General features: G+C 42.1%; 6 protein-coding genes across 9 annotated transcripts; 2 read left to right on the plus strand and 4 right to left on the minus strand.

Moving 5' to 3' along the window:
- Nucleotides 1–19,483: 19,483 nt before the first annotated feature.
- Nucleotides 19,484–271,498, plus strand: LOC143354273 (neural cell adhesion molecule 1). Its single transcript, XM_076788234.1, has 7 exons — nt 19,484–19,803; nt 33,198–34,538; nt 184,680–184,849; nt 191,784–191,994; nt 193,271–193,382; nt 194,299–194,477; nt 271,099–271,498. Exons 2-7 carry the CDS (start codon nt 34,469–34,471, stop codon nt 271,206–271,208), a joined length of 852 nt encoding a protein of 283 aa, XP_076644349.1. The 5' UTR covers nt 19,484–19,803; nt 33,198–34,468; the 3' UTR covers nt 271,209–271,498.
- On the minus strand, nt 174,168–322,827 carry LOC143354272 (uncharacterized). Of its 3 annotated transcripts, none has more exons than XM_076788231.1 (10): nt 322,628–322,827; nt 321,891–322,010; nt 321,695–321,809; nt 319,817–320,078; nt 319,187–319,303; nt 318,604–318,694; nt 318,380–318,525; nt 317,813–317,945; nt 317,373–317,463; nt 174,168–174,183 (listed from the first exon to the last, which is right to left on the minus strand). In XM_076788231.1, the coding sequence occupies exons 1-9, from the start codon at nt 322,766–322,768 to the stop codon at nt 317,413–317,415; spliced, it is 1,176 nt and encodes a 391-aa protein (XP_076644346.1). In that variant the 5' UTR covers nt 322,769–322,827; the 3' UTR covers nt 174,168–174,183; nt 317,373–317,412. The 3 variants fall into 3 exon arrangements, with proteins under 3 accessions (XP_076644346.1, XP_076644345.1, XP_076644348.1); XM_076788230.1 differs by lacking the exon at nt 174,168–174,183 and adding an exon at nt 316,924–317,099 and having other exon boundaries at nt 317,369–317,463; XM_076788233.1 differs by lacking the exon at nt 174,168–174,183 and adding an exon at nt 316,924–317,099 and having other exon boundaries at nt 317,369–317,463; nt 321,891–322,084; nt 322,628–322,762.
- Nucleotides 207,911–211,194, minus strand: LOC143354594 (fatty acyl-CoA reductase wat-like). The gene is made up of 8 exons (XM_076788847.1): nt 211,108–211,194; nt 210,439–210,631; nt 209,998–210,091; nt 209,351–209,596; nt 209,129–209,274; nt 208,759–209,058; nt 208,286–208,567; nt 207,911–208,184 (listed from the first exon to the last, which is right to left on the minus strand). Exons 2-8 carry the CDS (start codon nt 210,606–210,608, stop codon nt 207,923–207,925), a joined length of 1,500 nt encoding a protein of 499 aa, XP_076644962.1. The 5' UTR covers nt 210,609–210,631; nt 211,108–211,194; the 3' UTR covers nt 207,911–207,922.
- LOC143354642 (fatty acyl-CoA reductase wat-like) lies at nt 216,298–219,837 on the minus strand. The gene is made up of 9 exons (XM_076788901.1): nt 219,751–219,837; nt 219,083–219,275; nt 218,642–218,735; nt 217,995–218,240; nt 217,773–217,918; nt 217,403–217,702; nt 216,931–217,212; nt 216,572–216,829; nt 216,298–216,492 (listed from the first exon to the last, which is right to left on the minus strand). Exons 2-9 carry the CDS (start codon nt 219,250–219,252, stop codon nt 216,399–216,401), a joined length of 1,590 nt encoding a protein of 529 aa, XP_076645016.1. The 5' UTR covers nt 219,253–219,275; nt 219,751–219,837; the 3' UTR covers nt 216,298–216,398.
- On the minus strand, nt 224,249–227,166 carry LOC143354643 (fatty acyl-CoA reductase wat-like). The gene is made up of 8 exons (XM_076788902.1): nt 226,990–227,166; nt 226,549–226,642; nt 225,902–226,147; nt 225,680–225,825; nt 225,310–225,609; nt 224,838–225,119; nt 224,479–224,736; nt 224,249–224,399 (listed from the first exon to the last, which is right to left on the minus strand). Exons 1-8 carry the CDS (start codon nt 227,157–227,159, stop codon nt 224,309–224,311), a joined length of 1,587 nt encoding a protein of 528 aa, XP_076645017.1. The 5' UTR covers nt 227,160–227,166; the 3' UTR covers nt 224,249–224,308.
- Nucleotides 322,828–439,643: 116,816 nt separating the features above from the next.
- LOC143354269 (uncharacterized) lies at nt 439,644–510,740 on the plus strand. 2 transcript variants are annotated; one of them, XM_076788225.1, is made up of 4 exons: nt 439,644–441,569; nt 452,275–453,664; nt 504,077–504,229; nt 508,340–510,740. In XM_076788225.1, the coding sequence occupies exons 2-4, from the start codon at nt 452,588–452,590 to the stop codon at nt 509,327–509,329; spliced, it is 2,220 nt and encodes a 739-aa protein (XP_076644340.1). In that variant the 5' UTR covers nt 439,644–441,569; nt 452,275–452,587; the 3' UTR covers nt 509,330–510,740. The 2 variants fall into 2 exon arrangements, with proteins under 2 accessions (XP_076644340.1, XP_076644339.1); XM_076788224.1 differs by having other exon boundaries at nt 439,644–441,375.
- The last annotated feature ends 65,976 nt before the right edge of the window (nt 510,741–576,716 follow it).

Raw genomic sequence — 576,716 nt, forward strand, 5'->3', positions numbered from 1 at the left:
CCGCGGCGACAGTATTACGCGGCGGCGAAATTACCCTTATCAAAGTGAAAGTATTTTACGTGGAAGCAGATCGAGGTCATGCCATGCGAGATTATATTAGAATTAGCCGTTTGAAAAATACATGTCGTTAGAAACTTAATTTCTGAAGCCAAATGAGAAACGAGTACTCTATTAAATGAAAATACCTTTTTCAAATTTTTTGTTGTTTTTTTTTCCAATGCTGCGTGAATCCAGTTCGCCGCGTCTCCGTAATAACACTGGTTACATTCTTCTAATTTCGTTTTATTTAAATTGTTGGTACAATGGTACTTTTCTTTTGTCTTATGCATATACAAAATTCGATTTAATCGGAATTTGTATAAAGATCTAATTTTGTTAGAATGATGCTAGTATTTTTATATCTAAGGGGGCATTCTCGCTTTCGAGACCGTTTTTGGAAATTTTTTTTAGAAGAACTATTGAACTTTTTATATTGTAATTTTGCACACACGTACATAGGTATCTTAACTGCTTGTGTGATTTTTTTCAAGTGAAAATAATCAAAATTACATGAGTTATACATTTTTTTCTTTTATTATTTGTTATTCTTTCTTTCAAGGACATTTTGTCGAATCTTGGGACCTAAAGATTCATTTCTTTTATTCACTGTTTTGTGCATTTCGTTCTAATTATTACTCAACGAGATTTGTCCCAGAAACAATATGCCAGGTTGGATGAGAAAATGGTGGAAGGGTGAACACTCGATTATTGGAAAATAAATCCCCGGAAATGCTGCTATCACAGAAGCGGTCTATTAACAGTTTCCAATATTAATTCCTTTTTTGTTCGCCAGAAACATGGAGTACAGCATAAAACCGTATTTAATATACGTAAAAAGTAATTATCTTTTACTTGTCTGAAATCTTATTTTCATAACAAGGCAGTGTAATGGCTATAAAAATTCCTTTATGATAAATAGACTGCAGATTTTATGCATTCCAAATGATCATTCATTATATTTCGACTCAGAGAAAAAATATAGTTTCAAACAACACTAAAAGCCGTGGGAATATGCAATTGTGAAAGCAACAGAACAACGATTACGTTTAGTAAACTATTTAAGCAAACATAAAACAATTCTGCTGAAGAAAGATCAATACATTAATGTCCACTTATTGACGTAGATGGGAGGAACTTTCTTCTACAACAAAAGAAAATTTCTTCGAAGTTCTAAACCCTTCTCGTACCTTGTTGGTCCCCGAGAAATATTAAAAAGTAATTTCCATCCTGTCTTTCCAGAAGTTCTGAATGTGCCTCGCGTCTACAAAAAGTATAAAAAATTAAAGTCTTTTTGCTGTAGAGAAAAACTTTTATGGGTAGAACATGTGACAATTTTGAGCCGTTGAAGAAAGAGAAAGATAATTTGTTCGAGAAAAATTGTTATCGCACGCACCACGTCCGTTCGCTTTCAAAAGTCGTGGTTGTTCTTGATTATGGGAAAAGTGTAAAACATAGATGAGAGATACGGATTATAAGGGAGGGCGATAAACGAATACAGATAAAACTAAACAAAGGTATAAATAAACAATATCTGATTCGCTGCTTCTCATACACGAGTCTGTATAGCGGCATAATCATTGATCTGGAGTTTTTTTGTTGTCAAACGTTTTTATACGCAACATAAAACGTCGCGTCGGTTACATAGAGATAGTATTTGTGGTATTTGCACGCGATTCTACGCGCAAACGAGTGAGCGAGCCATTGCACGTACTGCGAATATCGCCAGCGGACTTGTTCCCTCATCCTCTGAACTGTTCGCGTGTTTTCTGCGTCACGGGTTCGCGCAACAGTAACGTGGGAAATGTTTCCTTGCTTTATAATATTACTAAATATCAGTATCATCGTTACCACTATGTACAGGGTGAGTCACCTAACTCGAGCATCTAAAATGTCTCGCTCGTTTTTTATCATAGAAGAAAATTTCGGAGGAAAACATTACTTGGTTCAGAGGGACAAATATTACGACAGGCAAAAAAATTCGTTCAAGGTTATATTTTTTGAGATTTCAAGGTATCGAAGTTTTCTTTTTAATGGAACGATATATTTTTATTATCGCTATATGATAGCCGAGGTCAAGACGAATCCAACGACCTGTAATATTATGACCTTCACGCGACCTTGAGTATGAAAAATTCATAAAAGTAAGGCACTTGATGTAAATAGTGAAATAACGATGACACGATCCCCATAGGGTTCCGAGAAATGTTCTTGAACCTTGACTAATAACTGTAAACTTACAATAAATTGTAAACACTGATACAAATTCTTCTCGTTTCGGTAACTCTAATCAGTACGTTTAAAACCAAGCGAGATATTATAGGTGCTCGAGTTAGGTGAAACACCCTGTATATAGTGTCACCTAACGTTAGCACGTCAAATATCTTTCTTGTTTCTAAAGATACGTCAAATGTCTTAACTTTTTCTTTTCTTTTTTTAGAGATATCAAGGTCAACTCCATTTTTCTTTTAAACGGGACCACCCCCTTTTAAACACCTACTTAAGGTCATTCAGGGTCGCAGACAGAGGAAACTTATAACATTTAAAATATGAGAGCAGAATACCTAATCCAGACCTTACTCAGACCACTCTTTTTAATTGTTCTATCTTTACTTATTCCCTCTTATGGAATCTTTTTATACCCCACCAGTAATGATTCTATTAATCCAACGACTACGTATGTCAACAGTACTATAGCACTATCTCGTCCAAATCAAACTTTCGTAATGTCGTGCGCAAACTTTGCTTTCCTCCAGGGAGATCAGCATGAAATTGAGAATATACGAGGGGATATAAATGTACGGGTGTTCGCGTCATTACTAGCCAGCGTTTTCTTCTCGAAAACTATTGTGATTCGAAAAAAAAAACATAAAAGAGGAAAAGCTTTAACAGTTTTTTTTATAACCAATAGGACAGTGTATATCGATTTTGCGTATTTGCATTATTTCTCGAGAAATGAAGGTGACCTTCAATGTTTTTAAACAGAATACTACATGTTTTATTAAAGCATATGAAAGCGTGTGTCAAGACAATGTAAAACACAGTAGCCTCCAAGGTCATAGAAGGTCAGATTAGCGATAGAGCCGTTCAATTTTTGTTTAGTGATTACAAGAAAAGTGCAAATTCTGGTAAAACAGTCGAAGAGACGGGACTATAGTCATCGTTGAAGAGGAAACAACAAAGCGAAACCCGTGGAAACTGTCGAGAGAATTCTGCAACACTTTGTAAAGATTTATAGGTAAGTTCTTGCATGGCCTACCCGGTGGGCGAAATCGATACGGTCACGTAAAATGACTTTTTCTCAGATTTTCGAATAGGGACCGAGTATCGATCAGAGTGTTCAGATGTACACAGAGGGTGTCCACTGAAAAATCCGCAAATTCACTAGGGTCCACAAAAATTGAAATGTACCCGGCGTTCCAACTTGTCTGGACAAAACAGGGTCACTTTATTTCGCCAGTGAAAAAGCGAGATACAAATTTATTACTAACAGATGTGCATCAATAACGTGCCCGGACGATCTGGAAATATTTAAGATGAAAGTTGGAAAATCAGACAAAGCTGAACAATTAATTTCGTAATTTCTGTCCCCATGAATAATCCTAATTTGCATGAAAAAATGTCTGTGACATTCAAACATTTTATCTAGCCTCGGTCAAAACTGACATTACTTTCCCTCCAGATCGATATCAAATTAGAGTGGGGTACGCTAGAATGAACGTAATTGGTTCTAGAGCCTCGCTCGTTGTAGTGTCTGATCGTTCTAGCATATATTAAAATATATGAATTTAAAGACTTTCCGTCGCAGACACGTAGCTCAGAGCACACTTAGCATTCAAAAAATTTACGACAAAGTGAAAAACCATAGGTGTGCAAATGATATAAAATTAAATTATATCCCATAAATTTAAGGAATCTAAATAGTACTTTTCAGTCGATTTAACACATTTAAGTAATTTTTAAGTCATTTAAGTCATTACTTCATGTAAAAGTTAATGACATAACCAATAAGTTGCTAAGTATTTGTGGTACAGGAAATGCATCGACTAAAGAATGTAAAATTCAATTAAAAACAGTTACATACTTGTGAAAACTACTAAAATTTTCGTGCTATGTTCCTTCCGGTATGGAAAACAGTTTGGTAAATATTCTGGGGAAGCGACTTGAGCGGGGACACCCTGTATTTCAATCGAAAGCAAACAGTCAAGGTGACCGGTCGCTGCTAAATGAAAATTTGCTTTCAGTGTCACAAGCGCGAGCAATTATTTTTGAAGTTGATGCTCGCGGAATATTTGAAATTCCCTCGATCACAAAATAGGTCGAGGCCGCAATGCTCAGCTGTCGTCAACGTTTGAAGCATATTCCATTAAAAAGTTCGATTGCAATCGTCTGAGGACAGGGGGAAATTTTCTCCGGAGAGGTTCTAAGTGTCTTTGACGCAATTAATTACACTCCTCTCAGTTAACGACAGTCAAAGAGCGCATTTCGGATAATCCCAGCACGAAATCGCCGCAATTAGCCTTCGAATGGCATTTTCTCGTTACCGAACCCAACGAAAGGAAATTGGCCTTCGCTTCGCCAGCGAACGCGCTACCTAATACATACTCCAATAGTTGTGGCTTTAGGATTCAGACAGCAGCTATGCTAACTGTTTGTTTTCGCGGCGAAATTATTTACTCCGCTCTCGAACCCGATTGCAATTACGAGAATCTGACGATTGTTTAAGGCAAGCAACGGCTAGACCTTCAGACGTAAAGATGTTAGAAGGATTGAAATTTCACAGTGTTATTTAGCTTTGTTTAACTCCTGTTTGTTAGGGTTCACTTCAAAACTTTTTATTTTGCATAGAGATTCGATCAGAAAATTTCTAATTCTTCAATTGTCTCCCTTTGCTCTGGCGAAACGATATACAGTAAAGCCTCGATCTAAGCCGCACGGAACTACACGATCTTAGTTCACCTATCCCCTCCACTGCGGGGGGGGGGGATACCCCACGAGGAGTCAAGAAGCTCGAGCTGTCTCGGAGTAGTGTAAACATGCCGCGTAATCCGATACCGGGTCAGGTATATCGGTGTGTACCACTACTAATCCAATAACAAAACTTCTTTATTTTTCACTATTTTCTAATGGGACTTTCGCTAACTTGTTCGTGGCATTTTTCTGATTTAAATGACACTAATTGACGGTACGTAGTGTACTTTTCCCTTCTTTATTCATATCTGTGGCTTACCATGTCTGAAACAAATGGTGCCCAATATTTTTCCTGTACTAAAAAATTTTTTTCATTGATATATACTATAGCTGACTTGAATCCACTGGCCTTTCCGAATTTGAATGAACATTGAATTTTGTATGACCAAGCCATTTCCACAGTTGAAATATGCATCGTGTCACGTACGAATCGATACCATTTAATTTTCGCCGGTGAACTATTTTTTCCACTTTCTAACGTTTTCAAGATTTAGTTTGTTCCAACAGCTTCGTGGGTTCTATGTAGAGCACGGTTCAATATAATCGCATCACGTAATCGACCTTACGAACCGATAGATTCTCTCAGAATCTCTGCATTATACAATGCCGCGACTAAAAATAGATTATACACATTTGCGTTGAAGTTCGTAAACGCGGTCAGTAACGTAGCATCTGTTCACAATAATTAAGTATCAATCCCGAAATGCGAATAAACGAGAAACGTTATTATAAAAATTATTCCGTTGCAAGAAATAACATATATTGACATTCTTATATTCTTTTGTTCTTCCTACTAGTTTAAATTGCATAAAACCGGCAGTGTAATGATTAACGCAAAGGTGTTCCGCTATGGAAATGTCAATTTAACAGAAGACGTAGAAATATAAGAAAATTTCATTAACTCGTAGTGCATTAAAAATTTATATTTTAATTGGAACGTTCGCGTTTTAACAAGACACACGTCGATAAAAATTCGAGGTACGCGATTTAAAGTAATTTTAAATTAGATCTGGATCTATTTCGAGTCACTGAGTGTCTGGTAATTAATAATTGGTGGTGATAGCTGTTCCAATAAAAAAATTGTTAACTGAGGCTGCTAATGGACCAAGAAGGCATCATCATAGAATGGTATGCCATATTACGACCCAAGAGGCAGATTAATTGTTTTTCATTCATTTTTAAGTAGCACTTCTGCGAGAAACGGGAGGGCAGAAATTTCAGATTGTAACAAAAATTGACGAGGGACTAGTTGAACAGGCTGAACTGTAAAATTAACCCTCGCTAATTGACCTGAATTACCTTACACGAGAAGTATTTTAAGGTTCTGCGTGATGCTAGAAGAGTGGACGACCGATATACGTATATGTATACAGGGTGTTCCGGAAATGTTGTACTTCCTCGAAAGGGACGATTCCCGAGGTTTTTAAAGTAACTTTTTCCTTTGCAAAGATGTTATTAACGAAACACACGAACCAATCAGAGCGTGGCTTGGACTAGACGCGGCGTTGGCATTGGACGGACCGGAATCTGTCCGCTGTAGCCGCGCTCTGATTGGTCCGTATTTGTCGTGAATAATTTTATTCGGTTTCGTCTGAAATATTATACTGAATAATCTGAGATACATATGCATGAGAAGTGAGCATCAGAAAAGTTGAACAAAACGGATGCACTGCTGAAAAATATTTACGTTGTTTTGTTGGTACGGTTGAAAAAATTCCAAATTTATTTTCAATCTGTTTGTCCAATAATTCCGAGATTATTTGTAGAATATTCATCGTTACTTGACAAAGCTGTTCGCATATACATTTCTGTGCGTTTAATATTGTAAACAAGGCGGAGCCGCAATTCACACTACGTGTTATCATTGATTCGCGAAACAATCGTAAAACCTTTCTGCTGGGAATCAATTGGATGCTGCACGCAGTCAAATCGAACCTTCACCACGGTTTTCAATTAATTTTTCTCTCGTCGCGTTGCCGTAGATGAGAACTTTCCTCTACCACTATTAACCGGGCAAGAATGGAAACACCCTCTTCCTGCGGGGCCCAGTGGGATAGTCAATCGATATTCACCAATTGTTCGCAATTCATCATCCAACACTCTCAAACACTCGATCTATCACGGTGTAATTACAAATCGTGCGGGACCACGCTGTCCCATGTACTTTATTCTATTACCGACCGCAACAATAAAATCGTTAGGCAGCCCGGTTAAAAATTTAATACGTACGATTTTTAAGGCACTTCCGACCACGGTCCGACAGTAAATTTTTCAAACAAAATGTTTCACAATGTCCTGCAAATTGCATATTTAGCAATTTGAAAGATACAGTCGGGGGCGATATTAAATGGACATTCATAAAAGTCGCATAACTTTTTTAAAATTGGTCCAAATGACTTGAATTTTTTTTTTAGATTTTAGACCGACTAGTTTGCTAGACAATGAGTAAGTAAACATTTTTTTAGATCGCAATTGGTTGGAATGATAAAAAAATTAAAATATAGCTTCATTTCTGTGAAAAGTCCAGGCCTAGAGAAATTGTCAGTACTATTTTTTTTTATTATTTGTTTATTTACTCAAACAATTTGCTCCAACGGACGTCAATGTCAATTTATTTTCAAGTTAATCGAACCAATATTACAATAATGGCACTAACAGTTGTTATTGTTAAAATTGTGATTACACGTAACTACACCAATCCCTTACACGAAAAATTAAATATCACACGTTGGGTCTCTGGGAGTTTTGAAAAATCTCTGGGCGTTTCGAAAGTAACTTACACCGAAAATGGTTTAAAAATATTTCATGTTCGGAGCGTCAGTATCAAAACCAAAAATGGTAGAAGTAATTTTCGGATGTCTCATTGAATACGTACAATAGCACTCTGTTCGGTCTTAAAAATGGCACGTGAGGTTTCGCGCTGGCGACCTGTCAAATTATTTTATGGCTGCCTTGCTTCGAGCCTCGAACGCTTGGACACTGTGTGCATCAGACTGAATCTAAGTGGAATTTTTGTGGCATGCAGCGGAATTTTTTCGGAACGATTCCTGCTTCGAACACAATTCCGAGAGAAATGCTCATCAGCTGGTACGTACACACGCTTAGCACTCGAATAATCGCGACAGACTTATGTTTACGGAATATTTATCGCGGACACGAATTTGCGAGAAAAACTCTAGGAATCGTGACACGGGAACTCGCATAGAGCTCGGAAGACCGGCTATGGAAAACAACAATAAATTATGTCGGATTCGGTTAAGATATAGCTAGGAAAAGCACGCAAATCGCTATGCGAAATTCGATCACCGCGTATGCGTCGTAGTTGTAATTACTCACAGTTTTGTGTATCATTAGACTTTTATCGGTAAACTATTATTTTCGAATAAATTTATTTTAGAATAAATGTCGTTGAATTTCGAGCGGTACAAATATGCAATAATTAGTCATTTGATGTTATTAATTATTACATTATCTAGAATTTAATGTATCGAATTTTCGGCAATTAAAAGCCAAAATATCAAATCTCGTCAAATACGTTTTATGTTTAAATTTATCTGTAAAAACATGATTACGGGAAACGCGGGTCTAAAATACTCGGAGCGCTGTGAAACACGCGCTTTCAGAACATCATTTCAACCCTGGTAATTTCGTAAATTTTCCTCGGATTAATTTGAAACTGCGATCGTGCATTTTTAAAACGTGCCCACTTTAAAAGAATGTCGAAATTAGAAAAATGTAAAATTTTCCTGTTTGTACGTAGGATTGTCAGAATAATTTTATTGTCCAAACTGTGAGCAACAAAAACATATTACGTGATAAATATTTCAGAATTTATATCTTCTGTAATTATTTATTGAACAGAATTACGGTACAGAGATGCTCAGAAATGCGTTGCAACTGTATCCCAAAACATACAACGTGCATAAAAAAAGTAAAAAGTAAAATATAAAAAGTGGATATAGCATTAACATATTTAAGTAAATTAGGTGCACAACCAAAGTTGAATTTCGTTACCGTACACACCCTTAATGTTTCAAGTCGTGAAACACGCTGCAATTTCTTTGGGAACATTCTAAATTTGTATAAACGGTATAGAAAACAGCGGTGGAATTGGGAAGGGAAAACGAAGATGAGAAGCTGTGAAAAGGGACTTCAGTGAAACGGGAATTGCAAGCGTTATGGCAGAAGAGCGGGAACACTGAAACGCGAGGAGTGAAATGAATGCAAGTGAAACAAGTGGGGGGGAAACATAACAGAACCTGATTAGCGGTACAGCAGAATGAAGGATAAGGTTTTTAAATTGAGCTGCGGAGAACACAGGTGGGGGACGAGCGGAGAGAAGAAGGGGGACGAACGAGGACCCGGAAAATGGAAGAATAGAAAGTTCTACTTGCGAAGAAAATAGAAGGGCCATGATGAAAAAGAAGATCCGAAGAAAGGAATGAGCCAAAACAGTTAGTGGAAAAGCAGCGCGAGAAGATGGAGCCAAGAGAGAAGAAGAAGAAGATTAAGGGTTACTGATAAAGGAAAAGGGATTCGGCGTAAGGCGCGAGTTTAAATCCGTGTCACCGTGTAATTGAAAATCGACTAACTTTAATCAATTCCACGCGGAGTCGCGTATTTTTCTATTAAAAATTGACGGTACACATGACGCTAAATAAACATTAGAAAAAAAAATCAAAGAGGAGAAAGCAATATTGTTTTTTCCATTTCTGACCTTGTATGACCTTGACGGCTATTGTGTCGAATGAATTTGCAGAACAGAACGTATAATTTATATGTTTCTCGGCGTTTCTTACGTGAAACAAATATTGTACTTGTAAGTATTACGATATATGTCACCGTGAAAATTTGTTCGCATAGGTACCAACAATATTTCCGAGAACGGATTCAGCAGCAGATCATGCTATATACGCGGGAACACATTTTAGCCTAGAACTATAAACTTCATCCTTTCAGTAAGATATTAACCCTCGAATGGCCGACCGTCTCGCAGCGGTGCGGAAGGTCGTTTTGAGTCATTTATGATCCATCCTAAAATTCCCGTAATATGTACTTCGCTGCTACTTTTTCTATTAACGTATATCTTACCGCGCTCTTAACAGATTTGTTAAACGATATTCGCGCGTCGAATATTCGAATATTATTTCACTTAATTTTTAATTGATTGCATAAGATTCCACAATCCGTGATCAAATAGGATAAATTGCAACAGCTATTGGTGCAACTGTTAACGCAAACAGGGCATAATAAATCGTTTGCATCGCATTACCATAAAAGGAGAAAACGTGCACGAAACTTTTCGAAGTTGTAGCATGTGCAGCATCAGTTTCAAAATTAAACTTTACTTATTTGAACAGCGGTCAACCACTTAAAACGCAGGAAGACGTAACAACTTAGATCATGAAATTTTTTCAACTAATGCATTATGCATCCCGTGGCCGATTCGATATTGAAAAAAATACTCTGCGCCAAGATGCGCCTCGTCTATTTAAGGTTGTTCTGTGCGTTCTATCTACCGGACGCGATATCGCGCATAATAAAAGCAACATCGCTATTCTATATTCAAATCCCCGACATAGTAGGGAATTTTATTTTTCTGGATGACGTTGATACACTGCCCGAAATTTCTATAAAGTCACCTCCCATTTTCGCGGACATTTTGAAAATACATTTTGTTGCTCCGTTGTAGCCGTAGTTATATTTTGTTGATGCGTAGAACATGATATCTACAGTGAGTTCTCCATATATGTCAACAACACGGGTATTGCCAGCGACATGAATATAATATTAATAAAATAATATCTCGATGAGATCTAGAGATCCATAATTGGTACAAACTTATATTTACGTTGACTATGGTAAAATTTTTTAACTGTTATTCGTTACGTCTTCGTAATTGAAAATCCACCCACTTAAGCTTACATATTTCTCGTCGTGCGGAACAAGATTAACCCTTTGCACTTCAAAGCCATTTTAACTCTAAAACGAAACATTTCTTCCGACCTAGAATATTTCCTTTCTATATATATTTTTTCACGTTATACATACGAAAATGGTGCAATTTACTCGTACAGTACTGAAACGTTTAGTAATTTATTAAATACAAAAAAATTTAGTAATGTAAAAAATATTTTGAATAATGATACAGGCATTTTTAGTGGCGCCTTACAGTCGCCATTCGAGTGCTAAGGGTTAATTTCTAGTGGTCAAATAATAAATATCTGATTGGTTTTCACAATTTCGCCGTTGGTCTCGTATTCATTTTGACACGGCCACTGATTCCGCAAACACGTCACCCTCTGCTTATCTTTAAATCCATCTGGCTCGAGGGTGTCTTTTAAGGGAGGAGAGGCCGATGGATACGAAATTATCAGCGTCCGATCTCATCCAGAAATAGGTTAGATTTCCTAGTTCTCTCTATAAACTTGTACACGTGGCCGGAGTGGTATTCAGTGTATAGGGTCTCTGGAGCACGTACCGGTACAGTAAAGTGACGATTAGTTGATAGTAATCGCAACGGCGTGTAAACCCGAAAATTCGGCACAGACGGCGGTCATTATTTACGATTTCAACCAAAACTGTTTCCACTTTTTTCAACATTTTCGTCCAGAAGATATAATATTATTTTATTTCAACGTCTCTAGTTTCCCACGCCAGAACATGTAATTAATTGCTGCACGATCAGCGAAGAGTTCTGTAATTTTATCCATCTTTCGGATCTTGTGCACCAGATTTTCCCGGTGAACCATCGGAAAATTTCGACGTTGCAAAATCGAATTCGACGCAATTCGAAGAACCGTCCGCGCTTCTGGCAATAAACGGAAGAGTTTTTCTGGGGCCCAGAAGCGTGTAGCGGTGGTAATGGAAATGAAACTGCGGTAGAATCACTTTCTTCTGCGCCTCTCGGCCGGTTCTCCCGAGCACGCGGAGAATAACGCAACAATCTAATTATCGTCAAGTTCACCGTTCCGGCGTGCCCACAAAAATGAATAGGGAGAGACGCCGCGCGCGTTTCTGTTTCATCGTCGAAAACGGGGGAGCGTAATACAACAACGCGTTTAATGTTAAGCTCATCCCCTCAAATACATGCAACTAAATACTCTGTCCTGCACGCTACCGACGACTGCTTCGCGAATGTGGTTTTCGCTAAAGAAAAAACCGCGTCCTTTCTCTCCTCGTCTCGTGTAATAGATTTTTTAAATACCGCCTCGCGTTTCGCGAGACGTTGCTTAATCCCCCACGCTGCTGTCCACGGAGTTGTCAAATTCCAATTTTGCGAATTAAATTGTATCAAGGTTGGTGCGCGATTCTCCCGAATAATTTCTTTATTCGGTTGTTGCAAAGATGGTAGTTAAATGCACATTCAAATCCAACAAAAGACGAATAAATATATTTAGAAAAAAATATTGAAAAGAAATATTAGATATTAAAGATATTTAATATAATATTTAATATTTTTAATATTTAAGTATTAAATTATAGAGAGCGAAACTCCGAACATTACAACAGGCGGTACTTTCTTTTACATAAAACCGGTTTTGGGAACATTGTACTCTTAATATTCGCTACAACAGTATCAGCTTATTAAATATTCAACTTATCAGATGTCAGTTTATGTCCCATCACTCTGAGAAAATGGGTATAATAAAAGTCACGACTATTCGTTGCTTCCGTCAATCAGTTTTATTTTATGTTTCTCACAATCAGATTTATTCAGATGCGAACGAAATACATGTATGACTATATCATGATATTTTACGACCTCATTCTGATTATATAGTGCCCCTCCTACGGCTATTATGGTCCTATCTAAATTGTGTTTGTCGATTGACACATCCTTTTATTTGAAGAACTAAACTTTGTAAACATCATCGAAATGAGAAAAGTTGTTCAGAATGATGACCTTGAAAACATACTTCAAGGTCATTGAAATCGGCGAAGACTCCCTTATACAGTATAATAACTAGACTGCGGATCCTTATGCATTTATGGGTTCAGGTGGTTTCAAGGTTTCAAGAAATGTTTTAATATAAAATTCCACAGAATTTAGTACGATTTTTATTTATTCCAGATCTACAAAGGCTACTACCACTAAAAATTAGATTTTATTTGTTTCCACTATCCTAAAATTTTCCTACAAAAATTGCAAATTGCATAAACATCCGCAGTCCAATAATAACCATATAACATTACATGATTTTTAAGAATATATTATATGATATTAATATAACAATGTATGTATGCTGGACGTAACTGTGTGTATTCTCTTTAACCAGAAATATGAGTAGCCTAAGACATTCGCACAGTACTGTGTGTGAAAGCTCGATTTCTATTTCTGCCCTGCAATATCTTAATTGGCCAGAACTACCACGTTTCTGCCAACATTGACATAGAATAATATGACGACGAACACTGGCTATTCTGGCGGGACAGGAATAGTTAGCACTCGAAAGGCAGGATGATCTGTGATAGCATTTTGACCCAATTTAGAAACGCTATTATAAGCGGTTTGATGACGAAGTTTTGAATATTACAGAAGAAGAGACCTTATTTCATTCCTTCTTTGAAAACCGCGTTGCTGGACTGCGCGAGGACGATTTATTTCGGGTTTCAAATTAATATTCAGTTTTGCTCTGAAATAAATTCGAAGTTTTGGTACAACCATAAAAGAACGCATTTTTCAACGGTTAAAACTTATACCCGGCTTGAAGCCTCGATACAATTATTAAGAAAAAAAAAAAAAAATGAAAATAATAAAAATATTCCGTAAAATATAATTGTATGCATAAAAGAAGTTTCTATATAAAAGTTCCTCGTCATATCCGTAGAAACTCGAACGGAAACCAAAAAATGTTCTCCGCAACGAATCGAGCCATTTTGATTCGCTGGTCACGTGGCATTAAGACCTGCCTTAAATTGGTTCCAAGGGACTTCCGCGCCTTTGTTCGCATTGTGACACGTGACCAGTAGACCAAAATTACAGCATCGGCGGCGTAGAAGCTATTTTGGGTTCTTTAATTAAGCAATACGGGTTCGGTTACAATTCTGCAATAAAAGTTCCGGGCTTGCTTCGAGAAACCACCGTCAAGGAGACGATCCACTTAAGGTTGGCACTGAGAATTTAAAACAACTGAATGTTCGTGTAACGGTAAAAGTCTTGAGAAACTCACACATACACAGTGCTTCTGTGTATTCTAGTAATGTGGTCCCTGGAAAAATTTGGATAAAATATATCTCGGTGTTTTATTTCTTTCAGAAAATAAAACTGTTTATTTCTTTTAGAATAATTTTACAATTTTAGGCCTCGAGGAGTGTAAACATAATACGGCTCGGGTATGTCTCCTCGACAATAAATGACGCTGGCAAGACCCCTTTGTTGACATATATCGAGAATTCACTGTATATCGTACGTAATAATAAATTACAACTTGAAAGTTCAAATGTTACAAACCGAATATTCTGCAGCACAAATCAGTTTCTAAATCTAATCAAAGAATGGTGTACCCACCCATTTTTGTCACAAATGCATAAAATCGTTAAAGTTACATATTGTTCTTCTACTGTATTTTTGACGTACCTTCTTCGGTATTAAAATATTCTTTGCCATGTATGAATAACAGAATAATAATAATGTAGCGGCGAATCGAGTTTCCATGATTCTCGTGTAACCGAGTTGCAGCAGTAGCCAACAAATTGAAACAGTACCCAGGATGCTTGTTTACGGTTGCTATCAGTGTTTCCAGAAACCGAGATGTATGGATCAATAAGCAGGGCCGGTGTGTTAAGAATATCCGAAGCACGAAAATGCTTGTAATTCGCATTTTAATCAAATTGGATCTACATCATTGCACGAGTAATCCTAATTAGCTTCCCGAGCCGAATTTACGTCCGAGGTTGTACGAGAATGATCCCAAACGTGTTAACGAACTACGAGAACAAAAATCGGTGATAGAGAGAGAGAGAGAGAGTTACGAATATACGCAAGGTGTCCTAAATTTCATCATTATGAAACGAGTTTCTGTTTAATAGCCTCATTCCATTTAGGTTTATGCACGTCCGTGCCAATACAAATGTGTTCTCCTCTTAACGGCGTAGGAAACAAAGAACTGCAGACCCATAATGATTTCCATATGAAGTAGTTTTTACATAAAGCACGGACTCGTTATTCGCCGGATTTAATGTTCAATGATTGTATCCCTGGACGTAAATCAAGGTGGGCTCTCGGGGAAAGCCATTGTTCGCCAGTGAGAGAAGTAAGGGTTAATTTGATGGGAATTCTTAATAACCTCTGAGAACATATACGATCAATCAAATCAGCCTCCATGTGTCCTTTTGAGTCCAGTAACTTTTTTAAAAACGACTTGAGCTTTCTGAAGAACTTGGAAGGATTAGCAATACCACTGTGAGTATATGATGAAGCAAAATATGAAGAATAGTGAATAGTGAATGACCTTCAAAGACCTTAATGTTGCACCTCGTTGGATTCATCTCAATAGACGCGATCAGAAAACAGGTACCAAAACATAGCATTCTATTTAAAAAAGCAAAGGTGACCTTCACATCTCTGAAACGACTTCACCTAAAAAAAAAAAGATCAACGCCATATTACAGCCCTTGTTGTCCCATTTGTTTCGAAAACTTTTCTGCTACTATCATACTTTCGGAGTTATTGTATGTGGCAATAGTTAGTGCCTCACCCTGTATATGTCCCAAATGCCTAGGCGATAAAAGTCCCAGAACTATCCCCACTGCCAAGGGGTATACTCCGTGAGGGGTCACGAACCGAGGCCTCTAGCTGCCCTTTTCTACGTTCGGCCTGGATCAAAGAATAGTGTCTCCTGGCCGATATATGTCAACATACAGTAAACACTGTATCTGGTCGTGAAAGTGCACCAGACATTTTCTTAAAAGTTAAACACAGAAAATATAAAAGAATATAATTTTACGCGCGGCGGTCCTGCTGCACACACAGGGAAAAATGAGATGCAATTATTTGCACATGTCACAGTCATAAACAACGTCTTCGTCCGCACCATCATATACACCTGAGACAAACTTGGCATTCCAAGCATCGAGTTCATTCTTTTATGGGTTCATGGATCAAATGGTCTCGGAAAATGCACACGGCGTTCTCAACGTCCTGGTTTCGAGAATCTCTGTTTCTTTTATCACGAAGATAGTGTTATATATTCTTCCTTTGGTAGTGTCTATTTAAAAAAAAATTACTGTGTACGTGAAGATAAACTATAGCCAACATAATATTGAATATACCAGATTAAAGAAAATTAATTTTTCTGTTCCATTATCATAATATAATATAACATAGATCGGAATAAAAGTTATATTACACATCACTCGTTTCAAAGACTCAAAAAGTTATTGAAATATCGTTTTAAACAAGAAAAAATGGTAAAAATTGAACAATAGGAGATAACGAGAGGTATTAACAAATATCAGTATTGCATAACAGGCGCTAGTAAGAGCAAACGAACTACATTATTAATATAATTGATCATTATGAACTGTTTTATAGAATATTAATCATATTTTCCGATGAAACGGATATTCTACTGAAATATCAGACTGCGAGGCGGAGGAAATATTTTGTTAGGGCCAGCATGTTACGCGCCAATGGAAGAGAATTTATTTTAGTTTTCATAAATTATTCAACGAAAACAGAGACTTAAACGTTTTGTTGAAAAACTTATGGCGAAGCACAATTAGGATGGGTATTCGAAGAAATTTTTAATTTTTCCACTTGGCTGGAAACTGTGCATTGTTTATATAAAAATCATTCTTTCACTTCAACTAAAAAGGATTTACGACTTTCCACAAGTTTATTTAAAAACGAACGATAACTGTTCATTCCAATCACCGGTTGCAAAACCATTGCAAACGGGTAACACACGTGCGCGAAACAAAAAAAAAAGATATGCCACATAAGGGCAACTGACCCTACACGAAGATACAGCATAATTAAACCAAGATCAAAAGCTCCACTCGACTCCGGAACGGTGAAACTTTCATCCTCGGAGCGAAACTTTAATATTCCTATAGAAAAGTAAACACGAACGTCTCACCTCGCGACTCCATTTCACACGGCGCTCCTTCGCGACCGCACTTTGCGGGTGCACCGATGCAGGAACAATCCCGTCGCCGGAATAATGGTCCGTCGCAGCATAGAAAAATTCGTCCGGCGACCTCCTTTGGTCGGCAGCTGTATCCCGTCACGGTTAACATCAGAATCGCCCGTTATACAGGGTGATTCACTGGGCACTGTACCCGAATATCCACCACCAAACCGTCTCCGCGGAGAACGTGTTTTCTCAGCTACGGATAAGTGTCCGTGAAGAGACCGATATCGTTTCAGCCCTCTGGCACGTTCGTGGGAGCTTGGGTGATACAGAAACTCATTAGTAGACTTCTGATCTTTATGCAAAATAATATTTTTATTGATTGGAAGACACAGGAGGGAAATAAAAGTGTCTTCCTTCCTTTAACCCATTTGCATCATTAGCGTATATATACGCTCAATTTTCCTGGTCACTATCATTATTCTGATTTTTTCTTATAATGCTGAAATATGAAGTTCTTTTACTTGTAGTCGTTTTTCTACTTAAATGTAATAAAAAAAAAGTTTGGTGGTAAAGGCCTTCTTTTCATATTACCTTATGATGCAAATGGGTTAATTACTCTATTAAGCTAAAACGAATACGCTGGTGCCCTTGAATCTTTTCAATATGTCTTTAAATTGTGCTTACCCATTTTTGTCATAAATGCATAAAATGCTTAGTCTACTCATTAGTTTTCAATAATTCATTGAATATAATGTGACGACGCCTACCGCGCTCGTCACCCGATGGCTAACTAGACGAAGACGAAGAGTCACGAACGTTCGCATAAGCGACTTGGCGGGCAACGAACCACGCCTCCTTTCGATGGCTCAGCCTATGACAATATTTTCCCCACTGCGGTCACATTGCCCTCAGCTATATCCGCGGGCAAGGGCGCCCTTCGCAAGTTCTACGCTTTACTTGAGCCGGGACCGACCGCGGACACTTAAGCGGGAGGTTGATTTTGCGAGTCCAACTGAAGGGAGGACACAAGAGATGCGTGTGTGAGTGTCAAGTTTCAATCGAAGCCCAGTGCGAGGTCCCATCTTTCTGGAATCGGGACGGCGACAAGAGTGCGTTACAGTGATTTCTCTATATATGTCGCCAAGCTCTGGATGATAAACGTCGCCGAATTATCTCCACTACTACGGGGCATACACTCTTTTTCTGCTATGCCTGTTGCAACTAACTAAAAACAGGACTGTTCGCTCTGAACAAAACATTCTTCAATCATACTTCGCTTTTACAAATAAATGTGTGATCATACTTAATCAAAGCGTACGAGTACATGGTATTTACAATTTTCAAGTATCATTATTAATATATAAGTGACCGGTTCTTGCTACATATTTTGTTAAATAACGTAGCAAGTCTAACTTATATAATATCAAAATACACTGTCTTACTAATACGACGCAATCAGAATCCTAGCACTCCTTCGTACAACTTTTTTTTTATCCTCTCCTAAAGATTAGGGAAACCAATGAAACTGAATGGTTTCATTTCAGGTTAATTATTATATTGCATACGTGTATTACACAATTTTTGAAGATAAATTACAATTGGCCAACCCTTAGCCATCATTTTTTTAAAAAATTATTTCCTACAAACGTCTTTTGTTCATAAAATAACGTAAATAAGTTACGCTACGAACTGATGTACTATTCGATCTTCCTAAAATTCGCTTACAGATTCGCTTGTAACTAATTTCCTGCTGAACTTATTGAATTTTTTTCTCAAAAAATGATTTATTTGGACATTTTGACATAGTACGAACATAGTTTTAAATCGAAGCAGTGACTTTTTCGATTTTCGTCCATGGTTCGCGTGTACCCGTCTCGAACCCGAAAAAATTTAGTCTTCCCGATCCGACCCGATATCACGGGATCTCGCACAAGCCCTAATATCTGTGAATTAGAAAGGCCGTGGAAAAGAGAATGCGCGTGCACCCTTTCGAACCACCGTATAGAAACGCTGGAGAACGTCTCGCGCATGGACTTGAAACACCGTGGTCGTCCGCGGAGATTCATGTCTTTGCGTTTGTCCCGTACCTATCGCGACACGTTCGTTCGAATGGTCATGGGTCAAGAGTGCAGTTCCTAAGAGGCCAGCGACACGGCTGCTAAAGGGAAGGCGGGAGGGTTGTTTTTGCCCACGGAGCAACGTAGTGACGGATCGAGGGTGATGTAAAAGACAGAGGAGGGTGGTTGCGGACCCGGTGGGAAGGGAGAGCCCGGAACTAGAATGGGGGTGGGGATTCTGGGACGGGGGGAGGATTCGAGTGAGGGTGGCGCTGTGACGGCCAAGCCGGGAAACATACACGGGGTGGCCCCGCGAGCTCTCTCAGTCGCGGACAAGCCGCCACGCGAGGATACCGGTCGGGTGTGTGTTTTGTCGCGGCAGAACGAATCCGTGATTCGTAAACTCGATCGTCGCACGAGGTTCGCCGAGAAAACCACCCCCGGTGACGGGTGCCCGTCGATCTCGCGACGAAAACGCGCGCGGTCCGTCGTTCCTCGATCCCGAAGACGCGTCCAGCACCATCACCACCACGTGGCGGATTAAAACCGCTCGTTCGAGCGCGCCGACAGTGAAATCGTCCAAGCGGATTCGATCGGTGCTCTCTCTCTCTCTCTCTTTCGTCGATCACTCTCCAACCGGATTACACGCGATGTGAGGGGTGCGTATCTGTGTGTTTGGCGACCGGTCATTACCCGTCGGCGCTCGCGTTTTTCTTCCTGCCGCCGATACCGATCTTCCCGCAAAGTTCGCGACCTGCCCGCGCGCGCTTCGCACCTTGCCCCGGTGTCGTTTGCTGTCCGTGCGACCAGGATTCCCCTCTGTGCAGTGTTTCGCTATCTTTCTATGTAAATTGATCCGAGCTCGGCCCCCTTTGAGACCGACTCGGACCGTTCCTTCTCGGAGGTGTGACTAAGTGCTCGGGATTGACGCTGACGCCGAGGAATAAATTCGGCGAGGTTTTTGTGCGCCCCTGTGGAAAAGTGTTCGATCAAGATTATTTCCCTGGATCCTGAGAAATCTGCTATGGGTTAAGGTGCACGAACCCGGAATTGAAATGACCGTGTCAACTCGGAATAATTGTCCGGTTTAGATGAAAAACACCGCTTCGGGATTGTATCGGGATTTTTCGAAATTTTTCTTGGTTGCTTTAAGTAAATGTTGTAACCTTGGCAGTTTAGCGGTTTGTATTTTGGTAATGGAAGAAGTTTTATTGCTCGAAATTCTGATTCAACAAATCGTTATATGTTAATATAAATTATAGAAAATCAGACCTTGGAGCGTGCCGTTGGTTATTCATTTTTACAGAATTGTTGGTTAGAGAAAGCTAAATTAAAGTAACAGCAAAGTTGTACGTTTCAATTCAAGGCTTTTAAATTGAAAGAAAAAGTTAGAAATGCGCCGTTGTGTTTGCGTTAATTGTAACATCCTTTGCAAATATTTACAAAATTGCTGATTAGGGAAGGCTAAATTAAAGTAACAGCGAAGTTCTCCGTTTAAATTCAGGGTTATTGAAACAAAAAGTCAAAAATTGGGCCGTTATGTGAATTATAAAATTTTTTGCAATCATTTGCGTTAATTGTAACATCCTTTGCAAATATTTACAAAATTGCTGATTAGGGAAGACTAAATTAAAGTAACAGCGAAGTTCTCCGTTTAAATTCAAGGTTATTAAATTGAAACAAAAACTTAAAAATGCGCCTCTGTGTGAATTATAACATTTTTTACAAACATTTGCCAAATTGCTGATCGGAAAAAGCTAAATTACCGTACAGCAGAGTTCACCGTCCATATCAATAATTATAAAATCGAAGAAAAAAAAGATAAAAATCTGCCGTTAATTGCGACATCTCGTGCAAACATTTAGCAGAAATTGCTGGTTCCAAAAAGCTAAATTAACGCGCAGCAAAGTTCACCGTTTAAATCGGACATTATTGTTAAACCGAAATACTTGTTCCATTACTTTATTTTAGACGTACGTACTGAAACGGACATAATCGATTACCGTCTCGTAAATTGTAGATCTCTGAAATCGTAATGAATAGGACGATTATTGGACGAAAGTTAAAATAAACTCTGCGACTCGACTACAATGGACGGGACGACGGAAATGATTGAGCTCTGTAATTCGAATGTCCGTGAATATCCCCGCGACTACGTTACTCTTTTTGCATCCGTGATCTGTTTAAATTTTCATTCGAATGTTTTAATGAGCTCCGCAAAAAGTGAATTCTGAAGGGGAGCACGGTCTCTGGTATTCTAACCGATACTCGTGTCCGCTTCGTTTGTTTGTGCGGTGAACGATCAAAGTGCAAAATCGTTCGACTAATCTGTTGATTAGGCGACGCTGCAGCAGTTCCGTTGCTTTTTCGTTCGGACTGAATTTTCGAATCTTCGAGATTTAATTTAATCGACGCGTAAACGCTGATGGGACTTTGAACAAATAAATTACAAAAAAAAGTGTATTAAATTATATTTGTGTATTAGAAAATGTAGGACAAAGTTCTGCAATTGTTTATCCACTGAGCTCTTGGTCGCGCTAAAACAATTCTTCGAGATGATGTTTTGCACATTTTGCAGTTTTTAGACAACAGTGAATACAATTGCGCAATATTCAGCAACGCAATATATCAACGTAATAAAATAATTAAACAATCTCTACCGACAACGCTGCGCGTAGTTTGTTGGCTTTGTAGAAATTTACGTCGCAATTAACTCGACAATTAAGTGAAATAATTGCGTAACGAATTTGTCGATGCTAGTCAAAAGAAAACGAGTACGCTTCGACAGTTCGTTTTATTGTTCCGCCTCTTTCCGTGCGGCTCGTTTTTCTTCTGACTGAAATTGTCCTTGAGAGGGACAACGGTGACAATAACGAGACAACGAAACTGAAAGCAGAAAATCATGTGGGTGATAGCGTTGGAGGGAAAGAGGTTAGGATAAACAGGGCGCAATGGTACAATATATTGATATTTAAAAAATAATTGAGAGAATGCCAAATGAAGGGGAAGACAAATTTCGGCACAATGAAGCTGAGGAGGGGCAGGGCCAGAAAATGACCTGGGTAAGGGCGTGGGAAGAAAAAGGATTAGGATAAACGAGGAGCAGTCGAACAAGATATTAACTGTTACTTAAGCTATACGAATCGCGATAAAATGTAAACACTGAAATAGGCATACCAGGTAATACCAGTGCCTGTGGATGATGGGACATTAAACGGGCCAATTACGAAGAAAAGCGGGCACCTAAACGCGACCGAGTGACTCTCCCGTCTGTGCGTGAATTTTTAACCCTGTTAAGAGAAAGTCCCGGAAGGAATTTTGCTTCCCCGGGAAATGTTTGAGAAGCTCGACGGAAAATGAAGCAGTTACACGACGCGACAGACCAATCTCCTGTGACGTCATTCCCTTTTTGAGCTTGTCAGATTAGATGAGATCGTGTAACGCGCGGTGCACCGGTATGACGTACCTTTCACGGTGAACGATACGTCCTGTATCCGTCGCGTTGTATCTGTTACAGGGATGGGGAAGGGGGAGGGGGTGGGGGGTCACGTGGTTCTAATAATTTTATGCGACGTATCGTTTGTTCGATTAAGTGTGAAGTGAAAGAGCCCGACGCGTTCTCGGTATCTGGATTTAATTAAGTGTGACGATAAAGTGATAGGAGTTACGGTGTCACCGTGAATCCCGCGGATTCTTTCTACTTCGTGTGTGTGTGTGTGTGTGTGTGTGTGTGTGTGTCTGTGTGCGAAGCCTTTAGATCACTTCCCGGCGACTGAGTAATATTGAAAATCTCGTCTCATCAAGTATATCCAACCGTAATAGTACCACGATTATACGAACCGCTCAGGTGACATAATCTCCGGTTAACCCTCATCCGTACCCGCGTCAATTTGGCACGTTCTTCGCTTCTTTTGAGCAAGTAATGTGTTATCGATTTTTTTTTTAATCCTATCGATTTTTCAATCAAAAATTCTGAAATAATTCACCGTCGTGTGTGCCATTGGGTGGAATGTTGACGAATTTTTTGGGAATTTTTTGTTCACCTGGACAGAGGAAATGGAGCATAATTGATTAAATCGTCCTCACCCTATAACTACCCTTATGGTGGGGGTACCGACTTGAAACTTGTCGCAGAGGGTTTTCTTTGGGAGCCCTGTCGAATGGTGTGACCAAAAATCAATTTAGGGCACTTTTGACCCTTTGACCGATACCCTTTAGTAATAAATAATATCCCTTTATTACGAGTATTTAATATTTGCCGTAAGACTCCTATGAATCTGCTGATGTAATTCTTTTTAAATGAAAAGCTACAAATTTTGGAATATTTTTAACTATTCTGGAACATTTAACAGTTAAACGTCAATTACAAGAAAGTTACTTTAATTGAATAATTACTAACCGAGATTAATAGTGACACAAAGCATAAATTAGTTACTTCTAATTTTAAAATATCCGAATTCGACGTAAACTTGTAGGAAAAATGAAAATTCTTTGCAACTTCAATTAATCACAAAAATTAAAATTATGATTTCACACGATTATTTTTCAGAATGACTTTTCAAGTCTAATCTTTGTAAGAAATACTTCAAAATATGATAGTAAAGTTTTTATATTTACTAAGAATAAACCAAGCGTGATTGCTTTCGAAAAAGTTTTAATCCATGAATCTCAAGTGGCGTAGCCTTCCTTATTCGAGGGTTAATTGATAAGGAACTAGTAAGTTTTGAAAAAAGGTTAAGAAGTTACGGCGAAACGATACCAGCTACCCGTAGACATTTAAAAAAAAGCTCTGTTGTAGTTTTGTTAGTAGACAACTTTTATATTCAACTTTTTATATTCATCAGTTTGTTGTCCCTCGATACAATCTTAAAGTTATCCCTGTGTAAAATAATAATTTAGTACCTCAATAACTAATTCAATATACTAACTTGATTTTCGATTCTCAAAATTCGTGTAATTCTTTGGTGATCATTCGGAATAGGGCGGTCCTCATCGATTTCAATGACTTTGAAATATATTGCCCCTGAACTCCTCTCCAAGAAATCTAACCCAGACCTAACCAAAATTCGTTCAAAATGGCGGAGTTCACTGTAGTGGACCTCACAGTCTTTTACACATATCTCGAAAACTGAGAATGATGACCTTGAATGTATTTCAAGGACATTGAAATCGGTGAGGACCCCCCTATTCCAGTTAATAATTTAGAATGTTTTAATGTTCATCAACAGTAATTGAAACTGCAAATTATTGAAATATATAAATTAAGACTTTCAACTGAATTTTATTTAAATTTAGAATCTTTTTTAAATATCTTGGATCAATAGTAAACAACAAAATCATAAATAAGTAACAAAATCATAAACTTCATTTTCAAAACGTTACGACGGTATACATAAAGCTTAACACGTGTTAAGAGGCGTTCGCGTGCGTTTATTGTACAAATTAATTTTTTTTAACTAGTCACCGCTCCAACCCCGGACTTTATCGGTTGTTCATCGAAATTAATTTTCTGATTAGTCACCACTTCGCTATCGCAGGTTCAAGCGGGTCGAGGGTGAAATGTGCTTCGTCAATATTTTTTCATAACGGTGACAAAACTTTGTAACGACGAATATGATTCGACATAACCTTATACGGTTATTCATTTCAAAATCCTGAAACGTGTCTGCAGATTTCCAGAGTATGTTGTTCCTTTGTTCGCATGATACATTGCTATTTCACAATGAATCTCTGAAGGCTTATCTGTCATGCCTCTGCTTGTAATGCAGGCTACAATGTTGTATCAGGATTCACGCAAAAACTGTTATTCAAACTTTTTCAACCATCTTTCTCATATCATTCCACTTTTTTTTCTGTTTGTAGCTTTTGCTCATTAATATTCTCCATAATGCGTACCGTATACACGATTGAATAATTTTTATAATGTTGATGCAGTTTTGCAATTTGTTACTTTTGACTATACCGCGTACGCAAGCTTATACAGGCCGTTTCATAAACGGTGGATTTTCAATTTTTCACAATAGCGACAGTGTGTGTAGGGGCAGCGTTGCCAATTTAGGGGTGGGAGCACGAATCGAGGGGGAAAAGTTACCCCCTCTCTTCCGGTACCGGTGACGCGTTTCGTCTCTGTCACGTGACCGGGCCACTTTTGAGTGGGGGAACAAGTCTTGATCTGGCGAGGGCCACTGGGTAGGGGCGTCCAGTTAGACCAGTGTTGTCGGATGAAGGGAGGGAGCACGAATGGAGGGAGAAAAGTTACCCCCTCTCTACCGGTACCGGATCGGTCACGTGACAGAGACGAAACGCGTCACGTGACCGGGCCACGGCGGAAGCGTGGGGATTAGCGCGGTAGAAGGGGAATTTGGAGTGGGGGAACAAGTCTTGATCTGGCGAGGGCCACTGGGTAGGGGCGTCCAGTTAAATATGGAATATTAAACAAAAACTGGTACCCTTTTCGGGCATTTCAATTTTTAAACAGATTTCCGATCTTTTTTCTCCTGACTGTAGTACCATCACGAATCGTCCTGTGTAATGTAGAGCGCGTCTGTGCTAAATTTTACATAACCGCGGTTGCATCGTCAAAGCACAACATCGTTCGCTGCATAGTGCGGGTTTACCGGAGGTTGCAATCGCAACGGGGCGAGGTCGTCTCTGCGTCGATCATTGCGACGCGTTATGCAAACATCTCCGCGTTGTTCTTCAAAGCCAAGAACGTCGCGATATACTCGCGCCAGGGAACTTCGACCCCGTAGTTAGGATTGCTTAGTTGGCAGGAAACTGCCACGTAACCGTCAAATTAGTGCCTCGATGAAAGACCATTTTCCCGGTGATAGAAGCACCAGCAATTTCCCCTCGAATAGACTTCCCATCGTTTCGCCCATTCGCTACCGGAGAAATTCCCCACAACGGTTAATAGGTCTGTAGTCTTTTTTTTTTTTTCGCCTCCTCCCCCCTCCTCCGGAGTGTTATCGATGATGTCGACGCAGCGCAAATATTGTTTCCCCGCAGTTCTCCTTTGTGACGCCGTCGAACAGATTAGAAGCTTTTATTTAGCTTTCGATGCGGGGATAGACGATCCTACGGTGATTAAGTGGAAACGAATTTCTTGAAGCCCTTCCGTTTGTTGATAGAACAGTTCTCCGATAATCGAACAGATTTCATTGATAGGTGGAAGATCGATACGTAGCATTAACCTCCTCGAGGATGCTGGCGTGTACACTACCGTGCAAAAGTGGCCGGCCACTTACTCGTTCCCGGGCGTCCTCGTTGCTGGATCTTGCAGACCCGAACTGCTTGGATTTATTTGTTAGAATCGATCTCTGTGCAAAATAGAAGTTCTACCGATTGCAGGAAAACAGAAATCTTGTTTGACCCTCCAGTGGGTCACGATATCTCATTGTGCCTGATCGATTAGCTGGTTCTTGACAAATATTTTGTATACAATTTTTTATTTAGTGTTCGTTAATTTAAACTATTTTTTTTTTCTTTTGTGTTAGGCTTTTTGGGATCTCGTATAAAAAATTCATTTCACCATAGTTATTGATCTGTCGCTTTTGATGACGAAATTTATATCTACAGTGATCAATAGACTACGGATGTTTATGCAATTTTCAAATTTTTGTAGGGAAATTTTGGGAAAGTGGAAACAAATGAAATCGAATTTTTAGCGGCAGTAGCCTTTGTAGATCTGGAATAGATATAAATCGTACTAAATTCTGTGGAATTTCATATTATAACAATTTTTGAAAATTTTCAGAGCCCGTAAACGCATAAAGATCCGCAGTCTAGTTATCAATGTATGATTTAATAACTGTAATAATTGTTTAGTACTCGCATTGTAGTGTTTATGCACAACAGAATATCTTATACATTAAAAATGGTGTTTTCTTGCTGACTATCTCACTATTTTCTCCGTAATTAGTCGACAGCAATATTATTTAACGCTTTGGAACATTTATTTACTATTCTAAAGAAGTGAAATCACCCTCCACGTACTGCGTTCTTCTGGGTAATTTTGCCGATATCAGATATACATATCCTCTGTGTACAATCGATTTAATTGTTTGCTCGATATATTCTTTACACGCAGTCCAGTAATTCACATGCGAAACTGTCCGACCGTTCGCTTATCGACTTCTCTAACATGTAAATACAGAATTTTAACGTATAAATTGGAAGCTGTTCGAATTCGTGGAAAGTTGTTGAAAATTCGGCCGGTACGCGAGCTTTCGGCCACCATTGGGTAATATATTCATATAACCTGTAATAATATACGATACGCTCTCTATGACTCACTATTTCCGATCATAACACATTTGGTGCTATTTATTCTTTATCGATCTCAAATTACATCTACATATCATGCCACATATAACACTATACCAATTTCAAAATAAAGGACACGGTGGCTCCGATAGTACAATCGATTCTTCGCGTGGAAATGAACTGAAAAAGTGCAACAAAACATTTTTGCAGGAAGCTCAATTTATGAACAAAGGGTTCAGAATTATGCTTGAACAATATACAGAAATTTGTCTGTTTATAATTATTCAATAGAACTGAAATTATGCATTTATATATCTCAAAAAAATTCCGTAAAAAATGGCGTCACGACAATAAATTTGCACTCATCATAAATCTAGAAGCTTTTTAATTTTTGCCGAAAAACAATTCCACTCCTTTACTGCGGGTTTTCATGCAAAATAAAAATTGTTTGCTTTAATTTCAATATGCAGGAGACGACGTAGATTTTGATTTGTATTTTCAATAATCTCTACGAGTTCGAATCGTTTTTACATTCGTTAAATGATGTTACCGTTTCGTATTTGATCTATCCATTCTTGACGAACATCCGTAAAATCCACAGACCATTTATTACCATGTGCACTATTTTTCTTGTATTATGTGTCCCCGTATATTGGTCTTTGTAAGCGTTCAGAATCGAAAGGTCCCCCTATTATCAGATCAAGATATTTATGGACCGATAACGGCGAAGAATATTTATATTCGGCGCATGAATTATTCATACAAATGTCATGGAATCTGGAACCAAGACCAAAATGAGGTGAAAATAAGTAAATCCGACAGCGAACGTAATTATTTCTCATTTCCGGCGACAAATAGCATTTCTATTACGAGGTGAAATGTGACTGACATTTCTTGAATCGTTTCGCAATTGCATTAAACATTATCAGAAGTTATTCACTAGGTTCAAATCGAGTTCTAGATCGACTTTAAACTATTAATCCTCGATAGCATAATAATATCTCCACGAGCTGCGGTTTCCTTTTAACGCGGCTAAAAACGAGTTCGTTTGAAATATTCAATGACTGCCTATTAATTAGTTTCTCGTGATCTCGAATCGGGGATCCTATCCTCATCTTTCCCCTTATACTTAACTTAGGCCCCTAGGAACCTAGGTTCCTGGTCTAGGCGGACTCCAATTTCCATGATGGCCCTAGCAACCAGGAATACCCTAGGACAGACCTGGGCAACTGGTGGCCCGCGAGCCACATGCGAGACCTCTCCCCACTCCTGAGACCCCTCACCATGCTTAAATGCGGGCGAAGGAGCGGGGGGGGGGGGGGTAGGAACTCCTGATTAGGAGATAAAAGCACGGTAATATGAAATGGCCAGTGGTGGGGGAACCTGTACACTGGTAGTGGGGGTCGTGGAGGGCGGGGAAGAAGTTGCCCAGGTCTGTCCTAGGACCAGTGTCGCTAGACCGGGGAAATTGAGGGGAATACAGTTACCCTCTCCCTGTCATTACCGGATTAGTGACGGTATGACACACTCACGACAGAGGCGAGCCGTGTGTCACGTGACCGTGCCGTAGCGGAAGCGTGGGGATGCTCGTCGCCGGGGAACGAGAGAATGGCGTGGTAGGAGGGGTAAGGTAGAGTGGGAGACGAGTCTTCATCTGACGGCACTGCCTAGGACGTCCCAGAGTGTCTCTTGAACAAAACAGTCTTAGGCTACTGTACCTTTTATACCTCTCAAACGTGTCACTTGAAACTCGCGCAGCGTTGCAGTAGGTAATAACTTATCGAATTAGTCGGAGTGTCGTTCCCGCTGAAGCAGCAACGCGTTAACAGCCTAGGATTAGAGTTTCTTCTTCTCGCTGTTCGTTGAACGTTGCGAGGATCGGCGGACTAGTTGTCTAAATCCCGCTCATACCACCCCCCCCCCGGGGGGGGGGGGCTAGACAGTAATCGCTTCTTAGGTCAATCTTAAACTGGCGAGTTCTACGCGTGACTCTCTCCGCGCGCGTTCCTGTACTCCCCGGGACTTGCCTGGCGCACCTGCCCAGGCGCCGATGTTGTATCTCGGAAACTTCGAACTCGGTATCGCGTGGCCGACAGGGATAGAAAGAGGTAATTACACCACGTTCCTGCAGAATTGTACGAATACATACACAAGCCGCTTAAGACGCCTTAACTATCCCCGGATTTGTACCCGGGCGTCCTCTAACTGTCGAGATTCGTTTAAGCACTCTGTCCGGTCTATCTCAATCACCGGGCGCCCGCGCGCTTCCCTGTTATACCCGCGTCCTGCAACTATGATTTCATCCTGCAGATAGAAATTCACCGGTAACGAAACACGTTGAATTCCATTACTCCGCCGACAGAGTAATTCCGAACCGACGACGACTGAGAGGGGGATTCGTACACGGTGCGGTTTGTTTGACGCAGGATCCTCGGTGACGGCAAAAAGCGATGCTTCGAACAGTACCCCGATTGATTTCCATCGATCATCCGTTGAAAGCATTTCGGTTTTCAAAGGGTCTGGCAGGATAAGCACGGATAATCGGCCTCTATCAAAATATTTATTCTTTCTTAAAACGCTACACTGATTTCTCGATATTTGTCACTAACACGGGTCCTGTCAGTGACATATATCGTGCAGGAGACATACGCCGAGGCTGACCCCTCACGGGGTATACCCTCCGGTAGTGGGGATCATTCCGTGACGTTCATCATCCAAGCCTTGGTGACATATATAAAGAAGACAGTGTATTCTGTAAAATTTCCCCTTCGTTTAATATGGGGTGGAGAAGTGTAAACTTTATCTTTTATTTTATCAGTAATTTCTAAAGATATTCAGATCAAATAAAAGCGGAAATTGAGCTGTTATCGAGGGATGAAAAAAAAATAGCCTGTCGAGAGGAAAATGATGAATAAAAACCTCTGTATTTTCGATTTAGTTTTTTTCTGTGGAATCACCCCCTTTTCGGTTTTGCCAGCAGTTGTCGATCACCCTGTATAATAGTGAGAGGCATGAGACGTAAAAACAAAACAGTTGATTTCCCTATTGAATGAAGATGTCGGACAATTGTCGACACAGCCCATCACTGTCCGACCCTCAAGTTGTTTGACGCGGATCATCGTGGATTAAAACGTTCAAACGGTCTTCCCCGAAGTTGGTTATCCGTTCTGGGCGTGGAGCTTCATGCACATCAAAAGGAACATCCTTGGAACGAGAAAACCACCCTTAAGCTTCTCTTACACTAATGATGTTCCCTTGGCACACAGCGCCAATGTTTTTAACAACCTCTGCTGCTTCAACTTTACGATTAAACTAACGCAAAAGAGCAGGTCGGAAATGTTCCTCTTTCAACGTTAGAAAGATTTACAATTTTATAGTTTCTTTGTATTATAACTCACGTATCGTGGTAGTATACTAATTGAACACTGTTTGTTGTATGAATTTTTTTTTTGTGGTTTTCTTGCAAATTTGTTATACTTTGGATGTACTGTGCACATTTTCTGCACAAACCTCAACAGACTAGTGATCGATGGTATCCTATCGGGGGTTGTAACATTAAACAAATAAATAAAAATAAGAGGCTGTCTCTTTTGAACGAGATACTTTATTGTTACTTTATGGTATTTTATACATTCCGATAAATTACTCCATTGATTTTTCATTGTTTTCGCTATTGTTCCCAGGTAATCTATGATTATCGTCGTGCGATGCATCTTCGTCCATTTTGTTGAAGCTAACACCGAATTTAACTCTTTGCAGTCATAATTCCTATTCGCATGAATATCCCGTCGCTCGGAAGTATTATAGTTTCGCCCGTGCATCGGCAGACTCGGTTAATTATTGCCTCAGAAGCTCATCAATTTTATTTAACAGTTTGACTGCCACGTCAGTCATACACAGGGTGTTCCAATATATTTATAATTCATTCTTGCGATAATTGCACAAAATCCGCAGTCCATTTATTACAGTCTTACAAACTTTGTTCCGAGCAGCGAGATCTAAGAAGTTTGCAAAAGTAACAGCTGCAATACATTTTTGTTTATTCTGCTCGCACGTTGTTAAACAAATTGTTCTGAATTTGAGTGAATTGGCGGTCGACCTGTTGAACGCGTCACTTTAATAAAAGACTGTTGCGTATCGCACGAAGCAAATATTTGTTTTTCATAAAACTGGAATAAAGTCGGAAAATTGCTTTAGAATCTGAATCATCTCATTTTCCTCTAAACTAGCAAACTCCCGAAGGTATTATGGTTTCCAATATATGTCGGACGAAGTGGATACCCGGATCCAGTAATATTGTCACAGTGTGTATATCTCAGAAAATCTTTGGCAGCCACATGAAGCTTCATGCAATAAAGTCTCCCGTATCCGAATACCCTAATATCGGAGCATTCTACTACTCCCGGCGTTCTATTATCCGATTAGAGTGTCTCTTGGCAGCAGACGCCTTCTTTTATTGCGAGGACGTAGCGTCTACATGCAACATATTGTTTGTGGCGTCTACTTTTAAATAAACAAATTGCAGGAAGTAAATATCGTATACATACTCATTTTATACAACAGGCCGACCATTTCGCTTTTGAATATTGCTGTATATAAAAAGTTCTGATGACAATAAATATTTATTTCTAGGTAAATTGCTTCTTCATTTTTTTTTTTGTGGCATAATAAATATTTTTTGATAGAAGACAGTCCATCTAAATTGGTAAATAAGTATTTCGTATTTTCATTCGCGAAACAATCATTTTAAATCGAGAAGAATCTCTTGTTGCTATAAATCCATGTCAAAATGGTGTTCATGATTTGCTGAACAAATTCCAAATAAAAGCAACCCGGTAATCGATAGGAGGAAAATTGATAGGCATAGTTGAACGGTGGCCCAGTTATCGGAAATCTTTGGCGCGATACAGTGAAGTGATAAATGGCGTAAGATTAGCACAAAGGACTGGTAATTTCATTTTCTACCGCAAAAATATCCGGGAAAAACATAAAGCGAATGAATTCCTTTGTTTCGCTAGTTTTCACATTTCAATGAAGAAATCAGATCAGTGTTATCGTTATTTTACTCGCGTTTTCTCGTCGGTAGTTATTCGAGCGAACTTACTCAAGGCGACTCAGTAGGTTTGTTCAGAGACTGATTTTTAATAACTAGTATACTACCAAGAAACGTGCAAATTCTTCTCTCACTGAACGAGTATACTCGTCGGACAAAAAATGCAAATTTCTCTCACGTGACGAGTATACTCGTCAGACAAAAAATGCCATCTTTTCATGACGAGTATACTCGTCATTAGACACAAAATGCGTTTCTTCATGACGGGCATACTCGTTGTTAGACACAAAATGCGTTTCTTCACGACGAGTATACTCGTCATACAATAGATTTCATCTTTTCATGACGAGTATACTCGACACAAAACGGTTGAGGAGTGAAACCAGCCGCCAAAGGTTAACACTTTGACTGCCAAACTAGAAACCTCAAAAATTCCATAAAATCGAAGTAAGTTATTTAATGAAATAAAAATTGAAAATGATTAAATGTATCGCATTGAGTAGTCCTCGAATGTTCTTGCATTTTACAGATCCTAAATAAATTTGATACGACGAATATATGAACGTAAAAATTAATTTTAAAACCTGGACAAATAATTCTGTCAGCCACATATGGGTGACATGGCAGCCAACGTGTTAATGCGAGGAGAGGCGCAACTATTTTCGCGCCGACCTAATAACAAACCAGATGGAAAAAACTGGCCTAACGCTGAGTCGGTGTTCTTTTCTGTTGCAGAGAAGAAAAGCGGCGGATCAGCAGGGAAAAGCTCGGGGACGAGCACGATTTCAGAAACTCTATAAACTAATGGAACACGAAGACCGGACAGGCGAATTAACGATCGATTAATGTGTTCTATGACGCCTGCTTAATAGTCCGTGATCGAACTGTGTGATGCACGCGAACAACTGCACGATTTCCCGCAGAGCTTAATTTAAATGGACAGCCAGGAAGAGTCCATTTGTTCGTTTTAATTCGCGGCTGTGTGTAAGTGATAGACGCGCGAGCGCGCGCGTGCTGATTTTTGTGGTGGAAGAGGAGATATACGACTGAGACACAGTGGGGCGGCTACATTTATTTATGTTTCTTTTTACCGTTGGCGTTGTCGGAGGTACGCGATCAAAGCCGGTCGCAGGCACCGGTTCGTCGAGGAGCGTCGTTTCGAGGGTCGAAGAGGACGACGAGGAGGGTTTCCGGTGTGAAAGGTTCGACGTCGAAGGTGCGTCCAGGGGAACATTCGCGATCGAAGACGCGAACGGCAACCGGCCGCGAATTATGAGCAAAGCGGATCCCGATCGACGGATGCAGTGAAAGCACGCGAGTCCCGCGTGCGAGGAAGCTGAGGATCCCCGGGAGGCCGGTTCTCAGCGATATTAAAACTCTGGGGGGATCGAAATTACGGGCGCCACCGGTAAAACCGTACAAATGGATTCGACGAATCGATAATGCACAATTGTAAATCCTGGCCCGAAGCGAGCCGCGTGTCTGATGAATAATACAATTCCTCCCGGTCGCGTTGGATCCTCGCCTCTTCGGTCACCCAGGGAAAAGCTTCAGGATAGAATCGTGGAATCCTTATCGACGGGACGCGTCCCTGAACCCTGAACCCGACACCGCCCGTAGACATTATTCGAGCGTGTTCTGACGCGCGCACGATCCTCCGGACAACGTTGAAAAAAAGTTCGGTTGATTACAAGACGGATCACTGTTCGTTGCTCGACGAGGATAACCGGCCGGCTCGGCGATAGCGATCGGTGGCGCCGGTGGTTCGATTGAATTGCAAAGGCTCGATTAGTTATGGTTTTGGGCCGAGGTTTGCGTACGGTGCGAAGATAAACGGGGGAACAGCATGACAGTGATGTGGGTGGATCTGGATCCTCGTTTCACAGTTTACTTCGATCTCTGCGAGTAACTGATAAAGAGGTCGGAGCGAGGCGACAAGCTCGTTCGCGCTCTCCGGAGAAGAAGAATCGTCACCGAGCATTTCCGGAGACCTAGAGAGCGACAGCATGAGGGAGCATCCGGGAAGATGGCTGTGTGTCGTGCTGTCGCTGATCACATTTCTATCACATCAAACCGGTGAGTCCGCATTCTCTTTCATGATCGCGCTTCTCTCCCGGTTGTTTGCAGTAAAACGTTACACCGGCTCCAAGGTGAGCATCAGAATTTACAATGAACGGCTCCCGGATACCACGCGGGTTCCACTCTGCAAAGTATTCAGGGTGTTCCCCCCGTAAATTGGATCTGCGTCTCTCTCGTAAACAGTCAGTACAGTGAATTCTCGATATATGTCAACAACACGGGTCTTGCCAGCGTCGTGTATCGTCCAGGAGACATACCCGAGCCGTGTTATGTTCACACTCCTCGACGTCCGAGAGCTCGCGGTATAGCCCCGCGATAGTGGGGATAATTCCGCGACGTTTATCATACAGGCCTCGGCGACATGTATAGTAGAGAAATCACTGTATTTCGGAAAAATCGAAAAGGTCCTATTTACCGGGAACACCCTGTATACAACTGTAAAACTGTGGAAAGTGGAGCTACAGTGTCTACTCGATATATGTCCCAAATGCCTAGCCGATAAAAGTCCCAGAACTATCCCCACTTCCGTCGCGTATATCTCTAGCTGCCCTTTTCTACGCTCGGCGTGGATCAATGAATAGTATCTCCTGTCCGATATATGTCTTTGGCTAGACCCGTGTGTGGGACACATATATAGAGTAAACACTGTATACGATTTTTCACAAATTCTACGTTTGGACGTGGACGGTCCATTTGCGGGCTTTCACAGATGTTTGGGCGTGTCAAATTTCTTTCAGAAATTCACAGCATGGCGGGCCACATTGACAGATAAGAAACTCCGAGTGGTTTTGCAATAATGGAAAAACAGAGCTATTCCAGCGAGGCGTTCTTGAGAGTGTTTAATCGCTATCGCGTTCTAGTTGATTTCCATACAATGAATGGATTCATGAATAAAGGAGATCCGAAGAGATCTCCATTGAAGGCAGCCTGCCAGCAATTCCAACGAAACGAAACCACTATCGACGTATGGAAGATTTTATAATTCTGACGGTTGGGTTGAACTGTATGCAATCGTGGCAGCAATAAATAGGATACGAAATATTAATATTAATATTCCTCTAACTATTAACCGTCCGAGGGTAGTGATGAGTGACCTTTGACCCCAACTATTCCCATTCTGGAATAGCGTATCTTTAGATCCCTTTAGATCCGTTTGGATCCTGTGCCAGATTTTGCTAAATACAGACACTGATAAATGCAGTGTAAATTCCGTGAAGCTAAATAAACATTTCTACCTTAGAATTCAGTCACTTCTATTAACTTTTATGCTCGTCTGATGGAAATTCACTCGTTTTCTATTCCAGATAGTGCAACACTCGGAGATACTATATTTGGGTGCAAAACGCGGAAGTAGAGTGTCAATCTTTTTTGTATGTTCGGTGTGAGTGGAAATAGTGGCACGAGAAAAAGTAGTATTGAATTTCGTCTTTGTCGTAGAAAACAATGAACATAAGAGTCGGTTAAACTTTACCTTAGGAAACCAGCAATTTTTAACTTTTTTTATGCAAGCCTGTAGATTTTGCCGAGAAAATGCCGAAAATCCAAGTTTCAATCCTAGGAGATTACTAGTTCAAAAGTTGTGCGTGTGTAAGATGAGATTTTCAGCGTTTTTGAGAGGTAAGGGCGCCGCCATGTTGTTACGTAGTGACCGTCGCGTATTATTAATGGTCTTCTAAATTCATTTGCTAATACTTTTGCATGAGACTTTGCTTTCTCCGTCAAGTTCGCGTGCTTAGGATTCGTAAGTAGAATTAGTAGGTCACGACCAGACGCGTCGGACGACTTCTACCCAATAGCACTCGCGTTCGCCGAGTTTTCAAACTCGATTTTCTCGGAAACAAAGCTTCCTATGAAAACACGTTCTTCCACATTTTCGACTTACTTTTTTACGTAGAATCGTCCCGTTTTCGGTTGTGTCACCAGTTATCGATCACCCGGTATAGAAATATTCTAGGACGAGTTAGAAAGTTTCGCCTCGGCTGTCATAGTTTTGTTTCCAGTAGTGAAAATTGAATGAAACAAATTCTACGCTGATGCCTGACGTATTTCCTTCACGGCGCGGCGTATGTACATATGTATGCGACGCTACCTAAAACTTCCCCGAATTGGAATGCCCCACGCGAACCAATTGTAGCACGGTTCTACATAGCGGGATATCGCGACATATATGTGTACACCGCCTATGAATTATTACGCGAAACGTCGCGGCACAGCGTGAGCCCCGAGTATTTGTTCTCCATTATTTTTTAACGTCCCGCTGGTATTGCCTTTCACTCGCGCAGACCTGCTAAAATGATCGATGCAGATGAATAACAAAGAAACTGCTCTTCAAAGTTGCCCGCGGGACAGAAGCGAAAACATGAAACGTCGATGGAATCAATCCATACGAGCACGAACCCACCGATTCCGCAGACGTTTCAATAGCAGACACGTCATTTCATAATTGAAATCATTCTGGGCAGCCTCCGACAGAAATAGGGGCCGCGAAGATGGTAAGATGGAAATCACAAAGAATCGCAAACGAACTGTCCATAGTGTCAGCTAGGGGTGTGCGAGAACCCGAAATATCGGGTCGAGTCGGGAACACGAAATTTTTATGTAGAATTTCGAGATTCTCGAAAGTGTCAGGATTCCCGAAAAAGTCGGGATTCCCTAAAGAATCGTGAATTATTTTCAAGAGTGTCATATGTTATATTCTCGAAATTTTTGGGAAACCCGATTCTTTCGGGAATCTAGAAATTTTCGAGAAACCCGATTCCTCCGGGGAATCTCGAAATTTTTGGGAAACCCGATTCTTTCGGGAATCTAGAAATTTTCGGGAAACCCGATTCTTTCGGGAATCTAGAAATTTTCGGGAAACCCGATTCCTCCGGGGAATCTTGAAATTTTCGGGAAACCCGATTCTTTCGGGAATCTAGAAATTTTCGGGAAACCCGATTCCTCCGGGGAATCTCGAAATTTTCGGGAAACCCGATTCTTTCGGGAATCTAGAAATTTTCGGGAAACCCGATTCCTTCGGGGAATCTCGAAACTTTCGGGAAACCCGATTCTTGCGGGAATCTAGAAATATTCGGGAAACCCGATTCCTTCGGGGAATCTCGAAATTTTCGGGAAACCCGATTCCTCCGGAGAATCTCGAAATTTTCGGGAAACCCGATTCCTTCGGGGAATCTCGAAATTTTCGGGAAACCCGATTTTTTCGGGAAACCCGATTTTTTCGGGAATCTCAAAATTTTCGGGAACCCGGCCCGACCCGACCCGACCCGACCTCTTCCCGACTCGCCCTGACACCGATATTTCGGGTTCTTGCACACCCCTAGTGTCAGTACAATTGTCAAATTGCACGGTATAATTTCAGCCATCTGATTAAAAACGTGATGCAAAACTGCATATTACAGTGTTTGCTCGATATATGTTCCAAACGCCTAGCCGATGAAAGTCCCGGAACTGTCCCCGATTCGCTGCCCTATTCTGCGTTCTCTAGAAGAATAGTACCTCCTGTCCCTGGCTAGACCCCAGGTTTGGACAAGTATCGAGTAGACGCTGTATACGATTTTTCACAAATCGGAAATTTGATGTCCAAATACTTCTTGGATCAACTGTACGTTACAGAAAAGAGATTAAAAAAGTGCAACTCATTGTTTGCTACTCAAACGATATTTTAATATTCAATTATTCTCTGGACAATGTTGAATAAGTTGGAAGAGTCGCGTATAATTAACGACAGACTCGAGAAGTCACGTGAACGTTATATAATGCGTTTGAGGTTGTTAATCGACAGTATTGTATTAGCATTCTTCATTGATGTCAGTATAAATGCGTTATTGTTCCCCATTCATTGTCTGCATTGTCAAACATATTTCATGTTAAAGTGACTAATAATGAATAGCATTTGTATTGTAATCAGATGCGCGAACGACTAGTCGCAAACAACGGAATAGATCATTAATAGGCTATTAATTTTAATTGCTAATGTAATTATAAATACGTGTATTATGTGCGCGTTGTACAAAAGCGGGAGAAAGAACTGTCATTCCAGAAGAACCGAATTTATCGGAAGGACCATTAGGCGGGGTATTATTAACAGAGGATTACTGTATCAATTAATATCAATATTGATTTAACTACAAATGAAACTGGTTTTCTTACGTCGAAATGATTTCGTCTCGCAAGATCGCAAACATTTCGCGGAGTGAATCGTGCGGAAGGTGACAGCAAACTTTGCCAACCGAGCTGATTCAGAGTGTCGCACATGCGTCCACCGTCACGGAGCAATTTTTGGGCATCTGCAAATACGTCAATCATCCTGGGGGATCCAGGGGGGATGGAAACCCCTGCTCGCCAAACCAAGCTCAATATGTTTCCTTCTACTTCCGAAAATAAAGTTGAACCCCAAAGATCCAAATGAAATTGCGTCATGTCGCGAAGACACTGACACAAAATCACTTCCGTGCCTTTCCGAACACGCAAATCCTAGCGAAACCAGTGAATTAGCGTTGGACGTGACGACTTTGACGATCACCGAGCAGAACAGACGTTTGAGGCGGCTGAGCTGCGTCAAAGGGATTCCTGCAATATGTGTTGGTTACAATAAATGCGTTCATGCGAGATGCAGCGAAATAATTAGCAAACTCTCGCAAATCTTGCAGACCTTGCTTGGAACGCAAGGAACAATTATTCCCAGATAACGAATGATTCCTTTATTAAGTTTCTGGAAGTTCCACGATGCTTTTTGTTTTTAATCTTTCTCAGAAAATGAAATTCGGTTTGAATAAGCTGTCGAAATTACAACGGATTTTATTTCACTTCTGTGGAGGCTTAGCGAGGCCCCATTTGCTATGCACCAGTTTCGCCAGATAGGGGAAAATGAGGGGAATACAGTTACCCTCTCTCTCTCTGCCATTAGCGGTAGTGGGGAGTAGGGGAATGTCGTCGTGGAAGGGGTAACACAGTAGAACTGTTTAGTCGAATAATTTTTGCCAGGGGTGGTATGTGAGCAGTGTAGTATCAGAACCCGTTGTGTCAATTTTTGAAAAATGTTGGCATACATATTCCAATCCGTTCTAATTATTATTACGCTTTGCAGAAAAATTCAAATTATCACTTTCAATATTGGAAAATTCATAAACATCTGAAAAGTGGTTCCGCGTGGGCATAGCCAGTTTGACATTATACATGACGCGAATTGCTCCTCGTTTAACAAATCTAAGCTCGAATATTTTTCGACGGAAAATCAGATGTTTCGAGTACATAAATAAAAGTCACTCGATCTCGTAGCTGGCTCATAAATAAAACTGCTGGAACGCCGATCCTTTTCAAGACGCCGAAGAAAGGCATGCTGCCAATAATTCTGACACAACGGAATGCCGTTATCGACATTCGTAAGAATTTATAATTCCGACAATGATGCCCTTGGTACGCGTGAGATGGCATCGACCGAGGACGCTTTAAACATCGATTTACAGACGACGATTCCTTTGGATGCGTCAATAACTGGGAGATTGAAAATGCTTACCGGCGTTCGCGAGAAATTGCGGCGCTGAGAATAACGAGAAAAAAAGATCGCGCGATAACAAATAGATCAGTGACCTTAAAACGCAGATGGAATCGTTTTCCGCTTATCGATTCGTTCGGAGTACTTCTTTCCCGGATATTACGGCGTGCATCAAAGCACGATTTTCTTAAATAAAAGGCTCTAAAATAAACCTCAGCATTCTTTACTTGCTGCACTACTTGTACACATTCCTCAAAATGAAATTCTGCTTCAGAAAATCATTTTTGCATTTCTAGCAAAATTAGTGTCTCAAGGGTAGCTTAGAATATTGATTAGAACAAAAATGGTTCATTATTGGTCAAGATAGATTTTAAAATGGCCTAGGGAGTTTTGTGTGCAATTATTTTTATTATTATTGTTTAAATTGTAGGATTATTATTTGAATGTAATTGGTACAAATCTATAGAAAGGCTCATTTTTAATTTCTCAAAGTTTAAAAAGCGGCCATTAATATTTTCTCGACGATCAATAGTAGTTTTTTAAAAATTTCTTTTGCACGTCATCTAGGAAATTAGTTCTTCTAATTTCTAAGAAAATCCAAGTCGTTAGATTCAATTTTTGAAAAGCCTTAGGAAACTCTTTTGGTCCGAATATTAATGGGCGTCCCGGGGTAATAAATAATATCAATAATATACACCCTACTATGTTCCTATAATGTCATATTTTTGTACATCTAGTTCCTGTAACAAGAAACTGTAACAACAGGGTTTAATGCTCGCTTGATTCATAAATCATATTCGCGTCGACTGCTCAACGTTGTTACGGAATACAACGCCTCCAGCCGTCACTTTGGATTTCTCCCCGTTTATGAATATTAACCTCTTTGGGGGTGAATTTTTTAACACGAGAAAAACTCGAATTAATTTTTGGTTTGATTAGAATAGTGCTTCTATGCAACAAGATTTCATTTTCAATCTGGATCGAGTCCGTACAGAATAGTTCTTTAACAGTTCTGAATTTTTTAAATTTGGTATACTTTTACTTACATGACATAACACTTTTAAATTTATTATACCAAAATATTTGTACGGCAATATCCCTCGACAAGATTTTAGAAAGGTCTCTTCATTGTTAATGATCTCTGCATATTTTTAATAGAATTCCATAATATAATTCCATAATACATAAAAATTCATTTGGAGAAATCGTGGAATTTCATGCCAGGAAGAGGATGTGCGTACGACTCACGCCCATTGTCCTGTCTATGTTAATTAAATTAATAAAAGTGTGTAACAATGGACTGTTGAAGAAAATAATAATCAACAACTGCATTTTAATTATCTCCTCGGTATAATCTGAATCTGTATTCAAGCTGAAATAAAAAAATCTCTCTCTTTCTCTCTCTCTCTCTCTCTCTCTCTCTCTCTCTCTCTCTCTCTCTCTCTCTCTTGAATAACTCCCGTGCGTCACTATTAGAATTGTGCGAGAAAATTTCGAGATTCCCGAAAGAATCGAGTTTCCCGAAAATTTCGAGAACATAACATATGACATTCTTGAAAATAATTCGTGATGGACAGCATTCTTTCAGTTTACAATAAATAATTGTACTTATTATTTATTTCTGCCCCATCCCTATTCCATATATTCCGAATTGTATAAATTTATAATAATTAATTAAATAAGTAAAAAGTAAAATAACATAATTTTCCGAAAACACCTACAATAAAAAAATCCAAAATCATGAATTTATTCATTAAAACGAATATAAATGGTTAGTGAGTTCTCGGAATTTTCGGAAATCACGATTCTTTAGGGAATCCCGATTATTTTGAGAATCCCGATAAATACGAGAATCCCGACTTTTTCGGGTATCCCGACACTTTCGAGAATCTCGAAATTTTCGTGTTACCGACCCGACCCGATATTTCCCTAGTCACTATGTTACCATCATATACTGTGGGACTGAAATTATTAGTTCGCGTCGAGAATACGTAGTGACACTCGTCTGAAATAAACGTAGCATTCATTAGACTCGCAAAACGCTCGAAGTATTACTCTCGCCGTCTCCCGACGTTAAAGTCCACGCTAGTTTAAGAAATGCCGCGCTGTCTCTCGGAATTAACAGCACACTCGTTCTCTCGAAAACGCGCTGTCTCTCGAAGTTAGCACCGTGCTGGTTCTTGAAAAAATACGCTCGCGAAGCCTTCCTTTCGTCTGACGTGTCTGACCATGACCGACCAATTCTACTTCCTGCGTACACTAGAGCACGCGAACCTGACTGATCTCTAAACTCGAGTTTCTCGAAAACGAGGGGTCAAGCAAAAAAATTTTATTCTTTCCTTCCGACTCACTTTTGCGTGTAGAATTACTTTCCCATCAGTTGTCCACGTTACACCCGTATATATTCACGCGTGACAGCTCGCTTATCCTTATTCCCAAAAAACTGGTCACAGTATCCCCCAACACAAATCGTGACAAATTTATGACACGCGTACAATGTTTTTAGATTTTTACACAATGTTTGTATTTTGTTAGTTTTCAATCGTTTAATTCAGGCTAATAAAATGTAGAAAAGAATTTCGATATTAATTGATAAGTACAGTAATGCCTCGATAAGAGACAATACTAATCCTAGTCAAAACCTCGTTGCTTGAAATTATTTTCTTATGAAACTTTAATCAACATATTTGGCACATTTTTCTGATTAAAATGAGTACAAACATGACACAATTCAAAGAATATTTGAGTTTCAAAGATTCACTAGAAATAATGAGAAATAATTTTGAAAGTTTACACGTTCGCGTTTGAAATTAGAGATAGTGAAACTTTGCACGACAGAATCGTAGAAAAATCGATGAAGACGAGTATTTACCACTTATTGATCAGGGGGTTGTTTTACTCGCGCGGCGACATCATTTTGCTAGTTATATCGTGGTATTACGAAATCGTGCCGCGTTGAAAAACTCCAAACTCAATTATCCGGGCTCCCTAATTAACACGTTATTCTGCTTCTCGCGGAGCTGTTAGCTTAGGGAGAATAAACGTCGCCGGAATTAGCAGAACAAATTTTTCTCATCCCCCGGCCGATCTGCCCGGAGTTCTCGGGGCTCCCAGCAGCCATCAGCTTCAATACAACCTACTGCGGCCTGGATCAGAAGATGAGGTGTCTGGAAATTCCATAGAGGCAAACTTTTATAGGAGCATCACTGAAAATTGCATTTTTAAGCGGAAGCTCATTTTCTAGTAATTAGCTCCGCGCCGGGGCTCGTCTTTGACTTAAGGATCCACCGTTTTCACACGCGTTTCTTTGTTCCTCGTGGCCCCTAACTGTATCGGAACTTTGTTTCTACTCGGTGATTTTTTTTTTTACTTAACGCAGCTAAGAAAAATTACCAATCTGATCGAGAAAATACATATATATGATACACGTATATGACGCATTGACGCAAAAGTCATCGCGTTGCTGAATTTCCAGAGAATCGGCAAAAGTAATGGTTATCGCCTACACTGCTCTGCCAAGATAGATGAACATTTTTTTTGAAAGCCTCGCTGTAAAAGTAATTTTGATCCTGAAATTGATGGCCCAATTTTTTACTTCAATATATTCCGGGCAGTGTGAAGGGAAAAAGTTTTAAGGGAATCATGCGTCATGAACGGAACATTTTTGCACCATTTCTTGACTTTTACATAGCGTTTTTTCCTGGCTTTTGTCATAGTCATCATATCATACGTTGTCATTTAAAGTAGAATTTCCGGAATGTGTGCACGCAATGAAGAATCCTGGAATGATTTTTAATGTAATAATGCGTTCACATGTGTACACGAGAACGCTAATGGAGTATCTAGAATGAAAAAATTACGCGATAAATAAATTGTATAAATAAGTAGGAAAACTCTTTTACTTTTCGTTGTAAGGAAACAACCGTGTATACAAGCAGTAATACATTGTTAACATTTTGTTAAATAGAAATCTACAGTGGTTACTGGATATTTGTCCAAAACATGGGTCTAGCCAGGGACATATATCGGCCAGGAGATATTGTTCTTTGATCCACGGGGCATAGCCTGGCGGAAGTGGGGATAGTTGTGGGACTTTTATCTGCTAGGCATTTGGGACATATATCGAGTAAATTCATATTAGGTGTAATTGTGATATTTCGATTTTTGTTATTGCGTGAGAATACTTCCATAAAAGTGGAACAGCGGGTCGAAAAAGTTTTCTTAGCATGAACGCGTGATAGTACTTTACGCGTTATCAAACGATGTACGTAAACTTTGTATTCTCGAAGCATAGCGTGCAGCGCTAACGATGTTACGATCATTTGTCCACAAATTGATACGTAGGGAATAGCGAAATTACTGAAAATGAATTATACCGTACAATTATCGCCGGTCGTTACAAGTTTGAACACCATATAATAAGCAAATACACTGACCAATCTACTTTGAGAGAGCGTTTACCACAAAGGGCACGAGAACAATCGATATTACAATTGTCGATCCGTCTTTCGAATCACGAACGGCCTAATTTGATTCCAAATAGAACTAAAATCACAACAAAATGGCACCGTGCTGTTTCGCTCTCGAGACGAATTTGATTCGCAAAGTGGTGAATTTAATCCGTGCAAGGGTGCATTTGGTGTGCAAAACCTGTACACGCGAGGGACTCCAAGGGAACTTGATTAGTCTGTTATCTTGGCTGGTGTCTTGCATTCGTAGAGAAATGATGAAATTATTCGACAGCATCCATCCTAATACGATACTTCGATCTTGATACTTCGCAGGAAGTTGTCCCAGAATTGTGTGCAGAGACGGACGTGTTACACGTTTGCGGAATGTGGTTGATTGTTAGACGAGAACCCAATTTGCCAAACTCAAGTTCGTCGTTAGGAATGGGGGGAGCGTACCGCAAGGACGTTGCGGCGTTCTATTGAAGTTGTAGCAGCTGATGTTATTATGCCGTGTTCGGCTACCTACCGGGGGCGGATATTGTGGATTTAGAGCATACCACATTTCAACTCCATCGGAGAATGCCAAAATTAAACCCCGAATCATTGGTACGTTATTAAATCCCGCGCGGCGCCGGAGCCTCCTCGCCCCGGCATTATTTCCATTCGATTATTGCAACAAGTGGCTTATTAAGTAATTCGACTGCGCCTTGAGCATATTTCCGCTGTCGCGAATTGTCGCCGGTGTATTTCCGAATACAAATGCGACGCTTCGTACCGCCGCGGATGCGTCTTGACATGCTGGGATACACAAACTCTGAAGGAAAACGGTACATTAGCGATCGGCATACAGGCTAACTTCACGGTTCGCAGAACTGTTAGACCTACTTCGAACCTTGACACGTTTTCTTAATATGCGCACGAACCCGTTCGAATCTGTATTACATTAGTAGAGCTTTCATGACCTTCTTCAGGGACAATAGGGTTCAGATCATTTTCATGGAATGGAACAACAAGCATCTAGGACTCGGATTCTACGGGGTGATTCTAATTGCAGATATACACTTCTCTATATATGTCGCCAAGACCTGTATGATAAATGTCGCGGAATTATCCCTACTAGTGCGGGGAATACCCTGTGAGGGTTCACGAAGCTCGAGAGGCCTCGTACGCCGAGGTGTGTACACATAATACAGTGATTTCTCTATATATGTCGCCAAGGCCTGGATGATAAATGTCGCAGAATTATCCCCACTACTACGGGGTACACCCCGTTAAGGGCCCCGAGGCTCGAGAGGTCTCTTTAAACATAACACGGCTCGGGTATGTCTCCTAGACGATACATGACGCTGGCAAAACTCGTGTTGTTGACATATATCGAGAATTCACTGTAATCGAAGAGAAGAAATGTTTATCCGTTTTCGAGGAACATATATAGAAGTAATTGCACATTAAATTATTGCTTTATTGTAGAACAAAGCTTCCTACAAAAGCTTTCCACTTTTATTTTCAAGAAGCTCTTCTAGGTGCCATTTGCAGGGTTCTACAATTTCAATTACTTCCCTTTGAGGGAACCTGTTGAGACGAGTATGGTAGATAATGTGAAGTATTATATTTCATCGGAGCTTTAACAAGTTTCGGCGTGTAGTCGCAGAGACAAAAGGCGGAACCTTGTTACAGGGTAAAACACAACTCGTGTCGTGGTTATCTAATCGGGACATTTCTGCTCGATCACTGCCCCTAATCTATCTACTCATTAAAGGTTTTCCGTAAAATTCACGGTCTAGATTTTGAACAACACATGGGGCAATTATGACCTCGAAAGCTTCATCGATTTTCGCGATTTCCAATTATCAACTTAACTTGACAAATGTTTGCGTTGGGTTTAAAACGAAATTTACGTGTCTCTGATAAACGTGCTCACGAACATATAACAACGTAATGAGTAAATATTAAACTTAACGAGAAACAACTTAATGAAGAATAAATCTAACCTACATCTTGGTATGGCTGCCTACAAAAAAAAAAAAAAATCCCGAAATACCTCTGTTGACCGAAGACTCTTTACGTGACATGAATATAATGTATAATGTGCACGCAATTCCACCAAACGCATAATATACACATTATTATACAGGGTGTTCCGGTACAACCTTGGAGAGGGTTATTCTACATGGGAAAATAAGTCGAAAATGTAGAATAAAATTTTCGTATCCGAAGCTTCGTTTTCCAGAAAATCATTCGTTATTCGATAGGAATCGTCTGATCATGGCTAACCAATTCTACTTCCTGCATATACTATAGCACGCGAACCCCTTTAAACTCGATTTTCTCGAAAACAAAGCCTCAAACGAAGAAACTTTATTGCATATTTTCGATTCATTTTTACATGTAGAATCACCCCCTCCACAGTCTCAAAACTCCAAAAACTTTCCGACGCGTATTCCGCGGTGCTTCGATTGCCATCGAGGGCGACACGGCTAGGACATTTTCCAGACATCATCCGTTGACAATTGCCAGCCGTACCACAAGTCTGAAGAGACCAATCTCACGGATGACTTTCACAAAAACGACGTCGTAGCATTTCGACTGCGTCGGAGAACCAGATACGTTGCCACAATATATACAATCGATTTTTCGCGTCCAGTTGCCATTCTTCGTGAAAGTGGATTGTTATCGTTGCGTTCGAACAGCGGGTCGCGGACACACAGTGAGTCACATAATTGATGGCGCACGCTTTCAATCAGAATAACTTTTCTCCTAAACGGATCGAACGACTTCAGTTTTTCTGGGCCCTTTTGTAACAAATGTTGTCGCATTTTTTGCTATCGACGATACTAAGTACACATATTTCACGTTAAAAGCAAAAGTGAAAGTCGTAATATTTCAGATTGCTCTACAAATGGTGGTGCAGCATAATCCTTTTGGATGAGAGTTAATTGTCTTCAAACAAAGCGCATAGTGCATGGAGGTCAAAGTTGCTTTAATTTTGTGTGTATTTATGGTAATTGATCATTCGTATTCTGTTTATCGTGTTACATACGATGGAAACACGATACTTTTGTAATTACAGTTATGAAACGCAATAACTTTGCCTGCTATCTGCCGTTTAATGGAATTAATTCCTCGTATCAGAGAAAAAAAAAAGAGCAGCTTCGCTTTACTGGCGTGGACAGTAATTCGCGCTGTATTTTACTCGTTTGATCAAGAACAGGTCTCCCTTTCTACTCTCCAGGTCGCGAGCAGACCCCATTCATTTCGTTCGGTCAAGGACAGGTCCCATTAGGTTCACTTGATCAAAAACTACTTCCGGCTCTACAGGGTCGTCGAGGTGAATTCGGAAAGGTCATTCTATATGAAGAAAATTGTAATGAAATTTATTAATTGTTTGTGTAAAAATGTAAATTATCTCTACAAATTTTCGCCGATTGGTAGCTTATGCAGTGAGCTACCTTATCGACGATTGTATTGTTCACATCTGCCTTACCTACATCTTAATTGTGGGACAGCCTGAAAAAATTCCGGATCCATCTCGACAGCCCTGTATTTCTCTTAGCAGCCTTCATTAACTTTCACCAGTCGATAGACTTGTTTATTGCGCATGCTTCGATGCAACTGTTTAATACTTTTCACCGGTACGTTGAATGTCAGTCACTGCCGATGGTGCTGTAGAGATAATCGATTAACGATGATGTCACAATTAATTAAAATGCTCGCGCACGACCAACGGCAATACTTTCGAACTTTCCAATTGTTTGTTGCAATATAAATCAATAACTGTCGACGTAGAATAATAGAGCACATTCTCGCTTTAATAATCTCGTTTGATATTTTATAGACCAGTGTTTTATAATCGACAAAGGGGTCGTGTTTTACGCAAAAATCACATTTTTGGTATAATGAATTCCGGTAATTTCGTTCAATACGCACATATATTACGCAAATTCTTTTAGTATTCATGAAAATATGCAAAACATTGTTTGGGCCATAATTAGCTGTCATTTTAGCGCCTCGTCGTATTACTTTTTATTTTTTCATAGCTATAATGATTATAAATTGTTTGCCCTTGATCATTTTCTGATGTAAAAATATCTATTTTAAATTTTAAAAAATTGATAACAGAAAAATAGATTTTTTTAATCGTTATTTAAAAGAAATTAATAACGTTCATATTATTCCAAGGGGTTCAAACAATAGTAATCTACTTTTCTCCGAATAAACAATGTTAACAAATAAATATGAAAACGTTATTATCTTTCAGAATCTGTCTACTTTTTTGCTAATAATTGAATTAACATCCATAAAAAAGGTCAAAATCCTTTTGTTTCAAATCTTCAAAATTTATCGGACACACAAAGACTACAATTGAAAATGCTACGAAGATTATGTGTCGTAACACGGATAATATTTACAAGGCGAGCAGAAAGAAGGTGTAATGGACACAGATAACCGCAATCCGAGGTGCCCGTAATTTTATTTTAACCGTGACAAAACAGGGAAAATAAACCGAGTTCCTTGGAAGAGAAGCACAATAAAACAAAGGTTTCATTGTACTCGTTCGGCTTTCTTTTGAACGAAGACTCGACTTCTCTCGGTCGCGCTACACATCTAGACACATTCCGCAGATTTTTTATAGTGAAGTTTCCATTTCAGTGTGGCGGACATGCGAGCACAGCGTGGCACGCATCGTGTATCCACTTTCCAAAGTAGTTTTAGAGCTTTCGTCTCGATCACCTCCTTCGTTTTATCGAGTATCACGAATTTTCGTATTAATTTCTGACAGGTGTGCATTCCTGCTACGGTGAACGTTTTTTCCTGAAGTTAGTAATCGGCGGAGTTAGTAAACACAGCTTACTGCGACCTCAATTAGTAAACATAGTTAACAACAACCTCAATTAGTGAACGCAGTGCACGTAAACAGATTAGACAAATATCGTCAACCTGTTTCCGCGCTGCAGCCAACGAAAACTCAGTTCGACGTTAATTTGCACTTTTCTCATAACATTTCGATAAAGCGTTTTACAACCTACATTTGCTGGGAATATAGTTCTATTGTTATTTGTGAAATATGTAAACACAGTTTCATGAAGATATCTGGATTTTTGTGTTTCTGACAGATGTGGTAGGTGGAATACAAAACACTAAATTTAATAGTAAATTATAATAAGTATAACAATTATATAATTAATTAACCCATTTGCATTATTAGCTCAATTTTCCTGGTCACTGTTACCGGAGCGTATAATATACGCGCAATTAATTTTTTCCTATAATGCTGAAATATGAACTTGTAGTTATTTTTGTACTTAAATAGGATAAAAAAAAAGTTTGGTGATAAAGGCCTTCTTTTCATATTTCCTTATGATGCAAATGTGTTAATAAAATGTTATTTTGAAGAGTAAAAGTATTTTTGCAATTGTTTAATAGTTAACGGGAACGACTATCTGATTCCTCACACATAGGTGACACTATGAAAATATTGAAAAAATGATACTTGAACATTGGTAATGCCAGGCCTCTATTTCCTCTCAGAAAATTCTTTTAAAACGGAAAATGTCCACTTAATCATTCTCACCCCTTAGCACGTCCGCTGGTGACATAATTCTGTGGTGCTTTGCGGTTCGCCACGCTCACCATTGACGTACCATATCTAATTACCGGCCATAAGTATTTGGTCACTTGACAGAATCTAAAGCTATGCACAATGTGAGATTAGACGTTATATTACTTGTAACTAATTAAGACTATTTCGAAAAGGAAAATAAATTTTCGTTTCCAGTCTCTTGCAATCGTAAACAATTTTTCATAAAAATCCGCAGTCTAAAATTTGCGTGGTTAATTTATCATTTTCGTAAACTAGTCATGCAAAAAGAACAAATTTGTGAATAAGAATTTTTGTAGAAAATTGGAGATCCAAATGTAGTTGAACATTGTAATTTATAATTAGCCGTTCAGACAATTAATTCTCGGAGAATATCAACTTTCAGCCGTTGAAAAGTCTCTTAGCCCGAATAGGATCGACCAGTAAATGGCACCAAGTGAGCCGTTGAGGAGGAGAATATATGCACAATGAAATAGACGAACGGGTAGAACGTAAACTATTGCTGTTGGGCTTATCAAAGTGATTCACGTGAATGCCCGTTGGCATTATGCAAATGATCCGTAAAATTATTGTACCCTTTGGGCATCGGCAGACAGTAGCGTCACTGAACTTTCTCCTAAAATTGATAGAACGCTTTTGTGTCGAGAAATTGATAGTATCAACGTGAAAGGACGAAGATAACGCATCTCTATGATCTCGTGAAACTGTATCTACGGCGACAATTACACGCGTGTACACCATAATAGTAACGACGTGTCGCCGAACCACGTGATTTTTTAACTAAATTTCGAATACATATTCGAAGTAATTAATATTGATAATTAACTGGGGATCCAAAAAATATCGAACACTACAATTCCAATTTTTAAAAAATTCTTATTTGACTTATGGCAATTTCGTTAAAACCAATAGTACGATGTACCGGGTGGGAAACTGAGAACCCATTTTTCCTAAAAAATGCTACACATTGAAATCTGTAAAAAAATTGGAAAATTTTTTCTCTCTCTTCTCTAACAGTCTCCTAGAAACCGTTGCACGATTTTTATTCTCCGTGTTGTAGGACAAAAATGATAGACGCTAATGATACGAGCTATAAAATGGGACGAGGTTCAACGTTATAATTTCTTTTTTCAACGAAATTATTATTGTTTAAATATCGGCGATTTTTCGAAAATTTAGTGTTCAAATACTTTTCGCATCCACGTGTATGCTTTGAAACCTAATCGACTTCTACGGTCTGACTATTTTTCGGTATTTCTACTTACAGTATACAAATGTCATTAATATCTGTGACTTTTTCTCCTCTGATTTTAATATGTCACTGTTATCATTGTATATTATGCCGTCTTTGAAAATAGATAACACCGTTCCGTTATCGATTTGCATAATAATAGAAATTAATTAATATTCCAGAAACATTCATTATCCGCCGTTCGTATCTCCGTGCAATACGGTAATTGGACTGTTTGCTTTCTACTTAAAATTATAAAGTGTATAAATATTTTTGTGAAACTCACTTTAACGAGTCAGAATGAAATATTAATTTCATATTATATATTATACATTAATTAGATCTCTAACGTCCTCAATATGAAGATACAGAACTCGGAAGGCCAGATATTTGAAAAATAAAGTAATCGTCGAACAACGTCGCATTTTTGTTTGCAGATGACTGGTACAGCGCGACCTCGCAGCTAAATCAGTTTCCCGTAGAGAAAAAGAATTACACGATCATCCAAAAGAGCAATGGACCTAGGAAATCGGTATAACGGTTTCCCAGGCACGTCCAAGGTTATTAACTTGGTCTTTCTCGTTACGAAGAGCGCGCGCGATCGGAATCGCTTAGATGTTTCGATTCACTCCTCCCATGGAGCCGTCCGGGAAAATCTTAGACTGGTTTTATTAACGTCCCGGAAAGTTCGTATATATATATATATATATCCTATTTGCAGCGAGTGACAATGTTGTTAATAAAATCTCGCCGCTGACGTGTAACCGGACGATCATTTTTCACTGAAAAATCGTGATACTTTCAAAAGTGGAAATTAATATAACGCGATAAAACTATTAATCCGCTTCTGATGAAAGATTTGGTGGGACAAGAGTATTCCTCACAAATGAAACGCTATAAAAATAACGGAGGAGTTTCGTGACGATGCGGATTATTATTTGTAAGACAATGGGACACCGGCACTCTCGGCTAAGAAGGCCAGCTTCATTAATAAACTTTTCATTGCCGTTTACTTGCCGAGCACGTACATTAAAAACAAGAGAAACGCACGGAAAGTGATAAAATCAGTCGTATATCACATTTCTTATGCGAAACAGGAGTACTTTATGCATGCAGCGAGTCTGTGCTGTGAAAAAAATACAAATACAATCCTTTCGCTATTTCTACGTCAATTAACAGGAAATTTTAATAATTATGCGCCGCGCTGCCGAGGGAAACCGTTGTTACGGATGTCATATTTTCCGTGTCGTATTCATTGCGAATATTTTAAATTTCAGTTTTCAAGTTGTTCCGCACCGACAGTGAACATGTTTCTACCGGTAGAAAATGGCTCGAATAATTGTAGTCATTAACGTCAGCTGTAATGTTCCGAAACATAAGTCGTGTGTGTTGTTTCTGATAATGTCTGTCGTATATATTTGTTATTGCTTTAAACCGAAAATGTCTCCCGTTTAAAAAATTTCTGATAGTGGTAACTCCATTCTTTCGAAACTAAGTAATAAATATCCAATATTTACACGTTAAGTGCCAAATACCAAACCCAGAAATTCTTACAAAATCAGAGTAATTTAATTAATGAAACCACAACTAGCAATTTAGAATGTACTATAGGGGACGCTGTCTTAACCTTTCTGAATTCGAAAGACTCCAATAAAATTCGGTTTATCTGGATATCTTATAATAGAAATGAATTTCTAAACCCTGTCAAAAATCACTGTCAGTCATATGTGACCGACGTGGCAGTTAACGCGTTAAAGTACTTTCGATATGAATATGTGTTGGTGAAACTATAGCATTTTAAGAATTTCTAAATTTCCGTCAAAAATCCAAGTTGCAATTCAATATAGTGCGGCACGGTGGAGGGGAAGAAGGAGAAAGATTGAAAGAGTAAGCAACAAAAGTTCGCGTTCGAGAAAACAAGGATGAGAAACCACTGTTTTCTTCGCCCAGTTCAAAATTAGAACCGTAAGATTGAAATATGAGTTCTCCCCTCAATGAGTTCTTTCCACTCGGTCTGAGAAAATCGCTGAGAATCGGAATCTTATGTAACGACGCTCCTGTTTGCACGACTGTTAATAACGTGTTCGATAAAGTTGCAAGACTGTCGTCGAGCTGGTTCCTTCGTGAGCCATAGGGATTCAGCTCTCCGTTGCCATAAACTGCTACTGGAGTTATCTAGGATTGGATACGTGCTACCAAAATTTTATCCGAACAGTTGTTCGCCGAGATTTATTTGTTTACGAATATCACGAATATTACCAGTTGCATTTATGGCGTAATTTTTATCGAGAATAACAAGAGTTTTCTATTGTGACACAGAAATATAGAAATCGCAGCAATAAACATGCCGAAACGAAACTGCAAAACTGTGGGTCCTTTTTCGCGATTGATTTTTCCTGTTTTTTTTTGAAATGCACTTTTCCAGAGCTCGACAACCTCCACGAAATTCCCGACCGCTCCCCTAACTTATGTAGGTGGAAATATGCCGGGACCAATGAAAATTTGGGCGCTTTTCTGCTTGCGCAAATCCCACGCTACTGCAGTTGCGTGACGTAAGCACCGGAGAAAATTTGTGCGTTTATTTTGAGAAAACCGTGGGGTCTTGTAACAGTGTTTCAAAGTGTACGATGAGTATTTATAACGAGGCAGAGAAATGACAAAATTAATATTAATAAAAATTAGTAATACATTTCTTTTGCATTTGACGTACGAAATTATCAAATTTGAGAGAAGAAATGTTACCCGATTTTTATTTGCATGAAATGACCTACGAACATGTGAATTTGCGTAAATATTCGCGGTCTATTGACGATACAAAAATGGCGCTGTAATGTATGAAAGTTAGGACGTGCTCACTATTTTCGTGAATTCCGCCAATATTATTGCACGAATGGTTTACCGGCATGTACCACCGTTTTCGAGCCTCAAAAACGATATGATCTCGATCTCCTCTATGGAGACGTAAACTGAGCCGTATTCAAAGCCCTAACAAGTCGAACTCTTGACCCGCTTTCAATGGATACTTCAAAACCAGCGTTACAGATATAGGAACCGGGCGCAGGTTAGGTTGAACAGTCTCGCAAAGCCTGAATTTAACAGTATGTGTAGAAAACCTCGTACTTCAACGTTACGTATAATTAAAGGAGCGTGAAGGATCTGATTAGAAAATTTACTCCCCGAGATAGTCTTGTTTGAGAAATTTATGTGTCGGTATTTTCGCGTTTGATCCAGGCACCTCTGCATAATATTCTATACTGGCAATTGTGACTTAAAAAATCTTTAACCTTTTTAGTCGAGAAATTAATCTTGAGAGAAAAAGGTGTTGGACCTTTATGATACCGAAGAGGAATCCATAAATTAGATGTCTTAACATCGGATGATACGACCAAAAAATTCAGTTTTCTAATAAACAATTTAATTTTGTAATTCCTTGACAGAGAAAAAATGTATGCGTGTTTAACATTACTGTGAAACGTCGGGCATGCCATATGGAATGACACAATATTTTAAATATGAGGACAAAACTTCCGGAAAAATGAGTTGAAAAATTTCGCGTTGTCCATCGCGTGAGAGTATGGCATTCTTTACTGAAACGATCGCATTGGTCAGTGGACAATCGCCGTAGAAGTACGTCAGGGGGAACAGCGATGCTCCGCGGTATTTCTATTGCAATTGAAAAATAGCTACAATTCATGAAACATTCTCCTGGATTCTCTGACCCAGTTCTTCGTGCCAATGCAAAGCTCGCAGAAAATGGGTTTCCTAGGGTTTTAGAAGTAGTGGAAGAATATTTGGTGGCGGTCATTTATCTATGGGAATTGCGAAGCCAAATCGTCACGGAAAATTCGGTCGGTCTACTACAAATCACGAACTTACAAGAGTTACTACGAAATTTCAATCGTTGTTGATCGATGAACCGTGCACACGTGAACGTAGCTTTTCATTGTTTAATTTTTCGGAAGCTGGCCAACAGCACTTTGACACGATTCTATTTTACACGAAATGTGCAAGGAAAAATTACAGTACGACTTTATTTTAGCAGTATGGGCACACTAGTATGCGCACGGAGTATGCAATTTTTTAAATACTATATTTAATTATTTTATTTTGCTTTCATTTTGCGGAAGCTGGCCAACAGCACTTTGGCACAATTCTATTTTACACGAAATGTGCAAGGAAAAATTTACGACTTTATTTTAATACCAGCACACAGTAGGAGCACACTATTATAAGCACGGAGTGTGCAATTTTTTAAATACTATATTTAATTATTTTATTTTGCTGCAGTTTTTCGGAAGCTGGCCAACAGCACTCTGACACAATTCTATTTTACACGAATGTGCAAGGAAAACCTTAAGTACGACTTTATATTAATACGAGCACACAGTATTGGCACATTAGTATAAGCACGACGTGTGCAATTTTTTAAATACTATATTTAATTATTTTATTTTGCTTCAGTTTCTGGAAGCTGGCCAACAGCACTTTGACACAATTCTATTTTACACGAAATGTGCAAGGAAAAATTGACGTAAGACTTTATTTTAATACGAGCACACTACTGCAAGCACAAAGTGTGCAATTTTGAAAAATCTATGCATACGACGTAACTAAAACTGATATTTTACACAGGATTATGCGAATGGCTCTGCAGTTTCTCGAAAGTTTAAATTTTACACTGCGTCCGAGGCAGTGAGAAACTGTGAAAAATCGCAGTACATAAATCCATAAGGAACAATATATCTGAGAACACATAAATTCCATTCCTTCGTTCTACACTCTGTGGATATACTGCGAATTGTATACCACAGAAACTGTTCGGAGGTGAAACCACATTTTTCGATATAGGTACCGATTGTTCGGTAAATTTATTTAAATTTGTGACATGTAATTCGAGCGAAATCAAAATTCGCACAAAAGAACTATTTTTATGCTTTCAATCTGTCATAATTCATTACTGGTTTCTATATCTTGCGAATCCATGTAAATAGGCCATCTGCCCTGTGAAATTTCCAGTAATTGCAAGAGGATACAGGTTGGAACAACCTGTGAGTAATTAGTGCAGATTACTTCGTTAGCGGAAACGTAGAAGTAAATACCGCGTATCGATGCCAGCTGGCTGTACGTTGGGATTTTCCGGGATAATTTACAATAAATAATATTTCATAAGCAATCCGAACAGTTTGAGATCGTTTATGCAACTGTTTCCAATGAGCATATGAGGGTTGAAGCCATTTAATATTAACCCGCTTTCTGTTACGTAATCTTAATGTTCACAGTCTTGCTGTAATTCGCACAAAATTTCGTAATGTTTCAATGCATATGGCGGAATTTAGGTACGACTAAATTCAATGTGCACATATGTACGATCGCAACCACTGGTGCCTTAAGAAACGATAGGAAAGTACGAAGAGTGACAAGGTATCGACAGTGCTCGACGAATATTGAACTCGTGGCTTTGAATCCAACATGCTTGATTCGTTCCACTTGTTTCCAGGAATCGACGCGACGTTTACTTTATTTTCGAGGCGAACGAAAATATTCTTACTCTATGCATGCACGCTCTAAACAATTCAATATCATTCGACGACGAAGACACCTCCACGTTGAAACTTCGTTTCCACCATTATTAAACTTAACACACCTTCAAAATGTACTTTAGTAATGAAATGATTCAATCAAATTGTATTTAATATTCGTCTCTATCGAAATGGCAAATAGAAACGTTGTGAACCATTAAATGTCTAAAGTTCCGAAAACCGGCCAAATCCGATCGTGCTGAAATTTGGAAAATAGGTTCATTTTGCGTTAAAAACATGTTTCTCAAAATTATTTTCGGCGGATCACCACCGTTCCCAACAATAATAGTTTATCAACCTTTTCAAAGGGGTGAATTCCTTTTTCGTAAAAGCAGCGTGGTTCACCATCATGGCAAATGCTTCAAAATGGACTTTTAGAAAAAAAATCAGAACGCCACAGGATTGGCATCCTCCCGAATCAAAGGCGGCATTGTTATAAATATTACATAAACACGCCGCGGTTTGCGGAGGTCCCTGTTAGCGCGATAAAGATCGCCTTTGTACGTGTCGCTGTCCGGTTGATTTATTCATAAACGTGTACAAAGTGGTCCTAAGTTTCCCTTCGAAAATTGCATCGGCACGTTCTATCTGCGAACGGAGACGGACAATGTTGCAAGGGCGTGGAAAATGCTCCGCGAAAAGAGAGAAAAAAAAAGAAAAACAAAAATAAGTCGACGAATAGGAGTTCGAGCCGTTCCGTTTGGAAGAAAAGGTGCGTCGTTAACGGACGCGCAAGAAATTTCATCCGGTTTCATGTTCAATGTTCGCGACGCGAATAAAATTGTCCGCGCGACCGGCCGCCGACAAACATTTCCATTCAAATAATTCCATACGGCCATTGCTCGGCGGACGCGCGCTGTAAAAAAGAAGCAGGTCTTCAACAAAAGGTGGAGCGCCGGTCGTACATAAATCTATATAGAACAATACATCTGGGTAACACACAAATTCCTCTTCTCTTCTTCTTTCTCTTTTTTTCTCTCCCATCCCCCACCCCCCCCTATTCCATGGACACCGGAGCGGCGCGCCGCGAACGACGTATCACAGATACCATTCGCAGATGAAACTACATTTTCACCACTTTCGGGATCAATAGTGCATCGCGGCGGATGCGTCCGCGTCCTGAACCCCTCGTGTCTCTTATTGTGGTTGAAGAATAGCTGCAATCCCGAAACATCCGTAGATTCTCTGACCTCTTTCAAGAGGGTCTTCGTCACTCTCCGCGACGTCGTCGTCGCCCTCGCCGCACTACAACACGAACATCGCTGTTCTCCACTGTTGGAGCACCTTTTACTTAGCGCGGCGCGCAAAGTGTGTATTTCCGTGTGCACGCCATTCGAGTGCCATCTGTCGTGGAACTTTCTGCTTCCACGCGTCTTCGCGTTTTCTGGTAATTCGATGGAACGGTAAATTGCTTCTCTTTCTCGCCGTAGGGCTACGGAGAAAGTGGGTTGCAAACAGGGCGCGGACCGTTTCTGGCCGGGGGAGGAACCTCCCGCGAAACTGTCGACATTATCCTTCCACGGACAGAAAGCCCGTTGTCGATTTCAGGATGTATGTAATGAGTGTTCTCGCCTTGTTTCCCGGCGACTGTAATGGAATTACAATCTTCCGCCCGCTGCGAAACTGTCGCTCCGCTCGGCTACGTACGACCATAGGCGGTAATCTTTGCACCGGCAAATCCGCCGGGAGCCTCGATAAAATTTCCGATTCGATTCCCTCCGGGGAGACCCACTGTAACAATATTTGATTCTATATTTTGAATTTACCTTCGCATCAGACGCCGCTTCCTTCTCGATTGCGCCGCGGCTTCTCGCGCGACTCCGCTCTCGACCGCGCGTATCCTTGATCAAGGACATTCGTTGTTTTCTATTGTTTCTTTATCTGCTTCGAATATTTTGTATCTTCTTTATTTGCGTGGTTTCGAGGCTGGCATAATTCCGTGTTAACAGTCTTTCTTTTTTGGTGGACGCGTAGAGGACGTATGAAGGTCAACCTCTAAGATATTTGTCAATATATGCGAAGAAGAAATAATTTTCCTGGAAATGGAGAAGCGTACAGTAGACCGGACGAGTTTTCGAATGTAAATACAAAATGTTTATGAACGGAACGAGAGACAGCCGAAATAGTTGACGTGTAAACTGAAATCGGTGGAAGTTATTTACTATTCGCGTGAACCCGAGCAACAGTGAGCAGCGGTATACGATTCTCGTTTATTGGGCATGCGAGGCGAACCTCGTGAGAGCGAAACGTGTGCATCAGAAAAATATCCTGACCGAAATCAACCATCGCGTCTTACATCTCCGGGAACTTAATAAAATGCCGAGGGAAACTGGCAGCCTCGACGCGGAACGCAATCGACGAAAAACTGGAGGAAATACGAGGAGGAATATTATCGCTGTTTTTGCTGCATACCGGCCCATAGCAAATATCTCGGGGATCGGAAATTAGTCAAGCGAGCGTCGCGCGGATTCTTCTTTCGCGGCTGCTTCATTGTTATCGCTACACTGCGGATCTTTATGCAAGGTAAACATTTTCTATCGGAATTACAACAAACTGGTGTGAAACACAAATTTATGTACTCCCTTAATAGTTCTGGTAGGTTGAAAATAATATAATAGTACTTGTAAATACTTCTAACATTTTTGCTGATTTTAAATTACCATTATTCGTTCATAAAAATGCATAAAATCCGCAGTCTACTTGACACCAAGAATTTCAGTCTCAGAAATGTAGTTCAAGTCATTTGCAGTAACTTTTTCCTTTGCGAGAATGTTCTCCGCAGCTTTGTTAAAGAGTTATTAACGAAAACCACGGACCAATCAGAGCGCGGCTACAGTAGACGGATTCCGGCTCGACCAATGCCAACGCCGCGCTCTGCTATTGCCGCGCTCTGATTGGTCCATGTATTTTGAAACTATTTTCTTAAAATTACGTTTATTTATAGTCGCATTAGCACTTAACTCATTAGCTACTGTACATAATGAAGAATTAAAAAAAAAAAAATACTCGATCTAACGAACTAATTGCCAGTTTAAGAAAAATAACAACGCAGATTAATTTCATTTCAGTTTATGTCGAATCTAGTCCCGTTCCTTCCGTAAGTTATCTCGAGATATGATTAAATATTTTATTATTCTTCCCGGCATCGCATGCAGCCCCTCATTCCGTATCAAGTAACTATAAAACTTTCGTCCGAAACGTTTTATTGTATCTCCAATAATACCTAGATAGTATCCGAGGAATAAAACTTCGAAAGTTACTTCGGCTTCTGAACTCGAGTCTTTGTCGATAGAAAAAGGTACGTGTCTCGTAATTTTGCTTACTCTAGAAATACGTGAAGTTCCACAGTAATCGACATCCCCGGCGATCCCGTATAATCGAAAAATAAATTTCTTTTCAATTGATAACTTTCCTCCGCGGGAAGGTCCTCGTAACACGGAAATACACGGAGGGAATTTAAGTTTGAAATTAGAAATGTCAGGTGAAGCATATGTAATTTAACATCTCGCTGCCAACGTTTATTTCGATAACAAGCTCCGTGTTTCGTCGAAGTTCCGAAAATCGATCAAATCGGATCGAGCTCAAATTTTCAACATAGCCTCATTTTGCATTAAAAACGCGTTTCTCAAAAGGATTCTTGGCGAGTCGAGCAAAAATGTGGTATCATATTAGCATGATTTTCTACCTTACCGACGAATTTTGGTTAGGTCTGGGCTCGGGGCTCTTCTTACAAAGAATTTTGATGAATTAAGATAATTATTAAGAGATTAGTGCAAAAACCGGATGAATTCTCATTTTTAAAATCGTTTAATTGTCATTTCAAATATACAAAAATGTGGATTTTACTTCAATAAGTTTAGTTTTATTGAAAAATGGGCTTGTCCGGTTTTTGTGCCAAGATCTTCAATTGCATATTGTAGCTATCTAGTATCATTACAATAGTTCGATTTTACTTCTAGTACAATGAAATTTAAGCATTGTCCGGGGAAAGGATTACAGTCAATGGAGAATTTATAGAATAAAGAAGACTTTCCAATTTATGGTCAGGAGACCGTTTCCTAGGAATTTAGGTTACAGCCTCCTTCAGGAGAGGCGTAGGTCGTCCTAAATCTTATAGTCGTATTTTACAGGCTCGACGCTGGTCTTTGTAATGTCGGCCGTGTTGCATTGGGACTTCAAAAATTGCGTATTTGCGATGCAAAGTCAAGAAAAGTCTCTGTCCAGATTTCAGTGGTAAATTCGAACATTCATTAAGTTTGTTCAACCTGTTCCTTTCATCTTGTTATTCTCCTTTATGAAACTTGGCTTTTTCGAAGTGTCTACGGTCAGCTTTGCTTTGAATTGCTTTGCATTGCTTTTTCAAGGCGCCCGTTTTTGCTTTGAACATTTCCTTGAGAGCCTTTATAAATTTCGAAGGAGGGACGCATTTCTGTGAAGGTACCACTTGAATTTTGTGCTCCTTTCAGTGGAAATGCTGTGTTACACCGGGGATTTCCCCAATTCTCTAACCGTGTTAGAGCGAAATCATGTTGGTAGGAATGCTACCTTACACAGAGGTCACGTATACACGTACAAAATAATATTACAATGATCTATACACTGTGAAAGGAAAAATTTCTCACTCTTTCCCACTGCTAAAAAATATAATTTATCAGTGGCCTTTAATTTTTTCCAAAGACCAAAGAAAAAGAAAATTTTGCGCACGATGATTGGTCGATCCTCTTCCGAAGGTAGGAACTGACCTAGAAATTAAGCCGTTCGACTTAATCAAGGACTAATTCGCAGAATCAGGCCACCAAGATGTCTCGCAACAGTCGTATCAACCCTCGAACCTTAAAATACATTTAATTCCACGTTCGCCTACTGAAAATCAATTTTGCTGCCAATTAATTACCAAGAAAAGATTATCACCGTTTAATCCCTCGCGGAAAAAACTTGGCGCATGTACATACAAAACAAAAACTCAAATTGAAATAAGTTGACGAGATTTAACGCGGTTCTCTGTCAATTTAGCTCGCGTATGTCGCGGACGTGGACGTAAAGAGGTTAATTAAGTTTCGCTCGAACATTTCGCTCGCGGAACAATACGCCGGTTTCTCTGAAGCATGCATAAATCTGCGCAAAAAAAAATTTCACTTATCCCTACGGACGAAACTTGCAGAAAGACAAGATCCGTATGAAATATTCCTGAAAAAATGGAACAAACAAACTGATTCTAATATCCCAAAACATTCGAAGTGGTACGTTCTGATATTAAGAGTCAAAACTCCGTAGATAAGGTAGAATAACCAGGTTACCGACAACAATAAGCGAAAAATGGTTTTACGTGCCTCAACTTTTCGTCCTTACGTGAGAATATTTTTCGCTGGGAAAGGGCTCGTTCGAAAGAGGAAGGTTCAATCTAGCGCACGCTGGTCATGAGCTGACAAGACTATGCGGATATTTGGTAATATAAGAGTTAGAAGTAGGCCAAAAATTGACGATGAGCATGCGTGGGTGAGTTTTCTGGATGAAATCGAGAGTAGCGCGCGCTAGGAAATATCTCCAACCAGAAATTGAGCTAGAGAAAAAAAAAGAATAAAAGGAGAAATAAGTAGTGAAAGATACATCGTATACATACTTTAAGAAACGTTGTAAAATAGCGAAATTGTACGCAGAAGTTTGAAAGGATCAATTTGACCGGGCGTGGTAGGTTTGGTGTTGACAGTGACCGAATATTAATGAGAGCCGGTGTATGTTGTTCCGTTCGCAAACAAGTAAGAAGGGCGGCATTTTTGAAATCCGGTGACCTGCTTCGTGTATCTGTAATTCAGCAGGATTTTCGCGAGACTTCGCCTACGTAGGGTGCACACAGACGCGCCGCACCGGGGCCAGGCATGCACGAGGAAGACACGGCCGCATTGGCCGTGGCTGTACATAAAGTTTCTTTGTTCGCGGAGTTCCCTTTTCCGCGACTATCCCTCTTATTTTCCAGTAATTCGATACGCCGAGAAAATTGCTAGCGTAGTTGCGGTAATGCTTTCGGTACCACCTACAGCACATAAATATTTCTATTGTGCGACGTCGATTTCTTGCTCGATTATTCGAGCAGATCAACGCCTGGTAAATCGATTTTTATGTGGTGTGGGCGTGCCTCGCCTTGCCTCGGCTCGCTAGCCCTGAAAGGAAGGGATTATACCGGATCGAGCGTAAATAACGATGTACATTTACTGGAAAGAAGGAATATACCCGCGGCCTCCCCTCCCCTCCCTCCCCCCTCCACCCCCCTTCCCCTCCTCGGTTGCGCGAGGTGTTCGCAAACGGAAGCACATTTCGAATCCGATTCGAAGTACGTTTAATACGGATATTAGAAATCGATGTCGAAATAAAAACAATGCGAGCATCCACGGAGAAATACGGGCAGATAATACCGGAAACAGAAAGGCCCCCCGATAACGTGTGTGCGCGGGGCGCTATTGCATCATACAACACGCAAAAAAGATTTATCTTAACATATTCATCGTTTCAACCGAAGATGTTAATGTACAGATAAATGACCGCTCGGTATAAATAAAGATTTTATCCGTCGTTATAAAAACTGTGCTGGTAGAAACGCTTCGATAGCCGCGTACAGTAGCTCTGGAAAATATTCATCGCGCCGATTCATTTCAACAGGAAGTTGCTATGATTCCATTTATTATTCGTCGCTCGTGGACGTTGATCGCATGTTTGGCGAACTCGTTAACACGAATTGATCCTGGAATGCTCGCATCTTTTAAAATAATATTAACAAGAACTCGGAGGTAGACCTTTATGCATTTATGGCGTCCATCAGTGTTTATAACGCAAGGACATGCTCATGCTACCAAACATTTATCATATTTTATTCTATTGCGAAGAACGTTTCAATCAGGAAAATAAGTTTCTCCCTTTTTTGTGCAATATTTGTTTTTTAAGTTTCTATACATGTAGTATATGAATATAGTATATGTAGTATACATATAGTACAGTATATAGTATATGTAGTATACATATAGTACAGTATATAGTATATGTAGTATACATATAGTACAGTATATAGTATATGTAGTATACATATAGTACAGTATATGTATAGTATGTATACATATAGTACAGTATATGTACAGTATGTATACATATAGTACAGTATATGTACAGTATGTATACATATAGTACATTATATGTATAGTATGTATACATATAGTACAGTATATGTATAGTATGTATACATATAGTATAGTGTATGCATTGTGGAGCACAGTGCAGTAATTTTAATTTCAATGTGCATAACAGTGCATTGTGTAACAGTGTAACAGACATTTCGTGCATATTGTTATGCACTGTCGAGTTTTCATTAATACCTTCATGAACAATGCAAATACTGTAGTATCATTTATATATAATTTATTTAAATGAATTCTATATCCATACGAGCACTGTTCGTTTCATGAAAATTAAATAGTAAATATAATTAAAATTCATTTTGGAATTCATTGCTGTGCAAACACTTTTTATGTTTACCACATTATACGACAGCTCATGAATAATCTCTCTGAGCGTCTGCATTTTTAAAATTGTGTACATTATGTACATTTTTCGATAAAATAAATGAAGCGTTAGAACAACAAACAACATGAAAACACGAAGCCGTATTAAATGTTTGGTTATACTAAATATTCAATTATTGAAATTGAGTACATGAAGTCTGCAGTTTGGCCTCGATAATTTGTTATACTTCGAATAACTGTTATATACATTTATTCTTTATCGGAAGGATGTGTAGTGGCAGTCAAGCAGCTATGCGAATAAATCATTGTTATTGGCAGGTAGTGCTTTTCGAATCGATCGGACATCATAGTATGTTAAGCGCGGTACTTGGCGCAAATAGTGTGTTTCAGCTCGGTACAGCGTGCAATTGTTCGATTTTTATGAGAAAAAATTTATTACCGGAGAGCAATTCGCAGAGAATTGATTCAGTTTATGGTCGTCATCCCTCCCCATGATTTCTACCTGTGTCGAGGAAATGAAATGTGGAAAATTTGTGACGCGGATGACGGAGTGAATAAAACAAATCCTAGAAAATTTATAGAAAATCGAACGCAAATATTATATGGGTTCCCCAGTAGGTTCGTGTAGTTTTCACTTCGTAAGGAACTTTGTTTAATAAGATTTCCCACTCTGTAATATTTTCCATAAAATTGAACTTCTGCTCTCCTGAATAATTACAACATAATTTATATTTGAGGTACAAAACGGTGTGCTGAAACTGTGGGGTCTAACAATTAAAATGTTATTGAACCTCGTAGTAAATTTTCGGTGTTGACATTAGAGTGATAGCTGCATTTTTCCGTTTAACTTTTTCAATACATGCCAGACCATAACAAATTCAATTGTTTCTATCCGTTGCTCCTCTTGTTTTATAAAATTGGGCAACAATCTGAAAAGCAGCTGATGCAAAAATTGCCGATCAATTTGTATGCTTTATTGGAGGAAAAACCAACCTTTTTTGTTGTTTTTTTTTAACTTTTTTATACCTCTCCAATAAAACATTTATAAAGCTAAAAATTTATAAACTATAACAGCTTTATAACATTTATAAAGCTTAAAATAATAAAACATTTATTTATTTGTAATGCCTAGAGAATATTATTTTGTGGTGAAAGCGTGGCGGTCCTTGTACACCATTCGATATCTTCTGTTTTTCTGTATCAGAATTGTTCTGAAAGTTTTCGTTTCGCGTCAGTAGCAATAAAGTTTTCGATTGAAAACTATGGAGTCTCCGGTGAATAAAGGTGTGCACCTCCGACAACGCAGGCCGCGAAACAAATTTTAAAAAAACCGTTCGCTCCAATGGATTACCACCTTCTTTGTTGCCTTCAAAATGACCGAAAAATGTATTCGAGCAAAAACTCCCCTGAATTTGCGAATACGCGGATTTAAAAGCTCAATTTTCAGTTTTAAAAGGGCGGGTTTTAAATATTGCATTTCCATTTTTAAGAAACGAGTTACAAAAATTCAACGCTCAACCGGAAATTTGGAAAAAGGTCATGGAAATGGTGGTGAATATGTAATAGCTTCTTTTGAAAAAGTTTTAGCTCCACAAAAAACTGCACACGTTTATTAAACAAATATCCATTCACGAAACTTGTAAACTAGTTTTTTGTTTATAAATGTACAGCTTATATGTATATATAAACGTTAATTATTAATATTATTGATGGTTCCGTTTCCGTAGTTCAATCAGATGTCGAAAATAAAGTTAATTACAAATTGACAATAAATATAATATTTAAGTCAATATTTCCATTGTTGACTAGCTTTAAGTACAAAATTATTTAGCTGCACAAATGAAGCATACTGTCATTTGTGTTCAACTGGTAATCGTAAAATCTCGATGACATTTATCCTGCAGGACACCATCTTGCCCTACAATGTGGACTTAGACTCGTGATGAATATTCCGATGAGAGTCTAATAAATATGTGTTGTTGCTTCTGTTACCAAATACAGCGTTTACTCGATATATGTCCAAAACACGGGACTAGCCAGGGGCATATATCGGCCAGGAAATACTATTCTTTGATCCACTCGACCTTACACTTCTCGGCGACAGATGTCTCTCGAGCTTCTCGACCCCTCAAGGGGTATACCCCTCGGAAGTGGGGGTAGTTCTGCGACTTTTATCGCCTAGGCATTTGGGACATATATAGAGTGCACACTGTACAACAACCAGGTACTAATCATTGTAGTTAAAGCTGAAATCAAAGTACAATCGTAACTTTGCGTAAACCTGCGTATAAAATAAACATAAATTTTGACATATTACATTATCGACAAGAAGGTGGTTCTAATTATGGCAGTTGCGAAAGAAATCACCAGGCAAGGGCTTAAAGCGATCGGAGCAACTGGTGGGTAATAGGAACGTTTACTCTGGCGTCGTATACATCATTTTTACAAACATACGTACGTAAAAGTTTTTCTCGGGGAACGTCTATGCCAACAAGTGACAAGCGCGAGTAACGCGGGTCCAGTTTGTCATATCTTTTGAACTGTTCGCGGAAGTAATTCGAGGAGCACAAATAACTTCGGTAGGATGCCTCCAGTCAAGTTTATGTGGCGAAGTTATTGCGACGGCCGAATCTGTCTCTGCCGAATCAGCCGCGGCCGCATTTTTCAAATAACTTGTTGACACTTATGCAGGGCGGTGGTACAAAACGCTAGAACGCATACAACTTTTATGCTTTATCGTTCCAGCCTCGAAACTTGTACGAACCGCGCCGCGGCGGAGCGAACGGCTGAAATACATGCAGACAATGCGGTTGCCTGCACGCGGCCGACCCCAGAATTTCATTCGATTGTGTACCACTGAAATAAGTTTTGATATTATTTCGAAGTTCGCGGCTGAATCCACCCTATTCGACTTTTGCTACGTCCTCGGAAGATGTTTCTGGAAGCTGTTTAGGAAAGTACAGTCTTTACTCGATATATGTCTCAAATATCTAGTCGATAAAAGTCCCGGAACTATCCCCACTCCCGCGGGATATACCCCATGAGGGTCCAAGGAGCTCGCGTAGGTCAAAGAACAGTATCTCCTCGCCGATATATGTCCGTGTTTACTCTATGTCTGTCCCAAATATCTAGCCGATAAAAGTCCCAGAACTATCCCCACTGCCACCGAATATACCCCGTGAGGGTCCAAGGAGCTCGCGTGGATCAAAGAATAGTATCTCCTCGCCGATATATGTCCGTGTTTACTTTATATATATGTCCCAATTGCCTAGCCGATAAAAGTCCCGGAACTATCCCCACTCCCGCGGGATATACCCCATGAGGGTCCAAGGAGCTCGCGTAGGTCAAAGAACAGTATCTCCTCGCCGATATATGTCCGTGTTTACTCTATGTCTGTCCCAAATATCTAGCCGATAAAAGTCCCAGAACTATCCCCACTGCCACCGAATATACCCCGTAAGGGTCCAAGGAGCTCGTGTGGATCAAAGAACAGTATCTCCTCGCCGATATATGTCCGTGTTTACCTTATATATATGTCCCAATTGCCTAGCCGATAAAAGTCCCGGAACTTTCCCCACTGCCGCGAGATATACCCCGTGAGGGTCCAAGGAGCTCGTGTGGATCAAAGAACAGTATCTCCTCGCCGATATATGTCCGTGTTTACCTTATATATATGTCCCAATTGCCTAGCCGATAAAAGTCCCGGAACTTTCCCCACTGCCGCGAGATATACCCCGTGAGGGTCCAAGGAGATCGTGTGGATCAAAGAACAGTATCTCCTCGCCGATATATGTCCGTGTTTACCTTATATATATGTCCCAATTGCCTAGCCGATAAAAGTCCCGGAACTTTCCCCACTGCCGCGAGATATACCCCGTGAGGGTCCAAGGAGCTCGCGTGGATCAAAGAATAGTATCTCCTCGCCGATATATGTCCGTGTTTACCCTATATATATATATGTCCCAATTGCCTAGCCGATAAAAGTTCCGGAACTATCCCCACTGCCGCGTGATATACCCCGTGAGGGTATATGTCCGTGGCTAGACCCGTGTTTTGGACAAATATCGATTAAACACCTTAATATTGCGATTATTAAATTTATTTATGTCCAACGACTTTCTGCAGGATAATGAGCCACTCAGTTTACTATAACAAATGTAACTAATAGTGCGCATGCAGAAACATTTGGATATTAGATACTGTAGTAACTATAAAGACGAAAGTAAAAGTGTTTCATTGTTTCCCGAAAAATTGTATAAATCGTAAATGTTTAAAGATCCTCAGTGTAATTACTGCTTGTTATCCCACCGCGATACTGCGCCAGTTAAACTTTATCTGTGAATTGAGACCTCTTTCAAGAAGAGCAGTAAAATGTTTACAGAAATATTACGCCTATTTTATCTCGGTAAGAAACTAAAGTACTGTGAAGAATCACTTAAATTCTTTTTTACGATGGGAATACTCCCTGTTATAAAAATTTTATATTTCTGTTACTCTACTCCGTTTCCTCATGGGCGTATTAAAGTCACAAGTCCTTTCTTCCGGATCGATGGTTTTCTTTTTACGTTGTACAGAGTGTCCGAAAAATGTTTTCCTTATATGATCCAAAATATTATAATGGAGACTTCACTCGTGATTAAATTACTCCTAATGTTCTGATTCTAAATTTCATTTTGCAAAAGGTGCCAACTTTCCGATCAGGAACCGCTATTGTCCATATCATTGCTGACGAGTCATATTTCCAACTCGAGGAAGATTAATTTCAAACCAGCTCCTAGGAAGACGCTCTGTTGGCAGACAGTTTGGCAAACACATTTTCTTGACGTCTTCGGGTCTCGATCCGAATAGTCACTGACATGTGATGAATCTCAAGACGCAAGGCAGCAGTTAGCTGATCCGCTAAGTACACGTCCCCCTTGAGCTGGGTCCCTTGCGGGCTAACCTGTAGAGGATTCCACCCTCGCGTGTGACGTAACGGGGGATAACTATCACTTTGACAAGTAATTCGTTACCCAGTTTGCCCAAAAATCCTAAACTGCGTCCGAAATTGGTAAAAGGAGAGGAGCTCGTCTACTAAAATATCCGCTGATCACGAACGGGACACAAGTGTACAGTGATTTCTCTATATATGTTGCCAAGGCCTCGATGATAAAAGTCGCGGAATTATCCCCATTGCCGCGGGACCACGAAGCTCGGGAGGCCTCGTACACCGAGGAGTGTAAACATAACACGGCTCGGGTATGTCTCCTGGACGATACTTGACGCTGGTAAGACCCGTGTTGTTGACATATATCGAGAATTCACTGTATGTCCTTTTGTCTCGTCAAATCTGCAATTAGTTTCTCACAGCCGAGCGTGCAATGGAAACGCCTCCCTCCCTCCCCGCTCGAGACGCAGACGAAAAGCGTTTTGTTCGGGGCAGCCGCCGCCGGCGCAAAAACCTAGCACTGCTTGTGTTTTATCATGTGTTGTTGGCAGTGGGCCACCTGCACGCACGACCTCACATCGCTATTTGTTGGTTTCCGTCTCGTTAGGTGGAAAATCTATTTCTTCTCTCGTCGGCATTGTGCGAATCGGTTTGTACCGGGTTTGAAACGCTCGCCGTATCCATATCCCGAGATTTCACGGGAACCGAAAGAGGGTAAAAGGTATGGAGATAGGAGAAAAGAAATTGCCCGACAGAGAATCGAGTGTTGCGCGATTATTGTTAGCAATCCTTTGCTTTCCGAAAACGCTGCGCAAGCAATATCGGGTCGAGACTTTGCTGTTCCCCGGCTACAGTCATTACACATTTATTATTTGCTTTTGACCGGTACTGATTTCTGCTCGTTTTGCCACGTAATCGTTGCCGCGTGAAATATTAATTCAAGCGCGAAGCAAACGGTGCGCTTTGCTTTGAACAGGCCGTGCAATTTTAGAAACGTAATAGCTTACTGCGATGAACGTTTACGGTACTAATATTTTATTCGAAGGATGCTGAAATTGTTTAAGGTATATTTTGAAATATTCTTTCCAAATTTTTCTAACCTTCGTTATATTGATTCTGTGTTTGCAATGGAATAATCTGGGTCCAAAATTTTTAAGCTATCTTCTTTTTTCAAACAAATATGTTTTGCCAACATTTTCATACATTGTAAATCATGTACCGATATTCCTAAATTTTTAAAATCTTTCTACTGTTTTAAATAACACCCAATCAGTATTGTCATTAGTGCATAAAACCAGCAGGCTATTTACCATATGCATATTTATTCTAAAAAATTATAAAAATTGAATCTAGCATTATAACTGTTTCCCTGTTTAGTTCGTATAATCGAGGTCCTACTGTATTTCAGATACTATTTTTTGTTAATTTTCCTTAATTTCACATATGATTGTATAAACTCTTGTGAGCTATTTTTTATTCTACTTTCGGACGATTGTATTCGAACAATCGTACGTCGTTCGTAACATGTCAATTGTTCTAAGCAGTTGGGGAGGAAAGGCAATAGACTGAACAAGTCTATGGGTTATCGATACTTCCATTTTCAGTCAGATTTGCTCCATTTTCTTCGCAAGTTTAGATTCGCAATATCCTGAAAATGGTTGGACATCAATTGTATATTTGATGGGTTGTTGAACTTGATTCCAATTGTACGATTTAATTAAAATGTGCGTATATATAAAATTCCATTTCAAAAATAAAATTCGTATCTCGCATTTCATGAATCAATAACACGAAAAATATTCATGCAGGCCATACTTTTTCGTCTCTTTGTGTCGCTTAATTTCTATATCTATATAAATTTTTTTATTCAGAATAAGATTTCTCATATTTGTATAATAAATTCTAGTTTATGTGTACTGTTCAGAAAACACCGGGAATATAGTTGCTATATTATAAATACAAGGTTCCAGGACGCAATTTCCACAGCAGCTTTGCAATTCATTATTTTATGATAGAATTCAATTTTAACTCTATATAAATTTTAATCATGATGTGCTACATAACCTAATTCTCACGAAAACACAGCTTGTCCTCTCGTTAACTTTGCAGTTTATTTTCACACACTATTGTTTACTTGAATATCATACAATATGTAGTTGTTAACACTAGATGTATGGACCACCAAATCTTTATAATTTTAATAATAGTGAATTCAAAAATTTGGGATCAGTCATTTTGACAGTTCTTACAGAACACTGATAATAATAAGCTAATTATTAACAAAAAAACACGTGAATTTTTTAAATATATTTTACCATCACTGACAAAAGTTTAGTTTAAGCAGAGAAAGAACGATATACAGAATGATTGCACGAACGATTTGCTAGAACGATATACAGTGATTTCTCTATATATGTCGCCGAGGCATGGCCGATAAATGTCGCGGAATTATCCCCACTACCGCGGAGTATACGCCGTGAGGGGTCACGAAGCTCGAGCGGCCTTGGACGCCGAGAAGTGTAACCATAACACGAGTCGGACGATACACGACGCTGTTGACATATATCGAGAATTCACTTTGAACTCTACCAAACTGCTACCAAGAACGACAAGGTAAAAACGCGAAGGAAAGAATCGGTCAGTTAGGGAGGAGTACGTAAACAAATTCGATTTCAATTGAGTAATTATCGGCCATCGATTCGCTCTTTCTCCAGTTAGAAAACCATTGTCGTCGGGGGAAGCACGGCGCAGCAGCGGTTCGATTGCAACGAATAATCCTTTTATCTTGTTATTTTTGGCAATTTAATTCGTTCGTCATACGCTCTGTTCACGGTCTACTCTCTCGCAATCAGCAGTCGCTGGATTTAATGACGTTATCGAGGAACCGTGATTGAAACAATATTTGTTTTGCACTTATTAGCAATTAGTCGATATCGTATTTCCTCGGACGTGCGTCAGCCTGGTTTTTGTATTAACTTTTAATTCGATTAAAAAATCTGCAGGCCAAGCTCGCTCGTTGTTTTTCTAATTGCACGAGGTTACAAACCGTTCCGGTTCGGTGTGCATACAACATTCATGTACGAAAACACGCGATAACCCGCTGTAAATTTCACATTTATCCAAACGAGCCGAGTCAATAAACGTGCCAATGAACAATACAGGGCACCTATAACAGGTCACCTGAACAATTCGGTTGATGTTCGTGATGGACAAAATTGTGTCAGACGAAACTTGCGTGGTTTCGACGGTGACATAATTCCATCCTAACAGTTTGCTCGTAGTTGGACGCGTAGAGGACATATGAAGGTCAACCCCGTTTTTTCAATCAGAATGATATACTGTCCCGCTAGGTCAAAGGTGGCACTCGCTCGCTCCGCCTATCCCCACCGTTGACGCTCCAGTGGGCCAATGATTAGGCTTTGACGTCACACGCTGTATAGTACGTGCAACCGCTTTAGCCAATGGAGCTGCTAGAGGCGTGTCCCTTCCACTCCGACCAATCAGATTTCTTGTGCGGCACGCACAGTACTTTTCTGTGTCTAATAGGGAGTTTTGAAAGGCGTACAGTTGACCCACGACTCAAGGTCATTCAAGTTCGGTGAAGGTCAACTCCGATGGGAAATATTTTACTTCGTGGAACTACGATAATTTCGTTAAAAAAAGATAGTAGAATAACAAATTTGGACTGATTTTAAATTTGTGTATGACACAGCAGGTGGAAAACTGAGGTGGCGGATCGGTTAGTCTCTCGTCCATGAAAATTGAATAATAACAAGCGCGTGGAATTGAAGTAGGACAACGTTGATAATGATGCTTTGCATTGTAACACGGAAACATGTTCAGGACCTGACGATATAGTCACTCGACGTTGAAAGGTGTGCGAGAGAGAGAGAGAGAGAGAGAGACAACGTAGATGCTATTCAAACTTTCATTGTATAATCATAAAGAGGAATGCTTACTTGTCTCCTTAACCAAGGACCGTCTTATCACTTTGCTCCGGGAATGACATGGCCCAAATGTTTGCACCCCGAAGTTCTGCCGCGCTCGTTCAGTCATTCCCGTGCGATGGCTGGTGCAATTGCATTCTGGATAGTGTCCTTGAGATCGTCCCGCCGAGGGGTTGCAAAATTGTAAACATTGCCCTTTTTGATTGCGTGTTATAAGTTCAAACAGCGCCTGCGAGGTATCTCGGGAAAAGTAAGCAGACTGAACGCATTTCCGGAAAGCTGGCAACGCTTTAGAAACATGATGACGCCGGCTTAAACCTACTTACGTTTCCGCTTTGCCTTCTGTGATCATTTCAACCAGATAACGAGTACTAAACAGGCGTTGATAGGATCGTGCCTGTTCAGCAATATTAGAGTAAATAATATTTTTCTCGCCCGTGTGAGAACGTGACGGTATTAATTAATTATTCACAGGAGAATAAACAAAAGTGTATGGTTTTGCCATGTGTATTATTGAAACGGAGTTATCTGGAACCTGCTTGAGAACGTTTTGGGATAGCATGACAACTCGAAAGCTATTTTCATTGCTTCGGCGTACACGGTGGTTGAAAAATAAATATAGGTCAAAGATCTTCGTGAGAATTACTTTCCAACGAGAACGTACAGAAATTGACAGATGTCACTTCAGTATATTTCTGGAGAGATTGCATGCTCCTAAATGCTGTGTCATGGCTACCTGTCATGTCACACTTGTGAAGTTATTGCTGTGCCCAAGCAGAACACACCTGACACTGTTCTCATTAAATAGCCTCGAAATACTCTAAAAAGTTGTTCGGCAAAGCAGACCTGCCAAATTCGATGGAAGCACTTTTGTATTTTCGTTTCCCGATAGGAGCTAATAATAAGTAAGGTAAACTAAGATGATTAAAAATAATCAAACGCAACACCAATCGACAGATGGAGCTTGAAGCTTTTCATTGGCGTGCTGTATTTTTGCACAAACCGGTTATAAAGAAGGTTAATGAATAACTGTGCAACTGTAGATGCGAGATGCTGTTCATATGAAAGGTATTACAAACTTCTCTGTGGTTATGCCGTAAATGGAATTATGCGGAGGAAGCATGCGTGTGTAGTAGAAGCTATGCTTACAATAGGAGGTGACTCTACTTAAAAACGCGAGTTCATAAAATAAAACAGAGCTTTATTCTGAACGACGGGGCTTCCACTAGCAGATTACCTCGCAATTTTCCTCCGCGATCCTTTTTAAAGCTTGAGATGTCGCAACAGACGCGATAAAATTAGTTTCATTTTTTCGTCGGAACGACGCTGCCGACATGGCGGGCCACAAAAAATAATTTGCTTGATGCGAAATGTTCTTTGATCTCTTGAATCCTTAAGTGCTCGGACGAAATCTCGAAGATTTTGCAAATGAAATTTTAGTAAAATTGCTTTTCGAAAAGCGCTCTTCAGCTTCTCTTCTCAGTGAATTTAAAATCGAAATTTTTGACTAAATTTACATGTATATCCATAACTTGTTTAGATTTACAAAAAGGTATGTTTTTAAAATTTTTATTATTTTTTGAATTTTTTGAAAAATTGTTTACACATTATCTAAACTAATTCTTTCAATACCTCAACAAAATTGAAGTCGTTTGGTCCGCTGCTGGAAACGTTATCCCTCTTAAACGAGCGTCCGAATATTTTTGTCCAACGTTGCACCAGAATTCGAAATTCCTTTCACGGTTTTGAAAGGTGAAATACAGGAACATAATCGCAGCCATTAGTCTTGTATTTTTCCTCATTTTCTACGACCTACAAAATGTTATACTATACAAGACTAATGGTTGCGATTACGTTTCCGCGTTTCACCTTCCAAAAATATGAAAGGAAATTCTCGTTAGTTATGAGACGTGTTTGCGACGTTGGTTACAATGTTTTGTCCCGACAAAATATGAAAGTGTTATTTTTAAAAAGGAACTAATTTGGGATATTTGATTGGCTGACTAATTAATCACTTAATAGACTCACAGGAAAACCGATTTAAATATTATGAAGTCTGTATTTTCACTCTTAGTTGACCTTGTATGACCTTGGAACTGATTGTGCTGCATATGAGCGAATTCGTCTTGACTCACGCTTTCGTATGATATTAAGAAGCATTCTATTTGAAAAACTGAAGGTCACCTTCGTTTCCCGAGGAATAATATAATATAAATATAAAGAATTGCAACACCCTGTATATGACATGTTCTATCACCGCGTGTACTGTGATAGTTGATAGAAATATTTTCCACGGTTGACAATATGATTAATCACAATGGCAGACACTTGATTTGTTTGCCCGAATCATTTTTGCAGTGGTAGTACGTTCGACCGATTGCCGTACAACAAATTCAGAATTCCGTTCCATTATCCGTCCGTCATCGGCAGATACCTAGCAATGAATTCTTTGTCGATCGAGGATCAGCGAACTTCAACCGTTTTAGCGGAAGGGTTGTCAGACTGGAAATGACGCGGTCATTCGGGACAAAGTTTCCGTAATTGCTTTTGGCAGGCCCGTTCCTTTATCTCTCGGTTCTTTCACCCTAAGTATTCCAGTACGCGCGCAACTGCCGCGAACTTCGTCCGTTTCCCCTTTCGCTTGCACGTACATTAACGACCTTTTGTTACGCGTCCTAAAAACCTTCTTTCACACCTTTGATTCTTCCCTTTATCGACTGCATAACTGAACTGGCACCGGACTTCCACGAAATGCTTTTATTTATGCTCGAACAGTCGTGTTGAAAAACTGTGCCACGCCGTTTTTAGTCACCAGCGACGACCATGACCGAGAAATATTCTGATCGTCGACAAATCAACAACAATTCATTAAAATTCATATTATCTAATATTTAGTTACATTTCCGCGTTATTTTTCCATGATATCTTAATTTTTTATGGTTTGACTCTGTCCAAGAAAAAAAGGTTTAAATAATTGTTTCGAATAATGTATAAAATGGTTTTAAAAATGGTTGGATGATTTCGAATAATCGGGAAGCAGCTAAATATGCTTTGGAAGATTACATCCGACGTATCGACAGTTCGGCGATTCTTATTGACAATCTCTTATTGACAATATTGTATCAAATTAACGGCTCGAACTGCAATTATTTTTGCAGCTGCCTGATATATCTTGTCCCAGTTACGCGATACAGTTCGCCTCGTTTTATAATACAGTGATTTCTCTATATATGTCGCCAAGGCCTCGATGATAAACGTCGCGGAATTATCCCCACTGCCGCGGGACCACGAAGCTTGGGAGGCCTCGTACACCGAGGAGTGTAAACATAATACGGCTCGCGTATGTCTCCTGGACGATACGCGACGCTGACAAGTACCGTGTTGTTGACATATATCGAGAATTCACTGTATTCGTAAGTACGTTCAATATGTTCGTGTCGACTTACCTTTGAGCGAATTATTTTACAAAGTAAAAAAGAAGCTGCTACCTTTTTTGGTTTTAGTGGACCGAATTTTGTAAAATTTACTATTTCTCTTGACATTTCCATGCAATATAATTGTCATTTATGAGAAATTAATAGTATCAACAACAAAAAAAGCAGTTTTATACGTACAGGATAATACGACATGTATGATCAGTGCCACTCGGAGATTTCGAATATTGATTAGCAAACATGTGTGTAACCCGATTAGGTATGTGGTCGTAGATGGATTTACAGCCATTAAGCACTCGGCATTAGAACTGGAGTTTTTCATGTAACGATTATGGTTTGCAATCATGCCGCGCATTATCAAAGCATTCAGCTGTGAGTTAAATAGCCGTTTCATGAGGTACCATTCTATGCTGTTGTGGCATTGGCTGCAGCGAAGCTCATTAAATTACCGATCAGGAAGCGATCTAATTATAGTTTAATGGCACGAACTCTTTTGTGTTGTTATCAACAGTTGCACTCCATTCGCTCAATTCGTATCAAAATTTCAGTTCCTTAGCTTGTAATACTCGTCACTATTACATAACCAATTTTCTTTTTTATAACCACAACCCGCGTTTAATTATTGCCTCGACTTTATGCAAAATAAAAAGCTTCCGCACCGACAGCAGGAAGCAGGAGTTCAATATAAAATGATTTCATCGCTCAGTCGTTTGAATGAACTAGAAATAATATAACAGTGCTTATAAATGATTTATTGGTTCGTGCTCAGTCCACCCATTTCGTTCATGATTGCACGAAATCCGCAGTCTATTAATAACTGATGATTGAAATAATTCTGACCAACAGTTGTCGTGAAAAATTTCGAAAAGGTTCAGAAGTAAAGGGTTCGGTAAATATAAAATAAATACAGAAGGTTCAATGCGATGTAACTTGGTCTCTCTTCGCTATTTACAATACATCAAAAAGCCACCACTTGTGTGTGAAACATCGGCAAAGTAAAAAAAAAATCAATCTCTTTGATACATCAAAGGAAGTTTCATGAATTCAAATTTCGCGTTTTTTACCGAAAAAATCTCGCCATACCGATTTCCAATGGCGTGGCACAATCGGAACCGAAAGAATATTTCTCTTCAATCTTTCAAGCAATAACGTACACCACGGGGAAACGAATCGATTGCCAATATTTCGGTTTTAATATATAATATATTTCTTTAATCTTTAATTTTGGCGTAAAATCAGTTTTTCATTGAAAATATGTGATATTTTTTGCTAACGTATATGCTACATTGTGAAAATGAAATTTTGTATACAGTATTAATAGAAACTTATTTAAAATAACATTTTTCCGTATTAATATCGAATATTCGAATCGATGCGAAGCAGTACGTTGTTTATTAATTCGAATTCCACTTAGAAAAATGACTATAGTACAAAAAAATACATATTCAAATTTGTCATGTATATTTTAAAACTTTGAACATTTTTATAAATCGCAAATATACTAAACTTGTCTATGAATAATATTATTCTTGCTAATCGTGATATTTCAAGGTGATTTCAAAGTTTCAAGGTGACCTTAGTGCTTTGAAAGGGAATGCCATGAATCTCACGAAGGAAAATTAGTAGTGAAATAATAATAAATAAAATGAAATGAAAAGACAAGTGCAAATATTGTGTGGGGTCTTATGTTTTGTTAGTGAGAGTGAATGTAATCTGTAATGTTGCAGGTACGAATTATCGTAAACACACATTCAGAGTGTGTTTTCATTTCGTTAAGAAGAAAACATTCTTAACGGGGCAAGTTTACAACGGGCAGGGAAGCCGTTCAAGGCAACAGTTATTAAGAGCGTTCAATTTAGGTAAAACCATAAAGGCAAGGTTGGCTCCAACATTATCATCTCGATTCTTTTTCGTTGCCATTTTATCTAGTGGACTAGGTAACGGCAGATTCGGGCAAAGTGCACCAAAGTATAATGGTATTTTTAAAGGGGCAGGTATTTTCAACTCTTGAACAGAAAACACCATTGAATTAATCTCCGCGGAGAGGGGAAGAGAGGCCAATTCCGCGAGAATTACTCCTTCGTCGGAGTGTTCAGTGCACTGTTCTTGTCGCTTTATTAACTGACGTATATATCTTCGCGAGCAGGAAGAACGAATTTTCTCCTTTTGCATTTTCTGCGAAGTGTACAGCGCCTAGATTACGTCCGCAGCATTTCACCCGAAAACGTCGAAAAATTGGTACAGTCCAATAAAATAAATAAATGTTCAATTTTATTCGAAATAAATCAAAATCGAGCAATTCCGAGACTTCGAGAAGCTGTTACAAGAATGTCGTGCGAAATATTTCTGAAGAGGCAAAAGCGTACACGGTGCGAATCCGAGGCATTTTCTTACGCGCAGGTGCAAATTGCATACCGAAAAAGATAAACCGAGACTTTAAACACATTTCTCTCTAAATCATGTTTTTCAAGTTTCCGTGCACGACATCTCAAACACGGCGCGAGCTGCTAACTTCGTTCCTTAAAATTATCAAAGGCAAAACTTCTTCTGCCAAGCTGAATCTAAAAAAGATTCAAAATTGAATATTCTCTTATCAGAGAAAAGGGGAAGAAATTGAAAAGATTTAATGGGAACTTTCACGTGACCCAATTTTCTAATTTTTGGTTTTATTTTCGTAATCAATCTATGAACAGCGCATACGTTATTATTACAAGTATATAAATGTTTAGGAAATTTTCATTTGTATTTTCAAGAGAATTACTGAAGACCATACTGTTTGAAATTATGTAATAGCGTGTTTTACGTCCTTTGCGACACTGTTTTACAAGCAAGCAGAGCATCGAAAAATATTCGACAGTTATTTTTTCGTAACTGTCCGTTTGCATGTTTACACGCCGAAAATAGCCTTTAGAGTTGGGATGAAAAAACTATTTCAGGAAATATCTTGAAAAATAATGAATATCGAAAAACTGATATAAACAAAAACTGCTCGTCTTTTTAAAATTGATAAAGTGACGTAAACGAAACGTTGGAATATATTTAGGTCAGCTTTATACATGTAGCTTGAATGATCCCGTTTTGTCAACATTTTTCAACGCTTTGTCTCAATATTTTTCTTTAATTTTTACCATATTATTGCAATAGAAAAAATAAATATTATTAGTTTTATAGTAAAGAATAAAAATTCCGACTGCTAATATTTGCGATCATTTGTAATTTTTAGGTAAGCATACTTACTGCAGGATAATTGCATAGTACAACAAGAAAAAAGATTCTGGTGTACATTAATTTTACGAAGTGATTAATATTTTGTTTGAAAGAGTCGACAATGAATATTTAAGTCGTCTATTCTTGCATATCTTCACCGTTGCCTCGGCTATTAATTTTTATTTTGTGCCAGATGGGTTTCACTCCTAGCTGCTATTTTAAAGTACATATTTTCTGATGATTATGCAGATTTCGCCCAACTATGCGCCACGAGTCACGCAACTGGGAGGGTATATCTCTTTTTTGGTCAGAAAAGAAAAAAGATAGTGAACGAAAACTTGGATACCGTCATATGGTTTGGCTTCCCATTACCTTGTTCTTTTTTTTTTTTGCCTGCAACTAACGACATGCATGCAAACTTCAGTTATCCTTTTTCAAAACGGGATTGCAGTTAAACTTTTCCACACTGTGTATTTAAAACGATTCTAGCAGACATCTGAACGGTAGATTTATAAACAATTACAACAAACACTATCTTCATTCTGTCTTAATAATAGTCATTATAATAAGGTTCAATGTGACTAGATGCAATATGAAAGAAATTAAAAGCATAATATTAAATAGATAATTTATCGTAAACCACGATAATTCAATAATGACTAAGAGATGAACGTAAGCAGTGGTCCAATAATCGCTCGACAGTGACCATACTCGACCATACACCAGCCACGCCATAAGCCATAAGCCGTCCACGCTTCTTGCAGTAGTAGAGGTCAGTGCCAACTGCACTCTCGTACTTGCGATATCAATTTCGAACATCCGAAAATCAAATATCGTGATACATCGTTGCATGCTGGCTCCAAATATCAGGCAAGTTTATTAAACTGCATTCAAGACCTCGGTCTTGCTGACAATGCCAGAAAAATTCGGTCGTTACACTTTTCATGATGACAATTGAAAATTCCATAGACGCAAGCTCCGCGCTTAAAGCCACTCAACTTTAAACACGCATAACTTTCGGACTGATGATCTCCTGGGATGTAAACTTGGATTTTTGGCACGTTCTCGTCAAGATGTACAGAATCATATAGAAAACAGTTAAAAATTTCTGGGTTTCCGAGCTGAAGTTTAACCGAAAATTGAGTCGGAATTTTTCTGTCTCGGAACAAAGCGTCGAAAGTCCATGGACACAAGCTCCGCGCTTAAAGTCGCTCAACTTTAAACACGCATAACTTTCGGACTGATGATCTCCTGGGATGTAAACTTGGATTTTTGGCACGTTCTCGTCAAGATGTGCAGAATTATATAGAAAACGGTTAAAAATTTCTGGGTTTCCGAGCTGAAGTTTAACCGAAAATTGAGTCGGAATTTTTCTGTCTCGGAACAAAGAGAGGTCCGTAATTGTGCCTAGTCCTACGCCATTTCATACATCGAACCCGCGTTTCATAAAGCGTCGAGTGTCACGCGGGTCGACTGTAACAGGCGTTCCGCTGAGTTCACGCGAATCATTAGCGGGCAATGAATTCGCAATGAGATTCTTGTCAGCGGCAGCGACGCCGGTTTCGATATACCTTAAAGCGCGCAGCGCGGGAGACACGTAAGACCTTTTGCACGTTCAAGGGAATCAGAGTACACCTACGTCGGCGTAATTGTGTTTGTGCCGTGAATCGTGACTTGTTCCACACTGGATTAGCGTTAACAGGATAACGATTGTTCCTCGAATCGAATCGACGACTTCGAAAACTGAAGGACGACGTCGACGACAACGTTCCCTCGGCGGTGCTGTGTTCAACGTTCGCGACATTGGTAGTACCGACCGAATGCTTCCTCAAAGTCAATTTGCACGTTTCTTTTTTGCTCGACGGCGATTTCTCCGCCTTCCGAATGACAATTCGTCTTAATACCACCCGTAACTCGCCTTAAACGATACTACACGATTTACGTCTTTCACGGCAAGCTTCGAATCGCGATCACTTCTAACGGGTTGTTGAACAGCGACGCCATGCGCCTCCGTGAGAACCCCATGCTGCTTTCGAAACTCGGTCCCATTGCTGGACAATTAAAAAGGCACGGTGAGCGATCAGATAATTGACGTATTTGCATTGAAACAATCAATTTTTAGGTGAAACCTCGGCTAGAATATTTTTGATTTCTTCACAAATTGAAAATGTACATTTGGCAACGCTTAATTTTGTATGAAATTACATACATTGATGTGAAGGTTTCACCTTTTTCTATTTTATAATTAGTAGAAATTACAGAGACACTTCCAAGAGAAATCTAAATAGTTTCAGTGTTGTAATTTTTATTAAGCAATGCGTGCCAGTCAGATTTTGTGCTTGGTACGTTAATGGATATGACTGTAAGTGAATATTGGGTAACGACATTAATTGATAATGTAATACATTATGCACAGAAAAGATGGTAGCGATACTGCAAAACAATTTAGTGGATAATGTAGTATGCATATCGTGTTTGTTTGAAGTATTATGGAAAATAGGAACTCAAAGTGGAACACTTAACTGACGGTATGTTATAACGAAAGTGACATAAATGTGGTATGTTAAACTGTATTTGGCGTGAATGCAATACGTATCCCTTATTAAAGCTTATATGAATATATGGATTTATATAATATCTACAGATGAGAGAAGAATTAAATAAAACTGCCGTGAACCACCTGGTTTAAATCAATAATAATTAAATAAATAAATAAAGCTACCGTAACTGTCAAATTATTATTTCCCATATCGAACAATTAATCCATTCGGGACGAGAAGAACTTGCGATGAAAAAATGTCAGAAAAATGTATTAAATTAGCTTTTTAATTCAATTTAAATTTTTTAATTTATTCTTTTCATCCGCCTTTTTATGATAGAGATCAATTAAACCATTAAGAAGCTTTGTAAGAAAGGATTATATTAAAAATGGGACCATATTTATGTAATTTTTGTAAGACATTACAAACAGGTGATTTTAATTGCCCCGTGCCACTGGTGTTAATGTCAGTACCAAAGAACCGAATAAATGTACGTCGACATAATTAAAGAACCAGTTGAAGTAGGTCAAAGCTGTTTGAATGTCATTGCCAAAAAGCTGTTTAAAGCTGCCTCGACGGATCCGCGAAGCTGGCGAAAGCTACCTTAGGCTCATTTAAGAATAATGAAGCGACTGGTTAATGCTACGTTAATGCTGTTAGTCAAGGCGGTTAAAGCTCGCTTGACAGATAAGAAAAAAATTGTTGAAACTGCTTTGAAACATACAGGCGACTGTGTAAAACTGCTTCTGCGTCTTTAACGAAACGGTCGATTAAATGTTCATCAGTAGAATCAGTAGAACCAACGAGTGAAAGTCTCTTTAAAACTTTAAATGATTTCGCAGGGTATAGTGAGACTGTGGAAGCACTTTTGTCAAAAGTTATTGAACAGATTTATATATTTATTCGTGACATCCGACGAAACATTGCAATTTGGAAGCTATAAATAAACTATACATAAATAGAATATTAGGAAATATAAAAAAGTAAAATACGACTTTACAAATACATATTTTGCAGATTTGTTTGGCAATGAAAAAAATTGAAATTTCACGTTCATATCTCTTAAGCTAATACTATAAATAAATTACGCCCGTTAAAAAGCTGTTTGCATTTTTTCCTATATGTGATTTATATCGATCCCACAAGCACTTAAGCTAAACATGTTCAACTATAAATAAATATCGCCATACGATATACGAATCTCCGAAAAAATGCAGTGATGATTTCATATAATTCTCATATTAATTTATCCAACAACTTTTACAAAATAAATAAAAGAGGTAAAAGAAGATTCTTTTTATTTTTTAATTTTAATTTTTAGTGTTGTATTTTGTCTTCTTCGAACAATCCACCAATTTTCATCTGATTTAAGACGATAGGACACGTATTCAGAAGCGACGTGGTTCCAGCCAATGCGATAGAACTTGCATGCAGTCTATCGTCACTTAAGGAGTTGAAACTTCCTAGCAGAACGTGAACGTATTCACAAGTTTTATACTACAGACTTACACTGTCGGCAGCAATCCGACTGCACTCAGCGAATCTCTATTTGCAGCAGGATATTGTCAATTGGACCCTCGTACGATGTACTATATGGTTAGCGCAGGTGTGTAGATACGCATTCCCTGAACTCCCAATTGATGCCATTTTCGCCAGGGTCGATAACAGAAGACGAAGGATTTGTTTGCTTTCTTTTCAGCGTACTGTTGTGTTTACCTTCATACAGTTTACATTGCTTCCCGTTAAACGTATTATTTCCTCTTCGGCACAGTAGAGTCCCGATTATCCGAGCTAAACAATGACACCAGAGAGATCAAATAACAGAACAGTAATTTAATTGCTAGCTTCGATCTGTATTGATTTACACAATAAACAGTGTTTCATATGAGTGGACTGCGGAGCTTTATGCAAAGTAATTAGTTTCTATTTTAGTTATAAGGTACTGGCACGAAATAAAATTTGTTTAATGGTTTTTGCAAAATCTTACAATAAATTTAAAGAGAGCATGTAACACGTAAGCGTACACATTTGCCTAAAGTCAAATGGTCATTATTTACCATCCTGTGGTAACAAAGAAAGGGACAACGAAACATTTATTTGTGCTTTGTTCCGCTTTGTTCAATTTAGTGCCTACGCATGCAATTTCGCTGGCGTTAACGTGTATATTGCGAGGAATGCAACAAGGTCGTAAATGGCTGTATCTTGAATCCTTCCAAGACCGCTAGATCCATAAATCTCGGAAGTAAATCGTGTCGATTCGTGAAGGAATGCCTGCAAGCGAGAACACCTATAAGTACGTCCTGCTAAATGGAGAATCGAGGCAAATTTGTCGATACAGTTGCGTAAATTAATTTCCGATTAAACGGTACACGTTCTCGAATAAATCTTCCCTTAGATTGTGAATTTTAATCACAAACACGCATAACTTTTACATTCCTCGCCTTAAAATTTCGATTTTTGCAATGTTCTCGTCAAGATGCACAGGAATATTTCGTGAAAAGTTAAAAATTTCTGGGTTGTTAAAGTGAAGTTCAACCAAATAATGTATAACCCCATATCTTGAGACTGTAATAGTATTTCTTTATCAAAGCGCTTCGTGACGTTCGCATTCTAAAATCAGACAATATTCATCCGATATCTTTTAATCGAAATATTATCGTCGTGCTCTACTTTCCGAGGAAAGTGGAATATTCAATATTTAATTGCAGACACGTCAGTCACATTCGCATCGACATTTTCGTAGGAACCGTTCACTGCATTTTATAGACACCTTCCCATCTTCTTACGAATTTCCGTTGTTCCTACGTCACTCGCCATTAAGACGGGTCATCCCGAGCCAAGACGTTCTCGAACATTCTCCGAGGTTTAATAGCCCTTCGATAACGTCTAACCGAATAACCTTAAAGACGTGAGCTGCTGAGTACAGCAACTAGCAAGTCGAATCGGTGCTTTGATGAGAAGGGACGCCTGCCCGTGGGGAACATCGAAGACTCGTAGAGGATGATACGCTTACCCGTTCCAAACTTACTTGGCACAGGACGAATGTTAAGAGAATACATCCTGCGACGTCCCCCCATACTAACTTGCCCGTCTAACTCTTTTACTCGAACTCACTGTTTTGTAGTTCTAAGCTGATTGAAGAGAATGCATCATTCGATAGTACGGTAACGCCTCGATATACGTGAAAGAGATGCGCACGATATTTGTGTGCATCATCTATACCTTCAGTAGTACAAACAGACAAAGGATTTCAAGGTTCTCTGAACAATCAGAACAATGTTGCACCGTGACCTCTATGCTGCAAAAAGTTAACGCACAGTTTAAACATTGAAAATTGAAGAATTATTTTAAATAATTCAGGCTCCTTTTATTAAAGTGAAGTGTTTTCCTTGGTTAAAGTAATTTTTGCCGTGCGCACCAATAATTTTCATATCCAATAACTAAATACAAGCAAATGCTTGATTTATAACTTTTATTTCAGATCTTCCTTTGCCAATTCGTTCGTGCTGTAATAGTCGGTGCTTCTTCACGCAAATTGCGAACGTAACGCGAACATCCATCTAGTCATTATTCCGGACTGATTAAACTTCTTTTTATCCGTAAGAATAGTTTCTGGCCATTTTTCCGTGCGAGGAATGTGTTTACTGCTGTCGACAAATGGAGGAGGGAACTTAAAAACGGAAATTGGATACCGCGGAAGGAGCAAAATAAATGTTTACGACAAATCACCGAACAGTTGGATTTCGTGCATTTACGAGAAAAATGAGTGAGTGGAATTTGAAATATTAGGGGGATTAAAGTAATTAGGGGATACCAATATGTATTTTCAATCTTTTAAAATTATTGAAGAAACAAATTTTTAAGTGACTCCTGTATTTTGCAATTAATGCCGACAATTCTTATTATGCATACAGATCCGCAGTCTGTGTGGAATCTCGTACTGTCTCAACCATACTCGTCAGTTTAACTTGTGTCGTATTACACATCCGTAGTAAGAATGCGGTATATGGAATATTCGGTTCTTGCTAATACTAATATTTACAAATAGTTTTCAGGTGGATTTTATCACTGTTTTCGTGTTACGGTTTACGAGTTGTGTAGCCAGGAAAAGTATTAGAGCAACAATTCAAGCTCTACTCAACCATACTTTGCACGACTTCCTTTTTATGTTCCTGCGAGCATTTTTCGCGTTCAAGAAGAAGAGAGAAGAAATACTCGTCAACACCAAACATGGTACCATGCTACAATTTATAATAGTTCTATTTTGTTCTATTTCGTATGTGTACAACTTTAACATTGTAATTCATTTGGTCAAAAATAAAGAATATTTATTACAACAGTCAATGTGTTAGGGGAAAGTGCAGTATTAGGGGAACATGATAGTGAAAGAGGTGGCACGAAAATTTAATAGAAAATTCGATTTTTCGGAAAATTTTGACGGTCTGGCTCGTCGTTGACCTATACTACTGAATTTCGTGCCATCTCTTTCAATATCATGTTCTCCTAGTAGAAATCCGAAAATTGCGAAAAGTTTCGATAATTCCGAAAATCGAACTTTGTATTAGGAGAAAATGATATCGAAAGAGTTGGCACGAAATTCAGTAGTATAAGTCAATGGCACGTCAGGCTATCAAAAGTTTCCGAAATGTTTCGAAGATTGATCTTTGTATTAGGAGAGTATGATATCGAAGGAGGTAGCACGAGATTCAGTAGTATAACTCAACGATAAGTCGGGCGTTCGGTAAAAATAGAGGTTTCAATAATTAAATTGGCAGATACGTCTTTTCAAGACATTATCTTTATTTATTCATTGTCGATTGTTACATACAATGACTGTGTTAAAATAGAATATAAGTGTTTACATGTCCAGTAATTGTCTGCTTCTATGTTCTGCGAGGTCTCTCTGCCGCTAAATGTACGACTCGCCATTAGTTCGGATAGGGGAGGCTCAGCGGCAGCGAACGAAGCGATTGAAGTGATAGCGTTTGCTTAATAAGATCCAGGTTGTAGCACGAAACACCTCACGTTTCCAATACTCCGTCGACGTCGATACTCCGAACGTAAACTTTCTTTGAGCGTGCAGGGTTAATAGTTTTCCAATAAAAGTTGCTGAGGTCGCGAAATCCTATTGCGTCGAGAAGGCTACGCTCGGCGGCCGGATGGAGACGCGGTCGTCGTACCAGCAAAAAGGGGAGGTCAGCCCGATTACTTTAGCCGGTACGAAATGTCCTTTAACAGAAAAACGATCCCCGTGAACGATAACGGGATTAATACGGCCATTTCGAAGGCGCGAGGGTTCGACGTTTCCGGCTCGGCTTTGTCTTGATCACGGGACCGGATCGTCTTGCGGACAGAAACGCGCCTGCGAAATTGCGATAATAAAAAACCGGTCGCAGAACGATTCCACGTAAACAAAACTGCGAACGTAAATGACAATTTTTCCACGGACCGAAATGTTTTTGGCGTATGTGTAAAACGATTGAAAAACAAATTTCTTTCCCCGTCTGTGTCGTGGTGATGAGTCGTGTTTACTTTGAAACGCGAAGGCATAGATAAAGTATAATTAATTGATTTCTATACTTACTGTTTTCCTACAAACATCAACAAGGTTCGTGGCTTTAATATTCACTGGAACATGAAACATTCACAAGCTTCATTAACAGTTCCCGGAACAGTAAATAACTTGTTTAACATACAGGCTGGAGTGCCTGATATTATCGTCCTGATTTACGTTAATATTATTCTCTGCAGGAAAAAAAGGGATTAAAGTACCAAGAGGGACGTAAAATGGGTCAGACGATGTTTTTCTAGGTGGAAACGCTTTGCAGATTTGAGGATGACCTTCGGTTTTTAAAACGGGGACACATTTTTTTATATAGACGTCCGGTTCGCGTTGCTGGCTAATATGGCTAACACGTAGGATCGAACTATGGCCGAGTATTGTAAAATATTGCTTGTTATGCTTCGCTGAGTAACGGTTCCTTTATTCATTTGGAAACCGTTGTGACATAACCTTTCGTTACACCGATCTCCCAATGGATCTCGCTAATAAACTTAACATTAGCTGAAAAGTCATAATCGCATAATTATTAAACTCGCTCAAGTTTCGAACCAGTGAACTCCTCGCTTTAAAACTTCGATTTTTGGAATTTTCTCGGCAAGATGTACAGAATTATATATAAAAGAGCAAAAAATTTCTGGGTTGCCAAGGCGAAGTTCAACCCCTTTTTGTACACGTTTCCTTATACCTTACAGTTTCGTCTCGGGGTCTCTCTAAACGGTATTTCCCGCCCCTAAATAGAGGATTTCCAGGTGGTCGAGGTTATAGAGGCAGCCCGTATAACGCAGTGGCATGATGTAGAGTTCACTTTTCGTTGGCCGAAAGTTGGAACCCTCCGAAAAATCACTGTCGTTTATCATCCCGACCTCGAAGTAAACTCGTGTATTATGAACGCATAAATTGAGAGATCGAATCCCGCGCTTCGGGAATCGGCACAGCCAGCTCGCCGACGAATTTTACGGCCGCGAAAAAAGGGTAATGCGGATTCGTTGCATGACGCTGACTCGGTGAATGCCTGAAAGTTCGCCGTCGTCGTTATCGTTCCGATGGATCGTTCATCCATTAAGAGACATTTCCTTTTTCTGACACGATGTTAACCGCGATGCTATTGCACGAGAAGCCCGCTCTGCTCTGCTCCGCTCCGCTCCGGCACTTGGAATACACAACGCCGAGCAGAATGCGCTCCGTCGACACGGAAGTTTTCATTCGGAAGCAATTTGTTCCGTAGAGAGTCGATGCTCGCCGCGGACTCGCGCAAAAATTCGCCGCTTCAAATGCGTCGCGGCCCGAACTTGCCCGGGCACACCGATGCGTCATGCATTGATCCACGACAGGGTTTAAGAGCCTGCGAATGCCATAAACCGTGCTGACTCACGATTGATTTCTCTCAGGGAGATCTTGCGTTATCGAGCTCGCCATTGTCGCCCCCAGATTCGGCTTAATGGAATTTCTTGCGGAGCCTGCTCGAGATGGCAATTTCGTGATAAATTGTATGCACGGTGCGTCACCGTGCCACACATCTTCCGACATCAGTCAATTTACCTGTACATCATTATGCGCGTACACTTCGGGACAAAAAGATAGCACATGACATATTTTTTCTCGTTTGATACCATAAACTGAAGGATATGAATATTTTAATATGTCAACATTTTTGGACATGTACATATTGTATAATGTACTGAGTATCATCCACAACGTTTACGTCATCAGAATTCTAGGAGAGAAAACGTAAATGTTGTGTGGATAGCACACTTAACGAAAAACTTGAAATATAAAACAATTAATTAATGAAAATGAAACCTCAGTATTTCGTAGAACCTCCTTTACATTTAACACTAGGTTTACGGGACCCGTCAAAATGACGGGTTCTAATATTTTTAATTTACGATTATTGAGATTGTGAAGATCCATCTACGTGGAATTACTCAACAAACTTATTTCCTTAGGTATATATTATTTTAAAAATGGCTGAAAACTTGGATAGACACATTCTTCTTATTTTTATAAAGTAATGTAACGTACTCACTTTTAATGCTCCGTGAACCTAGTGTTAATGACTTCAATCATTCTGTTTGGTAAAGATTTATACATTTTTTAACACTTTATTGGGTAATGTTCTCCCACTCGTCCAGAATACATTGTTTTAAATCGTTAATATTTTTTAATTTTCTGCCATTTTGGTATACGGCACTGGCAGGATGTCCCCAACAATTTTCGATAATGTTGAGGTTAGGGTATCTTGCAGGCCAAACTAAAACACGAATATTCTTCGAAGAAAAGTATTTCTTTACTACTTCAGCAATTCTTACAGCATATGTGTTTAATTGTTCATTTATCATTTCAATATACAGTTCGCTATTCATTCGTTCTTTTATAAATTTGATTTCTGTTTCACCCCGGTGTCCAATACCGGCCCAAATCATTATGCTACTGCCTCCCATTTGGCGACGGCTTGGAAATTGCTGTTCCTTTCTCAAATCGTGATAGTAATACTAAACTTTATCAATTAGGTTGTACAATGCATGTATTCACTTCAGGATCTCATACACAACTGAGAATCGAAAATCTACAGCTTGTGCTATCATTTTGTCCCGTTCGCGGACCACCATATTTACATTTTCTAATAATAAGTACATTATACATATTGACATGTCCAAAAATGTTGACATATTAAAATATTAATTTTCTTCAGTTTATGGTATCAAACGAGAAAAAATATGTGATGTGCTATCTTTTTGTCCCGGAGTGTATGTTTCTCTCGACGAAATACAGCCTTCAAATTCACAATCAATATGATATCAATATATTTTTTTTTTTACAAACAAATTCGACGACCTGGATTTTTTTTTTTGAGAAGTTAGAACAGTTAGTTTTCTCTGTATGGCGTGAAAACAAAATTTTGAAAAAATTGCAATTGGTCGGGATTGCAGAGACAATACTAAAAGTTGTTGTTCGCAACTTTTTTATGTGGACCTATATCGACAATTTTAAAAATACATTTTGCAGTTGTTTTCGCGTTCTTTGCTTCTCCAGTGCAGGTACGAAACCGAATTTTATGAGACGCGTGAAATATCCAACGTATATAATCAATACCGACGCAAATATTTTGTATAAATTCGCAACGGCATAAACTATTGTCTAACGCAAGCACGGAGCTGTGTATATTTTCAATGATTACAGAATGCATTTATCGAATCCCTCTGTAAAACAGGATTAAATCACACACAGCTCGAAACGATTAAATTTCTTTTCCAACAAATGCATGTTAATCGCATTACGTTCAGATTAGTAAATTATTGTAAAAGTAGGATATGCGTAGCGTGAAGACAGTACATTTTTAGAGAAAAAAAAAATATTGTGAACATGGAAAATCCATAATCCAGATAAACCCTAGATTAAATATTTTCCTTCTGATAAAAAGGATACGAAAAGGATTTACACGTAGTTGACAGAATATAACATAAAAATTAAACGATAGTACCAGTAGTGTATATAAAACTCAAAATAAATTATGGCATGACAATTTTTTTACTATCTATGAATTTCAGTTGCTTCAGTGTGGTTTAAAAGAAAATGGGCATTAACATTTTTCGTACAAGACACATTTTAATAAATACAATAACTTTTATTCGAATTATTTAAGTATTTGTCGAGTAAAAAATTGTTCGGCAGACCGTTGTGTGGAAATGCTCTTCTATATTTGCTGTTCATATCGGTATAATTATTCTGTGATCTAAGTACCATAAATTGAAAGTAAATGGAGCTCACCTTGTTGCTGTACTCCCGCGTGGTAGAACGTCGATTTTGTCTCTGGCGTCATGACGTGCTTCGATTATAATAAGTGGCTTACAGTATTCAATTCAGTTTACTCCTGCTCTAGCATCCACGGTATAATAGCTTCGTAATATGTATAGCTTGACAGATGGCAATTTGATGTTCAAACTTTATCTATACGCCATCACATTGCTTTATTAAAGTTTTATGGTTCACCATTTAAGATAACCGACTTACATTGGAATATACATTAAGTTTCGGAACACATGCTTCATAGAAAATTACACAGCGAGTATAGTAGAAGCAAATTACTATTTCAAGGGTGAACGACAAACTGCAAGAGAAATTATGTATTTTTAGAATAGTAAAATTACTGTATGTTACAGTTTTATATTGTACAGATATTATTTATCGACACAAACAAGACGATAAGATTTTTTCGAACAAAATTGGCACTTGTAGTTTGGACTAGCAGACAGTGAAAAATATACACAAAAGATACTGGAGGCTTTAATGACATCTTCACGGTTCAATGAACTTTTTTACTGCGACTATTCCGAGCAAATCAATGAGTACAGCGGATTTTAGAACCCTTCTTTCCTGTGAACGCTTCCTCTGGAAAGAGGGTGTTAAACATGTCAGATAAGGGACACAAAGAATTCGTCGCCGAAAATTTTTTCTGGTGACTTGTCAGAAAATTTGTGTTAACCAGAAAAATTTAAAAACAGCGTTTTTGAAAATACAGTATTTAAAAGCCGGATTTTCTGGAACCTGCATTCACAACAGTAACCCTTGTTAAAAAATATTTCTTAATAGTGTTAGAATGAACACTAAACCTACCACGGTAAAAATTATATTATATATTATATTGAAAATTACAGACATTTTCAATAAATTGCCATTTTTATAAGGCAATATTTACCAGATAAATAAGTTTACTGTTAATAAGTCTGCAGTTTCAAAGATATTCGAACGCTGCCCTAAGTAGCTTTTACGATTTTTTTGTTTTTGTATATTTGAATTTTCTTTAACCTTGTGATCCCGAAAACAGACTTTGTTATACAGTCCCTGGTAAAAAAAATTAGGTCACTCACAATTTTCGACGTCTCTCGAGCTTTTGGCGAACCGAAAGGCCCGAACGGGCTGAAATTACTTAATTAGTTTGTTCAACTGTATTAACAATCAAGGGACCGTAAAAAGCTTCGTTTTGCAAACTGTCGATACTGAAGCGTTGTGGTTCCTTTTGAACGTCCACCTGTCCAAACCGCGAATGAAGGCACAATGCGTCAATATACTGGACCGGGAACGACAAAGTTTCAGAAAATCTTCATTAAAGTTTCGAGTTCCATGTACCGCGACCAAACCACAGCTTTTCAAATGGTCGTAGCGTAACAGTTTCGAAAATAGTTCCAATAGCGGCCAGAACTTAACACGTGGATTAGCATGCTAGACTGACGCTAGCTATTCACCGTTGCTGCCGTTGCCATAGATCAGTGGTGAGCGCGGTAGGGGTCCCTGCACTGCCTGCTTCCCCCACCAACGTCTCTTTCATGCAGCGCGCATCCTCGCTGCGCAGCGGTGCCTCGTGGATGTGGATAGACAGCATAAGCCGCGCACGGGTCGACTACGAAAACGCGATTTCGGCGCTCGAGAATGGAAAAATTTTTTTTTTAATAAATGAGTGATGGAGATGTGTTTTAAGAACCTTCCAAAGGAAGCAAATCCGAAAAAAACTTTTGATCCCCCCACCACGACCCACAGAAGGCCGGCAAAGTTTGAGGAAAAAATTAAGAACGTGAAATTGTCACCTTTCACATGATTTTTTCAATATTCGAGTACAATTTAAAAGATAACTATTAGAAATAGCTGAGTTGGGTTTAGACAATACGAAAGCTTACCTCTTCTAGGTTTTAAAACGATGTTAAAACAGGTAATTGTTATTACATTTTTTAAATTATAGTTTTTTCAAGTGAGCACAAGTTTTTCTAAATTTGAACTTTAAGTATGCCGGAACCTAATAGAACCATGCACCGACTATACTCTGACAGACCATGATTAGTTGACCAAACAATGCAAACAAATTTATTTGCGACAACTTGTAACAAATCTAACAGAAATTACAGATTTACTTCAGGAATATTAATGCAGAAGAACAGGTATATTAATTCCACTTATTCTATAACTTGTTTAAAACCTGTGCAATTAATAAACACCGTGTAAATTCATATTGATTTTTGTTGCAATTTGAAATCAAATTTGATTCAATTATTTCTAATGGTTTAGAAATATTATTTTAAAGCGCCAAAATGGCATTTTCGCCCACAGCGCGGCGCACTGCTGCGCAGCGACGGTGCGCGTTGCACTAAAGAGTTTCGCTTTCGGCAGCCAGTCATAGATGACTGGAACTACGAATTTTAAAATAAAATCCTAACTTGACCATTTCGGAGAGAGTAATTACTGAAAGAATATTTGAAAGGATAGGTAATCAAACAAATGTTACAATTCCAATCTATTTCGCATAAGGTATCGGTTTTGTATGATCCCTTATTGGCACATACCCCGGCCATTTCTGAACACGGTTCCATCGACGTGCAATCGAGAACGGCCCTCCCTCGATACGCGTATAAGACAGAAATCATAGGGCAAAGCAACATAATAACGTTAGCGTGTAGAGTAGTCCTAATCGTACAGAGTTCTATAGCGCACTCGAGCACTTAGCTTGGAATGTCATGCAATAAAGTTCACCCTTTGACGTGTTCTTCTCATGCGAATGTCGGCAGGATACAGAGCAGCTGAAACCTGTACTTGTTCCGTACTACAGTAATATTCTCAGTCTAGAATTTGCGTGTTAAGATTGCACAATTGAGGAGGTATTCCACTTCTCGAAACCAACGCAACGTTGCCGTTGGGATGCGCGAGTTTAGACCATGCTGACGACGCGAACGACGTTCAGGACCACCGGCATCCTTTAATTTTGACATAGCTTTAATCTTGTCTTCGAATTCACGTCGGAGATGGTCCCTCAGAAGTTAATCATTAGTACACGCCCTTAGCCACGAGGTGTACTTACAGGGTCTTAACCTCTGGCTGAATAGTGATTGACGTGTCATAAACCTCAACGTGCGACACAACAGTTAATGGGTCCGTTAAGCGCGCATCCCTCTCGGGACAGTAATCCTGTAGGTCACTTCAAAGCGCATTTTCATCCCCGCGATAGGGCTGTACTATGTCATACCCAGTGAATTAATCTTTGATCTTAAGGACATTACAATTTCCTGTAAATATTATAACCCTTAATTGTATAAAAGTAAATTCTTCAGTCCGACAATATTTTAGTGAAAATAAAAGATATTGTATGAATATTGTAAAAATAGTATATGTGGAAAGTTGTTTGAAGAATGAACGTGCAAAGTGTCTCGACTAACGCAGGAACAGTTGCAAACAGATTCGACAAACTTGCCGAACGTCACGAAGATAACCTAACTACTGGAAATCAGAGTATCAGGAAATAAATTTAACGAGCAACTCCAACTAGACGGGCGGCGTGTAAACTTTCGCGATGACGTCACCAAATGATACAGAGTTCCCGACGCGAATTATAACACTCGTTAGAGGAATTAGTTAAGGGCGAGACGTGTCTATTAATAAGACTGTGCCTTCAACAAGTCGGGCCTATAAACTGTTAACTTAGTTCTATGATAATACCACGGTGCAACAGCATGATTATCGCATTAAAAGCTGGGCTGACTGCGTGGCAGCCTCGCTGATGTTTTACGCTCCCAATATGGCGAGATTGAATTGCCGAAATGAACGCGCACGATGCTCCTAGCGAAAGCATTGTTTTTAACATTTACGCTGTTCCGAGGTGCAGTTAGGGTAAAGGACCCAATTACCGTGCCTATATTAATTATACATATTTTTAAAGCATAATGAGAATTTAAAAAGAGATATATGACATATATATTACCCGATGTTAATAAAAAACACATTGTAGAAGTTTAATCCAAAATAAAATTATGAAATCGAGAAACGTGTAAAAGTAAATTCATGTGAACTTACAAAATCCAGATAAAATAAAAAAATAATTATGAATTATTTCACAAAAAAAAAAGAAATTAAATTCCACGAACAAGGCTATCCGTCTAATAGATAATCTGGATGATTTAACCCACGGTTTAACATGTCAATTACGTTTGCAGGATTCACCCTGATTTTTTTGGTAGGCATCGCTCAAGAGAGTGTCATCAGAAAAACCACCCCTAAAGTATCGATTACCTTTTTTGCCATTAATGATCCAAATACTCGTTCCGATAAATGGAGTTCAGACGAACGGAGTCCCATCATAATTACTGTTTTCTAAAACAGGTAATTGCTTTCGCGGATGTCGCGTTTTGCACAGAATTGCGACAAAAGAGGAGGAAGAAAATCCAGACACTAGTTATAGCATCTGGCGGTAGTAGCGTCGTAAGTAAAAGTGGTGCGCGATGAAATTAGGCCAACCGATGTACACACAAACTTCGCGAAATAAAAAACAGTTTATGACAGCGACATGAAACGTTATCTGTTATGCACCGTGTCATCCATTAATTCTGTCCATTCGACATGCCGGTGCTGTTTTGGGGAACGGGAAACGATTGGAATTAATATTTATAGCAGCTACGTGGATGTAAGCATGAAAAACATCCGAAAGGCGGTGCATTTTTAAATGAAATTGTTATTTTTATGTCGAATTTCTTCTCCTCACATTTATTCACTCCCACGCCTTCCTGTCAACTTTGTTCCGCATCTAGATTCTGTAATTGAGAAATAGTACAGTGATTTCTCTATATATGTCATATGCCAAGACCTGGATGATAAATGTCGCCAAGACCCGTGTTGGTGACATATATCGAGAACTCACTGTACAATCTACGAGTGACCAAATCGGTGTTAATTAAAATTTTAGAATGAAACGCTTTTGTCCACGACATCGTTATCTTGAGGGATTTCTTCTAAAATCTATGGTAATTAAATTTTCCAACTTCTTCCCCACATATACTTGTTTGCACGATCGCCTCCTGCTCAGCGATGCCACGTGCCCGGCGGCATTTGCATAATGAATGCAAATTGTAACGAATTCCGACTGTGTCGACTGCTTTTAGACGTTAACATATAAAAACGGGCATCCAGGAGTATCTCAGATTTTCAGAAATGCACAGAGCACTTACACCCACCTAGAACGCCGCATCTTTCTTTCTTCGAGATTATACAGAACGCACTGTAAGGGACCGAAGACGGCCGAGTTCTAAAGCGGCGTTTCACACAGAAAGTCTTATTCAGAGGGGATTAATTAATAATAATTGAACGTCGGCATTACGTGAAAAGCTGGATCTTCCTTTCGGAATCTTTTTGGTGAAGCGTGCTCGAGTGAACGAGGGGTTGTGAGTCTACGAGAGTGCTTCATCTTACCTCGGATGCAGCGGTAACTGCGCTTTAAGAGAGTATAGGTTCCTGACGCGGCAGAAATACGAGTTTCCCGTCAAGTGATAAGAAGTAAAAACGAAAGTGTCATTTCGTTTAATACTACTTTCTTGTAATCATCAATTACACCGCGAAGGGCCACCCAGATTAAAAGCGATGTAACCGCGGAAAAAGTATTCCTTAATAACAGCCTCTTAAACAACCTCGCAACGTGAATCAACAAACGACTTTACCGCTACGATAATGTCGCGATTGTGGAGCATGCAATTTCTATCGCTTTCAGTAATGGCACATCCGATTATTATAACTGCAGATTTTACGCGTTTATGACAGAAATGAATAGGTGTAACATAGAACTGTGACAGAGTAGAGAGAATTTAAATTTAAATACGAATATTTAAATACATTTTTGCTGCGCCGTCCGTGTTTACACGCGCTGTTCTTTCCTGCGTTCGGCGCGGTCGACGCGGTCACAAAGGAATACATAGCATAACTGTACAAGATAAACCAGTGATGGGCACGTATACGTCCCGCCATAACCGAACCGTGCGCGGCTTATGCTGTCTATCCACATCCGCGAGGCACGGTTGCGCAGCGAAGATGCGCGCTGCACGGAAGAGAAGTTGGTGGGGGAAGCAGGCAGCTCAGGGGCCCCTATCGTGCCCACCACTGATCTAAGCGAAGCAAACTTTACTGCAGTGATGGGCATGGTAGGGGCCCCTCAAACGCCTACTTCTCCCACCACCTCTCTTTCATGCAGCGCGTACCTTCGCGCAACGCGAGTTGCATTCTTCGAACGCCTATAACTACGTTATTTTTGTGAATTCAAACAAATCCTTTTGCACACGTACTTTACGATACTTATACTTGAAGAAGATGCAAATAAATCGACTTTTTGGACATGAAAAACTAGTTAGTAGTCATACTAAATCGTTTAGAAATACGCCCACTTCGCCCGCGTGAAAAATCTGCTCCGACCCATCGGGAGATTTAAAAGATTTCCCTGCGAGTTCGCAAAACTCGCTGACACGAGAGGTCAGGCTCCTCTTTCAAACGTCCGTTTGGAAGAAGACACAATTAGTTGGGGGTATAGAAAAAAATGAGAAGGAAAAACGTGCGGAGAAGTAAAAGCGGTTTTTGCGAATGTGAAACCCGTACAGAGACGATGCATATTCCTGCACACATATCCTGCCAGGACGTTGCGCAAAGGTGCTTCACCTTGAGGAAAAACAGACCCATAAATCAAAGTCCTTGCTTTGCGTGATGTCTCACAATGCGTTAATTACTGCCGCGAGAGCGGGACGACTGAAAGTGGGCTGGAAAAGTTCAAATGACTCTGTCGACCCTAAGGATTTAAAAAGTATAAAACGGCTGATAAAAAATTCTTCTGAAAGTACAGCACTGTCTGGGGAAAGTACAAAGCGAATTTAAATCGGTGCTTCAACGGAGGGTGTGTACACCTAACGTTCTCGCGAAATTATTACAATTTGATTTGCGATAGTTTGAAGGTACAAGTCGTAAGAGTAATTGTTTCGATGAGACAAAAGTGATATTTTTGTAAAAAATGTATAAAATTTAGTTAATAACATGACAAATTGGTAAATGTAATATTTTTCGTATACGGTTCATAAAAAAAAATAATTAAAAATAAAAATACAATATATAAATCACAAGAGATAAAACGAAAATTTCTATTTTTAAACTCTCATCGCCCTGATTTGTCGACATAAGCGTTGCACAAGTGAACAGGGGGAGGGTTCGCACAACAGGTGACTGAGAAAGGTGCGGGCGGGCTTATCGCAAACGGAGATAGATTATACTGCGTGAAATACTGTTGTACATAAACGTGCCGGTAACTTTCGTTGCCAAAATGCTCGACCACAACAGTTTCGTATAAGCTGCATTCACGGAACTTTTAATTAGGTCTATGCCGTCCACATTGACAATCGGCTATTGTTTCGCAATGTCGAAAAGAGATAATTCAGATATTCGAGGATTTCGTATTGAAAGCAATGCTTTCGCGAAGTTCAAAGATAAGCGAAATAATACAAATGGGAAAATCCCTTGGCAAGCCCGGAACAGCTTTATTGCGGACCAAATCCTCAAACGAACGTGTTTGAAGCATTGCAATTTCTCGAGGGATGGAAGCGTCTATTTATCATGCGTGAGGATGTATGTATGCATATTTCAGAGTCTACAAACACAATATCTTGGTACACTCCAATCCATTTTGTTTGAAGATTTGCTTGCAAAAACAACGGTTAGAGGAAAATAAAATTTTGTTCATTTAGATTTTTCTCTACTTTATAATTTTGGATTTTGTTTTAGAAATTGAGGACTTGGATTTTTTTTTTTTGGGGAAGTTAAAAAAATTAGTGGACTACATGACGTGGTAAAAAATTTGGAAAAAATTCTAATTGGCCGGGATTACAGAGAAAACGCTAAAAGTTGTAAAATACAACTTTTCCATGTGGGTCTATGTTGAAAATTTAAAAAAATTAAATTTGCATATAAATAGAAATATTGTAAATTTTGTGTCGATCACGCATATACCGAAAGTTTATCAATAATTGTTTCGCTAATGTAGGTGCACGAAGATTCGCTGTTTGGACGTAAGGGCCGCTAAACGTCGCCGCGGGGCGGTGTGTTTACATCGGTGGAAAAGACAATTTTTTCATTACCATTCCACTGGCTGAACGGAGTTTCGCAAGTTCGGCCCGGTGGAATAGCGAGGCGTCTTAAAGAACAAATGGCCCTTTGAAGTGGCAAGAAAGCCAATCCGGTCGCTCAGCGTCCCGGCGCAGGCACCGTGCCGTGAAATTCAAGTCGACTACACTTCCGGCCGAAGTGTAATCCGAAGTTCGCGCACGGGGGACTCGAGATCCCGGGACATCCAAGTTTCGAATTGCTGCGGCGGATAGATTATTCCGCGACGCGATTTCATTCGAGCTGACTTCAAACCGCCGGGAACTTCGAATTCGTTAACGTTTCATGCCGAACATCTGGCGAATGTTCACCGTTCCGCCAAATTCATCTCCGTTACCGGACAAACATCCCCTCCCCCCTACCCACTCCCCACCACGCCGCTACCGCCAAAGGAATCGATATTAATGAACTTATTGCTTTGTTATCCGCCATCGAACTCGGTTACGTTCTGTTGCTTTCGGGATATATCGACGCACGAGTGCTTTTAATTGATCGGTTTAACAGAGGACCCGAAAACGGGCGCGGCGGCGGCGGCGGACCGGTTCACAAATGAAATCTCAACTTAGATTGCGCGGATATAGATGGACGCTGCGGTATCGTCGAAAAGAATGCGAAATTTCGATTGATTTGGCCGACGTCCCGCGGACTTGCTGCGGTTGGAATTTGTCGGAAGCTTTGCGTTTCTTGCCAATTTAATAATCCTAACACAACGCTCGCTCGAGCGTTCTTTTTCACCGGATGGAAGCAAATGGTTTATGATGCTTGCCGAAGTTAAAAGATGAGCGGGAAAAAAGTGTGCAGGGACGCCTGCGAAGGACTGGATGCGATCATGGACGCTTGATCGTCCAAGAGGCCGACACAGAGTACTGCCCGTGCCTAACAAGAAGTCTTGTGCGACGGCACAAGGGCAAAGGGGGCAAACGAAGTACAAGGGCAAAGGGGCCACAAGGGTAAAGGGGGGCACAAGGGCAAAGGAGGCACAAGGACAAAGAGGGCGCAAGGGCAAAGGGGGCAAAGGGAGCACAAGGGCAAAGGGGGCAAAAGGAGCACAAGGGCAAAGGGGGCAAAAGGAGCACAAGGGCAAACGGGGTACAAGGGCAAAGAGGGCACAAGGGCAACGGGGACGCAAGGCCAAAGAGGGCACAAGGGCAAAGGGAGTAAAGAGAGCACAAAGGCAAAGGAGGCACAAGGACAAAGAGGGCACAAGGGCAAAGGGGGTACAAGAGCATTGGGGGCACAAGGGCAAAGGGGCACAACAGCAAAGAGGGTACAAGGGCAACGGGGGCACAAGGGCAACGGGGGCACAAGGGCAATGTAGGCACAAGGGCATTCGCTTGCTCCGCCCATCCCCACCGTTAACGCTCCAGTAGGTCCAATACATAGGGTCTGACGTCACACGGGGCGTCAACGGTGGGGATAGGCGGAGCGAGCGGTTTCTTGTGAGGCACGGACAGTAGATTCATTGCTAGAAATAACCTATTGGCGTCATACTTATTTTTAGTATTGCGATAAATGAAATGCGACGCTTCGGATCGAACCTGCATTTCTGAAACCGGAACCAGTTAAAGGTCAAAGTAAATTTGGCTGTGGAAGCCGTCTTGACAGGAACTACTCTGCCGTGAAGTTAAAATTATGCATTACCGTTTAACTCATTCAGCCGAAATAACGAGCTGGACTCAGCGGTTGATTTGGGTCAAATGCTCAACTGCGAGACAGACTCGCAGCACTTTGACCCGAAACAAGCGCAACGAGTTCTGCTCGTTAGTTCGAACGTATGTGCTAATTGTAATAAACACTGTTGTCTTGAGTGTACAACGGTGATCAAAATGAAAGTATCGTTAAATTGTGTTGTTAAAACTGTCAATGTTTCATTTATTATAACTTCATGAGAAACACGAATAATTTTCATTTTCAATGGTGAATTTTCACTTTGAAAATTGTACACATTTCAGTGGGTTTCGCGGATGTGTTCCCTTTAAAAATGAATTCATAAAATTTAATGCTCGAACTTTTATTGCCGTTATATTGCGCTCTTAATGCAAAGTGTACCGCTAGCATTAGAATAATCCAAGATATATCACTATGAGTTTTCCTAGCGGTACTTGTATCTCATGCGTACGCGTTTAGTGGGTGATATAGGACACGAGACGAGGTTGTGTATCAAAATGTATACTGGATTTCGTAAAAAAAAAAATCCTATGACCCGGAATGCTGGACTAGTTCAATCGAGATGCAATTAAACGTTACCAGAAGACTGAGGATTCTTATGCAAATTAAGAACTTTCTAAATCAGTTTTACGGAGCAGAAAATTAAATAAACATATACACACTCAAAAAAGTATACACAGATATATACTCAGGCAAATATATACTCAAAAATATATACACTGTGCACTTTCAAAAATTAAATAAAATAAAATTAAATAATTATCATTTGTTAGAAAATGTTTTTAAACAATTTTGCGCCCAAATTTAGCAACCCTTTAATTTGAATCGTTAATACATTTGAACGAATTATGAGTTTTTTTTTAGCTCTGTTTAAATAAATGTAATTCAGAGACGGAAACGTAATTGTTCCACTAACTGAAGGTCCCTTTACAGGAACGCGCTTGTCTCGTTCATAATTTGGATACAAGAAATTGTACTGCATACTTGGGACTTGTACACTAGAATTTCCCTAGAGACTTTGAGTCTATAAAGTGAATCACTTCAGACGAGCCAGTTGAATAACTCTGACAGTTTTAGAGAGAGAAAGAGAGAGAGAGAGAGAGAGAGAGAGAGAGAGAGAGAGAGAAAAAAGGAAGTTGTTTGATTTGAGGGAAAGGGGATGTTTCTACATGAGGTAGAAGGCTTGAGGCTTTAATTATTCTTTTTTAGCGAAACAATGGTAATTCAAGGGCCACTGAAAATCATGGATACAAAAATCATGAGCAATGAATTAGAAGATAGTAGAACGGACAATCTTAAATAACAAATTGGCGGTTGAACTTGTATGAAAAAAAACCTTTGAAAAACTGCAGTTTCAATTCCCTGAAAGCCGGTAATTTGTCACTGTAAAAAAGTCAATGGGGTCTAGAAACCTACTTCGTAGAAGTTGTAAGCTCTGCAATGCTTTGTAAAGTGCAACTAAAATGCTGCACGATCTACGTATCAGATGAAATCCACGCGAGCGTATCGCGACCCTGTGAATCCAATTTCCTAACACAATTAAATTTTATAAAGAAACAAGTACGTTGTCGAATATTAAGATTATTTTCCTCAAACGTTGTGAATTTTGCAAAATATTCTATACTTGATTAATCAGCAGAACGGTAAGTATTATTGAAGACAAACACTTGACGAGAATTAAATAATATAGCCTTCGATATTGACAAAGAGTTAATCAATTGTTTCTTTTGACTTCCACACCAAGAAAAATGACGAAGAAGACTTCGTATGCTTTCATAATGTGCATCTGGTGGTAACAAAATAAATAAATGAATAAAAATTCCCCGAGATTTGCAGAAGCTATTTCTGAAGGTCCATTTCAAGGTCATTCATAGATTACTGACATTACAGGTTAAAACAAACTCAGTATCCGATGATGCTGTGTTTTTATCCTTAAAAATATTTTATTTTTATTATTTTCTTCACATGAAACTAATTATAAACGAATATTCGTGCCACGAAACGACATAAATTGCTGAATCACTTTGTCTTGCCTTCAATACCAGCAGAAATAATTTCGATATTCATTAGAATTGAGACACCCCGAGTACACATAGTTCGCGTTCCGTTTCGAAACAACTTTCAGTCTGAGTTCGTTCTCATACGGAAATTAATTAACCTAATAGGTATAGCATTATTGCAGGAAAAGGAATTTTAATTAGAGGAATACACGAGGATCGTTTAAAAATGAGGAACTCCGCGTAGAACTATTTCTAATGAGGTAACTTGTAATTAAATATGACGAAAAATTGCTTCTCTGTACAGCATGATCAATTGTCTTGCATAGTTTTTGATTTTGCTATTACCGCGAGAGTTATAAACGATTTGCAGTTGGAACAATATCCATTGAGCTGGAAAATGCAAGTAGTTATTTAAAATGAAATACGTTTCATTTTTGGACTTTTACATAACTAAATCATATTATTTGCAAGAAGAACGCTAACTAATGATAACGCAAAGCTAATGAACAGCAAGTTCTCCATCTCATTCACGTAAATTCGTTCGCGTCGAAAACTCCCGACATTTCAAGGTTAGAACACCGAGAATTAGCAAACGCTTTGCTATAGCATGTGTAAACGCGCTATGAAAAATACTGCACTCCATTTGCAAGAGTAAAAGAGCTTTCCACAACTCCGAAGTAATTCCACCGCGAATAACAAAATTGAAATGAAACACGTGTAAAGGGTTGCGAAACGCGTGTTTAATATTTACTTAAACGTTACAAATTTTTAAATAAACTCCACGGCAGCGCGGCAGCCGAAATCAAAGAGAATTTCTATTAACCGAGAGAAATGAAAAAAACGTGATAGCTCAACAGAAATACCAGCCAGTACTCAGAGAAATATCCTTTGATATAGAAAACACAGACGAAATTTATTCATCGTTAAAAATGTTTCGAACCGAATCAAATAAAAGCGAAATGTTCCTGTGTAGTGCACTAAAATATTCCGTGTAAACAATTGAAATTATTAATTTCTGTTCAACTTCCTTTCTTTTTCTTTGGGCATAACAATTTTGTTTTATCGTAGAGATCTGATGATGGTGTAACGATTTTGTGATTAATTCCTATAGTTCTTCCTTGCATTGAGAAGTGATCTGTTAGGGGTGCCCATAAGTAATCAATTATTTGCAAAGAATTTGTTTTGCCTTTAGCTCTGTACCGATCGTTGAAAAGGAAACACGTATTCTTTTACAGTTTTCGGTAAAGCAGCCTGTCTTCAAAATAGTCTAAAAAGCATAATTTTTTTACAACCCTGTAATAAAATGGCGGCGAGATTATATAACATATTAAGAAATAAAAACTTGAATTTACTACAAAGTTTGTTATAGATTCCAAAATAATTGATTGCTTATGGGTCCTCCTAATAATAGGGATGAAACATTTCACGTAATAATCATGCAACGCGTGAGAAACGAAGGGAAATCGAACGGTGGGGAAGCACGGTATAGGATGTGCTCCAGATAGTCCAAGTGTTACCCTTTCCTCGCTCATTCGAGAATGTTTCATGAAAATTACTTCCGCCACTGACGCGTCCGCCCTTTATATCCGAGATACCCGACAGACGCGTCGGGCGAATTTACATGGCGACTTTGTTTCGCGCGAAACAGAGGGCTGGTATCGTTTGGTTAACAAGCTCGTCTCGCGTTCCTCATCGAGAAGCGGATTTTATCCCGTGAGAGCGAACCTTTCGTTCGGCGCTGTCTCATTTACGTACGAATCCTATTCGAGATTCTGATTCTTTTGATCCGTCTGGCGCGCGACGATCGAGCCCGTTGCTGGAAACATTCAATCGTTCCGAAGAACCTGCACCGTAAAGGACTGTTTACTACGCCACCCGCAATCTTTTTATTTTTTCCCATTCTTTTTTCCTTATTCCCCATTCAGCGGAACGTCTGGCCTACGAATCCCGGCTCGTTACGCACCGAACCGCCGACACCGTCGCGCACAAAAGAGAGTCACCTCTTTCGTCGGAACAACTAATTGGCGGACAAAAGTATTCGCACCCGAGAACCTTCCAGCGATCGAAATAAACAGTTGCGATTCGTTCCGAACGCTAGATCCACGGAGAACTGAAAACAAAATTTTTACATTGCTTTATCAAAATTACAAGCTTGAGCCATAACAGTAACTTTAAACGAACCTACGAAGAAAGATTTCGAGCTTTAAATCGAGTGCAAATTTGTTATTGTATTATTTTTAGTAATGAAATTGTCATAGTTCAAATATTGTGAATAGGGGTGTGCGGGAACCCGATGGTCGAGACGAGGTCGGGAAGAGAATCGGGTTTCCCGAAAATTTCGAGAATATAACATATGACAATCTTGAAAATAATTCGTGATGGACAGCATCTCGAAATTTTCGGGTACCCGTCCCGAACCCGAAAAAATTTCGTGTTCCCGACCCGACCCGATATTTCGGGTTCTCGCGCACCCCTAATTGTGAATCAGCCACGTCAATAATATTTGCGATTGTCTCCCCCACTCTACTCTTCCCCTTCTACGACGCTATTCCCCCACGCTTCGCGGCCCGGTCACGTGACGCGTTTCGTCCCTGTCGCGCACGCGTCATTTAGCTCGTGTCGTATCTAAAATGTAATACACAACGAAGATCGAGTCCTCGTGCTAATCTTGTGTTGTTTAAGTCATTTTCTGCGGTGACGTAACAATAATTTAGGGAATAATTCGATAGTACGGCTACTCTATTTCCAAGCGGAACGTAAATCATTTTTATGGAAAGAGAGAGAGAGAGAGAGAGAGAGAGAGAGAGAGAGAGAGAGAGAGAGAGAGAAGTTACATTCGCGCTTAACTTCTGGCAACAGAAATTATGCTTGTCAGACGTGAATGTCCATAAATATCCATGGTATAAATGACGTTCTCGTCATAAAATGTTTTTCCAATATCATAGAGCATTATTCAACACTGGATCCGTATACATATACATATATATATACATTTATATATCCATCTATATATCCATTTTATGTATGTGCCGTTCAATGGAAATAGCAGAAAAGCTCGGCGTCTTTTTGTGGCTGAACTTTTCCAAACTAGCGTTTTCTAGCCAAAACGACATTTCCAGGGATTCATAGGGGTCTTGCAGATAATGGATCCCTTTCACCTGTTACCGAGAATAGAAATGCAGCCAAGTTCGTCTGAATCTCCACAGTAGAAGAATAAGTACTTGATGCGGTATCAAAAGATTCGGAAATATCGATAGAACAAACTGCGGCAGCAGCTTTTCATTCATGACAACCAGAATACAGTGATTTCGTCGTACGGTTTCCATTTTTCGACTGACAATTCTCTGTACACCTCGAAATACGAATTAAATGAAATTCGATGTGATCGAAGTGTTACTATTTATTAACTCGTCGACTGTGCAAGCTAATGATGAATTTGACATAATAAATTACGGGAGTTCGAAGATCGACAGTTTCCGGTAATAATTGAGTCTTCCTGATCCATTGACTGTCGATGCTCATTAAATTTGTCATTTATCCTTTTATACATCCGTTTTAGCGTGTGCACGCGAATTCATTTATTTCGTAATGCGCGAGGTAAATGAACCTGCAGTATTTTCGACAGGGATTTCAATCAGACGAAAATAAACGGAACGTATTTAAGAAACATAAATGCGACATTCACTTGTGTGCACCGTGAATGGAAACGATAGAACACGCAACCGATCGAAAATATTTCATCGAAAGATTTGTTACACAGCCGAGTGTCACAAACACCTGCAAAAAGTTAATTCGTTGTCGTGACAATTGAGGATAGTTATCGCCTGAAGCGATATATATTCCAGAAAAAAATTGCTGGATATATCTGCACCCCCGTGACAGATTTTACGTCCTCCGAGTCACGTTTTCGATTCACTCTACAAGGAAAAACTCGATAGCAGGTGAAAAATTCGTCACGATAGCTCGAATTGCACCTCCGAGCAACGATGGAAATATATATTTTTTTCGCGGAATTGCAGTGTTCCCTACGCGGATGTTACACAGGTGAGAATTCCTGGCACTTGGTTAGCGTTTAGAAGCAAATAGTTGTGGAAGGAGATTAGCAATAATTATATTAAACGTGCAAACTGATTCGCAGCTCTTACGAAATTGTCCAAATTTTACTACATTGATTTCTCTATATATGTCGCCAAGGCCTGGGTGGTAAACGTCGCGGAATTATCCCCACTACCGCGGGGCACCTCGTGAAGCTCGGATATGCCTCTTGGACGATACACGACGTTGGCAAAACACATGTTGTTGACATACATCAAGAATTCCCTGTATTTGGTTGAACACCGGATCACAAGAGCTTAATTGTCATTAAATAAAATAATTGTCATATAACTTGATTATACCGTTTTTGATTAATTATCTTGCGCGTTTCGTTGAGGAATAACAAACAGATTTCGAGTGCAAATTAATTTATTAAAATATCTGTCGGTGTTGTGAAATAATAATATTCTTGAGATAAAGTAATTTATTAAACGAAATTATAGACACGTAAAACATTGTTAAACTGTATTCAATTTTGTACTGCACCGACTTTCAGATTATCAGGGTTGTAATAGATGCATAATACCCGTTGCACGATAATTATAAATACCAGCCCATGTTAGCGTCTAAGAGAATGAAACTTTTAATAATGTTCAACACAGATTTAACGTACCCGGCAGGAACGTGTTTCGTGGTAGTAAGATTTTATCTAATTCTTCGGCTCGTCGTTTATAATTAGTCGTTAAAAGCTCGAATTTGGTTAAATATTCGCAATTTGGATATTCTATTTCAATACGACGGCCCGAAGCAATAGACAATTAAATATCCGATAAACTGCTGAAGGTTTTACCTATTGCTTTAATTAATGTGCTCATCTAAATCCGGTATGTAAATCTGGATACATTCGAGGGCGAAATTGAAAAGTATATTTAATGCTTCATTAATCGATTCGTAGTAAAGGATTCAAGAACAGTGATACGATATTGCAAAAGCGTGCTGGTGCCATTATAAAAGCAGGAGGTTCATGAATCTACCATTCAACATTCAAGGAGGTCGGAATTTATTAGAAATCTGTTTCTGTACTGATCTGGTTATGCGAAGGAAATTTATGTCAGGAGAAGTAATAATAGCAATGCTCACTAAATATTGTCACGAAATGGAAATTTGCATGGAACTTGGAGACGTATTACAACGGCAAAGGGTCAAAAACAAATTCTAGTGTCTTTCTCTTTGTATTCATTAAAGGATGTAATTGGGAAAACCATGCTCGTTGCGGATACGGAAGTCACGTTGTTACACAAAACACTGTCAGAAGTGGTGCATGTATTTATTAGGAGGCTACTTCTACGTTCGCGGTTCGTCGATCAAAGCGATTCCACGCTGCCTATTGTCGAGAGGGTATCAAGTGGTCATTCAGGGCAGACCAATTGTGATGACGAGTATTACGATTCATACCGTTCGAGCATGCGAGGATATTCCCTCGTCTACGTAGAATTTGATTTTACATCATTTATTTATGAATCATGGAAACTGTTATTATAATTATTATCATGCTTCAGTTCCAGAAAATTGATCCTTTCGACATGTTAAGATCAATTTTCTGGAACTGAAGCATGATAATAATTTTAAAAACATTCGGCTCCAATCGACCGTACAGTGTCTATCCGATATATGTCCAAAACACGGGTCCAACCGCGGACATATATCGGCAAGGAGATACTATTCTTTGATCCAGAGCTCCTGGGCTCCTCACGGGGATATCCCCTCAGTGGGGATAGTTTTGGGACTTTTATCGGCTAGGCATTTGGGTCATAAATAGAGTAAACACGGACATATATCCACCAGGAGATACTATTCTTTGATCCAGAGCTTCTAGGCCCCTCACAGGGTATACCCCGCGGCCGTGGTGATAGTTCTGGGACTTTTATCGGCATGTGGGACATATATAGAGTAAACATGTACATATATCGGCCAGGAGATACTATTATTCGGGCGACCGAGGTCTCTCGAGCTTCTTGGCCCCTCCCGAGGTATACCCCCGGCGGTAGTGGGGATAGTTCCGCGACGTTTATCATCCAAGCCTTGGCGACATATATCGAGTGAACACTGTACACCTGATTTTCAGAATGACTCTAAAATATTAAATTGGTTCTAATAGCCAGTACAGTATAGTAGTACGATCATCAATTACCGATTACGTATTATTGGCGAGTTCGCTGGCCTTAGTTTACAATCAACGTCTGTGAAGTAAGAGCGTGGAGCGTCTTAACAGGAGAAGTTATGGTTTATTGCTCAGAATTTCGAATTTTCGCTTCGACTGGCCTTCAATAGCAAGCAGGCGTGTCATAAACCCGGGAGTTTCCGAAGGGCAAGATATAAATTAGTTTAACGGTTCTTGGAAACCGATACGCCTGGACAGAGGATTCAGAACCCGGAACAAACTCCGGGTCGTTGCCAAAGTTCCGTTTACCATCGAATATAGGACAGGTATTGCTGTATGACTTTTTGGAAGCGATGCGGCGGGGAAAAAGAGTCATTATACTTCGAGAGGACTCTGTAGACGAAAACAAAAAATCGATCCTTTTCATATTGCATTTTTGGCAGTGTTGTTGCTTATTTTTCTCTTTTTTGACAGATACAGTCGAGGACAAAAAGATACGATACCTGTTTCTCTGTTGAGAAATTTTTAGTTTTTTTTTTTCTTTTACTGCTGTTGACCTCAAGAAGTGTCCTCTAAGACTTTCCAGAGGTAAAGAGCTGAGAGTAATTTGACAATGGCGGTTTCCTGGCGGTTGTTTCGCAGCGTGACACTCATGATACTTTTTATTCTGAAAACAGCTTCTTCACTCTGTTCACCGTCACGCATTTTCTATGAAACTGTTCCAAAACAAATACTTGGAAAAGTTTGTCTATCTTGGCAAACTAAAAACTCTTTCTTACCGTTTTTGCTGAAGCTGTCGGTGTTCGAAGCTTGTCACCACAGTCAATAGTCGACTGTTCGAGGTTTTATATATTTAAAAATAACATTGAAATGTATAATTATAGAAGGTTCAAAAATTAAAGGTTATCAAATTATTACTGTACGTTATGTACAATATAGGTAATTGTGTGCGTCACGAAAGTCGAAATTGTCATCATTCCGAAAAGATGAAACTATGCACTATTGAATCTGCATAGTATTTGTACACAAATCCTCGGCAAAGTCTGTCCCAAAAATGTTGGGAATATTTGGGTTAACGATGCTGCGTTATTAATTAGATGGTTCCCTAGCAGAGTGCGTTGCGTGGTTAATTTAAAAGCTGAATGCACAGGTCAGCAGTAATTTCGTTTTTCGAGAACGGTGGATTACAAATAATATACCCTGGTCCGTGAAACACTTAACTAACATTCGTTTCTTTCGAGTGTCTTCCACGTGAAATTCATCACGAAGAGGATACTAAATTTTCCAGAAGAGAAAACTGCATGAGTCAGTATTTTTGTATTTTTGCTTAAGGGATCGAGGAGAATCATGGACCAAAAATATTGTAAAAAAGATGAGCATAAATCATAAATAAATTTTACTTCAAAGTGTTCAATTATTAAAGATTCATCATGTTCATTTGTCGTCGAAATTAGTCGAAACGTTCTGGCGGAAATAATAGCACTGTTTTCATAGCAATTCGATATGTGAACGTTCATCAGTATTCAAAATTCTAGTAGATTCTAAACATTGAATTAGTTTATATCCAATCGACGGAAAGTTTCGAAAAGGATTATTGTCGCGCGTTCGATTCTTTTCCCTCTTAACTGAATCAGTATTTTTCACTTCAGAAAAATCAATATTTACCCAAATTATTGAATTTCGGCGACAGGACAATTTTTGCAAAATATACAGTGTGCACAATCGAAATTTTCAATGGTGTACGCAAAATCACCGATGGCTCGAATTATTGAAGCTTTCAAACTTCAACTTCGCGCTCGAGTGCGAATGCAAATATTTATGATAAATGTCACAGTGATATTTTTTCCGGCAAATTGGATACCCTGGCGAGAAACATTCGTTTTTACACCATGCCTCGCTAGGCGACTATTTAAATGTTGATTTTTGAAACAATCCCCCGTATTATTATATATCGGCGATATTCGTCACCATTTTTTGACATTGAAGTGATCGAGGACCGTGCACTTTGATGCAATCGATGAACGGTTGATGTAATCGAAAAATCTGCGTTGCGTCTGTCTGCAACATGTGTCCATCAGAAATATAGATACAGAAAGTATTTGACCATAACATTTCTGATTCTCAAGAAATTCGCGATATTTGTCCTACTGTAATTTCGTAAAACACAATCGTACAGCAACAAACTAGAACTCATTTTCAAACTTGAAGATTCTACTTTCGGACAGCATTATTCATTTTCCTGCAACACATTTTTACACGACGCAATAAATCAGAAACTGAAGACCCATTCTTCCACAAAAATGCTATAAATTGAAACCTCTGTGAGAACATCAAGATATTTTTTTTTTGTGAATAAATTTTTCACAAATTTGAAGACTGAAGCCTCCGCTTTAGAACGACATTTTAAAAACTGACGTATGATTTTTTCCCCGCTCCACGTGTACACTATTTTGGAACACCCTGTAGAAATATGAAATCAAATTTTTAAGTCTTTTTTTAAGGGCCCACTTGAGACCCATGGTTGGTTTGAGACTTTTGTTCCTCGCGATGAGTACTGCGTGTCCCAATAAAAAAATGAGTTTGACCTTGAATCTCAAGCTCAAGGTCAATTTTGCGGAAAGTTGTTTTTAACAAATCTGTACCGATCTAAACGCGTAGAATCCATTTCTGATACCCGTAGGATAACATTTTCAAGTGAAGTGTAGTAAAACATTCGTAAAGTAGGTTCACCTTTGATCTTTAATTAAACTGTAAAAACATGAACTCCCGGTGGGACGATAAGAAATAAACAGAACGGAAGTAAATGGGGTCCGCCCGTTCCCTTTGGAAAATGCTCGGTCGTTCAGATTAATCGGTAAAGCGCTCGCAGCGTGAAAACTGATGATATTTTAATTACTCCTCGACGAAAGGAGGCGATAATGTCCCGCGGACACGGGGAGTTTGTACTGACGAAAATGTAATAACAGTCCTAAATTAAAATACCACCAAGGGGCAGCCTTCTCCATTAATCAGACAAGTATAATTCCGCGCTGAGGTCCAGAAACGAGCACATTCTAAATTTCGCACCGTTGAAAACGGCGGCGGTGTTTCTGACTGTGAAAGTACCTCGACATAAATCATGCCGTCGTCATTAGTATTTGTAAATTGCATTCGCAGCTGCGGAGCTGAGACAACGAGGTAATTTCAGTTGCTTTGTGTGTATACATTTTCCGGGGACGAAACTTCGAATTATTCTCTGAATATACGCTGGCGAATCATCGGGGACAGGGTAGACGCGAGCGTTAGAATTGCTTGTCGAACTAGTTTCTACTGATTTCGAAGATCGGTTAATCCCCCTCTCATGAATCTCGAAAATGCCTGGCCTGTGATTCGATTTCTGCTTCAGTGTCCAAAAATCGGTTCGATAAAACCGGAAAAATTATTCAACGACGATAAAGTGTCACAAATATCCAGAAATTTTATACTCACCAGCAACCTCAAAAATATCACAAATTCAAAGCAATTTATCTAACGAAATTAAACTTAAAAAGTTAACGAGCACTTTTAATTGACTCTGAACTTAAAAATTTTCGAAGAGTAACTATCGATACAGTGAATTCTCGATAAATGTCAACAACACGTATGTCATGTATCGTCCAGGAGCCGTTTACACTCTCGACCTTCACGAGGTATACCACACGGTATATATATTTAGTGGGAATAATTCCGCGACGTTTATCATCCAGACCTCGGCGACATATATAAAGAAATGTATTACTGTCTAAAAAGAATAGAAACGCTAAGTTTTGCCTTTCTGTTCTGTCCCAAATTGCGTGACTCGCGAATGTGCTGAATAAGTGAACCTAATTGCTGTCAAAATTGATATATTGTGCCTTGTAATCATAAAATTCAATACGGCATTAAAACAGTGACGTACAACGCAACGCAATTTCCCTTGGTATCTATACGCTCCGACAATCTTTCTTCTTAATGTACCTTGCCTTGTTCGCACGTGACAGCCCAAATTATTGGATACGGAAACAAAACAACTACGAATATCGAATTGTCTATCTTCTTTCTGCAGACATTGCTGCTCGGGAAAAAAAGAAACTGTACACGGGTTCGCTTTCTGTCGTGCCACGACCCATTATTGGCCGTAACTGCAGTCGGTGAATTATATTAAACGAAAAACCTATTGATTCGGGCAAGCCTTCCATTCCTGTCGACTTCATTTTGTTAGGACTGCACTGACGTGCGAAATTACGGGAACATTTAATTTTCGCCGAAAAATTGCTGATATTCAAAGTGGTATAACTATGTAATAAAAATTCGTACATTCATGCTGGGCTCGTTTGGAAGCTTGAAGCTTCCATTTTCAGAATCCTACGTTAAGCAAAAAAAAAAAAACATTGATTATAAATCATTTTCTTCTTTGAGGTTTATCTACTTTAGGATGCCTTTTAAATATGGGCTTAGGTGTTCAAAATGCTGCGCAGTATTCATTAATGTCGTGTACTTTGTTACTTCATATTCAGATTAATAAGGACATACGATACCTATTTTCTCATCAGCTTAAAAAATGTGGAGAAAATTCGGGATCCATTATTCAAGCCTGAAAGCGAATTGTAATATCACAGGAACTGGCCAAAATTTATAATATGAAACATTGTATCTTCACAGGAAACCTATAGTACATGGAAATACGTATGGAAGAAAGTGCTGAAATATTTATTTGAATGAAAATTTCGTTCTACTTTATTCCGCGGCGCTGGATAATAATTTGTAAACAATTATAATTAACGACATTTCATTAATATGTATTTCGGTCATTTATTCCGCTATACAATGGAGGAAAAAATTCATGCAACTATTTCTATTCTAGTAGGTACGTAATTATTAATTTTACATTTTGATATTAACGGAACAAATTTTCCCATTCAACCCCGTATAGTCATATTCCAACCTTTCCGTTTTATATACGGGTTTGCCGGTACATTCGAAATACGACGACAGCCGGTCCCGAGCCATCGTCTTATATCGGAACAAAACTGTATTCGTGACATATCGGTGGGTCAAAAAAGTCCGCAGAAGTCCGAGAGTTAAAAACTATGAAATTTGAAGATGTAGAAACGTGCACGCTTTTCGTTGACAACAATACCATGAAAACTAATTTTTCCACTCCCGCTGGCAGATTTATTAACTCTCCTTTTGGAGTTAACACAATTTCCTCGGAAGTAAACAATTATTTTCCCATTTTTTTTATTCTCGCGGCGCAGCGTGTCGATACTGTTTTTTCGTTGTTCGAACGTAACATACGTTATTGGCTCGGACTTCGTTCCTACGTATTGATAATTAGTCGATCGAACCTTCATTTTTCATATCGTGTAATCGATCATTGTTCAATTTACTTGACGATCCGACGGTGGGAGGATAGGGAAAAAAGCCGGAAATGTGCATCCATCATGGATCCATTGGAAAACTGTCGACAAGAGGTGCACGCGTCAACCATAAACAGTTTTGACGCATGAGAAATGGACCAGATGCAGCACGTGTATCGCGATGTATGTATCATTGGAAAAACAAAGTGAACGAGCAACTTAAGCAAAAAGTCATTCTCGTTTTTATCGCGATCCAAGGAAAAATGTCACCTCGTTTATAGAGATTTCGATCTGACATTATACTATCTCCGAAATTCTCCTACAATCGTTTTCATGTGTAAAATTAAGACGTTAAAAATTTTAAACTGGTTGTTGCACAGTTTTTCAACCTTTCTAATACAAGTATTTTGCAAATGGTTTTCAGTGAATCGTGAAACTTTTGTATTCAAGCGAAACACAGAATGGAATTGCTTCTCCATATGAAACTTCTACATCATTCACTCAGCTAATGAATTACATTTTTTTTTTCAATAATAAATTAGAAATTTCTAATTTTAGCAATCTTGAAATTTTTTTAACAGTATAATGCAGCCAGACTGGTGGTTCAGGATATTTGGCGAGAAGAAGTGACATGAACGGAGATAAGTAATAATGCAGAGTGCACCTATTGTTAATTTCTTAATTAATTACTGAAATGGTTTTCTGTCCTGCTCAATGCCTCGTAAACTTTCTACTTTAGAATCCAGCAGTTTTGTAATTTCCTTTCAAGCTGCACACTTTGGCCATGCTAATTAGCACTGGGGGGGCGTAAACACGTTTTAATAAATAAGTAAGCAGCATAAAAAAAATCCTCCTTATTTGGAACAGATTCCTTTGGCATATTTCTATCGCGAGACAGGAAATTGTTCAGTGCTGTATAAAACGAGGCTTCGCGACATTTAACAATTCAGTGTTAACTAGAATCGTTCATTTAATTCCGACGTGAACAAATATTTAGATGAATTTAAGTTTATTTAATTTTGTTCGAGACTGTAAGTGTTACGTGCGAAACGATTAATGTGGAACGAAATCATCTTTGTGAATTTTACTGCTGATTTAATAATATTATATGTGAGAAAACATGTAATAATTTTATTTATAATTGCGCATGTATAACGTATGCATAATTTTACGTATAAAATTTCTATAAACAAAGGCGATCCTGCATAAATATTAATGCAAGCATTGCGAATCAATCGTTTCGAAACTATTCGTGGTATTGCAATTAATTAGGAAAATGTATCGAGCGTACGAGGTACTTAGAAGTGATTAAGATTCATAGCTCCCAATCCAGGATATAGTAAGTTTCCATTACATCCAATTGCTGAAAGCTTCGAATCCAAAGACTAGTAATCAGTTACGTTAAAAGCTTTTCTGATAGATGGCGTGCAAACAATTGAAGTTTTATTTATAACTCAACTGAACACATTGATTTACCTTTTAATCCATAAGGAAATTGGTGGTTAAAGGATATCAAGAAATTGAAATTCGATATAGCAGACGCGTGGATGACACGTCGTATATCATAAATTTTCTTCAGATAGCCCCATTGACTTATGGTAGGTGGAAAGCAAGAGACATCTACGATCCAATTTGTAATATATCTCGGATAAAAGTGGCTCTGGCCTTCGTATTGGCCACCGTCGCTCCCATAAACACGTACCGTTGGCACGCTCCGTCCTATGTATGTCACAAAATCAATTACCTTAAACACGGTTTCAATACTAGCACCGTCGACGCGATAAATTTTTTAATGTACGTACTCGCAGCGATTCAGAAAATCAGCCAACGTATCGAGGACAATATATAAGACCCGTCTGACGTGGAATTTACATTATGCAACACAATTTCAAAAAAAGAAATTACTATTCTGCAAGTATACGATTATGTAAACGATGTATTTACTCCGTATTTTTATACATATATTTACATATTGCTGATTCTTTCCAGTAAGAATTAAACCACTTCTAGTCTAGAATTTTCTTGTGTAGAAATAAGAGAAAATGGGAGAAAGGGTTAAACTTCACCTTGGCAACCCAGAAATTTTTAACTTTTTTTCATACAATCCTGTAGATTTTGACAAGAAAATGCCAAAAGTCGATGTTTTAAGCCGAGGAATACTAAGGAATACTAGCTTAAAAGCTAGGAAGACTAAAACTTTTGCATGCAGCTTACACAGGGTTGCTGACTAGTCACAATACCATAGTAAAATAGAATAACCACAATGTAGACTCGATTAGAGCGATTTTCAAGCGTATCAGCAGTATTTTGGTACGTCGAGAAGCCGATGAAATACATACCCATTTGAGCTGTTCAATTCAATATAGAACTTTCACTTAATTCCGCCCATCAATTAACTGTTTAGACTTGCACAATTTTTGCATTGAACGGCTCGTTTGCCTCGCCGAGTTCCTCCTCCTCTCGACCGGCCGCATAATAAACCGATCGCATGCATTAAAAGGTCGACGCCAGCCAGGAGGATTCGTCGCCACGGTTTTCTCGATAAAACGGTCGTCGATTTTTGGGCGTGCATCGCCAAACAAGGAACGTCAGCGCGTTCGGTTGCACGCCATAAACTTCGCGGAATCGATCGGGCCGAACGATTGGGATTCCCCGAAACGCCTTAATCCGGTACGAGGGCCGATTCGGAACGCCAACAAGTCAACCCCCATGCGCAATGTTGTAACGCGTGCCAAACTAGAGCCACCGAGCGAGCGCCACTGAAATCGGTCGGTTTCGTTCCGAGCCCTGTCCAAATTATACAGGACGTTTCAGCTAACTTGGCCACAGTAGGTTAAAATTGCATAAAGTCTACGGACTTACATTTCTCGAGAAATTGTCAATATTTGAACTATTCAACCCAGCCATCATTAATCTTTTCTAGGATATTTCGGATAATCCAAGGGCTCGTTCCGAGCCCTATCCAAATTATACAGGACGTTTCAGCTAACTTGACCACAGTAGGTTAAAGTTGCATAAAGTCTACGGACTTACATTCCTCGAGAAATTGTCAATATTTGAACTATTCAACCCAGCCATCATTAATCTTTTCTAGGTTATTTCGGATAATCCAAGGGCTCGTTCCGAGCCCTGTCCAAATTATACAGGACGTTTCAGCTAACTTGACCACAGTAGGTTAAAGTTGCATAAAGTCTACGGACTTACATTTCTCGGGAAATTGTCAATATTTGAACTATTCAACCCAGCCATCATTAATCTTTTCTAGGGTATTTCGGATAATCCAAGGGCTCGTTCCGAGCCCTATCCAAATTATACAGGACGTTTCAGCTAACTTGGCCACAGTAGGTTAAAGTTGCATAAAGTCTACGGACTTACATTTCTCGGGAAATTGTCAATATTTGAACTATTCAACCCAGCCATCATTAATCTTTTCTAGGGTATTTCGGATAATCCAAGGGCTCGTTCCGAGCCCTGTCCAAATTATACAGGACGTTTCAGCTAACTTGGCCACAGTAGGTTAAAATTGCATAAAGTCTACGGACTTACATTTCTCGAGAAATTGTCAATATTTGAACTATTCAACCCAGCCATCATTAATCTTTTCTAGGATATTTCGGATAATCCAAGGGCTCGTTCCGAGCCCTGTCCAAATTATACAGGACGTTTCAGCTAACTTGACCACAGTAGGTTAAAGTTGCATAAAGTCTACGGACTTACATTTCTCGAGAAATTGTCAATATTTGAACTATTCAACCCAGCCATCATTAATCTTTTCTAGGGTATTTCGGATAATCCAAGGGCTCGTTCCGAGCCCTATCCAAATTATACAGGATGTTTCAGCTAACTTGACCACAGTAGGTTAAAGTTGCATAAAGTCTACGGACTTACATTTCTCGAGAAATTGTCAATATTTGAACTATTTAACCCAGCCATCATTAATCTTTTCTAGGATATTTCGGATAATCCAAGGGCTCGTTCCGAGCCCTCTCCAAATTATACAGGACGTTTCAGCTAACTTGGCCACAGTAGGTTAAAATTGCATAAAGTCTACGGACTTACATTTCTCGAGAAATTGTCAATATTTGAACTATTAAACGCAGCCATCATTAATCTTTTCTAGGGTATTTCGGATAAGCCTAGGGATAACGGCTGAACTTCACCTCGGCAACCCAGAAATTTTTAGCTTTTTTAATACAATCCTGTAGATTCTGACGAGGAAATGGCAAAAATCCAAGTTTTAATGTGAGGAACTCGCTGGTGCAAAAGTTATGCGTGTGTAAAGTTGATTTTAAGCGTTCAGAGTTTGACACCCCCTCGGTTTCGCGATGCTAAAGGAGGTCCCTTTAGTAAAGTATCCACGAAAGCCGTTTGAATTCTATATTTTAAATTAAAAAATTGTTAAATGTTCGTAAAGTGAAGTGTATTCATGGTAAATCGAGCTAGGTGAAATACCTTGTATTCCGGACACCGCATAGAACGGATTTCCAGCGTTGTTGCGTTATCAGGAGAGATGCACTGCGACAAAATTCAACTGTAATGCGATTTTATGGGCGCTGATCGCGCCGATAGCAAGAACCTTAACCGGGCTATCTATAACGTTAACTTTTGTCATCCTCTCCGGAGGCGGTTCTGGAACAATGTGAGGCGCACCGAATACTATAGGCAACCGGCTCCGACGAGACTGATCCTCGAATATCCGAATACAATAACCTTCTCAACTTTTATTCGAAGAAATTCGTCGAATATGCTTCGGCCCGACCGCGACCGCTCACAAATCGTAAACTTGGATCACGACGGAAGTTGGTCAGACGCAGAACCTGTGTCGGGTCCTCGAACTATAGTTCGTTCACAGGGCTGGATAAAATACTATAGGCTACCGTATTTTAGACATATTATATGTCCAGATCTGTTACGACAAAATATCCTAGCTTGCAAGACGAATTTTTCCACATTTTGTGGAATTTTATTTTGGTTCGAAGGCAAGTAAGAACATGCATAATATTTTCTGTTCAAGTGTAGTATAGTGGAAGGGACTAAAATAGCATTTTATTTGGGGATTGCTGGAAATCAAAATATTTTATTTAGAAGAAACGTTTTTTGAAATAAAATAGTGGTTTTCCATAGTCGTAGAATCGTAGAATTTCGAACAGAATTTGTTTAAAGACAACTTCAATTCGACGGTTGAAAGTGAGTAAAACGGAGGACGGTGGAGCGTGGTACGTCCCCTTTGAGAGGTCCATCATAAATTTAGGTAAATTAGCGAAAGCTGAAATCAAGCATTGTTAAGCGCCGCGTGGATAAAACAGCGTATATTTAAGAAACCCTCGGGCGCGATTTATGTCAGGAACACTTAGAGTCGAACAATGGAGCGGACAGCCTTGTGTGCAGGTCGATTATGCCTCCAAGTTTCCGGTTCCAGCGGACGACAGCGCAATGGTCTGTTACGCGCAGCCTTGTGGTCGTCGCCCACTGCGGACAAAATTCAGCATTCGAGATCTCCTCCGCCGAAACCCGAACGCGAAGTCGCGAAATTCGAGCTCCAAGTGTACGGAAATTACCACCGCGAAATATTAGGCAGGAATATTCAACGCAATATTCGCAAAACCCGCTAACGAGGCGATCCAGAAAATGGCAGGAACTGGATAATCCTGTCCCGCCACGTTTACACTCCCATGATACACTCCGCTCCATCGGTTCCAGCATAATTACTTAGGATGAAACTAAGCTCGGGAGTTCTTCGAAAATTAGATCTTTCAACGTTTTGGTTTAACGTGACGCTTTAAACTTGAAATCGTATCTTTGTCATTCTAATGACTTTAATCGTCCAATTCTGCGAAAGTATGTTTAAGGTACTTTCAAAAAATCCAATAAAAGTTTCGCATTTTCCCGTGGAAAATCAATTTTAAATAATAAATACGTATGATACGTTCATCTTTCGGGCTTCCAACTTATATGTCGTAAGGTTGGAGCTCGCCAAGAAATCATTGTCGACGAGCGTAGTCCGAGTGTCGATCGCGAAACGACAGTAATAAATATTGTTTCGTTTGAAGAGCACGGAAGAATATTTCTCCTGGCACGTCGTGGTCTCTTCGCTCGATCATTATTCAACTTTTGAAGTGCGAGTTGCACACGACTGCTCCGTCCGATATGATATGTATGTACAGGGTGTTTCAAAATTATATGTCGCGACAAAATGACCTTGACGATTTTATCAAGGTCAAATATTTCTTTATCTTGCAACCTACAGAACTCATGGCGCGGAACAAAAGTTTCAAAGACACTATAGGCCTAAAGTCATCCGTTCTCTTAGAAAACAACTTTGAAGTGTGGCAAACTATTCTATTCCATACGTCCACAGGGCATCCTAAAATATTGTAGGGGATGATCCAAGGTGGTCCCCCAGTGGTGGGGATAAAATTTTAACAGTTACAGTGTAGACCTTCGCGACAGTTACAAAGTTAATACTGTATACGAACTCTTAACCGAGCTTCTGTTATACGAGCCACAGCCCAGGTGTCATTTTTCAATGATTAGGTTGGACACCTAACGGCAACCGCATGAATTAAAGCAAAATGCCATCTATTCCCACTGGTACGAATAATATTTCCATTTATTGGAACTTGGAGTACTACAGCGTCCAGTTGATGCGTCCCTTAAAGTGAAGGTTTCTGTTGGAACGTCCGATATAAAATTCCGATTCCGTGATGCATTGTTCGTTGAATGTACAGGCTCGTCAATTTTTTGATGGTCGATGAAACTCGATGGCCGTTCCTTCTGAGCGTGGTTCGACGAACATGTAGGGTCATCAAACTGCTTGGTTCCTAAACATGTACTCGCTGGGCCGAGCGAACCTCGCTTTCCTTTGACGCGTAATGCATTTCAGCGGCAAATGACCCATATTCGCCGAACAGCGCATCGTGGGAAGAGAGCTTAAGCTTTTCCGATCGAGGTAATCTAAATGTTCCGTAGATCGAAATTAACTTTCCTCGCGACGCCGCGCGATATTCTGTCGTTAAAAAATCTCACGACGCACGGCGGACGGCGTTTGTCTCGAAAAGCTGGCCAGATGTCGACATTTTTTATTTTAACCAAAGTTAATGATACTTTTTTCTCATATTCCTCATATTAAATTATTCCTCATATTTCTCATATTAAAAGTAGCATTTAGGGAAAAATCGATACGTTGAAGCTCACCGTTCAGATTTTATATATTATAATTTAAATAAGTCGGTAGATTGATTACAATTATGAAAGAACAACGGCAGTTCAGAATTCCGAAAGTCGGTTAAGATTTTCGATTCGAAGTTGAAGATTTCGTATACATTGAAGAATTTCGATGAAGAATAGAAGTCCAGCTATTAATAATCGATCGCGATTTCAATGGACGGAAATCTAACATGAGACGATGCAAACGAGGGATGGGAGGGGGATGAGGGTTGTAAAATATGCGTCTGCAGAAACTACCCGCAGGAACAGTCTGAGATAACTTCGGAATGGATCTATTGTTCCATTTTACAATGGCTCTAATGCCAAGGGCCAAGGATCTATAAATGTAAACTGTGAGAATCTTGAAAAATCGTACACTTCAGTTAGAAAAATATTACTAGATCACTTCAGTTAGGAAAGTATTACAAATTTGATTCTTAAAAATTTCTTTAAAAAGTAATTTAAAAAAAAAGAATGTTATATATATATATAAGCTGCTATTAGTCGTAATTATGCAACCTTTTAAAACTCACATTGAACGAACGATCCATTATGCTTGTCGTGTTATAAATTCACAATTTAAATCATGTTTCTGGAACAGTATTCGATTACTTTAACGTGGCGTATACACAAAGTATATGTATAGTGTGCATAGCAGCATAGCTCGCGACGTCAACTGTTTAAAATAAACTGATAAATTCTGGTCCGACGTTGGTAAACTAAATTTTCGAAACTATTGACGTATCCTTATTATCGCTATCTGTTCAACATTTGATGTTATACCACACGTTCATTGCTTCCGGTGTGTTTACTTGCCCTATATGTGGAGTATGACATTGTTCACGATACAATCGTGGATGGCATGGTTTTAACTACAATCGTAAATGTGCAATAGAATACTTTGTAGCAACCGTAATTCTTGTGAGAATATGAACAAATAAAGTGTATCATCGTTTGTCACCATTTCTACTTATGTCTCAACTACTATAGCACCTGCAAATCATAAAAAGCTTCATAAAAGCTTCTTTATTCAATTTTATGCAACTGTAATTTATTTTTACTTTATCACTCGAGAACCCATTCGCGAAAGAAGTGGTATTATTTTAAATTTTAGTTTCTGTATATTTCACGGCGATCCCAGGTGCTGTATTATATTATTTATTTTGCGTTAAATTATTTTAGCATATGAGGAATACGTATATAAATTTTGTATTGATTTTTGCTACCGAAATGACTTTTCCCTGTTAATCTTTGTTCTACGATTCGATAAAGAAATGTTCCTGCGAAGAATTTGGATCCCAGAATGTATGGAAGTATAATAAGCGTGGAAAGAGTCACGTCTGTACCATAACTTCTGCCACAATTGCTATTATTAAGGGGACGTACAACCTTCGGGGTCAATAAAGAGAATATACTAGGACAAGTTAAGCAGTATTTGTGAGTCGATCTGTCACAATACGAAAAAAGTTATAATAATTACATCAATGTTTATTACACATTTAAACTCTTTCAATATTTTTACTGTTTTACATTTCGCCTACTAATTTTCGTCACAAATGCATAAAATCTGCACTCTAGTTGTTACCGTAATATTAATCTCGAATTCAAATTTTTTCAGGATTATGTGCAATGATATCACGATATGTATAATTACAGTAATTAGGTGCATACAGAAATTTAAAATACAAAATATACTATGCTTCCGCGACCCATGATACTTCAACAATGATTACAGGAAATACGGTAACGGTAGTCCATTCATTCTACTCTGATCGCAGCCGGTGCATCAGCCGCGCCATAAATCCGTTATACTACTTGCAGCGGAGGTCAGCACTGTTCGTACTCTTTCACTTGCGGTGTCATTTTCTTGCAAGCTAGCGATGTGAGATAAGTTGGACTATAAATGCTTTGTTTAATAATACTAATTCAACATTACTTCAGTCTATTTCTATTCCATTAGTTTCCATTATTCAAAAAATAATAAATTCACTGTATTGGGAACAATTCGTCAATAAAAAAGTTTGATAATTTTTCAGAAATCTACCCGATAAATAGAATGCATTTTTGTTATTATTTAGTAAGAAGTGAGAAGATATTTTCGCCGATTATTTTTAAGATTAATATTAGAAAAGAATATTCGTATAACAATTGGAATAATTATCTCCCGTTTTGGTATTCCTGAAAACTATGTAAACGCACCTTTCTCGACGAACTATGGCAATAGAACTTGAAAATTGTGCGCCCTGCATTTTCCAATAAATATTTTAGACCGTACCAATACGTTTACAGAGAATGTCGCATAAATTGAACGGATAAAATTGAAATTATAGGAGCAATGCGTTTAATACAAGCTTATCAAGTTGCATCCCGATGAACACTGTTATCGATTCCACTCAAGTGCACAAATGTAACGGAAGATTGATTTTGAATGGACCTATACGTTTTCTAAAACGCATGTGTAATGCCGAAACCAAACATTACGGAACTAAATGCACCATTTGCACTGAAAATTGTGAAATAACGATACACAATTATAACACAACACTCCGTTGAATCGTCGTGACATACTGACAGGCAGATTGGCTGCATTCAATTATTAATGGAAAATTTCTAATAAAAAACAAAATGTGCTCAATGCATCTGTGTGTAAAACATAAAATTCTATGTTTGCATGATAATAAAATTTTAAATTGAAGAAATAACACTTTTTTTTTTATTTAAACCTCCGACGAGTCCAGATCTATTTGGACCCAAGGTGATTAATCAATTACCCAGATTCTAGTTGAACAGCTGTTAGGGACACCGGAAAGACGAACGTGTTTACAAGAAGTGAATTGTCCTAAGCATCGTCAATTGTATAATTGGCAAGAATGTTAATTCGGCTTCCAGGTTAGTTCACGTAATTTGGGACCTATAGGACGAGCCCTTGTCTAGTTAAAGTACCAGTATAATGATACGTCGAGTCCGTGAAAGCGTTGAACGGCATACCGTCATTAAAGTCATTAGTCCTCGTTTACCGTGTCGTTACGTTCCCAAGACACCACTTCAATCTTAATAAAGAGGTGAAAATCGAAAGTTGGCGTCGAAAGTCAGGACCATTCACTTTAATCTCTCTAATAGTGGTCGCGATCGTTAATCTTCGTCGATGTACTCGAATCTTATCCCTGGATGGCCGTGTATTCGTTGAAAGGGTTGAGCAGCCGCCCACCCTTTACCCAATCCATAAAACACCTCTTGATCATAAACCCGTTCTTGCACGAAGCGCAAAGCCCCTTCGTCGTTCCTGGAAAGGTAATTGCCTTTTTTTCGAGGCACCTCGAACAGCCTTATGGTTCCTGCTCACGCACGGACTAAGAATTACAACCTCCTAAATTCGTACACCATCTGATTCCGGGTTAATTGCTCGGCTAATTAATTGCGTAATTTATCGAGTGTTAAGATAAAGCAGTGATTTAATTTCGTCGGTGCGCGGTGTAACCAGTCCAAAGACGACCAAGATGGAACGGGAGCCAAGCGTTGCTTTATCGGCACCAGTTATCCACTCGTTTGATTTCACGCTGAATAATTTACAGTGAGCCTTCTCCCGAAATTTATTACCGCCGTTTACCGGCAAATACAGTGGATCCGATAATTATTTGAACATTGTATTTACAATTATTTCAACATTAATTATATACCTACATCCATCTTAATGCTGGAAGCCTCTACAGCAGTGGTGGGCACAGTAGGGGCCCCTCAGCTGCCTGCTTCCCCCACCAACGTCTCCTCCGTGGATACACATGTGGATACACAGCATAAGCCGCGCATGGGTCGACTATGGTGGGATGTAGGAGGGGAGAGCCGGTGACACTGCTGCGCAGCGAAGGTGCGCGCTGCACGAAAGAGACGTTGGTGGGGGAAGCGTTTTGCCTGCGGATGAGGGGGAAAAGTTACCCTCTCTCTCTGCCAATAGTCACGTGACACTGCGACACAAAGAAGGGGAAGTTAGAGTGGGGATACAAGTTTGAATCTGACGACACTGAGCCGTCCCGAGCCATCGTCTTATATCGAATGAAAACTGTGGAGGCCTCAAGCTTTAAAATGAGTCCAGGCTAGGGTTATACTATTTGTTTGACGAAATACTTTTTGGATCGGCTGTTTACGACATAAATGTTTCGCTGAAACAATTTCACAGAAATCTCCAGGCGAATTTGAACCGGCCAACGGCATAGCTGTTTAAGCTAATTTAAACTAATGCAAGCAGTTCGTTATACATAGTAAGAGGATTCGCGAAATAAATCGTTGTTTCATATGCATACGCGGACAGTTAATTGTTAATCTTACGAAAGGATCCGGAAGGACGTTACCTCGACACATTCCTGCATACTCTTACCAGCGTGCTCATTAAATTTTGCTGCCTTCGTGGAAGATCTTCCTCTGGCAATATTCCAGACCTATATTTCCACCGGGCCAGGGATGAAGTAAAACGAAGAAACGCTGGGAACTCTTTGTTCCATAATCTTTTTCGGAGGAACATCTAGGCCGTTTGACGATTACGAATGCAAAAGTCGTGCAACTGAACGATATTCTTCTGAACGAAATTACGAAAAATTTTCTTTCGCGAGAACCACCACCCCCACCCTCCACCCCCGTCACCCAGTCACCGGGAGGAACACGGTATTGGTTATTTAGCGTTGAGAAATATTTCTACGTCGTTGTGGCAATATTTATTTACCCCCATATTAGATACTATTATTATACTTGATATACAGTCGTTCGACTCTGCCACCTTTTACTCGGGGAGTGTTTGTTGTATAACAGCGAGTGGCATAAGTTCAAGTGTTTTTATAGTTACATTATAACATTAATAATTCAATGAAATTAAGCTACTGATAAATTTCTCTTTATAAATATCGCCCAAATAATGAGCGATATGGATTTTTTTTTTAATTATTATTTTGTGTTAGTAGAAATATTTGAATGAAATCTCCCGTTAAATTTTGATCAAGTTTGTTTGCTTCAATGAAATATTTGAAGAAGAAACAGCGATGGTCAGTCAATAACTAATATTGCTTTTGCATATTCTACAAATTGGTATATCCTGTCGGTTAAATGATACACGAATATATTTGTGTATTTTATAATTATCAGATTGAACTTAGCCCAGCATGATGATAAAAAAGAATGAACGAATACACTGATTATAAGGACGAACAAGATTGAGTGCCACATGGGAATCATCGATTCCCAATATGTCAAATCGTACTGTGTACAGTGTCAGATCACGATGGTTAATTCAATACAAACATTTTCATATTTTTCATTATGTTTCCATGACATTTTTATCATTTGACATGTGAAGTTCCTCGGTCCTTAATTGACATGTTTAATTATTTCGTGCCGAATGCTGGAAGAATATTGATGCCACAAATATAAATAAAATTTTTCTTTTGTCAGTATTGTTTTCAGGTCGAGAAATTTAAAGAATTTTCATATTTATTTGATCATTGGCTGTTTATTGTGTACAGGTGATTAAGTAGGTAAACCATGAAATGATAATTCTTTCTGCATGAGTGAGTTTTAAACATGATGTTTGCATCTTAATTAAAGTTTTCTACTAGTAGTAATTATTACTACCAAGATCAACGACAATCGAACGGGCTCGGTTCTGGTACGTCACTAAAATTCTAATTAGCGTCCGTGAGGAGTGTAACTTCGTTACTATGGGACGAAGTTTTCTTCAGATCTCCTATTACCATACGGATTTCCCCCGAATGTGGCACTAATCTGTCAGATATCATTTTATTCTTTTCCCCTTTGCTAGCGCCCTCACATTTTAAAATGAATTTGTCAGCAGAGTTTTAGCTCTTCTTATTTCAAACGCGAATATTATACGATTTATCTCGATCCTACGTATGAAGCATAAAATTAATTTATCACTGTAAAATGCACAAAATATAATTCACTAAAACACACACACGGTCACGTCTAATTTTTACATTAACCTTTAAAACTGCATTCATTTTGTCCTCCCTTTTCCATTTATTCTATCATTCTCATAATCCAGATTTAAAAAAATGAAAAGTTAAAAAAATGGTTTTAAAATGAGTCGAAATTTATTTCTGTACTATTGTTTCTTACGGAATTGTCACAGGTTAAATGTTGACAAATTTTCAAGAATCGAAAGTTAACGTGTCAAATTCATATGTGCAATCCACTTTAATGACAGATGACGATACACAGAAGCACAGGGGCACAAAGAAAACCGCTAACAGCATGTTACGTTTTTGTAGGTCCCCTGTAATGAATTGACCTCAAATAGGAATCTGTGGGCCGAGTGTGATAAGAGGAACACAAGCAGGGACGCTTTGGTTAACCCAGTTAATAAGGTGCTCATTCAGTGCCAGTTATTGGGATCACGTGTTTCAATCTATGACAAGGTCGAAGGAGAACAATGCCATGTTTGAAGAAGTCTTTAAATCACACAGATTTCTGTCTGTGTACATAAGCAATTACTGAAAATTTTCCACGATTATGTATGGAACCTGTCCCAGCCACGTACAGGGTGCAAAGAAATGTTTGGTGTTGCAAAATTGTCCTTGACCTTGAATTTCAGGGTCACATTTTTGTTAATGTCGTGACGCGTAGAATATAATGCGATAAAAAGAAATTTGAACTCGAACTTCGAGGTCAAGAACAATTTTGCGGCAACTCTTTTTTACGGGTCTTCATCGATCCGTAGATGTGGAACACGCCTATGGCAGCAAAGACCAAATATTTATTTACACCCTGTACAGTGACTCACGATAGTGTTCCAACGCCTTTTGAAACAGTATAACTTTTTCAAAGCCGGACCAAACGCCTCGACCTTTTTTTAGCAATTAGAAGCATTGACTCACTAAATATGTGTAACGAACATAGATCTACAAAACGTATATTTTAAATTTTCTTTATGGGCTCAAATGAAAAAGTTTTGTAATTGTAATTTTTAGCAATTGCAATTTTTTCAAAATCCTTTCTTCACGTCATTTGGTGAACTAAATTCTCTAATCCAAATTTCCAATTTCTCCCAATTTTCTAATTGCTAGGAAAAGGTCGGTTCGTTCGGTCAGATTTCCAAAATTTTGTGCTGTTTTAACATGATGTAACATTTTCCAAATTCAATTATCTTCCCGCGGGTAACATTTTAATTACCCGCGGGAAGATAATTGAATTTGGGTAATCATTCAGAAATGCAAATTCGTACATTAAGTCAATAATAAAACGCCTGTCTCGCCGGAAGGGTAAATATGTACAGATGTTCATGAAATAGCTAGTCAGCGTTTCTCTCGTTAATGGCGAGTACATATATGCGAAGAATAAAAGTGGCAAAATTCATGCGGTTTTTTGTAGACAACCGTATGTAAATCGTTTCGTGTTTACGGTGCCTTTGATGAAACCAACGCTTTCGCACGGTACCGAAAAATTTTTAGCAGTTCAAGTAAAAAATTAAAAATCACCTCGTTCTTTCTAAAACTATTACACACGATGAAAACTTAATTATAACACAAATTATAATATTACTAAAAGAATTATAATAAAAATTTGGAACAACAACAACAGATTATAGCTTTTCTTGATCACTAAAAAACAATTTAGCGTAAGTTTAATTTCAGTAAACAATATCTCCATAATAGATCAGAAGTTTTGCATGTTTTCCACGCTAATTTCAAACAACGTATATAATTAACGAGAGGAATCAAGGGGTGTACCCATCAAATAATTTGTACCATCGTTATCAACGATACACCGTAATTGTTTTAATTACAAAGAAATGCAGCCCTGAATCTGTAAAATGATCAACACAAACAAATTCAGCAATGTTTTAATTAACTGATGAATGTAAAACTGATTATTTTATAACGATAGTAGAGTCGTTAATTAAATCGTGTTTCGTAACGTTTACGCAACATATGTCGTGTATATGATGCCGAGTATAGCGTAGAAAACACACACACGCTCCGCATTTTGCGACCCCTAATTATCGCACGGTTCAATTGAATTTGTACAGTGGATCCAAAAAGTATTTCAACACTAAATTTCCCATTCTCGAGAAATTGTCGACATATAAACTGTAAAAGAGAAATACCTCGAGGAGGATTAACGATTTACACTTCGTTAAGGTTTGAATCAGAAGTTTGGTGTTCAAATACTTTTTCGATACGCTGTATTCGAACCAATACAGTGATTTCTCTATATATGTCGCCAAGGCCTGGATGATAAACGTCGCGAAATTATCCCCACTTCCGCGGGGCCATGAAGGTCGAGAGGCCTCGGACGCCGAGGAGTATAAACATAACACGGCTCGGGCATGTCTCCTGGACGATACAAGACGCTGGCAAGACACGTGTTCTTGACATATATCGAGAAATTCACGGTATTCTCTTTCATCCGAGTTTAATTACTAAATGTACGACCGGGAGAAAAGAAACAGGACTTCGCCGGCCCACCATTCCCCGAACCTAATTCCGTGTCACATCCACTCGCAGAGAATGTCCATTTTCCCGATAGGAGTGAATTTCCTGCTCCCTAACCTCCCTACTTTCCTCTATCAGAGCACTGTTATTTCTCCCCGGACAGGTGGGGTAGCCAGGAAAAGAGGTGTCATCTTGTAACGCGGCGATTGAAACGGAAAATCCCCCGACGGAAATTTACTTTGAGATCTAATCTCGGTGACAACAAGTTCAGAAACTAAGGGTATTGACCAACTGTCGTAGTAGCCGTAGGAACGAGTTACTAGGTCAATAGACCATATAGTTCTCGACCGTCGCAGACTATCGTTGTCGTGCTTCCTCAATCCGCACGTATTGATCCCCAACTTCCACGATCACGAAATTGTCTGGATCACTCGGTTCGCACGTACCCCGTTCGATCTACCCCGGTAACCTTGCGATTCTCGAGAGATCTTGCTCGGTTTTACGATTCAATACCAGAAACGAAGTTTCGAATGCGATCGCATGCACGTAAGGTGTGTGTAGGTTCCGCGTCATAACGGAGGTTTCGGGTTGTTAGAATGGTTTAATTAAGCAGGAATAATAATAGGAGATTACAGTGATTTCTTTATATATGTCGCCAAGGCCTGGATGATAAACGTCGCGGAATTATCCGCACTACCGCGAAGTATACCCCGCGAAGGGCCACGAAGCTCGAGAGATCTCGGACACCGAGGAGTGTAAACACAATACAGTGATTTCTCAATATATGTCGCCAAGGCCTCGATAATAAACGTCGCGGAATTATCCCCACTACCGCGGAGTTTACCCTGCTAAGGGCCATGAAGCTCGAGAAGTCGCGGACGCCGAGGAGTGTAAACCTAATACAATAATTTCTCCATATATGTCGCCAAGGCCTGGATGATAAATGTCGCGGAATTATCCCCACTACCGCGGGGTATACCCTGCGAAGGGCCACGAAGCTCGAGAGACTGAGAGAGTGTAAACATATCACGACTCGGGTATATCCAAATTATAACAATGTACTATTTTTGACCATAAAGTTATTTTTTAAACAGCTGAATAGACGACCGAGTTTTCGGTTGGTTGTATATTAATGCACACGCAAAGCGCATACTGTTGCAAATTTAATTTGCATGTGCAACGCTACGATATTTCGTATATTGCGTCACAAATAAATTATTATTTTCAGTATGTTTAGCATATTTAATTTCCGTTGCGTTGAAAACTTCATGGTTTTTACATTGTTCGGTTATTTTGTAAGTATACGCAATTTTTAAATTGCGGAAAAGTAAAATCAAACTGTGGGTAATTGCATTCAGCGAAAAGTGAAAAGTACTTGTTAAATATGCGAATTACTGTTGTCATTCAAATTAATCAGTCTGAAAAATTACTTCTCCGCAGTTTATCAGACGTCGTGAGAACTTCTCGTAAGATTTAAAGAGACTGGCTAATATGTCAGTGTCTTGCCATTAAAACTTGCGATGAACATTAATGATGACATGAAATTATCTGTCCGTTATCAATCTTGCTAGCAGCTAATTATAAAGTTACTTCGACTTACAATGAAGAACCGAATGATACCATACCGCTAATCATATTCATATAATTGAAAAAGAAATTGAAAAATTAATGGCGACGGGGATATCTAAAACATTTTTAAATAATTATTTTCCACAACTGTTTTTTTCCATTACATAATTTTCAGTGTTCTGCTGCTGAACGAATTTTCAAAAAATCCTGGAAGAAAAAACGTTTTTTGTGTACCTTCACATTGCAAAATAACTTCTCCTTTGTTGTGTCATATATTGCATAACCTGGTACGTAAGTAGTACACGAATTTTTTTCATTCCCTTAACGCGTAAAACTAATCCCGTAAAAAGCTTCTACAATTCTCCAACACTGGCTAAAATTATGTGTACTATGCATGTGTCATAACACATACGTTGTCTCGTCTGTTATACCTCTCAACTTCTCGTGTTATGCGCTTGGGCATCTCTCAGGTGGTTCGATGTGTTTCACCATGGATAAAAATTACCTTGCTAAACTTATTGTTTAAACCGATACATTAAAACTTTATGATTTCATATAGAAATAAATCGTATTAATTCTAAGTAACACCAATTAATTAATTTAGAACTTATTACTCGTTAAAGACTACATAGTATTCGTATATTATTTACTATTTTTATTCCATAAAAACGCCAGATGTTATTTCATATAAAAATACATTGCAAATAATTAGTTGGAAACTTTAATTAAAAGCAATCGATTAGTTCAGAACGTTTTACTCTGATGGGGATTTTCTACTCTCAGCACGTGTTTAAACCTAGCAGTAGCTTCGGTTAAATATGTACATTCTACGACTCAACTGGTAACAATGCGTACCACGTGTGTTCATTGTAGTTAACTATGACCGTGGACACCTGTCTATAAATATTCCCACATATTTACTCCGAGCCTTTGTACCCTAGTACCCAGTCTCTAACGATCAATTGTTTCTGTCCACTGATTTAAGCTTTAGGCATTCCTCTTCTCGCATTGTACGTGCAATTAATTGTTTTTAATTAAGCGTTCAAATGTGTTCTGTTAATGATAAATATTTATACTTTACATTTCTTCAAGACACATACAATCAAAGGTTTTATAAGGTAAAGATTTTCATTCAGATGAACAATAGATAAATGTATTGACCAATTTGGCTCGTCGGCTGCATGAAGGCATTACATACCTGGCGCACGAAGGTCCGGAATTTTGGTCCCTGATTTGTCTCCTAACTACTTGCGTACATGTTCGCCAGTGTTATGTTCGCGTTTGCAAAATTAGCCCGGTTATAGCGTTACGGGAGCGTAGCTTAGCAGGTTAGAAATTTCAGTCGATAAATTCCAAGCGGTTTCGAATGTTTCGCATCATCGTATTCACAAAATGAACTGAACAATGCTAACAAAATTCATCATTACAGCTGAAAAAACCAAGAAAAACTGAAAATAAATAAAAATATTGAAATAAATATAAGGTAAAGCGAAGAGATATTTATTCTAACAATAATGCCCAATTTGAATCAACACGTTCACCTAATCTCGGACGACTGGATTTCTTCCCGAGGGCAACGATTAAACCCGCTATGTACACCAATATTCCTATTTAGAATATATTCATATTCAATACTCCACACTGGACCGCCAATCATTAAGTAGTGAATCGTGTATCGAACCGTTTACATTGTTCTTGCATTTCTGCTTCAATAATTTTAATAACGGTGGGAAATACCGGAGGGTGTGCATTAGAATTGCATGTGCCAATATTCATTAGTGGAGTATGAAGAGGGCCGTGGAATCGATAATTCATCGTTTACAAAAATCTATCAAACTTGGCGACCATTATTTTAAGCACCTGTTGGTGGTTAAAATGTTTTGAATGCTTCCTGTAACTTTTTATTTTAAACAACAGCTAATATAAATTGAAAATTATTCGTGTAATGTTTGGAAATTCTGTAACTGTAAATCAGTAATTTTCCACAATTTCTTTTCATTATTTATATTTATTACTATTCATTTTATAGTTTTACCGTTATTACACCAAATTAGACTTTGAATTATTCTATGCATTCATATGACTATACTGTGATTTCTCTATATATGTCGCCAAGGCCTGGACGGTAAACGTCGCGGAATTATCCCCACTACCGCGGGGTCTACCTCGTGAGGAGCCACGAAGCTCGAGAGTTTGTTGACATGTATCGAGAATTCACTGCATTTTTCTTTGTTAAAAGTTTATAGTGCACCGACGTAATCTTGACATTTGACTACTTAATTATGCGGAAGACTAATAGCAGCTGAGTAAGACCTGGGAATATTTGTTAAACAGAAGCATTGTTATCGTTTCAACACGGGCATATGATTTGTATGTATATTAAAAAATGATCTAAGCTTCATTAATATGATATCCTTACATAACCTCTCACGAGCAAACTGTATGGAAATATTCTCGTGGTGTGGCCCAAGCAGTTACGTTGTTGCATTGAAAGCGATATCGACTGCTGTCACGTTCGATACGCGAATGTGAAACTCCGATCGCACGGAAAAGCGGAAGTGCGAATGCGAAAACGCAATTTTTGTCACGTTCATAATCAACGCGTTTCGTTCTAATTTCCCCGGGAATTGCGTACATCCATGGGAATTTGCATTTTAATCGTTAATATCCCGTTATCATGAATTTGTGCTCCGATAAGCAGTTCTACCGAAATTTGTTCAGGCGAAATTTTAGGCGAATTGCTTTAGATAGTTCATTGAGTTTCTGTAATGGGTTTTCGTACGATACAAACGTCATTTGCTTCGTTTTACTATGAAATATGCGTAAAAATAGTTGTACAAAAGCTACAGCACTCTTTTGAAACCGCGTCATTCGCGCCGAATCATTCATATTATTATAAAAAAAAAAAATATCTGCGAGTGGCACAAAGTAAATTGACGAATCAAAACGGCCTTCGTTCAGTAGTATTCATCAGCACTTTAAATAATCAGGTGAACATCTGCGTACACTGATTTAATTTGATCGAGTAAATATACGTATTGTCACAGCGCAGGGTGTTTCAAAATTATATGTCGCGACAACTATAGCGTGATCATGCACGTCTGAATTTGATGAAGATCTTTTAAAAAACATGGACCGCTAAATTGACCTTGACCCGTGTATTTTCTCAGTGTCAAATATTTTTGTTCGTTGCATCTTGTAGTACCCATGGCGCAGAACAAAAGTCTCGAAGGAACTCAAGGTCTCAAGTCAACCGTTCTTTGAAAAAACAACTTTAAAGTTTCGTAAACTATTCTATTCCATATTTCTACAGGGTGTTCCAAAAATGGTACGTGGTGGGGATGGATTTTTGCTCGTAGTAATATTCTGTTTCTGAATATTAAATCATTTCACGAAGGCTTTGGAACTTGCTGGTTTATTTAACATAAAATCAAGAAGTTACGTAATTTCTAGTTTAAGCTGATAATTTAACTAGCTTTAGCAAGAGAATCGAGTAGTGATCACACTTATAAAACTTCCATGAGGAACTGCCGGATGTGTGACTGCAATATTCAACAAATATTGATCTTCACGAACTATGTACAGTGTTAATGAATTACGATAACAAACTTTCCAAGGTAGGGACTCATTAAAATGTTTGCCACGTTAATAACCGTTACATCATCGCTTCTCCAGGTTATATCTCAGTAAGAATGTTTCACTGCGAAATCAAAGTTTATCTTCTGACAGCGATGGAAGCGAAAAGCTGGATGCAATTTAAATTCCCCCAGACCTAAGAACTTATGAAACACGTAATGTGTCAAAAGGGAAATATTAAACTTCGTTTATGGATTTCGCACGGATCACTTGAGATAAAAATTTCACAAATATGAAATGTAGCATACTATTTCTATACAGACACATAAAAAATCTCAACAAGTAAAAATGACGATTTGAAAATACGCATTTCGCGGGAAAGTAGTCCGAACAATACGCTAGACATAGTTTCATCAATTAGAGTAATACGCTGTATATCCTGGAGCCATATCAATAGCACTGATTTAATAGGCTTATCTGCGGCAGTCAAACGTGGATGAATCGCCACGGTCGGGCATCGAAATCTCTCATTGTTCACTTAACGTGGATAATCCGCGCGTGCTGACCGAAGTATGACTTCCTGTAGAATCACAGAATTACCCAGATTACGCGGTTCATAGGAATCCGACGCATTGGAATCGAATAATCCGATGCATTTGTCTAACGTAAATCAGCATCGTGCTCTATTGATCGGGTAAACGGAAATAAGGTTCGAGCTCCCAGACGTTAAGTACCTTACTCGCACGCTAACTAAAACGCCGCGACGACTACGACCGAAACGACGACGCTGCGTTCGCGGCTTAAGGTGTTTGGCATTTGCCCGTTTGCCAAATCGATAAGGAGCTACACTTTACGCACAATTTTCTGGAAATTTTTCGCTCGAGAATGGTAAAAGTTAGAAATATAACATTTCTCCAGTTTTATCAATAAGTGTACATATAAATTATGCAATTTATTGTAGATAGATTTTTGCGAATGTTCACCATTTTATTTTTCATATATTCGTGTTTCAGGTGGGTACAATAGAATCTACTAACAAATGACCAGCTCGTAAGTAAGAAAAATTTAATGAGAAAAAGCTACAAATGGCGTACACTATTTTTGCAGTATTTGTTCAAACTGAATAATGATACAATTTAGGAACCAGAAATTATTTCCTATTTCTTAGGTGCTAAAGTGCTCTAAAATATAATTTACAAATATCAAGAAAAAGAAAAAAATTATTATTATTATAGATGCGCCATAATCTGAAAACCTATCCCTATACGGTTACAACCAATTAGATTTAAACGGTTTATCGAGATTCATACGGCACGTGCTGCTAATATGATCAGTTGCTAGGCATCGTTTAGCTATTGTCAGAATATTTCTCAATGTATTTTGTACAACGATAGTTATGTTGCACGTGCAGAGGGTCCTTTGAAGAATATTGCAACAGTGGTTAGCGTCAGACTGCTTTAAAGGATAGTTGGAATTCAGGTTGACGGGTTCAAAGCCGCGTTGGTCACTACTGACCGACACTGACAATGTGATTTTCGTTTACACACCGTCGTAAGTGGAATTACCATACCGTGCAATAACATGCAGCGACAGCGTTATGATTATCAGTGAAAATAAAGGGGAAGAGATACGATATTAAACGTGCTCGTCAGTAGACTGCGGATATTTATGCATAATAAAAAATAGTGTGCGTGTATTGCAAGAAATGGAAGCTTCTTTCTCCTCCTATTGATTTTAATACGCTGAAACTAATGTATAAATATTAATATTAGTAATAATAAATATAATCAATTTCCTTTACATTGCTTTAAGTTGCTCCTATTCACTTTTGCCATAACAGAAAAAATGTCGGTATAACATCGAGCTTGAGTCAGACGCGTCTGACCATGGTCAACCGATTCTACTTCCTGCATATACTATAGCACGCGAGCCTGGCGGATCTTTAAACTCGATTTTCTCGAAAAGGAGGCATCAAACGAAAAAATGTTATTCCTTTTTTTCGATTTATGTTTGCATATAGAATCACCTATTGTCCGCTTGTACTACGTTTTCCGGCCCACCCTGTATAGGAGGAAATCGATTAAGCTTAAGGAGAGAGTATTAGAAACTGTGTAAATATAGGTCGATGCAGTTGCTAACAATACATTCTCTATAAGAATGCATGACTAATATACAATTAATTATGTATGTAAAATACGTGGTACAAAATGTGTGGTTTTTTAGCATACTCCCAGAAATACACGAATTTATCAAACATCCAATCGTTTGGTCGCAAACTGCAAGAAACTTGCGTACTTACTTTGCCCTGTTAACCGCCATTCTTACACAATACTTCAGCTGGTGATTTATGGAGATTTTAAGTAACATGACAGGAGAAAATTCGAGCAACATTTTACTTTAATTGTACCGTCAAACTCGCAGCATTCACGGAATCGCGCGGGAAAGTTTGCTTCTCGTACACGTCGCGTCGCACGTCATGTAAGTCAGAAATTATTCATACCAATTAGAAATTGGACCACAACGAACTGACATGCGAGAAGTGTAGAACGAGTAAGGCACGTGCTGTTCGTTCAGCTGACACGATCATTAATAACTCTAATCAACATAAGTTTCGCTGCATTTTCCAGACACTCAAAATTAATCAAACTTTTACGCGTCTGAATTCGCGGCGTAACGTTAACGAACACCAAAGACCTCCGTTTAGAAATAAGAACTAGTGGTACCTATATATTATAATAATAAGACGTAAAGTTCTATTTGTCTGAACTTCACCTTGGCAACCCAGAAATTTTTAACTTTTTATTATATAATCCTGTACATCTCGAAAAGAAAATGCCAAAAATCAAAGTTTTAAGGGGAGGAATTCACTGGTTCAAAAGTTACGAAATTGAGAAAAATAAAATTCAGTTTAAAATGTATTTCGCGCAGAATCTAACGACTTGGAAACGGTCTGAACAGAAAATTTATTGCAGTATTCCGTTAACAATGAAATTGCCACGACGAAAGTGTCATTGGCAGGGGCTTCGAAATCGCTCAACATACACGAGAGAATCGATTAACGACGGAATAGCCATTGCAATTCAATCAAGGAATAAATTATTTATAAATCCATGATTTAACTATCCCGTGGGCTATAGTATCGCTTGGGGAAACGATGGTATGAATGTAAAGTAAATTTTCGAGTTTCTGTAAAAATTGATTCGAAATTTTTTAAACGACATCGGCACGCACCAGAGACGCTTACAACTACGACGGGCAATTAAAGACTTACCGCTTCGAAGGAAAATGGTCGTTGTTCAAATTATGTCGGCAAACTTTTAAAGAAGCTTGAGGCGGCAGGCATAAACTTGGTCAATTAGCAACGGAATATGATATTTCACTACTAATTTGATTCCATCGGAGTTGCTCGTTAACGCGCTACAGATTTGCTGAATTACTGCATGACTGAGGCACACAGCACACGCCCGCGAGAGTCCCTTCTCTCTAAACTGAGGTAACGCAATTAACCAGCTTTTGACGAGACGAGATGATGTTGCGTTATAAGTCACGACTCTTTGGGGACTTGATTACGGAGTAAACAGGACGAATAAAAATTCTCCGGATTTGAAACTCTGACTACTTATCAAAGTAAAAAAAAAAACGTTTTGTAAATATTTTACAGTTCACTCATTTCCGACCGGAATAAATAATTTTTAAATAAATTACGATTCCATTTTTGGATTATTTTAATTAATTTAGATTTAACTAAACTGGAGTCATTTATTCATTGCAAAACACAAATTACTGATACGATTATGTACCACAAAATTAATTCAAGGTGTATCACTTCCGGTGTGGAGGAACTTGTTTAAAAGTCGAATTCGATGGCGTGTTAATTCTGTTCACTTATTCACAAAGTTTTCAATTCTAATAAGACTACAAAAGCGCAGGCTCAGAACACCGCACAATATAGCAGAGATAGCTTCTCTATTTTTTTGTCGTAGACAAAGGAATTGGAGGTTATAGTTTTCTTTCGACTCGAGGACCGCGTTTAAGACCCTTGAGCCGTGACGGACGCCCGTTGTTATCCTTCGGGAAACTTCCGGCGTTTATGGCACGCCAATCTGCTATACAAATTGAAAATCTAAGAATTTAGCCGCGGCACAAGTTTGACGACTTACGGCGGATTAAGGCAGCTTTGAAATTCGGGCAAAAGTTGGCTGGACCGTAAACCGGACTCGCTACGTGCCTCGAAAAGTGACACTCCATGCAGAAAGTGCTTGATTAAAACGGCGAACGCGATTTTTGGTTAAACTATTTGGGCGCCCGTTGAAAACAGAAAACAGTATTATATAATATTAAAATATTAAATTATAAAAATAATTTTAAAAAATTTAATTTTTATTTTCTTTAATTTAATTTTTATCTATGAAAATATTATTAAATATTATTATTCAGTCATCGAGCAATTTTTGGTAGATCTAACAAATTGTCCCCTTTTGGGTCGAATTTCTAAATGAATTATAAGTTTTTATCTATGATTTTGAAAAAAATGCAGTCCCCATTTTCTATTGTAAAAATATTACGACGTTGATAGGTGCACGGAGAATGATTATTCTTTTCCATTATAAGAAACCTAATAAAAGAGCACAGAAACCTGTTTACTTGCTTTTTGTTAGTCTACGACGCGCACCATTCGCGCGGCTCGTCTTTTCGGTGTGTTTGTCCGCAAATAAAGAAGACAAATTAGAAAACTTCATCAAGTTCTTCAGGGAAACGAAACTACTGACAAGAGTAGCATAATAGATAGTCGCCGACGACCACGAAGTTGATGCGACTTTGAGGAACCTAAGAAAACAGAATTATGTGTAAAAACGCATAAAAAAATAAGAATTCACGTATTTATTAATTTCGTTTCATTTCGTTCTTCGCTTAGTAATCGTGATCAGTGAAAAATCATAGAACAGTATTTTTAAATGATTATGATCAATACTATTTATAGTATTTAATGGTAATTGAAGTTTCTGAAATTATATTACTGTTTAATTACTTCATATATTGTTATTAGACGGTGGATAGGTTAAATATAGAACTGATTATGCTAAGACAGTAAAAGAACTTGATAGCACCGTTGCACTATTTTAGATTCATTAATGAATAGGTTAAGCACAAAACTCTGAAAACATTAGATCTCTTTCATAGCATCGTTATACTATTTTAAACCCATTAAAAGTACCATTATTAGACTGCGAATTTTATACATTCATGACCAACATGAATAGATAAAAGGCAAATTGATGAAGACATCAAAAGATCGTACGGATATCGTAAAAATTTCATTTTTATGCAGTCTACGCTTCTCACAGTTTAATTGTCCGACCATTTACAGTGAAGCGAGTGCCATTTCAGTAGCGGCCAAGAAATCGGCAATTTAACCGAACAATTTGCGAATTCTTATTGGAAAAATAGTTTTTATGATTCGAAAAGTTGCCGACCCGTCGAGAACCGTTCGAACTCGGAGCCATTCGAGCCAATTAAGTGGCCAATTATCAAATTGGCCTCTTCTATCGGCTAAGGAGCCCCGTAATGGTAACAGATTACGGCCGCACTGTCCCGGTAACCGGGAAGTATATAACGCGGGTCAAACGTGGTACAGATGTTCAATTGCACTTTTAAAACTAATTAAAAGCAGTTCCCGGAGAAACGGCTGTTATCGGAGAATTCTGGCTGTATGGAGCGCGGTCGCGAAAGTGTAACCGACCGGTTGATACGTCGATGTGTACCGTACATATGTCGCGCTCTCATTCAATTTCGTCGGTGTTCTGTTAATTTATTTCGAACGAAGTTACCGAGCGCCCCGCTTCGCGCATGACGAACCATATAAATACGACAGAATCGCGTTCGTTATACGACAAAGAAAATATTTGTGTACCGCATAATGATTTCAGTTGTTCATTTAATAAATAATGCCAGTTATGCACGGTCATTAATCATTTAGTAGGCAATTTGGGAAACGCAGGTAGTGCGCCTATAATTAAATCATGATTCTGTAGAATCGTTATCAGTCACATGAACGATTCGCAATAAAGACAATTATGTACACAAAGAAATGATCGGTTTCAAATCATTAATTTAAATTAATATAATAGTGTTTCCAATTTCTAATGAAACTGTGACAAAAAATGTGGCAGCTGATTTGTTTATGTAATAATTGCGTTGTCCTGAAACGCGAATAAGCCACTTAGGCCTCGCACGCAGTGCGCTGCAAATAAATTGTTGTTCCAGTGTGTTTCTTTTTTTTTTTTCGTTTTTATATTTTTCGCGTGCAACGCGACGAAACAGATTATTTTTCTGCCTGCAAATACAGACGGGTCTACATTGAATATTAAAATTCATCCGTTACGTGTTTATTCTTCCATCGTGTTTCCTCTGTATCTGTTTTTAGCGAAATTTACCGGGAACGGCTAAATTCATTTCGAACGGCGTGGTTTTAAAATCATCGAGCTTGTTTTCCCATCCCCCTCTGTTGCATGGAAATTTTTGCAAATGAGATTGAACGCGGGCAGTCGAATTTAAAATACAGGACGGGCGCAGTTTGTCAGGGTTTTAACGAACCAATGTTCATTGAACGGCCTTGCAAGCAAGCCAATTTTATTATATTTCGTTAAAATACACTTGACGGGAATTTTAGTACGCCGCACTTCAGCGTTTAATTTCAGACTAGATTTATTCGCGTCGTTGCGACGCTTTTAATTCGAGAAAAAATTAAGCTTCAACACGTTGACTATGCCGGAGCCATTTGGGACCCGTGGGGTTAAGCTCGACCGTCAATATGGACAAATTTTATATTATTATATTATTATTATTTTCGATATAACACCTTTTAATACAAAATAAGAAAATCTTATATCGAAAGAAAATTGTACAGTCATTTCTCTGTATATGTCGCCAAGGCCCGGACGATGAAGGTCGCGGAATTATCCCCACTTGTCTTAAAAATGAGATCTGTTTTTATATTAATAGTAGGCGTCACGCCACTCGCTGGTAGTGGTATGCCAAAGTACGCGTCCCTCTTGAAATGAAAAATGAATAATGAAAGTGAAAGCTGTTTCGTAGATAGGGCAATTTGGACTTCGTGTAGGTGCTAATAGATGACGAATATGACCGACTTAAACAACGATATAGCCGAGCAGCACTTTGTAAGCTATTTATAACTGTCAGAGGGTAAGGAAGACCTATATTACATCTCCTTTTACTCTTTCTAACCTATTTGCGCTTATAAGCGGATTAATCTCTATCTGCACACATTGCTGCCATTGCGAAAGACATGTGTGTATGTATACATATACACGAAATTCAGGTGATATTCTTTACGCGCTGTCTCTAGACTGTGGGTTTTAGGCATTTATGGCAAAAATGAATAATTTCTAACGAGAATGGAAGATTTAACGAACAGTACCTACGTAATACTATATAATACACATTTGATAATAATTTTAGTAACATTTGTGTATGGTTGAATTTTGTGTGGAGTGTATGCAAATATTTAGGAACGCAACTTAGATACTAACGGATCAAACGTTTATGAGTTACTAACCTCTCCCCCCCCCCCCCGTTCAGTATTCATAAAGTGTTTGAAACATTCCGTTATTTTATTATTGAATCGATATCCGCGGCGTTATTATGCTACTTACACAGCTCCACGTCACTTTGATCGGTGCGAGCATGGAATATCAATAGCAAGCAACATAGTTATTGGAATACCTTCCCAATACCAATAAACAGAAGAATCGAATTCCTTTAACAGAGCAGACACATATCACTCCAACAGCGTGCAATATAAAATCATATCGTTTTGTGAAAAAAAAACTACGAATGGGATTTATATCTGATAAGAAATTCTCGAACTGACCTCCTTCGCGTAAAAATTGGAAAATCTTGTTTTTTACAGTTTGTACATTTCAGAGAATATTTTTATTCGTCCACTGTATTTTAATATTCGGTGGATCCAAAAGAAAAAATTGAACACTAAATTACTGATTTTAATTATACTTAATTTGAAAGCGTAACGAATATTAAAAAATACTGAAATATCGGCGTGGGTCAGAAATGACTGACATAGGCCTGGAACTCGCAGGAGTTCGAGAATTAAAAATGTGCGTTTCCGAGAATGATCCAGAAAAGTGTGCTGAAACGTGTTGATACACTTAACGGTTTTCCAATACATTTTTCATTCGCACGGAGAATTATGTTAACAAGGCAAAATTCGATGCTCTAATCGTCAGATCCAACTGGGATAGCAATAGCTCGAAAAGAAAGCAAAGCCGTGCACGTTGCTGCTGTACAAACTGCTTCACCTTGATGATAGGTGCGCAATTATTAACAGAGTACTGAGCTGTTAATTGGCATCGTGCGACCCCGCGTTGTTATCTGGGCCATCTGCTAGGGTCGTACGGTTGGCCGATGGAATCACATAAAAACAGTGTCATTTGAGCGAAGTCTACAAATGAAATTAGCCGAGACCCGATTCATTTGTTCTTCCGTCATTCAAAGACAATATTATTAACGCCAGATTTACAGGACCCGTTAAAATGACGGACTCTAATATTTTTAAAATATTGAGATTGTAAAGATACACGAGGAATTATTTAACAAATTGATTTCTTTGGGTATATGTTATTAAAAAAATTATTACTTTGATAAAGTAATGTAAAATAGTAATTTTTAGTGCTCCGTAAACCTAGTGTTAACGTACTGTGGCGGACGAAAGAAAGTTTAAATAATAATGCATACGACGACTACCACAATTGCATATACAATCCACATACATGCATTCCAATTCTAGAAGCTAATAGCATTCTTATTACGATGATCATTCCGTGATCTCATCAGTTCGAAAGAAAGTTTCACGAAAATACTCTGTCCTGCTAGTTATACTTAGAACTTTTAATACTTTCACTTAGCACTTTACAAACTCTTGTTATCTAAACTTACGAGAATAACGTTTTCTTTTTTAACACGAAATGGGGACATAGTAAAGGTATAGTTATGTAACTGCTTCTTTGGGAAACATGTAAAACGAACGGGTAGAATTTTTTATCTGAAGCCATTTTGCTTTAAGCATATAATTCAGAGATTTACGCTTTGGAATTTATAATATTATAACTGGAATTTGTAATGAACAAACTAACGAACCAAATTTCATTTAGCTAAGAAAAAGTACGGTAACCAATTTTTCACCAGTTCAGTGCTGCTTACTGCAAAGGCAGGATTTTGTTAAATTTTGAAATTTCTAGAAAATTTCCAACTGAAAAAGCAACTACTTTCCACGGAGCCATTTGTAGCCGTAAACGCAAAAGAGTATTACAAACGCGAGCCAAAGGCGATTTACGTTTTCAGCGAATTAAAAAATTTCAATCTGGCAAAAAAGCTCTGATCGCATATAAGAGGGGTTCCAACCCTTCGTTAGAAGTGCAAATCACTGGTGCTTCTCCCGAAAAATCCTAGCGAGCGAATGACCAAAATCTCACCTACGGTTCATCGGATGATGAATGCTCGTAAGCGGGTTTAAAATCTTTGCAAACTGCGCCCAACATGGCCGCTCTTTAAATTCCGCTCATCAGACCAATGTTCGACCGACGCTCGGATGAAAACTTCCGCAGCTCCCATAATTTCCAAAATATTTTGAAAACTCTTCGACGCGTCCAAGAGGCGTCGTGGAAAAATTAATTTTACAGGAAAAAATGGATTCTTCCGAGCCGAAAGAAAGAAAAGAAAAACATAACGGACGGTTCCGCAAGCCAGAATCGGTTCTGCGTTCTCGGCGAGGCCATTTCATTATTTCGTTCCTAGCAGAATCAGATGCCAGGCGTACGATTAAATCGTAAACCACCTAATGCCGTCGTAGTTAGCATTCGCCGGTAATTCAACGATTCGAGCCCGACGTTCCGCTGCTGTGCGATATTCGTTCTTGGCGGGTGGCCAACGAACGTCGTACCCGAAGCAAATGGCCACCGCGAAGGCAAGTTCACGTGCCATTCTGGACAGATGTCAGGATGTACGTAATCATGAACGGAATATATGGTATGTCCCAAGGAATCCGATTCTATCGATAACGTTGTAACTCGTTTCCTCTACAGTGAATTCTCTATATTTGTCGCCAAGGCCTGGACGATAAACGTCGCGGAATTATCCCCACTTCCACGGCTCAGGTATCTCTCCTGGACAATGCACCACGATGGCAAGATCCGTGTTGTTGACATTTATCGAGAATTCACTGTATCTCTAGAATATATATCTCCTGGACGATATATGTCGCTGGCAAGACCCGTGTTGTTGACATCTATCGAGAATTCACTGTTAGATCCATTCCTACTTGCGAAGTATTATCGTATTTAAGGTGTGCATAATTACTTAAGTACAGTTGTGGTCCGCTGTAAGTCGACGGTGCTTGTTCCGCAATAAGACAATCGCTATCCCCTCTTCTTCTTTTGAAGTTGTCCGCTTAGTGCCGCGACGAGAGAGTATGCCATATTCTGTCCTCTTTCAACGAAAGATATCGCTGCTCGATCGACCACTTCATACTTTCTTGCTATGAGCCTCTCCTCTTCTTGCTTTTAATAATTTTAAATTTGTATTAGTCAAACAATAGTAAAAGGACATGACAGGTACAAGTCATAATCCGATGGGACAAAATCTGTTGAATAAGCTGCACGAGAGAGAAGCTCGAGAACATAATGACATACAAATCATTTCTGCGACTTCGTCAGCATTTTGCTTCGATTGACATATAAAAAGACCGCAACGTCTACTACCGCAACGACCTTTATCGAATAATCCTATGCTCATTAATTTTTCTTTCATGATTTCTAAATTGTTTTATGCAGTTACAGAATTCTTTATAAATGATAAGATTAGTATGTGAATATTGGAATTTAACATGAAAAATCTTTGATCGTTTCGAAATATTTGTTTCTGATAATAATAAATATTTTGATCAGTATCCAGAACTAAAGTAGAGCACAGACTTTATTAGATCGATTTCATGAATTTAACGTGATACAAAACTCTTGTTGACCATTTGAACGTCTTTCCGTGAGGCAAATAAAATGTTGTTTTTTAAAGTAGAAGTATTTAAAATTCGTTTCCAATGTTAATGCACGTACAGCTTTATCGTCCGCAATCAAGCTCTAATCAATTTATTTATTCCCTTTCTCGTATTTCTGTTTCGTTCCTTTTTCTGTCTCTTTGCAACCTCATTCACCCTCGGAAAGGGAACAAGACGAAAGGAAAGGAGCACTTCGTTCTGAAGATGCTGCAGGACTCATCAGTAAGGCAATTTAGTAGATTCTGCTTTTAGACGCGGAGTTATTCAATGATCAGCGACAGAATTAATAAATACGAACAAGTATCGGCTCAGAATTTCTGCAATAAAATAAGATATTGCAAACGAAAAATATATATTTCTATGGCAATAAAGTGATTCAATAAGTAGTCTCTTGTAGCACTCCTTCATCGGTCATTTTTACAATTTAATTAGTCGGTCGGTATCAAATTGACAAAATAACACTGAATCAGTGTAACGACTGTAGTTCTTGAAAGTACTCTTCAAGGTACAGGAAAGTCTTGATCTAATTCCGATCCTCGGGTCGGTGCCGTGACAAAGATCGTGCAGCTCCGTTCGGCTTAGATCGAGGCTTTACTGTACTTCCGTTGTTTTAAATAAGCTAAAATTTTCCATCCCCGTTTGTAGTTTTCTCGCTTCCAATATTTTACAAGATTATTCGTGTAATATTTTATAAAACATTAATTCATTGCTGCATTAAAATCGAATACCAGTTTGTAAAAATTATGGTAATCGCACCCACAGTACTATTTCAACTTTCCTGTGTTCGATGCGAACCTCAAGTGTCAATAAATAAATTTTTTTCCGTTCTCAGAGCATCGCTTCCTTTAATTGAAAACATTCCGCTCAAAGCGATGCTCGCTCGGGATGGTACCGCGGGAAATATTGAAATTTCCATTGGATAGAGACGTCTCTTACATTTGTTGAAAACGAAGCGTGATGTTTGCCTTACCGTGGGGCGTTTACGTTTAAACCGGGTGCGCTCGGGGAAAAATTAATTGCGAACGACGGGGCCCGGCCGGTCAATTTTTTCCGATCGAACAAAGACCGAGGGAAAGCAATCCATCAGTTCGAAATAACGAACACGGCGCTGGGGAACCATCGCGCCGGGCCGATGATACTCGAAACGATCAAAGAGAGCGCCGGACCCGTGAAAACGCTGATAGCAATCTATACGTTTCCTTGTATTTCCCGAGCTATCCGGGCTCGTCGTTCGGCAACGTACAGGTAAAGAAGAAGTCGGATTAAGATTGGAGAAGGACGGAGAGGCTGAAGAACAGTCGGATTGTGCTCGAGAAGACACCGATGGTCCGACCCTATTCAATAGGTCCCGCCTCTCGGTACAGAGGTCCGTTTCTTTTAGTATCGTTTCGACTTTCCCGGTAGATAAAATCGCGTTTACGTTTAGCCGCCTCTCTTTCTCGAGAAGGGGCAGAGGGGGAAAGGAGGGGCGTTCGAGGAAACGATTGCTGGCGAGCGTACACTCCGTTCGGATCGCTACGTTTTCACCCACTCTTTCACGGTGGCGGAGTAGATGACTGCTGTTGGATAGAACGATTCATTTCACCGTTACCGAGCGAAACCGTTCACGGTTTAATCGTACGTTTACGCCTTACAGGTCAAACTCGGGCAATGTTAACACTTTATCTACCGGAAGCCTAATAGCAGCCTTCTCAATGTCCGCGCTGTGTCAAGAGGGACGTTAACATGTTCACCGCCAGGGCGTCCCATATTTCCGCGCGGCTACCATTCTGCATTTCGCGAGAAGAAAACTAAATTAGTTTTACGCGAGTTTTTATTTAAACCCACCGCGCATAACGGAACATCCGCCAGGTTAATTAGTTTTCTTTCGCTCCCGATCTTTTTTGTATTGCCTGCAGAATGTGTTCAGTTTAATCAAATATTGTGCACGGGGCCTACAGAACCGACCGATTATTAAAATTAGAAATTATTAGACTGTATTACACGAGACGAATTGCTATTGCATATATCGCTGTTCCTACAGAAGAATTTTGTGTTTGCTCTTCTTTAGTGAACGTCGAGTTTTCAAGATTATTAAATCCGGTGAATCCGGAAAATCGCACACTTTTACACACGCGTAACTTTTGATCTAGTGATCGCCTAGGATCGAAATTTAGATTCTCGGCATTTTCTCGCCAAAATCTGCAGGATTACATAAAAGAAAGTTAAGAATTTCTGGTTTCCTGAGGTGAAGTTTAGCCATTTTATATATTATTAGCATTTAGAATTAACATAAGCATTTAGTGCTCGGCAGTTCTAGTGTTACTAATTGTTCTATTGAACTGTATCTGTCGAGTGTACAGTAAACTTTTGGAATATCAAATTTTTAATGTCTGGAACTTTCTACGTTGTACGAGTGCCACAGATTGGCCTACAAAAGTATGAACGTTTCATCAAGGTGTATTAATGTTTGCCCAGTGCCGACAACTTGGTCGTCCCGATCGAGAAGAAAGTAATCCTTGAAGAAATAAACCGCCATTCTTACGAATACATTTCTTAAAGTAAGGTTTGCATTTCAATTCGTGTAAGCGGCTGAATCTGAAAGTTCCGAATCCAATTTTCGCGAGTCCAAGTAAGATGATAGAACGACTCTAGAAAAGTATGAAGCGGACGAGCTACGAGGACGGAGTTTTACATACATACTATCGATTCTTAGGGTTAGGTTTACAACAGCGTACAGCTGTACCCTGCTACGTTCGCACACTGACCCTTCTCGTATTCATGCACATACACACGCTTACGTTTCTTTCTTATTTGACATTGTTTTAACGTCATTGTCAGTGTTTTAACGTCCACAGTTGATACTTATACGATTTGTAATATAAGTATTATAATATTTATACGATTTACAAACTTTGAGAATCTTTTATAAAATACTTATTTCGAGGGAGTTTTATGTCAACTCATTAAGTACTAACTCGTTGGAAATAATTAACATTAACTAGGATTTAAGGGCCCAAATTCATAAAAAAAATTAATTCACGGTGAAACGGCATTGGTTGCCCGTATTTAACTGTGAAATAAAAATTATACAAGAGAAAAGTCTTTCCCAGATTTTTATCGTCAAGATAAGTCAAGAAAGTTTGAAGTAAACTGATCCAGTGGTTTCCGAGATATCGTAGCCGCCGTTTTTGAAAATGAGGTTTCCGGAAATACGTGTTCAAAGTTTTCAGAGCGGTAGGTATGAAGGACTCTTTCAGAAATCTACTTTAACTGTAACTTCGTCAATTTTACTCGAATTAACTTCCGAGATATATTTCCACGATGTTGCGCTTTAAGAAAATATCCAGCATTCTAAAGTTTTCCAGGTAGGCTATTGGTGTATAATAACTTGTCGAATATATATATATATATATATATAATATATGCTCAACGTACACAATTTTGATTGAACATTTTCTGCCAGGGGCTGAAGTGCAATAAGGCTGTAAGTTATTCTATTTTTTCAAATATATTACGCCTTATGTTTTATCTATTTTTATTAATATATTCCATTACGTCCATATACAGTGATTTCTCTCTATATGTCGCCAAGGCCTGGATGATAAACATCGCGGAATTATCCCCACTACCGCGGGGTATCTTGAGTGTAGCTGGCAGCTGAGAGAATCTCGGGCCATCGCTGTAGCGTTTTGTCCCACTGGCACAGTAATTATTATGAATTACTTGGCGAATGGAAGAGACGGGAAAAGAATCCTCTGTCAGAGAGCGAGTGACGGTTCGTTAACCGTGTTCGAGTCACAAACTTCTCGTTAGTTCGGGTATTTCTTTTTTCTTTTTTTTTTTTGTAGAAACGCTACGCTGGACAAGCTTCTTTGCGTGCCTGCGTACTTAAAAGCTTATCGATTAAGCTGTACAAGTAACGAGAGTATTTCGTGACTGGTACAAATAAAGAGGCTGAACATGTTACGCTTTGTAACGTTCGACGGAGCGAGATGCGCATAGATCGTCAGATTATTGTTAATATCCGTTCACGAGTGAAGAGTTCGAACGGGACCCGAAATGCGTGGAGAGACAAGACGCTTATGGATCCATCTGAGTAGGTGGCTCATGCCAATAAGTCAGCAACATGCTTTGATCCTGCGTTCCCCGCCATAACGCGGAAGATCTAACAGCGTTGTCGTCGACTCTAATCAGTCACGATTCATTAGCAGTTGTTCATTATTCATACGGCCCGCTTATTATTGTCATTTCGACGTTCTTTGAAAATTCTAATATTACTTATCAAAATTCTCTGCACAAATTTTGCACGAACCTGCCTGTGATTTGTGTTACATTTGCAATTACGTGGCATTGCTAAAATACGAATTTTAAATGAACATATCCATTTTGAAATTAATTTAAACTGATAATCAATATGCGTATAATTCATTGTGACCTGAATTATATTTATAGTGAATAAATTATCCTTCTGTACGTGTTCATATATTACACTTTGCTATTCCATCTACATATTTTGCAATATTTCATGTGCATAAATATTTACAGTACAGTAATAAGTTGCAATAAATTGTAAAACTACAATTGTCTGAAGTTTCCAAGCGAACCACAGATTTAATATACTTATAGGATTGAAATGTAAAATAAAGAGTTCAGAGTGTCGGAAAAAGTTAAAAACTTCTTAGCAACAAAAATCCTTTCGTTAAAGTGCAACGTGCAGGAACTTAAATTCGTCTTAATAAATACTCTTCTTATTCCCATTGAACTTTGTGAACAGCGGCTGCTATATGCAATATTTCAGTATTTAACTTCTAAAGTTAAAGTTCGCCGCAGAAACATTTTCTGCTGGCGGCTCCGAAGTGCTTAAAACAGAATACTATTAAAAAGTTATAGATTCCTGGATTATGTTAACTCGATGTATTAACTTTGCAAAAGGACGTGCACACTGTTAAGTTGATGCGCATCAATAATCGTTACATATAGCTCGAATTTTGCAATAGCTTGAAACTTATTGTTAGATATATCTCGCTTATCTGTTCCTTTCACGTGCTTGAGGGTCTGTCCAGACGGCCCCAAAAAAAATGTTAACTTCATTCCGACTTTAATTAACCCATGGAAAGGTATCGCATTAATAGTTCACTAAGTACGTGCCCGGCGAGTTTTTAAAATTAAATTTTCTTAAACCGAAGCAGTGTAGAAAAAAATTCCATACAATTCTATGCACCATTGAAATGTAATTCCACAGCTCGTACTAATGGAATAATTCCACAATGGAAGGAATTTAAATCTAGCTGAAAATATATTCAGATTCTCCATTTAATTCATACTCTCGGCGATAGCAGCCCGTGGAAAATATTTTTTCTTTTTTTTTTTTAACAACAAGCTGTTTTTATGAAATACTCTGCTACCTTGAAAGGAGCAATACTTTGTATTACACTCTGCTTTAGTAAATTTACATTTTCTAATTACTTCGGAAAGAGCGGTATTTCATATTACAATTTGCATTTTCTAATTACTTTGAGAAGAGTAGCATTCTACATAACGCTTTATTTTAATATGCAACATTTAATCAGGCATTTTGTATTTGTAATTTAAATTACAATTAAGATATGCAAAGTCAATCGAGAAAATGTTAACTGAAAAAGCATGTTTGAAAGATTCATGATTATAAAATGTAAAACTCCTCTACCGAAGACGTATAAGTACATGTTCTGTGTGTTCAAAAATTTGAAACACTTAACCTATAAGTAGCCTGGCCATTTTAATAACCCTTTAATTATGCTCGCTCGCATCTGGATGCAGTTTCTATACGAAGTTAAGGGCAGCGGTAAATCTAGTGTCGAAGTTAGTTTATTATTCACTCATCCTAATCCACGGGACGCATTCGAATTCTAGTGTGTGCGAGTAAGGCGAATCGTTCCTCAAGGGATTAAAAGGTACTGGTACCGGCGATCCTGCTATAATTCTGGCCGTGTACCCGGATTCCTTCAGGGTCCTCTTCAGCGACGCGATAGAACGAAGGTATCCCTATGGATAGCTTGTCTTCGCCTAACGTTCCCACAACCAGACCCACAATTCCGTTCGTCTCCTCTACAACCGCGGTTTCGGTCAGGTATTCCCACTGGCGCCACCTATAATCGTACGGGCTCTCCCGATTTCTCTAGCGCTCGGTCCGCTCTCGGTAAGACTTTCTGGATAAGCGTGGACAGTATAGTGCCGTGTGACCTCTTAGTCGTCGACAAGTGCGGTGACAGGCGACCTTACTTTGTCAGCCAAATATCCATTCCGTCAGCAACTCGCGTGTCCTGTCTTATGGATGCGAGCAAGTCCTCGTTCCTTCTGCGCTGTTCAAGCGGGTCACGTCTCGCCTACTGTGTTAGGCTGACAAGTTGTCTAGACAGCGAAATGTGAATCTGGACAAAAATGAATAAAATTCAAGTCTCTGATATTTATACATTATCAATTACCGATGAATTTCGCTTTACAATACTTCCTAAAAGGCCTTTCTGTCAAGTGCGAAAGTTAGGTTATGACAGGAGGAGAGGCGATGCTTCAGGTTATGACGATAAGTAAATTTCTTTTCAAATTGATACCTTATACATTACTAATGAATTTTCCTTTACAATACTTCAGAAAAGGCCCTTCTGTCAAGTGTGAAAGTTAGGTTATGACAGGAGGAGAAGCGATGCTTCAGGTTATGACGATAAGTAAATTTCTTTTGAAATTGATACCTTATACATTACTAATGACTTCTGCTTTACAATATTTCAGAAAAGGTCTTTGTTTCTAGTGTAAAAGTTAGGTTATGACAGGAGGAGAAGCGATGCTTCAGGTTATGACGATAAGTAAATTTCTTTTGAAATTGATACCTTATACATTACTAATGACTTCTGCTTTACAATATTTCAGAAAAGGTCTTTGTTTCTAGTGCAAAAGTTAGGTTATGTCAGGAGGAGAAGCGATGCTTCAGGTTACAACGATAAGTAAATTTCTTTTTGAATTGATGCTGAACTTTTTGGGTTTCCGTTAATATATTCATGTAAGAAAATAATAATTTTTATTTTTACCCTTTTGGCCGACGCACTGTGTCAACGAAACCTAATTGATCATTTTGACGTAATCCAAACAGAGAGCGTGTTACGTTATTAATTACATCGACTAGGCGATTTTACTCAGTGATTTTAAATTGGGACTTAATCATTTTGACGTAATCCAAACACAGAGCGTGTTACGTTATTAATTACATCTACTAGACGATTTTACTCAGTGATTTTAAATTGGAACTTCTTCTATTCTTACACGTCACAGTTTCCCACGAATTTCTGTGGCGAGTCGTAGCTAAATCTATTCAACCAGATGTGTCACGGATAATTCACTTTTCGACTCCGATAGGCCCGCTTCAGTTGCAAGATCTCGGTCGTTCAGCCATGGTGTCACGTCGTTGACGTAACCGTTGTAACGTGGTACTCGCAAGCATCCTCTGATCTCTTGCTTGCGGCGATATATGGCATCCTCCATGGTCTGCGGCCGGCTAAGGAATTTAATAAATCGAGATCTAACCTGGTCAAACGATCCCTTGGTATCTGGTCCGCTTGAGTTACCTCAATCACTTCTTGTTTTGGTTTTCCTCCTTTCAACCGTCTCCGCTCGGGCCCGAGAATTATGAGGTATAGTTGTCGGTATAGCTATTTTGAGCTCTTTCCGATCATTTGATACAATTGATCCGATTGCGTCTGACCGTGTCTATATTAATTGCGAAAACTGAATAGACATTTTATTCTTTTCTTAATTCCAAAGAGCTGGAAAAATATAGTGTTCCTAAATACTTTAAATGTTGTCACTGTTTTATGTTCTACTTACCCAGTTTTGTTACAAATGCACAAAATCTGCAGTGTATTTGTTACATACTAAATAGCACCGAAATCCGAGTTATTTTAAGCTATTTAAAGTTCTGGCATGATCTGGAACACTAATCTGTTCTGAGGCGCCCGAAGTTCTAACTCGTGCGGAAGGCTCTAGCTTCCAATTTGTTTTGAATAGCGCCGAGTTATAGTTTAATTACAATTGTATGGAATTCCGAGTCTATTTAGTTTCCGCGTAGTTTTCGTTTTATTTTAAGTCTGCGTTGCACAGTCTTGTGTGCTCAAAGAAATTTTTAAACTTGATTTGCTGTAAGTGGAACTGGGCGATTCATGAATTTTTGGCGTTGCCCCAAGCAGTCCACCGTCTACTAATTTGTAGACTTTTAATAACCTGTTACTTGGCCTGTGAATAGAAAATTCTTAACTCTAATAATTATTCAAAAAACTATATACAGAGGAGTTTTCGTTTTCCCCCACCCGATATTAATATTTTAATACCATGCTTCCTTTGAGAGAGTATTGCCGCTTCGTACCAATCCAAGGCAAAGGCTTGTAAATGTTTTACCTATCTAGTTAGGCGACTACTTTGCGAGGTTAGCTATAGTCTGGAGTTTGGCTAACTGTGCCGGGTGGTCAGCATCCTGCCCGATAACCTGACTCAGGAGACCCGTGTCGTCTGTATACCATTGAGCAGCACCTTGAAGAGCGTATAGAGTCTGTCGGATGGTCAAATGTTGAAGATGAACTCGTTCATGCGGGGAAATACGCGCAACTTCACTAACATGGCCGTTCGTTTCACCTTACCGTGAATTTGTCAACGTCAACTGCGTCTGAACATTGTCTAACTTGAACTATAAGTCAATGCGAGCCATGGTGGTACCATGTGCTTAAATAAATTATTTAGTTTGCTCTAAATAAAAAAGAATTAAAATCTGTGGAAGAACTATTCATTAAAGAATCTTAAAGGTTTTTACTTTTCCTATTTTTTTCAAATTGCACTTACTCATTTGCGTCGTGAATCCGGAGTTTAACAATTCGAAATTTCGTTGCCCGGAGCTTACACGTATGTATAATGGATCGGCCTGTTTATTGGAAGTCCTTCTGATCCTCGGGATCGATTTCCATCCCTCTCCCTATTATTGAAAGCAATATTTTTGACATTAGTCCCGCCTCACGACGCTTGTATGCACGTGCTTCATTCATATGCGCTCATATGGTAATACGACGAGAAAGGGGACGTTATATTCGCCGGTGGCACAGTCATCTGACTAAAAAATCCAATAAATTCCCCGGTTATTACTATTATTAACGGCATGCACCGATTACCAACAGCTTTCAATAAAACTTTGCTACCGGGATCACGTGGCTCCCACGGATCCGTAAATCTATGGCAGATATTAAATTACAAAATTATCACGTGAAAAGACGCCGATAATCATTTTGATAACATTTATATTTAGATTCGCGAGAAATCGCAAGAACAGTTTCGTAGAGAAACTATTCTCGGGACACGTTACGAATTTTCTGAGACATTCTTTATTATCCTTGCTTTCTGATTTACTCAGGTCAAGAAACCTTTGTGTGCAAAGTAAAATTAAAAGAGAAGCCTCGCGTGAGCATCTGCTAAAAGCGTATGGCCGCCGTGTCTCTGTACCTGAGAACGCGAGGTAGAGCGAGGGAACTTCGAAATAATAAACAGCAAATCTCATTCTCATTAACGCGGAGTGGATGCGGGTATTAAATTTTTCATCTAGTTTATACATTTTCTTTGTTCTCAGTGCTTTTTGTTGAAGTCGCTATCTGTCGAAAGCCCTTGGCTGAAAATCCCACATCTTTACACGCGCATAACTTTTGAACTAGTGATCTCCTAGGATCGAATCTTGCATATTCGGCATTTTCTCGCCAAAATCCACAGGAATACGTAAAAAAGAGTAAAAAATTCCTGGTTTCCCGAGGGAAAATTTAAGCATTTAATAAAAGTAACCTAACAGATACAAAGATAGACCAAAGCCAGTTTGCTTGTCGGGGAGGGCTTACATAGGCCCGCATGATAACTGAAAGAACTGCGTTGCACTCACTTACTTCAAATGAAGCAGAAACCGATTCCAGACCATGGTTTACGACGAAGCTCCATGGCGCTGTGACGCAGTCATAAACCTTTCGATAAAGAAAGAGCATGGACATGTCTGTTTTACGTTTTTTTAGATATCTGAACTTGTGCATCCTACATTCACTAGTGTGCTTCTTGCTTACGCTCGTCTCGGTTAAACTTTACCTCAGGAAACCAGAAAATTTCAATATTTTTTTGTGTAATCCCATAGATTTTGGCGAGAAAATGCCGAAAATCCAGGTTTCAATCCTAGGAGATCACTGGTTCAAAAGTTATGCGTGTGTAAAGAAAATATGCATAAGGAGAGATAGATGTGCATAAATATTTATGCGACACCTGGTTGCAAGATCGAATGTAACTCTGCTAATATTTCAAATTTCGTATTTTTCAGGAATATATTTTCAAGGTATGCCAATATTGCTTTCTGTAAAAAAAAGAATTGAAATCTAATTATTATTTCATTATTTCCATAGAAATATTATTCATCGCTTTTGTCGGTATACATTCTTTACTTAATTGATAGAAAGATGTCTCCATTTAATTGATAACAGCATCCGCCAGATACGCATAAAGCAAGTTAATAACCTTTGCTGATAGAATGATGAATTGAAAGATTGATCATTACTGGCCATCAATCGTTATACGGGTAATTTACTTGAACGGATTGATTGAGCATCCTCTATACTCTCACGGCTACGGAGCGATTTAATGAAATTTTACCACTGACTTGTACAATGAATAACGGTATTCATGCGGCTACCGAATTATGCAATTAAACGCACGCGATTAAATTAACCTTCATTTTATTCGGAGTTGTGCACGCCCGTTGGTAAATCGCGCATCACTTGATAGGTGGGCCGATTACAGCTCTTTTTTTTTCGAAGACCGTGCTTGCCCCGACACTTTCTGAATGCGTGTGTTACATGAATTTAATTCGCGTACAATGAAAAGAGCCAATTTATCGGAATATTGGGATTGTTCGCTAACTGCGTGAAATTTCATCACGTTCGGTAATCGGAGTTATTGCTCGGTGATATTTTGTTCGATCGGGAAAATAATCAAACATGGAAATATCTCAATCTTGAGCGTATACAGAGTGTGCCCCATTTTAATCAATAAACGCGATTAACTCGAGAATCATTCGTTATTTGAAAAAATGTTTCATACGAAACTTTTTCCGAGTAAGTGTATGCATGAAGGACAGGTGAAGGTCATCTTTGCTTTTTTTAATGGAATCACATAATTTTCGCGATATTAAAATTAAAATATCTCCCAAGGTAATAGTTTTTTGACATAAATAGGTTAATACATTTTAAAAAATAGAGATGACCTTCACGTGTCCTTCACGCGTAAAGTCGGTGTAAATAATACCATTTCCCTTGGAAAGCCCCTGGAAATTTCAATAATTCCGAAATAAAATATATAAAACCGGTCGTTCGGCCGGATAGGGTGGTTTTGTCATTAAAAACTGTTCTTAGTTCTTAATTCCGCGCGCTCCGTGCTAAATCCCCCGATCCTACACCGGAAGGGACTATAATATAGACGGCGAGTCAAGCCGTAAAGATTCGTTCGCTTCTTTCCGCGTATTTTCCTTAACGGTCGTCGGGACGGGTCTCAACAGTGACACCAAGAATTACGGACCACCCCGTAGGATATAAGAGTCTCGGCCTTCTTTCGTCGCGTAATTGAATCCTTCGAAATCCTTCGTTCCGTAGAGCGTTTCTTTTAAACTTCTCGCCTTTCTGTCTCTCCGGCTTCCGCATACTTTTAATTACGGTAAAATGCTCGTATTTATCGGGTATTCCCCTTTGTCGTAAGAAATTGAAAAAGTTTGACGGAGCTCTCCTATTCAACTAACACCCGGGAGTTCACCCGGTGTATATACGTTCGCCGTGGAGAAGGGACGATTACTTAAAAACCTCCTTATTTGCAGCCGATACTCTCGGTTATATCTGCTGCTCGCCACCGCCGGCACCGATGAGCAAAGTTTCGCGTAAATTGAGTCTGGTCGAGAGAGGTGATCGCCTTGATTTGATAGAAACAGAAATGCAATTAGAATCGGAACCGAAAGACTGCCACCGCCGCGCCGCCACCGTGCCGGGATCGTAACCCACATTGAAACCGCCTTTTTCTTCAGCTACCCCCCGCTACCCTGCGCCTTTCATGGCTGATTCGTTGTTCGTCAAAATTGTTCGTTCGATGTAATCGAGTTCCTTCGCTTCCAATTGGTCCCCTCCCACCAACCTCGCGCTAATACCTGTATTTAAAGCTTGAAACGGACTCGAGTTGGTTCTTTCCTCAATGGATCCCGTAACCGTGTTTTATCGAATCCCTTAAGTGCACGATACTCTTCCTTTCTTTCTTTCTTTCTTTCTTTTTTTTTCAACTGTGTATAGGCCGTTACCTATCCGCCATTACCGGAAAATAGAAACGGGGAACGATTGAATGCTAAATATATGGAACAAGTGGCGAAGTTTGAAACGATCCTCAGTCGCGGAAAGCGTGATATTACGTGCCGAGCTTTGTTCGATGACTATTGGTCGGAAAGTCTAATGCAATCCTTTAAAGCAGCGACCAGGAACCCGCGGACTGCAGTCCAGCATAACAACTGCAGTGAATTCTCGATATACAGTGATTTCTCTATATATGTCGCCAAGGCCTGGATGATAAACGTCGCGGAAGTATCCCCACTACCGAGTATACTCCGTAAGGAGCCACGAAGCACCTCCGAGCTGTTGACCCGTGTTGTTGACATATATCGAGAATTCACTGCATGTCGGCAACACGAGTTTACCTTTCGGTATACCCCGCGGTAGTGGGGATAATTCCGCGACGTTTATCATCCAGGCCTTGGCGACATATACAGAGAAATCACTGCATTTTCGTCACGGTACTTTTGAAATGAATAGAGTAATTTATCTATAGTATTATCTATAGTATCAAGTATAAATCTATAGTAAATAATCAACAGTATAAATGATCACTGTCTTTCCCCATTTGTAGCTTCTCGCTTCCATTATTTTTCAAGATGTAAATATAAAAAATTCAGTGCTACCTTAAGATAAAAGTTCAGTTTGTAAAAATTGTTGTAGTTATACCTTACTATTTAAGGGCCCGGTCTTCGTAGAATCCCGATAAGGTAGAGTGACTACATTACCGTCAAAAAATGGTTTTACGTGCCTCAAGTTTTCGTCCTTATATAAGAATATTTTGTCGCTGTTAAAGGGCTCATTCGAAGGGCTCAACTCCGACATTATGCAGATATTTGGTAATATAAGCGTTAGAAATAGGCCAAAAATTGACGACGCGCATGCCCCGTGGAATCCAAACATTTTCATGCCATTGCATGAGTTTTCTGGATGAAATCGAGAGCAGCGCGCACTAGAAAGTATCTCCAGCTACGAATTGAGCTATATTTTGTCTTGACTCTCTGCGAAACAAAGCGAAAAACTTGAAGCACGTTTCTGGCGTCAGAATTCATAATATCGATAATACAGAGGAAAAAATGTGGCAAGTTTAGTCAGAGATTTAAGACTCGTCGGATCAAGACCAAGACGGATCTTAAGTCTGTGTCTGAAGGCTGTGAATGGAAATTATTAATTAAGAAGTGACTATACCGAGCCCTTAAACTTTCATTTGTCCGCCAGTGTGTATCAAGTAGAGAAGACGGGACCGTTGCTAAAATATTCGCAGAAGTACGCATTAGCAAATTTGTTTTCGCGGTGAACGGGAACAGTAACCTGAACGAGAGAGTACCTTCGCTGCTGACGTAGCAGTTCACCGTCCCATATTTAGACGCTCGTGGGAATTTGCGTGGTTCCTTTACAGATTGAATCTAGGACACCTGGTTTATTTTCCAGAAAGAAACAGAGTTCGTTGTATTTTCTTCTTTTTTTTTTCTTCTTCTTCTTCTTTCTGTTTTATCGCTTTTTACCGATGCTGCCCTATAATTCTTCAAGAACTCCGCGGCGCTGTAGTTTAAACTTCGCTGGCTAACTTTAGCACCACAGACGACGTTCGAACGCATGCTACCGTATGAAACTCTCCGGCCATATTGGCAGCAGAAAATATCGTCTCGTGGATATTCATCTCTGAATAGCGAGAATCCCTGTAAAAGAGCCTGCTGCAAAATTAAATCCCTGCGGTCCGAATTTATTTACAGATAGACACCTGCCAAGTTCAATTTTTTTTTTTTTTTTTTACATAAACCGCAACTGGCGTACATACGTGCCTGGATGCAGCGAGAATCTCGTAGAGCTGTGCAAAATGTAGAAAATAGGTATTTCGAACACCGCGAAATATTGATATTAAAAAATATTAATTCTGATAAAATCGTCTTTGAAATCCGAAGTAACTCTTCTACTTCAGGTGAATACAAATTTTTTCATTATCTGTTTAATTCTTTAACTATTTTGAATTCTTTTTTTATTTTAATTTAAGTTACGTGTTTTCTACTTTAGGTATTTATTAAAAACATTTTTAGACACCTATTTCAGCTTCTTTGGGAGCTTTTTCGTTTCTGTCCACGAGGGAACAATAATCTTTGATATCTCTATTTACAGTGCTATCCTTTTAGAAGTACTGTCAACTTAAATTACAAAATGGCTAGCAGCGAAATATTGTTTAATGTAACGTAACCTTTCGTTATTACATTCGAGCGTAATTACTTCGCAACTTTTAATTCCGTAACAGACACGTTACCCGGGTCGTAATTACACACAGAAAGGGGAGTTGTATCGTAGGATTTCGAATTGTGATATAATTTAATTACAAAAATTACGAGGTATGTGGCACTCTCGATTTGAAAATTATTTCGAGATATTTCCCATTTCGAATATTCACAGTCAAAATTAACGAGGTTAATAAGAACGACAGTGTTTTTAATCACTCTTGAGTCACACGCTTTTCATTGCTGCAGCATACATTAGAATTTGCTTGCTCTATTTTACATTTGAACTACTCGTTTTTATTATAAATACGTAAAACTTGCAGTCCACGCGTCGGGGTGGTAATTTCTCTTGAAAAATCGGGTGATTTCAAGATCGATAAATTACACAACTTTTTATAGTTTTTTCAGCTAGATTTAGGAATACTTTGAGTATCTCGGCGACGTACTGAAATATTTGAATGGTCCGCAAATGAGCAAGTAGATTCGAACACGTTCGAGCGGCTATGCATAATACAACGCTCGAGAAGGTTGCAGAAATGTTCATGTACCCCAACAAACTTTCGTGCTCTCGAAACGTTCGAACGAATGAGACGTTCGAAATTTTCAAGCCTCCGAGGCTTGAAAACGAACTATCGACGTTCTCCCCTTCCTCGGTCCTGAAGACCGCAGGCAACTGAGGCCGCAGGAAAAAGGTAAACACAGAATGAATCACGCATGAACAAAAATTTAAACTTTTGTTCTTTCCGCTTCCCTTTCATGGAAACCGTCATAAGCAGACCGCCGAGACTCACTCGGTGGACATACATAGGGTGAGCGACCCAATTACTGTGCGGGGTACCAACCATCCTATATTAATTTTACTTATTTTTAAAGAATAATACTGAACTGATTTTAACGAAAAAAATTTAATATCACTTTTTAAATGTTCATTATGCTTTAAAAAGAAGTATACAGTGAATTCTCGCTATATGTCTACAACACGGGTCTTGCCAGCGTCATGTATCGTCCAGGAGACATCCCCGAGCCGTGTTATGATTAGAGTCCTCGGCGTCTGAGACCTCTCGAGCTTAGGAGCGTACCCCACGGCAGTGGGGATAACTCCGCGACGTTTATCGCCCAGGCTTTGGCGACATATATAGAGAAATCACTGTATTGCAAGCATTATGCTAAAGAAATATAAAACAATAAATTTAGTTATCCTTCTTTGGCTGCGTTCACTCCTGGACGAAATGAAACTTTAATTATTCATTTTGAATTGTACAAAGTTTCATAGTCTAGGGGCAGTATTGATAGTTGTCTACGTAGAAGGATAACAAGATTCTTATTTTCCGTAAATGTTCGTCGTTTTCCTTGTTACGTCGAGTGCAATTGAAAGCTCACCTCGTTGGTTTGAATATGCCAATACGTAGCGGAGATAGTCGTTTAGTTGCAAACAAACGAAATGAAAAATCGATAATAGATAGGATACCGTGGATTCCAGTCTTATTGGAACCGTAACAAGAAGTGGGAGGTTTTACCTGGCTGATTGATTACCTAGTTAATTGCATGAACTTTGATACTTGCAAGCATTTCAGGCAACCATCGAGGCTCCGCTACAAACACTCGTGCCACGTTGACATTATTATTCCACTAAAAGCGTGACAAACAATTATGAAATATATACAAATAAATATATATATATAAAATAATTATATTATTTAATAACAAAGCGGTAAAAATATTGAAAGAATTTGATAATTCTGGTACGTTATTTTGAACTTGTTAATATTATTAAAAGTTAACGCAGAGTTCTATTTAACTTTTCTGCAATTTTTATTTCGCATAAAATTCCGCAGTCCAGTTATTCAATTTTGTAGTGGCCAGGTCCGGGCCGGGTTTTCTTTCATAATATAAAACACTTTGCAAATTCTTTGCGGTTTAACAACCGTACCGTTTGAAGACGAGGCGAGATGAGGAAAGCAAGAACTCCCCCTCGTCTCCACGTCGACAAACACGAGATGAATGAAGCATAATATTTAACCACTTCCTTATGCTATTCTTTAAAACAGAGTTTCAAGTGTATATTGTGGAAGTTGATGTTCGCAAATCAAGCGAGATCGTTCGAGCTTCCGCTGGAAAACAATGGCTTCTCCTAAACGGAAGTGTTCTGAAGAGTGCTCGATCGCTTTTTAGTATTATCTGTCACGAAAAGCCCGCGAGGAAGCTTTCAGTTCCTCGCATTCCGTGACCTCCTTTTTATATGTATATACTTTCGTCTCGTTAATTCGACATAATACGAATTTCCATTAAGAAGATATTTATCCGTTCAGTTCGACATTTTCGTCTGAGTATTCGGGATTAACGTTTATGGATTTCATGATTTCTCGTAATTATCGTAAAGAGGAGCACATTTCTTGTATTACGTAGCGCGATTCGTATTTTAATACAGCAAATTAAATCAAAATCAATAAACATTTAAACACGCAAATAAAATGGAATGCATCTATCTGCAATAATAAAATATTTAAACAATTTCGATCGGTCTCCACATATCGTTATGAATATATCGTGGTTTATAACCGCACTGCAAAAGTTTTAGTCCGTATGAACTTTTGTTGTTTGGCTGTCTCATTCAACAGAGTTCAAAGCAGATAAATTTTACGTTTAATTTATTGGGCCATTGTTGAAGGAAATCAAATATTATTTTAATTTCTCTTTACGCAGATTTAAATTTTTTGCAGACAAAAGAGAAATTGAAATGAAATGCAATTTTATTTATTTCAATAGCGGCCCAATAAATTAAACGTAAAACTAAAATTCTTCCAAACTCTGTTGAATCTTGTATTCTTTTTACCAATGACAAATTATAAATATCAATCAATTAAAATTATCATACTACATTCGTGATTTATAGAACATTAGATATTAATTTCAAAATCTGTATGTGTATAACGAGAATGTTAATATTTACATTATAATTATGGCTATATCATACCAATACAAACTATATGAAATGAAGAAAGATAAAATATTTTATTAATTGGATCTTCTAATAATGCGCGAGAGCCATATAAAATTACGCAAAAGTAAAACAGTGTATTTAAATAAAGTTATAGTGTTTCCAATATTAATACTTAATACTTTCTCGCTTGAACATTTTCTTCAGAGTATCCTAGCCTGGTCCGAGTGCCTTATCAACAGATTTTTTCTTCCTTGTTCTTCATAAAAGTTTCATATTTACTTAAACTTTTATAACGTTTTATCGCCTCCTACGCGTATTCTCTTAATGTAGCTACAACTTCTCAAGGATGACTTTGCGCTTCCTATTCAATGTATATACGCAATCTAACAGCCAGGCGAATCTTCTGAAACTATACTGCTGAACGTGTTACATTTTATCCAACTCATAAATGATTCCTAGAACCTGAATGCTTTCAACGTTTTTAAAACTGCAGATTTCAAACAATGGAAATCACGCGAAGCGAATAATCGCAGACAATAAAAATATTCAGTGATTTATTTCGTAGCAAGTGTGATTAATATTTATCCCGTCACATTTTTAATATTTATTCTGTCAAACAATTATTCATATGGTTCAATATTGAGAGAGTTATCATACTTTTAAACCTGTCCGACTATACTGTGCGTCACTGTGTATAGTTTATTCTGTTTGCTATAGGAAAGTGGATACAGCGATTTCTCTATATATGTCGCCAAGGCCTGGATGATAAATGTCGCGGAGTTATCCCCACTACCGCGGGGTATACCTAGAGGCCTCGGACGTCGAGGAGTGTAAACATAACACGGCTCCTGGACGATATACGACGCTGGCAAGGCCTGTGTTGTCGACATGTTTCGAGAGTTCACTGTACTTGCTAGAAATTTTTTCATCGATAAGGTCGGTCATAATCGTACTTCTCACAAGTGGAATCACTCGTGGTTATTGAACACGTTCAACGTAATCAATGCGGATAGTAAACACGTCAGCGAGCAACCAAAGCGAATTCGAGTTGAAGAGCTGGCTCCGTTACTCTCTACTCGTTGGCGAATTTACTATGTAGCCATTAACCCTCGAAGAGTCGACGTCTGCCAACAACGCAGACAGTCGATATCGGGTCAATTGTAACCTATATCATAATGTTTCTTCTGCTCGCCTCAAGGGGAGGTTCCCGTCTAGGAAGCTGAAGGAATTATCAGTTGCATGATTGTTTTTTTTTTTAAATCGATGCACAAGTAATGTTAAGTTGAGTAATCAATGCCAAGTTTTCCTAAAAGTCAATTATTTAAATATTTAGGTTATCGAACACAGAAAATTTGGAATTCTCCTTTTCATAAAAAGATTTTTCTACTTCTGTTTTACTGATTACTGTTGCATCTTTACTTGTTTATTTATTTATTTTTTTTTAGTCATTTACATTTCTTCCTCCGCTTCGACGAAAAAACCGTGCACAATTAATATGTATTTGTTTCTATAATTCCGCGGAGATCACTTCATTACGCTAATGAGATACATGTGCAACATGAATATTCATATTTGCGCCACTTTAAAATTCATGATTTCTACCAAGAAACGTTACCGAGACCTTACTGCGAATACTCACGGTGAGTATTAAGTCCCCTAATCACATTATTCCCCGTGTAAAGTCTAATTAAATAAACTTTCCTTCTGAAATAAAAAAGGAGAATTGTTTTCGGTGCTGCTTAAAGCATAGTTGCAAATTTTCATTAGTGTAAATGCATGACACGTTTCTTTTTACGAAAGGTTCCATTTTCGAGAGAATAAAATTTAAATGCTCCTCGTGTACGTTTGCTGCTACAGAGGACCGAGAATGTGTTTGCTCGTTACGTACCATTTTCACTGAAAAAAAAAGAGAGAGACATGTCGTGTAGGTATAGAAAGCAAATTGTTGCAGTTGAAATTTTCGAAAACAACATGCATAACGTCATTATTGATTGTTGTGCCGCTGTGTCCAGCACATTATTCATTACTGTGAATTACTGATAACGTTATTGTATTACTACTCTCTAAATATAAAGCACATCAAATCTCTGTAAAATTTGAATACGTTCCTAAACATTAATTATCATCTCAAATATGTTCAGTAATATATTTGAAATATATTAGTATACATTCTTCCTTTAAGTGTAGCGTATTGTTTTCATATTTGATTTATTGGCGAAACTTCACCTTGGCAACCCAAAAATTTTTAACTTTTTTTTATATAATCCTGCAGACTTTGACGAGAAAATTCCAAAAATCCGAGTTCGGATGTTAGGAAATCGCTGGTTCAACACGTTGGTGCTAAAATTAACGAGTAGGAACCCTGTCACGTAGAATTCGCGATACCGTCGGTACATGGGTTTTGTTCCGCGACTTTACGGGACGCTTTCAAACGTAATTCAGCGGCGCGATAAATGAATTACAAATCGAGGGTGAAGGAAGAGAGAAGGGTAGACGATGGAAAAAAACAAATAACAAGGGGGTGTATTCGTAATGCATCAGTAGCCGTGTCTTCTGATACACAGGCAGTATTTCGTGAGCTTTCTACGGGTGTTCCGCTAGGGAACAGCAGACAAGTTGAGAGGTCGAGCACATAAGCTACTTGGATTCCAGAAAAAGTTTTCGCATTAGGCGAGGCAGTTGTCTCAGGTACGGAGGCTGATTCCGATTTAACGACGTCACAGGAACACGAACTCCGTATTTTTGTTAGGGACTTCTGCTCCAAGCAGTTAATGCGCTCTTGCCTCAAATGCTGTGTATACTTTGTCGTTAATTCGACTTGTTCGAAGGGTAATTTTCAGTTTGTAATACACCCCCCCCCCCGTCTAATTCGCGACGGGTCAGTTATTTGGCGCGTAGAATATCAAACGTGTGAATCTGACGCGTTGCAGGAAAATCTACAGGGCGGTCGAGGTAAATCCGGAAAATTCATTGTATGAAGGGAAACCGTTCGAATCCCAGGAAATTGTCAACATAATTTTCCCAGTTTGTTCGAAAATAGTGAATGGTATAAGGAATTGAATTACTCGAGGTAGCCTCCAGTAGCTACCCAAGTGACTATTTAAGGAGTATTAAATATTGCTATATGTCAACGCGCTTCCTTCGTTACGCCTGTTGAGTCGTGATAAAAATAGTTATGCAAAATCTGATAATTGCATATTCCATATCGACCACCAGTGGCCGAGGCTATGTGTACGGTGAAAATGGTTCTTTGTTGATTCAAGCGATGGTTAACATTTTTCGTGACTGGATAAAGTTTTCTTGATTGGCGCAGATAATCCGTATAATTAAACAATGTTTAGAAGAAAATATTCTTACGGTCCGTGACTGAGGCCAACTTCTATATTTCAGTCGCACGAGCCAACTATGGACGGAGCAATTGAGGCCATAGGTGTAATAAGGGCGTAGGTGCAAAAAACTGATTATGAGAAAACAGCGTTAAAAGTATACACGTTCCACATGTACGAGGTAGTATTATTTAAACGTTGGGGAATCACGATACCATAGAATTTTCACGAGCAAAAAAGAACGCGATTCTAATTTCCAGTTTCATTTACGAAACACTTACAGCAATAACATAATAACTAGAAGTTTAACAAACTCATAAAATTCCAGATTGCTTCAACCCTCTGACCTAGAATGTTTGTTTGTTTCTAGGTACGTATTCTTTCCCCCGAGGACAGGAGATGGCCACGACAAATCATTATGAACGTAAGACTTGAACAAACTCCAAATATATGCAACGTGCCTACAAAGACTAATCTCGGAAATAAATATTTCAAAGTGCTGTGTTTCGCTTTGCACAGCACTGTGTACCTCATTTTACGCACGGTCGCCTCGGAAAGTAAGGTAACGATCACAATTTCCGAAGAAATGAACATAATTATTTGTTTACTTACTATTCTGTATATCAGTGTCAATATTTTTAATTGATCAGTAGCATCAGTCTACGTCTGTAATAGAAGAAAAGTGATATCACTTCTGCGAATGGACAAAATTAATTTTTGTTTACCCGTTAACGTAAAATGAAATGATCGTTTGTTGCATAAACAAATTATTTATTACTGAAGCTGAAATGAGCTGAAATGAGCGCAAATTTATTTCTGTACAATTTTTCACGAAATTACCACAATATCAACCATTTTTCCTGAATCAGAAATTTAATGTTGAAATACTTTTTGGATCCACTGTATATATAAAGTAGATTCTGTTTGCAACCAGTCTGACTCGATATTTTAAAGTTGCGGGTTAAGCCGATGTCCTTAAATCGGACAAGAGATTATTTTACACCCTATGACTTTATCCTACTTATCCACCCGAGGGACAGGTTTGCACATTCTTATTCCTATTGGGGATACGAGTGAAAGTCCGAGATGATCTATGGCGCTATTGTACACTCCAGAACGGCAACAAATGTCATTCTTCGAGCAGATGATATTTCTATTTGCACGTCCAGCCGTTTCTTCTGTTACGTCACGTGAAAAATTTATGTTCGAGAAAATCTGAAGACTGGTACACAGCACTTGTTCGTATTCCATTTCTTTAGTTAATAAACAATGCTATTCTTTGTCCTCGGTATACTTACAAACAATTCCTTTCAATCGTGGATAACTATATTTTATTAATTTCTTTGTCACACAGAAATTACAATGGGAAAGAATAGTTAAAAATACTGGAGATTGCATAATAATTGAAAACCGTTGACGCAATCACTTGAATCGATATTGCTTGTCAGCGACTCAGACACGGGTCTTCGTTTGTTCCTAAGTTAACATTTTTTTATTATCGTCGAACCTCTCTATCTAGGGCAAGCGAAGCTAGCACGTAACGGTGGGGAAAAGATATCTTTTACACTTCGTTTCGAACTGGAAGAACTGAGCCGGAAGATAGAATGATAAAACCGATACATGTATAGACACTATAAAATCGATACAATAACAGTTTTGTTGAATCGCAAATGGAGCAAACACACGTTCAAATCCTTTCCATCTGTAACACTTACGACATCAGTTCGGTTTATATTTTTCTTCTAATTTCCTACTTTACTCGATTCTAACCTGCATTATGCAAGCTGCACCGAAAATCGTGGTACAACCGGCCGGGTGGCGATTCTACATGCAAAAATATGTTGACAAAAAAGAATGACGCTTTTGCGTTTGACGCCTCGTTTTCGAGAAAATCGAGTTCGAAAATGCAGCGAATACGAGTGGTATTAGACAGGAGTCGGCTGACGCGTCTGGCCATGACCGACCAATTCTACTTCCTGCATACTGTCGCAGTAAAATTCGGCCAATTCAGACCAATAGCAATTTTTTCAAAATTTAATAATTGTTCTAGCTTCTCAGGAAATTTTAAAAGGTTATTATATTTTAAATAGTATCCATACATTAATGGGAACCACTGTACTATGCGTACAATGTAATATACAAAACATATTCATTTGTCATTCCGTTAATATGTTTACGCCATTACAATTTGCCTGTAGTGTATCATCGTAATGTGCTTGTATATGGCGCTCTGATTTGTCTGACTGTAACGATATTTATTTATTATCAAGGAAATGATACATTACAGTAAAATAACCGATCGGGATTTAATGCATCAACGTGTTTCAATATTAATCTAACTACGTAACAAACCTGCGTATAATGCTTTTAATTAAACAATGCCTCAACGTTTTTAATATTAGTGTACCCGAAATACCATCAGAATTCCATTCATTGCAATTCCTTTTACAATCCTTGTTGTATTTCATAGAATAAGAATAAACATACGACTTAGCTTGTTACAATGACTTGTGGTCGAAAATTCAATCCGAAAGTTTCATTTCAAAAGAATTTCTGAAATCATTTTATTTCTGCCATTTTAACAAAAGCACTAACGTTTGGCATAGAAACTAAAGAAATAATGCGTAATAGAGAATTGCACGTGAAAAAATACGTTACAAACTCGGAATAAAATTCTTTTATATTAGAATCATTTGTAAAAAATTTATTTCGCACACGAATAATTTAACACGTTCGCTATCTGCACGATGCATGCGCGATAGCCGCGATCACGAATTTTGCGTAAAAAGGTAAAATTAAATTTACGTATGACGTTATTTCCTAGGAGGTTAACAATCCGTAATTTTTCTTTGTTATGAAATTTTTGACATACATCATAAACGAGGTACGTTGTATTTCACAAAGCAGGATCATTGTGAAAATTGTTAACGAACGTGTTAAACGATAAACTCGTACAATTTACACGAAATTTTTTACTTAAACAAAGAAACAGACACGAAGCTTGTGTTCCATTTTTCGAGTTATTTTTGCGGAAATATCATGTTTCAATTTTTACATTTTGGTACGTACCAAAGTTTTGTAAATTATAATCATTGTTGATGCTTTTTCGAAAGTTAGTCTTTCAAGATTACAAAGTATGTGTACACATATTTCCATCTTGAGCATAACAACCTGTTACAAGAACAATTTATTGGAGGATAATTTAATGTTTAGTTATTACAACGACTAAGAGAAAGGATGGCAAACAAGAATGTAAAAATATTTATTGAAAACGCTCCTACCATATGTTTAATAAAGCGTGGGACTAAGGATTGATAAGGCAGGGTATTCGTTATATTCTATCTGAAGCCAAAAATCCATTCCATATTTTTCTTTGAGCGCCACTTCCGTAAGATAGCATGGGCAGATATCGGTGGCATAATCCACTTGGATTTGGAAAGGTCGTGCAATAAAATCAGGAACGTTTGAAGCATACGTAATGTAGACTACGTGTGTCGAAAAATACGAAATATTGATAACTCGAAGACATCATTAATAAGTACATTTACGTAACGAAATTTGTCTTACTCGTCAATCCTGATAGCAAATTGTACATAACGCACATTTAAACAATAATGAATAATAAAAGACAGCAATGAATAGACAAAATGTGCAGTTTGACATTTTGTAAAACAGTAGAATAACGAACAATACGGTAATGTATATTTTGTGCTTTTAAAACTATGAGATTCTTGTATGTTTGCATATTTACAATTTAATAGGTACTTCATAAAACACCGTGTAAAAATAATAAGGACTCAGTGTAGCAATAGTTACGATTAAAAATGGATTACAGTGAATTCTCGATATATGTCAACAACACGGGTCTTACCAGCGACATATACCGTCCAGGAGACATCCCCGAGCCGTGTTATGATTAGAGTCCTCGGCGTCTGAGACCTCTCGAGCTTAGGGGTGTACCCCACGGTAGTGGGGACGATTCCGCGACGTTTATCATCCAGGCCCTAGCGACATATATAGAGAAATCACTGTATTTTAATACAAACTCGTCAATTTACACAGGCCTAATAATTTCAATTAAGACTGTAGTTGTTGTTTGGCGGCGGCTTAACGGCGGTGCAAGAGAAACGGTATTAACGCAAGGCATGTGTAATATAAATTACGGGCTCCGGTCTGCAACAAAGGAGCGGTAAAACTTATGATACGTCCATCTCAGCCTTTGTATCCTATTTTCTCGGAAGAAAACGAAAACAATTAAAATTCTCTTCGCGCATTCTACGTTTGCAAACTGCGAAAAGTGAGGTAATGAAACCGTGCAATTTTACGCGGTTACGCTTGCATAAAACAAGATGGAGCAGAATATTTCACGGGCATGGGGATTCCTTTGTGCGGCATACGGCACGCTATACGATTTACGGAGCACACTCTGGTTGAAGAAAGCCAAGTTCGTTTGAATAAACAGGCTCGTTAATCGGGGGCAAGTTCTATTTCCCGGCAGCAGAAAGATTGAACGCGGGCCGCGCACACAGTTGCTCTTTCAGAAGTTGCAACTTTTTCATGAACACGGCAGCCCTTGCAAACTCCTCGGCGCTGCTGCGAGTGGCCGTGTTTAGCCAGTCAACACCTTAAGTTCTAATTTAAGGTTAATGGAAACTTACGTTCCCCGCTGCGCCATGTATCCGCGTGAATGTTATCGTTTCCACAACGCGCGCGCGCTCGCGAGCCCGTGGAAGAATAACGGAAGAAGATAGAGACCCCGGGATATTCCTAGTTACAGCTTGTGACCACTTCGCAAAACGGGAAGATCGATTTGCTCCTCCGTTAAGGATTACATACGCCAGATGTACCAGAGATACAAACAACGTAACCCAGTTCGTTTTATCAAAGAATCGGATCCGTTTTCGTTTTTAATCAGCATCGACCTACATTGATCAGTCGCCAGAGACCTTTATTGTTAATAGAAATACGACCAACCGATTTTACAACGAGCACACGGCCGTTCCTAAAGAGCTTGCTTACGCACGCGAAACTTTGTCGTTTAAAGCCAGAATTAGGAAATGATATTTGTATGATAACATTGTTTTTTTTTTCGAATCGTCAAAAATCCTTTTGAGAAACATCTTTTTAATGCAAAATGAACCTGCTTAACAAATTTCAGCTCAATCGGGTTTGTCCGGTTTTCGAAAGTTTAGCCAAAAAAGGCTTTCTTGTAGTTTCAATAGCACTTGTGTTTCTGTAATGATACTTTGATCGCCGGCATTGAAAGAATTCTCGGTCAACATAGGAAATATTGAATATTATTCAAGTAATAGGCATGTTATTGCGTTATTAAGATAAATTATGATTTTCTGTATGTGTCGCAAGAAACAAGAGCCACTACGGAATTTCTTTCATAGTTTAATCATTTCAGCAGATCCAAAGCGACACATCGATACCTTTCAATTCTTTTAATCCCTCTAGTGCCTCGAATTGAAACTACTAATTTTTGTCATAAAGTCTGTAGTCTAGTTGCCAGTAATTTAATTTCACAATCAGCTTCAGTCAGATCCAACGGAGTTTATTGCTCGCTAAGCCAGCTCACGTAACAGTTCTTTCACAGCGGCTTCCGGGATTGGATGCTTTGATCCATAAATAGATCTCAAAGAAGCATGAAATGAGATCTAATACGTCTTCCATAAATAATATTAGTGTCGGAGCTGTGACGCGCGAGTGTGAAAGAAGGATGTCGAAGAAAACGTCGAGTGCACTACTTTCAGTATGTGCTAACTTTCGGAGCGAACAAGCTGAGATGTCGAGGACACGAACCACTTGGATTTCAACGAGAGGTTTCGCGTTTCGTTCTCACTTACCAAGAGTGCAAGGAGATACTTCGACGATGTTTTCGGATCTCTTTTACTACAGTTGGTCTATGAACGATTCTCCTATGATATTACGCAACGTAGAAAATCGATCCATTAAGGGTGCGCATACAGGAAAACAATGGGTAAAAAAATCCGATTTTCAAAAATATTTTCATTCGATTCTATAATCATTTGACTATACTTTCTCAAAATTGCAGTACAAAATTCGTCAAATTTTGGAATCTAACACAAACTTTGTAGTAAATTCAAGTTCTTATTTCTTAATTTATTATATAATCTCCATCATTATCAAGGACAGTTTGCCATCTTTCCTGCAAATTTTCAATCCCCCTCTTATAGAAATCCAGGGTTCGTGAAGCAAAATATGTCTCAAGGTGCCTCCTTACATCTTATAGTGAATGTTTTATTTCTTAAATAATGCTCCAGAGATCTGAGAAGGTGATAGTCAGAGAGAGCATTATCCTGTGAGTACGGTGTGTGCGGTAAAACTTCCCATTGCAATTCTTTGATTTTTTCCTGAGAGGTACGGACGCCGCCATTTTATTACAGGGTTGTAACAAAAATTATACTTTTTAGAATATTTTAAACACAGGCTGCTTTACCGAAAACTAAAAGAATACGTGTTTCCTCTTCAAATTCTTCGCAAATAATTGATTACTTATGGGTGCCCCTAATACTTAAGACTGGCGACCATTATTTAATCCATACTTAGCCTATACAGAAAGCATTTAAACACTACATTCTCGAGAAATCGTGGATATTGAAATTGTGATCATTTCATGAAAGCAAGTGGTACAACCATAAGCCTGGACTCCACCGATACAAACAAGCGAACATTAAGTGCTGAGGTTTCCCGGACCACCCTGTGTAATATTACATGCACACAGAAATTTTTATTTATCGCGAATGGCCCATTAGTATCTTTAGATAAGAAATCGTGTCGTTCGTTAAAGTGCGAGGACATTAATATCTACCTTCTGTCGCGATGTCGGGTCGCGATTCATCATACCTTCAAGATCGATACTTAGATCCAGTGACTGCAGCAAAATTAAAGGTTCAAGAATCCAAGACTCGCTTTTCTAGGAGCGAGGGATTTCTCTCTTGGGTATTTTTTAGCTAAATGGGTTAGGCGAACCCATCGACGCGACTCGAAGCAGCCATTCAACGCGGTCATCACGGCATACGAATGCAGTACCTCTGAATACGCGTCTCTACTCGATAATTTTCTCGATTCACGTTTGCAGTAAACTTTTTCCTTCGAAATGCGAGTCGCTCTCGACGTTACTTTCACGCCTAACCCTGGGAAAGCTAAGCTTCCACTCCTCCGCTTTTATGCGCCTATGACTGGACTGCGGATCTTTATACAAAATAAAGATTGTTTGCATCAATTGCAGGAAACAAGGACCGAATAGAAATTTTTTTCTCGCGTTATCCAGTTTAACAAGGTGATGCTAATAAATTAATATTCCTAAATTCTTTTAAACTGTCCACAGCTTTAATTTCGGTAAAATAGTTTTTGAGAAATTATTTTACTGAACTGGAAACAGAGCTAGGTAAACTACTATTTTGAACAGTAAATAGTAAAATATTAAAAAATCATTCGGTTGCATTACGATTTCCGGCCCACCCTGTATAACCTAAAACATTCTCATTGTCAGAAGACTAATTGCGCGCCTGCAAACGTTACCTCGAATTTTTCATGAAACTTTAAAATTCATATAAAAAATATTTTCGTTTGTTTGGAGGTATGTTCGTTGAAGTGAAACTGTATCCTCGGTTGTAATGGTCGACAGAATTTGGCGCTTGAACAAACGCCGCTTACCGGCTAATGGCCGAATTTTAACCGTTCACAAACCTATAATTTTCTGCCCAGGCTTTTTTGCGAACCACTCGACGCTGGAAGTAGAACTAGAACAAACGAGGTTAACGAATTCAACCATCGAAACTACCAAACTTCGAATAGATTCCGCGCTCTTTAGCTCTCGTTTCTAGCGCTCGTGTCATCTGTGTCTTTTATCCAACTTTTCTTCGCGATAACGCCTTTCCCGGTTTCAATTAATGTCCGGCGCGGTTCGTAAGACGCATTAATCGCCAATGTGTGCAACGTGCTAAAGCGTGCGAGAACGTCAAACGGCGACGGGAATTTTCGAAAAGTTTGCGACCTACTTTCATTCACGGAAATATATACTACGTCGCGTTTGGTTCGGGCAAAAACCCCCGCTGACTCAGCACCAGTTTTCACCGCTAACCACTGCCTAGGTGCCAAGTTAGGGGTAGGTTAACGTGGGTACGTAGACGAGAGATTCAGATATCGAAGTGGTGTAATCAGTGAAATATTTACGGAGCTACAATGGCCAACAAAGGAAAGTTTAAACGCTAATGTACACGGTGACTACCACAATTTTTGCAAACTGAAATTTTATTTTAAAGCAGCAATGAATTTTTGATGAATATCTGCACACTTATAAAACAATGGAAGCTGAAATTTTAGTTTAAAGCAGCGATGAATTTGTTGCGAATATCTACATCTTATTAGACAATGGAAGCGAGGAACCTACAAAAGGGAATAGACATGAGCCGAATTGTGTCACGTTTGGTCTCATTTTAATCAGAAAATTGTCACGGTTACGTTAGCAAAAGTTTGCATTAAAAAATAACCAAAAAGAAAATAGTTTTGTCACTGGACTAGTGTTGCTTCATCAATACACCTAATCCTGTATTATGTTACACTTTACGACGATCGATCTTGCGGACCCTTGAAGAGGTACCCCCACCCCCTACCCCGTGGTAGTGGAGATCAATTTTTCATAAATATCGTGCACGTCTCTTTAACATATTGGGTGTATGCAAAGGTTCTAGTCTTTTTTCAACTATCTGTTATCCACAAGATATACGAAATATGTTACCAATCGATAATCAAGTTTGCCATTTAGACACATCGATAGCAGACAATTACAATGGAAGAAGATATTTAATTGAATATAATTAGCTGGACCAGTTTGTGTGTTCCAAAACCCTTTAAAACGGAATAACTTTGTTAAAATCGGACCATACGAATCGAGTTTTTAGCTATTATGCTATTTTTTAGTTACCAGGCTTACCAGCTGATGCGTAAAAAAAGTTATTTAGAAAATCGGCAACAAGAATAGTAAAAATCGTGGTTCCACGCAGTTTTACCTGTGACTCTCAAACAGAAATTTAATATATACGTTTTATTGAAACCTGAAATTGCAGTAAAATGCTCTATAAATATACTACAATCGTACTAATTCTAAAGAGTGCTTACGTCTTTCGATGCCTGTCGTTTGTTTCTACGTCAACGGATTTCACTGAAATTTCCAACATGCACATGTATATGACATAAATCCAGAAAATATATTTTTCATATTTTCAATACAAGCGCGAAAAAATACCTTGTAAAAATCTGAAAATTTTTTCTTGCGCAAACAAAATGCAACAAACGGGTTATTCGATCAAGAATGAAATAAGCGAGAGCCTACTGTGGTCTCTTGTAGTTTTGCCGCGAAGTGTATGAGCAATCCCCAAAAATCTGAACGACCCGCTACAGTGTTTACTCTATATATGTCGCTAAGGCCTGGACGATAAACGTCGCGGAATTATCCCCACTACCGCGGAGTATACCGAGAGGCTTCTGCGCGCCGAGGAGTGTAAACGTAACACGGCTCGCGCATGTCTCCTGGACGATACACGACAAATATCGAGATATGTCGTTGACATATATCGAGAATTCACTGTATTCCGCGCGAGCATGGCGAATTTCGTCATCTCGTTGGTTGAATTATCGTTCTTAATTGTAACAGTCGTTATAGATTCCGTCGGTTCGGCGAATAACTAGGAGTCGCCTTTACCGGATTAAACTGTTTACAAGGAATCAACTTATAAATTACGAGGTCGTAACGTCGACAGCTTCGTGAAATTCCCCGGTCCGCCAGGGGCGTGTAAAGAATCCCTTCGAGGTATTTCAAAGCTTCCCAGCGATTCCGTAGAAACATCATTAGACTGAAATAAAGTTGTTAGAGTGGCGTGGGTGGCTGGAGAAGTCGGCCGGCAACGGCAGCAGGTATTGCTATTTGTGCCTGTAACCGTTGAATATTTCTCTTTGTAACCATAAGTCCGAGACGCAGTTCTCCTTTATACGTGTTCCGAAAGAAATGCCTAATGGTTTCCGCTTAATTGCTTTCTACGTACGGAGGGCCCGCCTTCGCCTTCCCTGGGTTCGTGTTTCGCCGGGCGCGCGCGGAATTAGCGCAAATAACATTGTTCATAACTTTTTAATGAAGGTGAAGAATGAGAAACAAAAGGCGCCACGGTAAAGAGCTATTGTCGAGACATCGCAACGGGAGCTGCTCGAAGTGATCACACTCTTTTCCCCTCCACTCTATTTCCCCTCTCCTCTCTTTCTCTCTGTCTCTCTCTCTCTCTCTCTCTCTCTCTCCGTTTTTAACGACTGCTTTGAACCCGAGACTTAAAGTTACGACGCAGCTCAATGAGGGCCGCGAACAAGCAAACCAGACTTCTTCTTCGAATTTCGAGGAAAGTAGAATGCGTTTTGCGCTGACGGATTTTACTTCGAATTACTCGTGAACAATCTCGGCGTAATCTTCGGCAGAGACGCATCGCGGTGCTCGCAGGCCTTAGGCACTTTTCTAACGACTCCGCCATCAGCAACCCCCTCGTACCCCTCCCCTCGTCCGACGTATTCGTCGACTGTCCTCAGGACTTTTTTTTTCCGGTGACAATCCCGTTCGCACCAGCAAGTTGTACTCAAAAACTCGAGTTTCACTGGGAACTGCAAGAACTCCTGCCCCCCCCCCCCGCTCACCTCCCTCGGCCGCCCTTCACACCACCAAACCACCGCCAATGGCTGAACAGCGAGAACCTTTCTTTTACGGTGGAAAGTCTGTCTATCGAATTTAAATGAATTTTGTCGATTGATCGCGGAGACTATATTTTTTCGCAGCTCATAAATCTGTTCGTAGACACGATATTTTTCGTGGGTCATAAATCTGTTCGCAGAGTATTTCAATTTTTTAGAACGACACGCGAAAATTTTCAAGTACAGCGAATTCTCGACTTTTGTCCACAACACGGGTCTTCCCAGCGACATATATCGTCCAGGATATATATATATATATTCTAGAGATACAGTGAATTCTCGATATATGTCAGTAACACGGATCATACCAGCGTCGTGTATTGTCCGAGCCGTGTTATGTTTACACTCGTCGGGGTATAACCCGCGGTAGTGGGGATAATCCCGCGACGTTTATCGTCCAGGCCTTGGTGACATATATCGAGAAATCACTGTAACGAGTGCAGCAGAATTCTGAAAATATATACTTTCGAGAAAATTACGACGTGTCAGTAGACTTTTTCTACCGTTTCTAATTATTCGGAGGAAATACGTTCGCAGGATATTATTCCACCGCTCGGAAAAAATTGACAAATTAAAGCGCGATAACATGCAAAGTGCGCGCGTGCATATGTATGATATAACTCAATAGCACCGCCGATTAGAATCTGTGAAGTTATTTTTTTCTCTTGTAACGTATATTTTGCGTCGCGATTGCCACTTTACAAACGAAACCTGAATTGCCATACTTCCACAGGGCGAGTCTATCAATCGATTCGTACTCAAACGTCTATCGATTTGACGTTTTCATGTAATGTAGTGCTTTTGCAAAAAGCCAACGATGAGAGCAACGGCGACGAACAAAGTGAATGGCAGGTGCAAATCCCGGCCATTAGAAAGACCCTTGAACGCCGACACGCGATTCTGTCACTATAGTTGACGTACACACGATTATCCATTCGGGTTTCACTCGTCAACTAATCGGTGAACAATCACACGTATGTTTCCCGTGATTTTCTGTGCAGCGTGAATTTTTCGTAGCCATATTTTCATTTCCAGATTGTCTGTGTGTGAACTCGATCATTTATGCAAGCGACTCTAATAGTTTGATCAACCCATTGTAAGCGGCAGTAGAAGTTGCTCGGCCAAAGCGCTGCCAAGTTCTGACGTTTTAAAGTTATATAGAATCTTCAGTTTTCGAGGCTCCGACGAACGCTGGTTCGAAAATAGGCTAAGTCACCAGAATGAATTTTTGAGTCAGTCGAATATCACGGATATTTTAGTAAACCGGCTTTTTGGCGGTTCCAAAGTAAGCGCGGCATAGTCAATTACATTCTTCTTATCTGAGCGCTCTTTTACCTTAGGTCGTACGTATGAAACTAAGTAAAAGCTTTCACTATTGATTTTCGGGGCAAATACTTCCTCCGGTATGCATGGAGGATGAAATATTTATTAGAACTGGTATTTACTATATTTTCTGGTAAATACTGAAAATACGTAACATGTAGTGTTTAAATAATTTTTACAAAACACTTTCTTTATTCATTCTCGTTCCATTGTTGTTTCATTTGTTCAGCAATTATGGATTTCCCGATTCATAAAGCTCCGAAGAATTAATAGTTTCTGCAAACAAGCAAATACCACCGAGTGAGTGTTGGTAATATTTAATTGATACTAGTAATTTTCCAGCTAGTACTAGTAAAAGAATATACATGATCTAGTAGCATTTATTTGAGATTTTAATATTTAAGAAATCCAGTAATGTTTATTTAATATCTTCCAATAGTTACTACCTAGTACTAGTAAAAAATTATGCACAAGAGATCCAGTAATATTTACTTAAAATTTTCCAAATTTTGTAATCTAGTGCTAGCAAAAGATTATGCAACAGAAATATTTCAAAGTATTTACTTATTTTTATGCATAGTCTTTCGTGGAGAGCCAGACCCTATATAAACAGTGTCCATATTCTTTAACCAAGCGACGCTACGTCGGGCCGCCCGACATACTTAAACATTCCTAACTTTCTAAACGCTGTGTCCACAGACACCCTACATATGATGTCCGCGCAATTTTGCAAAATTTAGAAAGGCTCTATTCAGCCCCCGTCCCTCTCATAAATCAGCCGAGAGCGAAATAGCGTCAGGCTATCTGTATTCAGGTTCTTTTTAACCCTCCAGTTCACGAGCGAAGAGAACTCCCGCCGATGCATGGAAAAAGTTCAAGGAACCTAACGTTCTGTCTGTACTTTTACTGATAAAGCCCTTTCTTCTCGCAATAAGATTATTGTTTTATTCCACGAATCCATTTGCAAGCAGAGTTTAGCATATTATGGAATTTTATTAACAGTTTAATGGAAAAAATAACAATTTTTATAAAAACAACAATCAAGCGACATCAGAACACACGTTTTCATATACACTATTTCGCGACAGGGTTCGTCATTTGTTTCATTGTTAACGAATCTAATACCAGAGGCCGCTTTGCATCTCTGTGGGATGTATAGTCATAAAAAATTCACTGATACGTGTTTTTTGTTACCTTTAATTTTTCACTTTTTTCCTCCTAATTCATCGATTGCGGCCACTGTGCGCCGGTTCCCGGTGAAAATGGCGCCAAAGGGTACCGATGCGGACGAAAGTTTGGCAAACACCATGGACTTTCTTTCTGATTTGAAATTCGCGCCTCACCTTTACCCTCGGCGCCGGCGAAGGCGAACTCCCTTCACCTTTCTGTCAACTCGGCAACTATTAGGTCCCGAGAAAAGTTCATGCAGTCTCCTGGGCGATATACTTGTAATCCTTTCATATTTTTTTTCCCCGAGGATCTTGACCCGTTTTCTACAAAAGTTTTGCGTGAAATATTCGGACGAAACGTACAAACGGGAGAATGTAAACAAACGCATAGTGCGCTTCAATCGCATCGCATTTAAAGCGACCGAGAAGAGATTTTCATTCCGAAAAGATTAGCCGCACTGTAACCCGAGATTAACAAATGAAAATACAGTAATGTCTCGGTACTTACACGTGCAGAAGACGTACACGATGTTTGGAATAAATTGATCCCCACTACTGGCGGGGTGAGTATACCCCTTTAAAGAGACAAGGAGATCGATTACCCAGAAGTGCAACACGATATGAGATTAGAGATAGCCGTGAGGCAACACTAATTCAGTGACAAAACTTTGTCGATTTTAATTATCATTTTATGAAACGTTCACCAACATATTTGTGACATTTTTCTGATTAAAATGACACCAAACACGACACAATTCGGATCATATTTACTTGTTCAGTTCGCGATGCAGTGGAACCTCGACTATCCGAACCGATGATATCAGAATACGTGCTTGATATGTAAACAGTTAAAACTGAAACGAACCGTATCGTGAAACACTATAACGGGATTCTGCACCTCTGGATAGTTGGAGATCTGTTAAAAAATGGACCGAAGAATTGACCTTGACCGTTTTGTCAAGGTCAACATGGTTTTTAATCGCATCTTGTAGTACTCATCGCGACGAACAAAAGTCTCACAGGAACCATGAGTCTCGAGTCAATTGTTCTCTTAAAAAAACAACTTTCAAGTTTCGCAAACTATTTGCGAAAATGGCCAATAAAGAAATGTTCCTAAAGAGTAGAGAATGAATTCTTTCCATTTGACGCGTCGTTTTCGAGAAATGTCGCTTTCCGACGTCGAAACGTCCGAATCGTGTTCGTTAGCAACATCAATTACATATTCGATAATTACGTTACGATATGCAAAACGGCAATTATCACTTTGCCGTGTCCCCTTGCAAAAGTTTCAGGAACGTTCCTTTGTGGACCGTAATCCGATTAAATAAATGGAAACTCGCTATCGGAAGAGGTCTATGGAAGTATTCTTTCGAAACAATCGCGAACGACTACGTGTGTTCCACTTCGCGTTTGTTTTGTAAGAGGTCTTTGTCGAAATGCGACGGTAATGTGAAATTACCGGGGAAATTATGTCATAAAAATGGACGCCGCGGGAGCACGACAGAGGAGGGCACGTCGCGAGATAACTGAAAACATTTTCCGCCAATAGAGAAATATGCCGGGCAAATGTAGCAGATAAAGCTTCAAAAGAAAATTCTAATTGAACGGAGCTGCAAGCGCACGAAGTTAATCGATAAGAACACGGCAACATATCTAAAAAGACTCTGCACTCCCCCCTCTCTCTCTCTCGACAGATGGTTATCTTTTAATTGAATCCAGATAACAAACTCCATTAAATTTGTAGTAGCGAGATTTAATAGTGTTTAATGCTTACGAAAATATAAAAAAAACATATCTAAACCGTCGTATTATCCGCCAAGTGGAAATTTGAACAAATGTGTACAGCGTATACCAAAATTGTGTGCAAAGACTATAGCAGCTGGATTCTGTACCCTTGGATCGGTGGAGATCTATTTGAAAAGTGCAAAATTGTCCTTGAGCGGTTCTTTCAAGGTCAAATTTGTTATTGTTGTATCGTAAGCTGAATAAAAGTCTGACAGGGTTTACGGGATGCAGAACTAATAGTTAATGCTAGTAACGCTCAAAATCTATAAACCTATCCCCACCGTTGACGCTCCAGTAGGCCAATGCTTAAGCTTTGACGTCACACGCTGTATAGTGCGTGTGATCGCTTTAGCCAATAGAGCAGCTAGAGGCGTGCCCCTTCCACTCTGACCAATCAGCCCCGCATTCCTTTCACGAGGCTTCTTGTGCGCCACGCACAGTACAATGCTTTCATAATGCTCGTGATACGTACAGCTGAGGGAATCATAATGCGCACAATGATTCCAAATGTGAACAAGATCGGCGATAATTTACACAAAGCCGTTAAACAGTGTGGAATACCAAATTTAACAATTCTTTGTCCGGAGAACTCTTTGTTACAACGTGAAGGAATATTTTATTAAATCTACATGTTTGAATACAGAACGGAGTCGAGATGGAAATTCTCTATTGCAATTCTACTTCTGCCTCGTGTACTATCCTCGGATCGAAGTAACAATAAAACGAACCGGGCCCGGTACAAATTAAAACAATGAAGAGTGATGCTCTACGAATTCGGTATTAATCGATATTGGTAATTTCAAACGGGATTACTTATTACGTAGTAGCAAACACAAAAATTTGTTTGGATTAAGATACTCGTCAAAATTAATTTAAACAATCGGTGTTACAATGAAATAAAAGTGAACTTCATAAATATCTGGTTCTTATTATTTATATTTAGTTCAATGAAGAAAAATGTACCTGTGAAACCAAACACGTGTGCATCCATTATGGAACTCTATAAGACAAGATTTTAGAAATGATCTCGCAACGAATATAAATGCGTTATAGCAAGGAGTGCATATAATTAATATGAAACGCAGGAGATTTTAGTAACCCTCGTAAAGCGGATGCTTTTAACGATTTCGTGGCAGCTATAACTGTAATAGGTTCCTGCAGATCCTTTCACGTCAATTTTATTTAAAAAATTCTTGAAACTAATTCATTCGGATCAACGTTGATCTTTTTATTAGATACATAATATAAATAGATAGACAGACATCTAGATTAGACAGTTGTTACAAATTATTAATTAAAGTCTGCCTCTGTTAGTATCTATTCGAAAACGATCAAAACGTGGTAAATACATTGAATTCTCGATATATGTCAACAACACGGGTCTTGCCAGCGTCATGTACCGTCCAGGAGACATACCCGAGTCGTGTTATGTTTATCTCGGCGTACGAAGCGTCTCGATATACTCCGCGGTAGTGGGGATACTTCCACGACGTTTATCATCGAGGCGTTCGCGACATATACAGAGAAATCACAGTATTACAAGGCCTCTGGAACTTCGGGGCATACCTCGCGGTAGTGGGGATACTTCCGCGACGTTTATCATCGAGGCGTTCGCGACATATATAGAGAAATCACTGTAGACTGGTCCCACACCTCATTTCGCGTGACTCGAATTGTAACGACAACGTTTGTTGCTTTCGCAGAGTGTGCGGTGAAGAACGGAGGAACGGTGGTGGAGCACCATCAGTCTTCTTACTGGGAGCAACCCTTTAGCCAGCCATACTTCGACAACACGACGAAGAGGGAGACCACGACGACCGTCGGACAAACCGCTCACCTGCACTGCAGGGTGCGCAATCTTGGCGATCGTTCTGTAAGTTTCGAGTTGCCTTATTGCCTTGACCCCTTGGTGTAATAAGGAACGCGAGCGCGCGGAGACGTCGTGTTTCACGGATGAGCAACCGTCTGATGAAACGGTCCCGCTCGGTCCAACCGTCCAACGCTTTTCACTCCGACTTTTCCCTTCGTTCCATCGACCGGGGATTTTCTGGCAATTTCTGCCGCGATCCTCGGACCTGATTTTCACCCTCCCGACAGCGGGGGCTGTGCTTCTCGCGCTGGCAACGACGACGATGCGACGCCCCGGAAAAGTGAAAGCGGACAAGACGCCGCTTAATTTCTGACACGTTGGACAAACTGAATGTCTTAGATCGTCCCCGTGATTTTTTTAAAAAGACCAGCCTCTTCGGGACGTCCTCTTACAGCCAATCTCATACGAGAACGAATTCTCTTAGCTCGACGATTCCGCCGGGATTCGTGTAACGGTCTGTTATAACAGCGAAGGTTCGATCTAAGCTAGTTCGACCTGTACGATCTAAGCGAAACGCCTATCCCCTCCACTGCGGAGCATTCCCGCGAGGTACCGAGAAGCTTGAGCTGCCCCAATGCTTGTTAATGTTGTAACAAAGTGATTCCTGTGAAACCGTTTGCTCTTGTTACTTGATAATTGCTTTTTTGGTTAAACTTCACCTCGGCAACCCAGAAATTTTTAAATTTCTTTGGTATAATTTTGTAGATCTTGACGAGAAAGTGCCAAAAATCCATGTTTCATTGTGAGGAATTCACCGATTCAGAAGTTAGGCGTGTTTAAAGTTGAAATTTTCAGTTTTCTCGTACAATATTATCATGGCACTGTTTACTCTGCTTTCGCATACGCTGTTACAGCGCTGTTACAGTGACGAGCAAAAGTGTAAACACACTTCGCTAGTTTTACATAAAACGTGATAATACAACCTATTTTTCAATTGAATGATAGAGATTAGGTACTAGTAATTACAAAGTGAATAGGATAAACGAAACACAGCAGTTTATTTTCGTTAATATTAATGATATACGGAATATTGATCGAAAATTGGGATTGAAAACAATTTTTACAGTTTTGCACTTTAATTGTGCTATTGTCGAATTAAAGCTTTAGATTAATATTTTGTCTATTTTCTTTTACTTTTTTGTACTGCTTTTAGCCTGCGTGGCACACTATCTATTAAATTTTTAATAATTTCCGGCTCAATGTTGTACCATTCTTGTTCTGTCCTTTTCCACAATTCATGAACAACACACACATTCCACATTCCACATTCCACATTCTTTTCCGTTTCTCGAAGAAGTTGACACACTACCATCAGTTTTCTTTATTCTTGCAACCATCGTACGACTTACACCACATTTTACTGCAATTTGCCGTAGTGAAAAACCTTTATCGCACAATGAAATGATACTGTTTCTTTGATCTGCAGTAAGTGGTTTCATCTTGACTTACGCGTGTCAACTAACGTTCAAATAGGAGAGAAACTGTGTAAAAACCAGTCTAAACGTGTCTTACTACAGTTGGCTATCAGTGTTTGTTGACAATCTCATTTCCCTAGCACTTGTGTACTATCTTAACCGTTTCTGATGAAACGTGCAAAACTGTAAACATTGCTCCAAATCCTTATTTTTGTAAAATACTATGTATATATTTAATATTATCTAACATAAACTGTAATGTTTTGTTTATCACATTCACCATATATAAGCTTTATCATTAAATTGAAAAATAGGTTGTATTATCACGTTTCACGTAAAACCAGCGATGTGTGTTTACACTTTTGCTCGCCACTGTATATCTGAAAAATGATTTTCCACACGACGGTTGATTGGCGCGCGCGAGCATCTTAATGAAAAGTATTTTTACGGATAAGTACGGGCCACCGTCAAATAGTGACATTACTCGTTATCGGCGTTAGTCATGCATCACCGCGTGACACACAGGAACCCGTTGGAATCCAATCACCGATCGTAATCGACGATAAATCAAATTTCTCTCCACCTCGTACCCACTTCAGCCAGTGTGCGCCGCGTGCACGGCTCTCTATCTGCGCCGGCCCAGGCGTTTATATTCGCGGTGTAAAATCAATGTGGCAACACTCGGTGCATTGTCGTTGCGTGCGACAGCTTCATGCCATTCGTTGTTTCAAGCGGTATTGAAATGAAAAAAAAAATACAGCTTCAAAAGGTTCGTTTACTTTCCCATTCATTATATAATACATTATTCACCGTTTTAACCCGGCGACCCGCCTAGGCCACGGGATGATGGCCATTTAAACAGCGAAACGTTGTACAAACTGTCGGGTTCTCGTTTTCATTTTTCTTTCTTCCTTTCTTTTTTCCGGACACCATCGTTACACACTATGTCACGATGAACATCTAATTTAGCCTGGCCGGGTATTGAAACCGAGAAAAAAATGCAATTTTAATGGGAATTGCCATTTCGTTCCAACGAAGTTGCGCTCGCTATTTGTTTCGTTCAACGGTCGTCGCATTTGTTGTACACCGTTTTATTAAATACAACGTACACCTCCTATGCGATAGGAAAACATTTCAACAAAGGAATATTACTCGACGCGTTACGATTTGAAATAATGACGCCTGTACAATTAATTTCACTGCGCAAAGCACGAAACCGTGGATTTTCTGTCTGGAAATATAAATTGGTTTTGTTATTAATTTACAATGATTGCATTCATCCTGCGATTGTTAGCAACTAAATAAATATCACGTCTAGCATAACGTAATGAAATATACAATCTGAACCTAATTCAAATTTTTATAGTTTATCCTCTGAGCTTTTTTTATTGATAAAACAAAGATTTTGTCTAGTTTTATTAGGTCTAACGAGTTTTGTATATGTTCTCTCGTTCTAAGAGACTTATTTGATTATTCATGTGGGCATTATTCGTTGTATTCAAACACGTGTGATGTATAGACCTCCGAGTCAGAACCGTTGTGTGACCTATATATGGCTGAACGGTCTGAGCACATTAATTATACGAGATAAACCCATTAATATGTATTCACGGGGGTGCTTAAAGTAAAATTAGAAAATGTCATAGGCGCACCGGAAGAATCATTTCATTACACTCGAACAAATATCTCGAAGAACCTTCACTGACCTTAGGAGAACTGAATTTCATAAAAAAAAAATGATATGGTCGTGCACGGATAGGGGTGGAGCCCTAAACTACGAATTCGGTCATTGGGAAAAGGCGTCATTCCAATATTTTTAAATAAATAAAAAATAAATTCATTTGGGTTTGCGGCACAAAAATACGAAATCCAAAACTATGAGTTCTAACGATACAATATTATCGAACATTGTAGAATATTGCGAGTATGGACGTAATGAAAAAATGGTTTGCGAGATAATATTCCATTTACAATCAAGGCCTCACGTACTGTGTATGTGTGTATATTATATTAGCCAACAAAACGTGCACGCGCACACAGTGTCGAAAAATATACGCCTGTGTACGTTTGTTTGTGTCCGTCACCAACAAGGGTAAACATATTGCCCACAGTAATTTCGTGGCTGCATATGTCAACATAATATAATTAGTTGATTAATAACCGAGAACCTGCCGTGAACGCCTTCATTCTCCGCAGATTCACCAAAACTTCTATAAACCTGAGGTTTACTTGGCAAACTTACGCAAAGTTTATGTTTCAAAGTCACCGAACATCACTCTGTTATACATACATATACCGTCAAATTTGTCTTGTTGTCGGCTACAACAAGACGTGATGCTGAGGCAAATCCGCAACTATTTTCGCAATTCAGAGAGCATAACAGGGACATTTCGGCAGCTCAGCAACAAACATTTGATAAGGGGAGCTCTCCAAAAACTGTACGCATAGGTTTCCCAAAAATATATAAAATTATGTCTTTTAATTTTTTCTTGGTATTAAATTGCATTAAGAATTTTAAGTATCCTTCTATAATAATAATAATATACTCATATATATACTAATATATATTTATAATAATAACATACTCATATACAGTAACTCATATAATTTTCTAAATATCCACGATAATATAAAAGTCAAGAATTTTTTAAAGGGTGTCTTCACCTCTAGATTTTCCCAAGACGAAAAACCGCATTTGTGCAGAGTATTACATTTTCAAAATTTTTGTGAAAGGGAATTTTCGTTGCAAATACAAACCTTCATTTATTAAACCGTCCTTCGTAGTCGACTCACTTCATATATCATCATGAACTAGTTGGCGTGAAACTTGAATGGAGCTCGCAATGCAAACAGTAGTTATCAGAAAAAGTTCCGGACCATGAAAAACACGCGTAAGTGGTCTTAAACGAGCCAGTGTTTTTTCAGGTCCGTGCTGTTATTTCAAGCCTAAAAATTAACTCTTAACCGTAAGCGCAATTCTACCGCCACATTGTTACAGAGAAAACCCTACCGAACCTTTTATTAATTATAATTCAAATTCGATGAAATTTTTGTGAAGAAGTGTCTGTACTAATCGCAAATGACGGATTCATTAGAAATTATTAGATAGCCGAAAAAGAGCAATATAAAAATGATAACAGAAAGCAAACGTTGTAAATCAGTCCGCGAATATTAGTGACGGCTGGGCCGCCTCAGTTGCATTTCTTTCGCCTCATAATAAAATGTCTCTCCATAAATCGTGCTCGTGCTACAATAGGTGATCACGTGAAACTTCGATTAATTTACATAGACGGTGCATCATTATGCTTTATTTATAACGGCAGTAATAGCGTATTTGTGTGCGAGTGAATTGGGCGATTACTACATAGGTTGTTACACGATTAACGAAACAACTAATGGTAATAATCTTTGATATGAATGTAAAAGAAGTTGAAGAGGAATTTCTTTTCTTTTTAAATAATCAATTGATGCCTTTGCATCATCTAGGGTGAACAACATTGGACACGCATAACTTTTGAACCAGTGAATTCCTCGCCTTGAAACTTTGATTTTTAGAATTTTCTCGCTAAAATCGACGGGATTATATAAAAGAAAGTTAAAAATGTCTGGGTTGCCAAGGTGAAGTTTAACCTATTTCTACACATGTACTGGAATATGCTAGAACACATTAGAATATTCTGGAATATACTTCAGTTTGCTAGAATACACTAGAAAGTACTAGAATATTATCCTAGAATTTACGAAAATATACATACTGGAATATACTAAAATATAGACTAGAATATACTTAAATTCTCCCACTACGTAGTAAAATCGAATTTCTCGTCCGAGTCGGACGTTCGTGAGACAGAAACCGCCGCGTTCGAATGACAGGCAATATCTGTACAGTGTCCCTAATTGATACTTAGTAAACGAAAAGTTCTTGCCACAATTAATTTCCCGCGAAGACGTTTCGGGGCATCAATTCTCTGTTCTCAACATCGTTCAGCGCGGAGAATAAACGTTCCGCCGATAAGCCATCCATTTCCCAAGGTTCCCGCGTGCTCCTGTTCTAATTATATCTGACTGAAAGTTAAATTGAACCGTGAAGTTTTTTGCGGCGAAAAATTACAGGCTCAACATTCGGGGCCTGGATAATTGAGTTCGATAGCGGTCAGCGGCGGTGAACCAAGATTATTGCGGATCAGTTAAATGTTTTCACGTCGAGGGCTCTGTCGAAAGATTTTTTCTCTCCCCCCCCCCCCCCCCCCACAACCTCCTCATCCCTCGACGAAATGCGATTTCCCGCGATTCGATGTAATACGAAATTCGGACAGACGAAGCGCGTCCGAATAGAGGGTAGGTTTTCTCGATAATTCCTCGTTGGATTTACCAAAGCGTAAAAGCATAAATTTTACCTCTGTTCCGCCACGTTTTATCCAATAAATACTGAATTCGTTTTTTATAAAATGATTCGAGCGTGAACGCTCCGGATGGTTATAAGGATTTATTCTCGTTCGTATGTATGCATGTGCGCTGCTCTTTTGCTTATTATATTTTTCGTCGGCTTTGGTTTTACATTTCATAATGTTCGTTATTGACGTACCGTTATTTTACCCCAACGGGTGAACGAAACGAATCGCGTCCGGTATTGATTGCGATTCCGATTTATTTCGCGTGAAGCGGCTATAATTAATGTTAATATTCAGTTTTGCATAGTAGATTGTTATGAGCACATGTTCCCACAGCGGTGAGAGCGATGTGTCACGTAGATACTTGAGAATCAAAAGAATTATTATACAGGGTGACCCAAAAGTGTTGTACCTCCTTGGAGCGGGCGATTGCGAAGGTCATTTGAAGGTCTTTTTCAGGTCATTTTGAGGTCTCTGCGAAAACATTTTCCCCGGCTTTGTTGAGAAATTACTAACGAAAAATACGGACCAATCAGTGCGCGGCTACAGCGGACGAGTTTCGAGGAATGTTCTAATTTATCAAGATATTAATTACACGATCTTTGAGACAGTTTCGTGACGCTATAACGCTATAGTGCGCTCTTTACACGTGCAAATGTCGGAAATCAAGTTGGGCACTCTACGAAAATCGAATGAACAATTTATGCTCGTTTCAATTGACAATTAACTTTCTGCTAGCGAATGAATGAAGTTTAAATTACATTCGATCACGATTATATCAAACTCCGTGCTTAATTTTACATTTTAATCCGCGTATGCTCATCTCCAATTATCGTAATATAATAATCCTGGAATTGCCATGTAGCAATGACGTAGAATATATAATTTAATAAAAAATTTAATACTGAATTTAATAGAAAGCACATCCGCGTACCACGTTTGATTTAATAATTAAATTACTCCATCAAATTCTAATTTCTACTAAAGCCCGTATAACATTTCTTACATTGGCGTGCATGCAAAATATTCGACAATTTTATGACACAAAAGTAAATCGAATGTTAATTGTTCGTTCGCAATCAGCTTTATACAAGAAAAAAAAATGTATAGAAAATTCTGATTTGCTTACAGGTCTCATGGATCCGACAACGAGACTTGCACATACTCACCGTAGGAATCCTAACGTACACAAACGACCAGCGTTTCCAGTCGTTGCACAGCGATGGAACTGACGAATGGACCTTGAAGATTACTTCACCGCAGGTTCGGGACAGTGGAATCTATGAGTGTCAAGTTTCCACCGAACCGAAAATTAGCCAGGCTTTTAACTTGAGCGTCGTAGGTGAGTAAACTCAGACAATGTGACTTATATTTGCGTTAATTAAAACCCTCATTCCAGTAATGGACACTCTTAACATTTTGTTGAGATGTTACATCAATTAGTTTACTACATGAAGAGAAAAAGAAATTTTGGAAAAATTGCTATTGGTCTTGAGTATACGCCACGGTAGTGGGGATAATTCCGCGACGTTTATCATCCAGACCTTGACGCCACGTATAGAGAAATCATTGTATTTTAGATAACTACTACAAAGAAATAATTAAATACAATAAAGCGTTTGTCATTAAATTAGTATTATCTCACCGATACATCTAATCTAATGTTCATCAATCTTTTTTTACCTATGAAGAAGTAAACTTTACACACCTCTCTCAAATACAATGAGACATTTCTGCAACTAACGATACGCGCACAGCCTCGTTTTATAATTGTCAAAGCAATTGCAAGAATTTTTGTTACACGTAATTAAAAATTAAATTACGGCGAGGTACTTCTCTAGTATCATGCGTTTTTCACCCATATACTTTTTATCACGTCACGTGACATATCTATGAAAAATTCATTGGTGTTTTAATCTACAGTCCCATACTGTAAAAGTTGCGGCGCTTTTTTTTTGCATCGTTCTCTTTTTAAACTTTATTCCGCTCGCCGCTGTATATGCGGCGCGTGTAGTTAAGCTGAATTCTTAATAACCATTAAACCGGGCGGTTGGTTAGCCATTAAAACGTTGCGTAGTGCCTCGGGGGGTCTAGGAACATAAATAAAATTTCCCGCGCTCTCATGATTGATTCATACATATTGTAACGAATTGAAGCCGCGTACGTGTTCTTTTTACAATAATTTATGGGATTACGATTTTTGAAAATGTTTCTGCGGCGCAATATTCCCAGTGCTTCTGCAGCACTTGCGTCGAAGGGAAATTTTAAACGATGGTTTGCAACGAATTTTATTATAAAATAATGAAAATGTAGTTTCAACAGTAATCGTATAGTGAAGTGGGTAGCCCAGCTCGATATTCTGATGGAAGCTAATGAGTCTTTCGACGAATGCAATTTTGTTTGTTGCACAAGAAAAACACAAGCGAATCGCTTTGACCGATTACGTTTCTTTGTTATCTGCCAGTCGAGCGAAACCATAGATTTGTTTCGGTCCGTGCGACTCATTAGATTTATTAACTCATTATAGCATTACGGTCGATTGCGCCCCGAGGAATCCGAGGCATCTGCATTCATTCGAGAAATGTATTGATCTAATGCCGGGTCCATTATGCTTGCAGTGTCGAAGGCAAAGATCAACGGCAATTCAGAGCTGCACATCAAAAGCGGAAGCGACATCAATCTAACCTGCGTCGTACTGCAGACACCTGAGCCGCCGTCCTTCATTTACTGGTAAGTTTAATTGGACTTTCCCGAATTCAATTTACGTTCAGACATAAATGCCGAATTCGCACGCTTACTGCGCGACACGGCCGAACTTTGCCAATGAAGTTCTCCATGAATCATCGAGACGGTCCTCCATAGGTCTCGATTACAGGCTGAAGTGAACGCGTAACACGATGCTGATAGGCGGACGGAAAATCGGAATTGCTTTTCTTTCTCTGTGCCCGTCGTGCACGCTAATTGAACGCTCCGATGATCAAACTGCAAATAGTTGGTAATTTCCTAGGGAATACTCGGTTGAAGGTGATCAGAGCCGGCCGGGAGATCGCAGCCAAGAAACTGCACTACCGACCCAATACACTGCGGTGCATAACTATAATACCGTTAAAAATTTTCGAAAATTTTCAATAGCACCGAAAAGAGTTGAAGAGAAACGATACACAGGGTGTCCCGTTTGATATAACTCCTGCACGGTACGTGATTGTCTTAATTTTTTCAAGGTCATTTCTAGGTCAACTCGTGTTTTTTAAATAGAAGGCTATATTTTAACCCATAGAATTTTTTAACCTACAGAAAAAAAAACAAATTCTTCACACGTCTTTGAAATAACCTTGAGGAGTTACATCAAACGGCACTTATACGTGGGACACCGTGTAGAATGGAGGGAGAGCAACATGTAAGAATGAAGCAACATGTTTAAATTTTCAATTATTGCTCTACAATGAAATGTAACTGCACTTTCGAATTTTTGAAAAATCGATTTCCTCGTTTCGTCAAAAGGAGCCACTCGACGAGTGAACGCTCCACGCGTTCTGTTTTCGTAATAAGAAATAGAAAGAGCGGGTGCAAATGCAGGATGCCTGCAGAATATCCTCCATTAAAATGATCCGCATGGTTCACGCTAATGAAAAGTGTTCGGTTTCAGGTACAAAGGTGATCACGTAATAAATTACAGTCAAAGAGGAGGGATCAGCGTGGTTACCGAAAAGCAAACGCGCACGTCACGCCTCTTGATCTCCAGAGCGTTACCTGCTGATTCTGGAAATTACACGTGTGCCCCGTCTTCGGCCGAGTCAGCCAGTGTCCTAGTCCACGTACTCAATGGTGGGTGAGTTAGAATAATAAAAGTTTGGAAAAGAAAACATTTCTCTGCACGTCTCGCGATCGTTACGAAATAAGATTGTTGAAAAATTCGAGATACCTAATCAGTGTGTGTCTCCACACAGCATTTAAAATGACATAACATTTTTAAATGCGGACCAAGCACTGGAATTTTTTCAACAAATCAGGAGAATTAGTTCACTAAATGACATTATTTAAATTTTCATTACAGGATCAAAGAGTTGTATAAATTTAATTTATTGATTTCGAGAAGATTAATTTTGTAGGATTGACTGTAAAAATGTAAAAAATAACAACCACAAAATACGATTCCTTGAAAGTTTAAAACATCCATGTCTGCCAGAACTATTTATATTCTATTTTATTAGAATTGAATACTAGCTGTGGTTTAACTCAATTCTCAGAGAATAAAGATCCCAAATTCCTGAAGAATGCATCTGGGCTCGTTAAAAAGACCGTTATTGTAACGATTGCCTAAACAATGCATCAGGGTTAAAAGCGTCTAAATCTTTCCATGAAGAATGTTAACAAAGGAACGTTGTTCAGAATACGTACTTTGACGAGAAAGCCGCGAAAGAAAGACTCGGAGAACGGGAAGGTGGGACTTTACGAACGCCATAAATCCGTAGAATGACAAACGTGGTAGGTCGAAGTGTAGATAAACTAAACGGCGAAGGTCATAAAAGGGAGGTCGAATGCAGGCGCCGGTGTCATCAGCTTCTGGCGTCATGCGCGTTGCATAGCAGGCAATAAACACTGCGCCGTTGCCGTATGCCGCTTAAAATGAGAAAGCTCGTAGTAGCGAAGGGCTGCTTCGTTATTCCTCGAAAACAGTCGAGTATGTAGAAATATTTCGGTCTCCGAGGAAAAAATTTAAATATCCTACTGCCCTGACACATTGTCGTCACGTTGCGGACTCTTCGTGTTAAGTCCGTTTTAACTTCATTTTTTATTCGCGGATGAATATGTGCATCTATTTATTCAACGTGGCTTATTTCACCGCTGCGAGGAAGTCACTTATTTTCATATTTCACGCACAGTAGACCCGGAGTCGCCGGAGTAAGACATGTCTCCCCACTCTAACTTCCCCTCCCACGGCGGTATTCCCCCACGCTTCCCCTTCCACGGCACTATTGCCCCACGCTTCCCCTTCCACGACACTATTCCCCCACGCTTCCCCTTCCATGGCGCTATTCCCCCACGCTTCCCCTTCCATGGCGTTATTCCCCAACGCTTCTCCTCCCACGGCGCTATTCCCCCACGCTTCCCTTTCCACGGCGCTTTCCCTCACACTTCCCCTTCCACAGCGACATTCCCCTCCCACGGCGCTATTCCCCCATGCTTCCCCTTCCAGGGCGCTATTCCCCCACGCTTCCCTTTCCACGGCGCTATTCCCTCACACTTCCCCTTCCACGGCGATATTCCCCTACGCTTCCCCTCCCGCGGCGCTATTCCCCTACGCTTCCCCTCCCGCGGCGCTATTCTCCCACGCTTCCCCTTCCACGGCGCTATTCCCCCACGCAGAATATTGCGTTTATATATTTATTATACAATAATAAATTCCCCCCGGCAGAGAGAGGGTAACTTTTTCCCCTCAATTCCAGTCAATTCCCCTAATCTGGCGGCCACTCTGAGTAGACCTGGGAAATATGTTTTCATTTTGATCTCGTGATTAAATGAACTTCAATTGTTTCATATTGTGTGGACTCTATTAAAAGAAAAGTAAAAATTGTTTGTTTTAATTGTAAGACATAGGGACTATATAGGAATTATTTTCTTTATTATTATTTGTTGAACTCTTTTAATCTTCCTGCTGATTGAAATTTCATTCATCCATTTTTCTTATAAATGCATAAAATCCGCAGTCTATCTTTTCTGCTAACAATTCACTGTTTGGTGAAAACATTCGCTGATAAATAGGGGCACTACAATATTAGCAAAACCATAATGGCGTAACGGGAATAACGTAAACAAATTGACGTGTATGGCAAATAAATATGTTTAACAACTTAAATAAATCACTTAACGGTGACAACGTAACGTCGACGAGTGTGCTACATTTTCGCACGATCGGAGGAGAGCGTAGAGTTACAAAAAAGAAGCAATAAATAAACTTCGGAATTTCCTCGCTCACATGTACATTCGATACACGTATCCCGAGTAAAAGTAGCCGTGTATAGGAGTACGTGAAGTAAATTACAGAAGGAGGGTTGCATGGTCGTCTGCGCTTATTGAGTTACTTGGTGCTGTTAAAAAATTCATCGAACACGTAAACAGGCTCTTAAAGCTTTAAATATTTATTCAGTAGGCTTCTCATTAATTCTCGAATAAACAAGCGTCGAAGTTTTCGGGGAAGAAATCTGCCTTTGTTCGTCTCTCAACACAATTCAGTGACGTGGCAAAACATTGAAAAATTGTTGTTGAGATACGACAGAATTTTCCGGAAGCCGAACCCGATTTCAATTGTGCGCATAATGTATGATAAGCTGGCGGTACAAGTTGCGCGCACTTCCGTTCGCTTGCGCAATCAGAAAAGAAAAAGAAAGGAAGGATGAAATAAGTTCCCGGGCTACATCTGTCTCGTTATTCGAGCTGTCAAAAGCCGGAATATATCAGTCAAGATATTACCTCATGCAAATTCCTCCAGGTGCTCTTGGAAGAGCCTATGGCTGCAAGTACACGTTGTGTTTCTCGTAGTATGTACTGTGCCAACCTGAAGAATGAATACCGAAGCACGCGAACGTATGAGATACGAGCATCAGCCGCCACCGCTATTCCGGAAGGATTGCGTGTGACATTGCAAAAGGTATAATATCTTTCCTTGCTTTTCAGTTTCGCTTTCGACTTCCTTCCACCACAGCGACGCAATTAATGATGTTAAATAGTGCGCAAATCACGCGCCTTCTCTTCACGAGAATATCTCTGCCGTACATACCGGGTGATCCTGAATTTCTCGCGAAACTACCCTCCGAGATTCCCAATACGAAAAACATTAGAATTTTGGGAAATCCGAACTCAAAAATTATATCAAAAATTATCATTAAAAAATTAAATACTGAATCAATAATTATTATCGGTTCCTCTAAAAGGTGTCAATTGGAATTTAGTACAGTTTTCTCGATATATGTCCGCAACACGGGTCTACCCAGGAACATATATCGGCTAGAAGATACTATTTAGTAGAAAAGGCGATCGAGGCCACTCGAGGTTTGGGACCCTTCATGAGGTATACGGTAGTGGGGATAGTGCCAGGACTTTTATCGCGTAGATGTTTGGGACATATATCGAGAAAAGACTGTATTTCATAAAATTCACTTTTATTATTCCACATTCACCAGACTTTCTTCTGATGAATAATAAATCCAAGTTGCGAATGAAGAGATTAGAATTAATAACGTATTATTGAGCAATTTTTTCAATTGGATTGCATATTTTGTAGGCAATTCAGCTTCCTCCTGCTTCAGCAGCGTAAACCAGAAAGTAGTCCGGCCGGTTGCGTGCTAATAATCAAGATTTTTTGTGGGTCAATTACCTGCAATCTCAGATACGTCAACAAATCGTTCACGCTGTGGTTTAATGCGAAACATATTATAGAAAAGGGGGTGTGCGGATCTTATCGTGATAACACGTTGAAAAGAATCTTTCACGTTAGCGAACTGATTTACTACCATTGTATCACGCGTTATTTATACCATCTGATCTTAAACTAATTTAATAAAAAAGATTAGGTAACTAACGTGATATACAGTGGGTCCAAAAAGTAATCGAACATCAAATTCCTGATTCTCAAGAAATTGACGATATTCGCAAATATAGAAAAATTTAGTATTGTAATTGCGATATCCACAGCAAAAAATATCCGTACAATAAAAAGTATTTGCATGAAAATCCGTACTCTGGAGCTGACATAAATTCAGAAGTGCTTCTGTTTCCGTTTACTGCGCAGATTTTTGAACACCTTTCTAGCGTATACATGCGTGTCTGATTTATGTTTGATTTTACTACTGGCATACAATAGTAGCCAATAAAATTGTGCCACTCCTTAGGAATACAGTTTTTCAAAAATTTATAAGCATTGCGAATGTTTTCATATTTTCAAACAAAATTGTTCTGGTTTGAACTTTCAATAGTATTAGTGGAAAAAAGAGATATTACATTTTTTTCGTTAAAATCAGTTAATGTATATGTCCCTCTTTTTAATATTCATTATGCTTTAAAAATCAGTATAATTAATATAGGGACAGTAATTTGGTGCCCACACAGTAATTGGGTCTCTTACTCTATGAGTAGAAACATTCGCAGAGATTTCAGGAATAAATAAAAAAAAAAAGAAAAAGAAGATATTGCAAACATAAACGTTGAATGGAAGATAGTTCGGATTGTTTCCGTGTGGTACATCGTGTAATATGTAACGGCCGCGAGCTAGAACGTGTAAATTACAGGAAACTCAGCTCGTAGGTAGACCATGCTACGCTAGACGAAGGTAGGAATGGCTGTGTAGGTACACAATGGCGTCCGCGTAAGAACGTAATATCTCTCTTTGCATTTCAACTTCGACTCTCCCCGGGAAGATTTCCTATCGGTATAATACCCGGGATAATGTCGGAGAGGGGATTAAAATGCACGATAGTGTGCAGACGGTACGATCATGGTAGCTCGCGAGTTGGAATTATAGTTATAAGTTTTCCGGAATCTCGCCGCGCGTGTATGTCTGTGTAATTGGCTTGTACGCGGGCAATTTCATTACAAGTCTGTTAAAGCATTAATTGACAATTTAAATATTCTGAATTGGATTCCCGGAGCGTAGGAAAAGTTCGTCCCTTTCTCCCGGAATTTTATTTGCAATATTCCAGGGGATAGCTGTCGATATCGCGCCGCTTGAAAATCAAAAAGATCGTAACTTTTTGAAAAACTTTTCTTACAGAAATTCGACTCGTTGAAATTAGAAAATTTCTCAACGTTTTATAAAATATTTCATTTAATCGCAATACGAATACTAATATGATACCGAAGGAACGCATCAGCGATGCAACATATATGTAGTTTGTACTGCTTAGTATACAATTCACAATAGGTATATTGATCCTATCAGATGTTTTTTATTTAATTTAGAAAGCACAATACACTGCCACGAAAATACGTTTGTATTATAGGGACAGAGAGGCAGACATTTATTATGTACGATATTTATCTCTGAATATCGTACACAATAAATAGTAACGTATTAATTCGCGGAATACGATTTCAATGATCAATACACATTTGGCAACTTTCCCCGGCTGAATTTATGAAGGATTTAAAACTGTAGATTTATGGAGAAATTAACCTTTAACATGCAAATTTTGAGATATTTCAAAACGGATGGAAAATAGTAATTTTAACCAAATGTGTACAAAGTATGAAATCCACGCAAATTTTAAGAATTATATAATTTAATGTAATATAATTTCGGGACCATTTTTATACCGTATCAGTATCGATACGTATACAAATACGAGGCTATATTATTGTATAAATGGGGGCTTGATAAACAAATATTTTCTCTGTTGAAGAATTTGAATTTTTAAGAATAAATTATGAAAATAATTAAATTCCCATTATAAAATTTATATTTCTTTCATATTCTGCATATTTGCATAAAATCAACAGTTTAGTGAGAGTAAAATACATTATACATGAGACAAGTTTTTTATTTAGTTTCTGTAAATTAGCTGTAAATATCGATAAATATCATTTACTATTATTAAATATTCTAAATCCACTGATTTCTTTCTGCCTGTGTTGTGACATCATAAATGAAGTATTATTTGTTGGTTAAAAGTGTAAAGAAAAATTAACTGATGTCACAGCGTACGAGGGTCAAACAAATTCGTTAAAAATTTGCTAAAAACGGAAAGTACTGTTTTATTTCACTGAATTCCCCTTGTTTCTTTTATGACCGGCAATAACGGAGAAGTAAGAAGCTGCAAATTAGATCCCCAACTCGGACGAGCTGGGACGTTGGAATACACAAAGAGGAAGCCCGAAATTTGGATCTCCGTCAGCATGTTTGCTAAGGCCACTGTGTCTACTGCGATGTGGGTTTATAATACTTCAATTGGTGCGCTGGACACCCAGCTGAGCAGCCAGCAGACGTATGTGAACAACAGACTCTGACCGGTCATAAACAAATTCGACTAATTAATTCTGCTCGCGGTGTCTTCCGCCATGCCGAACCTAACACTGAGCGCGTCATGAACCTGACTGTGAACAAAGCTTAACCAATGTTCACTGTCACAACAATTTTTTAAGCATACGAACGACAGTATCAGCACAACTATTTAATTAACTTTCAATTATACATAGTGGTCCACATAAATACGACAAAATAAACATTTCTTTAAATTTTGTTGAACTAACACATCATGAGATGAGTAAGCATGCATTTTTACCAACATTATTTGTTTTTATCTTGATCAATAACTGACTGTTGTTCATTTTTATTGAAATAGAATTACAATTCACAATTTTAACATTATTCATATTTTCTTAAGAAATTTCTCCTTTTTATTTATAATTTTGTCAAAATGTAGTAGCACTTAGCACTTTTAAAGTTGTTCAACTTTCAGCATTTACGTACAAATGCACATTACGTGCATTTTAAATAAAAAACAAATCTCCAGATTTTCACCTGCCACATTGTGCAAAAATATTCTCGAAAAAGATTAAATTCAAGCTATACAATTATATAGTAGACTTTTTTTGCAACGAAATTACCAAAGCTCGAACACAGACAATTTCACGAAAATCGAGATGTTCGAAAACTTTCTGGATCCGCTGTAACAATAGCGAAGGCAGACGTTCAAATCTCCGAAAAAAAATGATCTCGTAATGGAAGTATCACCCGCAGCGTATCCGCGCGTTCGAATTATGAAACACATCATAGCAGGTCAAAGATATCGAAGAGTGTGTCAAGAGAATTAAATCCATTTACGTGATGAGAAACGTAGGAGAACCGGATGGCTTCAAAGGCTAGAAAAATTGGAAAATATCCGGAAAAAGAAGCCAAAAATAAAACGACTCGGCTAAGTTTTACAGTGAAATTTTGCTTCACGGTTTATTATAAACCGCCGAAAAATGTAGTCCGCCGCGAGACAACTTCGCATAACAGCCGAAAAATATTCGCGTTTAATGAAAATTATATCGCTGCCGCAGCGGACTAGGTTTTCAATTTTTTCAAACTTTTTCCATTATATTATATGTGCAAGAATTATCGCGTCCCGGGCTCTCGACCGTTGCGGGGTCTGTGATAAATCAGAAGCGTCACGTATTTTTCACCCGTTCGGGTAGCTTCAACGCAGAAAAATCATTTACTGTTTCACGATCTGTTAAATGGTGCCATTTCAACGGCAGACTCAGCCTGAAAACAGCACGCAGCCTGCGGAACGAGCGATCTACATACGTACACGTGTGTATTGTTGCTATTCCTGTAAAACAATGAATGTTTATCTTCGGAAAATATTTTTAGCAAAATCTGTCCTGTTCGACAGAAGAAGAAATATATTTGCGTCGCTGATCGAAATCTAGACTAAGTTGCATAATTAAAATGTCATGCATAATCACTGATAATTACAATAGTCGTACATAAACTGCGGATTTTATAAATCTATGATAAAATTGAATAGGTGGAACACGAAACAGTATAAACGCAAAAAGAATTAAAAAAATTTGCAACACACGTGTATCGCAAAAAAGACGAAAAGTTTTGCACACGCCTAATATCAACCAATTTCGGTGTCAACTTTGAATGAAAATTTTAGTTTTTTCATGAACGAAAATCGTAAACGCAATCTCTGTTGTATATCGTTGTCTATGCATTATACATACAACTATTACCCTCGGTGGAAGCACGACAGCAAAATTTCTCATCGCGAATGACGAAAGCGAGCAATTTTGAAACGGGGCCACTCGAAATGATTATGCCGATGATAGCGTTGTTTAATTTTGCGTAAATTGTATTTTATCGCGGGGGATGAAATCGAGTAAAACCTTCGATGGAGCAGTGCAAGTAATCGGCAGCTATTAAACAACAATTCCCACCGAGTGATTGAAACGATAATCATACGCGCCGATGCAGCGTGTAATTAATTCGCGGGAGAATTTTTTCAAGAATACCCGTAATCGCAGTGCTCGCGATATGGTAATGGATTTGTCGTGTCATGAAATATTGAATTACGTTCGACGGCGAGGAAGTTGTCGCGAGAGGTGTGCGCATGATGCATAAATATCTCTGGCTTCTCGAAAACTTGATGTTTCATCAGTTTCGGTCGAGGTTAAATATTTATACGGTTAAAATATACATATTATTTCAAACGCTCCAAATGTTCGTATTCGATCCGTTCGATTGTAAATAATAAGTGAAGCTAATTGACATTTGACTAATTTCTTCATTCCAAATCGATACGTTCCAAAATTGATAGCTCTTTGTGACAAATTTTATTCCCGACTCTAACCGAAATACCAGAAAAGTTAGCAATCAAAGATTTGGCTTTCATATTATAAATGGAAAAGTCTGTGAAATAATCATCATAATTTCTTTTATTTCTGCAGTTTTCGGGTCCGAGTTTAATCTAACGACAGAATGGCCCTGTGCGTTTGTTATTGTATAAACATGCACGCTGACATGAAAGTAATAATGCGCAATTTATCAACAGAATCGCAGCCAGCCAGTAAATGTCGATACATCTGCGCGAGCTCGGTCAACTTTACAACGATTTGAAACGGTGCCAAATTTTTGTAGGGACCGGGAGGCGATCCACTATAAATTACTGGTGTCCCCCGTTCCGTGTGGATATCAATTATCAGCTACGTGTCCTGAAACACGTTAAAAGTATTAACCATTTCAACCTATCTGCAGCATCGGTACAAAGGACTCGGATTACCAGTTACCACAGTAACGAAGAAATGTGTACATTCGTCATCTAGGACGCAGCCCCGCGCTGTCTGGATACCCTATCAAATCGACTGAGGCAAACGTGTGGGATAAAACGTTACTGGAAATGCACAATAAACGTTTTGAAACCCTGGATCATCTGTTACAAACAAATGAAACAGGCCCCGTTGACAATTTTCTAAAAATAGAACATCTATGGAAGCATAATTCCCAAATATGGAAAAAAAGTTATTACTATGTCTCTGTTAAAAGTTTTTAAAGATTTCAAGCTTTACTGTCATTCTATAAATTTAAATATCAAATTTCCAAACGAAAGTTGTTGATAGTCCGCTCTGTTACCGGGACATGAAGGTCACCTTCAAGAAGAGTAGCTCGGTAATTATTAGTTCTTAATCCCATATGTCATCAGTCATTACTCTTTCGAACCACAAGGTCAACTATTACACACCATGGTACAAAAATTCAAGATAACCTGAAGGTCACTTGAAGGTCACAAAAAGCGGACCAGCGAAAATCTAATTATTAAATTGTATACCCCGGTTGTTACAGTTACAAGTTGCTTAGAGGACAATGTATATCGTTGTTGAGGTCAGTTCTCAGAAAATATGCAAAACGCGAAGCAACAAACGTTGTCTGAGAGTTGCCTATAACTGATTTACGCTCGCAGTTACCGATAATTACGTTCCCTCATTGCTGGGGTGGGGTTAGAATTAATTTCCATGCTCGTAGGAAAACGTGTGTCAGGTTTATCAGGGCCATCCGCATAAACCTCATAAACTAGAATTTTCTACATCCCGGAAATTGTACTCGGCGAGTTCGAAAGCATCTAGATAGGACGGGAATAGGGAATTCTCGGTATCGTATCAGCAAACGTGACCTCTTAATACACGAGTAGAAGAAAACTTTCCATGACTAACCGAGACGAAGCTAATACGAAACCATTATCAAAAGTTAACGGTCTTCCATGCCCGTAACTACATGCCTAGATTTATCGTCTTCCATCCTCCAGGAAACGAGGGGCTGGAAAACAGTCGAGGAGTTCCCGTTCGAACTCGTTCCTTTACCTGCGCCCACTTCTAGCAATACCTGCAGAAAAGATTACACTCGAGACCCGACTCGCCGTTAAGAGAACAGTAGTTTTTCGTTTGCACTGTTATTATTAAAAACTTCGGGGTATAAATTCTATCCAATTCGAGTGTCTCTCCAACGACTCTCGAGCATTCCAGCTAAAGTCCAGCCAGTAATATTGGAATCGCTGGCTCAATTAAAACAAAGCGTCCCGGCAATTATGTCCTGAGTGCCATATTTTTAAAAAAATACTCTCCGTCCAGACAACCTACACGAGAACAATCTTTCCTTTGTTTAAACCCCCTCGGTTATTAGCAGTATTGGGCATTGTTCGAATAAAATCTGATTCGAATTAGAATAAGAATTATCGCTCGAGTTATTCATTTGGGAGAACCTTCGTAGCCCAAATATTGTTTATGAGTTTCAACAAATTTGTGTAACTTCAAACCGGCAAACATTATCCTCTAGACACAAATCAACAATGAATTTCCACAATTTTAAAAATGTTGGAACGAGGACATACCAACATGAACACGCATAATTTTTGAACCAGCGAATTCCTAACATTAAAACTTGGATCTTTGGAATTTTCTCGCCAAAATCTACGGGATTATATAAAAGGAAGTTAACAATTTCTGGGTTGCCAAGGTGAAGTTTAATCCTACAAAATGTACAAAGTATAGAAAGTAATGAAGATTATTTTCGAGAGTAGAACGTATTTCAGTGGTTTCTAAACAATTAATCAATTCGGGAACAAAGAGCTACTAATAAATAGAACATGCGTTCAACGACGAAATATGGCACAAATAATTAATAATAACAAACGACTAGCTCCGGCAGGAACACCTGCAAACAGCTAGAAGTTTTACTTGACCATATCTCTATCTCCCCAGTATAAGGTAACGTTGACCTGGATAAACTTCTGAAAACTTAGTATACGACTATACCTCATATTTAATGCATATAAAGGACGATATTCGCATTAAATCGAACGGACGAGTTAATACTTTCATGACCGAATTATAATTTTCCATCGACCTACTATTTTCCAGGTCTTCTACAGATACTATACATTAAAATCAATTCAGTTTGATTAATTTGCCTTATAATTAAACGGTTCAAATAATGAAGATATTAATTATCGTTCATGGTATAATTAAATTAACGTAATTAGCGTACAATTATTCGTATTACAGGATCGTTTCTGACAAATCGATCGAATATTCCTGATATTTATTAAATTCATAGCACCGCAAGTCTGCCTCGTAATTTTTCCAGTCACAAGGAATTTTTCTCCCAGGTGTTTCTCAGCTAAATCGATTGTCTGAATTCATCAGTGGGACTTGCATGTACCCGCTTGGCAGGGCCAAGCCGTTTCAAAAGCCGCTTGACCTGAAAACCTGCTGGCCCAAGCCTTACAGTTTATACCAGTGCGCCTGCAGGAAAAACAAAGCCATATGGGAAAGTCGCACGACAAAAACCGAAGCGGTGTGAACACGGCTTAAGAATGCATGCGAAGTATTAAGCGGGTTGGCGGGAGAGAAGCGAGTGGTGGATTGCGTGGCTGCGTGAGACAATATAATGGGCCAAGAGAGGAGCCAGTCAGTCAAACGTCAGACTGCAGAGTGTGATGTACAGGGAGAAAGTTTTAGGTGCATCGAAAGCAACGGAAATATTTCAGGTTATAATCTTGGGCGACTCGAAATACAGTTCAACCCCTACAACTCTAAAACCCCTAGGAAATAGCAATTTTGTTTGTCCCCTTCTTCTCCGTTACGACTGCAGTGATTGCTCTATATATGTCGCCAAGGCTTGGATGATAAATGTCGCGGAGTTATCCCCACTACCGCGGGGTATACCCCGTGCAGGGCCGCGAAGCTCGAGAGGCCTCAGACGCCGAGGAGTGTAAACACAACACGTCTCGGGTATGTCTCCTGGACGATATACGACGCTGGCAAGAACCGTGTTGTTGACATATATCGAGAATTCACTGCATCTCTGGAATATATATCTCCTGGACGATGTATGTTGCTGGTAAGACCAGTGTTGTTGACAAATATCGAGAATTCACTGTATCTCTGGAATATATATCTCCTGGACGATATATGTCGTTGGCAAGACCCGTATTGTTGACATATATCGAGAATTCACTGTATCTCTATAAAGAGTAATGAAAAGCTTAGCCAAAATCTAGAACGACACTTTAACATTGTCGGTGACCCCACAAAATTTTAATTTTGACAACACTCGAATCTCTGTAAGTCGAAATACTGTTTGTAATATTGCTAAAGAATGTGAAACGCAGTTATAATAATTTATTTCGGTCCAGTTCTAAATTATCAAAATTCCTGAGGACGTATATTATTTTCTTCATTTTTAATTACTGTCATGCTTTCTATATTTTTAATCCTTCGTTTGTTCCCTTTATATTTAATTCTCATTTTCTACGGAAAAATTTGTGCGAGTGTGAGCAAATGTAAAGTGTACTTTAATTAGAGTACGTTCTACATGTGAATAAAATTACACCGTTACGACTGAGAAGTTTTATCCTCAAAACATTATGCATTCAGGTCGCTGCAAAAAAGTGTGAAGAAAATAGAGAAGCCACACGAAAATAAATTGTAAAGTTTTCTCGGCGGAAAGAATAGAAACGTTTGTGTACTTGTGATAAGGGAGTTGTTTGAGAATAAACCAGAATTGTAAGAATAAGCGAAAACAAATATTACTCTTACGACGAGATACGAGTCGTAAATCCGTGCCACGATTACTAATTTTTTGTCACCGACATGCATTAAGTTGCGGCACATGAAATGGCCGGTTTTAAAACGTAAATCTTGTGAAGCATTTTGAAAAAAATATTACTGTAATCTTGTAGGTTTATTATACATCATTCTCAAGTACAAAGCTGCTATTTCACTAAAATCGCATCCATGATTGAAATAGGCGAATCAGTAAACTAAATAAAAACTGAAGATAGAAATTATTTATAAATAATAAAATTACAAAAAATTTAATTTTTACTTAGTTTACTGATTCACCTATTTTCATCATAGACGCGATTGTTAGTTACTTAACAATGAAGTTTTCAGCATACACTATACTCTAGTTAATTTCATATTGATTTTGATACAGAGTGTAGGTAGATATGTATGTACGGATACACTCACGCGTGTATATTATAACCCTTCTTAACACGGTGGTAAAACATTACAAATTCAAGACAGTTTAATCAAAGTAATTAACTGATAGCATCGCACACTATCATGACCAAAGATACGATACAAAACATACTGCAATCCACAGTACCAAAAGCCAAAATATTGCTTTTAACGTGTAATGTATCACACAGAATCTGAAATATAAAAGTTGAAATTTGTAACGTCAAATATCATGGAATACATAAATTATAATACTGCTACAAGGAATATTACTTCCTGTATTTGGCACGTGCTTGCTCCAAATTATCCAGTGGATCATTTAAAAGATACACACGGATACCACTCCACTGATATTGAAAGTAATCCTTCCAATCTAGGTTTGCCACATTGAAATTAAAGAGTTTCCGGTCGACGGAATTTAATTTCGACCATAGTTTTACCACATTTTCATCCCGAAACTCCCACTGTTGCGTTGAGAAGTATTGCAGTACATCGATAAATTTGAGAATTTTTCTATAAGTGTCCATTAACCTGCAATAGGTAATATTTTATAATTAAAATGACGATTAAATGTTGTTTCACATACCATAATTGTCTTGTACAAAAGTATCAGACATATATCGTATACATACACAGGTTTCTGACCCATGAAACGCGCAGCTGTATCTCCAATAGTTCCCGGTATAGTGTGATAGAAGAATGATCTAATTCGATATGAATAGGAATATGCAGAAAGAATCAACATCGGGTACCAAATACCTTTCAAGGTAGGGTAATTGCGAGCATGTGCTGCGGACCCATTTACATATTGATACCAAGTTATTGGATTTTGTACCGAACTTACTGAATTGTAAATGGGTACCTTGTCTTCGTCGGAAACCACTGAATCTTCTTCCAAATTCGTCACACGTTCTCTAGAAAATTATTCAAATTTGATTCAAAACAACTGTATTTCGTAGAAGTTATTGTACCAGGAAATTAACAACGACTTAGACAGTAGGAAGTTAGATGATAACATAGATAGTGTTTTGTATTGTATATTTTTTCCTATTTTTACAGTCATTTAATTTCAACTTTGAAATGGTGATGTGGTAAGAATGTTTACCTAGTTCCTACGTCCCAGGCAGCAGCGACAATATTAGCTATTACATAATCCGCAGGTATAACTTCTCCTTTATAATGTCCCTTGACTGGCGCTGTACGTAACAGCCCACCAGTAGCTGCCGCAATTATACCAGTAGGACCATACAAATTATTTATCCATCCTCTAATTGGTTCTTCATACGTTGCTAAGACAATAGAAGGTCGAACAATCGCTACTGGAAGTCCATCTCCATATTTAAGTACAGCGTTCTCCGCGGCCGCTTTAGTGAGAGCATAGTTATTGGGGTTTTTGCCACGCAATCTACAACATGGAACAATTATAATTTGTCATCGTCACCTACACTGTACAATACTTTTGCCCTAATCCTTACATGGGTTCCATTGCTAGAAGTTGGTCATCATTCAAACAGTTTGTCAATGTTATTAACTTATCAGCTTCTATGGCAGGTTTGTAATGTTTTTCTTCGATAATATTATTACTACTATTTGCGAATGCAGTTGATACATACACAAACGCCTGTAGACGGATTAATTAGAAATAAATTGATTTGTATATCGCGCAGTCAAATGTTAATCACAAGCTTCTACTGTACCTTGAAGTTCGGCAGTTGTCTTGCCCACAATAACAAGTATTTTGTGCTTCTCACGTTCGTGTTTACTCCCACTCGGAGTTTCTCGTCGAATCGAACAGTTGCAGCAACGTGGAAAATAATATTCGTGTCCATCAACGTTGCTCTCAATTCCGGTGTCAGGCCGAAGTCTTCTTCAGACGCATCACCCTCTACGATTACTATCTTGCTTAAAAAATTTGGCTGCTCCTTCCTCAATCTATCAAAGATCTAGATACATTGAAAACATTGATTATCATTCCGTTATTATTAGGGGTACCCATAAGTAATCAATTATTTGCAAAGAATTTGTTTCGCCTTTAGTTCTGTACTGATCGTTGAAAAAAAAACACGTATTCTTTTACAGTTTTCGATAAAGCAGCCTGTGTTCAAAATATTCTAAAAAGTATAATGTTTTTTTACACCCCTGTAATAGAATGGCGGCGTCCGCACCTTCCGAGGATCATATTCGTCATTGCATACTTTTTCATTTTCGGAGATATATAATGACGGAGATTATATAATCAATTAAGACATAAAACTTGAATTTACTACAAAGTTTGTTTTAGATGTCAAAATAATTGATTACTTAGGTGCCCTAATATTTTTATTCGTTCTATTATTGTACGTACAACTCCCGCGAAGTTTTCTTCACATCGTTCATTCGGAGACTTCCCCTTTTTCGGCCTCACCAGCGTGTATATTTTCGTAATACCTGGACAGGACCTACGAATATACGATGCGAATGAATCCGCAAAAATTTGTGCCACGATCAACTTTGAAATGAATATATTTGATATAGCTACGGATTAGAACGTAACTTTAACGTGATTTCGAGGCTAGACTTGACTTTAGGGGACCACAAAAGGACTTTTTTTTATACAATCCCGTAGATTTTGACGAGAAAATGCCCAAAAATCCAAGTTTTAACGTTAGGAATTCTCTGGTTCAAGAGTTACGCGTGTTTAAAGTTTTTAAAGCCAATTTTAAGCGTTCTTGACGGCTTCCATTGAAATATCGAATGGTGAAAAATTCATGAAAAATCGAATACGTTTATTATTAAACATGATCACCTGAGTAATTTTTCGATAAGCAACCTGCCAATGAACCCAGTCCCTCCTGTTACCAGAACGTTCGTTCCAGCGTAAAATTCAGCGATTTCACTTTTTTCATTGCTTCCTGAAATTTGTGGGTCTAACGGGTCCTCTGCAGTGCTCGTCTTATGGGCGTACGATGCTGTCATCTTGTTTTTGTTATATCGTGCAACTTTAAACGAAAACTTGGTGATATTGGTGATACAGGTGTCTGATATTTTCCAAGAACACGTAAATTCACATGCACATGTACATTTACATGTATGGGCTTCCTGAAATTAACCTTCCAATAACTATGCGAATTTGTTATGGAATCACTTTGATGCGCGTGTATCTGCTCATATGTATACTCGACTTTAACACGCACAACTGTTCCGCACCAAGGATGGGAATTTTTGTAACGGCGTATGTCTTTTCAATCCTAATGTAAAACAATGATCTCGATTGTAAATTTTATAAAAGCAAATAGACAATTTTATATAAAACAAAAATCAATTATTAGCACACTCGTACAACGTAACATCAAATGGAGAGGTAATTTTTCAATCAGCTAACAGATATTCGACAAAACGTTTTAAAATTTTTTAACTGAATTGTGAATTTTTATATTATTAGAAAAATGAAGAAAGTAATACTGGTACAGTTTACCTTTCTATCACCTGTATGAGTTGGAGTCTGCTCGAGAGTAAGGAGAAATGGAATACCAGTGATGTGCATTCAGTCACAAAAAAATTCACACTAAGAATTTCGAATAGAACGGATCTATATACATATAAACTAGCTAGACGTCACGATCGGAGAGGTCGGGAAGGGGTCGTCAAATCCACATTTCAAATATGCAATATTTATACCGGCGATTGACTATGAATGCTGTGATATTGTATTTGCGACGTCACTTCTTTGCCCATTGCGATCTACCGGAAGAGCGGACCGCCGATTGTAAGTCAATTCATACCTCACAGCAGAGTTGTGCAGAATTACAATTGAATTACTCCAGGAATTATAATTACAAAGTAATTGAATTAATTGGAGTACAATTGTTTAGTCGTCGACATAATTCGGAATGAACTTCTTTATGAAACATATCAGCTACCATATTTGTGAGTTTAGGAGCGGATATAGTAGGATCTTTTTTTATTTCGCGAATGATAATTTTCTGTTCTCATTCAGTCAATTTCTTTCGTTGGCCTGATCGAGCGTTGTTCACAATTGTTCCTTCATTTATTGATTTTTTAATAATATAATGTATTGTAGACTTACTTCTGTTTACAATTCCTGCAATCTCGTATGATTTTCCTTTCTTATGCAATCGAAGTATCATTTCGCTTTCACATTTTTGTGTTTCTGACTTTTTGGTCTTCATTTTAACTGCTACTGTGCACAGTTCTACGTTGCTGTTACGGAAACGATGTCTTAATATCAACTGAACGTACCAATGCTTTCATTTAGTAGTAATGTGTACATTCCTTTCTAAGAAAGATGAAAACATATCAACAGCGTTACAGCGTTCGAATACTTTTGTGAGTCGTTGAACCTGTTGAATCCTTTTAAAATTTTACTGACATAATCTTGTGACTTCCCCCTTACTACAGATACCAAATTGTTCTATTCAGATTAGTTTAGTACATCTTCTTTTATTCATTAAAATTTGTAAACGTAAGCGTTCGAATACTTTCGTGAGCCACTGTAATTTAGAGAGCTGTATTTTAATTATATTGTATTTCAATTACACATCTGATTAAAATAATTAGTAATTGAATTAATTGAAGGATTTGAATTATGTACTTCAGTTACGACGTAGTTGAATTATTATGTAATCGAAATACAATGTAATTCAAATGTGCGATTGAATTACAACGTAACTGAATTAGCACAACTCTGCCTCACAGGTCAGTCCGGCCGGCTCAACATTAGAACCCTTGCTTTGGCCCTAGCGTTTAGGTGCCAGGCTTTGAAACCGAATTTCTTCTCTGGCCCGTCGAGTCTTTTCCAGATGGCCTTTCGAGAGCGAAAAAAATGTTTTTAGGGGCTCCACAGCTCCTTAGGTAAACTATCCATATCTCTCCTTTACAACATCATGGAAATAGGAAACGTTTCTGGCACTTAGTGAAACAGCATCACACATCCATATATGTATTTTATCATACGTAAATTATACATATAAAATTCTTCTTAAATAATTAATTAGTTAAATAAATAATTAGCGTAGTAATAAATTGTTGTAACGTAAAGGATTGCGGTGGTTGCGGAATGACAGGAGTCGGAATATCTGGAGACATAGGATATATTTTCCAAACACGTTAGTACAAAGGATGAGGAGATAGGTTTTGTTATAAAATAGATTCTTTCTAAAGAGTGAGAGACAAAGCTAGCAACGATTAATTTAGGAAAAGATTTTATATAATACGCGATACCACCATCGGGCGTCCGGTTTATTTCAACCGTACTCTCCCTCTGGGAATACGACGACGACGCGGTTTCGCCTGTTTTCTCATGTCCGATCGGCGGCCGGCCTTCATGGCCGTCCTCTCCGAAACGTACAGAGGAACCAGGCGTCCCTACTCTCAGGCGGCCAGGAAGCTACCCTGTTCTTTCCTCTCGGCGGGCGGCCGGCCTTCATGGCCGTCCTCTCCCATGTATCCAGAGAGGCGTCCAGGTGCAACCCCTGTCCTCTCCTGGGCTGCTGGGCGTCCGATAGCATTGCTTCGTACTCTCCCGTCCTGTGGGCGGCCGTGGTCTGACTCGTCCTCTCCCACAGGTGCAGCCCTGCTGCTGGGCGTCCGATAGCATTGCTTCGTACTCTCCCATCCTGTAGGCGGCCGTGGTCTTACCTCGTCCTCTCCTACAGGTGCAGCAAGAGTGGCTACTCCGCGGTAATCTACCGATATTTATATGGACTCGTTGCTATCTTTATCAATAACGTGTTACTAGGGGTCTAGAAAGTTCCAGACCCCGCGGTTCCCCTTGAACCGCCGGCCGCGCTGCCTCGGCGCAATTCTTCTGTTACATCGGGGGGGGGGGGGGGTGACGAGGGGTCTTGACGCTTTATTGTTTCCCCGTCGCGTTACATTGTTATTTTGTTTGTTATAACGTTTAAATTCCTTAACAACCTATTCTCCACCTATTACCACGAGGACCTCAGAAAAGTTCTGGTTGATAGCTCTTTAGCACGTTCGCTGCTAACCAAATTTCGAGTCTATCGTTAGAATCTGATGAGTATTTTTCATAATGAGCCATATTTTTGGTTTCCAAATGTTGAAATAATTGTTACTTCTGTTGTATAAATTGTCAGTATATAAATATTTATATGAAACGCGGATCCGCGGCGTGCACACATGACAGGTAATTTTTCCCAATGTGCTAATTGATGCGGATATGCGTCACAATTATTCGTGCATTATTTAGGTAAAGTTTTATTCATACACTGTAATGAACACTCCGACGCCGATATGCGTTAGCTGCAGTCAACGTGTTAAGGTCAATGCATATCTCACAGGCCGGCAAGTCATGCTGTATCTATTTAAAAAGCTATCAACCAGAACTTTTTACAGTTCGTCGTGGTAATAGATGGGGAATACGTTGTTAAGGAATTTAAACGTTATAACAAACAAAATAACAATTTATTACTACGCTAACCAAAAAAAAAAAAAAGAAGAATATCATCTGACAATCTGTGCGGTAAAACAATTCGTCATGAATTATTTAAAAAGCTGTTAACTAGAACATTTCGGAGTTCCTCGTGGTAATAGACGGGGAATACGTTGTTAAGGAATTTAAACGTTATAACAAACAAAATAAAAATTTATTACTGTGCTAACAAACCTACCCCCACCGCGCCTGTAGGCCCAATGTTTTGACGTCGAACGTCACACGCTACATAGTACAGTGAAATATCGTTGTATGTCAGTACCGCCGTTCTTTCTACTGACACTCGTACGGAATCGGTGGTTCTCGCCGAGCGTCCCATTTGAAATACACAGGGCACGCTGGAAACCTAACGGTCATCCCGCGTGAACGTCATGACATACAAACATGACTGACGTTCAAACGGAAAGGATATCCGTCTTCGATATAATATTGCACGGAGAAGCGGACAGCGAAACTCGAGAACCGTCGTCGCCGAGGAGTGGCCTACACATTGTCGGCTCTATCGGTGTGAGACCAGAAGACCACTACTAATCCAATTACAAAACTTCTTTATTTTTCGTTATTTTTTTATGAAACTTTTACCAGCATATTCGTGGCATTTTTCTGATTAATATTTACGTGTGTAATGAACGATGAAAGTTACTTCCCATTACTATTACATTAACGGAAAATTAGTGTGAATGTCATCCGAATCATATTGCGTTTGATATCATTTTAATCAGAATAATGCCACAAATATATTGGTGAAAGTCTCATAAAAAAATAATTAATAATAAAGAAGTTAAATTTTTCATTTAAAGGCCTGCGCTCGCGCGGGCTTTACTAACTAACTTCTAAAAAAAAAAAAACAAATTATAGCTTTATCTCATTTCTATCGAATGTTCTTTGATTTTGACAGAAACTACGTCACTTTGTCCCACTGTGCGACGTACTGTCACCTATTCACGGTATATACAGGGTGGAGCATTTAAATGGGAGCACTTAAATATCTCGGTTGTTATTAGTCGTACAAAAAATGTCCACAGAATAAAGTTGTACTGTTTCAAGGGGCGAATTTGATGATGGTAAAAATTTTTTCTCAAGGTAATTTTTTTACAAGATTTCAAGGTCATCAATATTTTTTTAAATGGAATCATATATTATTTTGTTCATATTTTTATAGAGAATAAAATGAAAAATTCAACAACCTATCATAATGTATGATTCGGCTCATCTGATCTCAAGATATTTACAGTTTACTTAAGTTGTGTAAGAACAATGTTCTTCAATCTCCCCCATAGGTAGAAATCTAATGGAGTGAGATCCGGAGAACGAGGTGGCCACTCTACAGTTCCCCTTCGTCCGATCCAACGTTGCGGAAATTTTGAATCTAGTGTTGCTCTTGCAACTCTGGAGTAATGAGCTGGACACCCGTCGTGTTGAAACCACATGCGTTGCCGGATATTTAACGGCATATCTTCTAAAAGAGTCTGCAAATCTTGACGGAGAAATCGGGCATGCTTGTGTCCTGTGAGTATGCCGTCGATAAAGTACGGTCCTACGATTTTGTTATACACAATACCGCACCACACGTTAACAAACCACGGTCTTTGCCTTTCCAATTCTCTTCTCCATGTTGGGTTTTCAACCGACCAATAGTGCATATTATGTAGATTTATTTGCCCGTGGTTCGTGAATAATGCCCCATCCGTGAATAAAACTTTAGCAAAAAAAGCATTATCCATTTCTAATTGATGCTGTGGCCACTGACAACATCGCACACGATTAAGATAGTCGGTCTCATGAAGCTGCTGATGTAAGCTTACGTGATATGGGTGGAATTTCTCTCGATGAAGTATTCGCAGAATACTTAGAGTTGTAGGTATATTATAAATCATTTTCAAGTACAAAGCTGATATTTTACTAAAATCGCATCCATGATTGAAATAGGCGAATCAGTAAACTAAATAAAAACTGAAGATAGAAATTATTTATAAATAATAAAATTATAAAAAATTATTTAAGTAAAATACTTATTAAACAAAATTATTTTAGGTTCTATCTTCAATTTTTACTTAGTTTACTGATTCACCTATTTTCATCATAGACGCGATTGTTAGTTACTTAACAATGAAGTTTTCAGCATACACTATACCCTAGTTAATTTCGTATTGATTTTGATACAGAGTGTAGGTAGATATGTACGTACAGATACACTCATGCGTGTATATTATAACTCTTCTTAACATGGTGGTAAAACATTACAAATTCAAGACAGTTTAATCAAAGTAATTAACTGATAGCATCGCACACTATCGTGACCAAAGAAATGATACAAAAAATACTGCAGTCCACAGTACCAAAAGCCAAAATATTGCTATTAACGTGTAATGTATCACACAGAATCTGAAATATAAAAGTTGAAATTTGTAACGTCAAATATCATGGAATACATAAATTATAATACTGCTACAAGGAATATTACTTCCTGTATTTGGCACGTGCTTGCTCCAAATTATCCAGTGGATCATTTAAAAGATACACACGGATACCTCTCCACTGATATTGAAAGTAATCCTTCCAATCTAGGTTTGCCACATTGAAATTAAAGAGTTTCCGGTCGACGGAATTTAATTTCGACCATAGTTTTACCACATTTTCATCCCGAAACTCCCACTGTTGCATTGAGAAGTATTGCAGTACATCGATGAATTTGTGAATTTTCCTATAAGTGTCCATTAACCTGCAATAGGTAATATTTTATAATTAAAATGACGATTAAATGTTGTTTCACATACCATAATTGTCTTGTACAAAAGTATCAGACATATATCGTATACATACACAGGTTTCTGACCCATGAAACGCGCAGCTGTATCTCCAATAGTTCCCGGTATAGTGTGATAGAAGAATGATCTAATTCGATATGAATAGGAATATGCAGAAAGAATCAACATCGGGTACCAAATACCTTTCAAGGTAGGGTAATTGCGAGCATGTGATTCGAACAAATTCATCTGTTGATCCCAAGTTATTGGATTTCGTGCCGAACTTACTGAATTGTAAATGGGTACCTTGTCTTCATCAGAAACCACTGAATCTTCTTCCAAATTCGTCACTCTTTCCCTAGAAAATTATACAAATTTGATTCAAAACAACTGTATTTCGTGGAAGTTATTGTACCAGAAATTAACAACGACTTAGACAGTAGGAAGTCAGATGATAACATAGATAGTGTTTTGTATTGTATATTTTTTCCTATTTTTACAATCATTTAATTTCAACTTTGAAATGGTGATGTGGTTAGAATGTTTACCTAGTTCCTACGTCCCAGGCAGCAGCGACAATATTAGCTATAACGTAATCCGCAGGTATAATTTCTGATTTATATTGTCCATTGGCTGGGGCTGTACGTAACACCCCAACAGTAGCTGCCGCAACTGTACCAATATGACCATACAAATTATTTATCCATGCTCTAATTGGTTCTTCATGCGTTGATATGACAATAGAAGGTCGAACAATCGCTACTGGAAGTCCATCTCCATATTTAAGTACAGCGTTCTCCGCGACCGCTTTAGTGAGAGCATAGTTATTGGGGTTTTTGCCACGCAATCTACAACATGCAATAATTATAGTTTCTCATCGTCTCCTATACTGTACAACACTTTTGCCCTAATCCTTACATGGGTTCCATTGCTAGAAGTTGGTCATCATTCAAACAGTTTGTCAATGTTATTAACTTATCAGCTTCTATGGCAGGTTTGTAATGTTTTTCTTCGATAATATTATTACTACTATTTGCGAATGCAGTTGATACATACACAAACGCCTGTAGACGGATTAATTAGAAATAAATTGATTTGTATATCGCGCAGTCAAATGTTAATCACAAGCTTCTACTGTACCTTGAAGTTCGGCAGTTGTCTTGCCCACAATAACAAGTATTTTGTGCTTCTCACGTTCGTGTTTACTCCCACTCGGAGTTTCTCGTCGAATCGAACAGTTGCAGCAACGTGGAAAATAATATTCGTGTCCATCAACGTTGCTCTCAATTCCGGTGTCAGGCCGAAGTCTTCTTCAGACGCATCACCCTCTACGATTACTATCTTGCTTAAAAAATTTGGCTGCTCCTTCCTCAATCTATCAAAGATCTAGATACATTGAAAACATTGATTATCATTCCGTTATTATTAGGGGTACCCATAAGTAATCAATTATTTGCAAAGAATTTGTTTCGCCTTTAGTTCTGTACTGATCGTTGAAAAAAAAACACGTATTCTTTTACAGTTTTCGATAAAGCAGCCTGTGTTCAAAATATTCTAAAAAGTATAATGTTTTTTTACACCCCTGCAATAAAATGGCGGCCTCCGTACCTTCCGAGGATCATATTCGTCATTGCATACTTTTTCATTTTCGGAGATATATAATGACGGAGATTATATAATCAATTAAGACATAAAACTTGAATTTACTACAAAGTTTGTTTTAGATGTCAAAATAATTGATTACTTAGGTGCCCTAATATTTTTATTCGTTCTATTATTGTACGTACAAATCCCGCGAAGTTTTCTTCACATCGTTCATTCGGAGACTTCCCCTTTTTCGGCCTCACCAGCGTGTATATTTTCGTAATACCTGGACAGGACCTACGAATATACGATGCGAATGAATCCGCAAAAATTTGTGCCACGATCAACTTTGAAATGAATATATTTGATATAGCTACGGCTTAGAACGTAACTTTAACGTGATTTCGAGGCTAGACTTGACTTTAGGGGACCACAAAAGGACTTTTTTTTATACAATCCCGTAGATTTTGACGAGAAAATGCCCAAAAATCCAAGTTTTAACGTTAGGAATTCTCTGGTTCAAGAGTTACGCGTGTTTAAAGTTTTTAAAGCCAATTTTAAGCGTTCTTGACGGCTTCCATTGAAATATCGAATGGTGAAAAATTCATGAAAAATCGAATACGTTTATTATTAAACATGATCACCTGAGTAATTTTTCGATAAGCAACCTGCCAATGAACCCAGTCCCTCCTGTTACCAGAACGTTCGTTCCAGCGTAAAATTCAGCGATTTCACTTTTTTCATTGCTTCCTGAAATTTGTGGGTCTAACGGGTCCTCTGCAGTGCTCGTCTTATGGGCGTACGATGCTGTCATCTTGTTTTTGTTATATCGTGCAACTTTAAACGAAAACTTGGTGATATTGGTGATACAGGTGTCTGATATTTTCCAAGAACACGTAAATTCACATGCACATGTACATTTACATGTATGGGCTTCCTGAAATTAACCTTCCAATAACTATGCGAATTTGTTATGGAATCACTTTGATGCGCGTGTATCTGCTCATATGTATACTCGACTTTAACACGCACAACTGTTCCGCACCAAGGATGGGAATTTTTGTAACGGCGTATGTCTTTTCAATCCTAATGTAAAACAATGATCTCGATTGTAAATTTTATAAAAGCAAATAGACAATTTTATATAAAACAAAAATCAATTATTAGCACACTCGTACAACGTAACATCAAATGGAGAGGTAATTTTTCAATCAGCTAACAGATATTCGACAAAACGTTTTAAAATTTTTTAACTGAATTGTGAATTTTTATATTATTAAAAAATGAAGAAAGTAATACTGGTACAGTTTACCTTTCTATCACCTGTATGAGTTGGAGTCTGCTCGAGAGTAAGGAGAAATGGAATACCAGTGATGTGCATTCAGTCACAAAAAAATTCACACTAAGAATTTCGAATAGAACGGATCTATATACATATAAACTAGCTAGACGTCACGATCGGAGAGGTCGGGAAGGGGTCGTCAAATCCACATTTCAAATATGCAATATTTATACCGGCGATTGACTATGAATGCTGTGATATTGTATTTGCGACGTCACTTCTTTGCCCATTGCGATCTACCGGAAGAGCGGACCGCCGATTGTAAGTCAATTCATACCTCACAGCAGAGTTGTGCAGAATTACAATTGAATTACTCCAGGAATTATAATTACAAAGTAATTGAATTAATTGGAGTACAATTGTTTAGTCGTCGACATAATTCGGAATGAACTTCTTTATGAAACATATCAGCTACCATATTTGTGAGTTTAGGAGCGGATATAGTAGGATCTTTTTTTATTTCGCGAATGATAATTTTCTGTTCTCATTCAGTCAATTTCTTTCGTTGGCCTGATCGAGCGTTGTTCACAATTGTTCCTTCATTTATTGATTTTTTAATAATATAATGTATTGTAGACTTACTTCTGTTTACAATTCCTGCAATCTCGTATGATTTTCCTTTCTTATGCAATCGAAGTATCATTTCGCTTTCACATTTTTGTGTTTCTGACTTTTTGGTCTTCATTTTAACTGCTACTGTGCACAGTTCTACGTTGCTGTTACGGAAACGATGTCTTAATATCAACTGAACGTACCAATGCTTTCATTTAGTAGTAATGTGTACATTCCTTTCTAAGAAAGATGAAAACATATCAACAGCGTTACAGCGTTCGAATACTTTTGTGAGTCGTTGAACCTGTTGAATCCTTTTAAAATTTTACTGACATAATCTTGTGACTTCCCCCTTACTACAGATACCAAATTGTTCTATTCAGATTAGTTTAGTACATCTTCTTTTATTCATTAAAATTTGTAAACGTAAGCGTTCGAATACTTTCGTGAGCCACTGTAATTTAGAGAGCTGTATTTTAATTATATTGTATTTCAATTACACATCTGATTAAAATAATTAGTAATTGAATTAATTGAAAGATTTGAATTATGTATTTCAGTTACGACGTAGTTGAATTATTATGTAATCGAAATACAATGTAATTCAAATGTGCGATTGAATTACAACGTAACTGAATTAGCACAACTCTGCCTCACAGGCCAATCCGGCCGGCTCAACATTAGAACCCTTGTTTTGGCCCTAGCGTTTAGGTGCCAGGCTTTGAAACCGAATTTCTTCTCTGGCCCGTCGAGTCTTTTCCAGATGGCCTTTCGAGAGCGAAAAAAATGTTTTTAGGGACTCCACAGCTCCTTAGGTAAACTATCCATATCTCTCCTTTACAACATCATGGAAATAGGAAACGTTTCTGGCACTTAGTGAAACAGCATCACACATCCATATATGTATTTTATCATACGTAAATTATACATATAAAATTCTTCTTAAATAATTAATTAGTTAAATAAATAATTAGCGTAGTAATAAATTGTTATTTTGTTTGTTATAACGTTTAAATTCCTTAACAACCTATTCTCCACCTATTACCACGAGGACCTCGGAAAAGTTCTGGTTGATAGCTCTTTAGCACGTTCGCTGCTAACCAAATTTCGAGTCTATCGTTAAAATCTGATGAGTATTTTTCATAATGAGCCATATTTTTGGTTTCCAAATGTTGAAATAATTGTTACTTCTGTTGTATAAATTGTCAGTATATAAATATTTATATGAAACGCGGATCCGCGGCGTGCACACATGACAGGTAATTTTTCCCAATGTGCTAATTGATGCGGATATGCGTCACAATTATTCGTGCATTATTTAGGTAAAGTTTTATTCATACACTGTAATGAACACTCCGACGCCGATATGCGTTAGCTGCAGTCAACGTGTTAAGGTCAATGCATATCTCACAGGCCGGCAAGTCATGCTGTATCTATTTAAAAAGCTATCAACCAGAACTTTTTACAGTTCGTCGTGGTAATAGATGGGGAATACGTTGTTAAGGAATTTAAACGTTATAACAAACAAAATAACAATTTATTACTACGCTAACCAAAAAAAAAAAAAGAAGAATATCATCTGACAATCTGTGCGGTAAAACAATTCGTCATGAATTATTTAAAAAGCTGTTAACTAGAACATTTCGGAGTTCCTCGTGGTAATAGACGGGGAATACGTTGTTAAGGAATTTAAACGTTATAACAAACAAAATAAAAATTTATTACTGTGCTAACAAACCTACCCCCACCGCGCCTGTAGGCCCAATGTTTTGACGTCGAACGTCACACGCTACATAGTACAGTGAAATATCGTTGTATGTCAGTACCGCCGTTCTTTCTACTGACACTCGTACGGAATCGGTGGTTCTCGCCGAGCGTCCCATTTGAAATACACAGGGCACGCTGGAAACCTAACGGTCATCCCGCGTGAACGTCATGACATACAAACATGACTGACGTTCAAACGGAAAGGATATCCGTCTTCGATATAATATTGCACGGAGAAGCGGACAGCGAAACTCGAGAACCGTCGTCGCCGAGGAGTGGCCTACACATTGTCGGCTCTATCGGTGTGAGACCAGAAGACCACTACTAATCCAATTACAAAACTTCTTTATTTTTCGTTATTTTTTTATGAAACTTTTACCAGCATATTCGTGGCATTTTTCTGATTAATATTTACGTGTGTAATGAACGATGAAAGTTACTTCCCATTACTATTACATTAACGGAAAATTAGTGTGAATGTCATCCGAATCATATTGCGTTTGATATCATTTTAATCAGAATAATGCCACAAATATATTGGTGAAAGTCTCATAAAAAAATAATTAATAATAAAGAAGTTAAATTTTTCATTTAAAGGCCTGCGCTCGCGCGGGCTTTACTAACTAACTTCCAAAAAAAAAAACAAATTATAGCTTTATCTCATTTCTATCGAATGTTCTTTGATTTTGACAGAAACTTCGTCACTTTGTCCCACTGTGCGACGTACTGTCACCTTTTCACGGTATATACAGGGTGGAGCATTTAAATGGAAGCACCTAAATATCTCGGTTGTTATTAGTCGTACAAAAAATCTCCACAGAATAAGGTTGTACTGTTTCCAGGGGCGAATTTGATGATGGTAAAAATTTTTTCTCGAGGTAATTTTTTTACAAGATTTCAAGGTCATCGATATTTTTTTTAATGGAATCATATATTATTTTGTTCGTATTCTTATAGAGAATAAAATGAAAAATTCAACAACCTATCATAATGTATGATTCGGCTCATCCGATCTCAAGATATTTACAGTTTACTTACGTGTTCATTGGTATTGATGCAGTACTGAAGTCTCGTAATAAACGATCTGTCTGTGTTTTATATTTTCTGCGACGTAAGTAAAACACATGCCCTAATAATTCTTTGCCTCATATCTTGTGTGTAAGAACAATGTTCTTCAATCTCCCCCATAGGTAGAAATCTAATGGAGTGAGATCCGGAGAACGAGGTGGCCACTCTACAGTTCCCCTTCGTCCGATCCAACGTTGCGGAAATTTTGAATCTAGTGTTGCTCTTGCAACTCTGGAGTAATGAGCTGGACACCCGTCGTGTTGAAACCACATGCGTTGCCGGATATTTAACGGCATATCTTCTAAAAGAGTCTGCAAATCTTGACGGAGAAATCGGGCATGCTTGTGTCCTGTGAGTATGCCGTCGATAAAGTACGGTCCTACGATTTTGTTATACACAATACCGCACCACACGTTAACAAACCACGGTCTTTGCCTTTCCAATTCTCTTCTCCATGTTGGGTTTTCAACCGACCAATAGTGCATATTATGTAGATTTATTTGCCCGTGGTTCGTGAATAATGCCTCATCCGTGAATAAAACTTTAGCAAAAAAAGCATTATCCATTTCTAATTGATGCTGTGGCCACTGACAACATCGCACACGATTAAGATAGTCGGTCTCATGAAGCTGCTGATGTAAGCTTACGTGATATGGGTGGAATTTCTCTCGATGAAGTATTCGCAGAATACTTAGAGTTGTAGGTATATTATAAATCATTTTCAAGTACAAAGCTGATATTTTACTAAAATCGCATCCATGATTGTAATAGGCGAATCAGTAAACTAAATAAAAACTGAAGATAGAAATTATTTATAAATAATAAAATTATAAAAAATTATTTCAGTAAAATACTTACATTATTAAACAAAATTATTTTAGGTTCTATCTTCAATTTTTACTTAGTTTACTGATTCACCTATTTTCATCATAGACGCGATTGTTAGTTACTTAACAATGAAGTTTTCAGCATACACTATACCCTAGTTAATTTCGTATTGATTTTGATACAGAGTGTAGGTAGATATGTACGTACAGATACACTCATGCGTGTATATTATAACTCTTCTTAACATGGTGGTAAAACATTACAAATTCAAGACAGTTTAATCAAAGTAATTAACTGATAGCATCGCACACTATCATGACCAAAGAAATGATACAAAAAATACTGCAGTCCACAGTACCAAAAGCCAAAATATTGCTATTAACGTGTAATGTATCACACGCAATCTGAAATATAAAAGTTGAAAGTTGTAATGTCAAATATCATTGAATACATAAATTATAATACTGCTACAAGGAATATTACTTCCTGTATTTGGCACGTGCTTGCTCCAAATTATCCAGTGGATCATTTAAAAGATACACACGGATACCACTCCACTGATATTGACAGTAATCCTTCCAATCTAGGTTTGCCACATTGAGATTAAAGAGTTTCCGGTCGACGGAATTTAATTTCGACCATAGTTTTACCACATTTTCATCCCGAAACTCCCACTGTTGCGTTGAGAAGTATTGCAGTACATCGACAAATTTGTGAATTTTCCTATAAGTGTCCATTAACCTGCAATAGGTAATATTTTATAATTAAAATGGCGATTAAATGTTGTTTCACATACCATAATTATCTTGTACAAAAGTATCAGACATATATCGTATACATACACAGGTTTCTGACCCATGAGACGTGCAGCTGTATCTCCAATAGTTCCTGGTATAGTGTGATAGAAGAATGATCTAATTCGATATGAATAAGAATATGCAGAAACAGCAATCGTCAAGTACCAAACAGCTTTCGAGGAAGGGGAAATGTGAGCATGTGCTTCGGACCAATTTAGATATTGATCCCAAGTTATGGGATTTCGTGCCGAACTTACTGAATTGTAAATGGGTACCTTGTCTTCATCAGAAACCACTGAATCCTCTTCCAAATTCGTCACACGTTCTCTAGAAAATTATTCAAATTTGATTCAAAACAACTGTATTTCGTGGAAGTTATTGTACCAGAAATTAACAACGACTTAGACAGTAGGAAGTCAGATGATAACATAGATAGTGTTTTGTATTGTATATTTTTTCCTATTTTTACAATCATTTAATTTCAACTTTGAAATGGTGATGTGGTTAGAATGTTTACCTAGTTCCTACGTCCCAGGCAGCAGCGACAATATTAGCTATAACATAATCCGCAGGTATAACTTCTCCTTTATAATGTATCTTGCATATCACTGTACGTAACATCCCAACAGTAGCTGCCGCGATTACACCAGTAGCACCATACAAATTATTTATCCATCCTCTAATTGGTTCTTCATACGTTGCTAAGACAATAGAAGGTCGAACAATCGCTACTGGAAGTCCATCTCCATATTTAAGTACAGCGTTCTCCGCGGCCGCTTTAGTGAGAGCATAGTTATTGGGGTTTTTGCCACGCAATCTACAACATGGAACAATTATAATTTGTCATCGTCACCTACACTGTACAATACTTTTGCCCTAATCCTTACATGGGTTCAATTGCTAGAAGTTGGTCATCATTCAAACAGTTTGTCAATGTTATTAACTTATCAGCTTCTATGGCAGGTTTGTAATGTTTTTCTTCGATAATATTATTACTACTATTTGCGAATGCAGTTGATACATACACAAACGCCTGTAGACGGATTAATTAGAAATAAATTGATTTGTATATCGCGCAGTCAAATGTTAATCACAAGTTTCTACTTTACCTTCAAGTTCGGCAGTTGTCTTGCCCACAGTAACGAGCATTTTGTACTTCTCACGTTCGTGTTCACTCCCACATGGAGTTTCTCGTCGAATCGAACAACTGCAGCAGCGTGGAAAATAATATTCGTGTCCATCAACGTTGCTTTCAATTCCGGTGTCAGGCCGAAGTCTTCTTCAGACGCATCGCCCTCTACGATTACTATCTTGCTTAAAAAATTTGGCTGCTCCTTCCTCAATCTATCAAAGATCTAGATACATTGAAAACATTGATTATCATTCCGTTATTATTAGGGGTACCCATAAGTAATCAATTATTTGCAAAGAATTTGTTTTGCCTTTAGTTCTGTACTGATCGTTGAAGTAGAAACACGTATTCTTTTACAATTTTCGATAAAGCAGCCTGTGTTCAAAATATTCTAAAAAGTATAATGTTTTTTTACACCCCTGTAATAAAATGGCGGCGTCCGTACCTTCCGAGGATCATATTCGTCATTGCATACTTTTTCATTTTCGGAGATATAGAATGACGGAGATTATATAATCAATTAAGACATAAAACTTGAATTTACTACAAAGTTTGTTTTAGATTTCAAAATAATTGATTACTTATGTGTCCTAATATTTTTATTCGTTCTACTATTGTACGTACAACTCCCGCGAAGTTTTCTTCACATCGTTCATTCGGAGACTTCCCCTTTTTCGGCCTCACCAGCGTGTATATTTTCGTAATACCTGGACAGGACCTACGAATATACGATGCGAATGAATCCGCAAAAATTTGTGCCACGATCAACTTTCAAATGAATATATTTGATATAGCTACGGCTTAGAACGTAACTTTAACGTGATTTCGAGGCTAGACTTGACTTTAGGGGACCACAAAAGGACTTTTTTTTATACAATCCCGTAGATTTTGACGAGAAAATGCCTGAAAATCCAAGTTTTAACGTTAGGAATTCTTTGGTTCAAGAGTTACGCGTGTTTAGAATTTTTAAAGCCAATTTTAGGCGTTCTTGACGGCTTCCATTGAAATATCGAAGGGTGAAAAATTCATGAAAAATCGAATACGTTTATAATTAAAGATGATCACCTGAGTAATTTTTCGATAAGCAACTTGCCAATGAACCCAGTCCCTCCTGTTACCAGAACGTTCGTTCCAGCGTAAAATTCAGCGATTTCACTTTTTTCATTGCTTCCCGAAATTTGTGGGTCTAACGGGTCTACTGCAGTGCTCATCTTATGGGCGTACGATGCTGTCATCTTGTTTTTGTTATATCGTGCAACTTTAAACGAAAACTTGGTGATATTGGTGATACAGGTGTGTGATATTTTCGAAGAACACGCGAATTCACATGCACATGTAAATTTACATGTATGGGTTGCCTGACATTAACCTTCCAATAATTATGCGAATTTGTTTAAGAATCACATCCATGCGCGTGTATCTGCTCATATGTATACTCGACTTTGACACGCGCAACTGTTCCGCACCAACGATGGGAATTATTGTAACGACGTATGTCTTTTCAATCCTAATGTAAAACAATGCTCTCGATTGTAAATTTTATGAAAGCGAATAGACAATTTTATTTAAAACAAAAATCAATTATTAGCACACTCGTACAAAGTAACATCAAATGGGGAGGTTAATTTTCAATCAGCTATCAGATATTCGACAGAACGTTTTAAAATTTTTTAACTGAATTGTGAATTTTTATATTATTAGAAAAATGAAGAAAATAATACTGGTAAAGTTTACCTTTCTATCACCTGTATGAGTTGGAGTCTGCTCGAGAGTAAGTAGAAATAGAATGCATCCGATGTGCATTCAGTCACACAAGAATTCACACTACTTAGAATTTCGAATAGAACAGACCTATATATGTACATATAAATTAGCTAGACGTTACGACCTGACAGGTCGTGATGGGGTCGTCGAAGCCACATGTCAAATATATGTATACTGGCGATTGACAATGAATGCTGTAACATTGTAAAATATGCGACGTCACTTCTCTGCCCATTGCGATCTACTGGAAGGGCGGACCGCCGATATAGGTCAATTCATTCCTCACAGGTCAGTCCGGCCGGCTCATCATTAGAACCCTGATTTTGGCCCTAACGTTTAGGTGCCAGGCTTTGAAACCGAATTTCTTCTCTGGCCTGTCGGGCCTTTTGCAGATGGCCTTTCGAGAGCGCGTTGACAGTTCCCTGCTGTCCATGGCACAAAAAAAAAATGTTTTTAAGGGTTCCACAGCTCCTTAGGTAAACTATCCGTATCTCTCCTTTACAACATCATGAAAATAGGAAACGTTCCTGGCACTTAGTGAAACAGCGTCACACATCCTTATATGTATTTTATCATACGTAAATTATGCATATAAAATTCTTCTTAAATAATTAATCATGTTATACGCAAATGTAATTTCTTAATGAAAATATGTTAGAAATGTCTTTGTTCTGAAAATTTTACCACCGGTTAAAGTGTAAAAAAATTTTTTAAAATATCGTCGTATTCTACGATTCTTCCTCTCTAAAATTTCGTTTTTTTGATTCGCGGAGCATCAAAAATTGCAAATATTGGGTACTTAGAACTGTCATAAAAATATATTAGGTTGAAGGGAAAGTTGTGTCGTATTTTAAAGAAAACATTTGGATCAATTTATAAAAATATATGTTTAATATTATTCAATGTCATAATTTCCATTATTTGTAAGGACTTGTTGCCACCTTTCAGGTAACCTGTCCATTCTTGTTTCCCAATGATTGCTAGGCAATTAGAAAATTTCCTTTTCTGTTTTAGCATAAAATGTAGCTTTATGTGCTACATTCGAACATCAATTTTTTTTTTTTTAGTTAACCTTCGGCCTCTTAGAATTAATTTGACCAATTTTTATTTTGCACGAGAACCCGCAGTCTATCGACGAAATTGATCGGTTAATGAATATTTACTTGGGTAATATGGTCCGTTCTCCGGGTGTACGCAAATTCACCAAAAATTGTCCATCGATCACTTAACTTTCGGCCCGAACAGATTATGCTATCCACCATGTGACCGCATCGTCCCAAATAATACGATTATAAAGTTCGGCTTAAGCCTAGCTTGTTATACGCTTATTAAGCGTCAATAAACGCGCCCGGTTAATCGGAAGGTGGTAGCTCATGCAAAATGGATTACAGATAAAGGAGGTTAAACATCGACCCTATAAAATGCTCGACAATTAAGCACAAATCACCGTGGAAATTGTGCTCGTTACGGGTAGCCACTTTTCACGGGGAGGAACGTACGACCGATACAAGGCAAACTGGAGTGGAAAGCTTGCAGAAGTTTATCTCGGCTGAAGATAAATGGAAGAGAAACTGGTATCGATATAGATTTCTTTGTTGCCCCGTTGGCTCATGATAAAGAAACGTCGAAATAAAACGCAGCCAGTTCTGCTGCGTAGGTAACGTGGACGGTCGACTCCTTTTTTCGTTTTGCGGTTCCATTGTTCCTGTAATCGGTCAATTTATCGAATAGCGAAACCTGTTGCTTACCTAAGGTGTTTATTGCTATAAGAAGATACACCGATCTGGACAAGGCAATTGGTAGACGGTTCTCGAGAATTTATTCTCGGAGAACGTCTTCTGCCACAACGGTAGCATTCTGTTTTAAAATTATATGTCGCGACCACTATAGCGTGATTGCTGCACCTCCGCATAGGTGGGGACCTGTTAAAAAGATGGACCGTAAAATTGACCTTGACCCTTTTCTCAAGGTCAAACATTGTTTTTCATTGCATCCTATAGTACTCGCCGCGAGGAACAAAAGTCTCGTGGGAACTATAGGTCTGGAGTCAACCGTTCTCTTTATAAAACAACTTTAAATACATTTTTTTTTATATTCCCACTGAACTACAGATTCCTGCATTCGCCGCGAGCGCTCTCGTGCAAAATCTGGTGAAATATTATTTCTAATTATCATTGAAGTTGTGCTCGTCGTATTTTTACGCGGCGCCAGTCCCCGAAGAAGAAATAAAATAAATATTCCGCTGACCGTGCCTCGCGCACAGCTTAATGGCTTATGTGCACCAGCATCTTGATAAACTACACGAAAAGTATACTAAAAATTCATTAATGCCAAACTTCGCGCATGCATAAAACATACCCGGGTCTGGATATAACAATAAACTTACAGAGTTCCGTTATTTACGGAACGGAATTTAGCGAAAATTAAACTGCAACTTGCATTTAAATGGGATAACGTAAACCCGACGATGTTTGCAGTGATACTACCAGCGGTATTAGTTAAATCCATTAACATAGATTAACATGTATTACAATATTTACATTACAAAGTAAACAATGGTAAAACTATCCACAAATATGAAACAGTGCTGCTCGCGCCGACCGAGCCCGGGTGAGAGTTTCGCGATGAACGTCAATGCCATAAATTACAGCTAACAATAAGCCAGAAACATGGAGCATGCCAATGATTGGCATGATCCATCTCAATCAGTATCGATTCCAAATAGCAAATCAACAGATGCTAACACAGATTATTCGAGTTCGATTCTCATAGTTTGTACAAAATGCAGTGAACTCTCGATAATTGTCAACAACACAGGTCTTGTATCGTCCAGGAAACATATCGGCGTCCAAGGCCTCTCGAGCTTCGTGGCCTCTCATGCGATATACCCCGCGGCAGTGGGGATAATTCCGCGACGTTTATCGTCCAGGCCTTGGCGACATATATAGAGAAATCGCTGTACTCGCAAAGTACTTTGATACATTTGATACCAATATCATTCAGTGTTCATTTTGAGAAGCGTCAATATACACCGAGCACTTTTCGCTTCTACTCTTCCATATATGTGTCACTTGAATTCCTTGAAAATCGTGTGAAAGAATTGGATCACTCGCCTCGCCGAAGCACGCCTCCGCCAATTATTCTCTTTAGCTGTTCCCCGGCAGCCCTAATGTTGAAATAGTTAGGGGCCGCTACACCCTGTAATCAAGGAAACATTAGTTTACGTTGGATTCCTATTCAATTGACACGATCCCCAACACACTTTTGTCGCACTATCACCCCGGGACCCAGGGGCAATTACTCGACTCTCCATTTTGGGACACGAAAGGAGCGCGGACAACGAATTACGGCTAAGGTGGGTCTATGCCCGATTTGCGTGAGAGATAATCGTCCCAAGAACAGGTTAGGTGATAGGCGAACGCGCGGAACCGGAATGAACGAGCGAAAAGATTGCGAGCGTATTTACGGTATGACGCGGGGCAAACTGTAATTTAATAAAGGCGGCTGGCCGCTCCGGAACCTAATATATTTAGGAAGTCCAATCCTCATGATTCCTCCCATCGAGTGTCTGGTAGAGTGATTTAACCCTACTCCCTCGCCGTTTCCTTCGTTCTGCGCGTCAAATTGTTATTTCCATGCAAATCATTCGGCGCCGGGAACGTAATTTCAATTCTCGGCCGCCTCGACGTAATTACTTTTTTAATACCCACGATATCCGTTTCATCACACATGAACTTCGAACGGCATTGAAAATGATTGAAAGTAATTTCTCGATGTACAATGCCAGTCGTTTATTTACATTTCAATTTGTAAATCATCTCCACACCGGTATACCCCGCGGTGGGGATAATTCCGCGACATTTATCGTCCAGGGCTTGGCGACATATATAGAGAAATCACTGTATTACCTAACTTGTCGTTTGTATAATCCTAACCCATCGACTATAACATCGAGTCAAACTCGTAAGGATGATTTCGAACAGACTCTACTAAATGAGTGTTATTAATTTCCTTTAAACCGAAATGCAATTCTCTTTTCTTGTTGTCGAGAATTTCATTTTTTATACTGATATAGCAAATATGACAAAGCTATGCAATTGTGCCAAAACACAGGCAATTCGCACCTGATTACATGTTCGAGAATTTTGATCACATCGGTACAAATAAACGTTCATGTTTCGCGAATCTCGGTTTCGCATTTCTATCGGATATGCGACGTTTTCGAACAGGAATCGAAAAATACAAATTCACGCGAAGCATTGGAATACATGATTGATAACCGTATGTATTAATAATCCCGGCTTAACCGGAATATTGTTTTTTCGGCACAATCATTGAAATCTACTCGACCAACGTTTCCCTGCTTTGATTTATTATATTGACGCGAGTTCAACCGAACGTGCAACAATTACTGGCAATTGAAACCACGACATACTGACCTCCAAGGTCACACAAGATCGGGATCGGAAAATTAGGAAAATAGTTCTTCCAATTGAATAACGAATATAAACAATCGAACAACGAATGAAATTTTATCCGAACAATGCCCAAGACTGCAATCGTCAAAAAGTCGAAATCCTTTGAAATCGATAATTGAAGAGGCACGAGCAGTTCCGTCGCAGATTGCAGTTTAATTTCCTAATGAAATGCGCGTTCCGAAAACGCGAACGTTCGCGGACTGTTCCCAGAGGCGAGCATAAATATTCTCCTCATCACCACCCATTCAAAGTTTTCCGAAGCAGTATTTCATGTTGCACCGACTCGGAAAGAGGGTCAACCGAATGCTTCCTCTTGTACGACGAGTCTCGGTGCTCGCCGCGAAAACAAAAGAAGCTAGAACCGTAGGAATTAACCGAAGGAAGGAAGGACAGGGTGGCGGCGGGTCTGGGGAGGAACGAGCCCGCGATAGCCACGAAATTTCACCTTTCCCCGAGATTAACAATCCGGGCCCGTCCGATGGGGTTGAAAAAGCCAGCTGCTATCTCTGTTTAAAGTGTTCACTGGGGAGGGCGTGCGCCGAGCAGCGCCGGCCGACATTTCTAATGCGGCGAAAGCAATAAATGGCAAACTTCCGCGGCTGCCGGCAGATATGCCAGCCGCATAATTAAGGCTGCAGAATGACACCGACACGCCGCGATAATGCGGAATCGGTCCTCGTATTTCCCCGGCGAGAAATGGCCGCTGTCAACGCGGGGGCCCACCCGCCGCGGAAAGAAAACGGACGGGCTTCTTCTCCGTTCCCTGTCTATCTGATACACGTGCCACCTTCGCTAACATCGATTCTGTTAACACGGAATCCTCCCCAGAGAACCCCGGTATAAAGAACGACGTTCGATACATCACACGGATTCAATTGGATCGTAACGGTGCCGGTTCCACAAGAACTTATCCGGGATCCCCGTCTGTGGTCTTTGAACCGCGAAATATTTTCCATCTCCAAACAGCGCCGGTGCAAAGGTAATCGCTTTAATTAAAAATAATATTAGGGGCACCCATAAGTAATCAATTATTTCGAAATCTAAAACAATCTTTGTAGTAAATTCAAGTTTTTATTTCTTAATTTATCCTACAATCTCCATCATTATCGAGGACAGTTTGCCATCTTTCCTGCAAATTTTCAGTCGCCCTCTTATAGAAATCCAGGGTTCACGAAGCAAAATATGACTCAAGATGCCTCCTTACATTTTCTTCAGAAGTGAATGTTTTATTTCTTAAACAATGCTCCAGAGATCTGAAAAGATGATAGTCAGAGGGAGCAATATCCGGTGAGTACGGGGGTGCGGTAAAACTTCCCATTGCAATTTTTTGATTTTTTCCTGAGTGGGTTTCGCTGTATTACACCTTTTCTGTGGACTAAAGATGCCCTCTTTTTCAATAGTTCTGAATACAGCCGTTGTAATTGCTGACAATACAACTCAGCAGTAACTGTTTCTCCAGGTTTCAACAACTCAAAGTGAATTATGCCACGACAGTCCCACCAAATGCACAGTAACACCTTTCTAAGTGATAAGCTAGGTTTAGGGGTTAATATTGCGGTTTGATTTGCAGAAAGCCATTGCTTCGAACGCTTTATGTTATCATAAAGAACCCATTTTTCATCTCCCGTAACGATTCTGCTAAGAAATGGACCTCCACGAAATCTGGATAGCAACGAAGTGCAAATTGATCGACGAATATTCTTGTTGGTTTCAGATAATTGATGCGGTACCCATATTCCTTGCCTATATGCCTTTCCCATTTCGTGTAGGTGCCTTTGTATAGTTGACCATGTGGACCCAAGGCTTCTCGATAATTCTTGTATACTTAATTTTGGATCGGCTTCCACTAGAGATTTTAGGGTGTCATTATCAAATTCAACTGGTCGTCCACTTCGAGGCCTGTCAGAGAGATCATAATCACCAGCAGCAAACCGTCTGAATCAACGTTAACACTTGTTAACCTTCAATATATCTCCATAAACATCGCAAATTTTCTTTGTTGTTACCGTTGCATTCAATTCCGCATGAAAATGAAAAAGTATGCAATGACCAATATAATCCTCGGAAGGTACGGACGCCGCCATTTTATTACAGGGTTGTAAAAAAACATTATACTTTTTAGAATATTTTGAACACAGACTGCTTTAACGAAAACTGTAAAAGAATATGTGTTTGCTCTTCAACGATCGGTACAGGACTAAAGGCAAAACAAATTCTTTGCAAATCATTGATTACTTATGGGTACCCCTAATAATATTACGGGGACTGGAAAGTGATGTTATTCAGTACACGGCTGCAGGTTCAGGAGACTAGTTAGTACAGTCCGTGCCTCAGAAGAAGTCTCGCGGGACGGCACAAGGACAAAAGGGGCACTCGCTTGCTCCGCCTATGCTTACGCTTTGACGTCACACGATGCATAGTATGTGCCACCGCTTTAGCCAATAGAGCAGCTAGAGGCGTGCCCCTTCCAATCTGTCCAATCTGCCCCGCATTCCTTTCGCGAGATTTCTTGTGCAGCACGCACAGTTTTGTACAAAAATATTGTGTTTTTAGAGGTTATGTTCGAAATGATCGATTCAAATCCAGAAAAGTTGCACACTCGGCATCGTATGCTATACGAATTTTGTAAGGGCAGCAGTGCCGCGATAGCCATTTTTAACGTGAAATTCACAGTGTAATTATCACGTTTCCCGAACACGATTTCAATTTTGGTAGTACGGGCACGAACGAAACTGCTATATGAACGTAGAGTTAACCATGCGGCGCATGCCACTCATTAGAAGTGTTACGGAACGGAAATGGTCCGCGCGCAAAACCATGCTTGCAAAACAAACCGCCTGATAGTAAACGATCAATTGATTATCATGTAAACGTTAACCGAGGATCTCCAATTGAAACGAATGGGCGACTTGTTCAATTGTAGCCGACCCTGAATGCGTAATAGACTGTGGCCCAGGTAGATCCCACGGAACGACAGGCCGCAAGGAGAACACATAAACGGTTGAAAATCTTTTAATGCCCGCGGATGTTGCTCTCCGCTCGACTGTTTAACAAGCCGTTAATGAAATTAAAAGGGATTAAGGAAAAATTAAACGGGGCATTCCGAATGCACGAGAGATGCGCAGACAACGGGACGCGGCGGCCATTAGGAATTGCAATTTAACGTTACATTCTGCGGCGACACCAATAACGCCGCCGGGTCGTCGATATTTCGAATTTGCGGCGCTCCCTCTACTGACGTTCCGCTTGGCTTGACGTTATTATTCCCCGAGCATTAGATTAATGCGCAAGTTCGCCCACGAGCGTAATTTTGCGAAATTAAAACCGACTCCGGCCGGCCACGACGGCCATCTTGTATCGCTCGAAACCAACCGACGCTTTTTAATAAAATCGGTGCGTCGCCGGTAATTGCACAGGTTGTCCAGAAATTACGTGCGAAACCCGTTACGACGTGATTCTACACCTTGAAACCGTCGAGGATCCGTTTAAAAACGTTTGATGCAAAATTGACCTTGACCCTTTTCTCAAGGTCAAAATTGTTTTTTATCGCAACGTAGAGTACTCGTCGCGACGAACCAAAGTCTCAAAGGAACCATTTGTCTCAAGTCAACCGTTCTCTTAGGAAATGATTCCATACGTCTACAGGGTGTTCCAAGATGGTATAAAACAAACAAAAAAGTTCAACACACTAAGGGGTCGGTAGACAATGCCTCGGAATGATGTATAAAAGCAGCTTACAACTTTCGTTAAGCTATTTTTATTTTTCCATGCATATTTCCACAAAGCCATTACTACACCGCAGAAATCCGATTTGACAAAAACTAGCAAAGTATTCGTTAACTGTTTCCTCGGTTCCTTTATCCGTCAACAATCCCCCATTCCCGCCAATACGATTTTGTCAACCATAAAAATAAATAGATCGCGTATTGTGTCTCGCGGAAAACGATTTTTCTTTCTCTCCGTTAAATCCGATCCTTCAGTGTGAATATTTCTGGCCGGTTGGTCCGCGGGATTAGCGCATCCGGCCGTAATCGTTTTACCATTCGGGAGGTAATCATGCCGACGGTATTTCCCCTAACTCCTAGAAAACCGATACTATTATCAGCAGATCTTTCGTCGCTCGCCTGCGCGACGGCCGACGGGCGACGGACACAGAAGCGTTGCGACTCCGTTCAGAATCAAACTGCGTGAATTGTCTGTCGAACGGCCGTTCACAATGGCTTGTAAATTCCCGGTTCGACCGCCGCGATACGTGTCCGAGATTTCAACTTATCGCGCGTTGAATTATTGTCGGGCAACTGGCTCGAAACAGGTATAATACTGATCACGGCGAAGTGTCTGCAAACAGGTGTGCCCGAACATTTCGGCACGAGCTGGAAATCTTTGGCCGTCACACTTTCCACGCAGCATTTCAAAAAACAACGAGTCGACACGACACATTAACGACGAACACATTTTTCCAATCAAAAGTAACCGGTTTTATACCATACATATTCATCGGTATCAGCTTGCCGGACCAATGCCCTAGTTCAGGCTATCAGGACAGTTAATCTTGGGTTTACACACCTGAGAGGATTGAATCAAAAATTCCGAATCGATCGTTGTCAAAATTGAAATACAGGACATTATATTGTCAGTTTAATTAAGCTCGCCAACTCGATACAATTTTAAAAATATGTAATATAAATTGAGTGCCCCAAATTGACTTTTGGTCACATAGGGCTCCCAGAGGGGACCCTCTGAGACAAATTTCAAGTCGGTACCCTCACCACAAGGGTAGTTACAGGGTAAGCACTGTTTATTGAATTATGGTCCATTTCTTCGGTTCTGCTCAACAAAAAATTACAAAAAAATTCATGAACATTCTACCTAGTAGTACACACGACAGTGAATTATTTCAGAATTTTTGGTTTGCAAATTCGATTTTTAAACAAATCTATGAACGACTACGTAGGCTACGAGACACCATTTTTGCATGGACGATGTGCACGACTGAACGAAAATAGATGATATTAAGTAATAAAAAGGCGATTGGGCCAGAATTCCGCCGACAGAGCCGTGGTCTATATATTGTGGCGATATGGGAATGAATAATTTTCACGCGAGAAGTCCGTCGTACGAGCAACGCGGACGGGCGGATTAAAACTTTCTCATCGGCATTGTGTATAATTGGTTTAGTTATTGGATCCTCTAGTTGAATCGTTAACTTGCCGACGCAATATCGCGTTGCTTTCCACACTTTTCGCCACGGAGTTTCCAATTCCTGCCTCCCTATTTCTCTAATCCCCCTATATCTTTCCTTTCTCTGCTTTCCTACTTTCTTTCGCAACGTTGCAATTGACCGCCGAGCACTCTTCCCACGAAGACTCTACTATTGTTATTAAATGCACTTCACGACGTCATATTGGTAACGTCTGTATAGGGTGAGTCAGCAAAAAATTACCATCTGAAAGAACTGGTTATACAGTGACTTTGTCAAAAAATCATCTTTGTCAAGACATCTCTGATTAATCAATCAGAGAGGCAATTTCCTGCTTACAATTGAGTTTGATTTACATATTGAATAAATCTAATAGAAACGTTTGAATAATACCTGTTTCTCTGTTCGAAGAATTTTAAATCAGCTCGGACTACGTTAATCGAATTCCTGCAACTTCGACGTGTATTCCGAGTATCTATAGAACGCATGAAACATCAAAGGACTGTATTTTGTTGAGTGGGAGTTAATTAACCACACCCGATTGTGCTCGAGATAGGATTTCAATGGACGAGAACTTGGTAACGTGGTAATGGCATTGTTGAAGAATGTGGGATATTGGTTCATGTTTGATCTGTCAATTCTTGAAATAATTTCACATTTGGTGATCCACTTAAAATTCATCGAAATTGCTAAAATTCTAGGCCACATACGGACAACGGGAACCAATAGCACGTGCTCTTCTATGCGATATAGAACGAGGAACACTGTGCACCAAATAACATCGTATTTGGAGAAAATAAAATAACTCTTCTTAAAATAGAATCGAGTAAGAACAAAAGCAGAACCAAATTAAAAGTTCTGATAAATCCTGTGTATATTTAATTTCAATAATTTATGACTTGCAAATTCTCGCAAAAATATTAAAAAATTCCACGTCTCCGTTTTTACTTGATGCATATTTTCAAGCCCGTAACACTCGCAAATTGCTTTCTTTTGTCAAGTGTGTGCCCCATAATTTACATTTATATTGAGATCAGAAGATCTTGGTGGCCGCTCTAAAATATTTATTCTTTCATCGTTTAGTCATCTGTCGGCGGCTCTATATTTGCTTTTGCCTCGCCTAACTCGCGATGGTAATGCGAAATCCATGTGAACCGTGATCCTAGATTATACTCGCTTGTCCCCGGAGAAAATCGCTTCTGGCTATTTTTTCCAGAATGTGAATATTTATCTTCGACAGATGTGCGCAGAAGACGTAGTGATTTGGGCCAGGATTGGACATTGCGACATAAGTGAAATACAATTTTATATCTCCAACGGGAGATACATATGTACAGCAATATGTACAAAACTCTAAAGAATTTAGGTTGAACTTTACCTCGGGAAACCAGACATTTCTAACTTTCTTTTACGTAATCCTGTACATTTTGGCGACAAGATGCCGAAAATCCAGGTTTCACTCTTAGGAGATCAATAGTTTAAAAGTTATGCTTGTGTAAAGATGTACAATTTTAGTAAAAACTTCAGAAAATGCCTCCAGGTCAATTAGCTTACGGAAAGGCCTGATTTTAGCCTGTTTTAAGACATGAAGATTTTTCTATGAATTCCGCCCACTTTAACGAGCCAGCGTAGGATGGGAATGCGATAGCGGGCCGTAACATCTCTGTTCGATTCGGAAAATAAGGTAGCTGTGTGTTAAGTGAGTCGGCGAGGGGGATCGACGAGTTAAAAAGAACCAAAATTACGGGAAACGGCGCGCGCGGCGCGGCGCGGCGGGCGGGCGCGAGGAAGCACGATATTTCACGTGCAACGGCCAGCGAGGGGCCACGCTAATTGCGCTCAGACTTCCAAGAATTCTTCGTTGTAACTGCCGAGCGATAATCAGGAAAGTAACGCTCTTTCGCACGATACGGGAAACCCGGTCTAACGCGAATGTACACGTCTATTACCGGGTCTAATCGAACGATCGATCCTGTTCCTCCGGAACTGAGAGTACGTGACTGCGTGGCTCGCATGCCTGACAAGACACTATTCAGCTCAAGAGAGAGTGCAACTATTTTCATTGCGCCTTTCATTCGGGAGAGAGCCGACATAAAAACAGAGCAATTCCGGTAAACGCGAGCTGCGAGCCGGAGGTACGAGTGGATTTTATAACACAGATGTCGCAATAAAGTATCCTTTAACCGGTGATTCACATCATTTCGATTTATACTACAGCGAATTCTCGATATACAACGTGTCCCACGAGCCCTGTCCACTTGAATATCTTGGTTATTTCAAACAATACGAGAATATGTTACTTACGGAAGTTGTAGGGTTTAAGAGACTAAATAATATGGTACAAATGATATTCTTGCAACTGGAGGCATAGAGAAGATATAGAGGTCACCTTTGTATTCTTTTTAAATGAAATGTCCAATTTTTTATGCCCGATTTCGATAGATTGGCGTATGCTGAGTGTAAAAGTACTAAAGTTTATTTGTCCTAAAACTTACCGTTGCTGAGATATTCGACTGTTTACATTCTATTACTTTCATTACGAAACGTATTCAAGGACATGCTCGCTACGTCAAATGTAAACATTGGTAGGCTTTCGACGTCTCTCAGTGTCAGTCAGTTTCTCAGTTAGTGAACATAAGATAGTCAATATGAAATTTTCATTCGAAGAACAATTAGAGATGCTTGATGCGTTTATCATCCAGGCCTTGGCGACATATACAGAGAAATCACTGTGCATAGAAATGATTCGCTAAAACAGCACCGTGAGCTATTAATTAATTTTTTCATAAATGCATAAAGCAGTCTAGTTATTAGCAAACTGTCAAAATCTTAATTTATTTTATTATATAAAATTTTAATTTTCTGTTATTCGTTTGCTTTTTCAATTGTATCAATGTCGCATAGAAATTGAATTCCTGTCTTGATAATTTGGGTATGTTGAGAATAGGTATGTTTTGTGTTCCGTGCACTCATTTTTGTCGCAAATGCGGAAAATCCGCACTCTAGTCGTCGACGGTAAGCAGCGCGCGGGTTCGGTTTGGTCCCTATTTTAGAAAAAGCTTTATACTCGCGTAAATGCGCAAGAGTGATAACCACAGTGTAGGCATCGATTTTTCGAAAAAAAAAAAAAAAACGTTGTGACACATTTCAGGAATAAAATGGGTTACATTTCCGCCGGGAGTGACTCTTCGACCGTGTACCATCGGAGCATTTATTCTTTATGTTTACGAGGGCAGAAAGTTCTTAAAAGTTCAGCGGAATATTTCAGAACTCATGTGCATCCGGGTAAATATATAGAAAATTGAAAACGGTGCGGATTCAGGTTATTCCTCGAAGAAGTGTTTACCTTAGCAAGAATCGTAGACGTATTTACGAACAGAAAGAAAATATTCGGTTAGCATGTTACTCTCCCCGAGGTATTAGGGGGATCAAGGAAACTTTTCTAAAGGTTTACGGAACTTCTTGTAATATTTATCGAGCAAGTTTGGACGCTAAATATACATTAAATATCAAGAAGAGAACAGTAAATACTATGGAGCTTTCTTGGATAACTCGATGCAACTTTAATTCTCTAATTGGTCGCAAGCTATAAAGAATTTTAAAAGTACGATTAACATAACAGAAATTGGAATTATTGTAAAATATATCAGAGATGCAAATTGGGGACGGTAATTAACCTACTTCAACGAGAATTTCAAACTGTTCTGACAACAAGTTTATGATCAAAGGATTGTTATTAAACGACTGACGTTAAAGTTTGCGAATTGAATAAACACACGACATATTATCATGAATCATAACATGCATAATTGTTTTGTTATTAGAAAATACCGGAGAATATCAATTATACTGAGGAAAATCACTATAATACGAACGACTATAACTAATATTGAAGTCTCAAGTATTTGTTTGAAATAATACACTGGAAAATCAAACTTTCAATAATATTCTGTTGCGTACAAATTTATATTTCTTGCTTTTTCATTTCCACTCTATTTTTTATCTGGAACGAGTAAGATTTTATTTTCTATTTGACCTACAAAAATGTGCAGTAGGGCAAAAGTAAAATGCTAAATAAGGAAAATTCGCAATTCCAGTTAATATCAGTTAGTCCGTACTACTTCCGTTTACATTCCATTTCAGCAAATTCTTCTTTTTCCCGGTTGCACGTTACCTCGTTAATGCGCACGCCGCTTTTTGTATGCGGGAACATTATTGTTAAGAATTCTACGTTCCGCGTTGTATTTGAATTATCGCCTGCAATTTATATTCAATGAGAATTGACTTTAGAATCGTTGCAGTCCACAGGAGACGAAATTTTTTCATGAATAAATTGAACTCGAATGCTCTTTATTCCTGTTTCGTTAGTATTAACGAAGCATTACGCGAATCAATCGGGGGGGGGGGGGGGGGGAGAACAAAATTCAACGTGCTCGTTTCGTTTCTCTGTTTTTTTTTTTTTTTTGTTACTTGTTACCTTGAGAATAGGATAAAAAATTAGTTCGAAGCACGAACTTCGATGGCATTCCCTTGAGCTGAAATACGTAACGTTCGCGCGTACCGTTCGAAATGTACGATGCACGTTATGCATTTTCGATTCGATTGCATTCGGGAGGATGTTTTCTGGCTCAAATATCTATGACCAGTTTTGTCAGTTATGCTCGCTACTATTGCGAGGAAGTTGTTACATATTTATCTTGGTGCCGACCAGCGTACATCATAATCGCGACATTTTTGCTTCCTCGCTTTTCTGTAGCTTCCCCTTTCAGAATAAATCCTCTGCGAAATGTTCTGGAATCAGGCATTTTTTACTTATTATAATTAGTTAATTCTTTCTTATTATATCAACCGATTTTAATTCAAAAAATTTCATATCCATTATGCTTTAGAAATAAATGTAATTAACATAGGCACAGTACAGTGACTTCTCGATATATGTCAACAACACGGGTCGTGCCAGCGACATATATCTTCCAGGTGATGTGTATTCTAGAGATACAGTGAGTTCTCGATATATGTCAAGAACACCGGTCTTGCCATATTATGTTTACACTCCTCGACCTTCGCGGCCCCTCATGGAGTATACCCCGCGGTAGTAGGGATAACTCCGCGGCGTTTATCATCCAGGCCTTGGCGACATATATAGAGAAATGACTGTAATTGGCACCGCCACAGTATAGGTCCTTTACCCTAGGTTTTTGAACCTGTAATTTCGTTGTCAAATGTTTAAATGCAGTATTAGAGTATTCAGTTGTTATTGGCTGTTACTGCAAGCAACTTTGGACAACATAAAACGCTCCGTTTAATTTACCAGCGTAACGGCAATGGTGCACAGACAATTGATTCTCAGAATTAGTCGTAAAGTTTATTCTTCCCGTAAAAGAAACTAGCCATCGTTAACCTGTTAAGTATTAACTCAGATATAGACGTTGGGTATGCAGATTCGCGTGAGTCGCATACAGGATGTCGTTCCACTCTTGTTAATAAGAGATTACCTCCGAAGTTGTTAGTTGTTCAAACAAGCGTTTCATATTGAAATTATCCTGCTTCGAGAGCAATATTGTGTGACGACAATATCGCTGCCCTGATTCTCGTCGTTACAGATTACACATAAAGGCTAATGTAAGGGATTTACGTTCTTCCTAACGAAACTATAGGCTTCTTAATTCTCTAAAAATACACATCTGTATGCATATTAACATGTTGCTGTTTGCAGTACACTGGAAAGTAGTTTTTCACCGAGTGCGCACATTATGTCGGACGTCCGTAAATAGGTTATCGATATAGTTCGTACAAATTGCTGGCAACTCGATATTAGGTGTTAACGTTCTATATGTTAATTGTGATATTGCTTATCGAGGAGTTTTAGCATATCTCTACAACCCATTATTATCGGTTTAAGGCCCTTTTCCACGCAACTAAGAAAAAAGGTCCTCGAGTGAATGTCGCGAAAGAAACAATTTGAAGAAAAATGAAAAATATATAATCAAAATATTCGAATTTTGTAAGAAGAAAAAAAAAGAATTTTTTAAACATCGTTTAAACAAATAATGAGGGTTTTCACCCGCAACTTTGAGGGCTATTTTCACCCCGTTGATATGGATCATTGCAGATAAAAAGAAATACGTGTGAAGTATTTTTCAGCAAACTATATCCTGTATAAATTTCATTAAAATCCGCGTGTTACGCTTCGCATTGTTATTTTCAACCTATCCAAATAATTAAGATAGGAATTGAATTTGTATGTAAGACTGTTAGAATTGAAAAAGCAAACGAATAATAGAAAATTAAAATAAAAACTTTATATACTAAAATAAATTGAACTTAAAATTAAAATTTTGACAGTTCACTAATAACTAGACTGCTTGTGCATTTCAGAAGAAATTAATTAATAGCTCACCGTGTTGTTAGAGCGCATCGTTTCTATGTACAGTGATTTCTCTAGATACGTCGCCAAATGATAACAAACTCAAGGTCACGTGAAAGACATAATATGACAGGACGTTGGATCCGTCTTGAGCTCGACTATCATACAGCGATAATAAAAATATATCATTCCATTTGAAAAAACTTCGATGACCTTGAAATCTCAAAAAATACAACCTCGAACTTTGCTCCTCTGAACCAACTAATGCTTTCCTCTGACATTTTGTTCTATCATACAAAAACAAGCGAGATATTATAGATGCCCGAGTTAGGTGAAACACCCCGTATATGTCGCGAAGGCCTGGATGATAAACGTCGCGGAATTATCCCCACTGCCGAGCGTTGTTGACAAATATCGAGAATTCACTGTGGATCGCTTTAAAATTCAAGAACAAGAGCTGCAATTATTTTTCCTCCAACATAATACTTCTTCCCCTAATCGGTTGGCGGGATTGAAATGGGACACCTTGTTACGAAACTACGAGCCGGCTGGTAGACGCGATACACGTGAGCAGTAGGCAGTGTAGGCACAGCATACGCGGCCTACGTACGGGTTAGCATTCTCCATTTCGCAGGATGAACTTGGCTATGTACCTCGACCGGGTTTTCCTCTTTCCTGAATCCTCATCCTTCCTCTTTTCGTGATGAATACTCGGTGTCGGGGTTGGCTTTGCCTCATTCACGACGTACCTGGGGTACATTGTATTAGCAGCCGCCTATTCGGCGACCCGGATACCCACCTACTGATGTCTCGTAAAAAACCCGCAATAATTCTCGCTGGCTGCCAGTGCACGCCCCCTTCTCATCCGTTTCGGTACGACTTGCTGCAAATCAGAGCGCTTTAATGGGATTATGCGGTGTCGCAGCGAGAGGGGACGACGCTGTGTCATCAAAATTTTCACGAAAACAGCCCTTCAAGAAAAGAAACAGCCGCGCCCGTTAAAGCGGATCCTGGGAAACGGTATTTTTACTCACTTCAGAACAGCCTTTGACCCCGTTCAATTAAATCCGTGTAACCGGCACCGCCCAGCGAAAATACCATAGCCGTCCATGTAGTATCGTTATTGTTTGAAGGACACTTCACGGATTAGTTTCAACCCCGAATTATTCTTCCTCGAACCGCAACGAAATTTACTTTGCTCTCGCACGCCCTCTGTGGCTTAGCACTTTGACGGCTCGCCCCGCAATGCAACCTGAACAATTCAGTAAAATTGAAATTATTATGTTTATTCAGTGAAATAAAAACTGAAAAGACGAGGCTGATTTTATCAGAATTGTTTATGTAGTTATTTCGTTTTATATGCAATGGTCCATGTCTAGGGGACGAAGAGAATTCTCAAAGTTGGAGACTAAGAACACATCTTTCAGGATACAGTGAATTTTCGATATATGTCGCCGAGGTCTGGATGATAAATGTCGCAGAATTATCCCCACTACCACGGTGTATACCCCGCGAGGGCTAAAGAAGTTCGAGAGAGAGAGAGAGAGAGAGAGAGAGAGAGAGAGAGAGAGAGAGAGAGAGAGATTGTATGTAGTCATCGTCTTTAGTTATTTATTAATCTTTCATTTATTTTATCATATATAAAAAGAGTTATAAATCATACATATAACTTATATTTTGGAGTAATGATGTCCTATATATCGACGGACATGAAAACTACCCACTTTAGGAATGAGATTTTTGTGTCGTTTAAAATGTTAATGAATAGGTCACGGTAAGTCGCAAACTGCTGTACCAATACTCATCTCATATACAGTAGGACCTCGATTAACCGGATTATCCGCGATTATCCGAGATCTCGATTATTCGAAGTTTCAAATTGCCCCTCGGAATATGCATGACTCGGTTTTGTGACTCTTTTTGTTTTCTAAATAAAACTTTTTTTTAATGCGTCTTCAGTTTCTCGTCCGTTAGGAAAAAATATCTTGCAATAAAATAAGCGGCGATTTATGAAGCTAGGAACTTCTAGCTGTAACCCTAAAAATCGCTATGTTATTATTCAAAATATTTTTTGTATTATTAAATTTGTATGTATTCAATAAATTACTAAACATTTCATTACTCTACGAGTAAATTGCACCATTTTCGTATGTATAGCATGAAAAAATATATATAGAAGAGAAATATTCTAGGTCGGAAGAAATGTTTCGTTTTGGAGTTAAAATGGCTTCGAGTGCAAAGGGTTAATAAAATAAGTTCAAATTTAAATAATAATTTCTCTACCGAACAAAATAAACAAACCAATCGATGGATACGCGAACATTGTAATTGGAAAGGGAAATGCATTTCCAGCCTATAATAGATCGTCTGTTTTGTAAATAAATCACATTTTTAGTTTTTTCACCCAGGTCTCGATTACCTGATAGGTCTTGATTTACTGGAGTCGTCTGTCTTCCGATTAAGTCGATTAATCGAGAGCCTAGTGTAGTGTAAAAAGTAGGCGCCTGCTGTTTCAGAATTTATGGCTGCAATTACCATATGGCGCGTCCTTCCGAACGGAATCTTATGCGCATAAAAGATTTTTCATATGCATATTCACAGCTCTTCGATAAATAAATTATTTGTATGAATCGCACTCAATGATTTCCATATTACTTTCATATTCATCTATTTTTAATGTTCTTGTTCGCGCGTCTACTTTTCATATACAATGAACTCTAGGTGTATGTCAACAACATTACTATGACACACACGAGCCGTGTTATGTTTACACTCTTCGGCGTCCAAGGCCTCTCGAGATTCTTGGCCCCTCACGGGGTATACCCAGCAGTAGTGGGGATAATTCCGCGACGTTTACCATCGAGGCCTTGGCGACATATACAGAGAACTCGCTGTATATGGCACCGCCACGGTAATGGGTCGCTTACCCTAGGTGCATTAAACCCACCGATTCTACTTACAAATGCTAAGCATGTGAACTTGATTTTCAATTGTAGACAAGACAGTTATACATTATTCGAATAAGTGCTTATTTCGATTCACATTAGAGTACAAACGAAAAAGTGTTAACGGATTTATGCGGCGCGGTTTGGTTTTTATAAACAAAATTAAAAAATTCCTTTGCCAGGTTTTAATTCCGAATTTCGGCGAAATTATGGTCGCATTTTCCGCACCGCTTTCCAACTAAACAACTTTGCGGCATAGATCGGAATGTAATTTTTTTGCGGGCGTCGCTTAATAAGAAGGTTCGGGGTGGTTAACCGTTTCCTCGACTTGTTCTGTTTGTTTTCTTGACTCGCCGGCTGCCATAATGGTTCGCCGCGCAGGTACCTACCGTTTAAATGTCGCTTTGGCGTTCTCTAATGACCAGCGTTATCATATTTTTAAATCCGCGTAAGAAATAAATGCGACTGGATAAAAAAAGTTGAATCAACACTCGCAATAAAACCGCGAGATACTTAGTGTTCAATAAACGTCGGAACAGTGAACATTTGAAACACTTTTCAAAAATTTATTTCGCTCATCCTTTTAATATTACATTTACTTAGATCCAAGAAAACATTGATGTTCTCTTTAAACATAAAATAGTGTTACGGTGATTTCTCTGTATATGTCACCAAAGCCTGAATGATAAACGTCGCGGAATTATCCCCACCACCGCGGGGTATACAGATTGCGGCGACTAATGGTATACTACTCTCAATATTCCGCCAAGTGCACAATAATCTTTCCACCGTGAATGTTGGATTTCGATGTTGACGTTTGTGGCCGACCGGGTACAATCATTTTAATATTAATACTAATACTGAACGATCCAATCCCAGAGGCCTCGGGCGCCGAGGAGCGTAAACATAACACGGCTCGGGTATGTCTCCTGGACGATACATGACGCTGACAAGACCCGTGTTGTTGACATATATCGAGAATTCACTGTACATCCCAAAGATATTAAAAAATCGTTTTTAATTTATCCAACTGCTGTGAAGTTCGGTTGGAACGAATAATTAAATTCAATGCTTGATTCTCTTTATAAATCGGGCGTTGTTCGTTAAATACATTTCTCATTCCTTTCTCGTATCTCGTAAAAAGAATTCAATTAGCAGTAACTTTTCTTCCACGTGTCTTAACACAAAGATTGCTGTTATCGGGTATTCTTTTTACGTCCAGGTCCCTTTCCCTCCATCACCTCAACTAGAAATCACGGTTTTAAACGTGTGAACGTACACGTGTATTCCATTTTCCAACTGTAGCTGTTCGCACTTAATTAATATTGTGTTGTATCAGTATTATTATGAGTACACTATGTAGTACAGGATATTTGTTATAAGAATTGTATAAGATTTATGTAAAAAGAAAAATAACTAAAAATTAATTAATAACTCATAATAGTAGATGTCATTGAATTTATTCTTCTATTAAACTGCTCGACTAATTCAAGGGGATTGATCATCTTATTATTTTGTTTGTTGATTACGCTGAAACAATGGTATCGTTGAATCTATTCTTCTATTGTCATTGAATTTTTCACACGTTTGTGTCCCCGTGTAAATCGGAAACAATACCTACCGACAAGGGCGTGGAATTCAGTGGATTACTGAATCAACGGATGTGTTTCGCCGATTTGGCAGCACCGAGTCCAATTATGAGAGAGATTTGCGCGCGATCGCCAAAACCTGCCTTCATCAGTCATGAACAAACATTGGCGACAGCTGATTTGCTAATTGCTTCCATACATTTGAGGCCGGCTTTTGGGGGCCGAGTACACAGTCATATAAAACCACTAATGCCACGAATAGGCCAGATAAATTGGCAATCCCACGATTAATCAAATATGATTGAATCTTATGGGAAACTTGATTAGAACCGCAGATGGGTTCCTCATTTCGATCGATTATTACAAACGTCTGTTCTGTCACAGAGCCTGCGAGCTGACTCGCGCGCGCGCGCACGCACTTGCAAATAAAACTTTGTTATCTTCCATAAACATTTCCCACTGGAATGAGAAACTCGCCACTGCCACGCGCAAAGGCTATCATCAAAGCTCGGTAAAATGGTATTTTAAATAGTAAATAAGCCTAAGTGTTTTAAAGTATGCAACTGTGTTCAAGGTTATTTGAAGATCATGGTCCAGGCAGAGTCAAATCTACTTTTCCATCTACTACAAAATGCAGTAGAGAAACATACACGTTTCTTTTATTCTTTTCAGAGTATTCCTTAGTTTATACCATTCAAATTGTGCTATAAACATTTTCCATGTTACAAAAGACAAAGGAGATATTTAGGTGGCCTCCTTTAGCTGGGACACCCTGTATGCAACAAATTAAGGATTATATTATACTAAAAACAGTATAAACAGCACATTTTAAACAACTTCTCTGTATTTGAAAATTCACCTTTTCGCAAATAAAGCGCTGTCCGACCGACAACGCTATCTCTATATGAAAATTAATTTCTGACGTTAAAACCCGGACACAATCGTTTCTACACAGACGGTAAATTGAAATCAGATTGAAATTTCATTGAATTACGGTTCCTTTAGAAACGTCTATTCTCCTGCGACCCTCAACGAATTCACTTTGACGTTTACTAATTCATTATTAACCGAAATGTTATTGTTTCCCGTTAACAACGAGTTTAATTACTTGAAAAAATCACCGCGCGCCACGTCATTAACGGAATAATGGGGGGGGGGGCGAGGAAATAAGCCGTCACCTTATATTCTGGATGAATGGATCGTCTTAGGCAAATTCCGTGTATAATAGATTTAACCGCAACGTACCGTTAAATACCGGTCACCGTGCAATTACAGTGAATACTCGATATATGTCAACAACACGGGTATTGCCAGTGTTTTGTTTACGCTCCTTAGCGTCCGAGACCTCACGAGCTTCGTGACCCCTCACGGGGTATACCCCACGGTAATGGGAATAATTCTGCGACGTTTATCATGGAGGCCTTGGCGACATATATAAAGAAATCACTGTATTTCACGTCTAACGTCGTTACACGTAGAGTAACAGTAATATACACTTTTAATCGGACGATAACTTTTTTAATATTGGTCCATACGATTTGGATTTCTTTTGAAAAGTTAGAACAATTAGTTTAATACACGACGTGGACAAAGTTTTGGAAAAACTGCAATTGGTCGGAACTACAGAGAAAATGTTAAAAGGTTGTTTGGCCTATATTGAAAATTTAAATCTCGAAGGACCCCTGAAGGTTCATGGACCCTCAACCGACCCCTACAGGTCCGTCCACATCCCTTCAATTTTTCACCCTGCCTGTTGGGATCCTGATTTACATAGTGAAGTAATATTTACCTTCGCATTTACCTTAGGTGACCTTCAGATCTCCTAAGCACGTCCATCCGAGGAAAACTTTTTTCCTCCACGTACTGAACTACTACCCCTTGAACTAACCAACTTTTATTTAAATCACTTCTTCCTGCGTTGAAAGCTGTACGAGTTATTCCGGCGGATTTTCTTAAAACGTTATAAGTAAGAAACAGAGATTAAATAAAAATTAAGTTCGCGGAACCCCATTAAATATTGAATAAAATGAATGAATATCAACCGAAAAGCATAACCGGTAATGTAATTCTCTGCAGGCATCCGTGTAGAATCGGGTTTATTGCGTTTGAACATTCGTGACGTAAACTGCGCGACGAAAATCATTAAACACCACTTGCTCGCAATTTGAATCACTTACCCGAATTTAATTTGGCGGGTGATAGTCCGAATAAATTGGTCCCATGACGAGTCAATCTTGGACCTTACAACGACAAGAGAATTTAATTGAAAATCCGCGCGACCATTCGCGACATATTGAAAATGAATGTGAGGGAAGCGGCGAGAGAGGGGGGGGAGGTGGAGAGAGGAAGAGAGAAAGTACTATACAGCGATAGACACGTCAATTAACTTCCGGAACTTCAAAGAGATTCCAGTCCACATATCCTGCGGACCAAGGACAAATTTCAAATAAAAAAAATCGCTTCCTTTTTTAATAAATAAATAAGCGTATTTCATTAAACATCGTATTTACGTTATAATTTTCTTCTGATTAGTATGATTTTCCAGGCGAACTAAAGATGTGTTATTCGATCAAATTTTAATGCAGCTCTTGCAATTTTAATTCACATAATCACGTAATAGCAATTTTTGGTGGAAATGTATATTAAAGTTATTCGAGAAAGGAACTCACTTTCATTTTAATGTTGAAAATCTCTTTTTATGATGGTAGAATCATAAAAGCTTTTCCTGAATATACGTTGGTGATTTTATACGTAACGTTTCACATTGGTTCCATGAATTAATATCGGCAATTTATTTATTAAAAATAAACGTATTATGCGATAAACAGATGTGTCCGGAAAGCGTGTTCGATATTATACAAATATTCGCCAGCAAAATTGTGCAACAGTCGAACAAAATTTGATTCCATTTTAATAATTTGTTTTGGAATGTTGAATCAGGTTATGACGTTTTCCGTTCTGGGGAAAGACAATAGAAAATAATATTTTGTAAAAATACTGAACATTTTCCTTTTTAAATATATTATTGTACGGGTTATTATTGGTTATATGGGTCATCATTAGTTGCATTTAATAAGCGGTTTATTTATTCATAGACTGCGGATCTCGATGCAATATAAGATCCATGAATAATTTCAACAAACTAAAATCAGATCTGATCTGCGAACAATGTTAAAGTTTGTATGTGTCACACATCTAATTCGGAACCTAACTCTGAAATTGTGATTTTTAATGAGGCGAAGGAGTCATTCATTAAATTCGGGAGAAAATTAAATAACTGAACAGTTGAATTATTTCCATACGCATAGTTGACTTTACGACGTCGGGCGAAGACGTTAACAAACATTCAAGCGGAATTCTACAGACGGCGAGTTTTTAAATGGCGATGCACGGAAGCGGAGCAATTGTTCCAGCTGTGTCTATCGAAAAATTTAATTAAACTTGCATTTGGCTGCTCGTCAACTCCCTACGGGGATCTCGCATACTTTATTCACCATGCATGTTCAATTCCGTCTTTCGCTGCAAAATTAAAAACAAACGCTGCTGCCCGACTCCGTGCAGTTTTATTTGCGCGAGAGATTCGGAATGCTGTTAGCTCTGTGCGACACGGGATCGACACCGGCGTGCCAAGAATGGTTTTCCCTTCTTTTTTCCTCTTTTTCGAATTTCTAGCGATCGAGTTTACCGCCCGAGCCCGAAACAAATTGACCAGCTTTTAAACTTCATCTTAAACTTGTTAATTACTGTGTCCCCGGCATCGATCTCCGCTTCAAATTCGATAGAACGTACTCCGTCGAAGGCTTTTTACAACTGCCTCCAGCCGTAGAAGAACTTTTTAATTAAAAACACTTTCAGCTGCAAGGAGACGCTGAAAAGAAATACACTCTAATGTATTTTTCTTTTTTCTTTTCTCCCCCGATATTCATTGTACTAATTTATCGGACATTAGATTTTGCGCTTGTAATTTGTCCTTGTGAAATATTCTACCTAAAAAATGTGTGCTTTCAATATCACAAGCACACAGGATACCGAAAGTATTTGAACACTAAATTTCCGATTCCAAGGTTCCAAGTTTAGTCGTGTGAAACGGTCATGGTGTATATTCAGAGTTATCCCCTCTCCGAAACGCGTCACGTGACCGGGCCGCGGCGGAAGGGTGGGGGAATAGCGTGGTAGAAGGGGAAGATAGAGTGAGGGAACAAGTCTTGACCCGGCTACTCTGGGTATATGTATCCTTATATGTACAGTGACTTCTCTATATATGACGCTAAGGCCTGGATGGTAAACGTCGCGGAATTATCCCCACTACCGCGGGGTATATCCAGTGAAGGGCCAAGAAGCTCGAGAGGACATATGTATATCGAGAATTAACTGTACGTATTATTTCAGAGATAGCACCCTTCATTCAAAGCTGAATAAGTCGACTAAAAAAATCTCAGCCCATTTTTAATTTCCTGGATTTTGCGATTTTGTGAAATAATTTTTGATTCGACGGCAACGTTCGACTTTAAATGTCCGCGCGCACCAGCGCGGCGCACCGAGGCATGCACAGTGGATTACATTCGTTGAATTCAATGTTACGTTATTTCCGGGGGCACCGATTTTAATATTTATGGAATTGCGAGAATAATCTCGCGCGACATATATTAATTCTATCAATACAAGAACGCGTGAGAATTAACGCTTTGAAATATTCGTTCATTTGATAACGTTGAATTAATCACTTAAAACGGAGCGTTACAAATTATTCAATGACACGCGTTATTTATACATCGAAGTTCGACGTTCCCGAAACTAATTACACCGGGCGGCGCTCCGATTCGTTAAGTGTAACTTTAATGGTAATAATTGTTTAACCGTCGGATTTAGTTTGCAATCACGTAGCTATAAATACGTTATGAATGATAAGCGCGCGGTATTACTATTACTGAGGAGGTAATATTGATTTATCGTCAGCCGTAGTTATACGGATAAAATAGGATCGTTTGTTGCTGCAATACAAGTCGAAGCGAATATAAACGTAGCTCACGGAACTCTGCGCACGAACAATCCCTCGCGGAAATTCAAATTGAAAACACCGCGACTCCATTTTTAATAAAGTACAATTTAAATGTCGCATTAAACGTTTGCCAAAAAAGTTTGTCGTTCATTATAATCGCAGCTCGTGGTAAAACGACGGAATTTAATTTTCGTACAAGCGTGCAATGTGATATTTGAAGTACGTTTTCTTTCTCAAACGTGACGTTATTTCTAACGAAAAGAATTGCGAAAATGTACCGTAATATTAAGGGTACCCATAAGAAATCAATTATTTGCAAAGAATTTGTTTTTCCTTCAGTTCTGTACCGTTTGTTGAAGAGGAAGCCTGTGTTCAAAATATTCTAAAAAGTATCATTTTTTTTACAACCCTGTAATAAAATGGCGGCGTCCGTACCTTCCGAGGATCATATTGGTCATTGCATACTTTTTCATTTTCATGCGAGATTTAATGCAACGGCAACAACAAAGAAAATTTACGATGTTTATGGAGATTTGTTGAAGGTCAACAAGTGTCAACGTTGGTTCAGAAAGTTTGCTGCTGGTGATTATGACCTCTCTGACAGGCCTCGAAGTGAACGCTGTTATGAAATCCGAATTAAAGAGAAAAAGCTGTTAACGAGTGTCCAGCTGCGTCCAAAATGACAAAATTTATCCACTCCGGAAAACAGATAAAATAAATGTAATAAATGTAAACAATTGTATAGAAAAATGGTCTCATTGGTTCGATTTTACTCTTCGCTGTAAATGTTGAGGGCAGAATGAATCAAATAATCTTTGTGCGAGCATTTTAGGTCCGCTCGACCGCGGAATCGCACAGTGATTTTTCGAAAGTTCCCGGTGGAATCGGAGTTGTCCAGATTCCGAATGTTTCTATCATCTGTAAACTCGAGCCACGGCGCAGCGCGACAGAACTCTCTTTACGACTCTTGATTTGATTGGATTACTTGAACCGAGCCCTGGCTACGTGGTAAAGGTACAGGAAAATTGTGCTCTTTGAACCCGACTCCGCGATACGTGTCCAAAAGTCTAGCTTTCAGAACGACAACAAATATAATTCAGGACGTGACTCCCCGGTAAATAACTTCCTCTCCAACTCGCGCCACCTGCAAGTATTATTTGTTCGTTTGAAGTTTCAAGCTACCGTTCCCATTAAGTTTGCTAAACTGTCTACGAGAGGGGATATGGATCAGCGAAACTCGCAAAAACTGAAATTCTTTCGACGATCACGTGACCCAGTTCACCGCCGCGACCGCGGCAAAAAATGAATTTCGTTTACAAAACTCCCCGGGAAAATGGAAAATAAATGTATTCGCATGAGATTTCATTTTCGAGAGAATTAAATCCGAACGTTCATTAAATACTGTTACGTTGACTCGGAAACAACATCCATTTTTCCAGTAATCATGACGGACACAATTTAGTGAAATATTGTTTCCTGTTTTGTCAAAGTTTTCCAATTATCTTCGAATAATTTATATTTTTTCCCATGGTACCCCACAAATATTTAATACGTGACAAAATATTAGGCCCCCTTAACCGTTTAATTACAAAGAAAAAAATCAAGTCGTTATCTTCATTGGATTCTGAGAAAACAGCCCGTAACACTTTAGTTGGAACAGCCTGTATAACTAGGCTGTGAAGTGTCGTTTAGGATGAAATTTGTGTATAAATTATCAGTTGTAACAATTAATTATTTAGATGAGATCGCAAAGATCCGTCCGGGGAATTAAAGACGACCAATGAAACGCATTGCCGTCATAAAACGACGAACCGATCACCTAAGGGTATCATCCAAGTGCCCTAAAATCTACGACTTAACACCGTACCGTTGACTTTAACTTTCGCCAACTTGCTCCAATTTATGGTTACCGATGTTTCCACAGTTCCACGTACCACACTCCAATTCCTGCAATTCCTATATTTTCGTTCTTTCCACCATTTTACTACCAACGGTCCTCACATCAACGTCTTATCTACTTTATTTCAAAGAAAATTATCGAGCTGCTTTTACATTCAGCTCAGTCATCACAGTCTACTAATAGGTTTCTTGACCTCGTTTAACGACTTACTGGAATCAGTGGTTAAATTTCACCTTGGCAACCCAGAGATTTTTAACTTTTCACTATATAATCCTGTACATCTTGACGAGAAAATGCCAAAAATCGTAGTTTTAAGGCGAGGAATTCACTGGTTCAAATTTTAATTATTGTTATTCCTATCGTGATTACTCGATCTCGAGGCGGTGCATCGAATTAAAACGATTTACTGGCAACTGAGTTGAGAGTAATAAACAGTTTCACTTTTCGAGAATATTAAACAGTTTCATCGTTGAATAGGATTTTACTTGGAGCCTCTAGTCCATTAAGTGGCACTTCGACTGATAGAGTGGTTAGTGTGGTCTCGTGTGTCTCTAAATAGTGCTACCGTTTTAGTTAGTTCTCGTGTTGTTCTAAGGAGGTCAGTCGGTGTTGAAATCTGCACCAATTAACAAGAGATTACAAGGTAGTGTTGTCCCACTCGGGTCAATTTGTAGGATTTCGGTTTAGGGGAAACGCCTCGTAAACTGCCCATGTAACGAGGGTACGTTTCACTTTTGGCTCGACAAGAACTAGTAACATTTAAACGCCTGTTAAGTTAATCAATGTAAGTCCAATTTATCATACGAATCTGTTTGCACCATAGAAATTTGATTTAATTTTTTGTTTTGCTCAAGTTATCTGCTCTATGTTATCTGTATCGACGTGTCGGTCTTTAAACACGTATAACCTTTGAACCAGTTAATTCCTCGCCTCAAAACTTCGATTTTTGACATTTTCTCGTCAAGATGTACAGGATTATATAGTAAAAAATTAAAAATTTCTGGTTTGCCAAGGTGAAGCTTAACCTTATTCTATAATAGCTAATAGGATATTGGGACACTTTAATGATAAGCGATCTGTATAATGATTCCTAGAATATAATAAGGTTTACTTGTATTAAGTTTCGACATTTTAGCCTCAGCAACCGGAGAAGAATTGAATTTCCAAGATTGCGCAGAAATTTGAGAATTCAATACTCCTTGTTGTATAACCGCGGCGAGTTAGGTTAACCAACGCAATCTCGTAGTTTTTCTGGGGGCAAACTCGTCACGGTTTCGTTTCCGAATGACCTGCGCCGTTATACTGTTTTTCCCTATGAAAATGGCTCTTTTTATACTTCTCTCGACGGAGTTCGTTACCCAATCAGCTTTTCTCGGACGCCGCATGCAGTGTTTTATTGCTCACCGCACCTGAAAATCCCAACGCACAACGCTCCCTTCTCTCTAAACCATGCTGAAATTTATTATACCCGGTCTACGTGCTTTATAAATTAACTTCAGTACATCGTAAAATTAAAGATTGGACACTAGGAATTGCCAAACGTGCAATTACCGAAAGTTTTTGCTAGTCGATTCGACTATGATGTTGCCAAACGTGTTGGCAAAGTGTAGTTTTAAAACACTTTTCGAATTACTTTAAAATACTGTGAGAAATACTGAAGCAACGAATCTTGGACGAAGAAATCTTGAATTTGCAGGATTTAATATTTAACGAAATTATAGATATTTTTTAACGGTTTCACGGATCCAGTTTTAACGTGCTTCTGCATCGAAGCATAAACAATTTCTTCGCAGCATCTGCGATGACCAACGAACCCGGTCGGAAGTATGCTAGCAATCACTATGAAATGTTGAGGCAGTTTCCTTGTTGCGTTGCGCCTACATTTCCAGGCACAAGCGGGCACAAAAATATTGCCCAAACAACTATGTGTTCCAGAAAACCATGCTGAAGAATTCATTTTCAATTTCCGAGCAGTGCCGCAAGTTTTCAGTAAGATGTACAAAGACTACCGACGGTTTAAGCATTTTCCCGGAAACTGGGGAGCATTCTTCTTCGACTACGCTATAACATAAACGCGCGACCTTAAAAATGGCTTCCGCTGCGTCCTACTTGAGACGGTTTAATTTTTTATGCGTGGACTGCGGATCCTTATAAAATTATATGTATGCATATCTTTGTACATACATTTGTACGATGAACCAGTTCTGTATCGAACATGGTAATAATATTAGAAGAAGAAGAAGAAGAGTAATTTCATTAATAATAATAATTTTACAAAAATAAACTACCATTCAATGTTTTCCTTTACATCAAGCACAAGTTTCTGAATATCATCAGAAAAGATGACGCTCAAACTCTGATCATGTATGAGATGACAATAATTTCCTGCTATGTCAGCAACAATATACTTAAGATTATGAGAACAGCTGCGTCTGTCGTTAAGTTCACCGCGTTAAATTAACCCCTTACAGCCTATTATCGATTCTCGCTCGCTTTAACGGCCAGCTATACCGATATACAATATGGGGGTAAACTCATGTGTGATGCAACTGAAAATTGATGACGCAGTTGAGAACACACCTTATGGGCATTAGCATCCATCAAGTCTTGGTGTCGCGAAGGAAACACTCGAAACAATTCTCCTCGAAATTAAATAAGTTCAGTTTTCCATTTTTTAACACTAATACTCGTAGAAATCACACGAAATCAAAACTGATTTAATAATACAGGAACAGAGAAAATAAAGTTTTTCGTACCAGTGATTTTTGTAATATTCTTCGTCCAAATAAAATTTGGTTTGCTTAATAAATTGTACTACAATTGATTGTCAAGTATGATGAAAAAATGATGTCATACACCGACGTGACACTGAACGTGTCAACTCGCAAAATTTATGTCATTAAGTGTAACGCTGAAATACACTTTTTAAATTAATCCTCCTTTTCTATCATGCCGAACCAAGTTACAAGATGATGAATGAAAAGCAATTTCAACATAAAGCAATATAGTATATTCCAAATCATTGAAGAAATTTGAGCCGATTCCATGCAAGCCTATGAACGCCAATAAACGCATGGCCTAGCATGATCACATAGCCTTCAGGATAATTGCCCTGTGGGGCATAGTTGAAACAAATATTGTGGTTCAGTGACAGTGACATTGGAGTGTACACAAAATTTTCTGGGAGGTATAAGAAGAGAGCAAATTGATAGCAATATTGTCAGATGATTTGTATTAGCAACGTTTATACTTATTACACACTTTATCGTTTTCTGAATTATGACATTTTCACTCATTTAGACCCTGAAACTGTTTCAACCAGGATTTCATAGAATTCTCGTTACAAATATAATTAAGGGCGTTGGAAAATCATCAAGAATATATAAGAAGAATTTTTGAACTATTTTTATATTGTTTATATCTTCTTCTTGTTGTCTAATTAAAAAATCATGTCAATAAACTGTTTCATATAACCGTGTACAGTTGCTGCACACATTTCGGCTAGCTATTGCCAGTACCCAGAAATCTGAATTTATAATAGGCTCGCCCGCACCTTCTTCGATCACCAGTCACGTTGACCTAATCTACCGCCATCTCGTCACCCTCTCCTAATCGCCTGAAGTAGTTAATTCAGTTTCGAATCAGCCAATCGCAGAATCTTCATCTCCTGATCAGGAGCACGAACTAATCACCAGCGAGATTTAGTTCTTCGTAGAACACAGACCCTAACTCTTTGCATTCGGAGCTGTTTTAACTCCAAAAGAAATGTCTTCGGTTTATTCTTATTAGGTACTTGTACTTGCATCGCTTAAATTTTTAGAAATTTAATTTCTAAATTTACATTTCAAATTTACTATTTTTAAAAATTGTTTTGAACCACAAGGGGTCAGATTCAAAGAAGTTTTCAAAGTTAATTGTTCAATGAGTAATTATACTAAATATATAGTTCAATTACATATATATATATATATATATATATATATATATATATAAATCTGTATTTAAGAGTGGCAAGCTCGAAGCTTTCCACGTCCATAGTCTTCCATAGTTAACCAAATTCAAGCACCAATTTCGAATGCTTTACACAATACAAGATTCAGACGAGGTCTAACACTGTACAAGGTACTAATACATGCAAAGTCGAAATCTGTAACAGACTAAACGCGCGGCTAAACATAATAAAATAGCATTCGGGGTACTGGCGGAAGAGATTTTAGGGATTACCCCCTCCATCCGTTTATATCATCTCGGGACACACTGTACACAAATGGAATAAAATAGTTTGCGAAACTTTAAAGTCGTTTTCTAGGAGAACCGTTGACTTGAAAGCCATGATTCGTTTGAGACTTTTGTTCGTCGCGATGAGTACTATAGGTTGCAGTAAAAAAAATAATTTTGACCTTGAGAAAAGGGTCAAGGTCAATTTTGAGGAATGGTTACTTGGGTTGTCATAATTGGATGGCTTAGATGTTGGCGATATTAAATTTCTATCAGTGCTTGCATGTGAGTAACAACGCATGTAGAGGAGATAGGGAGGGGATAGTGATGATGGGGGCAGAATTCTTCGGTCGAAACTTCGCTCGTAATATTCTGGTATTCTAGGACCAACGACTTCTCAGTAATAAATTATGTCTTGGCAAGGTTCGGGTTGCGCATGATGTGTGGCTGTCCAAGAACTCCAGTTTATGAGTTCTTGCATTAGTGGCTCTAAAGTATGACGATAGTGACCCTAGAGTGCTCCCGTTGGGTCACAACAACAGTTAAACTCGATAGATGATGAGACTGTTTAACAATCCGCGTCCGAGTATCAATTTAATTCTATTACTCTCGAGTGACACTCGGCAAACTATTCCTCTCAATTTTTATAATTTAATTCCTGCGTAACTTAATGAGCCACTATTATATTAACCTTTTCCGCTAAACAAATTATTTCACTATTCCCAATTTTACGAACTCGCTGTCCTCACGTTCAATCAGTACCAGGAAATGTTTAGTGGAGTCCATTTATTTGAACATCACTTGTAAGGGGACCTATCAAACTGACATCGACGGATCGTAATAAAAGTTTCCGAGGAGGTAGTTCTTGCGAGAATATTACGCACATATTTTTTTATCGACTATCATTAGCATCGAAGGAGTGAAAACAGCCCTTAACGTTTAGGGCGAGAATTAGATTCGATTTGATTGTGTATTTAATAAGTAGATCACGGATTTCATACATTTACAACAGGCTTTCGAATACAGTGATTTCTCTATATATGTCGTCAAGGCCTGGATCATAAACGTCGCGGAACTATCCCCACTACCGCGGGGCCACTAAACCGTGGAGAGGCCTCGGACGCCGAGAAGTGTAAACATAACACGGTTCGGGTATGTCTCCCGGACGATACACGACGCTGACAAGACCCGTGTGTTGACATATATCGAGAATTCACTGTATCTCTATAATATATATCTCCTGGACGATATATGTCGCTGGAAAGACCCGTGTTGTTGACATATATCGAGAATTCACCGTATCTCTATAATATATATCTCCTGGACGATATATGTCGCTGGAAAGACCCGTGTTGTTGACATATATCGTGAATTCACTGTAATATGTTAGCGGCCCGGTTGGCCGTTCGTATTATAGCAACGCAAAAAAGGATCGTTGGCCCAATTGCAAAAAAAGGGCGACAATTCTAGCTGTTGGCCAACCACTAGAAAAAGGCTCATCAAAATGCCAAGAATAATTGCTAGCAGGGTAAGTTAGCGTCGGTAACAACCGCGTTACAATGATTTTAAGAACCGCGAGCACGTGATCAATTACTCCGTCGTTCGCTGGTACAGTTTTATTAGTTTCGAGCGTGTTCAGGCCGACACGCGAAAATAATCTAAAGCTTCATGTGCCGGCGACAGTTGAGCGTAAGAAGCCTCGGAAGATGACATATGCAGTGTAAATGCAGCTGCGCGGCACAAGCGTCATGCGGTATACTAGAACCGCAACATGACTGCGAACTTGGCACCAAAAGGAAACCGAGATTATGTACATCGATGCAGCTACATTAAAACGGAGCATAAACCGTGAGCCGACTCCGCGCGGTCGCCGATGTTACGTATGTTTTGGTTACTCCCGTTACTTTACCTGCACGCCACAAATCCTGAGCACTTTCTCGCGATTACCGGCCCTGATTAATGCCTCTGGAAGTGCACTTTGTGCTTCAGCGTTTAGCCCTTACGGCTGCACAAACTTTTAAAGACTTTACGATACAAGCTGTTTGTGCTGCAGTTGCATCGTTATGCGTTTCGATCCCGTACGCGTAAATATTGATGGCTTCATTCCCAGGTCACGTGACTTTGGCAAAATGCAACTGAGAGAGGCAAGTATTGTACATTTACGAAGTGCCATTTTAATTAAACAGACTTTTAGGGATTATATAATGTAACAAGCTTCTTTTACATATACAGTGATTTCTCTATATATGTCGCCAAGGCCTGGACGATAAACGTCGCGGAATTATCCTCACTACCGCAGGGTATACCCCGTGAGGGGCCACGAAGCTCGAGAGGCCTCGGACCCCAAGGACTGTAAACATAATACAGTGATTTCTCTGTATATGTCGCCAAGGCTTGGATGATAAAAGTCGCGGAATTATCCCCACTACCTACTTATATATACTACTCTCAATATTCCGCCGAGTGCACAATAATCTTTCCACCGTGAATGTTAGATATCGATGTTAACGTTTGTGGCCGACCAGGTAGAATAATTTTACTATTAATAATATAGTGAACGATTGCAAACATGCTAAATGATTCAATGTCGATTTTACATTACTACTGAACGGTTCAAGGGTCAACAAATTGGCTACCAAATTGGGGAGAAATCCTATTACAACAGATTTTCAATGTTCTCAGATAATTTTATTTTCCATGCTCTTTTGATAATAAAATCTTTAACAGACGTGACACGTCATCGAATTGTCGAATTGGTATTCGGTGAAACGAGTGATAGGTGGTTCCTGCAGCAAAGCAACAGCACTGTCATTCCACTGTCCTATTATTCTTGCACGTGGAACTATCCACTTTAACGCTTGAAAAGCCGGGAATCTAAATGCGAAGCAGGAGATCGGGTTAAAATTTATTCATACTCAAAATCTCTCTTTATAAGTATTTTAAGCGTGCATTATGAGTGCAGTAATTGCATGTTCTTATTACTCCTATTGCTCAAGTTCATTGCAAATGCATCGCTCAACTAGCTACCCTTAAAAAGTTTAGGCACGGTCAAGCAGAATTTTGAAAACCCAAAATGCAAACTTTCGATGTATATTTTTTATTTCATGTAAATGATAGAAATTTTCAATAATAAATGCTTCTACAGACTTTTGCTTTTTAAAAGATTATTCATTTAAAACATAGCTTCCACATTATTGGTCGACAATACGTTCACTAATGAAAGGGAACCGTATTTGCAAAGTTTTTTTATTTTATTATGCTTTATCTCAGAGAACTGAGAGTGAATAAGGAATAAGTGCGTTTCGTGTTTCGTTCGCGATGAATTCTGAGAATTTCCACATTTCTTGCATCCGATACACGTGTCCAGTCGTCTGTGAAATTATCCTCAACGTCTTGGTATGAAATGTCTTTCTTACAAACATCTCCGCACATTTGTGCATAATACAACAATAAATGTCGATATTGCCAAATAAAAATTTTATGCATCAATTGCAAGGAACTTTAAATGAAAACGTATTTCCTCTCCTAATAGTGTTAATAATTTAAATATATTAGGACAATGTTCTTGAACTTTTCTCAAGCTTTTACTGTTCCTTACTTTTCTTTACTTTCTTCTCACATTTTTACCATAATTGCAGAAAATCTAGTTACAAATATTGTATATGGTTCTTTAAATCTCAAGGCGTTTTAACACCATTTTTGGAAACATTACTTTGCGAAGAAGATAGTAACACTTCGACTAAAATTTGCACTTATTTTATATACAATAACTTTTCTTGCGCTTACTAACTTTTAAAAATTTTTACCAAAATGCTATCAGACACAACATATACCCATTAAAAACGACGAACAAATAACGAAAAAAAAGTTGAAATATTTTGTTACGTGTTTTTTCTGTATCGGTTTTCACACAAAAGCTCTGTTTTCGAGAAAATCGGGTTTATAAATTTGTTGAGCGCTGGTGTGAATGAACATGGATTGATCATAACTGTTATTTGCACAGTGATCATCTGTATCTGGGTTAATATTTACAAATAATGTTTAAAAATATAAATTTGTTTCAGCCATGATACGATATGAACCGACGGCGAAAACAAATACTAAAATTGATAGGAAAAAGATAATACACTGTGATAATGCAATTTTTTGTATTCTTTTAGAATTTATTACTATAGTCGTTCAGTAGAGACTCTTCATTAGATTTCTTGTTACTCTAAAATTGCAAATAAATAAAATGTCGAATGTTACTCGAGCAAATTTTCTTTGTTTTTTTGTATTAATTTATATTTTATTAGAAATTAATTTCCAATTGATAAAGACAGTTTACGACATTAATCCCAACTTAAAAATTGCAAATAAATAAAATGTCAGATGTGAATGTTACTCGAGCAAATTTTCTTTTCTTTTTGTATTAATTTATATTTTATTAGAAATTTATTTCCAATTGATAAAGACGTTTTATGATATTAATCCCAACTTAAAAATTCTTTTCTTTTGGTATTAATTCCTATTTTATCAGAACTGCATTTCCAGTTGATAAAATTGGAAATAAATGTTGAATGCGAATGTTATGGAAGCAACGCGGTGTATTCTCATTTTTTGGGACGCGGGTTTCGCGACCGTTAAATGATTCACAAACCGCCCGGAGTATATACATACACATTCGATACGCGTTTACGTAAAATGTCAAAGATGACGCAGATCTGAAGTTGAGCGCGGTTTACAAGAGGAAGGAGCGTCTCTGCATATGTCGTTCGAGTGCGTCGCACTCCTTTCCCGAATACTTCGAGTAAGCTGAGCGACGCAGTATGTTTCTTCTAAATTCCACCGAGTTGACCGAGTTTTACCGAGTTATCGTATTCGTCGCCTAGCACGTGACGTTTTTCGTTCGTTGAAAAGAGGTTTTAGTGCTACCCGAGGCAAGGATTCCGAAATTACGGGGGTGGGAAAGCTGAAATTTAATGAGATTCTTTGTGTTGGGACTGCCACAGGAAAATACACGGGTGCGCATGCATTTAATGGTGAAAAGTGCTAACAGTAGTAAATTAAATGGACATTTTATGGCAACGTGGACGCGGAATTGGTTAAAATACTGTCCCGGATCAAAGAAACTCGAAACAACCTTCCACTCATTTCGGCGATACATTTATTATGAAAAATGTAATATTGTCGAAAATTCTGAGTTCCTCCCGTGGTACATAAACAAACTGAAATTTCAGATTTTTATGAAAATGTGTATTTCAGAAACGTATAAAAATTTCAAAATAGTGTTTACTCGATGTATGTCTAAAAGAGGGGTCTAGCCACGGACATATATCGGCCAGGAGATACTACTTTTTGATCCATGCTGGGACTTTATGTGACTTTTATGAGCTAGGCATTTGGGACATATATAGAGTAAACAGTGTATCTACAAAATGCTGGAATTGTCGTATGCAAGACAATACGTTTCCAAAGAGTTTGATGTTCGTGCGGAACTAACCGTTTCCGAAAATCTGCCTCGTAAAAATTTGCCATTCTTCGAGATTAAAAAAAGTGATTCGGTAAAATATAATTTTACATATGAATAAAAAAAAAGTTTCCAAATGTAACCCTATTATAAGTTTCCGGCTCGGAAGTCTCAAAGTTTCTTCAGCCATAAAAATGTCCTTCTGAATACCAAATTTGCCGACATCTGGAAACTATTCGTTCGAGAATTCCGATTTACGGATCCTCGAATAGCGCGCTGAGTTTCTAAGAAGGAAATATATAAAGAACCGAAAATAATACTTCGGTATCAACAAAGAACTTTGCTAAAAAGAGGATACGTATATCCCCCCCCCCCCCCCCCGAGAGTAAGAATAACCAAGCAACGTATATATACATAATACAACACATCAAAGGAAAGAATAAACGTGTGTACCAAATATAGAAAACAAAAGTGCTGGGAAGAATTCTCATACGATGCGGGATGTGATTTTTCGGAAATATATAAAATGGAAAAATATTTTTCTGGTTTTGTTCGTGCGAAATGAAATCTACCAAAAAAAAAGCATAGAAATATGAGTCAGAGTGAATGGTATACAGGGTGATTTAGCTGAATGTGCCACCTAAATTACATTGGCAATAACTATATCTTTTATACTGTGGCTTTAATAAATTGAATATGTATAAAGCAATATATGGCGGATCCAAAAAGTATTTTAAAACTACATGTTCCATTCTCGAAATTTATATTTATACTTTCTTTATTTATATTTATATTTAGTATAACAATAGATCTGGACTCATTTTAATGCTTCAAGCCTCTAAGTTTGCCACCTATCGTTCATTTTCGTCGAAGATGCAGTTCGTCAGAGTAAAAGATTTTCCATCGCAGTTGACCTTCGACGATCTTGAATGACCTTGAGTCACTGTACGCGTCTGGAAACGCCCTATTAGACAGTGCACAGAAAAGTACAATATATTATTCTAATTAAAAAACCGGAGTTGACCTTCATATGACCTCCACGCGTCGATCTAAGAAAAAAACTATTAACATGGAATTATGCCAACGGCAACCGAGTTGTTCAGGTAACTCACCCTGTATATTTAAAAAAAAAACGCTGTATTTCGTACCAGGACACGTATTGTTCATATAAAAAGCGGAGAAATAAAAACACTGTTCTGAATCGGACAGCTGAAACGAAGCATCGGTAAAAAAAAAATTGATATCAGTTACGTACATAAGTTGTTGCCGATGAATGAAATTCAAATCGATTCGGTCAACGACGCGGAAAAAGCTGGGGGCCTTGTTTGCCAATATATATTTGCAACGGGAGCAACTCGTCGCCATTTCGTAGCCGCGGATGGCTACTTTTTCTCTCGGAATGTTGGCGGTCGTTTTCACTGAAAAATGAGTGCTTCTTGCGCCGCAGGATCGTTTGTCGAATTACACACCGTAAATTAGGACGGGCTACTGCAGAATTCTCAGAGAGAGACAGAGAGAGAGAGAGAGAGAGAGAGAGAGAGAGAGAAAAAGGCATCAACCAAAATCGTGGAGGTGTTCACGAAGGAAACCCATTGCCCCGGGGAAAAGGAAATGCATGCTATCCGAATTTTCTGCTCGGCTATTCCCGCAACTGTCTCGGCTTGCTCGACGGTTAAAATTTTGCACATTCCATTGGATACTCCGATACAGTTCACTGAGCAATCCTCAGATGCTGTCATTAATCACTAGCTTTTTCATTTACAGTGAAGTCTTGATCCAATCCCGATCCTCAGGTCCGTGCTGTGACATAGATCGTGTAGGGCTACTATTTTCTTGCGCAAACTAAATAAAGTTCAAATTGTATTAGTATTTAGTGTCATTTTAATCAGAGAAATGCCACAAACAAGTTGGTCCCGTAAAAAAATAAGGAAAACTACAGAAGTTTTGTAACTGGATTAGTGGTGGTTCACACCGATATACCCGAGCCGGTATCGGGTCACACGGCATGTTTACACTCTTCGGCGACCGAGGCAGCTCGACCTTCTTGGTTCCCACGCGAGGGGACAGGCGAAGTGACTAAGATCGTACAGCTCCGTCCGGCTTAGATCAAGACTTTACTGTAGTATCTGAAACCTCGAGAAAGATTCATTTCAACTATTTCATTACTTATTGACTCGTACTTATTAAAAGTTGCGATGTAAAAATTACAAAAATTAAACAAATTAGGAATCGTTCCCGGTTGTTATCCGCCATGAAATAAAACTTTCATTCGTAGGCACAGTATTCTCCTGTTGTAATTCCATCCCCGTGATCAGCAGATTATGGGGTTAGCTAATAGTAGACAGACTTGCTTTAGAAACATTAATGAGCAGCCGGAAACAAGCAAGATAGAAACGTGCTGGTAGCTAATGAAAAACGAAATGTCTGCCGTCCCCTATTCTAAAGGGAGACAATTACTCCTATATTGTACAGGGAGTGGCACGGGAAAGTTTCAATACTTGAGGGGCTTACAATCTTCGCAGAAGGTATAACACTCCAGAAAGTATTTGGACACTAAATGTCGAATTCTGCAGAAATCCCCGATATTTAAACTGCGATAGTTTCGTTAGAAATAATATTACAACAATAAACCTCGTCTCATTTTGAAGCTTCTGCTTTTACTAGCCCTTATTAATTTTTGCTTAGGACAATCTTGCACAACGTGGAGGATCGAAAACTGAATACATGTTTTCTCTCGAGAATGCTGCCAATTGAAGCGTCTCTAAAAATATTGAAAAATTTTTTTCGCCAATAAATCTTCCGTAGATTCGACGATTGAAGTCTTCCCTTTACAACGCCGCAAGAAAACTTGGTATACGACCTTTTTTCGTTGTTTTATTAAAGTTTAAATGACCGCTGTACTAAAATCAATTCTCTCGATGTGAAATCTGCTACCATCTTTATTTAAGCCAGAATTATTTTATCCGATATTATATTTCTATTTATACTATATTTCATTCTCCATTTACGTTAAAATTTTAATCAGCAAAATGTGTTCCATAAATTCCTATTGAGTTTTAAATAAAATATGATGCTATTGTAAATTTATATTTTCTATAAAAGGTTAATGTCGATCAATATTAACAGAGCTTACTTGTCAAATAATGTGTAAATGTCACTGCGTATTGAAGTAAAAAGGGAAGCCTATCGAGCATTTTGTACAAATACAAAAACAAAATTAATTTCAGTGTCGATATGTATTTTGATTCATTACAATAGTTAATGAAAGAAATGACGACAAAAGAACCTACTAATAAAGGTAAATGGGTAATGGAAAATGCACAAATGGAATAACGTGAAAATTCGATTGGAAACCTTTCACTGAAATCCTTAACAGTGAAATTAAGGTTTGCGTTTAAATGGGTCCAGAGTCTGCGACTAAAATCGCCCGTGGGATAAGCATTTGTACCTTCTTTCGGTTAGTATAATACAAACTTACCATGGAAAATTGTTAGGTGTTAAACTCGTTTTTGTGCAACACACAAAAATAAATTGGGAAACGCATAGGGAGTGTGCAGATCTTAACAATAAGAAAATTAATTCCAAAATTATAAACTTTATTGCCAAACTTGGATTCCACGATCGTGTTTCCGCTTCTTGTTCAGCCATTTTCTTGACGTATTCCAAGAAAGCTAAAAGCTTCAAGAAATTGCAAGAAGAAACTATTTCCAGAGCTACTGATGACAAACTTTGACGCCATTTTCCCGGTCGTTTCTAAACGTCCCGAGCAAGTGACACCTATTTCATTTCTTCGGAGATCGAGTCCCGGAAGTTTCAATCAGTATTGTTCCAAAACTAATTTAACATTTGGCAAACTTTCTTTCTTAAACCATTTTCCTTCGTGCGACGTCATAACAAGTCCCAAACGACGCAACCACAGCAAGTAAACACTGCACATTCTTGCAGTCGTTGCAATTTGTTTGTGCAGCGTTCAAAAATAATTTTTCCTTGTCCCATGCAACATGCATTTCTCTTGTTTTGTAAAATAATCATAACGGCGATTTTGAAGCTCACCTGAATTGAGGCACCGAGTTTCGTTTCGTCATATCTTGGAAAATAATCAAAATGGAGATTTCAACACAGTCGGTTAACCAAGGAAATTCTGGTAGAAATGGTCTTCCTTTCATTCTAACTTGATGTACCCATGTGAATCGGGGCTCTGGCTTCATGTTTCGTTTCATCGACTCGACACAATCACAACACACTCGGTGTGTTAGTTTCAATACTCGTGACGTTGAAATTTCTAACTCCAACTTGCGGCCGTAGATAATACACAAACTCCACACACTAAACGGACTTGACACTGCAAGCTGTTGATTGTTTCCGTTTCAATAACCGTCCACAATAAATGGACTCTAACTCTACGAACGTGTAACTATCGCACATTATTTATCCCTTATTTGCCGCTATTTGATTCACAGTGTTATAACAAGATGTTCTTCGCGATGAGTACTTTAGTACTTTGAAAAGAAGCTCAAGGTCAAATTTCTGCGGTCCATTTTTTTAGCAGATCCTCTCCTATCCAGGGGTGCAGAATCACGTTATAATGGTCGCGACCTTTTTGAGACACCCAGTGTACAAAGAATTATTTAGAAACACATGTGTACAGTTTGTTTGAACAATTTGTTGATCGCGTTCTACGGTAGTCTACTGTACTGTGAAATACAAGAGAGAGAGAGAGAGAGAGAGAGAGGTGAACCAACTGCGTGCAGCAACAAATCCAAATAAAGTTCGCGGCGGCGGAACGGTGAAATAGTGGCGAGGGCAGTTGTGTGCACAAATTTCCTACGGCGAACCAAATTTTCTTGGAAAATACGCAGCCGCATAACTTTCAATCGAAACCTCCGGAAATTCGATTTTGCTTAACAGGAGAGCTCGCCGTTCAATTCCCTTCGCCCCCCGGTGAATAGCGACGCGCTTCTCAAACTATTTCCCCCAAAAAGTTTTGAGACGGCGCAAAGTGGAACGCAGCCGGCTTGAAATTGATAATGTGCGCGTGCACCAACACGGGTACAGGCCGTGTGCTCCTAGCGGCTCCTATATTTGTCATTCCCGTACAATTCAGCCTGGCTTATCCCTGGTAGCCGATTTTCTCCGCATTCTGCGCCATCCTGGCGTATTTAACGGGCAAGAATGTACGCGTGACAGAAATGCCGTGGCGTCGCCCGGGGCGCCTCTCTTTACGAACCCTGGGCCCCACATAAACGCGAGGAACGATAGCAGACGATGAACAACCGAAGGGCAGATCGACTGCAGACTGCTTTATCTAAAGACCCTTTTAACACGCCGACTGTTGCGGGTGTCGCCAATGACCGGCACTGTTACATTATTTAACACTAACACACGGTGCGGTGTTTGGCTCGAAACGTGTGCGAAAAGCCTACTTTTCACAATAATTACTCTATTGATTCCAAAAGTGCCGTGCTGTAAATAAAGGAAATAAGTAAAAGCAAACGCCTTTTAGTGTGTCAGTAACGGTGTCTTACTATAACTATGCTGTATTCTATAACTAATGTCAGCTGCGTCCATTGATTAAAAGATTCCTCATTCCATTTAAAAGAAGGAAGTTGACCTTCGCATAACCTTCAAACGTCCACTCGCGAAAATATTGATGACGCCAAAATATGCCCCACTCGATACCATTAAAATATCCTCTGGAACCATCCTTTAAATAGTTCACATGTAATTTTGGGTGGTGCAATTATAATTAGCTGAAGCACCCAGTATAGCCGGCGAAGCTGGCAGTGAAAACAATTTTTCACCTATTAAGGGCCGGGATAGTAATATCTGCATAATCTCGTCAGCTGATGACCAGCGCGCGCTAGATTGAACCTTCCTCTATTGAACGAGCCCTTTCCCAGCGACAAAATATTCTCATATAAGGACGAAAAGTTGAGGCACGTAAAACCATTTTTCGCCCATCTTTGTCGGTAACGTGGTCACTCTACCTTATCGCGAATCTACGAAGACTTACCGGTCCGCAACTGTATCTCCCAGGTACGGCGCGGTCGTCCGCAACTCTGTCTCCCAGGGACGGCGCGCCTGGCCGCGGAGGGCACAAGAGCCACTATAGTGGTTCGTACCGTTCGAACTGACGCTTTCCACGGAAGCCACTATAGTGGCGTACCGTTCAAACTGATGCTTTCCACGGAAGCCGTTATAGCGTCGCGATCAGTCGTTGGAAATTCAGTTCCCGTGGTAATTTGTGGCCTGCTATTTGTTTCAGGGGAGCATCCTGCGGCGATGCAACATGGGAACTCGAGCAACAGCGGCGCGGCGACGAGGACTCTCGCGTTGCTCCTGTTGCTTCTGCACGCCGGATCGTTCGCGAGGTGACTGGTCGATCACGGAGCTTTCCAATAAGAACACAACCGAAGGTCGTTTCCCCTTTATTTAATCAAGCAAAAAAAAAAGACAGAGAGAGAGAGAGAGAGGGAGGGAGAGAGAAACAGAGAATTGACGGCAGGATCGCAGGAACAGGGGAAGGAAGCGTCTCAATCACCAGTAACCACCTTATGCCCCCCCAATATATCACCTTTGATCTTTCTTTTACCCGATCCACCGAGCGACCAGGCAGATCAGCGGCCGTCAAGGAAACACTAGAAGTGCGAGGAGTATTATCGGTGGCCTCGAGGATTCTGGCTGGTGCTAGAGGACCGCCGAGCCGGCTCGAGGATTAGCAAATCTGCAGTGTGTCTAACAGCGATCAGTGTTCTCGGCTTCTTGTTTGTATCCGTAGATATTCCGCGTGTCGGTCGGAGCAGAGTGGGAACTGTTCTCCAGTGACTAGCACGGTTCTTTACGGCGACGCCGAATCTACAGACCCGCAGACTATTAGACTTTCCTCTTTGGTTCCGGGCGAGCGAGATGACCGCTGGAGAAACTCGACGAGATCTCCGCGAGAGAGAGAGAGAGAGAGAGAGAGAGAGAGAGAGAGAGAGAGAGAGCTCGTCGACATGTAAATGGGTGTTTAGTATGAGACAGTTGGACTCGGTGCGATCCACGAAACCCTCTGCGGTTACCATGATCAAGGATCCGCGAGGTCTCAGGCTCTCGTTGTTCAAGGCCGCGTTGGACCGTCGCCAGATCGGGCACGCGTCACATTTTTAGGTAACGTTCTCTCGCTGTTTTCTTTTCGCGCGATGGTCGATCGGCGATGTATCGCGCCACCCTTCGATCGTTTCGTCTTAAGGGGATATTTCTATTGTTTCTCGCGGAACAAAAGACACCCACACATTTTCTCGGCCGAGAACAAAGAATCGAGAGAGCCGTTCTGTTCGAAGGGTCTATTACAGATTGGCGGTGTTCGCGAAACGGTTTACACGTGTGGGTATGGTCGATGTGCGAGACATTTTTAATGCTACGGATGTAAGGTAATTGTAGTGGGAATCCATTTTGGAACTGTTCAATGCGAAGAAATTCATTCGGAATATCGAGAATGTGTGGTTCACTTTGTTGAACCTATGAACATTCAGTTCGGTTGAGTTCAGTTCATTTTTTAGTGGACATGCACTACTTCTCACACATCAGTCTGGAAATTTACGTAAATCTGAAATAACGAAATTTATGTTCCATGGATAATGTTTTACTATCAATTGATTTAATAATTGTTTACTTATTATGCGGAATAGTACATAATCACGCCGGAATTTATTTTTCAATTTAAATTATTGAACGTTTTTTCTTTTTAAGATGCGGATGAAACACTAATTGTTCCCTAGAACGATATTCTACAACATTGCATGATCGCGAGTTTCATTTCGACAATTCTTAAACGCTAAAAGCTGAATAAAGGAAATTGTATTTTTCTGTTTGTTAGCACTTAGACAATTTCATCTAACAATGCAGCTTATATTCAACTAAAATCATTTGTGAGCTTGTAAGATAGTAATAAAATCTTCTGTGCACAAAATAAGTTGAATTTTCTGATATGTATTATAAATTCCATAACAACCTCCACCTGAAAGTACGGTGATACATTGGTGATCGTCTTCTGAGAATATGTTAAACAGAAATAAAAATGGAAACTAACACAATTCAGTTTCAAATAGTTGGAGTTATATACACCGAGGGGCTGACACTGTGTTCGCATTTATGGGATGTAAATTTTCAGTTCAGATTTTTGTTTGTTGACAATGGATTGTGAAATCCATAACTGATTTTTATAAAATGTGATTTATTCCTTAAAACGTGTAATGCATGTTTGATAAAAAAAAAAATTATTGCAGGGATCGAAAATGTTTTAACCTATTATTTTGAAAAACGATAATTGAATTTGAACCGAGGCTCAATTCATGCCAAATGAATTAAAGACACCCTTTAAATCCCCGTATTCTGCTAAATGAGAAAAGGCTAATTTGATTTGAACAAAAGCTCGGTTGACGCCATTCTTATCGGTAGAAATCGTCTGTTTCTTGTGAAAAAGTCTATTTTCAATTCCGACGAGGCTATTAGAGGTTACAGCTTTGAAGTCCGCTCACACACGGTGCGGTGATGTCACGATGAAAGCAGTCTTTCATGAACGCTACCTGTTCCGTGACAATTTCACATGCAGTCGCAATAATTTTCCCGATCAAACGGCGCACGGCGGCGCCCGGGGTTAATAGTATCGCCTGACAATGACAAACGACCAACCTACGAAAGGACTAGAGAAATTAATAGGGGCTGGTTTAGCACTGTTGTCTCCGTCGATCCTGAACCCTTTGTGCCCGGGAGAACCGAGTTTTTCCCGATGGATCACTTTGAGGTTTAAGTAAGTCCGCCTGTCCGACAGAAATGTCATCCGACTTTTATTCGTTACGGGTCAGAAACGTAGAGTATATTTCGGTCACGGTATTTCAGTCTATGAAACGAACACGAAAAAGTCTGAAAATTATGAGAATTGATGATCTATTGGATTATACCGCTGTACCGTCTGCGATGACATTTTTGTTTCCATTATGTTCATAGCTTTAAGAACTTCTAGCCTTCTTTATTTATGACTACTGTAGAAATCTACCTTGCCGGGATAGCATGATTTATGACATTTAATAAAGAACAAGGCTAAGTTCATTGATATGCGAAACCACTGAAAGAAACAATGCATCTTTCTCGGGCCGGTTCAGAAATGCAGATAAAATTAATCAGTCATTCTATGCAATTTATGGGATAATTAAAATCGTATTATTTTCCATTTTATTTATGCAAAGCAACAATTTGCCGCAGAAACACGCGACTCTGTTTTCGAACTTTTTACTGCATTCTTATGAAAATGAGCTTCTAAGGTTACGTAGAAAAACGAAATTTAGAGATTTGAGTATAATAAGTTATTTAACAAAATAAATATTTGACAATATTTATTCAATATTGTAAATAATTATTTCTTCCATGAAGATTTCGTAAAGTACTGTCATTAAATTAAAATTAAAATTTTCAGTCTCTCTGCACCAATAACAATTTTCAATGACCCTTGTTCATTGTTCACCTCGATTGAGAAATATTCTCGAGAAATAATTAAAAGTAAAATTAATTTTAATCATTGGTTTTTGAATCATCTCGCAACTTCCACGCTCGAGCATTTTTTATAATACAATAAAAACAGGTTACGCGAATACTTCCAAACGAAACTTTTTACGGCAGCCATTACCCGCTTTTATGAGAAGCCAGTATAACGCAGAATTTTTATACCCTTCCTTCATCATCCTGAACTGCAAACACACTTCAATAATTCTAGTTAACAGATTCTCAAATTTCAACGATTCAAACTTATTATTTGTTTCTCCAAATTCATTTCAATTGTCACTCTGCATTCTATTGGTACGATGTCTACTTAGAAAATTACCACAAACTCTATTTTTCTGTTTTTCCCGTTACAATCACGATATTATTGGTCGATTTTGCAAATTGAAATGTTTACAAAATCGAATTGTTTGTCCGTTAATAAATTTCACAGGTTATAAATACTTTAAAAGGGAATGTAATTCTACTAAAAGCTCTATCTTCTATTTTAAAAGCTCTATTAATTGATTAAATTATATATAAATATCATATGAAAATGGATTATTGAAATACAATAATTATTTAATTTAACGATTCAATTCTGGCCTATTTTATATTATTGGAGGAAGAGTAATAAAACGTAAAAATACTAACTCCTTTTGTTTTACGGTCACCTTCTTTATACTTTGGCTTAGGACATTCTTAAACTTTAGTGTCCCATTTGATATAGGTATCATTTATTCTTCGTCCTTTTAATGTTACACAATAAATTTTTGTCGCCGGTAGCAGTTCGCTGGCGTAATAATTATCGCATACAATAAATTGTTGTTTAACTGAGTTAAATTATGTGACGTGTTTCGTTGCCTGTAAACTGTGAACGCTCGAAGTAGTAGAATAAGTCAATGCTTGCTCAGCCAAGTAGAATGAGATAAGACTGACTACGTTCACACTTTAGAAAGTATTTACGTTAAAATTTTTTGTCGAAATGATCACTGTCCTAACAACTTCTATCATATATTACGATTTTGTGACATTTATATTATGCATACGTAACATTTTACTCCAAAACTCACAATAATTACAATATTCGATAAATGTTAAAACGCGTAATTTTTGTTAGATATTTTATATAATTTTTTTAATGCAATAAAAGTATAGAATATTAGGTTCCTCGCACGAATGTAACGCAGGATCATAAAAATGGCAAAAAATTTAATATCCGTATTTGATGCCCCATAAAATCCTTAATTACCCAGCATTTCATTTACTAATTTACAAAGTATTCAGTTAATTAACCTAGCCAAACAAAAGTCGTTCCAATGGCTTGATAGCATTTCAAGAATGATTACGGCATAGAACTTCAAAAGACAAAATATTTGACAGGATACAAAATATGCAATTAACATGCAATAATTGACCCAGGTTCGTTAGACAATAAAAAGGCCGTCGGTTCAGCTGGTAGAGGCTATTTCAATATCTTAATTGCGTTTCTTTGTGATTCGCGTTCGCTTGGTCGTAAATTCATTTCACCATTTTACAGTGCTCGATAAAATAGTGAGACATTTTACATATTTATATATTTCGTATAATTTAGGTAGAAAATCACCCCGGAAATATTCTTTTTCATGGAAGTACAAAATTTTTGGGACTCCCTGTATGCATATGTGTAATTCCCAGTATTCGGTCGGACAATTCTGAATCATTACAATTTAGTATGAACTGTGTCTTCAGGGCTTAACTTCATCTTGGCAACCCAGAAATTTTTATCTTTTTTATATATAATCCTGTAAATCTTGACGAGAGAATGCCAAAAATCCAAGTTTTAACGTTAGGAATTCACTGGTTAAAAAATTATGCGCGTTTAAAGTTGAACGATTCCAAGCGTTTTCACAGGTAAGGACGCCGCCATGTTGGTACGTGCTCAGCGTCACGCGTCGTCCAATGGTCGGAGCCGCTAGGTGGCACCACAGACACGTGTAACAAAACCGTTTAGCGTAACGAACCAGCGAATTCCTAACGTTAAAACTTGGATTTTCGGCATTTTCTCGTCAAGATCTACGGGATCGTCTAAAAAAAAGTCCTAAATTTGTGGTCCGGCAAGGAAAAGTTTAGCCCGAACAGAAAGATAGTACTTCTATAACGGGTCATCATTTTGTTCAGCACTGCGATTTACCTCGTCGCGGTGGGAATGGTCCACAGTATCGGCGGTTTCGGGGATTGCCGTTGGCACAGCGGCGTCAATAGAAAGATAGGAAAATTCGCGAAGGGAACGCGTCGAAGACTGGTATCCCGCGAACGGTTCGTTTACAAGCGCCATCAACGCAGGGAAGCATTACCCTGCTTATCCTCGGTATTCCTTTTGCCGGCCGTAAACACGAATCCCGAATGACTGGAAACGTTTATGCGGCACGAAGTTGAGAACACAACGCCTGGTGGTTTTCGCGGGTTCTTGGATAAGAAGCAACGTATTTTCCGCGCTTCGGATCCACCGTGACCCGAATACTACGACAAAACCTCGGCCCGGAATTCCGCTCGAATGCTGGAAGTGGGGCTGTTGTCTCCTACTCCTCCTCCTCCCCCTCCTCCTCCTCCTCCCTCACACCCCGGCGTTCGCCAGCAATTCCGACAAATATTTCGGACTTCATTGAGTTTATGCTCGCGGCGAGATTGGCCGATCATCGAGCAATCGACGCGATACGCGTGCAACACGCTTGAATTTTTCCTTCGTTCCATTCTAGCCACCGTTTCTCCCGAGACTGGATCTCTGTATGCGCTAAAAATGTTACGGTGTTGTTTTCGTTTTCATACCTGTGCATTTATATCCGGTGAAATTGCTGTTTTCGGGGACATTTTCAATCGCCATGATCTTTTTACAGAGTCACCTGGTCGGTAACTGCTGTATAATTTCCGTTCACAATCTTCAGCCACTGACGTAAGATCCGTGTTGACCTTCATACGACCTTCAAGCGTCCACTCACGAAAATATTGATGACGCCAAAATATGCACCACTCGATACCATTAAAATATCCTCTGGAACCATCCTTGAAATAGTTCACATGTAATTTTGGGTGGTACAATTATAATTAGCTGAAGCACTCAGTACAGCCGGCGAAGCTGGCAGTGGAAACAATTTTTAGGTTCTTAAGGGCCCGGGATAGTCACGTGACTTTTTCAGAGCCAACAGGTCGATCGCTGCTGTATAATTTCCATTCACAGCCTTCAGACACAGATTTAAGATCTGTTTTGGTCTTGATTCGTCGGGTCTTAAGTCTGTGACTAAACTTGTCACATTTTTTGGTAAAACCACTTTTCGCCTACTTTTGTCGGTAACCTGGTCACTCTACCTTATCGCGAATCTACGGAGCCTTGGCTCTTAATTTTAGAGTTGTGTCGAACGTTCTAAATCGGATCGAACGTGAAAGAATATGCGTTATATTAAACATTCGTTTCGGAAAAAGAAGCGACACGAAACGAAATCCAACACGTTATGAGATTGTTATCAATGGACCGTACTCGTTCGCCACGGGAACACCAAAAATCCGATTAGCGGAAGGAAATCTCCACCGAAATATTACCAGTCGAAACGAAAGCCGATTAAACTGAAACGAAACCAAAGGACGTCTTCTGCGCTAGATCGGCACACATAATCCGTTGTAGTTAACAATGTTACTTTGCTGTAATATGAATTAAACAATGCCCCGTTTCTTTCGTTTTTGTTTCTGAATGCGGCAACATTAGGCGCATTAATGGGATTGCTTGCTTTAGCGATACAAGTTTGCGGCAACCAGCTTCAGAATTTCATTATTTACGCCGGAAAAAATTTGCCGGTCGCGAATGTGTTAATTTTCTTCAACTCTTTTCTAAAATATTTCTTTTCCTTTGGAAGGATGTGAAACAGTTTATTCACTGGTCGAAAGTAAGTTTAACGAAAACAGAATCCTCCGGTTCCGGAAAAAGTCACTGTTCGAAACTCTTCTGATTCGAAGCAGAATATCGGGGAACCACTATTTTCGTAATACACGGCGATCGTCGCTTTCCGTAATAAATTGCAAATATCCTCGGCCACGGTTTTAGAGGGAAATCCCTCAAGTTTGCCCTTCATGCGGATAAACAAACTACAGCCTCGTTTTTCTGTAAACCACCCGACGAGATAAAATTCGTAGAGTTAGTTTGATTTCTAGGTCACCAGCCCGCAAGTGTTTTTCCTTTTTGCAGCGGGCTGACGCGGGGAGAAATAAATATTGAGGGTTGTCCCAAATTCGCGCACGTTTTTACGGAACCTCAAACGTTCGAACATGTTTTATTTGATTTATATAATATGCCACGCATCGGCGGAGAATTTTAAACTGTGCCGACGATTTCAGCCGTTTCGCTGGGGCATTTTTGAGTTGGCCTTTTGTGGCCTCGATTTCCTACATTTTCGAAACACTCGTAATTGTAGCGCGGAGCGATGTCGACGAAAAAATGGGAGGCCGGAACAGGCTCCGATGAAATGCATTAACAATTAATCGCGAAGGGATATTCGCAACACGGATACGTCAAAACACGTGTAAATACCGGGTGATCCAATAATTTTGACCACCTCAAATATTTCCGTTTCTTTATAATAATATGAAAAAATTTGTATTCACAAAACTTGCATGGTATAGAAGGAGAAATATTGTAATTCTTTAAATAGAATGACCTATCTTTTGTATCAAGAATCGACAGAGTATATTAAATTCGGCATTTTCCTCTTCGAAAACCATTAAAAAGAGAAATAAATTCCAGTTCGTTTATTCTTTTCCTTCTGGGACCAAAAGTTTTGCACTTTTCTTTATACAATCCTGTCGATTTTGACGAGAAAACTCGAAAAATGCAAGTTTTAAAGCGCGGAATGCAGATTTTAGCTAGTTTTAGATAACCTAAGCACAAAACAGTGAAAATATTGGAAGAATTTACAAATGGTGTCACCTTACTTTCAGTCCACTAAAATGATTGAGAGAGGGAATATATTTTTATTTTAAACCTGTTTGCCGCAGTTCGTGTAGAAAATTTCGATTTTGCATAGAGGGACGCGTGAAAATTTGTACAGCAGAACCGGTAGGATGGTAAATAAAATGAATGGTAGCAAAACTGCGATCTATATTTTCGTTTTAATATCCCCTACGGTCGAAACGCGGGCTAACACGCGCCGAGAAAAATTCAGCGAGATTTATGGAGTTACCTTAAAACGAGTTCACCGAGGCGGATCGTTGATTTTGGATCGACATACGAGGCCACCACATATCCGTGTACGTATAATAGACTCGATAAGTTCTAGGACTAGGCACGCTGCGTTCCCAGGTGGCGCGTCGAAAGGAATAAATGTTCCATGCACCATCAGCTACGAGTTCGACGCGTTCCCTAACGAAAGTTTCCCAAGCGCACAGTTGGACAGCAATGAGAACGTATGTTACCGAAGATAACGTTTCGAAACTGATTTCGAGACTGCGACTTAATGGGACTAACCAATTACACGCGTGCACCGCCCGAACCGCCGCCGACAAATAAATACAGTGATTAGGGAGCGTATAGCCGAATGTGAATATACTGGAAAAATAGAATTTGCATTTTGATTGACGTTTAACGTGTCTCTTCATTATGTCTTGTTTGAGCTCTCTGTAGGATCGCACGGTTGTAAATTGAAATGTAAATGTTAATTTTCTGGAAAACGAACCTTTGTGCAACGAAATTATATTCGACATTTTCGATTTACTTTTTCATGCAGAATAACTGTGTGTTACGGTTGTGTCGTCGATTACGCGGCACTCTGTATAATGTTGTTTCACTCGGAAAATATCCTGAGCATTGAAATAAATTCTCGCCAGTCGGCAATTAATAATGTACTGCAATCAATAATTGAGAGGGCAATAGGTTTTCGGATTACGCAGCGACGGAGTCGCGAAACTTCGAATCATTGATTGCTGGTAGCAATATTTAAAGTTTAATGTTCTTGAAGAAATTGAAGATTTTTTACTTTTCTAATTTTTGGATTTTGCTCTTTTCAAATGGGAAATTACGTGCGGAGGCAATTACTCTTGCGATAGGAAACATACTGCTCGGAGGGTAATTCAATGTAATTGGTAATATCATGTGACAGTCGGATACTTTTAAATTTGTTTTGAAAAATAAAAGTCTGAGGCAAAATCTAATTGCACCACGCAGTATGGTCGACAATCTTCGTACAAAAGCCGTGTAGAAAGTTTGGAACCAACATTTTTTTTTTCGAATGAAAAGTACCTTTTGTTCCGCCCTGTTACCATGTTTACTGCTAAACTAATTTCAGCGATTGTTAAAATTTGCTGTTGAACTGTATTATATTTTTCTATAAATCCCACTTTTGCGCAATTGTTTCATTACTTCCACTAAAAAAAAAATCTGCGTTATTGTAGTCTTTTTATGTAACAGTGTTTGTACAGAGGAAATGCTATCGATTAGGTTCATCACGTGGGAGAATTAAATTTTGTCTGAAGCTCTTATTTTTCAAACTGAATTTAAATATACGGGACGGGAGTGTCTCAATTTAGAAACTGTATGAAAACAGGACTCATGCTCAAAAGTTTGTAATGTTCCCCGACCATCGTTAAATCTAATCATTAGAACCACTGTTCAACTGTGTCGAGGAAACTACTTCAATGTGTTGGCGTCTCTCAGTATGTTTGTAGTAGAACTTCAATCACTCGCGAACGTCCAGATAAATGTGTAATTACTGACACAAGTCGAAGGTCGGATTGACTGATTGCAAATATTCAGATGCATGTATAAAACAAATGCAAATGGTCACCTACGAAATCTACAGGAAAAACAAGAGTCTCGCCGACAATACTACAGAACTGTTCGAAACGTTTCTTATTCATTTTCGAAAGAAAATTTACGCCGAAATATAATTAATATTTGTTTGAATCGCTATTAGGCTGAGGATGCTGATGCTAATGCTTCATTAGACTCATGCTTCACCAATTGATTTTGGTCATTGAAAAGTAAACAGAAACTGATTTTCCCCATTCACGGTTCCATCAACTCCAAAGTGACATAATCGACATTAGTGAAAACCGTACTTTATTACCATTTTAATATTCAGATATGCTATCAATTCAGAAAATCCACAGTCTATCAGTCAGTGTAATATCGATTGATAGAACGTTGACCACTAAGTTTTTCTACTTGCTGTTTATGGAATAAAATATGAAAATACTAAGCCCATGAAATACTAATTCCATGAATGCTTAATTTCATTTCGTTATTTCCCACTTGCGAAAGTAAGTATATATTTTCCCTCGTGTACAGGGTGTCCCAGCATCGGTGATGACAAACGAGAAGGGGGTGATTCCACATGAAAAAACAAATCGAAAATAGAGAATAAAATGTTTTCATTTGAAGCTTCGTTCTCGAGAAAATCGACTTTGAATATTCCAGCGAATACATGGGAATCGTCTGCCGCGTCTGGTCATGACCAACCAATCTCCATGACCTCATGACCTTCCTGCATATACTATAGCACGCGAACCCGACGGATCTTTACACTCGATTTTCTCGAAAACAAAGCCTGAAACGAAAAATGTTATTCTTCAGTTTCGATTTGATTTTTCATGTAGAATCACCCCCGATGCTGGGGGTGACACCCTCTATTTGGAAGGTTTTGTTAAAAAATAGGTATGCAATATTAAAAATTTGAAACTTGGAATCGCAGTGTCTCAGAAACAAAAAAATATGTGTCTAGCGTCGTCTAACTTACAATCAAGTATTATCATTACTCCGGTTACATTATTGTAAATAAATTATTTATAAGCAGTAGTTGAAAGCAATCACTATTTCGCGATTTATGTTAACGTTGCGCAATAATGTCTACGAGAAACTGTGAAGCGAATTTTATTCTACCAAGCGATGAAGCGTTGTATGATGGTACAACTTTTTGATTTGTAAAATATGTATAAGTTATTAGGTTAATACAAACCATATGTATATAGAAATAAATATATTTATGTCTTTCCCTTACGTTATATTGAGTGCTTTTATCACTTGTGCACACATAACGTTTATGTACACACTTTATTTAGGTTTCACAGAAACACTTTTTTTGTGATGTACAAAATTGATTTGTTGATAATGCGCGGCATGTTACAAAAACTATATCATGAATTCTGTAGCAGAGACTGACTTTTAATCCAATATTAATCCTAACAGAATATAAACAAATTCGTTTCAATAAATTATCTTGATACAAATGTTTCTTCTTTATAATTGTATTAAATGCGTCAATTATTAATTTTTGTGTTAATATTACAGGATTTCTACAGGGAGCACCAATTTGTTGTAATATATCGTTTAACTTTAAACATTTTGAAATATAGTTATCCATGTATATAATCGTTTATTTTGAAAATGGCGAAGGTCACTGGTTATGGTTACAAAAATTGTAAAAAGAATAAAGAAAGAGAGTGACTCATATAATTTTCATAATAAACGATTCATATTTCAATGAAGGTGATAATCGTTTTTGTACTTACAATTAGAGAGGATATTTTATATTGCGATGTAAATATACATTTTAATATAAAGATTAATTCAATTTCGCCATTGCTCAATGTTTGTAACTTTTCTCTATTAGACATTAAATTGTACCTTTTGTTGATTAAAATATCATTAGACTGTATCATTATCGTTACATTATATGTTGACTATTATTAAATACAAATAAACTTTGTTAAATCAGAACAACGTTCTACACGTTAATAAAATTGTTACAGGACACGTGTGCGACAAAAATACTGTATTACGTTATATATTGATCGTTACAACTGTTTTCAATAACTTCAACACGACACGACATTGTACCACTATAATTACCAGTAGATTGCGGATTTTATGCATTTACGGCATGTGCAGTCTTGCAAATTACAATAAAATAAAAAGTCTAACCCCCCTGAGAGAACATTCAGAGTTTATTTAAGAAATGCAACAACTCAATTAATATTTCCAATATTCATTACATAGTAACGTCTCGATCTAAGACCGATCCTCGGGTCCGTGCTGTGACATAGATCGTGCAGGGCTACTATTTTCTTGTGGGATCCACGTATTGGTGCACCAGTGCTTAAAAATGGAAACATCCGCAGTCTAATCGTCAGCGCGACCATAATTGTCCGAGAAACGCCATCACGATGAAGCGGAAGCATCGTTACGACACACTGTAAAAATATTGTAACTTGTAAAATTAAGCGACTACGTTGCGCGTGTGGAGAAAAGTATGTTTGTGCACCGTAGACAAGTTGCGTTCTTGATACAAGCAAGTGGACTACTCAAAGGAAGAAACAATTTCACTGCCGGAAGACTATCGAACATTTGTCGAAGCCATTGCATTCCCAAAACGCTGACAGAACAATCGTGTTTCCTTTGGCGGGGACGAGAGACGTTCGAGCAACGCGTAGCACGTCAAAATAACGTTTAAATTAAGTAAGTGACTTAAACAAATCGTAATCATACTGGTTTATCTGTGTATACGTTCTCATGTATCATTGACGATGAGTCGGTCGCAACGGATTAGAGTCGAGATTCTGCACTAATTCGCGCAGAACGCTTTATTTCATGTACAATACTCATGTATAAATTTCAAGTAAAGTAGTGAATGAAATCAGACGTACTTTCTTTAAATTGCGTAGCTCTCAGACTCGACGATTGAGGAATTCAACGTGGGGTCATCGGTGACGGTTCTACTCGTCATTAAATTAAACGCGACACTACGGTGTCGGGAAATTTATCGGAATTTAATATTTCTTTGCTATACTGTTTCTAGACGTTGTGTAATTAAATCAAAAAATTTATTTCATCTTTTAATGTGTTATTTTTATAAAGAATTCTCGATATATGTCGACAACACTACTCGGCGTCCGAGGCCTCGGTATACCCCGCGGTAGTGGGGATAATTCCACGACGTTTATCATCGAGGCCTTGGCGACATATATAGAATTAAAGAATTGAAACTCTTGGCAGAAGTACGGGACAATATTAATTCGTTTTATTCCAATATCACTGAAATATCGCGGAAGACAAGCATCCTCATTGTGTGCGATTCCTCAATCACAGATACATAACTTTATAATTTAAGCACACATCCGTTCAACACGCACAGGCCAACTCGTACACCACGTTCAAATATTAATTGAACAGTCATGATCGAATAGAGGGAGGCCCGCGATTCGCACAAATTGTCACGCTTATTAACTGCGTACAGCTTAACATTTTAGAAAGGTGCTCTACACTGGGAGAACGGTAGCTCATTGTTAGACTCTTCTCTGAGCAGTGCATGCGTGTAGGAGCGTGTAACTATAACTGCGCTGTCCATTAATGGGCCACCTGACCCACTTATGCCCCCTCTCCATACCGTATTCTGTTTGTATAGAACATGCACAGGTAGCACTGTTTCTACGGGAACAGAGGAGGAGAAATAATACAGTCAAAAAAGAGGAGTCAACGATGACAGTGCGAGGGAAGAGCTCTAACAATAAGCTCCAGTGATCATGCGTCTCGGCACTGATCAATTACTTGCCATATATAAAAATCGCTCGTGGCTCGATCCTCTGACCTTCACTATACCCTTCTCTAAGTTGTCGAGCTGTACTATGTTCCCTCGTTTCATCGGTTTAAGAATTATCATAAGCAGATTGCGGATTTTAAGCGTTCATAACAATATCGCGTAATTGAAACACATTTGCTACCAGTGTCACGTGTGACAACCACGATTTTCCATTTCATGTAAAATTCAAATTAATTTTGTACATATTGTTACTTAACATTTATAACGAGCAACAGGACATTCGAAGAATTTGTGACTTCTCTCTGATAATATTTTTCTTTATTTTTCGCTAGAACTGATTTTGTATGTAAGGGGATACTCGGGGGGTTTATTTTCAAAAAATGAATTTTTTGTATTTTCTTTAGGTATACGTGTGCAAAAGGGTTTTTGTGAATTCGTGCAATTAACGTTGTTAAAGATGTTTGAAGAATGCAGCAGAAGGAGAATTCTATATATCGTGTAATCGACTTGTACATTTTTTATTTTGCACAAAGATCCGCAGTCTAATACGTGTCAGGTCAGTTCATAAGTTCATTTGAACAAAAGACGATCTCTTTCCGCAACCTAGCGCAATATTAACAGCAGAGCCTGCTAGCAGCAGACCTTTAACAGATGCCACCATCTAGCGACGAATTCTAGCGTAATTTCTACGATAGAGGGCGCGCGTATACAATTGCACATTTAAGTGACCTCTCGCTTTAAAGAAGACTAAAAGCGACCATTGTAATTATAATAAATGTATTGCAGTAGAAATTGCTGAAAAATCTGAATAAATACATTTCTGTTTTTCCTACAAAGTAATGAAAATTAGTCGCTTCTATGGCAGGAACTGCAGTCACTAAACTCGTCGCTAGATGGCGTAACAGATATTTGATGGCGCAGAGGGCGCTGCACCAACCGCCTGCTGCAAATCTGCTGTCTGCGTCGGCTAGCAGACTCTACTGATTTTCTTGCCGTGGCAGATGATTCATGGAAGGATGAAATTAACCATAAATGTGTCTCAAATATGAATTAATTTATGGACTGACTTGATACTTAGGTAAGACAATGAAATCGAATAGTGTAGACACTGACTAAAGGGTGAAGTTTTCTTCGAATCTCCGTCATTTTTCCACGAACGTTCAATATATCTCGGATTTGATTAAACACAGAAATATTGACCCGTTGTTGTGCTGTTCGATCGAACAGAATAATTTCAACGTGAAAATAAATAGAGGAGAAGCTATTGTTCTATCGCTTATTTTGCTACACGAATGAACAACCCAATTTTTACTGGTTTTTAGCTACAACTTCATTCGGATTCACCGGACGCAGTCACAAAGCCGCCATACAATAACACCGCGCGCTCCAACCAGGTAAATGAATTCATGGTCGAAACATTTTTGCTATCGCTGATAAAAATTCATCGTTCTAATTCAGAGCAGCAACCAGCCGTCGTGACGTCATCCGGCCAAAGGAAAATTGCATTGAAAGTTTGTCCGCGTTATAACTTCCAATGAGATTGATACGATTTATCGTTCGTATTGGCACGGAATAATTTTTTGTTATTCTTGCGGATTAAACAATCCACTCATGAAATACACGATTCCATGTGTGTTCCGCTTATTGAACCGAGACCATCCCATAAAAGACCAACCGGGATAAACAATTACAACTAGACTGCAGATTTTATTATTGACAACGAGTAAATACTGTTACATTATTTTCAACCCACTGAAATTATTAAGCGAACAAATTAATTTCTATTTAATTCCCAGATTTTACAATTAATGCGGAACATTTTTATTATGCCTGAAAATCTGCAGTCCAATAATCACATACAGTTTGAAGAATGTCCCTATCGCGCCATCTTTTTCTACGAACGAGTCGCCAGTAAAACGCGCCTATCTTTTCCCTTCGCGTTTGTATTTACCTCCTCATTTTTCTTCGGTTGACATTTAGTTCGACAGTTGCTCTCGCGTCCTTCTTGTTGCGTTTTAAAGGGGGCGGATAAAAAACAGGTAAAAGAACGGCAGAGTAACAGTTTGTTGCAACGTTCGGTCGCGTCCAGATCAAAACTTGAAATTTAGCCATCTCCGCGACGCCCAATGCGATTTTTCAGAACTTGTTATATCTCATCTGACCTTGACGAAAATTTTATATTTTTACGACGAGGTGAATAATGCTTAAATTAATATCAATTCGAGTTCTTTCCACATACCTCCGAAATTTTATCTCGGTAATAGCCTAACGTTGGTTTTTTGTCTAATCAGTTAAACAGTAAAAACTTATTTCGCATAATTACTCGCTGTCTAGTCACGACAAAAGCCGGTAGGTGTAATTTAAAACGTTAGAAAGATAAAAAGAATTTGAAAATACTGACGTGTTATTTTGAACACATTAAGATGGTTAATGGAAGAAATAAATTTCTATTTGGTTTCTGTACTTTACGTTTCGTGGCGCACACGAATATTGATGCGAGTCACTGTATGTTACATACTGCTCCGTCAGAATCCTCGGAATTGGATGCCCCAATTTTGGTGACCTCGTGGTACTACTTAAGGGATCCGTGCAGGTTATTTGCACGAGAAAATCTGCCATCACTTTCTATTAGCCGGTAGACAAAACAGTAAGGAGCGAGTGTACACGAAGTGATAGAGTACGCGCAGAGAGACGAAACTCCGGCCTTTTTCCGAAGCCAATTATGCGCATATCAGCGTGCACCTGCCGTTAAGTAGTGCAACCATGAATGTCGCGCCCGAAGAGAAACCGAAATATAATAGTTAAATTTACACGTTTGCTTTTACCTGTCAGAAACGTTTAAAATCGCTCAAATTTACACACGTATAACTTTTGACTCGGCGAATTCCTAACCTTAAAACTTGGATTTTTGGAATTTTCTCGTGAAAATCTACAGGATTATATTAAAAAAATTTTTTAATTTCTGGGTTGCCAAGGTGAAGTTTAGCCCCGTTTTGCCTTAAAGCCCTGGAGGAGATCTTCGCAAATGAAAAAGTTATGCGATATACAGGATGGACAATGCATTTCAGATAAATACGTAAAGTGTTTTACTATTTTATTCAGCGTTATTGGAAGGGGTTCAATTTCTGGTAGAGCCGAAAGGAGAGTATTCGTTTTGTAAAAAGCTCGTCGAAAGTAGACCGCAACGCCAAAGCCAGAGAGGGTTTTGTACCCATGATTTTACGTAGGAAATGAGCCGTCACCTAAATAATACGACCTAAGGACAGTTCCGTTGTTCCCCGAACGTTAAACGGCACATATCGGATCTTGTTGACTCGCGATGGTGTGGGTGAAACGGTTCCGACGAAGTTCTGGTTTTCCTTGAGCAGTGACGACGGGCTTTGTGTTCAAGGCTTCCATCGAAGCGGAAGTGCTTGTTACGTGCATTCAACCGTATTCATATAATTTTCCTATTTCCCTACATTTTGTGTGCAGATAAACTCAAACACAAATAACATAATTATTATTCGCTATTACCTGATTGGGCAAGCATGTGGGGCAGTGGTAATTAATTATATTGCTAATTAAGCGAATGTGCAAATAATTTGTGAATGTTTATCCGCATAATAATTAAAACGACCTGCTAATGGGTCGGGTTCTTGCACAATGCATAGAATGCTGTCCAAGAAAAGTTAAATAATAAACATCGCGAAGGAAAAAAAGGCTACTAATTTACAATAATTCGTAGAACTTAGTTTGGATTAATTTGCAGATTCCAAGGATAATCGAGAATGCGTGTCCGTGCGAATAGTACGTACGTAACGTTGTTTTGAATAACTTAGCAGGAAATTTGACCGCGAAATAGCGTTAACGATCTCATTATGTTCCGCGGTGAAGCATCCACTTAAAACATTTACCCGAAAGAGATGAAGTTTGTTAATGATCTGAATAACGCAATTTGTCGATGCAGCCGAGTGAAAAATGGAAACGCCAAGACCACCAAACTATGTGATTCATCTACGTTCTCGCTGTACGTTGTTCTTGTAAATTATAATGCAGGAACGTCGTGGTTCAGAAGTACGAATACCTCAGGAAGATCAACGTTATACAATATGTATCTTGTGGTAAGATGAAACAGCAATATAAATTTTTCGTATCATCAAAATGGAAAGAGGTATCTTCGAGCACGTGATATGCACACTAAAAAAGATATAGTAGCATGTGAATAGAAAGTTGTTAACTTGATTACGTTGAAACGTTTAGCAAGATAGCCCGCCCGAGAGTTAATCAGTTAACATTACTGGGAAACACGTTGACAAATTCACCTGGACAGACTCGTGTGCCGCGCGTGACCAAACTGCTGCCATATTGGCGGCAGATTGACGGCAGATCGGCGGCAGATCGGCGACAGACGACGGCGCAACGTTGCCACCAAGTCGACAACACACATATTTACAGTCGGACATCGAGAACCAGCCCGAGAAAAATCCCCGGGAACGTTTATTCCCGTCTGAAAATCACGATGCGGTATAATCGCATAAAGACTCGCGGTCTATTACGCCCGGCAGTATCGCACGGTCGTACGCGTACGATTCGCTTCGGAAAGATCGATCCCGGCGATGCTATTCCAGATGAAATGGTGCTTCGCGTGGGGTTCAATGAGCGTGCACACGAAGAAAGAAGATGAACGCGTTGGAGTGGGGGGGGGGGGGGGGCTGAGCTAATTTCATGGAAATCGAAAGCAGCAGCAAATCGCGCACTCAAGAGCTAAATTCCTTGCGCTGAAAGTCAACTTTTGCTTTCTGCCGGGTTACCTTTCGACCCATTCACGGGCCCGCGTAACGCGATCAGCTGGCTGAATAGGAGATTCGTTTATTCAGGCCACCCTGATAGCATTCACCCTGCACCGGCGAGAAAACGCGGGCGATCTCGTTCCCAGCCGAACAGGTGCGCTACCAAAGTGATCCATGCTGTTTTTTTTTACGGAGCAAGCTTCGTTATTCTCGTTAAAAGTTATGGAACGGCTTTCGCGACACTTCTCGCTACGTTTCCCGACACAATCGTTGTAACTTTCGACGCGGACGCGAGCTAACTGAATGACTGCCAGCGAGTAAGTTATTCGAAACTGTAATAAGATTAATTATTGTCAGCGCCCGGTGAACGTGCATTTAGTAATGTGCCCCGGAAATGCTGTATTACAAAATGACGTTCGTGCGTGTACATAGTACACATGGGTAAATATGCAAGCAATACGGAACAGCGCGTCACAGCGCGGAACATCAGAAAATCTCGACGAAGCAATAACGAACTCTAATTATAAGAGCGACTGTCGTGCATATTAGTTTATCAGTTTTATCATTATTTCACTTCGGTTATATAAATTCTTGAAAAGCAAGCTAAATTGTAATTCGAATAAGATTCTCTGTTCAACAAATTTATTTAAATGCTGTGCTCAAAAAATTTAAGAAAATTGTAATCGACAGGAATTTCAAATGGCACATCTACCCCAGGATCAACAAAATGTAGCTTCAGCGTGGTTGCATTGTCTGGACGCTGAAAAGAAACGAAGGAATGACAATAGGTCGGTGTATTGCAATTCCGCGTAATCTCTCTCAGGATAGCGATGCCCGAATACGTTTCCTTTGTCTATGAATATATCCTTGATGTGATATAGCACAGTCATTTGCATCCCTGTTAGTCCCAGGAGAGTCACGATCTAGCTTCACTTCTGTGTCGATAAACAGCATCCCGGATACGTGTATAAGCGCGTCTCAGTACACAACGCTATCGCCGTATCGCCCATTCACCTGCACCATCGATGAATACACGGTCATTCCTCACACCTTACGCGTCTACTTAGTGGCACTTAAGCAAATTCCCCGGTTCTTGCTGAGTATCGCTAAACAACCTCGTAGCATCAACGAGAACAGTTTTGACATAAGCTCGGGCTTAACGTAATAACATTGGGATCGGTTTAGCCCCTCCTGGATGATGACGTCATGCATGCGCTGTACAGTACACATGCCCCATACAACGCGATGAAAAAATTCATTAACCCTTTGCACTCGGCGGTATTTTCATTCCAACTAAATTTTTCTTCCGTCTTCGAATATTTTCATTTTATTCATACGAAACTGATCCGATTTCCACAAATAATATTTAAATGTTTAGTCATCTATTAAATACAAATTTTGTAATGTAACAAATATTTTGTAATATTTTTTGTAATTTCTTTGAAATAATGCCACAACAAATTATAGTGGCGCTTCAGAGTCACCGCTCGAGTGCAAAGGGTTAAAATTTTGCGTATCTTCCGTGGCAGAAAATTTGTTATAATATCCGAATCTAGTTATAATAATCGTTTGATTATTCGACCACGCTGAGATAGTATTAGTACGGTTGATTTACTGGAAAATGAAATCGTGATGTGTTTCTTATCGGCGCGGTAACGCATTAGTTCCTGCAATTCTCGCATTCTTCGCAATTAGTATGTGAATATTTTTACGTGCTTAGCGCACGGTAATAAAACAGCTTCGCGTATCTCACCAAGTATAACATTCGCATTGTATGCTAATTGGTGCGTAGCGGTAACCTTAACCGAGGTCTAAATTGTGGGTGGCGTGGGATTGAAATTAGCGTGGTGATAAAGTAGACGTTAACTGCAGATTCAATTAAAGGAACGTTAGAATTGGGGCATGGTTAAATCGCAATCAGATTTAAATTAACCGTTACATTTGGACAGAGAAGATTCTTTAGCTTGATAACGGCCGATGTTAGTTGTAACTACGATTTCATTCGCGTCTGCGTGCCCCCCCCCCTCCCAAGGGTAGTGATATAATTTCCTACGAAATTTTAATGAGCGTAATTACGCTTCTATCCAATTTATCTGCACTTATCTATGCGCTTCAGTGATTTATTGTTCGAACAATAAATTTCCGATTCTCGAGAAATTGTTTGAACTCTGATGATTTTGTGAAAAATAATCGCATAAAACTAAACCTGGACTCTTTTAATCTCTCAAGTACGGCGCGCTTGTCCGCGACTCTCTCTCCTAGTATGGTGCACAGTGGGCAATTTGGACCAAATCGGACTCAAAATCAAGGAACTTTCGATAGGAATGAGGTAGAGCGATGACATTTTTTTTAAATGATAGCTGCAACTTTGTAGAATATGGGAAAATAGAGAGATTGTGGTACGAACGTTTTTTAACCTCGAGAAAATTCGTTAAACGCGCACAAATTCAAGAAAATTTTAGTTTTTCCAATACCACGTGCGGAAAAAATGTTTTTTTAACATGCTATACATCATTTCGCATCGATTTTTTCACGCTGATTTCAAATCTGGTCTCAAAATTTGTCTCCGACCTCAGGATTTTGCAAAAAATAGATTTTTGTGACAAAAACTAATGAAATCATTTTTTCGTTGAAATGATTGGATGGTAATAATCTCCTTATTTTTCCCATATTCTACAAAGTTTCAGCTTTAATTTAAAAAAAATTTCATCGCTCTACCTCATTTCTATCGAAAGTTCTTTGATTTTGAATCCGATTTGGTCCAAATTGCCCACTGTGCGGCGCGCTTGTCCGTAACTGTGACCCCCAGGGACGGCGCGCCTGGCCGCGGAAGGCACAAAAGCCACTATAGTGGTTCGTACCGTTCGAGCTGATGCTTTCCACGGAAACCACTATAGTGGCGTACAGTACCGAAGAGATTAAAGAACCCGGAGTTCTTTTAAAAAAGGACAAATGTTTATTTCGATCCCCGGTTAAATGATTTCTATTTGTATGTACCTTTCGAAATATAAAGGTGTCGTTTTGCGAGGACAACGAACACGCGGAACCTTTTTAGACACGTACACGTATTTTCAGCTCGCGTGGATCGCTTAATGTCTTTTTCTCGTTCATGCTACCACGTCGAAAGAAGTACCGTCGCTTCGGGGCCGTAATTTGGTCACATTCTATGTTTAGCTGCACGAGCTTCAAGTCAACTTACCGATTCCGACGACCGACAGTTGCATGCTATACGGATGATAAGAGTATTAGCAGCAAGTTACATCGAATGATAATTTCCCGACCATCTATAGTCTCGCGAGATTTTCCCGTAATTTCCTTCGAAACCACATAATCGCCGCGTTCAACTTTCGTCGTTCCAACGCTTCTCGCTCGATGGTGTTAACCTAAGTTTGGTGGAAGAGCGAGACAGAAACCAAAAAAAGGAAAATGTTCAGATCGTTTTTAAGAAAGAAACGCCCCATTTGTAAAAATTTAAGTATGAAATGTGTTGCGTAGAAGTTTGCCGTAAAAGTTTTGATGAAGTTTTAATAAATTGTGTGGCCACCATTATTCCTGGTATATCGGTCAAGTATCATATACTCTTACTAGTGATGCACGTAGTTGAGTGTAATTTGAAATAAAACTTAACTTCACTGTCAACCATTTTTCCTCAAGGCTTTAAAGTTGCATCAACTTCTTGGTTTTTAACGAGTGCCTATTATGTTATTTTTGTCAGTAATTCTGTTTCCCTTGAGAACTTGATGGAGACTTCTATTTTGTCTTTTTTGTTTCAAAAGGAAATAAGAAACACTGAACGGTACAAATAGTGTGGAAAATATTACGTTATCACATATTAAAATATTAAGAAATCACATGTCCTCGTTGTTTTAATAAAAAGTAGGTTCGTTTTCTTCGGAGTTGCAATTATTACAAAAGCGTTGGAATTGTGTGATTTTATTAAAAACAGTAGCGACTCTAATTTACTCACGGGGTATACCCCGCGGTGGGGATAGTTCCGCGACATTTATCATCGAGGCCTTGGCGACATGTATAGAGAAGTCGCTGTATTTCGATCCTCTATATTTTCCATTGATGTTTATACAATTTGCATGTTTGCATGTTTTTCATTTGCATGTGTTGCATGCGGATGAGAAAACGTTTGCCTTTCTATTCAAATGCTCCGTATCGAGTACCCTCCGAATCCTTTTTCGGCAGGATCAATCCTTCACCCTACCTATTCCCGCTCTTACGGGATCGTTGTTCTTCCTTGGAAAAGTGGATCAGAGAAAGTGTCCTCGCCTGAAGTGCTCGTCCATAGTTGCAACTTCAACATCTGCAAGCCATCGGCAAGTACCACCGCCGTCAACGAAGGACACTGTGTCTGCACAGTGTCATCGTTACCGGTATAGCTCAACCACCCTTGTTTTAGCGGGTCCTCGAGATGTTTGTGAGAGAACGTCTCGCCCTTTTGTTTCTCACAAGTGGAAAATTTATATGATCGAATATCTGGAGACTACTGAAGCCGAACGATAAATTTAGATTGCAATATCGTGGAATTTCTCGGAAAAGTTATTTTCTTCTGTTAATTATTTACCAACATTCTCATTATGTAATCGGTGATCAAATTATTACGCCATATACATATAGTGAAAATGCATGAAAACTTGCAGTCCAAATTTATAAATGCGGTCAGTATTAGTCACAAGGTAAATACGGTCTTTTTAAATAAATAAAATCTACATGCTCAGGTGGGAGTACCTCCAGTAAAAAAAAAAATGACACGAATAGAAAACCGGGTGAACATGCAGGTAACAAAGTCTGCGGTGCACTACTCACAATCCTGCGTGCAACGGCCAATTTTCCAGCAGCGGAAAGCAATTTCGTCGGTTCTCGACTACAAAAGGTATTGCTCGAAGAATCACTTGACAGGAACCCCAGAAAGTCACTATATTTGTTCCACCGATAGTACTCGATGAAGTCTCAATGTGTCCTGGGAAATGACGTTTCACCTGAAAAATTGTCACTCTATAGTTTCGACTTCACAGTTCAGCGATAATTTTGAATATCTACGTTTGTCTCGATAAAAATATATTTCATGCTATGACTCTGATAACTGATGACTCTGATAATTTACAGCGAATTCTCGATATATGTCAACAACACGGGTCTTGCCAGCGTCATATATCGTCCAGGAGACATACCCTAGCCGTGTTATGTTTATACTGCACGACGCCCGAGGCCACTATAGCTTCGTGGCTCCTCAGGGGGTACATCCCGCTGTAGTGGGGATAATTACGCGACATTTGTCATCCAAGCCTTGGCGACATATATAGAGAAATCACTGTATATCGTCACAATTGAAAGAAATACAATGTGAAATTAAATTATTAGAGTCACAATACAAAAAATATATTTATCAATGTTAAACGAATATTTACAATTCAATATTTCATAAAAATAATCGAAATTCAGTTTAGTCGGAGTTCCATATAAAAATGGATTGTTTTAATGTAAACTCGTAAATTTATGCAAGATGCTCTAATAATTTGATATAATCATTTGAGAAATATTTGTTTGCCGTTATTTCAGCATTAACAAACGGGTAGCAGGGCGAGGTATCGATCTAAACTGCAGAATGATGGAGACTTTTAAGGGGGCCGCGTATTTACACTCACATGCGTTGAATTAACCTGCGGTTATCGTGGATAACCAGTGAAATTCTACCACGCGAATAAATGTCGTGATATAGCATTCGGAAGCATACAATGAATGCCGCGGCGATCGTGTGCGTATTCGATTGTTTTGCAGGTGTCTACTCCCGTTGCGCAAAACACGATCGTGCACAGACTATGGTTCTCCTACTCGAATTTCTCTATCGGGAAAAATAGAAACGAGAATTAAACATAAAATGCGACTTCTTGATAACACTAGCAATCGAAACACGCGATAACTGCACAGAAATATTTTCATCCGAATTGATTTATAATTATTAAACTGCAAATCGGGTGCACGTACGTGTGTATGGAACAGGCGAGTTTCGTGACAAATAAAATCCTGCGAAAAGTTTTAATAACGTTTCCATTTTATTTTTATCTGTCAAAACGCTCAAGCTCTTTATATTACTGTTTTTGAAGTATAATTCTAAAAATTTGTTTCTGTGTTCGCGTTCGTTAAAATTATACAAAAGAATGTTTTTCCAGAGAAACGAAAAACTGTAAACCGAATTAGGCAGTATTTTGTTAATCAAGTGTGCGACAAGAGGGGTAATGCTCATAAAGTGGATTCAAGTGTTTTCTTTCCTCATTTGCATTTTTTTTTTAATCTTGGAAAAGCATCCGAGTCGGGGCAAAGCAAGTAATAATACGCATTTGCAGGATACCGTACAATGCAACATAATTCAAGATGAGCGACACAACTGCCCTCTACCAATTACATTATGAAGATAAACGAATGAGATTATCATAATTGGTCAAAGAGTGTCTCTGTAACTTTTGTAGGAAAAATGAGATATTTACGGATGTACACGGTGTTTCAAAATTATATGTCGCGACCACTATAGCGTGATTCCGCACCTCTGGATTGGTGGAGATCTGTCAAAAAAGAATGGACCGTAAAATTGACCGAGTTTTCCAAGGTCAAACTTTTATTTTCATTGCATCCTATAGTACTCATCGCGGAGAACAAAGTCCACCGATCTCTTCAAAAACAACTTTAAAGATTCCTAAACTATTTTATTCCACATATCTACAGGGTGTCCCAAAATGGTACAAACGTGGAGGGGATGAATCAAATCGGAGAAAACTTCTGAAAATACCCCAGGAATCACCCGTTTCAAGGAACTGGAACATTTCGGAGACACCCTGTATTTCCTCATATTTAGAATTTTTTCTATGAATCGTGTTTCAATTAATTTGCCTGCAGGCTAGCAGCTATCAAATTAAGTCGCGATTCCAATTGCGTGCAGTCACTTTAGGAATCAACTGTTGTCTTCCATTCCTCTGTTTGTTGGGGCGGAACTCACTCCAGGAGGTAGCTACCGCGTGTATATATTGACTCAAGAGAGTTGCCGCGTTTAGCTTAATTAAACTTACGATTACGATTTTACGTCTGTGTGTGTGTTGATTTTTGTGTATACAGCGTAGCTCGACCCAGAAATTAGTTGTTACCACACACCGCGGGCCGGTTATGGGGGTGGAAATCCACCACGAGGAGACCCGCATCGGTTGCACGCCTAGCGGATCTGTTAAGGACCGTTTCGCACCTCGAGGTCCATGACACGGTATCGCTATTTAGTTTCGCGAACCGGGATGCTAAAAAGGTATGTGTACGTTAAAACGTGCGACGTGACAAATTGTCTCCGGGAGCTCCTGTTCTGCAAGCCAATTTGTCGACAGCTGAGGTAGCTCGAAATAGCCGTAGAAATAACAAATTACTGTCGCTTACGTCTTAAGCTCGGATCCAACTGTTCTAGATTTCGTAAGTCGACTGTGGGTCTGTACGCAAAATCAAAATTGCCTGCTTCAATTATAAGCCGTCAGCTGTACGCCCTGTTAATGGCTCTAGCTTTTTACCAACCCGGTAGATTCGTCAAAGAATACATAATAATTCACAGTTTCATTCGGTACGTGTTAATTATTCTTCCTCGAAACAGAATGAAAATTAATGCATTTCGAAGTAGCGTCACAACACCTTCAATGAGCAATTTGCGAAACAATTCCGCTTCTAGTTTAGTCGCTCCGTGAAACAAACGTTATTCTACTCGGAAATTGATAATTTGGTTTAACTTATCCTTTCACGGTGCACCGACTATGATTAGATATTTGAAATTTGAATAGAGATGCAGAATCATGCGAGAAGTCAACGTTAAAGTGTTTGTTAATGCAGTAAAATATAAATATGAAAATATTAAATTAAATTGAAAAAATGTAAAATAAAATAGAATATATTTAATATTATAAAATATCATTATGATCAGACAAATTTCCTCTACTTTTGGCAAGCTTCGGTGTCAGGTGTTCTGTATTGCCGATCTTCAAAGATTTCGGTTTGTAAGCTAATGGGAGTTGGGGGAATGGCTGAAAGCGGCCATATTGCGTCGCACGCACAGTGCAAAAAATTAACGCGTAAACATAACCAGCGAGCTGGAAAATACATTGAGAGAAAAGAGCATCCGGAGTCTCGTTGCGACATACAGAAGGGTAAAGAGTTGTTGACGAAGTTTTAACAGTTCTACTGTCGTGCAACTGAATCAATAATGTCTCCGCGCCCTGTGTGTACGCTTTTATATTTTCGAAATGCACGCGTGAAATGAGGAACGTGGACGAGCATTCATCGCCCGCGAGCTTACAATTATTAAAAGAAACACTCCCGCCGCGCCATAAAAGCTCTCTATCTTTAAAATAAATCAAATAAAGGCGACCGGCGTTAGAAACGGCAAAAACTGTGGAAACACATTCGCGAAACGGGTTTTAATAAAAAGCAGCGCCGACGAAAATAAAATTAATGAGTTGGAAAAGCAACATAACTGAACCGGAGAAATATTTTGTGTTGCAAACATTTCAGAAATTATATGCAAATACTCATTCTTATCTGATATCTGTTTCTTACAAATGACTTCAAAAATTGTTATTTTGCATAAAAGTTTGTAGTATAGTAATAAATATATATTGCAAAGAAATATGTGGATATTTCGTATTGAGAAATAAACGTGGCCGCAAGCTTCTCCTATTTTATTCCCGGGTATTAATTATTTACAGTGATTTCTCTATATATGTCGCCAAGACCTGGTTGATAAACGTCGCGGAATTATCCCTACTATCGCGGGGTATACCCCGGGAGGGGCCGCGAAGCTCGGGAGGCCTTGGTAAACATAACACGGCTCGGGTATGTCTCCTGGACGATACATGACTCTGGCAAGACCCGCGTTGTTGACATATATCGAGAATTCACTGTATTGCCTTATTCCTGATCTTAAAGCAGGTATTTTGTACTTTAGAATACTATTTCCGGAAATCTGAAAAATCTAGAATTTTGATATTGTCACTACGATTTTCAAAAATAGTAAATGGCCGAATTTTCACCCCGAGAAACGTGTGAGTTTCTCGCGGTGAATATTAAAATAATTAATTTCAATAGTAACGCGCTTTCAATAGTAAAGTAATTAATTTGACTACCTTTGAATAATTTGCGAAGCTGTGAACGTCGCATGCATGTGACAACGTTGATGCAAGATTTAAAAAAAGAAACACCCTGTACATGCTGTGATCGTGCGATTTCATCTGATCCACCGTATAGATCTAAGCAGTTACGGTTACGGATCTCATCAAAGTCGTACGAAGTAGCAATTCCATTTCGGTTCGTTGGTCCCTCGTACTTCTCTTGCTCGGATTCTTGCTGGAATAAATATAGTAACCTTGTAAAGGACTAACTATAGAAGATTCTGAAACAAACCTGTACTGATCCGCTTTAGCCCGAAACGATTCAATTTCAACAATCCCAACTAGCAGACGATCTATACGTGGGTAGAACCAGCGGTGTCCACGGATGGCGCTTCTACTATACTTCAGACCCTCTTCAAGTGTCATTGTTATGAAAGGATAACGAGAATAGTTAATGACAGCGATCCCCTCGTCCGACGCAGATGGCACTAGCTGGCACCGCCGCTTAGCATTTTGGTTTTCTTGACAGCCCAGGCGGAATGGAGGGAATATTGGTTTACTTCGCAAGAAGTAGAACCCGCCGCTGAAGCACCGAACCGGAACACAGTCTTCCAAAAAGGTATTGCACAATCCTTTAGTGCTGTCTGTTTAGATTGAAATCAAATAGGTGTGCTATACATGCAGGCGGTAGTCAAATTCCAGAAAGCAAATACTGTTCATCCTCCGGATGATGGCTAGGTAAAGAACACGGTTTAACTATGTCCAAGCCGCAAATGAGGGGAGGGAATTGAGGGGAAAGAGTTACCCTCTCTCTGCTAACATCGGAGTATGCGCGAAAGACACGGAACGCGTCACGTGACCGGACCGCAGCGGCAGTGTAGGAAGTGGCGCGGTGGAAGGGGGAATTAGAGTGGGGGAACAAGTCTTGATCTGGCAACTATGACTAGAACTCGAAACCAGTGTCGCCAGATCAGGGGAGGGAGCACAAATTGAGACGAAAGAGTTACCCTCTCTCTGCCAACATCGGAGTATGCCAACATCGGACCGCAGTGGAAGCGTGGGGAGTGGCGCGGTGGAAGGGGGAATTAGAGTGGGGGAACAAGTCTTGATCTGGCAACTATGACTAGAACTCGGAACCAGTGTCGCCAGATCAGGGGAGGGAGCACAAATTGAGGCGAAAGAGTTACCCTCTCTCTCCTCAACATCGGAGTATGCCAACATCGGACCGCAGTGGAAGCGTGGGGAGTGGCGCGGTGGAAGGGGGAATTAGAGTGGGGGAACAAGTCTTGATCTGGCAACTATGACTAGAACTCGGAACCAGTGTCGCCAGATCAGGGGAGGGAGCACAAATTGAGGCGAAAGAGTTACCCTCTCTCTCCTCAACATCGGAGTATGCCAACATCGGACCGCAGTGGAAGCGTGGGGAGTGGCGCGGTGGAAGGGGGAATTAGAGTGGGGGAACAAGTCTTGATCTGGCGACACTGGTCCAAGCTCCCCTACCCAGAGTCCCCAGATCAGGGGAATTGACTCGAATCGAGGGGAAGAAGTTACCCTCTCTCTGCCAGTACCGGATCAGTCATAACACAAGCACGACAGAGACGGAACGCGTCACGTGACCGGGCCGCGTCGGAAGCGTGGGGGTACAGCGTCGTAGAAGGGGAAGGTAGGGGAGACAAGTCTTAATCTGGCGACTCTACCCCTACCAACGCACACACTTTCGCTATTGGAAGAAGATAATGGAGACAATGAATGAAATTATATCTAACGAATACTGGAAACTGTTGAAAAGAATATTTAAAGCATCAGATACACATATTAACAAACAATATCCTCCACTTTTGATTCGAGTAGATTCTGTTTAGCATTTCTTATTAGCATTGATCAGTATGTCATTGAGAAGAGTGTGGACGAAGAAGTGGCAATCAACTAGGGACAGACCCCCGTAATCGACTCCATAATCTTACGATATCGGATAAAATGATAACATCCGCTCCGTATTTTCATGTCCCGTGAAATTAATGGAAAAATAATACAGTATGCACATGTTATCGGTATATAATATTTTTGCCGAGGAAATGGTACGTTGGGCGTAATTTATGCGATACTAATTTCAATAAAAGCAGGTATGCAATAACATGTCGCCCAAGACGTAGAAAATAACAGACAAGAAAATTTATTGAGGACATATCGATTTTAAAATGGCGATGGGTGGTTGAAAATTTCGTTCGCAAAAACTTATAGATATCCGGCTTATCGAAATTATTAAGCAAAAAATACAATTTTTTATTTGGCACTTCTTTCTTGCAATTAATAGACGAAACTTTTATTTTGCATAAAAATCCGCAGTCTATTAATAACATTCATTTCATACTTGTTCATTCTGCCTGACAGTGGAATCGTCAAAGCAACAGACGGCGCAGGACACATTGAATCATAATACAACAGAATTATTCCACTACATTCAGGAGGATGTCGAAACTCTCTCAACTCAACTGTGGAGCACGCGGAATTTATGAAATAATTATTATACACAAAGAACAAATGTGTAATTTAAGCCATAGTTAACGGGAGAAATATTTTATAGAGGTCAAATTAACAATATGATTAAGAGACCGGGAAAACTGGCTACCGCGTTTGCACTGCATTCGTTTGATTCCTACATATTTAATGGTTCCATTACGACCTACAGAGATCTTCAACCATGGTTCATGGTGCAATTTAGTACTCCGTTCATATCTATTTCATGTTTTAATATATTAGTTCTAAACATTCCGTTTATTATACTATTGTACAAAACAGGAACTGTATCACTTGTTATCAAGAATATTTAATTTACCTAAATCATTTTTCATTCGAAATATTTGATCCAAAAAAATTGAATTACAAAATAACTGTACAGCTGTCATTATTGAAGTATGAAATATTTTTTAAATAAAAAAATTTTCTTTTATTCTTTTTTCTTTTATTCTTTTCAGTGATACGTCTTCGGGAAGGAAGAATGAATGTTGCATACGTACTGCTTTACATTCTCCAAGGATTTAAAAGAACACTCTCAGATAATCATGCGGGAAACATGCTAATTACGTGCTCACAATCCCATATTCTTGACGATAATCCTTGTTAATATAAAAGCAACTTTAGGATACAACCGGAATACGCATTCTACACGCTCGCGGGAAATTCTAGATTCTCTGTGGATTATTCTGTCTCATCATGAATATTCCCAAGGAGAACCTGGAAATTCTAGGAATCCTGTAGTTTGTTATTACATGAGCCTCCGTAACTTTGTGGGTACGCAACGAAACTAAAAAGACTGTTCAGCATGAATACGTTGAATCAATTGCGAACTTCTCCAAGAAGAATATAATATAAATTGTTTCGTCAACAACGACAGAACTACGTTATTAAACCCCTCAACTGTATTTCCTGCAGTGTTGTGCTCGTACAAACAATTGAATAAGATTAAATCTTTCCCTTGAATGAAATTTATGATCAATGTTAGTCTGTTGTTTGAACCTGCCTGTCTACTATTCTAATTCTACATTATTAATAATCGAGCATATGAAGAGGAGAGAAAAATTGTTACGTTGCATGCTACTCTTGAAGAGTTTACTCAAGTACAGTAAAGTCTTGATCTAAGTCGACCGGAGCTACAGTAACTTAGTAGTTCGCCTATCCCCTCCACTGGGGGGCATCCCCTACGAGGGAAATTTATGATCAATGTTAGTCTGTTGTTTGAACCTGCCTGTCTACTATTATAATTCTACATTATTAATAATCGAGCATATGAAGAGAAGAGAAAAATTGTTATACGTTGTATGCTACTCTTGAATAGTTTACTCAAGTACAGTAAAGTCTTGATCTAAGCCGACCGGAGCTACCTGATCTTAGTAATTCGCCTATCCCCTCCATTGGGGGGGGGGGCATACATCACGAGGGACCAAGAAGGTCGAGCTGCCTCGGTCGCCGAGCAGTGTAGTGTGTAAACATGCCGCGTCCTTTTCTACGTTCGGCGCGGTCAACGCGGTCACAAGAAAATAGTAGCCCTACACGATCTATGTCACAGCACGGACTCGTGGATTGGGCTTAGGGTACATTCACTGTAGGGTACATACGATTCAGATGGCGCACCCAACTTAACCACCCTATATATCCCACAAAACGGTGGTTTTTTCACTCCGAGTCGGCGTTAACAGTTTCGAAACGAAGTTCGACAGGATGGAAAATGGCGGCGATCAGGCTCGGGCAAAGGGTCATCGTGGGACTCCGCATCGTATCGCTGATGAGAGCGGTACTTACACAGCCATCGGGAAGGCGCTTTACGAGGGAGCGTAAAAGTGGACCAGCCGTAAAAGTGGTGGCGGATGAAATCACAATTGCTTAATGAATTTGCGGGGGTACACGGTGAATTGGGGTCGGTGCCGCCTAACTGCGCTCGCATTAGCCCGTTGCTCCCGAGAGAGAGAGAGAGAGAGAGGGGGGGGAGAGTGTGAGAAGGAGTGGAGAAGAGAGGGGACGATATAGGGAACCCTGGTTGTGCGGGGGTGAGGTGGAGGGGGTAGGGGGCTATTACACCGAATTCGCCCAGGAATTTGCATATATAACACAAGCAGAGACCCCGGCTGCAGAAGAGGAGGCAGGGGAGCCCGGATAAGTGGCTGTCTTTGAGTAGCTGAAACATAAGGATTATTCAATTAATATATTCATTGAAGTACACCGGAACCCTAGGAAAATTTACCATCGGATCGCACCTTGCCGAGGAAAAATGGGTCGAAGTGCCGTTTAATGCTAACGTCCGGTATAATCCAACACGCACACACACACACACACACACACGCAAACACATACACTACAGCCTGATTGATCGAAAACGACGTACTTCGTGGCAAGCTGCTATTAGACGCAATGTCAACGTTACCTGCGTCGCGTCGTGCAACGGGGAACAAGTCGCCGCGACAAGATGCACGATTGATTGAATTATACATATTCAAGAATGTTGAACAGATTGTTAGCGTTTGTCGGAGAAGGCGAATTCAATTCTCCCTTGCTCGTGTACAGTGGCTCCGAAAAGCATTGACACGATAAATTGTCGATTTTTCAGACATTGTCTTAAACTGTAAATTTTTCAATGTTTTTAGGGACGCGTTGGTAGCATTTTAGAGAGGGAACACGTGTCATTAGTTTTCCACCTGTCACAAGGCTTCAATCTTAACCAAACATAATAATACCGAATGTAACAATTCTTTAATGAATATTGTATGTAAACACCACTTTCAATAATTAATTATTATGTTTTTAGCTAACTTCGATATGAAGGTAGTTAAATGAACATAGTCAATGCCCAAAGAATTAATTGACTATTGCATTGTCGTCATCAAGGATTATTAATGGTAGAAAGAATATTGACAATGATTTAATGTCGTTTAAATGTATTTCCGTGAAACAACATTAATATTTAGAATGCAAATAGTAATATTAATTACATGCGACATCATCGAATGCAGTAATCAAGATTTCATTTATTTAGGGAAGCACGTTACAGTGTCCGATCGAACGTTAAAATAATATTCGTTGATATTAACTTGAGTCTAAATGATATTTACGACGCTTTTGAGGTCGACTATACTTTGGAATAAAAACGTTTGACACAGGGTGATCATTTCAAGTAACTTTTTCCTTTGCGAAAATGTTCTCCGCGGTCTCGTCAAGGAGTTACAGTGAATTCTCGATATATGTCAACAACACGGCTCTTGCCAGCGTCAAGTATCGTCCAGGAAACATACCCGAGCCGTGTTATGGTTACCGAGTCCTCTCGAGCTTCGCGGTCCCTCACGGCGTATGCCCCGCGGTAGTGGGGATAATTTCGCGACGTTTATCGTCCAAGCATTAGCGACATATATAGAGAAATCAGTATAAACAGAAAATTTCTTACTGAGGAATTTTAAAAATGTACACGCAAAGGTTAACAAATACAGACTATTGGGTCAAATTAACAATATAAGTAATGATAAAAAAAATATAATTACGAAATGTTCAATGAAAGTATTGGTACATTTTGGTAAGAAATGCGTATTATGAAACAGTCTGCGTCTTATATGGTCGACAAACGGATCATTTACCTTAATGCATTCATCGATACGTTCAAGCTGTACGAAGCTGCCGCAAATTTGGCACTAGAAATCATAAAATTTATACGTTGCGAACTGTTACGATACACGTTAAACCTCGTGCTATTTCTCCCTCTGAAAATGGAATTTAGTGCTCTCCTGAGAAATACCGTAATCGGCCTACATGCGGTTCAATCGTGAATGTTGCACAGCCTGCGGACGTACAAATTTACGCCTGATGGATTTATTAATCTATTTCCGCGGTACACATTGCAATTAATTCATACCGTGCCGACAAAAATAAAACGTTACGAGGGGATACTAAACGTTCGCACAGATATATATGCAGTGGATCCAAAACCTATTTGTACACTCCGATTCTCTGAGAATTGTTAATATGTGTACAACGATAATTCGTTATTAATTAAATAAACCTGGACTCATTTTAAACCTCGAAGCTTCCACTTTCGCAGGCTATTACTGATTTTCTTCCAAGATATTTTTGCACCATATTGCAGGTGAAAAATTAAGGACACGTTTTTCGTCGAAAATGGTACAATTTGAATCGTCTGTAAAAGCAACAAAAAATTTTTTCTGGACGAATCTACTAATGATTGAAGATTGAATTTTCTTCTTCCTAAAATCACTTTAAAAATCACGATTCTCGTATATTCAGTGTAATGTACGTCGTACTGGGAGTATATTTACAATTACATTTACGTATTCCAAGATAATTATTGAATTGTTTGTATTCCGCGTTCCTAATTACTTATGAATATATACGAGGTCAATTAATGAATGAAGTGCATCATTTAAATATTTTACAAAGGTAATGTGCTCATTAGTCGACGTGAATGGGTAAAACGACCTTAAATAACAAATGAAGTAAGCAAGAAAACAATAGAACAATGGAAAAGTGTGAAATAACTCAATATTGAAAAAAGAAGACGTTTGCGTAACAGACAGAGCAATATTACAGGGAGCATAATCAGTAATTCATGTAACAGGTATATTTCTACCGTGTGACCCATATTTATTCTTATCCATTAACAGAAATGTATAACAATGCACTGAATATTTTATTTGTGTCAGTTGTCTGACCCTTCCAGAATATAAAACTTAATGTCGTATTTTCTGTCAAATTTCGCATTGTAAATAAACGATGATGGCTCTCGAAAATAATTTGACATCAAGCAAAGTTACTGCTTAACAAGAAATAATTGATTTACCAAATATTATAGCCAATTAGCAAACGACATTTTCTGCCGATGTTTTGTGACGCGTGTATACGTAAACATACACAGAAAGGAAATAAATATTTGAATATTGATAAATTCCATCGCATGGAATATTCTAATAACCTATATTCAGGGTAACGAAATTTCGATATATAAATTGATTCCATTCTGCACTGATTGTCATGAAGATAGAATCGCGCTATCTAAATTGAAACCTCTATATTTCATTGGGGTATTCATTTACCGTTCATTATAATTAAACAATTTGCAGTTTTAGCTCACAGCTTTCAAAACTTCTTTTTCTAAAATGCAGTGTAAAATTTTAAAAATATAAATTTTCATTACACTTTAAATTCTATATTTTACATTTCTGACAAAATACAAATATAATGAAATATTTATGTACTGTGCATAGTTACAAGGAATGCACACTTTTTTCAAAATTAATTTTTCGTTTTTTTTTTTTTATTTTTAGAACCTCTAAAGAGGTATATTTATTGACCTTATCGTCGATTCCTAGTTTCTGTAATTATATTAATGAAGAAATAACATGGTGTGCTGTTATTTCTGAACTTTCGGTCACAAAATTTATAGTCGGAGTACATCTGCGTGAATTTCACGTTTGTACATCGAAATCAAAATTAAGTTCCCCTAGCAAATACTCGGAGAAGCATCATGCTCTTCGTGTCGTATGATGAAAACTGGGACAGCGGTGGTGTCGTGGAACATTTAAACGTTGTCCCCCCAACTGCCCTCGGGATAAAATTTCTATGTGTTTTTTAATACAGCGGGAAAACCAGGAAAGGTAAAGAGACAAATCGAATTTCGCCGGGGAACGTAGGAATTCCTTTATGATGTTTGATTTGCGAATGAGTCGACACATACTTCAGCATGGTGAGCTGTGATTTACTGTGCCCCGCTATATTTTATTGGCAGCAAGCCAGTTTATGAAGCCCTCGTAATAACGTTTAACCACGTTCAGCATAATTCTGTACGGAGAGATCGCACAATTGTAACATTCGTCACGAACAAAACGAAGGGCCCGCCGGAAAAGGACCGATTAATTTAGTCAGGTTCGTTTCGCTTTTCTCGAACGTAAACGGATTTCTCTTGTACCGAGAAAAATTGCAAGGCCCTCCTTACTTTTCATATACAGTGGATCCAACAAGTATTTCAACGCTACATTATTTACTCCTTAGACATTTATGTACAATTAGTTTTCATTATTTTATGGAGCTAAAATGAGGAAAAAGTACCAGTCGTGTAAAGTCCTCATGGTGTAACTCGGCGCTGGCCATATTTGCCTTGATTGAGGCGAAACCGTCCCCACCATAGGGCCCACTGCCCCCTTCCAGTACGCGCCGTTACCATGGAGACAAGACGCTCTTCCACTGGTGGGGGAAGCAAGCGTTTGGGGGGCCCCAAGCACTGATATAAGGGTACGTACACCCAGAGTCGGCAAATTGGGACTTGTCTCCCCACTCTACCTTCCCCTTCTACAACGCTATTCCCCCACCATAACTTCCCCTTCTACGACACTATTCCCCCACTCTACCTTCCCCTTCTACGACGCTATTCCCCCACCATAACTTCCCCTTCTACGACACTATTCCCCCACTCTACCTTCCCCTTCTACAACGCTATTCCCCCACTATACCTTCCCCTTCTGCGACGCTATTCCCCCACTCTACAATTTTATTTCGCTTCAAAGGAACTGAATAATGTTTACAGTTTACTAGTTTCTATTTGAAATCATCATCACGAGTCTAAGTCGATATTATATGGCGATGGGGTTAAAAAAATAGTTGTTCGGGTGACGAAATGTTAAGTTCTGTGCAAGGAAATATTTAAAAAGTCGAATATTTTGTAGTATTATTATTACCGCAGCACTATAAAGCTTTGGGATGTTATAGCGTCATGTTAACGCATTTAGGTATTTCCCTAGCGGAACGTTATTCAACACGCTGCGGAAGCGAAGCAGTTTGATTCTCCTAATATTGGTTCTATCTGCTTTATGGCAGGAACATTTGTCTGAAAGCTGAATTATTCGACTTCTATTTGATCCACGTCAATGCAACTTCGTGAGATCTCGCAATTCCAGAACTTTCTGCCAGATTGAACTTCTCTGAAATACTGCATCGCAACGAAAAAATTGAAATTGATGTTGAAAATTCTATTGTTTGTTATAGTAGTATATCGATACGTTGATTCATTCCTAAATACTTAAAATTATGCAAGTATAATTGTGTTACATTGTATTTTAAAATAATTCATTGAGAAATTCGTACATACAGTTTTGTTCAAACATATATAATTTTTTATGTAAAAATTATAAAATATTCTAGGAACTGGCAAAATTTATAAAAATAACGCTAATACAGATAGAATTTCTGCTGAAGTTGTGAATGTAGTAAAGCGAAGTTAATTAGTTTAAATTTTGTAAATTAAAAATTACTCTGTAACTTGTTGGGAAATTATTTATAAGCGATTTAAGTGTACAATGTCATTCAATTGTTGCCAAAAAGACATTAAAATGTCACTTTCGTTTTGGAAAAGAGCTGGTTGAACTGACAGAAATAAAGAATTGTTTGCGAAAGAAAGAAGATGAAGCATTTGGAGGAGATCCAACGAAATGCTCTGACAAAAAAATCTTCCTGTACACTGTAAATCACGGTGTAGAATTCCATTACACTGTTGGCGAGTTTTTCTTGGTATAGTTGGATTTATTAAAATTTAGTATTACATACTCGGTGAAATAATTCATTCTGATAGTATCAGACTGATCTCGTGAACGAAAATTTTCAAAATTATATCTTCATCAATACAGCACACAGCTTAAAATTATTCGCGAAAGAACTATCTATGTGACTCCTGTGTTTTCTAACTGATGCGAACAATTTTTATTTTGCATAAAAGTTTGCAATCTAAATTAATCACGTTTCGCCCACCCACTTCTTATGATTTCTATCACAACTACCTTCATCTTCTCTGCTTGGTTCGTTCATTCGTATTTGACATATATAGGATTCATTCTTGTTTTACGGTAGCGACATATCATTTCTCTGATTAGAACTTTCCAGTATGCATTTTGCAGTTTACTTTACTACTCCCATTTATTGCCGACTGAGCTACAAACTTTAGTTTAGCAACGGAGGGTTTGAGGTCTCCCCGTGCTTCTCAATAGCAGTTGTCGTATCATAAACCAGGGCAGACATGAGACCACATCTGCGGACCGGTGTCGTTACCTTGAATATATTTTTATTTTTTCTAAACCGTAAAAACGTGCACACCGCATCGTATATCTCTGCTCCGAAACCAATACATTCAGATCGAGTATTGCGGAAAATGAGAGACTACCTTGTGCATATTTAATATAATTTATGTCATTTTGTATCCCGACGTGTTCGTATGAACGAGGTTCTAGCGTAGCTCCACAGTAAATAAGTTCGCAATCATTTCCAATTTTCTCATCTTCAGAATAAATGGTTTGTCGATTAAACTTCACCACGGCAACCCAGTAATTTTTAACTTTCTACTATATAATCCCGTACATCTTGACGAGAAAATGCAAAAAATCGAAGTTTTAAGGCGAGGAATTGACTGGTTCAAAAGTTACGCGTGTTTAAAGTTGGGCGATTTGAATGCTATTGGTTAATTTCATGGGTCTCTCGAGCAGCGACGACAAGGTTGACTCCAATCGTCTGAGTCAATCTGTTTTCGGCACTTCGGACGGTAAAATAAAGTTAACTCGGTAAACAGGACGCTTGCCAAATTATTCTAGCCTTTATACGTGAAGGATTAGGAGCAAACAGCATGTTCCAGTTGCCGCGAAATGAATTGAACGGAGCAGAGCGCATGCGCTGGCTGAAGATAAGGGCAGAGTGCGACCTACGGGTCTCGTATTTTCTGTTCCGAGAAAATGATGGAGCAGAGGCTCTCACAAACAGGACCGCTTACGGTACAATAGCATGATATACGGGGCACAGTACTGAATGAGCACCTTATTAACTGCGTCAGGGTTTCCGCAGTGGGCAACCGGAACATAAGGATGAGTAGGGACTCGTGCCTTTCTTATCTCTCGTCCAGCCCTACGGTACTCCTCCTCTTTCGGATCAATTCGGCGAGAAAGACCTACAGGGCTTCCGTTTTTACACGGAAATACAGAAACCGTGTCCGCCAGTCAATTATACGATCCTGAAATCGTACTCACGGTCCTCTATAATGACGTTATCGGAGCCTATTCACTAGGAACAGAACACCTAAATATAGTGGACTATGGCTGGAATAAAGGTAATTGGTTTCAGAACCTCATTTGTTCGCAAAAGTTTGCATACAGTGACCCCAAAAAGTTTCAGAGCACTGTATTTTCAATTTTCTATCTTCGAATTGCGTATAAGGTTTGTGGAAAAATAATTGCGATTGCATTTGTTGCAATTACGGGAATTATGCATTTTTTAGTGGAGAATTTAATAATCGACAATTTTTCGTTTATAAACCCACGAGAAAGAAGAATTTAGCTAGCCCTCAATTTGGTGAAGTAGGACATTTTCTCAAAATACACTCATCTAGATTACATTGCACCTATAAGATAACATTTCTCTAATAAACGTTATCTGTTTCAGGGAACAAGGAAGCATTAGCTTCTAGGAGGCCGCCTACTTGTTCGCGGAGAAAAAACGACGTTCCACTTACTTTTTAACACACCATCGTCTAAAATCAGATGGTCTGAAGACTCGTTTAATTTTACTAACCTGCTACAACTTTTAATTAAAACTGCTCCCTTTTAATTAAGCCTCACAACGGAGGAGCGTGTCTAACTTGGATATGCCGATGTTTATGATATTGGAATTTTTATTTTGTAGAAAGATCACATCTCGATCATTTCTCTTTTACCTTTGCAATTTATTCTCACGCATAACGTGTTATGACCTTGGAATGACCTTAAATTGAGGGAGTTGCAAAATATGAAAGAAAACCTATAAAATACTACTGTAAAGTACACTTACAAATTTTTCAGAATCATCTGTCGGATCCCTGTACATGTAATATTATTATATTCTCGTATTTCAAAGTTAACTCAAGGTTATAGTATAACAGGTCATCGAACGCGTCTTAAAAACACCTACAAAGCTATTTGGTCAGATGTACATAGTGCCATTTAAAAAGTCGAGGTGACCTTCATTTTTCATTGAAATGAAACTTTTTTCAAAGGCTTAATGATGCAATTTGTAGAAAACTGATTAACTTATGTTCGACAGAGTTTTATTTTGTCAGACTATTGGATGTGCCCCAAAAATTGGACTAAATTGTATGCCACCCTGTGTATTGATCGATGTCAGGATCGATTCTCGTTACGCGGTTCGTATGATGCGAGCCGTGAATTAAAAAATTCGTAAGTTGTACGTCATTGTGCTCCTCGCAATACGCGCGCAATTTAAACCGTTTCATACATCTGCACTAGAGCTCCGTTCATATTGTTTGTTCTCCCCAGACGCCGCCGTTATTGTGAGGCTATGCAGAAATTGCTTTCTTGTAATTTATAGTTATGGGTATTTGTATATGCACTGTTGATACTCTCTGGACACAATTACACGCGAGAAACTGCTCGTTAAAACTGATGTTTACGGTTCAAGGGTTGATTGTTTGTTGACGTTTTCAAATTTCTACACGAGGATGTTATAAAAATTTATAGCGCGTTACGAGATTGGACGGCGCGAGAGAACAATGTTTTGAAACGCGTGCAGCAGCGGCGACAACGGATTTAATTCTTCTCCAAATTTTCATGGTATATATATTGTGTCTAACATTACTTTGATAACATGATTTTTCTAATTCAATTTAGAGGGACATACTTTAACGTATGTAACGCCGCAATATTAAATTCTGTATCAGCCGTGTAACATGGAGCGGTATTTACCATTTGCATTATCAGTGGCCGGCAATTGATGATGATAACAGATTACTAACAAAATGTATTTCACTCACTGTCACTGTTTCTCTCGCTCGCATCTCTGACGTCCCGACTCAGAGGTGAGTAAGCCGAAAACAGATAACAGTGGTTAATTTCTGAGACACCTGTCGGTCCAGAGACTACGACAGTCAGTGAAGCATTGCTGAATTTCGATTGTTCCGAATCTCTCTGCCATCCAATTTCAATCTCCTTCGCTTTGGTAAGATACCAAGTGATTGATGGACAGCTAGAAACATTTTAAGACGTTAATCCCAGATTAATTACAAAATCAAGAAATCGATTGTTGGCGACCTAAAAATATTTCATAATTTTGAGAGACACCGTTCAGAATCAGTAGCACAATTTCACCTAAACATGAATAAAAGATTGCACAATTCAAGTACAGCGTGCATACAAACGATAAATAAAAACGTGTTTATATTGCAAACTATTCGACCTTTCACTCCGATGGCTCGAAGGAAATGAAAACAACCCGTAAAATTGAAATCGCGTAAAATAAACTTTTCGAAAGGCGTGGGTAGATTTATGTATCGATTGTAAAAATGTATTGCTCGATGAAAATAAAACTTGAGGGACCCTCCGGCTCACATAACTGTTTCGAAATCCTTGAAAAATTTCTACATTATTCAACTCGCACGTGGTACATATAATTTAATAAGGAGTTTATTGATTTTCAAGGTCACCTTAGGTCATACTCAAATGTATTTTTCCATCGGCTACAAGATGCAGTGGCAAAAAAGACACGTTTCTCAGATGAAAAATACCAACGACCTTGAAAAGAAAAACAGAAAAATAAGCTGACAAAATAGATTTGTTTTTTACGATACTACTTCATCGAAGCCATGGAAATTGTTTCATGAACATTTTTCACGTCATGAAACATAAAGATGACGTTTAACTGGCCTTCTCAGGCTGAGACACCCTGTACACTTATCGGGTTACTTCGCACAGCGTTGCATAAGTTGCACCCGAGAATGATATCCTCAAGAATTTTGTGTGAAAACGTTTTACTTGGTTTTATGTAACGCGCAGAAAATTTCTCTTTCCTCCGTCATATTTCTGGGTCTTTTTTTACACTTTACAGCGAAGTGAGTAGGGAAGCTAAATTGCCAGCCTTCCCAACGTGCCAGGACTGATGCGGAATATAATACTGTTTTTTCTCTGTTCTTTGTTTCCAATTCGTAGCAGGAATCGTGAAACGAGGATACGTGAATAATGTATCTTTACACAACACTTCTTTCAGCTTGAAATCGCTTTGAAAATGCTCAGCGAACGTTTCCCCTTATATAAATTTCGGATTATTTCAAAATACAACATTGCAAATAACTTTTATATGCAACATATACATATTGTCAATGTAAATTGAGGATAAAAATTATTTTTAGACACGGTCGAGGTGTATAAATAAAATAATTATCATCCATTATCGTATCCTAGTCGTGACCAACGTTATCGACAGTTCACGAACTTGATTCTATTAGTACGATTCGAGTATAGTATATGTAGTATCTTTCAACTACGGTTTAATAGATTCATAACTTATTATTCGACAGATTCGACGATTCGAATTGCACTTTTCGATGAAATTGAACTTTTTCGTAAATTTTATTTCTGAAAAAAGTCGAAAAATACTGCATGATTCGAACTGAAATGGACATACATATAGACCGTAGATGAGCCACATTCGTTCACACTCGCATGTTCCATTTGCCTTCCAATACTATATCTGTGAATGGTTTCTCAGTTAACCGTTGTTCGATGAAAAGAGAACGCTGCAATCAGTCGTAAAATATCGAATCGGTAAAACAGTCAGACCCGAGACACCGAAAGCCCATAAGGTGTTATGTCTATTCGTATATCTCGCCTGTGGTACGGGGTCTCATGCCATACGGTCTGAAATACTAGCATCGCTAAAACAGTGCTTTCTACTATCCTCTATCTAGACAGAGCAATAGCTAGCGAACTACATAATAATCACGGAAAATCAGTTCCCGGGGAGACTAAATTTTACAGCGTTGCCGGCTCTGAAAGTGCAACGTTGCCGCGTGAGCTCGGGGGTCTTCGAATCGTCGAATCTCCGAAGCAAAGTTTGTCGTCAAAACCTGCTTACCTCGTCTATACTACTACATAGTTTCAAAGTTTCGCCGCTGTAAAGACTGATGCCAACTGCAAATGTCGCGAAGAAAATTGTTCTTGCCAGTATTTCCGCACAAAATTACGAAGACTGCCAGAATAATTCATGGCCAGGCTTGTAAATGTTCTAATAATTTCTACGAGTAGTTAAGGGCTAATAGAGAATGATGGGCTCCAGGGCTAGGAGCTCTGGCTGGGCTACATTGAACTGCCGAGGACTACCCGGGCTACCTTAGGCTACCATGCGATACTTTGAGCTACCTTGGGCTACTTTGAGATACCATGGGCTACTTTGAGCTAACATAGGCTACTTTAAGCTACCCTGGCGTACCTTAAGCTACCATGGGCTACTTTGAGATACCATGAGCTACTTTGGGCTACCCTAAGGTACCTTGGGCTACTTTGGGCTACCCTAAGGTACCTTGGGCTACTTTGGGCTATTTTAGATTACTTTTAGCCGTTCTGGGATACCTTAGGCTACTCTGAGCTACCTTGGGTTAGCTTAGACTACCTTGAGCTACCCTTGACAGCAATTTTGACAGCTATTTTACTTAGATAAGCAACATGTTTAGCTGTTTTCAGTAGTGAAAATATTATTTAAAATTGCTACCGACCGAGGAACTGTGTTCTGAAGTATACTTCAAACAAAATTCTTAAAAATGATAGGAGGTTGTTGGAAGCAAAATTGAAAAAAGTTTCGAAGTGTAAAGTGTTAAGCGACCAAAACCTTCTCAACGCTTTGCGTTTGCTTGGGGGGCAGGTCACTGGGAGAAATGGTTACTGGATGGAGGCGTTACTTAGCCATCTTTCTTCATGATGAAGCGACTGGTAACGGGGATGGTCAGTTCTGGGGGCTTGCAAGCACGGTACGCCCAACGTTCCTCTCGAAACGGAATCCTCTTTTATGTTTCGTTTATTTTTCTTTCGAAAGAAACAGTGGCTCCTCCTCGGATTCGTTCTTTCTTCCTCGTTGTTCGGAGAATTGTTTTCTGATTCACTGTTGTACCGCAATAATTACTCCAGCCTATCTCCGCGATAACTACTCGGACAGCAAGCGTAATTAGACATGCGTGTGTCCTAATTAAGAAATACTCCTGCATACACTATAAGACGTTACCAAACAGTAACCAGGAGTATTGTTACAAATTAAATAACCCGGTTGCACCTTGTTGCCATCTGTGTGCATCGCCGCCGCGAAAAAAGAATGTTCATCACAGTAGCTGCATATATCATCTGAGCCTACATGCGTCTAAACATGATTTCGAAACGCGAGAAAGAAGGGAGGAACAGTATAGATGCGATCCTGAAGATTCTTATTCGAAGCTGCGGGAACATAGTACAAATTCCATGGTACGCGAGTCATAATTATAGCCTTAATTAAAAGAGCATTAATTAAAAGCGTGCACTGTTGCGTCTATAATTAATAACGGTCCAACTTGTTCCCGCTGCTCCAGTACACGCACGCCACTGGGACATTTACCAACTACGTATCTGAAATGACGTGCCAAATGCATACGAAGGTGATTCCTTTGCATACCACTACACACTGTTGCAGGACGCACACAATAAAATCTAACTTTAAATACACATTTTTGATGGTCCCGGCCCATGTCGCGGTTAATCCATTCGGCGGTCGTTATTTTGTGAGCTCACTGTACATGGTATGCTCCATTTAATTTTCCGTAAATTGGGGCACCTTTGAGGGAAATTCAATTAGATAATTACCGTTAATCCAATAGGATACAAGGTAAAAGACATTTTGACTCGAAAATTTTGACTCGAGTAGAAACTAAGCTTTCTGAAAATAAGCTATATACAGTTCAAATACTTCTTGGATCCACTGTACACAAATGTTGCATAAAAATCAGCAACCTATGCATCACTCTATTAATCGAAGTTTCAATGTGGATAGACCAATTAACTATTCTCTGCTCGCTACGGTAGTTTCGAAGAATGAGGGACCGCAAGACAGTAAGGTGCGTCATCATTAATGCATTCCGTTTTCCACCCTTGCCGTCGGAAAAATCCTGGTGGCCATTGCATTTTCGAAATTACAGCTTATGCCAATCAGCCCGTGGCGACCGTTCCCTCCAGTGTCCTCCATATAAAAACACCGGCAAATCGATCGTGCTGCAGTCACGTCCCTGACGTCGTGCCACGATGACAGTCATCGACGTTGCTCTTGCTGCTGGTGATCTTGATGACTTCGATACTGTTGGAACATCTCCTTGTATCTCGTGATGCTGGTCAACTCCCGACATAGTTCTACCGACCGAAGATGAAGAAACACTGTTGTTCTGCGTCCGATTACGTGTTCTATAGTTTCTTCTTCGCGACGTTGATTCGAATAAAACATTTACGACGATCAGAAAAATTAGAGACGAGTGATTTAGGGACACTGCAACTTTACACCAGGAAAGCAGAAATTTGTAACTTTTTTTGTGTGATCCTGTAGATTTTGGCGAGAGTACTGATCTCTCCTTGGATTAAAACTTGGATTTTCGGCATTTTCTCGTCGAAATCTACTGGATGACATAATAAAAAGTTAAAATTTCCTGGTCTCCTGAATGAAAGTTTAGCCATCGATGAAGTGCATCCTTGTGTACTTATTCTAAATATAATTTCAGTATGGGTGGGCAACTTTGACGCCCCAAATGTTTCAATTTTTATATTTACATATAAACGTACACACATATCACACACGACCAAGTTTTCTGTTTACGTGTCTACTTGCATTTCTTTCAAATTTCATTGTTATAGCGTATTTTACACATTGCGCTTTAATATTTCGATTTGCTACGGATATATACATATCCATATATATTGTCCCAAGGTCCTGTAACAAGTTATTTCGCAATTTGAACTAATACATCGTGCTACGATAGAAATGAAATACAGTGAATTCTCGATATACGTCAACAACACTCGATATATGTAAACACTTATGTTTACACTCCTCCGCGTCCAAGGCCTCTAGTGCTTCGTGACCCTCACGGAGTATACCCCGCGGTAGTGGGGATAATTCCGCGACGTTTATCATCCAGGCCTTGGCGACATATACAGAGAAATCACTGTAATATTTACAACCGCGAAGACAACACTTACTAACGTGTTTACACCTCATCTCTGAATTATGGGCCATTGGATTTTCACTGAAGAGATGTCATCATCGTAAAATAAGACACTGTGGTCTTTACCATCTAGAAAGCAGGATTCAATAAGACAACATACAGTCACACAAAAGTTACAGAAACACCAATACATTGTATGAAATTTACATGTGAAACACTGATACACTTTTACTAAATAATTGGTCGAATTTCCTTCTACTTTTCTTTTCTAAGAATTTTTGTGGTCAATTAATATTTTGAATTTTAGCATACGTGTTTCGAGTTTTATTGTGTCGGAGCGTATTAGTATTTCGAGTGTACTTTCGGTGCATATTACATTTTTGCCAAGAACATTAATTTTTGTAGAAAACATTGCCACTGCTCTCTTGTGGAACGAAACTGTATAGACACGACGCACTAATTATCAATAATTACAAACCCCTGAGAAACCTTCGACCGACGCAGTGTAAAAACCGTAATAATCGAATACTATTGGCTCGCTGCACCTTATCAAGATAGTTAGTAGAATTTTCTGAACGGAGACTGACCTATTGTACCACGGCGTAGAATATCTGTAATACCAGTAAAATTGAACTTCCTGTTTCACACCGGTCCAAATGATTTTCATCCATTTTGCGCTACTTGTACACACACTCCGCGACAAAACTGCAAGGTACTGTGCAGAACTATAAAAATCTACCGTGACTCTCACTGATGTTCAGACGCTCCGTGATAAAGAAAATCTTTTTCGAAATTGGAAATTTTTTGGAAAATTAGGAAAAAAAATTTGGAGAAATTTTGAAACAATCGAAATCGCGAGAAATGTAAGGGTTGCTTTTGGAATTTTTTTCGCGGACCTGCGTTGAAAATTTGAGAAATGCGTTTCGTCGATTTCTGTGCGATTGCGCAGACATTTCGTGGCGGCCATATTTAATCGCTATACCGTCTCACAATAATGTCGCGAAGCGTGGTCTAGCGACACCAAACAGAAATCATTTGAGCTTACACGATTGTGCGAAAATAATCCGCATAGTCCACGACTTTTTGCATTACATAATTCAGATAGAACATGTACGACAACTCGGAAATGGACAACAATAAGGACAGCAACATCTCTTCCATATTGTGAGTCACACAGATAGCGGTGGATAGCTGAAATATGAGCATATTTCGAGACATTCGTGATAATAACGTTTGTATCGTAACCGATGAAGAGACAGATCGACATACACGGAAGAAATTGATTGCCAATGAGATGACTGCGAACACGACAAGGACGGCATATGTTAATGAGAATTTACCTTTCACGTACATCAGGAAGCTTCAAGAACAAACAAAACCACGAGTGAACATTAATAACACCGAAATCGAAAGATTCCGTTGAGCCTGTGCTAGAGGAGAGTCATTCTACTACATGAAAAGTACTCTCTTGTAAAATATAATCAAACAAAATGTCACAAAGCAATTAGAAATTCCACGAACATCATGCTATGGGTTATAATTGCGAATAACCATGTGCAGAACATTTTTTCGATTTTCTTTAAATCAAATACGAAATTGTGATTGTCTCTGATAGCCACTGCGTTGCAATTAAAATGATCCCTTTCCGAGATTTCTGAAAATTATAAAATTAAATAAATAAATAATAAATTAATTTCTCAGGTTGAAATAAAAATTTCAGTCAAATTCTCGAGCACAAAGACAACGAAAGGTCTGACGTTCGTCTCACTCTGCACAGACTCAAACGTTTCTGGTAGGCGACGTTTTAATTAGCATTTTTCTGCGAGTATTATATGATTTGGCGAATACTAACGTTTTTGCGTAAATGTGGTAAGTAACCGCGGTTGCTAAACACTTTTTTCTGTAAGCCTCCATAACCTCCTGCGAGATACAGGACGGTCTCTCGGAAACCCCTTTTTCGATGTGGTAACTAGAAAACATAGCATGCAGCGTTCAGTACCTACATGGCTTATCGTGGAATTGTTTCAAAATTCCTCAAGCGATCGGAACAAAAGAGTACGCCCTAACAAACGTCATCACTCAAGTGAAACGCGCCGATTTTAATGAAGTTTATACAGGATATAGTTCCTTTCAAAAATATTTGACACGTATTCTTTTGTCTGCAATGATCCATATCTAGAGGGTAAAAGTGGCCCTCAAAGTTGGGGGTGAAAACTCTATTTTTGCTAATATCTCGTCGGGAACTAGAGGGTCTAGGACAATGATTTTTTTTTAATTTGTGTGCCTTCGATCAAGGAATGTAGTCATACAAAAAGATTTGAAAACAAGATAAATTTTTAAAATATTGTACAAACAAATAATTTTTTCTAACCATTACGGTGATAATAACAATTCTCAAGACCTAGTATTAGGTGTATAAAAGTGCCGACGATTAACAGTGCTCCGTTTGCAAGACTGCATCGTGTGGGTTAGTCTTCTTTACCTCGCGAGTTCGAACAAGCCGATACTGTGCTGAAGCCACATAATGTACAAGGTCTCCGTAGCCACATATGTCGTTGCGGCGAAGAAAAACATCACATTTTGATGTATTATTATGAGAAAGAAATATTTCTCTTCATCGATCAAATAATCCGTCAGAATCGGGAAAGGATCTGTTACATTTGAGTTCGGGGGTGCTGTTACGACCACGACATAGGATGAGATGCGGAATACCACCAGGAGTAGTGCTGATGGATAAATAAATACTGCAACATACACATGATTGTGACATGAAACGATGGCTTTTATCAGTCTCGTTCGCAACGCAGTGATGCATTGATAAATCGCTCGTGCATCTAGTTATGTAATAATTGTGCGAATCTTCCAAACGCGTATAACGATTGTTTATCACGTGAATCCAAATTTGCTCTTTCGCAAATGTGTTGAAGATTATCAGCAAGGTAAAGCGATACGCTGCGATCACTTGGGCCAGTACTGGGCACATTTGTCTGAATCGAGGCAAAACCTTACACACCATAGCGCCCACTGTCCCCTTCCACTAAGCGCCGTTACCACGGAGAAAGGTCGAGCTAGGAAAGGACGCCTGTCGCGAGTAGCTGCGAAGGTACGTATGGTTGCCTACGGTGGGTCAACGAAGACGCAAGACCTACCAGCCAACGCGTTTGGTGCGGGAAGCAAGTGCTTCAGGGGCCCCACGGGTCTAGAGCAGTGCCGGGCAAGTTTGCCTCAATTGAGGCAAAACCGTTCCCACCATAGCGCCCACTGTTCTCTTCCAGTAAGCGCCGTCACCGTGGGGCAACGAAGATTAGTGGGGGAAGCAAGTGTTTCGAGGGCCTCACTGGTCTAGAACAGTGCCGGGCACGTTTGCCTCAATTGGGGCAAAACTGTTCCCACCATAGCGCCCACTGTTCCCTTCCAGTAAACGCCGTCACCGTGGGGCAACGAAGATTAGTGGGGGAAGCAAGCGTTTGAGGGGCCCCACTGGTCTAGAACAGTGCCGGGCACGTTTGCCTCAATTGAGGCAAAACCGTTCCCACCATAGCGCCCACTGTTCTCTTCCAGTAAGCGCCGTCACCGTGGGGCAACGAAGATTAGTGGGGGAAGCAAGCGTTTGAGGGGCCCCACTGGTCTAGAACAGTGCCACGCACGTTTGCCTCAATTGAGGCAAAACCGTTCCCACCATAGCGCCCACTGTTCTCTTCCAGTAACCGCCGTCACCGTGGGGCAACGAAGATTAGTGGGGGAAGCAAGCGTTTGAGGGGCCCCACTGGTCTAGAACAGTGCCGGGCACGTTTGCCTCAATTGAGGCAAAACTGTTCCCACCATAGCGCCCACTGTTCCCTTCCAGTAAGCGCCGTCACCGTGGGGCAACGAAGATTAGTGGGGGAAGCAAGCGTTTGAGGGGCCCCACTGGTCTAGAACAGCGCCGGGCACGTTTGCCTCAATTGAGGCAAAACTGTTCCCACCATAGCGCCCACTGTTCCCTTCCAGTAAGCGCCGTCACTGTGGAGCAATCAAAATTAGTGGGGGAAGCAAGTGTTTCGAGGGCCTCACTGGTCTAGAACAGTGCCGGGCACGTTTGCCTCAATTGGGGCAAAACTGTTCCCACCATAGCGCCCACTGTTCCCTTCCAGTAAACGCCGTCACCGTGGGGCAACGAAGACTTGCGACACCAGCGAACGCGATGAAGGTGCGCGCTGAACGTAAGGAAGGTTAGGTGGGGTGAACAAGCGTGCCCAGCACAGACTCAATTGTCGAAAGTGGTGGACGATGTTTTGCGGCTTGGCTTACCGAGCTATAGGCAGAATTGGAAGAGATTACACAGCCGAGCGATTTTCGCAACACCACTGTATTTTCTTACTTGCATAAATAGCTCCTTGCTGCTTCCCCACAGTGGCCCGCCTGTTTAAAATTGCGAGCGTGTCCTCGTGTGTCGTGTTCCATGTTGTCTTTACGCAGTCCATTATGACCCTAACCTATATTTGCAATCATCTTTTTTTTTGCCTTTTATTGTCGATTTGATGCGTTAATTTAACTAGAAATCGTTTGGCACTCACTGAACCGATCTGAGACGTGAACGCGTAGAACTTCACTAAAGATCCCAGCGATATTATTATGAAGCACACGCACTGAAGCAGCATAATCAAGTCAACCTCGCCGGTCGCGAGACGTGTGATCTGAAAGAACCGTATTTTCATTTTGGATCAGCGGCAATTTCGTTGATCCGATTTTGAGGTCTTGATTGCCTGACCTGTGTTTCGTAACAAGACAGCGAAATTTGTAAAAAATCTGATTTAACTTTCAGCAGCTTTATCACGAATATCTTGGTACTAAGACAGAGTAACTTCAGCACTACAGTCAGTTGAGTAATATACTAAATATGATATAATAAAATAAAATAAGGTATAACAAGATATTATTCTTGACCTGTTAACACGAAAATTTCTTCGTTCTAATTACTTACAGACACGTAAACACAGTATGGTGTATGTCAGTGTGTGTACAGTGAATTCTCGACATATGTCAACAACGCTATCGTCTAGGGGACATACCGGAGCCGTGCTATGTTTACACTCCTCGGCTCCTCACGGGGTACCTATTCCCCGCGGTAGTGGGGATAATTCCGCGACGTTTATCATCCAGGCCTTGGCGAAATATATAGAGAAATCACTGTACTACATAGAATAATTAGAGGACATTGTATCAACGGTTGAACGGATTGGTGCAAACAGTGATACGTGACACGAGAATATTATGTGTACACTAACGTTAGAGGCGGTTTAAGTGGCTGTACCTGCGCGACTATTAAAAGTGAACAAATGATGTTCACCGCTGTATTTTGGATTCGACGAAGATTCGCATTGACGTACGGCCAGAGCCCTAGGATCCTCATCAGACGTATGCTGAACTTGTAATGTGTGTCCACGGCAGCCATCGCGAGCAACGGTTGAAACGCGACTCGCCGATTTGCAGTTTCCGTTTTGCAGTTTCAGGTTCTACGTTTTCATTATTTCCCCCCTTCGGAAATACTTTCTCGTACAATATAAAAGAATTCACGGATGTGAGCATATTATGACTGACGTGATCTGCAATTACAAACTCACTTATGCATGTGTGCAGACTAGGCGACAGATCGATATGGTACCGCGACGATAATATATACATGACAATTGTGATAATTACACGACTCCTACGGAAGGAAACGTCATGTTGTCACTACCGTTGCATATGCTCGTCTACTGTATTTTTTTCCTCGCATTCCTCCGACTCGATATTTTTCGAAAATCTTCAGTCTTTCGCAGCACGTCGAACGTGAAGCAAGTAGAACTGACTTCTCGTGGACGAACTAGCATAAGTGCTTCGACAATAACGTTCTAAGTATCATGAATTCAGAGTGAAATGTACATCGCCAAAGATTCCAGTCGTTTTGTCGAACAATTCACGAATGGATGAGCCTAAATTCTATTTTAATATTTATATTGCTTGCATATTGCATCATTGCATTGAGATCTCTTGGATAGAATATAATGAAATACGTAGTAATAACGTAATGAAATATTGGAGAAATATTTTCCGCAGAATAATGAATTAATTAATTATCCGGCTGTTTGAAGTAACAGAAAGAGTAGAAATGTACATTTTGTCTGTGTATCATTATTACTAAAATACTTCAAAGAAATTTTTTACATTTATGAAATCTTAGATTTTACAAAAATCGGACATTTTCTAACATTACTATGCCAGTCTTTTTTACTATGCCAATCTATTCTTACCAATGGCAATTAGTGCAAGTACTGCGCGCGTACACACAAAATCAAGTAAACCTTTCGGCAATTATATGTATATATTATATATAATATAATAAACATATGTAGACATATATCTTTTATATATTATATGTATATTTTTTATATATATACAATATATATGTACAGCGACACAGATTGCAATTCTCGTGACGTTCAACTTCCTCTTTGATCTCCGAAAACCTTTGTATTCCTGGAATTCGGTTCACAGACCTATCATCGCTTGTTATCAATGTTATCGTTGATGCTAATTGTGTTTCTCCGCAATATCGCGCAACGGTTACTACTAATTTCGATACGCAGCCTTAATAACCCATTGTCCACATTAATTAATTTAATGGCATTAAGTTCTCTTGAAACTCGAAAAAGTTCGAAGGATCACGTGAAAACTTTTGCGTTTCACAAATTTTCACAAAACAGAATGAAATCTAATTTTCAGTGGCGATAACGTTGGTTCATCTAAAATAGATCAAAATCGTACTAAATTCTGTCGAATTTTATATTTTAGTATTTTTTTTTTAAGTTTTCATGAGCCATAAATGCATAAATATTCGCAGTCTGATAGCGTGTAGATGATTTTGTATTTTCTATTGCAATTATCTTTATTTGCGCCTAAGCATAAGTAAAGTGGTCGCGTACCTATCACGTCGAACGCGTCGAAATTCATTGAAAATATAAATCATGTGGGCAATATGCGATACACGGCGCAATATTCGGTAATGCTACTATGTACGTTTAAGCTGCCCGACGTGTACCACGGCAATCATCTACTTTTACGGGCACGAATAATTAAATAGTTGAAATGAATATCGTTTGTTCAACAGTGATTACGCCCGTTCCAGATATGTGACACCTATTACAAAATAATGAATCATTTGCATCCGTAATCCACGGTAACCATAAGCTATTTACTAATATAGCGTTTTGTTTAATTCATACCGAATCGATAACTTAACTACTGTATTACCACTACCGCATAATCACTGCAAGATTATACTACTACAACGTTTACGAATAAAGGCATTATCTTTTGAGTGCACCTATTTGATGCACCTACTATTGGTGCATCTTTTATACGGTAAATAGTTCATTATGAATTTAATTATAAAAATGGATAAAAGACCTTAAATATTTCCGTTACCAGTAATAATATGAAAAAATTATATATATACAAAAGTTGCATGGTACAGAGGCAATATTATAATGTACACACTTTTTATGTGCGCGTAGGCGTTTCAGAAATTTGAAGGTCACCTTGACTTCTTTAAACGAAAAGACCTACGTTTTGTGTCATGAATCATTTTCATGTCCCTCAACTCGAATACGGTGAGTAAGAATGTTAAAGTAAAAATGTTCAACATTGTCTTAAATAACTATTTTACATACTCATCTATTAAATTCAAATCATGCACTCCTCTTGTGCCATAAATATCGAGAAACTCATTAGCTTAAAAGCGTTACTTTTATGGCATACAGAATGGGTCATTCTGTGACGATAAAACTAAGGAAGCGCATTTTATCTTCGCGAATCCACTGGAAAAACTAGCCGTATAAAGTAAAACTTTCGAATAAATTAACAGTGACGATGCACTGGACGCATACATATAGAGACGCTTACATTTCACTATAACAATTCTAAAATGATCATATTATATTCTATAGTGGCGGACAAAAGAAAGTTTAAACAAGAACGTATACGATAACTACCACGATTTTACAAACTGAAATTTTATTTTAAAGCAGCAATGAACATACATAAAAAGATAAATATGTTAGGAAACGTAATGAAAGACAGAGCAAATTATAAAAATGGGAAAAGTGTTACCATTAGGAAAAATGATAATATATGAAAATGAATTACTTTGTAGAAACATGTAGTCTACACTTAAAGTTTATACTCGAGTGTAATTATAATTTATTAGATTTTCTTTCACGGATAATGGTTCTTTTAAATTTTAACGACGACATTAAAAACTCGATGCGTTGGCAAAAAGATTGTTTTTACAGCATTACGTCACCCAATTTCAAAGATGACTCCGCGATTGTTTTCCACGACACAAATGGCGGGCGCAGGAGTACAAAACTGCGGAATGAAAGGGACCGGTCTGACGCAAAAATGCTCTCGGCCAGGTACGCGTGAAATCGTTAAAAGGAAATGCCGTGAACCCGTGGTCGCGGGTAAATGGATTGTTATAACAACTTTGAAAACCGCTCGGCAATGACGCCATCAGTTAACGGGCGTTTGCGGAGGGTGTGGGAGAACCAACGAATGAAAGAAGAAAGTCTTCCGTGAAATAATCCGTTCGCATTCCACAAAGAACGGGACATCTGCTCGCGTTGTCAGACGCATTTAATTGCGAAGCAAACATGAATTCCGTTGGATTTCGACGGTTTTCACATCTGCGTTTGTAATTATGCTGCTGCCACCATAGAATGCCGATTTTCCTTATGAAATCGGGTGAAACTTTATCGATTCGTAGGATTGTAAATTCAAAGTGCTTGCTCGCAACCCTTCGTCTCGATATCATTATATTATATTTTATTTCTACTAATATTGTAATTTCATCTTGCAGGTCATAATCAAAAACTATACTGAATTTTTTCTTGAAAATGTGTCTAGTATCTATATTTACATTCACATACATATGTACGTTTATATTCTCTAATTTATATACAGTGTCCCAGTATTGAATACATTTTTTTCTAGCTGCAAGCATTTTCCTCTAAAGCGAGAAACATTTTAACAAAATATGGAAACGACTACAGAAAAAAATCACTGATTTTTATGGAGAGCCCTCTGTCGTGATGAACGATACCTTTACTGTCCTCATGTATTGAAAACCATTGTCATCAGTCGGTAATATAATAGTCATTGATGATAATCTCGTCGGTGGCAAAAGCACAGATGAGGTATAGAAAATTAGAAAGAGACCAATTACCATATGAACACAGACGTGGTATCACAGACGAGGTATAGGAGTAGACCAATCACCATATGGGGTTTCGAGTGTGACGATCTGAAATACCAACATTCTCACGATCTGAAATACCGACATCGTCAACAACAACTAGATTTCTTACGTCCTCTGCGGTGACGAACTATAAATGTTGCAACTAGATCCACGAAAAGCTTAGACCATATACCCTCGTCTGTGCTCCAGCCAAAATCTATCCTAGAGTCTTTCTAAATATCTCGTCGGTGCTCGAGGCCTAGAAAAGCCGTCGGTATTATAGATACCTTTCAGTTCATCTATCAGAAGTAAAGTGTACTACCATTCTCACCGTCGATATACTTGTAATAATTGTTTTATTTTATTATATTATCGCTAGATTTTTGTAATATTTGTTAGTCCTTTCACCAGTCAAATTTTTCGTATAAAGACATTAAAAGTATACTAATATAGCATTATATTGTTCTAAATTATGATACGAAAATGTGAACAATTAATTGTGCTTTCCTTTACTATTCCAACATGTTATTTACCTATTTTATTCATTACAAATCGCCAGTATTATAAAAGTTCGATGATATTAACCACTTTTAACACTTTTTAGTGTCACCAGCACTTTTAACTTTCATAGTACAACTGTAGAGATTTGGTTCTCTGCAGTTAAAAAAATGAACTAAAAATTCAACTAAAATTTTTACACTCAGTGGAAACAAGGACTTTCACAATTAGTAAGAATCTATTAAACATTTTTATAGATATTCTATGATTGTCAGTTGCAACGAAATAAAATTGTCATTATGTACATACACTTATTATTGGGGCAAGTATTAGCTTTCAGAATCTGCCATCAGATGGCCAGCAACATATGGCATGCTTTCTCGCTAGGTCTCACTCGCTTTTCGTTAGTATATATATAAGTTCCAAACAGAAATACGTACGCAAGCGTCTAAGGCGGGGTCTGTATCTAGCTTAGGTTAGTTTGTTGTTTGGGTTAGCGTCTGTGCTAGGGTTTTAGAGTAGGGTTTTAACTAGGGTCCTGTAGCTTTTATAGTTGTTCACTAGCTTAGGCAGGGTTTTCTGTAGGCAGATTTTCTAACTCAACCACAGTACACAAACAAACAACACAGCCTTACTGATGAGTCCATACCTGGCAGACTTGGGACGAAACGCATGCTGGTATTTTTTGCATTTTTCCTTTATTTATTCATTTGTCCTCTTTCCACATTTGTTTTCCGTTTGCAAGTCTGTTAAGTATGAATCTTATATTTTTCTGTTAAGTCAAAACAAAATTCTGTTCTTTGGTGTGTATCCAAGGAAGCTAGATTTTAGTTTCCGCATTATGTTTATACAAAAACTGTCGATGCTCGCATCGAAACCGTCCGGACGGTTTCTTTCCTGCTTTCCTGCTTTCCGGGGCTGTCGAAATTCGGATGCTTCTTCATTTAAAGTATAGAATTTCAGACGAGGTATAGGGAGTAGAGTCTCCTATACCTCGTATGTGCTTTTAAAGTTCCCCGAAGCCTAGAAAAGCCGTCGGTATAATAAATACCTTTAATTTCATTTATCAGAAATAAAGTGTGCTGCCATACCCACCGTCGATATACTTGTAATAATTGTTTTATTTTATTACATTGTCACTAGATGTCTGTAGTATTTGTTACTCCTTTCACAAGTCAAATTTTTCGTACAAAGGCATGAAAAATATACTAGTATAGCATTATATTGTTGTAAATTATGATACCAAAATGTGAACTAGTAATTATGTTATCTTTCACTTTTCGAACTTGTCATTTATCTATTTTATTAATTACAAATCACCAGTATTATAAAAGTTCATTGATATTAACCATTTAACACGCTTTAATGTCACTAGCTCTTTTAACTTTTATAGCACAACTTTAGAGAACCAAAAAATATGGTACTCTGAAAAAGAAATTGAAAATGTAATTAGATTACTCTATATTGATTTTTTATTAATCTGCTTGATTCAGCTAACAGTGTAGTAATTTCAGGAACACTTTAAAAATGTCTCGACTGTGGTGTTACCGGAATCCAAAGACATCATTTTTATATCTCAGATAGAATTTGTGATTGTAAAGGTTTGTGAAGTGTTTGTATTGTACCTCACAAAATATAGCGGAACTGTTGATCGGAGATCGTCTCGCCAGGGAAAACAATTATTTTGAAATTTTGAAAAATACTTAAAATTCATGCATACGCGTATCTCACGCGACTCGCAGAACATTAGCTAGTTGGTAGCCATCCAGGCACGTTCTTCTGAATGAGTCCTGGCTCCTCTCCAGCGAACAGCCTATCCTTTTACGGGATATCACGGCGCGGCGGCCGGCTGCCGGCTGCTGAAACTTGTCGAAGCGTCCAAGTAGGACCGTCGCCGGAGGTTCTTGTCCGGGATTATCGGCGGCAATTGCGGAAAGTGCATCGAATTTGTGAACAATCGTCCCCGAAATTGCGGTAGGTCGCTAACGCCGCTTAAACAACCAGCCCGAAGCTTGTTCTCGCGGTGGCTCTCCTGTTGGGTTACCCAACTGATACCCAATTTGTTCCAGCAATTTATTCATAACACATTCAGTCTACCGATCAGAGGGACACTCGCGAAGTGTAATAGTAAGTGAACTAAGATAAGATTCATTGAATCCATGTCATTGGACATTGGACAAGCTCCATTGACTACAAACAGCAATACAGATAAGATTTCAGAACATGCAAGATCTTCTTAAAAATAACAAATTCTTCATCTTCATTTTAAAGCATACATTTTTCGAAAGCATAAAAATCGACCAAAGAAGAATGAATATTAAGAGACAAGACTCCGTAGATTCGCGATAAGGTAGAGTGACCATGTTACCGACAAAAATAGGCGAAAAATGGTTTTACGTGCCTCAACTTTTTCGTCCTTATATGAGAATATTTTCCGCTGGGAAAGGGCTCATTCGAATGAGGAAGGTTCAATACAGCGCGCGCTGGTCATGAGCTGACGAGATTATACAGATATTCGGTAATATAAGTGTTAGAAGTAGGTAAAAAATTGACGATGCATGCCCCGTGGAATCCAAACATTTTCATGCCATTGGATGAGTTTTCTGGATGAAATCTAGAGTAGCGCGTGCTAGAAAATATCTCCAGCTACAAATTCAGCTATATTTTGTAATACATAGTAGTGCAAAGATAATACAGAGCAAAAAATGTGACAAGTTTAGTCACAGACTTAAGACCCGTCGGATCAAGACCAGGACGGATCTTAAGTTAGAGTCTGAATTGTTTGACTCTGCAATTATCACGTGACTACCCTTGGCCCTTAACTGAGAACCGTTGGCGTTATTTTTGAAGAGAGCGAGTTAGTATTAATAAGTACCTGATAAAATCCGGATGTACAATTTAACCTCAGTAATCAGCAGAGTCGACGACTTTCGACTAGGGCACAGAATCGATTTCGAATCTCGCATCCGGTCGCCGCGGAGACTGTTCGTAAAAGCGAGCGTAACCGAGATCGAATAAAAACTGTCGTTTCCGCGATGGAGTACCGTGACTGGAAACAAGTCGAGATCGAAAGGACTCGATGGAGCATGCCGGAGAGATCGGAAATCCGCGGTTTTACGCCGCGGCGACAATCCGGGCCGAAATCGGGCCACGAGACTCGGGCCCGATGACTTCGTTTCGGACAATGAATTAGCGACGTCCCGACGGAGACGAGGAAGACGTATCCCGCAACGAGAGGCAGACTGTACCGGGAACAGAAGATTGTGCGAGTGTCGGCAGTCTGCGTTCGTATCGGCGTGTCGTCAGCTTTTTGGCAGTCGCGCCGTGCCTCGCATTCGCCGTGGCGCGCCTTTGTCACCCAAAAGTCGTAAGCGGAATGCACTTGACAATAAAGCAGCCTGCGCGTACGTACGTGCACGCGGTTAGACGCTATAGCACCACGTATCGCACAATAGGCCCATGAGCTTTTACATTATCCTCCCGTCTCGCTCTTTCTCACACACACACACAGCCTCTGTCTCTTTCTCTTACTCCGCCGTCTCTGTCTGTCTTCCAATCTCCACCGCCTTCTCCCGGTTTCGCCTTTGTCTTGCCTCCTCTACGCTTTCCTCCCTTTTGCAACGACTCTCTCTCTCTTGCTCCGCTCCCGTGTCGAACTCCCTTTGTTGCAAACCTCTCTTGAGCTGTCTTGCCTCTGCGGCACTCGCTTCTCTTGATTTCTGCGCGACCAAGTGTCCCTCTTTGTTCTGATATTCGATCACTCGATCATTAGCGGGATTCTCGCTTCGTTTTACATCTGGCCAGGCCTCTCTTCTTTGTGTCTCTCTTTCTTCGTCCTGCCCCCGGATCGAACCCTCATCCTCTTTCCGAAATTTTAATGCTTTGTGCTCGGACAATCCTCTCTTTCTCTACCGCGGTTCTTTATTCGATACCTGCGGTCTTTCGGTGTTCTTTAGATGCAAAAGTGTCTCGACTTTCTTAGATGTTACAAATCTTGAGAGAGAGAGAAAGAGGGACAGAGTCGGAATGCCTTTTCCGATTCTGCTGATTGAAATTAAGGTACTTAAGCGCCAAGGGTAGTCACGTGACTTTAGCAGAGTCAGCAGGTCGGCAACTGCTGTATAATTTCCGTTCACAGCCTTTAGCCACCGACTTAAGATCCGTCTTGGTCTTGATCCGACGGGTCTTAAGTCTCTGCCTAAACTTGTCACATTTTTTTGCTCTGTATTATCGATATTATGAATTCTGACGCCAGAAAAGTGCTTCAAGTTTTTGGCTTTATTTCGCAGAGAATCGCGACAAAATATAGCTCAATTTGTAGCCGGAGATATTTTCTAATGCGCGCTACTCTCGATTTTACCCACAAAACTCATCCAATGGCATAAAAATACTTGGATTCCACGGAATGCATATCGTCCATTTTTGGCCTACTTCTAACGCTTATATTACCAAATATCTGCATAATCTCCGCAGCTTCTGACCAGCGCACACTAGATTGAACCTTCCTCTTTCGAATGAGCCCTTTCCCAGCGAAAAATATTCTCATACAAGGACGAAAGTTTGAGGCACGTGAAACCATTTTTCGCCTATTTTTGTCGGTAACGTGGTCACTCTACCTTATCGCGAATCTACGGAGTCTTATCTGAACGTGAAAACAGGTAGCTAAGTTCAACGGATTCTTGAACACTGAAAACTATTCCTGTTCGGGTTAGGAATTACAGAAACGTAAAGGTCCTCTAGAAAAACATTCCCGAATTTACATAGTCTGAAGATCCGAACCGAGCTCGTAGATAAGATAAAGAGTCGTGGATGGTCTGGGGGTGTCTTCAGGATTGAGCGACTACTATTTAGACACGCGGTGATATTCCGATATACAGCGAATTCGCGTTGTAAGTCCCTTGCGGGGTTCTGGCGAGGGACATTTAGATGAAATCTGTGCCGAAAGTTGCATTTGAAATGCCACAGTGCTGGCTGGAAATGTAAATGACGCTCGCGTCTATATGGCCAAAACCAGGGACATACAGACGGATAGGGACAAGAAGGCGGAGAAAATGTCTTTCTCTGATACAATATTGAAACGGACAGCGAAGCTGAAGAGCGGGGTATACATCGCGGTGGTGTGGGTAGTCCCAGGGACCGGAAAACGCGAGGCTTGTTGGGACTTACAGCGGGATTAGGGGAGTGGTCGGTTGCATTCGATTCCTAGATCCCGACCACCTCCCAATTAGCTCAGGTAGGCCACCGTGGGGTGTAGTGGGTATACCCGGCATAGCACACACGTTCCCCTTCCAGGGGGACCGGGAGATGCGTAATGAATTTCCCTCGCGATAAAAAAGAAGGGACTTACAGCGGAGATTCACTGTAAAACGATCAGTACCTTATGACACTTCGGTTACGACACTTTGTAACAATCGGTAGCGTATTCGCAGTCCGATTTCAGATGCTTACCTTCTTCGTCAGTCCGAGCACGTCACCATGAAACGCTGGTCCCGACGTAAGTCGTCGGGTGCATGGTCGTGGATCTGCGCGAAAGAAATTATACTGCGTCGAGTTTATAGCCGACCAAGGGCAACTGTTCCAAACGCAGCTGTTTCGCGAATACGATGCAATTTCCGCAGTTAGAGCAGCCAGCCTTCACAGATCCAATAATCGGCGCACGTCGACGTCGAAGTAAGAGGAATTGGGCCGTTCTACCGGAATTGGTTACATTCAATTCAGGGATTGAAAAATAACTAGGAAGCCCTGTTTGTCGATGAATATTGTCTCTCGGCTATGGTCGCCCGCCGCGAATTACTTTTTGACGGATGAAAGTAACAAGCTCTACTCTGTCAACGCTGCGGACGAGATTAATAGGTTATCTTGTTACTATCCGCGGACGGCGGATGTTACTTTTGCCATCTGTTTGAATAAATAATGGCTTATACATCTTAATTGAGGACAATATATTCCACGCCAATCACTCGATACAGTCGTCCCCGGTCGAATGAAGAATATTACTAATATTAGACCCAGTGTACAATATTAGGTTTGTTAGGTACAGCGATTTCTCTATATATGTCGCCAAGGTCTGGATGCTAAACGTCGCGGAATTATCCCCACTACCGCGGGGTGTACCCCGTGAGTGACCTCAAAACTCGAGAGGCCTCGGTAAACATAACACGGGTATGTCTCCTGGACGATACACGACGCGTGTTGTTGACATACATCGAGAATTCACTGTACACCATGGTTAGACGAGCGTAGTTAGGACCACATGGTTGGAGTCACTATGCTTAGGTCCGAATGGTCCCACCTATTATATACGTTAGGTCCATATTGTTAGGTCACCATGGTAGGTCCCACCACGAGACCCGCTATGTGTTGGATCTGGTATGGATCACGGGCATACCTAATCCAAAGCCACCGAGCAATGACAATCCTCAGACATCCCCCATCTCATTCTAATTCACCTAGACCAAAGCAACTTCTAACGCGCAACCGATTCGATCCCAACACTAGATCACTCTGGATCAGCCTTTTGACAGGCGGGAGTGTTAGCGGGTTCTCGAATGGGACTCGGGCCAGCATCTCTAGGTTCCCATGGTTCGGTCCGCGTCGGGCTGTCTGGCTGTTTCTGTAGAAGTGCCCGGAGAGGTAGGTGCGACAATCCCGCAAGTGTAACGCTCACGTATTTTCCCGGCGACCTCGTCGCATCGTTTAGACTTTCCACGGCCGAGCAACACTTCACGGGCTGTGAAAACGGCGCGGCGTCGGCGTCGCCGACGGGGCTGGGCGATAGGAAGAGGGGGTCGGGGCAGGAGGAGGGTGCCGGAGATTCCGCGGGATGTCTGTGTTTGTCCATGGAAATCGGTGAAGGAGGTCAGCGTATGCAAATAACAGGGTCGCGAGGGTTGCCAGAGCCAGGAGGGTCCCGTAGGTCAACGGACAGGAAGGCGTAAGCCTGTCTTTGTCGGTGTCTCCGTCGCTCTCCGTCGCCGCCTGTCCCCTCCTCATCCTCCTCGTTGTCTCTCCCTCGGCCCATGCACGAGCTCTCGCACCAGCGACCGTTACGGCACCATATATTTCTAAAGGCAGCGGTGGCGGCGGCACTGGAGTCACGTCTACAGATATAAAGGTGGTTCTAGTGCGCCTCGCGTGTGCCGGCGCTCGCCTACGCTCGTGGAAATATTCGATTTTTACGATACGAGTCGGGAGCGTACCGGCGCGCCGCTCCGCAACCCGCTCCGGCAACCCGCTCCGCACCGGTTCGAGCCAGAGAGAGCGTACGCGTCCCTTGTACCTGCCACCGTTTTTACGTCCTACTCCCTTCCTGATTCCGCCGGAATCGCTCTTTTTGCTTTTCCCATCGTACCTCGCGCAACCTCCCCCGCATCTCTGCCCGCACCGCCCGCCGCCTTCGTTTCCTCGACTTGATCGAGGAATTAAATTACAGGGATGGGAAGCTAGAAAAATGGCGATACCGGAACACCGTGTCTGTGCCACGGGACAGCGACGTGTGCGTGGGTGCCGCGTTCACCGAGCGAGAAACAGAGCTACCGGGTTCTACCAGCCCGTGTTTGCACCCGGCCGCGAGGAAATCGTTCTGCTTTGCATTTCCTAGCTACCGGCCTCTGTGCGCCCTTTCACGCCCTTCCCCAGGGAATTAGACGGGGAGGAGGTTCGCCCGATCCACACCTACACGGCCCTCTCCTCTTTTTAATTCCGTCACTATGCCACCTTCGGGATTCTGGTGCGAAATTTTTCTGGACTGAAACTTCTGCACCAGCTGATGTTTTTGTGGGAAAATATTGAATGGGGTAATTGTTACATAAATCGGATTTTGGATCGCACAAAATCCGCAGTCTAATCACGACCGTACAGGAACAAAGGAAAATTCTTCGAAGTTAAATATTAACGCAAAAATGATCGGATAAAATTCGATCAATATTCCTTTCGAATAAACTTAGATTTGAAATGTACCGAAAACCACGAGAGCTGCTAACAAGCCAAAGATATCATAAGTGGAAAGCGATGTAGAGAGAGCACAGGTGGAGCAAAAACGACGTATGCATGCAAATATACATACATTTCGCCGGTTTCTTGTTACTCGACCCTGTTCGAATACTTGATTGTTCCGTTAATCGATACTTTAATAATAAATCATTCCTCGACTCGCGTTCTTATAATCGAGATCGTACCGTCTACCAGGTTTCACTTTCTCCCGTCTGACCCAAATTTTATTAATTAAAAACACGCGAAGTGTACGCAGAATTATTCAAAAACCGGGACTCACGGTTTTGCTTCGATACCGCGGAATCGATCGAACAAAGAAACCGATTACAGTATAACCTCGTTTATGCGAACACGTCGATGTAGAATAACAGAGCTCGACTTATCGATCATAGAAGTTTGTTATTCTCTTAAGTAAAGGTCGCGCGAGTTTCGGTGCTTGAAGGTCAGTCGTCTTCTATTTACTTCAGAAAACGCGTTGGTGTAACAAATTCTGGGCTGCAGTTCGTATAATAGAGGTTAAGAGTTCGTATATAGTTCAGTAAGTATACGTCGCCAAGGCCTGGATGATAAACGTCGCGGGATTATCCCCACTACCACTGGGTATACCCCGAGGGGCGTAAACATAACACAGCCAGGGTATGTCTCCTGGACGATACATGACGCTGGCAAGACCCGTGTTGCTGACATGTATCGAGAATTCAGCGAGCATTTCCGGGGAGCGAATCCTGCACCCTCGATTCGATTCCCGATCTCGCGCAGCTCGCACCGTTTCAACGTTGCCCGAGCACTTTTTTTGTATTTTTAATTCGTACCAACCGGATCGTTAATTTAATCGACGGCGCAGGGCACACCGCGGGTATATTTTCCCCGAACTTTTTCGAACGGTCTCGGGACGCGAAACCATTTTCGGTCGAAGCGAAGCTCGGTCAGAAAATCTCACCGGAAGCAGCCGGGAGAGAACCGGCCGGGCCTGGAGAGATGAGAGGAGAGGAGGAGAGAGAGAGAGAGAGAGAGAGAGAGAGGGAGAGGGAGAGGGAGATCAACGAACGCCGGCTTTTAGTTTTTGCCAGTCCTTTTTTCACCGTGGCCCGAAGTCGTGCCGAGGCAGAAAGAGCCGGTACCGTTTCCTTTCGCGTACGCACCGAGGAACATTCGAATAAACGTGTCTACGCATTCCTCCCTCCCTGCACCCACTCTCCGCACTCTCTCCCCGCTTCCCCACTTTTTCCTCCACCCCCTGTCGCCCCGCCGCCGCTCTGTGCTCCCACCGCGTGGTGCACCGATGTCCTGGCGCGCAGCGTGAATTTTAATTAAAGCAATTAAGCATGCGTCCATAGGTAGTCGCATTAACCAGCACATCGCATTCACGGCTCTGCCCGGTTCAAAAACGCGACAGCGATGTGTCACGCGACCGGCTACGGACGAACCTGGACATCTGGCTGGCCCCGCGACCATCCCCCTAACTGCCCCTTTTGAGCAAAGAATGCCTGCCAGGAGTAATGGCATTTGAATAATATTAATACGTCAATCAACCACGACGCTGCGGTTTTGCAAGGACCTTCCAATGGAAAGAGTTTTCGGCACTGTATTTGGTACATTGTTCTAACCCTTTGCGAACGAGAACACTTTCTATCGTATTTTTTAGACGGGTCCAATAAATCGAATTTCACTATGAGAGAAAATTATGTACGGGGTGTGTAAGAATTATATGTCAGGACCACCAGAGCGTGCGATTCTACACCTCTGGATCGGTGGAGATCTGTGAAAAAATGCACCGCAAAATTGAACTTGACCTTGAGAATCAAGGTTATATTGTCAAAAAATTTTTTTTATCGCGCAAATTTTTTGAAAATATGATTTTCAAGGTCGAGGTGAATTTTGCGGTGTATTTTTTAAACGGACCTCCACCGATCCAGAGGTGTAGAATCACGCTATGGCGGTCGTGACATATAATTTTTATACACCCTGTACAGAACAGCTTATATAAATTAAATTAAGAAGGGGCTATGTTTAGTGAAAATTTCGTGAATTTGTATTCTTGACAATAATACTTTTAGACCATTACTAAATTATTTATTTCAGTATTACACAATTCGTATTATTTAGCAGAAACAGTATTAGGAAGACTGTACCGAGTAGAATTAGAATTCCGAGGTGAATTAACAATTTGCAATAAATAGTACATTTTTGTTTCACAACTATAACGGACTGTTTGAGGACATTCTGAGGATTCAATTAAAGCGATACAAATTTCAACACACGTTCTTGACTTTCTTGAAACTTTGCGAGCACACCGAAGTCTTGTCATTAGCAGACATTAATTTCTATCCTGCGGTCAAGTCTTCCTTTTAATTAACACTCGGTAGATTAGCGTGCTTGTCGGAAATCGCTCTTCCTCTCTTCGTACTGGCTTTTTCGCCGACCCTTCTCGCCGGTGGTTGACGTCGTCGAACGAACCAATTCCTCCGCGGGGGATTAATTTGTGATACGGGTTCGAGAGGATTTCCGGGGTGTTTCTTTAACAACGTGGTCCCTTAATCAAGTTAAATTATTTTCTTAACGAGTAACTTTGCAACTGCGACGGATAATACCGTCTAACCACGAGAAAAAGTACGGAAATGCCTCGATACAAGTAGAAGCGATGTGCACGATATTTATGGAGGTCAATCAATGACAAAACCTTTTTGTTTTTTTAATTATTTCTCTGTGAAACTTTTATTAACACATTTCTGACATTTTTCTGATTAAAACGAGACCAAACACGACACACCTCAGAGTATATATGCTCGTTCATAATTGGCGATTCAATGAAACCTCGATTATCCGAACCGGTAAAACAGTCCAATCTAAAGGGACTCGTACACAACATGATTCAGTATACAAATTAGTAAAGATTTAGATTAATACTGTAGCTAGGTTAACTGTTCTATTACCGGGTATATCCACCCGATTAGTTCGGATAATCGAGGTTCTATTCTATTGCAAAATTAAACGAGTAAATAAGATCTAAATTGTGTCGTGTTTGGTGTCGTTTTAATCGGAAAAGTGTTACGAATATATTGGTAACAGTTTCATAAGAAAATGGTTAGAAACAGAAAAGTTTTGTCACTGGATCAGTATCGTTCACTCGCTATCCTTTTCTACGTTCGACACTAGCAGCTCCGGATCAAGGAATAGTGACATATATAAGTGATCATTATTACTGTATGAATATTCACAACATGGAATTCCCAAAGATATTCATCGCGCGTTAATGATTCACCAACCATATATTGATAATGTATGTAATTAATACCGCACAATAATAATTGATTTCGTAATATTTTCTACCGTACGCAACTACGAAACAGATGTATAATTATGTTTCTACCTTTTCACGCACGGCAGGTGGAACGCATTCACGGAGAATGCTGTCGCTTCTCCAAAAAAGTAGTGTCACAACCACCAATTAACGAAGCTTTCGGAATACTGAACGTAGTTTCATGAAAAAAAAGCGCGAACTAATGAAATAACAACGCTTGAAACCAAATGTTCAGGTCCATAACAACTCCTCTACATATTCGCAGATATAAAAAATATTTGGTCTTCAATTTTTTAAATTTGCTGGGGTTCGCTGTCCGCCTAAAAGCATTCAACAGTTATTCCTTTTTTTTGTATGCCTATATCGTGCGCGCCGCCAATTCAAAAAATCAAATTGCATAGGAAACGAATTTTAACTATTCGAGTTTCAACGATGCATGATTCAGGCGTTATATCATTTGAACGTATGCGACATCATTTTCCAACGGCATTGTTAAGCTTGCTCCACTTTATAATGTATTTTGTTTGAGCACAATGGCGTTGTGATTTTTTACGTTTTCAATGGTCCTCTTAAATGTGGATATGATGAACCCCTATAGTTGAAACGCATTTACAAATGTCAAGATTGCTAAACTCGGAGGACAACCTAACGACTCACGCTCGATTTATAAGCTCAACAAACCTATACCGAAGACTATGCCGACGATTTAATATGTCGAAACAACTAAACAAAACAAAAATCACTTTTAAAAGGCGATTATTATAAACACATTGAACCCCACATGATTTATACATTTAACTCACGCTGTGTTTGGTTAAGAGGTTGCGTGAGTTAAATACACCCGCAACCGTGGTCTCGGCTCGGCAAGAAAATAAATACAGTGACTTCTCGATATATGTCAACAACACGGGTCTTGCCAGCGTCATGTATCGTCCAGGAGACTCTCTAGCTTTTTCGCCCCTCATTCCCCGCGGTAGTGGGGATAATTCCGCGACGTTTATCATCCAGGCCTTGGCGACATATATAGAAAATCAGTGTATTAGAATATTATTTAAGCCTTCAGAAGCGATGTTCGTGCATCGCACTGATTGTAACAGTGTTTTCTTCGACTGAGAGCGTTCTTCTCAGATTTTGAGATGTACTATGAAAAAAATATGAAAGCCGAGCCCTGTCATGTTTACGCACCTCGGTGTCCGAGGTTTCTCTGGCTTTGTGGCCCCTCATTCCCCGCGGTAGTGGGGATAATTCCGCGACGTTTATCATCCAGGCCTTGGCGACATATATAGAGAAATCACTGTACGTGGTCCTGGAGTCCAACCTTGTTTCTTGTATTGCAATATATAAGTTGCGCACCGCGTATAATTTTGGTCCGCGCAAAAAAAAGTTCGCTACGACACGTTCGTCGAGAAACTCTCGTGCCTCCCCCGCAATAATGACGGGAGATTAAGAGAGAAAGAAGCGAGCGGAAGGACGTGGAATCTAGTAAGTCGACCGCAACCAGCATCAATTTTTCCGCAACTGGAAGTCCCACTAATTCTCCTCGAGCCATAATTTACATCGGCTCTCCGTGACCCGCGGGCAACCCTTGCCGGTCGGGTTCTAACTTCGTCCAAAAATTCAATACACCCTCGTCTCCGTCGGTGCCCGCAAAAACGAAGGAAAAAACGGGGCCAAAAATCCAATACATCCGGCGCGGCGGCGGGTTCGGTGTGTGTTCGGGCGAGCGAGCGGAGAGTTTCCTTGCCGCGCTCGCTTGCTCGAACCCTCTCTCTCTCTCTCTCTTTCTCTCTCTCTCTCTTTTTCTCTCTCTCTCTCTCTCTCTGTCTCTCTCTCTTTCTGTCCCGGGCACGCGATCGAAAAGCGGCAGGCGTGGTGCGTTAAGTTCGAGGGTTTTCTGTGGATCGTTGCTCGGTTTGATGGCTGGGGTTGGGCGGTAGCCACAAGTGTCTGCCGGAGCGCCCTCTCTCATTAATTCTCCACCCTTGTTGCTTGTTAAGGTAGGGGTGGCCTGCCCCTGCCCTCTAGCACTCGCGCCACGACCCACCCCCGTCTTTGTTTCTCCGGGCCAACTCACTTTACTCTCGCCGGCGTGGGCGCGGGATGGCGGGGGCGGCTCGGAACGTGGGCGGAGGGTAGTAGTGGGGCGGGGAGGAGGAGTAGGTGGGGACGGCGGGGGGAGGTTTGTCTCGGGGTAGGGGGATGGTGGGGTGGAAATGCTTTCTCGAGTGTGGGTGGTAGCCGTTCCTGGGGGAGGGGGGAAGCAGCGAGTCGCAGACAGAGAGGACGGAGAAACGTGCCGAAGAGGGACGCAGACGGTTTCTCGGGAGAAACGGTGGCAGGGGGATGGAAAACCGACCGGTTAGAGAAGAGGGGATGGAGAGGGATGAACGGACCAGGGAGTGGGACGAGGCGGAACTCGTCCCACTCGCGTGGGCGAGAAAAATAGAGGGTGAGCGAGAAAGACACGGAGAGACCGAGGATCGACGAGCGGTCCAAGCGGTGAGACATCGAAATTGCGGTCTCCGTAGCCGCGATACATATATTATGTACACCCGTTAAATGGCCGATGCAAATCGAACGTCACAGGCGAACGGTGGGCGTGCACGTGACTGTAAACGAGCCGATTAGCACGTCGTTTCTCTTATTCGACGCCTTTTCCACTGCGCCGACGATAGCGGAACCAGGCCGCCGGCAGATTGCAATTTATGGGGACTTTTCCTTTTTGCGGGGCGGGGCGGGACAGGACGGGACAGCGCGGGACGTGTTCCGGGGTGCCGCTGTTCTAGCGGCCGCGGAAACCGCTGCGGAAATTCGGAATCCCGATGCAGGGCGTAGGCGGACTCCCAATCCCCTAAAACCACGGCACCGTTTAGTTTTTTTTTTTTTGTTTTTTTAATTTTGTATAAACGAGTTTTCGTCTCGACTATTTTCAGCATGGCTTCGTTGATCTACCTTAGGAAAAATCGAAATGGTCGTCGAAAAATTATTTAACCCTTTGCGCTCGAAGCTATTTTAACTCCAACACGAAACATTTCCTCCGACCCAGAATATCTCCCTTCTATATATTTCTTGTCGTGTTATACATACGAAAATGTTGCAATTTACTCGTACAATACCGAAGTGTTTAGTAATTTATTCAGCACAAACACATTTAATAATGTAAAAAATATTTTGAATAATGATACAGCAATTTTTAGTGGCACCTTACAGTCGCCGTTCGAGTGCTAAGGGTTAACCATCTGCCGGCTTATGGGTCGCCGAGCTCCAAGCAAATTCCCCCAGTTCTTCATTATTGTTCGTTGAATTTTTATCCTCATTGCAAGCACGTTTCACACGTTCGCTGGCCTGGGCATCGCTCGTAATTCACAGTTACAATCACTGTTAACCCTTTGCGAACGAATGCCGACGTCATGCAAATGTGTAATTCTGATTATGTACGTAACATTATTTTCTGCGAGTTACGTGTAACTCACAAAAAAGAATAAAAATATGTAGCCCCGGGGGCTCAGCGTCGTTTCTCCACATTGACGTTCAACGAGTTAATCCTAAGTGTCGGATCAACGGGGGAAGAAAATGTCCGTTCCGTTGGCAAGCATAATAAAGACCTTTTAGTGCGCTTTCGGAACGGTTTCGGGTTGCGACGCGATATACCGCATTTTCCACGTCATTTATTTATCTCTAAACACCGTAGTGGAAGCAATTTTCAGCGGCGAGACGCGTTTCCTCTTTGGGAGCCGGGGAAAACACGTGTTCGCAGATAAGGGGGCCCCGATCCGGGCCCCTCACCGGAGACCCGTCGCCGGTCCACTTGATGGCCGTCCCTTTCCCTGACCCCCCTCCGACGTACGGTATTTCGCCACCAGTGTTCCCTCCCCCCCCCCCTCCTTCTCCCAACGCCGTCTCCCTCTCTATCTCATCCCATTTTTTTTGTATCATTCCGCGAGCTGCCAGGATCCCCGGGCGTCCGTCATCCAGCTCTCTCTTTTTCCCCGAAGCCCTTCGTGCGGCGAGGGCAAATTTACGAGCGAAGAGGGTGGCTTCCATGTGTCTGTGTCCCGCGTGTCTCTGTGTACGCGCCGTTGCGCGTGTACGAGAGAGAGAGAGAGAGAGCGCGCGCGCTCGCGCGCGTGCTACGTGTGCGAGTGCGTGCACGACAGAGAGAGGGATGAGCGGACGACAGAGAGGGCAGAGAGAGAACCGGAGAAAGAGAGAGCTGTGCGTTGAATTAATTCGCGCTTGGCTGAAGGTCTCTCGTTCGAAATTCTCTCTGCCCGTTCCTCCCGTCTCCGCCACCCCCATCTCACCCTTCCTCATTTCCCTATCCTCCGTATGCCCGGTTCCTGCGAGAATATCGCGGCTGAAATTGCTACTCGTTCGACTAAATACCACGAAAAGGCTCCGGCGACGTAAACGAACCGTTCGGGAATCGGGCTCGAATCGTTCGACTACGAATTAAAGATACTCCAACCTCGGCGGCGCACCCTTCCCCCCCCCCCGGTAACCCCCCGCCCTTCACCAGTAGTTTTCCGTTCCAGACTTCTGCCATTTCCCAGGCACTCTTTTTTTTATTATTTATTTATGGTTCATTTCAACCTGGTCGCATTCATGGCTGGGTCATTAGCGACCACACACTCTTTCTTTGTATGACGAGTTTAGAGTCGTATCAGCATCTCAGTTTATTGGTAGACTGCGGATCATTGTGCAGATTAAAAATTGTCAAAACGTAGTTTCACTTTGAAATTTCAATGTCTTTCTTACCCTCTAATTTGGCCTGCTGATTTTTGTCATAAAACCCGCGGTACAGTGATTTCTCCGTATATGTCGCCAAAACCTGGATGATAAATGTCGCGGAATTATCCCCAGTAGCGTAAACGTTGAGCACTAGTAATGCTGTCTCTAGTATCAGTATTTTCTAAAGAAGATGTTCACCCTATTCCTATAACTGTTACGAGCCTAGATGGAACCAGAGTGATAAGTTATCGTGACAAATTGGTTGTTGGCGTAGTCTCGCTGCAAAATTAATAAACATTGTGCGTTATCAGTGCCATCTCTAGTATTAACTTTTACTGTGGACACCGTGATCAATTTTCTAAAGATATCCACCACCCCGATTAGTGCGTTATAAGTCCGGAGTCTAGAGCCCAGATGGAATCAGAGTGGTCAGTTGTCGCGACAAATTGGTTGTTGGCTTAGCCTCGCTGTAAAATTAGAAACATTGTGCATTATTAATGCTATGTATTAACCTTTTACTAGAGACACCGTGATCAATTTTCTAAAGATGTCCACCTTCCCGATTAGTGCGTTATAAGTCCGGAGTCTAGAGCCCAGATGGAATCAGAGTGGTCAATTATCGCGACAAATTGGTTGTTGGCTTAGCCTCGCTGCAAAATTAATAAACATTGTGCGTTATCAGTGCTATCTCCAGTATTAACTTTTACTAGGGACACCGTGATCAATTTTCTAAAGATGTCCACTACCCCGATTAGTGCGTTATAACTCCGGAGTCTAGAGCGACCGGAAAAGTGGACAGTTATCTCGAGCATCGGTCGATCCCGGGTGAATCTTCCGCAAAACAGGCGGCAATTTTAATTGCACACAGCCCCGGCGAGAGGCGAGTGGAAGTTCTATATGCACATATTTCTCCGCCAATCAGCATTTCCCCGGAGCAGTGGACTCCGCGCTCCAATCTAGCCTTTTTGTTGCGTTCTTAAGTCCTTAGGATCTTTTTTTTTATATCCTTTTTTAACCCGGTCTAGTTTCAACCACTCTGTCCTGTCTCCGCTCTCTCCTCCCGGTTTCTATCCCGGGCCCTACTTAATCCGTCCTCCCTTGCCGCCTCTTCAACTTTCCCGGATTCCTCTCTCGTTCTTCCTTCGGCTTTACTTGTGTCCTTCTGGCTCGACTTCTCGTCCCCTCTCTCGCTCGCTCGCCGGTCTCATTGTTATTTGAACCTTTTTCTCGTTTCTTCTTCAGTTCCTGGTTCGACCCTCTCTCCTTCTCTCTCTCTCTCTCTTGCGCGCCAGCTACGCAGCCCTTCTTTTTAATCCCCCCGTGCGTCCTCTCGGTCGCTCTCGAACCGCGTCGCTCCTGCTCGATCCCTCGCGGACCTGTTCTCCCTTTCGTTCCTTCCACCGACACCCTTTTTTCTCTTGCTTCCTCGACTCCACTCGATCCCTCTGCTCCTCTCCCTCTCTCTCTCCCTCTCTCCCTCTCTCTCCCGTCCTCTCTCTCTTCGGCTTCGATTCCCTCAGCCCTCCTCGTCGTTCGTTTGCCCTCGCTCTGTCTCCGGCAGTTCCTTGAACGGTCTCCGTTTCTTTTCTCTCGCTCCGCGCAACGATCACGCGCCTCTCTCTCTCTCTCTCTCTCTCTCTCTCTCTCTCTCTCTCTCTCTGTCTCGCTTTCTCTCTTCGACCTGTTTCCCGGCCATATAGCTGTCGCTCCCCTCGAAGAATCACCTCGGGGATAGACGTCCGGTCGGGCAGGTTCCAGGAGAGGACTGGTCCCGTCCCAGGCGGTTCCTCCGTCTTCCTCGTGGCCCTCTCGGAATCCTGTTATCGTCACGGCTATCTACCCCGGGACGAGTGACTCGACCCGTCCCGCGGAATGCCTAGGATTAAGCCTTTTTCGGGACACGCGATGCGTGTTCCCAGGGCCGGGGGATTCGGTAGCGTTACCGGACCCCCTGCCCCTACCCCTACACCCTACCCCCGCCGAAGAAAAAGGAGAAATCGAGCGACGCGATGGGCGGACCCGGGGAACGTTAATCGCGGGACCGATCGCCGGTATCGAACGCCCGGCGACGCCTGGTTACGATCCCGACGCCGTTTACAAGCCCTCCTAGCTTCTTTATTCGTTTTTCGACCGCGTTCACGGGATCTGGCCTTTTTCACCATTTTGGGGTAACTGTTTCTTTTCTTTTTTCTTTTTTCGTTCGTCCGGCTCTTGGGTTTTCTTTGCAGGTTCCGGGAGAAGGGTTCTTTACTTTTCCCGACCGTCTGCCAACTGGAGATCTGGCCGGCGCGGCGCTTTCTGGAAATGTCACTGGACAGCGGTGTGTCCCCCAGTTTTATATCTTGCAGTTTTGGATTTTATTAATCGGAAAATTTCGGGCTATATGGAAAATTTCGTTTGTAATCGGTGCTTCTGATTTTTAGACGCCGTTGTTCTTTGCTTTTTATTGTTAACACTAGAACCAAATTAATATTAAATTAACCGATTTGTAGTATTTGAAGTATGAAAAGAAGGCCTTTATCACTAAACTTTTTTTTTTATTATATTTAAGCACAAAAATGACTACAAGTAAAAGAACTTCATACTTCAGCATTATAAGAAAAAAATCAGAATTACTACTTTCGTCTCCAACGACACCCTCCATTTCTATTTTTCAGCTAACGAATAGTGATATCGATCAACACAGTTGAGCATACATATACGCTAGTGATGCAAATGGGTTAATATTGAACCGAATTAGAGTCGAACTTAATATTTTTGTGCGCCGATGTACAACTTGTTATTCGTCTGTAAATATTTGTTTATTTGTCAATCGAGAATCCATATGTTCTGCGGATTTTATGCTTTTATGTGTCACAAAACAGTGAAAATATTGGCAGGAGTGCTAATTATCTGTGACTTAATAGAATTATTATGAAAAGGAATTCATGGTTATTGGAAATTGTAGTTGTTAATGTAAGGGTGAAATGAGACGGCAGAGCTCGCTTTGAACGATGATTACTGGCTCCTGAAGATGGTGGTACAATTAACATGTGGACGGGGCCGTTTCATGTTGAACGAATATTAATTTTTCGCATAAAACAGATAACCGGGGACAGTCGAGGGTCTTCGGCGATACGTTTTGCGCGTGTTTTTAAAACTTCCAATATGGATCACCGTGTTCCTGACCACCCGCATGCAAGACCTCTTAACGGCCTCGACGAAATTCAGAGAATGACAAAAATTCCATTAACGCTTATCTGAGTCATTTAAAAGCTGATATGCCGTCCCGTTCGGCTGACTTCCGAATACCTGCGTGCGACTCGCGTCTCTTGGCAAAGCCGAATAATATAGTTATTTGCAATGCTTCTTGTGTGCTTGCGCACGTCGCGATTACAACACGGTGTAGAATCCAGTTTGTTTAATGAAACAACCGTAAGGTTGCGAGCTGGTACATTAAAACGATCCTAAGTTAAACATTTTTTAAACAATTTAAAACCAGTTTTTGTAGAGATTACTCTCACATGAGAATCCCTAAATCGAGTTTTTAGTGGAGCTAGTGTTATAGCGTAGCTTCGAAACAAATAAAAATAGTAGCTGAATTTATTTTATGTTATTTTTTACTTAGATCACCAGACGCTAGTAACACAATTTACTGCACAAATTAGCAAAGATTTAATCTAGCACTGTCGCTGGGCATCTGTTCTCGTGGAACACTGATGTCCCAGTTCGGATAATCGAGGTTCTACTGTACCGCGAATTAAACGAGTAAACATGATCCAAATCGTGTCGTGTTTGGTGTCACTTTAATCAGAAAAATGTGACGAGTTTAAAATCGCCTTCTGTAAAATAGGATATTGTTGCTTAGCCGTCGGCGATTTTTCAAAGTTGCAATTTAATTTGCGGTTGCACGGACGATCGTCGGACCTGTTTCAATATTTCAGCGCTTCGGGCTTACTATGCTCGGGGTAATGGTGTCCCCAGCGTGTCGTCCTCTCCCGGGTCCACTACAGTCTTTACTCGATATACGTCCGAAATATCTAGCCGGTAAAAGTCCCGGAACTATCCCCACTGCTGTACCTAGTGAGAGGCCAAGAAGCTCCGCTGTGTATCAGAGAATAGTATCTCCTGTGACCGATATATGTCCCTGGGTAGACCCGTGTTTTCGACATATATCGAGTAAACACCGTATTGTCCAGCGTGATGATTCGAAATCACGTAACTTGAGCAGGCAGTCATGATAGGATGGCGCAACGCGTCGGCTGCGCGGAAATCGGTGGAAATTACGGGTACCGAGGAGGGGCTGGAAGCGTAAACACGCGGCCACTCCGCGACGCGGATGAATGGATGGCGTTAAGCCTGTATTATTAGCAGATGGTAGATTACATCGATCTTTTTTTTTTTTTATCCTGTCGTTCGGCCCCTTTATTCCCGTCCCCTTCCCCCTCCCTGCACTTGGACACCCTCTCCTACTTCTCCCCATTCCCCCGCCCGATTCCCGCTCCTCCAGGGCATCCCTTCCGCAGTTTACGCGCCCTACGAGAGGGCGTCGTCGCGCTGCCAATTACTCCGCGACGCGGCCCGTGCTTCGCTGCTAATTAATTTCTAGCGCGCCGAGCGGAAGCCGGTGCGGGTCGGGCGCCGTTTCAAGATACAAGTGGCGCTGTTAAGCGATATCGGCCCTTCGATTTTCTGTCCCGGCGATTTTTAAGTTTAACAATTAATTGCCAGGCGTAACTGACTTCGAGCCTCGGGCCTGTCTTGGCCTTCACTCGATCAACGTTTTCCGAAAATTAAAGCGACCGAGAATGACAACACGGTGCTCGAAAATATCGAGACGACCGCGATGATTCGATTTGAAATTGAGACGCAAGTTACGTTTCACAGTATCGGTTTTATTTTAACCCATTTGCATCATTAATGTATATATACGCTCAATTTATTTTTTCTTATAATGCTGAAATATGAAGTTCTTTTACTTGTAGGCATTTTTGTACTTAAATAAAATTTAAAAAAGTTTGGTGATAAAGGCCTTCTTTTCGTATTTCCTTATGATGCAAATCGGTTGAACTGCGCTATAATTTATTTACGGGAGATTAGAACGTTTTCTAATCTTGCTCTAAATTAATAACTAGACTGCGGATTTTTCAAAACATTTTGCCAAGTCGATTGTAAGAGATGGAAGCTAGATAACAATGTGTTTCATCTTTCAATAATCTTGACAAGTCGAAAATAATGTAACGACGTCGTTAAATTCGTTCAATGTATTTACTGATTTGTATTCACTGTATTCCATTCTGTGGATAATTGTACACGTTTTACTTTCGTGCTATTGATCGTGGAGTCATCTTTTTAATTTCGTTACATACGTTTGATCTACGTTTCATCACACCCGGCTAGACACCAGAAGTGAAAAACGATAACGATGATTCAACTACGCGTCACTGTCCAGCAATAAAAATCGCAATTTCTATATTTTCCACCATACAAGCCCCGTAGTTTTATTTCTTTCGCTTCCGTTGTTTTTGAGACCCTTTCGCGCGAGCAACTTCAAAAAGTGCATCCGGTTTACAAAATCACTCTACGCTCGTCGATTTAGCGTTCGCAAATGATACCCCAATCAAGAACATACCACTTTTCAAGTTTCAAAAATCAAAAAAGACAACTTTCCAGCTTTGTACAACGAGTATACTCATCCAGGCATATATATTTTTTTACTATATGCCATAAAAGTAATAAAGAATCGTTTGGTATTTAGGTTAAAATTGTTGCGAAAACGTATTCGCAAATTGTATAATTTAAAAATATTTTGGAATAAAGGCGTCACAAAAGAAGCACAATAAATTTTTAAAAATTCGTACGCTAAATTTTAAACAGTAACTTCGGTTGGTAAACCACTCGGAATTTTCACTTCAGACATTCCAGTCCTTTGCAACAATGGCGGCCAGCAATCGATGTTCCAGAAAGCAGGGTTTCGAAACAAACGAATAGCTCAGCCATTTTGTAACGTTTCCACTTAAAAAGATTGTAACATCCAACTGCAAGTTACACTACTGTACCTCAAAAATAAAAATTGGAATTTTTCCGTCGGTAGTTATCTCGGATAAAAATAAAAGAGTTATTTATTTTTAGGAACTTTCCAGAAAAACTATCGAACCTTTTGCATTGGGATTTCACCCACACATACATTTATTGGCATTTGAGGTACACGTGTGATATTTTAGAAATAAAAATAATGAAAATTACGCGAGTTATATATTTCTGGAAATCCTCTTGCACGCATATTCTGCATTTGCTTGAAGAAAATGTGGAAAAGGACAGAAACGGTTTTTCGGAAATGGAAAATCAGAATGCAGGGGTACAGCCCTTAAGGGCTTCACAATTTAGCGATTACTCAGAGACACGTTTGATAAATTCCGCGGGACGAGGGCCGTGGCGACACAGGATTAACGACATCGGCGAAAAAACGCGGCCGCAGGAATAGTTTCGAATCGCGCTAACAATGGGCCGAAAAACCGTATCGAGTGGTCGGCGAACGACAGAAATACGGTTTTACAATTCGAATTATCGGGCGTGATCGGTGGACGAAAACGTCACGGCTGCTCGACCCGGTTAGACGCGATAATCGATAATCATACCTGCCTGAACGCGCGCCAAACTGGCACCTCGGGCGACCGTCGAAAATCAATGAACGATGTGTCGGCCGGCTCTGTCTTTTACGATTGCTAATCACCGTGTGCCAGCGAGTGCCGGCGCATTTAATAATTAATCGCGATCGTTCTGTCGCCAGAAAATTCCGTTCCGTGGAAATTATCGGCGGGGACAGGGCCGGGGATCTACGAGCCGGCTGGAACGCGGCGCAATTAGCCACGCTGCGAATTAACGGGAACAAAGCAGTTCCAGTTGCTTCGGTATTCCTTACCTCGCTCACTCTTTCTCTCGCTTTCACCCTACCCACTGTCATGCGATCCTTACACGAGTTCCTGTTTTTATCAAATTCACATTTCTAGGCACAGTTCAATCCGCTAGTGACAAACGTGTCGAAAACTTAGGGGGAGGGTGGGAGAATTCGAAAGTCCTACCTTTTTTCCAGTTGAGATAGAATAAAATCTTTTATTACCTCCACATAGCCCCCAAAATCCCCTCCACGAGTTCCACGGAAATTTGAAAAGTTTGGAAGCCGAATCATTGCATTGCAGGGTAGCGTTTCTCTTCTAGGGACTGACTCCAGCTTGACAAAGTAAGAAAATAGATATAGTCAGCGATAGCAAGTCACAGTCCATAGCACCGACGAAAATTTCAAATTTAGTCGTTCATGTCTTGCCTGTTCAAATCTGGTACCGATGGATTGCTGAGATTCTACCGATTAAAATGAGTCCAAACACGACGTATATCGGACTGATTCTGTAGACAATGTATATAACAAAATTAAGGACATATGTGTCATTGCTAGGTGCGACATCGATAAAAGTAGACCGATTGACATCGTGCTTGGACTCATTTTAATCGGAAGAATCTCAGCAATCCGTTGATGCTACATTTAAACAATTTCGATAGCTTCGGTCTCCTCAACCTTCTCCGTGCGGAGTGCGAGATAGGATTTATTTAAAGTTTAAAAAATTTTAAGGCGAACCCGTCGGACGTAGCTAATTTCCCGACAATAATTCGATGATTAATTTAGTCGGAACGAGGGGTGCGTCACGGAAAATAATCGTTTTGTCTCGCGAGGGGTGGCGGTCGGCGTTGCAGCGGCGCGTCGCAATTAGGTAAATAAATAATAGTTGTCGCGGAAAAGCATAAGGCTCTTGGGAATTTCCTCGGGAACGTCGACAGACGGGAAATAGAATAGAAGAGAACGAAGTGGCGATGTTTGGGTGCGCGAGTACACCTTGGAAACGGGGGTTGCTAACTGTGACTTGTGGGTATCGATAGTAATTACGATTACATTAATCACGACCGGAATTAAGAATTTCAAATGTTTTATTTACGATAACGTACTCCTTACGCCTCGTGTCGAATATCATAATCTACATTTTTACATTAACTACCTGGATACTGTTTTATTGCATTAATTCATTAATAATTTTCCTGTTGAGTGTTCATTTACGTTACATAATATTTTATTCAAATTTATATTTTCTCACAAGTTGTTCGACCCTCCTCTCGTGTCGCAAATATTAAATTTCAGTTTCGCTTTCCAATTTTGTTTGCTATAATTCCCATTACACATTCCATTATAAAAACATTATTGTTAGGATAATTTCTCCGGTAAAATACAAATACATGTAATTATTGACACCATGAATTTGAAATCGAACAGGTGGGCAGTAATAATAATCATAAATAGACGCGTGTTGCAGTCTGCTGAGGGCGGGTGGGCGGGGAATTCTAATGCATTCGCTATAGCTCGTTTCATTTTGCTAATAATTGCAACCTTTTTTCAAAATTGTTCCTCGACTTCTCCCGAGGATTAAAATGTATTTTAAATTTAAGGAAATAATTGACATTGATAAAAAATAAATCCTCGCATAACGGAGCAATGCTACCCTCTCGACTTTCCAATTCTGGTTGTTTATAAAAATTCTCCCTCACTTCTCCCTTCAGCATTTCTACTAACTCTAAGTTGTAAAAAATATTTCGATTCAATCCTTCCACCGTTCCAAAATATTCCCATTTTCGTCACAAACGCATCAACCACGTAGTCCACATGTGACGTTGCGCTTTGGGAACGTTATTTCCGCTGGAAACAGGAGCGGAGTGAAAAACAAGTAAGTATTCTATAGATTATCGGAAGAAAAAAGAATATGAAACAGGTCGGGAGTATAGATTTCCGAGTGCCGTCACGTGACTTTTTAATTAATAATTTCCATTCACAGACGCAAGATCCGTCTTGGTCTTAAGTCTGTGACTAAACTTGTCACATTTTTTTCTCTGTCTTATCGATATTATGAATTCTGACGCCAGAAACGTGCTTCAAGTTTCTCGCTTTATTTCGCAGAGAATCGAGACAAAATATAGCTCAATTTGTAGCTGGAGATATTTTCTAGCGCTCGCTGCTCTCGATTTCATTCAGAAAACTCATCCAATCGAATAAAAACGCTTGGATTCCACGTCGTCAATTTTTGGCCTACTTCGAACGCTTATATTACCAAATATCTGCATAATCTCGGCAGCTGCTGACCAGCGCGCACTAGATTGAACCTTCCTCTTTCGAACGAGCCCTTTACCAGCGACAAAATATTCTGAAATAAGGACGAAAACTTGTGGCACGTAAAACCATTTTCTGACGGTAATGTAGTCGCTCTACCTTATCGCGAATCTACGAAGACCGGGCCATTAACGATCCGAGGAGCGATCCAGAAAAAGCGAGAAAGACCGAGGCGCTCGATTTCCGGTCCGGTAACCCAATCGACTGGTTCTGTTTCTCTTGCAGAAACAGCATCGCCGCGATTGCGGGGCTCTTCTGCAGCGGAACGTTGTAATTCAACTTCCTGGTTAGCTGGCGAAGTGCTAATAGGAGCCTGCACACCAGCTAGCTGCAGCGTTCGCAGAGCCCGTTCGCAGCAGCAGCGGCAAGCTGGTCAGCTCGACGGCCGTTGAAAAAGAAGTTCCGTTGACGAACTCTTGACCTTGGCTGCAAGATCGGGATCCGGTGACGAACGTTCGTCGCTGGACCACGCAGCATCCCCGCAACTGGATGGGGTAGTTCCCGTCACCCGGGCCCCTCCACTCTCGTACACACCCCTTCGACCCCGTGGCGACGAGGGATGAAATCTCCCGAGAGTAACGGGAGCTGTTTTCTATTAAAAGTTGAGCAGTTCGGCCCGGAGCTACGTTTGCCGGCCGCGAAAATCTTCCTGTCGTCGACTTTTTAACGGCAGCTGCGATTCGAACATCGGTGTGACGTCATTGCTACCATACGTGCTAATTCTTCTGCCACGGGAAACCTTATTCTCGCTCACGAGATCTGTCTTTGTACTCGCAGTTTGAAAAGTCTATTCGCGAAAGATCATTTCTTTATCTATCAATCCATTTGCATCATAAGGAAATATGAAAAGAAGGCCCTTTTGTTTTTATTTTATTTCAGTACAAAAATGACTGCAAATAAAAGAACTTCATATTTCAGCATTACAAGAAAAAATCAGAATTACTACTTTCATCTCCAACAACACCCTCCATTTCTATTTTTTAGCTAATGAATAATGATAGTGACCAACAAAGTTGAGCGTATGCATACGGCTCCGGTGATAGTGACCAAGAAAATTGAGCGTATATATACGCTCCGGTGATAGCGACCAGGAAAATTGAGCGTATATACACGCTAATGCAAATGGGTTAACACTAAACCTACCACGGTCCCGATGACCGGTTTTCCATTTCACAATTATTGAAATTATAAAAACGTTTTCATAGGAAATTCCGGATTTGACTTCATTATTGAAGTACATATTATAATGAAAATCGTTCAAAGTTTAAGTAAATTCAATCTTTTCCCTTCTATAAGACGTTTCACTTTTATATATTTCGTGCTTGGTAGGTTTAGTGTTAATAGGGCTTTACAACCCTCTACTATGATTTGTACGTAATTTTGAGAGGAGCCTTTTGGGTGTTAAAAAATAGTAACCTTTTAATCATGCAAACGGTCTCGTACACTCTACAGGGTGTAAAGAAATGTTTGATCTTGGCTGCCATAGACGTATTCTACATCTACCGATTGATGAAGATCCGTAAAAAAGAGTTGCCGCAGAATTGTCCTCGACTTTGAATTTCAAGGTGAAATTTTTGTTTATTGTCACGACGCGTAGGATATAATGCAATAAAAAGAAATTTGACCTAGAAATTCAAGATCATTTTTGCGGCAACTTTTTTTTTACAGATCTTCATCGATCCGAAGATGTAGAAACAAACATTTCTTTACACCCTGTACAAGTTACAATAATTTACTTGTAAGTTCTATCTCATCCCGTAAAAAAAGACGAAAATAGGGTAAAATTCGGCCAAAAAGTTGGAACGAAAAGTTTATCAGGGTCGAGAGCGAGGAATAAAGTGGACGAAGAAAATTGTGGAATACTAATTTCCGGGGTTGTATTACCCCCGGCAGGTGGTGAGTGCGTCATTAGAGTTCTCGAAGAGACCCATCGTGGAAGTATTTTCAGGGAGTGAATGATGCTTATGCCAGGGGTCTGCGCAACGCTGGAGAGCTTATAGTCTCTGACCCTCTTGCAACTTCCTTGTACAACGTGACCGACCGACAAAAAAAAATCTGAGACACATAAATGATTAATAACTGGTACTAGAACATTTTGCCAAGCAGACAATGGTTCACGTGGACGTATAGTAAGTTCCGGCTCGAAACGCAGCGTTGTCATGAAATTGAATTTATGAACGTGCATGTAGAAGCGTATTGAAAATTCAAAACTGTCGCGTTAAACCAATTTTGTAATAGTTGATGCAGGGGTTGTAATCTCACTGGACAGATATTGTCTGTGAGAAGTTGCTATTGCGCTTTATCTCTTAGGATGTTGGAAAAATCGTTGGATCGAAATTTTCCGAACTAATTTTAATGTTATAAATGTCAGGATCCTTTCGATCACGTGGAAAGTCCGCTTACGACGCTATAGTCGTTTGTTAGCGAAATGCCAATGAGGCATCGTCTCGCTTTCTCTTTACTTTCATATTTTTCTTCTCACTTTTCTCTCATACATAGGTGTTCGTGTGAATAGTGACATTTTTCTATTCGAGTTTCAAGAGGCAAAACATATTTGGAATATTTTGTAATTACCACGCCCGAGGAGCCACCCCTTAGGGTTAAATTACCATCCGCAGGTAACGTGTTAAAATATTAGGTCGGGTCATAAGTAACTTCCGATGCAGCTAAGTAGAATCAATTGTTAGTATCTATCCGCTATGAGTTACCGGGACAACGAGTTTTTGTTTTCACTATATAGATGAGGGTTCAGTTAGTCTTCTGTCAACTGTTTTGTATGATGCACGTTACGTTAAAAAGTGCATATTCGTCATGTAATGCTTTGGGAATTTAAACAAGACAATAGTGTTAAGGCGACAGCTGAATAAATATGTAGTGTATATGGTGAAGGACTAATAACTGATCGGGCAGTTAGAAATTGGTTTGTAAAATTCCGTTCTGAAGATATGACCTTAAAAGACGAACCGAGGGGGGGACGTCCTTCTGACTTTGACGACAACCTTTTATAGGCAAAATTGGAGCAAAATCCACGCGAATCAACAAGAGGTCAGCAGAAGGGTTGAATACATCACAATCAACTGTTAACCGCCACCTGGAGAAATGTCTGATGAAGAAACGGAAGTTACTTATGACTCGACCTAATACAAATATAAGGGACAGTGGATCCACAAGTGTTGCCCGTAGAATGATCAAAACGGCCCAGACATTATCCGCCGGGTATACAAGCCGTCCAGAGATCGGAATAAAATAATGATCGAAAGGAAAAAGTTGAAATCCGAATATTGGGGACGCGTCAAAGTTCGTGGTCCGGCGTTTCACTTTCTAATAGTTTAACACGCCAGGTAACTCACGTATGCTCTCGATAGCCCAATGACCAGGAGGAAACCCTTATATTAATTAGAGCAGTTAAGGGCAACTATCCCCTTCACGGTGGTTAATGTGCTTTGCCTGATTCGTCCCCCTAACGGGATTACAGGACGTGCGCGCGAGGTTTTGGCGTTGCCATGCAATCCCGCCGGTACACAGTGTGCGGATATGTGCCGGTGGCCGTGTTCGCGTGCAACCCCTATCCGTGGCCCGCCCCTATCCACTATCCCCTATCCTCTGTATCCGTGTGGGCGCACACGAGCGCCCCCGAGGCCGGCATTCGATTGGCTTTCGGCCTCCGGCGGCCGAGAGAGGCAGAGAGGCCGACCAGCCGCCTTGGGGACCTAAGATCTGATTTCAAATTACACCCCGGGAATCGGCCGGTCGATTTATCTTGGAAGAGTCGCCGCAATTATGCACCGCCCCGGCAGTTTCGGTCGCGGGCAAATTAACCCCCTCGCAGTGGTATTCCTTGCTGTCGCCCGAACCTCTCGATCGTCGTTTTTCGATCGGCCCGAGCCGGCCCGACTCGGCCCGACCCGGCTCGGCCCGCGCCAACCGAGCCAAGCTGCTAAATTATCGCGGAAAATAGCCGGAAATTGTGGATTATCTGGAAATGGAAATCGTTGCGGAATATTTATGTGAATGAGACTGCGGAACTGATACCGGACGTTGCACGCGAATTTTCATTTTCTTATTCTTCCTGTTTCGCACTCGCCCGGACGCCAGGAAATTAGGCGCGCCGGGATACCCACAGAACCGGATGTTGTATTGCATAATGACATAACTGGTCCTACCTGGATAAGACGTGTAGGCAATGTGAGACATGAGTAATCTATAAAACATGTACAGTGATATTCTCGATATAAGTCTTGCCGACGACATATATCGTCCAGGGGACATACCCGAGTCGTGTTATGTTTACACTCCTCGGCGCCCGAGGTCCCTGGAATTTAATCATTTAATATTAGGATTAATGTTAAAATTATTGTACCGGGTCGGCCACAAACGTCAACATCGAAATCTAACGTTCACGGTGGAAAGATTATTGTGCACTTGGCGGAATATTGAGAGTACTATATCATTAGTCGCCGCAATCTGTGTACCCCGCGCTAGTGGGGGTAATTCCGCGACGTTTATCATCCAAGCCTTGGTGACATATACAGAGAAATCACTGTATTTTAAATTTTTCTAAAGGTTTTCTTTGGAATTGCGATGAAGTCGAATTTTTTGGAGAATTGTCGTACACATCAGCCAGTTACCTAATCCTTTTAACACGTTGAATGCCACGTCACCCATAGTGGGTGACAGAATTATTTGTGCAGGTTTTAAAATGAATTTTTACGTTGATATATTCATTGTACTAAACTTGATTAGAATCTGTAACATGCAACAAAGTTGGAGGATTACTCAGTATCATACATTTAATGTTTTGCAATTTTTATTTCAGTAAATAAGTTACTTTGATTTTATGGAATTTTGGGGGTTTCTAATTGGGCGTTCAAAGTGTTAATGCTTCCAACAATCACAAGTGCTTCGAACCCGTTTATGACACGTTATTTTGCTTTAAAGAGCGTACGGTGACATTTTGACTGAGCGCATATTAAAGTCAATGCAAAATAGCTTTCTCTCCCCGGTACTTAATTCGGGCTCGATTCTGCTGTGGAACATGATTATCGAGCACCGCGGATATTTGGTCTGTTCTCGATCGAATTTTCGCTTTTCGAGGAACTTTTCTGCAGCCCGATGAAAATAGAAAATTTTTGGGGAAATCCGCGTGTGGGTAATTGCGATCGAAGTCTGGCCGGGCACGAACCGCCGCGTCGATCGATGGGGTTGGTTGAACGATGGAGGTCTTTGAAGAACTAATTATTTTGGCTTCGACGATCGGTCTTCCTTCACGGTTTTCTACGCCGAAATCCCGAACGTCTATCGGAATGTATAATCGAGTGACAGGCGACGTGTGCGTGGCAGCGCTTAATAAAGCAGCCAATAATGCGACTGATATGTCGCACCCGGAGGTGCGATGCTGGTCCCGATACCGAAATCCGTAATTACATCTTCGTCCCGATGATGACAAATGTCTGCCGCGGCGTATATATCGACGGGCTGGCTTCCACTTTTATGGGAACGGAAATATCGGGGACATTCATCACGGTTCTCAGATGGAAAAACATGCGGCGCACTTCCGGGCTGACGTGCGGGCTGAAAAATCAAGATTTTTGAGTCGCGCGGTCCCAGAACTTCATTTACCGTCACCGTTATTTTCGTACTTTTTAACACGCGTTTAGATTCATCGAGATATTTTATTAACCAAACCTGTTAAACGAGGGCTGATCCCTAAAAACTGATTTTTGATGCGAATACTTCTGGTTGTGAGATGATTCAAGCTTATTTGAACATTCACTGCTACCTACCAACAGAGCACACTGAATTCTCGATATATGTCAACGACACGGGTCTTGCCAGCGACATATATCGTCCAGGAGACATACCCGAGCCGTGTTATGTTTACACTTCTCGGCGTCCGAGGCCTCTCCACGTTAGTGGCCCCACAGTAGTGGGAATAATTCCGTGACGTTTATCAATCAGGCCTTGGCGACATATAGAGAAATCACCGTAGTTAGTAATTTCCTAGAATTAGTAATTTTCCTAGAAAAAGGAAAATTTATATTTGTCACATATCCTTTGTTCCCCTCTGTGGTATAAAGCTAGGTCTACACTGAAGCAACAATGAGAAAACTTTTAGTTAATGTTACATACATCCTGAAAATATCGCCGCTTTTACCGAATAAAAGAAGAAGAAGACAACAAAAGGCAACAACAAATCGCTCCATGTATGAATAATATCTGCCATCGCCGGCAGTTTAACCCGTTGACTACAGTGAATTCTCGATTTATGTCAACGACACGGGTCTTACCAGCGACATATATCGTCCAGGAGACATACCCGAGCCGTGTTATGTTTACACTCCTCGGCGTCCGAGGCCTCTCCACCTTAGTGGCCCCGCGGTAGTCGGGATAATGTCGCGTCGTTTATCATCGATGCCTCAGCGACATATATCGAGAATTCACTGTAGTTGCTGACTAATTCGCGGGGTTATTGGTGAATTACCTTGATGTCACCCTTCACACTTAGCTGCAGGTTATACTTTTAAAATTGAATTTGTTAATTATATAGATTATCTAATACAAAATTTGTACGTATAAAAATATACGTTGGAGCTATAAAGTTGCAGGTCACAGAATATCATAGACCACGTTGGTTATTGGAACAAGGTTTGAAACGGTGCTGTTTTGTAGACTTTTGCTATTTTTCCGAGTTTATGAAACTCCCTTCTCGAGCCTGTGTTAAATTTCATCGCGTTTACTTCGAAATTTTCGCGGCGAAGCCCGCTCCCGAAATTCCCCCTGTATTCCCAGGCGGGACATTTTTCAGAGTCCGGCGGTTCCGGCTCTCCTTTCTTCGCTGCCCTCCTAAAGCGCAACTAATTATCGCGCGGGTGCTCCCCTCGACCCCAGCTTCCAGCCCAGCGAGTCCTCTGGCCGCGCCCTTCGAAAATTCATCCTTCTCAGGGCCGGGTCTGCTCGAACATTCCGGCCGTCTCAAATTTCATCAAATCTGCTTCCCCAGTCTTCGCCGCATAACCGAATCGAAACTTTTCCCAATTTTCCCCGGCCGTGCTCGAACGGGAGAACTAGCGAGCTAGCTAGCTAGGCTACCGAGCGAACGAACGAACGAACCTATCTTCCGTAGACCGGCCGCTTCACTCAATTTCCCGCAGCACCGTTCTCCTCGAGCCACCCCTCCCACTCCACCTGTACACCGGCATAGTGGTTCCTCGGCGCGTATCCCCCTTTGCCCCGTGGGGCTCCTGGCGCGCACCTGGCGAGGTACAGCAGGTAGCGTGTGCACGGAGCCGGTTAATAAGGCAGCCAATAATGCGAGTCGATGTGTCGCCGCGGCGAGAGCCGGTGTTGCTGATTCCGGCGCCGAAACGGCCGTAATTACATCTTCATTAAAATGATGGCGAGCCGTGTTGCAGCGGCGCCAGGTACACAGCCGGTCCGCGGGGGTGGGTTCGGCCGGGTGGCGGAGAGGGGGTGTGCAGAGGGTGCGGGAACGAACGGTGGCGTCCGGGTGGGTTGTCAGAGGGGGTAGATAGCAGCCGAGGGCGGATGCGGGGGTGACGGTAGCGTGTGTAACACGCGGGTAACGTGGGCCGCGTGCAAACGCGCGCCCACGCCCCACGCGTTCGTTCGTTCATTCCTGCACGATGGTAGAAGTGGATTTCTGGTATCTGTATCATGGTTAGCCGTCGTACGTAACGCGGCGACGAGGGGGGCCACCGGGGGCCATTCGGGGGCCACACGGGGGGCCAGAGAGCGGGGGCGGCAGTGTGGCGCGGCAGCGTGTGGGCCGGGGGCGAGGGCGGGCGGCGGAGTGGTATAAATGGTCGCTGTGAGCGCGAGGTCGGGATACGGTGGAAAACCGGGCACGAGAGAGGGCTGTTAGAGAGGTGCAGGGCGAGAGAGGGCTGTTAGAGAGGTGGAAGTGGCGGCGGAGGTGGAGGAGAGCCACCGGAGAGGATATGACGCTCGGGGAGGGTGAGAGATGGAAAGTGGGATCGATGCGTCGCGCCGCGGGCCGATGCCTGCTCGCACTTTCAAACTGACACCGTCCTGCCCGCGCGCGAGAGACTATGCGCTCTCTGTGCGACCGGGTGGGACAGAGATCGTGCTCGCTCGCGCTCGCTCGCGATCGTGCGATCCTGCTATAGCTCGTACTCGCTCGTTCTCGCTCGTGCCCGCTCTCGCGCGACTCTGTGCGCGGCGATGCTTTCACGTGCGCTGTACTGACGTTTCGTGTCCAATACCTTATGCTTTGGACCGGGACGTTCGTGGACGTCCGGCGAACGCGTACACGGGTTGTTTATCGCGCCGTCGGATGCTGGCTGCGGAAGTTCGACCGCGGCTACCGTGTTTGCATCTTTGGTGCCGCGGCCGGAACTGAATTTCCAGGCGGCCCGAGACGACTCGAACGCTCAACTGACTTTTTGATACATCGCCCACGGGGAATTCGGACATTTTCTTCACCTTTCGGCCAATGTTTTTCTACATTTTTCTTCTTTTTTTTTCCTTTTTGTTGAGATGTTTCACGACCGTTCCTACTGTAATTTTACTCAAATATTATTAACTGCCTCGAATTTTTCGAAGACGCGGCTAATTGTTTGAATTAACAGTTCGACACCTTGACATATGACGATAGAAAGAGAGAATAATATTGAAATAAAACGGGCACTTTTCGCGAGTGCGACCAACGAGGCCGAGCAAAAAGTCACCAGGCCATTTAGAATTCGAATTTGTTCATGAAAGAATGAAGGTGGATTTAAAAAAACTAAAAGGATTATTCCATTCTAAAATATTCCAGTGGTTTTTCGGCTTTTCCGTATACGGTATCCTGGAAACTATTTAATACTTTCGAGCAAGAAATGCATTTTATATGACGCCAACGTAGACTATATATTAAAAATGAAGAAAATTTTTTTTCGGTGAATGTTTGAACGCATAAACGAGCAGAAATATTTTGTTACGCCAACTGGCGTAACACCTATCCTGTAACTCAGGGGTTTGATTTATTCTGTAGAGCTGTCTATACACGGCCGCTCTTAAATATTTAGTGCAGCGTATTTCCGCCGGGGAAGAAAGCACCGCCAGCAATCTCGGCGTTCCTCAGCGAGGAGCACCGTGAAGAACTCAAAGCAACACCTCCTCCTGCCTTCGCGAGCAGCCACGTGAATGCGATTTTCGCTGCTTAATCCGTGACAGCTACTCCGCGGCCTTTTTTAATCTTGCGACCTCGATTTACGAGCTATCGAACCGGCTGAAAGTCGAAGGCTTCTTTGAGCTCCGCGACTCTCTGGTCGGCTGAAAGGCCCCCTCAAGTTCGAGTTGACCCGGTCAAAGGGAAATGATCAATTCAAACGGCGATTCCGTGCCTGTGAAACTGCGTAGACCATGTAAACGCGTTGCCTAGTCGGTGCCAAACGACGATGCTTGCCCTATTGAGAAATGCGTGATATTGAAATATCTAAAAATAACGAAGATCATGCGTTTTGGTGCTTGACATTTTCCGTATTTATAAGTTCTAGGAATGCACTTATAAAGCGGTCCATATACAACACCGTTTATTCTAAATCAATCAAGATTTAGCTGGGTAACGCTTACAGTGCGCTAATTAGTACGGATAATGGAGGTTCTGCTACATCGTGGATTAAACATGTAAATCTGATCCAAATTGTATCGCGTTTGGTCTCGTTTTAATCAGAAAAATGTCGGGAATATGTTGCTAAAAGTTGCATACGCAAATCATCAGAAGATTGGATCATCATCTGGATTAGTGTCGGTGTTTACAGTGTTTTCTCGATATATGTCCGCGACACGGGTGTACCCAGAGACATATATCGAAGAAGATACTAATAACGTAGAAAAGGCGACCGAGGCCACTCGGTCATCCCACGGCAGTGGGGATAGTTCTTGGACTTTCATTGGCTAGATATTTGGGACATATATCGAGAAAAGACTGTATTCGCTATTCTTTCCTATTTTCGACACTAGCGTTAAGAGACCGAGCTTTGAGGCCCCCCACGAGGTATATCCCACGACAGTGGGGATAGTTCTAGGACTTTTATTGGCTAGATATTTGAGACATATATCGAGAAAAGACTGTATTCTTTCCTATGTTCGACGCCAGCGATGAGAGACCAAAGAGCAGCGTCTGTACACGATATAAACGACATTTCGGACGGAAAGTGTTCGCGAAACTATAATTCCTAAATCACTGGGTATTAAATAATTAGATCTCCTCCGCAAGCGGGTCGCTCGACGTCGCGGGAGCCGTCGAATTAGCGATCACATCCAAGGAGTCCGTGGTCGTTCTAATACGGCGCGGAAAGTCCTCTCGGTGATCTCGACACGCCGAGTCGGAAGACCTTCAAACACTTGGAGCGGAAAACCGTCTCTCGAAATCGATCGTCGCTTCCGGCTGCGTTTTTCCCCGACACGATTTCCTCCGGGCCGGGGTCGGGGCCGGGGTCGCGGAGCGGAGTCGCCTGCCCCCTCTCCGCGCCGGTCCCACGGACACCATCAGCCGACGGAGTTATTCATGACCGGCCGAAAGTGGCTCTCGATTGATAATCCAGCAAGTACAGCTCGATTCCAGCGCTCGCTGCCACGGTTAAGCGGGACGAGAAGGTGGGGGAGGTTTGGGGGATGAGCAAGGGTGTCGGGGGTGTGGGGCTTTGAGGGTTCGCGGGTTGGGGTTGAACGTGGAAGAGGGGCGGATCGAAGCGGGTAGGGTCGAAGGTTCGGTGCAGACGGGCGACACGGGGACATCGAAATAGGGCTAGGGTGGGTACCCTCGGTAATGTGATTGCTCACCCGTTTCACCTCGTCCCGGACTACTTGCCGAGTCGTCGTTCAACTCATTCCGGATCCAACGAACCCCTTCCCTTGTCAGCATCCGGAAAGATTTCCCCTGAAAACGAGCGACGGCTAGAGAGGGATGGGACGGCGGCGGGGGGAGTGGGAGGGGGAGGGTTTCTGTTGCCGGACGGAATATAATTCCTGGCTGCGGAGAAGGAAGTGGTCGACATGCAACCGGCCGGCCTCGGTTCCACCCTCTGGGAAATACGCGGCTCGAGGAAGTCGGGGGTGGACAACAAGTGGCCAGCGGGCTTTCGAGGACTGCCGTCCTGCTCCGGGTTGTTGACTTTCCTGTCTCTCTTTTTTCGGCAGGCAGCCTCGCCCGGGCCGATCGATCCTTTGATTAATTTCGTTCATCGACTCGACACTCCGAGACGATCGTCTTTTAATCGGTTCGGGAAAGATATCCTTTTGCTCCGCTGATTTTGAACCTTTCAATCAGCCGGAGGTCCGACAAATACGTATGAAATCTAACAAGGAATATTTTTAAACTGAAGCGTTGCTGCAATTGCCCACAAAGAGCAGCCGTTTATCCCATGTCATTTACAGCGATAGCAGAATTTTCGCAAAAATTAGTACCGCGATATCAGTCTCGCGTAGACGAGTCAAGAAATGTTTTAAAAGTATACAGAGTGCTTTCGAAATTGCGGTACAAGGCGGCGATTCTACGTGCTGAAACGAGTGGAAGAAGAGGAATACAATTTTTTTATTTCACGCTTTGTTTCCGAGAAAAATGAGTTTGAGGATCCGTTGGGTGCCCCAGTGTTTGCAGTAAGTAGAATAGGTAAGTCATAAACAGACTAATAGCACGCGTTGAGGTTTCAATCTTGGTTCCTCACTAGATTGTTCACCGAGAGCAACATTTCCAAGTGGTTACGGCAGAAATATATAAAAATGGGACTCGGAATTGATGTTGCCTGGGGGCTGAAAAATTATTTATCGAGAAGAAGTTGAACAGTTTGGTAACAGTGAAAGATGCTACGAAGGTCCGATACGGAATCACTTTCGTAGAGGATGTCTAATCAATTCTTTTTAGAGGGCGTACCGAGATGGGGAAGTTAACCGCTCCAAAAGCCTGCAAAACAAGAAGAAGATATCGGATCGTAAATTGCTAAAAGTAAAAGAGGAGCCGAGATTTCGCCGCCGGAAGACGGAGCGGCAATCACCGGGAGACGATCAATCTCGTAGCGCGGCGATTTTCAGCCACTTGTGGTCACCCGCAAACCGTAGCCGCAGCGGAGACAGAGGGGTAAGGGTGGCTGCGAAGGTTGAAGGTCAATCGTCGTACGCTGGAAGGGGCGAAGAAGGCGATAAGGGTTGCTCTGTCTATCTAGCTTTGATCTGACAACTTGCCAGTTCGAATTCTTTTTTATTCTACAGCCCCTGGCGAAAAGTACCACAGTCAAAATGACCGGTTTTATACTTCACAATTATTGAAACTATAAAAATTCATTCATGGAAAATAATCCAATAATAGTCCAAGCATTTATTATATTGAAAATTACAGACAATCTCAATTTTAGGGTCGCCATTTTTATAAGGCAATATTTACCAGATACTGTTAATGCTTGGTAGGTTTAGTATTAAGGCAGTCACTGCAAAAATTATTCCATTATATTATTTGCAAATTTTCCACAGAATCTTACAGTAAATCTTTGAAATCCGAATAAACGGAAAGTAGAATTTCTGTCGCTATGATTATGGAAATGGTGTTCAAATGATACGAAATATTTCGTACATGCATAATTGGCCTTCAGTATCCTTGGCACAAAGGATTTTTAAAATGTTCGTTACATCTTCGATAATTAGCGACAATCCACAATAATTAATGGCAGTTTTTCGCGTTAATAGAGTTGTCATCAGTTATTAAGCAGTTAATTAGGGTTCTTCAAGTGCTCGTATCCGGAAGATGACATTGCATAATTAATTCACCGGCAACGCAAAGCGTGTCGTTGTTCGTAATTAAGCCGGGTACCTTTTACGGTCGTTTAAAATGTCGATTACAGAAATTCGCACTGAGCGCGCGGACGTTCGCGAATTTGCGAGTCGAAATGATACGGTTATCGCTGCTGCAAAAGCTAGCAAAATTCAAGGCAAAGTCCTCGCACCGCGGCTACCTTCCGAAATTCGATGATTCATCGAAATCGATAATCGCGATGACTAACAATTACTGATGCGTGTATTTCTTTTTATTTTATTTTCATGAAATGCTCAATTTCATTTTGGTGTATCGAAATCAACCTTTGCGCGATAAATCTATTTGCAGAAACGCTTCATTTTAATTGGTACATATTTACTGTATGTATATGTAACCATGGTTACACAAAATTTTGGAGTAACCTTAAATATCTATTTTGGATCAAATTGGCCTAAACAGTGTACGAAGGGCAACACAAACTTCTAATTAATTCCAGCGTCTGTAAATTAGCATTGTTGTTCCGTATTTGCATAAACAAGTGCGGTTTACCCAGGGTATTGCCTGGGGTATTACAAAATGCAAAACGAACGCGTTCGCTTTGTTATAACTCTCACACTGAGCTTTTAAAAAAATATTGAATTATGCTGAATTATTGATACACACATGGCGTCCACAAACTCTTTCCTTCAAGATAGTCAAACGAATTTCATACAGTTTGTTGTTTCAAGTCATAGTTGTCAACATTTATACAAGAGAGGTAAGCAGCGAAACAAATAAAGACAGCGAACGCTTTCACCCCTAAATTGTGCAGCGTTTAACCGGATTACGAAATACAGTGATTTCTCTATTATTGTCGCCAAGGCCTGCATGATAAGCGTCGCGGAATTATCCCCACTACCGCGAGGTAACCCCGGGAGGGGCCCCGAAGCTCCAGAGGCCTCGGACGTTGAGGAGTGTAAACATAACACGGGACATATATCGAGAATTTACTGTATCACACTAGGACCTTTCTAAAATTCTGTGTACATTTTCTGAGATGCTTTTAAGTGTACAATTTAAGACCAAATAATCCAACTATTCTAACGAAATTAAACAAACTTGATGCTTGAAATTGTATTGGGATGTCCGGAAAGTTCGTGCCATTTTTCTGTAGGTGACATTAGGATAGGTCTGAATTTTGTCAGAATGATTGAAAACAAATGGTATGTGTATATCGCCTAAAAAAACGATCTTTCAGGCATATTTAGAAAAAAGTTTGATTAGGATACATTAATTTTTGTTAGTTTATTCGCTCTTAAATATGGAAGGAAACAGAGTGCATTATAGGCATTTGATGCTTTTATATACCAAAAGCTGTTGGAGCTTGGTTGGGATTAACCTGTTAACCAGACATTACACCCTCAGATTTTCATCTCTTTAGGTCAATACAAAGTTCCCATAATGACAAAAACTTTAACTCTTTGGTCGCCATAAAAAATCATATTTGTTTTTCGCCGAAAAAGACAAGTTGCGTGAAAGATGGAGAAAGATTATGGAATAAAATGACACTTGTGATAATTCAATAAATGTATATCGAAATTTAAATCTACTGCGTTTGAGTTTCCCTTAAAAATCAGCACGAACTTTCCGGACAACTCAATACTTTCCACATACGTTCAACATTGCAAAATAGGTACAGTGAATTCGCGATATATGTCAGCAACACGCGTCTTGATGTCGTTTACTCTCCAGGCGTCACTATTCATTTCTCGGTCGCCGAGAACTGTAAATACATTCGTCCTATATTTTATTAGTCAAAGTCACAGTGGCAAATGCTGTATTATGTTACACTCCTCGGCGACCAAGGTCTCTCGAGCTTCTCGGCCCCTCGCGGGGTATACCCCGCGGCAGTGGGGATAATTCCGCGACATTTATTATCCAGACCTCGGGGACATATATCGCGAATTCAGTGTAATTCAGTTGAAAGGTTAATTATTGAGTGTTATGGTCATATTTCAACTAACAATTTGAATCTGAAATAACGATTTTCAAGTATACTCTATAACAGGACAGTGATTAAGGCTAACAAAAAGAAAAGTACAGTGATTCGTGTATATATGTCGCCAACGCCTGGACGATAAACGTCTCGGAATTTTCCCCATTACCACAGAATAGACCCGGAGGAGTGTAAACATAACACGGTTCGGGTATGTCTCCGATACAAGACGCTGGCAAGACCCGTATTGTTGACATATATCGAGAATTCACTGTATCGATAAAATTACATTCTCAGCTAGAGCGGCAGTTAGAGTGAATAAACGTAGTGGGGCTAGTGAGAGGCCGCAGTACATCAATTAACAATGAAATAATGGAGAATGCGATCGGATCGACAGGGACCGAGTGGCGCAACGGTGTTAACACGGCAGCATCTTCGAAAATCTTCAATCGTAATCGGCCCCCTTAGCAGATTCGAGCTGGCAAGCCCTCGGTAAGCTGCAGCCGATTAAGCCGTGCGTTCGTTTCACGCTTGAGCCAGCCCTCTCTATCAATTACCTCCTAATGCTCATGCAAATTGGCTGCGAAGCCCGACGTACGACTCCGGGTTGCAGTCAATCAAGCGAGCGTTCGGTCCCAAGTTGCCGACAAACTCGACAAGATAAATATCGGTGAAGCTCGACGGATTACCCCGTCGTCGATAACGCGACGCGAACGGGGTGGTCTATGATTTCAATCTAGCCCGTGGGCTGTGGGACTGCGCCCGATTCCCTCCACGGAGGCCATCCAATTTCCGATCGTTCCCTCGGCGTTGCTTGATGGCGACGGGACGCCGGTCGAGGTTTACAATTAAGCTGTCGGTCGGTCCTCGGCGAGTTCCGCACCTCGCCTCGCCGCGCCAGCAGCGTCGCGCCGCGTCTCGCCTCGCCTCGCCACGCCTCGCCACGCCACGGCTCGGCACGGCTCGGCACGGCTCGGCTCGGCGGCGGGGCGGACTGTCAACACTCCTCGTAAAAACTTCATCGTCCAATTTGCGCCTCCGCGCCGGGGGTGGCTCGGGAACGAGGTCGGCCGACGGCGGAAAATCGCGCGGTGATCTTAGCCGCTTCGCAAACGAATCTTGTAATGGAGACGGGGGCGGGGGTGGCGGGGGTGCCACCACCGGAGGTGTCGGCGACGCTTCAGGAGAGGGTTGAGAAAATGGTCGAGAGCTAGGGACGCGGACTGCGCCCGGTTCCGGGAGGAACAACCAGACGAACGCTGCGAGGAAAGAGGAACCGCTAAACAGCCTGCCTGGCGCGGAGATCGAAGATTAAAAAGAGGGAAAAATTATGTTGGCGGACCGATGAAGCTTCGAGAAAGGGAAAATAACTAGGAACAATAACTGCGAACAGAGGAGAAAAATCGCCGAAGAAAATTCCCATGTCGATATCCGAGCTACCAGTGATACAGTGGTTACTCCATATCCAAAACACGGGTCTAGCCAGGGACATATGTCGGTCAGGAGATACAGTGATTTCTCTATATATGTCGCCAAGACCTGGACGATAAACGTCGCGGAATTACCCCCACTGCCGCGGAGAATACACCGCGAGGAGCCACGAAGCTCGAGAGGCCTCGGACGCCGAGGAGTGTAAACATAATACAGTGATTTCTCCATATATGTCGCCAAGGCCTGGACGATAAACGTCACGAAATTATCCCCACTACCGCGGGGAATACATCGCGAGGAGCCACGAAGCTCGAGAGGCCTTGGACGCCGAGGAGTGTGAACATAACACGGCGCGGGTATGTCTCCTGGGCGATACAGGACGCTGGCAAGACCCGTGTCGTTGACATATATCGAGAGTTCACTGTAGTCAACGCGTTAAACTGCCGGTGATGGCAGATATTATTGGATTTTTGACTGGATTTCGGCAGTTGTCTCTCGCTTCCAGAATTTCTCCCCAGACCGGCCAGTGTTGGAACTTCAACCGGGTCTGTTCGTTGGATCCACGGTGAAGTAGAAAAATTAATCGAAAAAGTGAAGAAGCGGTGGGTAGGTACGGAGAAAAAGAGGAGCGGGGAGAAAACGTACGATGACGTCGGACGAGGATGAAGGAGGAGGAAAGAAATGAGAGGAGGGAAAGAAAAGGGGATATGACGGGGAAAAAGCGAAGTGAGAACTGGTAAGGGAAGAAAAGGGGAAGCGGGAACGAGAGAACGCGGCGGGCGAGAGAAATATTGGGGGTGGAACGAAAAGACGAGGGTGTGAGCGCGGCAGAAGGAGAGATTGCAGTTGACTAGCAAGGCTCCTGTAATGAAATCAAGGGTGTAATGGCCCCGTCAGAGCGCAAACCCTCTACGAGCAACCTCGATTCTCTGTAGTCACCCCTATTTTCACCCCCGCCCTCCCCCCAACCACCCCTATTTTCACCCCGCCTCCCGACTCGGACAGTTCCCGTACTCTTCTAGCTTTGACGTACCGTAAAACCATTACGCTTTAAGGTCGCCGGAGCATCGAACGTTTGAATGTCATGCCATCGCGCGGGTATCGCTTTTCGCCTGTTTAAATGTTCATCATTCCAACGCGGTTGTCTCCGCCCCTTTTGTTCCATCCGGACCGAAATCCCCGTAACCCTTTTCCCCCGAAAGTCACCGGGAACGAAGTTAACCAACTCCGGATCTAGCGGATTCAATTTTTCTGTACACGGAGGTGTATTGGATATATGTAAACACAGTTAGAGGAGGCGCGGTGAGATGTTGATTAGCATATCTTGCACTATCACCGATGCAAACGGTCCATGTGGAAAAAGAATATCGCGTCCTGGATGGTTCGTATATCTGCCGCAAGTCTGGTGTGGAGTACCTTCTCGATTGATATTTACTAGGACAGTGCTGAAAATGTCATTTTATCGATACAGTGAATTCTCGATATATGTCAACAATACGGGTCTTGCCAGCGTCTTGTATCGTCCAGGAGATATACCTGAACCGTGTTATGTTTACACTCCTCCGGGTCTATCCCGTGGTAATGGGAATAATTCCGAGACGTTTATCGTCCAGGCGTTGGCGACATATATAGACGAATCACTGTACTTTTCTTTTTGTTAGCCTTAACCACTGTACTGCTATAGAGTATACTTGAAAATCGTCGTTTCAGATTCAAATTGTTAGTTGACATATGACCACAACGCTCAATAATTAACCTTTCAACTGAATTACAGTGAATTCGCGATATATGTCCCCGAGGTCTGGATAATAAATGTCGCGGAATTATCCCCACTGCTGCGGGGTATACCCCGCGAGGGGCCGAGAAGCTCGGGAGACTTCGGTCGCCGATGAGTGTAACATAATACAGCATTCGCCACTGTGACTTTGACTAATAAAATATAGGACGAATGTATTTACAGTTCTCGGCGACCGAGAAAAGAATATTGACGCCTGGAGAGTAAACGACATCAAGACCCGTTTTGCTGACATATATCGTGAATTCACTGTACCTATTTTGCAATGTTGAACGTATGTGGAAAGTATTGGGTTGTCCGGAAAGTTCGTGCTGATTTTTAAGGGAAACTCAAACGCAGTAGATTTAAATTTCGATATACATTTATTGAATTATTATAAGTGTCATTTTGTTCCATAATCTTTCTTCATCTTTCACGCAACTTGCGTTTTTCGGCGAAAAACTTTTAAATATGATTTTTTATGGCGACGAAAGAGTTAAAGTTTTTGTCATTATGGGAACTTTGTATTGACCTAAAGAGATGAAAATCTGAGGGTGTAATGTCTGGTTAACAGGTTAATCCCAACCAAGCTCCAACAGCTTTTGGAAGAAAAAAGCATCAAATGCCTATAATTCACTCTGTTTCCTTTCACATTTGAGAGCGTATAAAACTAACAAAATCTAATGTATCCTAATCAAACTTTTTTTCCAAAAATGCCTGAAAGATCACCTTTTTAGACTGTGTACACATACCATTTGTTTTCAGTCATTCTGACAAAATTCGGACCTATCCTAATACCACCCACAGAAAAACCACACGAACTTTCCGGACAAGCCAATATTTATCAGCAAGTTTTTCTCTGTCTGACTTTTCTTGGGACAGATTTCCCGTCCGTTTGCAGCAGGCCACGCGGGCTCAATTTACTGAAAACGTAAACTTTCGCCGCGCCGCGCCGCGTCGCGCCGGTGCGCGGGCACGTTTGTCGCGCGGCGGTTCCATTGTCGCGAGAAGTCGCCAGCTGACAGAGCGTTGGCAAGAAACCGCCGGTGGCCCCTGTCTCGGGGAGCGCGCGTGTTCGAAAACGACCGCGTAAAAACGGGCTAACAGTCGCGCCGGTGTCCCCGGCAGCTTCCATCCCGCTCCCCAGAAAAGTGATTCCGTTCGCAATCAAGCGTGCCTTTTTCTGCGGCCGAGAAGCCGGGGTCAAAGTACGAGGCGCCGCCTCCGCCACCGCCGCCGCCGCCGCCGCCGCCAAGCCGGTGGATTCTCGGCGAAACCGCCGCCCCGTGTCGGTTTAATTTATCAAGACAATCCCAATCTTTCCTCGCGCGTCGGTGAAATATAAACGCGCTTGGCGGACTAGATAAAAACAAAACGGGGCCGGATAGCTAGCCACCGAAAAGGAAAACCGGAAGAACAACGGAGAAAACAAAAACACACGGTCGAGCACGCCACCGTGTTTCGAGGGGTGGGGGAGGAAGAGAGCAAGAGAGAGAGAGAGAGAGGGAGCTTAACGCGATCCCGGCTGCAGATTCCTTGCTCATTATCGGGCCCGATAAATGAAGCCCACCGTCCGGATCGTTTGCATGCGCCATTATCATGCAGATAATATCCTGCAATCGGACGGTAATGACCGGCGAAATCATTCGAAATAAATCAATAAATAAATAAACAAAATAAATCCACGCTGCGTGTGTCGCCGCGGCCCGGCTACCCAATAACGGGACGTCCTGCACAGCAACGAGAGCCGGCCGACATGAACAAAGAGAGGAGGAACGGGACGGATCAATGGGGGGATTCCAAAGACGGACAGAGACACGCGGGTATATCGTGGGTCACGGGATGCTCTGTCGCCGCTGCCTGCCTGCCCGCCTGCTTGCCGAAATCCTCGTAACCCATTGATTACGATACCCCGGCAAACAACCGACTCCCCTCGTCACACCTGTCCCCGTTCTTTTCTAACCTGTCTCTGTTTCTGTGTACATGCGTGTTGCGAATGTCGCTGTGTGTTTGTCCGTATGCATGTGTGTGTGTATGTGTGTGCGTGCGTGTGTGTGTCTGCGTGGGGGCTATCGCGGCTGGCGCGGCTGTCTTTTCCGTTCATTCTCTCACGGGGAGTTTCGCACACCATGGGTTTCATGCTGACTCTCATCCAGAGCCGGGTTACGATTTCATTCTCCGTCTCCGTTCGCCGCCTTCGTCCTTTCTCCCTCTTTCGCTCACTCTCTGCCTGGTACTCGACACCCTCTCTCTCCGCCCCTCTCACCCCCTTGGTGCCCATTCCCCTGGTTCCTCCATCTCTGCCTCTCTCGGTCTCTCTCTCTCTCTCTCTCTCTCTCTCTCTCCCTCCGTCGCTCTTTCTCTCGCTGCGTCTCTCTCGCTCGTTCGCTGCCGTGCTCTCGGTGCATTGCAAGGAAGTTTTGCACACCACAGAGAGAGCGGTACTGGCTCTTTCGCATCCACAGTCAGAATTCCTGGCCCCTTTCCCCTGGCCTCGTTCAGCGTCCCTCGTACCCTCGATATATATCCCTGTGCATTTCGTTTCCTCTCGTTTCGTCGGTACCTCCACCTCTTCCTCCGCCTCTACCGCCTCGTCCTCCTCGTCCTCCTCTTTTTCCTCTCCCCTCCCACAGAGAGAGAGAGAGAGAGAAAGCGAGAGAGAGAGAGAGAGAGAGAGAGAGAGCCTGGCTCCCTCGAGCGTGTTCCAGCTATACGACCACCCCCTCTCGGTGTTTCGTCCCTGCCGTCTTGCCTCCCTGCGCCAGCCAGCCAGCTCGTTCTCGGCGTTCTTTTTGCCCCGTTCTGTTTCACCACCGGTGGCGCAGCCCTCTCCATCCCCCGCCATCCCCCTCGTTCCTCGCTCTCTTTCTATCTATCTCTCTCTCTCTCTCTCTCTCTCTCTCTCTCTCTCTCTCTATCTCTCCTATACTATCGCCTGGCCCCTATGCCAATGCTATCCTCTTCGCTAGGCCACGGCCGATCCCTCGTACACTCGGTCTCCCTCGATTTTCCCCGTCTCTGTTGGCCAGACCGCACCAATGCGGTCCTCTCGCTCGCTTTTACAAGTGGTTCCAGCCTCGGACCGGCGCCGGTGTCGTGTTTCGCGTAATAGGTCGCCGTCTATGATACGCCGCCCAGGGGTGGCTCTCTTATTATTATTATAATCATTAATCCCTTCCTCGTTCGGCAACGAGGGGGCCACCGACTACCGAGGGGGGACCCACTGATTTTCTGGCCCGATCGCCGGGGCCACGTACCTAGCTTTCTCTCTCTCTCTCTCTCTCTCTCCCTCCCTTCTCCTCCGCCTTCTGCCCCCCTCTCTCTCTCTCTCTCTCTATCTCTCGCTCTCTCTCTCATTCCGGCCTCTCTCGGGTTATCGGCCCGACTGTCTTTGCTCGTTTTGGGGGATGCGATCCGCGGCAGGACTGATTAGTCGTGACCACGCCGCGCCGCGCCACGCCAAGCCAAGCCGAGCCGAGCCACGCCACGTCGAACCGAGCCGAGCCGAGCCGCGCGCGCCCGATGCGGATCGCTGCGGAGACGTTAATAAGCCACGCTCCGAGCTGAATTTAAATCGCGCGGAAGCGTGCGGGGAAATGATTTCGTTTCGCGGGAAAGAAACACGAGCCTTTACCGGCCCGTGACCACCCCCCCCCCCCACCGCCACGTTTGTTTCAGTTAGAACTTTTATTATACCGACAACAACGCCCGACTATTACCAGATATGTAGACCGTTCTCGCTTCCAGCTTTCATCCAATTGGGATTTATTCTGAAAATTTTTTGCATTATAGCGCGTAAAGATCCGCTATTGTTCGTTACTTGATCAATATTCTCAACCCCTTCTCCTGTAATTTTCTTTGCTACTGCAGTGGTTATAATTTCTAGTAATAATTAAAATGAGACGAGAGAATGATTTAAATTGATTTAGAAAAGAATGACCGATAACAATTTAATGCATCCCCTTACGTGATAAATATTCTCAACCCCTTCTCCTATGATTTTCTTTGCTGCTGCAGTGGTTGACATTTCTAGCAATAATTAAAGTGAGACGAGAGAATGATTTAAAAAAGAATGACTGATAACAATTGAATATATCCCCTTACGTGATAAATATTCTCAACCCCTTCTCCTATGATTTTCTCTGCTGCTGCAGTGGTTATAATTTCTAGTAATAATTAAAGTGAGACGAGAGAATGATTTAAATTGATTTAAAAGAGAATGACTGATGACAATTGAGCGTATCCCCTTTTCAATTTTAAAGTGGATGAGGTTTTTATATTTTAATAAGATCTAAAGGCACAGTGGAGCTTTCACTAAGTTCTACCGATTCTCAAGCTCAGAGGGTTGCAGGTATCGAGCGAGATTCGGACTAATTTAAGCTGCGACCGCAATCAGTTCTGACCCTTGTGATCTGCTGCTCGGCAGTATCGATCGCAACTCTGACTTCACTTCGATTGCAGTTTGGAGAAAGTGTCCTTAGGCTGTATCGGTTCCTGGTGCCTGATAACGTGTGGCTAAAGTTCTCTGTTCAATCTATTTTATGATTAAAGCTGAAGAATTTATTTTGTACGCCGCAGGCGTAGCCAGAGAAAGTCTCGATTCGATATAAAGATAGTTGTAATTAAGCAGGATGGAACACGTGTGCGTGAATCCTTGTGTGATTAGGTGCAGGATTAATACGCGGACAGGTGTGCTCGGGAGCAATTGGTGCGTCTAATCGCAATAATCGATCCCCGGATGAATTTGCTTTTTGCGGAGGACTTTGTGCCAGTGGAACTCTATTTATTTATGTATTCACATTTTTTCTTGATATACTGGCGATTAAATTGTATGAGTTGTATAAATGGGAACATCTGGATATCAGATTTGAAGATTGAAATTTCGAAAATGAGATTTAAAAAAAGTTCAGTGTTCTCTAACAAGTCTTAGACAATTTAAAAGACATTATACGGTATTTTCAATCTCTTGAATATTTACTGCAATATGAATTATTGCGATAAGTAAAAATAACCGTTTCAGTAATTGAAAATTTGTAGGCTGCATATAATATTCCATCATGGAATACCTACGTACAAAATTAATTAACTTTCTATCTTCAATACGTAATAATGCTGAATACTTCCATCCAATTCCTTTTAATTACTCAGAAAAGCTCTACTAATCTCAGTCTCTTCAGAAGATAATTTACGCATTACTGTACTATTTAGAAACTATTTGCGAAAGCAATGATTTTCAATAAAAATAATTTTTCTAAATCAATGATAAAATACACATGTCTGAGACGAATATTTCAAATTAATCGCGAAATTGTTGTAATTTTTGGTATTACTACTAAAAATGTCCATCCAACAGTAAAATTACGTCATTCCTGTCGATCAATTTAACATTTTTTCTCGCATGAAATGTTCCACCTTTTAATGCAATTTGATATTTCATAAATTTTTCATTTTATGCAGAATTTTTCATTTAATTGAAGGTCTCCTGCGTCGAATTCTGAATTTTTCGAAGTACAGTGCCGCTCATAATTATTAAAAAGAACTTTTACACTTTACCCTCCAAACGTCTACGATTACTGTTAACATCAACTACCATATTGTACCTAATTGTATTCCATATCTCAATTGTCAGATTTTATTCTTGTATTAAACGCGGAAACGTTGAGTTTCTCACAAAAATGGGAAAATAAAAGAAAATGTGCAAAATCACTAGTATCAACAAGTTCTCAAATTAACATCTTCGAAATAAATAAATAACTTTATTAAAAGGTCAGAAAATAGTCCACGTTCGCAAACCTTCGTTTAAAAATCATTACCACGACAGTGATGGTGTGGACCTTCCATTTTGAGTTTTGCATTCTTATTCGAGTTCAACGACCCGAAAACCTCAAGGAAAGACAAAAAATAAATTCCACAAAATTGATATGCGATTTAGGTATTTTGGCCAGGTTTTCGAGAAATGGTCGTGACAGTCGCGCAACAGATCGCAATTTCAGCTGACGATCCTCGAATCGGCGGGTGCCCGTTTTCCGCGCGATGTCCGTCGATCGCGTCGCGTCTACCGATCCAGGGATCATGCGTGCGTGTATGGTTCGCGTCGCGTGCCGATTTCAGCGGCGAGGCGGCCCGGCAGGTCCGCTTTTCGTTCCGCTCCGGTCGCTTTCTCTTTTTCCGGTTTCCTGAGGTCGGCCGCCACACCCAGCAGCGGTAGCCTGTGCAGCGTGCACGCCGGGTGAATCGATGGAGGACACGTAGGGTCGATGTTAATGGCCTTGCAACAGGTTGAACGAATCGGTCGGCGTCTTCCGACGTCGGCGTCGCGCGCCTTCCTATCTGGTGTCGCGGTGATAAGCGGATTGCGGGGAAGAAACGCGTTTCCGCCGCGTTCGATCGATAACCGTGAATTATATCGATGCACCGGGGCGAGCTGCCTCCTCGCTGCCCGTGCGCTGCATAAATATGTATTTATGGGCCGCGTGTTCTTTTCTTTTTCCTCTCTTTCTCTCCGCCTCTCCCTTCTTCTTCCCCTTGCTCTCTTTCTCTTCGATTCCTTTTCTTTTTTTATTTTTCGCAGAGCGCCGCTCTCGTCATGGACAGCCCGAGACCCATTTCGAGAACCACGCGGAGACCCGCTTTTAGTTGCGTATTTTTTCACGCTTCTTGCGTGGCTGCTAGTTTCTGAACATTTGTTTGCTTAGTTATGGATCTTACAGCGTCACGGGAAACCTCTGATAACCGAAACCATCGGATTTCCGGTTTGAGTTGTATTGGTTCGGCTTGGGATCGTCGTGGAAGCTATGCTTTTATGCATGAGAGTTGAAAATACACAAATTGAATCATTGAACGTTTTCTATGACTTAAAGGTTGATCCATTCGGTGACGAATGCATGGTTCAGCGTTAAACGTTAAAATGAGCACGGAGAACATTTTTATCGAATGAAAATAATGAAATTGGCGAACAATAGAAGAGGATATTGACCGAGCTGTCATGCTTTTTTTACGCCTTTACATGATTTTTTTATTAAAGTCAATATTAGTTTGTTCAGTTCTGGGTCTTACAGCGTCACGGGAAACCTCTGATAACCGAAACCATCGGATTTCCGGTTTGAGTTGTATTGGTTCGGCTTGGGATCGTCGTGGATGCTATGCTTTTATGCATGAGAGTTGAAAATACACAAATTGAATCATTGAATGTTTCCTACGACTCAAAGGTTGATCCATTCGGTGACAAATGCGTGGTTCAGCGTTAAACGTTAAAAAGAGCACGGAGAACATTTTTATCGAATGAAAATAAAGAAATTGGCGAACAGTAGAAGAGGTTATTGACGAAGCTGTCATGACTGTCATCGCGTTACGTGGGATACCAGACTGCGACGATTAGACTGCGGATTTTATGCATTTATGACTAAAGTGAGCACACGTAATTCAGAGCAGAGGGCAGTTTATAAAAATTTGGGAACGCGAATGTATTAGATCCGGCTTGTTAAAACTATGAAAGGAAGAATGAAGCATCTATTTGGTTTCTATTTGTTGCGAATCATTCTTATTTTGCATAAAGATCCGGCGTAATGACAGTCGAGTTTGTTAAGTACGACTATTATAGTGAATTCTCGATATATGTCAACAACACGGGTCTTGCATGTATCGAAATCACGGTATTTCTTTCTTTTAAGTCAGAATAAATTCTGTCCTTCGATATTTAACATACAATCAACATAATTTTCTTTCTCCCCTAAGAAATGCTCAAAGACAAAGAAGCCTGTAACCATACCCTGGAAGAGAATTGTTCGTACGCTCCAGATTTTTCGAAATAGACATGGAATTCCGAAAAAGAAAATCCACTGAACTGTCCGTCGATACACAAAAATTAAACGTTTTGGACAAAAAGCCCCGTAGTTAGCGTTTCTCAGCGTAAAAATGAAAACAAAAACGCGAAGGTATGCGCCGTGATCACTCACAATTTTATATTCATGAATGTATATTAAATTCCGTAGAAAATCATAGTGGGACGAATTAAACGCAAAATTCTGCATTGAACGCGGGGCTCGAGCGCATTTGAGACCGGACGATTAGCTTCTCGCTATAGCGTCCCCCTCCCCCTCCCATGCTCCCACTCCCCTCACCCCCCGATATATCGATCTGGAGCTGGAACCACCGAGTCCATGCGCTTCCCTGATCTCTATGGAGGCTCGGAATCGGCACAGAAGCCGCTTAGAAAGCGATAACTAAAACCCTCGCTGCCCGAGTCTACGTTTCTCGTTCCGATTTTCGCGGAACGCCCAGTCTTCCCGATAATTTCGGTCGAACCTTTTATGCTCTGGATTGGATTGGTCGAACGTGGGAGCGACCCGAAAGAATGTTGGGCGGGTGGTCGGGTTCGTTTGCGCGTATGTGTGTCGAATATTCAACCATGCTCCCTCGCGCGGAGTAGGCGAACGCTTTCGGTGAACTTGTTCGATGGAAAATGCGACGATATATGTATTTCGATATACCGTGTGCTCCCTCGCCTTGTTTTTCGTTCGTGTCGGTATTAGTCGTACGAAATACGCGCGAGGTGTTCGGTAAAACGACGGCGATACTTCGGGAATTAATTACACGCTCAGGCGTACTGAGAAATGTTTAATTGATCGCGTTTCTTGTGGAAATTTCATCTTGTTCGAAGAGTTATAAGAGTTTCGATTTTCTAATCGTTATTTTTTGAAACGAAAATACCGGGATGATTCGTTTAAATATTTTTGGATGAAATCTTGGAGAATTCTTCTGTGTAATTTATTGCAATCAAATCAAATCTAAATAAAAATCTTCGCCTGCTTTAGTTCGACTTAAAATATTCAATGTTGGACGAGTTAGAAATGATAAATCGTTTGTTTCTTGGTAGATTCATATTTTCCATCGGGTTAAATAATTTTTCATTTAGGAACCAGATGACTAACGTTAGTCATAAATCTAAGTCCTATATTTGGTAGAACTCGAGCAATAATTTAAAGTTAAAGTTGAAGCGAATTTTGACATGAAATATGTAGTTTGTTCGAACTTCCTTAGAACGAATTAAACAATTCACACACATTATTATAAATCCGGAAGTGCCTTGCGTTTGCTAATTTTATTAAAGGTTTGCTTCGAATTAAAGGATATTCAGATCAGATTATGGAAGGCTACTTTAAAATATTTAACATAATGCCGATTAAAAGAGATTCAACAAAGTCTTGCAACTCTTTGCGCTTTCCATTGCCGGGATAACAATTAAAGACCTTCCGTTGCAGCATCCAATAGCGTCTGAAAGGTGATGAAAGATTTCTAACCTGCAAATTAACACATTCGTATAAAATGCAACAGCTCAAAGTAGAAGAGGACATGACTAAATTAAAAACACAAACACAATTTTTATTTTATTTATTTCGATATTATGTTTGTTTGTTTTTCCAATAAACACATTATCCATTGTTTCTTAATTCGTAAATTATTCTGTATTTTTTACATATGTAAGCTCGACATTTACAAATTTAAAATAAGCCGATATTTTGCTTTTATCGGATCGAAAGTTAATCACTACAAACACAATCCAATTCCATTCATGAACACCCATGTCACTTTCAATGCAGCCAATTTGCGAAAGCGACAAAATGCACGTTTTTAAAATGAAGAACCGGTCGTGTAATTATACAGAAAAATTTATTATCACATTTTGGATATCTCTTTAATGCAACTAGAATGTTTCTGTATTTATTTATCCAGCTTCATCCTTCCTACCCTATCCCTCGCCAAACCAAAAATTCCCTAATGGGATCCAAACATTCAAGAAGAAATCTCAAGAGCGAAACGAAATTTGTCTCGATACCAGGATTCCAGAAAATGGGATCTGGAAGTGAAATTACACAGTGGACTCCAAGCTCGCGCGAAACGAATTACCGCAATCTCACTAACCGCATGTTCGACGGACAACGTCTTGAGACGATGCTAGAGATCGGACGCAGCGGGGTCGACGTCGAACAATTATTTACACCTCGTCCTTATGCAAATACGGTTGACCGCGCGTGAACGCGTAATACGTCAGCATAATAACACCTTGACGCACCGCGCATCCAGCAGGACTGTCCGGTAGCCGCGAAAACCCGTTGCAATCGCACTAATATCCAGCTATCACAAAATAAACTGCATTTAATTACACAGGCTCGGCCGTGTCCCCGGCAGCCCATCCCCATCCACTGCTCCCTCGCACCCCCTCACACCCTCCCAATTACACTCTCCCTCTCTCTCATCCCCCATACCAATCACGTAGCCGGCACGGCGGCCGGGTAGCATTGGGAGAGCGGGTATTTATTTCCACGCGGAAGAAAGCGAAACAGTAGGCCGCAGGGAGGCATCGACCCTTCTGCTTGCCAGACATGGATCCTGGATATTCATCCATTAATCCCGCGAGCAAAACGATGCACCGTCCCATCCAGCGCCGCGTCGACGACGAGAGAGAACCCCCTTCTTGGATCTTCTGGATGCCAGCCCAGTTATTAATGGGTTAACAGGATTCCCTAGCCTCGGAAAATATGCCGGGAAGAGCCTCCGAAGGATTTCGGCCGAGGCCGAGGAGCCACCCGCACGCGGTGCCCAGTCACCCTCGCTCCGAGCACCCACCATTTTGTCAGGCTGATCACCTTAGGATAGCGATCTGTGAAAAATTAAAGTCTTCCCCGGCTGATTGGCCCCTCACGGGCTATACTTGTTTTGTCAGCGTTTCTCTTGTAAATAGTGAATATTAAAAAAAGATGAAAGAGGAAAAAGCAGTACTGTTGTTTATACGCAACACAATGGCGTATGTAAGTTTTTGGGGTTTATACTATTTTGTTAGATATGACGGTGACCTTCAATTTTTTAAATGGAATGCTGTATATTTGTTTATATAACATTAAAGTGTGTGTCTAGACTGCACAGTGACCTTCAAGGGCATGCGAGGTCAGAAATGGAAGAAACATTTTGAATGTTCCGTATAGAGAAATCACTATGTTTTGTGTTTGGTAGGTTTAATGTTAACAGTTGCCGCCTTTATTTTGTATTAGCTCTAGCACTCTTTTCGGGTGTGATTTGTATAAATTGTTTACTGTTTTTTGCTGTATAAATTTCCATTTTTCTGCTACAAGTTTCCAATCCGTAGGCGAACTGTGACTTGTGGACTCCTGGTAGGGTAAGGGACCCAATTACTGTGCCTAGATCAATTACACTTGTTTTGAAAGCATAATCAACATTAAAAAAGACATAATAAATTTTTTCATTAAAATCAATTAATATATATGTTACATATCTCTTTCTAAATATTCCTTAGGTTTTAAAAATAAGTACAATCAGTATAGGCACAGTAATTGGTACCCCAACAGAAAGTGTTGGATCAAACAAATCAAACATATTTGAATGCTATCACGAAAAAATTGACTAGAAATGGATTCCTGAAAGTCATTCCCGAAAACTTTACTGCCTTCGAACTGGTAGTTCCAACGATTGTCCTGTAATTTTGAGACAGTGTCGTATCCAAATCCCGCTCCCATAAAATTGAAACAATAAAGTGTTCGACAAATGTGTGTTACATATTCTGCGCTGAAGGATACACGTAACCTGTAGACGAAGTTGGTTCTGGGTTACTAAAGACATAATAGAGATGTCAAGAAACAAGTACACGTATCGTGTTAGTACTGCCAGCCTTTAATGAGTTATAAAATCGAAGGTATTACTTTCATTCAACCCCTGTAATTATCAGGATAATAAAACGTCTTTATTGCGCCTTGCACTCATTAACTTAAGCTGCTTTATCATTCAGAATGTGTCTCAATGGGTTTCTTGTAACCAATCGTTCCTCAGATTACAGCCCGAAGCACATTTTCGCAAGATTTCTCAATTCCTTAATGTGCGGTTCACTTCCCTTTCGTTCTGACCTTCTCAAATACTCTACTTCACCATATGACGTGATAGAAAAATTTTCAATAAATTACCATTCGTCGGAATTGCAGAGAAAGTACTAAAAAAGAAAATTGGAAAATTCGAAAAGTACAAAATTCGAAGATCGAAAAAAATGTCCAATATAGACCCAGATAAAAAAATGATAAAATACAACCTCTATTACTTTCTCGAAATTTTTTTTCACGCCTTATAGTAAACAAATTGTTGTAACTTCTGAAAAAGATCCAAGACGTATTGTCAAATGTTAACACTAAACCTACCACGGTCAAAATGACTGGTTTTCTGTTTCACAATTATTTATAAAAATGTTTCCATAGGAAATTACTGAAGTGAATTCTTTATTTAAGCACATAGTATAACGAACATCGTACAAAGTTTAAGTAAATTCAATCTTCTCACGACCTTTCACTTTTATATGTTTTGCGCTTGGTAGGTTTAGTGTTAAAAATGTTACCGTCTTTTTAAGGGTGTCCGAACGTTAATGGGAGTTGCCGTACATAATTAATTAATTCTCCCCCGAAAAAAGCTAATTCTCGCGGGAAGAGTCGAATGAAAGTTGTACTCATTGACAACGATGACGAATTTTATTCTATCGGAGTCCGCTTCGAAACGTACGACGCTAGAGGAAAAGCGAAATAACGGGCGCACTTTCGTCAGGGAACGAAATATTTGTCTCTTTCATGACCGTTTCAAATTATCCAAAGCGAAATGAATTTTTGGGAAAAACATTTGTGCTTTAGGGGATTCGACTAGAAGTTCAACACAGAGAGTAATCAGAGCGCAGGCGAGCTGGAGCGCCGGGAATAAACTCGGTTATCACGTTCTCGACGAAGCAACGGCGCGGGAAACGTTAATCTATAAAAATGCTCGCTGTTAATATCGGCCGTCGGGTCGCGTCGAATAGAAAAAAAAAGAGAAAAAGAAAATGAAAAACGAAAAAAGAAAAAGAAAGAAACGCCGGGAGAAAAAGTGTCGTTAATTCGCTCGCGATCAGCGTACGCGTCGAGAAATTTACAAGCGTAAGCGGGCGCGGCGGGTTCGCAAACTGAGCGATTACCCTCGCAAATAAATCCAGGTAAGTGCGGCTCGGGAGGTGGCCGGGCTCGATTGCGAAAACGCTGTTTAATTTCCGACCGGGCTCGCATCGGGTTTCACTTTAATTAAGCGAAATAATTAGCCATACCCACCAGGGGGAAGAAGTCACCCCCTACCCTCGCGACGCAGACAAAATTTCTCGAAGTCGAAATTTCTCGTGGCGATACGACTTCCCCGGCCGCCGTCACGGAAATCTCATAACCGCGTGTTCTCGCTCGAGTCATTATGTCATCCAGAATTTAAAACGTTTTTAGCTACGATAGCATACACTGTAGCACGTGTAATGCATAAAACAAAACCATTTTTCGTCGATTTAATTCGTGTATGTACAGGTGCTCCTAATTTCTAATCAATTGTTTTGCTATTCCACAGGGAATTCTCGATAAATGTCACCAACGCGGGTCTGGCCAGCGTCGTGTATCGTATATGTCCGGGAGACATAACCGAGCCGTGTTATGTTTTCACTCCTCGGCGTTCGAGGCCTCTCGGGAATAATTCCGCGACATTTATCATCCAGGTCTTGGCGACATATATCGAGAATTCACTGTATCTTCTTACTTGTAGAGCGAAGTGGACCCATTTCAGGGTCTGAAACGCTACAAAAGCAAACATTTGTTCACAAGTCAGCGCTTAGAAATGCGCATGAAATAAAGACATTGTGAACCGGACACCGCGGCCGGTGTAACCGACGCGAGTATAATCGGGCGGGGAACGGCCGTGTCGACCGCGGCGCGGCGTTAAAACCGTCGAAACCAAAAATTCGCCGGTTCGATCGGTTACGAGGTCCGGCGCGGTCCTTTGATCCGGCTCGCTCGGCTAATAAAAATAATCGAATCGATTTTTCCCCCGGTCCCCGGCGATAAATCAACGAACTCCGGCGTTCGCGGCGCACAGAGCTCAAAGAGGTGTATATGTACGTACACCGTTTCCGCGCGCTCGCTCGCTCGCGAGCGGCAAACCGTGTTTAATTCCCCGCCACTTTCCGACGCGTCTCATCAGGCGAGGACACTCACGCTTCACCTCCCCGCCGGATTCTTGCCGCCATTATCTTCCAATTACGCCTCTCAAAGGAGGCATTTCGAAAGTTCTCTCGACGCATCCCCGGCGCATCGCGTCGTATTTCACCGAGCGTTTTTCCTCTGATTGCCGCACCGCACCGCGCCGCTCCGCTCGCGCGGAACCGCGTATAAATATCTAAGCCCGGAGCGCGCGACGAGCAAAAAAGAAAAGAGCCGGGGGAAGAAAAAAGAGGGGAACAAAAAGGGGAAAAGAGTGGCGAAGGAAAAAGAGAGGGATGTCGGCGCGGGAGGGTGTGTGCGTACGTGTGGGTGTGCGTGGAGAGAGAGAGAGAGAGAGAGAGAGGAAGAATCGGAAAACGTGAGAGCGAGCGATGCGAGGCAGCGAACGGGCGACGACGCGGTGTGGTACCGGCGGAAACGAACGTCCCTGACGAAGTCGCGTTATTTTAGCTCTCCCCGGAGAGGACCTTCGAGGCATCGAAAATCTCATGGAAGCATCGTCGTGGGGCAAAAAGGGAGAAAACTGAGCGGCGAAGGAGGGGGCGGGGGCGATATAGCTAGGCGGGGCGAGGGGGCGGGTATGCAAGCGGCCCGATAAGCCCGAGGAATCGATATTTGAGCCGGAGCGGAGCGCGATCCTCGTGGCCCGTTCCCGACAGGACGCTGATAATCGGCCTGGAAATTCCGACGTGGTGTGTGCGCGCGCGAGAACCTGCCCGCCGCCGACGAGTCACGGTATATAGTGCCACTAATTATTACACCGGTGCCGCTCGTTAACGCACGCCCGTGTAAATCTGCGCCGGGGAAAAAGTTTCGTACGAAGAGGCGTACCCTCTTCCCTTCCACCTTCCTCTTTCTCTCTCTCTCCCTTTCTCCTCCGCCCCCCCCCCCCGGCCCACCTCTCGCTTCCCTCTTACGCGTTCAATTAATATACCGGGTGAGATTAATCACTTAAGCTTATTGATCAGCTCAGGCTGTCGGGAACAATTTTGTTCGGCCGCGTTCGACGTTTCGGGCACACCAACGCTGCCGCATGCCGGGTCGAGCACGACCAATTTTATTCGGTTTTCCTGGACGCGGTCGCGAATTTTTGGTATTTCGTGTACGCCGGTACCGTTGTTGATGTAACAGGGCGATTGGATATTTCTGATTAGAAATTTTTCTGGTTTTCAGAGATTTGATGGAAACGTCTTTCCAGTTTCTCTCGAGCACACATTAATCTCCGGGCACACGATTATCAAATTTTTTCTTAAATATCATTTAATCATTTCATCACTTTATATCGTTTCTAATATAATTTTTTTCTTAATATATAATTTCTGTTTGTGCGGTAGCATTACGTACAGGGAATATTGTTTTTGATGCATTCTTATTTTTAGAATGTTCTATTTTTTTTAAGAAAAATCCAGCTCAGTGGTCTGTAGTGAATGTTCTTTTTTTTTATTGTTTTGCAATTTTTAGAACGTTTACTAATTTCAGTAGTCGCGATCGTGGGATTATATTTGTAAGTGATTGTTTTTGCACTAATCGACCGTTTTAAGTTAATTCGGAGAATATTTTCGTTTTGAAATTTTACAGTGTTTGAAGTGCCTAGAACAGTGTTATTCTTATTTTGAGTTGTTTCAACCGAATTTGATTAATTTCAGTAGGCGTGGTCGCGGGATTTCGAAACTTTGTGTCTTCGTAATGATATGGCGTTTCAGATAACTGATTTGTGATTATTAATCAGTTAAGTGAAACGGATGTTTCTGTTTTGAGCTAAACAGCACTTTAACAGCTCCAAACGGATATAGATAATATGTTATCTACATAAACAATTTGGATAGATCAAGCAGAAAACGAAGCATGTGACAATTTTCCGAAAGATTCATTAAAAATCTTGTACAATACAATCGTTAGAGTGTGCGAGATACATTTATTTTGAAATTTTCATTATATTTACACGCACGATGTAAATTATATTTGTGCAAAACAAATTTCAACAGAATATGCAGATACTGTTCGAAAAAAATTATTTTCATTAAATGTACACGCTGTGGTGCAACCTAGTTTAATATAAGGCTTTCAATTTTTAAAAACGAATCACGTTTACAATTTGTTTGATGCACGTCCGACCGAATTTCATTAACCTATTAACACTCGTTTAACATACAAGATTTACGCATCTATATTTTCTACAAAATTTTATTGGCAAGGACTGCATTAAAAAATCATTAAAAGAGGTATCAGCCTTTTCAAATAGTGGGGTGTGCTTGTACGAACAATTGAAAGATTAAGTTTTAGGATTCTTGAAATTTTCAAGTTGTCAGTTTAACCCATTTGCATCATAAGGAAATATGAAAAGAAGGCCTTTATCACCAAACTTTTTTTTTTATTATATTTAAGTACAAAAATGACTACAAGTCAAAGAACTTATTTCAACAATTCGTCTTCGTTTCAGTGGCCTAATTTCTTCTTCGCTGTAATCAGAACTACTACTTTCACCTCCAACAACACCCTCCATTTCTATTTTTTAGCTAACGAATAATGACAGTGACCAACAAAGTTGAGCGTATGCATACGGCTCCGATGATAGCGACCAGGAAAATTGAGCGTATATATACGCTAATAACGCAAACGGGTTAAGTATGCAGTATACTTTATAAAATATTGGGGGATTATTGGGAACGAAATGGAGAAGAAATTCGTAGTGCAAAGGGTTAATACCCAGAGCAGCAGCCACGCCCTGCACGATTCAGTTAAGTCCATTGAAAAAAGCGTTGCGAACCGCGAACCAACTTGATAATTGTCCGCAACAACCTCCCCCGCGAAGTCTCCTCCAGAAGAAGGAGATTTCCGCGATTTCAGGCGGTCCCCGTAAAAAAGATTAATGCAGAAGGGTTAACGTGTCGGAGTTTTTACATCTGGCTCTCAGCCGTCCCAGCTTGGCAGACCTCTCCCCTCCCCTCATCTCCCGGTTCCTCCGCCAGCCATCGTTCATCGAAGACTCGAAACGGTCGATGATGAAGTTTCAACCGTCTGCCACGCGGTTTTTCCTTTCCTTTTCTGGTTGCCGGTGATCCTTCGGCGTTTCTCCGTCGACCCCAGACCTAACCCACCACCGCGCCGCACAGCCTTGTCCTTCCTCTTCCTACTTGCCCTCTCCTTACCCCCGTAACCGTCCCGGAGCAACCTGCCCCTCCGGCACCGGCCGAGGTGTGTACCGGAAACCGGTTTCCGTCTCTCTCCTTCACGAGGAGCGCCGCTGCCGGCTCATTAGCAGGTGATCAATTAAAAATTCGTTTGTTTTCGCGGTCTCGGGCAAGGGTGCCGCCCACCTAGCCCCGGCTCGTGACGGGTTCGCTTTGGCATACGGCCGGAGGGGTCGGAGGGTTTCGGAGGGATAGAGGGTTGGAGGGTCGGAACGAGCAACCCCCGATGACGCTTGATGCGCCCCACCGGAAGCCCAGGGGGTTGGGAATAGTTGGGGACTGGCAGTTTAGTGGCGACTGGAATACGGGAACGCGATATGGGTAATTTATATCGCGCGGGCTTTGCACGGTTTTCGAGTGATCCGGGCCGGCTCGGTTTTCGAATCTGGGGTCCCCGCGTGCTCCGTGTCGCCTGGGTCACGCCATTTACCTCCAGTTAGATCTCCTCCGCTTTTTTTCCGAAAGGCGACCAGAGATTGATGGCCAACTGCCACTGTTAAGAACGAAAATCTTGATCAAGAAAATATATAACACATTGACCTTTCTTCGTACCGTTCGATAGGACCCCCAAAGAAGTCCCTCTGTGGCAAGTTTCAAGTCGGTATCCATAGCACAAGGGTAGTTATAGAGTAACCACGATTTAATGAATTATTTCTTCCGTTCTGGTTAACAAAAAATGACGAGAAAATTCGAGAATATTCTATCGGATAGCCCACGCGACTGTAAATTTTTTACGAATTTTTTATTGTAAAATCGATTTTTGAAAAATTCCACAATCGTGGTAGTTTTGATCCAGAAATGTTTGTTTCATTACCAGGCAGCGGGTCTTTGTGTAAAATAAAAATTTTTCAGTGGAGTAGAAATTTATTTCGTTTTTGAATCTGTTTAATAGATCGAAAATAATATGGCAGTATTTTTCAATTGCTCCAACATTTTTGTACCAGTGCTAAATAAAGCCGTTCTACGTGTCAGTATTTGACGTGAAACAAAATGATGATGAAAGCTTCGCATAATTGTCAGAAGAATAAATTACAAGAAGGTGCCCCCGTGTTCGAATGATAAAAATGCACGGTGCTGAACGTTGTTACGGCTAATAATCAGGTATAAACGGCGGTATTTCGGGTTACAGGATGACGCCGTGAATATTTTTAGTAGGAACGGCGCGTGCACCCGATCAATCACGACCCAGAAAAACTTTCAACGAAAATTTTAAGTCCGCCGCGCGGTGGTGCGTGTTGCGATCACGAGGGGAATTAGCGGCGTTCGTGATAAACTCGGCGAAGCGACAGATGGTGAAATTTCAGGTAGCGTGACTTGCCGTTGAACGAGCCGGCGAGAAAGTGAACTTCTGACAAATACAAACAGGTCTAATGTCGCTGCACCTACGGGTCACACTGTGTTTTCTGGCATATGTGTCGCGGTCGAAGTCTGAAATTCACAATACTTCGGCCATTATGCAATCCCTGCGACATTGCCGACTCCTGCAAACCACAAAAATGAGGTTACTAGCATTTGCCCCTTTCGATTCGCTTCTAAGAATAGCTCTGTCAATAACATAAATTCTAATGTTGTCTCCGTCGACAATGGTGCTTAACCCTCGGATGGCGGACCATTCTTACAAGTATATTAATCTATGGTGTCTAGGACCAATCACTGCTTTATTTCTCAGTTTTTTAAATCATATTTTTGAGAATATGATTTTTGGGATATTTTTGGGAACTGCCGAAAGTACTTATTGTTTAATATATAGTATGGAAGATGTTGAAGTATATTAATCTGTGGTGTTTAGGACCAATCACTGCTTCATTTGTCAATTTTTTAAAACATATTTTTGAAGGCTTATTTAATTAATTCGCCGGGAACTGCCGAAAGTACTTATCGTTTGATGTAATATGGAAGATGTTAGTGTTAACAATTTTCTAGACGTCGAATAATTTCTCGTGTAGATAACCTAATCAAACAAATATAACAACATTATTCGCGATATCAATTGAATATAGCAAGCTGCGTTAGAAGAGAGGAAGATGGAATGAAGTAGAAACGGAGTGTAAAGATCAGACACAGCACACGAATGCTAAAAAATGTCGAAACTAATTATTTTCGGAATGAAAACTCTGTTTAGTTTGACTGTAGAGTAGATTACTATTTCACAGTCCAAGACAGAAGAGCAAACTGAACTTTCTGTGTCAAAAAATTATACTTGGACCACACAAGATAAATATACGAATATTATTGTATTTTTATAATTTAGTAAGACTCTGCTAATATCCTTAGAAATACTCTTTTTCTTTATTTGATCTTGCATTATATTTTGTACCTCCACACATACTAAGTAAAAACCCAATCAATTTATCAATTACATTTACTTTTCCGTGCAGAAAAATTCGGGAATCGGTGTAAAAAAAAAGGTTTCGGATTATTTTGTAACGCGAAGACCGATTTTTGCGGGAATCCTAACGGAAAAATCTCGGAACGATTGGCGGTTGTTCGCGGGCATGGGAACAAGTAACCCGCAGCAGGGTATAAAACTGTAAAATTCGTGGATCGAAATAGGAGCAGCAATCTAATCTGGCGATCCTCTGTCATAAACAAGCAAGCGAACCGCTATGGAAACCTCTCCCGGGCTCCAGTAATTATTCCGGATAATTCTGTTGCGCAGAGAGCTAGGTTGTTTTCCTGTAGGAGACGGTCCCGATCCCACGGCACTGATACGATCGATCGGCGTGCGGAGAGCGCGCTGGCAAAGCCGACGAAAGAGCGGCGAAATTTTCGCGGTAAACGTCGATGCGGCGCAGTTTTAGGTAATAAACTCCCGGGCCGCGTCACGCAATAAACCCCGCACTACGTCTTCAGAACAATAGGACATTCTGGAAGCGTTACACGCAACGGTTGGCATCGCCGCGGCCATGGATGAAGCGTTTGGCAGTAACGCTTGCACGCCGGCTTCAAAGAACGCGATCAATCTTCCGTTTTATTCCGCCAGCCGCGGTCCGCAAGACGTTGCTTCGAGAACGGCCGGCGCGGCGTCGCGACGACGACGACGACGACGACGACGACGTGGTGAGACTGGGGGAGTGTTTGCCAACGGATATTTAGAGCGGTGGACGCTCCGCGAACGACTCGCTTGCTCGCTAGCTCGCGTTTTCCGGCCATCGATATCGTCACTAGGGATGGGATCAAGTTCAATATGTACCTACCTACCCACGAATCCCCAATTTCGATGCCCGGCGAATCGTTCCAACGGTTTCGATTGGTCCTCCCAAGAAATACTGTTTCTTTACTAAGCCCCGGTCGAGACAAGTGCAATTTCACTGAATACAAGATTCAAGGCACAGTGTTTACTCGATACCTGTCCAAAACACCCGTCTAGCCACGGACATATATCGGCCAGGAGATACTATTTTTTGATCGACGCGACCTTACACTCCTCAGCGACAGAGGTTTTGGCCCCTGACGGTGTATACCCCTTGGCATTGGAGATAGTTCTGGGACTTTTATCGGCTAGGCATTTGGGACATATGTAATTCGGCCAGGAGATACTGTTCTTTGATCGTCGCGATCTTACACTCCTCAGCGACAGAGGTTTTGGCCTCTGACGGTGTATACCCCGTGGCATTGGGGATAGTTCTGGGACTCTTATCGGCTAGGCATTCGGGACATATATAGAGTAAACACTGTACCCTCCTCGGCGACAGAGGTCTCTCGAGCTTCCTGGCCCCTCACGGGGTACACCCAGCGGCAGTGGAGATAGCTCCGGGACTTTTATCGGCTAGGCATTTAGGACATATATGGAGTAAACACTGTACACAGTGAATTCTAGATATATGTCAACAACAAGGGTCTTAACAGCGTCGTGTTATGTTTAGACTCCTCGGCGTCCGAGGCCTCTTCAGCTTCGTGGACCACGACGTTTATCACCCAGGCCTTGGCGACATATATAGAGAAATCACTATATTGTATTTTACATTGAGCTAACAAACGAGGAGCCACTGGCAATAAATATAACCACAGTCATTGAACTAGTGAGTCACTGACTAAACCTACTGCTTCAAACAAACGCGAAAATCAATGTTTAATCAATCTTTAGGGAAATTACTGTAATAGTACCTAAATATTAACACTAAACCTACCACGACCGGTTAAATTGACCTTTTCCAACTTCTGCGTACATAACATGATCACATCGCTATTTATCTTTACGACTTTTCTTAAAGTATGTATACAATGTATTTGTCAGTATTTATTTCTCGTTTTATTTATTTTTTTTTTCAAGAAATGTATGTAGCCTGTCCTACCTACCACCATCAACTATTTCACAGTGCCCCTATCGTGCTTTGCCTCGCGCCGTGACTGCGAATGTGTGCGTGAACATCTGCACTCTACAGGAGTTTGGTGGGGGAGAGGAGTAGTGGGGAGAGAAGTCGACTGTGGCTCGCGAGCCTCAAGTTGCCCAGGCCTGTATTATACATAGTTATGGCAGAGTCACCAGGTTAAGTCTTGTCTCCCATTCTACCCTTCCCCCACTCTTTACGATTAGTTCGGATAACCGAGGCTTCGCTGTATCGTGAATAAAAAAGTGCCGATGGTCGAAATTGTGGCGTGTTTCGTGTCGTTTCAAGCAGGAAAATTTCGGAAGTACGATCATAGAATTTTCATTAACAAATCATTGGAATGCAAAAGAATTGAAGTTGGTTATAATAGTCGAATCATGGCAATGGAAGATAACATGGTACTATGTACAAATTGCACTGTGATTTTGCTTTCTTCTGACCGTTGATCGTGGAACGTTGAGGAGCAAAACGCTTCCCGCTTCCTGCGCAGAAGTAGCCATAATTGTTACGCGTGGCGACGAACGTCTTTCACCGTCGACAGTGATGGTCTTCGTCACATCCTCTGTCGCAGGGTTAAAACACTCGTGAAAGGTTCAAAGGCCATAGCCGGGTTTGGGGGTCAAATCTGCCCCCGGAGGTATTTTATTCTAATTTGCGCCATTCGATAGCCTACCAAAAAGATACCTTTCAGCCAAGTTTTAGCCCGATACCTCATCTGTAAGGGTAGTTATAGAGGAAAATCGAAAATCCAGTTTTTGGCCCACTTTCCCCATTTAATGACAATTTAAAGTTCTGAAAAAAATCTGACACATTTCGGATACCAAACCACATATTTTAAATCGTTTTCTCATCAAACTCTGGTTGTAAAAATCGAAAAGAATCGAAAAAATGCAGATTTCATATGGAAATGTAAGAGACACTAGAACTGAATTAATTTAGCAATGATATATTGTCCTAAGTATTATACTCCATTGTTTTCAAATTCCTGCGTTTGGTGCGTCTGGCTGGTGTCGTATGGCGGGCTGAGAATCATAGTGATTTATTTTTAAATAAATATGTATTTCTGTAATTTCTTACGTATTTTTAAATAAAGTATTGCTCTTCTTCCGCAAAGAGGTCAATAAACAATTTTCAGAACCTTTTAGGCATAAATTATAATGAACCTAATTTCAGGTCAAGCTCATGATCTCGTAACCGTTCAAAAGTACCATAACAAATATGAATTCACTTGGAGTATCCTCCACTGTATCTCTCTAATCGTCAGATCTTCGTTGATTAGATGATCCAAAATCTAAATCAAGGATACACTAATACTCGCGTACTTACGGCTCGCTAATTGAAGAATCGATCTGACAATTAGAGCGATTACGCTGACAGAGAGCAGACGATTCATGCGGACGGAACAGCGAAGATCGTTTTAACAACGAACCTCTGTTAAACGTCTCCGTGTTCTGCTGCGCTTTGAGGATTATATAATTAAATTAGCTTAATTCCGAGCATTTATGGTTTTATCGTCGAGCTATTGTCGATTTACAATGGTGTTACAGACTACTGCGCAACATTTCATAGAACGGTTTAGTTTGAAACTGTTTCTTAAGTTAGTAGAAGAATGGCTCGTGCTTCTCACGGATTTTTTCCTTTCATGTATCAATTACGTAATAATAGTGTCCGGCGTTATGCGACTGCACTCCTACGTAATTCAATCTAGACAGTAATTAAAATTAGCAAGGATGTTATTAAATATATTTGATCCTACCACTCTAAGGTTTCTGTTCCAAGGATCAAGGGCGTTGTAGACGCTGTGAAATCGGTAAACATGTTACAACAATTCTGTCCGCGATACCGAGCGCCACCGATTCAGAAATGGACCTGAACTAATCCTTCTCGCGCCCTAACGATCGAACTTTGGCAAAACCGGCGGGCAGAAGATGCTATCGAGGTCTGTCCCTGTTCTCAAGGAAACCGAGTCGCTAAGTGTGGCGCCATTTACACTGATCTCCATCGAACGCGAGAATCCGAGTTCTCGGTCTTTTATTACTGTCCTTGTTCTTTGTTAGTCACCGCGAGCGGCGAGAGCATAATTGCGAGCTGCCCTACTCGGGGCCGTCCTGGTTGTAGGCAGCGGACGACTTTTCTCCTGTGGGAAACGCGTTTTACCTCGAGCCAAGCTTTACACCAATAATTTTGTTCTCCAAAAACGAAAAATCAATACGATTGCTACGTTCACTTCCGAAAATTATGGGACAATTTGGATAATGTTAAAAATATTGGCTCAGAAAATATTAGACACTTGGCTATTATTTATTTGACCCATTTGCATCATTAGCGTATATATACTGTGAATTCCCGATATAAGTCACTACGAGCCTCTCGTTTAAAGGTCACCGGGACTACCCGCACCACCACGGATGCACTGTGTATTTCAAACGCAACGGAGAATGAGAACCACAGATTTCGTCTAAATGTCACTCGCCAGAACCGCGCAAGTGACTTATATCGGGAATTCACTGTACGTTCAATTTTCCTGGTCACTATCACCGGAGCCCTATGCATACGCTCAACTTTGTTGGTCATTATCATTATTCGTTAGCTAAAAAATAGAAATGGAGGGTGTTGTTGGAGATGAAAGTAATAATTCCGATTTTTTCTTATAATACTGAATTATGAAGTTCTTTTACTTGTAGTCATTTTTGTACTTAAATATAATTAAAAAAAGAAGTTGGTGATAAAGGCCTTCTTTTCATATTTCCTTATGATGCAAATGGATTAATAAATGAAATCAGATTTACGGCTGTGTCCTTCTCAGTCCGTGTCAACTATTAATTTACGAGAAGACCTAGTTTTAGCCTATTTCGTGGCACGAAAATTTTCGAATTAATTCTATAGATTTCGTAGAGACCGCCCACAGCGATTTTCGCGATCGATCGCGCGCAAAGTCTGATAATTAATCTTTCAATTTGTCCATTTTCGGCGAACGGATTTTTTTCTCGCATCGCATCGGCTCGGAGCCGACCGCCGAACAACTTTTGTTTATGCGGAATAACCGTGCAGCATAAATATTCGTGCGGGCCAGGCTCCGCCTGTTCCCTGTACAAATATGCCGAATTTCTCCGTGATTATTCGCCGTACTCGGGATACGGGCTCGTACGTCTGTTCGATAATCGATATTCTGTCGCTGCTTTGTGCCGGTGCCGTCCCGATTGCGCCACTTTCATACCCGTGGGCCTCACGGGAAATTTCTGGGTCAGCGAATATGGAAACCGAGCGATTAATAACTGCTCATTAACGGCGGAGCGACGTTTTATCAAGCACGACCTGGCCGCGGTCGACGCTTTTGCTGCATTCGGGGAAAGTGAACGACGATCGGCCTCCGGGAAACTGCCGATGGATATTTACAGCGTTTACTCGATATATGTCCAAAACACGGGTCTACCCAGGGACATGTATCGGCTAGGGACATATATCGGCCTGGAGATGCTATTTTTAAAGGGCTCTTAAAGGGCAGTGAAGCTCTAGAGTATACCCCGCGGCAGTGGGGATAACTCTGTGACAATTATCGGCTAGGCATTTGCGACATATATAGAGTAAACACCGAAGAAACAACTGAATAAATTATAGAAAGAATTACGGTGTTAGTTGTACCATAAGTTCAGAAAGGAATGGCCCATTAATCCAGGTCGTAGCTGACCTTACGAATACATACAAGGACTTATAAATAAATATTTGGAAACGAACACACCGTAGAATTTACTGACAGACAGTAGTTGATGTACAGCGTGTCGTAAAAGTCTATATACGCAAGACAAAGTGCAAATATTTCAAAAATACAGAGTCTTTTTTTACATTCTATAGACGTTGACTAATCTCAAAATTAAAATTAGACACTCTGAAATTTTGCGATACTTCCTACATTTGGTTAACCGAAAATGTCAATGATATATAGTTTTCTTATTTATACTGAACTGCTTAAATTATGGCAATTTTTACATGAATTGCAGCTCAATAAGGAATTCGAAGACTGCAATCTCCACAGGATTAATCGGTCGGCGAAATGTCAGTTAATTAGATAAATTGAACGCTGTTAATATATATTGAAGTGGAAATTGGTTGAATAGTTACACGATGGCATTTACGGTGTGAATTTGTCAGTAGATTAACCACTCAATCTGCAAGCTCGTAAGTTAAGGAGTCATTCAATAAATTAACCAATCCGTTAACCAGTCGATTAATCAATCAATCCGACAGTTAACGAATCAATCGCGCGTTCGATGATTAATTAGTTAATGATTCTACAAATTAATCACGTTATTAATCCATTGGTCAATAATTAAATCGATCAAACGACTAGTTAGTTGGTTAACTGGTCGGCTAGCCTGTCAGGCAAGTTGTGAATCAATATACAAAATTAGAGAATCTATTAATCGGTGAACATATTATTAACCAGCATGTCTGCCATTCGGCCTGTGCCAAATAATTAATTAGTCAGTCTCACAAAACCTTCGAGTTGCTGTTATAAAAATCAATCCTCTAGGACAATGATAAACTAAAAATATTAACTTACAATTAACTTTTATTTTATTTATTGTTGTCATTTCTATAAAAAATGTATAAAATATAAAATCAAGTATTTTCCAAAGGCCTCGTTACTTATAGTTGCCAGTAGCGTAACATCCCATTTTTCCAGAAAACGACACATATTTGTTGAATATAGTAGAATTTTATTTAAATCGACGGAATAAGAATAAATGGACTTCTAGTGGTGTTTATGGTCAGACACAGACACAGTAGCTTATAAAAACATTCGATATATACTTTTACGACTTGATGTCCAATGTAAAAGCAAATAGTGTATGTTAAATTATTATTGTTGAATTAATAGGGTAAATTTAATCACAGCGCTGTTAAAACTCGCTGAATTTCGCCCATTCACACCTCCATTATCCCAATTGTCGTTTACGATAGTTATATTTTCGGAAGCAATTCTACCCTGTATGAATTTTAGGTGCCAGTAAATGTTCAGTGTAAAAAAAAATGACGTCATATACGTAGGTCTGAGAATGTTTACTTAATTATACCAAAAGGCAACAAGTTATAAATAATTGATCTCACTCTCAACCAGTCACTTACTGGCACATCCACCGTACTGTCCGTGCCTCGCAAGAAGTCTCGCGACACGGCACAGGGTCAAAGGGGACACTCGCTATCCCCACCATTGGTGCTCCCGTGGTCACAATGTTTAGGCTTTGACGTCACACGCTACACAGTATGCGTGATCGCTTTAACTCACGGGTTATACCCTGCGGTAGTGGGGATAACTCTGCGACGTTTATCATCCAGGCCTTGGCGACATATATAGAGAAATCACTGTAGTTCACTAGAGCCGAAATTGTTCCATAAACCTTCCACACTGACCAATCAGCTCCGCATTCCTTTGACGGGACTTCTTGCGAGTCACGCACAGTACAGTCCGTGCCTCAATAGAAATCTCGCGGGACGGTACAAGGGCAAAGAGGGCACTTGCTCGTTCCATCGATCCCCACCGTTGGCGCTCCAGTAGGCCGATGCTTAGGCTTTGACGTCACACGCTGCATAGTATGTGCAACCGCTTTGGCCATTACAGCAGCTACAGGCGTGCCCCTTCCACACTGACCAATCAGCTCCGCATTCCTTTGACGGAACTTCTTGTGAGTCACGCACAGTACAGTCCGTGCCTCAGTAGAAATCTCGCGGGACGATACAAGGGCAAAGAGGACACCAGCTAGCTCCGCCTATCCCCACCGTTGGCGCTCCAGTAGGCCGATGCTTAGGCTTTGACGTCACACGCTGCATAGTATGTGCAACCGCTTTAACCAATCAACTCTGACCAATCAGGCCCGCATTCCTTTCACGAGACTTCTTATGGGGCACGCACAGTACGTACACGCCTGCTCTAGTGGAATCCCATTAGCAAGTGAACTGTCCCAGCGACGGTCCCGAACCAAGGCGGTGAAATGAGCCGCGGGTACCCTCCGCGAGGCCGGCCCGCATTTGGTGCCCCGTATTGTCCGCTCGGAAACGAACCGAAAAATACCGAAACCCGACGGATGTTTGATGGCAGGGCGACGAGACGGTGGCAAAGAGGGGGAGAGCAGGAGGAGGAAGAAAAACGAGACTCGCGGGCTGCTTACGAGCTTATAAAGAGGCGATAAACATAACCAGAGGCTCCTTTATATCGGCTTCCACGAGCGACAGGCCAGAAGGTCGGCTGACGGGGAGAGGGGCGGAGGAGGGGCGCGGTGCGGTGCGGTACGGTGCGGAGAGTTGCGGAGAGTTGCGGCGCGGGGTGCGGAGAAGCGGAGGGTAGTTGTCGGTGGGACGACCCACGTGTGCTGGTTTCCCTCGTGCTGGTAAGCGGAGAACGACCGGGTCGGCGGGGTACGGGGCTGTTAGCGGGTAGAGCGGGTAGAGCGGGTAGCGGGTCGCTGGTTGCTGGTGGCGGTAGGAGGCCGCCTGGGTTATCGATTATAATCATCGGCGTACGGGCGCCGCGACGGATCTGCAATCATTAGGGACGCCTGGGCGTCGTTCCACCTTATTCTGACTGCCGGAAGCTAGCGGAGCACAACCGTTTGAATATCTACGCAGCGAGGCGCGTACCGTGCTCTGCTCTCCTCTCCGCTTCGCTCCGCTTTGCCCTGCTTCGCTGTGGCTGCTGTGTTCCGCGCCGTGCCGGGAGCTTGCTCCAAGATATTTCTCTCTAAATTCGTTAGACCGGCTGTTAATCCGCCGTGGAAAATTTTAATGCGTTCCCGATAATCGATCGGGAACGAATCGGTTCCCGGCTGATGAGTAATGGGCTGAGCGGACGCTGTGTAGGAGAATATTGTCGCGTCCAACTGATAGAACTCTTTCCAGCCAGAGTTCGAGGTACGCACGTTCGACTCCGTATTCGATTCTTTCGAGGATCGATCTGCTATTCCATTTGTTGAAATAAAGTAGTCAGTAGGGCTGTGCGAGAATCCGAAATATCGGGTCGGGAACACATTTTTTCGCGTTCGGGACGGGTACCCGAAAATTTCGAGATTCTCGAAAGAGTCGGGATTCTCGAAATAATCGGGATTCCCTAAAAAATCGTGAATCATTTTCAAGAGTGCCATATGTTATATTCTCGAAATTTTCGGTAAATCCGATTCCTTCGGGGAATCTCGAAATTTTCGGAAAACCCGATTCTTTTGGGAATCTCGAAATTTTCGTGAGCCCAGAGTCAGTTCAAACAAAAGAGTCGGTTTAGGCAGGACATACCTGGTACATATGTAATAAGTTCACCGTTCCAAGTTTTAATATTAAAGTTCCTTTATTCACTAAGGCTGCGTTTTATGATAAGAACAACTCCACTCCTATCGTATCCTCAACACGATTTTTCCCAGAATCGATTCTTTATTAAATATGAATGGAAAGAGATAAAATCATCCCTCATTGATACAATGGTAGTATAAATACAATATCCCAAGTTAATTCATACGATTTTTATATTTACTCTTTGAAAACCGATTTACCCTCTGACCTTCATGTCCCATATTTGGGTGACAGGATTATTTCTCCAGACTCAAAAATGAATTTCTGCGGTGACGGATAGGGTGTACTGAATTAGCTAATGGTCTGCGAAATGTAAACGGATTTAATTAACACCATAAATCTTGAGTTCTCAGTTTTGGTTTTTACAAATAAATTGCGGTCGCCGAGTTGGCAGTCGACTTGTGGAGAAGAAACTCTGCGAAGACAGCTTTCTTAGGAGAACTCTTCCACGAGAATCGATTCTTTCATTCCAATTTTTGTAGAGAATCGATTCTCCCGTTTCGATTCTGAATCGATTCCGTACATCCCTGGTTCGAGAGTTCGACTCGCCACCGACCTTTTCGTCGCGCCTCTCGACTTTTGTTTTCAGTGTTCGCGATGATACGATGGAATAAAGTTTTGACGCACGACGGAAAAATTTTCGACCCATTTGTTCGGCTGTCCCCGGAAATATTGAGCAGTTTTTCGCCCGCCATGTTTCTTGCCGCTCCGTCCGCGTGCAGCCGAGGAACGGGATTACGCGAGAGAAGGAAAAACAGATGGCGGAATGCAGTTTGCCAGTCGAATTTCATTTTCGTTGCACCCGCCGGTTAATAAAGTAATGCTTCGGGACGGATGGGCCTTGAGGAAGTATCTCTTTTTTCTTTTTTTAAGGGGATGTCATCTCTGTGACCCTCTTTATTCCACTGAACAATGATGTGTTATACAGTTTAGCTTAGAATTTTCAATAGCTTCAATGGTTTTTTAAATTTACATTGGGCTTCGCGTGAGATTTTTTATTACTTTCTGATGGGTAAATAAAAGTTCTGTCTATTTAACGAAATTTCTACTGTTTTGCTACAACTACTTTGTAATCACAAAAATTCGAAAAACATTAAACGAAAAAGTGGAATTGATGTTTGACTTCAGAATTACATTTTCGACCAGGATACGGTCCCGATGATTAGGGTCGGACATTCGATCGGAACAAGCTCGTCCCGCGATCGATTTTTTCGACTTTTTTTTCCCTCCCGAAAAGCCGTATATAATTAAGTTAATTACTAAAAATGCCATAACGAACGGAATTACGCAAAAAAAAAAATCACTGACGTTCGCTTCGCACTTAAAGGAGCGATCGCAAAAACTGGTTATGGAAAGTCATTGTGAAAGCTATCATACCGCGAGTGTGGCAAGGAAGGCATCATAATACTAACATAATGCTACCTTGGCAGTGAGGGCAGCGGGTAGAGCAAAAAGATAGCTGAAATAACTCAATTAGGAAGGGTACATTGTGAGTAAGTCCCTCGGTCCGAGGAACTGTCAATTATCTAGGCTTACGGGACAATTTTTGGACAGTAGAGGACGTTCCAATTTTAGAATGACCTTACAATGATTAATCTTGTAACTTCTAAACTCTAAGACTAGACATCTGCACTTGTCCACGAATTCAACTAGATTTACAAGTATAATAAGGAAACAGTCACAATATTTGGGGAACAAGTACATCAGTTAGATTTGTCGTAAAAGGACAGCTTCCAATTTTAATAAAGTAAATTTTTAATGAGATTATACTATAGCATATATAATATCATTTGCAGAATATGGATTGTTTAAATTTATAAAATGACAGCAATGCGCAAAACACATATTATGTAAGTTTTGTTCTCATAAAAATTCCACTCAAGAAAGTAAATTAACATGTGTACAGAAAACTAGATTTATATAACTGTTGTGAATTGACAGTCTAGAATAATGTTTTTAGAAACTCGTACTGTTCAGACAGTACAATTTGGAAAGAGTTTAGTTTATTAGCAAAGCTTGAAAACGCCTGATTGGACGGGTTCGCATGAATGTACTTTCATAATTGAGTAGACTTTCTAATTCGCCTGCTGCTTATCAAAAGTAATAACAAGACGGTTTACTGCATCGTTGACCCTGATAATGATCCCAGGACCATTAAGTACATATCAACTATCTGCGCGGAAAAGCGTAGATTACGCTTTGACAGGACGATTAAAAAATGAAGACCTTTAAATTGTTTCCTAAAAGAATGGATTTACAAAGATGTTCGTTATACACCTGTTACCGCCACGCTTTGTATGTCTTCAAGATAATGCCTTTGTAATTATTAACGATCTTATTAACGACCGGCGCATGTTGAAGTTAATTAAGTTTAACGGTTCGCTTTGGTACAACTTCACGGAACAAAAGTAGTTATCCCCACTTTACGAACGGTGTTATCTCCACCTTTGAGTGCGTGTGGAATTTTCAGTGATCCATCCGTTTTCAACAACCAAATTCGTCTAATTCACGGACAGCCGTTTTAATACTTCGCCCGTTGATGATTTCTGTATTCGAAATTTGCCTTTGAAACTGAAACCTTTACTGGGATTAACTAAGATTAATACACAGTGTTTATTATAGTGTGTACATTATGTTCCACGCGACGTACGAAATCTGTACTATGATTACAGCTTCCGGTTACTATAACGCCACAGGATGTTCAATTCGCAAATTTAAATTCTGCTTCGCAGTAAACACAAAACAATCCACGCGAATCCAATTCATTGAAACGAGGTGTCACGTGGATAATGATATAATATTGTTCGTCGAAAAGTTATATCAAGACTACTGAGGATTAAAAGTTCGCGTACAGATAAGAATTGATCAATGCGTTATCATGAAGGGGTATAACTCGAAATTTATACCTTGGCCTGTGTAGAAATCCGTAGAGGTCATAAATGCGCACAAAGATGTACGGTCTAGTTATAACACATATAAATATGGAACCTGAAAGACACGATAATGCTCTTACCTCTGGGTCAATGCAGGCAAGACGATATTTTATGATGATATTAGGCATATTCGCAGTAATTTTGCACGGTTCAATGCGATCGCAGATCGCACTTTCTAGTCCGAGGCTGATCCTACATTTCTAAATTTTCACTCGCGAGAATCTCGACGGAAAACACATGTTCTCGAATAAGTTGATTATAACATGACAAAGTCAGACAAAAACATTTCAACATCAAATTAATTGAGCAGTATGAATGGTGAGCCAGCAACTGTCTAAAATAACTCGGTATCTAAAAACATTTTAACAAATTATGCAGCATTTTAAGGGACGAATGGGTACAGTTTGATTTTTTATATGTCACTTTTTTAAGTCATCAATATACCTTTCTTGTCAATAGCACGTTGTTGCCGATCGGACAAATTCAGCTACAATGTGATGACCTTGAGTTGACCTTGAAAAAACTCGAGGTATATGCAAAGATATGTAATAAAAGCAGACAATAATTAGAAATACAGATGTAGTTGCAACGTTGCAACCAGAAAAATTTTCAGTGACATTTTAATTTTATTTTTATTGTTAGAACTGTTCATCCCATGAAGGTTACACGAAACTGTTGTAAAACTCTCTGTAATTGCATTCTTGACATTCCGCCGATTTTCTATCCCGTTGGATCTGACAGAGGAAGACAAAAATGATCGCAGCGATTCAGAATTTACGAGGGCCCGAAAGCCAGCCGCGAGAATCGCAATCGGCTCGAACGACGTGCAAATTCACCGAGCGTGCAATTTTGCGGGATCCTTGCTCTGTCCCGCCGTTAGCGGCATTATTGATCGATGACGGCGTCATTTTATCTTGCGGCTAGGTAATGGTTATGTACGCTCAGTCGCGGCCGCGTCATTACATCGGCGGCGGGGGCAATAGCCTGCCAAAAATCGAGCTTAGCAGTATCGTTTCATACCGACGCGACGTCTGCTGACGGGCGTCATTACCTCCATTGTGCTCCGCTCCTTTTTTCCTTCTTTTTCATTTTCCGGGACCCGAAATCATTCGAGATACGTGCACGCGTGGACGCTCGACGCTCGGCGGGGGGTCGATTAATTTTATTACCACCAGTTTAATAGGGTTTCGTTCGCCGCCGTGTGAATGCCAGACGATTTCGATGAAATTTGATATTTAGATCGGGTACACGAGCAATTGTGTACCAGCGTATGTAATCGTTCAGTGAAAATATGTAAAAAACGATTTTAAAGCCGAACTGCGCCCATCGAGAAAATCAATAAGTTCTTAATCAGTTCGCAGTAGTGTTCCGTGACAGAACAGTTTTGGTTTTAATGATTTGTTTCTGACACTGTTGCCGGCATATTCGTGACATTTTACCGAGTAAAATGAGATCAAACACGACGCGATTTCGAGCATATTTGCTCGTTTAATTCATGATATAGTGGAGCCTCGATTATCCGAACCGGTGATGTCTACCTTCTTTATTTTCAAATTTAAGCTGTTCAGTTTGTTGTACAAATTTGTGATTGTTCGTACAAATCAGCAAAGATTTAATCTAACACTGTGTTTCATTGATTAGTTCGGATAATCGACGTTCTACTATATCGTGAATGAAACAAATTGTGTCGTGTTTCATGTCATTTCAATCAGAAAAATGTCACAAATAGGATGGTAAAAGTTGTACAAAAAATCATTAGAAACGAGAATATTATCATTGGATTAGTATCGTTGATTCTTTCACATTTTACAGCATTTTCTACGTCGAATGATTATCTTCAAATTTGAAAATGGAAAATAGTCTACTCGTGTGAATGTCTATTGTGCGAATAATAAAAATGAGTATGCAATTTTTATAGATTTTTGTGCATTGTTAGACAGTCTAATATATTTTTTTTTATTCATACTATTGATTTATCCAGCAAATGAATTCCTGTTAATTAGCTTGCGTATGACGGGAGTAGACATAAGTGGAATAGTGTTGTTTCACGTGAAATTTTGACAACAAGAAAATATACTGCGAGTAGAAAGTTCCAAAGCACTTTTCCGTTTTTGAAAAATACCATTGGACACTGCAGAGCTTTGAACGAAGGCAAGATAATCATTATGCATTTTCTTTTCATAACGCTTCCCTGTGTTTTAAAGCATGTGCATATTATCCGAAAATTGCATACTTGTTCGCCATCACCCGCACAGAAAACTCAGAGAACGCTCAAAGCCGAAAGTGTAATCCGGGATATGTTGCAAAATATTTAACAGGATACTTCCCTCGAAATAATGAAAAATCTAATTGACAAAATGACGTCGGCTACAACAACAAATAAACCTGAATTCTCATATTTTGAAGGGAGCATTGCGTAACGTTACGTTATTATCATTTTGAAAAAAAAGACGTGACCGAATAACTTTCTCGATTTTGGTATTTTGTAATTAAACGTTTTTGTATGTGTTATGCTTTCGTCCATTTTTTGTCTCTAAAAAAACACGTCTACCCAAAATGTGTCGAGTGATGGACAAACTGGCGAAAATGAAAACATTTGCGAATGAGATACGTCAGATTTGAATCGCACCCTTCAACACATAAAGCAATATGACGGCACATCAAAAGATGCTCTTCCGATGACGCTCGAGTGGCATGATGAAGCAATTTTAAGTTCGAACTTATGAAAATAAGAGAACGAGAGAAAGTATGCATATACTTATACATATATGTTTTACATCTCAAGTGAAACATTTAATTTATTTTCTCACGTAAATGGTGTGTATTCAACAATTCCGTTTGATCCGTTCCTAAATGAATCTATATTTTGCTGGACGCATCAATTCTAGGTCAGTCTGTAGAATAATTTGAACGTATCCTAATTGAATACAAGGTTTGCGAATTCGAAATGTCCCGTTATTGGCGCGCACATGTCGGTATATTAATTATTAGTCTGAATCGGGACTCGCGCGGGAGGGCTGAATGAAGAATAGAATCCTCGTCATTAAAAATAGAAATGACATCGTGAGTGGCAGGTATCTGAGCGAGCGTCGAACTCGAAACTGATTCCGCATCGATTACATCTGCCACCTCTGATCGGCGTCTCGACAGCCTTAATAAAATATGCCGTCGCCAACCACGCTGGAAAAACCTTCCGCGGAAAAACCTGCAAAAAAAACGATTACTGCCACCTGCTAATTAAATCACGTAATTTTCACGATTAAAGCTCGCTTATCAGACGACACTTAACGAAGCAGTGGTATACAAACAGTATTGTTTAAGGGGTGGCACTCGTGTGTGACCAACGTTAATATATTAATTACTAGACAGCAGATCTTTATGCAATATCAAAATTTTCTATCGGAACTGCAACAAACTGGAGTGAAATAAAAATTTATTTTTCAAATATTTTAAAATTCTTCTAATGTTTTTACTGTATTAGATTACGCCTACACATTTTTGTCATAAATGCATAAAATCCGCTGATTACATTTATCACAGCAATTTCATCGAATTCTGATTGAATCGTTTTCAGGTACAAACAGGTAGGACTACGGTAGAACCTCGGTGTTTGCACTCTCATATTTGTCATAAATGCATACAATCCGCTAATTACATTTATCACAACAATTTCATCAAATTCTGATTGAATCATTTTCAGGTACGAACAGGTAGGACTACGGTAGAACCTCGGTCGTTGCACTCTCGATACATGCACGCGAATCCCGTCATTTGCCTTCCGTCAACACGTGGTGGGGGTAGTTGCCTAGTTACTGAACACACGGTTGATTGGTCACCTCGACAGTTGTAGGCGTTTCGCGCAACTACCGAGGTTATAATGCAATTGTATCGACCTTAAGGGCCCGGGATAGTCACGTGACTTTTCAGAGTCAGCAGGTCGTTAACTAAACTCGTTGACTAAACTTGTCACAGTTTCTGCTCTGTATTATCGACATCATGAATTCATGAATCAAGACAAGATACAGCTCAATTCTCGATTTCATCCAGAAAACTCATCCAACGACATAAAAATGCTTGGATTCCACGGCATGCGCATCGTCAATTTTTCGCCTACTTCTAACGCTCATATTATCAAATATTCGCATAATCTCGTCAGCTGATGGCCACCATGCGCTAGATTGAACCTTCCTCTTTCGAACGAGCCCTTCACCAGCGACAAAATATTCTCATATAAGGACGAAAAGTTGACGCACGTGAAACCATTTTCCGCCTATTCTTGTCGATAACGTGGTCACCCTACCTTATCGCCAATCTACGGAGTCCGGTATTGATTTTCAGATCGGTTCGAGTGAAAACCTCAAATGTCTTGTTGGCGATTAATTCTGGAACCGTTTCCTGTGCCGAGGTTCGCGAACGGTGGGGTCGAGCCGCGGCGGGCCGAGTCGGGCCGGGCCGGGTCGGGCCGGGCCGGGCCGGGCCGGTAACCGTATCGTTTTCTCATTCGACAATTATAGCGGCGATCACGCGGCCGTGAGTGTGTAATTGACGGACCTGTTTCAAAGATTCGACGGAGGGTCGGACGGTGGCAGGGGGCGACGGCCGCGTCGAAATGAAATTTAATAGGGTGAATCGGAGCCGGCGAGGCCCGCCGGGGCAGGACCGGCGTGCAGCGTCACGTGAAACGAGCGCGGGACAAACGGGCCACGCGAACGCGGATCTGCCGTGGACGTGCACGTTCTCTCCTCTGAATAACGTAATCGTCAGTCATCCGGGGCTCTGGTGCCGTTGGCTTACGTCGGGGCGGTTCCGAGCCGTTCCCTCGCGTCCCCTGCGCTGTCCCGTGTAGCCCGCGGGGGTGGTAACGCCACTTGGACACCGAGCGAATGTAAGGGATGAAACTGAACTGCGCCGGGACGGGGATAGAGAGGCGGAGGGACGGTGACGGAGAGAAGGGGCCGGCTCGAAGGGAAAGGGGAAGGGAAAATGGGAATAGCGAAAAAAGGAGGAATATAGGGAGAGGGTGTGACGACGAAAATGGAAATAGGCATCGAAATTGGGAGGGGGTCAGTCCAGGGAATTAAAGGGAAGGGTGAGCGAGGGTGGACGAACGCGAAAATTAACATTACAGGGAAACAAAAGAGACGAACGAGTGTTTAGAAATTCGGGAAAGGTGAGCGAAGAAAAATGAAGAAAGAGATAGGAGATGAACACGGGTGAAGAAGTGTAGTAACAGGGTGAACGAAGGAATACGTATAAAATAAAAGGGAGGATATGGCAATCGAAGATGCAAAGAGATTGGTAGGAAATGAAAAACAAATATTTCAATGCGTAAGGAGGCGAATATTGTGAGGAGGAAGAAAGGAATGATGGACTTTATAGAAAATAATAAAGGGAGTATGAAAGGAGGGAAGTGGATATTACGGGGAAGATAAGTGAATGTGAATATTATAGAAGTATTATGTGAAATGAAGACGGGGAGTGGGGGGTGGAGGAGTGGGCATGAAGGTGAAAATAAGAATTGAACGGTGGAGGACAAAGAATATAGGTTGAAGTTCATAGAAAATGGTGTGGGGAATATGGAGGAAGTCAAAGTGGATGTTAGAAGAGGAAGTCAATACAGAAATCAAGGAGAGCAGCAGGCAGTAACATAAAAAAGGAGTGGAGAATAGGATGTGGATGAAAATGGAGAAAGAACTACGCCGTGTTAAAAGTGCGATAAACTCGAAAGAACACCGAGAGAAGGGAGACAAATGAAGTACAGAAAGTAAGGGTGGCCTAGGACGATCTACCGCGTTCACAATTAAAGTTGCGATATTGCAAGGGAAATGAAAGTTACGGCGGTAATTAAAGAGTAGAGAAGCATCTTTTCCGAAAGGGAAGCGCATGATCTCAAACATATGAGAAAGCGGGAGGCATTAAGAGCGAACCGGCGGTCGGGGAAAAGTGGCCCAAAAGGGGGGACAATTAAAAACTGAAGATAATTTCGAGAGAAACACGTAATTAAACTCTCCAGATAATACGCGAAGACCGCCGAAACGAGACACACCGGAACGGACGTGTACGAAAAGGAAACGCGCATCGAAGCCCGGCAAATGGAAAGGAACGGATGACCGAGGAGGCAAGAAGGGGAACCTCGAGATGAGCGGAAGGGGGGCCGGAGGGGCGGCAGAGATCCATAGAAAAGAAAAACAAGGGAGAGAACGCACGGTGCACGGAGGTGGAGCGCAAAAATCATCAGAAGAGGAAGCCGTGAAAAAGGAGAAGAGCGGGGAGCGATGCGGAGGAAGAAGGAACTTTCGAAAAGAGGCGGAAAAAAAGAAAAGAATCAAGAAAAAGCGAAACCCGGAGAGAAAGGAAGCGGACCCGGAGAGCCAGCCAGAGGAACAGCGATACAAAGGCGAATAAAAAAGAATTCGCCGCGGAGAGAGAGAGAGAGAGAGAGAGAGAGAGAGAGAGAGAGAGAGACGCGGAACAGACGAGGCAAAGAAAGAAAAGGCAGAGACGTGGGCGCGACGGGCGGCAACGAGGGTGAACGAGAAGAGAGAGGGTGAATCGAGGGTTGCAGGGGCAAGCTTGGGGGGTGTAGAAGTCGAGGACTTGTATACCCCGGGGGCTTACAGCTGTCGCGTACCCAACACCTTTTTTTTTTCCCGTGCACAGCAGCAACGTGCACGTAGGTTGGCAGTGCGTGCATAGAAATTGCCTGCATGGAGGTAAATCGCGCGTTTCCTGCGTAACGCGTGGAACTAAAACGCGGCGGAACGTTTTCGCCCTGACCGGCGCGCCTCGCCTTCTGAAATATTATCGTTTTCTGGGTTACACGCTGCTCCCCCCACCCCACCACATCCTCCCATTTACCGTTTCCCCTCCGCGCCCTTTCTCTTTCTATTTCCACGTGTTCTATTTTCGCCAGAAGAAAATTACGAGTCGACGAATTTCATCGCAGCTCCGGGAAAATCAAGCGTGCTCCGCGCCGCGCCGTTCCATTCCCAGACCGCCTCCTGCTGTCTCCGCCGTGGAATATAAATCCACCGGATTTTCGCGAATTCTAACGTAATTATCGCACCGGTCGCGGTAACGTGTCGACGTGACTTCTGTCGTCTTCCAGAAAATTTAATTAGCCGGCACTCCGAATTTTTAGACCCAAACGGGACGGCTCTTCGGTCGCTGACTTGCACACGAACGCGTTGAACAATTGCCAGGCAAAAGGTTAAACGGATGCTAAGAATAACAGATCTACTGTCAAAGATTTTGCAAAGCTAATATGCAATTATCATCTGCTTTACCGGTTACAGTGAATTCTCGATATATGTCAACAGCAGGCCAGCGACGTGTATCGTCCAGGAGACATACCCGAGCCATGTTTACACTCCTCTCGGTATACCCCGCGCATTTATCATCCAGGCGTTGGCGACATATATAGAGAAATCACTGTATTCCTTGGAGTTTTTCGATAAAATCAAATCTTTCCGGTGGCGAGGCTCGAGCACGTCGATACTGGTAGTCGGCGGCCCGTTAATCTCGATTTACTGGACCCGGGCCGAACGCCGAAAGGCGTCGAGGTGTTGGACAACTGGTCTCGCGACAAATCGTGGCATTAATTCGTCCAGGCTGACGCGTCCCATTCGTTTCCAGGCTGGGTTTCTCCTTCGTCTATTCCGTGGGTGGTGTGAGAGACCGAAAAGGGGGATGAGGGGGCTGAACAAGTGCCGGGGAGATATATACGGGGGCACAATCACGTTGTCTCCGTTCCCGGGATCATAAACCTTGCGGTGGCAAGCGGGTCCCGGGACTTTTCAGCCGGCCGGAGCCACCCTCCCGCACTCAATAATCCTATAACGCTATAGCAAGCCTCTATTACGGAACCTCCTACCCGCTCCCTTTAACGCGGCGACCCCCATCGAGAGGGAGAGAGAGAGACGCAGACACCCCATAGACCCATGGGGAAGGCAGGCTAGCAGCCCGATTCCACCGCGCGCCACGCTACCGTGAAACCGCCCTTGTCTTCGCCGACCCTCCCTTCGCCGCCCTCGGTGGAATCGATGGGGAAGGCCTGAACGTGTCCGAACGACGAACGGGAGTATCTCTGACCTGCGATGGTCCGCTCGAAGAATCGGACGTGCAGTCAATGGACGACTTAATGGACCGGCGAGTTGTGAATGAGGGCGCACGGGGGTGGGAAGTTTAAATGGCGTGGAGAAGACGCGGAGAGATCTTTGTGCGTGGCCGAGCGATTGTCTCTCGGGGGCAAGCGCGGAATTTTCACTCTCTCTCTCTCTCTCGAAAGTTTATTATTACACCGCACAGTGGACCGTTCCCATAAAAATAGCTAGGGTAAATTTAAAAATTTTAATGAAACTGGTTAAATCCAAGTCTTTTCGTAAGCAAACACAGTATTGTCCGCCTAAGTGTCGCATTTCTTCCCGCGTAGTTATCTCTACGATAATTCAATAACAATTTCAAAACTGACTTTTGTGTAAATTACGATTTTTCGGGTTTTGTCCGGGTCAACAGCCCCTGCAACTAAACTCCGTGTTCATTTGAATTGTCGCATCTGCCTCCCTTAACCTGACAAAAATATACAGTGATTTCTCTATGTACGTCGTCAATGCCTGGATGATAAACGTCGCGGAATTATCCCCACTACCCCGGGGTATACCCATCGAGGGGTCGCGAAGCTTGAGAGGCCTCGGTAAACATAACACGGCTCGGGTATGACTCCTGGACGATACATGACGCTGGCAAGACCCGTGTTGTTGACATATATCGAGAATTCACTGTAACAAATTATCCATGCGTAGTCTTTGTTCTTCATTACAACTGGACCACGGGCACCGATGGAGTTAACAATGAAAATTAAAGGATTTTGCAATGTCTAATTTAGCCTTAGGAATGTATAATTATACGCGTACAAAGAGTGCTTACCTTTTTTCTTTTTTTTTTTTTTTGAATTTTCGAGTGAAATATCGTTTGAGAACCGGCAGTTCTAGGTGCGAACGGGTTTCCGGGCGAATTCGAACGGCGTTTTCTTAAAAGTTTCGCAAGAAACGGGGCCAAGGAGCGGCGATGGCGACTTTTATGTTTTATCATAACCGCGGAGAATGACTAATTGCCCCGCTTAGAGCCGCGAGGAGTCGAGCAAGGGTGGCGGGGAAAATTTACGATAAAGCGACTTTAATTTTGATTCATGGCGCAGTTCCTCCGCAGCCTTGGCTACCAAGGAAGAAGAAATTTTTCCGAGCATCGTTTGCAACTGGAACTGGCTGTTCTCGAGTTCGTGTTATTCGAGACTCCGTGGGGGGTGGGGGTGGGGGGTTGCAACGGAGGCAGTCTTTATCGCGTCGTTGCTATCCCCTTCCGGGTCGATATTAATTGACGCGAGATTAGACTCCCTTCCCGACGATTATCTACATGAAGCTACGGCTATTTAACGAGAAAAATTATTTAACGCTCCACCACCGGGTCGCGCCGCTCCAATTTACAACCAAATCACCAGAAAATTTTCGTTTCTCGTGTGAAGCGCACGACAACTAGAAATTTGAGAAGCTTGTGTGGAAAAAACTTTTATTTTTTAAATGAGTAATACTCGTAACAATATAATAATACTCTCTTTCACAGATCCTATTTTTCTCTGATTTTTATGGTCAGTTTAAAAATGATTGAGAATTGTTAAGGTATGATGCATCCCCTTCTACAGAAACGATTCTTGCGTACGTGCACAGATTTATTCGAAATATTTCGTGCAGAATTGTTTGAATAAATAACGTTAATGGGTACTACTTAAACTCGCCTACTTGCTGCTTCTTGTGCCGCGCGGGCTTACAATTAAAAGCGTCATTTAGATTACAAATGTGGCCGAGTGACCAATTTGCAGCAACTGGAATCAACTAGAAATTTAATTACTGTATGCAAAGTTCTGTCAAGTCCCGAGCAAAATAATAACCTCATTAAATTGTGTTCGCCTCTTTCTCTGTAGTCAATTTTAGGCAATCGTGTACGCTGCAAATGATAAACTTCGGTATCCGTATAAACTCACATGCACTATGATTTCTATCTAACTATAAATATTTATTCTTAGGTACATAGAATGTTCCGAGTGACTTTTTAAAATACAGAAAGACTGACATTTTTTTTTTATTAGTCTTAATTTTTATACACTTAGAATATATATTTATAATTGCGCCAATTAGAAACGAATGAGAAGATTCATTTTTTATCAAAGTTTGTGTTTCGTCGCGTTTGCACATTTTCGCGTAACGCCATTTAATTTGGACCCGATCTGGGATGTAACATTTTGCAAACCAGTTTGATTAAAAGCTGATATTTTGATCGGTGCTTGTAATAAAAAAAAATAATGTAACGAAAATAACTGGATAAATTCGATGGATCTATTTCCGGATATTTTTCATCGACGGCTTGGCAATTGGCAGCGATATAGATTAAGATGAGACCATCTTGGCTGTTCATCACGAAAACGGGCAGCGCATCCCCGAACTGGCTCGAGACCCATAAAATCCATGGATTATTTCCGACTGTCAGCGAGGGGCTATCGGTGGCCGCCGGTAATTAATGGACAACCCGTTAAATAATTCATACATAACATTCGAACGGGCGCAATAAACGGACGCGTAAAACTTCGAATTTGTCGGCCGCTGCGTTTTCCTCTGTGAAATTGGTCGCGATTGCGACCGCTCCGTTTACAACCGCTGAATGATATCAGAACTTCTTCAATCATTTTCGGCTGCGTTGACAATATGAATATTCACAAAGAGTGCAAGTCAATTAATAAATATTTCCAATAAGCACACAATTATATTTTATTTCACTGAAAAAGAAATCCTCGAGAAACGATACAACCCAATACAAATTTATTGTTATGAATGCATAATGGAAGAAAAACCAATTTCTGTTATTCGAAGACCGTAAAAGAAATCGAAAAATATTTTAGGCTAACAGCAAAATGTTAGTCTCCATTTCGCACTTTTTTAAAAAGTTTTCATCACAAATAATTAACCATTATATATTGTACACCCTTAACAATTATTATTAAACCTAGGAATTCTCATTATTACATTTCCTTAATTATTATTCGTCGAATATGCAGCATCGATAACGTTGTTACATTCGGATGTAACATTTCATTTACAGTTTAATATCGCAGTAACAAATATGGTTATTTAAGCACTGTCAAACCTGTTTTTGTGCGGTCCTTTTCGATTTTTTTTTATGCGGTATATGAATATAACACCCTTGTATTGTTCTCATCATAAGAAGATGCGCGTTTTGGACTACGACGAGTAGTATTGAATTATGTGCATTTTGAAAATTTCTCCATGTTTAAAATGAGAAATTACATTTTTTGTAAATGTGTAATTTGATTATTTATTTTATTTGGAAAGCACTTTCTCGCTATTTCGTAAATTTTTGACATATTTTCTAAGTGAGACCTTTTTTTATGCGGTCCCTCTCCACCGCATAAAAAGAATTTTCTTTAACCCATTTGCATCATAAGGGAATATGAAAAGAAGGCCTTCATCACCAACCTTCTTTTTTTTTTTTATTATATTTAAGTACAAAAATGACTACAAGTAAAAGAACTTCATATTTCAGTATTATAAGAAAAAATAAATTGAGCGTGTATATACGGTAATGATGCAAATGGGTTAATATGTTGTAAAAAATTATTTGTTATAGCTATTTATGAAGTTTCTGAATATTTTTTTCTGCGGTTTCTTTTATGCGGTCCCTATCTACCGCACAAAAACAGGTTTGACTGTATAGTCGTGCAATACCCATTCGAACTAAACCGCGCGGATGTAGTGTTCAACCCTTAGGTTAATATTCAAAATTTTCAACGTTCAAATTCGTGGTTGCAGCGAATATTTGTATACCTTAAATGTAAATCAATTTATAATTATCCGAAAAAGTAGAAGTCTATACGCTTGTATTAGCTCGTCCCATAAGTTCGTGCCGTTTACTCTTGTACGATTTAAATTTAAAAAATAAAATATGTAATCACCCTTCCATTCCACAACCTCTTCCGACCTTTTTCGCAGACATCATACCGTCACTATAAAATTTCTGCGGTTTTTCATTAAAATACTTTTATGGGGCGACCTACTATTCCCTACAAGTGTAAGTGAGGAAAACCTCTATAAACCATGTACGAAAATGATCCATTTGATTGACCACTGCCGCAGATCAAACGAAATTAATCTTAAACCCCCGTCGATGCATCGGGTTGTGCAGCGAATGCATAAAATCCGCGGTCCGGGCACAGGTCATCGAGCCGCGCCGATAATCCGATCGTGAAATTATTCTTTTCAATTTCCATCGCTCAGATTTCTATTCCCCCCGCGGCGGAAGACGTCGCGACGCCGAAACACTCGCGCGCCACTGATATTCCCCAAGGCGTGTGCACCCCCGCGCACCGGGGCGTCTACGGGGACCCATATCCGGTGACGTTGGCTCTCCTTAACCACGAAACCACGGCGCCGTGACGTGTACCTCGAAACCGCCGTCCCGTAGTTTCGTTGATCACAGAATCAACACCTCCCCACCCACCGACGACCACCCTCGTCGTCGACGCCGTCGTGCTCTCACCCCCTCCGCCATCCCCTCCATCCCCCCGCCTCCGCGACCGACGCCACCCCTCCGTGACACCCCATCTGCGCGACGGACCGAGAGTCGCGACGCTTCGAAGCGAAACCGTTTCCTCATTAATTCGTGAAATCGTCGAACGACTCCCTTCCGTTTCAATGAGTCGGAAAGGAACCCGGGGGTGCGGAGCTGCGAGAATCCACGGAAAAATCAGTATTATATAGACGTGTTTCTGGTAATGACGTATATCGAGCCGTGAAACGTGTTTTTAGAATTAATGGCGGGACACCGACGGGGACACGAGGAAACGGGACAGACCAATTTAATGAGTGCTAAACGCCTTTTTTCGGGAACGCGTTTAACGGACTGCCCCCAAACTGGTCCCCCTCCACCTCCCTTGTGGAAGCGGGGGGGTTTGGTATTTTATTATTTTTATACGCGCAAATATATTTTGTTAGAAATATTCGGGTACAAATGTTAGGACAAATGGCGGGAGAAGCATCGATTTGCCGAGATGTTGCACAATCTTCCCCGGGGCGTAACTCGTAAAGCGTTTTAAATTATTTCTTCAAAACACTCCGAGGAAGAGCTGCAATTTCTGAAAAATGCTCTCTTCGCGTGAAAGTCTGAAAACACGACGGCGTGTCTCCGCTCCTTCGGCCGGGAGGGTGCAAGACAAAAGTCTCCGAAACTACCCTGAACCTAAGCGAGCCATAATTCTAAAAGATCGCGTCAACCCCTCTGCCACTTATAGTTCCAAGAACGGGCAACTATTAACCCTTCTGCCAATAACCATCTACGATATTCGATGACGTTGCAGTTCATAGTTGCAACGCGAATCTTTATGCCTGGAATGTAAATTAAACTGTGGCCACGCGAGAACATAAAAATCTATAATAATCTCGCTACAATAGTGCACACTTAAGTGTCCTCGGTCGGGGCCGAAAGCGGACGCTTAAACTGCGGAGGTGACCAACTGAAGGATGGCGAGTGGGGATAATTCCGCGACGATTATCGTCGAGGCCTTGGCGACATATACAGAGAAATCACTGTATTTTCAATAGATGTAAATTTTCTGCTTCCTTTAGGAAACGACGAAGAAGTCCTAATCGCTGCGACCGCAAAAGAAATCGTAATTGCGGGGGGTTAAAGGGGAAATTGACCGGGTCGCATCGATCACCTGGAAATCCTCGAACTCTTCCGGCGGCAGCATCTAATTTGGATCGCGTCGAGCAGGTTCCCCTTCTTACATTCATTAATTCTCGCATGACCGCGGTGTGCACGCTCGCGAGTACGCCTATCGAAAAAGCCAAACATGACGAAGCGAATCAGGAGGGGTTGACGGATCGCCGGGGGATGAGCGGGCCGACAGGGATCGGGGGAGGGATGATGGCGGCGTAAATGGGCGAGGCGCTTAATTAAAATGTTTAACACAGCCGCAAGTACGACGTCGAAACGGGAAACTTAATTAAATTGGTTATGACAATAAAAATAGAGGCTGGAATGGTGGTTGGGCGTCGGATGGGTGGTTGGAAAGTCGGTGGGTGGTGGTGTACAGATAAACGCGAGGGAGCAAGACAGAGAGAGAGAGAGAGAAAGAGAGAGAGAAGAGTTGGGGAAGAAAGGGGGGAGGGGGTGAACAGGTTGACGGGAAAAAGGAGAAGAAGAAAGACCGGGAAAAGGGGTGGAAGACGAGGGAAAAAAGAAGAGATCAGCCAGCGAGTAGATGTGAACAGCGGCTGTGAGTCTGGCCATTCGGGGATGGTACATATGTGTCGCGGTACATACATATGTGTCGTAGGTACGCACGTTTAATCTGACCAGCACGCGCGACGATGCAAGCGTGTGTCTCTGCGAGGATTTCGGGTGAACGGTGGTCGATGGGGTGAGCGCCGAGTGTTGGGAGTTAAATATCGGGGGGTGGGAGGGAGGGAGGGTAGCGAAGAACGAGGAGTGGGAGAGGGGTAGAGGCCCGGTAGTGTCATTCCAGTTTTCCTCGGTCTGGCTCCAGCTAAGGGACGAGGCGGGCTAGCGAGCGAAGGGGAACGGTGGCACAGGATTTGCGAGACGTCACTGCGAAAATACGCGCAATTGAACTTTTCAACCCCGTCGGTCTTCCCCCGGCAACCGATCCCCCTTCCCGTCCACTTCCATTTACTCTGTCGCCGTCGGATCCTCGGGCCGGCTTGCCGATTCCCGTCTCTCTCCCGCCTTTTGTTCCTCTTTTTTCCGCTCGATCTGTATCTCGCTCGTTCTATCGCCCGGGGTTTCTACCCTGTCGCGGTCTCTGTCGCGCGAGCGCGCCTCCTCTGCCGCCTCCGGCTCGCGGGCCCTTCGCTCTTTTGTCACGGCACCCTTGTTCGCGCTGTCCCACTCTATTTGCCACCCCCCGTCGTTCCATCATCCCTCAAAGCCGTGGAGTCTAACCGGTGGCACACGGAGGGTCCTCGGTCTCTCTCTCTCTCTCTCTCTCTCTCTCACTCTCTCCCTTGGTAGTGGTGTCGGCAGCGACGACGCGACGACGACGACGACGCGGTGGTGAGGCGACACGGGGCTGGCGGATACTGGTGGTAGTGGGCCGGCCTCTCTCGTTGAATTTTTCTCCGTCCTTCTTTCTCTTCGCCGCCTCTTTGTCCCCTGGCGGCGGGCGCGCGGAGTCCCGGGGTGGGATTTGCAGGAGCCGGCAAATATGCGTCCGATAAAGACTACCCACACACCCGACCGTACCCTCCGCAGGGATTACCTGAAGCCTCCGCGGCGATGATCTCCTTCCGGCGAGGCTTTGCTCGGAGTTTGCGCCGCCGTGAACGGTTAATGCGTGATGCCTGTACGCCGTTATCGTCGCCCGCGTCCTAATTGACAATCCCGCTCCCGACGACAAGCCAAGCCACGCCATGCCACGCCATGCCACGCCAAGCCAAGCCAAGCCACGCCATGCCGCGCCAACCCGCGCCCCGTGTTTGCAGACTTGGTCTAGGGGATCGCGTTTCCGCGGGCTTCGGATTAGAGGGAAATTATTACTTTTCCGGGGGAAGGGAGGGGAGAGACACTCGGGCCAGTTCTCGGAGAGGGCGCGGAAAAATTGATGGGCTACCGGGATCAACCGCTAATTAATTATTGACCGTGCTGGGCAACCCCGAAGTCACGCGTCTATCGTTTCCCCCTTCCTCAATTTGATCTCGTGGTTTCGATAGAATTCAGGGCAACGTTTCAGCATTCCATCAACTCTCTCTCTCTCTCTCTCTCTCTCTCTCTCTCTCTCTCTCTCTCTCTAACCGAAGAATTTGTTTGTTATGACTTTACAGCTTTTCAATTTCAGGGATATGGGGTAGCTTTTCCAACCCCTTTTCGTGTTCAGACTTGAAAAAAATTGGCCCCTCGACATATTATTTTACTGGAATTACTTTGTTCTTAACACTAAACTTACCACGGCCGGTCAAATGGAGCTTTTCAAAAGGTGATATTTCAGGCATTTTTACAAAATAGTTTTATTACCACGGTTTTACCACCACGGCCGGTCAAATTGACCTTTTCAAACTTCCGCGTGCAATTTCGTACGTACAACATGATCACATCGCTATGTATCTTTACGACTTTTCTTAAAGTATGTGTACAATGTATTTTTCAGTATTTATTTCTCGTTTTTTTTTTCAAGAAATATTTGTAGCCTGTCCTACCTACCGCGGCCGGTCAATTTGATCGCAAGAGATAATATGGTATTTAAACAGTTCTTCTATTTTAGTAGCTCTTCTAAACCTAAACAATCAGTATAAAAGAAAGGCTATTCTGAATGTGGCATGGTCAACTCAAAATAAATGAGCCGCCTTATTGAATGAGACGCAATCAAGCTACGCACGTACACAGTACAATTTTGTAAATCGTGGGGAGAGCGTCGCAGTATTTTTTATATAATTGAAAGTATATAAAAATAAATGTGTATCGTCATTTTATGAAAGTTGTTCACCTACTAATTCATTCAGCAACAAATTGACTATCATCTAGGTTTAATTATATTCACAAGAACTGTTTTTAAGGACCGGTCATTTTGACCGCGTACAGTAGGAATAGATATACAACAAGTGTCGGTAGGTTTAGTGTTAATAATTTCCTAGCAGGAAAAGAAAATCTATGCTTACTGCGTTGTAAGAATAAAATTCTATTCTGATCTAAAAGAAATGAACGCCGTTCGTATTTAGTAGAAATACTATAATTATTTAAACTGAATAATTTAGAATAATTATTTAGTATGAATAATTTAGTCTGAAGTCTTCGTCACGAGTCTGACATATATCGTCCAGGAGATACTATTCTTTGATCGACGGTGAACGTCGTAGGCCCCTCACGGGGTACACCCCGCGGTAGCGGGGATAGTTTTGCGACTCTTATCGGCCAGGTATTTGCGACAAATATCGAGAAAATACTGTACCGAGTAGAGGACAAAACAAGTCACATATCCACTAAATTCCCCATAGTACAAGCAGCAATTGAAAATATAGCAATCGAACTAACGAAGATTGAAGTTTCTTGAGATAAAAAAAATTAATCCATTTTAAGAAGACGGGAGCAGTGGTGGAAAGTTCGAGCCAAGCGAATCCCGCGATTCGAAAAGATGAAATTCTCCCATCCCTTCAAAAATCCGGACACATATCGATCGACGTCTATCTCGATACGTATCGGGCCGATTCCGGTGGGGCAACAATTCAGAATATAAACGCGGGCGTGCGACTCGCGATGTATTATTGGTAAAAGGAGAGAGCAATCTCCACCGATAGCGGGCGTCTTTCGTTCCACAATAAAAAGATCGATATCTCGGCGTGTTTCGCTCGATGCGACCGCCAGGATTCTTTATCCGACATCTGTGTCAAGGAAAAATTCCTTCGATCCTCGCCGAGATCCCGTCGTTCTCGGCTTCCTTCGTAATCCTTTCCCCATTGGCCGTGTAAGCGGAACTTTCCCTTGGTTTTTCCCCCGTGGTCTGCGCCGATGGTTTCAGGAACGCAATCCTGTTCGGAGGATTCGACGAAGATTGCTCGATGTTAATGCGTCCATCCAGGAACCGTACCGCCGACTCCGAGGAATGTCACTTTGTGGTAGATACGAATTTCATACTTTGCCAGCGGGTCGTCGAAATCAGGGAGCCATTGTTCCTCGACTTCCGGTTTAATATTTCCTACTATCAATTTGGTGGTGCCTATCTCGCAAATTAAATGCAATACCGAACGTGTGAAATGCACAGACACACATACTGTAATTGAAAAATAAGAAAGTAAAAGATTTAAAAAATGTAGAATTCTCGATATATGTCAACAACACGGGTCTTGCCAGCGTCGTGTATCGTCCAGGGGACATATCGGCGCCGTGTTATGTTTACACTCGTCTCGTTTACGCTCCGCGGTAATGGGGCTAATTCCGCGACGTTTATCATCCAGGCCTTGGCGACATATATGGAGAAATCACTGTATTAGAATATTATTTAAGCCTTCAGAAGCGATGTTCTGACTGTAACAGTGTTTCCTTATTTTGAGAGCGTTCTTTCGAGATTTTGAGAAGAACCGCGAAAAAAATATGAAAGAGTCAGCGAGAACGAGGCGTGATCCGTGAAGGGTTGAGGGTTGGGTTTGATGAGAACGCTTGGCCCGTCTAGCTGGAGGAAAAAAGGAGGACCGGGCGCGGCGGGGAGCGATAATAGACAAGCCAATTAATCACGGCGATAATCAGTCAGCGGAATCGGGTGCTCCAGCGAAATTCAATTCGCGAAGAAGCCATCTAAAAATCGCCGTGGCGGTTCGAATCTGTTAATCGACTACGGAGAACAAGCCGGGGAATCTCGCATGGTCGCTTGACACCCGCCGGTGTCACGTCGTGTTCGATCGGCCGCTTGTTTTCCTCGCGTGTCCGGGGAGGAAACGGTAGTCGAACGAAGGATCCTCCGCTTCCACACGGACGATCAATCACTGTCGGCCACGAGGAGTCCCGATTCCACCGGCACCGGCAGCGGCGCCGCGCCGGAGAGCAAGCGCGGCCATGGGTTAACCATCGATCGCCGATCGAGATGAAAGATTCGTTCGAGCATCACGGCACATCCATAACTTTCGGCCCCGGTTATTATGATTTACGACGCTCCGCGGCCCGGACAATTAATTTTAATTAAGACGCGAGCGTACCGGACCAGAACTCCCCGCGCCATCCGTTTAATAGGGGATGATAATATTTTTCGACGATTCCACGGCTTTCCGAAAGTTTCGACCGTCGATCGGTCGATTGATAGATCGACCACTTCGCGGGGTCTGTTTCGACCCGATACCGCGCCAAACAGACCGTGCCAGTTAGGACGGTTTTACACTTTTTCTGCGCAAATGGTTAACACTGGGTTTTTACTGTATATATGTCTGAAATTCCTAGCAGATAAAAGTCCCAGAACTATCCCCATTGCCAAGGGGTGTATACCGTGAGGAGCCAAGATGCTCGAGAGACCTCTGTCGCCGAGGAGTAAACAGTGTTTAATCTATATTTGTCGCAAATGCCTAGCCGATAAAAGTCCCAAAACTATCGCCACTGCCGAGGGGTATACCCCGTCAGGGGTCAAAACCTCTGTCGCTGAGGAGTGTAAGGTCGCGTGGATCAAAGAACAGTATCTCCTGGCCGATATACATATGTCCCAAATGCCTAGCCGATAAAAGTCCCAGAACTGTCCCCACTGCCAAGGGGTATACCCCGTGAGAGGCCCAGAAGCTCGAGAGACTTCTGTCGCCGAGGAGTGTAAAGTCGCGTGGATCAAATAATAATATCTCCTGGCCGATATATGTCCGTGGCTAGACCCGTGTTTTGGACATATATCGAGTAAACACTGTGGTGTTAACAAGACTAAGCGTCAGACGTCCCATGGAAATAGATTCTTCGAAAACAGGGTTGTTTGGATTGTTCGTCCGCATACGCATCGGTAGAACTCTGCTCAGCCGGTCCCACGAGAGTTTAGGTGGTCGTGCGTCGTGTCGAAGGTAAATATTATTTGAATTCCGCGTGCACGCCGCCATTAGGCCATCCTTCCACAGCCCGTTAATCTCCCCGGGACTAACGAAACACAGGGGCCAGCCGTTATTAGTGCCGAACTTAGAATTAAGCGTGGCCACCCCTCGCTCACCCTGTTGTTTCCAGCAGGGGTGAGCCCCGGCGACCGAACAATGCCCGGGTAATTCTTTCACCGGCCGCAGCGCCGACTTAATTCGCAGGACCACTTTTAATTTCCATTTCTTTTTTTTTCTATTCCTTCCGCGCCGGGTTAATCGTCGACTGGTAAAACGAATTGAAAAATATCGAGGCACCCGGCGACGAGAGGGTAGCCCTACGATCCTTTTGGTCTTCTTCTTGATTACGCTGATTATTCACGGATGATCGTTCGGAAGATTGACACCGAGATTGCCGACTGGGCTTTGAAAATGAAACAAAACAAACAACGGCTGACCTTGATCTCCATAAGGGATGATATAAAATGTTTATTCATTCGTTTGCTCCTTGTTCGTGTGCGCTTGTATATACAGTGATTTTTCTATATATGTCGCCAAAGCCTGGATAATAAACGTCGCGGAATTATTCCTACTACCGGTATGTCTCCTGGACGATACACGACGCTGGCAAGACCCATGTTGTCGACATATATCGAGAATTCGCTGTGTTTCTGAGAAAAACATGAACAACGATGTCTGTCTGAGCGATTGTAACACTTTTACAATATGATTAATAAGAGCAAGTATCGCATTTAAATTGTCTCCTTTATACCGATTAATGGTGATAATAAACGCGTGTGGAAGACCTTTATGGGCATGCCATGGGTTTAATCTTTTAATGCAGTGATCCTTTAAACAATCGGTGCCTGTTATTTTGGAACAATCTGTGGTTAAATATTTCCTGTTTTGAAGCCCTTCGTGTAGGCCCTGTGTAAGGAGTTGACGAGCGGGGCTACTTATGCAACAGTTTCATTTACATATGCCCACTGCTATCTAAATTACAGTTTAAACTTTTCTGTAGAAAGAAATACAGTGAATTCTCGATATATGTCAACAACACGGGTCTTGCCAGTGTCGTGTATCGTCCAAGAGACATGCGCGAGCCGAGTTATGTTTACCGAGGCCTCTCGACTTTCGTGGCCCCCACTGAGTATACCCCGCGGTAGTGGGGATAATTCCGCGACGTTTATCATCCAGGCCTTGCCGACATATATAGAGAAATCACTGTAATTTATTACATTTTTATGTTTAGTATATAATTGTCTTTTTTTCAATGTTTTTTCATACCTTGAAGACTAAATTTATTCATAGAGATTTTTTTTATGCGTAACGGCATTTATAAAAATTGAAAGCTAGAGTAAATTTTCCACATTCTTCATGATTACTGTATCGTTTTTCAAATAGTGATATTACAATATCCTATTTTTAGCTTGTTCATAACCAGACTGCGGCTCTTTATGCGAAATAAAAATCGTTTGCATTAATGACAAAACGTAAGAGCCAAGTAGGAATTTGTGCCTCTTTCTAATAATTTTGTTAAGTTGTAACAAATGTATCGGCACTCTTAAATTCTTGTAATCTTTTTATCCTTTGGAATGGCACCCACCCATTATTGCTACAAACGCATAAAATCCGCAGTCTATTCACAACTATAAGATTAACAGTTATAAGTAGACTCCGGATCGAGAGTGAAAATATTAGACGACTTGAAAAACACGATAATATTGCCTGTGGTTGAAATTATTGAGAAAAGCAACAAATGTCTACGCAGCTTTAACTTGCAATTGGAAAGTTATTTATTTTGCACAAAGATCGGCAGTCTGGATTGTCTAGAAGACACTGTAAAGCATCATTATTGTTACGCAGAAAGACGCAAGCTAGGCAGGAAGAGTGTAAACTACGAAATACGCAATTTCCCAATAGTGACGATGCTCGGAGCATAATTCAAAGTGAACGGCGTTGCCTACGAATATCAATACACTCTAACCCGATCCTAGGTTAGAAAAAAGGTGATCTACGTATCGCGAGGAGAACAATATCTCCGATAGACCGATATCCCCGCGATTCCCTAATCGCATCGGATCGCGTCGGATCGCATCCGAGCAACAGTTTCCGCTGAAACCTCGCCTCTCGACGGGTCGTTCTCCCGCAGGAGCGGAGAGGAGAGGAGAGGAGAGGAGAGAAGAAGAGGGCGAGAGCGAGCGCCGGGCGAGCAGAGGTCGAATCCGAGGACCCTTTCTCACGCGGGGCCGCACCATCCCGCTGGATCAAACCAGAATTACTCCGCAACCCCTTCCGATCTCGGAAGATTTCAACCCCTACACCCCGGCAGTTCGGCGCGGCGGCCGGTCGCTTAGCTGGAAACGGGACGATACGCTTGACCGTTGTCCAGTTTCTCAGCATCCGTCCCTCTTAGCTGTCCCGTGAGAATCAGCCCGGGAATCGAAAACTGGTCCAGAGTTACGCGGATCGTAGAATCGCCGATGCAACAAGATAGAGGGGCGGGGCCAGGGAAGAAGAGCTACCGGGGACCGCTCCGAGAAAAATCATCCTCGCCGTTCAGTTTCGGCGTGATCGTGCTGCTCGCGAGACCTCCGAACGGGGAAACAGAGTTCGACGATAACAACGCGAAGAAACACACCGTCCCGGAACGGGACGACCGAGGCCGAGGAGCTACGCAGATAACCGCGGAGCCGAAGATCAAACCACTCCACGCGTCGTCACGATTACGCTAACTGCCGGCCCTAATCGACCCAGATTCCACGCCGGTTATCGAGCTTTTCGAACTGACCGCTCCGAGTGATCTCACCGAGCCGTACCGATCGACAGCGAACGGAGACAGCGTATTTTTGGAGACCGCGCCGATTGGATTGTTGCTCCCAACGGGCCTGGACTCTTCGAGCACAGCCCGCCGGGATTTTTCTGCGATTCCGGGGAGCCTTCGGCTAACTCGCTTCCGAGGATTAACGAGAATTAGTCGACCTCTCAGTAGACCGTTGCCGCGGGTTTATGTAAATTAGCTCTTTTCTGGATTGGGCCTCCGGAAGCGTGGAATTACGATCCGGGGTTCGCGAAACTTTTCTAGCATCGGTTTTGGAAATATTTTTCTTCGGGTTTTTTAAACGGAAGTTCTGAGATCACTTTTTGGAAAGTTGGTTGGGTGACCGGTTTTGTTTAGATCGGTCAGCACTCTTTTGTTATCGTGTTTGTGTTTTGTAGAAATTGCTACTATCGCTTTGTAAATACAGTTTCAGTTATATATTGTACAAGGCTTGGGATCTATCGAGAGCATTGGAATTTATCGAAATTTATCAAATTTTCCTTCTTTGTTGTCTCTTGTTTTTTAGATTAGAATATCTTCTAATTATCTTGTAATCTTCTAATTATTTAGACTGTATCAGAAAACTTTGTACATATTTGATTTTCTTATTTCTATTGAGTAGTTTTGTAGTGTTTACCATTTGAATATATTACAATTCAGTTACGTCACTTTTTCAGGGTGTACATGTACTATTTTAGTTTGTTTAACGTAACTTATTGTTGTTTGAATGGTGTATTAACGTTACAGATATGAGCCCATTAGTTATTGACATTTAAAAAGTTTCCGTAGGCACATGCTTCACTCCTTCTCTAGATTAGTGTCTAACTGGGTAATTATTTTTAGCAGGTATTATCGAACGCAAATGCATTGAACCTCATGAGATTATACTGTAGTATTATCTAACAAATAACGTTCGTATAATTTCTCCTCAGACTCTACTGGACTGAAAGGGTAAGTGTCTTTCACCTTATTTTTTACTTTTAATTACACGTATATTATATAATTTTGTACAATAATATCCATTAATATTAATTTTTGCTTATTATAATTTAAATTTTATAATGCGTGTGTAAAAAGTAATGGTCATATAATATTGGATACAAGGTTTTCTTTCATGCTTTGCAACTTCAAATTTATGATCCGAATGGGCAGGGTGACAACGATTAGGTACGAGCCTAGCGACAATTGTCCCTTTAAATTTCGTTTGTCTCTCGAGGCACGCGCGCGATTATGTTCCGTCTCATCGACACGGTCAGGTGGACTGTAGTAGTAGGCTTTTCACTATACGTATAACTCCATACAATCAAATTTTGCAGAAACTTTAACAGCTCGTATCTCAATAACTATTTGTTTGCGACATATGCAAACTTTCAAACTTTTTCTATTCTCGATGTATAGAAGATGTAGATGTAAAGAAAAACTTTAACAACAATTTTCTTGGTTAAAAACAATTTTGCGGCAAGTATCTTTGACAAATGTCCACCTATCAGGAGATGTAGATTCACCCCTAGGACGGATGACCATTACTTTTTATACACCCTGTACATAAGTTATTGGAAGTTGCAACAACCTTTTTGCATGTGTTATATTTGCACTTACGACACACAATTGTATATATGTACATATTTTATTCGTCTTTCTGTCTTGTGTTTAATCAGAGCCTATTTCTATTGTAATATATTTTTTCTAATTTTCAAATGCCCTTTGTAAATAAACCTCGATAGCAATCGAGTGCTCGACTATTTTCATATATCTTTTCTATATTTTATTAACTTAACAAGAAATTAGTATTAAATCATTTCTATTTCTTTCATTTTCCATTCATCTCTAATGTCAAATTATTTTGTTCATAGATCATCCACTCAGTAACAAATCGTTATTAATCGCTTTCGTTCCATTCATTTTCCAGTCATCTGTAATATATAAATCATGCACAATTCGTACATAGATCATTAACTCTCGATCAAATCAGTATTTAATCATTTTTATTTATTTTATTTTGCATGTATCTATAGTGGACTATTTTAACATTGTATATATATATCGTTCGCTTCTCGTTTCACCCTCAACACCTCGGTCATTAACTATCAGCTGCGTCTAAACGATATATTCCCTCTAATTATCTAATGTAATTAATGGGCAGCGGATTTTCTGCCTGTATGACAAAAATGAGTAGGTGTAATTTGAAACAGTAAAAACAGTAGAAGAATTTAATTGTATATTTGGCGTATATACTTTAATCGTAAAACACAACTTATGGGCAAAATTGATGGAAAAAAATTCATAGAAAAAGTCTTATTTTTTAAGTAAAGTAGGGTGAGAGGTGAAACTTTTTGTCGCCATTTTTTTCACGATAGGAGAAAGTCCAATTTAATCAAGTTTTACAGTACCTTTTACTGTTCCAAATCCGTGGCCCAATAATTATTATCCTTTTACCACAGATTGGCCAATTTGCCCAAAAACGTGAACAAAATTCCTAAAACTGTCTGATTGGCAGAATCTTCGTTCGTGGAGTGCCCTTTTTTTTATTTTACTGGGCTGGAAAACTACCCCAAAGGAAGTGTTTCACCCTAAAGAGTTCTATCAATAAATTTTAATAAAAATCATTTTCTAAAATTGTCACCCAACATTTTACAAGTTTGTGGATTCCTTTTCCATAAAAACTGCCTAATTTTACTTAAAAAAAAAAAAGATCTTGAGCCCCACGTTTTTCGTTCTAAATCTTACAAGTATTTTCACAACTGTTAAAAATTCACAATCACAAATTTTCAGCACTATCTGTACCGGGCTAGGAAAAATTATTTTATACTTTTTGGTCCGTCTTAAGAACACGGTATATTAAAAATTTTGTTCACTTAAATAATTTTGTCCACCGATTTCGGGTGACCCGACCACCGGCTTGTCGGTCGCGACGTCTGAAATTTTGTAACAACAGCTGCGAACGTGATTACAAAAGTTACAACCCGAATTTCGCCGGTCGATCGACAAACTATGGAGGACCGCGGCAGGTTGATCGCAAAACCGGCGCGGCGTCGGCGTCGCCGGGATCCGTTCCTCGTATTCCCTAAATGATTCGCTTAATTTACACTCATAAACGGTGAGTTTTATGGTCGGTTAATTCGTTTCCGTCGCTTAACTAATTGCCCGAACCGTGTTTGCCCGCCGCGCGGATCATCCCCCGTCTTTTTCCGGGCCCGTAATTAGCCCTTCTTCGTTATTAGCATTAGCAATTTATTAAGCGCGGTGCGGTCGCGAGAGTTCGCGCGCGCGCGCCACTCCGACGCGTACATCGGCTTTAAAGCGCGCCTGTGTTTCCTTTAAGCCAATTCGTTCGACTGAAATGTGCCTCCCGAGTAATCCATCTTAACGTAATTAGTCGGTTATACGTTGAGCAGTTAGCGGTGCCTCTTGAGCTATACGTCACTCGTTCGCGGCTCATTGATGTCTCGCTTTATTCTCGCCCTGGCGACGATCGTTTCTTCTCCATCTCGTTTCTTTTTTCTTTTTTTCTTCTCCGTTTCCAAACGTTTTCCTGGCTCGCCGGACGGACAAACAAAACGATTACAGATGATTCGAAGAACATGTGAACTCTGAATATCAATACTCATTTCAAAGCTTGGAGCTTGCATTTTCCTCTAAAATATTTTTACACGGTGGGAAATTGAAGGTCCATTTTTCCTAATATGAATTCTGCAAACTCGAACGCCTACGGAAACTTCAAAAAATTTGTCCCGCAAGTGAGACCGCCACAGATTTGAAGATTGAAGCCTCCTCTTTGCAAACGACTCCTTGAAAATTGATCTACGATTTTTCTCATTGTTTTGTGGAACTGAAATGAGGAACCTCTCATGGTGTAACTGATACTACTGTAAAGTTGGCAAAGCTCGGTGAAACCACTAAAAAGAAATCAGTTTAAAAGGCTTCGTTCTAGCGAGAAAGCTTCGGTCTTTAAGTCTACAATGGGTTCGGTCACGCAAAAAAGTCAAAGTTCTCAAAATTCTTCTTGGGTCCACTGTAGTCTCGATCTCGTCCACCAAGAGCTCGCTTGTAATTCGTGGGTGCCGGAGTTTGTTTTTGAGTGCCTTTGAAATTTGTAAATAGTCCTCCTCCACCGTCGCGCCGAAGTTATTTAAGCTGGTTCCAATTTTCAAGCGGCGTTTCCTGGAAATTATACTTATTCCTTCGGTTTGCGTGTTCATTAGCACGCGGTGGGAACGTTTTATACCTAAACTGTACCTCCTACAATTTTGCAAGTATAATTAATAATCGTGGCTTGTTGCATACAGTAAGTGTGCCAGAAATCACATAAGTCTTCTCAATGGTTAAGTATTTTGTCATTATGTAGTGCTTACGGTAAAACTTTTACTCTATGATAAATTGTAAAAAGTAACGTGCAATTAGAAAAGGAATATTTTTATCCATTATTTGAACTATTGATTATAAATAATTAAGATCACAAATAATTTAGCAACATCATTTACATACAGTGATAGAATTCGTGGTTCATTCTTTTATAACTATCAAGTTCATAAACAATAATTGGAGCAATTTATATAACAACTATTATTCAATTATTTAATTACTCGATTGGTTAACAAAATTATTCTAAAATTCATCATCATCGTTTGTTTACTTGATTTCTATGCGTTGGAATCTAGTCGCAAGTAAATCGTTCCCATTAATTTTATGTCATTTTCGATGCGATTTAATTCATGAAATAGTGAATACTGGACACGAGTTTATGTGCTATCAAATGATTAACAAACGAGACTGTATTAAGACTTATTTAACCAGTATAGCTTTGCACTCTTTTAGAGATTAGCGTTATTTGAAACTAAGCTAGTTGGATAAAATTATTACTGAAAGTATTAATTTTATGCATTTATAGCTTATGGAAATTTTCAAAAAATGGTATAATATAAAATTCGAGAGAATTTGATACGATATTTATTTGTTTTGGATCTACGAAGGCTGTTCCTATTAAAAATAAGATTTTATTTCATTCCACTTTCTTGAAATGTGTCTATAAAAATTGGAAATTGCATAAACATCCGCAGTGTAATAATCAGTCATCTGTAGCCTGCACGAAGGCATAATTTCACGGTTTCAATTGCTCTAACTCATTTTTAACCGTAAACATGAAGCATAAGGATTTTAGTTAATTTCACGCTAAAATTCACGTTTTAGTTAATTTGAGTTGGTTTACTTATAACACCATGGTTTTATTTTGTTTTCCGTAAATTTATTTCTGCGTTGTCGGTTAATAAGTATATTCTTCTAAATATTCAAATGTGCTAATATTTTTTTATAACTGACCATAATTATCCCAGTTTTCATTCAAATTGACTTATCCGAGTCTATGATATTAAAATACATTACGATATTGTATTTCCTTAATGGTTAAGCTATCACTGAATGACAAAGATACAAACAACTTTTAAAAATGAATGTACACGATTTTTTCAGTTTTCTCTACTTTCTATTTTAATGAATTAACTAGACAAATGAGCGGCTCACATAGGTATCTACTGATTCACTTCCGAGCCCTTCGAATATAAATACAGTGATTTCTCTATATATATCACCAAGGCCTGGATGATAAATGTCTCCTGGACGATACATGACGCTGGCAAACAGCGTGTTGCTGACATATATCGAGAATTCACTGTACATATAAGGTAAGAGACCCAATTACTGCGAGGGTACGAATTACTGTGCCTATATTAATTATGCTTATTTTTAAAGCATAATGAATATTAAAAAAGAGATATATATAACGCTGATTTTCCACAAACAACAGCGCAGAGATTTATCGAGCCCTAAATTTAGCGACACGAAGCTCGCGACTTCCAGCGATTTCCACATCCGAACTTTTCTGGTACTCCATGAATCTTAAACAAGGACCGCCATGCTAACGGTTCCAATTCCGTGCTGCGCCCGAGCGATCGGAGCAAAAATTACGTCCGCTCGTCCGCCCTGGATCGAGGACTATTCGAGTTGATCGGCGAATATTTTCCGGGAAAGCTTTCCGGGCTATCCGTTCCGTCTGTTTTCCGTGTGCCGCGAGCAGCAAGATCAACACGCTGGATAACTCCGCTTCCGTTCGTCAGATCTACGGGGCAGGAAGAATCCCTGTTTCCTATGCAACCCCCTCCCATAATCGCGGGCCAGAACCTACCTCCGGGAAGTCACCGGTTACCCGGGGAACTCGCGGCGTTGACGATACCTTGCGCGTGCGAAATTTCTCGTCGTTAACGTCCCGCTTCCATTCTTCTTCGGGGAGGGCGAGAGACTCGGGTCTACGCCCGAAGCATCTGCCCGCGAGTGTCCTCCACGGAATTTTGAACATCATTCTTGGCAACTTTAATGAGAATCCTCGAAGAAAAAAGAAAGTTGCCCGTCTACACCGGCGGCCAAGAAAAGATCCGCTCCGAAACCGTCAGAGCCCTAAAAGATAGTCACTTGGAAATCCGGGGACGCGGAAACTTTAATTAACTCATCGAAATTCGGAAATCCATTTTTGAGCGAGAATCCACTTACCGGGGAACCGTTCAATTATCTTCGAAAAAGGGAACCCCGATCGAACTTTGATCTCGCCTCCGGCCGTAGAAAGGCTGGAAATTAATTTGGGAAACGCATCTCGAACACAAACTACTTTTTAACTGCCGATTTTACCTTTCACTTCGCGTTCTTGAAAAGTCAGAGACGTACAGTGAATTCTCGATATATGTCGACAACGCGGGTCTTGCCAACGACATATATCGTCTAGGAGATACTATTCTCTGATCCACGCTGAAGGTCGTACCCTTTCGAGCTTCCAGGCCCCTTACGGGGCTTACACCGCGGTAGTGGGCATAGTTCTGCGACCTTTATAGGGCAGGTATTTGCGACATATATCGAGAAAACACTGTATCGTCCAGGAGACATACTTGAGCTACTCTTGAGCTACTTGACCCCTCACGGGGTATACCCCGCTGTAGTGGGGATAATTCCGCGACGTTTATCATGCAGGTCTTGGCGACATATGTAGTGAAATCACTGTATTTCCAATGTATAATTGAAAATATTACAAATACAGTAGAACCTCGACTTGTTGAAATTATCAACAGAAGAAATATATTTTCGTTAAACTTTCGTATCTTAGAATTTGGAAATTTTTGCACAAAGTTGCGCAGTCTACTCATTTAAAATCTGACAAAATGAGTTTAAAAGGCTCGGTGGCAGATACTGTGACACTAGGTTTTCATTTTTTAAGGTTTCAATTTTTAGCAATATTTTTAAAAATAATATATACCCGAAGAAATAAATTTGCTAAATAATTTCCCACGTGTGCATCCTTAGAATCTCAATAACTTTAAATTAAAAATATTAGAACCCGTCATTTTGACGGGTCCCGTGAACCTGGTGTTAAAATGAAATTTTGAATCGCATTTTTTGGATCGGCTGTCTTGTGCAAGGATAACCGGTCCTTTCCAGTGTGCGTCGTTCCTCGGAAAATTCCCGATACCGGAAACGACTCGAGAAGATATCGGCGCGGCTCGATATCTGCGCGCAATCGTGCGGATAAACGCGCGACGTTTCCCTGCCCGAGTGTTTCAACTTTTACAGATCTCACCCCGTAATGCGGGGGTGTGTGTTAGGGGGGTTGGCCGCTTGTATGGATTTTTGCGTGCTCGCGGGTACGACGTACTCCGGCGCTGATAAAATTTTATCGCTTTCGACGCTTCGGGTATTACAGTTTCCCTTTTAATGGAAGTCGGTTTACATTTTTTATTTCTGTTATCGTGGTTATCGATTTTACGACTGATTCCGTTGATTGACGAATTTTTCGTGAAATTAGTTTTATTTTCGTTTCGGCCCACTTGTGGCTCCCCGGGTCCTTTCGTTTTTTGCGGCTTCGGGTATAATAATTATTTCGTTATTGCTTCGCCATTGTTCATAATAGCGGTTCGCTTTTATTTTGTTGATAACCAATCGCGTTGATTCGTTGTCGCTTTCACTGAAACGACGTTTTAAAGATGCGAACGTGAAGTATCAAATATTTCGGATTCCTTGTCTTATATACTGTGTAAATAATTCTTGGCATATTTTAATTCAGTCAGGATGTATATATTTTTATGTTTCTTTGATTGGTATAAACTCTTTATGTAGATACACATTCTTAGTTTTCTATTTCCAAACAGGTTATTGTGCATACACTATTTTTCTTGCTTCTTTGTTTTTTTAATTATTTAGAATAATAATAATGTACATATGTATTTGTATTTCTCTATTTTTTAATAGGTCAATGATTCATACTTTTCTGTTCTTAATAGTGTGCTTTAACTACTTGGGTTAGTTGCAAGTTTGGGTATTCGTAGATTTCTCTCATTCTTGGAAAAATTATGTACATATTTATAGTTTTCTATTTGGTAATAGTTTATTTTGTACATATTAGTAGATTTCAGTTATTTTTAGAAAAATGATGTACATATTTGTAGTTTTCTACTTCTCAATAGATTATTTTGTACATATGAGTAGATCTCAGTAATTTTTACAAACATGATGTACATATTTATAGTTTTCTATTTCCCAGTAGATTATTGTGTTCATATGAGTAGATCTCAGTAATTTTTAGAAAAATGATGTACATATTTATAGTTTTCTATTTCCCGGTAGATTATATTGTATATATTAGTAGATCTCAGTAATTTTTAGAAAAATGATGTACATATTTGAAGCTTTATATTTTGTAATACATTATTGTGTACATATATTAGTAGATTTCAGTGACCTTCAGAAAACGGTGTACATATTTGTAGTTTTTTATTCCATAACAGATTATTGTGTACATATTAGTAGATTTCTGTGACCTTTAGAAAAATGGTGTACATATTTGCAGTTTTCTATTTCTCAATAGGTTACAGTGTACATATTTGTAGCTCCCATTTCCTAATAATTTCTTTTAACTCTTTACATTAATCATAATAATTTTTGGGACAGTTACGCGCCTATATCCGTATTCTGTTAATTCTCAATCGCTATACAACCATTTAAAAACAATGTTTCGTTCTATTTCAGATTCCAGAAGTTACAGGAGCCATCACCATAAACCCAACCCTCAAACCGTAATTTCTAAACCATATAAAAATCTTCCACGATTCCTTTAAAATCGATTGTAAGTTCAATTTTATTAACCCTCCAAACACAACGATTCCTTCATACTAAATTCGTCGGTTCTGTTACAAGACTGTGTACACTCTTACAAAAATCACACAAGATATTCGCTATTACTAACTCTCTTCTAATTTTCCAACTAAAGTTGAAAGTCATATAAATTAAGAGTTAAAGTTCAACTAAAGTTAGTTTTCACTGCGAAACGTATCTACGTAAAATTTCAAATTTTTCTCGCTCCAACCCTTTACCAATTAATTTTCCAATAGAAGCCTAAAATCTCGTGAGCACATTTTCCCCAAAAAACGTTGATCAGCGTAGCAGATCAGTCGCTTCCAGGAACAACAGAGCCCCGAAATTCCAAAGAATCCGGATAAACGAAAAAGGAAAAAAGGAACAAACATTCCCAGATAGAGTCCCTGGTGTACACAAGTCAAGTCCCGAGCGGCGAAAATCAGTGTGTCTCGATTACCGGCGACTCGAATCTCGGCGTCGAAATTCGTCCCGCAGCGAGATACCTCAATAATCCGTGTGGCCAAGGTGTTTCAGGGTTTCGAGGTCCGGGAGTCGTCCGGCCTTGCTTGTGTTACTTTACGTGTCTAGGTAGCCCGAACAAGAAGCGGAACGAGCGGAACAGGTACCGGGTAAGGCCGCTTTGGGAAAGAACGTGAGCGCGAAGGAGAGGATCCGGCGATCGCCGAGGAGAGCTTCTGATCCAGCGGGGAATTGGACGCGGGCCAGAGAGACGGGAACGGGACGCTTGTAAGTGTACATGCGGCCGTGATTGCGCGAGGAGAATGTAATTAGTGACGGGACGTTGCCGGCAGTCCCTCCCCGCAGCTGGCCTGGACGATATCCGGGACAAACTCGGCGGGAATCTATGGACCCCGGGGCGGAGCTGTTTGCGGAACGTTTCCGCGCGATTATGCGCGCCTGGGCCGCGAATAAGCTGTTCCTCGCTTGAAGGTAAAAGACTGGAGGTTGTAAAACCGGAAAGAATGCCGCAGACCGGTAGACTCTACCGTCTTCCGTCTCTCTCTCTCTCTTTTTTTCCACTCGCCACAATTTATCCGACTAGCCTTTTGCATCTAACGCGGGGGGGGGGGGGCGGTCTAGAACCTTGCAAAAATCAATTTCTCCTTTTTGCATTTTCTTAACCCTCGGCTCTGTCATTATGGGTCTGCTTGATGTTTTATTTTGAAAAAAGAAATCTCCAAGGCGTCGCAAAGAGTGATTACTTTTGACGCCCGGCTGAACAAATTATTGTGTCGCAATTGCTAAGGTTTCACTAGAAACTTGTGAAATAATTTATTTAACCACCGGTCTGAAGCATCGCCTATCCGTAGACGATTTTTCGTATCCAGTGATTATTATAGTTAGCCCGCGCTATAATATTTACGCTACCCGTAAAGTTCATAGTGGGTACATGCGATCGTGTTTACGACCGAAAAATTATCCTCTTAAGGGGTCATGAAGCCTGAACCCTTCCTAAAAAATGTTTATGGTGTAATTGCAATGTACGTTAAAAGCAAAATAAATCATACAAACTTACTATTTTTTCCAGATAGCAAAAGGGTCCTGTGCGAAGAACATCGAAGGACGGTGGAGGATTCTGCAAAATTTGGACATTTCCGGAAGGACAATCTCAGCGTAAGTACTTTAATAATTGATTAAAGGGGGAAACTGAATTAAGCGGAGAAACATAACAAGGTTCTTTGTGTCGGAGATGCGAAAAAAAATGGCTCAGGGTTTTTTTCGGAACCCAGTCGAGTCGTCTAATAGTTTCGTTTAGCGTTCTTGCCTCGACAATGGGCCCACCCTAAACAAAGTATTAGGATCTTTAAAGTTCGCAGGTAACTAGTCCCCAGGGGACTGGATGCACGTGCTTGCGGACTCTTTGTGTCGGTATGCGCAAGGTGTCGAAAAACCTAGGATTCCCTTGTTTAGGTCGTTAAGTGACGAGGGTCGCGTATGATTGTATTTACATTTTGTCAATGGCCGCCTGGTTGCCGAACTTGTCTAACCTAACCCTGCAGCACGTTAACACGTCTACTGTCACATATCATTCCGAGAGATTCTTACAGAATCAGAGTAATTTAATTAATGAAAGCGAAACTAGACATTTTAAATGTATTACAGGGGATGCTGTTTTAACCCTTCAGTTCTAAAGATCTTAATCTGGATATGTCACAGTAAAAATGAATGTCTAAATTTAGTCAAAAATCACTGTCATTCGTATGTGACTGACATGGCAGTTAACGTGATAATCCTATTTATTTTCATATTTTATATCACCACAAAATATAAAATTGTTAACCTGCCTAAAATACCTTCGCAAACCTGCACAGCAAGTCCAGTGAAGTGAACACGCCCCGCGGCAATAATAATAGAGAAAGAACGACCCGTTAAAAATCACGTTTCCACCGGAGGATAAATCATTCAGTCGCTGAGAAACGTCGGAGCTCCGAGTCTCGTTGATCCTAGGACAGGGATCGAAGTATCGGAACGTCTTCGAAATTCCCAGGATTCGGTAGGACCAGTCGGAGTAACCCCGAAAATTTTTATCGCCGCGGATCAAAGCCTTTCTGATTGGTGGGCTCGGTGGCGGAGAGTTGATTGGTATCATTGTGGGGGGGAATTTTATGCGGCGGTCCGTGCACCGCGACTCGAACTTGAATACCGAATCAGCCGGGCAAAGTAGCGAGCGAGCGAGAGAGAGAGAGAGAGAGAGAGAGAGAGAGAGAGAGAGAGAGGAGGGGAAACGAAGAGGGTTACCGGTTTCGTGGGCTACGTAGCCCCGGTAACAGTAGAACGCTGCCCCACCCTTCTAGCATTTTAATAATCTCCGGACCCCCTTCGGAGCAGCCCGGACAAGGATGCAGCGCAGCTGGACCCCTTTTTGCCTCGTGCCCGGTGTTAAGGGGGTACCGCCCTCCCACTGTGTTCATCTCCCGACTTGTTCTCTTCCCCCGCAACCTTCTGCGGACAGATCGGCCCGGCTTTCATAGGCGACAATCACGCCGTAACCCGAAACGAATGCGTTTGCCGGGCTGGTTCGGGCCGGGCCGGGCCAAGCCGGACCGGGACGGGCGGTGTCGAGCGTGAAGGGACGCGGTTTGTCGCGAGATGCGGGTCCAGAGAGTTCCTACGTATTCGCCCGTGGTCCCCGCATTTTGCCATTTCGAGCATGCCTTTGTGCCCAGGTATTCTCGTTCCTCCTTCCGACGTCGCCTTCTTTTCCTCGGTTTCTTTCCCTCTCGCGTTCTTTCTTCACACGGATTATTCCCGTCCTTCTTCGTTGCTCGACTCTGCCCGATACTGGCCTCTCTCTGTCCCATCGTTTCTCCTCCCCCCTCTCTCTCCCTCTCTTTCTCTCTCGTTCTCTTTCTCTCTGTCGCTCCACGAACGCAAAGTCACCCTCAAAGTCTGTCGTTGCCAGTGACGGGGAAGGAGAGGCGGATCGAGATTAAGGCAACTTCGGAGACTCGGCGACTGCGCCCGCGGCTTTGTGTGCGGAATACTTTGTTGGAATAGCTGAGAGCGCCTTGCCCCCGATCGGAAGCGCCGCGACGAAAGCGGCCGGGCTTCCGCGCGTTTTGCGCTGACCGAACCGAGGACCTGGTCATTGAACGGACGTTCTTTATCTTCTGGTGCCGTCTTCGGCCCGGGAGATTAGCGATCGCAAGTTTGCTCTTGGCTTCGTTCGCCCCGAGAGGGATCGCGCTGCTAGGGTAGCAACGATGACCGAATTAGAGGTCCAAAGATAACGATCTTCTTTCAAAGAGGGAGCAGCTATTTGTGACCCGTGGAACATATCAGACAAAGAACCTCCGTCGGAATCTGCTTTCGAATAAGTCCGTCCGTTCCTCCATCATCGAGGTGCTCCCTTCTAATTAATGTCTTCTCACTTTAAACTGGTATCGGACATCGCCGGCATCGGACCTATTACCGTGGTGGACGTTTCTCGCTGTACCGGCGAAAAAATGTTTGTCCAGTGGTCCGAATATCTGGAACACATCCGGTTCACGAATTACAGGATTCGTTAGATTGAAAATTAAATGAACCCTCTCGCGAAAGGAAACCGAGTTTCGAAAGGAAAAAGCATCGTGTCGAAACTGAGCAGCAACGCCCGGCCACAATCGCCAGGATCAATCTTGATCTGCGCTTAGTCGAGCCCGAGCAGTGTAGCTCCGGGAAAGGCTCCGTTGCCACAAATCACCGGAACGATAAGTCTGTTTACGATAGTTACTTGCAGTGATTTGTACTTTGAAGGGCCAGCCAATTAGCAGTGACAGAGATAGTACGTAAATCAGCTTAAACAAGGGAGCGCGCAGGGCCGCCGCGCCGCGGGTCTCTATCAACTAGGAACGAACGGACCTTAATAACCGCGATCCCTTTAATCATGCACTTCGTGAATATTTCGAGGCGTTTTAGTGACCCGAAACGAAGCCCGCACCCGTGTGCACCGGGCCAAATGGCGCGTCCTAATTAGAGATCGGATTCAAATAAAATCAAACTTCGTTCGATCGAGGGACAGTTCTCGAGCGTCGCTAAATTCGAAACGGGAATGGGGAAGGGGGAAGAGGAGGAGGATGAGGATGGTTCGCGTGTATCGAGAAATTTACAGCTGCCGCCAATACGGGACGAATCGGGCTGGAACGGGTTCCCGCTCCTTTCCGGGCGTTTTGGTTTCCAGAAAATCTCTGGAACCGATTCGCGCCATTATCGTGAAATCCAATTTCTCTGGAAGCAATTTCCACCTCGGCTGCCGGCTTCCCGAAACTCATCCCGACTGCTGGAGCGGCGGAAAAAATTCGTGAACAAGGCGGCCGGTCGTCGTCGTCGTGCCGGTGTTCCATCCGCGCCCGTTACATCCCCGCGGTCACATCGGTCCCTCTCTCATTCTCTGCCCGGGTTCCCTCTGGGTTCCCTCGGCGTCCCGCTCGTCGCTCGGTTCGCCTCTCAGCCGCCCCCTTTTTCCACTCTTTTTCTTTCTCCCTCGTACTTTCGGGCCTCCGTTGAGTTGGTCGGTGTCTGAAAAGTTCCGGTAGGCAGGCGGACCTACGATATGCTACCGCTCCGGTGTGGGCGCGCGAGCGAGCGAGCGAGCGGAGCAAGCGAGCAAACGAGCGAGCGAGCGAGCAAGCACGCGCCCGTACCCGTGCCTGTGCCCGTGCCCGCTCTCGTTGAACAGGGACCGCCGACAGGATCGAAGAAGGACAGCGATGGAAACGAAGAGGACGGCGCGAGAACGGCGCGCAACGAGGAGTGACGGAGGGTCGGGAACGGTAGAGCGAGAGACCAGAACGAGAACCGACGAGGATGCAACGACAAAGAGAAGCCGACGCTCGGAGAAAGAGACCGAGGGAGCGGTGGTACACACGGTCTGCCGGCGGGAAAGAGAGAGGTCGGTGGTCCGTGCTCGTGACAGAGACGGAAGGCGAGAATCCGAGAGAAGGAGAAGAAACGTGGAGAAAAAGAGAGGCGGGATCGTGCGCGCTTGCGGAAGGGAGCATCGGCTGAAGCGTGAGGCGAGGAGAGGAGAGGGTATCGTTGAGTTGCGGAACGGGGAAGAGGGTGCGCGGGGGTGAGGGGGGAGGCGGGAGAGGCGGCATGGTAGCGGCGGCATGGAACGGAGCGAGAGAGAACCGCGCCGAAAGACGAGTCGGTCGAGGATGACGAGGACGGAGCGTAGCGGCCCGACGAAGACGGCAAAGTCAGACTAACGCGGCCGCCCGAGCGAGACCGAATCGAGCCGAGGGCAGACAGTGCCGTTGGCGTAGTAACGTGCCATGGCTCGTACACGACGAGGCTGCCTTGCTCGCTCGCCTGCCTGTCTGCCTGCCTGCCTGCCTGCCTGCCTACCCGCCCGCCTGCCTGCCTGCCTGCCTGACTCACTGTCCGTGTGAGCGTGGCCCTGTATGCGACCGTTCTCCGCGTAGCGCGTCCGCCGAGTCTCTGTGTGAGGGGCGACACGGCTGTGTGAGTCCGTACGTGGATGGGGGTCCCGGCCCGGCTCTCGGCCCGTCCCGTCCCGTAGAGTATCGCACCGCTCGCCACCCGCTATCCACAGCAGTTTCAGCCAGCCGCCCGCCTGCCAGTGTCCCACCGCACGCCGAACCGTTTGCACTCAGAAGCGATCAGGGAGCCCTTCTCTCCCTCGACTTCCCCCTTCGAGAGAGAGACGCGCGCGCGCTCTTCCACCCCGGCGAGTCGCGCATCGCGTACCCGCTGCTATACACCGCCTCTATATCCGTTTCTCCCTTGCTCCTTTGCTCCCTCGCGTTCGCTACGCACGCTATTTCTCTTTATTCCTCTCGACGGGACGGTCGTGTGTCCTCTTCGTCCCGCTTTCTAACTCCGTTCGCATCATCTTTTTTCATTTTCTTTCTACTTTCTTCTTTCTTTTCTTTCCCCTCTACAGTTCGTATCTTCGTTCGTCCTTCATCCTACTCTTCCTCTTCGTCATCTTTCGCCCGTGTCCCTATCCCCTTGCCGCGCCGCCTTGCTTCTCTTTTCCGTCGTCAGTCATACTCTCGGAACGCACGAGCACCGGCGGCGGCTATCGTTCTTCTCTTCATCCTTGTCCCCCTTACTCTCCTATATCCCTCTCTCTATTCGTCGGCCGCCGTTCGGCGTGTTTAACCTCCCGCCGTCCCACCACTCAGCCCCTCCACTACTCTCGGGCTGACACTCGGGCTTCTGTCTCCGTCCCGAGCACGAGCGGCCCATTCGCATCGTCTCGTTCGCTCGGCTCCTTTCGTTCCGTGTGGCGTCCGCGCCGTGCCGTGCCGTGCCGTGCCGCGCCGCGTCCCTCTTTCTCGCTCCTGAGAGTAGCGCCGGTGTGTACTCCCGCTGTCACCTGATCGCGGGACGCTTTTCGCGGGTGAGATACCGCTCGGCCACCGAGTCAACCGAGTCTGCCGCCGCCGCCACCGTCGCTCGGTTTTCCGCCGCCGCCGCCGCCGCCGCCGCCGTCGCCGTCGCCTCCTCCGCGTCCCCGCCGTCGCTGCCGCCGCCACCGCCGCCGCCACTGCCGCCGCCGCCGGCCTGGCCTTCTCTTCCTTCGGCATCTGCTCCTATACTCTCCTCCTTCTTCCTCTTTCCTCGTTCGTAGCGCGCGCGCTCTCCTTTTCCTTTCCGTCTCCGTCTCCGTCTCCGTCTCCGTCTCCGCGCGCGGACACGTCGTGCTCTGCTCTCTTCCTATACTCGGCTCGTTGCCGCCGCGCGACGTCGAACGTGCGCGCGGTCTAGCTGGTGGTTTCCGTGGGAGCAACGAAAAGAACCGAACCAGGGAAAAGAAAAGGGAAAAACGGAGAGAACCGGTGAGACAGAGAGAGAGAGAGAGAGAAAGCTAGAGAGAGAGACCACCCGACGACGGAGCGACCGAAGAAAGAGAACTGTCTGACCGAAACACAGACCGAGAGAGAGGGAGAAAGAGATAGAGCGGGAAAGAGAGAGAGAGAGAGAGAGGGAGAGAGAGAGAGAGAGAGAGAAGTGCGCGCTACCGACATCGTCCAACCGCGACTCGCTTGCCCGATCTCTCGCCTCTTCTTCCTCCTTTCACGGATCTTCGCCGGTGCACGTCTGAAGCCGACTGGAGAGGGAGGTGACACTTTCGGAACGTGGACATGCGGCACGCACGGATCGTCACGCTGGATACGTGAGGATTCAGAATTCTCCTGGCTACCGTGATCTCGTACAGGTCGGTGATAGTATTTGTGTGTCTCCGCGAAAATCAGTGATTCCGTTTTCTTTTGGTGTTGTTATTGCTGCTGCTGTTGTTGTTGTTGTTGTTATTGTTTCGCTCTTTTTTATTTCAATTCTCGTCCGATTCGTTCGATTTTCTTCGACGACCGGTCTCCGAGGATCGTCGAGTGACGACGGATGCAAAACACAGTGAGTGGTGTCTTTTCTTCTCTTATCTTTTTTTTTTTTTTTTTTTTTTGTTATTTTGTTATCGTCGCAATAATTACCGTGCCGCCGATAACTCCGCAGGGATTTCAAAAGACGGCGGTAATTGTGCCGTGCGCGTTACCGCAACGCGGTTGCGCTTTTTTTCCTGCGTTTTACGGGCCCGGTCTCGCTGTCTGCGGAACATCGCGTCGTGTCCTCACCGTCCCGTTCCCAGGTGAACGTCAACGGTGTATGTACCTTCTTCGCCTGCAGGTTTTCGAGTTTCGTTCTCGTTACGCTCGTTAGCGCCGTTCGCCGAAAGAATCTCGTTTGTTCGCTTTCCTTCGAATTTTCACGCGACGACGACAGGTCGCGCCGCGCCGCGCCGTGCCGCGCCGAGAGCCGCGCGCTCAGGTATATCCGGATCGTCTGCGAAGGACCCGCTCTCGTGCAGAGAGCTAGTAGTCGTGTTGTCGATCGGGTCCGGTGACGACTCGGAAAAATATCGGTCTCGCTGTGTTTCCACGGCGTGTGGGAACGGTAAAAAAAAGTGTCACACGGTCCCGCCGCCGGAAAAGTGTCCGATTGACGCGTCGCTGACAGCACGCTGTCGCGAGTGTTACGCTTTCACGAGCCGAACCGTGGCTGTCAACGCGCGAGAGCCGATTTTGGACGGTGGCCCCCCTTGCCAGCCGTGGGGGAGAGTTATCGCGTGGAAATCGTGGAATTCTCTTTGTGGTATTCAGTGACAGCAGTGACGACGTTCCGATCCGAGGTTTCGATCGATCGGTCGGTCGGTTTTCGGCGGCCCCGGTGATCGACGGCCCGCAAACTCTTTCCGAGGACTCTCTCACCACCCCCCGCTTCCTCTAACCGGTAAAATAATTTTCTTTCGAAATGAACGTTTCTCTGGCTGTATTTCGTTTCTCTCCGTTGGAATCGAGTTAGAAAGCTTTGTTTCCGGCGGAGATATTGAAAAATGCACGAATCTCGCCCGCGGATTTCGCGTCGTTTCTCTGACGAATTGTTCCTCGCGTGATTCTACCCGGTGGCCGAGGAAAAGGGAGAAAAATAAATGGAAAAAGTTGGGAATCGGAGGCGAGGGAAACGCTCTGGGAGTTGTAGCGGTGTCGGCGGAGATAGCGGCATCCGTTTCGGTGCCCGTTGCGGGGCGGTCGCCACACCCGCCCGTTTGGGAATTCAACTTACTGCCACTCGGGACCGAAGTCTTCGACGTTTTCTCCTCGGTCTAACGGGTATCACGAAAGGCGGCTGTTTGCGCCGGATTAGACCCGACTGCCACAGAAATTGCCGCGTCGCTTTTCTGTTCACGGTGCCGTTACAGATCCCACAATTTCTCGCGGTATTAACAATTCCGATCGCTACGGAAAAAAAAAAACAAAAACGAACACGGCCGTGTCTCGGGATATCTACACGGTGGGAAAATCCTGCTGGATCCAACGATTCTATATCAGTAGAACACCGGAGATTAGAAATCGGCGGACGGCTGTGCTGTTCGTGTGATCAACAGTTTTGGTATATTTTCTTGGAATAGTTTCCATTTTGTCCGAAATTTTCTATTCTTATCGGCGACATTAATCTCCTTCTCTAGGAAAATTTAGTTTATTGAAAGATCTCCCGTGACTGCATTTTTGCAGTTACCGTAACTGTAAGAGAAAAGTCTGAAAGTCGACTTGACCCTTTTGGTAGTTCCATTGTTAAGTGTGAGATTTTAGTATTCAAAATGACGGTGTTCGAATGATGGGGGTCTAAAGGTACTCCTTATAAAAAATTGTTAATAGCAATATGAAATTATGAAGATACCTGGTTGCTTACACAAGGTTGACGAAAATATAGGCCATTGTTTAAAAATGTCGAATACCTTGAGTCGATATAGGACAAAGAGACGTAGAGTAAGGTGCAACCGTTAGCCCTTCACCCTTGCTAAATATGTAGGTTGTCTAAACTGCGATAGGATTCCATTTATCTATTACAGTGTTTACTCGATATACGTCCAAAACTCGGGTCTAGCCAGGGACATATATCGGCCAGGAGACACTATTCTTCAGAGGCTTTTTTTAGAAGCTCCAGAGACCACGGTTCGTGGCCCTCATGGGGTATACCCCGTGATGATGGGGATAGCTCCGGGACTTTTATCGGGGAGACATTTGGGACATATATGGAGTAATCACTGCGCTTCGAATCGTCGTTAGGTGGGGGGTTAACTTCGCTGAAATCGAAAAAACGAATCGGTTGAGGGGGAAATATCGAATTGGACCGTAAAGCGTGTCGTCGAGTTGTCGAGTCGAGGTCCCGAAAGTTTCGTGACGCATAGGTACCGCCCGGTTATCTCTCTCTCTCTCTCCCCCCCCCCTCTCTCGAATATCCGCACCAAGCCGGCTGGAACTCGACAAAAATTCCCGACACTCTCCGGGCCGAAGTTTTCCAGCGCACCTCTCCGCCAAACAAAGATCTCGCTCCCTTTGATCAATAGTCTAGGTAAACACGTTACTCGTGGCAGACTGCGTCCCGACACGGGTCGAAAACTGCCAAAAGTACAATGTGCACCAACTGCTTCGCCCGGGACGATTGGCCCTTTTCAGCCGCAACTTCCCGCCCGGGCTTATTCATATTTAATTTCGGAAAAGTTTCCCGAATGACAAATGGCGTATATTAAACGCTGGCTATGTTTCGCCGTATGGCTGGGGAACTTATGGGACGCGAGCGGGATCAATCGAATACGGTAGAACCTCGCACGTTGCACGAAACGGGACCGGTATCGCGAGCGAAAATCGAGGTAGGCATCCTAGCAGACTTTCTGTAACGTTTCAAGGAATTTGTCATTAGATATCTATGTGGAAAAAGATGAGAATATATTTAGAAACGATAGAAATCCGTCGGAAGCCGAATACAATACAGTGAATTCTCGATATATGTCAACAACACGCTGCTAGCGACATATATCGTTTACACTACTCTCGGTATACCCCGCGGTAGTGGGAATCATTCCGCGACGTTTATCACCCAGGCCTTGGCGACATATATAGAGAAATCGCTGTAGCCAGCCGCTTAGCAACGTTCATTATTGCTCCACGTTTCTGCAAAGCGTGAAAATTCCTCAATCGTATAAAATAGGAGGTTAATCGAAATCATGCTATTTTCCATTCACCGAAATCCATTTGCGAAGGGAATAAAGTTTTTCCGTAATTTTTGGTTCCGCGGATTTATCTACAAAAATTTTAATCCGCCCGAAGTTCCGCAGTGTAGTCATTTGTTCGTGCTAGAGGGACAAGTGGCCGAACGCGTCAGGAAAGAATGCATTAATAATCTTGATACCGGAAATTTAGTTTAAAATGTTTGCGAAGGTGCAACGGTCCCACGCGTCCGTCATAATTATTGCGGTGGTTGATCTGACTATTTTCAGCGACATCGTAGACTGGTCTCGCTTGACCCTCGCCGGTAGTAACCAAAATTCTGCTTACGTTTCTTAAAAAAATTATATACATATATATAAACCGTTTTGAAAACTTCATCTTCGAGTAATTTTTCACAAATCTCACGTCAACCTGACTATTCTTCGTTCAAATTATGAATTCTACCCTACATATTTTCGGGTCTGATTCTTTGCGATGGTCCTCTTATTAGACTTGACTAGTTTAACACTAAACCTACCACGGTCAAAATGACCGGTTTCCTATTTCACAATTGTTGAAATTATAAAAATGTTTTCATAGGAAATTACTGAATTGACCTCTTTATTTAAGCACATATCATAACGAAAATCATACAAAGTTTAACTAAACTCAATTTTCTCCCTTCCACAAGACGTTTCACTTTTATATGCTTTGTCGTTGACTTTTATATCGTTTGAAATCTGAATACAGTGACTTCTCGATGTATGTCAACAACACGTGTCTTGCTAGCGACAAAAATCGTTTAGGCGACATGTCCCGAGGCGTGTTATGTTTACACTCGGCGGGGTCCGAGGCTTCTCGAGTTTCGCGGCCCCTCACGGTGTATACCCCGCGGTAGTGGGGCGGCGTTTATCCTCCGGGCCTTGGGCGACATATATAGAGAAGTCACTGTACAGAAAGGCTCCCGGGTCAAAACGGACCAAAGTGACGCTATTGGCGCCTCGCGGAGGTACCAGAAATTTCATTTCTGCAAAAGTTCTTGAGATCGTCTCGCGTCTCCGTTCTCCGAGTGACTCTGCATCGATCCCCCCTCCGCGGCACGAAAGTACAAAGGAGGGCCGCGGCGAGAAATTTGGGTTACCGACACGAGGGTTATTCCGGCGAGCAGGAGCTGGCGGGGATCGGTCGTCGAGAGTTCGCTATCGCCTGGTATCAGCGGAGAAGTCCCGTGGACTTTAGAAATCCTCGATGAGCATTCGCGAGCGAAGGTTAAAAAAAAAGGAAAAAGAAAAAGAGAAGAGAGAAAAGAAAAACGTGCTCGCGTCCCCGGAGACACGGTCTGAAAGGAGTCTGGTCGTCGAGCGGCGGGCGAGAGTGAGGGCAGAGTGGCGGGCGGGTGAAGAGGGTCGGCGCGTTGCGCGCGTGCAAGCGGTTCTCGGCGTGGCTCGGCTTGGCGCGGCGCGACGAATCGAGTAGAAAAGTGGGCGCCGATAGCCGGCTCGATTGCGAAACCGATCGAGGAAAAGGAGGGTCGCGTCCTGTGCGGGAAACGGCCGGCCAAAAGCGGCGTGTAACTCGCGTGCGTGTGGCTCGTGCACGTATAGGCGGCGGATGGCCGCGGGCCACGGTAGGTGTACGTGGTAATACAGTGGCCATGCGAGCTTGATTACACATTGCGATCACGAGTGTTCCACGAGCGGGCGGACATAAGGCCTTTTGTCACACCATGGCCTGCGGGCAGGAAGCACGTAGCGTGACACCGGGCCGCTCGGTGTGCAAGCGGCACCCACATTATACCGCGCCGGTAATATGTGTACGACGGGCCTGGAGAGAAGGCCGGGAGCGACAGAGGTGGGAGAGAGAGAAACTCTCCGGGGCAACCGGAGAAAGGGAGATACAGCACGCGCGAGAGAGAGAGAGAGAGAGAGAGAGGGTTAGCGGAGCTGGCAGGGTAGAGGGACGAACCATAATACTTGGTGGTCCCATGCCGGTACGTGACTTGTGTGCGGCTTCGGAGCCGGGACACGGCGCACCGTCGCGTCGTACGGAGGACCCCGTTTCTGCCACCTAAAGGAGCGCGCGCGGTCGCTATTGCGCCCGGGTTATTGTATCCGGTATCGGCCGCCACGAGTTTCGACCGTGGTAATCGATTGTGCATTGAGGCCGGCGTGTGCGGAGTCGCGGTCGCCGGAGAAAATTGCCGGGGAGTTTTTACCGGGGAGGAAATGGAACGGGTCGACGTGGAAAATCGGGGGCGCGACGCGTTCTCGGAAAATTGATGGCACGAGGAACTACCCGCCGTCGATTCTTTTCGCTTTTTAATTAAGATCTCCTCGCATAAATTATTCGCCACAATCGGGAAAACTATCCGTACGGAATTCGCGCGCGATGCGTGCGGAATCGGAAATCAATAGCAAAAATATTCACTTTCATAACTTTCTACATTATCCTCTTTTCTCTCCCCCCCTCCCCCCGTTCTAAAAATACGCGTACCTGTCGAATGGTCAGTAGCTGAATTTATTTCATAATTTAACCCTTCGCACTCGAACCTGTTTTAACTCCAAAACGAGACGTTTCTTCCGACCTAGAGTATTTCCCTTCTACATAGTAGTGTAGTGTACTGTGTACTCGTACAACACCGAAATGTTGAGTAATTTATTAGATACAAACAAATGTATTTACATGTAAGTACAAACACTTTTTCGTGGCGCCTTACAGTCGCCATTCGAGTGTGAAGGGTTCGAAAGAAAAATGAAAGAGTCATTTCGGCTGATAGTTTTAGGCCTTACGAGTTTTTCATCTTCCAAGCAGAGAAACAGGGTCGAAGGCGTCAGCGTTTTATTGTCGAGTTCCGGCTGTCCCAAATTTTAGCCGCGCATATTTATAAAGTGCAGGACGAACTAAAATATGTAAAGGTTATTATCGCCTCGCAAGCAGTTAAAGTCGAGAGGTTCGAGAGGGGCCGATAAAAATTCTCCTCGAAACGCGGAGGACTCGTCTTGAATTTTAAGGTTTCACCTCGCGAAAACCGAGAGCGTACGTACGTACGTACGAACGTACCAACACCGACGCGGCGGCGGTGCGGCGGCAAGAAAACCTCTCTTCTCGTCTCCGGCGAAAGAATTTCACGTTCGATTTCCAGGAAAATTGACGCAAGGTCTCGCCTTCAATTTCCCCGAGTCTGTGTCATTAACGTCTTCGGGGCAGGTACTCCCGGTACGCTCTCTGTTCATTCGACGGGTCCAATTTTACCTGCGACCGCAGAGCTCCGCTCGAATGACATTCCTCCGTTCCTGTTCCAGCGCGACATCTAAATTCCGCGGCGCGCGGGATAATTTCAAAGATCTAGTTTTTACGAGACAGCCCGCTGATTAGAAGCATCTGATTATCTCCCGGGGAGCGCGCGAAGGCCTTCATTCCGCGGCCGGTCCCTCTATTGTTCTCTTTAATTTCGCGTCGTTGGCGATGCTCCGCCGGCCGATGATTAGAAAGCAACGTTCTCGAGAACTTAGAGAAAGAGACGCGTTAACGAAAGAAACGAAAAAAATGTTACAAGTAGGTCTTCTTCGAACGGTGCTGAAATCAATACAGCGAATTCTCGATATATGTCAACAACGCGGGTCTTTCCAGCGACATATATCGTCCAGGAGACATATTCGATGATTCCGCGACGTTTATCGTGCAGGCCTTCGCGACATATATGTAGAGAAATCGCTGTACTAGTATGCGCTCGCCTTGCGCCAAAGTTTAACAATTTAGTAGCGCTTTTTTTCGAACTTTTTTAGGAAATAAAAATGCAAACTGTGCGTGCGCCGGCCGTTTTTGCTGAACGTCAAATGAACCGCTCGGTGGGAAAAAAAAGTGTAAAAAACACGCAGGCAGGAGAGCCGTTGATTGTTTCCGAGATTTGCAAAAAAAAAAAAAACCGCGTCGAGCCGACGCCGAGGAACGGCGATTTTTCCACAATTTTCATTCTTCGTCGCCGGCGCAATCTTTGATAATGACTCAGAAGATAATTTACAGTAAGCCGCGCTCGGCGCCTTAAGTCGCCGCGTTAAAGACCTCGTTTCTGCCACCTAAAGGAGCGCGGTTATATTGCGCCGAGGCTATCGGCCCCGTTCCATCGGTTCCCTTCTCGGACTTGCTTCGTTATCGTTCCCTCGGATTCTAATCCTTCGTAACTGGTAGGACTCCGGGCAACGATCCTCGAAAATGGTTCCCGGCTGCGACGCTTGTATCGCGTTTTCATGCCGGTTCCCGACTTCTCCGACCTCGAATCGAGCATTCGGCCCCGGTAAATTCGAAAGATTATTCGAAACGACACTTTTCAAATTGTTCCGAACCTCCGAGAATTTTCTAGAGCCGCCCGCATCGACTTTTCCGTCGACCGCGATCACTGGGCGGAAAATCATTCGGAAAAATTACAGAAAATAATTCTCTGGAGGGGAGCCAATTTTATACGGAAATTTTCAGCGCGTGGCTCGCCGTCCGTCCGTGAATCGCAATCGGTGAAATCACTTTCGCGGCGGCTTGATTAGCGAGCTCTTCGTCGCGTTCGATTGTTATGTAAGAAAACGTTGTGCAAGACTGATATCCAGGGTCTGGCGCTCGGAATTTTCTCGAAATTTTTTCGCCGACCGGGGCCACGCGATAGGAAACGGGGGCGTGTATCCCGGGACGTCCCGAGAGCTCCGTTTCTGTTATCTGAAGGAGCGCGCGCGGCGGATACGTTGCGGCGAGTTCATTATACGATGCCGGGCTATCGCTGCGGATAGTTCGATTGGCCTTATTGAATTAGTATTCGCTCTTGGGTTTACGCCGCGATTATCTGACACAGGTTATCTGTATATATCCCCGTTCGTTACGGTTGTCGTGTCGTCGGAGAAAATTACGAGAGCCGAGCCGCCGCTGCTGCGCTCGTGCGTTGCCTCCTCTCGGCGCGATTTCTTCGAAAAACGAGTTCCTGCCGAGAATATTAATCTTTGTTGCACATCGGAATATTTACATAAGGCCGTCGCTCCCGATGCCGATGATTCACTTTATCGTTTTTCTATTCGTTCTCTCGGGAGGGTAATTAGACTGTGGATTTTATGCGTTCCTAACGAAAATTAGTATGCGCAATTCAAAGCAGTAGACGGATCAAGAGAATTCGCGATATATGTCAGAAACGCGGGTCTTCATGTCGCTTATTCTCCAGGAGTCACACTGTTCTTTTCTCTGTAAATACATCCGTCCTATATTTTATTAGTCAAAGTCACAGCGGCAAATGATATCGACGACTGTTCTTTGTATTATGTTACCCCTCGGTATCCGCGACATTTATCAACCAGATCTCGGCGACATATATCGCGAATTCACAGTATTAGTTTCAGCTTATCGAAGCAAATGATTCGAGAAAGAAATGTCTATTTCGCTTCTGTCCATTGCAACGACAATTATTATGTTAAGTACAATTTTTATAAAATATCCTAGCAGACTATTATAAAAAACCGTAGGGATCCATTTCACTGGTTTTGTAGTAACTAAGAGAAGTGTACATTAATTTTTGTATGTTCAAAGTCTGTAAGTAAAGTGTTGGACGTTACGAAAGGTTTTTGAGGGGAATTTTTGGCGCTCTAAAATCTCTGTCTAAAAAGTGATTAAGCACGTGCGTCGCAAAATTCGAATCTAATCCGACGAACGCGCCCGACGTGTTCAACCATCCCATCCCCCGACCAGAGGGGTCTCGTCTCGATCATAACAGCCGGGGGTTAGTTTGATCTCAGATAGGGCTGGAATCATGGGGCGTAACAGCGTAGGGAGCCCACCGACGGGGAGATCCTCCGAGGGGACGCTGGAAAGTTCATTTCTCCATTTTCGTGTTCCAGCACGTCCGCTTTTTTCGCCGTTCGGTTTCGCCGCTAAAAAAATCCTTTAACGCAATTAAAAAACATATATGTCCCTTCTATTTCAAATAAAAAGGGCGAGCCGAAGAGCGACCGAAGTGTAAAAGAACCTCACCAAAAATCCAAAAAAAGAACGAGTTCGTAACGTATTTTTGAAACCAATTTCTCTTCACTTCAATCCCGAGCACTCGAGTGATGCTAGAAATTACTACGTCATTATTCGAAATATTTCTTATTCAATTAAAAACTACTAAATTACGAAACATTTAAGTATTTTAATTGACCAGAATAAAGAAATGTTTAGAAGCGTATTCCGCTATTTTCCCGAGGACACTTCAAAATGGCGGGTCCCCGACACGCGGAGGAAGTTCGAGGCTGGTTAAATAACCGGTTTCCTAATTCGTCGCGCCGTCCGAGTCGCGCTCGTGTCTAATTGCATACCATCTATGTCGCGCCGCCGTTTTAACACCTGTCTTACGAAAATCCATTAGCGGTGCGGATGCACAGACTCGCATAGTCAGTCGACGGGGGAAATTTGTAGCTGTGGTCGCGGGTGCACGCGCGGCCCGTGATTACAACCCCTGTTTCGCACCCTGCGATCATCCGAGGTAACTGAAACGCCGGCAAAAATTATACTTTTGCGTCACCGAGATACCTAAAAAAAACTCTAAAACCTGACTTCTCTAATTTTTCTACAGTTCTTTTATCAAAAACAGTAAAAGCAGAGTCCACCATATCGCGATTTTCTAACTTATGGTTACGGGGTCTTGATAAAGCTGTATTCCTTCTAAAAATATTGAAAAAAGGAAGACAACATAATTTGTTAGATTTTTTGATATTTCTCAGAGCAATGTTCAGATCCTAGAAAGTAAATGATCAAAAATTAAAGTGTATCGTGTCTGATAGTTTGACTACGTGTAATCAATTTTTAAAGACTGAGGATCTTTAGGCAAAATAAAAATCGTTTGAATTAATTGCAAGACGTAGGAGCCAAGTAGGAACTTATTCTTTTCTTTATTAGTTTTCTCAAATTGTAAGAAATGTATTGGCAGTCTCAAATTCTTGTAATCTTTCGATTGACACCTACCCATTTTTGCTATAAGTGCATAAAATCCTCAGTCTAAATATGAGTCAGTACCGATGTCGTCTTCGAACGGTTAAAATAATTCGATTTCTTTCCCGTTCGCAAAATTTCATTCGACCTGGTTTCCGCCGGAAGAAGGGTCGACCGGCCGAGATTCTGCTTTTAGAAAAATTAAACACGGTACGGTTTTCACGTTAATTAAACGGCTCGGATGCTGATATCCTATTAACCGAAACAAATTCCGGCTACCGTTCGGGTGCGAGATTCGAGCCGGGTTCCTCAACGAAATTTCTTTTTCCCATCGCGCCCGGAGATTGCGTAACACGGTGTCCCGACCGAGAACGTTATTTCACGCGGAAAGAATTTTCCTCGGCGGAGAAAGGCGATCGCGCGAGCGCGCGTCACGCGCGCAAGTAGGAGAAACCAATTTCGTAGGTGAATTTTAGCTACGTATTATCCAGCCCCGTCGCCCACCCCCGCCGCAGTTTCCACCTACTTGGCCGCTAGTCCATTAGCGTGGCGCCCTCGTTTAAACGTTTCCGCCGCTTAATCGTGCATAGCTAATCCCACTTTTTCACCTTCCCCTTGGTCTTTTTCTTTTCCAGGCTTCTCCGGCGATTTTCCGTTCCGTGGCCGGAACTCGACGGCATCGAGGCCGCCAAACCGACGACGACGCAAACAGTGGGAGCAAGCAGCACGGTTCGTTCGTCAGCGGCAGCCTAAGTGTCTGTGAATGATCAAAAGTGTCTGTGCGATACACTCCTCTTTCTCTGTGCGTATTCGAGAGAAGGATAATATGCTGGTGGTGGTTGACGGTTTCGGTGATCGACGACGATGCAGTCGTTGAACTAGTGACAGTGTAAAATCGATCGCCAGAGAAACCGGCTAGCCGGGCGGCCCTAAATATAGCTGGGAATAATGGCCAGCGCGACAATGGGACTCCGTCGCAGAGTGCCGGTGAACAATTCGCCGACCCCGTCGGGCCAATCCATGTCCGCGTCGAGCGGATCCAGCAAACGCTCGAGGTCCGAGAACAACAACAGCCCGTCCCACGGCAATCTGAACTCGATGAACGCCTCGCGGGACGAGCCGCCGACCAAGAAGTCCCGCGGTACGTCGACCAACGCGTCCAAGGCCGCGTCCTCGGCGTCCTCGAACTCTTCGTCCCCGGAGGTCAGCCCGTCCTCTAAGAGCCGCGGCGGATCTGTATCGAGGTCCGCGCAGGCAAAGTCGTCGACAGGCTCCGCGACGGACGCGACGACGAGCAACGGCGTGCTATCGGCCAGCTGGCCAGCTCAGGCGAACATGTCGGACATGTCGACGTACGCGTCCGTACCTGGTCTCGGGATGGCAGCTAGTCCCACGGCCGGTCTATGCGCCGGTAGCCTGAGCATGCCCACCCCTATACCGTACATGTCCACGTCGATGGCGACGTTCGTCGGCAACGCGACCAATCTCGGCAAGAGCTCGTCGGTCTCCTATCTGGACATCTCGAATATGACCGGTGGATCGTTGAGTTCGAGCGCGGCCGGTTTGAATGCGGGCTACGTACCCGGGAACGGGAACGCCGGGAACGCGATCGACTCGAAGACCGGCGTGCCGATCCCGTTCCCCGGTATCGCTTCCGCCGTGAACGGAGACTACGGCATGCAGAAAGGCCAGCCGGATAACGCCAGTTTGCCGAAAAAGTTCCAGAACGACGGGATGTTCAACGCGTACCAACCGTGGGTGATCAAGACGTACGGCGACCTAGCCAAGACCAAAACGATCACGATCAAGAAGTACGCGCGTATACTGAGAACGCTCAGGGGGGAGGAAGTGAACAGTGCGGAGAACAGTAAGTTTCGGTTCTGGGTGAAGAGCAAGGGCTTCCACATCGGTCAACCGGAAGGATACGACGCGAAACCGGCGGACAGGATTATCGGGCGTCATGCAGTGACGAGTCCTGGATTGGATCCTCCGCTGTACGTGCCCACACAGCTGCCGCACAACAAGGTGAGTCTGTCTGAGTGGATTATCGGGCTTTTCGTGGTCGTCGTTGCCTCGAATTCGATCGAGGCTACAGTTTTGCGGGGATGTACGATCAGTTCCGTGGAATTGGGAATGTTTGATTTTCGAGGCGCGGCGCGGCGCGGCGCGGCGCGGCCGCCTGTTTATTTGCTTATTCGAACGAAAAATTTTGCCCGCGCCCGCTAGCGGGAAAATACGTTCGCCGGGTTTCAATACCGGAAACGTCCGAGTTTCGAATTTTTATTTCCAACGACTACACGAAATAATACTTGTGAAACTGCCTGAAATCCTGCATTTCAAACTTTCCGATTATTATTCTCTGCGACTGAGGTTTCGACCCTTCGCAGACGACATCGGTACATTTAAAGGTCAAATTATTGGGCACTAAGTACAGTGGTTTCTCTATATATGTCGCCAAGGCCTGGATGATTAATGTCGCGGAAGTATCCCCACTACCGGGGTAGCCATAACACGGCTCCTGGACGATACACGACGCTGGCAAGACCCGTGTTGTTGACATATATCGAGAATTCACTGTACTCGGGTAACATCGCTAGCATCATACAGACAGAAACCGACGATCGGCCGTCGTTCTAAAATTAGGATGTTACAAAATGTTGTTACAATTATTCCTCGCGTGACTCATACTAGTCTCGTGTGACTGATACCAGCGACTATAAAGTCGGAGACAAGAGACAGTCGAGAACCACAGGGCATGTTGTGGGTCACCCAGCCATGCGAGGGTTAATACGTTTTAAATTATACATATTTCATCTCAGGAACGAACCGCATTGAAGTCTGTAATTCCCTGTCGAACCTAATTGGCCCAGATATTTTTAGATCAGTTTGTTCTCATTAGCGGCCGAAGTTCCGACAAACGAAGCCGACGTTTTCGAATTTAGACAAAGCACAAAACCGAGCACTCCCAGATCGAACCGAAACAAAGTTTACAATTCGGAATCATGAACCGAGTGCTCGGTAACCAAACGTTTCCGAACGGAACCACGCTAAAAATACTTCATATTGAGTTCGCACATTTGTCCGACGACGCGCCGAATATACTTCGACCACGTCTAAACACGCTCGGCAGAGTTCGGTTCGGCTTGAATCGCAAACATTTTTAAGTTTCGACCCAGAAACGTCTTGACAAAAGTGTGACCCCCGATGCTGCTTCCTGCTTCATTGACTGATCAATTTCGAGCGCCATGTTCAGACAGTCGCATCTTTTATAGTACCATCAAGAAAGTTGAATGATTTCTCTTGCCACGAACCGTTCAATCTATTGAACATATTTTCTAGTCAGATTTTATTTTGGTCACCGAGTGCATCAGATCGCTTCGGTTATTACAAATCGAGCCTTCTCCAAATGAATCCCAATAAACAGCCTTTAATTCGGGTTTAGCAACTTGGAAATCCCGACCCGACCCGACCCGAAATTTTGGGAACCTAAACACCCCCAATAATTTACTATATCTAAAAGAAAGCTTGTGCTTGGTGACGCACTTCCTCTATTAAGGAACCATCTGACACTGGTACTGGTTCTGGCCAGGGACATATATCGGCCAGGAGATACTAATCGTACGAACGTGGAAAAGGACAGCGATGATCTAGGGGCAACGGGGACAGTTGTGGGACTTTTATCGGCTAGGCATTTGGGCCATATATAGAGTAAACACAGTATTTGTTAAAGTCTGGACGGAGTCAAAGAGTCGGGAGCTAAATTGTTCGTCAAAATTCCGCGTAAAGACACGCGCGACCCTTCAATTAATGCCCGCCATAAATTATCCGGTACGCCAATCAATTAGTCCAGGCGTAGTCATAAAGAGAGAAACATCGGTGTGTGCGTATGCTTGTGCGAGCGTGTGTACGGTATCCCGGGAGCGGGTTTCTCTGGACCGCGCGCACGTTCTCCGCTCCCGCGATCCGCCTGTCGACCGCAGACGATTTCTCACCGGATTCACGCGGGCGGTCCACTGAAACGGCGGGGTTACGGGTCGGAAATTTATCTGGCGGGCAAGTAGAAAAGCCGCGAGAAATCTCGGGCACGACTGCTAGGAAAATGAATCGCGCGCGAGCCGGCTGATGGAGGAGGAGAGGAAGGGGGTGTGGGGAGAAAGAGAGAGAGAGAGAGAGAGAGAAAGAGAGGGAGAGAGAAGGCGGGAGGAAGAGGAAGAAGGAGGAACGGGAGAGAAAGAGGAAAAGGCGCTCGCCGCTCAGATAAGGTGGCTGCTTAATTACGTCTAATTACACGGATACGTAGGTAGCCGTGGCCGGCGGTGGCCAGCGGTCGTCGCAGCGAGAAAAAAGAGGAAAAGAATGTCGAGCAACGGCGCTTCGATCCAGTTGCCGGAGCTTTGCCAGACTTTAGAACTTTGTTCCCGGCTGTCTATACTGGGTGATTCCTAACAAATCTCCGCTAATTTATTAACCGACCGCGATCATGCTTAATTTCAGCTTTTAACCTTTTCAAAGAACTCTTTCTCTTTATTCTGTCGTGATATCCACGTTGGCACAGACTGTACAGTGAGTTCTTTATATATGTCGCCGAGGCCTCCATGATAAACGTCGCGGAATCATCCCCACTACCGCGGGGTATACCACGAAGCTAGAGAGTTCTCGGTATACATAACACAGCTAGGATATGTCTCCTGCACGATACACGACGCTGGAAAGACCCGTGTTGTTGACATGTATCGAGTGTTCACTGTTTGAAAGTGAAACGTCGTATAGATGGGAGAAGATTGAATTTACTTAAACTTTGTACGATTTTCAGTAATTTCCTATGAAAACGTTTTTACAATTTGGATAATTGTGAAATGGAAAACCGGTGATTTTGACAGTGGTAGGTTTAGTGTTTTCGCATTGCTTCGTCAGTTTAGAGCGTTCGAAATTTGTTCCTTTTTCGCAAGAAGCGCGTCAAAAAATTAGTGCTCACCTTGTACAACGAACTTCCCTGGCGTCACGTAATTTCTTGCCAGGTCGAAGTTTCGTCACAGAGCGATTAGGCTTTACAATGTGCGGGACGAAAGCCGTGGGACCATTCTTCTAGACGCGAAAAAGGGTCGAGGTTCCGGGGATTATTGAGAGCCGAGCCGAGCCGAGCCGAGCAGGGAAAGAGAAGCGGTTGCGAAACTTCGATACGTGAAGTTTCGTGCACAAAAATATTCTTCTTCTCGCTTCGAGTTCTGCGACTCTTCGTGGCACACTTCGAGGTCTCGCCGCTTGACTGCTGCGAAATGAAATGTCTATAATATTCCACTGTTTATATTTTTAGTTGCTCACCCACAGTCGGCTCGAGAGAGTAGAGTGCAACTATGCTAACTTCTGCGGAATTTCGTACCGAAACGATTCCTCGTCTATAAGTGCACACAGATCCGCAGGCAGGTCGTAAATATTCACTATAATTCGATACTCCTTGTTACAGGAAATTTTTATTCGATTAAACAAAGAGAATGCCAAGTTAACTGGCGAGTTACAGTGGCGTGGGTGGTAACCTTCTAATGTCAGTTACACAGCGGAGAATTACATTTGTACGGGTGCGTTGGGCACAGTGAGAAAAAGTTACCTCTTCCCGTAGCAACAATTCGAACCCGACACAAATGTTCTGTTAAAAACAACACCGACCACAGCTTATCAAACGATATCTGTCAGAATACCATTTTAGCATCTTATAATTCACGGAACCTACACGGTGAAAATTCATTAATTTAGAGCTTTTATCTCTTGAAATTCCGAAATTTCTCCTGGTCGCGTAATATTTTGAATACAGGTGCATGCAAATGGCGGAGTTTAATTTATTCGAAGAATATAGGGTGCTCGAGACCCTCCGCGAAATATTAAATATTAATCTCGGACAAGTGTCAAAATAACAGAGTTAATTATCATCGGTGGAGGGATGGGAGGACGGAGAGAAAAAAATTAGCGATTCAAATATTCCGCCGGAGCACGGTAAACTGTTTTTCGTTTGTATTTTCGCCGTACACGTAAAGACCGGTGGCCGCAAAAATTCCGGCGGATCAATTTTTCGAACTGCGGTCGCATTTTCGTCGACCTCCCGTTCCGGGCGTGCTCTCGTCTTCGACCCAGATCTCGTAGCTTTATCAAGCTCGCAGCAGTTTCTCCGGCCACGGGTCCCGACGTAACACGGCCTTCGATCTCTGCGTGTAAGCGCCTCCTTCATTTCTCACGCCGCTCGTGGCTCGGCTCCTGTCGCAAGTGGAACGGAGAGGAGATCGCCGAACGGTTTCGCGGCGAAAAATTTCAGTCACGGGCCGCCCGTGATAAATAACCGATAATAAGTTGTCTGGCGGAGCCGGGGAACGCGTACGGTAATCTACGATCTCGGGATCCCGCTCGATCCAGCCACGGGATCGTCGCGGAAACCGAAGAAACGGATCCTTGATTGGAATCGATCCGACGATTTCCTTGAACCGCCCAGGATCGTTTGTTACGTCGGTTTTAGGGCCTCCTTTTTTTGTGATACGGCCGACACTGCCGAGACTTCTTCCAGAGGAGCAATAGCTTGACCCCGTGGAATTTGTCCCGAGCGGAATTAACCCGGGGACACTAATTTTCCTTGTTAGACCACTGCCACTGATACTCGACCTCTCGGTTATGCGATTTCAATGAGCGGTGTTCATCGAAGGAAAATTGTTTCAGCTTTTAATCCTCCTGTGAAAGGGTTTCGTAGATTCAAACATTTAAGAACCCTGTGCAGATACTGGCATTAAATCTACCAAGCAATAAACAGTAAACATTGCCTTGTAAAAATGGCCACCCTAAATTTATTGAGATTGTCTGTAATTTTTAATATGATTAATGCTTGGACAGGGAAATTTTATTTTCCATGAATGAATTTTTATAGTTTCAATAAGTGGTAAGTTTAGTGCTAGAGTACATTAGAGAGAGAGAAACGAGGATAAAATATATATTATATTTTATCGCTGTTAGTGAAGGTGCAAATCTCTAAAATGCAATTCTCAATATATGTCGAGACATACCCGAGTCGTGTTATGTTTACACACCTCGGCGTCCGAGGCCTCTCGCAGTAGTGGGGATAATTCCGCGACGTTTATCACCCGGGCCTTGGAGACATAAATGGAGGAAACACTGTGCAGGAGCGTCAGTTATAAAATAGAAGCGTCAATAATGAAATAGAAGCGTGAAAAAGCGTAATCGAAGAGAATGTGGTAAGCACGGGTTCGAAGACAATTATGGTGGGAGGGCGGGTGTAGCGGGGGCCCGCGCGCATTCCGTCGTTTCCTTATTCGAAATTCCATTGAAAAAGTCGGACCGGTGGTAGCGGGCAGGCAGGCAAGCAAGCACAAAAGTCCCGGAGAACAATCAGCAGCCCGTTCTCATTTTCAACCGTTCAAACGAATAAGTCAACGGTATTTCGCCATCCCGTAGAAGTTCCCCGGCTCTCTCTGGGCTGAGCTCGGCTCGGCTTCGAGCGAAGGCTGCAGAGAGGCTTGTTCTCAGGCCAGGGTTCCGCACAGGCAGGAGAGCGGCTCGGAGCTATCATTAACGACGCCGCGACGCTTCGCAGCCCAGGAAGCTCTCTCGGATTTACGCCTCTGACGTCCGCGGCGGCGGCGGCGGCGGTGGAGGCGGTGGCGGCGGCGGTGGCGGCGGCGTAAGCGTGGGATTCCAGGCGCGGAAGTAACGAGGAGAACGAGCGTCGGAGGCGGGAGAGAGAGATTGGCCCTGCTTCCCACGGAAGGAAGAGCGGGAGCATAAAGTTGCCCGGTTCCCTCGTTCATCCGATCCGGATTCAGTTCCGCGTGCTGGTCGGCAGCAGGAGATCGATCAGGCGTCTTCCATTCGATTCGCGCCACGCTCGAAAAGAGGACACCGCTCTGTCTGTCTGTCTGCTAGCTTCTCTCTCTCTCTCTCTCTCTTTTCTCTCTGGCTTACTCTTTTTCATTTTGTCTCTCTCTCTCTCTCTCTCTCTCTCTCTCTCTCTCTCTCTCCCGTTTTCTTTCTTTCTTGCGCGGTGCGTAACGACGCTGCCCGAACGACGCGGCGCCCGTAAAATATTTCTTCGTCGCGATAGTCATTTTTCACGGTTGACCGTCGTCAAGGGCCGCGAGATAACAGCGGCTCACCTCTCCGGTATCTGTTCCCGGCCGGCGCACGCTCCTCGTTCTCTCTCTCGTTGGGTGGCAGAAGAGTAGGTCTGGCCGGCTAGTCATTAGTCACTTTCCGAAGCAGAGGCACAGACAGGCTGCGCCGGTATCCGCTCGGCCTCTCTCTCCTCCGCACGGACGCCGGACCTCTCTCTCACTCTCTCTCTCTCTTTCTCTCGCTCCGCCAAAGCCGTAGACTCCGCGCCAGCCTTCTCTACTCGGCGTTTCTCTTTCCCTCGGCGACGCCGTTCCTTCTCACAGCCGCGCTTTGCCGCGTCTCTATACCGGCCACACTTAGCGACGGCTTCGAGCCGCTCGCGTTTCGAACAAATCGGCCCGTCACAAAGTTACAACGCGACGATACAAAATTTCTCTGTCGCTTCACGCTCTCTGATCCTCGAAAGATCTTTACATTTTTTTTTTTAGAATATTACGATTGAATATTCGTTGATGCTGGAAATTTTTAAAAAATTTTTGAACGCACCGTGTTCGCACCACCGGTGTCAAGGGGTTTTAGGTTAATGTATCCTCTTTTGCACGAACGTAACACGAGCTTTCGACGAATGTCTTGGCAGAATTGTCGGGACTTGAGCAAAACTTGTCTACATGTAAAATGTCTTCGGAATTGATAACTTTCCTCGAACACTTGGACTGCTTCCGATTCGAACGAAAGGCTAACCGATCGATTCGTCAGATAGTTGAGCAGATAACGAAATTTCGGCTACTCGATCGAATCGGAAAGATTCCGATACCGTCGTGTATATGCTCGAGTGGAACGAAATTCCTCCGGGTGTACCTATCGGTCCGATCTCTCCGAGAGTTCCCAGATTGTGGCAAGACCGAAATTCATCGAATCTAATCCGGCGTCGCTTTTATCATCGATCTACAGCGCAGCTAGACCTTTACGAAAATAAAAACACAAAACAAATGGAACGGCGAGCGTTCCGGCCCAATAATCAGCAGCAGACAAGCAATCGGACGAAACATCGGTGCCGATAAGAACAATACAAGATAACCGTGTCCCGCCGAGCTCTCCATTATCAGAAAGCCCCTGAAGTTTCGCTCGGTCGGTAGACGGAGGAGCGCGTCACAGGAGGCACGAGCAGCACACAGCGAGCGACAGCCGTATCCCGTCAACGCTGTAATCAGGAAAACGAGATCAGCAATTAATCCCCGGGCTGGCCGTCAATTACCATACCGCCAATTTCCTTCGAGCGGCCGATAAGATCGGTCTGCTCGCGCTCGCTCGCTCGCTCGGTTGCTAGCTGTGCGACGTGTGTAAAATTTGTTCGCGAAACCGGCCCGGCTGCCGGGAACCTAGCCATCGCTAGCCCGTGTTGCCCGCCCCCTTCTCGAGCCCCCAGCCCGGCTGCGACTCGGAGCAGTAAGTCTCCCTTCTCGGTTCCGCCGCCGCCTGTGGCTTCGGTCCGTTCTTCCTCCCGCCGTCACCCTCGCCCGCCCCTATCGCTCGCTCCCTCGAGTCACGGAGAAATTCTGCCGACGGTCTCTCGCCTCCTCTCTCGGTGCTAAGCCTCTCGCGCGTCTATCTTGATTGAGAGCGAGGAACGACGCTGGCGGAGCGGCGCACGGGGCGACGGGGAATGATAGGGGGAAGCGAAGGGGGATCGATGAAGGGTGAAGAGGGGGGTCGGGGCGAGAGCGGGGCGTTCGGGAGGACGGGGAACGTTCTCTCGGAGACCCGTGATCCGGAGCGAGAGAGCGTTTATCGTGCCTTCCGTGAACACGGGACGGTCTGGGGGGAAGGGTCGGGGGTGGGGTGGGGTGGGGTGGGGACGGCGAGGGGTTAGGGGGAGGCGGGCGGGTTGTCATTGATCGTCCTGACTGCGGCTCACGAGCCGCTAAAGGTCCCGTACAAGTACGGGCCCGTGAGCGTGCTGGCTCTCTGCGTGTGTGGGCGTACGTGTACGTGACGATCACGTACGTGTACACGCACGCGTTTCACCGACGCCGCGCCGCCGTCGGAAAGGCACGCTCGGTTGCGCGCCGGAACGAGAGCCAGAAAAACTCGGCGACCGGTTCGAGAAACGGTCGGTCGCGGTTTTTGGCTGAAAATTGGTGGAATTGTTAGAGGGGACGGCGCAAAGGGAGCCGATCGTGCGTTTTTCTCAGTGTGTTTTGTTTTTTCGCTTTCTCTTTCTTTTCGATCTCTCTCTCTCTCTCTCTCTCTCTCTCTCTCTCTCTCCATCTCTCTCTATCTATCTCTCGCTCGCTCTTTTTTCCTCCATTTTTCCGTAACCGGTATTGAATGGGGCCGAAATTCGGCTGCAAGAAATTAGGGGCGCGCGTGGAGGGTCGAGAGAGGGCTCTGTTGCCGGGGAGACTCCGGGTCGGGTCGGGTCGAGTCGGGTCGGGTCGCGGGAACGCGGGGCAAGGGTTGAAAGCCGCGTCCGCGCGGGAAACTTTATGGAAAACAGATTCGACTCGACGGAACTCGGGCTCTTAATTTCGGCGAATTTGTCCGTCGCGCGTTCCCGCGGTTAAAAATATTCCTGTCTAATAATTGTGGCTGATAACGAAATGAAATTTATAATCGGAACTTCCGACCTCCTCCTCCTATCTCACCTGTACACTGATTTCTCCATATATGTCGCTATGGACGATAAATGTCGTGGAATTATCCCCACTACCGCGGGGTATAAGCTCGGGAGGCCTGGGTAAACGTAACACGTCTCGGGAACGTCTCCTGCACGATACACGACGCTGGCAAGACCCGTGTTGTTGACATATATCGAGTATTCACCGTTTTAATTTCGATCAGAGGACAGCCTACTGTTTATTTCGAATTTGTAATCGGTAAATCGCGTTTCTCTTTTCCACTCCGTTCGGTGGCGCGTTCGCCTCGTTATTACACGAATAATTTTCTTCGCTCCCAATCGAGACCCTCTCAAAGCACAGAAGATATTCGAACGGCGACGGTGTCGCGAGCGTTTCATTAAGCGTTGTTAATTTCACCGAAAAGACGGCTTTCGACGGAGCTCCGTTCGCCGTTAGAAAACCGCTCGGCGGGGCGATCATTTTCGCGCAGCTTCCACGCTTTTCGTTGCTGCGGCCTTCTCCCATTGTGTGTCGCTCGGAAAAGATTGCGGCCAGCTCCAGCTTCAATAGAAAGCGGTCGATCCGACACCGCAATCGCGGCATCTGTTACCGTGACGATCGACCGACGATTTTCGCCTCTCCTTTTTCATCCGGTGAGTTGGCTAATCGCTGGGACGTCGTTTGCTTTCCCGATGGAACGCCTCCTGTGTTTTTCTATCCCTCGAAACTTCGTGCCGATACGGCCGGAGGAATGTTTCACTCGTTCCGATGAAAAACACGACCTGGTCTTATGTGCACGGGAATTCGTATCCTCGGTTACCCTTTGTCACGATTTCATTGTATTCCATCCAAATTTACACATTAAACTATTACTCTTCCAAAAAATAAAATGCTCTAAATATTTTAGTGACAGTAGATTTAGTACTCGTACTTCAACAGTGCGAAGTCAGTGCAATCGTGTTACAATTTCATATTACAGTGAATTTTCGATATATGTCAACAAGAACTCGATATATGTCAACATCGTCTAGAAGTCCTATCCCGAGCCGTGTTATGTTTACATTCCTCGGCGGCCCCCCACGAGGTATACCCCGCGACATTTATCATCCAGATCTTGGCGACATATATAGAGAAAACACTGTATATTCGATTCTTGTTTGAAATGGTGAAAGTCCGAATATTTCCGATTCAAATTCGACGAGGTGGCGTGCTGGGGGTTCTTTTTGTTCTTCCTGCGACGTTGTCCCAGAATTTCAGCGTTTCCAAGTCGCTCGAGTGATGCAAGGAGCAAGCCACGTCCTTGCACGCGGAGAAAAAGAGGAAACGGAGCGGAGCGGCTAACTGAACCGATAATTCCCCGCTACGATTTCAGAGGCTTGGCTCAGTTAACCGTAACCGTGGTTCCGAGGCCGCGCACCTCGACCCCTCAGTCAATAAAACAGTTGACCTCCTCCAGGAGAGCAGGAAATAATGCGGCACTACTAGAACCGCCGGTGACTAGTGCACTCGGATTTTCGGCGAGTGGTTCGGCTTCTCTGTTAATAGTCCGAGCCACCGGCAGAGTCGACTATTCAATTCGCCTCTTTTATTTAGCATGGGGCCAGAACCTCGTTCACCCGGGATTTTGCTATCACGATGAAACCACCGGGTCCGTGCCTTCAGTGACGTCGATGCCTCGAGCAGTGTTAAATTTTCCTCGAACGAAATATCCTCGCGTCGGTGGACCTCGAAAAGGATGCGCGGCCGACAATAACGGGGACTTCGACTGTGAAACGCGGGACGGAATTTTCGGAACTCCGGGAGGGAAACGTAATTCGGACAATATCTTGTAAACGACGACGGTTCGGAGATGAAATTTCAAAAATAATTGGAATCAAGCATATTACAAGCATATTGTTAAATGTTATTCTCCGCTTCGCTTTGCTGCCTGCCTAAGCGTTACTATTGTCGGTACAACGTGTGTGGAAATGAAATTCTTTCGATTTCAAGTGAATTCCTTGTTCTCCAGCAATTGGAGGGCCGGATCGGCGAGAGTGGCTGCAGGATGCACCGGGCGAACCCATAAATTACGGCGAAATTAATTTTCCAGGGAACCGATCGGCGAGAGCACAGGGAAAAAGTCCGGTTCGATCCTTTTCACGCCCGGCGGACTAAAAATAAAAATTCCTCCACGAAAGCCGGTGCTCAGCCCCCATCCCCCAAGCCCCACAGAGTCCCCGGTGTCCCGGTCTTCTCAGCCCCTCGGCTCGCAGACCGCGCGGAGACCTCACGCGTTTCTCCTCGGTGCGTGACTCAGCGGAGCCGAAACAGCGTACGGGCTCGGAGAGAGAGAGAGAGAGAGAGAGAGAGAGAGAAAAACACCCTCATTGTGTCCCCCCTACCTCTCGGCCCGTCGAGCGGTGTTCGGGCCTGAATGCAGCCAGGCGGCGAACCCCGGTGCTCTCGACACTAATACCAGCACGTGCGTGTACTTTCATTATCGGGGCAGGGTCGGTGATAATAATCGTGCGCCGTTGGCCCGCGGTGAGAGAGGCCGAAAGGGGTGCGCGCTCGCCGAGATCCGGAATACGGGATATATTAGGGCAAGGGGTTGGAAACCATTACCGGCCGGGGCCGGGCGTCGATATTTTTTCCGTTCTCGTTCCCGTTACCGTTCCGGTGCCATCCTTTTTCGAGTTTTCGTTTTTCTCTCCCTCCCCGGACATTTTATGCCTCCCCGCCACCCGTGAAACATTGGATTTCACGAGGCGGATCGGAGGAACGTTCCCGCAATTTTTATTATCGCCGCTGTAATTATGAACGGGTTTTAATATCGGCGTTGAACAGTCCGCGCGCGCGCGCGAACGCTCAATTGTCGAGATTATTGTTATTACGTATTTATCACGCGGGCGATAGAACGTGCGTACCGGAGCAGTGATCGATTTCGTTTGCGCGCTGCCGTGACAAATAAACCGAACTCGCGTCTTCCTTTCTTTCACTCTTATGCCAATACCCGAAATTCTCCACTTTATTTGTGCCGTTCACGAATCCGTGTTATATGTCAGCTGCCCGGGTCTTGTCGTGCTCGGGGCACTATTCTTTGCTGCAGTGCCGAACGTAGGAAAGGACATCGCAGTTTACAGTTCACCGCGGTCCGTAAACGCGTCGTAATTCGTGTGTCCTATGAGTTATCTGTCAAAGTCACAGCGGTGAAATGCTGCCGACGAGACCCTACCATTCTTTGATGCAGCGCCGAACGTAGAAAAGCCTTCTTGAGGTGCCTCACGGGGTATACCTCGCGGTAGTGGGGATAATTCCACGACAGCTAACTCAGAAATCTCGACGACATGTATCCCGGATTCGCTGTAATTCGTTGTCGCCAAAAAAGCTATCAGCAAGAGATACATTTCACGAATGCTTGTTATTCGTTTAATTAGTTGATAGATCGAGAAGCGAGGTTCATAGTCTTCCTATTCAATCGGCCGTGAATATTGCTTCGTTCAGACCTACCGATGAGTTTCATCCCGCGCAGTATAAATTATAAACATCTGGGTGTGAAAGAATATGGATTGAAATTGAATCAACATCGGCGCGAATGAAACACGGATTACCAGAAATCCCTTTTGTTATCGAATTGTTTTTCTGTAGTATCGATGAGATTAATTGTTAACATGCTCGAACGAATCGGGAAGAATTATATGAAAATATCGAGGTGCTTCTTATTTTAGCCGTTTTAAATAATAATGATAATGCATGATAAGAATAATTCTTCGGCCAGTTTTCGCGGTTAGTTTCGAGCAGTTTGGCACAACTTCGGTGTAGCGAAGTAAATCGAAGGGCTCGACGAAAGAAATATTTCACCGGGCTCGCTTCCGTTCGATACAACGACGGCTAAAGTAAACGCTGCGTTTCCGTCGAATTCTTGTTGCGCGCTGCGTTGGGCAACGACGCGAGACTTTTTCGCGGCGAAAAATTCCGCTCGCGAGCAGAAACGCCGAGCTGGAAGTTTACGAGCTGATATCTGTTCCGCGGTTGGATAAAGCACGTTATCGTTACCGTTAGCTCTGGCGTTTCTAAGCGCTATCATTATACGCCTCGGAGTCCGGACTGGTCGCGGTGAGAAAGAATGACATGGGGGTGGTTTCCTGCGTCACACTGAATTACTCGTTCACGCTCCGACAGTTGGCAGGAGGTTCGGAAAGTCCTTAAACATTTTATTTGCTCCGTGCAGCTTCATTTGCCGGGGGGGAATTATTTTACAGGCCGCCGGATCTCTGTGACGACAGATTTTCATGATTCATTCAAATAATATTAACACTAAACCTACCACGGTCAAAATCACCGGTTTTCTATTTCACGATTATTGAAATTAACAAAACCTTTTCATAGGAAATTACTGGATCGACTTCTTTATTCAAGCAGATATTATAATAATAATCGTACAAAGTTTACCTAAATTCAATCTTCTCCTTTCTATAAGACGTTTCACTTTTATATGTTTTGTGGTTGGTTTAACGTTAAATTCTAAGTAAGACGCGAATCGGACGCCGGGTGTTCTAAAAAATTTTTTGGAAAAATCGCGGGATCGTTGCTCACTGAAACGTAAAAGCGTCGCAGCTGGTGTGTATTCCAAAAGCAGCGGCGAGAAGAAGCGTCTAGCTGATAGACGGGCTGAATTAAACACGAAATATCGAAACGGTCCGGGATCGCTAATGTCGGGATAAGTCGGGCCAATTTCCGGTTTAATGACCTTCGGTGATCCCGATTACGTGGCATTAATCCGGACGTGGCTGTATTTAGAACCCGGTCAGCCGAAGACGGGCAGCTCGGAGCGGAGCCGAGCGGAGCGCTAGAATTGCGCACGGAGTGAGAGGCAAAAACGCGAAGATCCTGTTGACTGTAGGAGTCATCGGCGATAAGCTTGTCGCAGGGTGAAATAATTTTCATTGAAGCGGCGGCTGCTGCGGCGACTGGTTGCGCAAATAAATAGAGATATGTATAGATGCCGGTGTGGATATATAAATCGATCGTTACGCCTGTTAAATTCAAAACGGCCGTCGGCTACGTAAATAGGCGGGCGAAATAGCATCGCGCGCGTTCACACGCCCACGGGATTCTAAACGGTTTGGCACCGTGCGCGCGCGCGCGCGCGCGCGCGCGAGAGAGAGAGAGAGAGAGAGAGAGAGAGAGAGAGAGAGAGAGAGAGACGGGGTCGGTCGCGGGCCGGCCAGGATCCATCACGCGACCCCGAAGACGAGCGAAACCGAAGTTTCCGCCGCCGGTAATCGCCTCGGCGGAGCCCAGCCCTGCTAATTAGCCGCGCCGACGACTCGAACTTATCAGCGCGAAGCGCCGCGATAAGCGGCGTGTCAAGTTCCACGATCGTCGCGTTAATTTGCGGCGCGAGAGTGTCGGGTAATCCGTCGGAGGAATCCGCGTCGGATTCTGCGACCGTCTCCCCGCTCCCAGTTCGACGCCATTTTTGTAAACGGGATATCTGATAAACCAGGCTCCGCCATCGTCGCCTCTCCCTTTTTCATTCCTGAAACGGGATCTCGAAAGTTTATAAAGTTTTCGGGTACCCGAAGTTGTAGTCGGGCCGGGTCAGGTACCCGAAGCTCTGCAGTCGGTTGGAGTCAAGTTTGAAGATCTGAAAATTTTTACCGTTCGAGTACGCGAACTTTATTAACTGTCGGAATCCCGCACACCCCTAATAACCAATTCTTCAGATTTTAGAACAGTTTGTTCGAAAAAAATCATTCTTTCAATCGAGAACGGTCTAAATGATTTTGGAGCACTTTGTTGCTGCTAAAAGCCGAATCGTGTTTTCAATTCAGAACGTTGCAAACCATTTTCTATTAATTTCTTCTTGTTCAACGCGAATCCCTGCATCACAGTGTTTTTTAGATCAGTGCAGCGGGGAAAATAATGTACATATTGTATAGTAGCTTAAAAGTTGAGTAACCTGGTTCGGTTGATCATATTTGCAAAGTGAGTGGTTTTTTTTTGCCAGGGCCGTTGCTAAAAGTTCATGCCACAGCTATGTAAATTTTAAAGTGAACATATTCTGTAGGGTAGTCATTTATTAGCGATTCAACCCTTTGGGGACGAGTATCGTCGTATTGGCAACACGAGGTCCATGCGTGTAACTCTTCAAGTTGCAAACAACTGATTCAATCATTGTAAATAGTAACAAAAGATATAGTTTTTCGCAGAACTTTGATATAGCTTGATATACTGATACATAGAGAGCGGAATTTATGACAAAAATGATTAGGTGTGATTTAAAACAGTAAAAACATTAGAAGAATCTAAAAATATTACATTATTTTCAACCTATTGAACATACTAACACGTTGAATGCCACGTCATCCATATGTGGGTGACGGAATTATTTGCGCAGGTTTTAAAATGAATTTTTACGTTGATATATTCATCGTACCAAATTTGATTAGGATCTGTAACATGCAAGAAAGTTGGAGGACTACTCGGGTATCATACATTTAATTTTTTCCAATTTGTATTCCAGTAAATAACTTACTTTGATTTTATGGAATTTTTGGTGTTTCTAGTTTGGCGATCAAAGTGTTAAAACAGAAAAATGTCTATTTCCAGTTTATTGCAATTCAGGTAGAAAATTTTTGCATAAAGATCTACTGATAAGTTTGGCACAAGACTCTGATGTAGGGTTTAGAGCTGCCCGTTGGAAGTATCTCCAATATTTTAAAAAATGATCTGAAAAAGGGTCGAAGAAGAGGTAGCGGAGGTAAAGACGTAAGAAAGGCCGGAACGCGACACTCAAAAAATCGTCGGTTGAAAAACGTGTCCGCGGGTTTTTTCAAGCGGGATGTCGGGGCGATCGAAATTCTCGATTCGTGGAAAACTGTGAGAGTTCGAAAAAATTGTCGCGATGTCGGAGCTGGGCCGAGGGAGAAAGAGAGAAAAAGAGAGAGGGAGGGAGAGGGAGAGAGAACGAACGAACGAACGAACGAACGGGTGCGTAACTCGAGCGGTGGCCGAGCTCGGGCCTCGGCTATACAGTCACGGCTATAACCCACGGAACATAACCGTGCTGGCTGTTGTGCGTGGCGCGATGCTCAGCGGCCCGTAGCCAGGAGCGGCCGGCGGCAATTAGTAGCGGGCCGCCAAGGGAGCCTCGGCCTCAGCCTTTTTCCCCAACCCGCTGCGCCCATGCCTTGCTCCGTCCCGCTCGCTCTTTCGGTCGTGCGGCTTCCCTTTCCTCTTCCTCTTTCCGCCTCTTTGCCCTTGGTGTACCCATCGGTGCGCCGGCTGCTACGCCGTCCTTCTTCAGCCTTTACTCGACTCGACTCGGCTCGCCTCGCGTCGCTACGACTCGGCTGGCTCGACTCCGCTCGACTCGGCCCGACCCGACTCAACCGAGCCGTGCACGGCTCGGCTCGGCTCAGCTCGGCTCGGCCAGGTTCTTCCTCGCCTCACTGTCTGTCCTCTCCCGTTCCACCGTCAGGGCTTCCTCCTTTCTCCTCCCGCTGCTTCGCTCCGTCCTGCTCTGGCGCGAGCGTCGACGGCCGTCCTCGTCGTTCGCGTTCTCAATTGCTTCGCCGTCGCCGGAACGGGCGCGACGGAGAGCGACGGAGACGGAGCGATAGATCGAGAGGGAGAGAGAGAGAGAGAGAGAGAGAGAGAGAGAGAGAGAGAGAGTGAGAGAAAGAGGGAGAACGCTAGAACGTAGCGAGGCGGCGGGAGCAGCTAGTTTAGCAGGGAGCGACGGCGAGAAAGAGAGCGACCGAGCGATTTGCGCGGCGGCGCGACCGGGACGGATGAAACGACGGGAACGGAGCGCGGCAGAAGCGACGTGGCAGCAAAAAAGAGGCGCAGGGAGTGAAAAGAACGGCGAGGGGAGCCAGGGCGAGAGAGGACGAAGGGAAAAAAACGTAGAACCGGACGAGAGTAAGAGAGACAGCGAGGAGCAGGGTAGAAGCCGCAGGCTTTTTGTCCCGCCACCGCCGCCGCCACCCGACAAAAATAGACCCCGTTCGTGTTCCCCTCCCCCCGTTCCCCACCACCCCCTGCCGTCCCGCGTGCGTCTGTGCACGGGGTACCGGCGTGCTATAGAAGCGCGTTCTCCTCGGCTCGTATCTCGGGCTTCAATGGCGCCAACGGGTCTTCCGTCCTCGTTCTCCTCCCTTTCTTCCCTCTTCTTCGCCCTCCTCGCCACCTATCCCCCCTCGCCGCCCTCGTCCCACCCCCTCCTGACCCCTCTCCTTCACCGGTTCGCCTCCTGGTTCCCTTACCGCGCGCCCCTACCAGTTTCCACTCGCTGGTCGTTCACGGCCCGAACACGGAGACCGAGAGGCGAGTCGAGAGCGCGAGGTTGTTAGAGGGTGCCCGAGATGAGGCCGATAGAACACGCCTCGATGATCCCTATCTGCCAAGCGTCCGGTAACGTGGGCGTAGGCGGCAAGGTGCCTACACGCAACCCACGACAGTCCAAATCCCCGGCGGTTCTCTTTCTCTATCCCTCTCTCTCTCTCTCTCTCTCTCTCTCTCTCTCTTTCTCGTCCGGAGGGAGAGCCCTTGGTCTCGTCCCTTGCCCGATAACCCGGTCGCCCGGCAAATCGCGATACGTATCGACCCCTTTCCACGACCCCCTTCCCTACAAATAACCTTCCCAAACTACTTCCAACGGGACACACCGGGGGTGATCCCCCCCGGAGCGTATGGGTCGCGTCGATCCCCTCGGCGGTCGCTTCCGATCTCCACGGGCACGCCGCTCTGATGCCCAATCCGGCCTGTGCTCTAGGTGTGCGGGGCAGCCGGAGGGCCGGGAAAAAGGGGGACAGGGGTCGGATTACGTTCCTGGGTGCGGTTGACACTTGTTCGCCGCGGCTGACACCGGCACGATTTAAAGCGGCGCGTCTAGATCGCGACTGGTTAGGCTCGACCCGCGGCGAACGTGGGTTGCGTGCTCGAGGGGAAAACCGCGGCCCACCGCGCGCGTCGTGCCGTGTGCCATGCCGCGCTGCGCTGCGCTCTAGGCCACGCCGCGCCACGCCACGCCGCGCCGCGCCGCACCGGGTGTGCACGGGAATACCTCGAGCGAAACGCGCGCGAGAAATTGTATGAAAAATTCGATCCGTTCGAGTATCGGGACGAAACGCGGCGCGGCGCAGCCGGTGAATATCTCCCCCTCCCATTCCCCCCGCCGGTGAATCGTTTAATATCTCGAATCGCGTTCCCCGAATCGAGAAATGTTTTAATGAGAGCGGTGCGCGCCGCTCGGTACGCTGTTCATTTTTCTCTTTTTTCTAAAACTCGTTACGAATGTTTGGCTCGTCATTATACCGCCACGGTTGAATTCTATTCGCGGTAGAACGCCGCCGCGGAGGCTCGCGAGAACGGTCTTTTCGCGTAACGGGAGGAGGAAGTTAACCGATTCGCCGCGGAACTAATCGGCTAGATTTTTCACGAGCCGGTTCGAGCGCGATCGCACGGAAACTCCTCGTAAATTTCTCTGTCCACGAAGGGGCGTTTTCCGTGGCCGGAACGCGATCCAGTGCAATGCGTCCATAAACGCGAAACAAGTAGAGCTGCGGGGGAACGCGGCGAAAAAATGTCTCACGCACTTCCAATCCTAAGAGACTCTTCTTAAGACCGGCTCTGCATACGCGAATTTTTCGATCCGACGGATGCATGCGATCTCCCTCTCTTTCTCTTTCTCTTTCTCTCTATCCCTACCTCTCAACCCTCCTCTTCTCTCTTTCTCTCTCTCTCTCTCTTTCTCTTTCCCTTCCCTTGGTAATCGATACCAGAACTCCGTCGAGCATCAGGAATTCGTTCTCTTCGTGCATGGAATTCTCCTAGCTGGAAAATAGCATTTCCTCGCTGTCATACATTTTTATACGATACAAGGATGTGCCCGTCAGCGGCAGAGGTCCTTCGCCCTTCCCCACTGTGTTTTCTGTCTCAGTTTTCTAATCTGGCTTCCCTCGATCCTGCGGCGTTCGTTCCGCAACAGCGGCGTTGGTGGCGATTCCGAATCCGTGTTTCGACGTGGAAAAGAAAATTAGAAGTTCTCGCCCGCGATCGTTCGAGCCGAAATCGTTGTAAATCTTTGACATAAACCCCGGCCGCGCGTACAGAAAGCATTACGTGCCCGACTACACCCGGCGCTAAGTGTCCCAAAGGTCTAAAAACCGAGTTAGCGGGTGCTCCCGTGGAAGCGGCACACGCACACTGAAAATTCTACGTATTCCATCAACGTGAAAAACGAGCATTACGTGGTCGAGCTGCGTGAAACGATGCTCCACCTCCTCCTCCTCGTCGCGCACGCAAACGAAAATTTACGTGCCTCGTTCATAAGTAAATTCGTAGATTTCAGGTCAATTCTTCTGAAACCGTTTTCCCGGGCAGTGCTGTCCCCTCAATTTAAAATATTCCATAAACATTCGAGATTCTGAAAAATCATTTTTGTATCGCGAATTTATGAAACACGAGGGAACGATTTTGACGGGAAATAATAAAAGATACGCTTCGCCTTTACTCTGCGGGAATGATTTCCGATGACGAAATAATAGATCTATAAAAACGGGAATTTGCATAAGCAGACCGTATATTAATTACCGTCTTACGAAACGGAAGGTAATTCGAGTTGTTTTGGAGTGAAAGTTGTGTCACCCTGGATGGCTCGATGGGTCCTCTTAAATTCTGTAAATATTTATAACCAAAAATAAGATCTGAACGTTTCTGCTTTCACCTTGGCGGGTATAACACGGTAGTTCCCCCGGGAAAACTGCGACCGCCTCTCTATTCGGACTTTAGATCCCGTAATTTCAGGGAGACGTCTATTTCGGAATCGACGTTCACCGCGTCGGCGTTCCCCGTAAAAATGGATTCTAACGCCATTAAGACCCCGGCTACCGGGTATCGCGTTTCCTGGAACCCGTTAAAGCTCGAGCCTCGACGTGCCACCGTTGGATCGAGTGTCCGTGTCTCGGCGAAAATTCCGGAGATCCTCGACTCCGGCCAGTCGACTCGGACCACTTCCTGTCGATCGATTCTTAATTCCGCGTCCGTAGGCCTTCCGATTTGTCCGAGAGCGGACCCCTGTCGACAATCGATGCAGAAGTACGGTCGAGTATCCGGAACACGTTTCCCTCGTTCCCGTGGGGACGACGATCGCCACGACTCAGTGAATGCCCAGAGAAGGAAACGGGCAGAGAGAGAGAGAGAGAGAGGGGGGGGGGAGGGAAAGAGAGAGATAGAGACGAAGAGAGCGCGGCGAACGGGCCGCCTCGGGAAGCGAGAGAGAGATAGAGAGAAAGGGAAAGAGAGGAGCCCGAGTGAAACTCCTCGCGGCCGGTATCCGTTATCCACGGCTAATTAGCCTCACCTCGGCCGCGCTCCTTTATCATTCCCGCCGTCTCTGTCGCTTTCTTTTGTTGCTCGCGCCGCGGCGTTTTTCACCGAGCGGTCAAATCGCTTGTGGTCACGGGGAAAAATTTGCGGTGCACGCGGCGGATCCTGCGGAAGCGGCCCCTCCTCCCGGCAGCGACTTAATTATTATTATTAACACGTCGACCGCTGCGACACTCGACTACGATCCGCGCTATCCTGTCGCGAAACCGTCGAATTCAGATTATACAGTGATTTCTCTGTATATGTCGCCAAGGCCTGGACGATAATCGTCGCGGAATTACCCCCACTACCGCGGGGCCACGAAAGTTGAGAGGCCTCGGACGTGTATTTCGAGAATTCACTGTATACGTCAACAACACAGGTCTTGCCAGGAGCGTATACACCGCGGTAGCGTTTATTGTCCAGGCTTTGGCGACATATATAGAGAAATCACTGTATCGTGATCCATAGACTACGGATCTTCATGCAACATGATAATAATTAATGATAACTGAGTCAAAATGATTAACCCTTAGCACTCGAATGGCGACTGTAAGGACATTCTAAAATTGTACTAAAAGTTGCTGCATCATTATTCAAAATGTTTTTTACATTATTAACCCTTAACACTCGAATGGCGACTGTAAGGCGCCACTAAAAACTGCTGTATATATTATATGTATTATTATAGTTTGTATTTAATAAATTACTAAGCATTTCAGTATTGTGCGAGTAAATTGCACCGTTTTCGTATGTATAACATGAAAAAAAAGTATGTAGAAGGGAAATATTCTAGCTCGGAAGAAATTTTCCGTTTTAGAGTTAAAATAGTTTCGAGTACAAAGGTTTAAATTTGTTTGTATTCAATAAGTTACTAAACATTTTAGTATTGTACGAGTATACTGCACCATTTTCGTATGTATAACATGAAAAAAATATATGTCTATAAATGGGAAATAATCTAGGTCGGAAGAAATGTTTTGTCTTGGTGTTAAAATCGAGTGCAAAGGGTTAACGATAACTGAGTAAAAATTACGTGTGGCTTGACCGGGATTTTAGCGGAAATGTTTGAAAAACAGTGTTATCTAAGTCATGTTCCAAATTATGAATACGGATAGCAAGCCAGGAAGCATCAGTCCTTGAAATCTGCTTACATTCTTAATGAGCGGCGTCGAATTGAACGTTCGCGTATTATCTTGCGTTCCGATTACACAACGCCGCTCCTGCGATTTAGCGTTCGCGTATCCTCTGTTCTTTCGATCGGAGGTAAAACTTGACGCGCAGCGTCTCTTCAATTAGAACCGAGATAATGGAAACTGCGTACAGATAGTCTGAACTTGACAATCTATTCCAAGAGGAACAATTTACAGGTTCACGGCGCGACGCTATACTTCCAGTACGTAGTGCTCTCTTGTGAAATCTTGAAGCTTCCTCCGTCGAGCGAAAAAATTAAATCATTCTTCTTAATGGTTCGCCTGTCTCTGCTGAAACTGTAAACTCGGCGTTGTGGAAATGCGATGGAGTTACAATACGCGAAGCCGTTCCGGTCTATCGCTGAAATATTCAGAAAAATAACGAACAAACAATTTACTCGCTTCAGATTAGTAGAAGAATTCGGCTGAGGAGAATAGAGCTAACAAAAATATCAACAATAAGTCGGAAGAACTACGAAGCATTCCCATTCGCGATTCCGCGAGTAAGCCTAGTCTCGTTTAGCCTAGTTCCATCGATAGATTAGTTTGCGACGTCCCGAACAGGATATTCGTGTTTTAGGTTCCCGTGGCAGGTTCGATATAAACTTTTCTGTCGAAACGCCGAGAAAGCTGGAGAGCAACGGCAACAATAAATATTTTACGCGGGCAACAATGGGGGGAAATGTTTGTGAACCGGCGATCGAATCCCGTCCGACCGCGGCAACAACGAATCCCGTATCCGCTCGGCGTTAAAGCCAGGTGACAGCGAGGGAACGGAATTTTTCCGGAGTCGCGGCTTAATGGTTCACGCGTAGACCGCGACGAGCTTATCCGTCGGCCGATCGGAGCGAAAAGGAGCGAAACCGAGAATGAAGTGCCGACTCACGCCACGCTATCTGCCGGGACAATCGATATCGTTGTCGAGGGAGATAATTTCAGGCAGAAGGTAGCCGCGTATAGTGGCGATAACTATCCCTGCTGCCATTCATATTGCCGACGATATTATCGGCTATACCTCAGATCTTTGCAGCACAGGCGTCCGATAACGCCTCCGGTTAACCGGCAACTTAGAATATCTAGCTGAAACTGCCGGACAACTATATTCACCGTGAAATCGATCAGTGGGAACGATGCTTAATTTATCCGGTCCGGAACGCTTCGAGCTGACGGCGCTAAATCATTTTCTCAACCAAAAAATTTCGTCGCAACGTCCTGGCAGTACAGTGATTTCTCTGTATATGTCTTCGAGGCCTCGATGATAAACGTCGCGGAATTATCCTCACTACCGCGGGGCCTCGAACGCCGATGAGTATAAACATAACTCCTGGACGATACATGTCGCTGTGAGACCCGTGTTGTTGCCATATATCGAATCCATCTTTAAACCGAATCGCACCCTCGCTTCCGGTTCGAGTAGGATATCCAGCGGAGCGAAACAGAACTCGGGGGAGGCTCGTAAAAAATTCGAAACCCGCGATTTCATTTAAGGGCCGATTCCCAGCGAAACGGAATTCATAAAACCCTCGCCGCGAGTTCACCGGAACTTCTTATCTCCGGCGGTTCATGTCTAGACGTTCTCAATCTCACTTTGACCGTAATCTCGACGATCGGTCTTCGATCCCTTAAATCTCGATCTGCGGAGGAGAGGGAAAAATTTGGTGGGGGCTCGGACGGATTCGTCGCACGCAGCTTCGCCCCCTTAATGAAGAGCAACACGCTTACCGGACCGGAGCGGTTCTAATCCTAATCCACGATGGCCACGTGAATGCCTGCAGGCAAACACTGAACGTCCGTGGGACCACGGTTGATGCTTGAACGGGATTCGATCGACAGTAACCAATGGGAATCCCGATGTACCTTTTGTGAACGGGCCGCAGCGGAAGCCATTTCGGCTCACATTTCCGTTATATGAATTTCGAGAAGAACGATCGCGGCCCAGGTAGTTTAGAATTAGTATTCTAGCTGCCGCCCGGCTGGCGATAGATCTCCAATTCGATCCCCAATCCCGTATCCAATCGGCTGCTAACCGATCCCCTGAATTTTCCAGCGTTCCTGTTGGCTCTGTGATTTCGAACCGCAATTTGGAGGATTTTTTTTTTGTGGTGGTATTGAAAAAAATCCAAGTGACTCATGTTCCAGTGGCTTTCGTCCCTGTAATTATTTTCTATCTCCCCTGACGTGAGAAGTATTGCAAAAATTTCCTTAGAAACTGGAGAGTCCGATATAGTGAATTTTCGATATATGTCACCAACGCGGATCTTGCCAGGGACATATATTCCCCAGGAGATACTATTTTTTGGTCCACGCAGAACGTATAAAAGAACAGTAGAGCATACTCCGCGGCAGTGGGGACAGTTCTGGGACTTTTATCGGCTAGACATCTGCGACATATATCGAGAAAACACGGTACACTGGCATCCGAGGTCTCTCGTGCTTCGTGGCCCCTCTCGGGGCGTACCCCGCGGTAGTGGGGACAATTCCGCGACGTTTATCATCCAGGCTTTGACGACATATATAGAGAGATTACTGTGTTTACCTTGTGTAGAAGACTACAAAGGTTAGCTAGCTCTTGTTCGACCGCATTATGAAAAAGGGGTGTCGAGCGACGATTTACGCAAGTAGGACGCTGCGAAATTCGCGGAGCGTCGCAAATGGAACGTCCGTGGACGCGATATCCGGTTGATCCTCGCCGCGGAACGTCAGAAGCTGTCCACCCAAGACGTTTGGACAGTCCCGTCTGGAAGCTCGAGTATCGTCAACTGTTCGCTTGCTGCGAGACGTAACAGCGGAAAGTCGCGACCTCGGTGCCGGTGTTTTGCGGGACACGGTTTCAGGCCGGGTCGTTCTAATTCCCCCGAAACTGCGGTGTGTTTACGAGCGGAAGTCAAAATCAAGCCGGGAAAACGGCGCCCTTACTCCCGCCCGCCCGCCTCGGTGGCCCAGATAAAGTAACGGGCTCCATGAATTCGCAGGATCCCGGGACCTCGCGTTTTATTGTTTTAACTCAATTTATTCTCGGGGACCGAGCCACCGGGCCAAATTCCTGAGGTTTCGAGCGTGACGGTCCACCCCCTTAGCGTCCGAGGGTGGAAAGTCTCTGGCGCGCCCGCACTGCCATACTTCTATATCGTTAGCTCGGAGGAAGATAAATGGTCGTCTGAAATATGTTTCGGTCACTAACGTTATAGTGCTTCCCGTGTATTGAGTCGCTCCTATTAGGGTGGGCTACCGACGAGTCGTTCGTTTCTCTGAATTCGCTTCCAAGGAGACTAAAATTACGTTCTTCGACTTCCTCGGATTCTCTGGTTAAAATGTATTAAACCGAGAATTTGTTGATATTCAGACGGCACTGTGTTTACCAGAGTATTGATTTCCTCGTTAGCACATGGATATTATATTATTTTTACATCGTGGCGACGTCGATTCTTGATTCCCCTTCTATTCACACTGCAGATTTTATGGACTTATGACAATAATGAGTAGGTAGAACATCGAACGGTGGAGATATTTCAAGAATTTACAAATCTTAGTGCTCTATTTTCAGCTTATCAGGATTGTCAAGGAAAGTAGTGAATGTCTACGTAGCTCCCGCATCTTGCAATTAACGAAGATTATTTTTATTTTGCACTAGAATCCAGAAGTTCAGTTATCGGTTTAATTGCCGATTTCTGTGCCGATTGACTCTCTCTGGCACTTTCTTCACTTTTTTTTTTTTTTTGGAGCTCATTCACAAATGATCGAGAGATCTGCACAGATAGAACGGAAACAAAGATTTGCACGAATCTTTTAGTGTAGTACGCGCTCGAATCCAAAAATTTTTCACTGAAGGATTTTTACAAGCACATCGACTGTGAAGTAAAAACTCTGAAACATAGTAGTACACCTGGTGAAAATATTCAACTGATCTAACAGAATCTAGCAAAAAACCGTCAAATACACTGACAAAATTTAGGTAACTCCGTCGGTATGGAACGCGTCAAAGCCGGCTTCGAGAAAGCAGTGTTTTCACACGCAGGATGAAGCCGGGTAGGGAAACGCGCGGGGAGAGCATGGGGGGGAGTTGAGAGAGAGAGAGAGAGAGAGAGAGAGAGAGCGCGAGGGAGAGAGAGGGGGGGGGGAGAGGAGATCGGCGTAAAACTCGGCTCCGGGTAATCGAAGCCACTCTCGCGGCCTTTTCGTTTCTCGCCGATCAGGACGGTCGAAAAAACGAGCGGCGTAGCGAGCGGGGGACGGAATCATCGATTTTCAACAGGCGTCCGACGCCGGAGAGCGAGCGGTAGCACGATGGCGCCGCGAAAGAAGCCGGCACACGGACATTTAAATCTAAAAACGAGCGAACGAAACTCGGCCCTGGGGTAATTGGAGGGTCGCGGAATTTGTTGCCCCGCCGACGTGGTGTGAGGTCGGCCAACAGACGCTGAAATACGAGCGACGGTTAAACGCGCTCTCGGCCGAGCGTGCAGCGAGAGGGAAACGGCGAAATGACAGAGGGAGAGGGAGATATCGGCCGGGACAGAGAACGGGCGAGAGAGACGGAAGGAGAGAGAGTGAGAGAGAGAGAGAGAAAGAAAGAAAGGGATCGAGGGAGACAGAAACGGAGGAGCGAAAGAGACGGTCGACTGGAGTAAGAGAGAGAGAGAGAGAGAGAGAGAGAGAGAGAGAGAGAGAGAGAGAGAGAGAGGGAGAGAGAGAGATGTATAAAACGGACGGCCAGACGGAGGAGAAAAAGGGACAAGTGCGCGAGGAATTGTGCCGGGTCGTTGAGGGGAGAGGCGGCTAATCGGGGCGTACCGCAAATCCGCGTGCGTGTAAGCGAGTTAGAATACAACTAAACCGAGACGACCGGAAGCGACGGAGGAAAGAAGAGGAGGCGAGAAAGGAGCGAGAGAAAGAAGAAACGTCGAACAACGGGTCGGTTGGAGAAAGAAGCCGTATGGACCGAGGCCGTGTCGCGCCGCTCCGAGGCTTGTCTGCTTGGTCGCGCGAGAAAGAGGAAAAAAGAAAGCCGAAAAAAAAAAGAAAGAAAAAGAAGAAAGTATCAAGGGACAAAAAAAAATCCACGGCGGGACAGAGATAGGGAGGACGTAATGGGTCGTAGGTGCGAGGTTCGCGTGTAATTGGATTCATCCCCCTCGCTACACGTTTCACCTCTTTCTTTGTCCCAGACAACACCTCAGCTCCTGGTATGTCCCTCTCAACCGAATTAACCCCGCGCGCAATCACGAGACAGACGACACCGGGGGCGGTGTTGGCCGTGACTAGACGCGTTCGTTCGGGCGCCCGCATCGCGCCTCCGCTCTCTTATCTTCCTAACTTTTCCGTACTCGCTGACGTCAGTTCCCTCCTCTTCCTCCTACCACCACCTCTGCCCCCGCCACCACCATTGCCGCCGCCGCTGCTACCCCCGCCTCCCCCGCATCCTCATCCTCATCCTCATCCTCAACCTCCTCCTCCTCCTCCACCTCCCCCGGTTTGCGCGCTTCCTCCGGCTGGCTTTCCTCCTCCGGCTAGCTACTCGACGGCTTCCCCGGTCGCTCTCCGCCGCCTCCGTTTTCGCCCTGTCGCGTCGGGGCCACCCCAACGTGCGAAATTTCAAACTTCCACCGCGGCGCAGCGGTGGATCGTAAAACTTGAGACGGCTGCGGGAGCCCGACGAGCGCGACAACGATCACCAAACGTGCGCCCGCTCGTACGGCTGCGGCTCGTACGTGTGGGTACGCGCGGCGGCGCCGTCTCTCCGCTCGCAAACAGAGCGACAGAGACCGACGAGCACACCGGACCGGAGCGGATGTAAAAGGTTAGAGTGGGACCCGCCTTGGAATTGCTCGTGCCGTGCTCTTTAACGTGGGCGCGTAATGCAACGATCCGTGAATCCATTGCGCGGCCACCGTGCAATGGACTCGGGCAATTTTTTTCTTCTTCCATTTTCGTCTCTCGTTATCCTCCTCTTTCTTGCCGGCTGGCTTACCGACATCGGTGTACCGTTCGACGGTTCGATCTTGAATTTCGATGTTCTAGAAGAACACGAGAAGTATCCGTGACACTTCTTCTCTATCGGGGATAACGATGTTTGCGTTGGACGTTCCCTAATCGTCGATCGTTAACCTTTCGCACTGCGAACAATTGGGTTACGCCGTTGCTGGCCGACTCCGACGTGCGGGACACGGCTGGCCTTAGCAGGGCGAAGGGTTAATTTGCGGAAATATCGGCCGGGGGTTTTAAAATGTCGCGCGATGGTTCGGGAAAGGGTTCGCCTATCCGAGGCTACGGTCTCTTTCCCGGACCAATGGGTCGTCGGTATCCTGAAATCTCGGCGACTCGGTGGGTCGCGTCATCGGCGGGTTCCCTCGGGAAGAGGAAGAGAACGAGCATCCGAGGAGTCCGTCGAACTCGGGCGCGGGCCGATCGACTGGAATCGTTTCCGAATGATCGATTCGGCCGCCGCGCCGCACCGCGCCGCGCCGTGGCGGAGGCTGCTCACGGTGCAACGAACGCGGCCCTCGGGGTCACCCGGTATAAACGTCGCCGCTTGTGGGATCGTGGCTTCGGGCGTTTAGCAGCCCGCAATCGGCCGACTGGTGTGTTGATTCCCCGTGCCGGCGATACGGTGCCAAGCCGAGTGAGAGGCAGCGCGAGAGGGAGCAGGACGGAGCGCGAGTGAGATAAACGGGGGTGTCCGACAGGCAGACAGAGAAAGAACGGTGGAAGAGCCGCGAGGGGAGCGAAAGCGAGAGGGCAGAACGACCGTACACGCGAGAGCGACACAGAAATAGCGCGCAAGGGAGATAACAACGTGCCGGCGTGGAAGGGGAATCAGAGGTTGGAGCTTGGCCCGGCGTGGCTCGGCTCGGCTCTGCTCGGCGCGACGCGACCCGACTCGACTCGACTCGGCGTGGCGTGGCGTGGCGTGGCCGTGGCCGTGGCTCGGCTCGGCTCGGTTCGGCACGGCTCGGCAGAGCTTGGCTTTGCTCGGTCCGGCACACAGCCTCGTGCTCGACCCTGCCTGGCCTCCGCCGACTGTGTTCCTCCTCCGGCTCTCTCCTCTTCCTCCACCCTCGGCAGCCGAACGCAAACGTCTGGTTAATGAGGCGCACGCACACACGCTCGCGCGCACGCGCATCGTACGTGTCCCCTCGACGCCGACGCCCTCCTCTTGCACCTCTTCGCCGCGTAGAGTCCTCCTCGTCCTCCTTCTTTCCTCTCCGCCGGCCTCGAACACAATGCGCCACGTCGCGCTGCCTAGGCGTCACGGTAATGACATACTCCCACATGCACGTTATGTCCGATATCGTACCGCCTAGCAGTAGCAGCTACGCCGCCAACAGCGTTACTATACCACGACTACTACAGCCGGCTGGCTCTCTACTACTACTACTAACAGGCGTCTAGCTCCACCACTACCATCGTCGCTCTGCCAGGCACCGACGCCAACACCGTCTCGCCGGCCGGTAGCAGCAGTAACAGCAACAGCGCCGACGACGTTGTCGTCGGTAGCAGCTGCGACCGACTGTCCGGCCAGGAAGCCACCGTGCAAAGTGCCTGATACCGCCGCGTCCGTAATTGAACAGGCCGCGAAACCGTGGAGAATTATTTTTTCATGAGAGGAGAGCCGCCTCGTGTGCGCGTCCTTGTGCCGCGCGATCGATGTCGAATCCGGAATAGAGGAGGACTAATGTCGTTCCGCTGTCCGGCGGGACGTGCGCTGCGCCGGACACTTATCCGTACCAGCGATCCAACCCGCCGATCCGATCGGTCCGCGTGATACGCTTTTAATTATACCAAATTAGAAATACCGTGCAACGCGGCGTATATAATTTTCTCTCCTCGATTCGAGCGAACTTTACACTCAGACGCGAGCAGCCTGTCGTTACCATTTTTATGCTCACGAAATCCAGCCATCCTGCATATTCTACAGGATTTCCCAGCACGAGACCGCGTTCCAGATATCTTAGATACGTTACGCAGGGGGGATTATCGGAAGACTGCTCGGGAATTAGAGGAAGATTTTTTAATTATTTTTACGAGTAATGACATTTTCATTTGGCGTTATTATTGGAAGGCATATTTGTTAGATTATTTGTGATTCTGCAGCGTAATCGAGAAACCTGCCAATAGGTTACCATTACGAAAAGTAGAGTACAATTTGGTATCTTGTAATTTTTGAAAAATATTTTTTTACTCCACGAAAACGACAAATCAATTCGATCGAGTACTCGAACGGTAACAACTGTTATCGAGGCGTAATACTAGACTATTTTAGAATACAGAAATGCGTGGAATCTATGCGAAGCTTATTATAACCCTGCGTAGCAGGGGCGGCACAGCCGGGGTTATTCCACATGCAAGGGTCGGTCGAAAATATAGAATAAATTTTGTTCGCATGCGCTTCGTTTCCGGGATAATGGAATTTGAAAATTTTTCACCTGTGCCGGCTATTGAATAGGAATCGGCTAATGTGTCCGATCGTGACTTAACGTTTCTACTTCTGGGAAATACTAGTGCACGCGTATCGGACCGAATTTCGAATTCCATTGTCTCGGAAACGACGCGTCGTGGAAAATATTTTATTCTACATTCTCGACTTGTTCCTGAACACAGTATACACTCATTGGAGGCGCCGTGTGCTACACGAAATGGTAAAACATTCCGATCGTTGTCGTATTTCTAATATTAACGTCCAAAAAACAAATCAAATAAAATTGATTATAAACCAATATTGTTATTAATATTTTACAACATTCAGACTACTGTCGAAATTAATAGAAAACAACACCCGTGACTTGCGAACTTCCAAGTACAGCGAATTCTCAATATTTGTCAACAACACGGATCTTGCCAAGGTCACGTATCGTCCAGGAGACATACCGTGTTATGTTTACACTCCTCGGCGTCCTAAGCCTCTGAGTATACCTCATGGTAGTGGGGACAGTTCGGCGACGTTTATCATGCAGGCCTTGGCGACATATATAGAGAAATCACTGTATTGCTTGCACCTGGACTATGGTGGCTGAATTTTGAAACGGCGCGGAATCTTGTTGTTCTCAAGACAGCGAGCAAATCCAGATCCGCGTGGTCGTTTCGCAGGATTCGAGGAGCTTCGGTTCGCCGTGCATTTTATCGGCGAGCGACGCGCCTATAAATTTCACGAGCCAGATAATGTTAACGCCGGGCGAAAGCGGCGAGGGGGTGTGGGGTGGTGAGTGGAGGGGGGAGGGGGCAGAGGAGGGTGAGATGCATTTAAAATCCATCTGGCAGCGCGTCGTTACCGGTACGCATCGATGTAAACCCGCCCCATAGCCCGTGGAGATTAATATTCCCACATGCAATCAGAGACCGTAGTACCTACCGACAACTACAGAGCCGGCGATTACCGTATCGATGCAGCTGATTGCTCGGCGAGGAAACTCGGATCTTAGCGAGTCGACCAATGAAACCGCAGAATTACGATCGTCCGCGGACAACACACGAACCGAGCGCTCTCCTGTCGCTTTCGGATCCCCGCGCGGAACCAGGACACACCGATACCGTAATTCAGACGCCGGCGTCGCCGCCACCGCGTCGCGTCGCGTCGCGACGGTTCAATTCATGGGAACGGCGGATGAAGTTTCATGAATTTTTGAGATTCCTCGCGCTTTTTCCCCGTTTCCCGCCACAGCCGCGCCGGGTCCCCGAGTTGTTTCGACGCTCCGATCCCAAAATGCACGCGCAACTACGAACGCTCGCGTCGGCTCGTTTCGGCCCGACGATCATACAGCGTTTACTCTGTATATGTCCCAAACGCCTAGCCGATAAAAGTCCCAGAACTATCCCCACTGCCGCGGGATATACCCCTGAGGGACCGTGAACCGAGATCCTTTTCAAATAGTATCTCCTGGCCGATATATGTCCCTGGATGGACCCGTGTTTTGGACATATATCGAGTGAGCGCTGTGTTTGTGGAACGTCCGATGAAAAATCGATACCGGACAAAAACCCGATATCTCGTTTTATTCTTATCGACGCGACCTCGATCGCAGTCGGGACCGAATGTGGACACTTAAGCGAGGGTGGGTTGATAGGCAGCTTCGGGCGGTGTCAAGTTTCAATCGGCCGGCTCGCAGCACGGTCGGAGGACCCACTTTTTCTGGAATTGGGGTGGGAATAGCGGCGGGCACTTGAGCGCGCGAAAGAACGGACATTTAAGCGTGCACTACCGTATCCCGTTTTTAGACCGCTCGGCGAGAGGAGTGGATGTAATTACCGAGCAGAGTGGAAGGGACCGTGGACTTTCGAATTTATAACAACGGAAACCTAGACTCGTTTTTAGTCAAACTTGCGCGAATATGTCTTGTTAGGACTGCTCCTGCAGCGGAATCGCTCGCGGATTCATGGCTCGTAAAGTCCGTTAATCCTCGCAGAAATTCGACACGCTCGCCGCGACACGAATTCACCTTTCCGTTCCGAACTGCCGTCGATTCACCTGACGAGCTGAGGAAAAGAGAGGGAGACAGGGATACGGGGGGTGGGGGTTGGGGGAAAGGTGAAAGGGAAGGGGGCACGATAGCGGGAACGCTATCTGCAGGATGTTCAGAAAATGTGCAGGAAATTCCTCCCGGGACGCCTTTCCGGCGTATCAATTTTCTTCGTCGCGAGCGCTTATTCCGCGCCTCCATCAGAACAATTTCATTCAAACGCGAGCGCGAGAGAGTGTCGTTCGTTCGTTCTCTTGCCGGCTCAAAATCGCGTGCGCCCGGAAAGTGCTTTAACGCGTTCCTTTTTCTGAAACCGCACTCGCCGCTTCCTCGAGCCGCGGGTAAGAGATTAATTCCGCCCGGCTCTCCGCATCGCCTTCTTCCTTTTTCTCATCCTTCCAACGTTCCCCCGGCTCTTTCTCTCCCCCTCCCTCTCCCCCCTCTCCTTTTTCTCTCTTTTCTTCTCATCGGGCATTTCCCCCACGGAGGAAAGAAGTCCGACGAGAGAAATCCCCGTTCATTACGTCGCGTTGATCTCCGCGCTAAACTCGTTCGACCGAACGAGCTGGTTCGAGCGTGTGCCTCGCGATCTCGCTATTCACCTTCCTCCTCTCCTCCCGCTCTCTCTCTCTCTCTCTCTCTCTCTCTCTCTCTCTCTCTCTCTCTCTCTCTCCCCTCCCCCCGAACCTCCTCTCCTCCTGCCCCTTTACCACCGCGGCTCCCGTTTGTAGGTTATCGTTCCAGGTATGCGCGTTTTTTCTCCCTCGCGCCGCGTAATCTTCCACGCTCGCCGCGATCCGCTAGAGTGTTTCGTTCACGCGCGAAAAATCGCCGACGGTGGCTGTCGGCCTTTCCACGCCGAGAATAATCGCCGAAGCCGAAGCCTGGAGCCGCGAGAGTCGCGACGCGACGCGACGCGACGGCTCCCGCGCGTTACCGATTCCCAGCACGCGTCCCCGCCCGGCTAAAGAGAAAAATCTTGGGAACTCGCCGATGCCGACCGAATCTGAACGCTCGCCACCGAGAATTTACATGGCGCGTTTTGCCGGACCTTTCTTCGGGTCTATGAAAAATTACTTGATCACCGGACTCCGTGCGAAACATGAAAATGCTCTCCCTCGCTGGCCGGGATGTCTTTTAACCCCTCCTAGCTACGAGCATCTCCGATTTCTCGCTGGAGAAGTGAAACGTCGTTAGCTGTCGGACACAACCCCGCGAATGGCGGCTGCAGCCGTCAGATTTTCCTTCTTCTAAGCAAAAGTAGATCCACAAATTGCCGCGTCTCTCGGACACGATTTTACCGAGGAATTCTTAGGTTTGGAAACACGGAGGTGCTTCAGAGTCAGGAAAAGGTAGCAAAGAAAACGAAAGATTCGTTCTCTTTTTCTTGTGGAACGGGTACAGCGATTGCTCTATATATGTCGCAAAGGCGTAGACGATAAATGTCACCGGAATTATCCCCACTACCATGGGGTATAGGGGTCAGGAAGCTAGTGAGGCCTCAGATGCCGAGGAGTGTGCAGTGTTTTCTCGATATATGTCGCAAATATCTAGCCCATAAAAGTCCTAAAACTATCCCCACTGCAGCGGAGTATACCCCGTGACGGGCTGTGAACCGGGGCCTCTAGCTGACCTTTTATACGTTCGGCGTGGATCAAAGAATAGTACTGGGCAATATATGTCCCTGGCAAGACCCGTATTGGTGACATATATCGAGAGTTCGCTGTATTAGCCTAAATTACTGGCGATTTTTCTTCTCGAATTTCTATAGCGTAAACGCGAACACCCAATATGGCGACTAGCGCGGTCTACGGCTTATGGCTGAAATAGAAAGACTGTAACTAAGTCGAGGCTTATAATCAAGGAACAGGTACGCAGTAGTCATCTTAAATTCTAATTGACCAGCTCGAAAGTTAACGAACGCATTCTTCATTGTGAATCAGCGTAATTATTTCTGCGAAGTGGTGTAGCAAACGAAAAACGCGACCACGCTGCACTCACGATAGATATACCGCGTACATTTATTTAATCTAGGGCATCGCGGAATTTTTATTAGACAGTTTAACAGCCACGCAGCAGTTTACGAAGTGGGGCTACAATTTTAGTTCCTTGGGAATTTGCTGTTAATTGAGTAAAATGAAGTTGTCTCCTGCCGATTTCTTCAGACAGAATTTCAACCTTAAGCTGTGTCCACAATGATGCGACATGGAGCGACTTTTTGTTACCTTTTGTTGCATGAAACATTAACTACAAGTGGCTCGTTGTTGCTTCAGTGTAGACCTACCTTTATACTACAAAGGACGCGACAAGTATAAATTTCCCTTTTTCCTAAGAACTTACTAACTACAACGATTTCTCTATATATGTCGCCAAGGCCTGGTGGACAAAGGTCACGGAATTATCCCCACTGCCGCGGGGCTATGAAGGTCGAGAGTCCCCGGGCGCCGAGGAGTGTAAACATAACAGGGCTAGGGTATGTCTCCTGGACGATACAAGACGCTGGCAAGACCGGTGTTGTTGACATATATCGAGAATTCACTGTACATAGAAGTTGGTTTTTGGTATCTTTGAAGACAAATTGGCACGGAATTTGTTAAAAAGACATCCGTTTCACAGCAGCTTGAAGAATTTAAACACAACTGAAGCCAAATGAAATTTTGTCTTTTACTTTGGCACACGGCGGAGGCTATTGAAAACTCTGCAGCCCGTGTAGACGTTTGAAAACCATCGGCTGGGGGATCATGGGAAATTCTTATTGGAGCGGTACGGTCTTCGGAGATCCATCGGCGGAATCAAAGAGAGGCGGCGAGCCAGAGGCTCTCCCGTTAGAAGCGAGTTAACCGGAGAGCCGGTGGGGTCCCAGCGTGTCTGAAAGTTCTGAAAATGTAGATCGCAGGCGCGAGCGAGTGGCCGGAACGAGTCGATGGGAAGCGAGAAAAACAAAGCCGGTCGGAATAAGAGCGGCGGAAGAAGCGGCGCGGACGAGGAACGCGAGAGGATAGACGCGATGGATCATGAAGTGGGATGGGCTGGAGTGGAACGGATGAACGACTGGATGGATAGCGCGATGAAACCTTTGAAGGGGAGGCATGCGTACTGCTGTGGCGGCTGTTGCCGCGCCTTTTACATTTTCCGGGTTGCACGGCCATCGGATTTTCAAACCGCGCGCAACACCCCGGTTCCCGCTTTATATGCCGGGAATTCAAACGCGACCGTGCCCATCGCCCACCGCCGACGCTGCCACCGCCTTCCTCTTCTTTCTCTCTCCCTCTCTCTCTCTCTCTCTCTCTCTCTCTCTCTCTCTCTCTCCGTCTCCGTTTCATTTACGATTCAGCCGCGCCGCGCTGTTTTCTTCCCCGATGAAAATGGCCCGGGAACCGTTAAAGATGGCAGATTTCACCTTCCTCGCGAACCGGGATACTCCCCGGGTATGGCGAATACACATCGTCCGGATACGAATGGATAAAGTCGTTTTTTGATGTTCTCGGATCGCTGCAGCCCCGCATTCCCAGAATTCTAGCGGCGCACGCGAATGCACTCGCAGAGGAATCGCGTTCCTCGGTGCTTCCGTTCGGATTCTAGGCGAACCGACTGAAAATTCGGACCCCCCGGGAATATTAATCGTGCGTAGTCACCCCTGAATTTTCCTCCCCCGCAAATAATTTTAATAGGAATTACAATCGATGGTTGTGCGCATTCGACAAGATGGAACCAGGACTTGAACAGTTTTTTCTTTGCAATTTCAGCTGATACTACCAATAATACCACCACTGCTAAACCAATTCTACGGAATACAGTGATTTCTCTGTATATGTCGTCAAGACCTGGATGATAATCGTCGCGGAACTGTCTCCACTACCGCGGGGTATACCCCGTGAGGGGCCGCGAAGCTCCAGAGGTCTCGGACAATGTCTCCTGGACGATACAGGACGCTGGAAAGACCCGTGTTGCTGACATATATCGAGAATTCACTGTATCTGTAGAATATGTATCTCCTGGACGATTCTTGTCGCTGTCAAGACCCGTGTTCTTGACATATATCAAGGATTCACTGTAGTATCTACATACACTTAACCCTCGCAATTTAGAATACCAGATTTTTTACAAACAGATAGAATATTATCAAGAATTCCGTGCAATAAACTAGGTTTTACTGTAAACGCTCGCTTGCTCCAATACGGTGTCAAATTCTTGTGCATAAATTTCATTTCGCATATTTTTGAATCTATTTCTTTGAAATCAACGTGGATTTTCTTTGGACTAGCTAGGAGCGAACTAGAGTTTAGATGACGCGCTTCTAACTGTGGGTCAAGGTGGACCCGGGTCCCACCATCGGAGGGTTAACACTTCCAAGGTGATTGTCGGAGTGTAGACGTCAGGCTCGTGTAATTTCTACACTTCAAACAAATATTTTAAACAATCAGTACGCACTTTTCACAGACAATATCTATTCAGACTTGATACAATTTTTATTCTAACATGTGCTTCTTATAAATAAGTCTATAATTTCAGTAATCCCGAGAGAAAGTGAAACCATGTTATTTTGGTTCGATAGCTCCGCGCGAAGCTAGAAAAGCGGCGTCAACAACGGCGGCCAATTAAAGAATTCAAAAAAGAAAACTGAGCAAGCCGCAAAGCGCAATCTCCTTAAAATCGACTCGGAAACCGACGTGGGTCGGACAAGTGGCCGCGGTTCGCCGTAAATTTTTCTTCTCCCGTGCACGCGTATTTCGCTGCTCGGTAAAAAAAAGAGCTCCATTGTGGGACGAGTCCGCGTTTCCACCCTCGTGCGGTGACATGGGAAGTCAGGGGTCACGGGGTTTACCCCCGTGCACGATCCACAGTCAACACGAACGGCATAAGCCCACCCCTGTTCCGGCCCGGTCTGTCCTGCCCGCCGCAACCCCTAACTCTACCAAGCCCCGTGTCCTCCTCACCCCCTCCTCCCCTCCCCCGTCGCCGGTGTGTGGCTGTCTCTCTGTCCTCTCTCTCTCTGGCTGGCGTGTCGGATTTCTGTTTGCGTTACCGTGTCACGCATCGAACCCCGTCGCTTCGAATTCGCCATCGCCACCCTCTCGGTCTCTACCAACCTAGCCGTCGTCCTCCCCCGCACACCCCTCCACTCCTTCCCGAAACCCTCGCGCACACTTCTATTTCGATCGCGCCCCGCTCTCGTGTAATCTGGACCCTCTCAAGTGTGATTCCGGCTGATCCCGCCTTCGACTACGTGAATTATTAGACGGGCATTTAGGATCGGGGGAGCGGATCGATCCGAAACCCTCTTTTTCGCCTGGGATATAGGTCCGTGAATGATGAACGGGTTGCCCGGCCCGCGATAAAACGGACCCGCTCCTGCTGGGAATTTCGAGGAATTTTGCTCGAGAAAAACGACCTCGGTTTTGCGGCCAAGTGTGCGGTGAAGGGTTGCCCGCTGTCCTTGAATGGAACAATTCGGTGACGCTGGAGCTCTACACGATTTGACGGAACCCGCCGCGTCTCGCCGCTGGATTAGCAGCTGGCCGGATGAAGTGGAATTTCGGTTAGGCCACGCGACCGCTGATTGGTCGTCCTTAGCTCCGATAGCACCGATAACGTTAGAATGATAAAATTGCAAACGTATTCGTATTTATATCGTGGTACTGTACATATTCAGTTTGATTTATGAACTACATTCTTGTCTCTGGCTGTGTAGTCGCTAGTGTGGGTCACGCGAGAACCAGTCACCGACAGGTACGTCATGTTAGGATTAAAGAAAGCTTTTCTAGCGTTGATCAAAAAGATTCTTGAGCACAGTGATTTCTTTATATATGTCGCCAAGGCTTCGATGATAAACGTCGCGGAATTATCCCTACTACCGCCGGGTATACCCCGAAGCTCGAGAGGACTTGGGACGCCGGGGAGAGTAAACATACACGGTACGTGTCCTGGACGATACACGACGCTGGCAAGACCCGTTTTGCTGACATATATCGTGGATTCACTGTACTTAGGCTGAATATATGGGTCGGCAAGCACGTACGTGGAATATTAGAAATCTGTATGTTCGGGACGAGTTTCGTCGGTGGATCCCAGAAACTTCGTCGAGGAAGAGATCGTGGCATCAACGTTTTCTCTTTCTCAGCCGTTTCTGGTACTCTTCCAAGATCGTGAACCGTTTCTTGCCAGAATTGGTTTAAGAGTTCGCGACCTTTTCCTCCGCCGAATGACCCTGCCGACTGCCGTGGATCCCTCGTTTGAGCAATCTTGCCTCTCTGCCTTGGCCAGATCGAAATCCCTGCTTAATCGGCCCGGGCATCAAAATTGCATTTGTCTCACGTCGATCGGAAATTAAATCCCGAGGCTCAGCTCTGTCCTTGGAATTTTTTAGTTTATATTAACATCGTCCCATTCGTTTGTCTTTTTATTTCGAATATCTGGTCCCGCGTATATGGAATTAATAAATTTAACGTTTCCTCTCCGGTTGTACAAAAGCCCGCACGAAAATTTATAATCGTATCACGATGAATTTTTAAATATTTTCAAACTTTTGTTTATTTTGCCGTCGTCCTGCCATTATTTATTTTCTTCCCACTATATACACAGATCAAGCTAGACATCCAATATTTTTATTCCGCAAAGTTTACAAACTTCATCGGTTCAATAAAAAAAAAAAAAAAAGTGAAACCGTGACTGCGACACATATGTGACACGCCGGTCTACCACGTGAACTGGGACATCACCAATTGCAACGCGCAATGGAGGTTAAGGGTGTCCAGATAATATTTTCCATCGTTTTTAGCGGTGAATAAATTTAACGAGTCGCGGTAACGCTAATTATGTTAAAGAAAAGCCCGGTATGTAGCAAATTATTTATTTGTCCAACAACTTGTTTGGATCGATTTGATTTGAGTTAAAGTTTCAGGTGTACCTCGAAACAATTTCGCTTATTTTCATGATTATAATAGTATTTTTTAGCACTTATACACCTGCCGAGGCAGATAAACTTCAAAAAATCAAATGGTCTTTGTTCAAGAAACAGATACGGGCCAAAATCGATTATTTCTACAGCACTCGTGTCCAGTTTTATTTTTCAATATCAGGGGGACCCATAAGTAATCAATTAATTTGACCTTCAATACATCTCCATAAACATCGCAAATTTTCTTTGTTGTTACCGTTGCATTGAACCCCGCATGAAAATGAAAAAAGTATGCAATGACGAACATGATCCTCGGAAGGTACGGACGCCGCCTTTTAATTACAGGGTTGTAAAAAGAAATTATACTTTATAGAATATTTTGAACACAGGCTGCTTTGCAAATAATTGATTACTTATGGGTACCCCTAATATATAGGCTGCCATTTCTGTATAAAACACAGTAGAACAAGAAACGTCAGAACAACATTTTGTTCTCCACAATTTTGCTGTAGAACGAAAATCGACTCGAGCCGCGCGAGGGCAGCGAGAATTCGAGCGTCGAGAAATTTCGAAACGGGGATGTTCGGCGTGCGTTCGTCAGCCTCGAAAAGTTCTCGCAGCACCGCATGGTGCCACTCGAGCGTAAAAAAGGAAGTGGAGTTTCAGCTCCATTGGGTTCGGCGTATCGGCCGAAATCAGTACGAAAACGCTACCGGATTCGGTAGCAGTTAGCCGCGGCGCGATCCCCCCGTCGGTGATTCCACATATTCGTTTTTGTCTTTTTCACCTTTTTCTTTGTTCCTTTTGTTTTTTTGGCCGGCGAGTCGTCCGGCTCGGCCGCGGTTCTATCGTGTACTTTTTAGCGCTGATCTTTACGGGATAGCCAGCAGTCCGCGTCCCGCTCCCCACCCCGTGGCGGCTCTCTGCACGCGCTACCTCTTTCTTCGTTCCCGTTCTGGACCCCTGGTGGCTCTGTCTCGCTTTCGGCGACGTCTCTCTCGCTCCACCGTCCGGTATAATGCGCGCCGGCGGTAAGCCGGCTGGCAGCTGCCTTCCGTGCAACCAACAAGCCCGGTCTGGCCCGTTCCACGGTTCTCCATGCATGGAATCTCCGGAGATTCCTCCTCCCCCTGCTCCTGCTCCTCAATCTCACCCTTACTCTTCCCACCGTTGACTCCAACACCGCGCGATCGGGCCGGGTATACCTCCTCGTCCCACGCGTTCGCTTCTCTCTCTCTCTCTCTCGCTCTCTTTCTCTCTCTCTCTATCTCGCTCTCCTGCTCCCGCCGGCGTGTAGCCTCGCGTTCTCTCTCCAGCCCGTGCACGGGTCCCACACCGTATCTCTGCTGGCTTCCAGTTTGACGCAGACTCGGTCTCCGTCGGTCTCATTGGCCGCGCGCCTCTATCCGTCCTTCTCCTCCCCCCGTGGCTCTCTCGGGCACCGCAGGCGACTTTGACCCGCCACGAGGGAACGGGACAGCCGGTACGGGCGGAAGAGCGAGAGGGACAAGCTCTCTCGGGCTCGGGCTCGGGCTCGGGCTCAGGCTCGGGAGAGGGAGAGGGAATCACAGGATGCCGAAGTTTTGTCCGGAACGTGGACGGGACAACTATTGCCCGAATCCTGTCCCGCTCCGGGCTCAGGGGTCCCGTTTGAAGCCGTGGCTCAGGGAAGACTTGCAAGGCTTCGAGTCAGATATGAATCTTTGTGCCCGGAGGGCGGCCCGCGCTCGACGGTTAACTGCAGGGGGCATCCATCCTTCGGCCCGGGGGAGGGCGAGAGACGGCGACGACGACGGAGGAGCCTGCGTAATAATTTATTCGGTTTAGTTTCGCTGTCGGGACTCTTCGACGGCGGATCAACCTCCCTACGCCGGTGTGTGCGTGCGTGCGTGCGTGCGTGCGACGTTCGCGTCGTGATTCGCCAAGGACGGGCATTGTAAATACACCGACGTGGTTACGTACGCCCGGTACCAATCACGCACGTGGGGAGAACTGTCGTCTTTCCTCCTTTGCCCGCGGACCTCGCTGCTCCTCGGGATTCGGCGATCGTCGTTGCGACACGTTATTAACGTCCGATCATTGCGTTACCCGTTTCGGGAAAGTCGTTCCTGATATGTCCTATATATTATAATTGACATTATTCACCGTGAATTCTCGATACGTGTCAACAACACGGGTCTCGTTACGTTTACACTCCTCGGCGTCCGAGGCCTCTCGAGGTTCGAGGCCCCTCGCAGGGTATACCCCCGCGGTAGTGGGGATAATTTCGCGACGTTTATCACGCAGGCCTCGGCGACATATATATAGAGAAATCGCTGTAGACATAGACCGATGCCCCGACCCCGGTGGTCCTGGTTAGTTTGTTTCGATATGCTGTGTCATGTTGCGAGAAGATTGATCTAGCCGAGACCAGTCCGGCTCCAACTGTTCCACCGTTGAGTCTGTGCGTGACACTTGGGCGGAACGTGAAATGAGGCACGATTTTAAATCTCGCATATCCGTGGACTGGTTCACTTACAATTCGAACGCGACTTTCGTTGGGTACAACCTTCTGACCCGAATTTCGCGTTCGGAACCTGATTCCGGCGATGAGTTATGCAGGTTCGCGTACAGTCCTAGAATGCCCATAGATCCGGAGAGGTCGGCATGTTAACAGAAGGGTAATCCTATTCGTGATCGCAAAAAGTTCACGTAACCGGGGCGGGGCGCGGGGTCTCGTTGTTCCCGGACTTCTAATGGAAAAAGTTAACGTGCCCGTAAACTTTGAGCCAATCAGAACAACTTTTCCCAACTTTCATTCCGCAACAGCATTCTGCTCCGGTGGCCGGTCCCCCGGCCGCGAGACCAATTGACAACGATCGTCCCAAGACCGTGGCGGCAGCCAACCATCCGGTGCGGTGCGGTGCGGTGCGGTGCGGTGCGGCCGGTCGGTCGAAACTCGACCGGTCATAAATCTCGAAATCAATCCGTTGCGCGGGCAAGAGAGAAGTGCCGTAAAACGTCCGGCGCGTCGATAATGAACGCGGACAGGCCGGAATACGTTCATGTGGTATCTTGATAGCGGCGCGGACGTAGGGCGGGGCAGTCTGGCGTAGTGGGAGGTAGCTGGAGGTTCCGGTTTTCCGGGATCGGTGTTGCAGACATGCCGGACGCGGCTTTTCGGATGATTGGCTCGCTAGTACGGCCGACACGATCGGTTTCCGGTCACGGGACGTTGGATTCCAGGTCGCCGCCTTGCCTGCCGTGGATGTAGTCGTTTATCGATTCGCGGCGCCTGGTCGTTAGCGATTTCAGAACTACTCGCGTTCGAGCGCCGCGACGACGGTTGACGGGAGAGAGAGAAGCCGGAAGAGGTGCTCTCTCCACGGGGGTGTCCGGACGACGCTTACAGTCCTCGATGGGAAGAGAGAAAAAACAAAAAGAAAACGAAGGAAAGCCGACGGTGTTCTAACCGAGGAGCGAGAGAAGAAGGGACCAGCGCGTCCCCGTCGTTCGGGGCTTCCTAAGTACCCGGCGCGCGAGGAGGTGTCGACCGGAATGGCCTTGCTCTCGATAAAGCCACGCGATTTGCGGCTTGAGCGGAGGCGACGCGCAAAAAATCCATGGGAACCGGTGGTAAATCCGACCCCGGCGCGAGCTGCTTTTTCGTCCTGTTTTCTCGGCGCAAGGGGACGCGACGGATCCTCGTGTACCACGGGGCTGGACGACAGGAAAGAATTCGCACCTTTTTTTTTTGTCGTTTCGGGCGACCAGAGGTAAAATGTTAAGTAATGCTGTAAGTAGCGGAGAGAGAGAGAGAGAGAGAGAGAGAGAGAGAGAGAGAGAGCGCTGGAAAGGGGGAAGGAAAGAGAAAGAGAGCGGCGAAGTATGTCGAGTATCTAGCGTCTCGTGGATCGATAATCGGACGGAAAGGTAACGAAGCGCGTTCGGCTATAAATAAAACAGGAGTTACACATATGACCGCCCGCGAAAAATGCCCCGGGGACTGTGGCCGGATTAACGAGCCTTAACGACTTCCTGCGCAAGTTCGAGCTCGATTGAGGAATGTGTTCGATTATTCCGTTAATTTCGGCTCGATTCGCCGCGAACTTCCAACCAGTTCGAAGTCCTATCGATCAACCGGGGAGAAGGAGAAGAGGAGATTGGGACGCATGCCTTCGGGATTGATTTTTGGCGAGATAGGAGATATGGCGGATGTTAACAGGCATCGGTCAAACAGGCGGCTGTTTCTCTCTCTCTCTCCCTCTCTCTCTCTCTCTCTCTCTCTCTCTCTCTCGCGAGCGCGCGCGCGGCGATTCCGTGGATGACTCGTTCTCCCAAAAGGCGTCTGATTAACGAAGGAAGCAATTTCGCGAATAACGCGGAGAGCCTTTCCTCGTAGCGGGGCCGGTTTACGAGAAAATTCCTCGAAGTTCCAGCGGTTTGCGAACGCTCTCGAGAGTCCGAGGGTTCTGTAAGTGGCATGAGCCCGGGAGGAAAGTCGATATCCCGGAGTTGGTCCGATCACCTCGTAAAAGAAACACCGCCGCGAGAAATAAGATCGGCGAGTTCAAGCGGCTCGAAAAAATCCGCCCCGTGCGAACGAGCTTTCTCCGAGAGAGAGAGATGAGATGAGCGGAGAGTAGAGGAGAGGAGAGGAGAGGAGCGGAGAGCGCGCCAACCGAGAGAAGTTTCAACGGGCGTTTTCGAACGGCGATAGTCTCTCGCTGAATTTCCCGGAAAGAATCGACTGGGGTAGGATGAGAGGTCGGGGCAGCGGAGACGGCAGCGGGGGCGGTTAGGCGACGAGGCGGGGGTGTGGTGGGGCACGGAGGGGAGGGAGAAGTTATCGGCGGCAGACGTCGGTAGATTCCGAAGGCAAGATCAACAAATATCGGCGGTGCGGGAGGGCGAAGGAGAGGCTCGTCAAATAAACGAGAACGTGAAAGGAGGATCCGCGGCTGAGAGACTCTTTGTTCCGTCACCGAAACCCAAACACTTTTTATGTCTGCGGCGAGTATGACCTCGGTGTTCCAGCGGAGGCTTCCCCGGCCTCTTCCCAGCCGCGGCCACCACCTCTGTTTACAACCGTGTCAGTCTTTCTTCTTTTTCTAGTGCGTTACCTTCGCGTCCGCTCCGCTCGCACGCTTCTCCCTCTCGCGGTGTCTCTGTTCCCCCAACTGGCCGGGCGTCCCGCAGCACTCAACGGGGGCCGGGTCATTTATCTAAATGGCTACTGGGTGGCCCGGGCTCTCGCAGTGTCCTGTCCCAACAAACCAAAACTAACCCAATCACACGGGACCGCGAGCCGGCCCGACCCGGCCCGGCCCGGCCCGGCCGGTCGGTCGGCTCTCCCAGAAGAAAGGAGCCCGAAAAACAAACGCCCGATACTCGGGGGACCGCCGATAGAGATTGAGGCGTATTGCGTTCCGATGACCGAGCCCGCAGACCCGAAGACGGGACCGAGACCAGTTCCGAGTACTCCGCGGGCTCGTTCCTGCCCGCCTAGTTGCCGTTCCTTCGCGTAATGGAAGTAATCCGACCTCGTTGAGAATATTTAACGGCCGGCCGCAATGATACCGTGCCACTTTCGCGGCACTTCCTAGTATCGTTGTTATGCAATGACACGCCGCCACCTCGGGACTCTGTTTCAATGACTACCGCGAGCCCGTTAGATCCCGTCCTGTATCGCCTCGCCTCGCCTCGCCTCGCCCCGAATCGCGTCGCCTAGATACCCGCGCCGTCCACGTCTGCGTGCCAGGACAGCCCGCGGACGCGTCCCGACGACGACGCGTTTATTTTCAGAATGCTTCCCGATTTTTGACGTCAGTCGCCGCCGCGCTCCGTTGCGTCATCGGGAGGATGTAGGCGAACCCCGCGGTTCGGTTAATTCAGTTTCAACGAGACTCCGGAACGCTCGGGAATTTTCAAATGTCAGATCAGCGTGAACGAGGACCGGGGCAAGCACTGGCACATCATGGAATTGCGGAATGCGAAATCTATCCTGAGTACCATTATTATGACGACGCATGGTACGCAAATGTATGCGTACGTCGGATTAGGTGCTCGCTTTTCAAGAATTCGCTGGGGCATCGAAAAATCCCAAATGGTATTAAATTCGCTCGGTCTCTACCTGGAGGATTAGGCAACATCTCGGCCTCCAGCTTTGCGTCCACGTTCTAGCTGGCTTTACCTTATTCTACTGACCTCTTTGTTTAGCATTTGTGGCTCTACGAGAGGAATGAATTCTTCCTCTTTGCGCGCAGCCCTTGGAATAGGAAACTTCTTCGAGCATCCTAACGTAGGTACAGTAATTTCTCTATATATGTCGCCAAGGTCTGGATGATAAACGTCGCGGGATTATCCTCACTACCGCCGGGTATACCCCGGGACCGCTCTCGGACGCCGAGGAGTGTAAACATAACACGGCTGTACGATACATGACGCCGGCAGGACCCGTGTTGTTGACATATATCGAGAATTCCCTGTACTTGGATGGTGTGTGACCCTTCGTGATGATAATCCCTTTGACTTGTCCACCTTGTGTTTCGACCATTACTCCAGGAACAATAGAATAGACCAGTCCGTATGAGACGCCTTAAAAAACTGTGCACTGTGTATAAGTTAGAGGACGGGCGAGGGTTGAAGGTGTTTTTAATGGAAAATTCCGTGGTCGGCCGACCTCTTCCGAGAAACTCCATAAAGACATGATTTTGAAAACAGCCGGTCCCAGGCGTGGGCGGATGGGGAAAGGGGGAGCACGCCGGAAAATCTCCGGCGATGAGCTCTAGAATAGAAGCACGTCAGTGGTGCCATAAATCCGTATGAGGCACGGGACGGGCCAAGTTTGCGGCGCAACGAAATCCAGGTATAGCGGGTGTTTTAAAACCCCGCGGACCACGAGTTTGCATTTTAAACGAACGGTCGGGTTGCGGGCCGGGGGTCGGGGCGGCGGGGGCGGAAAACAACGCGGCAGCCACGCAAACGCGCCGGCGAATCGGATTAAAAAAATTCACGAGGGAGTTGCCGTTCCACGAGCGTCGAGGCGCGCGTGAACGGCGTGGGAGGGCGTCAGAGGAATCACGTACCGGGTGGCTCGTTCCGATTCGATTCGATTCGATTCGGTTATTCGAAGGTAACAAATTTCCTGCGATTTTACTGCCAACGAAGTTTCGCGATTCCGTTGCGCTCCGCCCGGGGGTGTAACAGTCTTTTCGAACGAAAATTTTATTTCTTCGATTTCTCTCGCGCGTATTTGTGCGCGCTGCTGCGCATGTCGCAGAGCTTATAAGAGATTAATCAAGCTCACGGAGGATCTAGCTTCATGGCCTAGCCTCGAATTGCGTAACACTAACGCGCCGATGTTCCGATGGTCCGACTATATTATTTAATTAGAAAAGTTCTACGACGACGGTACACGTGGAGGGGTATGAATTCCCTTGAAAATGGAATACACGGCACTTAAACAACTTTTTTATTGTACGCCGGCTACGAGTCAGTTCCAGTTAATTACCGATATCGGTCCACGTCGGTTAGGATCAAGTGTGTAGAACAGGAAGCGGGTTTATTGATAATCTAGGAACGCGTGGGATCAGTCAAGTGCCGAGCCTGCGGAGCCAACGAAGTAACGGCAAGAAAGTTACCGCCTGGTATCGTAACCGCGCCGCCTTTTCGGTAACTTTGGATTGCGTAACGCGGTGCACCGGCGTCAAGTGCTTTCTCAGTTTGTTCATGTGCGTGGAACGATGGCTGCGATGACGGAGACCGTTAAGCATAGCGGTTTTGCAGGTCCTATTTCGCGGCTCTTATCGAGCAGCGAGTTCCAACGTTTCGCGAAATATTTTCGTGTTACAGAGATTTCTCTCTATATGTCGTCAAGCCTGGATGATAATCGTCGCAAAATTATCCCCGCCACTGCGAGGGATACCCCGCGAGGGGCCACGAAGCTCGGGAGGCCTTGGATGCCGAAGAGTGTAAACATAATACAATGATTTCTCTATATATGTCGCCAAGGCCTGGACGATATACGTCGCAGAATTATCCTCACTACCGCGGGGCCACGAAGGTCCAGAGTCCTCGGACGCCGAGGAGTGGAAACATAACACGGCTCGGGTCTCCTGAACGATACACGACATATATCGAGAATTCACCGTAGTGCCTTTTTTCCGAGGTTCGAGTGGGTAAAATAGTCGGTCGAGTAGCTACCGTTCCGTCGAAATACTATTTCTGACGTGTTATCGAGGTATCTTGACGACATTGTTTGCGCATCCTCGGGTGGACTCTTCTAACTATAGCTGGCATTTCGGTTTACATTCCCCTTTACGTCGTTTAACTGCTCCGTCTATCCGCCTGGTCTATATCTCCTCGAGACACGCAGACGCGAGTTGTCATAGCGGAAAAGCAGATACGTTTGACACGGTTCACCACCGGGGGAGCTGGCCTTGAGCGGCCAATTGACTTTGATCCGTCTATAGATACATCCCTCCCTCCGCGATATCGTAAAAGCTCCTTTTGTGCGTTCAGAGCGGCGTCGGCGTCGGCGTCGGCGTCGGCGGTCCGCGGGACACTCGTTCCGCTCCTCCACTGTCCGCGCTGGTAACCTCTTTCCGTTCGCAGTAATACTCTCTGATGCGGCCTATTCGTTATCTCCGGCTCTCCTTTTGCTAGGCTGCTGCCTGCCTCCATGGGCCCCGGCATTCTGGTCAAGTTCCTCCCCCTCCGCCGCTCCCGGGGGATTCATGGGAGCGTCCCGGCATTCCCGTTCGGCCGCGTAATCTATTTACGGAGCGAAAGTCGCCGGGCGTCAAGTATGAATATTTATCGCGGCGCGCCCGTTCGAAACAGAGCACCGGGTGTGTGCGAAGGGTTGGGGAGAGAAGGTGGACGCCGCGAGAACGCTAGCGTGCCCCTGCCCGACCGCACGCGTCTCTCCTCCGGGGATTTCTGCGTCCCATTTGTCGACAGACCATCCGGAGCAAAAGGTGGCCAGCACACGGAAGAATCCTCGTATGTCATCCTGGCTATCGATCCTTATTTGGTGCAGCGGGACGGGACGAGATCATGCTACGAGTCTCAAGTTACACTCGCTTAACTCGCTGGGTCCCGGAGGTTACGGGATTTGTCATTAGGGTGAGTCAGACCTTCGCCAGGGCTGCGCGACGTCTGATCGCTCTATCGACCTGGGAGCTTTCCATTATTCTTACAGCGGCCTTCGAAAGTTTACAACTTCGTTCGCTGACAGCTGCTTCGGTCTAATTGTCCCATCACTGTCTGGACCAGTATTTTTGATGTTTCTTAATCCTTCTAGAGCGAGAAGGACTTCTGAAGAGGAGAAACCTATTTTCGTTTGTGTTTACTCGATTTATGTCCGAAACACGGGTCTAGCAACGGACATATATCGGCGAGGAGATACTATTCTTTGATCCACGCGACCTTACACTCCTCACAGGGTATACCCCGCGGCAGTGGGGACAGCTCTGGGACTTTTATCGGCTAGGAATCTGGGACATATATAATGTAAACACTATATCTTTTAACTATGTTGCTACTATCCTTTCGACTAACTCCAGTTCTGCTAAAAACCTACTAATCCCAGTACTTTCTCCCGCCACGATGCTGCATAACGAATAAATCTCGAACCTAAAATAATCTGAACTCGTAGGATCTAGCCGTGTTAGTTTTCGATGACCCGATCGTGTGTCCCCCGAGATCTAACGCAGAACTATAGCGGCCGCAGGAGTTCGGTTTGTCTGTTTCGAATGAAGTAACTCAAATAATCGCTCAAATTTCATATTTAGTGGGGCTAAATATGAAAATGAGCTTCGCACACGGTTCGAGAACGAGGAACGTTCGTCCGACGTTGGTATTCAGTCTTAACGCAGGCATAGACAGTGCCTGTCCCGCGCCGCTGTGCGGGGCCAGTCTGTATGCTCGTTATATGTCAATACGCATTGCGTGACGCGAGCATACATAGGCGACAGCATGCCGAGGCTCATGGCTGGGCGTATTCAGCCGTGAAACTCACCCCAACGCGTTTGCACAAACACACGGGAAGATACATACACTCTCAAGTAGGTTAATCTCCACCCGGTTTCGATCGAGCCGGTTATCTCGAGGGGTTGGACGCCGCCTGACCCCGGAACTCCTGGATCGTCGCCGATTATCGGGCTCTACGGTGGGATCGAAGCCGCGATCTATCTTTGATTCGCCGAGACGGCGGATTTTCCGCCGCCGTGAAATTCGTGGATAATCACTTTACCGTGGCTGGAGATTTGATTTTCCGTTTAATTATAAACGAAGAGTCTACCGGCAGAAGCTACTTTCTCTGTAACACGCTCCCGAGCGAGATGAACTGGGTTGGATCTGGTAGGAAATGGATTTTGATCGAACAGACATTCGTAAATATCCACCTTTTCAATTAGTTATTCGATGAAAATCTTTTCGATGAATTATTTTTGATGTACTTGTTACACGTCTCTTTAGCGGTTGACGTTCGGAAAACGAAGGTTTTTAGTCCAACAAATTCTGAGATTAGCTTGTCGTTTATCTAGGTGGAATATCGTACGTATTCGTGAATTATTTATTGGGGTTCTTTTGTTTGGAGGGTATTGATAAAAATTGTGCCGCACTCGGTCCAAGATATTCCAGACATTTTACTGTCACGGCAGGGGTTCGATCGGTTCGTATAACGAACGCTTCGCTCCCAACCCGGTTATCGCTGTCCCTCGTTGGAAATTGAATGTTTCGCTCCGATATTTACGAAATCATCGATTTCCGATCGCCGACGATAAAGATACGCCGGGGCCGCCGCCTCCATTACGTCTAATTACGGGACGCGGCCGTTTGATCGAGCCGTGTTACCTTAAGGCGGCGGTCACCTAGATATCGGCATTGTTATCCTGCCTGACCGCAGCCACTTAACCGAGTTGTAAGCCCCACGAGTTCAACTTTACCCTTCAACAGGTGTTTAGGGAAAGACAATAATGTCGCGCATGCGCCTCCAACTTCTTAAGGTCGCAAAGTTCGTCCGAACAATCTGACCGCGGCCATGCCTGCGGACCGTGATGGCATCCGTACCGGAGTTAATTGGGTTTCCGGGGAACAGTGAATTTTTTCCGAGCGAGGGATGATCCGGGGACCTTCCAGACCAGAATGATCAAAAACGTTCATAGTTTGACGGTTACCCTTTTACACCTTTATTCCGACCGAAATGCTCCTTCGAGTGAATCGACAAAAAGGTTTTTTCAGTTTATAAAATGTTAGGGTAGGACTAAACAGCACTCTAACAATCTCAGAATACTTTACCTTTGAAATGCTCCAGACCTTCCGAATTATTTCTGTTCACCTCACGGTGTAAATTGTGTAATTTTATAAATGTATTTAAACAAGGAAGCGGAGGAAATTTATAATTAAGATTTCGGCAGTAATCTACATTATCGACCATAGATAATGTATATTCTGCCTTATCAGCGATGGATAAGTGAGCAGCAGTCGGTAATGGTATTGCAGGACTCTGTAACACAACAGTTGGGAAGGTAGAAACCTACAAGGCTCGGTAGGCTGTCGGTACAGCAGTTACTAGGCTTGAGCCAGATGGCAATTCTATCCAAAGAAATGAGCATCCAATTTTGAGAAAGCGTAGCAATAGAAATTAGACGATTTGTTTCAATCTCTTTGAAAACAAGATAGAGTATTTTCACCTGAAAAGACACAAACACAAAAGAAAAGTAAATGCGATTTTATAATTTCACTGGGACTGGTCGTTTTACTACATATTTAGACAGAAAAGTCAGTGAAGTTTGAATCGAATTTCTAATTACATCGCACGTTGGTTACAGGCATTAAATGGCGCTGAGGGTACCGTTCCACCCGGAAGAGTATACAAGAAAGTCGCGATCGTGGAGAACTTCTTCGACATTATTCATGCTGTTCACGTTGACCTTGAGGGTCGTCCGGGAAAGCATGCTGGTCAGAAGAGAACGTACAGGACGGTAAGTTTGCAAACACCTCATATTACTTTCATGTATATGCGACGTAGCAAATTAAACTGAACGTTTGAATTACACAATTACGCAATACTGAAGAACATTTCATTTTAATATTCCACAAAATCTGCTTCGAAAGGCTTAGTGGAGATGCTATAGACAACAAGAAATATATTCGTACAGTTTTTCCATCAGCAACTTCGTATCGAATTACGAGGCGTGATTGTTCAAAACCTCCGAAAATTGAATCATGTTTGATAAACATGATTTATTACGAAAAGCTTACAAATTAGCTTTTATCTTTTTCAATGAAATCTCCACCCCTCTCGAACACCGCTGCATACGAGATTTCCATTGTTCGAAGCCGCGCACGGCTCATCAACTGATAACCCGTTGGTGGGTACACGGTTTTTTATTTTCCACTTTTGACGAATCGGATATGCAATAGCATAACATTATCTCTGCACGCCTGTTTTAACCATTGAACATTTTCTGCCAATGATTTATTTCAACCTCATCGGAATCACGCCAGAAGATTCCCGTGCTACTCAATTTTCAAAATAAATTCGATTTTGTTGAGGAAAATCAGCAGTGGTTAAATTACTGGTTGCTCAACCAGAAGTCAACTCGCGCAGAAGGTGAAAGATATCTTTTTTTCACATCAAAGCCGCGAGACCGACGACAGGTTCTTTTAATTGACAATATTGCGAACGGTAGCACCTGGGTTACGTTGCCGTCCAGTTTTTAATCGTTTCAGTTCTAGTGTGGTGAAAGGGCTTGAAAAAGCGGTAGGCATTTCCTTAGCAGTCAATGTTGTTTATTGCGACAAATTGCCAGTGAATATAGCTGCTGTTCTGTGTCATACATTGACAAAACAATAATTAATTTTCGTCGGGGGTAGTTTTGTCTATTGTAATATTCTATACTATTATACTCTATATTATATTCTATACTATTGTAGTCCCCTGTTTTGCAAATTTCGCTGGTACGTGTTACGACAAAAAGTCAAGCGTACACAATATTTATCGTGAATATTGAAATTCTTTCTGAGAACAAAATTTCGAAAGTTACAAACGGCGGTGCGATAGTATTTCCGCGTCCACGTCAAACGAATTTAAGAAAAAGAATCGGCCACGATCTGGGCAGTTCAGTGATCAAAGCAATTGCCCAACAAACGAAAAATCCCGGATTTGATCTCGGTTTGGTTCCGACCAGCTCACCTCTTTTTTTTCCGGGCAGCAACAGCAAAACTCAAAGCGTCGCGTAGTTTCACTTTGTAACTCTTATACCCGAAACCCCTTGTCAACGATACAAAATCCCGCCGACCGGTCCTGGCCGAAATGAAACTGAAAAATAAAAAAACAATCTTTGCAGACCGTATCTCGTGACATCCGAATTCAATCGATCCCGACAACGAGCTCCCTGGGGAGGATATATTGGCGCATCGATGACCCCGAATTCGTTCGGGTGTCGTCAGCACGCCGAATTCTTGCATGACCGGCCGCGACACGTGATATTTACCGTTCCCGAGGGAAGGCATTGAGGCATTCAAGCGTCGAACACTCGATACCACACGTCATCTCACGTGTTCCGGCCGCGCGTTGGCGTAGAGCTCTCTCCGGGGTATCATATCTGTTCTCCGACACCCTCCCTCCCCCGATCGGTTTTGCCCTCTTTCTCCGTTGGTCCGTTCCTCTTTCTCCCGTGTTCGCAACCCCTCCGACCTTCCCGCCCCATTTCCCGTCTCGCTCCTCTCCAACCCCGCCGCCCCGTCCGGCGCCCACCCCATCCAAACCGCGCGTCCTCCTCTTCCTCTCTCTCAACCGCCGCGATCTGCTTGTGATTCAAAACCTCAGGACACTTGTTGCATTGCCTGCTTACTCGTGCACCCACACACAAGCACCGTTCGACGGCAACGCGCGCACACGCACGCGTACCGCTCTCGAGCCCGATCCGAGCCCGAGCCCGAGCCCGAGCCGCGGCCGTGAAACCGTTTCACGTTTTAAGTCGGCGTTACCAGTCCGCGATTCATCGGCTCGCGGAGCATCCCGACGCCGACGCCGCGCTCCGTCGCACCGACGGAGGGCGTCGATGACGCGACCCTGGAAATTGGGCACACTCTTTTCTTCTGAACTCGATAATTTCGTCAATCTTCCAACCCTGAGATCAATGCGGATTTGTCTGTGCCGCGTTCTCCACCCTCTACGGTTCAATTTTTAATCAAGCAATTGTTTCATCTGAAACTAAAACGTGAAAAATCCGATTTCAGCCCTGTTTTTCAGTTGTAATGTAAGACACTTGCCACCCGTTGATTTCTGATTACGCGGAAAATGCACTCTTTGTAGTTACAGGTGTAAGAGAGTACTCGACTCTCATTCTCTCGAGTATTGGATTTGTGTTGTTTGATTGAATCCCGGTCAGAAGCGTCTTCACAGAAGCGAATAAAGGCTCGAAGAGACTCATTGTCAGTTTGAGCGATCGAAATCTTCAAACTGTTTAGGGTGCGGCGTAGAGGGTCGCGGAACGCGAGGGTTGTGACTCGTGTAAGAGGGTGCCGATTTGCGACTAATTGATACTTAGCCTTTGGGGTAATTTCTTTAAGCAAAATACAGTCTTTCCTCGATATATGTCCACAATACGGATGTAGCCAGGGACATATATTGGCGAGGAGATACTATTCTTTGATCCACGCCGAGCGTGGAAAAGGACAGTAAAGCTCGAGAGGCCTCGGTTCATCTCGGTGGGGAGAGTTCTCGGACTTTTATCGGTTAGATATTTCGGACATATATCGAGAAATCAATCTCCTTGAAAAATCGTCAAGTTCGTTTCGAACAAAGAGTACTTCTGAGCATTGTATAATTTTCGTCTTAATCCGTGTATCTCGCCCATTTGAAACATATTTAAAAAATCATTAACATTCACCAATAGGGATCCCCCGATGGCAAAGATTTCATTAAAAGTCCAGAAGGATACCTCCCGCAGCTTCTGCTTCCCGGCGCGGTGTCGCGTTGATCTAAAAGCCATTATCTCGGTTTCTCACCCGTGGATCCTTTTTTTACGTATCGCAGACGAGAGGTTCAACTAAATCTTATCAAATTATCTCACAGTTCCGTCGCAGACGTGTGCCTCTTTTCACACACACGTGCACGCTCGCGCGCCAGACACACGCGCATATATCTACGGGGGAACCTTTGTCTTTCTCGGCTCGGAGGCTCCCATCCTTGATTAAGTTATGCCGCTCCTCCACCTCCTTAGGGAGAAACGTTTCCTATTAAGAGGCAGAGAACATCCCTCCGGCTAAATACCTCCTCGCAAAGACATCAAAGTTCCGTTACTGCTCATGAATTTTCCCTGGTGGGCGTTCCGCGTGAAACGGCTCCACGTGACGTTTGACAGAGGTAGGAAAGGGGTCACTCGTGCCGTTTCCCGTACCTCGAACCCCCGTGCCTCCTAATTCTTCTCGAGGCTCGCGCCCGGCCCCCTCCCCCTACCAGATGCCGAGTGCCTGCGAGAAATTATTTCTGTCCGCAGGGAAAGTGTGCTTGAAATAGTTCCTCTTTCAAATTCGAACGCTTCCTTTTTGCACGGTGAGCAAACAACGTCAGGGTCAGCGTCTCGTTCGAGCACTTTTCATCAGCTTCCAAGCAATTGTCAACCGCCCTTACCCAAAGGGGCTGATTAACCCCTTAACGCACAGTTTTTTTTTAAAAAACCGGCCCAAAAAAATCAATTTTGGAAATAGGCTATATTTTATTCTTGAATAAGTAAGTGTTATAGCTTACAATCCCATGGAAATGATAAATATCAAAAGAACGATTTTTTTTTCTTTGCTTTCACATTGTTATCTTCAATTCTCGATTATATTCGAGCGTGAAAAATTACAGCAGCTCGAATTAACTCGAGCGTACAAGTTAAGGGGTTAATTCGTAACTGTCACCTACTACTAACGTACGTACGTTTAGGAATCATTGTTTTCTATTTTCTATTGCAAAACAAAGCATCTCCGCCAAGTCAATTCGAGCGACGCGCGGTCAGTGGTCGAGTAGAACAGTGCGACGAAAGAAAACAAAGGGATCGCGTCGCATTTCTCACACGAGCGTCCGGTTTTCGTTCCAGATCACGGAAACGTACGCGTTCCTACCTCGGGAGGCGGTGACGCGATTTCTGTTGGGCTGCACGGAATGCCAACGACGCCCGCGGACCCCGAGCCCGACGAATATATCCAGCCAGGCGCAGTCCAGCGCGGCGACGCCGATAACGACACCGTTGCGGGATGGGGGACATCATGCCGGCGATAGCAAGGCGCTGCACAGTTACAGGCATCAAAAGCATCACAAGGGGAGCTCCACCGGTACGACGACGACGACGACGACGACGGCGTCGACGACAACGGCAGCGACGACGACGACGACGACAACGGCAGCGACGACGACGACGACGACGACGGTGACGGAGAAGCAAACGGCGGAGAAGGAGAAAGAGGAGAAGTACAATCCCCTGAGCATCACGAATTTGCTGAAGAAGGAGCCCGTCACCGGCAGCTTCTTGCCGAGCGCCGCGGAGTCCCTACCCGAGTCCAGGCGGACACCCGAGTCGGACCGGGCGAGCTCGAGAAGCTCGGCCTCGTCGAAGAGGAAAAGGATGTTGCCAGAGGGCCGGACACCGTCCCCTCAGCCGAGCCAGCCGTTGCCAAGGCCGTGGAGCCCTGGACTCGATCCGAAGAACACGCCCATCGACTACAGTCTTCCCATCACTACCTCATACCTGAAGCATCAGCAGAGGCTACTACAGGCGGAGAAAAACAAGGCCGCCGCGATTAAAGAGTCCGAGATCGAGCAGAAGGTCACCGTTCTGCCCGCCGATGATATCGACAGCGTCGAGAGGGACAGATACTCGCCGGCGACCGGGCTGATCGATACCAATCTGAACCTATTGGCCACCATTCAACACCTGCACTGCCAAGTGATGCTGGCCCTCACCGAGAGGCTCCGACCCTCTATCACGATGCCAAGCCCTCTGGTCCTGCCCACGGCGGCCAACATACTCACCAGCGGCATGATGATCGGCTCCGAGGTGTCGATACAGACCGGCGAGCATCACACGTGAGGACGTCGCGGACTCCATTAAGAAGCGGACAACACTACGAGAAAGGACCAAATGATCGAGACTCTGCGTTGGCTGATTAACTCCTCCTTTGAACGCTCCGTTGACTGGCCAGAAATGGACACACGTGAATCGCGACCCGGGGCCAGACACAGCGATGGAAAAGCTGATCGTGTAATGGTTGTTGCGAAGAGACGTTCGACAACGACGGTTTTTTCCCCCCATTGCGATTTAGGGGACGGAGTTACGGCACACGGTAGTGACGTCGAACCTGTAAAAGTTGTGAAACAATGCGGGGGATTTTTGGTCTCCCTTATGCGACATCTTTCATTTCGCTGGTCGATCAGTCGTTAGAATTTGCCAACCCCGAATCGATTTAAGGTTTATTTATCGCCTGATGGTGACTGCGGACGACGAATCGATATCAAAAACCTATTTAACCCGTTTAAATGTAGATATTTAATCAACCGTACCCGGCGTCTGGGATCATTCGAATTCAGGACTCTCTCTCTCTCTCTCTCGGGAGATAATAGAATCCTTAAGGCTTCATCGGGGAAATGATCCGACGTAGTCTCGGCTAGGAAAAACTTGTCCGCAGTCTCCGAGGGCAACGCTAATGCGGCTAATATCCGGTCCTACCCGCCATTCGAACTATCGGATAACCCGATCATCTATTAAACCGGATAAGATCAATTACTTTGCCGGGCGTTCCGGCGACAACGTCAGTTAAACCGGACTTGGGTCGGATCGGATTCGGTTCGGCTCGTCTCGTCTCGGCTCGGCTCGGCTCGGCTCGTTTCGTTTCGTGTTCCCGATGTAGGCGAACGAAACGCGACGAATTATTCGTGAGTCTGTCAAAATATGGGTCGGACCAGTCGCGTGTCACCGATTTCCACGGGCCACCGCAAATCGAATCCGGTTGCGAATCGGAAGCGGACGCGCGGTATTTAAAGATCCGGCTCCCGAGGATCCGAAACGGACGACGAATTCGACAGGGACGATTGCTCGGCGAGGACAGCCTCTGAATATTTAACGATCGGCGAAGATTGTCGCCGCTGATCAGCAAGCCGGCCATTTCAGTCCGCTGTCCGACGGGCTCGCAGGTCACCGGCCCCGTTCTACCGATTTTCGGGTAAACGACGCCGGTTTCGAAATTTCCGACGAAACTGTTGCGAATCAAGTATTTAAGGAGCGTCTCGATTATTAGTCTGTCGTACGATCTCGTTTCAATGAATTCTATACTTATTTACGGTCGCACCGATTTGTTCGTTTGACGAGGAAATTTTTATGATTTTCCAATCACCAAGTGGTTGCAGTATTTATCCGTTTAGGAACGGAGATATTGTGCCCGGGAATATTCAAATATTTTGCAAGACTCGGAAGGCTTTTGTTGAAGGAATCGAGAAACTGCTTTGACGATTATTATTTTACCGTATAGAGAACAACAATAGGAACCTTGCTTTTTACTTTCATCGCAAAATTTGTGACGAGAACTTGAAAACAAGATCCTTTTCTCCTTCATTTTCCGGAATTTATGAAGCAATTCATCTCTCTAATTGCACAAGGTGTAGCCGGACCGGTACAGCCGGGCGGTTGGTGATTCTACATGCAGAAATAAGTCGAAAATGAGGAATAACATTTTTTCGTTTGGCGCCTTGTTTTTGAGAAAATAGAGTTTGAAAATGCAGCGAATGCAAGTGCCAGTAGATACGAATTGTCTGATCATGGTCAACCAATTCTACTTCCTGCGTGTACTGCACTCCGCGGTAGTGGGGATAGTTCTGCGACTTTTATCAGCCAGGTATTTGCGACATATATCAAGAAAAGACTGTGTTCTGTTTTTTCGACTTGTTTTTGCATGTAGAATCATCCCCTGCTCGGTTGTACCACCCGTCCGGCCACACGTTGTACAATAATGTTTCCGAAATGTCTCGTCGAAGGTTACAGATTCAATCAAGATTGTGAATGATTTCTTAACGACTTCTCTTCTCGTGAGAATTTCCTTGTTTTAGTTTCAATGTTCCTACGTTTGGTTCCAATTTCAACAGCGGTACTAATGGTGGACTGTACGCATAATTAGTGACGTAAGGGTTCTGAGAACACCGTCTGAACACGTTTGCTACCAAAGAGTATAGCACACCTGTGTTTTTCGCAGTTGAAAAAACATGTGCACGTTAATTAACCAAACAAAATATTTTCCGACTGTGAAATGTTGTATTTCAGACATTCTTTGAAGTATAGTTTCCACTGGTTTAGCACAATATTCTAATATCAAGGGACATTTTCCTAACAAATTAACAGGGGATAACTTAAATACCTACTTTAATCGTTAATTTTTATTAATAATCTATTTATTTATAATCTCTAATTTGTTCAGTACTTTACACGTCATCTTGAGCTTCGCTCGAATGTCTGAAGAAATGCGAAATGGAACCGATTGCGCTGTTTCTATTTTGTGATGTTTAAGCCGGTCGAAAGCTGAGCATGATCTCGTACTATTATCAAGTCAGGTGTGACGGTAGCGAACGTGTTACTGTTTGAGGACGTATGGATATCGTTTCCAAGGAACTGGGAGTCCGCTTACCACGAACGTTGTTGTGTATACCAAAGGCGAAACTCTCGCGACGACCATTTTCTTGGAACTTGACCGAATTGTTTTGTCGATGTTGGAACTACCATCGGGGACGGGGGTGGATCGCGGGGGTGTGACCCACCGTCGCCGTCGTTTTCAAGCGACGCTAAACTTTTTCGTATTTGACCGTGTAGTCTAGCCTTGTGTATGATATTAAATGCCTAGAGGGTAGTGATTTTTCCGTGTATCATACTAGCTTGTCGTTAACCGGTGAACCTCGAGTACAACAAAGAGACAGGTACAATAGGGCCTTAACACGCGCACGCACGGACCCGGTTTTCGTGCTAGAAAAAAAAAATAAACAAGTACTCGGAAAGTGTTGGATAGCACCGGATCTAATATTATTTTGTATATAATCGTTGTATCATAGCGCAGTTAGTTGTTAAGGGTGAGAACGCGCGACTGTATTATTATGAGTAATTATTGCTAATTATTATTATTACCGTGACAGTTATCATCCTTATAACTATTATTATTATTATTATTATTATTATTATTATTAATTATTATTATTTTATTATATTTAAATTGCACATGAACCAGATGGGAAAATATATGAGATCACTAAAATCCGAACTGTTGGCGTTTTATTCTGCCACACCCGTACCCGGAGACACGTGTTTCTCGACTTGTCTTTCACTGTAAGTATGAATTATTTTTTATTACTCCATTCTGGAACACATAGACGACGAAGTGTACATAGTAATTGAATTATTACTAGCCTGTGAATCTTTATGCATTTACGTCGTATGCAAGTGTGCAAGATATAAGGAAACTATAGTATCAAAATATTTTATTTTTACGAAAAGAAATATTTTTCTCACTGAAGGAACGCTTTTACATTTTTGTGGAATACATTTGAAACAATAACGTAACCTATAATTGAAATAAGAAAGAGAAGTATAAATACAGTTATATATTAATACTAAACCTACCACGGTCAAAATGACCGGTTCTCTATTTCACAATTATTGAAATGATAAAAGCGTTTTCATAGGAAATTACTGAATTGACTTCTTTATTTAAACACATATTACAATGAAAATTGTATAAAGTTTAATTAAGTTCAATATTCTCCCTTCTATAAGACGTTTCACTTCCGTATGTTTTGTGCTTGGTAGGTCCACTGTTAATTAAATATAAGATACAATTATGCATATTAATTGAACGCAACAGTTACATAATATTTCAGGAGTTAGTAAACTCGCCTGTCAAAATTCTCTAGAAACCACAAATTTCACTAAAAAACATGAAAAACATTGAAAGTATCGGGCAACCTCATCATCTGTAACTTATTAAATTCTTTTCACCTTGACCTTTCTTCGTGTTAACAATAGGAGTAAAACAACTACCCCCGTCAACAAAAATCGTCCGCCAAATCGTTTGAATATCTCCTAAAGAGGATACCGGTTGCGTTTAATAAAACGAAGACGACGAACGAAACAAATGCTGCCAGCGAGCAAGTTAAAAAATAATACAAAAATGATATTCCCGCGTCGGCTCCGGACCGCAACGCGCTTCACTTTCGCGGACAGATAAAAATGCGAAACGGCCTGTAATCAAGAAGCCGCGCCGCAAAAGACACACGGCACGCGGTCGTCAACGACCGAAGCAATCGATGCGGCTACGAACGTTTGAAGCAAACGTCGAGAAAAGAAGAGGAAAAGAAGAAAACGGAAGGAGAAGAAAGAGAAAATGGTTTGTATTTCCTCCTTAGCAGAGCTCCCTAATTAAACGGTTGAAAACGCTTGTCATACCGTCCACGTAGGAAGCAGCCGGGAGCAATGGTCTTCAATCAAGCCGACGGAACACCGTGCAGAAACCGTGCCGCACAAATCCCCCAATTACTCCCGTTTAAATCTTATCGCCATCGCCACTTACATTCCTTCTTAAACAGTCGCACTCCTGGGAAAGAGAGAGAGAGAGAGAGAGAGAGAGAGAGAGAGAGAGAGAGAGGGGGGACCCCCATCTAAACTAGACCCCATTGCCCTATGGCGACACTCGAGAGAAAGAGAGGGCCCGGCGAAGGGCGCGCCAGATAAAATAGGAGCTGAATATGCAAATCGGTGCCTCGCATCGGAACACGCGATATTCATCGTCCCCCGTCCTCTAGCCATCCGAGAGGAAGTAAAACGAGAAAGACTTAGGCGAGAGATCGGTTGATCTTCTGCCCTATGAACGGAACAATGAACGCAATTGACACTTCTGAGCGGCAGAGAGCGACAGCAGCGGGAGGGGGCACGAGGGGGGGGGGGGGACGGGTGGAGGACGTGGGTTGGTAGCCACGGCGCCTCGATGTACTTCAATATCGCGAACAAAGAGGACGGAATCATCGAGTCCCCTTTAACGAAGGAGAGGAGCTGGCGGAGGCAAGTTACCTGTTCTCTCAATAAGGATCGTTTCTTCGAGGCACCATAGGTAATGCAGCCTTTACCCATCTGGCTGTTGCCAACGTTGTAGCGGCCTCGTTCCATCAACCGGTACCCGGTCGCCTCTCGTCTCTCTCTCTCACTCTCTCTCTCTCTCTCACTAAGTCTCTCCCCCTTTGCCCTCTGTCCCACCGCTTCTCCTTCGCCCTGTCCTATCTTTATTCTTCTCTCCTCGCCACCTGTCTTCTCCGTTCGCCTTCCTTTCTCCCTCCCTCTCTCTCTCTCTGTGTCTGTCTCTGTCTCTCCCTCTACCCTTAGGAAAACTCGCCTCCCTCCACCACGGTTCCAATAAGGCTGCCTCGTACCACGCTTTCCACCCTCTCTTTTTCCGCCTGTTACCGCTCTCTCGGCTCTCACTTTCTCTCCCCCGCCCCTCCCCCTCTCGCCCCGCGACCAACCCCTCCTCTAGACCTCGTACCACGACTCTCTGTCTACCCTCTAACACGCCCGAGATGCCCTCCCCCTTCGCCTCGATGCCCCCCCTCGTCGACAACACGGGCCGAGAACCTCGAGCTTTTGCCATGGCATTGTTGCTATCGATTCGCCCCTGGAAACGTGTTTTTCTTCGGATATTTCGTGGCTTTCCCCGGCTACGGCCACCTCTGCTCATCTGGAATAACGAGGATTCTAAGAAACCCGAGTGTCCCCTCGCCGCCCCATCCCCTTCCGGTACGACGCCAGCCGCATGGCCACTCTCCCACACACACCCCCCCCGCCGAGATCGACCTTTCGGATTTCATTCGTGACAGGAAAATGTCGTTGCTGTCTTGCAACTCGGCTTCTTGAGTCGCCGAGTTTCGGGGATAGGGGTTCTCTTTCGATATAAGACGGCGGGTGTCTTTCTCGCAACAAGGAAATCGTCATCCCCTCGGTGCCGGAACGAGACGGTATGTATCTATCCTTTTTCAACGAACGATATTACTGCTCGGCCGACCATTTTGTGATCTAGAACAACGTCCAGCTACCGCAATACGTCGAAAGCCGTCCCGAGCCAGTGTCTTATATCGAGAGAAAACTGCGCTTGGGCGGTAACGTATGAAATCTCCGAGTTTTAGGATTAATTTTAAACGAACACAACATTTTTAGTAATACATTTGTTCAATCAAAATGACAACCATTGGGGTCTACACGTATTTGCCAATAAGTTTCCATTTTTGCCATAAATGCTTGAAATCGGCAGTCTACTGATTGTTATTTAAACAGGAATATCAACTGAAAAGATAATTTTAAATGCAAGTGAAACTAGTTTACCGCGTTTTCACTGACGTTCAATGGACGGTTTCGAAGCGAATGGTTTTGTGACTCGGTTAATTTTGCGTAGATTAAGTTCCAATCGTGTCAATCAGCGTGAAGCGGCTATTATATGCGATAGTTGCGGAGAAGCTCCTTCAGAAACAAGCTCGAGCCATTTCACTGGTTGTCCGATCGAGACTACTGATTTGTGCTCGATTATACAGGTTCTAAAAGCCATTGTGGGAACTTGGAAAGTTTCGCGTTTGCCGCTGGCGACGCGATCGATCGGGAATAAGTATCGAAATTCGGCGGAGATTTCAATGAAAGGGTAGATTTCCCTTGTCGAATTGTCACCGAACGCCCAATTAACACTGTCCCGTGCAAAATCATTTTCCGTGGAACGTGTAATCGTTGAGTTTCCTTTTTTCGTTGATACATAAATCTGACGTTTGGCTTTCTTCTAGTTCTCAAATCATCGCGAAAGTGTGCATTACTGTGAAGGTGCTAGAGTTATTCTGACGAGTACGTCCAATTGTAATAATTATTATTAGGTCATTGATGCTCAGGCAATTTTCTTACTTTCATATTCTATTCGACAAAAGTCATAATATAGTCAGAAACAAATTTTAATGACTACAACATACTTTAAGGAAAAATGAGGCAGAATGTTTGCTAATGGTACAGCAATGTTTCCTAATGGAAACTTTTCTTTGTATTTTCGCCCTCGACTGATGAGACGCTGCAGCATTTGCAGAGTTCCATAGAATTTTTTATTTCAATGAAAACTTGACTGTATTTGTTACTAATCAAATTGTAAAATATTGAATACACACAGACTCCAAATCATATTACACGCCCGTAGTAAAAATGAAGTATATAGAATATTCGATTCTTGCTAATACACAAATAGTTTTCAGGTTGATTTTATCATTGTTTTCGTGTTACAGATCACGAGTTGTGTAGCCAGGAAAATTAGAGCAACTATTCAAGCTCTACTCTCTTTCTGCGAGCATCTTTGGCGTCCAGTAGCTCTCAGGTCAGGGAAGAAGTGTGCCAATAGTCTTCGGGTACAACGTCAACACTATACTCGTCAACACTACACATTGTACCAGCTACAATCACCTGTACACTATTACTCGACCTGCACACGAAACGGCCCATAACCATGCTACATTTTAGTTATAGTTTGTTCATGAACAATATTAATTATAACAGTCAATGTGTTCTTCTTTCTTCACCCTGGACATGAATACTCGATATTAGAATTAAATTAATGTCTTCGAAAATTTCGAACAGCAAAAATTTTGAAATTAGAGAAAATTAAGTGTAGTATTAGGAGAACATGATATCCAAGGAAGTGGCGCGAAAATTCAGTAGTGGAAGTCAACGACCAGTCAAACGGTCCAAATTTTCTGAAGTTTTTTCGAAAAAACGACCTTTGTATTAAGAGAATATGATATCGAAGGAGGTATCGCGATAATTCAGTAGTATAAGTCAACGACAAGTCAGACGGTCAAAATTTTCCGAAATCTTTCGACAAATCGAATTTTCTATTAGGAGAACATATTGAAAGGGGTGGCACGAAAATTCGAAAAAATTTCGAAATTCAGTAGTGTAACTCGACGACAAGTAGGACGCCCGGGAAAAATTGAGGGTTCAATAATTAAATGCGCAGATACGTCTTTTCATTACATTGTCTTTATTTATTAATTTTCGATTGTTACATCAAATGATTGTGTTCAAATAGATTATGAACGTTTACATGGAATGTGGATTGTGCGTCAGTGACCGTGTTATCGCACATGGTAACGTCAAGTAATTGTATTAGTTCCACAATATTAGTTCTGGCCGATATGATAGGATGTGACACGGAATGGTAAGGGTGCTCTAGAGCCCCCCGAATGTGAGACTGTCTCAAAGTTGAACACGTCCGCTTCAGGCATAATGGGAGCTCCATCGCGGCAGAGATTAGGAGGCGCCGAAACTCGTCCGGAGATTTCAACGAATGGCTACACTTTCTCCGTGGGACGCGTGTGTACTGCGCGGGATGCGTCGCAGTGACTCGTCTGTCCTGTTCCAGCATTTTTGAATCCGCGATCCTGCTCGTTCCTACAGCCTTACCTTCCATCAATTCGGTCCGGCATATTCTGCTCCAGAACTTGCAAAAAATAAATTTTCCTGACGCACATGTCTTTATGAATATGACTGCAAAAGAATTCGTAGGAATAACGAAGTTATGGGTGTTTCAAGAACGCAGTTTGCACTGTATATAAGTCACACTAACACTGGGACACTTTTACAAAGACTTGGACTTTTCTTTTTGAGAAGTTAGAATAATTAATTTACTACATGACGTGAAGAAGGAATTTTCAAAAATTGCAAAGAAGATACTAAAGTAAGCATTATGACCTCAAAAAATTATGTCGTGTAGTCCAAATAATAGGAAATATGTATGCAAAATCTTAGTGCGTCTGGCATCTTTTGTAGAGAGACTTACAAACATTTCTGAACCGGGCTTGCAAAATGGAAAATGCTTAAATTTTTTGATAAAAAGAGTACGATAAATTCAACGTAAAAATGTAATTTTGGTATCGACCAGAGCATGTGAAATAGTTTATTAAAACTGCAGAGCAATCGATCATGCAGTTTTTCAGAATTTATCAACGTCAAGTGAAAAAAATGCGCACTGGAGTCGTTTCGATGAATTTCAGCAGAAAATTTTTCGGAAGTATGTTTAAGGTGCTTTTGAAACTTACCAAAAAAAATCGATTTTGTCCCGGCATCTGCACGAGGCTGCCTCCTTAAGGCGTCCCCGGACGGTGACCATATTATCGGGGTTTAAGTGGCGTGACTCGATCGAACGGCGATTTAACATTTTTCCCCTCGCGCGGCCGGTTCGCGACTCGTGCGTGACGTCCATTGTTCTTCGGGGAGCTCTTCGTGGTCTCCGCGTCAGGCTGCCTCCGAGCGACAAAAAGTAAATCACGAGCACGCTCGACAATACCGACGCCATTCATTCGTTCATCGCCGCCAATATCTATTAGACCGCGAAGATATTGAAATTTTCACACGACTCCATTGAAGCCCGATGCCGGGCTGGACTCTGCCGGTGATTCGCCTGTAACGCGATTGTGGTCCTGTTTCTTTGGCAAATACCAGGTTCTCCGGCGTCGAAGAAGCCGTTATTTATTACCATAAAGCGACGCGAGCATTTCTCTTGGTCTTCGTTCGTAGTTCGAGCCCTGGAAACTTTTAAAAAATTTTAATTATTCATTTTTCAGTGTCTTGGTTTAAAATTGTTTTGATTTTAACGTTTCAATTCTTCTTAACATTTCAATGTATTACGTAAAGCTATTTGTACAGTCATTTCTTGATATATGTCGCAAATACTTGGCTGATAAAAGTCGCAGTACTATCCCCACTACCGCGGAGTATAACCAGCGAGGGGCCCCGAAGATCGAGAGGCTTCGAAAGGAGTGTAAACATAATACGGGTACGACGTTCACGTGGATGAAAGAATAATAGTATCTCCTGGACGATATATGTCGCTGGCCGTGTTGTCGACAAATATCGAGAAAACGCTGTATGTAGCTTTCAATAATTGATTTAGTGTTGATGCGAGTTAAAGAGATTTCCAATTATGAAGGAACGTAATCACGTTTGGTTACAAGATATGCTATTAATTGCAAAAGGTTTCGTGAGATTGTTTATTCTAGTTATTGTACAAATAAAAATATTAACTTTGTATTAATAATATCGTAGTTTGTTCAAGCTGACTGGGTATCAATGATTGCGTAAATATTATATGGTAAAATACTGAGTACTAAAATAACAGTGACGAAATGTTGTATTTCAAGAGGTAAATCGATAATACAATTCGAAGTTAAATATTCTTCGACATAATTATATGCAAGTATTGCAGCAGTGTATAACTGTAATTATTTGAGACAAATTGTGTATCATGGAATTTTGTAAAATCTTCTATATCTTTATGCTTCACATTCGTGCTTAGTTATCGCTACGGTGGGCAGCACGTTTCGGATCATGTTCAAACTTTGCACACGTGTTACAATGATTAAGCACAGAATATTTATTTATAAGAACCGCGGTTCCTCGGCATTCACGCACGGACTAAAAATTGCGGAATCGTAATTGCCGGCAAGGTGACGCGTCAACACGGACCCGTTCCGGCGACTCTCGTATTCCTGACCACCGAGTATATATGCAGCTCGGAATCAGACGGAACTTCCGAGCACAAACTCCGGACAGAAGCTCAAAGCTAATGCACTCTCCGGGTGTAAATCTAGTTATTAACAAATATCCAGCCGGGTGCATATCGCGCAACTCTATTACCGGTGATCGAGGGGCACGGGAGATCGGGACCATGATCTGTCGCCAGACAGACAGAGAGAGAGAGAGAGAGAGAGAGAGAGAGAGAGAGGGAGAGAGAGAGAGAAGGGGTGAAGGAGAGAGGGGGCGAATGGTGAGGCGGTTTTAAAATTCCCAGCGTAACGATACGACTCAAATCGCGTAAGAAAGGACAAGCCGTAGCTAGCCGAGCGGGACGCGGGGTTGTCCGGGGGTAAGGTCGGTGCCGCCACCCCCGCCGGCCATTGTAATTCGTATCGCGAGTCGTGCGGGAAGATCTCTTATTTTCCCGTAGCATCCAGTATACCTACCTATATCCCGGCTAGTGTCTACCCTCGTTTCATCCTTCCTACCCTCCCACGCCGGTTTCCCCTTTCAGCCTCGTCGACGACGTCCGACTCCGCTCGCTTCTATCCTCTATGGAGGATAGCGCGCCGAGCTCTAGAATGTAAGGGATGATTTTGGAGATAGCTCGAGGGTCGCTCGGTACGTAGGAGTTGTAGGTTGGTAGGTGGGTGGTTGGACGGGCGGATGGTCGGGTCGAGACGAGTAGCGTAGCGAGAGACCAGGGTTTGCGAGAGATGTAGCGAAAGTGCGACGAGGAGCGAGAGAGAGTGAGAGAGAGGGGGGGGGGGGTGGCAAGAGACAGACATAGGAAAAGAGGGAGGCAGAGAGAGAGAGAGGGAGAAAGTTGAGCTGGTTGAGAGCCCGAGGAGGACGGAGGCAGGCGATGAGAGAGCGAGAGAGGAGAGAAAGAGAACGGGAGCAAAAGGGGGGTGGGAGAATATGGAGGAGGGTGTAGGTTTGCGAAACGGGGGCTGCCATTGGGATGCTTCGCCCGCGGGGTGGTTGAAAGGGTGCATGGAAGGGGGATGGAGGTGAGTCTGCAGAGTCTCAGGAGGGTGAGTTCGGCGCCGAGGTGTCGGCCTTTCTCTCTGCTTCCTCTATGTACGCTAGCTCTGCCGTATGTACCCTATGTACGCCTAGCTTCGCGGCTGGCTTGTTTAAATCTAAATAAATAATTTCGGTCGTGCCTCCGCGTGACGTTGATCTCGCCGATCGGTGTGATGTTTCTCGGTTTAGGTAATGCGTGTCTTCGACACCGGCCGCCGCTCGCTCGCACCCGCTCCACGCTCGGATAGACGGCCCCGGGGCCGCCACGTCGCCAACGTTAGTACTCGTGAAATATTAAACACGCGTGATTCCACCCCCTCCCCCGGGTATCCAGCCACCGCTCAATGTCGGGCGCTTGATAGGGCGGCGAAGAATGCCGTTTCCAATCCGGAATTAACCGTTTGACTGCGAGCTGTCTGGCGACACGATCGCTGAACCGCTCTATGGCGTTTGATCCTGAACTGCGGATAGGGTTATTTGCTCTGCTCGGCGATCTTGCCTAGTTTTCTTCCTGATAAATCTGCTGGCGCGTAGTAACACCGGCCGCCCTGTCCCTTGGACATTATCAATCAATTTACCGTTAACACCCGGCTGTAATTATGGCTCTGCGCGACACACGGTTTTACTTTGGAATGAGATATCAACCAGGCTCCGGTCAAATCCGGGGTACGGTAGTAGTCGGGATGATTCCGCGACGTTCTTCATGCAGGCCTTGGCGACATACATGGAGAAATCACTGTACTGTTTCGTTAGAACTATTGCTGCAACGGTCTTATTATTAGACTCGTTTTTAACGTAAATGCATAAAATCTAGTCATCGCAGGTCCCTCGTCGACGCCAGGCTCGGTCCCCGTTGCTATGCATCGTTCACTCTCCGTTTTCTAAACAGGAATAAGGAGCGTCTTAGCAAAATATGCCTCTTACCCCCGGAAGCCATTTTCCAGCTCAGTACAACAGGTATTTGGGGAGAAAATGTGTATTGGGTTGTCCGGAAAGTTCGTGTCATTTTTCTGTAGGTGGCATTAGGAGAGGTCTGAATATGTCAGAATGATTGAAAACAAATGGTATGTGTACATAGTCTAAAAAGGTGATCTATCAGGCATTTTTAGCAAAAAGTTTGATTAGGACACATTAATTTTTGTTAGTTTTATACGCTCTTAAATGTGGAAGGAGACAGAGTGCATTATAGGCATTTGATGCTTTTTTTTGGGATGTGCTACCCCATTCACCCTATTAACCAGACATTACACCCTCAGATTTTCATCTCTTTAGATCAATACAAAATTCCCATAGTGACAAAAACTTTAACTCTTTGGTCGACATAAAAAATCATATTTAAAAGTTTTTCGCCGAAAAACGCAAGTTCCGTGAAAGACGGAGAAAGATTACAAAATGGTACTTATAATAATTCAATAAATGTATATCGACATTTAAATGTACTGCGTTTGAGTTTCCCTTAAAAATCGGCACGAACTTTCCGGACAACCCAATAAAAAGGGTAGATGGAATGATTGTCTAAAATATATTACCACTTTACCGACCGGAAGCCTATTAATCGGCTCTTGTCCCGACACTTACCGACCGGTAGCCTATTAATCGGTTGCTACGGCAACGAAAACAGAACCGGTGTCAGAGAAGTATTTACGGTTGTGTGATCGGTGAGAAGTGTGTAGGATGTTCAACCGCTACCGGTCGGTAAAGTGGCGTACTTAAACACAATAATCAGGACGAAATGAATTTTTGTATTTTGCGCACATGTCAAGGTATAACAGGTGTTTAAGCGCAATACATTTCTGTAGTTGAAATAATCATTTCTAAAGGGCACGATGATCCCCAGTAATCGGGGTGAAACCACAGGAACTGGCAATCAGCGTGATCTTCGATGAGAAGAGGAGGAAGGTGTGCAGGATCGAAACGGTTGGAAGGGAATTTGGTCAGGGTAAAAATCAGTTTAACGTCCCTTTCGCGTTACTTGGCACAATGCAACGATGGAAAAGGCCAGACGTGGCCAGCAAGATAACAGGGTCAGGGAGCAGCAAACGGGTTCGGCGGGAGCGAGAAGGGAAACCGTTGAGAGAGGAAACGGAATGGGGTTACTAATTCCCGAATAATGAAGGGATGAATCGCTAACCCCTCTCCGGGACGATAAAGGGGTCGCCGCCGTTTGGCGCACGGTGTCGGAGTTTTACTGTGTTTTTTCAACCACATGTCACGCATTAACCGAAACAATGTGGCTGAAATGAATGGCCCTTTGCCCCGGTAAGGGCGCCACCGTTGTTAAAACGCCCCGGTATTTGTCACGCGTTTGTTTCCCAAGGATTCGTGCTTTTCTTACTGTTCACGGTCTCATCCCTGCTTTGCATTTTCCCGCGCGCCCGCGCCGGGGGTGGAATTTTTGATGAAGTCCGACGGGAACAATTTGCGACGCGTCCTCGGCCGCTTTTTTGTCGGTGAGTAATGGCTCCTTTAGCGGCCTCTTTCCTTTTTTTTTCTTCTCGAAAGTTAACCCAATGCTGTTTCGGTCTAATAAGTTTTCATGTGTCCAAAGATATGTCCTTCTTGTCTTTATTGTTGAGGACTCTATTCAATAAGATGTCAGATAAAAACAAACTTGAGGTTTATCGATTTCTTTCATTTTGACTGCGAATTTTTAAGCGTAGTAAACATTGTCTGGATTAATTGCGAGATACATTCGTTTCCTCTTTTAAAATTACTTTTAAATATTTTTTAAATATTCTTTTAATATTTCATTTATGAAAATGTCCAGAAGAGAAGCTTTTCTTTTTAAGCTGATTTTTCTCTGTTCCCAAATTACAGTTTGACGAGCTTCCCAATTTACAATGTTTATTCTTTACCGGTTACTAACGAGTGCCTCCAAGTGACGAAACGTCTGAGTTTTTTTTTTTGTGAGAGAAAATAAGGTACAGCGTGTAATTATTCCGCAACCAGCTAAAGAATAAATTACATCTGCAAGAGTATTCTTTGTAATAGGCGAGAAGGTGAATTTTTGGGGCGGGAATTTGAATTTCGTGGATGCATTCTCAATGCATAACAAGAATGCATAAATTTGCTTGAATTATATTGACTGAATAACTAAAGAACGTGTTAGGGGAATAATGAATTCGACTGAATTTGCACATGTTAGAATACAATATTCAGCAAACGAACTTAAATCACAGAAACAAATTAATAGAAGAAAGTGGCCATTCGTCGTAATGGAATGTTTAGTAATGGTCAAGGTTGCAGCGGAGTGAAGATTCTTGTAGAAAATTTGATTCTCAGATAACGTTAACCTCGAGCAATTTGTTTCTTAAACTTGTTATACTCGTCTTCAAAAGTATTTTCATTTTTACTTCAATCTATTTCTTTCAGTTAAATTATCCTTGAAGTTAACGTTATTATGTCTTGTTGCTATAAAGTTACACTTAAATATGTGAATTGTAATGCATAACGAACAGTATTCTCGTATGAAGCAGTAGATTCAGCGAAAAATTTGTACAACTCACTGACGTTTTCATTTTTGTTTCAATTAATTCGCTACAATCTTTTCTCGATACGTGTCGCAAATACCTGGCTGATAAAAGCCTCAGAACTATCCCCACTACCGCGGGGTAAACCCCGTGAGGGGCCTCCCCCTAAAGAATAGTATCTCCTGGACGATATATGTCACTGGCGTGTTGTTGACTTGTATCGAGAGAACACTGTATTTCGTTCAGCTAAATTACATTTATTCAGTGAAATTAGTATATTTAGTTGTAATTTAATATTAATTCGAAAAACTAGGTGCTTCGAAAATAATCGAAGACATGTTTTTTCTCGCAAGCATCATTAATCCGTTTTTACATACGCAACCCTTAAACACCCCGCGCGTATCGAGGCACTGAAAAATTTAGATCATCCCCGTATTATTTGCGACTATTATGGGACGGGGTGCGCGAGTATTGTTTAAAATGTTTACTCTTGAGTGACACAAGCTTTTTTCAAACTGTCCCCCGCGGAATACGTTTAATCAAACGCGACCTTTTTTTCGAAGTAACTTTTGCCGGGCCGAGTGGATTCCGCGAGGACTGTTTGCACGGGGCTTTATTCTTCTTCCTCGGGGGTTTCCATCCCTCTAGGCTCGTGCTCTCGACGCCTACTTATATTGTTATGTAATTTATCTTGGCTACCCCTTGTGCGGAGGAATGTTCGCCCTTGGACCGCGGTATTAGCGACACCAGAGGGTGTCTTTACTTTTCACTTTTGCTAATTTCACTTCGCCCGCCGGCGCGATAGGGGATGATATACATAGGGCGCCATTGAATCGGTGGTACAAGATGGTGGGGGCCTGGTGTTCTGCTTAAAAGATTTGTCCGAAAATGTAAAATCAATTTTTTCACAAGTGCCACCACTTCCCAAGAAATCGCACATTCAAATATCGCTTGCAAAAAAAAAAATATTGACAATTTTTCTTTCAAATCTTGCAAAACTTACGACAGTAGAAAGACTAAAAGAGATTAAGTGTATTACTCCCATTAAAATGATTAAAAAAAGAAAAAAGTTTGTATTTGGCTCCTGTGTCTCGCAATTCATATAGAAAATTGTTATTCTGCATAGAGATCTGCAATCTACTTACAACAAGTACTTGCATTTATTTTTCTCTTTGCTGACAAGTAAAGATTGTGAATTGTTTCATGTTTCCGTTGACTGAAAACAGTGTTTTACAAGGAAAGAAGCTACCGAACAACTTCAGAGACTTCCATTTATGTCTTACATATGTTAAAGCGTTTACAATACTATGCTGTGAGGAAACCATATTTATAAGACACGAAGCCCTACTTTCCCTGGTTCGTCAGTTTCTTTTTTTACCTTGTCGATGTAGAATTTTCCCCAATGGTGATCTTTGGTTTCCGGAGGAGCAATATAACGAAACCATTCTTTTAATTGCTTTTTAAGAGATTAACAATTATACATTATGCATAGACACATGGACGAATAAACTTTCTATATAGTGCTTAAACAGTATCAAAACCATTATAATACCTAATTTTTAATTATTATTCTTATTTATCTTAGTATTATATTAATCAAGATTAATTTAATATGTTTCGCATTAGATGTGGATTAAATAATGTATCAATTAATTTGAATAAAATGGTATTGTAGTTCAATAAATCTCGCTTTTTTCTTTTTTGAAAAATCAGTTCATATTGGAAAATGTAGATGCACGTTTCAAAGCAGCAAAGGCTGTCGATTTAAAAAAAAAAGGGTTATTGGATTTCGCAAAATTGGAGAAATTTATGAAAAATTCTAACCAAATTTACTGGAATATTAATTGTAAGCCTATGGAATTGTTCACTATAAGCAAAGTAATTAAGTGTACTAAAGCAATGCAACAATAATGATTTTGATTCACTGTTCCAGAACACTGTTGAAATAAATCTGAAATTGAATCGCCCTTTATGAATGAAGTATTCTTGGTCATAACCATTTTAGCTTTTATTCTTTGGTTCCGTTTTTGTTTTACACGTGTCTTGTTTTGCATTCTACAAGCACGTAGAAAACTTTTCTAGTATAATTACCAGCTACTCGCTGTACAAGTAGCTTGAACTCAAAATTCTACCTTAATTTGGCTTTTTGCATTAGCTACCGCGAGCATCTAGCGTGCATGTCTCTTATGAATATTTAGTAGACACGGCGGTGTGCTAAAAATTCTCATGCAACTTTTACCTTAACAACAGAATACAATTAAATACATCCATTAGACGTGTAGATCTGGAATTAATGGGCGTTCAAATATTGTTCGAAAATAATCCGATATTAACACTAAATTGCACGAAGAAAATACAAAAAGGCATGGGAACGTATGAGACTGAATAAAATTATTGTTCCCAAAGATACTCCCGCAACTAGACTATAAATATTTATGGATTTACTTATCAAAACTTCGAAAAACTGTCAAATCAAAATTTTTAATATAATATTATTGAAGAATACAGTTGTGGTTACGTTCTCTCGAAAATGGTAAAAATGAGAATTCCCATAAACATTCCCGTACTTTTATATTCAATACAGTGAGAAATGGAAATCGGTGCGCTGTGCTCAGGATGTTTTCGCATAACAGTTTTTAGTCCCGTAGAAAAAAATGTAAAGGTGCAAAACAGATGTTGTTTTTATATAAAATCAATACATTTCATGCGATAGACTCTAAATGTTTTTCCCCTCTGTTTTTCAGATCTTTTGTGCCCAGTGCTATCGATTTCTGCCGTTTAGTCCACACACTCTCCCACTAACACCCACTTACGCCGATTTAATAGTGAAATACGTTATTTTGTTTCACTGCAAATTTTATGCGATACACGAGATAATTTATTTCTTAATCACGTTATGTTTTTGTGAAATTTGGTTTTTTTTAGAAATGTTCCAGCGATTACGGTTGTGGAGGAAAAATTAATAAAAAATTGAATCTTCGGTTATTAAATCGTAGAAGAATAAGTTGTGGTCCAGTAGTTTCTTCTGCTCGATGGTGGGCGTAATGTGGGCCGAATAGCTGGAGTCATCGGAACACTCTCTCTCTATGTGTGTGTGTGTGTGCGTGCGTGTGTACGCGACACTAACAAAACCTTTCCTCTTCACATTTTTCTCCCCGCGGGCAGGGGAATCTATATCTACGCACCATCCACTCTCAAGTTACCATCTCGACTTTCCTCTACCTCAGCTGGTTCCTTCGCATTTTTCCCCTTAGATTTTGCTTTCCACGGAATAACCCTGTCTTCGGTGATAATGCGTATGGGGATTCAAGCTGACGCGCAAACTACACCATTCTTGAAGGCTGTTCAATATTTTTTAAACCTCTCCCCTCGTTTCCTCGAAAATACTAATCTTCGCCTTCAAAAACTTATTTTCAGATTCTCGATACTCCACTTTAGTGCGTACATTCTTTGTTGGACAAGAGAAAACAATGTCTTGCGTCAAGAAAATTCGTTACATCGCTTTCAAAACATTACAGATCTGGTGGTACAACTTTTTTGTTTTTAATTTTTTTTTTTATGAAACTCTCGTCATCGCATTTGTGACATTTCTCTGATTAAAACGAGACCAAACACGACACAATTCGGAGTACGTTTGCTTGTTTAATTCGCGACTTTGTGGAACCTCGATTAACCGAACCGACATGCGAATTCTTTATTAGGCGAATATATCGTTTCACGCGTAAACAGTTCGGTTTGAAACGATTCGTTGCACATGCCATTGAAGAATTAATCTAACACTGCAGTTAAGTAACTGTTTTATTATACGGACGCTCGTGTTCCACTGCTTAGTTCGGATAATCGAGGTTATACTGCATCGTGAATTGATCAAGTAAACGTTCCTCGAATTATGTCATCTTTGGACTCATTTCCATCCGGAAAATGTCACGAATGTGTTGGTCAATGATTCATAAAAAAATGATAAAATTACATTACAATTATTTTGTTTAATAAGCCCTCAAGATATGGTGTTAAACCAACATAGGCAAATATTGATTTACACCAGTTTTGCATTAAGTAATTAAATCTAACTAAATTCGATCCTGATATTATTACGAAGTAGTATGTATCAGTCACGTTTAGGGTTCGGTTGTTTAGTAAGCTATTGTTTGTTGAGTCTACATGACTATTTTAGGAATGCTTTGACACCATTTTGCAGCTTACCCAGTGAGATTATTTTATTTCTAGAATCTCTAAACGTTAATGTATAAAACTGTACGGAATGCAGTAATTTTTCTATATATGTCGCCAAGTCCTGGATGATAAATGTCGCGGAATTATCCCCATTACTGCGGGGTATACCCCGAAGCTCGAGAGGCCTCGGTAAACATAACACGGCTCGGGTATGTCTCCTGTACGATACATGACGTCAACAAGACCCGTGTTGTTGACATATATCGAGAATTCACAGTACACAGTCCATAATTAAAATAAGTTTACATCACACTTAGCGGTTTTTGTTCTGCCGGCGGGTTCTATAAACCGGCGAAATTCGTACGGGCCGGTGTTCGCGCGACTTTTTGTCCCATTAGTAACTTCGAGACACCCCGTAAATCAGCGCGCAACAGTATTGAAGCCGAGGAAGCTCGGCGGAAATGTAAGAACAGCGCGGCGGAGGCACGAAAGGATCGAAACAATTATCCCCGACAGTTTTCGCGTGAGCGGGTAAGAGTCGCGGGGATGGGGAAGGTTGGAGAAGAGAGAAAGAGATAAAAAGAGAGAGAGAGAGAGAGAGGGGAGAGAAGCGAGAGAGAAAGAAAAGGCGGAGAAGCAGAAGAAAGAAGAGAAGCAGTAGGAAGTTGAGTCGTAGAGACGTTGAAGTCACGGGGTTCCCGGCGGCATGGCAGGATGCGCGGCGGTACGGCGCCTCACGCATGCCATCTGCGTAACACAATTCGCCAAAGTATCCGTTAATGAGCATCCAACGATAATTCATTTCATACTTATTCTCGCGTTCGCTGTCGGCCTTGTTCATCAGCGCAACAAAGCTGGCCCCCCATCCGCGGGATGCATTCCCCTCGAGAATGCATCGCGACGTGCACCTGTGCTGCCGAGACTGCGGCACCGTAAAGCGTGGAAACAGAGGGAACCGGGAGAAAAGACGGTAGGCGACCGAAATGGGGAGAGAAAGAGGCGGAGGAACGAGGAGGTAGAGAAGCACAGCAACAGCGGGAGGAGGAGGAGGAGGAGGAGGAGGAGGAGGAGTAGGTGGTGGAGAACGGACGATCCCGTGCGGAGTAGCGCGAGAAAAGGGAAAAATAGAGGAGGAGAGAAAAAGCGTAAAGGTAGAAGAGAAAGGCGGAGCAGAGAGGGGAACAGAGAGAAAACGAGAACGAGAGGAAGAGAGAGACAGAGCGAGAAAGGAAGGCTTCACGTAGCACTTTTCCTTGTATTACTTAGCCCAGGATATAACCCACCGCGGCGTCGGTGGTGCCTATATCTCAGCCGAGGAAAACCACCCTCCGTGCGCGTATCTCTCCCTCTTGCCTTCCCGCCTCATTCCACTTTCTGCCACACTCTGTCTCCATCCACCTTCTGGCAGCCCGTTCTCCCTCTGAACCGCTCGTCCGCCCCCGTCCCGCTCCCCCCTCCGGCCAACTATCCACCCTCCTATTCCCCGATACACTCTCTGTTCTCCTCTGTTCTCTGCCTCCCCCGGTTCCCGCCACCCCATTTCCACCCACTGACACCCACCACCACCACCACCCCATCCACCCCGGTACTACGTCCCTCTTTTCTCCACACCACCATCTCTCTCCCTCTGTTGCTCGCTCTGCTCTACCCACATCCCCAACCCACCCTCCTCACCTCTGCCTTCATCCGCCGTTCACCCGACACTCACCCCACACACACCCTGCTGAAGGTGGGTGCGCCCTACTGGCGCCTGAATCATCCCGCCCGAGGCCATGTCGAGGGTGAGCGGGCTCAGGGGACGGAGACGAGTTAAAGAGAGAGAGAGAGCGTGAGCGAGAGGGTGAGAGAGAGAGAGAGAGAGAGGGGGTGGAGGTAGAAAGAGAGGGATAGCATACCGGCGGTGGCTGACTGAGCTAGGGTTTTGGCGGTAGAACGACGGTGGTGGCGGCGGCGGCTGCTGCTGCTCAGGAGGGTGGCTCAAGAGAGGAGGTGAAGGAGGACGACGAGGTACAGGAGGAGGTAGAAAAGGAGGGTAGCGAAGTTAGAGGGTCCCCCGGGGGGAGGGGGATCGTGGGGGGTGATTCGTTGGTTGGTTAGGTTGGCAGGGTAACAGGGCCGAGGGGGAGGTGGGGGAGAGAACGGGGAGGGAGAGAGAGAGAGAGACCCTGCTCTGGAGGGAGGGAGAGAGAGAGAGAGAGAATTCGAGCGCAAGGTACGTACACGTGGGGTTGAAAGGGGGCGTCGAGTCGCCGTCGTCGTTGTCGTCGACGTCGTCGTAGTCGTCGTAGTCGTCGTAACCGAGGAAGGATGAAGTCGGCAAAGGGGGTTCGGTGGGCGGACGGGGGCGAGATAGAAACCGAGGAGGGAACGCTAGGCGGAGGGGTGTAAGGCTTCACTAATTATTTTTTGTCGGTCGCACGACAGGGGTGCGACTGCCAGCAATGACTGAAATTAAATGAATGAGCACCCGGCAGCGTTCCGCGCTAGGGGTAGGGAAGAAACGAGGGCGAGAGAGGGGCACACTCTTTCTCTCTCCGTTGGGATCGCTTTTCGCGGGTTTTAGGCGGTCTCCGGGATGGGGGAGGGGGGTGGGCGACGACGAACCCTGCCGAGGGAAAGGATTATGAATAGTCTGTTCATTTTTTTCAAGTGTGAAATTATTAAAGATGGCGGCGGCCCGCTCGAGGAGAAAGTTCGATCTCCTTTTTGCTGTCCGTTCCCCGGCGCGCTTTTACAAGTGCCGCCGCTCGAACTTTCGTCCGGTTCCGAGCGAACGACTGCTTTGTTTGTTTCCCTGTTTCTTCTTGCCGTGCCCGCCTAACGTTCATCCTGTCGCTTCTTACGCTCCAAAGTATGCTAAAGCATTCAACTTCCGCCTGGACACCGTGCTTATTACAATTATTATCCGATTCCCTCTGAAAACACGGCCGGAATGGAACGGAGACATTTTTCAGTTTCCGGTGACTCAACTTCTCTGCTCGTGTGAACCGTGTACACTGTATTCTCGATTTATGTCAACAACACGGGTCTTGCCAGTGTCATGTATCGTCCAGGAGACATACTCGAGCCGTGTTATGTTTTGCGAGACCTCTCGGTATACACCGCGGTAGTGGGGATAATTCCGCGACATTTATCATCCAGGCCTTGGCGACATATATAGAGAAATCACTGTATTTTAATCTTCACGTTCCTATGTATTGGTCCTATGCTGATAGTGCAATAGTACTTCACAATGATCTCCGGCGATTAGACGCGTTTACTCGTGTCACATGTAGCGCGTTCATAGTTAATTAATTTTTTCGTGTTCGTTCGAGGGATGTGAAGTTGATGGAAGTTAACTTTTAACTATCTTCTTCTTTCTTTGAAATGCGAATATGTCTCCTGCACTTTCTCCTAAGATAAATATTAAGTTTTTCAAGGTATGATGGATAGACTCGGGGGCGGGTGCCGTATAAAACAGTAGAAAGATTAAAATAATTTAGGAATATTATTTTTCAACTTACGAAGAAAGAAATTTATATTTATCATAGCTGTTTTAATACTCGTACAGAATTTTGCATCCTCGATCTAATAATGAAGAATCTAATAGTACATCTAAATACGAGCACGTATCGAATAAAATTACTATAAATATAACATGGCCTGTGGCGAACGATTTTCTAAGTAGGGGTTGCTGTGCAGGCTAAAATAACACATTTTAATTAGGTTCGCCGCGAACACAATAAAATTATTCACCTATGGAATAAAGCGGTGCTAGTTCTTCTCGGTCTAATTAGAAATATTACGTGCAATTAAGTACGAGATACAGTGAATTCTCGATATATGTCAACGTCATGTATCGTCCAGGAGACATACCCGAGCCGTGTTATGTTTACACTCCTCGGCGTCCGAGGCTCTTCAGGGGTATACCTCGCGGTAGTGGGGATAATTCCGCGACATTTATCAGCTAGGTCTTGGCGACGTGTATAGAGAAATCACCGTGTTAGAGGATCGACTGTCGATAGACTGCTTGAGATTGGAAATCGCGCGATCTTATTTATCCACAAATATTCGTCCGTTTTTCTTTTTCCGTTGGACACAGAAAAGTAATATGGATCTGACGAAGTTCCATAAAGTCGTCAACTGCATTAAGGACGGTTTTGGAGGGAGTGTCTCTGTACGTGACAACGATCACAGGCACGAGATTTCATGGAAAAGCCGGATACGTCGGTGGGAGGGCGGAAGGGGGGTGTCGGGATCGGGGGATGACTTTAGCAAAAGGGGGAGGAAACGGACTCGAAGAGCAAAAGTATATCGCATCGACTATTCGGCGTTTGTCGCAGATCCAGACTAACGAGAGTTTCGTAAAAGAAACTTCTTTGCCTTTCCCGGAGAACAGGCGATCGTGGAGCGAGGATTAAAGTGGTCTCGCGCGTAAAGGGGTAGTCACCGCTCGTGTTTTAACGGGAATTGCGATCAGAGGGTGGATTTGAATTATCTTCGCTGCATATTCCCGCTGCCAGCAAAAATTGCCGAGTAGTTTTTCGAGAATTGATACTTCACCTTTGCTCGCGCGATTTCTACAACACGGCGGACGACCCTTTATTCGAATATTTCACCCTTTGAACACTGTTATTCTTCAGCGTAGCGATAAGGAAAAGCTTTTAGATTTCTGTAGACTTAATTTAAACCAGTCTCATAATTTTATCGTCTCCCGATCTGTTTATTGTAAATTTTCAGCTTACTAAAATTTGTAAATTAGTATGGAGGTGCTAAAGCAACGTAACTGCAATTTTTACACGAATTTGGATAACTGATTATTTAGATAAAGTACGTCTGAGATTGTTGATTTTGGAGATCGATACAGTAGGACCTCGATTATCCGAACTACCGGTACCTAAAGTCTCTTTTGTCGCAACACGTATCACGTACAAACAAATCAATCCAAGGCGATCGATATGCAACGCAACCACTGTAACCACGTAATTGTTCTATTATTCGAACACGTATGTTTCGCTGTTTAGTTCGGATAATCGAGGTTCTACTGCATGTTAAAATGTAGCTTCGGTACACAGTGAGCGCTGCGTTCTTCAAACACCCATAACTTATTTTTAAAGACATTTATTGTCGCACTTGCAAAGACGTGTGCTTTACCACTAGATTTACGAGATTAGGAAAATTTAAAATTTACGATTATTAAGAGTTCAGAATCTTCAGTCTGACTCGATATTGTAGGGCAAGGGGTTAAGAAAACGCAAAAACAAAAAATCGAGTTTTTCTATGTTCCAGACCAGCGAGATTCGCGGCGAAATCAAGACAAAGTCGATCTTCGAAAATCTACTCGTTTAAGGGCCCGGGATAGTCACGTGAGGTTTTAATTAATAATTTCCATTCAGACGGGTCTTAAGTCTGTGACTAAACTTGTCACATTTTTTGCTGTGTATTATCGATATTATGAATGCTGACGCCAGAAACGAAGTTTTCCGCTTTACTTCGCAGAGAATCAAGACAAAATATAGCTGAATTTGTATCTGGAGATATTTTCTAGCGCGCGCTGCTCTCGATTTCATCCTGAAAACTCATCCAATGGCATAAAAACGCTTGGATTCCGCGGCATGCACATCGTCAATTTTTGGCCTACTTCTAACGCGCGCTAGATTGAACCTTTCTCTTTCGAATTAGTCCTTTACCAGCGGCAAAATATTCTTATATAAGGACGAAGAGTTGAGGCACGTAAAACCATTTTTTGACGGTAATGTAGTCACTCTACCTTATCGCGAATCTACGAAGACCCGGGTCCTTAAGTTTGTTGAACACGGTGTTTTTCCCCGGGTAATGCACGAATATGAGACCGAGAGGTCTCGGCGTTGGCTGCGCGCAATATTGGGAAGAGGGAAGCGCTGTCTCGGTGGCGTTCGCCACCTTGTTTCTCGCATTCATGCCAGCGCGAAGATCCGCCGTGTTTGCAGGAGCTTTAAATCCACCCCCGCCCAACGCGTCCCGTATCCTTGCGGAATACTTACACCTACCGAGCCGGGGGCAGGCTTTTCACCTAGGCCCAGGTGGGGATAACGCGTTCACGCACTGCGTGATCGCCGTGATTTACCGGCGAGCGAGCGAGAGAGAGAGAGCGAGAGAAAGAGAGAGAGAGAGAGAGAAGTTCACTCGCGGCGAGACCCGCTCCGGGCATTGGGAGTTAATTGCGCGGAAATTAATTGAGATCGTCGCGGCGAACCGCCAGTCACTAAATTTTGTAGGAGAGCACGTACTACTTGCGGACGCCTCTCCAGCCGTGTGATCAGGACACATGCAGCCGCGTCGATAGTAATTACGCGGGAAGGGACGTTCTTTTCGCTTCGACAGACCTTGTAATTTACGTATCGGTGACCGAGCGAACCTGTTCGCGAGCTCCGACACGGATTAACTATATTTACGCAAATTGAGAATATTTCTGGCACACTCGTCTTGCCTCCTTGTCGATCCTGTTTCGTATATCGGACCATTATGCAACTTGTCAATTAGTGGCTGACGCTCTTCAGTAATATCAGTAGACTGCGGACGTTTTTTAAGAAAGTGGGATCGAATAAAATCTTATTTTCAGTGGTAGCCTCCGTAGGACTGAGCTGAATAAAAATCTTACTAAATTCTATCGAATTTTATATTTTAGCATTTCTTGAAAATTTTCAGAAGCTGTAAATGCATAAAGATCCGCACTGATAATTTTAATGTAGTGAAAATAATATAAACTCTTCTTTGTTTTGCCTCCTTGTTGCTCTTGCGTTATACAGGGTGATTTTGCGTAAAAAATCTGTCAAAACTGTAGAATAAAATTTTTTTATATGAGGCTTTGTTTTCGAGAAAATCCAGTTGGAAAATCTGACGAAAACGAATGGTATTGAATAGGAATCGGCTGAGCGTCTGATCATGACCGACCCATTCTACTTCCTACAAATCCTGAGCACTTGACAGATTTTCAAAGTCGATATTCTCGAAAACAAAGCCTCGTATGGAAAAATTGATTCTACATTTTTGACTTATTTTTTACGTAATTATGTAAAAATCACCTTGCCACAAACGCAAAAAATCCGCTAGCTATTAGCGCATTAGTTCTGCAAATGTAACTCGACAAAAAGGGTAACTTTTGTGCGAGCGACGTTTGGACGAAGTGCAAGAATGTTTGTAATTAAGTTGCTCCTCGAAGTTGGTAAATTGACGTTTGGAATCCGACGTTTTACATCAGGAAAATAAAATTCCGAGTCGTGTTTAAGTGTTCGGTGCACGGATATTTTTCCAACTTCGTTTTTTTCCTCGGCACGTTCGAAATCTGTAGTGGGCAGGAAATTTGAGTTTCAAGTACACGTGTAGAAGATCTACCGTCTACGACGATTTAATTTAGCAAATGAGGAGGGACCGTCATCATCGTACGAAATGTCACGAGGGCTTCAATCATAGCGTTAAAATTTAATTACTTGCAAAAATCGTCGCGTCTACCTTCGGGTGTGACCACTTTGTATGAAACGAATACCATCGACTACCATCGAATCGTGTGCTACCTTTATTTTAGTGATAACAAATGTTGTCTATCCAAACGGTGAAAAAAATTCTGTTTAAAATTGGAATATTTGAACATTTTACGACGTGCAAAGGCGAGGACAACTATTTTTCTAGCTTGAATTTAAAACGAGATAAAATAACTCGGTAATACAATTCGAAAAAAAACAATGTTTCCCCGTGAAAGAAATTATCAAACATAAAGTTTTATATAAACTACCCCTGGCAGAATATATTCGACCGAAATCGTGAATATGATGGTGGAACGAATTATTTTTGCGTATATTAAACACGAATAATAGTAAATTATACATTCTCGATATATGTCAATAACACGGGCCTTGCCAGTGTCATGTATCGTCCAGGAGACATACCCTGTTATGACAACATATTGTGTTTACACTCCTTGGCGTCCGAGGCCTCTTGGTATACCCTATCGTAGTGGGGAGAATTCCGCGACGTTTATCATCCAGGCCTTGGCGACATATACAGAGAGATCAGTGTATCTGAAATCCGCAAACATTTCTTAAACGATCTGTTCTCCTCGAAGGGTAGCAGCCTGCAAAATATTTTATTCGGATCTGTAAGCCGAGGGCGGTGTGATATATTTTTAAACCCTACCATAGAGCGTTTGACAAATGAAGTTGATTGCCTTACTTTGCGTATGGTTGCGCGTGTATATGGATTCGGGGGTTGGACTGTCCGCGTGAATTAAAATCAGCCTGTTTGCTGTCGTCGTGCGGCTTTTCGGACACCCGGCCGGGAAGATCAACTGATTTTATCGGGCAGAGGGTCGCCCTTTGTTATACGCGAGCCTAATATTTCTGCCAGGGTCGGTAGGCCGCGATGGCTGGCGTAAATTAGGTGAACCCGCTTGACTTCGATCTTACCGGGCCGTCCATCATTGCTTCGTTTAATCGCGCGCCCCGTTCGAATTCTATTCTCCCGCCGAATCGAAAGCGTTTCGCGTTCGGATACGGACCCCGCAGAAACTCGAGAACGTTGCCGAGACCCGCCGCTTGTAAATTTGTTGCGTGCTGTCAGCGGGACACACTTATCGAGTGTGAAATCGAATTTTACGTTACATTTGACCGGCACGTTTACCCTCGTTTCTTCGGGTTAATTGTCTGCTGCTTTACCTAATGAATTGCAATAGCTTTCCCCGACCGCTGATCGACTCACTCTGTTCGGAAGTTATTGTTCACTCATCGTTCATTCTAATCAGTGGTGGTGACGAGTAATAACATTCAGGATCAAGAACTGCAACAGGGGTGATCAGATGAATTTATTAAAATTATATAAGCGGCAATAAGTAATTTTACTATATACAATCTAATTTGATGGAAAGTGTAATATTTCTTTATATATTCAAAATACGAAAACCATAAAAAAAATTAATACAGTGTTTACTCGATGTATGTCCAAAACACGGATGTCTAGCCGCGGACATATATCGGCCAGGAGATACTATTCTTTTGATTCACGCGATCTTACACTCGGCGACCGAGGTCTCGAGCTTCTTGGCCCCTCGCGGGGTGATAATTCCGCGACATTTATCGGCCATGCCTCGGCGACATATATAGAGAATTCACTGTAGTACTCAAAAAGCTCTTTATTATAAAATGCAATTGTTACTCACATGTATATGTGTAGACATAAAATACTCTAATTAGATGGTACAATATGGTCGCCAATGACCTAGATAAAAATAAAAAATTAAATTAAACATTTTGTATCCTATTTTCCAGATGGCCACGTCACAGTGTGGTCTAAATCACTTTTGACAAGCTCACAAGTTTAAATCACATTTTGAGTGACAAGCGTATCATGACAGTGCCCAATGTAAATGTCACCGAAGAAGTTCGGTTACTTTCGATCGGCCGAGGAGCGAAAGGAATCGGATAATCCTCTTTCTTCCATAAACGATGTTCTCTCACGAGGACGCTCCTCCCGGAATCCTTGAAATCTGCGGAAATCGCTGGGTTCGTTAATCCAGCCGAAAAACAACAATCCTCTCTTCTCCGCGACCCATTCGCCGGGCATTTCCTCGAGGATCGAACAAGGGCGCAACTTTTTTCCTCCCCCCTGTAGTTCCCTGTCCGCCATCCCTTTGCGAGCCCGCGTTCTGCCTAGGTCAGCTGGATCCGGACTCTTTTCGTTCGATCGTGTCCCTTCGGTTGGGCCGCGTGGTACGTCGATCCGGCTCGAGAAAACATCGCTTACGTAAGAATCGATACGCGCGGGAGCGAGAGAGGACGCGCAGAGGACGAAGGTGATTGCAGACAGACCAGGCAAAGGTGAAACAGAGAGGGCGGGAAGTAACGACGACGGTTCTCCCGCGAGCTCTCCCACCGATTTCACTCGAGGGTTGGAAACATGCCTTATCCTCGAGGTGGCTCCTCGATTCTTCCTCGCGTTTATACTCCGCCACGTGAGACGTTCCGCCCCCGTAGCATCCGGCAACCCCCGCAGGTCCTCCGCAACGTGCCCCTTCACCTCTTTTCTATCAACCCGTCCTCCTCCGCGTTCTTCATCTTCTTCCCCGTCTTCATCCTTATTTTCTTTTCGTCCGCCCACGCCGGAAGAGAAAAAGGGGCAGAGAGAGAGAGAGAGAGGGGTGAGAGAGGGGGAGAGACGACCTACGCGCGTCCCGTGACGCGTATGTACGTAGAACGTAGGAGCCGGCGAAGGATGCTACGAAGGCTGGGCTACCGTGGAGCCGCGCGGATCGAGGACTTAGGGGATGGGGACGGTGGAAAGGAGGTTGGAGATGGCGGCACGGAGTTGCGCCAGGAGGGTGGGTGGCCTGGCAGCCGGGGGGATCGAAACGGGGTGTTTGTTCGGGACGATAGTGTAAGACGGTGACGTGCACATCCCCTGCAAGCCTGCCAGTCTGCCAGGCAGAGTCTGCTTGCCTCTCTGCCGAGGCTGCCACTGGAAATGGAGGGTGGTTTCAACCCTTAGGTCGGGTGTAGCGCGTCGGTGGCGTGGGCGGCCGTGGGAGGTGGTGAAGGCGAGGAGGAACGAGGAAAGGAAAGGCAGCAGAGAGAGTTTCAGAGTCCACCGGGGGTGAGAGGGAGAGAGAGGGAGGTCGGGAGGGTGGGTAACGAAGGGAACGCGGGAGAAAGAGGATAACAGACTCGCCTGTGTATGCCGTAGTAGCCAGGGGCCGAGAAGTACTTTCGAGGTCGGCAGGGCCGCCTTAATTATCGTCGCGTTTCGCGAAAACTTCCACTTTATTTCGTTGTTCTTCGTTGCCCCGCGCCCCCGCACCCCCTACCCCCAACGACCGCGATTCTACTCGGGACCCGAGCGTTCCTCGCGCCAACGCAACGCCGGGTGTGCCTCGCGGTTCTTTTATCCTTATCCGATGTGCTCCGGCCGCGACACCCCCTCGAACAGATATTTTCGCGCTTTTCAATGACGCCAATTACACGGATGAGCGACACGTCAGAAATTAATGCAAAGGGGTGTTTAGCTTGGGGTTGCTCTTTGTGCCCCGGCCTATTGTTCGGCATGCTTGAAACGGATAGAACGCGAACACCTTGCGCCGGAGATGAACGGGTCAAGTCCCCTCCCTCTCCCCCCCCTCTCTCTCTCTCTCTTCGCTCTCTTTCTGATTCCGCGAAAGTTCAAAGTTGGGATCGTGCAGTTTTCTTTTCTCCGCAGAACAAACGCGTCGAGCTTTTTTGAAGGTGTTCGGAAATTGGATGGGCCACCGTGTTGTGCGAAATGTTATTTCGTTTATATATGTATTAAAGTTTACTTGCAAACAATAGCCACCGAATTTATTGCAAATTTTTCTGAGAGACTCAGTGAACGAGTCTTATTGGGCAAATGCAGTGATTTCTCTATATATGTCGCCAAGGCCTGGATGATAAACGTCGCGGAATTATCCCCACTACCGCGGGGAACAGCCGCGGGGAATACTCGAAGGGCCTCGGATGCCGAGTAGTGTAAACAGGGCATGTCTCCTACACGTTACATGGCGCTGGCAAGACCCGTGTTGTTGACATATAACGAGAATTCACTGTGCTGCCTTATTGAATTGAAATTTAACTTGATACAAGTTATTTGATTGCGATGGAAGCTAGTTTAGTGTAAAATAAGGAAGCAATATTTATGACTTTGGAGTGAAAATATATTAACAGAACTATTGATGAAGACAATACTGAGATAATTGCAATTACAGAACGATATCACAAATTTGAAATCGGAGCATATCTAATTTCTGGGAGAAACCATAGAACAGTTTCGGTTCCTTGTTGCATTTTCTCATTTTACGTTCGAAACCAAACACGAACAACTATCGCATTACAATGTTAATCAATCATATTGCTTAAATACAGTTCATTCTGCTATAATTTATCCTACAGTCCTGCCCCTGCTGAAGGCATCTGTGGTTCATAAACATTTTCGTCAAATATTAATTATTTATTGGTATTCTAGGGATTTATACTTCGTTTTTGAGATTTCGAATGTAACGTGTATTTTTATGACCAATTCACAATAGTAATTATTCGTCAACCATTTTGTAAGCTTTAGAATATGGAAAAACTTTCTATTCTCTGGCAAAAACAACATGCAAACATTGCTCATTTTTGTTAGTGGATACGTTTCTCTTGATATGCTTCGCATTAGATTGATCTGTTTACATTCGAAACACGTATTCGGATAATTTACAATTCTGTTCCACTATACCCTGAATTAAAGACGTAAATGGCAACCAAATTGTGCCGTGTTTGGTATCATTTCAATCGGCACAGTGCCGCGAGTATGCTGGTAAATGTTTCGCAAAAAATTACTTAAAAATAACGAAATTAATATCGTACTCATTTTCTACGTTTCACGCTAACTGCAAGAGATCAAGGAACAGTGTCTATACACGTTATAAATGGTACCTCAAGTTTGAAGTTTTCATATACAGTTGACCCTCTAATCACATACCATTCTAAATAATACAAAAATTGCAACAGTCTTCCTGTGATACTTAATTATTATTAACTATTAATGCCGCAATTTGTGTTGTCGAATTCCTTTATTTTTCGCTGAACGTAGGAACACAGAAAATCCATAAAAATGCATATTAATTTTTTAAATTTAACACGATTTCGACGCGGTACGGTTCAACCATGTTCAAGAAGGGTGCACGCCGAGACATCACGGTACGATCTAAAAGCGCGTTACACCTAATTAAGAAGCGCAGTTAAGCCTTAGCACTCTGTAAGGCGCCACTAAAAATTGCTGTATCATTATTCAAGATATTTTCTACATTATTCAATTTGATTGTGTTCAATAAATTACTAAACACTCCAGTAGTGTACGAGTACATTAAATATTCTAGGTCGGAAGAAATGTTTCGTTTTCGAGTTAAAACAGCTTCGAGTGCAAAGGGTTAAAGCAGCTCGAACCGCGGACGTTAATTTGTAGTCCCTAATAACACGGCCGGAGAGCATGAATGTCCGGTTCAATTTCTCCGATCAAATATTTTTTTGCCGGAAACAGCGGCAGCATCGCGCGCGCGCGGAGGCGTACATTGGCGAACGAGCGGTGCTCGAACGAGGTCGGACGAAGCTACAAGAAGCTCGCTGTACTATCAAAATTATTAATCTTCCGAGTAATTACGTCGGTACCTCCATCGACGTCTCTTTGCTCTCCGGTGCTGGTCGGCGCCGCCGTTTTCCCCGGACTCTCAAAAATGCCCGGAATCTCACAGGGGAGCGGGGGATGCTTAACCCGAGGGAGTTCCGTTGGAAAAGTTGCGAGCGGGTCGTTGCCGGATCCGCGAGAAAGAAGAAGGGTCGAGGCGAGGCGAGGCGTGGGCGTCCGCCGAGGAAGAGGGGCCCGGGGGCCGAGGAAGTGGATGAAGAAACGGCGCGAAAAGAAGAGCAACTAACGCGAGCTCCTCTGGATTTTGGAATTTTACGGCCACGTCGTGCGTCCCTGAAGCAAGGCGATGCCGTAGGAACGTACGGTGTTGGACGTGGGGTGGCGAACGGTGCAGGGGGTGACGCTCGCAAGGGTGTGGATCGGGGAGGAAGGGACCACGTAGAGAGGGAGAGAGAGAGAGAGAGAGGAAGGGTGAGAGAAGAGAAACACGGAGATAGAGAGGCAACCGGGAACCGGATCGCAAGAACTATACGGGTGGGAAGGAGACAGAGGAGACAACCGGAGTTCTGGCGATGCTCTACGGGCGGAGGAGGGTGAGTTACCGAGGACTCAGGGACCTAACCCTCTTTTCTGGACTCACACTCCCGCATCTCGACTCTGCCCCGACCACCTGCACCATCGCTCCTCGCACCACCGCATTCTACCTACTAGCGCCTTTCCTACCTCCGCACCCAGCTCTCCAACCCCCCTCGTCGTCTCTCTGTGCACCCCCTCTCGGAGCCCCAACCCCCTCACGAACGCCAGACACGGCACATTGCCCGGAGTGTTGCGTTGTTGCCTTCCGAGGCACCCCGACGTTCAATTTTGTATAACTATCCGGCGTGCATTACGAAAGTTGCCGCGAAACTTTTCCTTCCCTTCGCGCGCGCCCGCGCTGCCTTGCAACGTCACTCTCCCGCACCCGCCCGCCCGCCCCCCTTCATCCCCGGTTCAACCCCCTGACCCCATCCCATCCCCCTCTAACCCCCAGAGCGCGCGCACACCAACCTTCGATTAACTCTCTCCCACGCTTTTCGCGCGATTCATTGCAATTGTTTTTCGCTCGCCGGGCTTGCTATGGTCCCGTTCCGCCACTCGTCATTGGATGCGCCTGTTTGCGTCCTGGTTTGAATCTGTTTGGCGCCGGTTTCGGATTTCATGGAGATTGTTGCTCCCCACCCACCTCCCTCCACCGCCTCCGCCGCCGCCGCGCGGATCGAGGAGTTCCGAACGAACGGGCGAACGGTATTCGATACTGCTTTTGTTCCGAACGGGATTCCCTCTCTCTGGTCCTTGACTCCTTGATACCATCCACGCTCCCCTCCCCTCCCACTTTTTTTGTTACAATCAAAGGAATAGATTATTTTCGCGCTGAATTTTCGCGACCGACAGGTAAGCAGCGCCGAGTTTCGGATCGCTATGAAGTTTTAGTGTTCCTCGGTCAGAGCGCCCGCACGGGAGACACGATGGACACGAAAGTGTTACCAGTCGTTCTGCGAAAATATTCAGACTGATGATCGGTGTTACGAGCTTGATTGGGTAAACCGTGTTTTTAGTATTTTCGAGTAATCAATGGACTGCGATTTTTACGCGAAATTAAAGTTGTCTGTATTAGCTATGTATTGTTTACAGCGAATTCTCGAGATATCTCTCGATACCTCGATACCAGACGATACCTCTCCGATACCTGTCCGAAGCCTCTCGGTATACCCCGTGGTAGTGGGGATAATTCCGCGACGTTTATCATCCAGGCCTCGGCGACATTATCACTGTATTTCCGTATTTAATAATTTTGTAGACTTTGGAACAGCAGAACGGTATTTTCAAATTCTTCAAATGTTTTGGCATTTTTACGAATATTTTACGATTTTTACAATGTTATTCGTGTTATTCGTAACATCTGCAGTCTTATAATTACTAGGTTATGTGCAACGAAAATATTTACCGGAAATTTCTCTGTTCGAGGAAAATGATTCCGTTGACTTTCGATAGTTAAATTTGCATTGCACAACGTTTTACGCGGATAATATCGCCGACTTCGAACAATATTGTTGCTCGTTGACGATTAACGACGGATAGCAACTTTAACATTTAAGACGCGTTTAAGATAAACGTCGATCCTGTTATCGCATTTTAGGTAGAAAATTCATTTACGCTGAGTTTATTGGTGCGCGCAGGTATATATGTACGCGCGGAATATATTTTTGCAGCGAACGTTCTCAAAAGAAAATTTTTACACCCCTTTTTATCTTATTATTTTACGGCTTATTGATCGCCTTTCTAACTGCATCATCTATTACAACGGACGTTGTGTATTACAAGTATGCATATAACACCCTCTTCATTTTATTTTATAAGTAGTACATGATCAGTGCACGTTAGATACATACATACATATAGGTCGTGTTTCCTATAGTCACGGATTTTCATGTTGCTTTTTATAGCGTAGATCGACTACAAAAAGCACGTTCCAGCACAGAAACGATTACTATTAACTGTACAATATTAAAATTATATAAATAACACGATGCAGACGAGGTTAAACGATCTCCAATTCCGCGTCTACACTTAGCTCGTAGCAAACCCAAATTTCTCATCGACGCAATCAGCAATACAGTGATTTCTCTATATATGTCGCCAAGGCCTAGACGATAAACGTCGCGGAATCATCCCCACTGCCGCGGGGTATGCCCCTGATGGGCCACGAAGCTCGAGAGGCCTCGGACGCCGAGGAGTGTAAACATAACACAGTGATTTCTCTATATATGTCGCCAAGGCCTAGAAGATAAACGTCGTGGAATCATCCCCACTGCCGCGGGGTATGCCCCCGATGGGCCACGAAGCTCGAGAGGCCTCGTACGCCGAGGAGTGTAAACATAACACCGGAGTATGTCTCCTGGACGATATATGTCACTGGCAAGACCCGTGTTGTTGACATATATCGAGAATTTCCGCAGGTGCAAATCGTTACCCGATAAAAGAACTCTTACTGAACTGTCGAGTGGCGTCGTTCTACCGAGAGCAATGAAAGGAACAGAACCAGGCCTATCTGGCTAAATGGCTAGGTCGGCGCGACGACGACGACTCCTATTCAAGTCCTGTCATTCACAATAAAAACAAAGGCGCATTGATGACGGCGTCCGATGAGGATGAGACATCGGCAACCGTTTCTTCCCGGCGGATTCCGCGTGCCTGGTAAACAACCGCGGCATCGGGCCGCGATATATCGGTCAACGGGTTGCGGATGCATCGAAGGGTTAATCGTGGCCCTAAAGCAAGCCGGCGGCTCCTCGAGTATCGACGCGGTGTGCGTCGACGGTAGCTAGTCGGATGTTCCCTCTTTCCCCTCCCCGCCCCTTCCCAACCCATTAACCCTTTCGACCTAGCAAGAGATGAACCCCCCTGGTTCGAGGGAGCCTTAACCCCTCGGAATCAGCTTCATATCCGTGCTCCGTAGCAACCCCTCTCCCCCCGCCGGTCCCTCCCTGCGTTGTACCCCTGAGCCTGCCTCTCTGCACCCCCCCGTTGCAACCATCGATGCACATCATATCCCCCGTTCGTGCACGCACGTGCGCCCCACCGTGTCTGTTCGTACGGTTAAACGCACACTGGCACATCGGGCGAGCACCAGCGACGTCGCTGGCGATAGCAACAGCGACAGTGGCAGCGGAACGGTAGCAGCAACAGCAGCAACACCGGTATGAGCTTCCTCGCTGCCAGCGGAGGGTCTTCTGACAGTAAATCGATTGAACGGTATAATTTATACCACCCCCTACTCATCTCACCCTTCGGTTGCCCACCTACGCTGGTATATACACCCCTCTTGCACCACCTCATCCCACCTTTCTCTCACTCCGATGTACCCCGTGTGCCTGCCTACCCCGTGCTCACCCCCAACCCGCACTATATCTCTCTCTCTCTCTCTCTTTCTCTCTCATGCTGGGCTCCACTCTCATTCCCCTGGCAGTTTTCCTGAATAGTCATCATGCGAGTATTCTGTCTGTTGGCGGGCGAGTGGGCGAGTGGATAATGGGGAAACCGGCACTGCTGGAGGGCGCCTGAGTGTGTCACCGTGCACGCCGCGCCACGCCACTGTCTATTCGTGTGTGTGTATTGTGTGTGTGTGTACGTGCGTGTGCGCGCGCGTGCACGATTATAAGTATTTATAGCATGCCGGTGTATGGGTGTCCGTGAATGCTAGCCATGCCGGAGCTCTATTGCCGCGTGTTTCGCGTGTGTGCGGACAACACCAACGTGCCCGTGTTTGCGGCCTGCCCGCTCTATAATGAGATGCGTCCACGCACCTGTGCGTATACGTGTGTCCGTGAGTGCGGCCGCGCCGACACACGTGTCTACCTAGGCGGGCACAGGCGTCCGCTCGCTCGCTCGCTCGCTCGCTCGCTACCTCGCTAGCTGTCTCGCTAGCTCGCTCGCTAGCTAGATGGGGCTAGCTGCGGTCAGGAGCACCGTGAGTGCGGCGAGCTGCGTCGTCGTCACACTTGACCGAAGCCAGGCCTAACGGCGTGCACGCGTGTGCGTGCGTGCGTGCGTGCGTGCGTGCGTGCACGCATCGTACTTCGCCGCGAGAACCGCTGATTGCGGTTAACGGCGGGGCTCTGCGCTGGAAAAACCGCGCTTTGCCTTCTACGCCCTCTTCCTGCACCCTCACCCGGGGTCTCCATCTTTCTCTCCCTCTCTCTCTCTATTTCTCTCTTTCTCTCTCTCTCTCTTTCTCTTTCTCTCTCGCGGCCGAAGATTATTCCCTCTCGACGTGCTCCGCGACAGGTTGCGATTGTTGCGAGCCTACGCTCGCTCGATCCTCTCTCTCCGATCGTTTGAGCCGCCGCGCCGTGCCGCGACGGTTCGTCAAAGAAGCAGATTGGAAAACGCTCTCTCCGCGCGCACAGGTGTCGCGGGATCCGCCTCGAGAGATCGATATCACCGCGGGACGGTTTTACAATCGGACGATTTGTTTCTGCCGCCTTCCGCGATCCGGTAAGAGGAGAGCGAGAGAGCTCCCGGAATCGATGCCGGCCGAGAGCGTCGCGTCGCGTCGCGTCGGCGTGTTGTTTCGGTTTAATTAAGTGGATCGCGGGGTTAGCGGCGGGCTTGATTTGTCGGACGCTGGATCCGTCGGGTACGGGGCCGGGTGTTTAGAATCATTTATGAGCCCGTGTAATTATTTGCTCGCGTTCCCAGCGCCGCGACGCGACGCGACGCTGCGAATTGAGTGTTGCTGTTTTATGGTTTCAGGGAAAGTTTCGGGGGTGCTCGAGCGACGATTTTGTGGCCGAGAGGATCTGAGGAGATGCACGGCAACGGAACTTTTAACCGAGGATTTTGAAATGAACGGTTATCTGACGGTTGTGTTTCGGTTTTAACCCTTTGCGCTCGAAGCTGTTTTACCTCCAAAACGAAACGTTTCTTTCGACCTAGAATATTTCTCTTCTATATGTTTTTTTTTTCGTGTTATACATACGAAAATGGTGCAATTTAATTGCATAATACTGAAATGTTCAGTAATTTATTAAATACAGACAAATTTAATGATGTCAAAAATATTTTGTATAATGATACAGCAAGTTTTAGTGGTACCTTGCAGTCACCATTCGAGTGCTAAGGATTAATACGTTGACTACCGTGTCACCCGTATGTGGGTGACGGAATTATTTCTTCAGGTTTTAAAATGAATTTTTACGTTAGTATATTCATTGTAACAAATTTTATTAGGATCTGTAAAATGCACAAAAGTTGGAGGACTACTGGATATCATACATTTAATTTTTTTCAATTTTTATCTCATTAAATACTTACTTTGATTTTATGGAATTATTGGGGTTTCTAGTTTGGAAATTAACACCTTATTTCCTTTAAAACGAAATCAAAATTCTATTTTGTTGTAGTTGACATATATCCTTTGGAGAAAACGTAGGCATACAGTAAATATAAACTATCTTTCTTTTCTATGAAATTCTGAACGATTAAGAATTTTTAATCATTATAATCACTAAACTGCGGATCTTTATGCAAAATACAATTTTTTACCTGAATTGCAACGAACTGAAGTGGAATACAGATTTATTTTCTTGAGTAAGTGAGTAATTTTCCGATTATGGACATTTAGGTGGAAGTAACGCAGGATAGTTGAAATTGATGTAACAAAAATTTTGCCACAATCTATGCAAACACAATATAGAATTATTATACTTTAGACTTTATGTATTATTATTTTTATAGGATTATTTTGTGCAAGTGATTATTATACTTGACTCTATGTTTATATAATATTTATTCGACCACTATATGTACTACGTACGTGATAAAACTCCTTAGTATACATTTACAATAAGTTCACATGTTCAGTTCGCATGTTCTAGTATTTCTAAGAAGTAGAACTGGTAGATCATGATCATTGTTCGACAGTCAACGTGTTGAAAGTAATTATTAAAAGTGAATTCGACCAGGCCATTAGAACCAGCATTTTACACACATGGTGGTCAACTTGTTAAAATCTGAAGAAAATTACATTTACTGAAACAGCTTATTTAATAATTAGACTGCGGAACTTTCCCCAAAATAAAAATTGTTTGCATCAACTGCAACAAACAAGGTTCATATAAAAATTTGTTTCATTCTTTGATAATGTTCATAAGCTCCAACTAATACATTGATGTTCTCAAATGTTTTTAAATCTGTCTACTTTTTTAAATTCCATCTACCCATTTTATTATAAACGCATAACATCCGCAGTCTATTAATAATACAAGAATAGAAAAGACAAACTTTAACGCAACATTGATTTTTGTAACTTTTAAAATTAAAATAAAATTTCATTTAGGCTGTAGTAAAAATTGATATTCTGGTAAAAAGATCGTCGTACACATACGTGTGACCAACGTGCGCCACTGGAAGGGGTAATCTTCTGGGCATAATCGCGACAAATTTTTTCGGAACTTTGCCCGATCTTGCCGAACTCTTCGGCGTAATTCGATCCGCGGCGAACAAAGAGCCGCCGTTAGCGTAATAAATAATCGCGCGAGGGAGACAAATAATTTATAATACCGACGATAGTGGCCGTTTGACGTGTCAGATTTATTACTTCGTTGCGCGTCCTCGCGCACCGTATGCGCGTACGCGCCCGCGGATCGTTATTATTTGTAATACTCGAGCCGCGATGTGTTATCACGTGTGCGCGGCCACTCTCCCTCTCCCTCTGTCTCTCTCCCTCTCCCCCCTCTCTCTCTCCGTGTCTCTCTCGCTGGCCCCCGCACAAAATCAACCTGAAAAACGTTGCGGCAACTAAACTGCGAAATGTCGGGGGAGATCCGTGTGTTTTATTACGCGGAGAACCGCATCGACATCTCGTCGACTGTCAACCTGACTGATGACCGATCGAAACTGCGCAACGATACATGTGCCGATTATGAATCTCGATTGCAGGCCCGCCCATTACACGCACGTGCACAGAACGCATCCCCCGGGTGTTTCGCACGTTCAACGCCACGCACTCTGAATGAATATGCTTTTCGACCCACATTTCGCCCGTCGCGAAAATCCTGCGCTCATTTTGCCCCCGCACCTGTTCCGGAAAAGGGCTAAAAAGTTCTCACAAGGGAGTACACCAATCTCCCGGTACATATGAAAGAGATGCGCACCGTATTTTTGAAAAGTTTATCTCCCCTGTGACACGGGATTATATATTAGTATCAGACGATACTAATTCAATGATAAAGCTTTCCCGTATTTAATTATTCTTTTCTCATACTTTCACCAACATGTTTGTGACATTTTTCTGGTTAAAACGAGACCAAACACGACATAGTTCGGAGCATGCGCATTTGTCGATTCAGTGGAACCTCGATTATCCGAACCGATTACAGCGAATTCTCGATACATGTCCAGGAGACATACCCGAGTCGTGTTATGTTTGCACTCTCGAGCTTCGGGGTACACCTCGCGGTAGTGGGGATAATTCCGCGACGTTTATCGCCCAGGCCTTGGCGACATATATAGAGAAATCCCTGTATATCGAACTTCTTATTGACATTTGGTTCTTGTATTTAATTTCTGATGTTGCATACGAATAATTTACTGGATTTCCATGAAATAAATATGAGAATATATATAATTTTTTGGGGGGAAGCTTGTGCGGCGTGTCGAAAAATCTAGTCCGCGAAGGTTTGGTTACTTGTACGCGCGGAAAAATTCGGCTGGACAAGAAGCGCGCGTTCCACGTTCAGTTTTTCAGTAGCGGTTAAGAAAAACGTCATTCCCGGAACGACTGTGTAGACGGAGGAAATCAGAACCGTCCCACACACGTCGGTAATCCGTGGCATACGGTTGACAGCGGCGAAACTACGAGAGAGCCGCCCCCGCGCTCGCCCGCAACGAGCAATAACAAGCTCACGGTGGCCGCGTTGGAAAAAAAGAATTTGTCGATCGTTTTGAAAATGTTGCGGGACACGGCGATATTGATCCGTCGGCATGCGTGACGTCAACCACGAATTATTCCCGCGCTTTTCGCCCGCGCCAGGAACGGAACCGGGCGATGCTGCAGCAGCGGCTACACCCACTCTCCGATTTCGATGATTTTTGGTTACGTTGTAAGTCTCGAAATTCTGAACAACCTTCCACTTTGCATTTCGATGGCGGTCTCGTTTCCAAGATACTCCCGAAAAGCTCTCGCCACCGTCACGCTGAGCACCGTCGTATCGGTGGCCACTTATCTTCCGTTTAGACACGGGGATCGAGTGAGCTTAAAGGTGCCGTGCACAACTGCATACGCGCGACTGCGCGTCCGTTATAATTACACCGCGGACTTCATGCATTTATGACAAAACTGGTGGGCACAATTTGTAATGGCCAAAAAGAGTTTAGAAACATCAATACAATATTTTAAGCCTATTAAAATTGTTAAAAGAAGAAAGACATTTTTTATCATTTTTTCTTTTTACACTTTTTTTTCTTGCTCCTGTCTCGAGGCATTTTTGCACAAAGATCTCCGCAGTCTAGTTACAATTATTTAGTCACTTTGGTTCAGTTATAGCAGACATTTCTTGCGGTCTCGCACACGCAGTTGTGCACGGGACCTTCAAGCTCGCTCTATCCTTGTTTCCGAAGTGGTCAGACACAGACACGCAAGCATAGGCAGAATTCTTTTTACTCTATATATGTCGCCAAGGCCTGGATGATAAACTTCGCGGAATGATCCCTACTACCGCGGGGTATACCTCTTGAGGGGCCCCGGACGCCGAGAAGTGTAAACATCACACGGCTCGGGTATGTCTCCTGGACGATACATGACGCTGACAAGATCCGCGTTGTTGACATATATCGAGAATTCGCTGTATCTTGGAAACTAAACGAGGCCGGCGATAACGTGCAAAGGAAAAAGTTGTTCGAAATATCGATTTCCAGAAGATCATCGACAAATCATCCGGGTGTCCCGGTGTCGCCCGGATCCGTTTCGCCGGTACACCGGGTACATCGGGTACACGCGTGGCAAACGCGTATGAATTTACACGTGCGGCAGTCAGCAGTCGGGCGTAATTCAGATCATCTTTTGTGGGATTGTGGCACGCGTGTGCGTATTTACCGTGTTCACGTGTGTCCGCAGATACGTGAACCGATGGACGTGTGCCGGTGACTGGAGGATAGGGATGCTTCCACTGTCCGAAGGGGTTCTCAATCCTTTCCTGTTTGGTAATGGAGAGCCAGCCGATTCTGCTCGATTTAATTCTATTAAAACGGTCGTTAACAGGTTCTTCAGACGGACGCACGAAACGAAGCGGCGCGCGACCAATGGTCGTCGGATCTGTCTTTGTGGGTCTTCTTCGCTTTGAACCTACGGAAGAGTTCAAAAGCCTGAATTGTGGTCATTAGATCCGCTTCAACCCTCGGACGGCCAACTACGGAATTGATTATGCTTGGGACCATTCACAGCCATTTATCAATTTTTTAAAACATATTTTTGATGGTCTTTCTGTCGTTCCTAGTGCAACAAATATTCATTTAAGATAATTGACAGACGTGGAGCAATTTGGTATTCTGGGTCAAAATAGACCCGGGAACCGCCATCGGGGAGTTAATAATTCTGAGATAATATAGGAGCTAATATATTAACCCTTAACGGACCAATGCCGCCATATAAGCGGCATGGCACTTTTACAAAAAATCAAATTTAAGTCATCTTGTTATCCTATTACCCTGAATATGTATTAATAAATTTTCACTAAGATATTAATATTTTCCTTTCTATACTTGATATAAAAATTGAAAAATAGCTTGGACCTGGTGGGAAGTAAAGTTGAAATACTCCCGGACCGTTAAGGGTTAATATTAATTATTTTTTTTTATTTTATTTTTATTGATATGGTAATATACAAATTTACTGTTGTCATTTATAAATACATATGTACACGGGGAACCAAAAATGTTATGAAAAAAAGTGTATTCACATTAAATTGTGTCCTTATTTATCTTTTATAAATGATTATCTGCACTGACCTGCCTCGAATGCCTTCATGCTTACAATAAGTAGAAACAGTATGTAATGGACAGACGCATCAGTGAAGTTCTCTTCAGTCATGCGCATACCTAGCCAATACTCGCGATCAGATTTAGAGTTTTAAGAATCGAATGAGGTGCCATAAATTTTCTACTGCTTCTAACGAGGCCGGTAGATAGCGAGGCACCCTGTATATCCCTGAGTAAAACAATTTACATGCCGGAAGCTGCACATTCGCGGCGTAGCTACTGTAACCGGAAAATGTGCACTAAAGAAATATTACGATTGGAGTAGGAAACTGCCTCGGCTCCGCCCATTCTATGTTCCGTAAAGATCGATGAAAATTCGTGTATCAACGACTAAATCATTAAAATCGCATTTCATAATTCAAGAAAATAAGATGTTCGCATTGGAACGGGGAAATAAGGAGCACTTCCGTAACTAATTAGTTGCATAAAATTACTTCGTGAAAGTATATTCGTATATTTGCTGATTTTACAGCAAATATTTGTTGTTAAACAAATGTGGTATTTGTACATTAACCCTGCAGTGGTATCCTGGGTCTCTCATGACCCGATGTAACCTTATTAACACGATCTAACGAAAAATCGAGATTTTGAAAAATTACCTACAATTTTGGATTCGCATAAACGTGTGATCTAGTTATCACGATCATATCTTGACTGCGTTCCCTGTGCACGTATGTCTGCAATGCTCACACCGTCACACCTATCTCCGTGGCATTAATTTACCAACGAGCATTGGCGCATCGCGAATAAGCGATCGATTAAGCATCCAAATCGTGAGCTGTGTGCCATAACATTCACATTATTCCGAGGAATAATGGTCATTATTCGGTAAGAAATTGTGTCATCCTCCTGACAGTTTGTCATACAAACGCTCTGTTCTGGAAGTGAAACGTTCACTGTAGTATCGAGACGCTAAGGCGACATTGAGTTTTTGCTTCATAATCAGTAATAGTCGAATATGCGATTCGAAAGAGTATCGAATGCTGAGTAAAAAGTAATAAGGGATGTGCGTTGAAAAAGTAAGAATTACCGAGATATTCTTTAGTTAATCTATGAACAAGCTGACAAAACTTTTTTAGTTTTAATTGTTCGTTTGCGCATCTTTTACCAATGCATTCGCGACGTTTTTCTGATTAAAACGAGTCGAAACACGATACAATTTGCACCACGTTTACTCGTTTAATCCACGGATTCAGTAGAGCCTCCACTATCCGAACACTCATGTCCGATAATCGAGGTTCTACTGAATCGTGGATTAAACGAATAAATGCGATGCAAATTGTATCGTGTTTGGGCTCGTTTTAATCGGAAAAGGGTTGCGAACATGTCGGTGAAAGTTTAATAAAAAAAATAATTAAAAACAAACAAGTAATCATCGAATTTGCCGAGCACGCATTAAGCATTCACTGAAGAATATCTCGGTAACTATTACTTTTTCGCACTATATACCTCAATACTTTTTTACTCAGCATTCGACACCCTTTCGAACCGCACATTTAAGTATCACACATTATAATACAAAAACTCAAGGTCACCTTCGCATCTCGATAAGATATCATGCCATCAAAAAACTAATGATCACATTGCATGTCTTATTTGACATAAAGGCACTTTTGTTCGAAACTTTTTGTTACGCAACGAGTAGGTTACGAGTAAATTCAGGTGGTACAGTCGAGTCCATTTAAGGGTTGCAGAAAACAAGCCTGAAAGTATTTAAGAAAATCGTTTCGTAATAAATGCAAGGCTATTATGGACGAAAACGAGCAATACTGTTTGAAATAACGCGATAAAAAGCACCCTCGAAAAACGGCCCATTTGTTTCGTCGATAAACGCCCTTCGGAGATTTTGATCCGTTTACGTACAAATTGCTCCACACCGACGCGTTCATAATGCACACTAATTCAATCGTAGCCCTCAGGAATGGGGTTCTAATTGTGCCATGAACTTCGACGGTTGAATTCAACGGATTCGGGCAATACTTTACGGTTGGCACAGATCTCGACTTTCATCGACCCTTCGGCATAGTCTGGCCGCGGCGTGAGGACGCCCGCGATTAAAGCGGAAATTTACTGGCCGTTAATAATTAGAGAAAATCGCGGGGAAGGGGCAGATGGTCGCGCGGCCGTATTTACGCGGCCCGCCCGTTGTCATAACAATCTAATAGTCGTAACTTCTGCTTTGATCATTCCGCTTTAGAATGCCCGGTGTCCTGTTACCGTAAAAGCAACTGTAAAATGTAGCCGAGAGCTTCTCGCGCGCGGCCCGTCCGCTCGTCCCGAGATTTGTTCGTCGTGTTGATCGCTTTATTAGGTAAATGTTATGGTCGCCGCGGTATCGTAAGTCAGGGCAAATATCTAAGGAGATCGCGGGAAGCTGTTATTTCTCGAGCGTCGCGCCGCCATGCTTCCGCCGGCTAATGCCGAACGTGAAATACGAGGGATCGGCCCCGATCCCCGGCAACAATCGTTCGATCAAATCAATTGACGTCATTTGCATGGCGGAGGGAATCATCCATGCGGGATTTCCCCTTTTTTAGAGTCAATCGAGATTTAGGCGACCCGCCTTTTGTTAGGTGCTGAGCAATAAGTGGATGCAGGAGCTAGGGTAAGGGACCCAATTACTGCGGGGGTACCGATTACTGTATTAATTATACTTATTTTGAAAGCATAATGAATATTAAAAAAGAGATATATAATATTAACTGATTTCAATGGAAAAAATGTAATGTCTCTTTTTTAATATTTATTATGCTTCAAAAAGAAGTATAATTAATATAAGCACTGTAATTGGTACCCCCACCGTAATTGGATCCCTTACCCTACTTCTTTCTTGTATAATAACGGAAATAAACTGGTTACCATGCGGCAATATACAGGGTGAGTCAGTAAAAATTATCATCTGAAATAATTATTTATTGACTTTATCAAAAATGTTCGAAATTAAATTTATTGTAACCGGGGGGCACATTAGAAAAACACAGTTCGATTTTTTAAGGCCTCATATTTTCTGAGATGTCAAGGTGACCTTGAGTTGCTCCAATGACACCGTATATTTTGTTTGTTTTGCTACATTGCGGTCCTCAAGAAGACGAATTCAACGACCTGCAACAAAGATCTAAGAAAGTACCTTCAATTGACCTTGAGCCACAAAACCCTTTGTTATTGGTCGCTGAATTTGTCCTTTCAAGGATAACAACGAATAATTTGTTTCCTCGCAAGATCATTCTTATATTTTCGGATAAGAATGTTGGAAGTGAATAATAAAACAGTGCTCCATATTATGGAGTAATCAAGAAGCAATTTGAGATATAAGCAGAAGATCTATTCGTCACATCTAAAAAGATACGAATGCTTTCTTAATATAATCACTGACATCCAACCGAACCCATTTGAGTCAGTTCTCGGCGACCTGATGTAGATTTCGCCACATTTTCGATGATTTCAACCTAAAAGGAATCGCAATGACAAATTAATGGAACCTAACGTGGAATTCGTTTTCCAGGCTTCTGAGTTATTCACTCGGGTCAATGGAACAGTTGAATATGTATGAATGATTAATGCCGATCGTGAAAATAGTTCCCGCTACCGGCACATCCGGACCCGGTAAAGTTAGCAAAAATTTCGTTACCGGAAAGGTTTAATTAAATCGGCAATCAATTGAAATCGTTATTTATCAACAAACAATCGCGGTGGCGATTGCCGATACGAAAACACGTAGTGTTTACACTTTAATTTTCAATTACTTTTTTCACTCCACGAGTAGATTGATCAATGTAATATATTACGGTAACCTATTTAAAACCATGTAACCATGTGACACACTTTGTTTCTTTTTAATTGAATCGGCAAAAATGACCGGCGCGATCAATGTTACCGGATTCGAACTAATCGACGAAATATTCTTCTTTTGTCTTAACGATGTCAAAACTTTAAAGGTCAAATAAAAGTTATGGCATATCCAATGGGCGACGCTTAATACAATTAATCAAATAAACGAGCCGAACATTTTTTCGCGACTGCGGTGTCCGCGCTGAAGTGTACGCGTATTTAAATCGATGCACTTTTCGGGACAGCAACCCAGAAGAGGTAGGGAGGACGCGGAACGGGGTATACCCCACGGTAGTGGGGATAACTCCGCGACATTTATCATCCAACTCTTGGCGACATATATCGAGAAATCACTGTAATCGTGAATTAAAAATATTAGAACCCATCTCTTTCTCGGGTCCCGCGATCCTAGCGTTAAATTAGTCGGCACACCCGGTGCAAATACATCTCCATAAACATCGCAAATTTTCTTTGTTGTCACCGTTGCATTAAATCCCGCATGAAAATGAAAAAGTATGCAATGACGAATATGATCCTCGGAAGGTACGGACGTCGCCATTTCATTACAGGGTTGTAAAAAAAATTATACTTTTAGAATATTTTGAAGACAGGCTACTTTACCGAAAACTAAAAGAATACGTGTTTCCTCTTCAACGATCGGTACAGAACTAAAGGCAAAACAAATTCTTTGCAAATAATTGATTACTTATGGGTACCCCTAATACTAGTAGTGTGGCCAATTTGGAATAAAAATGTTAGGGGAATATTCTAAAAGTATGGCGCTAGGAGAATACACAATTTTCGAAATATATTTTTCATTTAACGGAAGCTACCCCTCGAGAGAAACCTCGGTTAATCGAGGCCGAGGTTTCCGCGGGAAACTTACATCGACACTTTGTTTCGATAAACGAGCACTGGCGGATGGAAAATAATAGTTGGGGTTTAAAGCACCCCCCGACGACGACGGACGCACTACATTGCTCGAGTTTCCCTACCATTTTGATTCCATCGTCAGCTAATAATCTCTTCAGCGTTTCACCCCTGCGAAGCCAGGTGAAACTGGCTGGTGTGGGGCGCTGTAATTATGAATATAAATCGGCGGGCAACGATGGCGGTGGTGGGTTGGGGGCGGAGAGGGTGGGAGAGGGTGCTCTCGACGAGGGGATGGAAGGAGGGAACGTGGAACGAGGACGGAGAAAGCTGTGGGGCCCAGAACCAGGGTGGCGCGGCAGGGGATGAAAATGACGCGATGAATCCGACGTTTGCCGTCTTTTAATTTTAATTAAGGGAAGGTCCGGGCCCCTCGCCTCGCCGCGATGGGGATTCATGGAAAAAACAGTTGCGCCGTATCACCGGCGAAGGGTTGACTCAGTGCATTTCTTCTTCTTCTTCGATTTCCGGCGGAGCGACACCCTTCGTGTACCAGCCTCGCGTAATTTTTATTCAACCCGGCCGGGGACGCGACAGATTTGACAGACACAAGCGAAGTCTTATGCGATCAGACTCCAGCGAACTCTTACGCGTGCAATTATGGGTGGTATGAACTGTGGAATGTATGGGTTTGTTGCGAATGCTATTGCCTAAATTGCGATTGTTTCAATAATGCGCTTACCCCTTGCCTTGACACTTACAATTTTCTAATAGTCTTTTTAAAACCATAGATTAACTGCTAAAAATTTCTTAATAAATTGTCCAGGAGCTACGGTAATTTCAATCATAATTCCACAGACTTTTAGACCTAGTATGATGTAACAATTTCTTCTGAAATTATTATTTACGCTTCCGATAGGTAGCGTTAAAATAACGTCTCAGGGACATCGTGGCTTTCTGACCCTTTCCAATGATAATTTCTAATTTTTTATCATAAATTGTTTAGTAGCAACCTAACCATCTAACATTCTTCACTTTCTGCTTTCCCCACAGCGTGGTTTAATACGATGCAAGGGAATTTATTAATTAAGAGAGTTTATTAATTATAAATTGTAATTACGTAGTTTCACAAAGTAGAAATTTGTTATAAAAATCTACGGCGTAGAATGAACAAGTGAAAATTTCAGCTAAATTAAAATGAACAAATAAATTCAAACTAAAGTTAATGTCGGCGAAATAAGTGAATAATTCTTGGTTCTGAAAGCAGCTTAACGAAACGGATATTTTTATTGTCGACGAAGTGCGTGCAGTCATCTATTATTATTTTCCATAGTCGCCGAGCATTTGCAAACATTCATCGCAACGGGAAATCAATTTACGTATTGCGGTTGTAAATGGTTTCCTTCCGATTTCCCGACACGAACATTTTAAGGTTGTTTCCGTCGCGGTGCTCATCAATAACCTCCTTCCGCCAGTTTTCGAATGCTCTGCACCATATAATGACTTACCAACGACTCGGGATATTGTGTTTATACGCAGATATCAATGTATCGTGAATTGTTTGCTGGATACAATTTTTCGATAATAAGTACTTACCGGGGACACGTGTTTCAAATTTCAATTCTTCCCGTGTGTTTCTCCACGTTTTATGGTTAATATTAAATCGAACCTAAATTAGGGATCCAAATAGCGTTGCAAATTAATAACAATTAAATTTCTATTTTAGAACGAAAGTTGGAGATGAATAATTTTCTTGCTGACCGATCATTCTAGTTGCAAGCGTTGAATGTTTATTTCCATCAGGAAATAAAAAATTATTTATAGCATCGGGGACTGTTACAAATTTACAAAAAAGTTATTAGAACATGTTTGAGATTTGTTGTTTACCGTCTTTCGGGATATTTTTTTTTTTATCAAAACGGTATAAATTTAAACATCTTTAAAACCAGCAAAAATTGAATAGTCCGCAGTACGTAGGTGTGGTGCTAAATAACGATTCGGTGATAGTTACCGGGTTTATTTTATCCCCCGGTAACAGTGAATTTCTGCCGTTGAAATTTTGCTCGTGCAGGGCAGCACAGTGCTCCATGTGCACGTACCGCATATCGACCTGCCCGAGCCAAGGGGTTTGTCATTGCGGAGGGTGCATTTGACCCCCCGGTTGTTCCTTCGCCGGGGTTGCAATGACCAGCGACGGTCCTAGAAGCTGAACACCGTCCAACACTGCAGCCGCGTTAGCGATAATGCCCGCACCGAGCGAGGCTTAATGTCGGAAAGACAGCCAGGAGACATTGTTCGGCTTTGATGCTGGAAATTTATCTGCCAATTCGAGCCGCGGCCGCGATGCTGAATCGGAAAAAAGAACTGGAGCACCGGTCGATTGAAACCGTCGCCCCGGAGAAAGTGAAACGCGTATTCCCGCCGGGGTTTAGCAACATGGCGACGCGGTAATTCACAATCCTATCAAATTTTCAGGTGTGTCAGTGAGCGCGCCGTGTGGCGAATCCCTGACCTGGTCGGCTTCCCGTGGGCGCGGCCATTTTCGATATTTATTATTTAGATAATAATATTCATATTTTTATATCCACCTACGTCGGCGTTTGCGTATCACGACTACTACCCCTGACAGAAAATATTTCGTTAAAATAGGGGATGGATTTTGAACGTATTATTTGGGCGTATATTAAATATGAGAAATTCAAGACTTGAGCTTAACAATAATATTAACATTTTTAATATGAACACAGTGTGTATCACGAGTACTACCCTGGCAGAAAATATTTCGTTAAAATAGGGGATGTGATTTTGAATAAATTATTTGGGCGTATATTAAGTATGAAATATTCAAGGCTCAGGCTTAACAATAATATTAACATTTTTAATATGGACACTGTATGTATCATGAATACTAACCCTGACAGAAAATATTTCATTAAAATAGGGGATGTGATTTTGGACGAATTATTTGGGCGCATATTAAATATGAGAAATTCAAGACTTGAGCTTAACAATAATATTAACATTTTTAATATGAACACAGTGTGTATCACGAGTACTACCCTGGCAGAAAATATTTCGTTAAAATAGGGGATGTGATTTTGAATAAATTATTTGGGCGTATATTAAGTATGAAATATTCAAGGCTCAGGCTTAACAATAATATTAATATTTTTAATATGGACACTGTATGTATCATGAATACTAACCCTGACAGAAAATATTTCGTTAAAATAGGGGATGTGATTTTGGACGAATTATTTGGGCGTATATTAAATATGAGAAATTCAAGGCTCGGGATTAACAATCATATTAACATTTTTAATATGAACACAGTATGTACCTTGGGTACTACCACAAAGAATTTGGTTAAAATAGGGTATGTGATTTTGAATGAAGTATTTGGAAGTATGTTAAGTATGAGATATTCAAGGCTCAGGCTTAACAATAATATTAACATTTTTAATATGAACACAGTGTGCGCATCAATACTACAACCCCTGGCAGAAAATATTCGGTTAAAGTCGTGAATGTAAAAACATATTAATTTTTGTATTAATATTTTCTCCATAAATGACGAGTTTGATCATCGCATTTGCCTTAATTGGTAATGGAAATATTTCTTCCACATTGGAAATACGAATAATTACAACGAGAGACACTTGATCTGTTTGACCGATCGAGTTTTAAAGTGTATATATTGATAAAGTCCAGATACTGATATTGTTCCAGGTCTTAAATTATAATACTTTGCCAAGGCTGTAATTGGAAGCGAGCCGACGTTTCAATTACTTTTAGAATACCAGCTAAACACGGGAGACACAGAAACGATGTCTAGACGGCAGATCTCTGGTCATTTACGGCAAGACCTGCTCAATGCAAAATAAAAACTTGGTGAAAATAGACCGGAGGTATTTTTTACCTGGCACGAAGTTGACGCAGTGAGCTCTATTCTGGTCCCGTCAATTAACCCTGGACAATGCGACTTTGATATAACATCCACGATCCAACATGTGTCTGAACCTTTAAAGTCGCCTTGAAATAACTCCCCAACAGCTAACTTAATTATTTACGTTCAAATTCGATTTCGAAATTCTGCTAGTCTAAGTTTTCGAGTGCTCGGTAATTTTTACTCAGAAAATGTCCGTTCGCTAACGTATCACTGGAGAAAAATGTCCGCGTATACTTCTAAGAAATTTCGCCAGAATTTTGTGTTCCGACCGGTCGGTAAAAATGCCAAGCGAAATTCAAAAGTTAAGGGTTGCTACGGGAACGAGCGGCGCAAATATTTCCAAAAGCAACGACAACCCGGAATGTCATCGACAAAGATTTCATGAATGAAAAGAGTAAAACCGAGACGATGGGCGGTTGGGGGGTGGGTTGGGGGTGGGGGTGTGTGGTTGTTGCGAAAGGTAGATGAGAAACTCAAAAATGCAACGTGCCATCTGCGTGCCGGTGTTCTTGTTCACTGTCCTCGTAAAACTCGGAGGGATCATCCGTTATAAATCCGAGAGAGAAGAAGTTTCCGCGCTGATGCCGACGTACTCAATTTCGTTCCACCCCCTCCTACGCGCGAAGGTGTGTTTAGCGAGGGGTGCGCGTTTCATGCAAAAGATAAGTACTAAATTTCCTCGAAACACCGCCCCCTAACCTCGCATCCGCGGAGTTTCATTCAATTTACCAAGTTTGACATCTGCTTTTGTGCCGATGCACCGCGTAGAACGACAGGGTGCAAGATGGCGCTGTACTCTTTCATTAGAACGTGTCACGGAGTCCTTCGGTTGTTCTTTTGACGGACACGCTTTCCGTTTACCACCGCTCCCTGCCGCCCCGAAAACGGATGCTTCAACACGGCATCATTGCATTTTCTTTCCCCTCTTTCTTCCACCCTTTAATTTTCTTTTACGTGTTATCCAGTTATTTCGTTTCTTCTTTGATGTTAACTTCTCGAGCTATTTATTTATTTCATTAACTCAATTTACGGACAACTCATTTTTAGAAACCTCACGAGATCCTAAGCCGTTCAAAGAAAAATACATTCTTACAGATACGACACAGATACAGTGATTTCTCTATATATGTCGCCAAGGCCTGGATGATAAACGTCGCGGAATTATCCCCACTACCGCGGATATATCGAGAGGCCTCGGACAGGTATCGGAGAGGTAGTGGACGATACACGTCGCTGGCAAGACCCATGTTGTTGACATAAATCGAGAATTCACTTTATGTATAGATTATAGATATTCTTGTACACATTGGAATCAAAATATATTTATAATCCGGTGAAAAGGAAATGAATCGTAAATCTTGGTGGACGGTCTGTCCGTTTAAAAAGAGCAAGAACAATTTTGTCTTGTATTTCTACTGTTTCTCCGTCTCTTGAAGCGGTTTTATCGATATCCTTTGGAAGGAAGAAATCATTTTCTTTTCTGATTATTCAATTCCTCTTTATCCCATTGTTTTGTCGTTCGGTGCTTTGTGCGGTATATCTGTAATGCCGTTTGCTTACGGTATAACAAACAAAAATATCGGTTCTTTCTTTAAATGTATGTCGATGACAACTCGGAGCCTGAGTGTAATTTATGCATAAATTTTTCTACCACTTTAACATTCAGAGAACACGTTCGCGTGTAAGTGCGTCCAGAACGATAGCGTGTCGATAGTTTTCGCGGTATAATACAAGAAAGACTTATGAAATAATGCGATACGAACGATGGATTCCTGTTTTCTCTCTCGCGAACGATTTAATTTTGCAACAATAATTCTCGTGACGGGGCTTCATATTTCCGTCGAAATTCGACCAATTTCGATGCTGAAAGCCGAGGTTCAATAATATTTCAAATAATTCCACCCTTTGTCGTGTGCCGAAGTACAGAAAAGTTTATTGCGCTTATACTTTCAGCGATACAAACGGATATATGATTCGCTGTCCGCCATGCTAACGTTTAATCACCATGTCCTGTTCGTTTGAAGCGAAACGAAAATCCGTATTTATGTCTAGAGTGATCCCGTGGAAATACAAGCAAGGTGACATCGTTTGGTACTCAATGAAATAAATAAAAAATATTTGGTTAACGTAAGTTCATCAATTAATCTCAAATAAGGTAAATTTCATTCTGTCCTATCGAATTTGAATGACTTTATTTATCTCGATGGTCATTTCATCTGATTAATTTATTCATAATTTCTATCTTCAACTGTGCCATGTTATTAGAACGACAAGGCGAATAACTGTGGGATTTTATGCATTTATTAACACTACACCTACAATGGTCAAAATGATGAGTTTTCTACTTTACAATTATTGAAATTATAAAAACGTTTTCATAGGAAATTACTGAATTGACTTCTTCATTTAACCACATATTATAATGAAAATCGTACAAAGATTAACTAAATTCAATCTTCTCCCTTCTATAAGACGTTTCACTTTTATATATTTTTTGCTTGGCATGTTTAGTGTTAAAAATGTAATGAACATTCAATCAGATGCTCATACAATTTTTGTTTCTCACATATTATATCTGCAATGATAAAATATTAGCAAATGGTATTAATTTAGAACACGTTTCCAAAGTACGTGCAGTGGAGGAAACATTTTTATATTTGTTCATCGTCAATCATGGTCAAATACAATCTACATCCCGAAAAATTACTATTAACATATTCGTTAGCAACGTTCATTTCAATTGAACAAAAACAAAATTTTATCACCATCCATTTATTGTCGTTACTGCAGTTCTGCATGCAAAGTAAAAATTGTCTGCATCAGTTTCAAGACACAGACGCCAAGCGAAATATCGGGTCGGGTCGGGAACACGAAATTTGTTCGGGTTCGGGACGGGTATCCGAAAATGTCAAGATCCCCAAAAAAGTCGGGATTCTCGAAATAATCGAGATTCCCTAAAGGGAAATCGAAATTTTCGGGAAACCAGATTCTTTCGGGAATCTCGAAATTTTCGGGAGCCCGACCCGACCCGACCCGACCATCGGGTTCTCGCACACCCCTACCAAGCACAAATTTCTTTCTCTCTTTAATGAGTTCACGACATCGATATTCCTGATTTAGCCTACTCGTTTCAACCGTAAGTTCAGTGGTCACCTCCTCAAAATTACTAAACCAAGAAAAAAATATTTGTTCAGCTCCAGCGACTAGCAACCGATGAAGAAAAACGATTGTATTTTGCATAAAGACCCGCAGTCTACATGTGACATTCATAAAAGTGATTTTCCGTCGCGGCACGGCGCTCCGAAGAAAGCGCGCGTCGCGTCTCGTGGTGTCGGCGTCGGAAAGCGGTTAATTTCGAACCTGTTCAATTTTTCGTAACCGGTCGACGACGACGACGGCGGCGGCGCGCGGGTGAACGAACCCGCAGATTGACCCGGTAACCCACAACGACCCGCGTCCCGGAATAAACACCGTTTAAGCAGCCGGAGCATCGACGAGCGAGCGGAAAGAACAGAGAACGGGTGGACGCCGACGGTGACACCGACACCGACGCAGACGTTCGACGTCGTTGTCGATATAGATGTCGAAGAACAAACCATCATCCCCCCACCCTCTCCCTCCACGGCGGCACCTGTTTTAATCACCCCGAAAACCGAGTGATCCCATTGATGGGCGGCCGAAAGCCGGAGAGAGCAAGATATCCACGCCGATACGCGCCGGTACCCAATATCAGTAATTCCTTCGTGGCAGTTTCACCAAGTTTCTCGGGTCACCCTCCGTCCATAAAGCGTTCGTCTCTCGTCTCCGTCGTGTAGAAGGAACGACGGGAATAGTGCGCGGGGTCTGGTGTGCACGGGGGTGTACGTTCCCCGACTCTGCAGGGGTGCAAGGGTGATCTGGGGGCGGGGAGGAGGAGGAGGTGGAGGAGGAGGAGGAGGGGAGGTTCGAAGAGAGGGTAGTGGAAAGGTTCAACTACGAGAAGGAGGCACAGAGACACGCCGGATGTGCCGGTACGAGAGAACGAGCACGAGAGAACTGGAAACGGGTAGAGGGACGTGGGTCGGCGAAGGGGTGGTGAATCGGGGGGTGGGAACCGGGGGAGACAGAGGGTGAACAGGCGCATCCCCTTGTGCCGATCCATACGCACCCCAATATCGCCCCCGGGCCGTGCAATCACGGCATACAGAGAATGGGATGAGATCCAGCCGAACCGGGGGTAGGGGATCCTGGACGAAAGGGGATGGTGGTGTGTGCGCGTACGTGTGTGGACGTGTGCGTGGGGTCGAAGCGGGAGAGGGGCGAGGGGATGGGGATAACGCTCTGCCGTCCACCCCCAACCCACCGTTGCCGCCAATTGTGCGTCGTTGACAGGCCTGCATCGGGGAAAAACTTATTGTTGCGCGCGGAAAACCAAAGAGAACGATTCCACCCCCGGGTGGAGGGTGCCCCGAGCGCCAAAGTTACGGATTAAATGCCTGGCGATAGGGGTGAGGATGACTCCGGCGACTTCCTTCCTCGTTCCTTTTCGTGCCGCGTGATCCTTCGTTTCTCTTTGTCTTTCTCTCTCTCTCTCTCTCTCCCTCTCCCTCTCCCTCTCCCTGTCTCTCGCTCGCTCTGTGCTACGCGAGCACTATTTACGTTCGAATTATCGCGATGAAAAGGACGATCCCGCTTTGCGGCCGCCGGTGATTGTGCTCGTGCCGCGGGACGCTGTTTCGGGCACCGGCGCTGTTATGCCAGCGGAAAGTATTTCGATCGAACGCGTTTAGGGGTTGCGGAGCGGGAATTGCGAGCGGACGCGGCGAACATTCCTTATCGACGAATTTGTGAAATATTAATTTCGGCAGTCTGTCGGAAAGGGGAACTTACGGATAATCGAGGAAACAAATTCGTTTTGCATTAGGTCGTTCGGAACATTCCGCGGATCTCTCACAGAAACGCCTGTGTTGCGCTCGTATTCTCTGGCGGCTCTGTTTTTTCAGAAATTAGGTATCCTGGAATAAAGAAGCACCGCGTACACCTCAAATTTTTAAATTAAAATTGAAATTATAATTAGTACTAAAATGTAGAAACACTAGGGGAGTGCGAGAACCCGAAATATCGGGAACCCGATATATATATCGAAAATTTCGATATTCCCGAAAGAATCGGGTTTCCGAAAGAATCGAGTTTCCCGAAAATTTCGATTTCCCTTTAGGGAATCCCGAGATTTTCGGGTACCCGTCCCGAACCCGAAAAAATTTCGACCCGACCCGATATTTCGGGTCCTCGCACACCCCTAATAAATACACACATAAAAAAAGTTTGAGATAGCCTTCTGGCATTAAGGGACTCACTGGAATTTTCCCACAAGAGAAATGAACCACCCAATGCATTATTCGCAAAAAAATCAAAGGCAAGGTGCAACGTGAAACAGTAGTGTTATAAGTGGTGCAAAATTCTGATTCTCGCGATAAGTGACATCATCTGTTATTTAGGAGCCGAGACGAGAAAATATTCCCAGATATTACTGAAATAGCTACGAAAAAAATGAACATTCTCTCGACGCCAGTTATTTCGGAAGCGTGTAATTTTCTTCTGGAAGGGTTGCAGCCACGTATGAAACATATAATAATTTAGTTGCATGACCAAATAACGGGTTGCCGGGTAAGGCAGTGGTACGTGGCCAGAAGTTGGAGGTCGGCTGATCGTTCTTTCCAGTTGACATGCACAGCGGGGACAATGCATTACCCAAAAGCCCCTCTTCGACTTTGACTCATAATCCCCTTAGACGCGAACCTAACTGCGAAGATGGGAAACGAAAGGGATATTGAAAATGAAATTGATATAGAAAACACGTGAATTTCAGGCTACAGAAACTACCTTCATTTCTTTTTTGATAATTCTATTAAATATTTTTATTGTTTCGTATTTTTGTTATGTATGCAGAAAAATTTCGATTTAGTGATGGATTTCTGTTTTGTCAACAAGTTAAGTGCAACGTGTGTACCAGTTTCAGATATTCGTTTTTATTGTGATATATTTGACAAATATTCTTTGGATTTTTAGAATACAGAAGGGCTAAAGCTGCACTATAATAAATTCGAACTTTTTAGGTTCTTTAATTTTCCAGGAATTTTCTAATAAGTAATGGGAATTTTTGGAAGGTGAAATATACAATTAAAATTACAGTCTTCTATGTGTACACTATTTTATGTAGATCACGAAGCACGGGACAATGGTTGTGACTATATTCTCGACTATTGGCTAGTTTAAACGGAAGAAGTACTGACAAGTCATTTGAAAACTGTACATTATTTATCACAGCTGTCTATCCCTTTAGGAATACGTAACGATTTAATCATACACATGGAATTATAGACCTGTCGAGTATGTACGTTACCATTTCTTCCAATCATGTGGTAACAGCGTTCAACTTATTTTATTCATAAGATTATTAACGTAAACGTCGCCTGTGCACACTAACTTCAACACTGACGTGCATACTTCGAATGTTCACATAAACTTATCAATTACCCTATCTACCCAATTGCCCGAACTTACTATTTTTCTGGATTTTCTAATTATTTGACACTGTTGCTCATATTTGTCCTTCGAATGGTAGCATCTGGGTCTATTTTGACCCGGCATCTCAACGAACATGTAGCTCCTCTTATGTACAATAATCAATTTTAATTGGCAGCAATACATTGAATTCTTTACAAGTTTAATTGAAAAAAGTTTTGGAAGGTTTGTTAAACAATTGCCTAAATCACCCAAACAATTCGATAATATTAATCCTGTAATAATACATTATATGAGCGACAACAATATCAAAATTAATAAATTTTTCTCCCACAATTTTCCACAAAATTAAAGAAAGCATTTTATTATACAGAAGCATTTCATGAATTCTGAATTTTAAATTGCTGTACAGTCTTTTCTCGGTATATGTCGCAAATGTCTGGCTGATAAAAGTCGCAGAACTATCCCCACTACCGCGGGGTATACCCCTTGAGGGGCCACGGACGCCAAGGTGTGTAAACATAATACAACGTTCAGCGTGGATCAAAGAATAGTATTTCCTGGACGATATGTGACGCTGGCAAGATCCGTGTTCTTGACATATATCGAGAAAACACTGTAATCCGTATCGTTCAGCGAATGAATCGATAAATAAATATAAGAATACTGTATATAAATATAAGAATTTGTTGAAGCCGCGAAAGAGAAAATCTTTTGGCAAAAATGATTAGTATCGTAAAGCAAGAATTCCCCTGTATACTTTATTACGATGAAATTTGTAGCACGGTTTGCGCAGGCTATGAAAGCAAAGAGAATCCCAAATCCTTTTTTCATTACCTGGACGGAGGTCGCAACCTGGACCGGACACCGGGGATATTGTACATCAGCAGTTCCCGCAAGACGTGCAATTTAATCGTTTGCCCTTGCGACAAAGGGTGCTCGTCGCCATCTCAGGACGCATTTCTGGTTACGTTTACGGCAATAACTACGGGATCATTTCGCAGACACAGGGCACCAGGCATGTAGAGATATCCGTATACTTGCGGTCGGTTTTCATTTTGACCCAACTGCTCCCTGAAACCATTGAGCCCCTAACTGTCCGCACTTTATGAGCCGTCAAGAAACGTGGCGAGACGAAGAAGAAGATCCTGCCGGTCCCAGCTACGTGGATATTCGAAATTTTCTGTTACATCGTGATTCATTTTTAGAAAAATTCCAGGACAATTATTCTACCAGATTTGTTTGTTGCATCGTGTTCTATAACGCATGGAAAAGTTCGTTCGACGGAAAAATGACTACAGTGATTTCTCTGATATATGTCGCCAACGCCTCGATGATAAACGTCGCGAAATTATCCCCACTACCGCGGGGTATACCCCTCGAGGGGCCGCTAAGAGGCCTCGGACGTCGAGGAGTATAAACATAACACGGCTCGGGTATGTCTCCTGGACGATATATGTCGCCGGCAAGACCCGTGTTGTTGACATATATCGAGAATTCACTGTACTGGGTCGGAACAGTTCTATCAGCTTGAAATTCATTTCTTTGGTTGGACTAATATTTCGATGTTGGTTGAAAAATTAAAAAATTACGAAGGAAATGACCACAGTGTCAAAAACAAACAAATTTGGAGCATTTAAAATAGAAAATGGGCAAGCCCTCGCCAAAGGAGCGTATTAGGTTTGAATACAAGACTGTTCGCCTTGGGGTGAGTGGTAAATGCAACATCGATTCCCTCTCAACATGCCTGGTATAATAACAATAACAGTAATAAAGAGCTCCCGACTAGATGCCAGCAAGTGACCAAACAGTTCAGCACACAAGAGTACATCTTGGAAGCATCCGGGTGTTGATCTTGGAACAAAAGCGAGGATGCAGCACGCGGCGTCCTCGGTCGAAAGGGACCTCGGAAGACTGTACACGCTCCGGTAAGGAAAACATCGGAAGCAAAAGGGTGGAGAGACGCGGCAATAAATAAATGCTCGACAAAATCAGGCCTCACCCCCGCGTTTTCACCAACACGCTTCCGCACAGATATTCGTACACTTGCGGTCCGTTTCCATTCTGACCCAACCGCCTCCTGGAACCATCGGCCCCTAACCGTCCGCACTTTATGTGCCGTCAAGGGGGTGAGAAGGAGGCGAGGGGCTGACAGAGGGGGCGGTAGAAGGGCGCCAGGCAACCCTCCTAACTCTCTGGCCCCGGGGGTGAACGTGGGCTGGCTCATGGCTCAGGGACGATGGGCGAAGCCGGGGGGTGTAACGCGGGGGTGGCAGAGCTGGAAGCAGGAGGGCTAGGGATATTACGGACAGGACGCCGAGATATCCACCCCTTCGTCCGACCTTCTCGAGGGGCGAGTGTTCGGGGGTGGAAAGGCGCCCGAGAGGCGGCTCAGGGTAGCGACGGCTATGACCCTCCCGCGAACAAGATCAACGAACTCGGCCAGTCGAATTCCCAGTTCCTTGTTCATCTTCGCTACTGGACGAAGTGACAACACATGCGTGCCATCTTTAATTTCTCCAATTCTACGTGAAGTTCCGAATGGGACCTGCTAGCAAATAAAGTTTACTTGTCTTCGGAACAGGCAGAAGGATATGATATATTTAATTGTTTCACCGATGGTAAAAATCGAGTCGCTCCTGCCCAGTGGTTTATCATTACCCCGTGATACAGTGATTTCTCTATATATGTCGCCAAGGCCTGGATGATAAACGTCGCGGAATTATCCCCACTAACGCGGGGTATACCCGCCGAGGAGTGTAAACATAACACGGCTCGGGTATGTCTCCTGCACGATACACGACGCTGGCAAGACCCGTGTTGTTGACATATATCGAGAATTCTCAGTACAGTACCATTGTGCGCGCGCACAACAGTGCTTTTTGATAAGTCTGTTTTATAATTTGTGTTTGGGGCTTTCTTCTTATGCCAAAAATTGTGGAATATAATAATTGACCTACTTACTATACCCACCACAGTTTACAATTTTTATTATAACATTGATGGGGTTACAGAAATAGTGATTCTTTGTCTGCATCATCTACAATAATAAAATTATTATTACGCATTAGAATAAAAGTTCCCGAACATTTTTATCTGATCTTTTACATCGTCCTCTCCCTTCAGCCCTTCGCAGTCTTAGTCGAAGTGGTCCAGCCATAAGGGTATTTTTTAAGTTTCGGGAATAATTCATGAGAATGTGAATTTGTGAAAACCGCAGTGGCGTAGGGTTGCCTTTCTTGGATAAATGGTGAATGTTTGAAACTAGAAATGGCTTATACCCTTTCCTAGGTTGGCAACAGAGTAGAGTGATGCGGTGTTCCGAAACTCCGTGGTCCTCTTCGTCTTCCAAACACCCTGCCACCCTATAGCCAGCACCCGCACACACACAAACACACACACGCACACAGAGAGAACTCGAACACATATACAGGAACGCGCACCGCTCTGACGTGCAGCACGGTTTTAGCTCAAGATGGAATGCTCGTACCATTTCTCCGTGAGTACACTCGGGGAGCGTGAAAATGTTTTCTGTCCTTCCTTTCGGCCAAGTGATATCTTCGTCATCGAAGAAATATGGATTTTTTCCGTTCCTCGGGAATTGCACCTTTCCGTGGCATCATTAACGTTGCTGCTCGATGAGTCATCCCCATAAGCTATCATGCGCTTTGACGCTTTGGTGTGATTCTATTTTTACGTTGGATCTCCGACCGGTCTTCTCGCTCCCTTTATTACAGCGGTTCTGTTTGGTGGTTCGGACATGAATTCTGCCATAACACTAATTATATGGAGCTAATTAGAAACACTTGCTGGTTATTAGACTATGAGTCCTGTGCATTTAGATTTTTGTGCTGCTTCGAAAATAAATGTGTACTTCTCTTCCTATGGGGTTTTTATACCTCTATTATTTTAGCGAGATTTTTCTCAAAGTTTTTACAATTCTACTTGATGATTTTTTATTGACGTGTATGCAAGAGATCATGCATGTTTAATTTGTCACTGAATTCTCATTTACACAAGTTAAGAGATGAGAATTATGCAGACTTTATTAATTAGAACTTTTTAACCAGTTAGCTGTTGCGACCTCTTTGAAAAATGTGTACCTAAGTTGCGTCGCAAAAAATTTACCGCTGTTTGAATTATAGCTGTTTTAAAGAGTATACTCGTCATGACACAAAATATTGCCATTTCTTCATGACGAGTATACTCGTCAAACACAGTTAACTGGTTAAAAAATTTTTGTCACATTGGCTCCACGAGTGTGTTACACTATTAGTTCGATAAATAATCGGAACTTGCCAAATGTTGATTCAAAAAGAAGTGCCATTGAAGGAAAGACACCGCGCGTCTCTCGTCGACTTAATGTCCCCTAAATTAAGCAGAGTAGGTGCGAAGTGCTCGAAGCTGCTAAAGTCCTCCCTTACCACTTCAACCCTTCACTCCATTGAAATCTCTGAAGGTGCCTCGGTGTGCCTAATCATTCTTTAAAGTTTCACCCTGACGCTAATTAGCCGAAGAGCCGAAGCAAGGAACTAAGGAGATTAAAAAATCCGCGGAGGAAGTTTACCCGGCAATCTTTGTACGGTGTGCATCATTTATCCGCGCTGTCATCGGCTAATTAAGTCCCCCAAAAATCATGCTCATCGCATCAGAATGTCGAGATCGTGTTCCCCCTATCTTTCCTGTAATTCATATTTTGCACGCATGGCACCAAGAAAATCATGTACCGCAATTGATTAAGCCTTATTGCACCCTATTCGTAGAATCAATTTCCATTTTCATTTGTTTGCATCGGATCAGAACATTTTTCGATTAATACTCATCCATTGCACATTCTCAATCGTTATCAGAGTTGGTAATCGTTGCGCAGTTCGAACGTTTTCATTGTTATCGTCGATTCTTTATTATTCAATAATTTTTCAATACCTGTGGAGGAAGTTAATTACATGTCAATCAACTGGAGTCGCTTGCGGAGGTGAGAAGAATCAATCGTATTTATTATTAATCTTCTCGGGGGCTATCAAAATTCGTATTTGTCCAACACTGCTGAAATTCATAGTTGACACTATTTATTGTGTAGTGACAAATATAAAATAATCATGAAAGATCCCCAAAAATAATGACAGTAAAAATCCAAAAAGTCATAGATAAATGTCATGCAACTGGTTATTCAATAATACAGTGAATTCTCGATATATGTCAACAACATAACCCGCGATAATGGGGATAATTCCGCGACGATTATCATCCAGGCCTTGGCGACAAATATAGAGAAATCACTGTACGAATATTGTTTCCATAAATTAAATGCACTTAACCTAACTTTCTGATGTGAAGCATGTCTGTGTAATACCACAGGTATGTCAATGCTACTGTGTCAATGAAAGTACAGTGATTTCTCTATATATGTCGCCAAGACCTGGATGATAAACGTCGCGGAATCATCCCCACTACTGTGAGGTAGTGCCCACGTTAGGGCCCACGAAGCTCGAGAGGTCTCGGTTAACATAACACGGCTCGGGTATGTCTCCTGGACGATATATGTCGCTAGCAAGGCCCGTGTTTTTGACAAATATCGAGAATTCACAGTATACTACCCCTCATTTCCTAAATGCAGTGTGAGAAAAAACTATTCACACATCGCTGGTTTTGCCCTCGGTTCGCGACAGTAATAAAATAATCCATTTTTCTAATTATTGCAAATACATTTACGATTTAAATTATTTTTGCCAATTCTCAAATTCATACCTACGTGTATAATAAGAAAGGCTCGTGCATCGTACGTATGCATTGTATGAATCATATCGGCGCACCCAATGAAATACAAAATAAAAATTGTTTCGTATTTTCCCATGCCCGGTTAGGGGGTTAGAACTTTTATTTAGGGAGGGCAGATTGCTCTAAACGCGGGAAGCTTCTTGCTCGGATGATAAGTGATAAGTTCGCCCCGGGTGTAATTAGTCGGCGCAGAGATAACCCGAAACTGGCTCAAAGAAAATATCCCCTAATTGCCGTGGGGGGAGGGTCCGTGTATAAGCAAGCAATCGAAGAAGAATGCCGCATTGTGGCCGCTAATGGGGCGCTGCGGTCCTTATTAATTTTGACACTTTCGACTTCCCCCGATGCGGAGCCCACATACAGAGGCGACCCTCGTCCTTGTTATCGACAGTGCGGCTGCATCGAGCCTGTTCCTTTTTCGTCTTCATCCCCCGATCCCTTTGAACGGTCGGACAGCAAAGAAGAGAGGGACGGCCGGTCGAGAAAGAGAGAGAGAGAGAGAGAGAGAGAGAGAAAGAGAGAGAGAGAGAGAGAGAGGGTCTCAGCGAAAATACATCGTCGTTGTATATCTTCCTTGACCGTCAGGGGCATAACTCTAGGATGAGTCAGTGCTTCTTGGACCGCACTGGACCCACCCTCGGTCTTCTTCCACCTCTATGCCCGACCCTGCTACCAACTTTGCCGCCCTCTTCTCGCCTACCACCCCCTGGAGCCATCAGAGTAGAAGAGCGGAGCAACCCTCTGGCCTGAACCTTCATCAACGGATCTACCGACCCCACCTTTATCAAGAACCCCCAGTCCTGCGAACCCCTTTCGTTCCTACCCCCTACGCTCTCTCTCTCTCTCTCTCTCTCTCTCTCTCTCCCACCTTTCCCTATCACTATTCCTGTATTTCACTGCTACCCTGCTCGCGCGCGTTTACCACATTCTTTCGCCCTCCGACGACTTCACGTTTCTCTTGGTTCCTCTTTCGCTGTCAGCCTCCTCCCCTCCGCTTTGCGCTTCTTCCACTCGTCCTCCATCAACCCTCCCCCCACGACCATCCGCCCACCTCGCCACCACCACCCCCACACCCCCGTTTTGCTCCGGTTGCCGTTCCACCTCGCCTCGTGCTCTTCTGCTTCTCCATTAAAGCCCTGCGCCCTGTTTCACCCCTCGGACTCTAGATTAACGGAACCCTCGCCTCCGTTACCGGAGGAAAAGGGAGTCACCTCGACACACCTAGCGCCGGGAAGGTGTCGTCGCGCGGATCGCAAGATAAAGTACGAAGCGCAAGTTGAATATAGATGCATCGGGTACACCTCTTAATTTTTTAATCCCCTTTAGAGGACGCGCGCCGTGTAATCTCGGCTAACGAAGTTGGGGATGGTTTCCGCCGCGACTCAGACGGTGCCTCCGCCAACCAACCCGGTAGACACGCTAACCCTTCCGCCCGGCTTTTAATATCTTCGGGAATGGTAAAATGCATTAATTTATGGTTATTTACCACGGCCGCCTCCTCCGCGCTCGTTCGCCTACGCGCGCCGCATGCTCGCCGGTAAATTCTGGATGTTTATGCGAGATCACGGCTTCGGATATTAGTTCGGGAAATTTTTCTGTGCCCGTAATTGCCGAGGTTTTTCTAATTAATTCAATTGTGAGGTGGCGGAAGATCGTTTCACACTCTGGAGCGCCGCGTCTACCAGAAATGGGAATTCTTTGATTTGTAAATTAATTTTTGCGTTAATGCATCGAGCGTAGCAGGCGAGGAACTGGTAAATACAAGATGGTCGACATTTCAGCGTCGTACGTCTTAACTTTTCAGTTTTCATTTGCATAAACTTTTTGGGAAATCAATTTTTATTTTAGTTTATTTTCGATACTGATCCGCAGTCTGGTTGTCAGTGTATAGTTTGTAGGCGATCAAATACTGCAAGCATTTTTTCCCAATTATGATTTAATTATGAGAAAATTAATTTAAGGTACGATGTGAGGTTCGATGTGAATTTTGTTGGCTCAACTAATTAATAATTATATGGGAATATTATTCAGTTGGTTTTTAAAATAATTTTAACGGACGGGGGTAAATAAATTTCATATTTAACTTTCACGGGAATTTAAACTATCTAAGGATTTATTTAAGCTATGTTTGAACTACGTGGAAATTTTGTTTTTCGAAAATTTAATCAAATTAATTTGCTTTCTGTATAGATTTAAATTTGAGAATTGTTTTGAAAATGAAGCTTCATACCAAGGACCAACATTTTTTAAATGTTATAACTAGACTGCGGATGTTTGTGTAATTTTCAATTTTTGTAGGCAAATTTTAGGAAAGTGGAAACAAATAAAATCTAATTTTTAGCGACAGCAACCTTTGTAGATCCAGAATAAATAAAAATCGTACTAAATTCTGTGGAATTTCATATTACAACAATTTTTGAAAATTTTCAGAGGCCATAAATGCATAAAGATCCGCAGTCTATTATAACTGTTCAATTTTTAGCACTTTGGAGCATATTCATGCATGCATCAATTCACGGTAGTAATCCGGAATTACAGTGATTCCTCTATATATGTCGCCAAGGCCTGGAGGATAAACGTCGCGGAATTATCCCCACTACCGCGGGGTATACCCTGTGAGGGGCCTCGGGTGTAAACATAACACGGCTCGGGTATGTCTCCTAAACAATATATGTCGCTGACAGGACCCGTGTTGATGACATATATCGAGAATTCACTGTGTCGTTCGCAAGGCGTCGAAATACTTGCGTAACGGAGTGCGTAGAAGCGATCTGTTGCGAAAAGAAAAATGAAAAATGGACGCGTGGCTCGTAGACAAGGAGAATCAGAATTTTCGGGGAAAGTAAAAGCGGTGGGAAAGATTTCCGCCGGTGATGTGTGGATAAGAAGGGCGATGCTGGTTCCTCAGAAGTCTTAAGGGCCCCGGCACAGTGCACCGGAGCGTCCCTAAAAGCGCTTTTAACGCCGGCACGCGAACAAAAGTGTGACGCCGCCTGTCCGACACATTTTCGGAAGAGTCGTTTCAATCAGAAACCTAATATTCTTTTCCAATTTCGAGCCAATCGATCCGGCGGTCTGGTTGAAATTCCCTTTGCCACACGCTCCGAATCCACACACATCCACTGTGCACACGATAAATCGATAGCCACCAGCGCGTATGCGCGGTCGCACACATTCCACGTGAAACGTAACTAATTACCGATGCCGTTATTGTAAAAGTAATCGTTCGTTACCGCGCGGCAAGCTCTTCTAAATGTCAGTGAAACGCCCCGAAATATCGACTCGGATACACCGACGCGCGCGTGGTCGCGCGAGATCCGCGGACCCGACGGTTATCCGGATCCATGCTGTGTCTGGCCTGTAATTAAAAGTCTCATCGATCGCTGGATCTTGCCGCCGCAAAGGAACGAGATTTAATGAACGCGGCCGGATAAACTAATGGTCTCTGAAATACCAGCGATTTCTCTGTATATGTCGCCGCGGCCTGGAGGATAAATGTCGCGAAATTATCCCCACTACATATCTTACATTATCTAAATATCGAAAC

The sequence above is a fragment of the Halictus rubicundus genome, chromosome 5 (assembly GCF_050948215.1).
Source record: "Halictus rubicundus isolate RS-2024b chromosome 5, iyHalRubi1_principal, whole genome shotgun sequence".
Taxonomy (NCBI): Eukaryota; Metazoa; Arthropoda; class Insecta; order Hymenoptera; family Halictidae; genus Halictus; species Halictus rubicundus.

Bases quoted from the DNA above. Each gene is read 5' to 3' on its own strand.
- LOC143354273 (XM_076788234.1), top strand. From the start codon at position 34,469: ATGAGGGAGCATCCGGGAAGATGGCTGTGTGTCGTGCTGTCGCTGATC. The intron at 34,539-184,679 runs GTGAGTCCGCAT...TTGCTTTCGCAG, and splicing joins ATTTCTATCACATCAAACCG to AGTGTGCGGTGAAGAACGGA. The intron at 193,383-194,298 runs GTAAGTTTAATT...GTTCGGTTTCAG, and splicing joins CCGCCGTCCTTCATTTACTG to GTACAAAGGTGATCACGTAA.
- LOC143354594 (XM_076788847.1), bottom strand. From the start codon at position 210,608: ATGACAGCATCGTACGCCCATAAGACGAGCACTGCAGAGGACCCGTTA. The intron at 209,275-209,350 runs GTACAGTAGAAG...ATCCGTCTACAG, and splicing joins GACAACTGCCGAACTTCAAG to GCGTTTGTGTATGTATCAAC. The intron at 208,568-208,758 runs GTAAACATTCTT...ATAATTTTCTAG, and splicing joins GCCTGGGACGTAGGAACTAG to AGAACGTGTGACGAATTTGG.
- LOC143354642 (XM_076788901.1), bottom strand. From the start codon at position 219,252: ATGACAGCATCGTACGCCCATAAGACGAGCACTGCAGAGGACCCGTTA. The intron at 218,736-219,082 runs GTGATCATGTTT...GTATATTCGTAG, and splicing joins CTTATCGAAAAATTACTCAG to GTCCTGTCCAGGTATTACGA. The intron at 216,493-216,571 runs GTAATATTCCTT...TTTATATTTCAG, and splicing joins GCACGTGCCAAATACAGGAA to ATTCTGTGTGATACATTACA.
- LOC143354643 (XM_076788902.1), bottom strand. From the start codon at position 227,159: ATGACAGCATCGTACGCCCATAAGATGAGCACTGCAGTAGACCCGTTA. The intron at 225,610-225,679 runs GTAAGGATTAGG...TCCATGTTGTAG, and splicing joins CTTCTAGCAATTGAACCCAT to ATTGCGTGGCAAAAACCCCA. The intron at 224,737-224,837 runs GTATGTATACGA...TACCTATTGCAG, and splicing joins CTCATGGGTCAGAAACCTGT to GTTAATGGACACTTATAGGA.
- LOC143354272 (XM_076788231.1), bottom strand. From the start codon at position 322,768: ATGGCTGCCGTGGACACACATTACAAGTTCAGCATACGTCTGATGAGG. The intron at 320,079-321,694 runs GTAAGAAAATAC...TGTATGTTGCAG, and splicing joins GCAAGGAGCTATTTATGCAA to TATTTATTTATCCATCAGCA. The intron at 319,304-319,816 runs GTAAAGAAGACT...TATGTTTTCTAG, and splicing joins GGCTTGTTCGAACTCGCGAG to TTACCACATCGAAAAAGGGG.
- LOC143354269 (XM_076788225.1), top strand. From the start codon at position 452,588: ATGGCCAGCGCGACAATGGGACTCCGTCGCAGAGTGCCGGTGAACAAT. The intron at 453,665-504,076 runs GTGAGTCTGTCT...CGTTGGTTACAG, and splicing joins CACAGCTGCCGCACAACAAG to GCATTAAATGGCGCTGAGGG. The intron at 504,230-508,339 runs GTAAGTTTGCAA...TTTTCGTTCCAG, and splicing joins AGAAGAGAACGTACAGGACG to ATCACGGAAACGTACGCGTT.